The sequence below is a fragment of the Loxodonta africana genome, chromosome 9, assembly GCF_030014295.1.
Source record: "Loxodonta africana isolate mLoxAfr1 chromosome 9, mLoxAfr1.hap2, whole genome shotgun sequence".
NCBI lineage: Eukaryota > Metazoa > Chordata > Mammalia > Proboscidea > Elephantidae > Loxodonta > Loxodonta africana.
The window spans coordinates 3,333,052-3,909,767 of NC_087350.1; the positions used below are offsets into that span (position 1 = coordinate 3,333,052).

The 576,716-nt window shown below is 41.3% G+C and overlaps 2 protein-coding genes, 2 long non-coding RNA genes and 1 other non-coding gene across 6 annotated transcripts; 3 read left to right on the forward strand and 2 right to left on the reverse strand.

Moving 5' to 3' along the window:
• Nucleotides 1-33,645: 33,645 nt before the first annotated feature.
• LOC135232362 (uncharacterized) lies at nt 33,646-39,909 on the forward strand. Its single transcript, XR_010322903.1, has 3 exons — nt 33,646-34,040; nt 39,154-39,312; nt 39,777-39,909. It is a non-coding gene; the product is annotated as an uncharacterized LOC135232362 (long non-coding RNA).
• A 106,243-nt stretch (nt 39,910-146,152) lies between these two features.
• On the forward strand, nt 146,153-163,854 carry S1PR3 (sphingosine-1-phosphate receptor 3). 2 transcript variants are annotated; one of them, XM_010600975.3, is made up of 3 exons: nt 146,153-146,631; nt 147,450-147,657; nt 159,806-163,854. In XM_010600975.3, exon 3 carries the CDS (start codon nt 159,961-159,963, stop codon nt 161,086-161,088), a length of 1,128 nt encoding a protein of 375 aa, XP_010599277.1. In that variant the 5' UTR covers nt 146,153-146,631; nt 147,450-147,657; nt 159,806-159,960; the 3' UTR covers nt 161,089-163,854. The 2 variants fall into 2 exon arrangements, with proteins under 2 accessions (XP_010599277.1, XP_064147077.1); XM_064291007.1 differs by lacking the exons at nt 146,153-146,631; nt 147,450-147,657 and adding an exon at nt 150,826-158,111.
• A 9,660-nt stretch (nt 163,855-173,514) lies between these two features.
• Nucleotides 173,515-467,454, reverse strand: SHC3 (SHC adaptor protein 3). The gene is made up of 12 exons (XM_003421571.3): nt 465,513-467,454; nt 356,933-357,003; nt 297,604-297,667; nt 293,122-293,241; nt 289,287-289,340; nt 283,768-283,819; nt 233,610-233,736; nt 215,594-215,744; nt 214,531-214,618; nt 212,523-212,717; nt 207,843-208,138; nt 173,515-173,643 (listed from the first exon to the last, which is right to left on the reverse strand). The coding sequence occupies exons 1-12, from the start codon at nt 466,020-466,022 to the stop codon at nt 173,515-173,517; spliced, it is 1,857 nt and encodes a 618-aa protein (XP_003421619.2). The 5' UTR covers nt 466,023-467,454.
• On the reverse strand, nt 344,842-350,324 carry LOC135232410 (uncharacterized). Its single transcript, XR_010322912.1, has 3 exons — nt 350,122-350,324; nt 348,859-348,950; nt 344,842-344,913 (listed from the first exon to the last, which is right to left on the reverse strand). It is a non-coding gene; the product is annotated as an uncharacterized LOC135232410 (long non-coding RNA).
• LOC111748388 (U6 spliceosomal RNA) lies at nt 367,135-367,241 on the forward strand. The gene has a single exon (XR_002784143.1). It is a non-coding gene; the product is annotated as a U6 spliceosomal RNA (small nuclear RNA).
• Nucleotides 467,455-576,716: the final 109,262 nt, after the last annotated feature.

Here is a 576,716-nt window from a genome sequence, read left to right on the forward strand (position 1 = left end):
CATCTATGCCTTCAGTACAGCTTGGACTTCTTCAGTACCATTGATTCTTGATCATATGCTACCTCCTGAGATGCTTGAACTTTGACCAATTCTTTTTGGCATACTGATAATGTATTCCTTCAATCTACTTTTTTTTTAAATAATTTTTATTGAGCTTTAAGTGAACATTTACAAATCAAGTCGGTCTGTCACATATAAGCTTATATACACCTTATTCCATACTCCCACTTACTCTCCCCCTAATGAGTCAGCCTTTCCAGTCTATCCTTTCGTGACAATTTTGCCAGTTTCTAACCCTCTCTACCCTCCTATCTCCCCTCCAGACAGGAGATGCCAACACAGCCTCAAGTGTCTACCTGGTACAAGTAGTTCACTCTTCATCAGCGTCTCTCTCCAACCCATTGTCCAGTCCCTTCCATGTCTGATGAGTTGTCTTCGGGAATGGATCCTGTCCTGGGCCAACAGAAGGTCTGGGACCATGACCGCCGGGATTCCTCTAGTCTCAGTCAGACCATTAAGTATGGTCTCTTTATATAAAGAGAATTTGGGGTCTGCATCCCACTGATCTCCTGCTCCCTCAGGGGTTCTCTGTTGTGCCCCCTGTCAGGGCAGTCATCGGTTGTGGCCGGGCACCATCTAGTTCTTCTGGTCTCAGGATGATGTAAGTCTCTGGTTCATGTGGCCCTTTCTGTCTCTTGGGCTCATAGTTATCGTGTGACCTTGGTGTTCTTGTTCTTCATTCTCCTTTGATCCAGGTGGGTTGAGACGCATTAATGCATCTAGATGGCCGCTTCTTAGCCTTTAAGACCCCAGACGCCACATTTCAAAGTGGGATGCAGAATGTTTTCATGATAGTAGTATTTTGCCAATTGACTGAGAAGTTCCCTTAAGCCATAGTCCCCAAACCCCCGCCCTTGCTACGCTGACCTTTGAAGCATTCAGTTTATCCCAGAAACTTCTTTGCTTTTGGTCCAGTCCAGTTGAGCTGACCTTCCATGTATTGAGTATTGTCCTTCCCTTCACCTAAAATAGTTCTTATCTACTAACTAATCAGTAAATAACCCTCTCCCACCCTCCCTCCCTCCCCCACTTGTAACCACAAAAGTATGTGTTCTTCTCAGTTTATACTATTTCTCAAGATCTTATAATAGTGGTCTTATACAATAGTTGTCCTTTTGCCTCTGACTAATTTCGCTCAGCATAATGCCTTCCAGGTTTCTCCATGTTATGAAATGTTTCACAGATTCTTCACTGTTCTTTATCGATGCGTAGTATTCCATTGTGTGAATATACCACAATTTATTTAACCATTCATCCGTTGCTGGACACCTTGGTTGCTTCCAGCTTTTTGCTATTGTAAACAGAGCTGCAATAAACATGGGTGTGCATATATCTGTTTGTGTGAAGGCTCTTATTTCTCTAGGGTATATTCCAAGGAGTGGGATTTCTGGGTTGTATGGTAGTTCTATTTCTAACTGTTTAAGATAATGCCACATAGATTTCCAAAGTGGTTGTACCATTTTACATTCCCACCAGCAGTGTATAAGAGTTCCAATCTCTCCGCAGCCTCTGCAACATTTATTATTTTGTGTTTTTTGGATTAATGCCAGCCTTGTTGGAGTAAGATGGAATCTCATCGTAGTTTTAATTTGCATTTCTCTAATGGCTAATGATCGAGAGCATTTTCTCATGTATCTCTTAGCTGCCTGAATATCTTCTTTAGTGAAGTGTGCGTTCATATCCTTTGGCCACTTCTTGATTGGGTTGTTTGTCTTTTTGTGGTTGAGTTTTGACAGAATCATATAGATTTTAGAGATCAGGCACTGGTCGGAGATGTCATAGCTGAAAATTCTTTCCCAGTCTGTAGGTGGTCTTTTTACTCTTTTGGTGAAATCTTTAGATGAGCATAGGTGTTTGATTTTTAGGAGCTCCCAGTTATCTGGTTTCTCTTCGTCATTTTTGGTAATGTTTTGTATTCTGTTTATGCCTTGTATTAGGGCTCCTAACGTTGTCCCTATTTTTTCTTCCATGATCTTTATCGTTTTAGTCTTTATGTTTAGGTCTTTGATCCACTTGGAGTTAGTTTTTGTGCATGGTGTGAGGTATGGGTCCTGTTTCATTTTTTTTTGCAAATGGATATCCAGTTATGCCAGCACCATTTGTTAAAAAGACTACCTTCTCCCCAATTAACTGACACTGGGCCTTTGTCAAATATCAGCTGCTCATATGTGGATGGATTTATATCTGGGTTCTCAATTCTGTTCCACTGGTCTATGTGCCTGTTGTTGTACCAGTACCAGGCTGTTTTGATTACTGTGGCTGTATAATACATTCTAAAATCAGGTAGAGTGAGGCCTCCCATTTTCTTCTTCTTTTTCAGTAATGCTTTACTTATCCAAGGCTTCTTCCCCTTTCATATGAAGTTGGTAATTTGTTTCTCCATCACATTAAAAAATGACATTGGAATTTGGATCGGAAGTGCATTATATGTATAGATGGCTTTTGGTAGAAAAGACGTTTTTACTATGTTAAGTCTTCCTTTCCATGAGCAAGGTATGTTTTTCCACTTAAGTAGGTCCTTTTTAGTTTCTTGTACTAGTACTTTGTAGTTTTCTTTGTATAGGTCTTTTACATCCTTGGTAAGATTTATTCCTAAGTATTTTATCTTCTTGGGGGCTATTGCGAATGGTATTGATTTGGTAATTTCCTCTTCAATGTTCTTTTTGTTGATGTAGAGGAATCCAAGTGATTTTTGTATGTTTATCTTATAACCTGAGACTCTGCCAAACTCTTCTATTAGTTTCAGTAGTTTTCTGGAGGATTCCTTGGGGTTTTCTGTGTATAAGATCATGTCATCTTCAAATAGAGATAATTTTACTTCCTCCTTGCCAATCCGGATGCCCTTTATTTCTTCGTCTAGCCTAATTGCTCTGGCTAGGACTTCTAGCACAATGTTGAATAAGAGCGGTGATAAAGGGCATCCTTGTCTGGTTCCCGTTCTGAAGGGAAATGCTTTCTGGCTCTCTCCATTTAGAGTGATGTTGGCTGTTGGCTTTGCATAGATGCCCTTTATTATGTTGAGGAATTTTCCTTCTATTCCTATTTTGGTGAGAGTTTTTATCATAAATGGGTGTTGGACTTTGTCAAATGCCTTTTCTGCATCAATTGATAAGATCATGTGGTTTTTGTCTTTTGTTTTATTTATATGGTGGATTACATTAATGGTTTTTCTAATATTAAACCAGCCTTGCATACGTGGTATAAATCCCACTTGGTCGTGGTGAACTATTTTTTTGATATGTTGTTGAATTCTATTGGCTAGAATTTTGTTGAGGATTTTTGCATCTATGTTCATGAGGGATATAGGTCTGTAATTTTCTTTTTTTGTGATGTCTTTACCTGGTTTTGGTATCAGGGAGATGGTGGCTTCATAGAATGAGTTGGGTAGTATTCCGTCATTTTCTATGCTTTGAAATACCTTTAGTAGTAGTGGTGTTAACTCTTCTCTGAAAGTTTGGTAGAACTCTGCAGTATAGCCATCCGGGCCAGGGTTTTTTTTTGTTGAGAGTTTTTTGATTACCGTTTCAATCTCTTTTTTTGTTATGGGTCTATTTAGTTGTTCTACTTCTGATTGTGTTAGTTTAGGTAGGTATTGTTTTCCTAGGAATTCATCCATTTCTTCTAGGTTTGCAAATTTGTTAGAGTACAATTTTTTGTAATAATCTGATATGATTCTTTTAATTTCATTTGGGTCTGTTGTGATATGGCCCATCTCGTTTCTTATTCGGGTTATTTGTTTCCTTTCCTGTATTTCTTTAGTCAGTCTGGCCAATGGTTTATCAATTTTGTTAATTTTTTCAAAGAACCAGCTTTTGGCTTTGTTAATTCTTTCAATTGTTTTTCTGTTCTCTAATTCATTTAGTTCAGCTCTAATTTTTATTATTTGTTTTCTTCTGGTGCCTGATGGATTCTTTTGTTGCTCACTTTCTATTTGTTCAAGTTGTAGGGACAGTTCTCTGATTTTGGCTCTTTCTTTTTTTTGTATGTGTGCATTTATCGATATAAATTGGCCTCTGAGCACTGCTTTTGCTGTGTCCCGGAGGTTTTGATAGGAAGTATTTTCATTCTCGTTGCAGTCTAGGAATTTCTTTATTCCCTCCTTAATGTCTTCTATAACCCAGTCTTTTTTGAGCAGGGTATTGTTCATTTTCCAAGTATTTGATTTCTTTTCCCTAGTTTTTCTGTTTTCGATTTCTACTTTTATGGCCTTGTGGTCTGAGAAGATGCTTTGTAATATTTCAATGTTTTGGATTCTGCAAAGGTTTGTTTTATGACCTAATATGTGGTCTATTCTAGAGAATGTTCCATGTGTGCTAGAAAAAAAAAGTATACTTTGCAGCAGTTGGGTGGAGTTTTCTGTATAAATCAATGAGGTCAAGTTGGTTGATTGTAGCAATTAGGCCTTCCGTGTCTCTATTGAGCTTCTTACTGGATGTCCTATCCTTCTCCAAAAGTGGTGTGTTGAAGTCTCCTACTATAGTTGTTCCTTCCAACTACTTTCGATGCTTCCTGTGTTGTTGAATACTTTCCCCATACAGCCCTTCAGTATTGCAACTCAAGGCTTGAATTTTTTCTTGATAAGCAACATCATGATAAATGGAGAAAAGATTGAAGTTGTCAAGGATTTCATTTTACTTGGATCCACAATCAATACCCATGGAAGCAGCAGTCAGGAAAGTAAAAGACACATTGCACTGGGCAAATCAACTGCAAAAGACCTCTTTGAAGTGTTGAAAAGGAAAGACGAGGATTAAGGTGTTCCTCACCTAAGCCATGATGTTTTCAATCACCTCATGTTCATGTAAAAGCTAAGAAAGACAGGAGAAGAATTAATGCCTTTGAATTGTGGTGTTGGCAAAGAATATTGAACATACCGTGGACTGCCAAAAGAATGAAAAAATCTGTCTTGGAAGAAGTACAACCAGACGCTCCTTAGAAGCAATGTCAGTGAGACTACGCCTCACATACTTTGGACATGTTATGAGGAGGGAGCAGTCCTTGGAGAACGACATCATGCTTGGTAAAATAGACAGTCAGGGAAAAAGAAGACCCTCAGCAAGATGGATTGACACAGTGGCTGCAACAACAGGCTCTAGCAAAGCAACAATTGTAAGGATAGGACCAGGCAGCATTTCATTCTGTTGTGCAGAGGGTTGCTATGAGTTGGAACTGACTCAACAGCACCTAACAACAACAACAAAGCACAATAATAGATGTGCGTGTGCGTGTTTCGATTTTATGCTGAAGATCAAAAAGTAGAACTCTGTGAAAATCTCCATCTTTATTTGGTCCAAAAGAAGAACTTAGAACTAACATATTTCAAGTAAACACGATTGGATGCAGCCCTTTTGATTATTTTTGTATATACATGATTCATCAAGATCAAAGATGCTTCAAATGTCAATGTTTAGATAATCTCCCAAGTGAAGTTGTAACAAAAGAGCTGTCCTTCAATTTTTAATTGTGTTAGGAGGATTTCCTTGTCTATGAGCACTTTCTGTTTTGTTTTTCCCCTCTTCTATTCTTTTTTTTTTTCTTTTGTGTGATTTTGCTTCCTGTTGCTGGTATTTGGATCCTCTTTTTCATCTCTCCTTGTCTCCTGTGTTTTCTCTTTTCCCTTTTCCTTGATTCTTTCTTTCAGTTTTCACTTGCTCCAATGAAACACTGGTTTATTAAAATTCAGAGCAGGATGAGGTTTTTCTTTTTCATTTTTGTCTTTTTGTATGTTTTCCTTCAACAGATTATAAATGTATACATACTACCATGTGGCAACAAAATTTCAGGACATTCAAAAGTGTGGAACCACTTGTCTGCGGATGGTTTTATGATGCAACGCTCCACACTGCATCGCTCTCTGCTGGGCAGAGGGGCTGAACATGGGCGCAAAAGCTATTTTGAGTTCTCTTTTCCTCTGTTTGCACAGTGACATTCATACCTGTTGGAGTCTCCCCATCTTCATAGTGCGCAATATAAAAAAATACAAAACACTTTTTCTAGAAGATTCCGGTTAACTAAGTTAGCTTTCCTCTAGATGTTCCTAGGTTTTGTATGTGTGTGTGTGTAGTAAAATATATATGTAAACATTCGTCAATTCAACATTTTTTTACATGTAAAATTCAGTGACATTGATTGCGTTAATCATGTTGTGCAACCATCACCCATATCTGTCGCCAAGCTTCCCATCATCCAAGTGTTTTCTAAATGCACATCCCTGTTCTAATTTATTCACAAGGTTCAGAGCAGCTCTGTTCCTTCTTACTTTGCCTCAGATATTTCACTTCATTCTGTTTTTCTCTCCTCGATTTTTCATACAGAACAGATTTCTCTGTCCTCAGAAATTTTAGTGTAATTCTGACTTTCAGACCATTCATTAGTCACAGAACAAAAGGCCAAGCTGGGCCTCCCCACATGTGTTTTCCTGACTGCTCTGTTGCCTGGTTGGGCTGGGATGGAGACTTAACCATGTGTGTCCTGGTTTGTGGCCAGCACAGAACTCTGGCTCCCAGGCTGTCAAGTCGAGCTTATGTGGTTTCATGGTGCTCTGTGCCAAGGAGAAACTGGTGGGTGGCTGAGGAGTCATTCTCTGAACACACAAGATATCACTGATAGATGTGACAATCAGAGCAGACTTTCATGGGTGGGACAATGAGGTGGCCAGCTACACCCACACTACCAGAGTCCAGAGTTGGTCAGACTCTAGAGGGCCAACTCCCACTCCCTAACATGCTCGTGGGCCTGAAGCACACGCTGTGGGCTCAGTGTATTAACTTCCCCATAGGCCTCTCATGTCAGTTCTTTGGTGCATTTTGTCCTCAAATTTACTCTACACAGAAACCAAATCACAGTCAGAAGGTATGTGACTGATTCATCATGAAAAAATGGTTTTCAAACAACCCATTCTGGCTATGTAGACCGAGTCAAACAGCAGTTCAGCGGCTTGCCTAGACACCCTACTGGAGCTGTTGGTGTCAAGGGCTGGCCAAGCTGGCCCACACACTGCTCTGCAGAGGTTCACCATATGAGGTTTGCACACACCCCACAGAAGTGTGTGTCGCATGTTGACACATTGGAAAAACCATTTAGAAGTCTGATATTGATTACTTAAGGGTGTGTAGTTTTCCCTTTGGCTCAGAAAACAAGAAATAAAAAAAGTAAATACAAACACAATTGCAGAAGAATGAGCAGCTGCAAACAGCCTGGAAGCAAAGTAGCCATGTGGGCCTCCAGCCCCTTTAGGGTCCCATTGAGCAGGTGGGGCCAGTTCAGCATCTCTAGGAGGCAATGGGGTGGTGCAATTACTGCCGACAGGCAGGCATGTGTTTCTGAAAAGTCTACCCCAGGTGATGCATTTCCCTTTTCTGACCCCTCTGAGAACCCATGGGCTGGTGTCCTTGAGGATGTCTTCCTAGGCCGATAGTCTATCTGGGGTGTTCCACATAACTTTCAATGTGAGAGACCATGAGTATTTGAGTATATAAAGAATAATCACGTGCATCATCTCATTCACGGGAGAACCAAAAATCTAAGAGGCCTCAGGTCCCTACTACAAGGACATAGGCCAGCACATGTCAGGTGGCTCCATGTCAGGCCTCTGGTTCCAAGCCCAGCATTCTCTGACTCCCTAGACTGAGGCTCCATTCCTGGGCTGTTGAGTAAACGGCCCCAGGAACTTATCTTCCATCCCTTCCTGACCTGTAGCCCCAATAGCCTGCCTTCACATTGTGTTCTCCAGCTGAAAAAAACTTCTTTCAGATTTCCATCTGAAATTCAGTTTTTTATTATTGTTTCAAGTTTGAGCCAAATGCTTATCAAGCTCAATAACATCTTTGTCAGTAAAATTCTTTTAACCTTGTAGATAAATAACCCCAAGTGGCCTTTCACAAAACACATTTTAGAAACATTTTCAATGGGATTCAGCTCAGACAGGTGAGCCATGTGCTCTGTGTGAGGGGGTTCCTCACTGGAGTATCCTTAAAAGATGCTGAAGGATGGGACGTCTACCCTTCTTCCATCTGTATCTCAAATCAGACAACCTCATTCTTCTGATGGGAAGAGTTAAGCTGTGATGTTTAATTTTACGTGTCATGTTGGCTTGGCTAGGCTATGGCTCCCAGTAGTTTAGTCAAACACTAGTTGCTGTTCCATAACATAATGTAATGTAATGTAACGTACTGTAATCACTTTCCATAACATAATGTAATCTAATGTAATGTGATCCCTCAGTTGAAAAGGGAGTTTCTTTGAGATGTGTTCTACTTCCAGACTATAGAAGTTTTGGCAGAACACTTTCTCTCTCTCTTCATTCTGCATTCTTTCAATCACCTGACCTATGGATTGTGGGAAGGAGAGTCTGTAGGAGGAGCCTCCAACCTGCCGTTTGACTTTGGGTTTGTCAGGCCCCACAATTGTATGAGCTAATTCCTTGAAGTAAATCTTCCTCTCTCTCTCTGTATATATATATATATATATATATATATATATATATATATATATATATACACACACACACATATATATATATATCACTGATTCTGTTTCTCTACAGATCCCTAAGACATAAGCCAATTAATTTGTTCAATATCCATCGCATATCTTTTAAATTAAGATAAGATGGTTATTTGCCAAATTCTCTGCCTTCCAAAATTGCTCATCTGGGCACATGGACTACTTCCACAGTGCCCCCATTTCTCCTCCACCCCAACACATCAGCTCTCTTCTTAGCTGGAGGCAGGTGACTGGCATTGGTGGCCAGGAGGGTTAGCTCCTTCTGCAGAAACTCGCAGCTGAGCCCACCTACTGCCCAGTTGTCCCTCGTACCCTTGCTAGGCCACTGTGTCCAAGGGTGATGGATGGCCTCCAAGCAAGAGTATTTTTGCTGGAAACATCTGACATCCATTCCAAGTTCTTTCCCAGAGTCTTTCTTTAGCCGAGGAGGAAAGAGCCCTGCTGTGGACCGAGTGCAAATGTGGGCCAGATGATTCCGGCCATGCCAGAATTCCACAGACCGTGAACCATCTTCCCTGGCCCGAGGGTCTGTTTCCTATCAAGCAGGCAGTACTGGGGCAAGAGTTTCAGAAGGCACTTCCTTTTTTTCTTATTCCCACCAAACACTGATCTAGTATGTGAAGTTCAATCTGGAGCATCTGTGGATCTCTAAAATTGTGAATTTCATAAGTAAATTCTCAGAAAGATATATCAGCTTGGCAGAAGCTTAAGAAAATTGTCAATTCAGAGTTTGACAGACTCGGTAGCATTCCTGGTGTGGAATTGTATCTCCTGGGAGGTCAGGTGTATATCAAAGGTGATTGCTGACCCCAGCTGTGGGGTAGGAATGAGGAAAAAACTGTATGCCAGTGTTTGCTGTGCAAAAGGGCACAGATTGAAGTTTCTCCGTGATTCTCTCGAAACTAACAGAATCACTTCAGTTCTTCATAAACGTGAAACAACCCACGTAAAACCTTTCAAATTAATTACAAGGAGCATTTAAAAGGCAGTGGGGGAAGTTTTTATTGGAACGCACTGTGGGCAATGCTTTAAAGGAGTCTTATTTTTCTCACAGCCACCAGAGTTTTAAATGCACTGGTCTCTCAGCAGGTTACCTCCACTCTAAAATGCTTGGAATTCAATACATTCCAAATTAGCTGTTAGGGAGGGTTCATGTCGTAGCCCTTTAAGACTAGTCTATCTTATTTTAAAGGATTTAAAATGTTGAAAGAGGGAGCTTAATGGAGAGAGAGAGAAAAAAAAGGCAGGGAAGGGAAGGGAGAAGAATAAAAGAGAAAAGAAGGAGGAAAAGAGAAGATAGGAAGAGGAGAGGAGGGGGAGGGAAGAGTGAGAGAAAAAGATTGATTCCTCTAAAAAAGTTTCAGAAAACCAGATTTAAAAAGAAGTGCTCATTTCAGTTAAAAAAAAAAACAAAACAACCATGTGGACATCTATGAGGGAAGAGAATGAGATGGACGTTCTGACAGGCAGAATTCTAAGATGGCTGTAAATTTTTTTTGTTGTTTTTTTTTTTTTGTACTTTAGATGGAGATTTTCAGAACAAACTAGTTTCTCATCAGTTCATACACATATCGTTCTATGACGTGGGTTAACAACCCCATGACATGTCAACACTCGCCCTTCTCAACTCTGGGTTCCCTATTACCAGCTTTCCTGTCCTTCTTGCCTTCCTTTCCAGTCCCTGTCCCAGGGCTGGTGCGCCCCTTTAGTCTTGTTTTGTTCCATGGGCCTGTTCAATCTTTGGTTGAAGGGTGAACCTCAGGAGTGGCCTCATTACTGAGCTGAAGTGTCTGGGAGCCATACTCTCAGGGTTTCTCCAGTCTCCGTCAGGCCAGTAAATCTGGTCTTTCTTTTTGAGTTAGAATTTTGTTCTACATTTTTCTCCAGCTCTGTCCGGGACTCTCTATTGTGATCCCTGTCGGAGCAGTCAGTTGTTGTAACTGGGCACCATCTAGTTTCACTGGACTCAAGACTAAAGCTTTATGGAAGTAGACGGCCACATCTTTTTCCCATGGAGCAACTGGGAGTTTGATAAAGATGGCACTGAATCTGTAGGTCACTTTGGAGAGTATTGCCATCTTAATAATTGTCTTAGGCTGGATTCTTGGAGAAGCAAAACCAGCAAACATATAAAAATCTATATAGAGATTTATATCAAGGAAATGGCTCACGTGGTTGTAGAGGCTGGAACATCCCAAATTCAAAGGTCAGGCTGGAACTTTCTCCTTCACATAGCCCTGGGGACTGGAGAACCCAAGATTGGTAGGTCAGACAGCAGGGCTCTTGCTCACAGGCTGTGAAAATCAACAAATCCCAAGATCGGCAGGTAAAACAGCAGGTAAGCTGCTTTGCTCAAGTTCCAAGAGCCAGAGGTCAGATAAACAGGAGCTGGCTGCAGGATCCGGAGTGAGCAAAAGCCCCTGAGCCTTACCAGAGAGTCTGCTCATATTTGATGCAGGCCACACCCACAAGGAAACGCCCTTTCAACTGATTGGCTACTCACAGCAGATCCCATCTTGGAGGTGATCGCATTTTATCAAATCTCATCATGGGAGTGATCACATCATCATACAAGTGTCAAACTATATCATAACTGCCAAACCACTGAGAATCATGGCCCAGCCAAGTTGACGCACAACCTGAACGATCACAATAATATTAAAATTCATGAATATGGGCTACCATTCCATTGACTTAGATATTCTTTCATTTCTTTCAACAATATTTTGTAGTTTTCAGAGTAAATTTTTGCATTTTTTTGTTAAATTTATTTCTAAGTATGTTATTCTTTTTAATAGTAAGATCAATGAAATTGTTTCCTTAATTTCTTTTCCAATTGTTCATTGCGAACGTGTGGAAATACAATAGATTTTTGTATATTTTATCGTGTATCCTGAGATCTTGCTGAACTCATTTAATAAGTTCTAATAGTAAACTTTTTAGTGGATTTCTTAGGATTTTTTATGTACAAGATCATGCCACCTGTCAATAAAGATAGTTTAACTCTTCTTCAATATGAATGCTTTTTTTTTTTTTTCCTGATTATCCCGACTAGACATTTCAAAACAAGTTTGAATACAAATGGAGAGAGCAGACCCCCCTGTTTTATTCCTGATTTTAAGGGGAAAGTGTTCACTTTTTCACCATTAAGTAGGATATTAGCTCTGAATTTTTCATACATGTTCTGTACCAGATTGAGGAAGTTCCCTTCTATTTTAATTTGTGGAGTGATTTTATTATGAAAAAATTTTAGATTTTATCAAATGATTTTTCTGCATCTATTGATATAATCATATATTTTGCATTTTTATTCTATTAATACGGTGTATTACGTTAATTGATTTTCAGATGATAGACCAACTGAGGAATCCAACTCCTGTCTAAAAACCTGTATGTGATGTTTCAGGCATGACCATAGGCAATTTCAAAGGCTTTACCTGGCAGGCCTCAGGGAGAAAGCTGCCCTCCTACACCAGACTTGGTGCACAGTCAACGCATTGCCGTCTCTGAAAGGAGTCAGGTCTTTCACACATCTGCATTCCTAGCCCAAGATGCCTCCACAGGAAGGCCTTTGTATTGGGTGCCCTCAACCTAGGTCTCCCTTAGGCATCTCTGCAGAAGCCTCGTTATCAAGTGGAATATTGAAGACACTTTTCTTCGCTCAATATTTTTCTACAACCAGCCCTTCCCTCTTCCCTTCTACCCCTTACTTTCCTCTGTGAACTGCTGGAACCTTTTGTTCAGGACTTCCTAGCAGTGAGACAGGCCTGCATGTCTGTGCTGATCCACCTGACCCTCATCTGGGTGCCATTCCTGGGAAAATATGGAATTGAGGAGCCAGGCACCATTTTCTGGGTTTGATCTCCTGCTATACTATCTCTTGCTTATATTATGCTTATACCATTGTAGTCAGTGATTGAAGGCTAGACTGTCATTTTCACCTTCACTAGATGTCTTAATCCACTACTTTGGACACCTGGCAGCTCAGTTCAGCTCTCTCAGCTCAGCTTCCTGACACTAACCTTGCATTCCAGGGAAAATATTTAGATAATACAATACTTTTTAAACGTTGCTAGATTAGTTTGCTAGCTTTTTATTGCTGATTTTTGCATCTGTATTCATAAAAGATAGTGGCCTGTAGTATTCTTTCCTTGTGATGTTTTTGTCTGGTTTTGATATTAGGATAATATTTGCCTCATGGTGTAAGTTTAGAAGTATATCCTTTTCTTGTTATTTTTGGAGAAGTTTGTGAAGGATTCGTATTAGTTTTTCATTAAATATTTGGTGGAATTCACTGGTGAAACTACCTATGCCTGGGTTTATCTTTGTGAGAAGTTTTCAACTCCAAATTTGATTCATTTACTTGTTATAGGTCTATTAAGATATTCTTGAGTCAGTTTCCATAATTTGTATCTTCTAGGAGTTTGCCCATTTCATCTAAGTTATTTAATTTACTGGCATTTAGTTGCTCATAAAGAAGCCCTAGTGGCTCAGCTGCTAACCAAAAGGTCGGTGGTTAGAACCCACCAGCTGCTCTGCTGGAGAAAAGACCTGGCAACCTGCTCCTGTAAAGATTAAAACAAAACCAAACCAAATCCATTGCTGTTCAGTCAATTCCAACTCACAGCTATCCTGTAGGACAGAGTAGAACTGTCTCATAGGGTTTCCAAGGAGCATCTGGTAGATTTGAACTGCTGACATTTGGTTAATAGCCAAGCTCTTAACCACTTCCCCACCAGGAATCCCCATAAAGATTATAGCCTAGGAAATCCTATGGGACAGTTCTACTCTGTCACGTAGGGTTGCTATGAGTCAGAATTGGCAGGATGGAAAACGACAGCAACAATGGCTGATAGCATTCCGTTATAATCCACTTCATGTCTGTACAATCATGTCTTCTCTCTTTTTTCTTTGGTCATTACAAATAAAGTGTTGTCAATTTTGTTAACTTTTCTAAAATCCAAATTTGGTTTCATTAAATTTCTCTATTGTTTTACTTTTCTCTATTTTTTAAATTTCGGCTGTAATCTTTATTGTTTCTTTCCTTCTGTGTGTTTTAGGTTTAGGTTGCTCTTTTTCTTTTTCTCAGTGTCTTAAGGTGGAAAGATAGGATATCAGTTTGAGATCTTTTTTGTTTTTAACATACATGCTTACAGCTATAAATTCTCCTTATGCCCTGCCTTAGTTGCATTCAATAAATTTTAAATTATTATGCCTTCATTTTAATTCCCCTCAAATAATTTCCTAATTTCCCCGTGATATCTTCTTTGAATCATTGGTTTATTTAGAAATGTATTGCTTAATTTCCACATATTTGTGAATTTCCTAATTTTCCTTCTATTAATTATTTTTTATTTTATTCCATTGAGGTCAAAGAACATACTTTGCAAGATTTCAATCCTTTTAAATTTACTGAGACTTATTTTATGGCGTTGCATGGGTTTTATCCTAGAGAATGTTCCATGTGTACTTGAGAAGAATGTGTATTCTCTTGCTGTTGTGTGGAGTGTTTTATAGATTAAAAAAAAAAAACAAGTTAGCTATATTATATAGTGTTGTTCAAGTCTTCTATTTGTTGACCTAGCTTTTCTAACCATTATTGAGAGTGGCATACTACAGACTTAAACTTATTGTTGAACTGTCTTTTTCTTCCTTCCATTTTGACAGTTTTTGTTTCATGTATTTTGGAGCTCTGTTGTTAGGTGCATACATGATTATAATTGTTATATCTTCTGGATGGATTGACCCTTTTATCTTTATAAAGTGTTCCTGTTTATATATAGTAAGATTATTTGTTTTAAAGCCTAATTTATGTATTAGGATTGCCATTCTACCTCTTTAAGGTTGTTGTTTCTATGATATTTATTTTTCGATCCTTTTATTTCCAACCTAGTCGAACTTTAGAATCTAAAGTTTGTCTCCTGTTAACCCATTGCCATCAAGTCAATTCTGACTCATAGCGGCCCTATAGGACAGAGTAGAATTACCCTATAGGATTCCCAAGGAGTGCCTGGTGGATTCGAACTGCTGACCTTTTGGTTAGCAGCTGAACTCTTTACCACTTTGCCAGCAGGGTTTCTTTGTCTCCTGTTGTTGTTGTTAGGGGCCGTTGAGTTGGTTCTGACTCATAGCGACCCTATGCACAACAGAACGAAGCACTGCCCAGTCCTGTGCCATACTTACAATCATTGTTATGCTTGAGCTCATTGTTGCAGCCACTGTGTCAACAACATGTCCAAAGTATGTAAGACGTAGTCTCACCATTCTTGCTTCTAAGGAGCATCCTGGTTGTACTTCTTCTAGGAAAGATTTGTTCGTTCTTTTGACAGTCCAAGGTATATTCAATATTCTTCACCAACACCACAATTGAAAGGTGTCAATTCTTCTTCAGTCTTCCTTATTCGTTGTCCAGCTTTCAGATGCATATGATGCGACTGAAAATACCATTGCTTGGGTCAGGTGCACCTTAGTCTTCAAGGTGACATCTTTGCTCTTCAACACTTTAAAGAGGTTCTTTGCAGCAGATTTACCCAATGCAATGCGTCTTTTGATTTCTTCACTGCTGCTTCCGTGGCTGTCGATTGTGGATCCAAGCAAAATGAAATACTTGACGACTTCAACCTTTTCTCCATTTATCATGATGTTGCTCATTGGTTCAGTTGTGAGGATTTTTGTTTTCTTTATGCTGAGGTCCAATCCATACTGACGGCTGTGGTCTTTGATCTTCGTTAGTAAGTGCTTCAAGTCCTTTTCACTTTCAGCAAGCAAAGTTATGTCATCTGCATAATGCAGGTTGTTAATGAGTCTTCCTCCAATCCTGATGCCCTGTTTTTCTTCTCCTGTAGACATCATATGTTGGAATCTTGATTTTTGTTCGACATTATCTGTCTTTTGATTGGATTGCCCAATGCACTCACGTTTAATTTATTATTGATATGGTTGGATTTATATCTGTCGTTTTACTTTCTGTTTTATATTACTTGTGTGTTTTTATTACACTGTTCCTCCTTTATTGCTTTTTAAAACTTTTAGCATTTTCTAGTGTAATATTTTAATTTTTTAATTCTTTTTTCAGTTTTCTTTATAAGTTATTTTCTTAGCAATTGTTGTTGGACTCACAATACACATCTTAATGTAACATAATTTACTTCAGATTGTTACTAACTTAATTCCAATAAGATTAATGTTCCCCTTTTTGTGTTATTATGGTTGTTATACATATTATGTCTATATATATTACAAATCCGACACTACATTGTTATAATTATTTCTTTATAAGATTTTATATTTTGCTAAAAAGCCGAGAGAAAAAAAGAAAAGCAAATGTATATTTTTAGAGTTTGCTATATTAACTTTATTATTTATTAACTATTTCTGATTTTTTAAATTTCCTTTTCTGGGTTCAAGTTACCATTTGGTGTCATTTTCTTAGTTCAGTAAAGTTTTGTCACTTATCTGCCTTTTTTGTGCTGTTACTGTGAAATGTATTTTATTTTTATATGTAATTATTGTTGTTCTTAGTTGCCATCAAGTTGACTCTGATTCATGACAAACTTACGTATAATAAAACAAATCATTGCTGGTCCTGTACCATCTTCAGGATCATTGGTGTGTTTGAGTTCATCGTTGTGGTTATTGTGTCAATCCATCTCATTGAAGCTTTGCCCTTTTTTTTGCAATCTACCAACCATGATGTCCTTTTCTGGTGATTGGTCTTTCTTGATGACTTGTCCAAATTAACCCAGCTGAAGCCTCATCATTCTTGCTCATAAGGAGTATTATGGTTGTATTTTTTTTTTTTTTCCAGACTGATTTGTTTGCTTTTCTGGCAGGCCATGGTGTATTCAATATTCTTCACCAACACCACAGTCTGAATATATCAATTCTTCTTCTGTCTTTCTTTTTCATTGTCCAGCTATTGCATGCATATGAGGCAACTGAAAAGACCATGGCTTGTGTCAGGCCCACCTTAGCCATTGTTATAAGTTGCCAGTGTCCCTTCAAAATACATTTTGGAATCCTAACCTATATACTTGTGGATGTAATCCCATTTGGGAATAGGGTTTCCTTTTTTATGTTAATGATGCCATATCAGTGTAGGATATGTCCTAAACCTAATCTCCTCTAAGTTATAAGGTGCAGCATCAACACAGAGATAAGCAAGCACATACGGAGGAAGACATATGTTATCTGAAAACAATGGAGGCAGGTGAGCCTACAAGCCCAGGGACTCCAAAGATTTCTGGCTACTAGGAGCTGAACTAGAAAAAGAAAAGACCTCCTTATAGATCCTTACTCTGAATTCAGACTTCTAGCCTTCTAAACTGTGAGAAAATAAATAGATGATCTTTAAAGCTAACCACTTGTAGTATTTCTGTTACAGCAACACTAAGAAACTTAGATAGAATTTGGTACCAAGAAGTGGGGGTGCTGCTCTAATAAATACCTAAATTGTGGAAAGGGCTTTGGAATTGGGTAATGAATATAAACTGGAAAAGTATTAATATGTTTGATACTGAGCCTAGATTGCCTTAAAAAGATTGCTAATGGAGCTATGCACCTTAAGGGTGAATCTCCTGAGGGCTCAGAAAGAATTAATTGAGAGCTGTGGGGAAAGCTTCTACTGTCATTAATAGAATGTTGCTAGAAACACAGACATTAAATGTTCTGCTGAAGCTGAAGAGGTTATTGGACAGTGGAGGAAGGGTAATCTTTTTTATGCAGTGGCAAAGAACATGTTCAAATGTTTGGTGGGAAATAGCACTTGTAAGTAATAAACTTGGGTATTTGGCTGAGGAAACTTCTAAGCAAGATCTTAAAGAGACAGTCTGTTTTCTCCTTGTTACAGTAAAATATGGGAGAAAGGAGATAATTTTAAAAATGAACTATGCAAATGAAACTAGAACTTTAAGATTTGGAAAATTCTATTGTAAAAACTAAGGATAGCTGGCTGCCTCTTAGAATTCTTCAGGCAAGAAACAGGCCAGTAGAGCTCCTTGGCTGCAAATATCTGTTGTCTTCCAAGAAAAGGAAAGAACCATCCCAGGAGCAGTTCCAAGATCAGCAAAACTGTTGAAAGGAGCATGAGAATGTCAAAGGGTGAAAAAATGACCTCCTGGGTTTCAAAGAGCCAGGTCTCTACCACCTTGGTTCTACAGGGTGGGGCTGCAATGCCATGGGCCAAGAATGAGGCTGCCACCCAAAGCTGAGGAGGCAGTACTGCCATGTCAGTGGCCCTCAAGAATGGAGTCACTCAAGGCCAACAGGCTGGAGTCACCACTCATGTGTGGACTTGAAGAATGGGGCCACCCAAAGCTGAGGGAGCAGTATTGCTCTCCTACTGGGCCTAGAAAGTGTAAGTAATGCCCAGGGCCAAGGGACCTCTATCCAGAATCCAGACAGCATGAAAAATGGTAGAGTCTGGAGGGCAGAGCCATTGCACAGATGGTCCCAGAGAATAGAGGATTATTCTCAAGATTTGAGAGCTGATGAAATTTGCCCTGCTGGGTTTTGAACTTGCTTGGTGCCTGTAATACCCTTCTTTCACTCCATTTTCTCCTCTTTGGAATGGGAATGCCTGTCTTGTGCCTATTCCACCATTGTACTTTAGAAACAGATAACTTGCACTCCAGTTTTTACAGGTCCACTGATGGAAAGAAATTCTGTTCCCAAATGGAACACATCCAGAAACATACTTGATTTAGGTGGTTCAGAAGATGAAATTTTGGATTTAGAGTTGATACTGGAATGGGATAAGGCTTTTAGGATGATGTGAAAGGGTGAATATATTTTGTATGTGGGAAGGATATAAATTTGGAGGGTGGTAAAGAGTGGAATATTATGGATTGAATTGTGTCCCCCAAAAATACGTGTTGTAAATCCTAACGCCTATACCTGTGTATGCAATATCAATTAGAAATAGGGTTTTCTTTGTAATGTTAATGAGGCCATATTAGTGTAGGATGTGTCCTAAACCTAATCGCCTCTCAGTTATAAGGAGTAACACAGACACAGAGATAAGCAAGCACACATGGGGGACAACAGATGTTATCTGAAGACAACGAAAGCAAATGAATCTACAAGCCCAGGAGCCCCAAGGATTGCTGGTCACAAGAAGCTGAAAGAGACAAAGAAATGCTGAATTCAGACTTCAAGTCTCCGAAACTTTGAGAAAATAAATTTACTTTCTTTAAACACACCCACTTGTGATATTTGTTACAGCAGCACAAAGAAATTAAGACAGCCATCAAAGTAACATCTTTGTTTTTAAAACTTTAAAAAGATCTTTTGCAGCAGATTTGCCCACTGCATTACATTGTTTGATTTCCTAACTACTAATTCCATGAGTGTTGATTGTTGATCCAAGTAGAATGAAATCCTTGACAACTTCAATTTTCTTCTTCATTTATCACGACATGGCTTATAGGTCCAGTTGTGAGAATTTTTGTTTTCTTCATGTTCAAGTGTAATCCATACTGAAGGATGTAGTGTTTGACTTTCCTCAGTAAGTGCTTCAAGTCATCTTTATTTTCAACAAGAAAGATTATGTCATCAAGTCATCTTCATTTTCAACAAGAAAGATTATGTCATCTATGTATTGCAGGTTGTTAATTAGTCTTTCTCTAATCCTGATGCTGCGATGTTCTTCATATAGTTCAGCTTCTCAGATTATTTGTTCAGCACGCAGATTGAATAAGTAAGGTGAAAGAATATAACCCTTCTGTACAATTTTTCCAATTCTGTATCTCTTTGTTCTGTTTGACTGACTGCCTCTTGATCCATGGACAGGTTCCACATGAGCACAATTAAGTGTACTGGAGTTTCCATTTTTCCTAATATTATCCATACTTTGTTATGATTCACACAGTTGAATGCCTCCACATAGTCAATAAAACACAGGTAAGCATCCTTCTGGTATGCTCTTCTTTCAACCTAGATTCATCTGAAATTAGAAATGATATTCCTCATTCTACATCCTCTTCTGAATCTGGCTTGAACTTTTGGCAGTTTCCTGTTGATGTATGGCTACAGTTGTTTTGTTTTTCAGGTTTTTTTGTTGTTGTTGTTTTTTATTTAGGGCTTTATCTATCTACACACACACACACACACATATATATATATTGTTGTTGAGAATATTATAGCAAAACATATACCAATTCAACAGTTTCTACATGTACCATTTAGTGACATTGATTATATTCTTTAAGTTGTGTAACCATTCTCACCCTTCTTTTCTGAGTTGTTCCTCTCCATTAACACAAATTACCTGCACCCTAATGTTCCTATCTAATCTTTCAAGTTGCAGTTGTCCATATGATCCCATACAGATAGTTCTTAAAAGAACATAATGCTCAAGGCAGATCTTTTTTTACTAAAAAAAAAAAAATTTTTTTTACTAGTTAAGCTAAACTATGGTTTGGTTTTAAGAAGACTTCAGGGGATGTTTTTGGTTTAAGATTTGGTTCAGGGCAATATTTTCAGGGACTCATCCAGCCTTTATAGCTCCAGAAAGCCTGGAGTCCATAAGAATTTGAAATTTTGTTCTGCATTTTCCCCCTTTTGATCATAATTCTTCTATGGAACTTTTGATCAATATGTTCAGTAATTTTTTAGCTCCCTGGGTGCCATCCAGTTCTTCTGGTCTCATGGCAAATGAGGCAGTTGTTTATGGAGGCAATGAGCTACTGTCGTGGATGGACTTGTGTTCCCCCAAAATATGTGCCAACTTCACCAAGCCATGATTACCAGTATTGTGTGATTGCCCTCCATTTTGTGGTCTCATTGTCTTCCATTTATGTGGTGTGTTGTAAATTCTGGTCTCTATGCCTGTGGTTATGGTCCCATTTGGGAGCGAGCTGTTCCTTATGATAATGAGGATTAGGGTGGAATGCAACACCCTTACTCAGGTAAAAGGATACAAACTGAAGCCAGCCGAAGGAAGAGACACATAGGATGTAATCTGGAAGGATTCCAAATGTGAAGCTTTAATCATCTTCAGAGACACAATACCCTCTATATGTAGTAGTATGCATAAAGAATTGCCAGCCTAAGAATCTCAACCAAGCTTTGATGCCCAAAGTTTTTAACTGAAGCTCATTACATAGGCATTATTGATTTAACTAAACCTCCAGCTCACTCTTCTTCCTGAGAGTCAAGCTGATATGATGTAGCTCAAAGTCCCAACCCTCTTATCACATAGTTGGTCTTTCTGGCATGGCCAGCCGCACCTTAAGGCAATCAGTGTGGCGGAACCCACCCTGAGTCATCTCATTAGCATAAACAAACAGGTGTGTTCCGAGAGGCTCACAATGAGTAATATAGACACTCCTATCTCTTGGAAAATTTCAAGGGTTAGAGGTTACATGCCAGGAACTAGAAACAAAGGCCAGACCTCTCTTTGGGCTGAGACCTGAGGGTGATGAACGGAGAACTAGATTTCAGAGTAAGAAGTAACTAGGAAACCCCAAAGAGATGAGAGTGAAGAGGGTGATGGATCTGCCCTAAGCATTAAGAATGATTTTAAAATGAAGAGATGTACTGTTTTTTAAAAACTCATAACAACCTAAACTATAAATTTTAAACTATTGGCAACACTAGGACTTGTGGGTAGGTGGAGTAAAGTGAGGAGAAAGATGGTGTTTTCAGCATTTCATATTGGTGTGTGGAGAGAGAAGGATGCCACAGAAGTATTTTGGAGAAACATAATTAGTTAATATTTATGTTATAGATAAATAAATATTTTGTTATAAATATTTAAAATGGGAAGGGAATAAAAAAGTGTTACAGGAATTCCAATATAAAATGGAATGAATGAGAATAAAGAAAATTTGATTAAGAGACTGATAACCCAGTAGGAAAAAATGGGAAAATAAACGGGAAGATATTTCACAAATACAGTCAACAGCACATGAAGTTTGTCAATTGTACAATGCAGGGTAAGACTAAGATGAAGTATAAATACACACATTTGATGGGAAAGAAACAAAGATCCTGAGAACACCAACGGTGGGAGAGGATGTGGAAGGATGAGCTCTCAGACATGCCCCGGGGGAGTGCAAATCCCAGCAACCACTATGGAAATTCATGATCTCTTACAGTTGTATATCCATATACATATGACTCAGCAATTGCATCTTTAAGAGCGTAGCCAAGAAAAACCCTTGCACATTTGTATCAGAAGACCTGTACAAAAAGACCTGTTCACACTGGTTAAAAAAATAGAAACAATGAAAACGCCAGTCCACCAAAGAATGGAAAAATATGTTGTGGCATATTCACCAAAGGAATGTCATACAGCCATCCAGGTGACTGAACAACAGCTACAGACAACAGCATGACTCAGTTGTAGTTACATGAACTTGCATTAAAAAAGCAGTCTCAGGAGACTATGATATCCTTTTAATGAAGTTCAAAAATAAGTATGGCTAAACAATATACTTACTGCCCATCTGTCAGGTTGTCAAGCTGTGGTGACTTGCATGTTGCTATAATGCTGGAAGAAATCCTGGTGGGGTAATGGTAAGAGCTACAGCTGCTAACCAAAAGGCCGGCAGTTCAAAATTACCAGGCACTTCTTGGAAACTCTATGAAGCAGTTCTACTCTGTCCTATAGCGTTGCTATAAGCCAGAATTGACTTGATGACAATGGGTTTGTTTGTTTTAAATAATACTGGAAGCTATCTCACCAGTATTTCAAATACCAGCAGGGTAACCCACGGTGTAGGGTTTCAGAGGAGCTTCTGGGCTAAGACAGACTAGGAAGTAAGGCCTGGCAATCTAATTTTGAAAATTAGCCAGTGAAAACCTTATGTATCGAGACTTCAACTCACTTACTTTGGACATGTTATCAGGAAAGAGCAATTGCTGGAGAAGGACATTATGGTTGGCAAGGGAAAACCTCGATGAGATGGATTGACACGTTAGCTGCAACAATTGACTCAAACATACCAACAATCATGAAGATGGCACAGGACTGGGCAATATTTTGTTCTGTTATGCATGGTGTTGCCATGAGTTAGAGCCACCTTGACATCAAGTAACTATGACAGTAACAAACAATATATAGTTTAGGCATACAAATAATCTATTGAAAAGCAAAAAATGGGTAAACACAAAATTCAGCATAGCAAATGTAGCTCTTGAAGGAGTAAGCAGAAGTTGCCGTTATCTTTAAACATGTTCTCAGATTACTCTTTAATCATTTTCCAGATAAATCAGGTACGACTGCTGCTAGCAAATTAAAATTTTATGCAAGCTTTATCCCAGCAGTTTTTCTGCACCAAGTAAATGTGTCATTTCCATTTCTATTTCCTTGCTGGCTTGTTTGAGAGTTTTTTTTTTTTTTTTTTAGTTCTTCTTTTGAGAGTAACCTTTCTTGTAGTGTGGAAATTTTCTGATACCTGGTGGGATAATGAAATGAAAGTATACTATATGTATGAAACAATTAAATGGTTAAGAGAGGAGTTATTTTTATTTTTTTCTTGGCAAAAAGCCCAGTTAAGTAATTCTATTATCCTTCTGAATGCATAGCATTTCAATGTGAGATTCCACGCTGAGGGGTGGAAGGCAGTGTGGACTGGAATTTGGCACTGATAAGACCTAGGGCCTGCTCAACTCACAGGAATAGAGGCAGGTACTTCCTAGATTCATGCCTGGTGTGAATTCATAATCTGAAAGGACTCTCCAAATGTAACGGTCCTTAATATCAGGTAAAGTTACAATGTTTTGCAGCTAACCTCTATTTATCTTGAAAGATGATTGAGCCCCAATGTCAAAGGATAGGATTCTTTTTCTGCAATAATTATAAATGGAATCCCACTATGATTCAAATAAAACTGACCATGATGCTACTGCCTACTTTTTGTGTACATGTCATTTAAAATAAGGCAATTCAGTGATCTAAGAATATTTACTAAGTGGAATTTTCATTTGGAAAGTAATGACAGCAGGAAGGCTGGACGACCTGGTGATTTCCATTTTTCTAAATTCTCCAAGCAACAGGAACATTAGGAAAAAATGACAGATCTAAGTGAGTATCTAGCCTTAAGGGAGCATTTTCCTAAATCACAGAGTTACATTACCAAAAGCCCACCAGAATTTTGAATCTCTTTAGATGGTACAAGGGTCACATTGCCTCTTCTTAACCAGTTTGGTGAATCATCAATCCTTAAAACTTCCTCAACTTTTAATGGCCAGAGCACATCCCATTTGAGGAGTATACAGGCAGATAAACAGGCCCTTTTCCCTTTCCTTATTCTTTATATAAAGGAGAACCAAAGTGGTAGGAGGAGAAATAGGAGAGAATTGGCACTTCTTGGCAGAGGCATGGGCACAGAGCCAGGATGAATGAGTTCCTTGGGAGTAGGACACTGGTGGCATTGGAGCTCAGTCAGTCTTGGAACCTGCTGCCTCCCAGATGGTATAATGTCAGCGACATATGTGATGGGCAGGGCCTCTTAGCTGCAAGCCATCATGGTCACTGCTGACTGGGGAGAGTCTCATTGAATTTTTGTTGTGATTTACTCTTATCTTGATGTTAGGAAAATGAAGTTGGAAACTAAAGCTTTGCCAAGAACATTATCTGTATGTACCAAGAAAGTTGTATTTTTTTTTTCCCCTCCCTAATCTAAACCCTGGTGGTGTACTGGTTAAGTGCTACAGCTACTAATCAAAAGGTAGGCAGTTCAAATCCACCAGGCGCTCCTTGGAAACTCTGTGGCACAGTACTACTCTGTCCTATAGGGTAGCTATGAGTCAGAATCAACATGACGGCAATGGGATTTTTGGTAATCTAAACCTACCTACCCCATCAATAAAATGATGGTAAAATAAAGAGGAAGATATTAGTATGAACCCATGTTTGTTTTAATGTAGATACAGATAAATACATATTGAAATAAATGTAGATACACAGCACTTAAGGGTAAGTGTGTACACATACATATTTTCCCTGGCTCTGTCTGCAGAGAGATCCTAGAATCAGTGGCACCCTAGGAGGAACAAGCACATCCAGCATCCAGATCTTAGTTTCTAAATTCTATTTTCCAGTAAATGAAACCAAAGCTTCCTGGAGAAATGATTGATAACAGAATGCGAGCAAGAAAAATACAAGGTAAGCCTGGAACATCATATAGTGCCAGAAATTAAGGAAGTACTCAAAATAGGGACAGATTACCCAATAAGCAAGGTAAGCATGTGCTTAGGGCATCAACAAAACAGGAGCACCAGTTGTCCAAAGCAAAGACCCATAGATGCCAAGAAGACAATACACAAGGAAAAGCAAGCGCTGTAGTGGAGGGGAGCCAGCAAGGCACTAAATGAAGTTGATACCAGCTCCAGGGCATGAGAACATGCTAGCTAGAAATAAAGTTCATGCAGGGTCATGACAATGCCTATGCACAAGGTTGTTTAAGCTATGAGGCCCCTACCACTTCAACACCTTCATTGAATCTGTCTCCTAAGGTCTCGTCCTATGTAATCGAAACTCCTTATCTCATCAGGTCTCTTGGGGGTACACTATTTCTTTCCGATAAACAAGAGGTGGGGGTGGGCTGTCAAGTCTAACTCTTGCTACATTCACCTAATATGCAACTGGATCTGACATATGAGATTACTGGGCAAGGATGGATTATATTAGCCGAAAGCAGAGAATACCAGGAGGAGGTTTACCTATGTTTTGTTGACTAGTCAAAGGCATTCGACTCTGTGGATCATAACAAATTACGGATAACATTGTGAAGAATGGGAATTCCAGAACACTTAATCGTGCTCATGAGGAACCTATACGTAAATCAAGAGGCTCCTTAGAAGCAAGGATGGCAAGACTGTGTCTTACATACTCTGGGCATGTTGACAGGAAGGATCAGTCCCCGGAGAAGGATATCATGCTTGGTAAAGTACAGGGTCAGTGGAAAAGAGGAAAGCCCTCAACAAGGTGGATTTTCACAGTGACTGCAACAATGGGCTCAAGCATAACAATGATTGTGAGCATGGCAAAGAACAGGCAGTGTTTCGTCCTCTGGTATATAGGGTCACTATGAGTCAGAACCAACTTAATAGCACCTAACAACAACAACAACAATGATGCAGATTATTGGATCCAAAGAGGGCCAAGTGATTGTCAGCATCACAGTGGACCATTTGAAAATTCATGCAGAATATTTCTGGATGGTAAACAAACAAGGTTCTGTAGCCAGAATATATTTCTAGTACGTAAAGCTAATGGTGAAAATTATATAAGGGATTGGCTGCTGTATTATGTATCACTGAGCTCTGCATGTTGTTTGTTTGCAAAGTATTCGGTTCTAAATCATTTAATTATAGATGGGCTATGGATAGATTTAGTAATTGGTGCAATTTGAATATGATTGATAAACATGAAAACAGTTCAATTCATAGAAATTGCATGTTGTCATATTTAAATCAAATACATGGCTTTGACTTAATGCATGATCTAGAAACAAATTATTGAAGAACATCATATCGAAAAACCATTTTGCAACACATTGTTGCTGTCAAAAAAAAAAAATCACTGAATGTGGGCTATCTTTTCGAGGAAAAAATGAAGTGTTTGGGTCCCCACAGAATAGAAATTTTGGGTTTACTTGACATTGTTACTCAGTTTGGTCCATTTTTAGTAAGTTACATCTCAAAATATGGTAACACAGGAAAAGGTAACCCATCTTATATGTCTGAAACAATGTATGATGAATTAATAAACTTAATAAAATGATATAGTTCAGTCAATTGTTTTAAGGGAAACAAGCATAGCTCAGTATTTCAGTTTGTCTGTAGATCCCACTCCCGATCTTTCTCATACAGATCAGCTAAGTGTTGTTTTAGGGTGCGCACCTCCAACAGATGGAAGACTGGGGCGGGATTTATCACACCTACTAGCTTCAAAAGTCACACCAGTGAAGAAATTGCAAATCGAGTATTTCACTACTTATGAGCGGTTTGCAGAACTGATCTTTCTAAGTGTAGAGGCCAGTCCTATGACAACGCTGCCCATGTGCTGTAACGGCAACAGAAAATTTTAGAAGTAACGAATGTGCCATTTTCCTACCGCGTGCTGTGCGTTCACCTAATCTCGCAGGATGTAGCACAGCAGATGGCTGTCCAGAAGCCGTTGATTTTTTTTTTCTGCTGTTCAGTTGCTCTACACATTTTTTGCCACCTCTACTCACCAATGGGCAATTCTTAAAACATATTTAGGCAATGATTGAGTATTAAAATGTTTTTCTAATACACATCACATTTCTAGATGCCTTAGAAAATATTGCTGAAGACCAGACACAAAAAGTAGACACCAAAAGAGAAACCGCAACATCATCAACAAAAAGCAAACACCAGCGTGTGCGTCTCTGTCGGCCACGCGGGAGAAGCGCAGCAAGAGTTCTCCTTGGAAGTGAGGATGGCGAGACTTCATCTCACGTGCTTTGGACATGTTGTCAGGAGGTATCAGTTCCTGGAGAAGGATATCATGCTTGGTAGCGTGGAGGATCGGTGAAAAAGAGGTAGACCCTCAGTGAGGTGGACTGACACAGTGGCTGAAAAATGGGCTCAAACGTAACAACAATTGTGAGGATGGCACAGGACCGGGCAGTGTTTCCATTCAGTGTACATAGGTCGCTATGAATCAGAACCAACTCGATGGCACCTAACAACTATGTGGAATAAGACATTGGAGCATTTTCATTGAACAAGTCAAGCTCTTTAAAATTCAGAAGTAAATTTAAAAACATGCACAGATCTCTAACAGTCATTAACAGGGTATTTACCTAATTTAAGAGAAGATTTTGAAAATTTCGAAAACACAACAAAACAAATATTGGCAAATACTGATTATCAAGCAGTTCACCATCATAGAAACATTAAATAGAAACAAGCAAATGATGGACATGCTTTCAGAAGTATTGAGTGCCAGAGATCAATTTCCCAAACCACGTATTATACTGTCATTGACATACTTGAATCTTGCATGAAAAGAAGGGTGAAAGTATACGAAGTTGTTTCAAATAGATTTTTATTCTTAAGCAATGTGGATATACCTGATGAAGGATGCAGGAAGGCATCCAAGGAATTAGTGCAGGCTTATCCTGATGACTTCAACAAACCTTTATGAAGAAGTGGGACAATTTCATTCTCTCACAAGAACTAAGTTTACAAATTCAGAAAAGACATATTTTACTCAAGTAGGCACGTATGATTCCAAAGAGGGTAAAATATAATGCATGTTTCCCAATGCTGAAATTGCTTTACCCATATTCCTAATTTTAATGATCACAAACTGTACAACAGAATGCTCATTTCTATCCCTAAAGAACCTCAAAACCCTCAGGGTACAGCAATGATTCAAGACTCAATTCATTATCTTTACTATGTGTGGAAGCAGATATTGTTTGGCAGCTTAATTGTGATGAAATCATTGAAGAATTTGTAAGAGCAAAGAATAGAAAAAATGTTTTTAATTTATAGCATGTTAAAGATGAAGGATCTATAGAAAAATAAAATACAGTAATTTGTTGTGATGTTTGTTTTCTGATCATTCAATATTTTATGACATCTCATTTGTTCATTTGTAATTATAGTATTTATTATGAAACAAGCATCAAAATTGAAGTATGAGCTGCTTAAAGCGAACTTGGTGAAAGTCAGTTTTTCCTTGTAAGAGAGCTATAGGATTACACATTGTTGAAACAACGTAAGTTCACTGACTCATTTTCTTTGTTGGAATAATCTTTTTGTAGAAAATGCGGTATATAGTAAAAATTTTAGTACCCCACAGCCACTAAATTTTTTTTAATCCAGTTCTTATTTGGTTAAAATGGCACACCCCACTTCTGTGTTCAATCAACAATATTATATTTGCATTTAAAAAGAAGTTACATCACGGATAGCTACGAGACACACACACACTCACACACATAACTCACATATCCCATTTGAATGCTTGAGTAAGCAGAGTAGGGGACACCACAGATTATCAGCGTTTAGGGCTCTCACATGCCTTAATCCAGCCCTAACTCAAAAAAAGGAAAGGAAGAAAAAACAAGTCAGACTCATTTTGAAAGGACATAGGAGCCAACCTGAAATAACTCCCAATGGCCAAAGTGGGAACAAATTGAGCGACAAAATAAATAATGACAGTATTGATTGTAAGCAAGAAAATAAAATAAATATTCATGTGTACATGCTGAAATAAATAAATGATTAAAAAATAAATAAATGGGGAGATGCAAAAAATCTTCCTTAAAGAATCCAAATAATAAACGCAGAAGGGAGGTGGGAAATAGAAATCACTATTAGAATACCGGAGTAATAATTGCTGCTGACAAGGTCCGCTAAAGAATGCTAAAATTAGAGGGCAAAACTTTGAAGAGAAACAGAAATTAATGCAGCCTCAAAACATTAACATACCCCAAACAAGGCCCAAAAATATTTATTAGTTACTGTGGTAGCTTTAACATATGTCCACAAATTCTTCAATCTGCCTCCAGGAGGTGAATCTTACCTACTCTTCACTTGAGTTTTGGCTGGACTTAGTGATTCACTTCTAACCAATGGAGTATGGAAAGACAAAAACGGTAATTTTATAAGAAAATGTTCTACATTCTATTTTGGTAGCATTTGGGGTCTCAAAAGCCTGTGAGCGGCCATCTAAGATACTCCACAGGTCTCACCCCTTTTGGGAGCAAGGGAGAAAGAAGAAAACTAAAAATACAAGGGAAAGAGGAGTCCAAAGGAGTAATGGACCACATCTATCACGGCCTCCACCAGACTGAGTCCAGTACAAGTAGATGGTGCCTGGCTACCACCACTGACTGCTGTGACAGAGATCAAAATAGAGGGTCCCAGGCAGAGCTGGAGAAAAATGTAGAACAAAATTCTAACTCGAAAAGAAAGACCAGACTTGCTGGCCTGACAAAGACTGGAGAAACCCTGAGAGAATGGCCCCCAGAAACCCTTTCAGCTCAGTAATGAAGTCACTCCTGAGGTTCACCCTTCAGCCAGAGATTGGAGAGGCCCATAAAACAAAATGAGACTAAAGGGGCATGCCAGGCCTGAGGCAAGGACAAGAAGGCAGGAGGGGACAGGAAAGCTGGTAATAGGGAACCCAAGGTCAAGAAGTGAGTGTTGACATGTTGACGGGTTGTTAACCAATGTCATAAAACAATATGAGTGCTATCTCTTTACTGAGAAACTAGTTCGTTCTGTAAATCTTCTTCTAAAGTACAATAGAGAACAGAAAAAGAAGTGGTAACTTCATAGAGGATAAATTCAGCAGACGCCACTTCTTAGTTTTGACAAATGTTCTGCACTTATATATAAGCTGTTAATACGAGGGGAAGCCAAGCGAAGATGAGAACACTCTGTATGATCTTATAACCCTTCTGTAAATCTAAAATGACTTCAAAATAAAAAGTTAAATTAAAAAAAGGAGAAGGTGATCCTCAAGGGCTGAAGTGCATGGTTTTAACTAGCAGAAATTTATTTCCTCACAGGTTAAGAGTCTAGAAGTCCAAATTAAGGGCATTGACTCTAAGGGAAGTCTTTCTCTCTCTGTTGGCTCTGGGGGAAGGTCCTTGTCTCTTTTTAGCTTCTGTTCCTCATTTCCTTGGCAATCTTTATATGGGATCAGTCTTCTCCCTTTTGTGTTTCTGTGCCTAATTTGTTCTTTTTGTATGTCAAAACTGCTTGGGTTCAAGACACATCCTAGACTGATATGGTCTTATTAATGTAACAAATGGGATTATATCCACAGGTATCGGGATTAGGATTGTAATACATATTTTAGAGGGACACAAAAGGACCTGGTACATATTAGGTACTCAAAAAATGTTGGTTCCCTTCCTTTCCCATCCTACATTCTTTGCCTTACCAAGGAAACAGAATTCGTTTATAAAGTGGTAGTCATTGGATGTATTTTTTCTTAATGAGGTTGTAACCATTTTTGAATAGAGGTGGAATTTCAGGCATCAGAGACTAGCTAGGCAAGGGGGTGGGTGAAAGGCCAGTACGGTGTGTATGTACTAAAATGTGACCCCCACCATTTGGCTTAGCCAATCTGCTTGCAGGAATTTTTCTGAAGGAAAAAATCACATGTATGTGCAAAGATTTAGCTATAAAGATGTTCACTGCTGTGTTGTTTATAATAGTAAAAAAGAAAAAAAATGCAACATCTAAGAATAAAGAGTTGAAATAAATCATGGTATGTCTGCAAAAGAAATGGTATGCAGCCACTATAAGAGAGGTTGAAGAACATGAGAGCACACGGAAAAGTGTAAGAGTGTATGGTTATATGAAAAAAGCAGGTTGAAAAGAGTACCTAAAATATATGGTTTTTGTAAAACACACACGCACACTCACACACAACAAAAGAAAATAAAGAAAGATGCCAAAATGTTCACAGCTCTGGGTGGTGGGAACAACAGTGGTTGTTAATTGCTTTTCATTCACCCATTTTTTCTAAATTTTATGGGAATGTGGCATTCTTGAACTATAAAAATCACAGAAAAATTTCTGTTGCTGAGGGTGACTTGGGAGGCTCCATAAGGTATTTTGAACCTGGAGCTCAACTTACATGGGAGTAGTTCCTGAGAGTGTGGAGTGGTGAGGAGCCACGGAGAGAGGTCTCTTGAAGGCTATTCACCTTTCCCCAAAATGTTTCTTTGCCTGACAAAGTGGAATTCCAGAAAGGTCCTTGCAAAGCCTGTAACAATCCTGTTCCCATTCTCAGTCAAAAGTGTTAAATCTGAGGGGCCTCTGGCTCGCGCTTGCATGGTGAAGTTCACCAAGACCCCTGGGAGCTCCGTGAGTTCTTTTCTTCATCAGCAAATTCACCTCCTGCTGACACTTCTGAAATCCTTCCCTCTTCACATTCATCATCTTTTTTTTTTTTCTTATATTCTGAGAGTTTCTAATTGTACCTCTTTAGAGGCTCCTTGGCCTGGGGACGTAGTGGTCTAGAGAAGGGTCAGAGTTTGGGGTTTCATCCTCAATTGTCCCCCTTAGTGTAAAATTGTGCTTCCAAAAAGAAAGGCACTGAACCATGCAAATAAAATTGCAGAACTTCTACTTCTGTCACTTTCCATCTCATCCTTTTTTATTTCTATTTTTGTGATTATGTTATCATGCATATATGTCACTAGTGAGGCTTAGCAATTATAGAAAGATAAATGAATGAACAGCAGGTATTAAGAATGCATTCAAAACATATTCCCCATGACTGCTTAATCAAAATAGACAGGGGACCGCTGGCCAGGTGGACAAAGCTAAAGCTCCTTCCACCACATGGACACTGGAACCTCGTCCAGCTTTGGGTCTCCCTGAACCTTTTCATTCCCTGTTCTCCAATCAACTGAACTATGTTTATCGTTCCAGCCCCATGGTTCCATTTTGTTTGCTCATTATAGCCTTTCTTATGGGACTGTCTTTACGTCCCTTTGAAGCTTATCAGTTTCTTCAATGCTTCTCACAGAGTCAATGCTAAAAGTAAAGTGGTTTTTTAAATGAGTGATTGAATTATTGAACAAATTAGACCAGCAAGTTCTCCCCACAGGCAATTAAAGCAGTGGTTAAGCATTCGGCTGCTAACCAAAAGTTCAGCAGTTCTAATCCACCAGCTGCTCCTTAGAAACCCTGTGGGGCAGTTCTACTCTGTCCTATAGGGTCGCCGTGAGTCGGAATCAACTGGAGGGCAATGGGTTTGGTTGGTTTTGGTTATAATCATTGAAAGTCAAGGCAGGAAAATTAACAATGCAAATCATGAGAAAAGAATAATGAAAGAGCTGATAGGAAATATCGGGGCCATGGTGCCTGTTAGGGCTTTAGTTGCATTCCCCCCCCAAATATGTGTAGGAATGCTGATCCATATACCCGTGGGTGTAATATTTAGAAATAGGGTTTTATTATGTTAATGAGACCATCTCTGTGGAGGGTGTGTCCTAAACCTAATCACTTCTGAGTTATGAAAAGAGCAGATTAGCAAGCACAAACCGGGGGAAGGCAGATGCCACATGAAGGTCGCCAAAGAACTGTAGAACTCTAGGGCTACAGACACTGAAAGAAACAAGGATCTTCCCTCAAGGAGACAGAAGGAGAGCTTTCCTCCAGAGCTGGTGTCCTGAATTCATATTTTTAGCCTCCTACCTTGAGAAAATATATTTCTGTTCTTTAAAGCCACCCACTTCTGGTATTTTTCTTAGAGCAGCTCTAGGTAAAAAAAAAAAAAAAAAAAATTTTTTTTTTTTAGCTCTAGGTACCTACTTATATTTTGTTAGGGTAAAAAAAAAATTTTGTTAGGGTAGCTGAGAAAAATTAACCAGCATTGCCTTTTGGCTGATGTATGTATATTTTATTGGTCAATATGTCAGTTTTTTACCACAAGTTGCTCTGTCATGAGATGGCTGAGGAGCAAATGTATTTCCCGTGTCTCTTACCCAACCCCAATATTTTGTCCTCTTTGGGTTGCTGGATGCCAGCCCAGAGGAGCCTGGCGTATGCTTTCTCATAAGGCAGAGTCAGGATGCATGAGGCTGAGGGATTTACTCGGCACACAGTTACGACGAGCACAGTGACAAAAATCCCTCACTAGGCTGACCCTTTATTTTTATACTTTGATGTTTGTTTCCTTTAAAAACACACTAAAACAAAGTTATGTTTGATGACATTATGGACACAATAGAAGCCCACAGGACCAAGCAAAACAGCTGACAATAAAATGTTCCCAAAAAAGAACTCTTTATGTACCCTTCCAATTATTTAGTAGAGAATAAAGCAGGTCAGAGAGCACAAAAGATTTTAGCCATGGTAGTCTTCAGGGAAAGGAGCCCTGGTGGTGCAATGGTTAAACTCCTGGCTGCTAAGTAAAAGGTAGGTGGAAGAAGCCCACTCAGCAGCGCTGAGGGAGAAAAGACCCAGCTATCTGCTCCCATAAATGTTACAGCCTAGGAAACCCTATATGGGACAGTTCTACTCTGTCATAGAGTTGCAAAGAGTCAGAATCAACTCGATAGCACACAACAACAACAAAGTCTTCGGCAAGGCTGGGCCTTTTGACAAAAATGAGGGGGGGTGCAATTAGAGGAAACTGAAAATTCTATAAAAATTTTCAGGAATCTGTTCGATTGTGCTCTAAGATTCAAACAGTTTCCTTGAGAATATTCTGGGTAAACAGCACTGATCTCAGCAAATACACCTTGTTCCTTTAATTGTAAGAAGCACTGTTGATTCTGGCCCCCTTTCCAGCAGTTGTCCCCAGTGTTGCTTGGAGTGATGAAAACCCTGAGGAGAGAGGCCTTCCACACTGTGTCATGCACCCACATTAGGAAACAGTGACCTCGAGCTCCTCCAGGTCCTCCTGTGTGGGAGAGAGAGTTCAAAGAGAGCAGGGAGCTCTCTCCAGCTTAGCAAGTCTGCCTCTTTTACCCTGGGCTGGGGATCCCGACATTGCAGAGCCGACATATGAAAGGAAGGTAAGGACTGAAAGGCAAACTAATGGGCTACTTAACACCCACAGGATTCATCACCGGACAGAAAGAGGAATACAGGTGGAGAACATCACCGTAGCACTAGCTTTGATCATGCTGCTACTTCAGCAGTAGAGTTAGTCATTTTTTTAAGTTAGTGATTGACTCTTTTTTTTTTTTTGTACACATCCTTGGGTGGTACAAATGCTTAAGCACTCATCCACAAGCCAAAAGGTTGGCCATTTGAATCCACCTGATGTGTCTCAAAAGAAAGGCCTGGAGACCTGCTTCTGAAAGGTCCCAGTCTTCAAAAGGCTATGCAGCAGCTCTACTCTGCGTACATGGTGTCGCCAGAAGTCAGGGTCTATTCAATGGCAGCTAACAATGATTTCTTTTTTTTTTTGGTTAGTGAGTACATTTTTTCCAGGATATAAGCATTTTCTTGATTTAATATCAATGATTTACATAGAAAAATTAATACTCATAGCACACTTTGCCTCCTTTGCATTTTAATTATGTTTTATTTATTCTATTTAATATTTGTACTTCTACATAAAATATAGTCAATTCCAACTCATAGTGACCCTATAAGACAGAGTAGAACTGCCCCATAGTGTTTCCAAGGAGTGGCTCCTAGATTAGAGCTGCCAACCTCTTGGTTAGTGGCTGAGCTCTTAACCACTACACCACCAGGGATCCATATTAAATATAAATATATTATATATATATTTATTGTTATTAACTATTCCAGAAATACAAAAAGATGAACAGACAATAAAATAAACATTCAAGTACATTCCATCCAGTTTAAAACATTACCCCTGAGTGCCCTCCCCATAGTGTCCTTCTCTTTGTTCCACAAAGATGGTTGCCATGCCCAACCTGAGGCCCATCATCTCTACCCACTGTATTGTGCTATACTGTTCTTGGAATCTTACGGGAGGTTTTAGCGTGGCTATCTTTGTAAGTCTTTAAACATTATATAAATTGTATCATAACACATGTGTTTCTTCACAATTTGCTTTTTTCCTTGAGCATTTTGCTGTGGAAATTTATCTACATGATTAGAGATAAATCTGTCAGTTGTTTTCATTGCTTGGTGGCTAAACCACTGTCTGACTATACCGTCACGGACTTAGCCAACCTTCTGGTGATGAACGTGTGGTTTGTTTCCAGCTTTCTACACTTAAAAATTGCTGCCATGAATATCCTTTGCGTGTATTCATTTTTAAGAGTTTCTGTATGGCACATACCTAATAGGAGAATTGCTAAATCATACGGTCTGCATATTAGATACTGCTTTTTCAAGTTTGTTTATAATAAAATTCTTTGGGTTTATCACAGATAAAGGTGCAAAGATGCTGCAGTACAGTAGGTTTATCGTAAATTTGGCCTTTCTGGTCTTGGGTTTGTAATTCTGCCAAAAATAATTGGCTGGGCCACAATCTTGCTATGCAGGTTTAGTGACTTATGGTCTACCAAGGGGATTGGTCAGTTCGTGGTCTGACTAGGAGAGCCATACCTTGAAACTGAATATAAGGGCTAATCTCACAGAGGTTCAGGGAGACCTCACTACCATCAAGAAGACTCTGGAGCGGAGCGTGCCTTTTGGACTCAGGATTCCTGCACTGAGAACCTCCTAGACTCAGAAGAGAGAGCTGTAACACTGAAGACAGTGCAAGATGATGTGACACGGTCCAAGACAGCAGCAGCAGTACAAGTAGCAGAAACCACAGGACCAAATGGTTACAGTGGTGCTTACTGGCCTATGAAGAGAGAGAGCTGAACTCCTTCAGGCATGAGGCTTGCAGGCAGAGCAGAGTGCCTCAGGGTAATTGCCAGGTAGAGCCAAAAGAGTTGCAACATTTGCCAGAGCAGGGCAAAGATCCAGGAAGGCCCAGAGGCAGAGGCAAGGCCCAACGAAGCCCAGAGGCCCAGAAGAAGCTGAGAACTGTCTTGGTTAGAAGCTACCCTGATTGAAAGTCTGTAGCCTCTCCCCTGAGTTGTTTCCTATTACTTCCAAGTAGGTCCTGACCCTGAGTTTTAGTCATTACTTCCCTAATAAACCTCATAACTGTGAGTATTGTCTGTGAGTTCTGTGTGGCCATTGCAATGAATTATCAAATCCAGTAAGTAGAGAGTACTGTCGGGGGCGGGGGAGAGGGGAGGCAGGGGGTGGCATGGGTGGTATCAGAAATGGTGAAAAGATTGGAGAGTGTAGGTATGTCCAATCTCCACCTCATAGAAACCGGTCTGATGCTGATCCTGACTCTTATCCCTCCTCCTGAAGTTAGGTATGTCCTGACTCTCTATTACGGACGCAGCTCTCAAACTCACCTGTGGCCTGAATTTCCTCTCTTGGAGCTCTCCCACAGGCTCTCAGGAGTGAGTGTCATAAACTCAACCATACTGAGGTATAATGACTAATATCTGTTAGGCTCAGAGGTTCAGACTAAATATCACCTGGTTTCAAAGGAAACCAAAAACCATCGCCATCGAGTCAATTCTGACTCATAGCGACCCTATAGAACAGAGTAGAACTGCCCCATAGTTTCCAAGGAGCGCCTGGCGGATTTGAACTGCTAACCTCTTGGTTAGCAACTGTAGCACTTAATCACTATGCCACCAGGGTTTGGTTTCAAAGGAAATGAGTATCTAATTTAGCAAAAAAAAAAAAAAAATTTTTTTTTTCAGCAGGGAGTGGCTAAGGGGGTGCAAGTTAGGGAGCGAGTGGGTTCTCTGTGTCCCTGAAGTCATGTGCATGGCAGCCACCAACCCCATGAGGATGTGTGGCCTGCGTGTCATTGTTGAATCCCAAGAGAGGAAGTCAACTGCAGAAACAGGAGAGGTGTTCAGCTTGGCCATGCCAGCGACACAAAATGTGTGTGTATGTGTGTGTCTGAGTGTGTGGTATGTGTGTGAGAGTGTGTATGTGAGCATGTGTGAGAGTGTGCGTGATTATGTTTGTGAGAGTGTGTCAGAGTGAGCGTATGAGTGTCTGAGTGTGTGGAGGGCAAAGTGTCCTTTATACTTCTTCTATCTGGTGCAATGGAATCTTCTATCTCTATCAAAATTTTTAAATTGCCTCTTTCTTTGTGGCTGGAGAGGCATGTTGGTTGATTTCCTCTGACGCTGGCTAATGCATGCAGGTCTTAAGCCATTACGGATAATTATAAAGAAGGTTACAATGCCTTCAAAGCAGTTGCTTCAAAACCAGACTTTTTTCCATCTCTTATGAGATGGGCACTTCAGTACAGGCAAGGAGTGGTTATTTTTCCCAGAACAGTTCTCAAGCACGGACGCCCAAAAACAAAAATAGAACTGGATAAAAAAAATATTAGCATACCCATAAGATAAAATCTGCCAGAGAAGCATCCTTGAGTTTTTGTTTTCGTTTTGTTTTTTGTAGTGAAAATATATGCAACAAAACATTTGCCAATTCAACAACTACTTCTTCAGCATGTATTTTATTTTTTTAATTATTCTGTAGATGAAGGTTTACAGAGCTAATTAGTTTCTCATTAAACAGTACACATATTGTTTCATGACGTTGGTTGCTAACCCTACCACATGTTAACATTCCACTTCTCAACCTTTGGTTCCCCACTACCAGCTTTCCTGTCCCCTCCTGCCTTCTTGTCCTTGTCCCTGGGCTGGTGTGCCCCTTTAGTCTCATTTTGTTTTACGGGCCTATCTAATCTTTGCCTGAAGGGTGAACCTCAGGAGTGACTTCGGTACTGATTTAAAAGGGTGTCTCAGGGCCGTTTGCTCCGGGTTTCTCCAGTCTGTGTCAGACCAATCCAACAATTTCTACAGGTATAATTCAGTGACATTGACTGCATTCTTCACGTTGTGCAACCATTATTGCTATCCTTTTCCAAATCACTCCACCATCATCAACATGAACTCAATGCCCTCTATGCAAAAGCTTCCCCTTTGCCCCTCCTCCCACCACTGGTAACCACTAATAATCTTTGGTTTCTGTATTTTTGCTTATTTTATGTGCTTGAGATCACATACAATTTGTTCTTTTGTGACTGACTTATTTCTCTCTCAACACGTTTCCAAGAGCACTTTTAAGTTTATAGAAAGGAAACTAGGTTAAAAAAAAAAAGATGCCTTGTGACTCTGACACTATGTGCATGACATTCTGTGTGCCTTCTCCGGTGGGACGGAGTGTGACTCTGACACTGTACTCACGATATTCTGTATGTGCTTTTTGTGGTGAGATGTTCTTCATGAAACCAGTCACAGAAAGTTGGATTTTCAGACAGCCAAGGGACACCTTTTCCGTAAACATGTCACATTCAACAACAAAAAGAATTTGCAGCCAGCACCAATTCTCTGAGAGTTTTTTTTTTTTTTCCTCCTGTACTAGCAGTTTATCCTTAATCTGACTCTACAGTGTCACCCTGGAGACTCCAGCGCAGTTTATTTTAAGGCTCGGCTAATCAACAATGCCCACACACTCCTAACTGATAGGAAAAGCTCAAAGGTGGAATAGAATGTTCCCAGAATAGAAACTCTCACTGCTGGAACTCTCAGAGCCACCTGTATGCTGAACCGCGTCAGAGATGCTGTGGATCCTCTCTTCTCTCCACCTACATGCAGCAAGTTGGTGCTCATCTCCCTTCCTGGTGCTCCGAAGATGAGTGTTCCCATCCTTTGCCTGGAGACACTCCGTGAAACCACTCCTGCACAGATGACAGACAAAAGAAGAGCTGAAGGTCACAGCTATTGACAACACAGGCAAGGTTGTAAAAATGCACCTGAATTTTGTTAAATGTATACTTGAATTCCCCAAAAGAAATCAAGTTCAAACTTTCATATTCCAAATGCACCCGCTCAATGTTTTGGCATTTCCTCCATGAGTCAGAATCGACTCGATGGCACTGGGTTACTGGGTTCCACGTGAGTGTGCTCTTGTTAAAAAGGTTATTATTGTTGTTGTTGTTGGCTGCTGTCAAGTTGGCCTCTAATTTACGGTGGCCCCAGGCACGGTGAATGAAACACTGCCTAGCCCTACACCATCTGCATGACTGGTTGCAGATCCATTCGGTTTTCATTGACCGATTTTTCAGAAGTAGATCATCAGGCCTTTCTTCCTAACCCATTTTAGTCTGGAAACTCCGCCGAAGCCTGTTTAGCATCATTGCAACACAGAAGCCTCCACTGACAGACGAGTGATGGCTGCATATGAGGAGGACTGGCTGGGAACCTCACCCAGGTCTCCGGCATGGAAGGTGAGAATTCTGCCACAGAACCACCGATGCTCCCAGTAAGTGATTATCCCCTCCCCTCCCCTCATACACACACACTTAAAAAAAAAGTTGCTGAGCCTTATAATGGAAACCCTGGTGGCATAGTGGTTAAGAGCTACAGCTGCTAACCAAAAGGTCGGCAGTTCGAATCCACCAGGCACTCCTTGGAAACCCTATGGGGCGGTTCTACTCTATCCTATAGGGTCACTATGAGTCAGAATTGACTTGACCACAATCAGTTTGGGTTTTTTTGGTGCCTTATAATAGTCTTCTAAACTTAACCCACCGGCCTAAGGAGCTCACATTTCTTTTAGCATTTATCCAGTCTTTACAATATTTCGAAGAGAAAGTAGAGACTTGATTTTACAGGTAGGCAAACTTGAGTGTGAAATGACTTGTTCATGTTAGTGCCTGCTCAGTGAGCAAAGAAAAGCTAGCATGTGTGCTGGCATCTGCCTCATTCAGTGGCTTGTCTTTCCAGCCCCCAGCCTGCGGTCTCCGCAAGAAGGCTTAGAACATCCGCCATATTATCGGCGCCTCCCGGGAAGCCATCCACACTCAGCACTCACCCTCAGGCCCTGTAACCTCATTCTTGTCACCACTTGACCAACGCCAGTCTCACCAAAGCAGTGACTTTCAACCTTGCTGAGTCACGGATTCCTTTGAAACTTTGATTAAAGCCTGGGGAACAAAGGCACTTGCTCCTGGAAACATTTTGCATACCTGTCCTCAGTTGTCAGTGACATCTTGCCAGACCTCCTCAACAGCCAACAGCCCCTGCTTCTCTCTCTCACCAACCAGACCCTTCTGTGACCTCTGACACTGCTCCACAACACAGGGCCATGTCCTCCTACTTCCTGATAAGGTCTCCCTTATCTCCTCAGGGTCCCACATCCTCCCTGGGCCCTGAGCGGCCTCCACTCTCCACACTCACTCTTAAATTTATGCACGGGTAGAATTTAACAGACCACGGGAGTTCCTTTATACTCTTGCATTGTTTGTGTCTTTCGCAATGATAAAGCTGTGAAATGTTCTTGTTCAAACACATCCCAGACCAAGGCAAACAAGACAAAAGCTTCTTTTTTTAAATTTCACTTAAGTGTACTCACTACTTTTATCAGCTTAAAATTATCAACACTTAATGAATTTAAAGCTCGGGAAAATGAATCCTCCTCTGTCATTTCTCTGAAAGAAAAGCATACACCCTAGTCTATTTAATGATGTAGCTGTTCGATCATTTTATTTTGATTTAGGAAATAATATTAGAGTCATTATTCCCAGTCCTTGAGCATAGAGAATGTGACCCAGCTGGGGCTGGGCTCACAAGGACTCACAAGGACACATCAACTGAGCCCTGAGATAAAGACAATAGATGGGACAGTCTTGGAAATTATCTTTTAGGGAAGAAAAATATCTTTTAGGGAGTCTTTCACATAAGCCAGAACATGAAAGACTTTCCACTCTTAACTTTTTTCTCTTAGCATTTAGTGAACAGAAAATTTGTTGGACCAATAAAGACCCTCCTGACTATCATTACTGAAACCTGTACCAACTATTGTTAAGAAAGACAATTCCAAATGTGAGATCACAGTTTCTAGCCAATCTGTGAAAAGACGAAGCTTTCAATGGTTTTGCCCATTTGTAATGGTAATATATACTGTTGACTCTGTACCCATCCTTGGACTCGGGCGGACATGGCTGTGGCAGCCTGCTTGCCCGTTTTCCTACTTGTCTGTGTTGTAATTTCCTAAGACTCGGGCAGACATGGTTCTGGCAACACGCTTGTTTCCTTCTCAACTTTTGTCTTTTTTATATGTTGTAGCGTAAAAAAATCACAAAGTTTAGTAAGGCAAAAAGAAAGTTTTATTCAGTGTATATTCACAAAAGGCAAAAGTGGGATGTGGACAAGCATGTTGCTAGAGCCATGTCTGCCTGAGTCCAAGGAAATATTACAGAATAAGTAAGAATGGGAAAATGCACAAGCATGCTACCGCAGCCGTGTCTGCCTGAGTCCAGAGGCTATTAAAGTCATCAGTATACATTAACACCACAAAATAAGCAAAACTATTGAAAGCTTCACCTTTTCACTGATTGGCTAGAAACTGTGATCCTGCATTTTGAATTCTCCCTCTCAACAAGCATTGGTGCAGGGTTGAGTAACCTACAGTCAGGAGGGTCTTCATTGGTCCAACAAATTGTCTATTCGCTAAATGCTAATAGAAAATGACAAGAATGGAAAGTCTTTTGTGTTCTGTTTTACCAGAAAGTTAGACCAAGGTGGAACGGCAGGGATTTTCATGTGGGAAGATCATGAGTCTCGAGCAAACAACAGAACACCACACCCTGGAAAAAGAACCTATTATCAGCAATATTAATCAGAGCTTGCTTAGCTCACTTAACCACAAGGCTGTTTTTCTTGAGCAACCAGGTGCCCAGCATGCTCTGTGAAGAAAGAGATGACCACTATATGACCTCCATTAGAGACAGGAGGAAACCCTGGTGGCGTAGTGGTTAAGAGCTACAGCTGCTAACCAAAAGGTCGGGAGTTCAAATCCACCAGGCGCTCCTTGGAAACCCTAGGGGCAGTTCTACTCTGTCCTATAGGGTCGCTATAAATCGGAATCAACTCGATGGCAATGGGTTTTTGGTTTAGAGACAGGAGTGAGCAAAAGTCCCTCACAGGGAATCGAACTACGATCTTAACAAAAGGACCTCAACTGGGCATGTGCGAAAGTGACATAGCAGGCACTATGCTGAACAAGGGCAACTCCATCTTGAAAGAAACGTTCGCACACTTCATTATAATAAACTACTCCCCTTCCTAGAAGACCACACCTATTCCCAGAAAATCCTTGAATAAAGATGACACGATTATCCTACCCTAAACCATAAGAGCCTAAACGTCCCTGACTCTGGCAAGTCAGTGTTTTGGAGAGGCTTAGTCCCCCTGACTTCTTTTACTTGTCACAAGTAAAATAAACTTGCCAAAGTGAGGACCAACTCTGTCTCCCTTATGTATTCTCACTGAGGGAAAGACAAGGACCCTTCGTGTCAATTGGATACCTGGATATGGGTAACAAAGGTTCCCTAAAAGATATTTTCCAAGATTAAACTATCTGTTGTCTTTCTACCTCAGGGCCTGGTTGATGTGTCCTCGTGAGTCCTTGTGAATCCTTGTGAGCCCAGCTCCAGCTGGGTCACAAACTCTGTGCTCAAGGACAGGGAATAATGACTACAATATTATTTCCTAAATCAAATATATGCCAAATAAAGCTTTCTTTTTGCTTTACTAAACTTTGTGATGTTTTTTGCCCTACGACAATTTTTATCTCTATTGTTTTTAAGAAAGGAGAAAGATAGATTGTGATAAAAAGAAAGAATCATGACAAAAAGGAAATCATCGTTTACTGGAGGTCAAAATACTAAATTTAGACTCCTCAGCACAGCCATAGATTTCTTAGAAGTGCTTCTTGTGAGGTAAACACCAAGGGGAAAAGGATGAGTCAGACTAGTTAGGGACTGCAAACATGGCTTGAAGTAATTTTTAAATTTTGAAAAGTTAACTTCTCACTACCTTTTCTAGATCGACCTTAGCTGTTTAGGAGAGTCAATGCAGAAACTAGTAAAATTCCTTGGGTTTTGAATTACTTGACCTGGCCTTTAAGTTCTCAGTGGTGTTCTATGGACATTGCTAAACTCTGCATGGCTTTGGACCTGCTTTTGTGTTACACAGAAAAATGTGTGTCTGGTTGATGGTGAAAATCAAAACCTCAGGATAACAAGTTCACCTCAGGGACGCTTTTGGGAGGTCATTCCTGTGTTCTTGTGGTCCGTACATTGAGAGCGTGTGTGTGTGTCCATTCAGTCCGTTGTCCTTAGGCATCCTTTCGAACCTTAAGCCTTAAGGAAACTGGTTTCCTAATGTTGCCTTTAGGTCCAACAATTGTCTAACTTAATTTGTAAAACATGTCCTCCTTGGGCCTTGTGAAGAATTATCTGTTTTGAGAAACAGAAACTCCAAGCTCAGACTAGAAGCTGTGGTTTAGGGTAAACTGTTATTATGAAAACACTGTTCTGGCCCTGTTTCCATGGCAATGTCAATGAGATGATGAGATGGGATATAAGAGTCTTTGGAGGTTTTCTTTCTCACCTTCAGAACATTTTTTACTCCCTTATGAATTGTATATTAAACAAACTTTAGTCATTTTCTGTTATTGGTTTAATGTGATTTTTGTTTTAACACCAGGAATTCTTTAAAAGCCCCTCAAAGTCCTACCTACAGTCACCCTTCCCTGAGCCTGGCCCAAACCCATGATGGACAGTCTGGGCTATGCCTCTTACTATTTTTCAAAGCTCAAATAATTTGACATCAGAGGCTTCTCAGACGTGGGCAGCTGGAGACAAGGGAGTCATGCCTTCTTTTGCAGGGTCTGGGGCTTCTGGCAGGAGGGGCAGAGAGTGAGGCTGGCTTAGGAGAGTGTCAGGCAGGCCTAGCTCAGCTCTTGCCCCTTTCAGCTCCTCCTCTAAGGCACCCCTTGCAAATGTGCATTGCACCACCCTGTAGTTTCTCCCTCCTTTCCCTGCGGTCATAGTCATGGAGTGGGAGTGCCTCCCTGTAGAGCCCAAATGTGGCTCTCATGGATTGAATTGTGCCCCCAAAATTATGTGTATCAATTCAGCAAGGCCATGATTCCCAGTATTGTGTGACTGTCCACCATTTTGTCATCTGATGTGATTTTTCTATGTGCTATAAATCCTACCTCTATGATGTTAATGAGGTGGGATAGGTGGCAGTTATGTTAATAAGGCAGAACTCAGTCTACAATATTGGATTGTGTCTTAAGCCAATCTCTTTTGAGATATAAAAGAAACAAGCAGAGAGATAGGGGGTCTTCATACCCCCAAGAAAGCAGCCTAGCAGCAGAGTGCATCCTTTGGGCCCAGGGTTCCTGTGCGGAGAAGTTGCTAGTCCAGGGAAAGATTGATGAAAAGGACCTTTCCCCAGAGCCAACTACAGAGAGAAAGCCTTCTCCTGGAGCCGGTGCCTAGAATTTGGACTTGTAGCCTCCTAGACTATGAGAGAATACTTGTGAAATTTCTGTTATAACAGCAGTAGATGACTAAGACAGTGGCCCTGGTCAGTGGGGCGGGGACACCTGGCTTAGCCCTTGAAGGTAGATAAACACCATTCAACTCAACGTTAATAAAACCTGCACCTTTGAACAAATGATAGCATGCAGAGTGAAAATTCACCCATGAATTAATCACAGCTGGCGTGACCTGACGTCTTTTACTTTCTGCATCTCAGAGAGAATGCAGCCTGTAAGCCGCACTCATGGACGTGAATTCCATTCTGACTTCCAAGTCCAGGTCAACGCTGTTGCTGGGGCATTTGCTGCACCTTGATCAGAGCAGGGAGATAGGCTTTTGTACTGAATTAGGAAGAAACAAAAGGTGTTTCCCCTGGGGGTGGTTGGTTCCAGGTGTGGCCTTCTTTTCTCCAGGGTAAGGGAGGGGACAGTGATAGGCCCTGGTGGTTGGATGACAAGATGTTGCCAGCCAAGTGTAGACTTCCCAGGACAACTTGGTGGGCCTTGGTTGTGGCCCATCTCCTAGACCCATCTAACAACTATCTATGCCCAGGAAGTCGGGGGAATGGACCTTCTGTGTTTGGAGAATCCAAAAGCAAAAGTGGTAATGGGGTTAGAATCCCGGAGACAAGATTCAGGGCTTCAAGTGGGCCAGAGGTCAAAGCTGGGTTTGTTTGCCTTCAGGGGCTCTTGGCTGAGGTGGCTGTGGATGTCTGTCCAGGCTGGGCCTGAGAACTGAGATCAGAGGAGCTGAGTTCAGCATGAGGGAGGAGAGTTCTTGTGGATTCGACCCACTTGGGCACAGAACAGGCTGTACAGGAAGCTCAGGCTCCCACAGGTAACAACCATAGAAAGTCAGTAGGGGTTTGCACCAACTGTGCATCCTGTAGCCACAACATCTGTGAGCTCTCTGAGAGAACAGGGCTCTGCTTAGTGAAGAAGGGAAGCCTGGTGGACGTACCCTCAGGCCTGCAGGAGAAACACCCTTGAGGTTTGTGTGCCTTCCAAAGGAAGGGCAAAGAACCCCTCAAAATTAGTGATACTAGTCAATTAGCTGGTGCAGCCCTGAGCCAGTTCTAATTAAATTCAAGGAAAGAAACATGGCATTCTTTGCTGGCCAAGTCAGGCAGAATGCCGCATCCTTCATATGATCCAACCCCTGCACTTATAATAGAGGAAATAGTGCTGAGATGCTACCGGAAGTTCAGAAAGGGCATAGTGGGGGTCCTTCCATGAGTGGCAACACTCTAGCCAGGGGTAGAGACGGGGAAGCCTATCCAGACCTACAGAAGAAGATTGGCTGGAACTAAATGGAACCCCAGAGTCCCTGGGTGTTACAAAGTGTTAACACCCTTGACTGCTAACTGAATGGTTGGAGGTTTGAGTCCACCCATTAACACTGTGGAAGAAAGACTTGGCTATCTACTTCCAAAAAATCAGCCATTGAGAACCCCATGGAACGCAGTTCTACTCTGACACATAGGCAGTCGCCACGGGTTGGAGTCCACTCCACAGGAACTAGTAAATGGAACCTCAAGACTGTAAGCAGGCTTTGAGGTTAAGGTTAGTGCCTTCTCTGAATGAGGAACATAGTGCCATTCGGGAAAAGGAAGGCTAAAGTTTAATCTGTGAGCAAGGCTACTTCTGCAGGGACAGAAAAAGCCCAGCAGGTGGAAAAAGTCCTGGGATCTCAAAGACACACAGGTTCCATAGTAAAGCCCTTCCTCCCACGCGCTCTACCAGGCTTTGGGGAGCAAGACTGAATTCTAAGCCCTTCCAGGAGATAGAATAGAAGTTTCTGAATACACTTCCTTACCTGGGACTATCCACAGAACGCCTGTGAGGGAAGGAAGGAACCAGGGTGCAGTGGCAAGGAGCGATGGCACTCAATGTCCCATGACAAGTTTCCAGATGCCAAACCCAAGGCTCTGCTCCTGAGCATCACCTTCCCTGGATGACAGAGTAGCAGGTGCCAAATTACCAAGAAGTGGGACTTCTTCCAGGTGAACATGCCTAGCTTATGCCTCTGAGCAGCTGCCTTTGTGTGAATTCAGAGTATGGTACTCAAATGTGCAGTTTCTCTGGGCCATGTGGAAGGTCTTCAAAGTTCAGGGTTTGCCAAACAAATTCTTTCCATGCTAACATGAAGTCACCCACAATTCATGGAAAGATCTTTCTACTATAATTAACAAGGAACTTCTTCAAGTTAACTGCTTTTGCTTCCAAGCATGGCTACTCAGAGAAGTGTGAAAGTTACATGCAATATCGACCAGGTGCTTTGGTACTTTGGTGTGTACTCGTCTTAACTACAAGGGGAAATGGTGGTTCAGTGGTAGAATCCTCACCTTCCATGAGGGAGACCAGAGTTTATTCCTGGTGATTTAGGAAATAATATTGTAGTCATTATTCCCTGTCCTTGAGCATAGAGAATGTGACCCAGCTGGAGCTGGTCTCACAAGGGCCCACAAGGACTCAGAAGGACACATCAACTGGGCCCTCAGATAAAGACAATAGATAGAATAATCTCAGGAATTATTTTTTAGGGAATTTTTCACATAAAGCCAATCAAACAGAACACAAAAGACTTTCCACTGTTATCTTTTTTCTATTAGCATTTACTGAATAGAAGATTTGTTGGACTAGTGAAGACCCTCCTGACTGTAGGTTACTGAAACCTGCAGCAATGATTAAGAAAGGCAACGGAAAATGTAAGTTCACAGTTTGTAGCCAATCTGTGAAAAGGTGAAGCTTTCAATGGTTTTGTCCATTTGCAATGGTAGCTGATGACTCTGTAACCTTCCCTGGACTCAGGCAGACATGGCTGTGGTAGCATGCTTGTCCATTTTCCCATTCTTGCGTATTCTGTGATATTTCCTTGGACTCAGTCAGACATTAGCTCTGGCAGCATGCTTGTCAGCTTCTCAACTTTTGCGTTTTTGAATGTATGCCAAATAAAACTTTCTTTTTGCTTTACTAAACTTTGTGATTTTTTTTTTTTTTTTACCCTACAACACTGGCCAATGCACTTTACGCACGGCCGCCACCAGCCTGCCAGTGCAGATGTCTGTGTTGCTATGCTGCTGAACAGGTTTCAGCAGAGTTTTCAGACTAAGACAGTCCAGAAAGAAAGGCCTGGTGATTGATTTCTGAAAATCAGTCAACCAAAACCTCTGAATCACAATGGTCTGATCCCGTTGTGCACGGGGTCGCCATGAGTTGGGGGCTTATTCAATGGCAGCTAACAACACCTTAACTATAGGAAAAGTTTTGAGGATTTACTTCCTGTGCAACTGGGCACTAACACCAGGAAACACCTGATTAACAGTGCCATCACATTATTAGAGCACTCACATACTTTTAGAGATATCCTGAAATTGTGAAGCTATTTTGAAGCATCTTCATGAGCGCTACATCAGTGGTTCTCAACCAAGGCTGATTTTGTCCCCAGGGAACATTTGTCAATGTCTGGAAGCCTTTTTGGTTATCACAACTGTCAGGGATGGCGGAGGTACTTGCTATCGTCATCTAATGGGTCCCAGAGTTGTTGCTCAACATCCTACAATGCACAGGATGGCCCCTCACAAGGATGAATTATCCATCCTAAAATGTCATTAGTGCCAAGGATGAGAAGTCCTGCTCCACATGTTTTTTTTTTTTTTTAATTGATTCTATCTTTTAATGATTAGGCTAAAATTTCCCAAACATGCTGTGCTTTCTCATGTATACATGGGTTACCCCTTTTCCATGTGTCTGGAAGCCCTTACCCATCCCCACCTCTCCCTGAACAAACCCACTCTGCCTGCTATGTGAGGTCCTAGACATACTACCCCACCCAGCTCCAGGTGGAGTGCTTGTGTCTCAGCTTGAGTCCTTCCAAGAACAGACCCCGAGACAACTTTGGCTACAAATAGCTTATTTGGAAGATGATTCCAGAAAACACTACAGGGAAGAGGGAAAGGAAAGAGGGCCAATGAGGGGTGTGTTGATGAGGGATTCACTACTGTGGGCACCCGGAGCTCAGGCTTGCAGGGACCCTCCATAGACTGGGTAGAACACCTTCAGAATTTTCCACCCAAGGAGCAAGGATAGTATAATCCACCATCTCTGTTCCTTCTTGGTGTGGATTGATCCTGGGGCACTGATTCCCCAGCACTTTCAGGGCCCAGCAGACTCCTGAGGACACGGAAGCCCAGGCAGAGGGCAGTGGTGTTTGAGGTCTAAGGCTGGGGCAGGTCCAGGAGCTGTCAGGGACTGTGCCGGCTCCATACCCCAAGTAAACATGGGCTGGGAAGCCTCCTGAGCACAGCTCCACCAAACAGCATCCACATCTCACAGTAACTAGGCCTGTTTGTCTACAAACACCTGTATAGCAGTGATTGTGTCATTTATCTTTGAATGGTGCTGGTAACCTCAAAAAGCCTTTGTTGTATGGAGGAATGGAATGAACACCTGCATTAGTGGTGACAGGCACTGAAGTGACTGATTCCACCAACACTGCCTAGCTTGGCAAAATAATAAGAAACTCTGAGAATCAATTAGTCAATCCACTTTACAAGAGTATTTGAAAACGTACTCTGTGCTCAGCATTGATCTGAGCTGATAACCTAACTGAGAAGAGTCCTGCACCACAATCACTGGACTGACAAAACCCGGCAATGTCAGCATAACAAAAGATCTCTAGGTCCGCCTCCCAGGCCCTTGGCTTGAGCTAAATTGGAAGAACTTGAGAAAATCAAAGCCATGGGGATTTTGAAAGACCTTGACCAGCTTTCCCATCTGCCCTTCTTTTCCTAACATTTTATTATGGAAATTTTCAAATATACAAAACATTTGGAAGAATTTCACAGTAAACACCAATATACCCACCCCTTAGAGTTTAGTCTACCATTAAAATTTCGCTGTACTTGCTTTGCGGAAACCCTGGTGACGTAGTGCTAACCAAAGGGTCAGCAGTTCGAATCCACCAGGTGCTCCTTGGAAACTCTGTGGGGCAGTTCTGCTCTGTCCTATAGGGTGGCTATGAGTCAGAATCGACTCGATGGCACTGGGTTTGTACTTGCTTTATTACAAATCTATCCATGTATCCTTCCCTTCACCCACCCACCAATCTCCTCCACCCTCTACCTCTAAGCCAAATCACAAAATTAACAAGTCCAGATCTCTGTGTTTTATTTGTTCAGGGAAGATACGGCAATGACATCAAAGGCAACTATAAGAGGTAAAGAGTTCAGATTGAAGAAACTAACCTTTTACAAGAAAATATACCTTCAGGCCACATTATAAAGAGGCTTAAAATTATAAATTGCATAAAATATTTCCCAGGGTTACCTGTGGCCAAGCTATTCTCACACCTGCCCTCCAAATCTTTGGGAGTTGGCCAAATCCGTGAGCACACTGTAGACAGTTTAGTTGTGGCAGAGTATTGTTTCAGGACTGAAGAGAAAAGGCTGGGCTCATAAGGGTTGATGGGGGAAACATAGTCTCTAATGTTATGGCCACCACCTGTCTGTCAATTGGTTGCACTGTGGTGGCCTGCATGTTGCTGTGATGCTGGAAGCTATGCTACCAGTAGTTCAAATAGCAGCAGCGTCATCCATGATGGACAGGTTATAGCAGAGCTTTCAAGCTAAGATGGGCTAGGACGAAAGGTCTGGTGATCTACTCCTGAAAACTAGCCAGTGAAAACCCTATGGATCACAACAGAACATTGCCCTATACAGTGCTGGAAGATAAGCCCCCTAGGTTGGAAGGCACTCAAAATACAGTGGCTGCAACAATGGACTTGTGCATACAAGTGACTGTGAAGATGGCACAGGACCAGGCAATGTTTCATTCTTTCGTAGATGTGGTAACCGTGAGTCAGAGCTGACTTGACAGCAACTAACAACGAATTGGCTGTGGACTCTCAACAGAGTCTGATGTCTGCAAGTCTAACCGACGTATCAGGAAATGGTACCCACAAAACCCACGCTGAAAATTTACCTGTGTTAACTTTAAATAGCTGGGAATTTATTTACTTAATGTTTTGGAAATAGAACTTTTAGTTTCTATAGGTATTAAGTATCAACATTTTGAACTCAATAAGATGGATAATATTATTTATCAAGTAATAATTCATTCATTTACTATAACAATTCTATGCATTTTTGAGCAATTTTTAAAATTTGAATTGAAAAGAAATGCCTGGGAAGAATAAAAGAAATCTTTAAAAGGAAAAGAATAGAGAGGGGAGAACATATAAACCACAAGGCCAAGATGACACTATAAAATGATAAAAGTAGGCAGGGAAAAAAATGAGATAAAAATTGAGAGAGAATGCTTGAAAAAGCAGAAAAATGTAAGTCGGAATCAGAACCAAACAAAACACAAAGTAATTAAGCAAAACTCTCAGACAGGAGAAAATACAACAAAGAAATTATATGTTACAATTTTGAGCACTACATACTATGGGCAAGATGAGAGCTATTTTAATATTATTTCCTTCTGCTCCGGGGACCCCCTCTTTCAGCTCAACAAAGAGTAATTTGTGTTTGTTCCTATTGAAACAACACACATACACACACACACAAACGCCTTCTTGTCTGTGGATGAGAGGCAATAGAACTGTTATGGAATGAATTGTGTCCTCCAGAAAGATATGTTGATGTCTAACACCAGTACCTGGGAATGTGGCTTTGTTTTGGGGGCAATAGAGTTTTTCATTAGTTAGCAGTGGGATCAAATGAGCTCATTCCAGAGTAAGGTGGATCCTAGTGCTAGTTCCTTCTGAGCAGTGTCCTACCAAAACGGAGTGACACACAGAGGAAGACAGGCACTATGCGACAACAACGGAGGCCGATGTATCTATAAGCAGCAAAGGAACACCAAGGGTTGCCAGCGACACCAGAAACTAGGAATGAAGCTCACAGAAGGAAGCGACACAGCCGAGACCCTGATTTGTTCTTCCAGCCTCCAAGACAGAGAGATGATACATTTATGCTCCTTAAAGCCCCCCTCTTCGTGGTGTTTTGTGATGGAGCCCTAGGAGATTAAGACAGTGGTGGACAGCGTGCTATTGGCAAGGGGTTTTCTGGGAACCCCGGGACCACACTGATGCTTGCATTACAACAGAGGTTTTGTCTTAGCCTGGAAGCTCTGCTGTAACCTGTCCACTTCCAGCAGAGACGTGAAAGTCCAGAGTTGCAGCCCCAACTTTCTGTCTCCTCCTATACTGTGTCGAGGAGGTACCTGGTGACCTGTAAGCACGTGAGTATCCTTGTCAGCACGTGAGTATCCTTGTCAGCCAGCACACACACCACTGATGGCTCATTGGAGGGAAGTCAAGCCCCTAGTTGCTTCACTCATTGACTGATTGACTCCACTGATTGATCAGCCTCTTAAGATACCAACATATTACAATGTTCAAGAAATACATATTAATTAATGTTTCCCAGTGCACTAAGCCCATACTGTATAACTTCCAGTGCTGAAAAAAAATAAAGAAATTTTAACTAACGTAAAAAAAAATCCATGTGGTGTTCCTAGCCTCCTTGGCAATAGTCTTCTCAATGGAATGCCTTCCTCTCATTTTTCCTGTTGTTGTTGTTGCTCTCAAATTAGCTTCAGTTCACGGTGACCCCAGAGAAACTTTGTCTTGGCCCACGTCATCTTCCAGATCATAGCTTAGTGTCAGATATTGTAACACCTTCTACTGAGTGAGACAATTCTGCAGGTTTCTATAGAATGCATGCTGTTCAACAGCTCATTTTCCAACTTTTGGAGAAGGTCTAAGAATACTAAAACAAAGATTTTTTTAATTCTACCTGTGAGTTTTACCAACTTGTGTTAATTTGTAAAAGTAAGTTATGATGATTATAGTAATTCCCCTGCAATTTACATACTAGCCCATATAAACACTTAAAAAGTGAAACATTTCCACTTTCTTTCTAAAGACACAGTGAAACTTGCAGCAGCCAGAACTCCATGGGACCGCCTTGTTTTTCTAGGTCTCGTAAGTTTTCCGCCTTTGACAGGACACAGTCACCACTTTTCTATCACTCTTTATTTAGTGGAGAATTTCTGAGCTTTCCTTCTTTGATAGGTTCCTGCCTTACACAAGATTTCACTGTCACAGTTTTCGCTATCCAAGTACATTAAACACAGCAAGTATGTGACTTAAAATGAATGATTAAATAACGTAGGGATTATGTTGAAGGTGGCTTTTAAATTTAGTGGAAAAATGAGATAGAGTTGCAGAAAATAGAGAAGGGAATCTCAAAACTACCTATTTCCCTTTTGCAATGTAAAGGGGGCCTAACTCATAATAAGCTGTATTGTATTTTGCTTCTGTTCTGCTTTAAAAGGTTCCGTATCATTGTTCCGTTGAACAAGTCGCTGGAAGAGCTCTGGAAAGCATGCAAGGGCTGAACCAGGGAAGAGGCCTTGGCCAGAAGCAGCTGGACAGGAGATGACATCATGTCCCAGCTGCCTCTACTCACTGGGCTGAAACACAGGGTGGGCAGTGAAGGCTCTGGGGGCACCCAGGCAGCTCTCTTCTGATGGGGTCACGGCAGGTTCCAGGAACACACCAAAGGGCTCCTCCGGCCTGTCTTCTCTCCAGGCTCCTAAATCAGTATACCTCCCTACTGAAAATCCTCCAAGGGCCACATGTAGGATAAAAAACCACACACCTCACCTGGCTAACAAAGATTGTAATAGGCAGAATAATTGCCCCACCCCAAACCCTAAAGATGTCCCCATCCTAAACCCTAGGGTTTGTAAGTATGTTAGTTTATCTGGCAAAGGGCAATTAAGGTTGTAGATGGAGTTAAAGTTGCTAATTGGCTGACCTTAAGATAGGGAAATTACTGTGGATTATCCAGCTCGGACTACTGTAATGATAAACCAAACCCATTGCCATTGAGCTTACTCTGACTTATAGCGACACTATAGGACAGAGTAGAACTGCCTCACACAGTTTCCAAGGAGCAGCTGGTGGATTCGAACTGCTAACCTTTGGTTAGCAGCCAAACGCTTAATCACCATGCCACCAAGGCCCCACACTGTAATCTTAAGGGTCATTAAAAAAGGAAGAGAGAACCAGAGAGACACCATCATGAGAAGGACTTGGCCTATCATCGCTAGCTTTGAAGATGGAGGATAGGGCCACAAGCTAAGGAATGTGGGTGGCCTCTAGAAAATGCAAGGAAACAGATTTTCCTCGAGAATCTCCAGAAAGGAATGCACCCTGCCAACACCTTGATCTTAGTCCAGTGAGATCCTTTTGTGATTTCTGACCTACAGAACTGTAAGACAATAAATTCGTGTTGTTTTAAGCCACTAAGTTTGTGGTAACTTGTACAACAGCAACAGGAAGCTAATACAGAGGCTTTCAGGATTTGCCCAGGGCCAGTCTCTCTGGGCTTTGTTGTAGGACTCTCACCACGGGTCATTATGCTCTGGGTGACTGACTTTCTCATTCTGCCTTAAAGTGCCAAGCTGGTCCCCACCTCAGGACCTTTGCATTGGCTGCTTCTGCGGTTTGACCACTTGGCTATCCCTCACTTGACTCCCAGCAATTGCTTACAGGTAAGCACATCCTCAGAGGGGTCTTCCTTGACTTCTCCCCTTGAGTTCCCCTCCCCCAGTCACTCCCTGCCCATAACCATGCTGGTGACTTGGGAGGTAGAGGAAAATGTTCTGTCACAGGCTCAGGAGTCAGATTGCTTTGGGTTGTGTTTTCATTTGGACCTTTACCTGTGGTGAGTTCTTTGGCAAGTGACTTAACCTTTCCATGCCTCAGTTTCCTCATCTGTTGTGAGGGTTAAAACTGTAATACAAGTGAAGTGCAAAGAAGCGTTCCTGGCACGTGGTTAACACTCAGTGCATTCTAGGCATCATCATCATCATCACTCAACCAGATGTGTTCTTGTGTATTTCATTGCTTTTTTAAAAAATCATCATTTAGTCTCTCCTCCCTGAAAGGCTGAAAGCAACATTGTCTGTCCTACTGAGGGAGAGACACACGATCAGAGATCACAGGATGAATGAACTGTCTTACGGAATCAAGGAAAAGGGCAGGATCAACTCTCACGCTTAGGTACAGCTCCTGAGTACATGATTCTATGTCATGAGCACTGAGACGTATTTTAAGCTCTCTTTCTGTGTGACCAAATATCTGTCTCCTTTGGGAATCAACAGCTTTAAAATAATGTCTTTGACAACTTAACAACAAAAGAGACAAGTAACTCAATCATAAAATGGGAAAGGAATAGAATAGACATTTCACCAGAGAGGACATTCAAATGGCCACCAAATACATGAAAAGATGTTCAAAATCATTACCCGTTAGATAGATGCAAATCAAAACCACAAAGAGATGCCATTTCACTCCCACTAGAATGGCTAAGATAAAATAAATAAATAAATAAAGAGCGAATGTTGGCGAGGATCTGGGAAAATTGGAACTCTTACCCATTGCTGGAGGGAATGTAAAATCGTACATCAGTGTTGACAAACAGGGTGGTGGTTCCTCAAAAATCTAAAACTAGAATTACCCTGTGACCCAGCAATTCCACTCCTAGGTCCATACCCAAAAGACTTGTAAGCAGAGACTCAGGGACTTGTACACCAATGTTCATCGCAGCACTACTCACAATAGCCAAAAGGTGGAAACCTAAATGCCCATTAACAGACGAATGGACAAACAAAATGTGGTACATACATACAATGGAATACTACTCAACCAGTAGGAAAAATAAAGTCTTGATACATGCTACAATATGGATGGAGTTAGAAAACATTATGCTGAGTGAAACAAGTCAATCACAAAAGGACAAATGTATGACCTCACTTATACAAAAAGGCCAAAAAAAGCAAATGTATAGAGGCCAAAGCTTATTGGTGATCACCAGAGGCAGGAGGAGGGGAGAAGGGGTGTTAACAGTGACTAAAAAAAAATCGCATTGACTATGGGTATGTCTGCAGAGCTGTCAATAAATTGTACGCCTGTAACAAGCTTAATTGACAAAAGTTGTATGATATATATTCTTACAACAATAACCAAAAAAAAAAAGAGTAGCTGCTGAGGCTCCTTATGAAAAACCAAAAACCTCATGGATTTGGTGCCTTGGTTTGGAGGTTTAGGGTCGTGGTTTCATGGGACATCCCAGTTAGTTGGACTAATAACATGTTTAATGCTTCTGTTCCACCTCCTAGCTTGTTGCATAGTGCCTGGGGCTTAAAATTTTGCAAGAGGCCAATGAAGGCACAACAATTGGTCTCTGTTCACCTGGAGCAACAGATAAAAAGGAGTTAGGAATAGGAGGAGAAAATGGAATGTGTGGCTTATTGCCTCCATGAACATCTGCCTCATTTGCCATGAGAGCAGAAGAACTGAATGGTGCTTGGCTAACATTACTGAACATTTTGATCAAAGAATCAACAAAAGAATCCTGATCAAAAGGGGGAGAATGTAGAACAGAATTTCAAATTCTTGTAGACTCCATACTTTCTGGAGCCATGAAGTTTGGACGAAGTCAGGGAACTCTTGCCCTGAGATAATCTTTAAACCTTAAACCAAAAATATCCCCTGAAGTCTTCTTAAAACCAAACAATAGCTTACTAGTAAAGGATATCTACCTTAAGGATTGTGCTCTATTTATATGGGATAAACTGACAACAGCAACTTGAAAGTTTAGATAGGAAATTAAGGGCCAGTGAGTTTATGTTAATGAGGGGGAACAACTCAGAAAAGGAAGGAGAGATTGGTTGCACAACTTGAATGTAATCAATGTCACTGAACTGTACATGTAGAAATGGTTGAATTGGTGTAGTTTTCCTGTGTATATTCTCAACAACAACAAAATAAATAAAATTTTTTAAAAAATATCTTTATTGAGGGAAGAAATGTTCATTGCAGAGGACCACCTCAAGGGATACCTGCAGACCTCAAGTGCTCCCCACTGTGACTTGAGGTGACTTGGGCCAACAGCCGCAGCTCACCAGATGCACCTACCCCCATTCGTCACACCGAGTGTGAACAGCCAAGCACTCTGCTCACTCCAGCCACTTTCATTTCTGTTTACTTTCTTAATTCTAGTAATCTCTTCATTTTCTGCTTTTCCTTTGCACTTTTCCCTCTCTCTCTTCGACCTCTTATAGTTTGAAACCCAAACTTAAGCATAGTTTCACAGGCTTCCTCAACTCTGAACCTAGTAAAGACAGAACCTCAGCTACTTTGGAACATCCCAGGTGCCCAGCCTGGCGACAAAATGGGCCAGGAATGGAACGTCCTAGAGAAAGAGCGATGATCCTCAAAGGCCCTCAGAGCCTCTACAAAGCCTTTGTATTAGTTTCCTGTAGCTGTTGCAACAAATTTCCCAGATGCATCAGTGTTGTTGCTTTTGTTGTTGTTAGCTGCCGTTGACTCATGAGGACCCCATTCACAAGGCAACTAAATGCTGCCTCATCCTACACCATCCCCACAATCAGTTGCATATCAGACCATTGTGATCCACAGGGTTTTCATTGGCTGATTTTCAGAAGTAGGTCTCCAGGCCTTTCTTCCTAGCTTATTTTAGTCGGGAAGTTCTGCTGAAACCCGTTCAGCATCGTAGCAGCACAGTGACAGATGTGGTGGCTGCGCATGAGGTGCACTGGCTGGGAATCGAAACTGAATTTCCTACATGGAAGGCGAGAAGCTTTTCACTGAACTACCACCGTCGCCAGAGGCACAAGTGAGAGGCTTAAACTCTTAAGTGTATGGTTTTATGAATACAGTTGTTTTACCTCCTGGAGATTTTTATTCTTATAACAACTATATTTGAAGTGAGTGCTTTAAAAACGCTTTGAAATTACCTTTGATCCTGGCTGTGAGAGCCACCTGCCAGGACGTGTATCACTGTGGCAGCTGCTGTCATGGCTGGTTAGTCGGGACGCTGTGTTTCCCCCTCACCTTGTACATCCAGGCCTCAGAGAAAGCGAGGTTCCTGCCTCCACCAGGGTAAGTGAGAGGCTACCTTTCCCCACTAGAGCTGCCAAAGCATTTGGCACTGATATTGTTAGTCAAAGGTAGAATCACTGTAAGGCAAGGTGTTCGAGACTCTGTAGTAACAATGACAAAAGCTTAAAAAAAAATTTTTTTTTATTATAAACTTATGTTGAGTTTTATGGATCTAATTGTGTTCTACAAAAAGATATGTTGAATTGTGTCTCCCAAAAATGTATGTTGAAGACCTTTAAACATATATTTAACCAAGTTGTTCATCATCTGTTTTCAACCTTTGATGGTTGACTTGTATTCCCCCAAGATTTATATTGAAGTTCTGACCCCTGGTATCTGTGAACATGACCTTGTACTGAAATAGGGTCTTTGAAGATGGTATCAGTTAACACAAAGTCATCCTGGAATAGGGTGGGTACTAGTCCAATCTGAGTGGTGTCCTATAAAAGAGAAGAGACAAAGAGAGACATGCAGAGGGAAGATGGCCACATGATGACAGGGTTATGCTGTAGCTGAAAGCCAAGGAGCACCTGTAGTTAGCAGAAGCTGAGAGATCAAGAAGTGATCTTTCCCTACAGTCCTCACAGACAGCATTCACTCATCTAGACTCAAAGACTATGAGACAATAAAATTCTGTTCTCATAAGCCATCCAGTTTATGGTCCTTTGTTATAGCAGCCCTGGGAAGCTAATACATTAACTTTCTGAAACAGAAGGGAGAAACTGGAAAGGACTTTGTAAATAATAAGTCATCTATTATAGCTCTGACAGAAGAATTTTTTGATAGCTAGAATGAATTAGACCAAAATATTTTCCCACTAGATTACAACTATAGGGGTAAGAAGCAAAAAGTTTCAGATATTGTTGGGAAGGTTCCTCCAGTGGGTTAAGTTCAACAGAATTAACTTCTTGGAAGTCAACATACGGAAATATTCCTGTATTAACTGCTCAATGCTTGAAAGTAAGTTTCAGAGTCTCCTCTGACATCCATCTTGGTCTTTTCTGTTTTTTCAATGACCTCATACTTTCTTCATGTATGATGTCCTTGACGTCATTCCACAACTCCTCTGGTCTTCAGTCATTAGTGTTCAATGCTTCAAATCTATTCTTGAGATGGTCTGTAAATTCAGGTAGGATACACTCAAAGTCATATTTTGGCTCTCGTGGACTTGCTCTGATTTTCTTCAGTTTCAGCTTGAACTTGCATATGAGCAATTGATGGTCTGTCGCACAGATGGCCCCTGGCCTTGTTCTGATTGATATTGACCTTTTCCATAGTCTCCACAGATATAGTCGATTTGATTCCTGTGTATTCCACCTGGTGAGGTCCATGTGTATACTTGCCATTTATGTTGGTGAAAAAAGGTATTTGCAATGGAGAAGTCATTGGTCTTGCAAAATTCCGTCTTTCAATCTTTGGCATTATTTCTATCACCAAGGCCATAATTTCCAACTACCGATCCTTCTCATTTGTTTCTGACTTTCGCATTCCTATCACCAGTAATTATCAATGCATTGTGATTGCATGTTAGATCAATTTAAGACTGCAGAAGCTGATAAAAACCTTCAATTTAAAGTCAGGAAAGATGTGCATCAGAGTTGTATCCTTTCACCATACCTATTCAATCTGTATGCTGAGCAAATAACCTGAGAAGCTGGACTACATGAAGAGGAACAGGGCATCAGGTTTGGAGGAAGACTCCAATGCAGATGACACAACCTTGCTTGCTGAATGTGAAGAGGACTTGAAGTACCTACAAATGAAGAACAAAAATCACAGCCTTCAGTATGGATTACACCTCAACATAAAAAAAACAAAAATCCTCACAACTGGATCAATGAGCAACATCATGATAAACAGAGAAAAGATTGAGGCTGTCAAGGATTTCATTTTATTTAGATCCACAATCAACACCCATGGAACCAGCAGTCAGCAAATTAAAAGATGCATTGAGTTGGGCAAATCTGCTGCAAAGGATCCCTTTAAAGAAATCAAAGATGTCACCTTGAAGATGAAGGTGCGCCTGACCCAAGGCATGATATTTTCAATCGCATCACATGCATGCGAAAGCTGGAGACTGAATAAGGAAGACTAAAGAAGAATTGACACCTTTCAATTGTGGTGTTGGTGAAGAATATTGAATATACCATGCACTGCCAAAAGAATGAATAAATCTGTCTTGGAAGAAGTACAACCAGAATGCTCCTTAGAAGCAAGGATGGCGAGACTGAGTCTTATATACTTTGGACATGTTGTCAGGAGGGATCAGTCTCTGGAGAAGAACATCATGCTTGGTAAAGTACAAGGTCAGTGGAAAAGAGGAAGACCCGCAACGAGATGGATTGACACAGTGGCTGCAATAATGGGCTCAAGCATAACAATGATTGTAAGGATCGCTCAGGACCAGGCAGTGTTCCGTTCTGTTGTGCAGAGGGTTGCTATGAGTCAGAATGACTTGACGGCACCTAACAAGAACAACTGCAGTAGACATCCTATCTTGGGCCCGACTGCCACCAGGCCTCTTGAATAATATACACAAATTCTGCATAGTGACTTGTGGCATTGTTTTCTTCTGTCTGAATCCTGTGTGGCCACATGAGAGAGCAGACCTTCATGTCCCCCCAGATGGCATGTTTGCACACCAGGTAACTCTATATTCCTAGAGGTGAAAATCTCCCTGACGTCCTGAAATGTCATAGTCCTTCCTTTCATCGCATTTCCACATCCCTATTCTTGATCTCTAAGCTTGGGTCTACATTGTCTATCACTGTGACATGTCGAATGACTTCAGGAAGTTTTCATAATTGTTAAGGTTCTTACCTTGATGCACATCCTTCATAATCCTCCTTCTGTAAAGTGAACTGGGAGGAAGTACTACACAAAATTCTTCCAGGGCAAAATATGTCTGCATTTCTCAGTGAAATAGGAAAAGAGAGAGAGGAGAGCCCCACTGACAAACCCAAAATTTATGTTAAATATCAACTTCTTATTTATTTATTTTTTCTATGCCAACCATCCCATCATCTGTCTGTCAGTCTGTCATACTGTAGCGGTTTGCATGTTGCTGCAACACTGGAAGTTGTGCCAACAATATTTCGTGTATCAGCAGGGCCACCCATGGTGGACAGGTTTCAGTGGAGCTTCCAGATTAAGACAGAGTAGGAAGAAGGGCCTGGTGATCTACTTCCAAAAATTAGTCAATGAAAACCCTATAGTCACAAAAGAATATTGTCTGATACACTGCTGGAAGATGACTCCCCTAGGTTGGAAGGCACTCAAAATACACAAGGGCTACAACAATGAACTCAAGTATACCAATAATAGTGAAGATGGCGCATAACCAGGCAATGTTGCACTCTGTTGTACATGGGTTGCCATGAGTTGGAACCTACTTGACAGCAACTAACAACAATAACATCAACATGCCAAGTATCATAAAGGTCTTTGCTTTGAGAATCATCCTTGAAAAGCACTCAGAATGGGAACTGTCCTTGTTTTCTGAAGTAATTTATTCTCATGCTATTCATTTCTCCCGATTGCATTGTTTTTATCTATCATTCCAAAGTGCCTTAAAATTAAAAAAAAAAAAAAAAAGGCTGTATTCATAGTCTTATAAAACAGCCTTGAGCATTTCTTTGTTATAGTCTTTAATATTAATATGGCATTGTTCTATAACCATTCATCTTGCATTGAAAGTCACAGCCAGCAGAATAATCAATTTCCAAATCTTCATTATGAAAAATAATGAGTTTTCCTAGGACACCACCACCTAGGAATTCACACAACTCCTTTCTGCTGGGCTGCATGTGGCTGCGTTCCTGTCCGCCTTAAGAAACTCTCCCTCCTGAGCTGTCCTGGAAGTTCCTGAAAGGTCTGTGAACCACCAGTTGTGACTGGGCAACAGCCACAAGCCAGAAGACCCTTGAGCCAGAGTTAGGCCTGACCAGGGGCTGCAGAGGACAGGCTTGTGGTTTCCACCTGTGCCTGTCAGCTCAGACCAAGGCCCATGTTCCTGCCAGACCCCTGGCTCTAAATCTAGCCCAGGGAAGCCTCTGCTTTGTCTGCCACCTCACATTTGTGTGCTAAGATGATCTTTGCATAGAGGAAACCCCTCCCCAGGAGTGAGATAGTCTGGCCTGGTCGCCACAGCTGACCACATCCTGCCCTGTCTAAGGCCAGTCTGGAGGCCTTTCATCTCAGTTCTTGGCAACTGGTCAGCCTGAGCAGGAAGGCAAGGCCTCCTTTCCCTGCCCCAAGGTGGAGTGCTGATTGGGGCTGGGAGTCCTTCCTTTCAGTCAGCCACCCAGGTTGTTGTCATTAGATGCCACACGCATGGCTGTCCTCTGGAGGATTTCTTAACCCTTCACTTCTTCAAAGGCACTCCTTCATCTTGGGTTTCATGATTCATTTTCCTTTCTTTTCTTTTTTCTGTGTGTGTATGTGTGTTTGTGCACAACCATCACCAACATTCATTTCCAAATGTTCATCACCCCAAATTCAGGATCCTTAAGCAATAGCTCCCATTCCTCTTTACCACCCCCTGGTAACCACTCAGCTATGCATTTGTTTGTAAGTGAGATCATACAGTATTTGTCCTCTTGTGACTGATTTCACTCAGCGTGACATTTTCAAGGTTCATCTATGTTGCAGCATGTATCAGAACTTCATTTCTTTTTATAGCTGAATCATTTTTTATGGCTAATTTTCCATCCCCAGCTCTTGCAGTACAGTGACTCTCAAAGCTTGTCTCTTAACTTAAACCAAACCCATCACTGTCAAGTCTATTTCAACTCAGAGTGGCCCTATAGGACAGAGTAGAATTGCCCTATAGGGTTTGCAAGGAGCAGCTGGTGGATTCATACTGCCAACCTTTTGGTTAGCAGCTAAACCCTTAACCACTGTGTCACCAGCGCTCTGTCTTTTAACTTACTGCTTATGTTTAATCTATTTCCTAAAATAAAAGAGAGTTTTTGAGTAGAAGTTCATGTTGTTTGCCTTCAGCACCTCCTGTAACCTTACTGTGTCTCTGCATGGTAGAACAGGCAACTAAGAGTGGAAAGTCAACATTAAAATACACAAAGCAGGAAGTGGAGCCAACACAGCACTATAGACTGAAGCACCACACCATCCCTTCACAGCAAAAACCTGAAAAACTAAGTAAAACAGAGACAAACATCAGCCCTGGAACCTTAAGTGTCAAATGAAGAGATAAACAGCTCATTTCAGCACCAAATGGAATAAGAATCTGACAAAGAATGGAGAGCAAGGAGAGATATGGAGTGGAGGTCCCTTATCAGCTAACACAGCATGGATTTGCCATCTTGGACTCCTGTCGGAGGTTGGTGGACAGGGAGTACAGGAAAGCAGCTTCATGGAGCTCCCTGCAGGAGACACAGCACCCAGTAACCAGTGATACATGCTTTCCCACCCCTCACCCTTCTTCCCCTGGCTTCATCCACTGCTTCCCAGCAGGCAGAGGTGTCTTGGCTGGGAGTCTCCAGCTCCATGCTGCTTGGATTCACCCTGCTGACACTGGCTGGCTCCTTCAGTGGCATCTCTTTGTTGGTGGTGCTTTTTTTTTTTTTTTTTTTGGCTTCTTTTTGTTCCTTCCCTGTCTCTCACCTCCTCCCCCTACTTCCTCTCAAACACCTGGCTCCGTGAGCCATCCTTGCTTCTTCTTGACAGGCTGTGAAGCATTGCTCACCTGGGGAACTGCTTCCCCTGTCCACACCGCCACACTGGTGGGATCCCTGGGGCCTTTTTTTTTTTTTTTTTGCTTCATTCCTTGGTTTCTTGTCTTTCTCTACTTACCTTCTTTTCCTGCCTCCCGAATACCTGGTGCTGTGTACCATCTCCACCCTTTCAAACCAGGCTATACTGGGCGGCTCAGGAGCCACTTGCCTGATATATGCAGCCATGTAGCTGGGATCCCTGGGGGCATTTCTTTTTTATTTTTATTTATTTTTCTTTTTGTTTTTCTTCATGTCTGTTTCTCATCTTTCTCTACTTTCCTTCTTTTCCTGTCTCCTGAATACCTGGTGCTATGTGCCATCTCTACCATTTGTAGATGGGCTGTGTCTCAAGGCCTGGGAGCCATTTCCCTGGTTGCCAGTGGGATCCTGGGGGCATTTCTTTTTGTTTCCTTCTTTTTTCTTTCTATTTTTCTTTATTCCTTTTCATTTTACTTCATTTCTCAGTTTCTCATCTCTCTCTACTTTCCTTCTTTTCCTCTCTCCTGAATAACTGGTGCTATGTGCCAGCTCCACCCCTGCTACATGGGCTGTGTCTTGAGGTCTGGGAGCCACTTCCCCAGTCACCGGTGGGATCCCTGGGGGCATTTCTTTCTTTTCCTTTTTAATATTTATTTATTTATTTTCCATTTTGTTTTTCTCATTTATTGGTTTCTTTTTTCTCCACTCCAATGGCAGACTCCCTCAGCACTTTTTTTCCCCCTGAACCTGTTTCTCTGTCCTCTCTCTCTTCTTTCCCATACACATCTTAGTGCCACACAACACAACCTCCCCCTCTCTTCTGCCTACCTGTACTGTAAGCTGAACATTGCATCCCCAAGCAGCACAGGCATGGCCTACTGGAACCTGCTCTGCATTGACACCTGGCCCACCATGTCAGTCCCAGTAGATGCCACAAGCAACCCATCCCAGCCCCTCTCCTTAAGCTAGACCTGCCCTGTTGCACTAGAACTGAGCAGCTGGTCCTGCTCATTGGACAAGAGCTGAGTGGCTGGTCCTGCTCATTGGACAAGGAGGTGAAAATTATCATGCCTACAGATGAGCAAAAACCAAAGGATGCACAGCCTGCCTGCTCAGACATAACCAAATAAAACAAAAAATGAAGGATGAAACAAACAAATCTACTATCAATAAATGAAGAAAATAACTACTAAATGTCCCAAAGAGAGCAGACAATATCAAAACATGAAAGAAAAAAAAAAAGAACAGAATAGCTCCAGTAGGCAACCAAAATAAAATAACTTTCCAGTAGAAGAAAAGGCCCTGGAACTACCTGATAGGGAATTCAAATCTCTGATATTCAGAGCTATCCAAGAGTTGAAGCAAAAAGACAAAAATGAGGAAAAAATAGACAAATTCATGGAAAATACAGACAAAACAATGGAAGAATTCAGGAACAAAATGATAAAATAAATTCACAAATAGAAATTATACAAAAACAACAATTAGTAATCCAAAAGGTAAACAACAAGATTTCAGAAATGGACAGTGTCATAGAAGGTCAGAGGAGCAGAGTTGAAAAAATGGAAGACAAGATCAGTAAAATTGAAGACAAATAGTTAGATACCACTTTCTTTGAGGAAAAATCAGAAAAATGAAGAAACCCTGAGAATGATGTGGGATACAATCAAAAGCAAAAATTTGTGAGCAATTGAAGTTCCAGAACAGGGGGACAAAACGGAAAACACAGAGAGGATCATTTAAGAATTGCTGACAGAAAACATTTGTAACATCATGAAAGATGAAAAGCTGATCGTCCAAGAAACTCAGCGAGCGCTATATAGGATAAAGCCAAAAGAAAATCACCAAGGTATATCTTAATTACACTTGCTAAAACCAAAGACAAAGAACGGAAGCTAAGAGCAGCTCAAGAAACACGAAAAGTCATATAAAGAGGGGAAACAATAAGACTAAGCTCTAGTCACTCAGCAGACTATGCAGGCAAGAAGGCAATGGGATAACATATATAAAACCTTAAAGAAAAAAAATTGCCAACCGAGGATAATATATCCTGCAAAATTCTCGTTCAAATATGATGGTGAAATTAGGACATGTCCAGATAAACAAAAATTACGGGAATATGTAAAAACCAAATAAAACTTACAAGAATTATTAAAGGGACTCCTTCAGACTGAGAGCAAACAACATCAGACAACAGCCTGATTCTAGGATGCAAGATTGCACCAGTCAGTTACCAACCTAGGAAATGAACTCTCGAGGACTATTCAAAACTAAAATATTTACAACAGGAAACCAGAGAGGTTAATTTGTAAATGACAACATCAGAACAATAAAAGAGGGAATAAATGGTGTAGGTATAGAACTTTCGAATGGAGAGGACGGCAAGGTAATACCGAGTAATAAAGGACTGATTCAAACCTAGGAAGATAGGGTAAACTTCAAGGTAACGATAAAGAAAGTTAACAAACCTACTCATCAAAATAAAGAAAATGAAAGTCTCAGGAAGAAAAAAATCTATGAAAACAAAAGAAATGAAAAAAAATCCACAAAGAAAAGGAATTTGGCACAGGAGAGTAAGAGAAACAAAGAAAACATCAGCACCACAAAAAAAAGCACTACAAAATGACAGCAATAAACTCACAGCTATCAAAAATTATACTGAATGTAAATGGCCTAAATGTACCCATAAAGAGACATACAGTGACAGAATGGATTAAAAAAAAAAAAAAAAAGGATCCATCAATATATTGTCTACAAGACACACATCTTAGAAACAAAGATGTAAATTTATTAAAAATCAAAAGATGTAAAAATATATACCAAGCAAACAGTTATCAAAAAAGAACAGGAGTGGCAATACTCATCTCAGACAGGCTTTAAAACAAAATGCACCATAAAGGACAAAGAAGGGCATTATATAATGATTAAACAGATGATCCTTCATGAAGACACAACCATAATATCTATGCACCCAATGACAGGGCTCCAAAATACATAAACCAAACTCTAACAGCACTGAAAAGAGAAATTGACAGTTCCACTCTCGGTAAAGGACAGAACATCTAGAAAGAAACTCAACAAAGATAAAGAAGATCTGAAAGCCACAATCAGCCAACTTGAAATCATAGACTTTTATAGAACACTTCACCCAACAGCCGCAAAGTACACATCCTTTTCCAGCACATATGGAACTTGGAGCATTCTCCAGAATACACTACATCTTAGGCCACAAAGCAACCTTCAACAAAGTCCAAAACACTGAGATAATACAAAGTATCTTCTCTGATCACAACACCATCAAAGTAGAAATTAACGACAGGAAAAGCAAGGAACAAAAATCAATTGCATGGAAACAGAGTGCTTAAAAACCACTGAGTAATAGAAGAAATCAAAGATGGAATAAAAAAAAAATTCCTAGAATCAAATGAGAATGAAAACACATCATACCAAAACTTTGGGACACAGCAAAGGCAGTGCTCAGAGGTCAATTTATAGCAATAAATGCACACATCACAAAAGAAGAAAGAGACAAAATCAAAACATTAGCTATACAACTCAAACAAATAGAAAGAGAACAGCAAAGGAAGCCCATGGCCACCAGAAGAAAGGAAATAATAAAGATCAGATCGGAAATAAATGAAATAGAAAATAGAAAAACAATAGAAAGAATCAACAAAAGCAAAATTGTTTCTTTGAAAGGATCAACAAAATCAGCAAACCTCTCACCAAATTGACCAAAGAGAAACAGAAGAGGATGCAAATAACCCAAATAAGAAATTAAATGGGGGACATTATAACAGACTCAACTGCAATAAAAACGGATCATAGCAGAGTATTTCAAAAAACTATACTCCGACAAATTTGAAAACCCAGAGGAAATGGACAAATTTCTAGAAACATACTACCTGCCCAAACTAACACAAAATGATGTTGAAAATCTGAACAGATCCTTAGCAAGAGATTGAAAAGGTAATTAAAAAAAAAAAATTCCAACAAAAAAAAGCCCTGGCCCAGATGGTTTCACTGGAGAATTCTATCAAACATTCAGAGAAGAACTTGCATCAGTAATACTCAAACTATTTCAGGACATAGAAAAGGAAGGAATACTTCTGAATCATTTCTATGAAGCCAGCATAACCCCAATACCAAAACCAGGCAAAGACACCACAAAAAAAGAAAATTACAGACCAGCATTTCTCATGAATATAGATGCAAATATTCTTAACAAAATTCTAGCCAACAAGATTCAGCATCATATCAAAAAATAATACACCATGATCAAGTAGGACTCATACCAGGTATGCAAGGATGGTTAAACACTAAAAAATTAATGTAATCTACCACATAAATAAAAGAATCACATGATCATCTCAACTGACGCAGAAAAGGCATTCAACAAAGTCCAACACCCATTCCTGATAAAAACTCTCAATAAAATATGTATAAAAGGGAAATTCCTCAACATAATAAATGGCATTTATACAAAACCAACAGCCAGCATCATTATTAATGGGAAGAGGCTGAAAACATCCCACTTGAGAACAGGAACAAGACAAGGATGCCCTTCTTCACCACTCCTATTTAACATTGCACTGGAAGTCCCAGCTAGAGCAATAAGGCAAGAAAAAGAAATAAAGGACATCCAAATTGGTAAGGAAGAAGTAAAACTGTCCCTATTTGCAGATGATATAATACTATACATAGAAAACTCAAAATACTCCATGAAAAAACTACTAGAACTAATAGAAAGATTCAGCAGAGTTGCAAGATACAAGATAAATATACAAAAATCAGTTGGATTCCTATACACCAAAAAAGATAATAATGAAAAGGAAATCAGGATAACAATACCATTTATAATGGCTCCTAAAAAAAAAAAAAAAAAAAAAAAACTTAGGAATAAATCTAACCAGGGATGTTAAAGAACTATACAAAGAAAACTACAAAACCCTACTGCAAGAAACCAAAAGAGACATACATAAACAGAAAAACATACCATTCTCATGGATAGGTAGACTCAACATTATGAAAATGACAATTCTACCCAAAGCAATCTACAAATACAATGCAATCCCGATCCAAATACCAACAGCATTCTTTAAAGAGATAGAAAAACTGATCATTAACTTGATATGGAAATGGAAGAGGACCTGGATAAGTAACGCACTATTGAAGAAGAATAAAGCAAGAGGACTACCACTACGTGACCTCAGAATCTACTATACAGCTATGGTAGTCAAAACAGCATGGTACTGGTACAACAACATATACTGACCAATGGAAGAGAAATGAGAACCCAGATGTAAATCTATCCACCTATGGTCTCCTGATCCTTGACAAGGGCCCAAAGTCCACCAAATGGGGAAAAAGCAGTCTTTTTAACAAACTGTGCCAGCAAAACTGGATGTCCATCTGCAAAAAAATGAAACAGGACCCATACGTCACAACATACACAAAAACTAAAGCAAAACAGATCAAAGACCTAAATATAAAACCCAAAACTATGAAGATCTTAGAAGAAAAAATAGGATCAATGCTAGAGGCCCTAATACACGGCATTAGCAGGATACAAACCATAACCAACAACACACAAACTCCAGAAGATAAGCTAGGTAACTGGGATCTTCTAAAAACTAAACAATTATGTTCATCAAAGGACTTCATCAAAAGAGTAAAAAGCAAACCTACAGGCTGGGAAAAAAAATTGGCTATTACAAATCCTACAAAGGTCTAATCTCTAAAATCTACAGGAAAATCCAACACCTCTACCATAAAAAGACAAATAAGCCAATTTTAAAAAATGAGCAAAGGAAATGTACAGACACTTCGCCAGAGAAGACATTCAGGTGGCTAGCAGGCACATGAGGAAATGCTTGCAATCACTAGCCATTAAAAAAAACAAAAAAACAAACCCACTGCCATAGAGTCGATTCTGACTCATAGCAACCCTATAGGACAGAATAAAACTGCCCCATAGATTTTCTAAGAAGTACCTGGTGGATTCAAACTGCCGACCTTTTAGTTAGCAGCTGTAGCACTTAACCACTACGCCACCAGGGTTTCCCACTAGCCATTAAAAGAGAAATGTAAATCAAAACAACAATTAGATACCATTTCACTCCAGCATTACTGGCAAGAATGAAAAAACCATAAAACAAGAAACATTGGACAGGCTGTGGGGAGATCAGAACTCTTATGCACTGCTGGTGGGAATGCAAAATGGAACCAGCACTTTGGAAAACGATGTGGTCCTTTCTTAGAAAGCTAGAAATACCATATGATCCAGCAATTCCATTCCTAGACAAATAAGAGCCATCGCCCAAATAGACATATGCACACCCATGTTCATTGCAGCATTGTTCACGATAGCAAAAAGATGGAAACAACCTAGATGCCTGTTAACAGATGTACGGATAAAGTATGGTACATACACACAATGGAGTAATACACAAGGATAAAGAACAATGATGAATCTGCACAGCATCTCACAACATGGATGAATCTGGAAGGCATTATGTTCAGTGAAATAAGTCAATCATGAAAGGACAAATATTTTATGAGACCACTGCTATAAACCCCCACATGTCTGTCAGTTTGTCGTACTGTGGGGGCTTGTGTATTGCTGTGATGCTGGAAGCTATGCCACAGGTATTCAGATACCAGCAGGGTGACCCATGGAGGACAGGTTTCAGCTGAGCTTCCAGACTAATACAGACTAGAAGAAGGAACCCACAGTCTACTTCTGAAAAGCATTAGCCAGTGAAAACCTTATGAATAGCAGTGGAACACTGTCTGATATAGTGCTGGAAGATGAGCCCCCCAGGTTGGAAGGCACTCAGAAGATGACTGGGGAAGAGCTGCCTCCTCAAAGTAGAGTCGACCTTAATGACATGGATAGAGTAAAGCTTTCGGGACCTTCATTTGCTGATGTGGCATGAGATTCAAAATGAGAAGAAACAGCTGCAAACATCCATTAATAATCGGAACCTGGAATGTACAAAGTATGAATCTAGGAAAATTGGAAATTGTCAAAAAGAAATGGAACACAAAAACATCGATATCCTAGGCATTAGTGAGCTGAAATGGACTGGTATTGGCCATTTGGAATCGGACAATCATATAGTCTACTATGCTGGGAATAACAACTTGAAGAGGAATGGTGTTGCATTCATCGTCAAAAAGAATGTTTCAAAATCTATCCTGAAGTACAACGCTGTCAGTGATAGGATAATATCCATACGCCTACAAGGAAAACCAGTTAATACGACTATTATTCAGATTTATGCACCAGCCACCAGGGCCAAAGATGAAGAAATAGAAGATTTTTATCAGCTGCTACAGTCTGAAATTGATCGAACATGCAATCAAGATGCATTGATAATTACTGGCGATTGGAATGCAAAAGTTGGAAACAAAGAAGGATCAGTAGTTGGAAAATATGGCCTTGGTGATAGAAACAATGCTGGAGATCGAATGATAGAATTTTGCAAGACCAACTTACGACTTCTTCATTGGAAATACCTTCTTTCACCAACATAAACGGTGACTATACACATGGACTTCGCCAGATGGAACACACAGAAATCAAATTGACTACATCTGTGGAAAGAGACGATGGAAAACCTCAATATCATCAGTCAGAAAAAGGCCAGGGGCCAACTGTGGAACAGACCATCAATTGCTCATATGCAAGTTCAAGCTGAAACTGAAGAAAATCAGAGCAAGTCCACGAGAGCCAAAATATGACCTTGAGTATATCCCACTTGCATTTAGAGACAATCTCAAGAATAGATGTGATGCATTGAACACTAGTGACCGCAGACCAGATGAGTTGTGGAATGACATCAAGGACATCATCCATGAAGAAAGCAAGAGGTCACTGAAAAGACAGGAAAGAAAGAAAAGACCAAGACGGATGTCAGAGGAGACTCTGAAACTTGCTCTTGAGAGTCGAGCAGCTAAAGCAAAAAGAAGAATTGATGAAGTAAAAGAACTGAACAAAAGATTTCAAAGGGCCTCTCGAGAAGACAAAGTATTATCATGACATGTGCAAAGAGGTGGAGATGGAAAACCAAAAGGGAAGAACACACTCGGCGTTTCTCAAGCTGAAAGAGCTGAAGAAAAAATTCAAGCCTCGAGTTGCCATAGTGAAGGATTCCACAGGGAAAATATTAAATGACGCAGAAAGCATCAAAAGAAGATGGAAGAAATACACAGAGTCATTATACCAAAAAGAATTAGTCGATGTTCAACCATTTCAAGAGGTGGCATATGATCAGGAACCAACGGTACTGAAGGAAGAAGTCCAAGCTGCTCTGAAGGCATTGGTGAAAAACAAGGCTCCAGGAATTGATGGAATATCAATTGAGATGTTTCAACAAACAGATGCAGTGCTGGAGGTGCTCACTCGCCTATGCCAAGAAATATGGAAGACAGCTTCCTGGCCAACTGATTAGAAGAGATCCATATTTATGCCTATTCCCAAGAAAGGTGATGCAACCGAATGTGGAAATTATAGAACAATATCGTTAATATCACATGCAAGCAAAATTTTGCTGAAGATCATTCAAAAACGGCTGCAGCAGTATATCGACAGGGAACTGCCAGGAATTCAGGCTGGTTTCAGAAGAGGACGTGGAACCAGGGATATCATTGCTGATGTCAGATGGATCCTGAAAGCAGAGAATACCAGAAGGATGTTTACCTGTGTTTTATCGACTATGCAAAGGCATTCGACTGTGTGATCATAACAAACTATGGATAACACTGCGAAGAATGGGAATTCCAGAACACTTAATTGTGCTCTTGAGGAACCTTTACATGGATCAAGAGGCAGTTGTTCAGACAGAACAAGGGGATACTGATTGGTTTAAAGTCAGGAAAGGTGTGCATCAGGGTTGTATTTTTTCGCCATACCTATTTAATCTGTATGCTGAACAAATAATACGGGAAGCTGGACTATATGAAGAAGAATGGGGCATCAGGATTGGAGGAAGACTCATTAACAACCTGCATCGTGCTGATCACACAACCTTCCTTGCTGAAAGTGAAGAAGACTTGAAGCACTTACTAATGAAGATCAAAGACCACAGCCTTCAGTATGGATTATACCTCAATATAAAGAAAACAAAAATCCTCACAACTGGACCAATGAGCAACATCATGATAAATGGAGAAAAGATTGAACTTGTCAAGGATTTCATTTTACTTGGATCCACAATCAACACCCGTGGAAGCATCAGTCAAGAAATGAAAAGACGCATTGCATTGGGCAAATGTGCTGCAAAGGACCTCTTCAAAGTGTTGAAGAGCAAAGATGTCACCTTGAAGACTAAGGTGCGCCTGACCCAAGCCATGGTATTTTCAATCACATCATATGCGTGTGAAAGCTGGACAATGAATAAGGAAGACCGAAGAAGAGTTGAAGCCTTTGAATTGTGGTGTTGGCAAAGAATATTGAATATACCATGGACTGCCAAAAGAAGGAACAAATCTGTCTTGGAGAAGTGCGGCCAGAATGCTCCTTAGAGGCAAGGATGGCGAGACTGCGTCTTGCATACTTTGGACATGTTATCAGGAGAGATCAGTCCCTGGAGAAGGACATCATGCTTGGCAGAGTACAGGGTCAGCAGAAAAGAGGAAGACCCTCAACAAGGTGGATTGACACAGTGGCTGCAACAATGAGCTCAAGCATAACAATGATTGTAAGGATGGCACAGGACGGGGTAGTGTTTCGTTCTGTTGTGCATTGGGTCTCTATGAGTCGGAACCGACTCAATGGCGCCTAACAACAACAACAACTGGTATAAAAACTCATGAAAAGGTTTACACAGAGAAAGGAAAAATCTTTGATGGTTATGAGATATGGAAGGAGTAGGGAGAAAAAACAATAAGTAGACAATAGATAAGTGGTAACTGGTGAAGGTTAAGACAGTACACAATACTGGGGAAGCCAGCACATCTTGTACAAGACAAGGTGATGGACGCTCCATAGACACATCTGGACTCCCTGAGGGGCTGAATTACTGGGCTAAGGGCTGTGGGGACCATGGTCTCGGGGAACATCTAGCTCAATTGGCATAACATAGTCTATAAAGAAAATATTCTACATTCTTCTTTGGTGAGTAGCATTTGGGATCTTAAAAGCTTGTGAGCAGCCATCTATGATACTCCACTAGTTTCACCCCTTCAGAAGCAAAAGAGAATGAAGAAAACTAAAGACACAAAGAAAAGATTAGTCCCAAGGACTAATGGACCACAACTGCCAAGGCCTGCACCAGACTGAGTCCAGTACTACTAGATGGTGCCTGGCTACCACCGCTGACTGGTCTGACAAGGATGACAATAGAGGGTCCCAGACAGAGCTGGAGAAAAATGTAGAACAAAATTCTAACTCATAAAAAAAAGACCAGACTTACCGGTCTGACAGAGACTGGAGAAATCCTGAGAGTATGGCCCCCAGAAACCCTTTCATCTCAGTAATGAAGTCGCTGCTGAGGTTCACACTTTAGCTAAAGATCCCCCTTCGCTGTTAAGTCAATTCCAACCAACAGCAACCCTATAGGACAGAATAGAACTGCCTCACAGAGTTTCTAAGGAGCACCTGGTGGATCTGAACTGCTGACCTCTTGGTGAACAGCTGTAGCACTTAACCACTACACCACCAGGGTTTCCAGCCAAAGATTAGACAGGTCCATATAACAAAACAAGACTAAAGGGGCACACCAGCCCAGGGGCAAGGACTAGAAGGCAGGCAGGGACAGACAAGCTGGTAATAAGGAACTCAAGGTGGAGAGGGGAGAGTATTGACATGTCATGGGGCTGTAAACCAATGTCATCAAACAGTGTGTGTACTAACTGTTAAACGAGAAACTAGTTTGTTCTGTAAACCTTCATCTAAAGTACATTAAGAAACAAAAAATTTGGAGATTCAATTTGAGTCCACCCAAAGGAGCCTCAGAAGAAAGGTCTGGCAATCTGCTTCAAAAAATCAGCCTTTGGAAACCCTATGAAATGTAGTTCTACTCTAACACACATGGGATCCCTATAAGTCAGAGTCAATTCCATGGCAACTGGTGGTTTTTCTGGGTGGTTCAAATACAGGTAATTCCAGGACCCCACTGGAAACCAAGCAGAACCATGGTTTTGAATCTTGCTTGCAAATCTAATCACCTGATGCATGATGTGGAATCATCTTATCAAAAAATAATTTGGCCTTTTGGTCCTCTTCCTGATCCTTGCCCCAGCCGACATTTATCAGAATTTATTGGGATGCCTTCCTGGTCTGACCATTACCCAGACTGGCTGGGAAGCAACACCTTGTAGCTGACCTTTACGTGGATTGGCTGGAGTGGGGGAGGGGTGCCTGGTAGTTGGCCTTTACTTGGTGTGATGGTTAAGGTTGTGTTTCAATTTGCCTGGGACATGATTCTCAGTGGTTTGGCAGTTACGATGTAATATGGCAGCTGTGTAATGATGCAATCACTTCTGTAATGAGATCTGATATAATGTAATCAGTAGTCTTCATGATGAGATCTGTTATAAGCAGTCAATCAGTTGAAAGGGCATTTTCTCAGGGGTATAGTCTCCACTAATATAGGTGAACTGTCTGGCAAAGCTCTCTGGCTTTTGCTTGCTCTGGATTCTGCAGCCAGCTCCTGTTCATCTGACCTCCTGTTCTTGAGACTTGAGCTAGCAGCTTACCTGCCAACCTTGGGGCTTTCTAGCGTTTACAACCGCATGAGTCATTTCCTTGATATAAATCCCTCTCGATATATATATATTTATACACTTCACTGGTTTTGATTCTCTAGAGAACCCAGCCAAGGACATTTGGATTGGCTGGAAGCCCTCTGCAGTCTGACCTTTACCCAGATTGGCTGGGGGACCCGCCCTGTGACTGATAAAAACCCTTGAAAACAGAGGATCAGATGAGGTTCCCTGACCCAATATATTTCCTGACCAATATAGCCAAGAAGTGAGCACATCTTTTGACACTGGGAAACCTGTGCTATGACCCTCCCAGGCCTGCCAGGGAGATGGAGGCAGCAGCTGCTACTGTATGAAACAAAAGGAGCAGAGACAACAAGCGGACCTAGGTGACAGCAGCAGAGTAAGAAGGCAGAGCCCTGGCCAAGAGCAGTAACACTCTGAAAGCAAGGAGCCAGCTGCAAAGCATGTGCTGTTCAAGAGCTGTCTTGGGGCTGGCCAAGAGGAACTGGGAGCCAACCGAGAGGAGTGGCTGATAGCTGAGCCCACCAAGTGACATCACTGGGTTTCCTGTTGGGTGAACATTTCCTGGTGGGTGAAAACGAACATTACTTTTAGGGAAGGGTAAGCAGGTCTCCTTTGACACATAGTGGGTTCCTTTGAGATGTTAAAGTTCCATGCTGGTACCCCTCCTGAACCTGGCTGTATGCAAGTCTTCATTGTTTGCTCATATCCTCTGTTTACATCCTTCTCTGTTATATTAAATTTACTCTTGCAGATATGCTGTTGCCTTCAGTTTTCTGTGACTGTCGTAATGCATTATCAAACCTAATAGAGAAAGGGAACCATTGGGGAACCAGGTGGTGTCAGAAATGGTGGGGAAGTTGGAGAACAGGAGTATATTTAACCCCCACTTCATAGAAACCAGTTTTGTGTCTATTGTTATTATCAGGGTTCTCCTTTCACCTGGGGTATGAAAAACACAAAGCCTGGAATTCATACCCATACAGCCTAGAGTGTGGAAGAAGTGCTGGCATCTTTCAAAGCTTCTCAATCACTCAAAAGTGTAGCCAGGCTTGGAATCTACTGTGTGACCCCCAGAGGTTCTCCTTGGCTTTTCTCAACTTCTCTCCACTCCCTGGCATAATGCTGCCCAGGTCAGCCCCCGAGACCTCTAGCCCTTCCCTCCCCTCAGCCCCATAGGACACCTATTTGGTCCTGTTTGGCCTTTTCTCAGGCCTAGAACAACTGGAAAATAAAGATGACACAGCAGGATCAGAGCAGGGTCAGGCATTTGTAACACATTAAATATACAGAAAATAAATGCTAAATTAAATATGCAATCAATGCCTACCCAGCGAAACTGGCCTTTTAACCACCTGAAGAAGCAGGGCCAAGATGGTGGAAAAGACAGACACTTCTGGCGAGCCCTCTTACAACACAGACCTGAAAAAACAAGTGAAATGATTATATTTATGACAAGCTAGGAGCCCTGAACATCAAAGGCAAAGTTAGAAAACAGACTGAGTGGCAGGGGGAGGAAGAGATGGTTCAGAAGTGGAGAGGAGTTATCAAACCTGAATTGCTGGGAGCCCTCAGACACCATTCCCGGGAGTGGCTGTGGTGGGCTGGTACTACCACTTGGCTGCAGTTTCCTCAGAGTGAAGCAGCCATCCACAAATTCTACTCACACCTCCAGAACCAGAGAAGAACGGTGCTCTTGGCAAAAGCTAAGTACTTGCATATATCTTACCATGCCCCCCACTCCCAAGATGGCTTCTGTGGCTGTTGATTTGCCTGGGCCTCAGATAGGCCTTGTTGAGCACCTAGAGCCATCCTCCTGACCTTGGAGAAGGAATAAATTCTAAATTGGGAGAAAAGATAATTTGCCAGCCCCACTAACCCGAGGGGCTCAGGACAGAAGTGGCTCCTGTCCATGCATAAATGGTCCATGGCCTTTGAACACCTTTCACGCCTGCATGGACCCATGTGCACCTATTTCAGGAGAATAGGCACTTGTCGGCAGACTACAACTGTTTCAGCTATGTGGTGGAGAGGTGGGTGTTTGATGTTCGACACCATTTTGCCTATTAAACAGGGTCCTCATCTGCCTACATCAGGGGCCTAAGGACTGGTGGCCCCACTCAGGTCACCCAGGCACCCATGTCAGGGGTCCAAGGATAACTGGTACCTCCCAGTCCTTACCAAAAACACATTGGGTGCCCATGGTCCATCTGCAGAACCCACCCACAAGTACACTCTAGGGAACAGGGACAAGCTTTCCTCAGAGACACTTGGGGGACAATTCTCATCCCCCTTCCTTGTTCAGAGTGTGACCCCCTGCTGCAACCAAACACTGGTACCTACACCAATCACCCCTGCCCCTCTAAGACTGTAGTAGAGAGCCTATACCGCACACTTGATGATCAGCTAGCTGGACACCTGAGCAGAATACGTACAAGAAAAGTGAATGGACTGCTAGACTAATATACCTGATAAGAGCTCTAGTCATCTAGTGACAGGTGTCTGAGCTTCAAAGGTGAAAATAATCAAGCTAGCTCACTCAAGCAACCCATTTGGGCATATCAAAACAGAACAAAGCAAGAAGCTAGGATACAGTAAAAAAAAAAAAAAAAAAGTAAGCAAACATAACATAAACTACTACAAAAATTTATAGATGGCTCAGAGACAACAGCCAATATCAAATCACATAAAGAGACAGACCATGATTGCTTCAGCAAGCTCTCAAAACAAAGAATCAAGGGATCTTCTAGATGAAACTGCGTTCCTGGAATCACCATTGCAGAATACGAAAGATTAATATACTGAACTCTTCAAGACTTCAGGAAGGAAATGAGATAATACGCAGAACAAGCCAAGGAACACACAGATAAAGCAGTTGAAGAAATTAAAAAGGTTATTCAGGAACATAATGAAAAATTTAATAAGCTGGAAGAATCCATAGTCAGACAGCAATCAGAAATTCAGAAGATTAACAATAAAATTACAGAATTAGACAACCCAAAAGAAAGTCAGAAGAGTAGAATTGAGCAAGTGGAAGGTAGAACTGGTGAACTTGAAGACAAAGCACATGGCAATAGTATAGTCGAAGAAAAATCAGATTAAACCATTTTTAAAAAATGAAGAAACTTTAAGAATCACGTGGGACTCTATCAAGAGAAATAACCTACAAGAGATTGAAGTACCAGAATAGGGAGGGATAACAGAAAATACAGAGAGAATTCTTGAAGATTTGTTGCCAGAAAACTCTGATATGGTGAAAGATGAGGAGATACCTATCCAAGAAGCTCATTGAATGCCACGTAAGGTGGATTTTAAAAGAAAGTCACCAAGACATATTATAATCAAACTTGCCAAAACCAAAGATAAAGAGAGAATTTTAAGAGCAGCTAGGGATAAACAAAAAGTCACCTACAAAGAAGAGTCAATAAAAACAATCTCAGACTACTCAGCAGAAACCATGCAGGCAAGAAGGCAATGGGGTGACTTACATAAAGCATTGAAGGAAAAAATTGCCAGCCTAGAATCATATATCCAGCAAAACTGTCTCTCAAATATGAAGGTGAAATTAGGGCATTTCAAGATAAGCAAAAGTTTAGGGAATTCATAAAAACCGAACCAAAACTACAAGAAATACTAAAGGTAGTTCTTTGTTTAGAAAATCAGTAATATCAGGTATCAACCCAAGACTAGAACACTGGACAGAGCAATCAGATATTAACCCAGACAGGGAAATCATAAAAATAAATCAAGGTAAAAAAAATGCTCAAAACGGGGAAACAGCGATGTTATTATGAAAAGACAAGAACATTAAAATAATAAAGAGGGACTAAGAAATGTAGTCATAGATCTTTCATATGGAGAGGAAGACAAGGTGATATAAAGAAATTAAAGTTAGGTTTAAATTTGGAAAAACACTGGTAAATATTAAAGCAACCACAAAGGAGACAAACTAACCTACACATCAAAATAAAATACTGACTCAGCAGAAAAAAAAATCAACAACAACAAATAAGAGGAAAAGGCAATATATAAAGAAAAACTACTCAGCACAAAAAATTATGTGGAAAAAAGCAACTGTCAACAACACACGCAAAAAAAAGACACCAAAATGACAGCACTAAATTCATAAAAAAAAACCTACCCATAATTACACTAAATGGACTAAATGCACCAATAAAGAGAGAGAGTGGCAAAATGAATCAAAAAACACAATCCGTCTAGATGCTGCCTGCAAGAGACACACCTTAGGCTTAGAGACACAAACAAACTAAAACTCAAAGGATGAAAAAATTATATCAACAATCAAATAAAAGCAGGGATGGCGATATTAATTTCTGACAAAATAGGCTTTAAAGTTAAATACACCACAAAGGATAAAGAAGGACACTACATTATGATTAAAGGGACAATATATTTTTTTATACCTGGAGTCTATAACCATATTAAATATATATGCACCCATTGACAGGGCTGCAAGATACATAAAACAAATTCTAACAGCATTGAAAAGTGAGATAGACAGCTTCACAATTATAGTAGGAGACTCCAACACACAACTTTCAGTGAAGGACAGGACATCCAGAAAGAAGCTCAATAAAGACATGGAACATCTAAATACCACAATAAACCAACTTGACCTCATAGGCATATACAGAACACTCCACCTAACAGCAGTCAAGTATACTTTCTTTTCTAGTGCACATGGAACATTCTCTAGAATAGACCAAATATTAGGTCATAAAGCAAGCCTTAGCAGAATCCAAATAAATGAAACACTACAAAACATCTTCTCTGACCATAAGGCCATAAAAGTGGAAATTAACAACAGAAAAAGCAGGGAAAAAAATCAAGCACTTGTAAACTGAACAATACCCTGCTCAAAAAAGACTGGGTTGTAGAAGACATCAAGGATGGAGTAAAGAAATTCATAAAATCCAATGAGAATGAAAACGCTTCCTATCAGAACCTTTGGGACACAGAGAAAGCAATGCTCAGAGGTCAATTTAGATCAATAAATGCACACATACAGAAAGAAGAAAGGGCCAAAATCAAAGAATTATCCCTACAACTTGAATAAATAGAAAGATGGCAGCAAAAGAAATCCTCAGGCACCAGAAGAAAGCAAATAAAGAAAAATTAGAGCAGAACTAAATGAAATAGAAAATAGAAAAATAATTGAAAATTAACAAGACCAAAAACTGGTTCTTTGAAAAAATTAACAAAATTGATAAACCATTAGCCAAACTGAGAAAAGAAAAATAGGGGAGGAAATAAATAACCTGAATAAGAAACGAGATGGGTGATATTACAAGAAACGCAACTGAAATTAAAAGAATCATATCAGATTACAATGAAAAATTGTACTCTAACAAATTTGAAAATCTAGAAGAAATGGATGAATTCCTAGAAACACACTACCTATCTAAACTAACACAGAGGTAGAATGACTAAATAGACTTGTAACAAAAGAAGAGATTGAAAAGGTAATCAAAAAACTCCCAACAACAAAAAAAAAGCCCTGGCCCAGACAGCTTCACTGCAGAGTTCTACCAAACTTTCAGAGAAGAGTTAACGCCACTACTACTAAAGGTATTTCAGAGCATAGAAAAGGGCAGAATACTCCCAAACTCATTCTATGAAGGCAGCATATCCCTGATACCAAAACCAGGTAAAGACACAAGAAAAAAAGAAAATTATAGACCTATATCCCTCATAAACTTAGATGCAAAAATCCTCAACAGAATTCTAGCCAATAGAATTCAACAACATATCAAAAAAGTAATTCACCATGACCAAGTGGGATTCATACCAGGTATGCAGGGATGGTTCAACATTAGAAAAACAATTAATGTAATCCATCACATAAATAAAACAAAAGACAAGAATCACATCATTTTATCAATTGATGCAGAAAAGGCATTTGACAAAGTTCAACACCAATTCATGATAAAAATTATCAGCAAAATAGGAATAGAAAGAAAATTCCTCAACATAATTAAGGGCATTTATACAAAGCCAATAGATAACATCTTCCCAAATGGAGACAGCCTGAAAACCTTTCCCTTGAAATCAGGAACCAGGCAAGGATGCCCTTTATCACCACTCTTATTGAACATTGTGCTGGAGGTTCTAACCGGAGCAATTAGGCTAGGTAAAGAAATAAAGGGCATCCAGATTGGCAAGGAAGAAGGAAAAGTATCTCTGTTCACATATGACATGATCTTATACACAGAATACCCCAAAGAATCCTTAAGAAAACTACTGAAACTACTAGAAGAGTTCAGCAGAGCATCAGGATAAAAGATAAACATACAAAAATCAGTTGGGTTCCTCTACACCAACAAAAAGAACATCGAAGAGGAAATCACCAAATCGATACCATTTACAGTAACCCCCAAGAAGGTCCAATGCTTATGAATAAATCTTACCAGAGATGTAAAGGACTTATACAAAGAAAACTACAAAACACTTCTGCAAAAAACCAAAAGAGACTTACGTAAGAGGAAATACATATCTTGCTCAACATTTAACATTGTAAAAATGTCTATTCTACCTAAAGCAATCTGTAGATACAATGCAATTCTAATCCAAATTCCAATGGCATTTTTTAATAGGATAGAGAAACAAACCACCAACTTCATATGAAAAGGAAAGAGGCCCCAGATAAGTAAAGCATTACTGAAAAAGAACAAAGGGAGAGACCTCACTCTACCTGATTTTAGAACCTATTATACCGCCACAGTATACCGCCACAGTAGTCAAAACAACCTAGTACTGGTACAATAACAGAGACATACACCAATGGAACAGAGTTGAGAATCCAGACTTTAATCTGCCCACATATGAGCAGTTGATATTTGTCAAAGGCCCAAAGTCAGTTAAATGGGGAAAAGATAGTCTTTTTAACAAATGGCATAACTGGATACCCATCTGCAAAAAAAATGATACAAGACCCATACCTCACACCATGAATAAAAACTAACTCAAAACAGATCAAAGACCTAAATATAAAATCTAAAACAATAAAGATCATGGAAGAAAAAATAGGGACAACGTTAGGAGCCCTAACACATGGCATAAACAGTATACAAAACATTACTAACAATGCAGAAGAGAAACTAGATAACTGGGAGCTCCTAAAAACCAAACACCTATGCTCATACAGAGACTTCACCAAAAGAGTAAAAAGATTGCCTACAGATTGGGAAAAAAGTTTTTAGCTATGACAGTTCTGATCAGCGCCTGATCTCTAAAGTCTACATGATACTGCAAAAACTCAACTACACAAAGACAAATAACCCAATTTAAAAATGGGCAAAGGATATGAACATGCACTTCACTAAAGAAGACATTCAGGTAGCTAACAGATACATGAGAAAATGCTCTCGATTTTTAGCTATTAGAGAAACGCAAATCAAAACTACAATGAGATTCCATCTCACTCCAACAAGACTCATTGATACAAAAAATACAAAAAAATAAATGTTGGAGAGGTAGAGAGACTGGAACCCTTCTACACTGCTGGTGAGAATGTAAAATAGTACAACCACTTTAGAAATCTGTTTTACACTTCCTTAAAAAGCTAGAAATAGAACTGCCATATGATCCAGCAATCCCACTCCTAGAAATAATTTAAAAAATCCTAGAGAAATAAGAGCCTTTACATGAACATATATATGCACGCCCATGTTCAATGCAGTACTGTTTACAATAGCAGAATGATGGAAGCAACCAAGTGCCCATCAATGGATGAATAGATAAATCAATTATGGTATATTCACACAACGGAATACTATGTATCAATAAAGAACAGTGAGGAACCTGCGAAACATTTCATAAAATGGAGGAATCTGGAAGGCATTATGCTGAGGGAAATTAGTTGCTAAAGGGCAAATATTGTATAAGACCACTATTATAAGAACCTGAGAAATAGTTTAAACAGAGAAGAAAATATTCTTTGATGGTTACGAGAGGGGGACAGGAGGGAGGGAGCAAGAGGGGTATTCCCTAATTTGATAGTAAAAGACTATTTTAGGTGAAGGGAAAGACAACACACAATACAGGCAAGGTCAGCACAGCTGGACTAAACCAAAAGAAAAGAAGTTTCCTGAATAAATTGAATGTTTCGAAGGCCACCATAGCAGGGGCCGGCATTTGGGGACCATGGATCTGGGGGACATCTAAGTCAGTTGGCATAATAAAATATATTAAGAAAACATTCTGCATCCCACTTTGGAGAGTGGCGTCTGGGGTCTTAAGTGCTACCAAGCAGCCATCTAAGATGCATCAGTGAGTCTCAACCCACCTGGATCAAAGGAGAATGAAGAATACCAAAGACACAGGTAATTATGAGCCCAAGCGACAGAAAGGGCCACATAAACCAGAGACTACATCAGCCTGAGACCAGAAGAACTAGATGATGCCTGGCTACAACGGATGACTGCCCTGAGAGGGATCACAACAGAGAGCCCCTGAGGGAGCAGGAGAGCAATGGGATGCAGACCCCAAATTCTCATAAAAAGACCAGGATTTATGGTCTGACTGAGACTAGAAGGACCTCGGTGGTCATGCTCCCCAGACCTTCTGTTAGGCCAAGACAGGAACCATTCCCAAAGCCAACTCTTCAGACAGGGATTGGACTGGAAAACGAAATAGAAAAAGATGCTGATGAAGAATGAGCTTCTTGGATCAAGTAGACTCATGAGACTATGTTGGCATCTCCTGTCTGGAGGGGAGATGAGAGGGCAGAGCGGGTCAGAAGCTGGCTGAATGGACATGAAAAGAAGAGTGGAGGGAAGGAGTGTGCTGTCTCATTAGGGGGAGGGCATTTAAGAGTATATGCCAAGTCGTATATAAATTTCTGTATGAGAGACTGACTTGATTTGTAAACTTTCACTTAAAGCACAATAAAAAATTAAAAAAAAAAATTGCTTTATTGGGATCCTCCTGCCTGCTCCTATGAGTGTGTCACTGCTTAGAGCAAAGAGCACCGTCTCACTGGTATCTTACCAGAAATCTGAAGTCCCTCCCAGCTCCCAATGATCCTATGGTCTCAGACACCCCCTCTTGTAGTCACTGCTGAAGTTGGGATTCAGGACCTTCTTTCTCACCCTTGCAATAGGTGATGTCTTGCAGCCAGGTTTGCCCTCCAAGTCCCTGGCCCCCAGATGTGCATCCTAACATGTCTATTGGATCAGGTTGCCTGCCTAATGCAAAACTTTCAAGGGTCTCATTGGCCTCCAGAAGACTGTTGGAAAGCCTTAGCATGACATATGGGAGCACCATGATCTGAGCCTTTGTGCTACTTCGCCATCTCCCTCCTCCTTCCCCCCAGCACAGAGACCTCAAGCCCTTTATAACCACATATAATTCCCAGAGGAAGTATACTCTGCAGGCCAGGTGCCTAACATCCAGCCTTCCACCACTGTTTATATCCATGCTGTCATTCTGATCAATAGAGGTCAGGCCCAACTCCTTCATGAAGCCTCTGCTGCCACTCTAGGCTGAGCCAGGCTGGGAGCCTCCACTGTACCTGTGGGTCTGCAATGACCTCTGTTATTGCCTCATCCTCTTGTCCTTCCCCTCTTGAGATCAGTTTACGGTTTATAGGCTTCTTGAGATCAGATATTTGGTTCTATTCATCATTGTATCTTCAATGCCAGTTATTGGTCTGATGTACTTTTTGATGTACTGAGTAAAGGAATAAACTAATAAATAGATGGAAGAGGAGGGGGCAGAGTAAATTATTTGGTTGCTCAAACCCCATTTGTTATTTTCTTTTTTGGGGGGTAGGGTGGTGAAATTTTACTACCGAATGCCACATTCCTCACACATACTTACCCTGTACCAAAACCAAACCCCTTGCCATCAGGTCGATTCTGACTCATAGTGACCCTACAAAACAGAGTAGAACTGCCCCATAGGGCAGGTGGAGTGGTTGGTGGATTTGAACTGCAGACCTTTTGGTTAGCAGCCAAGCTTTTAACCACCGCACCACCAAGGCTCTCACCCTGTACCAAGGTCTCCAAGATCCTATTCCATTATAGGACTAGGTTAAGGCAAAGATCTTGTCATTTAAACCAGGTTTAGGTGCATACGAGGCTCCTCAAGTGTAGTTCTTTGAGTACAGCCCTTCAAGTACATTTTCTCTCAATCTGATGACCTGTGAACTGAAGAGACAAGTCATTTGCTCCTCACACACAGAATACACTGGTACGATAAGGATACATTAGTTGCTATGAACCCTGTCACAGTGGGACACACAAGAGTCACTGCTCCACAGCAATTCTAAGATCTATTTTGGCAACTCCTTAAGTAAGAGCAAAGATGTCACTTTGAAGACTAAGGTGCGCCTGACCCAAGCCATAGTATTTTCAATCGCATCATATGCATGTGAAAGCTGGACAATGAATAAGGAAGACCAAAGAATTGATGCCTTTGAATTGTGGTGTTGGCGAAGAATATTGAATATACCACGGACTGCCAGAAGAATGAACAAATCTCTCTTGGAAGAAGTACAACCAGAATGCTCCTTAGAAGCAAGGATGGTGAGAGTGCATCTTACATACTTTGGACGTGTTGTCAGGAGGGATCAGTCTCTGGAGAAGGATATCATGCTTGGTAAAGTACAGCGTCAGCGGAAAAGAGGAAGACCCTCAAAGAGGTGGATTGACACAGTGGCTGCAGCAACAGGCTCAAGCATAACCACGAATGTAAGGATGGCGCAGGACCGGGCAGTGTTTCATTCTGTTGTGCATAGGGTTGCTATCAGTCGGAACGAACTCTACGGCACCTAACAACGTAACAACAACACCTAAATAGGAGTCAGTACTACTACCTCCTTGGAATGACTCTCCATGATTCTTGGGTCAACAATCTGGGATCTTGATTCCATCCTTTGAGTCAGCCTTTCTTTTCCGAAAAAGGTCACATTTGAGTAGTTTTCTCACTGTTTCCTACCTGTAGAAGTTTGTTGGCCCAAAGGCCTCTTTTCATTGTATACTGTTTCTTGACCCGTTCAGTTCAAGCTAGTATACTTCTTTTAAAATGTTGTGGGTCTCCTATGAGTCCTATTGAGTTCACTCTATTAGACGCAGCCAGCACCAATATAACATTGTAACAAAAATCTCTTTAACAGTGAGCCCTTTTGTTCCTTGGGCTTCTTTGAGACAGCAGGGATAAAATATCCTTAAGTTTCTTAGAAGTTCTTAGATCTTTATGGGGTCTTAACAAAGAATTTTGCAGTCACACCCTCAGCTTCAATCTTTAGAATATGTTTTCCTGACAGTGCTCCAGATAGAATCTTTGTGTGAAAGCTAGTCTTTCATTTTAGCTGTTCCTTAATTATTGCCATCTGAAGAGGCTGGGAATTTTTAAACTGAATAAGTCTCGATTCCTCTATGTTTAGCTTTCTCCCTTTAGCTCATATCTTTCCTCTCACATTTTACTATAAGCAACAAGAAGATCCTTAGCTAGATTACCCAGTGCATTAAGTACAATTTATACTTTTCACAGTACTTCAGGTGGCAGTGTTACTAAACTTTCTGCAGTTCGTCAGTTTCTCAAAAAGTTAAACATAGAATTACCTTATGACCCAGCAATTCCACCCTTAGGCATATACTCAAAAGAATTGAAAGCAGAGACTCAGACACTTTTACATCAATGTTCATAGCAGCATTATTCACAATCGCCAAAAGGTGGAAACAATCCAAATGTCCATCAACAGTTGAATGGATAAGCAAAATGTAGTATAAACAATGGAATATTATTCAGTCATAAAAAGGAATGAAGTTCTGATAGTGCTACCACTTGGATGAAACTAGAAGATGTTATACTAAGGGAAATAAGCCAGACACAAAAGGACAAATATTGTATGAATCCACTTATATGTGGTATTTCAAATAGGCAAATTTACATGGACAGAAGGTAGAATAGAGGTTACCAGGGAATGGGGTGGGGGGTAGTGGGGGATTATTGTTTACGGGTATAGAGTTTCTGTTTGGGATAAAAGATCTGGAAATAGTAGTGATGGTTACACAACATTGTGAATATACTTAACACTACTGAATTGTACACTCAGAAACAGTTAAAATGGTCAATTTTATGTGTATTTTGCCACAGTGATACCCCTAAGATACCTCACAAACGATAATTAAAAAATGCTCTTGAGGTTCATTTCAATAATTCATACCTCATTTAATTATCATAGAAAAAATAAGTACTGCTTGAAATAATCTCACAATAAAAAATTAGAAACACTGCAAGAAACAAATAACTGTAATAAAAACTAACACTTATAGACCATTTACTAAGCGCTCCATAGTTTTGGGAAACACTGGTGTCGTAGTGGTTAGGAGCTATTGCTGCTAACCGAAAGGTCCCTTTCCTCTTTAGACCACTAGAAGGTTTTAAAGGGTCACACCAAGAAAACAATATTCCAGCAGTTCCCTGTGTAGCCTGTTCCCACTTACTCTGCAATGCTGAAGCCTGTGAACCACATCAAACACTGCTGTCTCCTGGGAACAAGGAAATACTGTGGTGAGTTAGGATCAAACTTGTGGGATGAGTTGAGGCTTGCTGACGGAGGAAGGGTGACTAGGAAGAGAAAGAGGAAAGAAAGATGTTCCTGTGTTTTTGGTAGAAGGAAAGGAGGGTTACTGAGGAAAACTATTCATTCAACCATATGAAATTGCCAGTACTTGGCCTGTTTTTAACCTGTGACAGCTTTTCTATGGTCCATGCTAATAAGATTACAAAAAGCTCTCAAGTGTATATTAAAAAAATAAAATGTATTATAAAACCTCTCTAGTTTACATGTCCTCAGTCTTCCACAAACCGAACATACAAACCCACGTACAGCTATGCCCATGCTGTCTTCATTCCCGTCTCCCCTTCCCTGACTCTCTTGCTCCCTTTGCTACCCCAAACAATAAGGAAAGAAATAAACTGAGCTCTCTAAGTTCCTGAGCCCCAGGAGTCCGTGAAGGCATCCAATCCTTACTTCAGGGCAGAACATCTGTGAATTTTAAAATCAAAGCGACTACTGCAAATTTATCCAGATTCCTAGTTCAGTAGGTTGCTGTAGTCTCAGGATTGTGGGAAGTCAGATAAAAGCAGAGGAAAATCATAAACTAGAAAAGAAATTTCTGCCTGCGAGATTTAACCTACTATCTGAATCCTTATAGGTAGTTTAGAATCTTCTGTCACCTGAAAAAAAATGCCATTATGCTAGAATAAATTGACTTTGATTCACGAAGAATAGAGTTGACTCCATTCAATTAGAAGCTACAGGGGGAAAAATGGTACCAGAAGCTTCATAGAATATAACCATGCACATAAGCACTTAAAAATAAATCAAAGGGGGAAAAAACTTTGGAGCATTATGATGTTAAATTTAGGTGCTTAGGCTAACCAAGAGGAGAAAATGGATAAACTCAGGAAAAATAAACACTCCACAGGGAAACTATCCAGTTATCTGAAAATCTGAGAACCGGCAGGAACAGCCCACAGGGGCCAAGCTTGATTTCTTCAAGGAGGAAATGTCCCTGAGAGCCACCAGCTCCACGCACTTCTCTCTGGGCTCAGAGAGCCCTGAGCTCTACGGCCATCCTGCAGCTTCCTCCATTACTCGGGATTCCAGGATTAAGGTCTAAGGCTTAAGGTTCTTTACTTCTATGAGCTCTACTGCATTGCCTGGAAGGAGGTTATTTCAGGACAGCCAGTCCTCCTGGAGACCACAGCTCAAGGGGCAGTGACAGGTTCAGCCATTCAGTCTGCTTCTTTCTCACTGGTGGTTCTAGACTCCAGCATTTGCTTTGGGTCCTGAGAGACTACAACTGCCTTCAAATTGCCCAATACAGCAGACTTGCTAAGTCTGTCACCAAAGAAAATGGATTTTCTGATTTTTACTTAAAACATTTTTCAATCTTCTTTTGAAATAATTATAGATTCATAGAAACTTGTGAAGATAGTACAGAGGGTCCCAAGTACCCGTCACACAATTTTCCCCAGTGGTTACCTCTTGCATAATTTTAGTGGTATGCCAAAACCAGGAAATTCTCATCGGAATGAATAGTGGGTGATCTAGTTCTACGCTATTTTATCACATATATATATTCATGTGAACACCAGAACCATCAAGATACAGAACTTCTCCATCACCATAGAGATCCCCCTCTTGGTACCTTTTATATTCACACACCCTCTCACTTCCCAACATCCGTAACCTCTGACAACCACTCATCTGTCCTACATTCCTATAATCTTGGCATTTCAGATGTTACATAAATACATATAAATGGAATCATACAGTATGTGACCTTTCAAGATAGCCTTTTTTCCACTCAGCATAATGCCCTTGAGACCTGTCCAAGTTGCTGTGTGTATCAATAATTCATTCCTTTTTATTGACGAGTAGTATTCCATGGTAGCAAGCACTGCAGCATGTTTAACAATTCATCCATTGAGGGAGGTTTGGGTTATTTCCAGTTATTCATTAGTACAAATACAGCTTCTATGAACAACCGTGTACCCACTTCTGTATGGGACATAAGTTTTCATTTCTCTGGGATAAATTCCCAGAAGGACAGTTGATGTTGACATGGTAAACGCATGTCCAGTTTTATAAGAAGCTGTCAGCTATTTTCCAATGTGGCTGTCTCATTTTGCACCCCCACTAACAATGTATGGGTGATCAAGTTTCTCTGCATCCTCGCCAGCATTTGCTATTTTCACTACCTTTTGATATAGCTATTCTAGCAGACATGTAGGGAAAGTGAATCGTGGCCTTGATTTGCATTTCTCTAATGGTTAGAGATGTTGAACATCTTTGCATGTGCTTATTTGCCATGCATATAGTCTCTTCATGTCTTTTGCCCATTTTCTATTCGAATTGTTGTTTGTTTTTTATTTTATTTATTGTCAAGTTTTGAGAGTTCTTTATATATTCTACATATGAATCCTTTGTCAGATATGTGATTTGCAAATAGTTTCTTCCAGTCTGTACCTTTCTTTTCATCTTTTTAGTAGGGTCATTCACAGAACAAACATTTTTAATTTTGATCAAGTCCAATTTATTGATATTTTCTTTTATGGATCATGCTTTTAATGTCATATCTATTCACTAAAGTCAATGTCCTCCTATTATCTTCTAAAAGTTTTATAGATTCATATTGAAATTTATATTTAAATCTACAATCCATTTTTAAGTTCATTTTTGTATGAAGTGTAAGGTTTAAGTCCAGGTTCCTTTTTTTTGTTTTTGCATGTGGGTATTCAATCATTTCATTCTACCACCATTTACTGAAAAAAGTGTTATTTCTCTATTGAATTGCTTTTGCAGCTTTGTTAAAAATCAGTTGACTGCATTGGTATAGGTCTATTTCTGGGTTCTTCTATTTCATTCCATTGACCTGTGTGTCTCTCCCTCTGAGAATCCCATAAAGTTTTGATTAATGTAACTACGAAAGTCTTGAAATTGGGTAAAGTGATTCCTCCCACTTCATTCCTTCTTTTCACGATCATTTTAGCTATTTTAGTTTCTTTGACTTTCCATATAAATTATAGCTAGATCTTGTCCATATCTACACAAAATCTTGCTGGAATATTGATAGGAATTGCATTGAACCTGTGGATCAAATTGGAAATAACTGACATTTTTATTATGATGAGTCCTCCAATCCATGAATATGGTATGTGTTTCCATTTACTTAGATCTTCGATTTCTCTTGTCAGCACATTGTTGTCTTCAGCAGAGAAGTCCTTTACAGTTTTTGTTAGATTTATACTTATTAGCAATTGTAGATGGTAGTGTATTTTTTATTTTGGTTTCTACATGTTTATTGTTAGTATATAGAAAAACAATTGATTTTTTTTTGTGTGTGTGTGGATTTTCTACCTTGCAGCCTTGCTTATTTGTTCCAGGAATTTTTTTTTTGGTAGATTCCTTGGGATTTTTTATATGGACCTTCATTCCAAAATTGCTGTTCTTAGCTACTACTGAGTTAGCTCTGACTTATGGTATCCTTATGCAGAGTAGAATGAAATGTTGCTTGGTCCTGCCTTGTCTTCATGATTGTTGGTAATAGGGTTTTCATTGGCTAACTTTCAGAAGTAGATCACCAGGCATTTCTTCTTAGTTTGTTGTAGTCTGGAAGCTCTGTTGAAACCTGTGGGTGATCCTGCTGGTATTTGAAATACCAGTGGCATAGCCTCTAGCATTATAGCAACTCACAAGCCACCATAGTACAACAAACTGACAGATAGGTGGTAGATTTTGCAAATAGAGACAGCTTTATTTCTTTCTTTTTGAAAAAGTATGCCTTTCCTTCTCTTTTCTTTCTTTATTACACTGTCTAAAACTTTAATACCATGTTGAACAGCAGTGGTGAATCTTTCAGTCTTTCACTATTAAGTATGTTGTTAGTCATAGGTATTTTGTAGATATTCCTTACCAAGTTGAGGAAGTTTTCCTTTATTACTAGCTTTCTGACTGTTTTATCATGAATGGGTATTGACTTTTGTCAAATACTTTTTCTGCATCAATTGATATGATCTGATAATTTTTCTCCTTTAGCCTGTTAATATAATGAAATGCATTAATTGATTTTTTAAATATTGAACCAGACTTCCATCTCTGAAATAAAACCCACGAGGTCATGGTGTAATGCTTTTTATATATTGTTGAATTCTATTTGTCAATATTTTGTTAAGAATGTTTACATCTGTATTTACAAAGGATGTTGGTCTGTAGTTTTCTTTTTATGTACTATCTTTTTACAATATCAAGGTAGTATTTGTTCCATAAAATGAGTTGAGAAGTGATCCTTTCTCTTCTATTTTCTGGGCGAGATTGTGTAGAATAGGTATTAGTTCTTCTGTAAATATTTAGTAGAATTTTTCAGTGAGATCATCTGAGTCTAGAGATTTCTTTTTTGGGACTTTTAAAATTATGAATTCCATTTCCTTGATAGTTATTTTAAAAAAAAAAAGCATTGCCATCAACTCAATTCTGACTCATAGTGACCCCATAGGACAGGGGAGAACTGCCCCATAGGGCTTCCAAGGAGCACTTGGTGGATTTGAACTGCAGACATTTTGGTTAGCAGCCAAGCTCTTAACCATTATGCCACCAAAACCCAAAAAACCAAACCCGCTGCCGTCAAGTCAATTCCTACTCATAGCGACCCTGTAGGACAGAGTAGAACTGCCCCATAGAGTTTCCAAGGAATGCCTGGTGGATTCAAACTGCTGACCCTTTGGTTAGCAGCCGTAGCACTTAACCAGTACACCACCAGGGTTACCACTTAATAGTTATAGTGTTGTTCAAATGATCTATTCATATTGTGTCAGCTGTGGTAATTAATATTTTTAAGAAACTGGTCCATTTTGTCTAAGTTGTCAAATTTACGGGTTGTAATATTCCCTGAAACGTTATGGGGCAGCTCTACTCTGTCCTATAGGTGTGCTATGAGTCAGAATCGACTCTACGGCGTGGGTTTGGTTTTTAGTTTTGATCCCTCTGATGTCTGCAGGGTCTATAGTGATAAATCCTGTTTCCATTTTTCTTTTCTAGCCTAGGTAGACATTTGTCAATTGTACGCATCTTTTCAAAGTACCAGCTTTTTGTTTTATTGATTTTTCTACTGTTTTTCTGTTTTAGTAAATTTCTCCTCTTATCTTTATGATTTCCTTCCTTCTGCTTGCTTTTGGTTTGTTTTGCTCTTCTTTTTTCAGTTTCTAAAAGTGAGAGCTTAGATTATTGATTTGAGACTTTCCTCTTTTCTAGTCTTAGCTCTTTTTAAAAACTTTTTAAACTAAGAAGGCATGTTTGTGCATCATTTCAATTCAATTAACCTAGAGGAAAAAACGTTTTACACATGTACATATTGTGTAAAATTAGGTAGAATATCTAGAATCGTTTTACAAATCCAGATATTTAGCAACATACTCATTGAACATGGGTGCAATGTACCATTTTCCAGATGAGCACACTGACGTTCAGAGATTAAACAGCTTGTTAGTTAAAGCAACAGAACTAATCAAGAATGCAGGTGGAAGTGAGAGAAGAAGTGATCTTTTTGATGCCCACTGCTCTCCCTGTCACAGCATGAGAATGGCTGTAAAGCTTGCAGGCTGGGGCAGGGGTTCACAGAAGGATCTGGGTGGTATCCATTCCGTCTCCCCAAAATTCAGCCCACACTAGTGCAGTGCCCAGGAGCAGAAAGGGAGGTCAGCAGATGGGGCCTTCCTCCTCTCCTCCCTGTCTTCAGGCTCCAGCCAAGCAACGTTGGAGGGAGACTGCCCCCACCCTCAGGTGCTCAGAGGTGGTCATCCAGGCATGAAGGTCAGCACAATGTCTTTCAGGAGAGCTGCAGCCTCCAAAGTGGATCAACAAACCTCAACCGGACAAGGCATTTTTACCCTCATTGTTTTCCAAGAAAAAAAAAAAAAAGCTGGGTCAAAACACAGCTTTGCCACTTACCAGCTATGTGACTTTGGGCATCTTTATGAATATCTCTGTGCCTCAGTTTCCTCCTCTGAAAAATGGGATGATGCTGGCATTGACCTTCAGGGTTGTTATGAAGATTAAGTTACTATTTACAAAGTTCTTTGAACAGTGCCTGGTAACGGTAAGTACTAGGCCTGTGTTTGCATTACTTGTTATTATTGTCCCCATCAGAACTCTTTCAACCACTTCTGTTTAAAATCCACGGGACTTTGATGTTGGGGGAATGAGGAAATTGGCAACTACTGTTTATGTTCTTTGTCATCCTCTCCCCTACCCCTACCACCAAGTAAACCTTTTGGTAGCTAAGAATAAACAAAAGCTATTCCACAGCACTTCAGACACTTGTTTAGAGAGCCAGGGGCACAGGAAGAATACACTAAACCAGTCTAAGCAGAACGCAAACAGGTTTGCTCATAACCACTCCACTGCATGTTATGGAAATGTTTAGATGAACAGGACCAGGGTACCAAAAAAAAAAAAAAAAAACATTGATTCCAACTCATAGTGACCCCATAGAAAAAAGTAGAGCTGTCTACAGGGTTTTCAAGGAGCCACTGGTGGATTCAAACCACTGATCTTTTGGTTAACAGCCGAGCTCTTCACCACTGCACCACTAGGGCTCCTCTGAATTACAGTATATTGTGCATAAGCAGTTCTCAGTAAATGAAGAGTGCTGCTCCAGCAGGCAGCCTCCCACGACTTCCCAGGTGTGGCATCCACCAAGACAAAGACACTTTTCTGGACTAACTTGACTAAGAGTATCAGGACTGCTAAAATCTAGCTACCCATCTGTAGGACTCAGAGGCTTGTGTCGGCCACAAGCCCCTGGCAATTCTCCTCCTCCAAAACAACAGAGGGAAGGAATCAAGACTTCCTCAATCCAAGAATGTGTCTTCCAAAGCGCCCTTCTCATCTTGCTTTCAGAATGCAAAGGCGTTTAGTTTAAGGAAAACTCAGGCACGTTGGCACAACACACAACACAACAGTCCTTCATCCCTTCCCCAGGATGACTTCAGGGTTGCCTTTCTGTTTGCTCTCAATGAAGCTGAAAACTACTACATCCTTTCCATCCTAAGTCCTTATTCATGAGGCCAAAAGAATTTACATTTTTTTCCAAATCTGAAAGTGAGAGTACAGGTAGCAAACTCTGAGTTGACCTATGTTCTTTGAACAATCATTATAGATAAACATTCTTGTGATCAATGCAGTAATGATGGACCCTGGGCAGATTATCTAACAGGCAAGGTAAGCACAATGCTTACCTTGCTTACCAGTAGTGAACAATTTCACATGGGTTTCGCCACATCAAAGATGTGTACAGATTAGTAAGTAAACACAACTAAGCCTGTGCTTACCTTGCTTACTGGATCATTCACCCCTTGTCAGTGATCGTGAATTTAAAAAGGGACTTTGATTCTGTAGGAAGGTGCTGTAGGGTTGGAAGAGAGACAGACACCAGCTATACCTAGAAGCAGAATGCTTGATGTGTTGAAGAAATGTGAAACTGTTCACTAAAGATGATCTGTTAAGCCTACTGGATAATCTGCCCCTGTGATGGAGTTATTGTTGCTGTCGTCAGGCGCCATCGAGTCAGTTCTGACTCCTAGCAAGCTTATGTAAACCAGAACAAAATGCTGCCAGGGCCTACGTCATCCTCATAATCATTGCTATGTTTGAGCCCACTGCTGCAGCCACTGTGTCAATCCGTCTCATTGAGGGTCTTGCTCTTTTTCGATGACCCTCTACTTTAACAAACATGAAGTCTTTCTCCAGGGATTGGTCCCTCCTGACAACATCTCCAAAGTAAGTGAAATGAAGACTCCCCATCCTTGCTTCTAAGGAGCATTCTGGCTGTACTTCTTCCAAGACAGATTTTTTTGTTCTTCTGGCAGCCTATGGTCTAGTCAACATTCTTCACCAACACCATAATTCAAAAGCATTCCTCTTTGGTCTTCCTTATTCATTACCCAGCTTTGCAAGCATGAGGAGAAATACCATGGCTTGAGTCAAGCCTGTGTTAGTCCTCAAAGTGACTTCTTTATTTTTTAACACTTTAAAGACGTCTTTTGTAGCTGATTTGCCCAATGCAATACGTCTTTTGATTTCTTAACTTCTGCTTCCATAAGGATTGATCGTGGAGTCAAGTAAAATAAAATCCTTGACAACTTTAATATTTTCTCCATTTATCATGGTGTTGCTTATTGGTCCAGTTGTGAGAATTTGGGTTTTTGTGTGTGTGTGTGTGTTGAGGTGTAATTCATACTGAGGGCTGTAGTCTTTGATCTGGGCAAATGTTGCCAGGCAGCTGTTTGCTGCAATAATTTGCTTCTTCTTTCTTGTAAAACATGGTTCCTTTAATGTGGTGGTAAAACAGCATGTCCCTCAACAGCATGACCAGGAAGGGAGTTGGGAGGCAGGAAGGACAGAGGTGTTTACGGCTATGCGAGAATGCGAATCAGCGGCTCTCCTGTTTAGGACTTCTGTGGACTTGAACCCTTGCCACTTTCTGAGCCTTTGTTGGCTCATTTGTAAACCTGAACGGGCGCTGTTCTGCTTCTGACACTGTCCCTGGTCCTTCACATGCAGCAGGAACTAGGTGAGTGCTCATTTTTTGCCCCACCATACCTATGCCTCTCCCTAAGTTTGTTTCTATGTTTAAAATAGATAAAACCAACAGTGTTCTCATTTACTATGAGATTATTTTATTTCGTATAATTATCTGCAAATTGAGTTCTTACAATTGAGATGGATGGAGGTGATATTGGGTACACTGATGAAAAATTGTTCTGATTTTGTTTGGCTTTTTATTTAAACTTGTTGCCTCACCCAAGTTCTTTTCAGATGATTTTCATTTTGCTTTCAGATAGTTTAAGAACATTTCATTCTACTACACAAAGGCTGAAAAGAGAGAGCGTGTGGTCACTTGTTCAAAAGGTGTTTTGTCTGCATTCTTTTATCAGCCAGGATCCACTTTTGGAGGGAGGATTCACCCAAAAAAGGGATGTTATTGCTTGAATTTACCTTTTCATTATTAAAAGTATTGATGTACCTTTCACCAACAAGGATTTAGGGGTCCCCAGAAGTGCATGAACCTCATGTGATTGCGGGTTTCCTTGCAACTTTGGGATCACTCGAATTCTGTCTGGGCCAGAGAGAGCAGGGGGCAAGCAAGGAGAAGAAGGCAGAGCTCAGAGCCCACCGAAGGACAGAAGTGCCTGTGAGAGAGGCTTCAGGCTCCTCCCTTCTACGCTCACAGCTTTTCCCCACAGCGATCGGGCCAATGGCTAGTGTTAAGGCAAGGAAGCAATCTGGCTGGGACCTTCTGTTCTCCAGGGGTCCCCCCATCTGCTGGCTACCAAACCTCAGCCTGGCCCTGGGCTCTTTGCCCTGCTGACACCACCAGGAACCCAAGTAAGAGCCTGGAGCCAAGTGAAGGGATACAGGGGAAGCCTATACTCTTCATGGCCCTGGTCTTCAGTCTCCAAAGAACCACGGAGGTGGTGCTGCTGTGCAGAGCAGAGTTCTACTGGGCAATGGGATGGGGTGGAGGACAGCACAGCAAAGGGCAGGGAAAGGTTAATGGTGAATATCATGCATTATTGATCTTCTGATAAAAATGGTGCTGCCCTGAACACTTCTGTGCAGACATTTGTATACACCCATGCAAGTTCACTTAAATGATCAAGTCTCCCAACTTATTTTTCTTTAGCAGTAATATGTACACATGGTAAAAAAACAAAAAACGAAAAACACCCAAGTTATAAAGAAAGGAATAAACAAATAAACTAAGTTAATGCACACCACAACACCTAGTCCTACTCCCCAAAATATATGCAGTCTTCCAGAAATCTCCTATACAAGCATATGCAATAATATTTAACAACTTTATTAAGAATAAAGTCATGCCATATGTAATTGCAGTGTTACTCACTCATCTATGCCAAGAAATATGGAAGACAGCTTCCTGGCCAACTGACTAGAAGAGATCCATATTTATGTCTATTCCCAAGACAGGTGATCCAACCAAATGTGGAAATTATAGAACAATATCATTAATATCACACGCAAGCAAAATTTTGCTGAAGATCATTCAAAAACCGCTGCAGCAATATATTGACAGGGAACGGCCAGAAATTCAGGCTGGTTTCAGAAGAGGACATGGAACCAGGGATATCATTGCTGATCCTGGCTGAAAGCAGAGAATACCAGAAGGATGTTTACCTGTGTTTTATTGACTATGCAAAGGCATTCGACTGTGTGGATCATAACAAACTATGGATAATACTGAGAAGAATGGGAATTCCAGAACACTTAATTGTGCTCATAAGGAACCTTTACATAGATCAAGAGGCAGTTGTTCAGACAGAACAAGGGGATACTGATTGGTTTAAAGTCAGGAAAGGTGTGCGTCAGGGTTGTATTCTTTCACCATACCTATTTAACCTGTATGTGAGCAAATAATCCGAGAAGCTGGACCATATGAAGAAGCACGGAGCATCAGGATTGGAGGAAGACTCATTAACAACCTGCATTATGCAAATGACACAACCTTGCTTGCTGAAAGTGAAGAGGACTTGAAGCACTTACTAATGAAGATCGAAGACCGCAGCCTTGAGTATGGATTACACCTCTACATAAAGAAAACAAAAATCCTCACAACTGGACCAATGAGCAACATCGTGATAAACGAAGAAAAGATTGAACTTGTCAAGGATTTCATTTTACTTGGATCCACAATCAACAGCCATGGAAGCAGCAGTCAAGAAATTAAAAGACGCATTGCATTGGGCAAATCTGCTGCAAAGGACCTCTTCAAAGTGTTGAAGAGCAAAGATGTCACTCTGAAGACTGAGGTGTACCTGACCCAAGCCATGGTGTTTTCAATCACATCATATGCATATGAAAGCTGGACAATGAATAAGGAAGACAGAAGAAGAGTTGATGCCTTTGAATTGTGGTGCTGGCGAAGAATATTGAATATACCACGGACCGCCAAAAGAAGGAACAAATCTGTCTTGGAAGAAGTGCGGCCAGAATGCTCCTTAGAGGCAAGGATGGCGAGACTGTGTCTTGAATACTTCGGACATGTTGTCAGGAGGTACGAGTCCCTGGAGAAGGACATCATGCTTGGCAGAGTACAGGGTCAGCAGAAAAGAGGAAGACCCTCAACAAGGTGGATTGACACAGTGGCTGTAACAATGAGCTCAAGCATAACAAAGATTATAAGGATGGGGCAGGACCGGGCAGTGTTTTGTTCTGTTTCACATAGGGTTACTATGAGTTGGAACTGACTCGACAGCACCTAACAACAAGAACAACAACATACGTAATAGGTTGAATTGTGCCCCCAAAATATATGTCGAATTTCTAACACACTGAACCTGTGAACGTGACCTGACAGAAATAGTTCTTTGCAGATGTGATTAAGTTCAGGTGAGGTCATTCTGGATTCGAGTGGGCCGTAATACACTGACTGGTGTCCTTATAAAGAGAGGGAGAGCCAGAAACACAGACGCACACAGAGAAGGCCACGTGAAGACAGAGGCAGAGGCTGGAAGGGTGTAGCCATAAGCCCTTGATGCCAAAAACTGCTGGCAACCACCAAAACACCTTTCTGGAAGAGAAAAGAACAATTCCTGGAATTTCTAATGGCCTCTGAGTGAGAGTATGAATGGAAAAAGGTGACTTATTCAGGACATAATGACAGGGACAAGGTAATCTAATAATTGCAGAAGTCACAATTAAGTAATAGATTTAACTTCAGTTGACATTTTTTTCAATGAATGAACACTTTTTGTTGAAGAGTTCTGGTGGTGAGTCAAAGGCTCCATTTGGGTCCACACAGGGTTATGGAACAAAATGCTAAGTTTCATTTTGAAAATCCATATCCACACCAAGACTTTAAATGCTCTTTCGCTGAAATTCTGTGTAAAGGAAGACATCAGAGAAGAAATGGCTCCAAGTTCATTAACAAGTCCACAGAGAGAGTATGACAAGACCAAAGTCCCCAACGTTGCCCAGTGCTTCTTTCTACCCCAGATGTCTATAAATACAGAGAGCAGAGGATCCTCACTTCTTCATTCACTCACTCAGCAAACCCTACTGAGCCCCCAATACTCACCAGGCTCTGAGATACAGCAGAGAACAAGAGAACAGATTCTCGCCCTCTCAGAGCTCATATTTTCCAGAAGGACTCACAACAAATGGGTAAACAAAGAATTCCAGAAGATGGTAAGTGCTACATGAGAAATAAAACGAGATGGGGCCATGAAGAGTGGCTGTAAGATCGCTGAGGAAATGACGATTTAGCCTTAATAGTGAGGAGCGGAGCAGAGATGGATACCCAACAAGCACGATATGCACGGGCTTACTTGTGCTTCCTTACTAATCCATTGTTCACTACGGATTAGTAAATAAACACAATTAAGCCCGTGTATACCTTGTTGTTGTTGTTAGGTGTCATCGGGTTGGTTCCAACTCATGGTGACCCTATATAAAACAGAACGAAACACGGCCCAGTCCTGTGCCATCCTCATGATCATTGTTATGCTTGAGCCCAATGTTGCAGCCACTGTGTCAATCCATCTATTTGAGGGTCTTCCTCTTTTCGACGACCCTCCACTTTACCAAACATGATGTCCATCTCCAGGGACTGAGCTCTCCTGATAACACGTCCAAAGTATGTGAGACGAAGTCTCGCTATCCTTGTTTCTAAGGAGCATTCTGGCTGTACTTCTTCGAAGACAGATTTGTTCATTCTTTTGGTAGTCCATGGTATATTCAATATTCTTTGCCAACACCGCAATTCAAAGGTGCCAATTATTCTTTGATCTTCCTTATTCATCGTCCAGCTTTTGCATGTGTATGAGATGATTGAAAACAGCATAGATTGGGTCAGGAACACCTTAGTCTTCAAGGTGACGTCTTTACTTTTCAACACTTTAAAGGGGTCCTTTGCAGCAGATTCGCCCAATGCAACACATCTTTTTATTTGCTGATTGCTGCTTCCATGGGTGTTGATTGTGGATCCAAGTGAAATGAAATCCTTTACAACCTCAATCTTTTCTCCATTTATCATGATGTTGCTTATTGGTCCAGTTGTGAGGATTTTTGTTTTCTTTATGTTGAGGTGTAATCCATACTGAAGGTTGTCATCTTTGATCTTCATTAGTGTTTCAAGTCCACTTCACTTTAAGCAAGCAAGGTTGTATTACCTGCATATGACAGATTGTTAATGAATCTTCCTCCAATCCTGGTGCCACATTCTTCACATAGTCCAGCTTCTCAGACTATTTGTTCAGCATACAGATTGAATAGGTATGGTGAAAGGATATAGCCCTGACACACACCTTTCCTGACTTTAAACCACACAGTATCCCTTGTTCTGTCAGAACAACTACCTCTTGATCTATGTAAAGGTTCCTCACGAGCACAATTGAGTGTTCTGGAATCCCCATTCTTTGCAATGTTATCCATAATTTGTTATGATCCACACAGTCGAATGCCTTTGCATAGTCAATAAAGCACAGGTAAACATCCTTCTGGTATTCTCTGCTTTCAGCCAGGATTCGTCTCACATCAGCTATGATATCCCTGGTTTCACGTCCTCTTCTGAATCCGGCTTGAGTTTCTGGCAGTTCCCTGTTGACATACAGCTGCAGCTGCTTTTGAGTGATCAGCAAAATTTTGGTTGCATGTGATATCAATAATATTGTTCAATAATTTCTGCATTCGGTCAGATCACCTTTCTTGGGAATAGGCATAAATATGGATCTCTTCCAGTCAGTTGGCCAGGTAGCTGTCTTCCAAGTTTCTTGGCATAGACGAGTGAGTGCTTCCAGTGCTGCATCCATTTGTTGAAACATCTCAGTTGGTATTCTGTCAATTTCTGGAACCTTGATTTTTCACCAATGCCTTCATGGCAGCTTAGACTTCTTCCTTCAGTTCCATTGTTTCCAGATCATATGCATACGTTGCTTACTGGTTAATCCACCCCTGGTGTGGGGAACTAAATGTGAACACATCTTAGGGTGGAAGAATCCAAACAGGGGGCACAGCAGGCAAAGCTGTGGGCCTGTCGAGGAATGGAAAAAAGAGGTGGGGATCCCAGAAGTGGATCACAGAGGGCTTTCCCAGCCGTGATCAGGAACCAGTTTTCACAGAGTTGACCCTGACTCATGATGACCCCCTTGTGTGTCAGAGCAGAACTGTGCTTTATAAGGTTTTCAATGGCTGTGATCTTTCAGAAGACTGCCAGGCCTTTCTTCAGAGGCACCTCTGGTTGGTTTGAAGCTCCAACCTTTAGGTCAGCAGCTGTGCGTGTTTACCATTTGCACCACCCAGGGACTCCTCATGACAGATTAGTGGGTTTACTTCTGAATGTAATGGGACATACTGGAGAGTTTCAATGAGCAGCATGATCTGGTTTATATTCTTAAAACACGAATTAGAAACAAAACAATGGATGCACACAGTAAGGTGGGTGAATCACAAAAGCATGGTGCTGAGTGAGGGGAGCCAGACTCCAAAGAGCGAAGAGTCTGTGACTGTAAAGCAGGCAAAACTACTCTATGGTGGAAAGAGAACCAGAACAGAGGCTGCTCAGAGACCAGGAGGGAGGATGGGGCCAGGAGTTACGAGGAAGGGAAGTGGACAGTATTAGAAGTTCTGCGCTTTACATTTCTGGAAGGTTTAGAAATAATTTAATTTATGTAATGCCTATTTATCACTGAGTGGGAACTGACTCGACAGAACCTAACAATGACGACATACATATTGATATATAATGTAATTTATGATATATATAATTTGCATAATTTGTAATCTTAGCACCATGTTTAGGAGCCTCGGGCACTCTGTGTGCTGAGCCTTGGGGAGCATATCCTTAACTGGGGAGGTGGGGACCCACTGTGAGAGGAGCGTACTCAGGCCGAATGGCCTCCAGGTCATCTCGTGCCCCTTATCCAAACCAGGGTTTCTGAACAAGGGGCGGGCGACCTAGTAAATGGACTTGGGTGGGAGCCCACACACAGGAACTGCTCTTTCCAATAGCCAATTTGCCTATGCTGGGCTTCTTAGTAGTGGATGGTTGTTTAAACAAGAGGAATTTATGTTTCCTTTGGCCTTAATAGGTAGTTGTAGGCTGCAAGAGATGACTTTCCAGGGAAGGCTTAAATTTTATGAACTCATTGGTGGAAGATATTTTCGCACTGCCTCTAACTCTTCTTTCCACTATAAGCAAAACCTCACCTGTATAATGGGTGGAAACCTATTGCCATCAAGTTGATTCTGACTTACCGTGACTCTTATAAGACAGAGAAGAACTGCCCAGTAGAGTTTCCAAGGCTGCAAATATTTATGGAAGCAGACTTATGACATCTTTCTCTTGTAAAAGTGGCCGGTGGGTTCGAACTGCTGACCTTTTGGTTACCAGCGGAGCTCTTAACCACTGTGCTACCAGGACTCCTTATAACGGGTGAAAATAATGCTTTATTTACTCACTTTTTAAATGGGAGTTTTAACTCCATCTAATAACCTTGTGGCAGAAGATTAATTTTCACATACCTGGAGCAAGATGATAAAATATATTGTCGTCTGTTGCAGAAAAAAAGCAAGTTGTTGCTAAAAATTGCTACTTTTTTTTTTGTTGTTGTTGTTGATAGGTGCAACTTCAGCACCTAGAGCTCGGTAATTAAGTGCTGAATAAACAAGTGATATCTTGTTAATACAAGCGATCATCTGGTTTGAAATTTTCCCGTTTTTGATATAAAATATTTCAGATATACAAAGGACACAGACTAGAGAATAACGTAAGAATACTGTGTACCCACCGTCCAAGTTAAGAAACAAAGTATTACACAGATCGTTTCCATCCTGTGTGTATTCCTTTCCAATTGCTTTCCCCTCCCTCTGCTCTGAGAGAAAATCACAACCCACATTTGCTAATTACCACTTCTGTGCAGGTCTCCATTCTTCTATTCATGGGCAGGTATCTCCGAACAATATAAAACAGATTTTTCATATTTTAAAACCCACGTAACTGCTTACCTCCTCTATTTGTTTTTTAGGTTGCTTTCCCTCACTCAACACCGTCTTTGTGAGATGAATCCCTGTCGGTTCACTCAGCTCTACGGCACACGTTCCCTGCAGCATAGTGCTCCACCGCGTATCATCCCACGCTGAGCCCGTGTGTCTTCCCTTGGATGGGAGTGTAGCTTGTTCCTCATATTTGGCTGTTGTGGTAAAAAAAAAAAAAAAAAAAATTGTGGTAGGCGGTTTTATAAACAGCCAGGCTCTTGGCTTCTAATATCGCTGTGCTGAAGACTCACAGATGTATCTTTCGAGCCCAGGCCTCTCCCTAGAAGCCTGCTCTGTGCGTCCGCTCAGAGTCTCACAGCTGCTTCCCATTGATGAAGCTGCCAATCTAACTCTTCACTCTTCTCCCTCCATGGCACTCGTTAGGCTCAGTAAGCAGCACCTCCTTCCTGACTTCCATCTTTATCTCCTTCATCTGCAAGCTGTTGGCAAAGCCTTTTGGCTTCACCATGTCCTACCACCCCCTGCCACCCTCCTAGCCCAGGCTATCATAATTGATACTGTAATAGCCACAAAATATGTCTCTCTGGGCCACCCTTGCCCTCTAATGTCTGTTCTCCACGTGGCAGCCAGAACATCCTTCTACAATGTTGGTGTGGTTATGTCCCTTCTCTGCTCACTCAGAGTAAAACGTGAGTGATCCGGAGTCATACCACACCCATGAGTCCCACCTGATGTCATGCCTGTTGCATCCCCCGTCTCACTCCCTGTTACGTTCCCTCCCCTCCACTCCAGCCACACTGGCCTCCTGGCTCTCCCTTCAACATACCTAGCAAGCTGCTGCCTCAGGTCCTCTGCACATGCTGGGCCCTGTGCCTGAGACCTTCCCGTGGTTCACCACCTGACTTCCTTCATGCTTCTTCTCCAGTGGTCCCTTCTCAGGGTGGCCTTCCCTGATGACCCTGTATAAAGTGTCACCTTATACCATCCTCCTCCTTCACCGCCCCCCTTTTTAATTTTATTGTCTTCACAGCATATTTTTATTTCATTTTCTGTGAGAGCAGGGACTCCGTTTTGTTTCTTGCTCTATCTCCAGATCCCGGGGATAGTGGCTCAATGTCTGTTGAATTAGGTCTTAGTAAATGCTTTCACACACTTTGTGTTCATGTACAAGAATTTCCTAGGGTGTACACCTTGAGGCTGACTCACTGCATCTTTGGGCATGTTCCACTTTTCTGTAATGGGCATTTCACATTATAATTCCATGAGTATTACAGGAGGACTGTTTTTGTTCACATCTCCAACACTTTACATTTTCAGACTTTTAAATTTCTGCTCATCTGATAGGTGTGAAATGCTATTTCATGACGGTTTTCATTTGCACATCTGGGACTATGACACATTTTAAAGAGTTCTTAATTAGTAGCATAATAGCTGAATCTTGGAGTTCTTATCTGTCTCTGATCAAAAAACCTGGAGAAATTTGTCAAGTGTGGGTACATTCAATAAACAGGCTAGGACTCGCTGGTAACCGTGTCCTGAGCTGGAGGAGTCTCAGTTTCTCTGTAAGAATGCTGCATGAGTTTCAGCACTAGTATTAAGGGGCAAAGGTTATCGTCCCGCTGAGGAAGATGAAAAGGTAGCATTCATTGTTTGGTAGGATTTTTCTGATTCGATTAAAGACTGGGTGTTTTCATGGTTCTGTATAGGAAGTGGCCGTGAACTTGAACTCTTGGAATATCTGTTGTGTCTAGATGCTGTGGCAGAGGGAGAGCTCAAGGAGGGACTCCTTAGGAGCTGGACTTCCCTGGGGGTGGTCAAATGGGACCATCTCTGACCTGCTTCTCTGTGAAGGCTGTGCTGGCATGGGGATGGGCATGGCCTCTTGAAAGGGGGAAGCACGAATCCTGACAAGTTTCTTCCCTTACTCATCGGCATTGCCCCATAATTTAAAACAGTAGTCACTGGGGTGGGTGGCTTGTCCGGGAGGACATGGAGGACTGCTGTGGTAGGGAACAGATACTGAGGCTTCTGTTTGTGGTTATTTTCAATTTGAAATGAAGGAAACCATTGAGCTATGCTAAACCCATTGCCATCAAGTCCAATCCGACTCATAGCAACCCTAGAGGACAGAGTAGAACGGCCCCATAGAGTTTCCAAGGAGCACCTGGTGGATTTGAACTGCCAACCTTTTGGCTAGTAGCTGTAGCACTTAACCACTATGCCACCAGGGTTTCCAAGCTGTGCTAGTATATACAAATTGGAGTCCTAAAGAAACCCTGGTGGCATAGTGGTTAAAAGCTACGGCTGCTAACCAAAAGGTTGGCAGTTCAAATCCGCCAGGTGCTCCTTGGAAACTCTATGGGGCAATTTTACTCTGTCATATAGCTTCATTATGAGGCCGAGTCAACTCAACCGGAACAGGTTTGATTTGAGTGATGTAAGGAGCCCTAGTGGTGCAGTGGCTAAGAACTAGGCTGCTCACCAAAGAAGTCTGCAGTTCAAATCCACCAGGCACTCTTTGGAAATCCTATGGGGCAGTTCTACTCTGTCCTATAGGGCCGCTATGAGTCAGAATCCACTCAACAGCAATGGGTTTGGGAGTGGTATAAATATTTAACCTGCTCCACTCCTAATGGAAAGGTTGGAGGTTCAAGTTCACCCAGAGATGCCTTGGTAGAAGGCCTGGTGATCTACTTCTGAAAAAGCAGCCCCTAAAAACCCTATGGAGCACAGTTCTACTTTAGCACACATGAGGTGGCCAGGAATCAGGGTTGACTCCATGGCAACTGGTTGGTACTGGTTAGTATATGAAATTCACGCTGAGTCAGTTACACTCTGGTGTCGGCTGGTCACCTGTCATGTACGGTCCGGGGAGAAGTGGGCTGGCTGCAAGGTGGGGGTGGAGGGGTGCTCTCAGACCCTGGGTGGGGCTCTCAGGCCCTGGGGATGCTCTCAGCCTCTTATGCTGAAGATTCAAAGTTAAGTGGTTCAGTGAAGTGAATTTCCACCTTATATTAACCCTCTCAGAAAGACTGTAAATTAAGAATTATACTAATAATTGCAGCTCAAGCAAACCGCAAGGAAAAGGAAAGGTTGATTTACACATTTACTTCCAATTTAAACATTTCATAAACCATATTTCGAAGTAAAAAAGATTAGGAAAAATATTTAAAAGATGGATATTACTCATGGCTAGTAATGATGAACCTCTCCTCAAGGGGGTTATGCCTTGAAATGGTAAGTGTGAGGTTTACAGGGCTAACAAGAGAGCTTACACTCTTATTTTACCTTTTTTGTAGCCTTTTAAATGTCTTTTTATAGATATTTTATAATAGATATAATAAATTAAAATCGAAGTACTTGTTTCTAATTTATCAACAAATAGGCACACAGATGGGACACGTGCTCTAAGCGTCTTTACTGATGAAGTTGCGTGGAAGACTTAGAGACCACTGATTAGAGGAGTAAAGAATTCTGGGGTGTTAGTAGGTGTACTGGACAATGCTGTGCCCCCTGATGTCCAGTTCTCCTGTTCCTTCAAGCTGGCAAAGACTGTACTTCCCAGTGCCCTGTGTGTGGGAGGGGCCAAGTGACAGCTCTGTGCAATGGGCCAGGAGCAGAATTGATGAAGCATTAGGTCTGGGGCAAGCCCTGCTTTTTTGCTCTCCCCTGCAATTGAGGAGGAAGCCTTGAGCTGAGATTCAGGGCCAAAAGATCTAAGCAGCCTGTACCACTGAGTCACCACACAGAGGACAGCTCCCTCAGAAAGCTGCCCAGAAAGAAGTGAGCAAAAGCAGACCTGTGGTTTCAGACTCTGAGGTCTTGAGAGTGTTTGTTACTGCAGCATAACTTGCCTATCCTAACAGAGTAGCTATCACAGTGAGAGAGCATGCCCAGATGGCCAAGCCTCTCACCAGTTTGACTTGAGGGGCCCTAGCCTCCCGTAGTACATTTAGCTGGCAAATGGACAGGAGCAGCCTTGAGGGCTGATGGAGAGGTGGAGCCACTAGCCCCAGGACATATCAGGAGAGATGAAAACATGGTAACTTGGCATTTTGAATGATCAGGGTGTAGCTGGGCACTGCCTTCTGGTCCACAGGCATTTACCATTCTTCAGGGATTGGAAGACTCCAGGTTTGTCCTGCAAAGGCTCTCACAGGAAGGAAACGTGTGCTGGCCCCAGTTCTCTCCTGCATGAACACAAGGGCCATCTCTCATTCATAAGTTAGGTGTTGCTCTGAAGTGGCCCATCTCAGGTATACGGTGTACTTTGTAGTGTGGGCTGATGAATGCTCCTCACTTAGGCCAGAGCTGAGCTGGCAACTCTGGGGCAGCCTTAGGCTAGATCTCCTGGAGGGAGAGGATTCAGAATGTGTGTAGGGCAGGGCTAAGCAAGACAGAGGGAATCACTGGGGGGGGGGGGGGGGGGGGGGCAAACAGTTAACCCTCGAAGTGCTAACCAAAAATTGGAGGTTCAAGTCCACCCAGAGGTGCCTCAGAAGAAAAAGCTGGTGATCTACTTCTGAAAAATCATCTATTAAAAACCGTATGGAGTGCAGTTTATACCCTGACACACATGGGGTCACCAGGAGTCGGAATAAACTCAAACACAGCTGATAAGCAAGAGAGAGACAAAGTCAGCCAGGGAGCTCCCCCTCAGACCACTGCTCTATCACAGGCTGCTGGCATCAGCATACTGGAAGAAACCCCGTTTTATCTCCCATTTTTTTGTCTGGGACCACTGTTTAGATTTTACAAAATCGTATTCAGTCTTGATTTTGTGCGTTCACATTCTGCACGTTTCTCTCGATTGTGATTCTTTTGGCTCTGTCACTTCCTCTGTGGAGAGGTTACCACAGAGTTAAGAAGCACCAATGACCACATTTGGGGGAAGGCCTCATAATTTGTAATGTTCCCTCCAAATCACTCAGGCCAGGTTAAAATACAGAGTAGACCAAAGGTGAGAACACCGGCCCACGGAGACAGGCAAAGTCCAGGGTTAATTGTGGATTCAGAGTGAGCTTATAGACCATGTCAGAGACCATTTTTTTAAAAATAAGGTAAGGCGTATTTACATGTGAATCTCCAGTACGTGACAAAGTAAGGAAATAACATCAGAAAGTGTTGGTTTTAACCAGCAGCAGCATTGTTCCCACATCTGCACGTTTCTCAGCAAACCCCATATCCAATTTTGGATTGAGAGGACATCCTTGTGCTGCTCGTGGTGCACCTGAAATCGTCCTCCCCACCTCTCTTTGGGTGACCAGATAATAACTACACAAAGCAGCTACTGTGTGCTGATTAACTAGAAAGGGGAGAGCTGGGGCCACCTCATCCTCTCTCATCTCTGCTTTAGCCCCAGTGCATGTTCCCCTGTTGCTCAGCTTTCCTGCTGACATTATAAAATAAAGTGGTCAAGTGTATTACTGTTTAATTACCTCCAAACTCTCTTGTCACTAAACAGCCACCATCCAAGTGGCTTCTCTTCAATTCTGTCTTTGAATCTCTATCCTAACTTTCTGCTAGTGGCAAAGGCTTCCTGCGTTTCACCTGCTTATTTATTTGCCGAGTTGACTCTCACCTTGTTCCAGAGATGATTTCAGGCAGTATTGAAAAGAGAGCTAGACAGCTCCACAAGAATAGTAGGGAGACTTCAACATACTACTTTCAGTGAAGAACAGAATATCCAGAAAAAAGCTCAATAAAGACACAGAAGATCTAAATGCCACAATCAGTAAACTTGACCTCATAGAGGTATACAGAACACTCTATCCAACAGCATCCTAGTATACTTTCTTTTCCATTGCACATAGAACATTCTCCAGAATAGACCACATATTAGGCAAAAAGGAAGCCTTAACAGAATCCAAAGGATCTAAATATTACAAAGCATCTTTTTTGAGCCTAAAGTCATAAAAGCAGAAATCAATACCAGAAAAAGCAAGGGAAAAAAAATTAAACACAAGGAAACTGAACACCTTGTTCAAAAACTACTGGGTTATCAAGGAAATTAAGGATGGAATAAAGAAATTCACAGATTAAATGAGAAAGAAAACACTTCCCACCAGAACCTTTGGGACACAGCAAAAACAGTGCTCAGAGGTCAATTTACAGCAATAAATGCACACATCCAAAAAGAAGAAAGGGCTAAAATCAAAGAATTATCTCTACTACTTGAACAAATAAAAAGAGAGCAGCAAAAGAAGCCCTTGGGCACCAGAAGAACGCAAACAATAAAAATTAGAGCAGAATTAAATGAAATACAGAACGGAAAAGCAATTCAAAGAGTTAACAACATCAAAAGCTGGTTCTTTGCAAAGATCAACAAAATTGATAAACAATTGGCCAAACTGAAAAACAGGAGATGAAACAAATGATCCGAATAAGAAATGAGATGGGCAATATCACAACAGACCCAACTGAAATTAAAAGAATCATAAAAGAATACTATGAAAAACTGCACTCTAATAAATTTGAAAACCTAGAGGAAATGGACAAATTTCTAGAAATTTGTCTACCTACCTAAACTAACACAAACAGAAGTAGAGCAACTAAATAAACCCATAACAAAAGAAGTTGAAAAGGCAGTTTAAAAACTCCCAAGAAAAAAAGCCCTGGCCCTGACAGCTTCACTGGAGAATTCTTCCAAACTTTCAGAGAAAAGTTAACGTCACGGCTACTAAAGGTATTTCAGAGTATAAAAAAGTTGAAATACTCCCAAACTCATTCTATGAAGCTAGCATAACCTTGATACCAAAGCCAGGTAAAGACACCACAAAAAAAGAAAATTACAGACAAATATCCCTCATGAACTCAGACACAAAAGTCCGCAACAAAATTCTAGCCAATAGAATTCAACAACATATCAAAAAAATAATTCGCCATGACCAAGTGGAATTCTTACCAGGTATAAAGGGATAGTTCAACATTAGAAAAACAATCAATGTAATCCACACCATAAATAAAAGAACCACATGATCTTATCAATTGATGCAGAAATGCATTTGACAAAGTTCAACACCCATTTATGATAAAAAAAAAAAAAAGTCTCAGCAAAATAGGAATGGGAGCAAAACTACTCAACATAATAAAGGGCATTTATACAAAGCCAATAGCCAACATCACCCTAAATGGAGAGAGTCTGAAAGCATTCCCCTTGAGAACAGAAACCAGACAAGGATGCCCTTTATCACAACTCTTATTCAACACTGTGCTGTAGGTCCTAGCCAGAGCAATGAGGCTAGAAAAAGAAATAAAGGGAACCCAAATCGGTAAGGAAGAACTAAAAGTATCTCTATTTGCAGATGATATGATCTCATACACAGAAAACTCTAAAGAATCCGCAAGAAAACCACTGGAACTAATAGAAGATTTCACCAAAGTATCAGGATAAAAGATAAACATACGAAAATCAGTTGGTTTCCTCTACACCAACAAAGAGAATGTTGAACAGGAAATCATCAAATCCCTGTACTATTTACAATAGCCCCCAAGAAGATAAAATAAAATTTATTGCTAAGATAAAATTAAAAAAAAAAAGATAAAATACTTAGCAATAAATCTAACCAAAGATGTAAAAGACCTATACAAAGAAAACTATACGACACTACTGCAAGAAACCAAAAGAGAACTACATAAGTGGAAGAGCATAACTTGCTCATGGATAGGAAGACTCAACATTGTAAAAATGTCTATTCTACCCCAAGTGATCTATAGACACAATGCAATCCCGATCCAAATTCCAATGGCATTTTTTAACAAGATCAGAAACAAATCAACCTCATATACAAAGGGAAGAGGCCCCAGATAAGTAAAGCATTACTGAAAAAGAACAAAGTGGGAGGCCTCACACTACTTGATTTTAGAACCTATTATACCACCACGGTAGTCAAAATAGCCTGGTACTGGTACAACAGATACATAGACAGATGGAACAGAACTGAGAATACAGATGTAAAATCATCCACCTACGAGCATCTGATATTTGACAAAGGCCCAAAGTCCGTTAATTGGGGAAAAGACAATCTCTTTAACAAATGGTGCTGGCATAACTGTATATCTATCTGAAAAAACAAAAAAAAATGAAGCAAGACTCTTAACTCACACCATGCCCAAAAACTAACTCAAAAGGGGTTAAAGACCTAAATACAAAATCTAAAACAATAAACATCACGGAAAAGAGAAAATAGGGACAACACTAGAAGCCCTAATACATGGCATAAACAGAATACAAAACATAACTAACAATGTGCAAACACCAGAAGAGAAACTAGATAACTGGGAGCTCCTAAAAATCCAAAGACTTCACCAAAAGATTAAAAAGATTACCTACAGACTGGGAAAAAATTGTTGGTTATGACAAATCCGATCAATGTCTAATCTCTAAAATGTACAAGATTCTGTGAAACCTCAACAACAAATAACTCAATTAAAAAATGGGCAAAGGATATGGACAGACACTTCACCAAGGAAGACATTCAGGCAGCTAACAGATACATGAGGAAATGCCCACGATCATTAGCCCTTACAGAAATGCAAATCAAAACTACAAGGAGCTAACATCTCACCCCAATAAGGCCAGTATTAATCCAAAAAACACAAAATTATAGATGTTGGAGAGGTTGTGGAGAGACTAGAACTCTTATACCCTGCTGGTGGGAATGTAGAATGGCACAACCACTTTGGCATTTGAAATAAGAGTCCTCACACGAATAGATACATGCACGTCCATGTTCATTGCAGCACTGTCCACAATAACAAAAAGATGGAAACAACCTAGGTGTCTGCCAATGGATGAATGGATAAAAAATTATGGTATATTCACACAATGGGGTACTACACACAATGATGGACCATGATTAATCCATGAAACATCACATAACATTGATGAATCTGGAAGGCATTATGCTGAATGAAATTAATCCTCACAAAAGGACAAATATTCTATGAAACAAATATTATAAGAACTCAAGAAAAGGTTTAAAGACAGAAAAAAATACTTTGTTGGTTACGAGGATGGGGAGGAAGGGAGATGGGCATTCACTAACTATATAGTAAAAAAAAAATTATTTTAGGTGAAGGAAAGGACAACACACAATATAGGGGATTTCAGCACAAGTGGGCTGGACTAGAAGCTAAGAAGTCTCCTGAATACAACCATTTTGAGGGACAGAGTAGCAGGGGCGGGGTCTGGGGACCTTGGTTTTAGGGGACATCTAGGTCAATTGGCATAACAAAGTTTATTAAGAAAATGTTCTGTATTCCCCTTTGGTGAGTGGCGTCTGGGTCTTAAAAGCTAGTGGCCATCTAAGATGCATCAAATGGTCCCAACCTACCTGGAGCAAAGAGAATGAAGAACACCAAAGACACAAGGAAAATATTAGCCCAAGAGACAAAAAGGGCTGTATAAACCAGAGACTCCATCAGCCTGAGACCAGAACTAGATGATGCCTGGCTACCACCAATGTCTGCCCTGACAGGGAACACAACAGAGAGTCCCTGATGGAGCAGGAGAAAAGTGGGGTGCACAACTCAAATTCTAGTGAAAAGACCATACTTGATGGTCTGAATAAGACTGGAGGGACCCCAGAAGATCCCCAGACTCTCTCTTAACCCGGAAATAAAACCATTCCCGAAGCCAACACTTCAGACAAAGATTAGACTGAACTATAAGACATAAAATCATACTGGTGAAGAGTATGCTTCTTGGTTCAAGTAGATACATGAGACTAAACGGGCAGCTCCTGTCTGGAGGTGAGATGAGAAGACAGAAGGGGACAGGAGCTGGTTGAATGGATACGGGAAATATAGGGTGGAGTGGAGGAGTGTGCTGTGACATTATAGGGAGAGCAACTAGGGTCACATAACAATGCGTGTATAAGTTTTTTTGTGTGTGTGTGACCAGCATTTTTTTAACTTTTTTTTTTTAATTGAACTTTAGATGAAGGTTTACAGAACAAACTAGATTCTCATCAAACTGTTAGTACGCACACTGTTGTATGACATTCGTTAACAACCCCACGACATGTCAACACTGTCCTTTCTCAACCCTGGGTTCCCTATTAACAGCTTTCCTGTTCCTACCTTCTAATCCCTGCTCCAGGGCTGGCCCGCCCCTTTAGCCTTGTTTTGTTCCATGAGCCTGTTTGATCTTTGGCTGAAGGGTGAAACTCAGAAGTGACCTCATTACTCAGCTGAAAGGGTGTCCGGGGCCATACTCTCAGGGTTTCTCCAGTCTGTCAGGCCAGTAAGTGTGGTCTTTCTTTTTGGGTTAGAATTTTGTTCTACATTTTTCTCCAGCTCTGCCTGGGACCATCTATTGTGATCCCTGTCAGAGCAGTCAATGGTGGTGGCCGGGCACCATCTAGTTGTACTGGACTCAGTCTGGTGGAGGCCATGGTAGATGTGGTCCATTAGTCCTTTGGACTAATCTTTCCCTTGTGTCTTTAGTTTTCTTCATTCTTCCTTTCTCACAGGCTTTTAAGACACCAGACACTACTCACCAAAGTAGAATGTAAAATATTTTCTTTATAAACTCTGTTATTCCCAACTGAGCTAGGGGTTCCTGGAGACTATGGTCTCCACAGCCCTCAGCACAGCAATTTGGTCCCTCAGGGAGTTTGGATTTGTCTGTGGAGCTACTGTGGCCTTGCCTTGTACAAATTGTGCTGGCTTCCCCAGTATTGTGTACTGCCTTACCCTTCATCAATGTTACTGCTTATCTTTTGTCTATTGTTTTTCCAACTCCACTCCTTCCTTCCCTCCTAACTATCAAATATTGTTTCTTTTTTTATGTAAACCTTTTTCATGAGTTTTTACAGTAGTGGTCTCCTGCAATATTTGTGCTTTCGTGATTGACTTTTTTTGCTCAGAATAATGTCCTCCAGATGCATCCATGTTATGAGATGTTTCACAGATTCATCATTGTTCTTTACCCTTGGGTTCCTTGGGTTTATTGCTGTCATTTTGTACTGTTTTTTTTTTTTTTTTTTTTTTGTGGTATTACTGTTTTCTTTGTTGCTCCCACTCTTCTGTGCTGAGTTCTTTTTTTGTGGATTTCTTTTGTTTTCGTAGATTTTGTTTGTATTGTAACTTTATGCTTTTCTTCTTTATTTTGATGAGTAGGTTTGTTAACTTTCTTTGTGGTTACCTTGAAATTTACCCTCATCTTCCTAGGTTTGAACCAGTCTATTATTACTTGGTATCTCCTTGCCTTCTTCCCCATTAGAAAGTTCTATACCGATACCATTTATTCCTTTTATTGTTCTGACATTGTTGTCATTTACAGATTAACCTCTCTGGTACCCTGTTGCAATTGTTTTTGTTTTGGTTTTTTGGTTTATGAGAGTTCGTTACCTAGGTTGGTATCTGGCTGGTAGAATCTTGCATCCTAGAGTCAGGCTGTGGTCTGATGTTGTTTGTTCTCAAATTGAAGGACTACCTTTAATAATTCCTGAAGTTTGGCCTGGTTTTTACATATTCCCTTAATTTCTGTTTACCTGGAAATGTCCTAATTTCACCATCATATATGAACAAGAGTTTTGCAGGATATATTATTCTTGGTTGGCATTTTTTTTCTTTCAAGTTTTTATATATGTCATCCCATTGCCTTCTTTCCTGCATGGTTCCTGCCAAATAATCAAAGCCTAGTCTCCTCTGTTATGATCCACACAGTCGAAATGCCTTTGCATAGTTATTAAACCACAGGTAAACATAAACATCCTTCTGGTATTCTCTGCTTTCAGCCAGGGTCCATCTTACATCAGCAATGATATCCCTGGTTCCACATCCTCTTCTGAAACCGGCCTGAATTTCTGGCAGTTCCCTGTCGATATACTGCTGCAGCCATTTTTGAATGATCTTCAGCAAAATTTTGCCTGTTTGTAATATTAACGATATTGTTCTATAATTTTCACATTCGGTTGGATCACCTTTCTTGGGAATAGGCATAAATATGGATCTCTTCCAGTCAGCTGGCTAGGAAGCTGTCCTCCATATTTCTTGACATAGATGAGTGAGCACCTCCAGTGCTGCATCAGTTTGTTGAAACATCTCAATTGATATTCCATCAATTCCTGGAGCCTTGTTTTTCGCCAATGCCTTCAGAGCACCTTGGACTTCTTCCTTCAGTACCATCAGTTCCTGATCATATGCTTCCTCTTGAAATGGTTGAACATCGACTAATTTTTTTTGGTATAATGACTCTGTGTATTTCTTCCATCTTCTTTTGATGCTTCCTGTGTCGTTTAATAGGTTCCCCATAGAATTCTTCACTATTGTAACTTGAGGCTTGAATTTTTTCTTCAGTTCCTTCAGCTTCAGAAACACCGAGTGTGTTCTCCCCGCCCCCCCCCCGCCCCACGTGTCTGTCAGTTTGCTGTACTGTGGGGGTTTGCGTGTTGCTGTGATGCTGGAAGCTATGCCACTGGTATTCAGATACCAGCAGGGTCACCCATGGAGGACAGATTTCAGTTGAACTTCCAGACTAAGACAGATTCGGAAGAAGGACCCGGCAGTCTACTTCGGAAAAGCATTAGCCAGTGAAAACCTTATGAATACCAGCAGAACTTTGATATAGTGCTGGAAGATGACCCCCAGGTTAGAGGGCACTCAAAAGATGACTGGGGAAGAGCTGCCTACTCAAAGTAGAGTTGACCTTAATGACGTGGGTGGAGTAAAGTTTTCGGGACCTTCATTTGCTGATGTGGCATGACTCAAAATGAGAAGAAACAGCTGCAAACATCCATTAATAATCGGAACCTGGAATGTACGAAGTATATGTTTTACTCATCTGTATGGATCATAACAAATTATGGATAAAATTGTGAAGAATGGGAATTACAGAACACTTAATTGTGCTCATGAGGAACCTTTATATAGATCAAGAGGCAGTTGTTCAGACAGAGCAAGGGGATACTGATTGGTTTCAAGTCAGGAAAGTTGTGTGTTAGGGTTGTATTCTTTCACCATACCTATTCAATCTGTATACTGAGCAAATAATACGAGAAGCTAGACCAAATGAAGAACGGGGCATCAGGATTGAAGCAATACTCATTAACAACCTGCATTATGCAGACGACACAACCTTGCTTGCTGAAAGTGAAAAGGACTTGAAGCACTTACTAATGAAGGTCAAAGACCACAGCCTTCAGTATGGATTACACCTCAACATAAAGAAAACAAAAATCCTCACAACTGGACCAATGAGCAACATCATGATAAACGGAGAAAAGATTGAAGTTGTCAAGGATTTCATTTTACTTGGATCCACAATCAACAGCCATGGAAGCAGCAGTCAAGAAATCAAAAGATGCATTGCATTGGGCAAATCTGCTGCAAAGGACCTCTCGAAAGTGTTGAAGAGCAAAGATGTCACCTTGAAGACTAAGGTGTGCCTGACCCAAGCCATGGTATTTTTAGTCACATCATATGCATGTGAAAGCTGGACAATGAATAAGGAAGACCGAAGAAGAATTGTGGTGTTGGCGAAGTATATTGAATATACCCTGGACTGCCAAAAGAAGGAACAAATCTGTCGTAGAAGAGGTACAACCAGGTTGCTCCTTAGAAGCAAGGATGGTGAGACTGGACATGTTGTCAGGAGAGATCAGTCCCTGGAGAAGGACATCATGCTTGGCAAAGTACAGGGTCAGCAGAAAAGAGGAAGACCCTCAACGGGGTGGATTGACACAGTGGCTGCAACAATGAGCTTAAGCATAACAAAGATTGTAAGGATGGTGCAAGACTGGGCAGTGTTTTGTTCTGTTGTGCATAGGGTCACTATGAGTCAGAACCAACTCAACGGCACCTAAGAACAGCAGCAGTCTCTTCCGTATGTGACGTTTTGTTTTTGTTGACCTGCTCACAGGATTTTTTCTCTGTCTTTGGTTTTAGCAAGTGTGATTATGATATGACTTGGTGTTTTTCTTTGGGGTCTATTCTATATGGTGTTTGTTGAGCTTCTTGGGTGGTCAGCTTTTTATCATTCATGATATTAGGGAAGTTTTCTGTCAGCAGTTCTTCAATGATCCTCTCTGTGTTTTCTCTCCTTGTTCTGGAGTTCCAATCACTTGCAAATTTTTGCTTTTGGTTGTATCCCACATAATTCTCAGGTTTTCTTCATTTTTTTTAATGATTTTTCCTCAGAGTGCTATCCAAATGTTTGTCTTCAATTTCACTGATTCTGTCTTCCATCATTTCAAACCTGCTCCTCAGCCCTTCTATGACACTGTCCATTTCTGAAATCCTGTCGTTTATCTTTTGGATTTCTAATTGTTTTTGTGTGATTTCTAGTTGTGAATTTATATTTCCCAAATTCTTCCATATTTTTGTCTGTATTTTCCATGAATTTGTCTGCCTTTTCCAAAAATTTGTCTGTTTTTTGCTTCAATGCTTGGGTTGCTGTGTATTAGAGATTTGAATTCCCTGTCAGGTACTTCTAGTGCCTTTTCTTCTGGAAAGTCATCTGCTGTTTTATCTTGGACTCCTACTGGGCCCATCCTGTCCTGTTTTTTTTTAATATATTTTGATATTATCTGCTGTCCTCGGGACATCCAGTAGTTATTTTCTTTGTTTCTTCATTGTAGATTTGTTTCATCCTGCTTTTTTGTTTTATTTGGTTATGTCTGAGCACTTGGGCTGTGTGTTCTTTGTTTTTTGCTCATCTGTAGTCACGATACTTTTCACCTCCTTGTCCAATGGGCAGGGCCAGTCATTCAGCTATGCTGCAGCAGGTCAAATCCAACTGAAAGAGAGGGGCTGGAATGGGTTTTTTGTGGCACATACTGGCTTCGATAGGGCAGGCCAGGAATCGGTGCCGGGCAGGTTCCAGTAGGCTGTACCTTTGCTGCTCGGAGGTGTGATGTTCAGTGCACAGTACAGGTAGGCAGGAAAGAGGGGAGAGGTTGTAATGTGTGGAGCTAATAGGTGTATGGGAAAGAGGAGAGAGAGGAGAGAAAAACAGGAGTCAAAAACAAATAAGCAAACAAAGAGAAAAAAAAAGGTACTAAGGGAGTTGCCATTGGAGTGGAGAGATGAGAAACCAAGAAATGGAGAAATGCCTAAAGGGAAAAGAAAAAGGGAAAAAGGAAGAAAAATAACTAGAAAAGAATTTGGGAAAGAAAAAAAGAAAAGCTCCCAGGAGTCCTGGAGTCTCACCGGTGGGACTGCTAAGACTGGGGAAGGGTTCCCAGGCTGCACCGTATAGCCTAACTAGAGGGGGTATAGATGTCACACAGCACCAGTTATTCAGGAGACAGGAAAAGAAGATAAGTGTAAAGAGACGAGAACTGAGAAATGATGACAGTCAGAAAGGGAAAAAGAGAGAGAAAAGAAAAAAAGAAATGCCCCCAGGTATCCTACCCATATGGCTGTGCAGATTGGGGGAGTGGCTCCTAAGCTGTGCAGTGCAGCCCAGCTAGAAGGGGCTCCCAAGCTGCAAAAAGAAAAAGAAAACAAACAAACATAACAAAACCAAACAAAGCAAAACAAGGGGGGAAAAAAGCCCAGGGGTGCCACCAGCTTGGTGTCACAGGCTGGGGGAGTGGTTCTCCAGTCCAGTGTGGTTTCACAGCATTTTAGGAAGAAGCAAAGATGGTACATGGAGCCAGGTGTTCCAGAGAAAGGGGGAGAAGGTGGTAGAAGGCACTGAAGAAACCAAAAGAGACAGAAAGAACCAACAGCAGCTCAGGGGCCTGGCCAGAGTGGGCAGGGCAAATCCAATCAGCCTGAGGCCAAAGCAGTTGCCTCCCAGCCAACAGACTGCAGCTGGCAGGAAGCAGAGGAGGTGGGGGAAGGGGAGAGAAGCGGGGGCTAGAAAAGCATATATGGCTCGTTAGCAGGTGGTCTGTCTCCTGTTGGGAACTTTGTGAAGCTGCTTTCCCTACTCCCTGTCCACTGATCTCCGACATGGGTGGAGAAAATCCAAGCAGCACAGATGCCACACTTCCCAGCCAGCTGAGCCACCGTGGCAGCCAGCCAGGAAGCTCTGGGGTAGAGCAGCGGAAAGAGAATGGGGGGTGAGAAAGTGTGTATTGCTGGTTACTGGGTGCTCTGTCTCCTGCTGGGAGTTCCAAGAAGCTGTTTTTCTGTGCTCCCTGTTGCCGATCCCCGACTGGAGTCCAAGATAATGGATGCGTGCTGTGTTAGCTGATGGGGTCCTCCGCACATATCTCTCCTGCTCTCCGTCCTCTGTCAGTTTCTTATTCCATTTGGTGCTTTGCTGAATATCTCTTCATTTGGCACTTCAGGTTCCAGGAATGACGTTTGTCTGTGTTTTACTTAGTTTCGGGTCTTTGCTGTGGAGGGACGGAGTGGTGCTTCTGTCTATGGCACCATGTTGGCCGGACGTCACGTGTATAAGTTTTTGTATGAGAAACTGACTTGAGATGTAAACTTTCACTTAAAGCACAGTAAAATAGTTACCCCCATTTATTAAGAAATTGGGACAGTACCAAAGTTACTACCTCCTAAGAGTTTCCATCAAAATCAGTCCTCTGCTTTGGTAAGGAATGTGTTTGTAAAACATCAGAGTCATTTTTCTAATTGCTGAAAATGAGTATGCAACTCTGCAAAGATCAAAGGAAACATTTACTAAAGGGCAATGGTAAAAACTATAGCTTTGTGCTGAAGTTAGGTGGCACCTTTCTTTCAATAATTCAAACATACCTAGTTAAAACATAAGTTGCCTAAGCTCTCAGTCTTTCTACAGTAAGTGTAATGTTGGCTATCAGATTTTCTTATATGCCCTTAACATACTGAGGAATTTCCTTTCTATTCCAATATTCTTTAGGGTTTTCATCAAGAAAGGGTGTTGGATTTTATCAACTGCTTTTTGTGCATCCGTAGAGATGATCATGTTTTTTTTTTTTTCTTTGTCCTATTAATATGGTGTATTACTTTGATTGATTTTCTAATGTTGAACCATCCTTGCATGCCTGGAATAAATCTCACTTGGCCATGCTGTATGGCTCTTTTAATATGCTGTTGTATTCTGTTCAGTAGTATTTTGATGAGGATTTTGGCATCTATCTTCATAAGAGATATTGGCCTGTAATTTTCTTTTCTTGTGGTGTCATTGTCTGGTCTTGGTATCTGGGTTATGTTTGCTTCATAGAATGAATTAAGGAGCATTCCTCCCTTCACTATCTTTTGGAATAGTTTAAAAAATATTGGTATCAATATTTCTCTAAATGTTTGGTGGAATTCCCTAGTGAAGCCATCTGATCCAGGACTTTTTTGTTGTTGTTGTTGAGAGGTTTTTGATCACTGATTCAATCTCTTCATATGTTATGGGTTGGCTGAGACTTTCTATTTCCTCTTGAGTCAGTTTGAGTAGGTTGTGTGCATCTAAGAATTTGTCCATTTCGTCTAGGTTACACAGTTGATCATAATATTCTATCATAATTCCCTTTATTCCTATCTGGTCACTTGTGATGTCTTCTCTTTTATTTTTTATTTATTTTGGTTATTTGTGTCTTTTCTTTATAAGTATAGCTAAAGGCTTGTCAATTTTATTCATCTTTTCAAAGAATCAACTTTGGTTTTGTTGATTCTCTCTACTGTTTTTCTGTTTTCAATTTTATTTATTTCTGCTCTGATCTTTGTTATTTCTTTTCTTCTGGTAACTTTAGGTTTAGTTTGCTCTTCCTTTCTAGTTCGTGGAGTTGCTGAGCTAGGCTGTTTATTTGAGATCTTTCTTCTTTCTTCATGTAGACATTTATTGCTATAAGTTTCCCCCTGAGTACTGCCTTCACTGCATCCCATAAGTTTTGTTATATTGTGCTTTCATTTTAATTAAAAAATAATAATAATAATACGACCGTAGTAATATCTTGTTCATCTAGTGCTGCTATAACAAAAATACCACAAATACCACACGTAGATGGCTTTAAAAAACAGAACTTCATTCTCTCACAATCCATTAGGCTAGAAGTTCGAATTCAGGGCACAGGTTCCAGGGGAAGGCTTTCTCTCTCTGCTGGCTCTGGAAGAGTGTCCGTGTTATCATCTTCCCTTGGTCTGGGAGCATCTCAGCACAGAAACCTCAGATCCAAAGGATGCGCTCTGCACCGGCACTGATTTCTTGGTGGTATGAGGTGCCCATGTCTCTCTGCTTGTTTCTCTCTTTTATATCTCAAAAAAGATTGGCTTAAGACACTATCTAATCTTGTAGATCTCATCAATGTAAGTGTCACTAATCCATCTCATTACAACACATAGGGAAATCACATCAAAGCACAAATGGTAGACAATCATACAATACTGGGAATCATGATCTAGCCAAGTTGACATATTTTGGGGAGACACAATCCAATCCATGACAAGGAAATTTGTGATTTCTCCCTTGATTCATTTGTAGTTTAATAATGTGTTGTTTAATTTTCATATGTTTGTGCATTTTCCAAGTTTTTTTCTGTTATTGATTTCTAACTTCACTCCATTGTGATCACAGAAAATACTTTCATGATTTCAATCTTTTAAAATTTGTTAAGAGTTGCTTTCTGGGTCCTAACATGTGGTCTATTCTGGAGAATGATCTTGTACACTGGAGTAGAATGTATATTGTGCTGTTTTGGGGGTGGAGTGTTCTATATATGCCTGTTAAGTCTAGTTGGTTTATAGGGTCATTCAAGTCCTCTGTTTCCTTGTTGATCTTGTTGCTAGATATTTTGTCCAATATTGAAAGTGGTGTATTTAACCCTCCAACTATTATTGTAGTACTATCTATTTCCTCCTTCAATTCTGTTAATGTTTGCTTTACGTATTTATGTAGGTGCCCCGATGTCTGTGACTTACGTATTTATGATTGTTAAATCTTCTTGATTAGTTGATGATTTTATCAATATATAATGTCCATCTTTATCTCTTCTAACAAGTTTTATCTTAAAGTCTACTTTGTCTGATACTAACATTGACACCCTACTCTCATTTGGTTGTCATTTGCATGGAATATTTTTCCATCTTATCACATTCAACCTATTTGTGCCCTGGAATTTAATATGTGTCTCCAGTAAACATCATAGAGTTGGATCCTGTTTTTCTTTTTTTTTAATCCATTCTGCCACTCTCTGCCTTTTGATTGGAGCATTTAATCCATTTACATTCACTGTAATGACTGATAAAAAGTGAATTCTGCCATTTTGTTGTTTATTGTGTCTTAAACCTTCTTTGTCTTGTCCTTTTCTACTGCTTGCTTTCATGTTTGTGGGTTTAATGTAGTAAGCCTTTTTGGTTCCCTTCTGCTTTCCTTTAGTATATTTAGTGGTTACCATGAATGTTACTTTGGACAGCTTTTATTTATGACATTCTAGGATAAGAAAACTCCGTAGAAGCAAGGATGGCAAGACCGTCTCACATACTTTGGACATGTTATCAGGAGGGATCCAGTCCTTGGAGAATGACATCATGCTTGGTAAAGCAGAGGGCCAGGAAAAAAGAGGAAGACTCTCAACAACATGGATTGACACAGTGGCTGCAAATATGGGCTCAAGCATACCAATGATTGTGAGGATGATGCGGGAGCAGGTAGTGTTTCGTTTTGTAGTACCTAAGGCCGCTATGAGTTGGACTCCCATGCTCTGTCAGTTTGTCATAGTGTAGAGGCTTGTGTGTTGCTGTGATACTGGAAGCTATGCCAACAGTATTCAAATACCAGCAGGATCACCCATGGTGGACAGGTTTCAGCTGAGCTTCCAGACCAAGAAAGACTAGGAAGAAGGTCCCGGTAGTCTACTTCTGAAAAGAATTAGCCAGTGAAAACTTTATAAATAGTAGTGGAACATTGTTTGATATAGTGCTGGAAGATGAGCTCCTCAGGTTGGAAGGCACTCAAAAGATGACTGGGGAAGAGCTACCTCGTCAAAGTAGAGTCGACTTTAATGACATGGATGGAATCAAGCTTTCGGGACCTTTATTTCTGATGTGGCACTACTGAAAATGAGAAGAAACAGCTGCAAAAACCATTAATAATCAGAACTTGGAATGTACAAAGTATGAATCTATGAAAACCAGAAATTGTCAAAAATGACATGGAATGTATAAATGTCAATATCCTAAGCATTAGTGAGCTGAAATGGACTGGTATTGGTCATTTTGAATCGGACAATCATGTGGTCTAATATGCCAGGAATAACCACTTGAAGAGGAATGGCATTGCATTCATTGTCAAAAAGAACATTTAAAGATCTATCCTGCAGTACAATGCTGTCAGTGATAGGATAATATCCATAGGCCTAGAGGGGTGACCAATTAATAGACTATTATTCAAAATTATGCACCAACCACTAAGGCCAAAGATGAAGAAATAAGATTTTTTTACCAACTTCTGCAATCTGAAATTGATCAAACATGCAATCAGGATGCACTGACAATTATTGGCAATTGGAATGCGAAATATGGAAACAAAGAAGAGGCAGTGGTAGTTGAAAATATGGCCTTGGTAATAGAAATGATGCCAGAGATAACATGACTGAATTTTGCAAGATCAACGGCTTCTTTGTAAATGCCTTTTTTCACCAACATAGACGGTAACTATACACATGGACCTTATCAGATGAAATACAGGAATCGAATCCATTACATCCATGAAAAGAGATGATGGAAAAGCTCAATATCATCAGTCAGAACAAGGCCAGGGGCCGACTGTGGAACAGACCATCAATTGCTCATATGCAAGTTCAAGCTGATACTGAAGAAAATCAGAGAGAGTCCACAAGAGCCAAAATATGACCTTGAGTATATCCCACCTGAATTTACAGACCATCTCAAGAATAGATTTGACCCACTGAACACTAGTGACCGAAGACCAGACGAGTTGTGGAATGACATCAAGGACATCATCCATGAAGAAAGGAAGAGGTCACTGAAAAGACAGGAAAGAAAGAAAAGACCAAGATGGATGTCAGAGGAGACTCTGAAACTTGCTCTTGAGTGTCTAGCAGCTAAAGCAAAAGGAAGAATTGATGAAGTAAAAGAACTGAATGAACAGAAGATTTCAAAGGTCGGCTCGAGAAGACAAAGTAAAGTATTGTAATGACATGTGCAAAGAGCTGGATATGGAAAACCAAAAGGGAAGAACATGCTCGGCATTTCTCAAGCTTGAAAGAACTGAAGAAAAAATTCAAGCCTCGAGTTGCAATAGTGAAGGATTCCATGGGGAAGATATTAAACGACCCAGGAAGCATCAAAAGAAGATGGAAGGAATACACAGAGTCATTATACCAAAAAGAATTAGTTGATGTTCAACCATTTCAAGAGGTGGCATATGATCAGGAACTGATGGTACTGAAGGAAGAAGTCCAAGCTGCTCTGAAGGCACTCGCGAAAAACAAGGCTCCAGGAATTGATGGAATATCAATTGAGATCTTTCAACAAACAGATGCAGTGCTGGAGGTGCTCACTCATCTTTGCCAAGAAATATGGAAGACAGCTTCCTGGTCAACTGACTGGAAGAGATCCATATTTATGCCTATTCCCAAGAAAGTGATCCAACCGAATGTGGAAATTATAGAACAGTATCATTAATATTACACACAAGCAAAATTTTGCTGAAGATCATTCAAAAATGGCTGCAGCAGTATATCGACAGGGAACTGCCAGAAATTCAGGCCGGTTTCAGAAGAGGACGTGGAACCGGGGATATCACTGCTGATGTCAGATAGATCCTGGCTGAAAGCAGAGAATACCAGAAGGATGTTTACCTGTGTTTTCTTGATTATGCAAAGGAATTTGACTGTGTGGATCGTAACAAACTATGGATAACACTGCAAAGAATGGGAATTCCAGAACACTTAATCGTGCTCATGAGGAACCTTTACATAGATCAAGAGGCAGTTGTTTGGACAGAACAAGGGGACACTGTTGGTTGAAAGTGAGGAAAGGTGTGCGTCAGGGTTGTATTCTTTCACCATACCTATTTAATCTGTATGCTGAACAAATAATACAAGAAGCTGGACTATATGAAGAAGAACAGGGCATCAGGATTGGGGGAAGACTCATTAACAACCTGCATTGTGCTGATGACACAACCTTGCTTGCTGAAAGTGAAGAGGACTTGAAGCACTTACTGATGAAGATCAAAGACCATAGCCTTCAGTATGGATTACACCTCAACATAAAGAAAACAAAAATCCTCACAACTGGACCAATGAGCAACATCATGATAAACAGAGAAAAGATTGAAGTTGTGGAGGATTTTATTTTACTTGGATCCACAATCAACAGCCATGGAGACGGCAGTCAAGAAATGAAAAGACGCATTACATTGGGCAAATGTGCTGCAAAGGACCTCTTCAAAGTGTTGAAGAGCAAAGATGTCACCTTGAAGACTAAGGTGCGCCTGACCCAAGCCATGGTATTTGCAGTCACATCATATGCATGTGAAAGCTGGACGATGAATAAGGAAGACTGAAGAAGAGTTGACGCCTTTGAATTGTGGTGTTGGCAAAGAATATTGAATATACCATGGACTGCCAAAAGAAGGAACAAATCTGTCTTGGAAGAAGTGCAGCCAGAATGCTCCTTAGAGGCAAGAATGACAAAGCTGCATCTTACATACTTTGGACATGTTGTCAGGAGGGATCAGTCCTTGGAGAAGGACATCATGGTTGGCAGAGTACAGGGTCAGCAGAAAAGAGGAAGACCCTCAATGAGGTGGATTGACACAGTGGCTGCAACAATGACCTCAAGCATAACAACAATTGTAAGGATGACGCAGGACCGGGTAGTGTTTTGTTCTGTTGTGCATAAGGTCGCTATGAGTCGGAACTGACTCGACGGCACCTAACAACAACACCATCATTAATATCACATGCAAGCAAAATTTTGCTGAAGATCACTCAAAAATGCCTGCAGCAGTATATTGACAGGGAACTGCCAGAAATTCAAGCTGGATTTAGAAGAGAACTTGGAACCAGGGAACTCACTGATGATATCAGATGGATTCCTGTTGAAAGCAGAGAATACCAGAAAGATGTTTTCCTGTGTTTTATTGACTATGCAAAGGCATTCGACGGTATGGATCATAACAAGTTATGGATAACAGTGTGGAGAATGGTAATTCCAGAGCACTTAATTGTGATCGTGAGGAATCTGTACATAGATCAAGAGGGAGTCTTTCGAACAGAACAAGGGGGTACTGAGTGGTTTAAAGTCAGGAAAGGTGTGCATCAGGGTTGTATCCTTTCACCATACCTATTCAATCTGTATGCTGAGCAAATAATCTGAGAAGCTGGAGTATATGAAGAAGAATGTGGCATCAGGATTGGAAGAAGACTCATTATGCAGATGACACAACCTTGCTTGCTGAAAGTGAAGAGGACTTGAAGCATTTACTGATGAAGATCAAGGACCACAGCCTTCAGTATGGATTACACCTCAACATAAAGAAAGCAAAAATCCTCACAACTGGACCAACCAGCAACATCATGATAAATGAAGAAAAGATTGAAGTTGTCAAGGATTTCGTTTTACTTGTATCCACAATCAACACCTATGGAAGCAGCAGACAAGAAGTCAACAGATGCATTGCATTGGGCAAATCAGCTGCGAAAGACCTCTTTAAAGTGTTGCAAAGCAAAGATGTCACCTTGAGAATGAAGGTGCACCTGACCCAAGCCATGGTGTTTTCAATCACCTCATCAGCACGCAAAAGCTGGGCAATAAATAAGGAAGCCCAAAGAAGAATTGACACCTTTGAATCGTGGTATTGGCGTAGAAGACTGAATATACCATGAACTGCCAAGAGAAGGAACAAATCTGTCTTGGAAGAAGTACAGCCAGAATGCTCCTTAGAAGCAAGGATGGTGAGACTGCGTCTCACATACTTTGGACATGTTATCAGGAGGAATCTGTACTGGAGAAGAACGTCATGCTGGGTAAAGTGAAAAAGAGAAAGACCCTCAACAAGGTGGAATGACACAATGGGCTTAAGCATAGCAACAACTGTAAGAACTTTGCAGGCCTGGGCAGTGTTTCCTGCTGTTATGCATTGGGTCGCTATGAGTCAGAACCAACTAGATGGCACCTAACAACAACAAGGGTAAGTTGGTACCAAGTTGACTTCAGTAATGTATAAGAATTTCTAAATCTATACCATTCCTCTCCTCTACTTGTGTTGTTGTTTTATCACTATTTATGTCTTTATATTTCATGTGGCATGTAACATAATTTTATCCTTGCTTTTTATGTATTTGTTATTAGAAAATACAAATGACAAAACATTTAGAGTTATCAGGCATAAGTATCTCATCTTATGACTAGCCCCTATGCTTGTCCATGCATTTCCCTTTATTATCTTTCTTTTCATGTATGGCTTTGAATTACTTTTTACTGTCTTTTTCCCCTTCATCTTCAGAACTCTCATTATACTTTTTGTTGGGGCAGCGTGGTGGATATGTACTCTCTTAGCTTTATTTGTCTGGGAGTGTTTTAACTTCACCCTCATTCCTGAAGGATAGTTTTGCTGGATATACTATTCTTGGTTGACAGCTTTTTTTCTTTCAGCACTTTAAATTCACTGCCTTCTGGCCTCCTATGTTTCTGAGGAGAAATCAACACTTAATCATATGGGAGATCGTTTGTATGTGACTACTTCTCACTCACTGCTTTCAGGATTCTCCCTTTATCTTTACTTTTTCAGAGCCTAACTATGATGTGTTTTGGTGTAGATCTCTTTAGGTTTATCCTGCTTGGGGTACTTTGAGATTCTTGGAATTGTAGATTCATGTCCTTCATTAGATTGGGGAAATTTTCTGTCATTATTTCTTCAAGTATTCTTTCTGTGTCTTTTTCTTTCTCATCTCCCTCAGGAATTCCCGTGATATTAGGTCTTTTGTTGTTGTCCCATAATTCCATTAAACTGTGCTCAAACTTCTTGAGCCTCCATTCTTACTGATCTTCAGTGTTTGTAATTTTAACTATATTATCCTCTAATTTGTTGATTCTTCTGGCTGATTAAATCTGTCGATTAGCCCTTCTATTTTGTTTTTCATTTCAGTTATTGTCCCTTTCAGTTGCAATATCTCTCTTTTTAGATCCTCATTTTGGTCTTGCTTTGTCTTCCTAATTTCTTTTAGCTCTTTGACTATGTTTTCCTTAGTTCTTTAAATATGTTTAATGCTATTGTCTTATTTTCTTCCTTTTTTTTGTTATTTGGTCATCCCTTTCACTTACTTCATCACATTAATTTGAATGGGCCGTTATCTCTCTCTTCTTTGTGTGTCCTATGATTTTTTGTTGAGGCGTTGGAGTTTTTGAGGGTGTTCACATTCTGTTTCCCCCGTATTTGTTGTTTTTGTCTATACTACTTTCTATAAAAAAAACTCTTAAGCAGGCAGAGCTTTTGGCTTTTGCTTACTGTTTTCTCTCTCTGTGATAGCTCCTTTTCCCTCCCTGGTTTAATTGTGATTTGAAATTTCCAGATCTCATTTTTCTACTTTTAATCTCTTCCAAACACACCAGAGAACACAGTGGTCAGTCTGTCAACCAGGAGGCACCACCACCCAGGCAAGATATTATGTACTGATGAATCTGTCCACAAGGATGTGCATTCTCTCTCTGGTTATTACTCCCTTCTCTTCTGTTTCTGCAACCATGTTTTTAGTCAGAAAACCCACACCCAGCAAGCTCCTTTCAGGGCTAGGTGTTGCCTTCTGGTTTTGCCAGAGGCTTCCTTTCCTGCTCTGTGGGGCTGCTTGTATCTGAGTTTGCATTCAGGGGAACCACAGGCAGACTTTCTTCCTATTTAAGAAGAGGAGGGGCTGGCACTCCCCAGAAGGACCTCCTAGAGATCTGTCTTGTTGGTTTCAGAGCCCCAGTGGCCCTGTGGTGGTTGAAGGAGCAATCTCCCCTTAGGTGACCCACCTCTGGGCTCCACTGTAGAGAACCTTCTGTAGGAGTTTGTATCAGTCCAGCAGTCAACAGTTATGAGTTGAAGGAGGGGTAGTCACACATTCCAAATGGACCCCTGGAACAGTCTGTCTTGTTACTGCCTGAGTCCCCCGCTCCCCCCCACCCCAGGTAGACTGCTGGCTGTGAGTGCAGTCTCCACTCAAGATTTCTGCTTCCTAGCACACAGCAGCCTCAGTCAGAAGTCCTCAATACCAACCAGAAGTGGGGGCAGACAACCCTAATTAACCCCCTAGGAGGTTTGTCTTTTTGATTTCAGAGGAGAAAGCTATGGGCTATGCAGGGAGGCAGGTAGAATGCTGACTATGGGATCAGATTCTACCACAGGACTCTACTGTAGCAATTCAAAGTCTCAAATTCGTTTAAATACAAATAATTTTTTTTAGAACATGTTGCCAGGATGGTAATGACTGATGAATGCATATCACTCTAAACTCATTTTAAAAGGTTGCCCTTCTTCATTTTTTCAAATCACCACATGTGGTAATCAACACTTTACTACCACCAAGATGCCAGTGAAGCCCTGGTGGTGCAGTGGTTAAGGGCTACAGCAAGTTATTGCTGCTAACCAAAAGGTCAGCGGTTCGAATCCACCGCTCCTTGGAAACTCTATGGGGCAGTTCTACTCTGTACTATAGGGCTGCTATGAGTTAGAATCAACTCGACTGCAATGGATTTGATTTGGTTTCGTTTAAGATGACAGTTAAAAACTTGAACTAAGTCCATTGAATAGATCAAGATTCATTCAACAAAAGCCAGTTAAAGTCCATTTTTTAAGGTAATTGAGGCCTTAGAGGGACTAAGTTAGTGTTAAATTCAGTTTTTTTGTCATGCTGAGGTTTCTTATTAAAGACCCCTTCCCTACTAAACTAAGAATTGATATTTTGTTGACACTAAAGAAATTGAAGAACAATCACATTGAACTTAAAACTTTCATATATTATTTTAAAATAGAAGCTATAGTTCTGGAGAGACCAGGCTATTAAGGAATGAATCCCTACAGTGAAACTTGATTGCAGTGGGTTCCCCAGGGGTGAGCTTAAAGGTAGATAGTTAAGACTTATCATGAAGGACTCATTCTTCTTTTGGTTCCTCTGTCCCGCTATCTTAGTCATCTAGTGCTGCTATGACAGAAATACTGAGACAGATAGAGTTAACTGTGCCTGGAGCTGAACAAAAGAGGTGTTAAAAGATTACCATCTAGAAGTTGGATAAACGGGGACCCACCCTGTCAGCATGAGATAAGATTGAAACAACCCGAGAGCTACTCTCCTTCTTAGTGTTTTTCTAGCCCCCTTCTCCTTTACAGGCTCTGCGTGCACAGAACAACAAAGTGTGACCACTGTTTAACCATCCTTAGCCCTCCGAAGATGGAGATGTAGTGCCGAAGATCAAGTGTGCTATATCCCATAATAAGTGATGCCAAGGGCTGCCTAGAGGACTCCATCTTGAATATCAGCGGTTTCCATCTTAGATTACAGATGCATGTGCAACCTAATTAGCACACACTGCCATTCTGAGAAGTACCCACCCCTTGAAAGAAGCCCACTAAATATTCGTTACTCCATTGTCTCCACTGAACCCATATAAGCCCTAGCCTTGCTTACCTTTTTGAGTCAGTCTTTGGAGAGACTTAGATCCCTGCTGACTCCTTTTGCTTGACTCAAGTGTAATAAAGCTTGCTGCAGATAAAGTTTGTCTTTCACGTGTGTTCTTACTCGGGAAAAGACAAGGACCCTTTGTGTCAGATTGGCAGTTGGTAACAATACCACAAGTGGATGGCTTTAACAAAGAGAAATTTATTTCTTCACAGTAAAGCAGGCTAAAAGTCCAAATTCAGGGTGTCAGTTCCAGGAGAAGGCCTTTTCTCTCTTTAGGCCTTCTCATCAATCTTCCCCTGGACTAGGAGCTTCTTTGCATAGGAACCCCGGGTCCAAAGGATGCTCTCTACTCCTAGCACTGCTTTCTTGGTGGTATGAGGTCCCCAACTCTCTGCTTACTCCCCTTTCCTTTTTATCTCTTGAGAGATAAAAGATGGTGCAGGCCACGTCCTAGAGAAACTCCCTTTACAGTGGATCAGGGACATGACCTGGGTAAGGGTGGTATTACAATCCCACTCTAATCCTTTTTAACATGAAATTATAAACACAAAATGGAGGACAGTCACACTATGCTGGAAATCACGGCCCAGCCAAATTGATACACACATTTTTGGGGGGACCTAATTCAATCCATGACACCCGTCTCAGGAAGGTCTTCATGTAGGAAGGCCCAATAGTCAATGTGGGTCTCTAATGGGCCTTGTGTTCCTTCCTTTCACAACTTGTCACGTACTGGAATGTTGTGGAGGGCTGGCCCAGAATGTCATCAGCTCCATTGGACAAGCCGTTGAGCTTTGGTTTAAGCAATATTTACAGTGTCCTTCCAAGATACCTACTGTTCCTGATCAGTGAGTAATGCTGAGACACAGTTGGCAAAATTTCCTTTCTGGATGTATGATCTTTCCTGTTAAAAATAGTCAAAAGGAGAAAACCACAATACAGACTACCAGGTGTGGTCTGTACATACACAATTCATCTTTAGGCTGTGGTTTAACATAGGTCTTCCTGGGCTCGCGGACCCCTGGTTGGTCGGGAGTGGGCTGTGGCTCAGGAAACCCACAGATGGAAGCCAACACACAGATGATGCTTCGAATCTTGAGGAAAAAGACTTTTTTTTCATTCCAACTAGTGACAGTAGCCAAGGTTACAAGAAAGCTATTTTATTATCATTTTTTTGTTTTTGTTGTTCTGTTTCTTATGTTACCTAATTGGGTCACCTAATCACCACAGGTTCTGCATGTTCCATTGTCCTTGTTGTCATGACTAGCCAAAATCCTGATACAGGAGATTTCCTCTGGGAGGCTATGTCCTCAGTGTTGGCACCAGGAGAAGGACCAGCTTCTTTTCTGCCTTAGATTGGCCTTATTTTGTGGGTGTTAAGGAATAGAACACAAGGCATCATAAAAGATATAAACAGCTCAAACCTGACAGTTGAAGGATATTTTCATATTGGATAAAAATAAATAAATAACTTGACACAATGACAAATATTGTCTGCTTCCACTTGTATGAAATATCTAGAATAGGCAAATCCATTGAGGCAAAAGATTAGCCTTTACCAGGAGAGAGGAATGAGGAGTTAAACAAAACAAAATACACAGTATAAGATATATATATATACATATATATATATATATATGTCCTCTTTACAAAATACATGCAAAAAATATAGCAAAACGATGAGAAAAACATATACCAAAAAAAATGTATCCCAAAGAGAGTTGATTAACAACAAAAAAACCCAGACTCATGCCATCAAGTCAATTCTGACTCAAGGTCCCTGTGTTTGGCCTTGACTACTAACGTAAAGGTTGGTGGTTTTAACTCACCCAGTGCCACCGTGGAAGAAAGCCATGGTGATTTGCTTCTGTAAAGATTACAGGCAAGAAAACCCTATGGAGCACTTACTGTATGTAGAACTTACTCTATAACCGATGGGGTTGCCACGGAGAGATGATAGAACTATTAACATCAGACAAAACAAAGTAATGAGAAATGAAAAATGGAACAATTCACTAGAAATACAGAGAATTTATAAGGCCTTTATTACATAAACTCAAAAGTACAAATTGAGAGAAACTGAAAACTTACAATCTTAGAAGATGACTTTAACACACAGAGGTGTGTAAAAGGAAAAACCAGTAGAACAGTCAAAGTGCTTCTAAGGGCATAGAAGAATTTAGCAGTACAGTGAGCACCCTTGGTTTAATGCAGAACTGTAGGATGCTGCACCTTGAAAGTTCAAAGCACGTATTAACAAGGACCAAGTTGTAAGCACAGCAAACGTCTCAGCAGGAACCAGAGACTCTGTGTCCCACAGACCACAGCAAAACACACATGGAAGTCAACAACAACAAGAAAACTGAAGTATCCATGTACTGGGCAATGTGTACAGAAAGAATTTCACGGTGAACACCTGCATACCCTCCATCTGGTTTCTATCCTTAACGTTTTATTATCAAGTATCTATTTTTTTTATTTACCTGTCCAAAGTGTGAAGAATTTTATTTCTAAAAAAAGGGGGGAGGGGAATATATAACAAAATTTAACACTTGTTTATTCTCAGTCATGGATGCATAAATAGCTTTTATATTAATTACTACACTTTCCTGTGTTTTTGAAATATTGTAAGAAAGTAAAACAAATACTGTTAAGATAATATGCGCAGAACTGGTGGGGAGAGTTTACTGAACTCCCATGCTTCTCTGGCAATATACTTAAGATATGAATCCCTGGGTATGTTTCTATACAATACAGTTTGGGGAAAAGAAAATGAAATAGATAGAATCTTATCTACTGAGAAAGCCTTCGATTAAAAATACAAGTATTGGCATAAAATTTCTAAAGCAGAGCAGCAACAAGGGGCTGGCTTCCAGCTTAGTGTTGTAGGTGAATTCCCCACCCAACTCTCTCACGTTGTCTGAGGGCTGCTCTGGTGACCACTGAGAAGGGCCTGCCAGCACAGGCAAGAATAGATGCTCCCTGGGGCCCACTCTTCCTAGGTTCCAGGCTCACCACACCCAGCTCTGAGGTGCATACAGCCAGTTGCTCCCTCCTCCCACTCCACTGCCCTGTTCTCTGCAGACCTGGACTGCGGGAGGTGAGGGGCACCACAGGTTTTCCTCCTAAGACACTGAGATCCCTGAGGCCAGGTTCAGAGGAGCTTCTATCTGTGAAGGGTTGTCCTTCAGGCCATATCTCCCCACTCTGGGAAACATTAGCTGTGGGTGTTAGATCTGGCTGATTGTGCCTCTTTGCCCACATTGCTTAGGGTGGAGATGGGGAACCCTGAAGCTGGAAGGAGTGTCGCAATGTTAGGGCCGATCAGGCTGAGCCCGGTTCCTCATTTTTCAATGTGGGTAATGTGAGGTTCCCCCTTTTCTCTTCTTTTACTGCTGGTGAGGATAGATTTCCTTTCTTTTCTGGCCCTGGAGTTACGTGTTAGGTGAGAGGCGATCGGGATTCATCTTCCAACCACAACTAGGGATAAAACAGTACTTTTAATGAGTGGTGTTTTTCTTCTTTTAGTTATAGTTTGATTTTCCTTCGAGGGAAATACAGCAGAAATCCAACAGCATTTCAACACAAAATGATAGAAGACAATGAAAAGCAAATCAAATGTAGCTACAGTTCCACTTATTATTTTTTCATTGAGATATAATTCATATATGATAAAATTCACCCTTTCAAAGTGTACAATTTGGTGGGTTTTAGTGTATTCAAAGGTCCTGCAATCAGCACCTCTAATTCAAGAACATTTTTGTCACCCCAAAATGAAATCCTGTACCCATTAAAATTCATACCCCACTCTCCACCCTCATCCCCAGGAAACTACTAATCTACTTCTTCTTTATGGATTTGCCTTCTGTGTCTGGCTTCTTTCACTGAATTGATTTTTTCAAGGTTCGTCAATGTTGTAGCATGTATCCAAACTTTGTTCTCTCAGTTGTTGTTGTTATGTGCATCGAGTTGACCCCGACTCATAGCAACACTATAGGGCAGAGCAGAACTGTCCCACAAGGTTTCCTAGGCTGTAATCTTTATGGGAGCAGATCGCCAGGTCTTTTCTCCCTTGGAGCCACCAGTGGGACGGAATTGCCAACTTTTCCATTAGCAGCCGAGGGCTTAACTATTGCAGAACCTGGGCTTCTTTCATTCTCTTTAAGGACGAATAATATTCTTTTGTATGGATATATTTGCAGAAACCCTGGTGGCATAGTGGTTAAGTGCTACGGCTGTTAACCAAGAGGTCAGAAGTTCAAATCCGCCAGGCACTCCTTGGAAACTCTACGGGACAGTTCTACTCTGTCCTATAGGGTCGCTTTGAGTCGGAATCGACTCGACGTTAGTGAGTTTGGTTTTTTGTTTGTTTGTTTGTTTATGTATATATTTTGTTTATCCATTTATCCATTCACTAGTTGATGGACAACTGGGTTTTTTTTGTTGTTGTTGTTTAGCTATTAAAATTAATACTACTATGAAGATTTGTGCACAAATTTTTGTGTGGACATATGTTTCAATTCTCTTGAACTGAAAAGGAGTGGAATTTACTATTGAAAAAGTGAAAACAACTAGGAGTGTAATTGTTGAGTCATATGTTAACACTATGCTTAACCTTTGGGGAGCTGCCAGACTGTTTTCCAAAGTAGCTGTGCCAAGTTACACTTTCACCAGCAAGGTATGAGGGTTCCAATTTCTCCACATTGTCACTAACACTTATTTTCCAACTGTTTTATTACAGCCATGATAGTAGGTGTAGAGTGGTATCTCACTGTGGCTTTGATTTGCATTACCCTATTTTTTTTAGTGACTAATGCTGTTGAGCACCTTTTCATGTGATTTTTGGTCATTTGTATATCTTCTCTAGAGCAAAGTCTGCCAGAATTCTTTGCCCATTTTTTAAATTAAACTATTTGTCTTCTTAATGATGTGTTGTTAGAGTTCTTATTAGATATGCTAAACCCCAAACCCATTGCCTTTGTGTCAATTCTGACTCATGGTGATCCCACGTGTTACAGAGTAGAACTGCTCCACAGAATTTTCTTGGCCACCAATCTTTTAGTTAGTAGTCAAGTGCAAACCATTTGCACCACACAGGGACCTTATTAGATATATAACTTGCAAATATTTTCTCCCATTATGTGAGTTATCTTTTTCACTGTTTTGATAGCATACTTCAAAGCACATTTTTAATTTCAATCAAGTTCAATTTACTTTTTTTGTTCTTGTTGTTGCTGTTGTTGGTTGCTTGTGATTTTGACATCATGTCTAAGAAACCAAAGTCACAAAGATTTAGACCTATGTTTTCTAAAAGCTTTAGCTCTTACAGTTTTATCAAGTTGTCTCAGCACTTACTTTTTATCAAGTTGTCTCAGCACTATTTGTTGAAAAGACCATTCTTTCCACATTGAATTGACATGGTGCCCTTGTCAAACATCAACTGACCACAAATGTATGGAGCTATGGACTCCGAATTCTATTCCATTGATCTATACATCTGTTCTTATGTCAGTATCACCATAACTGTGAAATAACTTGGAAATTGGCCAATTGGGGTCCTACAAGTTTGTTCTTTTTCCAGATTGTTTTGCCTATCTCTTGTTTTTCCATACAAATTTTAGGACCAGCTTGTCTGTTGCTGCAAAAAACTTACCTGGTATTTTGATAGGGATTACTTTGAATCTGTGGATTAATTCAGGGAGTATTGTCATTTTAACAAAATAGTAAGTCTTCCAATCTGTAAACATGGGATGTCTCTCCACTTAGATTTTCCTTAATTTCTTTTCACAATGTTTTGTAGTTTTCATTGTATAAGTCTTATACTTGCTTCGTTAAATGTTTTCCTAAATATTTTATTGTGCTATTGTGAATAGAATTGTTTTCTTAATTTTACTTTTGGATTTTTCATTGTTAATATACAAAAGTACAATTGATTTTTATATTTGATATTTTTTCCTTACTTTTCTTTTTTTAAGATAAAATTCATATAACATAAAATTCAACATTTTAACCATTTAAAGTGTCCAATTTACTGACTTTTAATATATTCATGACGTTGTGTAATCATCACTACTGACTAATTCCAGAACATTTTCATCACCCAAAAGGAAACCTACCCATTAAGCAGTCACTCAGTATTCCTCTTTTCCCCAGCCTCTGACAACCACTAAGTGGTTTCCTGTTTCTATAGATTTGCCTATTTAGTTAATGGAATCATACACTATGTGGTCTTTGCATCCGGCTTCTTTCATGTAGTGTAATGTTTTCAAAGTTCATCCATTTTATAGTGTGTATAGGGATTTCATTCCATTTCTTGACTGAATAATATTCCATTGTTCGAGCATGTCACATTTTGATGATCCATTCATTGACGGACACTTGGGCTGTTCCCATTTTTGACTATAGCAAACAGTACTGCTGTGAACATTTGTGTACAAGTTTTTGTTTGAACATATGTTTTCCGTTATCTTGAGTATATACCTAAGAATGGGATTGCTTGGTCATACGGAAATTCTATCCTTAGCTTTTTGGGAAACCACCAAACTTCCACAGCGGCTGCATCATTTTGCATTTCTGCCAGCAATCTACAAGGGTTTTAATTTTTCCACATCCTTGGCAACTCTTGTCATTTTTAAAAAATTATATCCATCCTAATGGGTGTGACGTGGTATCTCATTGAGGTTTTGACATGAATTTCCTAATGACTAATGATGCTGAGTAAATTTTCTGTGCTTGCTGGTTATTTGTGTATCTTCTTTGGAGAAATGTCTATTCGACCCCTTTATCCAGTTTCTAATTGGCTTGATTGTTGGTCTAATATTGACTTTTAATAGTTTTTTATGTATTCTGTATAGTAGACCCTTATCAGATGTTGGATTTTCTCCCATTCTGTGGGTCATTTTTTTCACTTTCTTGATTGCATCTTTTGATGCACAAAGTTTTTAATTTTGAGGAAGTTTGATTTATCTATATTTTCTTTGTTTTTCTTCTACTTTTAGTGTCAGTTTAAGAAACCACTGCCTAATCCATGGTCACAAAAATTTACTCCTGTTTCCAAGAGTTTATCATTTTAGTTCTTCGGTTTTCTTTATTTGTGTGTATGTTTGTTTAAATGTTATTGTGATTACACAGCACAATCGGTTCCCACTTGAAAATCTCTATACACCTTGTTCAATGACATCGGTTACATTTTTCACAATGTGTCAACATTCTCATTTCCTTTCAGGTTACAATAATGTCTCCATTAGTCTAGTCTCCCTGTCCCCCCTTGCCTTCTCACCTTTGCTTTAGGGTAAATGTTGACCTTTTGGTATTGTATGGATGTTTTTTAAAAGAAGCACAGTATTCATGGGTCATATTGTTTATTTTATGTGCCAATCAGTTATTTAGCTGAAAGATGACCCCCAGGAGTTGTTTCATTTAAAAAGTATTTCAGGGTGATACTCAGGGTTTCATTTTAGCTCTTTGATCTATTTTGAGTTAATTAGCACAGAATGGCTTTCCATTTGCTTGGGTTGCTTTAATTTCTTTAGTTATGCTTTGTAATTTTCAGTGTACAAGTATACAAGTCTTGTACCTCCTTGGTTAAATTTTTTTGAAAATTTAATTTGTTGTTGTTCAAAATATATGGAGCAAAATATACACCAATTTAACTGTTTCTACATGTGCAATGACATTGAGTACATTCTTCAAGTAGTGCAACCATACTCACCATCCTTTTCTGAGGTGTTCCTCTCACATTAACATAAACTCACTGCCCCCTATGTTCCTATTTAATCTTTTGAGGTGGTGTTGTTACTTTGATCCTATATGTTGTCGTTGTTGTTAGGTGCCATGAAGCCGATTCTGCTCAAAGCCACCTATGCACAACAGAATGAAACGCTGCCTGGTCTTGTGCCGTCCTCATGTTTGAGCCCACTGTTGCAGCCACAGTGTTAATCCATCTCATTGAGGGTCTTCCTCTTTTTTGCTAGCCATTTATTTTACCAAGCATGACTTCCTTCTCCAGAAACTGGTCCCTCCTGAAAACATGTCCAAAGTATGTGAGACAAAGGCTCACAATCCTCACTTCTAAGGAGCATTAAGTCTGCACTTCTTACAAAACAGATTTCTTCATTATTCTTGTAGTCCATGGTGTATTCAATATTCTTTGCCAACACCATAATTTAAAGGCTTCAATTTTTATTCAGTCCTCCTTATTCACTCTCCAGATTTCACATGCACATGAGGCAATTGAAAATACCATGGCTTGGGTCAGGTACACCCAAAGTGACGTCTTTGCTTTTTAACAATTTAAAGAGGTCTATTTTTTTTTTTTTTTATTGTAGTAGATTTGGCCAAAGCACTACATCATTTGATTTCTTGACTGCTTCTTCCACAGCTGTTGATTGTGGATCCAAGTAAAATGAAACCCTTCAAAACTTCAGTATTTTTTCCTTTCATCATGATATTCCGTATTGGTCCAGTTGTGAGGGCTTTAGTTTTCTTTATATTAAGATGTAATCTATACTGAAAGCTGTAGTATTTGATCTTCATCAGTAAGTGCTTCAAGTCTTCCTCACTTTCAGCAAGGAAGTTTGTGTCATCTGCATATTGTAGGTTGTTAATGAGTCTCCCTCCAATCTTGATACAGAGTTTTTCTTCATATAGTTCAGCTTCTCAGATTATTTGCTTAGCATACAGATTGAATAAATATGGTGAAAAGATATAACCCTGACAATCACCTGTCTTGGTTTAAGCCACACAGTATTCCTTATTCTGTCCAGATGACAGCTTTCTGGTCTATTTACAGGTTCCACAAGAGCACAATTAATTGTTCTGGAATTCCCGTTCTTCAAAATTTATCCACAATTTATTATTATCCACCCTTTTGAATGCCTTTGCAGAGTCAGTAAAGCAGAGGTAAACATCTTTTTGGTATTCTCTGCTTTCAGCCAAGATCCATCTGACATCAGCAGTGATATCCCTCATTCCAAGTCTTCTTCTGAATCCGGCTTGAATTTCTTGCAGTTCCTTGTTGATTTCCTGCTACAACCCTTTTTTAGTTATCTTCAGCAAAATTTTACTTGCATGTGATATTGTTCATTTTACTTGCATTAATATTGTTCAATAACTTCTGTCATCTGTTGGATCAACTTTCTTTGGAATGGGCACAAATATTGGATCTCTTCCAGTTGGTTGACCAGGTAGCTATCTTCCAAATTTCTTGGCATAGATGAGTGAGCACTTCTGGCATTGAAACATCTCAATTGGTATTCCATCAATTCCTGGAAACTTCTTTTTTCACCAATGGTTTCAGTACAGCTTGGACTTCTTCCATCATTCTTTATCACGTGCTACCTCCTGAAATGGTTGAATGTCAGCCAATTCTTTTTGGTACAGAGACTATTCTTTCCATCTTCTTTTGATGCTTCCAGCATCATTCAATATTTTGCCCATAGAATCTTTCAATATTGCAACTTGAGATGTGTATTTTTCTTCAGTTCTTTCAGCATGTTCTTCCCTATTGGTTTTCTAGCTTCAGGTCTTTGCACTTTTTGTTGTAATACTTTACGTTGTCTTCTTGATCTGCTCTTTGAAATCTTCTGTTCAGCTCCTTTAATTCATCATTTCTTCCATTTGCTTTAGGCACTCTATATTCAAGAGCAAGTTTCAGTGTCTCTTCTGACATAATTTTCATTTTTTGTTCCTTTTTTGTCTTTTTAATGGCCTTTTGTCTTCTTCATGTATGAGGTCCTTGATGTCATACCACAACTCCTCTGGTCCATGATCATTAGTGTTCAATGCTTAGGATCTATTCTTGAGATGCTCCCTAAATTCAGGTGGGATATACTCAAGGTTGTGCTTTGGTTTTCATTGACTTGTTTTAATTTTCTTCAGCTTCAACTTGAACTTGCTTATGAGCAACTGATGCTCTGTTTCACGGTTGGCACCTGGCCTTGTTCTGACTGATGATATTGAGCTTCTACATTATCTCTTTCCACAGACGTAGTCAAATAGATTCCTGAGATCCCATATAGGTAGTTATTAATAGATCTTAATGCTTGTCTTAGTTATCTAGTGCTGCTATATCAGAAATACCAAAAGTGGATGGCTTTAACAAACGTAAATACATTCTCTCACAGTGTAGGAAGCTAGAAGTCCGATTCAGTCACTGGATCCAGGGGAAGGATTTCTCTGTCTGTCGGCTCTGGGGAAAGGCTCTTGTCATCAATCTTCCCCTGGGTATAGGAGTTTTTCAGCGCAGGGACCCCAGGTACAAAGGATGCACTTTGTTTCTGGATGTTCTTCCTTGGTGGTAGGAGGTTTTATTTATTTTGTTGTTGTTGTTGAGGATACACACAGCAAAACATACATCAATTCGACAGTTTCTAGACGTACGATTTAGCGACAATGATTATGTTCTTTGAGTTGTGCAACCATTCTCACCTTCCTTTTCTGAATTGTTCCTTTCCCATTAACATACATTCACTGCCCCAAAAGGTTCCTATCCAATCTTTCAAGTTGTTGTTATCAATTTGACCCTATATAGATAGTTCTTAAAACAGCACAAAGTTCAAGGCATACATTTTGTACTAGTTAAGCTAAACTGTTGTTTGGCTTTACAAAGGTTTCAGTGAATATTTTTGGTTTAAGGTTTAAAGATTATCTCAGGACAACTGTTTCAGGTGTTCAACCAATCTTTGTGGCTAAAGGAAGTATGGAGTCCATGAGAATTGGAAATTCTATTCTACATTTCCCCCCTTTTGATCAGGATCCTTCTATAGAATCTTTTATCAAAATGTTCAGTAATAGTAGCTGAGCACCATCCAGTTCTTCTGGTCTCATGGCAAAGGAGGTATTTGTTCATGGATGCATCTATCCACACATTCCATATCCTCACCCTAATCCCGATTCTTCTTCTTCCTCTGTTTCTCCAGGTGAATAGAGATGAATTGTTGTGCCTCACATGGCTGCTTGCAAGCATTTAAGACCTCAGGCACTACACAATGAACTGGGAGACAGAACAGAAGCACTAAACGTGTTATTAGGCCAATTAACTGGGATATCCCAAGAAACCATGAACCTAAATCTCCAAACCAGTAACTGAATCCCACCAGGTTTCTGGTTGTACAGAAGCAGTCTCAGCAGCTACTTTTTTGTTGTCATAAATATATTTACCGTACAACTTTTACCAATTCAACTTTTAACAAGTGTACAACTTATCGATGGCAATTACAATAACTGGCTGTGCAACTCTACCTTTAATCAATATGATATTTCCATCACCTTTCACCCCTTTTCCCCTCCCTCCTGCCTGTGGTAACCATTAATAAACTTTGTTCTCTATACATTTACTTTTTCTTGTCTTTTTATATAATTGAGTTCATACTATATTTGTCTTTTGATTTATTTTACTCAGCACAATGTGTTCCAGCTCCATCCATATTGTAATACATAGCAAGCTTTCATTTCTCCTTGTGGCTGGTTAGCATTTCATAGTATGTAAATACCACATTTTGTTTATCCATTCATCTGTCGATAGGCATATAGGTTGTTTCCACCTTTTGGCTATTGTGAATAGTGTTGCAATGAACATTGGTGTACAAGTCTCTGTTCAAGTCTCTGCTTTCAAGTCTTTTGGGTATGTACCTAGGACTGGAATTGCTGGGTCATATGAGAGTTCTATTTTTAGTTTTTTTTTTTTGAGGAACTGCCACACTGTTTTTCACAACGGCTATACCATATTGCATTCTTACCAGAAATGGGTAAAAGTCCCAATTTCCCCACATACTCACCAACACTGGGGAAGCCAGCACAACCTGGCCAAGGAAAAGTCATAGAAGAGTCATAGACGCACCCAATCTCCCATAAGGACCGAGTTACTGGGCTGAGGGCTGGGGACCATGGTCTTGGGGGACATCTAGCTCAACTGGCATAACATAGTTTATAAGGAAAATGTTTTACATCCTACTTTGGTGAGTAGCATCTGGGGTCCTAAAAGCTTGTGAGCAGCCATTTAAGATACGTCTACTGATCCCACTCCATCTGGAGCAAGGGAGAATGAAGAAAACCAAAGAAACATGGGAAAGATTAGTCCAAAGGACTAATGGAACACAACTACCACAGCCTCCACCAGGCTGAGCCCAGCATAACTAGATGATGCCCAGCTGCCACCACTGACTGCTCTGATAGGGATCACAATAGAGGGTTCTGAACATTATGGAGAAAAATGCAGAACAGAACTTAAACTCACACAAAAAAGAACAAACTTATTAGTCTGTTGGAGACTGGAGAAACCCAGAGAGCATGGGCCCCGGGCGTCATTTTAACTCAGCACTGAAATCACTTCTGAGATTCACCCTTCAGCCAAAGATTAGACAGACCCATAAGATAAACAATAATACACATAGCTCAACCACATATATGAGACTAAATGGGCATGCCAGCCCAGAGGCAAGGACATGAAGACAGGAAGGGACAGGAAACCTGGATGAATGGAAATTGGGAACCCAAGGTGAAGAAGGGGAGAGTGTAAACAAGTCATGGGATTGGCAAGCAATGTCACAAAATAATATATGTATTAATTGTTTAATGGATTGCTCTGTAAACCCTCACCTAAAACACAATTAAAAAAAAAAAAAAAGGAAAGGACAGGAAAGAAAGAAAAGAACACAATGAACACCAGAAAAGACTCTGAAATTTGCTCCTGGACGTAGAGTAGCTAAAGCAAAAGGAAGAACTGATCAAGTAAAAGACCTGAACAGAAGATTTTAAAAAGCAGCTCCAGAAGACAAAGTATTATAATGAAATGTGCAAAGACCTGGAGATAGAAAACCAAAAGGGAAGAATATGTTTGGCAATTCTAAAGCTGAAAGAACTGAAGAAAAAATTCAAGCCTTGAGATGCAATTTTGAAGGATTCTATGAGCAAAGATGGAAACATTGGTGGTGTAGTGGTTAACTGCTATGGCTGCTAACCAATAGGTCAGCAGTTCGAATTCGCCAGGCACTCCTTGGAAACTCTATCGGGCAGTTCTAGTCTGTCCTATAGGGTTGCTATGAGTCGGAATCGACTCGACGGCACTGGGTTTGTTTTTTTTTTTTTTTTGATGAGCAAAATATTGAACACTGCATGAAGCAACAAAAGAAGATGGAAAGAATACACAGAGACACTGTACCAATAAGAGTTGGTCGATGTTCAATCATTTCAGGAGGTAGTGTATGATCAAGAACCGGTGGTATGGAAGGAAGAAGTCCAAACTGCACTGAAGGTATTGGTGAAAAACAAGGCTCCAGGAATTGAAAAAAAAAAAAAAAACAAGGAATTGAGAGACTACCAATTAAGATGTTTCAGCAAATGGATGCAACACCGAAGTGCTCACTCATCTATGCCAAAAAATTGGAAGACAGTTACCTGGCCAACTGACTGGTTGTTGTTGTTATGTGCCGTCGACCCTATGCACAACAGAACAAAACACTGCCCAGTCCTGCGCCATCCTTACAATCGCTGTTATGCTTGACCTCATTGTTGCAGCCACTGTGTCAATCCACCTTGTTGAAGGTCTTTCTCTTTTCTGCTGACCCTGTACTTTGCCAAGGATGATGTCCTTCTCCAGGGACTGATACTTCCTAACGATATGTCCAAAGTATGTAAGATGCAGTCTCGCCATCCTTGCTTCTAGGGAACATTCTGATTGTACTTCTTCTAGGAAGGATTTGTTCATTCTTTTGGCAGTCCATGGTATATTCAATATTCTTCACCAATATGACAGTTTGAGGGCTTCAATTCTTCTTCGGTCTTCCTTATCCATTGTCCAGATTTTACATGCATGTGATGAGATTGAAAATATCATGGCTTGGGTCAGGCGCACCTTAGTAATCAAGGTGACATCTTTGCTTTTCAATACTTTAAAGAGGTTCTTTGCAGCAGATTAACCCAATGCAATGCATGGTTTGATTTCTCGACTGCTGCTTCCATGGCTGTTGATTGTGGATCCAAGTAAAATGAAATCCTTGACAACTTCATTCTTTTCTCTGTTTATCATGACGTTGCTCATTGGTCCAGCTGTGAGGATTTTTGTTTTCTGTATGATGAGGTGCAATCCATACTGAAGGCTGTGGTCTTTGACTGGAGGACATACATATTCGTGCCCATTCAAAGAAAGTGATCCAACACAATGCAGAAATTATTGAACAATATCATTAATATCACACATAAGTAAAATTTTGCTGAAGAGCATTCAAAAACAATTGTAGCAGTACATTGACAGGGAACTGCCAGAAATTCAAACCAGACTCAGAAAAGGACATGGAACAAGGGATGTCATTGCTGATGTCAGATGGGTCTTGGCTGAAAGCAGAGAATACCAGAAAGATGTTTTCCTGTGTTTTTGACAGTGCAAATGCATTTGAATGTGTGGATCATAACAAATTATGGATAACATTGAGAAGAACGGCAACTCCAGAACACTTAATTGTGCTCATGTGAAACCTATATATGGACCAAAAGGCCATTGTTCAAACAGAACAAGGGAGGATGGTGAGACATCATCTCATGTACTTTGGACATGTGGACATATTATCAGTAAAAAACAGTCCCTAGAGAAAGAGATCATACTTGGTTAGGTAGAGGGTCATTGAAATAGAGGAAAACCCTCAATGAGATGTACTGGCACAAACGTAGCAATGATTATGAGGATGGCACAGGACTGGGCAGTGTTTTGTTCTGTTCTACTGTGTTTTACATCGTACACACATGGACTATGAGTATTATGAGTGGGAACCTATTTGACCACACCTACCAACAACAACAAATGCTACGTAGTATAAAGGAGTTAATTCAACACGTTTACTGATGAACAACTGGCCATTACAGTAACATGTGGACACAGGAGCCAATGTGCCTGGCTATGGTGAGGGGCCAAAGGAGCATGCTGCCTCCTCTCCTCCTCTTGACTTAGTGCTGTAGGAAGGAAATCCAGGCACATTATGTCCCATTTGTAATTTGAGACAGAAATGGCTGCTCAGGGCTTGTGGACAGGACACTGAGCAAGTCTGGAAGCTACACTGCTGGAAGGCTCAGGACAAACTCAAGTGAGCATAAGCAAATTGAATTATGTCAAACACTAGGTGGGTCACTCTCCCATGCTCACTAGAGCTGACAGCAATAGCACCAACTCCTAAGGGCAGGCTGAGCTTGGCAGCCTCCTGGGCAGTGAACTTCCACAGTTTCTGTGCATCTCAATGGGGAACAGCAGAGAAGGTCAACAAAGCCTCAGTAACTTCCACTCTGCTACTTTAATATGCCGGGTGCCCAGCCCGGCCAACCCACACCCAAACTTCGCCCCTTGCCCTAAGGGAAGGATGCGCTAGACTCGATCTCTGGAGGTTAAGACCGGTAAGTGGAGACCTTCCCCCTACCCCCCAGACTCCTGAAGCCCAGTGGCTGACTCCCTCCAGAGACTCCTGCCAGCCCAGATCCTGTCCACCCAGGAAACCGCAGGCTTGCCGTGGATAACAAACCTTGGGTTCTTCCTTTTTGCCTTCTCCTTCCCCTTCTTCTCTCCTTTTTCTCCTTTCTGTTTCTGTTTTTCTCCTTCCCCTCACCTCAAAAAGCTTTAGTGTTTCTTTGTTCACTACCTTTGCTTTCCGCTTCCAATTGGAAAATCGTGGTAGCTGCCTTCTTGAGAATGTGTTTTTGTTTTTTAAACGCTTTGCGTTTGTTATCACCACAAAAGAGGCACATCCACGTGCAGGGCGGAGAGCCGGCTGAGATGGCCCGCTGGAGGTCTGTGAGTGGTGCTGCCACGTCCCCAAAGGGAGGGGTGCAGGGGAGGATTAGGGTGCACAGAGCCCTTCTTCCCAGCTGGAGTCTGGGTCTCTGCGTGGGAGAGGGTCGGGGCAGGAAAGGGAGGACGCGAGGGCGAGAGAGGGAGAGGGCTTAGAAGAGTGAACAAGTCCAAGTGAAACTTCTCCTAGGGACCAGATGCTTCGTCACAAGTTTCTGCCCTAAGCCGGTCAATTTCCAACGGAAATTATAATGATAATAAACGGCCCAAACCTTCCCTGCGCGGCCAGGCTTCTCCCCAAGGTCAACGCAGCGGGCGCGGAGGCCAAGTCTAACTCGCGTCTTCTCCCCAGACCTGGATCGGAATTTGTCCCCGCTACGTACGTCCTGGGGTCCCCAGGGCCAGCACCCTGGAGGCTCGTCACACGGGCGCAGGGATGGAAGCTGGCCTGGGAAGGAGAGAGAGGAGAGGGCTTCCAAGGCCGCGGAGCCTAGGAGCTCTCAGGGAGCCGGTGGCGAGGAGAGAAGGGCAAACCGAGGGGACTGTGGAAAGGGGTGGGGACAACGAGGGGAAGGCGTCCAGGCCAGGTGAGGAATTTGGTCTGGGAGGGGCTCTGGGCTGGCGTGGGGCGGCTTGCGGCCCCACGCGTGCCCCACTCGGGAAAGCAGCTGGTGTGGGGCGCGGGGAGACCCGGGCGTAGGGGAGATGGGGCCGGCGGGAGCGCGAGGAGATGGGGGCGGAGGAACCGCTGAGGCAGGCGCCGGAGGCCCCGCCCCGGCGGGCTACTGGAAAACTTTGCGCTCTGGCTGGTTGGCAGTGGCTGAGCGATCCTGTCCCGGAGACACACAACCGGGATCCCTCGCGAGCGTGGTGGCTGGACCGCGCGGGTGGTGAACCCGAGCTAGAACCGCAGCGCCCTGTGTCTGCCTCCCAGCTGGCACCCAAGCGGAAGAAGAGACGCCCCGGGCACCGCCGTGCACCGCCCGCCAGCATGCTGGTGGCCAGAGTGCTCTTCCAAGACCGAGGTGAGCCGGCGAGGTTCTATTCGAGTGGGGGCGGAGACCAGCTGGGCCCACTTTCTGACAAAATTCCAACTGATCTTGGGCTGGACAGTGACGGGGCGGTGGAGCAGAGTGCGCCATAGCTGCCAGGGCTACCCACATCAGCATCCACTCTTCCCTTCTGCCATCCCGTTCCGGCAGCCAAAGCCCGGGTCGGAGTGATTAATTACAATTAAAGCATTTAAATGAGCTGGACTCTAATAACCTAAGTGAAGGAGAGGGTCCCCTTCCATGAGGAAGTTCTACCAGACCTTTTCCCTAGACAATGAAAAAGTTGGGCGCTCTCCCAGGGAGAGGACCTGGGGACGCTGCGGGGCATTGTGGTCATTCGCCTGGGGAAATCATTCCTTTTCATTATGTTCACCATAAAATTCCATTTGTCCTTCTATTTCTTAAACGAGGGGCTAGGCTGCCAGAATCCGGGGCTGGAAGGTAAAGTCCCCGCAATCTAAGAATGAGGCTCCCACGGAGAAGTACTGGGTTTCGCCTTCGTGGCTGAGACACAGCCTGGAGCAAGGCAGGGAGAGCCCTTCTTTGGCCTGAGGCGGGGAGCTTGTGGAAGCCTTGCCGCTTTTAGCGCCCAGCCTCTGTAGGTCTTGTCTCTGTCTTTCCATGTCTGTCTCCCAGTCTGTACAGTCTCTGGTTGGTCTACATCTGTCTCTCTGTCTGGCACTGGACACTGCCAATGGCATATTTCTTTGTGGTGTTTTTATATTTAGATTTGAGAGGAACTTGCTGTTGGAATTTTTTAAAGGGAATACACCTTGCTTTGAAGATTTAGAAACCCTGGTGGCATAACGGTTAAGTGCTACAGCTGCTAACCAATAGGTTGGCAGTTCAAATCTACCAGGTGCTCCTTGGAAACTCAATGGGGCAGTTCTCCTCTGCCCTATAGGGTTGCTATGAGTCGGAATCGACTCAGAGGCAATGGGTTTGGTTTTTGGTTTTTGTTTTGAAGATTAAGAAGAAGAAAGGGTGATAGCATGAGCAAAGTGGTTTCCTGGATGATTACTTTAAAAACAGAAGTGCCCACCACTAAACTGGAACTCTGAGTACTTCATTTATACGTCTTTCGAAATCCAGACAGTGGAAGTGGCAAATGGTGTATATAATCACATGTTCCTAATTCATCTTTTCAGTATTCTTTTCTTCATAGATGAAATCTTGCAGGTGTAATTAAGAAAAAATTTAATTCCTAGAAAGCGTGATGGCAGGACGAGGTTCTGAGAGCATGTGACTAAGGATGGCCTTGCCGGTGGCTGGTAGCCATGGTGACTGGGGGTGGTAGTGTGTGTCAGTGTGCTGTGCTCCCGAGCGTCCACATCTGCTCAATTCCCTTCTTAACTGACGCAGGGCTCGGCACTTAGGTGAGTGATTCCATTGGCATGGAAGAACCACACGTTGGGTTTTGTCAGTTAGCAGATGTCGCAGTGGGCCAACTCGTTGCCTCTGTCACCTGACACTGAGATCTAACATGAGCTCTAAGATATACCACCAGTTGCTGTGGGTTCGACTCCGACTCCTGACTACTCCATGTGTGTCAGAGTGGAACTATTCTCCATCGGGTCTTCAGGGTAGGTTTTTCGGTTGTAGATCACCAGGGCGCCTCTAAACCAAAACCAAACCCAGTGCCATCGAGTCAATTCCAACTTCTAGTGACCCTATAGGACAGAGTAGAATTGCCCCATAGAGTTCCAAGGAGCGCCTGGCAGACTTGAACTGCCGACCGTTTGGTTAGCAGCTGTAGCACTTAACCACTATGCCACCAGGGTTTCCAGGGCATCTCTAGGTGGACTCAAACTTCTACCCTTTCTTTTTGCAGTTGAGCACATTAAGCATTTGCACCACCTAGGGACTCCAGGCTTCTCTTTGAAATGGCATTTTTTTCTTTGCATTTGGGAGTTATGTTAAGTGCACAGCCCGACTGTCCTAGTTTTCCATTTGGAAGCTATAACTCCCATTCCCTGCAGAAGGAGCCTTATTTCTCAAAACTCGTGCAATGATTTTCCTCTTTCTGGATATTAAGACACTAACTTGATTCCATGGCATCTCTTCTACCTTCCGAGAAATGCTTCAATATCTACAGTGTATGCGTGTATTTTCAATTATACAAAAATTGAGAATTTGAGCATGCTTCAACTCGATGGCACTGGGTGGCTGGGTTATAATCTTGGAACACTGAGGAATGCCCTACTGCAGAGTCCCTTTTGCAGCCTGGACTTTAGACATTGACCCAGGTGCTGACACAGTGGGCTAGCCGCCCTTAGCCCATCTGTTTACCTCAGCCAGAACTCCGTGTTGTGGGAGCTTTTTATTGCTTCACATTTGCCTTTGTAATTTCCTTATCAATTTTAGCATCATCCAATACCACCCATTTGCCGTAACCTTTTTGTCTGATTAACTTGTAGGGATTTCCCGTAAGCTTTTGGAGCTGATACAATGCTTGGGAGAAAAGGATATACTGGGTGGAATCACATCCATTGTTGTTAGCTGCCCACGAGTCAGCCCAAGTCATGGCGACCTCGTGCGTTACAGAGCAGAAATGCTCCATAAGGTACTTTTGTCTGTAATCTTCGTAAAAGCAGTTTGCCAGGCCCTTCCTCTGCAGAGCTGCTGGGTGGGTTCACACCACCAACCTTTAGGTTAGCAGCCAGTTAGTTACAAAGCACTTGTGCCACCCAGGCTCCTGGAATCATACCTAGTTGTAGTTAATAACACAGATCAGCTATTGTTCGTCTCATGGCTTCTGGGCAGGAAGTCACTACCTTCATCTGCATTCTGTGTTTTTATTGTTTCATTTGTATTTTACATACATTAAGGGTGCAGAAACTAGGTAATACACAAAAAAGAAAAAATTTAAATCACCCTATCCCATACAGAAATCATAACTAAATATCATTAACATTTTAGGTGTATCCTTTTATATTTTTATGCCTAAATATGCATGTAAATATTATTTATATTTCATAAAATAATATTATTATACATCAACTTTTTTTAATTCAGTACTTGAAGTCTATTTAAATGACCCACATGAGTATAAAATCATGTTAAATGATTCAACATTGCACTAGAAAAATTAACTTTTTCCCTTTGATTTCTTCTTTTTAGCTTTTTTTTTTTTTTAATTCTCATACCCCACTTCCTGCATTCCCTGGTAACGCTAATCTGTCTTGATGGATTCATCTATTTTAGTTATGTCATCAAAGTGGGGCCATTCAACATTTGTCCTTTTGTATTTGTCTTCCTTTATTTAACAAAATGTTTTTAAGGTTCATCCACGTGGTAGCACGCATCAGAGCTTCATTTGTTTCTATAACCGAGTAATATTCTACTCTCCACCTGTCAGTTTGTCCTACTGTGGAGGCTCGTGTGAAACTGTGATGCTAGACAAGCTGTGCCACCGGTATTTCAGGGACTAGCAGGATCACATACGGTGGACAGGTTTCATCAGAGCTTCCAGACTAAGACAGACTAGAAGGAAAGGCCTGGCAAACTACTCCTGAAAATTAAACACTAAAAACTTTATGGATCACAGCAGAACATTGATATAGAGCTAGAAGACAAACCCCCTAGGTTGGAAGACACTGAAAGTACGCAGTGGCTGCAACAGTGGGTTCGAGCATACCAATGATCGGGAAGATGACACAGGCCTAGGCAATGTTTCTTCCTGTTGTGCATGTGGTTGGAGCCCACTCCAGGCAAGTAATAACAACAACATTCCATTGTGTGTATGTGCCATGTGTCGTTGATCCATTCCTCTGTTGGTGGACAGTTGGGTTGTTACATTCTATTTCTGAGGCATTGAAATGGTATTTATAAGAGACAAGGCAATGGGCTAGTTAAGTCAAATCAGTGAAAAACTGTTCATTGGAGAGTGTTACCCAATGAGTGGATTTTCCCCGTTCAGCAATCGATATGGTGTCAGGCCTGCACAGTTAGGGCCTGGGGTGGGGTTCCTGAGTCAGTTTGTTCTTGATGATGCCACTCCATTTCCCTGACTTCACTGTTTTCAAAATATTTTAGTCAGATCCCTGAGATTAGCACTCCAGCTTTGTGCTAGTAGAATAGCTAGAAGCGATTTGGCTCTAAAATCATGCCAGTGAAGTTTTTGTCACCATTTAGATAAAGAACAAGGAGAAAGGTTGCAGCCACCCACCCAGAAAGCTTATTTCTGACCTGGTGCACGGGGTCAGGCCAACATGGACATATATGTTTGCCCAGCCCAGCCTGCCCATTTCAAGCTGTGGGACTAAGCGCAGGTGACCTCCTCCCCTTCAGCCTCAGTTTCCCCTGTGATATTCGGAAGGCAGATATGCTGTGAGGACATGTGCCCACGTTTGGTGCATTGAATTAGTGTGGTGTGGCTGAGAAGGGATGGCAGAGATCGCAGAATCGGAGACTTCTTAGGCAGGATACCTCCTGTTCTTCCAGATGCACTGTTTGGCTTCGTTCCACACACCTTCGTTTGTCCTGTTGAAGTCTTGATAGAATTCAAGCCTGTGCCTTGTTAAGAGCAAGCAGAACAGAAAGAGTTTGAAAAGGGTTGAAAAGCAAAGGATCTAAAAGATCTCTTGTATCAAAATCAGCTGCCTTCCGATGGACGAAGCCCAGAAGACCTTTTCCTGAGGCAGACCCTGGGGATCTGTTCCGAGGTTTTCTGTGACACAGAGCCGGAGTATTTGGGCTTTCCCTGGACTGTACCCAGTTCCACACTAGCATCTTGTTTGCCAAAGAGAATGACTTGGAAGCAGGAAGCCTGGCCAGGAAGGCTAATTCATTCCCGTGTTCTGAAGAAGAAAAGGGGGAAAAATGGCAAACCCTTACCTAGCTCATCTCTCATGGCTTTTACTTCACTGAGCAACTCTAGTAATGAACCTAGAGCTGAGTTCCAAACAGGCGGCTCCTGTGCGGGTGAAGTATGCATCTTGCAACGAATTAACTCTGAAACCATGAGTTGAAAAGATTTTGCTGCAGCCACAAAACTGCCAACTTATTATTTCCTTTCTAAATTCTTTTAGATGGGAAAAAACAATTCTTGCTTTCCAAGAAATTTTGCTTGTTGGCAAATGGCTGGTGTTTTAATTTAGTTTGGATGATGAACTCTTTGATTAAGCTGGGAAAATGTACAGCGTCATGCATCCGACCAGGAGAATGTTCTCGCTGTCTCACTGGGCCTTACTGTTATACCATTAAAGAGACAGAGAGAGAGACCAGACTTTGTGGAAATACTTTTCCCTTCTGTTCATAATTTGTTTATTTTTCAAATTGACGTGTAGAGAAAGTGAATTGCTAGAGTAAAAAGCACATCTGGAATCCATCTGACCTCCCCTCACAGGCTGCCCCCTCCCAGGGGGAAAGAAAGTGAGCCTCACTGACACTGACATGGGTCCAGCTTGGGGTCATGCAAGTGGATCTAAAAGGCATCTTATTCCTTCTCAGCAAAAAGAAAAAGCATTGGTGTTAAAAGGCTTGGAGGTCAGCTTTGGTGACCCTGACTTAATGAGGGTGAAATGAAAATTCTTAGATACCAGGGTTTTTATTGAGTAGAACTAAGAGAAGTTCAGATGTGGGCAGTGTATCTCATTAAATACGAAGTGACTGAAGATGCAAATACTAAAGGCCCTTGCAGAGTGGGGTGACAGGGACAGGTTTTCCTGGTTGTCAAGGCAAGATTGTTTGTTAAACACTGAGCAGTGAGTGCTTTGTGCTAGTGACAACGGTTCGTTTAAATGGCAGCTCACTGTAGGAATCTATAATTGTTGTAAGACCGCTAGTAATGAGAAAGAGCATTTTTATCCTGGCACTTTTCCTCATTCCCATACCTTCTGGAATGTGCCCCAGCTCTCTGAATATGTGCAAAACCAGCCAACACATAGCCACATTCACCAACTTGTGGCTTTATTTTTAAGTGTTCAGGTGGAAATGAAGCAATGGCCACACTTTAACAATGCCAGCGATAGAAACTTGCATTTTAAAATAAAATACAATGTAAGGATTTATAATATTTAAGTCCTGCCCTCTGTTGATTGACCCCATTCCTCACACACACAGATTTTGCAGGACGGGGAGGTCCAGTACTTGTAGCCTCCGCAGGGACCCTTCCTCTTAAATGCTTATTCCTAGGGAAGCATGGCCCAGCACCTCCACAATGATAAACCTCCCAACTATAAGCCGACACAACACTCAGAAGTCAAGGGGACCCCACAGAAATGCAGGCACGTGTTCAGCAATAGCATGGCCTCAACCAGTCCTAGCCAGCACTTGGAAATTAGTCCATGTCCGATGGTGGAGAGCTCACACAGTGGAAGCGATGAGAATGAATTATCAATATCTACAGGCAGCCACATGCTTGTTTCTCGTGAGCACAATGTTGAGAGGAGGCCAGATGCAGCTCTATACCGTAGGGTTCCATTAACAAAAAGGTCAGAAACAGGCCAAACTGATCTAGGGGCTTAGAAGTTGGCATAGTGGTTGTGCTTGGGGGTGGGGAGGGGGTGGCTAGGAAGGGCACAAGGAGGCCTGCTGGGACCGGGGCCCACCCTTCTTGGTCTGACTTCTGGTGGGTGTTGAGGTTTTGGACTTTGACTGAGCCATGGGACGAGCTGGCTTCCCAGATAGCTTCCCTTTGGCCTAGTATTCAACTCTCAGGATGGGGCCTACTTTGTAATTTTGACAATCCAAAGAAAATAGGCTTTTAGATTCCAAAGACAGCTCAGATACCTTTCAGTTATGCAAAGGGAGGAGAATAGCGTTTAACATGGACGTTCTGAGAAATATGCTCCTTGAGCGACGAATATCAAATTAAGGAAATTATCAATCAAAGGTTGATGGGAAAAGAGGTTCACCCTCAAGTCATAGTTCTGCTGTGTCTCTGGCATACCTTATATTATTGTGGTTATTCTACTGCTATTAATTTCTATTGTTTCCTTGTGTTTTAATTTGTTCAGTTTTGTAAAAACCCTATACGTGTCAGGAAAAAGGAGGTGGGGCCTGAAGAGCCAGCTGTCTATTTGCTCTTCACACTCAAGTACAAGTTCAAGACTCACAATCTTGAAGAAACTCAGTTTGCCCCCTATCCATGCTGCATGGCAGAATAAGGTGGGGAGAGCGCTCACGAAAGATCACACAGTATATAAAGTGTTATATATGTTATGGGGGCCGCCAGGCCCTGAGACACAGAAGACAAACTAATTTCAAAGGTCCTTGCAGCTTTCAGCATAGACACACGCGGTCACCATGCAGATACTGGAAGCCTCTGTCTCCCAGCTCAGGTTGGAATTCAAGGACAAATTCATGTTTCTCACCTTTTTACTAGTATAGTATATTTTCATAATTCAGATGATTCTGATATTAACTCACTTTTGCCCTCCTCCGTTTCTGAGGCAGAAGTCTTCCGGTGGTATGCCAAATGTGCTGGGGCATTTTAGATAAAAAACAGGGAGTGATGGTGTGCTGGAAAGAGGGAGATGGTCCCACTGACGGCAGGCCAGGCTGCCTCCTGTGGGTGGAAGGCCACTCTCACTGCTGTGCCCCGGGCAAGTCTGAGCCTTAGCTATTTCCCTCTTCAGCGGGGTAATGACTTCTGGCCCCAACATCCTTCTGCCCAGAGAAAAGAAGACACTCTCAGGAAGCTGGCTCTGGGCACCTTTTGTTTTTAACTCTCTGGAGGAGCTGCAGCTAACCAAACCAGTTGTCAGTGAGTCAACCCTGACTCATGGCCACCCCCACATGTCAGAGGAGAACTGCACTCTGTAGGGTTTTCAGGGGCTGATTTTTCAGCAGTAGATCACCCAGCCTTTCTTCCAAGGCACCTCTGAGTGGATTTGAATCCCCAACCTTTCCATTAGTAGTTGAGCATTTAGCCATTAGTACCACTCGCAAAGAGCGTTTAAATTCTGCCTTTTTTCTGTGTCATTTCTTCCTTAAAAGGAAACACTATTGGTGTGATTTACTGACCTGTGGCTGTGTGAAATAGCAGAATGCTCACTGGTTTTAATGCAACACTGCTGTTAAAATGGTGATAAGACAACCAGAGAGGCCTATGGTCTCCTCATGCTGGTGTTTTGTCACGGGTGAGGGCCATGGCATGGGTAGAAGCACCTACATGAGTCCTCTGATGGAGTATGGCATCTGAGTGTCTTAGTCATCTAGTGCTGCTATAACAGAAATACCACAAGGGAAATTTATTTTCTCACAGTCTAGTAGGCTGGAACTCCAAATTCAGGGTGTCAGCTCCAGGGGAAAGCTTTCTTTCTTGTTGGCTCTGAAGGAAGGTCCTTCTCGTCAGCATTCCCCTGGACTGGAACTTTCTCCACTTCTAGTCCAGGTCCAAAGGATGAGCTTTGTTCCCAGTGCCTCTTTCTTGGTGGTATGAGGTCCCCCCTCTCTGCTTGCTTTCCTTTCTTCTTATCTCTTGAAAGATAAAAGGTAGTGTAGGCCACACCCCAGGGAAACTCTCTTAACGTTGGATCAAGGATGTGACCTTTGTAAGGGTGTTGCAATCCCACACTAATCCTCTTTAACATAAAATTACAATCACAAAATGGAGGACAACAGCACAATACTGGGAATCATGGCCTAACCAAGTTGACACATATTTTAGTGGGACACAATTCGATCCATGACGCTGAGCAACATGTGGGCAGTGGGAATCCACTCACAGATTAAGAAATAAATAGATCAACAAATAATAAAGAACACAAGCATTGATTGAGTGCCTGCGAAAGTAGAAGGTGCTATGAAACATACTACAGATGCCAGCGTTGCTGCAAGTATTAAACAAGATCACCCAGTAAGTCATCCTCCGGACTAAATGGCACATACTCGTTGCTCAGGGAATGTCAGCTGCCATTATTATTTCTGGGGTGCCTAGGTAGTGCAAACCGTTAACACACTCAGCTGGTAACTGAAAAGTTGGAGATTCGAGTCCACCCAGAAGAAAGGCCTGGTCATCTACATCCAGAAAAATCTGCCGTTGAAAACCCTATGGAGCACAGTACTACCCTGACACACACGGGGTCGCCATGTATCAGAGTCAACTCAACCACAACTGTTTTTTTTGTTGTTGTTGTTTTTGTTTTATTACTTCTACTTGCAATGAAAAACTAAGTGGTATGCAGTCTCAGAGAAAAGTCACTGGGCACTGGGCTGATTCCAGACAGTGTTACTGAGCAGGTGGAATGACTTGGGCTTTAAAGATGATAAAAAATTAAATAAAATTAGAGGAGCAAAAGTGTAAGGGAGCTGCTGGGAAAGATGCCGAGCATCTTGACCATCTGCAGGAGTGTCTGCCGAAAAGGCCAAGCTCTTCTTTGGGCTGGGAGAGGCGGTCCACCTTCTGTCCAGAAAGCAATAAGATGCCTCTTGGCTCAGGGTGGGCCACGGCCGGAGGAGGGAGTGTGGGAGCTAGGCTGCCTCTTACGGGTACCCCAGGGGACGGTGTCCCCCTCTAGTCCTTTAAAGGATGGCACTGAGTTTTTTTCTTTTTTTTAGCCATTATTAGCCCCATCTCAAAACTGATCTGCTTTTTCCTCTTTGAGGTTAGAAGAGGGCCTTTGCTAAACTATACAGCTTTCTTCCAGCTGTTGTTTTTAGATGCCATCGAGTGGGCGCTGACTTGTATTGACTTTATGTATAACAGAACAAAACATTGCCTGGTCCTGTGCCATCTTTATGATCATTGGTATGTTTGAGCCCGTCGTTGTGGCCGTTGTGTCAATCCTGCTCACCCCAAACCCGAAATTAATCAATAAGCAAGGTAACTACACCTGGCTTACCAGATCATTGGTGGTGAACAGTTTCATTTTTTTTTCTTTGTCTCCACATCAAACGTTCTGCTTCTAGGTGTGGCTGGCATCTGTCTCTCTCCCAGCCCTGTCGCACCTTCCTACAGACTCGAATGCTCTTTTTAAATTTACAATCCCTGATGGGGACAGATGACTCAGTCAGCAAGGTAAGCACAGGTTTACTTGTGCTTACTAATCTGCAGTGACAATTTCACATGGGTTTCAAAGATGTGAAACCCATGTGAAATTGCTCACTACAGATGATCGGGTACTTTGATTATTGGAAAATTTGCCCCTGCATCTCACTGAAGGTTTCCATCAACTTCCCTGGTCTCCTGCTTTACCAAACACGATGTCCTTCTCCAGCAATTGGTCTTTACTGGAGACCCATCCAAAGTACAGAATTCAAAGTCTCAGTATTCCGTGATCCATAGGGTTTTCACTGGATAATTCTTAGAAGTACATCACACCATGCCTTTCTTCTTAGTTTTTCATAGTCTGGAAGCTCTGCTGAAACCTGTTCACCATGGCCGACCCTGCTGGTCTTTAAAATACTGGTGGCATAGCTTCCAGTGTCATAGCAACACACAAGCCACCACAGTAGGACAACCTGACAGACAGGTGGCGCAGGTATGTGACATCAGACCTGACCTCAAACTTCTCCGTCCTTTGTAACTTCACACTGGATTCCTCTCAGAGCCACAGAAAAGTTCCGCGGGGCAGTTCCAGGTAGAGGGCAGGTGGACACTGGAGTCCACGTGGTTTCAAGTACAACTGACACGCCTAAGTTCCATGACACAGGGAGATGTCTATGCAAAGAAACAGCAGGGCCACCTCTTCCAGATGTCAGGAAACTGAAGACCCTCAAACCAAGTAAGGGAGGGGAGGCTCTGACAGGGTCAACAGGGCCCCCCAGCATAGGTGGGAAACCTGTCTGAAGTCTCCTTTTCTTCTCACTTCCACACACCAGTCCCACCACAGAGCTCCCAGGTTCTGGAAGGACCTAGGCCCTCTGTTAAAAAGCCCCCCTGGGCCTCAGACCTGGAGTGAACTCCGTGAGTGGAGGACGCCTTCAGATTCCATCGGGCTCCAAAATGCAGGGCCCCATCATTAGAGAGTGGTCCATTTGCCTCTAAACCAAATTTAGGGTAGTATTTTAAACATTAAAAAAAAAAAATCTTCACTTCATACACACAAATGAGCTGTTTTTAAATTAACCTCATTTGATCTTCATTAGATATTTAAATACCCAAATAAAATTAATTTAAAGTAACGAGACCACTGAAGATTTCTACGTCAATAGTTGGGTCTACTTCATAACCAACATCACAGAAGTCAGATCCGTTTAGCCCAGTGGGTGGAGGTGGGAGAGGGGTGGAATATCCAGGGTCAAGGGGAGAAAGGATTAATGTTTAGCATCCAAAGAGAGTCTGGCTCTTTGGTTCACCACCTTCACCATCTCACTAGTGCTTCCAACGTTAGTTTCTTTCAGCTCAAACGCCTTGATTTTGGTTTGGGAGATGAGATGTTCATATCTGAAATCCAGGGCTCTGAATGTTTTTAAGACACCCTGGAAATCTGTGTGTCTATCATTGCTTTCCCTTCCTTCCCTTAACTTCAGTAGGAATTGATTCCATTTTTGGTAAGTTTGCATTCCTTTCGTCACCTGTTCCAGCCATAGCTGCTCATTCCAAATCGGGTTTGGGGGGCATGCATGGCATTATGGCTCTTCGTTCTTCAGTAGTTGTGCAGTGGGGCCTCAGGGCTGCAGCCCACCCAGATCCGGTTTCTGTCTCTGGCCTGGCACAGGGGAGGCTGTCCAGGAATTGTGGTTGCTTTCCCACCACATTGCCCCAAAGCTCAACCATCTGGGAGGTCCCGGGAATTAGGCCATCCTCCCAATCCCATCTGACTTTTTGCCCTGAGAAAATCCTTCGTTTCCCTCGTAGTAACTGGGTACAATTGTTTACCAGCTCCCATGGGGATAGATTGAGGATGAACTGGTTAGCATTTCTAAGTGCTTTGAGATTTCAGAAGAAAACCGTATTTGGGCCTGTGTATCATCATTTCATGAGTAAATGATCTTGGTGCTCACACACTGGCTTTCCCCGCCCACTACTCCAGACACCAAATGACTTCTCATAGTCACCCTCAGTCGCTTATAAACTTGGCATGTATTTTAAAAAGCACTCCCTGCATCCTTGACATGCCCAGCCTTAAAAACGCTTTAGTATCCTCGGGCCTCTCCAGCTTGGCTGCTGTCATCGTTGTTTTGGTGGTGTTTAATTTTTTGATGGCACCCTTCCCTTTTGTCTTTTCTACAGGAACCTATTTTCAGCATCGCTACTGGAGTTTGGCATGTAATCCTTCCGAAGCCTGAGCTGCAGTCATTGTTTTTCTTTGAAAAGATTGCCTTGGAGGATGTTCCCAGAGCACCCTCTCGTGGATTTCGGAGGTAAAGTTCTGTGAATCCCAAGGGATGGCTGCTATCTTCATGCCCCAGGCAAAGCCCTCATCAGGGAACACAACGCTGCACGAACACTACAACTACGTGGGAAAGCTGGAGGCCAGGCTGAAGGAGGCCACGCAGGGCAGCACGTTCACCACGGCCATGTTCCTGATCATCTGTAGCTTCATTGTCTTGGAGAACCTGATGGTTTTGATCGCCATCTGGAAAAACAACAAGTTTCACAACCGCATGTACTTTTTCATCGGCAACCTGGCTCTCTGCGACTTACTGGCCGGCATAGCATATAAGGTCAACATTTTGATGTCAGGCAAGAAAACTCTCACCCTGTCTCCAACGGTCTGGTTTGTAAGGGAAGGCAGTATGTTTGTGGCTCTCGGGGCCTCCACCTGCAGCTTGTTGGCCATTGCTATTGAAAGACACTTGACAATGATCAAAATGAGGCCTTACGACGCCAACAAGAAACACCGTGTCTTCCTCCTGATCGGAATGTGCTGGCTCATTGCCTTCTCCCTGGGTGCCTTACCCATTCTGGGCTGGAACTGCCTCCACAACCTCTCCGACTGCTCCACCATCCTGCCTCTCTACTCCAAGAAGTACATTGCATTTTGCATCAGCATCTTCATAGCCATTTTGGTGACGATCGTGATCCTCTATGCACGCATCTATTTCCTAGTGAAGTCCAGCAGCCGCAAGGTGACCAACCCCAACAACTCAGAGCGGTCCATGGCCCTGCTGCGGACAGTGGTGATTGTGGTGAGCGTGTTCATCGCCTGCTGGTCCCCTCTCTTCATCCTCTTCCTCATCGATGTGGCCTGCAGGGTGAAGGCATGTGCCATCCTGTTCAAGGCCCAGTGGTTCATCATGCTGGCCGTGCTCAACTCTGCCATGAACCCCGTCATCTACACGCTGGCCAGCAAGGAGATGCGGCGGGCCTTCTTCCGTCTGGTCTGCAACTGCCTGGTCAGGGGCCGGGGCGCCCGCTCCTCGCCCATCCAGCCCGCTCTGGATCCAAGTCGCAGCAAATCAAGCAGCAGCAACAACAGCAGCCACTCCCCGAAGATCAAGGAAGACCTTCCCCAGACGCCCCCCCGTGTCACTGACAACAGAACACTAACAAATGGGATCCTCTGCAAGTGAGGATGCTGGCTTTTGGGAGCAAAGGGAGAGTCCACGCATCGCCCACCATTAGTTACAGGGAGAGACGGCGCCCCGCTCCGTGACCATGTTCTTATTTATTGCGCGCATCCTACCCACGGGGTTCTTCCAGAGCTGTGACTCAGGAAGCACATTGTATGTGGCCTGACAGCCTGCCCACTGTGGGAGTTGCCCAGGGAGCAGAACCTAAGGAATTGCCAACCCATTTCAGTGCAGACAGCGGGTGCACCTAGTCTGCATCAGGTTCTAGAGCTCTCCAATTGTATTAAGCGGCTGACATTATCAGCCGCTTGATACTGAATCTTCATCATTCTGGTTCACACATGTGCCTCTGGATGACATTAGGATAATTTTACACTCTGTTTATTTTGCAGAGAATGAATGAGTCTGTATTCATATATTTCTGTGTTACAGCGCCTTTGTGGTTCACGTGTTTGCCATATGGCCCCTACATGATGTTGCAATAGACCAAGCAGCTATATAGCAGGTTATGTACGTGTGTTCTGATTGCGTGAACAGCTGAAAGGATACAGTTGTGAATTGAGTGGACATGCTGTTCTTAGTCTCCTCACACTGATATGAAGTCTAAGGTTATGCAAGATTTTAAGGTCTAAGTTCCCAAAAGATTTTGTCCAAGGCTGGTCCCAGGTATGCGGATCTGACTTTGCCTCTGTTGGAGGACCCTGGTGAATATGAGCTGGGTCTGTGGGCCTAGGTCCTCTCACAGCTGGGTCCAGCACTGTCATCAGTCACATGTCCCTGACATAGTTTTAAAGCAGATCAAAAAGCCAAATTATGTGATTATTTGGGGGTTTCTCCAAATCAGAGAAAAGCCAGCCAAGATCTTCTAGGAGCCCTGTGCTACCAGGCCACCCAAGGAACAAACCATGAGGGTAACGAAGGAAAGAACCACGAGAGTAACCAAGGAAAGAACCATTAGAGTAGCTAAGGAAGAAACCACAAGGGTAAAGCAATGAGACAAACCACGGGCCTGTTCAACATTTCCAAGTCGCCAGGTAGTAGTTTATCTAATGTAATGAAGAGTTTTTGATTCTATATTGGAAAAGCACCAAGTCAGTAACATCTACCATGTCGTCTCAACTGAGTAACTGGCACCGTAAGCAAAGTTTCACAGCTTCCTGAAAGTTGACACTGAGAATAAGTAGTACTGACAGTAGTTTATCAGGCCAGAAAACATGATCTGGCACTTTTTGCCTTCTTCAAAAAGGTGTGTTTTAATACTAGGTACATGACACTAATTTTGTATTCCAACATAGGTTGAATCTATGTCACTCTGCTTACTTTATGAAGGGATTACTCAGAAGGCATTTATGTACATATTATTTCCCAAGGATTCTACATGTAAGCCAAATATGTGGAAAGAAAAATACCCATGTTTGTAGAGCTACCATAAGCATATGTTGATGTTTTCAGTTCTTTGTTAAAAAAAAAAGAAAAGAAAAAGACCTTCAGAAGGAGACTTACTTGTGTAAACCACTCTTCAGAGCCTCTTTACGTTTAGGTTCAGTGGGAATTACGCCTGCATGAAGACCCAAAGAGTGGTCTTCATAAGTTCGTCACTTTTTCCAAGAGAAATTGACACCTGTTGTCAGACTCAGGTGGCTCTTACCGAGAAACATTTTTGTAGGTGCTAGGTAGTATTTGTTTGTTTTTAGGTAGTATCCACGTACTGACCAAAGACCTTCTTCATTTTTGTCACTGTTAAGATCTTTTTGTAAGGAGATGATCATAGGTGGCCTTTTTTGCTGTCTTTTAACATCACTAAGAAGTAGCTTGCTCTCTAATCAAATAGCCTGAGGATACTGATGGGATTTCTAGAAAGCAAAGCATTAGGGTACTAAGTTAAGAAAACAGAAAACAATCAAATGCATTAAAGAGACAAAGTGTTTGGTATTGTATTTTCACTTAGGGAATGAAATGAATTTAGAACTTTATTTATACCATAATTTTGACTTGCTTTGGGGCCCTGGATCTCTCTTGAGCTAATATTACTAACACTTTGCATCATAACCCTGTCTTCCCTGATACCTAAGCATCTCAGCTTTCATCCATTGACCCTTCCAGGAAGCCCACAACTACCATTCCCATTAGGAGGTATCAACATTCATGGTATCATGTAGACTCCTTTGAGATAACCCAAAACTTTTAAGCCACTTGAAATAAAAGTACAGCAAAAAGTAATGGTGTTAGTTTGATGTATTCAAAAATTAAAAAATCAACCTTGATCCCAGTATGTACATTCATCACAGCTAGCCTGAGATGACTGAGAAATTGAGTGTTTCAAGGCCATAACCCTCAAGTTTGGCAAGAGGCAATCTTATCCACCACAGAGAAGCTGTGCATTAAATCTCATTTCAGTTAGTAACCTTTACTATGTCCGGTGTGCGTTTGTTAAAAAAATTAAGCAAAAACCTTCATACAAATCCATTCTTGGGAGTCCATATTGTAGGGTTGTTACCCATGGGGCCACCACTTGGGTTGTGGAATGCAGCAACCTCGCTTCTCAACTGGTGCCAGTGCTTCTTAGTATTTCAGAATCTGAACCACTAGGAGAACCTCAAATATCCGTTTTCTTCCTATATGCCCCCACTACCATAGATGATATATTTAGTGAAGCATCACTGGCTTGGGGACATTATATTTCAAGGAAGGTCAATGGATTGCCCTTTGAATAGGGAGAAAATCCTGAGAGTCACGGCAATAAAAGTACAGATAAAAGAGAGGGAATGTTTGGTTCTGCTGTTTGTTGTGATTGGTTCGTACACCAGGTGCAGCAGGAGAGGGCAGGTCAGAACCGGCCTTTTACGCTGCTGTTAGCTGCCACAGAGTCAGTCCCTGACTCACAGTGACCCCGTGCACAAGGGAACAAAATGCTGTCCAGTCCTGGGCCATGCCATCTTCATGATCGGTGTGTGATCCATAAGGTTTTCATTGGTTGATTTTCGGAAGTAGATCACTAGGCCTTTCTTCCTAGTTTGTCTTAGTCTGAAAACTCCACTGAAATCTGTTTAGCGTCATAGCAACACGCAGTCCTCCACTGAAGTGGTGCAGCTGTACATGAGGTTCAAACTGGTATCTCCTGCATGGAAGGCGAGAATTCTACCACTAAACCAGCACTGCCTCCTACCCTTTAGCCTAGCTTTGTTCTTTACGAGTGGTAGGTCCTAGCCTCTCCGTCCTGTGTTGTGCATAGAGAGAAGCCCAGTGCTCAGGCAGACTATTCTATAGTGACACTTGTTAGGAAGAAATCCTTGCAACACAACTGGGGCTTCAGGCTTCTTGCCTATCTATCCACCTTTGATTCTGCCCAAGAGCCAACTGGTGGCACAGTGGTTAAGAGCTCAGCTGCCAACCAACAGGTCGGCAGTTCCAATTCACCAGCAGCTCCTTGGAAATCCTATGGGGCAGTTCTACTCCTTCCTATAGGGTTGCTATGAGTCAGAATTGACTTGAGGGCAACGAGTTTGGTTTGGTTTTTTGAGGAGCTAAATCACATTATTTAACCTCAATTCTCATTTGAATGTTCCTGCCCAGCTGCCTTTTGGACTCCACACCCTCAACAGATGGAGTAAGGCTTTGTTGTGATCATTTTTTAAGGAGTTTCCTGGGAGAAAAGAATATCGGCTTTGTATGGAAAAGTTTCAAATTCTTCTCCAACATGGCCTCTCTTTTGTGAGACAATGCAAGATCCACTACCCCAAGGAAGAGACTTTTCACAGTATTCTTTATTGCCAACAGACTTACAGTTACAGTCTTGTATATGATAGAATTCTTTAGAAAACAATTGTCTTTCTCCACCCTTTGAGCCTTGGTTTCTATGTAATGGTCAGGGACCTTTTACAGAAATATAACAAGGTTAGTTTTATAGAAAACTTAAATGATTAATTCCATGCTTTTGAATTGTATCTACAAGTGCAAAACCTAACACCTAAATGGGTTTTAGTAGCCAAGTCAAATATCCAAAGGGTTTGCTACATAATCAGAAATGCACACACCACGATTCTGATAATAAAGGCACATTTTTTGATAACCATTTACGAGGAGACGTGCAGCATCACCTACAGGTGCGTCACCATCCGCTCCTGGGGTACAGAGGACGATGACACCGGGAATGCAGTGCAGGCACCCCTACTTGACTGCCCTCGATGAGTCAAGGGACAGTAGCTGGAAGTCATCGTTTTCTAAAGAAGTGCAATGGGCTCATTCAATGTGAGGAGGGAATTGAAGCCAGTTCTCCTCACCCATTGCATTTTCAAATCTCCAGGATGTTGGCCAAATGGCATAGGTTTTATCATTTTTCATGGAGCACAGATTAGAAAACTTCAAATCAATTTTGTATTTCCACTCCTCAGGGATTCTCAAAAAGCCAATTCTGTTCCAATATCTAAATAGAAAGTGGTGAATTGTCAATAAGCAGAGACTTAGAGACCTTTACGATAATTCTTTTTTTTTCTTTTCACAGAAGTGAATGGAAAACAAACCACAATATTTTCAAGTAATACTCATTTATCAATATGTATAATTTACCATCCAAGTGCTTTTTCAAAAGTAATAAATAACACATTAAATTTACATGGAGTTTTCTCCTAGTTCTTGGATTTAAACACCAAACGTTTAATTCTTGTTTAATTCTGAATACAAATAAACATTGTTTTACTTAATTTTACAATATTTACTCTGAAACAAGTTATATTTGAAAATCAAATGAACAAAGAACATCCCACTTGGAACCAACACAGTCATTACAAAAAAAGTCATTCGATGCTCAAAGATGGATTTGCCTGGTAATTTCTGCTTTAATTGTCACTAGAGTTTGATGGTTAGAAACTTTGGTTGTGGTGAAAATCCTAGATGATTGTGAATTAATTACCTCAAAACTAAGTACCACAGCATTTATTCCTCATGTGCATATTTTTATACCTATAGCATTTCAAGATGAAACAACAAAATAGAAGTTTAAAATTGTATGTGATCTTGTTTCTGGTGCATTCTTTAGTGAGAATGGTTCATCCAGCCTTTAGGAAGGAGCTACACTATTTGGGACCTAAGGGGTTCATTTGGTCAGGGCATTGGTGACAGCAGAAGAGGAAAGAAGCGATGCTGGAAGTAGTCTCCCCTCTGCCTCTAGCCTGCCCTGCTAACATCCGCAATTCAATTCATGCATTCCTGAACGTGTCCTTCCCTCTTCCTGGGGCCTCCCTGCCTCTGCCTGCCTCCTGTAAACTCAACATCTATCACCTACTTTGCAAAGCCTTCACTGACTCCTAGACCAAGCTGGGGGCTTTGTCTGCCATGGCCCTATCGAACTTGGACCTGCCATCATTGTAGCAATTAGCACACTAATACCCTTGTGCCTGCATGCTCTTCCTAAGAGAGTATAAACAAGGCAGGCACTCACCAGAGTGTCTGTCACAGTTAGTTAGCTGTGCAGTAAATACTTGCTGCCTCAATGGAATAATGGACAAACAAGGTCAAGAGAAGGTGTGGTTAGAAACACCAAGAGGCTATGGTCAACTGTCAGGCGGCTGCACGGGGGGAGGCAAAGCTTGTCCCTCCCGTCCCTCCAAGCACCAAGCCTTCCCCAGCAGACAGGTGTGCTCTTTTCTCTGGTAAACACAATAGATGTCACTGCTGGATAAATGAGAAATGGAAGTCTGAACTTCCGTCTTGGCCCTCTCATCTTCTTCCCTTTCATCCTACCTCTGTCCTCTCGTCCTCTCCTTTCCTTACCTCCCCTCACTGGCTTCCTGCTTCTCCTGTGTCCCTCTATCATGTCCCGCCTCGATTCCCTGCTGCTCCTCGTGTCTTGTCTCCCATCCACATCCGCGGTATCCAGGACCCTTTCTCAAGTGTCCATAAATGCCAGGCCTGCTCCTCTCCGGACACTTGAGGTCCATGTTCCCCTTTCTAGTTATCCTTGTTAGTTAAAAAATTAAAACTCTGTGAGGAGTCCCAAGATGTACACACAGAGCCAATCTATATGTGTACCTGTAGATAAGTGCATATCTGTTTGAATACAATTATGTGTATATACATATACATATATACACATGCAACTGACATTCGCAAGTCCTGGTATAATATTTCAATTTTTCTGGCTGCTATAAAATGTACCAGTTTTAAAACTGCATTTTTGCTTGCAAACTTATAAATATGTATAAACCCCATTATAAATAAATTGTAGCTGGCAGATGGCATTTTATCTGCCAGCAATAATCGAATGGAGTTATAAATGCTTATTAATCTTCCACTTTCAAACTCACAGCATGGGCCCTGGGATCTATGACATGAAGTGTTATAAAAACATAATTTTAAATTAGAGAAGGTGGAAAGTCATCAATGGGAGACCCGTGAGGGCTGGTGACCCACACTCATCAGTGGTTCTCAAAGTGTAGACTCCTGACTAGCAGCACCTTACAATTTATTTGAAATGCAAATTCACAGGCCCCACTCCAAATACACTGAGTCAGAAACACTGGAGGTGAGGCCCTGCAATCTGTGTTTGAACAAGCCTTCCAGGTGGTTCTATGCTTGCCTTCTTAGCGCCATCTGCTCATCTCAAACACCTGTGTCTCTGCCACAAGCTTCCCCGCTCAGGTGTGCACAGGACAAGCCAGAGTGTGGTTGTGCCAGAAGCAACCTTGAACCACTGATGGGTTTGGTGGATGATATCCCAACTTCCCATAACTCCATTGGGTCAGCCCCAGGTGTGTTCAGTGCTGTCTCCCAGGGTTCGCCAGTGGGATCAGCTCCAGTTGCCCACGTCACAACAACTTGCTAGATAACACACTGTTTATCAGCTTCCTTCCCTTCCTTACTCCTGGGATCAGTGCCCAAATAAACTGCACACATGCAAATCCTATCTCAGGATCTGAAGAACTCAAACTAAGAGGAAGTGGAAACATTTCCTCTTCCATTCGAGTGACTCCCAGCTTTATGCTTTTTATGATGGAGCATAAACAAATCAAGGAGCGAAGAGCTCTTGCCATTTTCCATAGGGGTGAGCTTTATGGATAAGTCTCAAAGGGCCTTAATAAACCTTGCACTCAACCCTCGATTCAGCCACTAGCATCATGACCCTCCAGAAAGTCACCTGGCTTCAGTTTCCTCATCTGAAGTATGGGGCCCTTCAGCTGGGTCAGTCTAGGAAAGTTCCCGTTATCCCGTATGAAGCAGTGACAGTTTTAAGTTTGCAATATGTTCCATTTCATCTTTCTTAGGATTTCCTTTACAAGCTCCGTTGAAGAGCCAGATTTTCATCCTGAAACCTGGTATAAAGGTTTGTCTGCATCCTGCAATGACATGTTGGCAAATTTGCCACAATTTCCTTTCCATTTCCAGTAAGGTGGTCACCCTTTCACAGAGAGGTATTTGTGGCTGGATATAAGCCAGCCAGACCTGGGCCAATGAGACAGAATGGGTGTGCATGTTTGTGAATGACGAATCCCAGGGGGCAGCCATTCTTCCTGCCTTACACCTACATGCTCGACCCTCCGACCACTCTCACGACCTTCAGCCCTTCTGTGTGGGTGGCCCACCAAGGCTTGGAAAGTCCAGTCATGACCACGAGACCCTGCGTGTGCTGCAGCCCAGCTGACCCACGGCAATGTTCAGCCCTTCTGTGTGGGTGGCCCACCAAGGCTTGGAAAGTCCAGTCATGACCATGAGGCCCTGCGTGTGCTGCAGCCCAGCTGACCCACGGCCTCTGCTTCCTACCTGCCCCTCCAGCAGGCAGGAAATGGGCGACTGGTCTCCACACACAGTAACAGATTCAGGACCAGCTAAGGACCAGGACGAGAGCTTTAAAGCATTATTTTTATAAAGAACCTACCCAAGCTTCCAACGCTACCTGAAAGAAGCATTCTATTCAGGAGCCAGGGCCACCTTCAGGACCCTAGGAAGGGGGAAGAGGCAGGAGACATGTGTCCACTGAGGCCTGAGCACTAGGGCCCTCCTGGGAGTCATGGAAAAGTGCCCACTTTTACCCTAGGCTTGTTCTTCTTTCTAAGCTGGCCCTTTACCTCCTCACAATGGTGTGTCCCTTTCTAGCTTCATTCTAAATTATTCATGACCTCACCTTCTCCACCGGAGGATACTCAGAAACACCATATGTACCTATTGGCCTTTGTCTAGCCCCCAACCCCTCACCCCTGCCACCTTCCGAAAAGACCTTAAGTAAAATTGTTGCTGTAATGACTTAGGGGTGGCAGCTGAGCAGACACCCAGTCATCTGGCCCCTCTAATATAAAAGGCCAAGAAAGTGCTAAGTTGAGCATAGTATTTTGGACTAGGACTTGTTTGAATGCTTTATCAGACTGCCCACCTGATTCCACAGGAGCAATGCAAGCGTAGCCTTGATAGCCGAGAGCCAAGGCTGGTTTAAGCCAGCAATGAACAGCCCCATAGAAGGCCTGGCAAGCTGCTCGGCAGAACTAGGGTGCAATTTTAAGAACAACCTTAATTCATGCAGAGTAGTGCGCATGGGAGGTCCCTGGGTGGCACAAATGATTTGAACTCAGCACAGATGATCTGAATTGCCAAAAGACTGGCAATTCAAATCCACCCAGCAGTGCCACAGAAGGAAGGCCTGGTAATCTACTTCCATAAAATTTAAAAATAAAATGTTGCCATTGAGTCATTCCCGACTCATGGCAACCCCACATGTTATAAAGTTCCTCCATAGGGTTTTCTTGGCTGGACAGAAGGAGCCTGGTGGCACAGTGGTTAAGTGCTCGGCTGTTAACTGAAAGGTCAGCAGAGTGAACCCACCAGCTGCTCCGCAGGGGAAGGATGTGGCAGTCTGCTTCCATAAAGATTTACGATCTTGGAAAGCCAATGGGGGCAGTTCTACTCTGTCCGCAGAGCTGGTATGAGTCAGAATTGACTCAACAGCAACGGGTTTTTAATCTTAAGAGAAGCAGATCATCAGGCCTCTCTTCCACAGTACTGCTGGGGGTTTGTAGCCGAGCACAACCTGTGCCGCCTAGAGACCTTCCGTAAGATTCCAGCCATTGGAAGCCCCGTGGAGTGCTGCTCTGCTCTGACATGCATGGGGCCCCCAGGAGTCAGAGTCGACTAGACAGCAGTGGGTTTTGTAGGCCTGGAAAGGAGAGTAGGCCTCCAGGGCAACTCAGCGAGAGCAGAGACGGGCCATTTTAGGAACGCTGAGCCCGTCCACTTGTGCTCCAGGCAGACACAGAGGCTGGCATTGCGTGGCAAGGTGGCCCCACAAGAGGGGCAGCAGCCCCGGGCAGACTCAGAGAGTCCAGGGTGAGCCGGTGTAGCAGCGCACAGCAAGCCCAGCAGAGCCCTGGAGTCAGGGCCCTGGAGCCCAGGGGCAGGTGCTGCTCTGCCTGGTTGCTCAGCAGCCCTTCCACGCCCAGACAGACATGCAGTCTCATAAATCAGGGAAGAGGGGCCCAGGCTGGGTGGAGGGTAAGCCCCATCTCCTCTGTCTCTGCATTCTGAGCTGCAAGCACAGGGCTGGGCCGGCAGCAGCTCAGGAAATGCTGAGTGAGTGAAGGGCTGAGCCCTCGCTTCAGAGAGCTGACCCTGTGGCCTGGGACAGGTTGTAATGCCCACTGAGCCTCATTTTCTCCCTCTGTGAAGCGAGGAGTATAGTAATACCCCATCACATGGATGTTTGAAGGAAGAGATGAGCTGGCTTCTGCGGGCTCTATGGCACTTTCCAAAGGAAAGGGATGAACAATTGAAAAATCGCTGCCATCTGCCATGCCTGAAATCTGCTTCAATGGCTAAAAAGGAGTGCCAGTTTTCTCACTGGCACCATTTTGTTGTAAGTAATCTTGTAATCTGAGATTAGAAATATACATTTTGAATTACTACGGAAAAGAAAAAAATTGACCCCCGATACTTGTACTTTTCTAAATTGATTCCCACATAAGAGTTATGTGTGTATGTATATACACACATGCACGTAGACCACCACTGAGACAGACAGTGCCTCCAAGGAGCGGGTTACTAAAACTATGGATTTCCACGGCATAAGTGCCCCAAGACCATAAAGAAAGCAGGCCAAATCTCAAGGTGTTCATGGTTCTTAAAATTTTCCCACTTTGCTCTTGCCCCTTAATATTTGCATTTTGGCCTTGCTCAAGTGCAGTGTGCAAGGATGTCAGAAAAAGTCATTTTATACACTCCTTTATCTAGGGGCCACTCACATGCAGGAGAATCACCCCTCCCCGGGAAGTCAAGCCTTCACATATGTCTGCAGGCCACAGCCTCCTAGAGCCTGGGGCACAGAGCGGTCCTGACGGCAGTCTACGTAGTCACGAGGCAGGAGCTTATTTCCACAGCTGCCCAGAACCCCCAGTTGGCTGCCATTCTGCTTGGGTGACTTGGAGTCCAGGATCAGCTCTGGATCTGAAACCAGAGCCGTCCCAGGAAGCAGTAGGGTGGTCTGGATGAGGGTCAGGACTCTCCATAGAGTTCTAATCCACTGCAGACTATTCTAGCAGATTGTTTTCACTGCTGTCTTGGACTCACTGGGCCTTCTAAGGGAAAAAACTCCAAAGAAGCCTGGTCCTTCCATCTCGACTACCTCATCTGCCTACCCACATACACAGAATTTTGCAGTTACTAATCACCAGGTTCTTTAAAATCTATTTCCATTCCACCCTAATCCTGTTCAGAACATCTTTCTTTTCCACTGGTCAAGGGGGAGAGGAGTTCATGCCGAGGGAATTCACAAGGAATCCTAGACCACTGCTCAGGGTGCCCAAGGAGGTATGAAGTCACCCATCTTTTAAAAGACAACATGTTTCAAATCAGGTGATGACCTCTACCTAGATATAAAACAAAGCTATCGATATTGTCAGCTTCCTAATACCAAGTGGCCTTGCAGGAAATCACAGTGTTTGATCTCAAAGGGGTTCAAGACAAAGCACTGCACATGGAACGTGCCCTTGTCCTTGAGGGGCTGGTAAACTTGGTTGTAGAGACAAGAAGACATTTCGCCCATCAATCATTCTGTAAGCAGAACCCCAAAAGGATTCCAAAAAATCCCAAACCTTGTAGCACATTTCAGGCAAATGTAAACCTGGGGGTAACAGCCAATTCGCCTGTTCCCAGGACCCAAGGCTGAGGAGATGCACTTACTTGTGCCTTCAGCACAGATCTTACACATGCTTTTTTTTTTTTTTTTTTCCTTCTTCTTCTGTAGCAGGGAAAGGAGCAATTTCACTAGCAGTTACCCCAAGCAGAAGAGTCTCTGGGTGGCACAAACAGTTAACACACTTGGCTGCTAACCGAAAGGTCGAAGGTTCAAGTCCACTTAGAGGAGCTTTGGAAGAAAGCCTTGGTGACTGACTTCTGAAAAATCAGCCACTGAAAACCCTTTGGAGCACAGTTCTACTCTAATGCACATGGGTCGCCATTGAGTCAGAGCTGACATGACAGCGACTGATTACCACAAGCAGCCTGTCATCAACCAGTTGGCCAGGAGGATAGATAAGCCAAACATTTGCCCCAATTATCCCTCAGCGGAAACTCATTTTGTCATTATACAGGTAAGAACAGAGAAGTGTTTGTTAATCAAGACCTCGATCAGGGAGGCTTGCTTATTTTGTACCAGACCGGCAGTAAAATGAATTTCCCCAAGAAGCCCTAGACGACAAGGTCTGACATGTGGTGAAGGATGACCAGTTCTCAGCCCAGCTGCAAGGAGCTGGAATGATATCTGCTGTTTCATAAAGCCGCGTGCATCGCCCAGTAAAGAAAACCCAGGGCCCGCAGCGTGGAGGCAGTCGACAAGGCCCCAGCATCCTCAGGGAGGAGTCTGAGCTCCCAGCCAGAAAGCCCACGATGCTTCACAGAGATTTAAACACAGAGCTGGACCTTTATGGGCAGCATCTTGACTTACTATTTCAATTCAGTTTTTATGATCTAACCCCTGCAGGGTTGCTATGAATTGGAATTGACTCAAGGGCAATGGGTTGGTTGTTGTAACCACTGTTTGCCTTCTATTGGCCTCATATTGTGCTTATTGGGTAAAGCCACAGGTAGCTTCTTCCTAAAGGAATTCCCCAATGGCATGGGTCAGTTGAATTAAATATTTACCGGGATAATGACAGTCAAACTTGTTGTTTTTTCATTAAAAACATACAGCACAGAACATTAATCTTATCTTTCTCAGTCTTAAAAAATATAGATATAGAGGAATAATTTGTACAGGATGTATAGGTATCTACACCTTTAATATGCATATGAGAACTTGGAAAATGTTTATTAAACTCGACCTGTAAGGAAGCCTTCCCTTTGGGGTTTTGAATAAGACCCCAAGCCTCCAGGCACTGCCCGATTTCCACAGCCCTGATACCAATCTGCCGAAAGAGGCCTGAGCTCCTTCGCGTCCGTCGGCTGGACCAGTCAGTGCTTTCTTTCCACTGGCTGCTGGAGGCAGAGGTCACTCCCGGCAGAGACGATGGGTATGCCGTTCTCCAGGTGGTGGTTGATGAGATGGCCGATGCTGTCAAAGACCCTGTCCTTGGTGCGGATCTGCGAAGGAAGCCGAGGCAGGTTGAGAGTTCCGCAGGCTGAATACGGAGATCACGCCTTGCCCCCTCCTGCATATGGAAGCAGCCAGACCCTCTGAGTTGGCACGCAAGGCCCAGGGTCCAGGTAGGAGCATTTCCCTGGGACCCTGCAGCTCCTCGCACTTTTAGAGATGGAAGCTGCCAAGACCCCTGGCAGCTGAGTATGATCAATTTGGTCCATTCATCTGTCCATCCCTCTGGAACCAAGCGCTGCAATGTCACAGGCCCCTGCTCTGGACACTGCCTGAGCCCCTCTGACCTCTGTCCCAAACCAGAAGCAGAGCCGGGAGACATGCCCCCACCCTCAGGCACCCTGGGGGCTCGGGAGCTTGCTGGCCTTCCCACGCTCGTCCTGCCTGCCCTGCTGCTGGTGGTGTTGGCTGCTGCAGAGTTAGTCCACCAATGACCTCATGAACAACAGAACTAAATGCTGCCCAGTCCTGCGCCATCCTCACGATCGGTGCGGGTCACAGGGCTGTGATCCATAGGGCCACAGGGTTTTCACTGGCTGATTTTCAGAAGTAGATTGCCAGTCTTTCCTTCCTCCCTGCCCAGCTACCACCTTAGAAACCTCTGTCCAGCTTCCTGCACTGCTGGGAGCTGTAGGCTTTCTGCTCTTTCTCTTCTAGGCCTTTGCGTGGCACTTCCTCGGCCCAGAATGTGCTTCCTCCCCCTGGGACTCTGCTTACTACTCCCTCTCCTTCAGCCTCAGTCTTCGGGCCAACACCTCACAGCCTTCTTCCTCACCACCCTCCCAGACAGGCCCATAGCACACCATGCTGCCATCAGGTACACCCCCTAGTTCTGTAGGGACACTCCATGCAGCCTGTCAGGTTTCCCATGTAGGGGGAGCCGGACCATGACAGGCTGGGGCTCTGGCTCTCTCTTTCTGGATTCCTGGAGGCTGCGCCTGCCCTGACGAACCTTCCCTGAATGAAAGAATGAACAAAGGAACTAATGAATGCCTGACCAAGGTGTCTTAGCCATCTAGTGCTGCCATAACAGAAATACCACAAGTGGATGGCTTTAAAGAAGAGAAATCCATTCTCTCACAGTCTAGTAGGTTACAAGTCCAAATTCAGGGTGTCAACTCCAGGGGAAGGCTTTCTCTCTCTGGCTCCTTGTCCCCAGTCTTCCCCTGGTCAAGGAGCTTCTCAGGTGCAGGGACCCTGTGTCCAAAGGAAGCGCTCTGCTCCTGGTGCTACTTTCTTGGTGGTATGATGTCCCCAATTCTCTGTTTCCTTCCTTTTCCTTTTATTTCTTGAGAGATAAAAGGTGCTGCAGGCCACACCCCAGGGAAACTCACTTTACCTTGGATCAGGGAAGTGACCTGAGTAAGGGTGGTGTTACAATCCCACCCTAATCCTCTTTAACATAAAATTACAATCACAAAATGGAAGACAGCCACAGAATACTGGGAATCATGGCCTCACCAAGCTAATACACACACTATTGGGGGGACACAATTCAATCCATGACACGAGGTGCAAGGAAGAGTCTCCCTCTCTACTCTTCTCAGGGAGCCTGTGCCATGGGCCTGGGGACAGCTGGCCCACTGTCCTGAGCTAGTGGATCTATGGGCGTCCACCACTCTGAAGAAGGCAGCACAAGGCCTGTTGGAACCCAGTCTCTTAGGGTTTTTTTAATTCTCCTTTGAGAGGCTGAGATCCATGATAGGATTTATGGTGGGGGTGAGGGGGATATGACAGAAAGCAGATGCCTGGCCACATCCAGTTATGCCCCTCAACCCTCAGAGGGTCCTGCAGGATGTGCTACAGAGATCTGGGTGCCCCTGGCTGCTCCAGCCCCATGGAATTCCCTCTCCATTAGTCCTGGTGGCGCAGTGGTTAAGAGTCCTGCTGCTAACCAAAAGGTCGGCAGTTCAAGTCCACCAGCCACTCCTTGGAAACCCTATGGGGCAGTTCTACTCTGTCCTATAGGGTTGCTATGAGTTTCTGGAAACCCTGGTGGCATAGTGGTTAAGAGCTCTGGCTGTTAAACAAAAGGTCAGCAGTTCGAATCTACCAGGTGCTCCTCGAAAACTCTATGGGGCAGTTCTACTCTGTCCTATAGGATCACTATGAGTCGGAATCAACTCCTAGGGGATGGGTTTTTTTTTTTTTTTTTTAGTACTCATATTAGAGGCCATTCATTCGTTCCATGGGGGACCAAGCTCTCCCCTCCTTCCCTCCTATAGGGACACATTGGGGACTTGTGTTCTTCTGCCTATATGTTTGTTCAAGTTATCTTCCTTTCCCCGAACTCTTCACTGCATTCCCACCTCCCCCAGTGTGGCCACTCCTCTCCTCCTCTGTCACCCAACCAATGGGATATAGACTACAGCTTCCACCCAGATCCCACCTCCATGCCAAAACCAAACACCCTAGGGCGCTCTGCTGAGCAGCAGGGAGCAGCAGCAGGAGCCTTGAAATGACTGCAGTTTCCTTTCTCAGGGTCCAGCTCTAAGTCAGAGATCTCTCGTCATAGGCCTCTGTAAGCACCAAACCTCCACAGGGGCCTCCTGACTCTGGGAAATGAAGCCTCTCTTGAGCATATTTAAAAAGGAATCTTTTTGCAAGACCTTCCAGCGTCTTCCAGCTAAAGTCAGTTCTCCTGGGGTTCTTTAGAATTCCTGACCCAGAAAGACTCTGGACAACATGAACAGGACACATCCTTGGAAGCTAGGGCACCCAGGAACTCAGCTTACAACTAGCATTGTCGGGTGTTATCTTGGCATTGATTATTTATCTCTGTTTCTTAACAGAAAACCCTGGTGGTGTAGTGGTTAAGAGCTACATCTGCTAACCAAAAGGTGGGCAGTTCAAATTCACCAGGCACTCTTTGGATACTCTATGGGGCAGTTCTACTCTGTCCTACAGGGTTGCTATGAGTCAGAATTGACTTGACGGCAATGGATATTCTTTAGCAGCAAGCACGTTTATATTCTAGGGTCCTTGGGAAGGATGGATGAGGATCTATGATGGGGGAGTGACTGGGTTCACCTCAGAACAACCTGGGGGGCTCCTAAGCCAATCACATCAGCAGGGTTTAGGCTCCCTAGGTGACTCAAATATGCCGCCAAAGCTGAGAACTACTGCTTAGCTTCTTTGGAGTACAGGCTGGTATAAACAAACATGGTGGGTGACACAGACCCTCATGCATGTGAATGAAGACATATATAAGAGATACATATGTACTGCCCAAAGAAAGAGAAATGCCCGATTTTCCACTCCAATAAACCCATTCCAATAAATACCCCCAGAAACTGCCATGGCAGGGACTCAGCGATGTCACTGAGCTCCGATTTCCCCATCCTTCCGTTCCCGAGCTCACCGTTTCCGCCATAGACAGTGATCACATGGGCATGGACACTGTGTGAAGGCGTGCCCATGAGCAGCTGCCCAGAGCACCAGCATATACTGAACTCGGCAGTCATGGCTCTTTACCTGGATGGTCATCACAAGCGCCCAAGTGGTGGCAGAATGAAGTGTACAGAAGCCTCGCGCTCTTCTAATGTACAGGAGAGTTATAAGGATATCTCGGGGTGGGATGGTGTAGCTGGGGCAGTAACCCAGGAGGCCAGAGACTTGAGTTGTGGGCCTAATTTTGTTTGACTTAACACAGACCACTTCTCCACAGGGAGCCCAGTTTCCTCACGGGAAACAGGAGGTGGCTGGACCAGACCTTTGGAACTCTAACTCCAGGCAGCCCTGGGCTTGTAATGTCTGTTTTCCTAACTCTGTGGAAAATACAACACCAATTGTTTCTGTCAACTATCATAGCCAATTCCATCTTTTAAAAAACAAATATTTGAGAATCCCTGGATGGTGCAAATGGTTAACACGCTCCACTGCTAACCACAAGGTTGGAGATTCAAGTCCACACAGAGCCACCTCAGAAGAAAGACCTGCTGACCCACTTCTGAAGCCCCATGGAGCACATTTCTACTCTGACAACATGGGGTTGCCATGAGTCGAGTCAACTCCACGGCAGCTGGTTGGTTTACTTGTTCTTTAGGAGCCCCCGAGTGGTGTCAACAGTTAACATGCTTGGTTGCTGACAGATAGGTTGGCAGTTTGAGCCCACCCAGAGGTGTCCCGGAAGAAAGTCCTGCTAATATACTTCCGAAACATAAAAGCCACTGAAAACACTCTGGGCACAGCTCCACGCTGACATCGCAGGGTAGCCGTGAGCAGGAGTCCACCCCACAGCAACTCTTTCTATGCAGTTGGGTAGGATTGTAAATTCTCCAAATGTAACTCTCTTATCCCAGGAGAGCAACTCAAGGGCCTGCTAGATCCCAAAGCCCAGGGCTCCTGGGCCAGGCTTCTGTTTCACCTGCCCTGTGGGGCCCAGGCTACTCCAGAAGGAGTGTTCCTCTTTGTCCAGCCACCAAGATGTCGTTGGATGAATTGGAAGCCACCAAGAAGTCCCGACCCAGCTGCTGAAGGAAAGAGGCTGGGACCACCCAACTCTCAGGGTCCCCAAAAGAGCCTGCCCCAGCGGATGCCATGGGTGACCAAAGGCAACGACCAGTCCACTCACAGAGGGAGGGCCTGGCCTCAGCACTGCCCAGGAGGGCAGAGCAAAACTCTAACCTGATACCTTCCTAAAACCCACGAACACAAGCAAATCTGACTGAGAGAAGGAAGGAAAAGAGTGAAATGAGCAGCAGACAGGAGTCAACTTTCCAGAGGACACTATCCCTCTGGGCTGGGAAAGCAGGCAGGATGCTCACGGGAACTGTGAGCTCCGGAGGACTAGTGGGAAACGGTGTTGTCTCATCGCCCTCTTGTGGCCAACATCAGAACAGCAGCCGCCGACCCAGAGGGCACCATTCAGAGACTGGCATTGGAAATGTGAGAGCAGGAAGGTTCCTTCATTGCTGGGTGTTGCTTTGGCACTGTAATTTCTATATGTCCTTTGTACTGAATGAAGGCTCAGTGCCAGGGTTGGAAATCAGCATATCATCAGCACGCCCAGTTGAAGCCTTCGTGTGTTCTGCTCAGCAGGGCGTTCTCCCCTATCCCTGCCCTGCAAGAGTTGGGATAGTCTTGCTAGAGCTGCTTCCCCAGCCAGGGTCCAGCACAGAAGCCTACATAGGCACCCTGACCTTCCTTCAGGGGTCCCAGAGCAGGCCCAAGAACCTGCATTTATCACAGGTTCCAGGTGATGCTGATGCTGCTGGTGGGGGGACCCCCTCAGAACCTCTGGGCTAGACCAGCTGAGCTCAAAGCTCCGTGGATCTATATTTCGCAGAACATAATACTGCCTTCCCAGGTCATCCAATGGGTCTGATTTGTATTATTTCCTGGAACGTAGCATTACCTTCCCAGTTCATCCAGCACGCACCCTACCCGCCCCGCCCATTATCCAAAACCACCCCCACCCCAGTGGTCCATCACTGGATAAAAACCTGGTGCACCAAAACCTGTCACCCTGGTGGCCCCTCACTGCCTCAGTGCACCAGTACATCCCTGGCAAGGAGTAGGCATTTCAGGTGAAACTTGGTCCATATCATCAGGTTCTTTCCGGAACCCCTGGTGGAAGCAGTCCAGTGCAGTGCAGAAGTACAGAGGCACCTCAGAGCTGGGTCCAGCCATGCCTCTTCCCAGCAGCACCCCTGGGGCAGGTTTCTTGACCTCTCTGAGCTTCCATCTCCCCACCGTAAAATGGATACCTCCATCATCCTACTGCATAAAGTTGCTGTGGGAACTAAATGACTCATACACAGGAAACATTTAGTACAAAGGATGTTGTTGTCGTTGCTGTGAGCTGCTGCCAAGTGCCCTCCACACACACACTCATGGCGACCCCATGCACAACAGAACAAAACACTGCCCAGCCCTGCACCACCCTCATGATTGGCTGCAGTCAGACCATTGTGATCCACACAGTTTTCACTGGCCGATTTTCAGAAGTAGATCACCAGGCCTTCCTAGTCCGTCTTAGTCTGGAAGCTTCCCTGAAACCTGTTCAGCATCATAGCAACATGCAAGCCTCCACTGACAGATGGGTGGTAGCTGTGCATAAAATGCACTAGCTGAGAATCAGACCCAGGTCTCCCTTGCGGAAGATGAGAATTCTACCACTAAACCACCACAAAGCCACTGTACGGGGCAAGCCACCTGAATTAATTTTACCATGCTGAGGAGTTAAACTCACGCTATAGGCAATGAGTGTCACTGAAAGGCCTGGAGCAGAGGAGTGCCATTAGAAGAGCTTCTGCTTGCAGGGGGCGGGGGGCAGTCTAGGACAGGGGATTGGGTTGGTGTTGACAGTTCCAGGGTGGGGGAGAAGGGGTGTCTTTCAGAGAGTGTGGGAGCCTGAGAAGGGCGGTGTTCTGGTGACCGAGGTATGGTGCTTGGGAGACTGTGGTATCGGGCACTGAGAGACAGAACCCAGGATGAGCAGTTCGGCAAAGAGGAAGAGAAGGTTCATCCCACTTTACATATGGCAGGTGTGAGTTGCCTAGGAAACATTTAAGTGAAGTTGCCCTGTAGGCAGTTGGAAATACTGTGTAAAGACTTGTGTTAACCAGCACTCTCAATCAGTGACAAAATAATCATGGCAGGTGTGTTAAAGGGTCGCACTGAAATGGTCACATCTCCCGATTGAAAGTCTGCTCACATTGGAGTCCGCTGCACACTCAGAGTGGTAGCCCTTTGTCTACTTCCTCAGCTTTGTTGGGATTCGCAGGATCTGCTGAGAGACCTCCACCCAAAAGCTCATTCCTGACTCCGACCTAACCCAGGTAGGATGAGATCAATCCTAGCCACATTGCCCAGACCTAGTTTGAAATTAAGGTGTGTTCCAGATCCTTCTGACCCAATGACCCAGCCTCAGCCCTGGACACGCACCAGCCCTCAGGGCTGCTTGCCAAGAGTCACCCTTGGGCTCTTGCACACCGTTGCTCACATCATTTGATCACCCCCCTCGCCCCACAGGAGCACATATTTTCTGCCCAAACAATCCAGCTTCCCTTTCAATAGGTCCCCAGAGCCCAGTCTTGAATCCCACCCAGGTGACTGGGTCCTGGATTGCTTTCCCCAACCCTGTGGCCCCAGCCTGCCCTGTGGGGACTAAGGAGAATGAGAAGGAGACTGATGGGCTCAGTTCAGCCTCTCCCCACCTTCCTCCCTTCTAGACCTAACCTTCCTTCCCTTCCCAGACCCAAGGTATGAGAAGCCTCCAATCATTTCGTTTGCCCAAGAGCCAGAAAATTCTGTTTACGACAATACCAAAACCAAAAACCCATTGTCATTGAGTCGACTCTGACTCATAGCGACCATATAGGACTGAGTAGACCTGCCCCATAGAGTTTCCAAGGAGTGCCTGGTGGATTTGCACTGCTGACCTTTTGGTTAGCAGCCATAGCACTAACCACTATGCACCCCGGTTTCCTATCCACCAGTAGAAAGGGGAAAAAAGTGGAGAGCTGACAGTTGTAGCCAGAAAGGAAGACATCAAAAAGGGTTACCAATTAGGGCTTTAGAGAAGAGCAGGAGAGCTGTGGACTCAGGAGCTCCAAGTTCCCTGGGACAGGGTCATTAAGGAAGAAGGACCTGGCAGTCTACTTATGAAAAGCATTAGCCAGTGAAAACCTTATGAATAGCAGTGGAACATTGTCTGATATAGTGCTGGAAGATGAGCCCCCCAGGTTGGAAGGCACTCAAAAGATGACTGGGGAAGAGCTGCCTCCTCAAAGTAGAGTCGAACTTAACGACGTGGATGGAGTAAAGCCTTTGGGACCTTCATTTGATGACGTGGCATGAGACTCAAAATGAGAAGAAACAGCTGCAAACATCCATTAATAATCGGAACCTGGAATGTACAAAGTATGAATCTAGGAAAATTGGAAGCCATCAAAAATGAAATAGAAGTCATAAAGATTGATATCCTAGGCACTAGTGAGCTGAAATGGACTGCTATTGGCCATTTTGAGTCAGACAATCATATAGTCTACTACGCTGGGAACAACAACTTGAAGAGGAATGGTGTTGCATTCATCGTCAAAAAGAATGTTTCAAAATCTATCCTGAAGTACAACGCTGTCAGTGATAGGATAATATCCATATGCCTACAAGGAAGACCAGTTAATACGACTATTATTCAACTTTATGCACCAACCACTAAGGCCAAAGATGAAGAAATAGAAGATTTTTATCAGCTGCTGCAGTCTGAAATTGATCGAATATGCAATCAGGATGCATTGATAATTACCGGTGATTGGAATGCAAAAGTTGGAAACAAAGAAGAAGGATCGGTAGTTGGAAAATATGGCCTTGGTGATAGAAACAATGCCAGAGATAGAATGACAGAATTTTGCAAGGCCATACGACTTCTTCATTGCAAACACCTTTTTCCACCAACATAAATGGTGACTATACACATAGATCTCACCAGATGGAACACACAGGAGTCAAATCAACTACATCTGTGAAAAGAGACACTGGAAAAGCTCAATATCATCAGGCAGAACAAGGCCAGGGGCTGACTGTGGAACAGACCATCAATTGTTCATATGCAAGTTCAAGCTGAAACTGAAGAAAATCAGAGCGAGTCCACGAGAGGGAAAATAGGACCTTGAGTATATCCCACCTGAATTTACAGACCATCTCAAGAATAGATTTGACCCACTGAACACTAGTGACCAAAGACCAGACAATTTGTGGAATGACATCAAGGACAACATACACGAAGAAAGCAAGTGGTCATTAAAAAGACAGGAAAGAAAGAAAAGACCAAGATAGATGTCAGAGGAGACTCTGAAACTTGCTCATGAACATCGAGAAGCTAAAGCAAAAGGAAGAAATGATGAAGTAAAAGAACTGAACAGAAGATTTCAAAGGGCAGCTTGAGAAGACAAAGTAAACGATTATAATGACATGTGCAAAGAGCTGGAGATAGAAAACCAAAAGGGAAGAACACACTTGGCATTTCTGAAGCTGAAAAAACTGATGAAAAAAATCAAGCCTTGAGTTGCAATAGTGAAGGATTCTATGGGGAAAATATTAACGATGCAGGAAGCATCAAAGAAGATGGAAGGAATACACAGAGACATTATACCAAAAAGAATTGGTCATTTCAAGAGTTAGCATATGATCAGGAACCGATGGTACTGAAGGAAGAACTCCAAGCTGCTCTGAAGGCATTGGCGAAAAACGAGGCTCCAGGTATCGATGGAATATCAATTGAGATGTTTCAAAAAACAGATGCAGCGTTGGAGGTGCTCACTCGCCTATGCCAAGAAATATGGAAGACAGCTTCCTGGCCAACTGACTGGAAGAGATCCATATTTATGCCTATTCCCAAGAAAGGTGATCCAACCAAATGTGGAAATTATAGAACAATATCGTTAATATCAAACACAAGCAAAATTTTGCTGAAGATCACTCAAAAAGGGCTGCAGCAATATATCAACAGGGAACTGCCAGAAATTCAGGCTGGTTTCAGAAGAGGACGTGGAACCAGGGATATCATTGCTGATGTCAGATGGATCCTGGCTGAAAGCAGAGAATACCAGAAGGATGTTTACCTGTGTTTTATTGACTATGCAAAGGCATTCGACTGTGTTTATCATAAAAAAATTACAGATAACATTGCGAAGAATGGGAATTGCAGAACACTTAATTGTGCTCATGAGGAACCTTTACGTAGATCAAGAGGCAGTTGTTTAGACAGAACAAGGGATACTGATTGGTTTAAGTCAGGAAAGGTGTGCGTCAGGGTTGTATTCTTTCACCATACCTATTTAATCTGTATGCTCAGCAAATAATCTGAGAAGCTGGACTGTAAAAAGAAGAACAGGGCATCAGGATTGGAGGAAGACTCATTAACAACCTGCGTTATGCAAATGACACAATGTTGCTTGCCAAAAGCAAAGAGGACTTGAAGCACTTACTAATGAAGATCAAAGACCACAGCCTTCAGCATGGGTTGCACCTCAACATAAAGAAAACAAAAATCCTTACAACTGGACCAATAAGCAACATCATGATAAGCAAAGATTGAATTTGTCAAGGATTTCATTTTACTTGGATACACTATCAACTGCCATGGAAACAGCAGTCAAATCAAACGAGGCATTGCACTGGGTAAATCTGCTGCAAAGGACCTCTTTAAAGTGTTGAACAGCAAAGACGTCACCCTGAAGACTAAGGTGCACCTGGCCCAAGCCATTGTATTTTCAATCACATCACATGAATGTGAACGCTGGACAGTGAATAAGTAAGAGCGAAGAAGAATTGATGCCTTTGAATTGTGGTGTTGGCAAAGAATATTGAATATACCACAGACTGCCAAAAGAACGAACAAATCTGTCTTGGAAGAAGTACAGCCAGAACGCTCCTTAGAAGCAAGGATGGAGAGACTGTGTCTTACATACTTTGGACATGTTATCAGGAGGAGTCAGTCCCTGGAGAAGGACATCATCCTTGGCAAAGTACAGGGTCAGCGGAAAAGAGGAAGACTCTCAACAAGGTGAATTGACACAGTGGCTGCAGCAATGAGCTCAAGCATAACAATGATTGTAAGGATGGCGCAGGAGCGGGCAGTGTTTCATTCTGTTGTGCACAGGGTCACTATGAGTCGGAACCAACTCGACGGCACCTAACAACAACAACATTTGTGTCCCTACAGAGAGGAGGGAAGGCTCCTTACAAATGAATATGTAGGAAGATGTTAGAATTTACCTATGTGTTTTTATTTCTTTAATTTTGCTAAATTTTAAAATCTTTGATAGAAAATGATCCAAGATCGGTGAACAACAGATGTTATGTCAGGAAACAATTCTATTTTGACAGGAAAAGCATAAGCATCAGTAAAAGAATTCTCATTTAAAATGTTAGATGAGGATGAGCATTGTCCTGTCCCATCTTACCCATCCCAGGAAAATGACAACAAAGGAATAAACTTGTCAAACAAAAGACAAGGAGGGGAATCACCAGAGAATATGTGACCTCAACACACTGTTGGCTAACAAAAAAGATGAAAGCCTGTTGAAAGATAAAAAAGAGCAATGAAAAGGGACAGCCTCAAACGCTGGGAAAGAAACTGCAGCTGAGGAGTGATCTGCTCAACAGTGGAGGCAGAAGGGGTGGAGAGCTTTTAGGCTGCTTGGAAGACACCTCCTGAGTGCTTAAGCCCCTGGTTCCCAAAGTTGCCCCTCCTTCCGTTTTGCCTCCTTAGAGCCAAATTAGCATTTTGCCACCAGGGAAGATGTCAGAGAACTTTTATACAAAGAAATTAAATGAGCTACCTGGGGAGAATTGAGGCTGCAAGAAGGGGATGGTAACCCCAAGTAAAGTTATCTTGGGAGGCCCCCATCCTAAAAGTCCAAGCCCCTTCTCTTCTCACCTCAAGCTAACCTGCAAGACAACACCCACCTGTATCCCCACCTACTCCACACTCACAGGTAGTCTCAGTCAGTCTTCTTTCCAATGCAGGTGACAGACTAGAGAAAGGACATCTCCCATATCACACAGAAGAGGCCACCCCAAGGAAAATTAACCCAGCTCCTGGTCTTAAATACCACAGGCAGTGAAGGGTGCCAGGCCTCCTAAGAACACCAGCACCATGAAGGAAGAAGATCATGATGAGCAAACAAAGCACTTGACTCCACAAGATAGACAGGTGCATGGAAACTAAACAGAGGGCAAGAAAGACCTTTAGAACTAAATATGTTGTTAGGTTAGGATACGTCAAGTCAGTTTTGACTCAAAGCAACCCTATGTACAACAGAACAAAGCACTTCCGGGTCCTAAGATATTTTCACCATCACTGCTATGCTTGAGCTGATTCTTGCAGCCACTGTGTCAATCCATCTTGTTGAGGGTCTTCGTCTATTTTGCTGATCCTCTACTTTACCAAGCACGATGTCCTTCTCCAGGGCCTGGTCCCTCCTGATAACATGTCCAAAGTACGTGAGATGAAGTCTTGCTATCCTCGCTTCCATGAAGCATTCTGTCTATACTCCTCCCAAGACAGATTTGCTTTTTCTTTTAGCAGATAATGGCATATTCAATATTCTTTGCCAACACCATAACTCAAAGGCAACAATTCTTCTTCAGTCTTCTTTATTCATTGTTCAGCTTTCACATGCATATAAGATGATTGAAAATACCATGGCTTGGGTCAAGTACACCCTAGCCCTCAAAGTGACAGCTTTGCATTTTAACACTTTAAAGAGGTCTTTTGCAGCAGCTTTGCCCAATACATTACATTGTCTGATTTCTTGACTGCTACTTCCATGGGCATTGATTGTTGATCCAAGTAAAATGAGATTCTTGACAACCTCAATCTTTTCTCCGTTTATCATAATGTTGCTCATTGGTCCAGTTGTGAGGATTTTTGTTTTCTTTATGTTGAGGTGTAATCCATACTGAAGGTTGTGGTCTTTGATCTTCATTAGTAAGTGCTTCAAGTCCTCTTCACTTTCAGCAAGCAAGGTTGTGTCATCTACGTATCATAGATTGTTAATAAGCTTTCCTCCAATCCTGATGCTGCCTTCTTTTTCATATAGCCTGGCTTCTCAGATTATTTCCTCAGTGTACAAACTGAATAAGTGTGATGAGAGGATATAACCCTGATGCACAACTTTCTTGATTTTAAACCATGAAGTATTGCCTTCTGTTCAACTGCCTCTTGGTCTATGTACAGGTTCTGCATGAGCATGACTAAGTTTTTGGAGTCCTCATTCTTCACAATGTTATCCCTAGTTTCTTATGATCCACACAGTTGAATGCCTTTGCATAGTCAGTAAAATACAGGTAAACATCTTTCTGGTATTCTCTGCTTTCAGCTAGGATCCAACTGACATTAGCAATGATATCCCTGGTTCCACAACCTCTTCTGAATCCTGCTTGAATTTCTCACAGGAAATTTGAATTATCTTCAGCAAAATTTTATTTGTGGGTGATATTGTTTGATAATTTCTGTATTATGTTGGATCACCTTTCTTTGGAATGGACACAAATATGGATCTCTTCCAGTCTGTTGGCCAGGTAGCTGTCTTCCAAATTTCTTGGCATAGACAGAGTAAGAACTTCCAAACTTGCATCTGTTTGTTGAAACATCTCAGTTGGTATTCCATCAATTGCTGGAATCTTGTTTTTTGGCACTGTCTTCAGTGCAGCTTGGACTTCTTTCAATACCATTGGTTCTTGATTGTATGCTACCTCCTGAAATGGTAGAAAGTCGACTAATTATTTTTGGTACTGTGACTGTGTATACTCCTTTCCATCTTCTTTTGATGCTTCCTGGGTCATTCAATATTTTGCCCATAAAACCAAAAAAACCAAACATGTTGCCGCTGAGTTGATTCCAACTCATAGTAATCCTACAGGACAGAGTAGAATTGCTCCACAGAGTTTTGAAGAAGTGTCTGGTGAAGTTAAACTGCTGACCTTTTGGTTAGCAGGTATAGCACTTAACTACCATGCTACCAGGGTTTCAATTTTGCCCGTTGAATCTTTCAATATTGCAACTCTAAGCTTGAATTTTTCTCTTCAGTTCTTTCAGCTTGAGAAATGCCAAGGGTGTCCTTTCCTTTTGGTTTTCTAACTTCAGGTCTTTGCACATTTCATTATTATACTTCACTTTGTCTTCTCAAACTGCCCTTTGAGATCTTCTGTTCAGCTCTTTTACTTCATCATTTCTTCCTTTTGTGTTAGCTACTCGATATTCAAGAGCAAGTTTCAGAGTCTCTTCTAACATCCATTATGGTCTTTTCTTTCTTTCCTGTCTTTTTTAAAGACCTTTTGCTTTCTTTATGTATGATGTCCTTGATGTCATCCCAAAACTCCTCTAGAGGGCGGGGCCAAGACAGCAGAATAGCCAAACGCTGTGAACCCTCTTACAACAAAGACCCCCAAAAAACAGTGAAACAATTATATTTATGACAACCTAGGAGCCCTGAACATCAAAGGCAAAGATAGAAAAAGGACCGAACAGCAGGGGGAGAGATGGTTCAGAAGCACAGAGGAGTTGCCAGACCTGAATCACCAGGATCCGTCAGGCACTACTCCTGGAAGCAGCTGTGGTGGGCTAGTAGTAGCATTTGGCTGCAGTTTCTTCAGGGAGAAGCAGTCAGCTGCACAGCCTACTCACACCTCCAGACCCAGAGAAGTACAGCATTCTCAGCAAAAGCTAAGTACTTATATGTATTTTACCATGCCCCCCACTCCTTAGCCAGCTTCAGTGGCTGCAGATTTCCCCAGGCCTGAGATAGGCCCTGTTGAGCACCTGGAGCCATTCTCCCAGAAGGAATAAATTCGCAAGTGAGGGAAAAAGTAATTTCCCAGCTCCACTAACCTGGGGAACTCAGGACAGAAGCGGATCCTGTTCAGCCATAAATAGTCCACAGACTTTGAATAACTTTCCCCACTGCATGGACCTGTGTGGGCCTATTTCAGGAGAATAGGCCTTTGTTGGCAGACTACAACTGTTTCAGCTCTGTGGTAGAGAATGGGTGTTTGATGTTTGACACTGCTTTGTCTATTATAAAGTGCCCTCACCTACCCACATCTGGGACCTAAGGACTGGTGGCTCCACTTAGGTCATGAGCCACCTGAGAAAGGGGTCCAAGGATAACTGGTACCTCCCAGTCCTTACAACCAAAAATATTGGGTGCCCATGGTCTGTCTGCAGAACCCACCTACATGTACAATCTAGAAAACAGGGACACACTTTCCTCAGAGAAACCTGGCGGATGATTCTCAGCCCTCTGCCTTGTTCACAGCATGAACCCCTGCTGAAACCACATACCAGTACCTACACCAACCACAGATGCCCCTCTAAGACTGTAGTACAGAGCCTGTACAACATACTTGATGATCAGCTACCTGGACACCTGGGCTGAATTCATATGAGAAAAGTGAATGAACTCCTAGACTGATATACCTAATAACATCTCTAGCCATCTGGGGACAGGATGTCAGAGCTCCAAAGGTGAAAATAATCAAGCTAGCTTACTCAAGCAACCCATTTGGGTATATCAAAACAAAACAATGCAAGAAGCTACGACACAGTAAGCAAACATAAACTAATACAATAACCTATAGATGGCTCAGAGGCAACAGTCAATATGAAGTCACATAAAGAAACAGACCATGATTGCCTCAACACGCTCTCAAAACAAAGAATCAATGAATCTTCTGGATAAAGGTGCCTTCCTGGAATTATCGGATGCAGAATTCAAAAGATTAATATATAGAACTCTTCAAGACATCAGGAAGGAAATTAGGAAGGAGATCAGTACACAGAATAAGCCAAGGAACACACATATAAAAGAGTTGAAGAAATTAAAAAGCTTATTCAAGAACATAGTGAAAAATTTAATACACTGCAAGAATCCGCAGAGAGACAACAATCAGAAATTCAGAAGAATAACAATAAAGTTACAGAATTAGACAACTCAATAGTCAGAGGACCAGTATTGAGCAAGTGGAAGACAGAATTGGTGAACTTGAAGATAAAGCTTGGCACCAATATATTTGAAGAAAAATCACATAAAAGAATTTTTAAAAATGAAGAAAGCTTAAAAATCATGTGAGACCCTATCAAGAGAAATAACCTATAAGTGATTGGAGTACAAGAACAGGGAGGGATAACAGAAAGTACAGAGAGAATTGTGGAAGATTTATTGGCAGAAAACTTCCCTGATATCGTGAAAGATGAGGAGGTATCGATCCAAGATGCTTATCGAACTCCACATAAGGTAGATTTTAAAAGAAAGTCACCAAGATATATTATAATCAGACTTGCTAAAACCAAAGATAAAGAGACAATTTTAAGAGCAGCTAGGGATAAAAGAAAAGCCACCTACAAAGGAAAGCCAATAAGAATAAGCTCAGACTACTTAGCAGAAACCATGCAGGCAATAGGATGACTTATATAAAGTATTGAAGGAAAATAATTGCCAACCAAGAATAATATACCCAGCAAAAGTGTCTCTCAAATACAAAGGTGAAATTAAGACACTCCCAGAAAAACAGAAGTTTAGGGAATTCATAGAAACCAAACCAAAACTACAAGAAATACTAAAGGTAGTTTTTGGTCAGAATATCAGGTACCAACCCAAGACTAGAACACTGGACAGAGCAATCAGAAGTCAACCCAGACAGGAAAATCAAAAAAGTAAATCGAGATAAAAAAAATTCAAAACAGGGAAACAGCAAAATTATGTAAAAGAAGGCAACATTAAAACACTAAAGAGGGACTAAGAAATGTAGTCATAGATCTTTCATATGGAAAGGAAGACAAGGCGATATAAAGAAATAAAAGTTAGGTTTCAATTTAGAAAAACAGGGGTAAATATTAAGGTAACCACAAAGGAGACAAACTATCATACACATCAAAATAAAATTCAAAAATAGAGACTCAGCAGAAACAAAGGCAACAACAACGAACATGAGGAAAAGACAATATATAAACTACTCAGCATAAAAAATTAAGTGGAAAAAAGAAACTATCAACAATACACAAAAAAAGACATCCAAATGGCAGCACTAAATTCATACCTATCCATAATTACGCTGAATGTAAGTGGACTAAATGCACCAATAAAGAGACGTAGAGTGTCAGAATGGATTAAAAAGCACAATCTGTCCATATGCTGCCTACAATAAACACACCTTAGACTTAGAGACACAAACAAAAACTCAAAAGATGGAAAAAATATATCAAGTGAACAACAATCAAAAAAGAGCAGGAGTGGCAATATTAATTTCTGACAAAATACACATACAGACATATACAGAACACTCCACCTAACAGCAGTCGAGTATACTTTTTTTCCAATGCACATGGAACATTCTCTAGAATAGACCACATATTAGGTCATAAAGCAAGCCTTAGCAGAATCCAAAACATCCAAATATTACAAAGCATCTTCTCTGACCATGAGGCCAATAACAGAAAAAGCAGGGGAATGAAATAAAACACTTGGAAATTGAACAATACTCTGCTCAAAAAAAGACTGGATTATAGAAGACATTAAGGATAGAATAAACAAATTCATAGAATCCAATGAAAATGAAAACAGTACCTGTCAGAACCTTTGGAACATAGCAAAAGTAGTGCTCAGAGGTCAATTTACATCAATAAATGCACACATCCAAAAAGAAGAAAGGCAAAAATCAAAGAATTATCCTTACAACCTGAAAAAATACAAAGACAGCAACAAAAGAAATTCTCAGGCACCAGAAGAAAGCACATAATAAAAATTAGAGCGGAATTAAATGAAAGAGAAAACAGAAAAACAATTAAAAGAATTAACAAGACCAAAAGCTGGCTCTTTGAAAAAATCAACAAAATTGATAAACCATTGGCCAAACTGACAAAAGAAAAACAGGAGAGGAAGCAAATAATCCAAATAAGAAATGAAATTGGCGATATTACAACAAACCCAACTGAAATTAAAGGAATCACATCAGATTCCTACATAAAATTGTACTTTAAAATATTTGAAAATTTAGAAGAAATAGATGAATTCCTAGAAACACACTACTTACCTAAACTAATACAAACAGAGGTAGAACAACTAAATAGACCCCTAACAAAAGAAGAGATTGAAAAGGTAATCAAAAAATGCCCAAGAAAAAACAAGTCCTGCCCCGGAGAGCTTCACTGCATATTTCTACCAAACTTTCAGAGAAGAGTTAATACCATTGCTACTAAAGGTATTTCAGAGTATAGAAAAGATGGAATATTCTCAAACTCATTCTGTGAAGCCAGCATATCTGATACCAAAACCAGGTAAAGACACCACAAAAAAAGAAAATTACAGACCTATATCCCTCATGAACTTAGATGCAAAAATCCTCAAAAAATTCTAGCCAATAGAATTCAACAACATATCAAAAAAATAATTCACCATGACCAAGTGGGATTCATACCAGGTATGCAGGGATGATTCAACATCAGAAAAACAATTAATGTAGTCCATCATATAAATAAAATGAAAGACAAGAATCACATGATTTTATCAATTGATGCAAAAAAAGGCATTTGACAAAGTTCAACACCCATTCATGATAAAAAAAAACTCTCAGCAAAATAGGAATAGAAGGAAAATTCCTCAACATAATAAAGGGCATTTATACAAAGCCAATAGATAACATTTTCCTAAATGGAGACAGCCTGAAAGCCTTCCCCTTGAGATCAGGAACCAGACGAGGATGCCGTTTACCACCACTCCTATTGAACATTGTGCTGGAGGTCCTAGCCAGAGCAATTAGGCTAGATAAAGAAATGAAGTGCATCCAGACTGGTAAGGAAGAAGTAAAAACCCATTGCCAACGAGTCGATTCCGACTCATAGTATCTCTAATTGCAGATGGGAACCCTGGTGGTGTAGTGGTTAAGTGTTATGGCTGCTAACCAAGAGGTCGGCAGTTCGAATCCACCAAGCACTCCTTGGAAGCTCTATCAGGCAGTTCTAATCTGTCCTATAGAGTCGTTATGATTCAGAATCAACTCGAAGGCAGTGGGTTTGGTTTTTGGGTGTATTTTCAGATGACATGATCTTATACACAGAAAACCCTAGGAAATCATCAAGAAAACTACCAAAGCTAATGAAAGAGTTCAGCAGAGCATCAGGATACAAGATAAACATACAAAAATCAGTTGGATTCCTCTACACCAACAAAAAGAACATCGAACAGAAAATTATCAAATCAATACTATTTACAGTAGCCCCCGAGAATATAAAATATTTAGGAATAAATCGTACAGAGATGTAAAAGCCTTATACAAAGAAAGCTACAGTACACTTCTGCAAGAAACCAAAAGAGACCTACATAATTGGAAAAACATACCTTGCTCATGGATAGGAAGACTTAACATTGTAAAAATGTCTATTCTACCAAAAGCAATCTATAGATACAGTACAATTCCAATCCAAATTAAAAACACATTTTTTAATGAGATGGAGAAACAAGCCACCAACTTCATATGGAAGGGAAAGAGGCCCTGGATAAGTAAAGCATTACTGTAAAAGAAGAACAAAGTGGGAGGTCTCATGCTACCTGATTTTAGAACCTATTATACTGCCACAGTAGTCAAAACAGCGTGGTACTGGTACAACAGATACACAGACCAATGGAACAGAATTGAGAATCCAGACATAAATCCATCCACATATGAGTAGTTGATATTTGACAAAGGCCCAAAACCAGTTAAATGGGGAAAAGACAGTCTTTTAACAAACAGTGCTGGCATAACTGGATATCCATCTGCAAAAAATGAAACAAGACCCATACCTCACACCATGCACAAAAACTAACTCAAAATGGATCAAAGACCTAAATAGAAAACTGAAAATGATAAAGATTATGGAAGAAAAAATAGGGACAATGTTAGGAGCCCTAATAAATGGCATAAACAGTATGCAAAACATTTCTAACAATGCAGAAGAGAAACTAGATAACCAGGAGCTCCTAAAAATAAACACCAATGCCCATCCAAAGACTTCACGAAAAGAGTAAAAAGATTACCTACAGACTGGGAAAAAGTTTTTAGCTATGACATTTCTGGTCAGTGCCTGATCTCTAAAATCTACATGAAACTACAAAAACTCAACTATAAAAAGACAAACAACCCAATTAAAAAATGGGCAAAAGATATGAATAGACACTTCACTAAAGAAGACATTCAGGTAGCTAACAGATATATGAGGAAATATTCATCACGATCATTAGCCATTAGAGACATGCAAATCAAAACTGCAATGAGATTCCATCTCACTCCAACAAGGCTGGCATTAATCCAAAAAAACACAAAATAATAAATGTTGGAGAGGTTATGAAGAGACTGGAACACTTGTACATTGCTGGTGGGAATGTAAAATGGTACAACCACTTCGGAAATCAATTTGGCACTTCCTTAAAAAGCTAAAAATACAACTGCCATATGATCCAGCAATCCCACTCCTTGGAATATATCCTAGAGAAATAAGAGCCTTTACAAATAGATACATGCACACCCATGTTCACTGCAGCACTGTTTACAAAGCAAATAGATGGAAGCAACCAAGGTGCCCATCAACAGACAAATGGATAAACCAATTATGGTATATTCACACAATGGAATACTACGTAAGCATTGATAATGAAAAGTGATGACTCAGTGAAACATTTCATAACATGGAGGAACCTGGAAGGCATTATGCTGAGTGAAATTAGTCAGTTGCAAAGGACAAATATTGTATAAGACCACTGTTATAAGAACTTGAGAAACAGAAAAGAATATATTCTTTGATGGTTACGAGAGGGGGGAGAAGGGAGGGAGGGAGAGGGTTATTCACTAATTACGTGGTAGATAAGAACTACTTTAGGTGAAGAGAAAGACAGCACACAATACAGGAGAGGTCAGCACAGCTGGACTAAACCAAAAGCAGAGAAGTTTCCTGAATAAACTGAATGCTTTGAAGGCCAGCATAGCAGGGGCGGGGGTTTGGGGACCATGGTCTCAGGGAACATCTAAGTCACTTGGCATAATAAAATCTATTAAGAAAACATTCTGCATCCCAGAATGCGTCTGGGGTCTTAAACACTAGCAAGTGGCCATCTAAGATACATCAATTGGTCTCAGCCCAGCTGGAGCAAAGGAGAATGAAGAACACCAAAAACACAAGGTAATTATGAGCCCAAGAGACAGAAAGGGCCACATAAATCAGAGACTACATCAGCCTGATACCAGAAGAACTAGATGGTGCCCGGCTACAACCGATGACTGCCCTGACAGGGAACACAACAGAGAACCCCTGAGGCAGCGGGAGGGCAGTGGGATGTAGACCCCAAATTCTCATAAAAAAGCCAGACTTAATGGTCTGACTGAGACTAGACGGACCCTGGTGGTCATGGTCCCCAGGCCTTCTGGTAGCCCAAGACAGCAACCATTCCCAAAGCCAACTCTTCAGACAGGGATTGGACTGGACAATGGGATAGAAAATGATGCTGGTGAAGAATGAGCTTCTTGGATCAAATAGACTCATGAGACTATGTTGGCGTCTCCTATCTGGAGGGGAGATGAGAGGGCAGAGGGGGTCAGAAGCTGGCGGAATGGACAGGAAAAAAGAAAGTGAAGGGAAGGAGTGTGATGTCTCATTAGGGGGAGACCAATAAATTTTCGTATGAAAGACTGACTTGACTTGTAAACTTTCACTTAAAGCACAATAAAAATTTTTTAAAAAAGAGCTAATAAAAAAACTCATCTGGTCTTCAGGTTTTTAGTATTCAGTGCCTCAAATCTGTTCTTGAGTTGATCTCTAAATTCAAGTGAGGTGTACTCAAGGTCATACACTGGCTCTCATGCAAATACTCCATGGCTCCCTCACATTTCTCAGCCTCTCTTGCAGTCCTGTTGGGGCTACTGGCCCGTGAGGGGGAGTGACATGTGTCATGTCCCCAGAAAGACAGCTGAGACTGTTTGTGTCCTTCACACTTCTCTCCTCCTTTAACAGCTATTTCAGAGCCCCTGTGTCGATGTCCCATCACCTCTGAGTACGTGGGTGCACACTTCCTCCAAACAAGATGGAAATGCCTGGATTACTGAGTCACTCATAGACCAGAGAGGCCTGGAGAGTCACCTGACACATGGGACTTGGCATGCGTGGAAAGTGAAGCTTTGTTGGTTAAACTCCTGAGACTTCGCATTTCATTTGTTATACAGTACACCCGATACTGACTGATACAAAAGGGAACTTAAAAAATAACAGGGCTTTATTAAGTGATGGGATTAGAGGGCTTTTTGTTTTCTTAATTATTGTCTGAATAGAATAAAAAAACAGTAAATGTGGAGGTGTGAGGGGTTGTTGCTGTTTTGTATTTATGAATGCAAAAGGCCCAGTGGATGCTCTCAAATGTGCTATAATCTGAGACTACGTTAATCAAGCCCATGTGAACTAGGCTTTTGGCCAGAAAGCCAGAGTTCTAAGCCAGCCCCTTTAGTGGTAGCAGCTTATTCAAGTATCAATCCAGGACCCACCTCACTTTGCTGGTCCTTCAAGGCCAAACAAATGAATCCATGACAAATGATCAGAGCATACTTTTAGACACAAGAAGTTTGACCGAATGAATCTGAAGATATAAAGGAAAAATAAACTTGTGTTTGAGACTCCATTCCTGAGGCTGCTCCTGCAGACCCAGCGACCGGCCTGTTTCCGACTGTTGTGTCAGGGTTAGTGTTCCCAGCACCCAGCAGCAAGTCTCTGAGGCCTGCCAGCCACCCTCAGTGATCTCAGGCTTGCTTACTTTGAGCTCTCAGTGGGAAGGCACACAGGTTGGTATACTCTCAGGTAAATTTAGACACAGAACTATTTCACATCCTCGTTTCTCTGAGTAATCTGTTCTGCCAAGTGCTCGCCTTTATAGTCGGGGTCTATCAATTACCATGAAGTCAGACGAATGAATACGGAAGAGAACGTGCTCATGGTTTGTTTGGTGCATTCACAATGAGGAAGCAACATTACATTTTGACTAAGTCTCATTTTTAGTTTCTTTTTCAGATAAAAATGCCCTCAATAGAATCAATTAAACTAGATAATCATCAGATTGAGCAAAAAGTCCCCCAAAGAGTGGTTATTAGTATGTGTGACTTACACGTTTTCTCAACAGTACTACACATTTCCTCCCCAAACTGAAATTATGTGGACAGCACAGCTTTGGCTTCTGGCTTGCTTGCATGTGCATACCTGCCTTAAACACATTTAACCAGTTGCCGTGCAGTCAGTTCCAACACGTTCCACCCATGTCTGTCAGAGTAGAACTGCACGCCACAGTGGCTAACTTCCTGGAAGTAGATCACCAGGCCTTTCCTCTGAGGTACCTCTGTGTGGACTTGAACCAACAACCTTTTGGTTATCAGCCAAGCACATTTCCTGGACCACCCAGGGACTCTTTAACCACATTACCACAATTTCATTTCCTCCTGATTGTCTATATTGTCTTGATATTTCTTCTTGAATATACAATAAATATATTATTGGTGGTGAATTTTTTTTTATTATTATTCTTTGGTCTGTAAGGACTAAGTGAACAAAAATATCAAGATGTCATATTTAGCTAAATCTTAGCTTTTCTTTTTTTTAATTACCTAAAATTTTCAACCAAGATATCTTCTCAGAGTATTGTTTGGATTCTTTTTCTCCTTTTTTTTTTTTTTTTTTAAAGATACAGCAACTGAACTATTAGCCAGCAGATTCCAATGGAAAGAACTTTGGACTGATTCCATTTAGAAAACCTTGCTTGTGGTTCCACATCTGCCAATAGCATGTGACCTTTAACAACCCACTTCACCTTCTCGAGATTTTGTTTCCTAACCTGTAGAAGTCTGGAGTTGAGCTATGCATTCATTCACCTGGTGTTTGTTGAATTGAACACCTACTATGTGCCGGGCACTGTTCTAAGTGCTGAGGATACAGTGATGAATGAAACTGCTACCCTCTTGTAGACTATACCCTAGTGGAAGGAGCTAAATCATAAATAAGTTAACCAATGTAGGAATTCACATTTGTGATAAGTGCTGTAAAGTAAAAATGAAGCAGCGTAAAGAAATAAGAGTGTCTGGGGATTCTATTCGAGATAAAATGGGTAGGGAAGGCTTCCGTGACAGGTAACATTCAGAGTTAGCTAACCTTAAGAGGGAAGTGTAGCCGTGTAGTGTTCATACTCAAACCACATGAGGGCAGTGCAAGCAAAGGCAGCAAGGACAACTAAGACTGATTTCACTATTAACCCACACTCAAAAAACTCCCTCCCAAAGAAAGATTAGGTACCCAAATCCAGCAATGTATTAAACAAGTAATATGTCAAGATCAGGCTGGGCTTCTACCAGGTAGATGAGATCAGAAAATCTATCCATGCAATTTCCCCATCTTAATGGATTTAAGGAGAAAATTACATCATCTGAAAAGATACTGGAAAAAGCATCTGATAAAGTTCAATATCCACATGTGATGAAAATAATTAGGAAATTAGTATGAATAAGTTTCATGAGATCAACAATTTTCTTTTTCAACTGTATGTATCCCAGGTATCCAAATATAAATGTCTACATTTACTAGACATTTGCTACATATTTGCTGAATGAATGAACGAAGTCCTTTAGAATGGTAAATAATCTACCAAAAGCCTACCGCAGACATCATTCTTAATTGAAAAAAGCCTCAAAAATATTCTCTTTCAAGTTGGGAACAAGGCAAGGGCACTGTCTCCTGCTCAATACACGAAGTTGGCTGTAGTCAGCATGGCTTTGGGGGGCAATGGTGGTTTAATGGCAGGAATCTCACCTTCGGTGCTGGAGACATGAGTCTGGTTCCCAGTCAATACACCTCATGCACAGCCGCCACCTGTCAGTCAGTGCAGGCCTGTGTGTTGCTACAATGCTTAGCCAGTGAAGATGGATCACAACAGTCCGATCCTTTTTTGCATGGGATCCCCATGAGTTGGGGCCAACTTGACAGCAGCTAACAACAACAAGTCAACACAGCGGAGCAAGGACAGGGGTTAGAAGGCAAAGTTGTCTCTGTTTACAAGGACATGATCACTATTCCAGTAAAGCTACTGAAATCCACTGTTCAGAAAGTTTCCTGGTAACAAAGTTTCTGGGCATAAAAATCACACTGTATTCCTCTCCCCACAGCAATACTTGTTGAGAAAAAGTAACCAAAGCAACATACCACTTACAACTGGGACCAAAGCCAGAAACTATAGGAAATTATCTAACAAAGAAAACAGAAGATGTTTCTGGAGAAAAATTTTGAAACTCCATCAAAAGAAATCTTAAAAACTAAAAGAGAAGAAGGCAGGGCCAAGATGGTAGAGTAGTCAGATGCTTTTGGTAATCCCTCTTACAACAAAGACAAGAAAAAAAAGTGAGGCGAATATATATACGACAAGCTAGAAGCCCTGAACATCGAAGTCAAAGTTAGAAAATGGACTGGGGGGGGCGGGGGGGAGAGACAGTTCAGAAGTAGCAAGGAGTTGCTGGACCTGAATCATTGTGAACCCCCAGGCACCATTCCCTGAAGCTACTGCAGGGGGCTGGTGTTAGCGTTTAGGACACAGTTTCCTCAGGGAGAGACAGAAATCCTCACAGCCTACTCACACTTCTGGAACCACAGAAGAACGGCACTCTAGGCAAAAGCTAAGTACTCCCACTTATTTTACTGAGCCCCCAGCCCCCAAGTCAGCTTCAGTAGCTGTTTATTTCTCTGGGCCTGAGATGGGTCCTGCTACATGCCTGAGCCATTTTCCTGGCCTTGGAGAAGGAATAAAATAACAACTGTGGGAAAAGATAACCTGCAAGCTCCACTAAGCTGGAGAGCTCAGGAGAGAAGCAGCTCCTGTCCAGGCACAAATGGTCCACAGACTTTGAATACCTTTCACCCCTGCATGGAACTGTGTGGACCCATTTCAGGAGAATAGGCCCTTGTTGGCAGACTGTGACTGTTTAAGCTGTGTGGTGAAGAGATGGGTGTTTGATATTTGACATTGTTTTGCCTATTAAACAGGGTCCTCACCCACCCAAACCAGGGGCCTAATAACTGGTGGCTCCACCCACATCGGAAACTCTGGTGGCACAGTGGTTAAGTGCTATAGCTGCTAACCAAGAGGTCGGTAGTTCAAATCCGCCAGGAGCTCCTTGGAAACTCTACGGGGCAATTCTACTCTGTATTATAAGGTCGTTATGAGTCGGAATCGACTTGATGGCACTGGGTTTAGTTTTTTATTGGTGCCACCCACATCACCTAACCACCCACAACAGGGATACAAGAATAACTTGTACCTCCCAGGACCTAAAAGCAAAAGCTTTGGGTGTCCATGGTCCAGCTGCAGAACCCACCCACCTATGTGTTCTAGGGAACAGGGATGTGCTTTTCTCACAGACACTCACGGGACAGTTGTCAGGCCCCTGTCTTGTTTAGAGAGGGATGCCCTGCTACAACCAGACACCTGTACCTACACCAATCACCCCTGCCCCTCTAAGACTGTAGGACAGAGCCTGTACCACACACTTGATGACCAACTACCTGGAAACCTGAGCTGAATCCATACAAGAAAAGTGAATGGACTCCTAGGCTCATATACCTGGTAATAGGTCTAGCCATCTGGTGACAGGACGTGAGAGCTTCAAAGGCAAAAATAATCAAGCTAGCTTACTCAAACAGCCTATTTGGGCAAATCAAAACAAAACAAGCAAGAAACTAGGATACAGTAAGCAAACATAAACTAATACAATAACTTATAGATGGCTCAGAGACAATAGTCAATAACAAATCACATAAAGAAGCAGGCTATAATTGCTTCAACAAACTCTCAAACCAAAGAATCAAGGAATCTTCCAGATGAAGGTGTATTCCTGGAATTACCAGATGTAGAATACAAGAGATTAATATACAGAACTCTTCAAGACATCAGGAAGGAGATCAGGCAAAATGAAGAACAAGCCAAGGAACGCACAGACAAAGTAGGTGAAATAATTAAAAAGCTTATTCAAGAACACAGTGAAAAAATTAAAAAGCTACAAGAATCCATAGAGAGAGCAATCAGAAATTCAGAATACCCAAACCCAGAAATTCAGAATATTAACAATAAAATTACAGAATTAGAAAACTCAATAGAAAGTCAGAGGAGCAGAACTGAGGAAGTGGAAGGCAGAAACAGTGAGAATGGAGATAAAACAATTGGCACCAATATAGTCAAAGAAAAATCAGATAAAAGAATTTTAAAAAATGAAGAAACCCTAAGACTCATGTGGAACTCTATCAAGAGAAATAATCTACAAGTGATTGGAGTACCAGAACAGAGAGGGATAACAGAAAATATGGAGAGAATTGTTGAAGGTTTGTTGGCAGAAAACTTCCCTGATATCGTGAAAGATGAGAAGATATCTATCCAAGATGCTCTCCAAACTCCACATAAGGTAGATTTTAAAGGAAAGTTACCAAGACATATTATAATCGAACTTCCAAAACTAAAGATAAAGAGAGAATTTTAAGAGCAGCTAGGGATAAACAAAAAGTCACCTACAAAGAAGAGTCAATACGAGTAAATTCAGACTACTCAGGAGAAATTATGCAGGCAAGAAGGCAATGGGAAGACTTCTATAAAGTATTGAAGGAAAAAAATTGCCAGCCAAGAATCATATATCCAGCAAAACTGTCTCTCAAATATGAAGGCGAAATTAGAACATTTCCAGATAAACAGAATTGCAGAGAATTTGTAAAAACCAAACCAAGACTACAAGAAATACTAAAGGGAGTTCTCTGGTTAGAAAATCAATAATATCAGATATCAAACCAAGACTAGAATACAGGACAGAGCAACCGGATGTCAACCCAGCTAGGGAAATCACAAAAATTAATCAAGATAAAAAAATGCTCAAAACAGGGAAACAGCAATGTCTTTATGTAAAAGAAGACAATTTTAAAACAATAAAAGGGGACTAAGAAATGTAGTTATCAATCTTTCATATGATGAGGAAGTCAAGGTGACATAAAGAAAAAAAAGTTAGGCTAAAACTTAGAAAAATAGGTGTAAATATTCAGGTAACCACAAAGGAGACTAACAATCCAACCCATCAAAGTAAAATACAAGAAAAAAATAAAGACTCAGCAAAAACAAAATCAACAACAATGAATAAGAGGAAAACACAATATATAAAGATAAACTACTCAGCACAAAAAATTAAGTGGGGAAAAAAAATGTCAATAACACACAAAAGAACACATCAATATAACAGCATTAACTCATACCTATCCATAATAATGCTGAATGTAAATGGACTAAAGGCACCAATAAACAAAGAGTGGCAGAATGGAAAAAAAAAATGATCCGTCTATATGCTGCCTACAAGAGATACACCTTAGACTTAGAGATACAAACTAAAACTCAAAGGATGGAAAAAAATATATCAAGCAAAAAAGGATCAAAAAAGAGCAGGAGTGGCAATATTAATTTCCGACAAAATAGACCTAAAGTTAAATCCACCACAAAGGATAAAGAAGGACACTACATAATGATTAAATGGACAATATACCAGGAGGATATAACTGTGTTAAATATTTATGCACCCAATGACAGGCCTTCAGGATACATCAAACTAACTCTAACAGCACTGAAAAGTGAGATAGCTCCACAATAATAGCAGGAGACTTCAACACACCACTTTTGGTAGAAGACAGAACATCCAGAAAGAGGCTCAATAAAGACATGGAAGATCTAAATGCCACAACCAACCAACTTGACCTCATAGACGTATACAGAACACTTCACCCAACAGCAGCCAAGTATACTTTCTTTTCTAGTGCACATGGAACATTCTCTAGAATAGACCACATATTAGGTCATAAAGTAAGTCTTAGCAGAATCTAAAACATCAAAATATTACAAACCATCTTCTCTGACGTTAAGGCCATAAAAGTAAAAATCAATAACAGAAAAAGCAGGGAAAAGAAATCAAACACTTGGAAACCAGACAATACCCTGTTCAAAAATGACTGGGTTGTTTAGGATGGACTAAAGGAATTCATAGAATCCAATGAGAATGAAAACATTTCCTATCAGAACCTTTGGGACACAGCTAAAGCAGTGCACAGAGGTCAATTTGTATCAATAAATGCACACATACAAAAAGAAGAAAGGGCCAAAATCAAAGAACAAATACAAAGAGAACAACAAAAGAAACTCTCAGGCACCAGAAGAAAGCAAACAATAAAAATTAGAGCATAGTTAAATGAAATAGCCCAATAAATGAAATAGGGAACAGAAAAACAATTAAAAGAGTTAATAAGACCAAAAGCTGGTTCTTTGAAAAAATCAACCAAATTGATAAACCATTGGCCAAAATGACAAAAGAAAAACAGGAAAGGAAGCAAATAACCCAATAAGAAATGAGATGGGTAATATCACAACAGATCCAACTGAAATTTAAAAAAATCAGATCTGATTACTACAAAAAATTGTACCCTAACAAATTTGAAAACCTAGAATAAATGGGTGAATTTCTAGAAACACACTACTTACCTAAACTAACACAAACAGAGGTAGAACAACTAAATAAACCCAAAATAAAAGAAGAGATTGAAAAGATAATCAGAAAACTCCCAAGAACAAAAAAAGCCCTGGCCTAGGCGGCTTCACTGGAGAGTTTTATCAAACTTTCAGGGAAGAGTTAACACCACTACTACTAAAGGTATTTCAGAGCACAGAAAATGATGGAATACTCCCAAACTCATTCTATGAAGCCAGCATATCCCTGATACCAAAACCAAGTAAAGACAACACAAAAAAGGGAATTATAGACCTATACTCCTCATGACTTAAATGCAAAAATCCTCAACAAAATTCTAGCTGGTAGAATTCAACAACATATCAAAAAAATAATTCACCATGACCAAGTGGGATTCATACCAGGATTGCAGGGATGGTTCAACATTAGAAAAACAATTAATGTAATCCATCATATAAATAAAACTAAAGACAAGAACCACATGATCTTATCAATTGATGTAGAAAAGGCATTTGACAAAGTTCAACACCATTCATGATAAAAATTCTCAGCAAAATAGGAATAGAAGGAAAATTCCTCAACATAGTAAAGGGCATTTATACAAAGCCTATAGCCAACATCATCCTAAATGGAGACAGTCTGAAAGCATTCTGCTTGAGATTGGGAACCAGACAAGGATGCCCTTTATCACCACTCTTATTCAACATTGTGCTGGAGATCCTAGCCAGAGCAATTAAGCTAGATAAAAAAATAAAGTGCATCCAGATTGGTAAGAAAGAAGTAAAAGTACCTCCATTTGCAGATGACATGATCTTATACACAGAAAACCCTAAGGAATCCTCCAGAAAACTACTGAAACTAATAGAAGAGTTCAGCTGGGTATCAGGATACAAGATAAACATACAAAAATCATTTGGACTCCTTTACACCAACAAAGAAAACATCAAAGAGGAAATTACCAAATCAATACCATTTACAGTAGCCCCAAAGAGGATAAAATAGTTAGGAATAAAACTAACCAGAGATGTAAAAGACCTATACAAAGAAAACTATGACACTACTTCAAGAAACCAAAAAAGATCTAAGTAAGTGGAAAAACATACCTTGCTCATGGATAGGAAGATTCAACATTATAAAGATGTCTATTCTACCAAAAGCGATCTATGGATTTAATGCAATTCTGATCCAAATTCCAATGACATCTTTTAATGAGATGGAGAAACAAATCATCAACTTCATATGGAAGGGAAAGAGCCCCCAGATAAGTAAAGCATTACTGAAAAAGAAGAACAAAGTGGGAGGCCTCACACTACCTGATTTTAGAACCTATTATACTACTGCAGTAGTCAAAACAGCCTGGAAGTGGTACAAAAACAGATACATAGACCAATGGAACAGAATTGAGAATCCAGACATAAATCCATCCACATATGAGCAGCTGATATTTGACAAAGGCTCAAAGTCAGTTAAATTGGGAAAGACGGTCTCTTTAACAAATGGTGCTGGCATAACTGGATATCCATCTGCAAAAAAATGAAATAAGTCCCATACCTCACACCATGCACAAAAACTAACTCAAAATGGATCAAAGACCCTAATAGAAAATCTAAAATGATAAAGATCATGGAAGAAAAAATAGGGACAATGCTAGAGCCCTAATACATGGCATAACAGTATTTAAAACATTATTAATTTTTAACAGTGTGTAAACACCAGAAGAGAAACTAGATAACTGAGAGCTCCTAAAAATTAAACACCTATGCTCATCCAAAGACTTCACCAAAAGAGTAAAAACATTACCTACAGACTGGTAAAAGTTTTTAGCTATGACATTTCTGATCAGCGCCTGATCTCTAAAGTCTACATGATACTGCAAAAACTCAACTACAAAATGACAAATAACCCAATTAAAAAATGGGCAAAGGATATGAACAGGTACTTCACTAAAGAAGATACTCAGGTAGCTACCAGACACATGAGGAAATGCTCACGTTCTTTAGCCATTAGAGAAATGCAAATCAAAACTGCAATGAGATTCCATCTTCTCCAACAAGGCTGGCATTAATCCAAAAAACACAAAATAATAAATGTTGGAGAGGTTGTGGAGAGACTGGAACACTTTTACACCGGTAGGAATGTAAACTGGTACAACCACTTTGGAAATCAATCTGGCACTTCCTTAAAAAGCTAGAAATAGAACTACCATATGATCCAGCAATCCCACTCCTTGGAATATACCCTAGAGAAATAAGAGCCTTTACACGAACAGATACATGTACTCTCATGTTTTTTGCAGCACTGTTTACAATAGCAAAAAGACGGAAGCAACCAAGGTGCCCATTGACAGATGAATGGATAAATGAAGTATGGTATATTCACATAATGAAATACTATGCATCGATAAAGAACAATGATGAATCTGTGAAACATTTCATAACATGGAGAAATCTGGAAGGCATCACGCTGAGTGAAACTAGTCTGTTGCAAAAGGACAAATATTGTATGAGACCACGATTACGAGAACTCAAGAAATAGTTTAAACGCAGAAGAAAATATTCTTTGGTGGTTTCTAGAGTGGGGAGGGAGAGAGGGAGAGGGGTATTCACTAATTAGATAGTAGACAAGAACTATTTTAGGTGAAGGGAAAGACAAAGCACAATACAGGATACGTCAGCACAACTGGACTAAACCAAAAGCAGTTTCCTGAATAAACCAAATGCTTCGAAGGCCAGTGTAGCAGGGATGGGGTTTTGGGGACCATGGTTTCAGGGGACATATAAGTCGACTGGCATAATAAAATCTATTAAGAAAACATTCTGCATCCCACTTTGGAGAGTGGGCCCTAGGGTCTTAAACACTAGCAAGTGGCCATCTATGATGCACTGATTGGTCTCAACCCACCTGGAACAAAGGAGAATTAAGAACACCAAAGACACAGGTAATTATGAGCCCAAGAGACAGAAAGGACCACATAAATCAGAGACTACATCAGACTATAACCAATGACTGCCCTGACAGGGAAGAAAACAGAGAATCCCTGAAGGAGCAGGAGAGCAGTGGGATGCAGACCCCATATTCTTGTAAAAAGGCCAGAGTCAACGGTCTGACTGAGACTGAAAGGACCCCGGAGATCATGGTCCCCAGACCTTCTGTTAGCCCAAGACAGGGATCATTCCCAAAGCCAACTCTTCAGACAGGGATTGTACTGGAGTATAAGAAAGAAAATGATACTGGTGAGGAGTGAGCTTCTTGGATCAAGTAGCTCAAGTAATGTAATGTTTTAATATGTCTGTTCTCCCCCAATGTAACCTAAAAATTTAATTCAATTCCAATCAAAATCCCAACATGTATTTTTGAAACTTGACAAAGTCATTCTAAAATCTATGGAAGAATAAAGGTCTGAGAAATTCTTTAGAAAGTTCAGAAATTAATTTTGTTTAATTTATAAATTAATTAGTTTATTTAGTTGATTTCTATATTAATTTAGAGAAGGAAAACGAAGAGGATGATTCACATATCCTAATATTAAGACAGTTTCAAAGACATAGTAATAAAAAAATTATGTTGGCTGTGTGAGGAATAAATAGTCATAGCAAAAGAGCAGGATAGATCAAAAGCCCAGAAACAGACCCATGATATGAGAAAACTTAGTATGTGATAGAAGGAACATCACAGTGTGGTAGAGAAAAGATTAATTATTTGGTACATGGTGACAGAGGAATTGGCTTACTAAATGGAAATTTAAAAATTTTTGGGTTACTAGTTCAAAATTCCAAAAAATTCAAGAACTTCCTTCTGAGTACCCAGTGTGTTTCTTCTTAGTTATGGAGAAAATATGCAGGCGTGTTTGCAGTGGCTTTAGCGTCCTCCTCTAGAGAGGCCAGTAAGTGGCACGTGAACTGGGCAGAAGATGGAATCCCAGGCTGTCCACCAAAGTGATGGTTCAACACACAGAAGGCAACTTGGTAGATCTCAAAAACACGTACCAAATGAAAAAAGGAAAAAACTGAATGATATTTATGGAACAATGCCTTGTTTGCAAATTTCTAAAACTCACAAACACAAAAAATATATCTCTGCATTTGTACATATATGCTTAAAAAAAAAAGTAACTACTAAAGAAAGTGGATTGAAAGGATGTCATTACATTCATGGGAAAGCAGTTGCCCAAGGTGGAGAGAACAAGACCTGTGTGCACCGATGGATGTTTAGAGAGTTCCAGGAGCTGAGGTGTGCAGACAACACAGCCTAGGCACCTGAGGTAACAAATTACCTCAGGAAGAGTTCCCTGCCCCGCTCAATTTCCTCACCACACACACACACACACACACACACAGATTGTGTTCAAATCCAGCTGAAGATTATGGCTTCATCACTACCTATCAATAAGAAAACGCAATGCTTTTACTATCATTTAAGTAACTCTATCCTGCTCCTTTATTTTCATGAAATAAAGGGTTTAAATAACAATCCTAGAATTTGATCAATGGTTAGGTTAATCCAATTGCATTTATTAAATGTAGCAATTCTTGGGCTGTGCCAATGTGAAGTCAAATACATCCCTTGACTGGAAGATGTAAAATTCAGTCAAACCCATAGAATTATTTGGATACAACAATGCTGCCATAAATAGCTAACCTCCATGTCACTAGGCACTTTCCTACTTCTCCGAATGGGAAAACAGGAGGCTAAATGACAGGGGATTTGTTTCCTGCTCCATAGCATTTTACCATCTGCAAATGAAAATTTTATTAATTCAATTTCCAGAGATACAAATCAAAAGCCCAGGAGCCTGTACTTCCTTTTCCACTATGAATACATCTGGAAGAAAAACATACCCCGTTTTTTATTTACTTACTTTATAGGGCATGAAAATCAGGCTTTCAGCCAGGGCCATGATCATTTTCCAAGTTTAACAACTCAAATGCAGACCTTTCCCTTATCTCCTATTGCCCTTCTGGTCTGAGAGCATAATTCCTTCTGTCTCTGTGCTCCTGGGTGTTAGAAGAGACATTTCAGCAGGTATAGTTAGACATAGATGGGGAACTTGTGGTCGTCAAGGGCAGCAGCCAAGGGGAGACATAAAAGGTGGGTTTGAGCTTACTTAATGGAGGCGGCCTGCCTGACACCCAGCCCCCACCATGCTCACCGTGCCTTCAGGATCCACCAGCAGCAGGTGCTTGGCCTGGCCGTTGTGCATGCCCGTGAGGACGAAGGAACCGGAGTTTGTGGTACTTCTTCTGACCAGGAAGTCCCCATCCTTCTTGAGCAGCCCCTCCGCCTCCTTCCTGCTCATCTCTCCTTGGTACCATGGCTCTTCCTTTAGTTCTTCCACCATCTTGGCATCTGGGGCTCTGGGCGGGATGGGGCTGATGCACTCTACGGAGGCAGCCTTGCTTAACATGGGTCCCATGGTCTGGTTCTTGAGAGCATCTTCAAAAGGCTCTGTCAAGAACATTTGCCAACAACAAATCAACCCCAAGAAGAGCAAATGGTAAAAAGTAAAAAGTCAGCAATGGAAATACAAAGGCGACTTCTACAGAAAAAAAACTTGAGAAAAATAACTGGCTGTTAATGTAACAAGGCATCCTAGCAAGTGTTTTAAAGCACAGCCAAAATTTTGGGATGACTCTTTCCAATAAGTCTGCTTTTCCAAGATAACTGAAATTTGTCAGTTGTGCTGAGGATTCGAGCACATGCTTTGTCCAGCTGGTTTGAATGACTTCACTTTGCACACTGCCTAATGCAAGAGGTCATGCATATGGCATGCTATCTACTTTCTGGAACATTAGACCACCTCTTAAAATACCTGTACTCCTTCGGAATAAAAACCTACAAATACTCAGAGGAAATAAACAAAGGAAAAGACATGCTGAAAGGTTCTGATTTAATTCAGAACCTAAGTCCAAACCACCAAATGTTTATTTCAAAATCTTTGCATCAGACAAAATGTGAAAAGAGGAGAAAACTGGCATTTGTTCAGTGTTTTTTATGTTGCTTGCCCCAGGCCAGGAGATCTACCGTCCCTTGACCTTCACTTGTGTCCCTGTGGAAAAAGGCTCCTGTATGAGTGTCTGAGATCAAATCTGGCTTTATCCCCTTCAGAACACTCTTCTCACTGCAGCTTATCAGTGAATGTGGGATCGACCGCTCTCAAAGCAACAAATACCAGTGGCCCAAGAAAGAGCCAGGCATGTTTACTTAAATCTCATTGTTAGCTCTTCTAATAAGGTAATATGCACAAAAGTACCCTAAAACGGGTACACGGTATAAGTGTAAGGTATTATGATGATTACAGAAGACCACACTGACCATCCAGTACAATGCAAGCTACACAAGAGCAGAAACAGTCATGTCCTGGCCACTAGTATATCCCCAGAGCCCAGCACTGTTCCTGGGATATGATTTGCATTCTATAAATACTCAGTAAATGCTGTAAAATAAGACCCGTTTGTTAAACTTTAATAGACATAAGTAAGGTGAATAAATGAAACCAAAAGGGAGTCACTTTGACACTTGTTAACCCATTTATAGATTTGGGGAGAGGAAGAAGTTAAAACTATTGATTAAAATTATGTTTGAGAATTTTTCTTTTTTTTTCTACTTTTTTCCAGATTACCCTGAGTAGCTGAAAATTTGTATTATACGGTTTCTGCACCATCACCACCGTCCACATCAGAATGATCAGCACCTCCATTACCACCATCATCAGTTCCGTAAGAACCACAACTTACCACCATCAGCACTACCACTATCACCCCCACATTTGTCTTTATCAACACCATCATCACCACCATCACCACCAGTACCACCAGAACCACTATCAGTACAATCACCATCATCACCACTATCAACATCAGCACCCTCATCACCACCATCACCATCACCATCACCATCACCACCAGCACCACTATCACCACCATCAGCATCATCACCACCTTCAACATCAGCACCCTCATCACCATCATCACCACCAGCACCACTATCACCACCATCACCTTCATCACCACCATCACCATCAGCACCATCACCACCATCAATATCAGCACCATCATCACCACCATCAACACCAGCACCACCATTACCACTATCACCACCATCACCATCATCACCACCAACACCATCAGCACCATTATCACCACCAACACCATCAGCACCATCATCACCACCATCAACATCAGCACCACCATTACCACCATCACCACCATCACCATCATCACCACCACCATCAGCACCATCATCACCACCATCAACATCAGCACCACCATTACCACCATCACCACCATCACCATCATCACCACCAACACCATCAGCACCATCATCACCACCATCACCATCAACATCAGCACCACCATTACCACTATCACCACCATCACCATCATCACCACCAACACCATCAGCACCACCAACACCATCATCACCACCAACACCATCAGCACCACCAACACCATCAGCACCACCATCACCACCATCAGCACCATTACCACTATCACCACCATCACCATCATCACCACCATCACCATCATCACCACCATCACCACCATCAACATCAGCACCACCATTACCACTATCACCACCATCACCACCATCACCATCATCACCACCATCACCACCATCAACATCAGCACCACCATTACCACTATCACCACCATCACCATCATCACCACCATCACCATCATCACCACCATCACCACCATCAACATCAGCACCACCATTACCACTATCACCACCATCACCATCATCACCACCAACACCATCAGCACCATCATCACCACCAACACCATCAGCACCACCATTACCACTATCACCACCATCACCATCAGCACCACCAACACCATCAGCACCACCATCACCATCAGCACCACCATTACCACTATCACCACCATCACCATCATCACCACCATCACCATCATCACCACCAACACCATCAGCACCATCATCACCACCATCACCACCATCAACATCAGCACCACCATCAACATCAGCACCACCATTACTACTATCACCACCATCACCATCATCACCACCAACACCATCAGCACCACCAACACCATCATCACCACCATCACCACCATCAACATCAGCACCACCATTACCACTATCACTACCATCACCATCATCACCACCAACACCATCAGCACCATCATCATCACCATCACCATCAGCACCACTAGCACCATAAGCACCATCTCACCATCATGACCATCATTGTTTAGTCTTAGAGGTTCAAGATAAGTAAGACAGAATGCTGACTTTACTTCCATTTCCCTACCTTCAATACATACCAGCTTCTCCCAGGCCCTTTCCACTTTCTGTCTCCCTTTCTCTAGTTTTGGAAGCAGTAGTAGTAGAAATCAACTGAAGGAAAAGGGGTTTGGCCCCTGTTTTTCCCAACTAAACCCCCAGTCCAATCTAACTTTCCTCAAGCTCTGGGACCGAGAGTCACTGGTAAGTTGACTATGTCAAGCAGTAACCCTGTCCTCACACACATAAAGCACCAAAAATATCAAGTGTTGAACCAGCAAGTGTGGACTTGGCCACCCAGCTCTGCCTTTCACAAGTGATAAAGTTATTTAACCTCTAGGTTCTCTGCTTCCTTCTCTGTAAAATAAGGGTAATAATAATATCATTCACCTGTAGGACTGTTGTGAACATTAAATAAACTCACTAGTGTTGGTATCCTCTCCCTCCTTCTTCAGCTTGTAAAATTCAAAAGAGATTTGAAAACGTAATTTTAGAATGTAAAACTATGACTTTTTGTGCATTTGGGAAGCTCTTTTAAAATTCTTTAATGACAATTTCCACTTGCATTAATCAGTTCATAAACAATTTAATTTTCCCAATCTTTATTCCCAATGAAAACTCCACGGTAGTCATCACTCTATATTGCCATCAAAGACAGCTTGCAGTTGCTCTCCTTACCTGCCTTGCTTCATCCCCGCACTTATCATTACCTACTAGCGCACATTTAGCTGTTTCCTTAAGCTCCCTGAAATAGAGACTTGGTCTGTTTTGTTTTCCTGTGCATCCCTAGTAAGTAGAATAGTATCTGGCACATGGTAGGCACTCAACAAATATTTGGAGAGTGTAGGGGAGAAGAGGAGAGAGAATAAGAGAAAGAGAGTATGTGTATACATGCAAGAGAAAGTGTATTGCAATTCCTTGTTTATATTTTGGTCTTGCTTAATAGACTGAGAGTCCCTTGAAAACAGGGGTTATGCCATTTCATCTTTGCATCCTAAGCAACTAAAACAGCATTTGGCACATAATGAAATAAGACCAGTTGCCATTGAATCAACTCCAACCCGTGGAGATTCTATGTGTGTCAGAGAACTGTGCTACATAGAGATTTTGATGGCTGATTTTTCAGAAATAGATCACCAGGCTTTTCTTCCAAGGCACCTCTGGGTGGACTTGAACCTTCAAACTTTTGGTTAGCAGGTGAGCCAGTTAACCATTTGTACCACCCAGGGACTCCTGGCCCATAATAGCCAATTAATATTTAAACAAACAAATATATGAATACATTTAATTATATATAGTTTGAATGTATTTGCAGATCTTCAAAAGGAAAATTAATTCCAGAAAGAGAAAGAAACTGCTATGCCTCTTGACTGCAGAGAAGGTTGGCATGTAATCCCAAAGCAGAGATAGGACAAGTTCAAAAACCTATATACCCACCATCATAACCCAGAAAAGCACAACTAATCATTTCCATTAATCCAAACCTTGCTAGCAGAAAACTCAGTAATTGCACAAATTTCAAGTAAAAGGCAATGTATAAAACAATCTCAAAAGAGAAGGAAACCTGAGGCAAATGGAAACTCACTCATGTCAAACAAATCTTTCCGCGGGCTGTTTTCTCCACTGCTGCTGGCGGCTCCCGTGTCCATGTTCAGTGCAGCTCCTGCCTGGGCCAGCCCAGCCTGCTGTGGGATGTTCTGGGTATTGACGTAGGTGGGTGCTACTCCTGGAGGGGCCTCAAGTGACTTTCTTTCTGGCATGCTGTAGATGTCCAAAGACCCTACAAAAAGAAGATGAGCCCTCTTTCTTCTTCTGATGTTAATGATATTCATGCACCTGTAGTTAAGCCACCAAACACTTAAAAGAGAAGTCCCTTAAGCTATCAATAAAAAAGAAAAAAATTCTTCCAGGTAGCTATCAGTGGGTTAAGTTCTCCTCTTCTGATTCTGTCACAACACATGGATGTGTTCTGGACACTGAAAGTGTCCAGTCCTTCGTGCCAAAATGGGATCTGTGAGCCAATCTCAGGGCAGACATCCCTGATGGTTAGGAACCTTACCAAAGATTCTGGGCCTCCCTAACAGGAAACCCGTGAGAGTGGAGCACACAGCATGGGTGGTTGACAGGCAACACGGAAGAAAAGCCTGGTGATCTACTTCCCGGTCTCCTCATCCCCAGTATAAATGCCTTGATACCAAATAATCGGACAGGAGATTGACAAGCTTTATTTTAATTGCTCCTTTCTTTAAGTGCAAGTGAATGCTTTATAAAGTAACTCCATGCTACCAATACAATACAGGTGCTCCGATCCCCACTTCAGAAACGTACTTGGTAACAAACTAAGACATGTTCCTTGTAAACCAGAGCTGGCATTGCTGATGTGGGCTCCACAAAGGAACCCTGGGTGGGCACGTGATGGAGGATCCCCACCCTCCCCCCCGAGGCTGCGACATTACCACAGTGGGGTCCCCAGCTGGCGAGACCACGAGCTGAGGCACATCTTCAGATGTAGATATAGCAGTAGAGGCACAGTAGATGTAGGTGTAGGCTTAGGCATAGGCGATGGCATAGGCGTGTGCAGAGAAGTAGGTAATAGACATAGAATAGGTGTAGGTGTAGATTAGATATAGGAATGGGTATAGATACAGATATAGAATAGATACATAGAAGGGTATAATACATTGAGAGAATAGATTCAGATGCATTTATTTATGTGCATGTATGTATCTAGAGAATATAGACTTACGTCAACAGATAGCTTCCCATCAGCTCTTAAACAATTATGTCTAAATCATTTTTAATGTGGGGTGTAGGTGCATTTTAATAGGTTTGATAAGATGTGGATGTGTCCTGTAATAATATCAGGGCCAACAAGAGACTTATACCCCAGTGTCCATCACTGTCCCATTCTGCTGTATGGGCATCTACCCACAAACCTAACTGTCCATCCTCAGTGGCATTGAAAAAAGCAGGAATAAGATGCATATTATTCCCCTTGAGAGTGGTTTCTCCCCTACAGCTTTGGGTGCATCTCAAAGGAAATTTTGTCTCTGGTGCTATATCAATCCCTAGCCTAGGGTAAAATTCTTTGATATTCCTCCTGAAGCATTCCCCGGGAGGAGAGAAGTGGGAAGTGAGACAAGGAAGAGAAGGCAGCCAAAACAGGGCATGTCAATGAGCAAGTTACTGCTATGAGTCACTGGGGCTCAAGCCTGCTGGGAAGCTTATAGATAGCATAAACACCCTTCAGAGTTACCTTCCTATCCCCATTTGAAATTGGTCAAGGGTGCTCCTTGCAATGCCAGTTCCTCAGCACCTCTGGACACGCAATCTCTCATTCCAGAGGAGAATGTCTCCAGGCTCTGTGGGCCTGCACTGGTTCCTGGATTTTACAGCAGGCATCATTTAATTTGTGCCAGTGGACACCCCAGACAGCTGGTATTTCTATGATTTAATTAGGGATCTGCAGCACCAACCACAGGAAATATTCATAGTAGGTTTCTCCCTTTCCACAAGAAATGAACTACCTACTGATAAGCACGTCAATTTTTAAAAACATTCTTGCTTCTCACCGACCTCACCTTGCCTCTTACCTTGTCTAACAGATGGTTGTTGCCAGTCTTCACCAAACTTGTCTCCTAAGTGTCTTCCCTGGTAATAAGTTTGCTCTTTTCCTGCAAACTATAGACAGATATAAATACATACACCCAGATAAAAAATTATTCTCTTCTCATTTCACCATCTTTGTAGCAAGGACCTTAATGGTAGGCCAATTGCACCCCACATTCACACCTAGTTCTCCCTTCATGCTTCACAGCTGGCATTAAGATCTGGGAAATAGGTTTCTGCGAATATGAGGAGGAGTCTGCATCTCCAAAAAACTACACACACACCCCCTTGTTTTCATTACCCCCACATTCCCTCCTTAAGTGTGGCCATAAATTGAGCTTGTCCATATGCAGCTGCATCACTCAATATATCTTGAAATAAATTTCAACTAGAGAGTGTCTATGTGTCAGAATATACTTTCCATCCAACACATATACCTATGATCTGTTCATGCTTGGGCAAGTCCATCCAACACAATCCAGTCTATTTCTTCTCATTGTTAGATCCTTGATTTCAATGTTATTTTGACACTTTTATTGGCATCATCATTGATCACATTAGGTAGATGATGTTAAAAAAAAATCCCCAAAACAAAATAGATACATCATAACTATAGACGACAATTGTCTTATTAGAATTTTGAGTTGGAGGGAAAATCAAGGAAATGAGTAAAGGGGAACAACTCATAAAATGCTCAACATTTTAAGGGCCTAAATCCACTCTCTCTTCAAGGGCCCCAGAGCACCCCAGGCCTTTTAAAAGTCTCAAAATTTCCCTTATCCTCATTAGGACCACAGCATGAGGGAATTTGTCCTACACTGGGGAGGAAACCTCAGACTCCTTTCTCAAGAATCACAATAGAGTTCCAAGGCATTTGACTAATGCCTCGTCATGTTAAACAGAAGCCTCTCCTATCTGTGAAATCTGGTGGGCCAGAGTTCATGAGGTCTTCTGTCAAGGGAAGATAGAACATCAGGCTGAAACAAAATTGAAGGAAATAAAGTTTAGCTGGCCACCATTAAAAAAAAAAAAAAGTTCAAGATTTACCTGGGCTGTGTCAGGAACATAGGGCCTAACTTTCTGTCGAGCATCATGAAACCCCCCTGGAGGAGGCACCTTGTTTGGCATGCTATTGTAGTATGGATGGTCAGAATCATCTCCCTCTTCTTTGGTCCATGGCTCATCCAGACTCTGCATCCTGTAAAAAGAATATTTTCAAAAGCTTTGAGCTGACAATCAAGACTAACAAATCTACAGTGCTTATTGCCCAAAAATGAGTTTAGTCACTGACCCATCCCTAATCACTAGGTGTCAGGCATATGTGAAAAAAGATGAGTGGTTTGGCTAAATACCCCTGCCGTATTCAGAATTCTACCCATTGGAAAAGTCCAGTCATGCCCGAAACAGGAAAAAACTTCTTTTGCAAGTATATTTTAATTTGGAAAGAAAGAAGTTATGCATAAGGATAACTAGATATTCATGGCACAGACATACATATGTCGGTCATAAAATTTACCCAAATTGAGACCAACTCAGAAACAGAGCTTTAGTTACATCAGCAAAAATGGCAGAGTAAAAGCCTCTGAAGATTCTCTCCTGCCCAAAAGCAATGAGAAAACTGGCATAAATTGCCAGAATCAACTTTTCACAGAATTCTAGAAATGAATGAGAGGCTTGCAGCAAATCACAGAGTGTTTATTCAAGAAAGATAGCTGAATAGCAGTAACAATGGCAGTTTTGTGGCATTTTGACTTGCCCTATCCACATCTTCAGAAAACTTAACTGTGCTCAGGAGGGAGTCTTTTGAACAGAACAATGGGATACTGCATAGTTGAAAGTCAGGAAAGGTGTGCATTGGGGTTGCATCATTTCGCAATACCTATTCAATCTGTACACGGAGCAAATACTCCAAGAAGCTGAACTCTGTGAAGAACGGGGCATCAAGACTGGAAGACGACTCATTAACAACCTGTGATATGCAGATGACACTACGTTGCTTGCTGAAAGTGAAGAGGACTTGAAGCACTTACTGATGAAGATCAAAGACCACAGTCTTCAGTGTGGATTGCACCTCAACAAAAAGAAAACAAAAATCCTCAAAGCTGGACCAATAAGCAATATCATGATAAACTGAGAAAAGATTGAAGCTATCAAGGACTTCATTTTACTTGGACACACAATCAACATCTATGGAAGCAGCAGTCAAGAAAACAAAAGACTCATTGCATTGGGCAAATCCACTGCAAGGGACCTCTTTACAGTGTTGAAAAGCAAAGATGTCACCTTGAACACTAAGGTGTGCCTGACCTAATACATGGTATTTTCAATTGCCTCCTATGCATGTGAAAGCTGGACGATGAATAAGGAAGACTGAAGAAGAATTGATGCTTTTGAATTACGGTGTTGGTGAAGACTACTGAATAGACCATGGACAGCCAAAAGAATGAACAAATCTGTCTTGGAAGAAGTACAACCAGAATGCTCCTTGGAAGCAAGGATGGCAAGACTATGTCTCATGTACTTTGGACATGTTATCAGGAGGAACCAGTCCCTGGAGAAGGACATCATGCTTGGTAATGTAGAGGGTCAGTGAAAAAGAGGAAGACCCTCAACAAGATGGACTGACACAGTGGCTGCAACAATGGGCTCAAGCATAACAATGATCATGAGGATGGTACAGGCAGGATGGGGCAATTTTTCATTCTGTTGTACATAGGGTTGTTATGAGTCAGAACCAACTCAACAGCACCTAACAACAATGACAACAATATTCCTATCTCCATGGTGGCCTTGAATACCAAGAGGCCACAACCATAATGAAAAACAGCAGCCTGGAGCCTCAAGAGGAGGGAGAATATTGTCCTATTTCTTTAACACTTCATTCCCAGAGAACTGTCATTATTTGATCTGTCTGGTGGTTCCCTGGAAAACCCCACTCCCAAGGCTGTCTACATTTGACTTGATTCACAGTTTGCCCAGGGAAAAATGTCTTTTTCCAGGAGCATTTGTTGAAAATAGTTAGAGGCAATTGTTTAACAACATGGTAGCTTAAGGTGGTGGATAACAGTTGGGGCAAATAGTAGGCTAATCAAAAGGCTTAAAAGGAAAAGATGGGGAATGAGATGTCCACAAGGACATTGACATGCTCTGACATATTTCTGGGAATCTAGAAAACCACACACATGTGCTGAGCTGTGTACCTGTCCAGGATTATGTGCCTGCTCAGGAATGATCTGACACGGTCCTAAGCTTTTACCTATGGATGACTTTAAGCCCTGTAAAAGTGCACATACAGAACCTCTCAGCAAAGACTGGGAAACTTACTGGTTCCAGGAACCTAAAGAAATTCTGGAATTGGCTGATCGCTAAGTTAGCCAAATAGAGATGTCAGAGACCATCTATGACAAAGACAAAGACTTTACAGAATCAGTTCAGAAAAGTCACTAGAACAAAGAACATCAAGAATAAACCCCAGAAAGCCGTGCTCAGAGGTCAATTTATACCAATGAATGTACACATACAAAAAGAAGAAAACGCAAAAATCACACAATTATGCCTACAACTTGAACAAATAGAAAGAGAGCAACAAAAGAAACCCTCAGATACCAGGAAAAAACAAATAGTAAAAATTAGAGCAGAAATAAATGAAATAGAAAACAGAAAACAATTGCAACAATTAACAAGACCAAAAGCTGGTTCTCTGAAAAAATCTACAAAATTGATAAACCACTGGCCAAACTGACAAAACAAAAACAGGACAGGAAGCAAATAACCCAAATAAGAAATGAGATGGGTGATATTACAACAGACCCAACAAATTAAAAGAATCATACGAGATTACGATGAAAAATTGTACTCTAACAAATTTGAAAACATAGAAGAAATGGATGGATTCCTGGAAACACATGACCAACCTAAACTAACACAGAGGTAGAACAACTAAATAGACCTGAAAAAAAAGAAGAAGAAGAAGAAGAAAACACAATAAAAAAAACTCCCAACACAAAAAAAGCTTTGGCCTGGACAGCTTCACTACAGAGCTCTACCAAACATTCAGAGAAGAGTTAACACCACTACTACTAAAGGTGTTTCAGAGCATAGAAAAGGACGGAATACTTCCAAACTCATTTCATGAAGCCAGCATATACCTGATATAAAAAGTGGGTAAAGACACCACAAAAAAAGAAAATTACAGATCTATATCCCTCAAGAACTTAGATGCAAAAATCCTCAACAAAATTCTAACCAATAGAATTCAACAACATATCAAAAAATAATTCGCCTTGACCAAGTGGGATTCGTATCAGGTACACAGGGATGGTTCAACATTAGAAAAACATTAATGTAATTAATCATATAAATAAAAGACAATAATCACATGACTATCAATTGATGCAGAAAAGGCATTTGACAAAGTTCAACACCCATTCATGATAAAAACGCTCAGCAAAATAGGAATAGAAGGAAAATTCCTCAACATAATAAAGGACTTGTATACAAAGCCAAAAGCCAACATCATCCTAAATGGAGAGAGCCTGAAAGCATTCTGCTTGAGATCGGGAACCAGACAAGGATGTACTTTATCACCACTCTTATTCGGCATTGTGCTGGAGGTCCTAGCCAGAACAAATACACTAGATAAAGAAATAAAGTGCGTCCAGATTGGCAAGGAAGAAGGATAAGTATCTCTATTTGCAGATGACATGATCTTATACACAGAAAACCCTAAAGAATCCTCAAGAAAACTACTGAAACTAATAGAAGAGTTCAGAAGAGTATCAGGATACAAGATAAACATATAAAAATCAGTTGGATTCCTCTACACCAACAAAGAGAACATCGAAGAGGAAATCGCCAAATCAATGTCATTTACAGTAGCCCCCAAGAATATAAAATACTTAGGAATAGATCTTACCAGAGATGTAAAAGACTTACACAAAGAAAACTACAAAACACTTCTGGAAGAAACCAAAAGAAGCCTACATAAGTGGAAAAACACACTTTGCTCATGGATAGGAAGACTTAACATTATACAAATGTCTATTATACCAAAAGCGACCTATGGATTTAATGCAATTCTGATCCAAATTCCAACAACATTCTTTAATGAAATGGAGAAACAAATCACCAACTTCATATGGAAGGGAAAGAGACCCCGGATAAGTAAAGCATTACTGAAAAAGAAGAACAAAGTGAGAGGCCTTACTCTACGTGATTTTATCACCAGAGTATTCAGAACAGCTTGGTACTGCTACAACAACAGATACATAGACCAACAGAACAGAACTGAGAATCCAGACATAAATCCATCCACATATGACCAGTTGATATTTGACAAATGCCCCAAAACAGTTAAGTGGGGAAAAGACAGTCTTCTTAACAAACGGTGCTGGATATCCATCTGCAAAAAAATGAAACAGGGCCCATACCTCACTCCATGTACAAAAATGAGCTCAAAATGGATCAAAGACCTAAATATAAAATCTAAAATGATAAAGATCATGGAAGAAAAAATAGGGACAACGTTAGGAGCCCTAATACATGGCATACGAAAAACCTAAACCTAGTGCCACCGAGTCGATTCCAACTCATAGTTAATACATGGCATAAAAAGTATAAAAAACGTTACTAACAATGCAGAAGAGAAACAAGATAACTGGGAGCTCCTAAAAATCAAACACCTATGCTCATCCAAAGATTTCACCAAAAGAGTAAAAAGATTACCTACCGACTGGGTAAAAGTTTTTAGCTATGACATTTCCGATCAGGGTCTGATCTGTAAAATCTACATGATACTGCAAAAACTCAACTACAAATAAAAGACAAATAACCCAATTAAAAAATGGGCAAAAGATATGAGGAGACACTTCACTAAAGAAGACATTCAGGTAGCTCCTAGGTACATGAGGAAATGTTCACAATCATTAGCCATTAGAGAAATGCAGATCAAAACTACGATGAGATTCCATCTCACTCCAACAAGGCTGTCATTAATCCAAAAAAAAAAACAACAAAATAATAAATGTTGGAGAGGTTGTGGAGATACTTGAACACTTATACACTGCAGAAGGGAATGTAAAATGGTACAACCACTTTGGAAATCGATTTGGTGCTTCCTTAAAAAGCTAGAAATAGAACTACTATATGATCCAGCAATCCCACTCCTTGGAATATACCCTAGAGAAATAAGAGCCTTTACACGAACAGATATATGCACACACATGTTTACTGCAGCACTGTTTACAACAGCAAAAAGATGGAAGCAACCAAGATGCCCATCAACAGATGAATGGATAAATAAATTACGGTATATTCACACAATGGAATACTACACATCCATAAAGAACAGTGAGGAATCTGTGAAACATTTCGTAACATGGAGGAACTTGGAAGACATTATGCTGAGTGAAATTAGTCAGTTGCAAAAGGACAAATATTGTATAAGACCACTATTATAAGAACTTGAGAAATAGTTTAAACTGAGAAGAAAACATTCTTTTGTGGTTATGAGAGGGGGAAGAGAGGGAGGGAGCGAGAGAGAGGGATATTTACTAATTAGATAGCAGATAAGAACTACTTTAGGTGAAGGGAAAGAGAACACAATACAGGTGAGGTCAGCACAACTGGACTAAACCAAAAGCAAAGTTTCCTGAATAAACTGAATGCTTCGAAGGCCAGTGTATCATGGGCAGGGGTTTGGGAACCATGATTTCAGGGGACATCTAAGTCAATTGGCATAATAAAATCTATTAAGAAAACATTCTGCATCCCACTTTGAAGAGTGGCATCTGGGGTCTTAAACGCTAGCAAGCAGCCATTTAAGATGCATCAATTGGTCTCAACCCACCTGGATCAAAGGAGAATGAAGAACACCAAGGACACAAGGTAATTATGAGCCCAGGAGACAGAAAGGGCCACATAAACCAGAGACTACATCAGCCTGAGATCAGAAGAGCTAGATGGTGCCTGGCTACAACCGATTACTGCCCTGACAGGGAACGCAAGAGAGAACCCCTGAGGGAACAGGAGAGCAGTGGGATGTAGACCCCAAATTCTCATAAAAAGACCAGACTTAATGGTCTGACTGAGACTAGAAGGACCTCGGTGGTCATGGCCCTCAGACCTTCTGTTGGCCCAGGAGAAGAACCATTCCCGAAGCCAACTCTTCAGACATGGATTGGACTGGACAATGGGTTGGAGAGTGATGCTGCTGAGGACTGAGCTTCTTGGATCAGGTGGACACTTGACACTATGTTGGCATCTCCTGCCTGGAGGGTAGATGAGAGGGATAGAAGCTGGCAAAATGGACAGGAAAAGAGAGAGTGGAGGGAGAGAGCGGGCTGTCTCATTAGGGAGAGAGTAATTGGGAGTATGTAGCAAGGTGTATATAAGTTTTTATGTGAGAGACTGACCTGATTTGTAAACTTTCACTTAAAGCACAATAAAAATTATTTAAAAAAAAAAAAAAAAAAAAGCCCTGGCCAGGACGACTTCAGTGCAGAGTTGTGCCATACTTTCAGGGAAAAATTAACACCACTACTACTAACGGTATTTCCAAAAAACCGAAACCAAACCCACTGCCATCGAGTCAATTCTGACTCATAGTGACCCTACAGGACAGGGTAGAACAGCCTCATAGAGTTTCTAAGGAGCACCTGGTGGATGTGAACTGCTGACCTCTTGGTTAGCAGCCATAGCACTTAGCCACAATGCCACCAGGGTTTCCAGAACACAGAAAAGGACGGAATACTCCCAAACTCATTCTATGAAGCCAGCATATCCCTGATACCAAAACCAGGTAAAGACATCACGAAAAAGAAAAATTACAGACCTATATCCCTCATGAACTTAGATGCAAAAATCCTCGACAAAATTCTAGCCAATAGAATTCAACAACGTATCAAAAAAATAATTCACCATGACCAAGTGGGATTCATACCAGTTATGAAGGGACAGTTCAACATTAGAAAAACAATTAATGTACTCCATCATACAAATAAGACAAAAGACAAGAATCACATGATTTTAATAATTGATGAAGAAAAGGCATTTGAGAAAATTCAACTCCCATTCATGATAAGAACTCTCAGCAAAATAGGAATAGAAGGAAAATTCCTCAACATAATAAAGGGCATTTATACAAAGCCAACAGGCAACATCACCCTAAATGGAGAGAGCCTGAAAGCATTCCCCTTGAGATTGGGAACCAGACAAGGATGCCCTTTATCACCACTCTTATTCATCATTGTCCTGGAGGTCCTAGCCAGAGCAGTTAGGCTACATAAAAAAAAAAAAAGGCATCAAGATTGGTAAGGAAGAAGTAAATGTATCTCTATTTGCAGATGACATGATCTTATACACAGAAAACCCTGAAGAATCCTCAAGAAAACTGTTGAAACTAATAAAAGATTTCAGCAAAGTATCAGTATACCATATAAACATAGAAAAATCAGTTGGATTCCTCTACATTAACAAAAAGAACATCAAAGAGGAAATTACCAAATCAATGCCATCTACAGTAGGCCCCCCAGAAAAAATACTTATTAATAAATCTTACCAGAGAAGTAAAAGACCAATACAAAGAAAACCATGATCCCACTGCAAGAAACCAAAAGAGACCTACATAAGTGTAAAAATATACTTTGCTCATGGATAGGAAGACTTAACATTGTAAAAATGTCTATTCTACCAAAAGGGATCTATACGTGCAATGGAATTCCGATCCAAATTCCAACGACATTTTTTAATGAGATGGAAAAACAAGTCACCAACTTCCTATGGAAGGGAAAGAGGCCCTGGATAAGTAAAGCATTACTGACAAAGAAGAACAAAGTTGGAGGCCTCACTCTACCTGATTTTAGAACCTATTATATCACCACAGTAGTCAAAACAGCCTGGTACTGGTACAACAACAGATACACAGACCAATGGAACAGAATTGAGAGTCTAGACACAAGTCCATCCACATATGAGCAGTTGATATTTGAGAAGGCCCAAAGTCAGTTAAATGGGGGAAAAGACAGTCTTTTTAACAAATGACGCTGGCATAACTGGATATCCATCTGCAAAAAAATGAAACAAGACCCATACCTCACACCATGCACAGAAACTAACTCAAAATGGATCAAAGACCTAAATAGAAAATCGAAAATGATAAAGATCATGGAAGAAAAAATAGAGACAATGTTAGGAGCCCTAATACATGGCATAAATATTATATAAAACATTACCAACAATTCGGAAGAGAAACTAGATAAATGGGAGCTCCTAAAAATCAAATGCCTATGCCCATCCAAAGACTTCACCAAAAGAGTAAAAACACTACCTACAGACTGGGAAAAAGTTTTTAACATTGACATTTCCTATCAGTGTCTGATCTCTAAAATCTATATGATACTGCAAAAACTCAACTACAAAAAGACAAATAACCCTATTAAAAAATGGGCAAAAGGTATGAACAGACACTTCACTAAAGAAGACATTCAGGTAGCTAACAGATACATGAGGAAATGTTCACCGTCATTAACCATTAGAGAAATGCAGATCAAAACTACGATGAGTTTCCATCTCACTCCAACAAGGCTGGCATTAATCCAAAAAAACACAAAATAATAAATGTTGGAGAGGTTGTGGAGAGACTGGAACACTTTTACATTGCTGGTGGGAATGTAAAATGGTACAACCACTTTGGAAATCGATTTGGTGCTTCCTTAAAAAGCTAGAAATAGAACTACCATACAGTCCAGCAATCCCACTCCTTGTAATATGTCCTAGAGAAATAAGGGCCTTTACATGAACAGATATATACACACCCATGTTCATTGCAGCACTCTTTACAACAGCAAAAAGATGGAAGCAACCAAGGTGCCCATCAACGTATGAATGGATAAGTAAATTATGGTATTTTCACACAATGGAATACTATACATTAATAAACAACAATGGTGAAACCATGAATCATATCATAACATGGAGAAATCTGGAAGGCATTATGCTGAGTGAAATTAGTCAATTGCAAAAGTCAAATATTCTATAAGACCACTGTTAAAAAACTGGAGAAATACTTTAAACAAAGAAGAGAATATTCTTTGATGGTTACGAGAGGGGGGAGGGAGGGAGAGAGGGAAGTTTTAATTAGACAGTAGATAAGAACTATTTTAGGTGAAGGTAAAGACAACACACAATACAGGAGGTGTCAACACAACTGGACTAAACCAAAAGCAAAGAAGTTTCCTGAATAAATTGAATGCTCCAAAGCCCAGAGTAGCAGGGTAGGGGTTTGGGGATCATGGTTTTAGGGGACATCTAAGTCAATTGGCATAGTAAAATCTATTAAGAAAACATTCTGCAACACACTTTGGAGAGTGGAGTCTGGGATCTTAAACACTAGCAAGCAGCCACCTAAGATGCATCAATTGGTCTCAACTTGCCTGGATCAAAGGAGAATGAAGAACACCAAGGACACAAGGTAATTATGAGCCCAAGAGACAGAAAGGGCCACATAAACCAGAGACTACATCAGCCTGAGATCAGAAGAGCTAGATGGTGCCTGGCCACAACCGATGACTGCCCTGACAGGGAAAGTAACAGAGAACCCCTGAGGGAGCAGGAGAGCAGTGGAATGCAGACCCCAAATTCTGATAAAAAGATCAGACTTAATGGTCTGACTGAGACTAGAAGGACCCTGGTGGTCATGGTCCCTAGACCTTCTGTTAGCCCAAGACAGGAACCATTCCCAAAGCCCACTCTCCAGACAGGGATTAGACTGGGCAATGGGTTGGAGAGGGATGCTGGTGAGGAATGAGCTTCTTTGATCAGGTGGACACATGAGACTGTGTTGGCGTCTCCTGTCTGGAGTGGAGATGAGAGGGTGGAGGGGGTCAGAAGCTGGCTGAATGGACACAAAAAGAGAGAGTGAAGGGAAGCAGTGTGCTGTCTCATTAGGGGAAGAGCAATTAGTAGTATATAGCAAGACGTATATAAATTTTTGTATGGGAGACTGACTTGATTTTTAAACTTTCACTTATAGCACAATAAATATTAAACAACAACAACAACAAAAAAAAGATCATTCAAAAGTGATCTCAGCAGTAAAGCGACAGGGAACTGTGAGAAATTCAAGCCGTATTTAGAAGAGGACATTGAACAAGCGATATCATTGCTGACATCAGATGGATCTTGGCTGAAAGCAGAGAACACCAGAAAGATGTTCACCTGTGTTTTTTGGATATACAAATGCATTCAACAGTGTGGGTTGTAACAAATTATGGATAACATTTCGGGGAATGGGAATTCCAGAACACTTAATTGTGCTCATGAGGAACCTGTATATAGATCAAGAGGCAGTCTTTTGAACAAAACAAGTGAATACTGTGTGGTTTTAAAATCAAGAAAGGTGTGTGTCAGGGTGTATCCTTTCACTGTATTTATTCAATATATATTCTGAGCAAATAATCCAAGAAGCTGGACTATTTGAAGGAGAACGGAGCATCAGGATTGGAGAAATCTCACTAAAAAAACCTGTGATATGCAGATGACACAACCTTGCTTGGTGAAAGTGAAAAGAACTTGAAGCACTTTCTAGTGAAGATCAAAGACTATAGCCATCAGTATAGATTACACCTTAATATAAAGAAAACTAAAATCCTCACAACTGGACCAATACGCAATATCGTGGTAAACGTAGAAAATATTGAAGTTGTCAAGAACTTCATTTTAGTTGGATCCACAATCAACACTCATGGAATTAGCAGTCTAGAAATCAAGTGATGTATTGCCTTGGGTAAATCTGCTGCAAAAGACCTCTTTAAAGTGTTATAAAGCAAAGATGTCACTTTGAGGACTAAGGTGCACCTAATCCAAGCCATGGTGTTTTCAATCCCCTCATATGCATGAGAAAGCTGGACAGAGACTAACAAAGACCAAAGAATAATTGATGCCTTTGAATTATGGTGTTAGCAAAGAATATTGAACGGACTGCCAGAAAAATGAAGGGATCTGTTTTGGAAGATGTATAGCCAAAGTGGTCCCTAGAAGCGAGGATGGTGGGACTTCGGCTCACATAATTTGGACATGTTATCAGGAGGGACCAGTCCCTAGAGAAGAATATCATATTTGATAAAGTAGAGGGTCATCGAAAAAGAGGAAGACCCTCTACTAGATGGACTAACACAGTGGCTGTAACAGTGAGCTCAAACATAGCAACTATCGTGAGGATGGTGCAGGACCAGACAGTGTTCCGTTCTGTTTTACATAGGGTCACTCTGGGTCAATAACAGACTCGAGGGCACCTAACAACAACAACATATGGGATCAAAGTAACAATAGCAACTCAAGATTAGATAGAAAACTTAGGGGTTTATATTAAACGAGGGAAGAACAACTCAGAAAAGGCAGGGGAGATGGTTATGCTACTCGAAGAAAGTGATCAATGTCAAATGAATTGTACATGTAGAAACAGTTGAATTGGTATATATTTTGCCATGTATATTCTCAACAACAAAAAAATATATTTTTAAAAAATTTAACCAAGGAGGTACAAGACTTGTCCCCTAAAAAATACAAAGCATAACAAATAACTTAAAGTAACCTAAGTAAAAGGAAAGACATTCTATGCTAATGGATTGGAAGATTTAATATTGTAATGATGGCAATATGCCCAAAAGTCACCTGCAGATACAGTGCAATCTCTACCAACAACCCAAATGCATTTTTTACAGAAATGGAAAAGCTTATTTTGAATAACAAGTGAAATCTGGATAGCCAAAACAATCTGCAAAAAGAACAAAAAGTTGGAAAACTTATAGTTCCTAATTTCAAGGTTTATTACAAAGGTAAAGTAATCAAAATAGCATGCTCTGGAATTAAGATAAACATAAAGACCAACGGAATAAAATTGAGAATCCATAAGCAGACCCATACATCCATGGTCAGCTGATTTTCCATAAGAGTGTCAAGACCATCCTATTGGGAAAGAAGTCTTTTTAAACAAATGGTGCTGGACAACAGAACATCCACATGAAAAGGAATGAATTTGGATCCCTACTTCACATTTTATTAAAAAATTAACTCAAAATAGATCAAAGTGCTAAAACGAACCCTGAGACTCTCATCCTGAGATACTCTTTAAACTGAAACCAGTCCTGGAAGTCATCTTCCAGCTAAGCAACAAGTTGGCACATAAAATAAGCAATTTCAACAGTGAGTACCGCGCTCCTTGAAAAAAACATCTATATGGGACCAAATGGTCAACATTTACCCTAAAGCAAAGATGAGAAGGTAAAGGGGATGAGGAAACTAGACTAATGGAAACAGAATAACTAAAACAGAAATAATGAGAATGTTGATACGTTGTAAAAAAAAAATGTAACCAATGCCCCTGAACAAGTTGTATAGAAAGAAATTGTTAAATGGGAACTTAATTTGCCAGAAATTCAAGCTAGATTCAGAAGAGGAGGTGGAACCAGGGATATCATTGCTGACGTCAGAGGGATCCCAGCTAAAAGCAGAGAATACCAGAAGGATGTTTACCTGTGTTTTATTGACTATGCAAAGGCATTCAACTGTGTGGATCATAACAAATTATGGATAACATTGTGAAGAATGGACATTCCAGAACACTTAATTGTGCTCGTGAGGAACCTGTGCATAGATCAAGAGGCAGTCATTCGAACATAACAAGGCGAAGCTGCATGGTTTAAAGTCAGGAAAGGTGTGTGTCAGGGTTGTATCCTTTCACCATACTTATTCAATGTGTATGCTGAGCAAATAATCTGAGAATCTGGACTATATGAAGAAGATTGGGGCATCAGGATTGGAGGAAGACTTATTAACAACCTGCATTATGCAGATAACACAACCTTGCTTGCTGAAAGTGAAGAAGACTTGAAGCACTTACTGATGAAGATCAAAGACCACAGTCTTCAGTATGGATGACATCTCAGCATAAAGAAAACGAAAATCCTCACAACTGGGCCAATAAGCAACATCATTATAGACTGAGAAAATACTGAAGTTCTCAAGGATTTCATTTTACTTGGACCCACGATCAACAGCCATGGTAGCAGCAGTCAAGAAATCAAAAGATGCATTGCATTGGGCAAATCTGCTACAAAAGACCTCTTTAAAATGTTGAAAAGCAAAGACGTCACCTTGAAGAGCAAGTTGCATCTGATCGAAACCATGATGTTTTTAATTGCTTCTATGCATGTGAAAGCCGGACAATGAATAAGGAAGACTGAAGAAGAATTGACACCTTTGAATTGTGGTGTTGGTGAAGAATATTGATATATCATGGACTACCAAAAGAATAAACTGATCTGTCTTGGAAGAAGTACAATCAGAATGCTCCTAAGAAGCAAGGATGGTGAGACTGTGATTCACATACTTTGGACATGTTATCAGGAGGGATCAGCCCCTGGAGAAGGACATCATGCTGGGTAAAGTAGATGGCTAGAGAAAAAGAACAACACCCTCAATGAGGTAGATTGACACAGTGGCTGCAACAATGGGATCAAGCATAACAACGATTTTGAGGATGATGCAGGATGAGACAGTATTTTGTTCTGTTGTACATATGGTCAGTATGAGTTGGAATCAACTCAACAACTGTGTAAATTTTCACTGAAAACACAATGAAATACTATTTAAACAAACATACATACTAATAAAACAAAACAAAAATGAAGTTAAAATGATAAACTCTTAGAAGGAAACATAAAAGTAAATTTTTGTGACCTTGGATTAGGCAATGGTTTCTTAAATATGACACTAAAAGTAAAAGCAAAATGAAGGAAAAAATAAAGAAGTCAAACTTCCTCAAAATTAAAAGCTTTCTATATCAAAAGACACAGTCAAAAAAGTGAAAAAAAAAAAAAATAACCCACAGAATGGGACAAAATCATGTCTGATAAGGCTCTAATATACAGAATTTATAAAGAACTCTTAAAACTTAACATCAAAACAACAATCTACCCAATTTAAAAAATGAGTAAAGGACTTGAACAGACATTTCTCCAAAGAAGATGTACGAATAACCAGCAAGCACAGAAAATGTGTTCAATATCATTACTCATTAGAGAAATTCATGTCAAAACCACAATGAGATACCACTTCACACCCACTAGGATGGCTATAATAAAAACAAAATGACAAGTGTTGCCAAGAATGTGGAAAAATTGAAACCCTGGTAGATTGCTGGCAGAAATGTAAAATGATACAGCCACTGTGGAAAAGTTTAGTGGTTCTTCAAAAAGTTAGAAAAACATAGAATTGCCATATGACCAAGCAAATCCTCTCTTAGATATACACTCAGGATAACTGCAAACATATGTTCAAACAAACACTTGAACACAAATGTTCACAGCTGCACTGTTCACTATAGTCAGCAGACGGAGACATCTCAAATGCCCGTCGATGGATGAATGGATCATCAAAATGTGATATCCGCATACAAAGGAATATTATTCAGTCAAAAAATGGAATGAAATCCTGATACACACTACAACATGAATGAGCCTTGAAAACATAATGCTACATGAAAGAAGCCAGATGCAAAGACCACACAGTATATAATTCCATTTATAGAAGTGTCCAGAATAGGGTGGTTGGGATAGAGACAGAAAACCACTTAGTGGTTGCCAGAGGGTGGGGAAAAGAGGAATGGGGAGTGATTGCTTAATGGGAGCAGGTGACCTTTTTGGGGTGATGAAAATGTTCTGGAATTGGACAGTAGTGATGGTTAACACATTATGAACATATTAAGAGTCATTAAATTAGACAATACCAGTTTGGATATTGAATTTTATGTTATATGAATTTCATCTTAATAAGGAAAAAATATTGAATGTAAAAATCTATTGTACTTTTACACATTAACAATGAAAAATCCAAATGTGAAATTAAGAAAACAATTTTATTCACAGTAGCATCAAAAAGAATAAAATATTTAGGAAAACTTTTACTAAAGCAAGTGCAAGACTTATACAACGAAAACTACAAACATTGTCAAAATAAATTAAAGAAAATATAAACAAATGGAGAGACATCCTATGTTCATGGATTAGAAGACTTAATATATTGTTAAAATGGCAATACTCCCCAAATTAATCTACAGATCAAAATAATCCCTATCAAAATTGTTCGTAGCTAGTTTTTTTGCAGTAACAGACAAACTGGCCCTAAAATTCATATGGAAATACAAAGTTGTAGGACTCCAACTTGCCAGTTTCAAACTTATTACAAAGCTACGGTGATCAAGGCTGTGATACTGACATAAGAACAGATATATAGATCAATGGACTAGAACTCAGAGTCCCTAACTCCATACAGTTATGGCCAGCTGATGTATGACCAGGATTCCAAGACAACTGAATGGGAGAAGAACGGTCTTTTCAACAAATGGCGCTGAGACAACTGGATAGCCATATATCAAAGAATGGAACTGGACCTCTACCTCATAACATATACAAAAATCAACTCAAAATAGATCAAAGACCTAACTGTAAGGGCTAACACTGTAAAACTTTTAGAAACTTTGTGACTTTGGATTTGCCATTGGTTTCTTAGGCATGATGTCAAAATCGCAAGTAACCAATGGCAAAAATAGATAAACTGAACTTGATCAAAATTAAAAATGTGTTTCAAAGAATGCTATCAAGACAGTGAAAAAATAACTCACATAATGGGAGAAAAATATTCACAAGTTATATATCTAATAAGGTCCCTGGGTGGGGCAAATGGTTTGTACTTGACTACTAACCAAAAGATTGGTGGTTTGAACCCATATGGTGGCCAAGAAAATCCTATGGAGTAGTTCTACTCTGTAACACATGGGATCTCCATGAATCAGAATCGACTCAAAGGCAATGGGTTTTGATGTGATATATCTAATAAGAACTCTTACAATGCAACACTAAGAAGACAAATAGTTTAATTTAAAAAATGGGCAAATAATTGGAGCAGACATTTCTCCAAAGCAGATATACAAATGGCCACAAATCACATGAAAAGGTGCTCAACATCATTAGTCACTAGGGCAATGCAAATCAAAACCACAGTGGGATACCACTCTACACTCACCACCGTGGCTGTAATAAAACAGATGGAAAATAACAAGTGTTACTGATGATGTGGAGAAATTGGAACCCTCATACATTGCTGGTGAAAGTGTAAATTGGTGCAGCTACTTTGGGAAACAGTCTGGCAGCTCCCCAAAAAGTTAAGCATAGTGTTACCATCTGACTCACCAATTCCACTCTTAGGTATTTTCAAATTTTCAATAGTAAATTCCATTCTTTGAATTTTCAGTTCAAGAGAATTGAAACATATGTCCACACAAAACTTGTACACAAATCTTCACAGCATCGTTATTCATAAAAGTTAAAAAAAAAAAAAAGTGAAAATAATTCACATGTCCATCAACTAGTAAATGGATAAATAAATGTGGAATATCCATAAAATAAATATTACTCATCCCTAAAGAGAATGAAAGAAGCCCTGGTTGCGCAACGGTTAAGCACTTGGCTGCTGATGGAAAAGCTGGCAGTTGCATCCCACCAGTGGCTCCAAGGGAGAAAAGACCTGACAATCTGCTCCAGTAAAGATGACAGCCTAGGAATTCTTATGTGGCAGTTCTGCTCTTACAAATTTTCAACTATATATTTCTAGTGAATTGTTCCTTTTCTCATTTTTCATTATTATTGCTTTGTCTGATATTAATATATAGTGCTATCATTTCTCCATGGCAATCCATATGTACAGAGGAGAACTACTCCATAGGATTTTCTTGTCTGCAATACTTACAGAAGCAAACCATCACACCTTTAATCTATGGTGCCACTTGGTGGGTTTGAACCACCAACATTTACGTTAGTAGTTAAGGGTAAACATTGGAAACTTGGGTCAGGGTTGACTCAACAGCAATGAGTTTGCTTTTTTTTTTTTTTCTTTTAATCATCTCCCCTGGAGACACATCTTTCTGGTGTATGTTTTTCTCATCCTTTTGTTTTGTTGTATTTTGTAAAGAGCAAGTATATATATATATAAACCAAAAACCCATTGCCGTCGAGTTGATTCCGACTCATAGCGACCCTACAGGACAGAGTAGAAGTGCTCCATAGAGTTTCCAAGGGGTCCCTGGTGGATTTGAACTGCCAGCCTTTTGGTTAGCAGCTGTAGCATTTAACCACTATGGCACCAGGATTTCCATATATATATATATATATATATATATATATATATATATATATATATATATCTTAAACTGTATATTTTGTTTTGTATTGTTTGTTTTATCTCCCCATTCCTCTCTCTCCCAGCCCCTGGTAACTTCTCATCTTCTTTTGCCTCAATGGATTTGCCTACTCTAGATATCTCATATAAGGGGAATCAGACAATATTTGTCCTTTTGTGTCCTTACATATATATTTTTTATTCAATATGAAAATATCCTTTAACTGTCAGGTTTGATCTATTTACATCTTTTATGATGCCCTGTGTTCTGTGTCCTGACACCCAGAAACTAAGGCCAGTCAAAGGCAGAAACGATGCTGGTCCTTCTGGTGCCAACACCAAGGACACGGCCTCCCAGAAAGAACCTCCTGTATCAGGATTTTGGCTAATCATGACAACAAGGACAGTGCAACATGCAGAACCTATGGTGATACAGACCCATTTAGGTGACATATGGAAACATCAGACAGTTGGAGAGGAAACAGAACAACAACAACAACAAAAATATATATATATATAACAATGAAATAGCTTTATTGTAAACTTGGCTACTGTCACTATAGTTTCAATGAAAAAAAATTTTTTTTCCCCTCAAGATTCAAAGTATCATCCATGTGTCAGCTTCCATCTGTGGGTTTCCTGAGCCTCAGCCCATTCCCGACCAACCAGGTGTTTGCGAGCCCAGGAAGCCCCGTATTAAACCACAGGGTGAAGATGGATTGTGTCACTGCAGAGCACATCTAGTAGGTTGTTATGTACTTAGAAGTATTTTTAAGAGGAAAGGTTATATCCAGAAGGGAAATTTTTCAAACTGTGTCTCAGCATTACTCACCGATCTTGAAGAGCAGGCATCTTGGAAGGACACTGTAAATATTGCTTAAACCGAAGCTCGAAGGCTTGTCCAATGGAGCTGATGACATCCTGGGCCAGCCCTCCACAACATTCCAGTATGTGACAAGCTGTGAGAGCAAGGAACACAAGGTCCATCAGAAACCCACGTTGACAGCACCTGGGCCCTCCTACATAAAGACCTTCCTAAGGCAGGACAGAGGGCCGAAAGGAGAATGTGTCCTTCATGATATGTCTTAACTATCTATCTTTAAGCTCATCCCTGGGGAACCCCCCACAATCAAGTTTCATTATAGGGATTCATTCCTTAATAGCCTGGTCTCTCCACAACTATAGCTTCTATTTTAAAATAAAATATGAAAGTTTTAAGTTCAATGCTATTGCTCTTCAATTTCTTTAGTGTTCATAAAATATCAATTCTTAATTCAGTAGGGAAAGAATTCTTAGCAAGAAACCTCAGCACAACAACAACAACAAAAAACTGATTTTAACACTAACTTAGTCCCTCTAAGGCCTCATTTACCTTAAAAAATGGACTTAAACTGGCTTTTGTCTAATGAATCTTGGTCTGTTCAATGGACTTAGAGCAAGTTGTCAACTGACATCTTAGTCATAGTAAAATGTTGATCACCACATGTGGCAATTTCAAAAAATAGGAAGGGCAACCTTTTAAAATGAATTTAGAAGGAGATTCACTCATCTGTCATTATCAATCCAGCAACATGCCACTTGCATTTAAATTAATTTGAAACTGTATTCATACTCTGAGAAGCAGCTTTTGATAAAAACTAGATGAAAATTAGTGGCGTCAGCAGGTCAGGACAAAGGCCTCCACCCATAGGCATGGAGAGGCCCCCCCCTAACTGCTTTACAACTGGTTGCCAGTTAGTCTGACAGGAACAAGAGCAAGGACACTGTCCTGGAGGAAAGGCCTTGAGCATGATGTAAAACAAGGCCATTAGGGAAAAGAGAGTCTAGTGGGAAAGGAACATAGGAAGCTCCCCACCTGCCCAAAAATACACCCACGGCTCCCCCCCAAAGGAATCTCCCCCTCCTATCCCTGCGTCCCTCCTGAGAAGTCCACAGGCCCTGTCTCCGTGACCAGCTGCAAGGTGGCTTTATTACTAATGGAGTGGAGGAGCTCTCCCAGGGGAAAATAATGAATGCACAAGCCACACTCCCCCTTCCTCCTCAGAGCAGTCACACCATAATTATATTTCAACAGGGCTTTCCTCCTGGAGCTCTTTTCATCCAGGCAGTGGGGAGGAATCTGCGTCAGGAGTTATTCCACCCAGAGGGCAGCCTCCAGGCCCCAAGTCCTCAGCCTCCTTCCCCTCCAGGCTCAGAGGGAAACGTACTTCTGGTAGACACCAGGAAAAGCACTTCTTGGGGAGATCTAGTGTAACTGTGTCGTGGCATTCAGATAACAACACAGTGCCTCGGAAGTGCTGGTTCTACCTTCAGGTATGGTCAAAGGGATTGGTCTACAAGCATACAGGTGTGCTAGCTGGTATTGGTATTATTGCAGCCACCACCTGGCTTCCTTACAAAGCAAGCCCACGTTAAACACGTGTCACAGCTGCACAGGCTGCTAGCTGACTGGAATGGATGTGTCTCTCAAGCAAATAGGAAGCTGGAGGTGAGGCTTCAGTGAGGGAAAGCTAGAAAGAATCATCGTGCCTCTGATTTGTCCCTCCGGTTCCCAGCCACACTGCTCCGGCCCCCTCGTTCGGCTGCTCTGTGTCCCCTGCCACTCTGACACTAGTGGAGGGAACGGGCTGCTCAGGACTTTGGAAAGCCAGGACAAACAATGGGAAAGGGTCAACAAGTGAGTAGCTTATTTTTATTTTAAGGGAAAAAGCAACAACCTAACATTTTAAAGCAGTCTCCGGGTGGTTCAAATAGTTAATATGCTCAGCAGCTAACTGAAAGGTCAGAGGTTCAAGTCCACCCAGAGGCACCTGGGAAGAAAGTCCTGGTGATCTCCTCCTGAAGAAGCAGGCAATGAGAACCCTGTGGGGCGTAGCCGTGCTCTGACGCGTGGGGCTGCCATGAGTTGGAGTCAACGCAACAGCAGCTGGTTTTCAACATTTAAGACGGCTAACGAAGAACAAGATTTCTTCCGTGGGGCTGTGTGATTTCATTCCCAAGACCCATTTATCTTCTATATACCAGAGAACACTAAACCCTGAAAAGGGTTCTATAAGTAAGTTCCCAGGACGTTCTGAAAAGCACAGGGCTCTGGGTCGAAGTGTGGTTGCCTGGTGAGGCTGGAGCCTTCCCAGTGTGGTCTACTGGTGGAGTGATGGACGGGCGGAGAGCGGGCAGAGACAAGCTGAACTTTCCGCTCTGTCCCTGGCACGGTCCTTAGTGAACTGAAAAGACATCATCTATTAGTTTGGTCTGATAATACCTTCTGTAAAATGATCTCTGAGAGGATTCGGGGAGGATGGCAGCATAAACCAACCATCATTCTGACCCTCTGCCACAAATACAACAAGAAACACAAGGAAATGGTACTCAGCTTTGAGAGAGTCTGGATTGAAGAGCAGAGGAAAGCAGTGGGGGAACTGCAGACAAGCAAGAATCAAATAATCAATGAGTTGTGTAGAGTAAGAAAATTGCTTCTCCCACCAGCCTGACCCTACCCCCAGTCGTGTGGGCTACCGGCTGCTGTGAACAGAGGAAGTGGCCCCAGAAACGAGGCCTGCTTCCCTAACCACCACAGGCCCTGCCTGTACAAACAGACAGGACCACAAGCTTCTGCACTAAAATCAACCAGATAGACTTCCCTTGGGGCCCATTTGGGGTGTGCCAACACCTCCCCCACCTGGACACTGTCAGCAGCAAGTCTACTGTGAATTGCTATAAAGGACCCATTCAGTGGAGTCTGTTCTCATAGTCAAGACTCTACCTGCCTCCTTGTGTACCCCATAGCTCAGGCCTCTGAAACCAACAGGACAGACTTCCCAGGGAGTTGCCTCAGGTCTGTCTGCTCCCCCTTTTGATTGGTACTGAGGACAGCTAACTAAGAATTCTGGGTGCCGGGAAGCAGGCATCTTTAATGGAGGATATATCCACAGCCAACATAATGTGGCGGGGAGGGGGGTGAAGTCTTCACCCAGACACTGTCGCCTGCAAGCTGCTGTGCATTGCTACAAAAGATTCCTGTAGTAGAGCCTGATTCCATAGTCAGCACTCTATTTGCCTCCCTGTGTACCCCATAGATGTGACCTCTGAAATCAAAAGGACAAATCTCCCTGGGGCCAATTAGGGTTAAACTGCCCCCATTTCTGGTTGGCACTGAGGACTGCTAACTGAGGCTGGTGTGTGCTAGGAAGCAGAAGTTTTGAGTGGAAGCTGTACTCACAGGCAACAATCTACAGGGAGGACTCTGGCAACAATAAAGCAGACATCCCTGGGGGTCCATTTGGAGTCTGTGACAGTCCCTCCTCCAACCAGGAAATGTTGGCTGCTTGACTGATATGAACTCCTACATAAGATTCCTTACAGTGGAGCTAAGAGATGGTCACCTAAGTGGAGACCACTCCCCCATTCTCCCCAGGGCCGCTGGTGTTGTGAAACCAACAGGACAGATCTCTTGGAAGTCTTTCTGGGCTCCTTCTGAAACAGAAGAAAGTCTGACTGTGGTTTCCCTGAATGCCAACTGAGATATAAGTAGCCCTATATAAGAAAGCCTCTGGCAAAAACGGAAGCCAACACTAAGCCCTGAGGGAGCTCAGAGGGTATGGGTTTTCTGACTAAAAATGTGGTTGAAGAAACAGAACAGAAGGGAATAATAACCAGAGACAGAGGGCTGTACCCCTGGTGGACAGATTGATTGTACATAATATCTCACCTGAGGGGCAGTGCCTGCTGGTGGACAGAATGACTACAGTGTGTTCTCTGGTGTGTTTGGAAAAGATTAAAAGTAGGAAAATGAGAACTGGAAATTTCAAATCATAATTAAAACAGGGAGGGAGAAAGAGCTATCACAGAGAGGGAGAAGAAACAGCAAGCAAAAGCCAAAGGCTTTGCCAACCTAAGAATTTTTGCAGAAAGTAGTACAGGCAAAAACACCCAATACTGGGAAAAATGAGAAAGTGAACATCCTTGAAAATTCCAATGCCCCAACAAAACATCACAAGACACAGAAAGAACAGAGAAATAATGGCCCATTCAAATGAACATGACAAAGGGAGTGAAAGTGCATCAAGGAATGATCAAATAATGGGAAAAAGTGAAAGAATATAAGATAACAACAATAAACATAATTAAAGAACTAAGGGAAAACTTAGATGAAGAGCTAAAAGAAATAAAGAAAAACAATGCAAGGACAAAATGAGGATCTAAAAAAAGAGATATTGCAACTGAAAGGGACAATAACTGAAATGAGAAACTGAATAGAAGGAATTACCAACAGATTTAATCAGGCAGAAGAAAGAATCAGCAAATTAGAGGATAACATAGTTAAAATTACAGACACTGAAGATCAACAAGAGTGGAAGCTCAAGAAGGTTGAGCACAGTTTAATGGAATTATGGGATAACAACAAGAGACCTAATATACACATCATGCAAGTTCCAGAAGATGAGAGAGAGAAAGAGAGAGAAAGAATATCTGAAGAAATAATGACAGAAAATTTCCCCAATCTAACGAAGGACATGAATCTACAATTCCGAGAATCTCAAAGAACCCAAACAAGATAAACCCAAAGAGATCTACACTAAGACACATCATAGATTCACAAAAAGTAAAGATAAAGAGAGAGTCATGTAAGCAGTGACAGAGAAGCAGTCACACACGAAAGACCCCCAAAAAGGTTAAGTGTTGATTCTACTCAGAAACACTGGAGGCCAGAAGACAATGGAATTTAAAGTGCTGGAAGAAAAAAAACTGCCAACCAAGAATATTATACCACCCAGCTAAACCATCCTTCAAGAGTCAGGGTGACATTAAAGCATTACCAGACAAACAGAAATTGAGAGTACATATCCACCAGACTGGCCTTATAAAAAATACGAATGGGAATTTTGGAGATGGAAGGAAAAAGACACTAGAAAGTAATTCAAAGTTATACATAAAAAGAAAGATCCCCAATAAAGGAAAATGCACAGACTAGCAATGAAGTATACATTATTGGTAATTCTAAATGTTTTGTCCTTCCTGTTTTTTAATAACAAATATATAAAAAGCAAGGATAAAATTATGTTACAGGCCACATGAAATATAAAGACATAATTAGTGATAACAACAACAAAAGGGGGGAGATGAATGGCATAAGTATAGAATTTATTGTATGTTACTGAAGTTAACTTGGTACCGACTTACCCTAGAATGTTATAAATATAAGCTATTAAATGTAATAGTCATGGTAACCACTCAGAAAATATATTAAAAAACATACACAAAAGGAAAGGAGAAGTGAACTAAAAAGACTCATTACAATACACCAACAAAACACAAAACCAAGCCATAGTAAAGGACAAAGACAAAGAAGGCTTAAGACATGCAATAAACAAATAACAGGACAGCAGAAGTAAGTCACTTTTTACCAGTAATTACAGTGAATGTAAATGGAATAAATGCTGTAATCAAAAAGCAGAGAGTGGCAGGGTGGAATTGAAAAAAAAAAAAAGATCCAATTATATGCTGTTTACAAGACACACATCTTAAACCCAAGGATACAAATAGGTTGAAAGTCAAAGGATGGAAAAAATATTCCATCCAAATAATAACCAAAAGAGAGCTGGGGTGGTAATCTTAATATCAGACAAAGTTGACTTTAAGACAAAACTGTTAGAAGAAATAAAGATGAACATTATATAGTGATAAAAGTGTCAGTTAATCAAGAAGATTTAACAGTCATAAATACATAAGCAACCAACATCAGGGAACCTAAATATATAAAGCAAACACTGACAGAATTGAAAGAAGAAATATATACTACTACAATAATAGTTGGAGACTTGAATACACCACTTTCAATATTGGACAAAACATCTAGAAACAAGATCAACAAGAAAACAGAGGACTTGAATGACACTAAAAACCAACCAGACTTAACAGACATGTATAGGACACTCCACCCCAAAACAGTACAATACGTCCTACTCCAGTACACATGGATCATTCTCCAGAATAAATCACATGTTAGGTCAAAAAGCAAGTCCTGATAATTTAAAAAAGACTGAGATCATATAAAATATTTTCCCTGACCACAATGGAGTGAAGCCAGAAATCAATAACAGAAAAAAAAAAAAACCTGAAAAATACACAAACATATGTTTGAAAAAAGAAAATTACAGGTCAATATCTCATGGAAAGTAAACACAATATTAAACTACCAATGGGTCAAGGAAGAAATCAAAACAGAAATCACAAGTTTACTAAAGACAGATTAAAATTAAAGTACCATATACCAAAACTTATGGGTTGCAGCAAAGACAGTATTCAAAGGGAAAAGTACTGCAGTAAATGCCTATATGAAGTAGAAGAAAGATCTCAAATAAACAGCCTAATTTGACAACTGCAGGAACTAGAAAGACAAGAGCAAACTAAGCCTAAAGCTACCAGAAGAAAGGCAATAACAAAGATCAGAGCAGAAACAAATAAAATTGAAAACAGAAGAACAGGAGAGAGAAACAATAAAGCCAAAGTTGGTTCTTTGAAAAAAAATCAATAAAATTGACAAATCTTTAGCTAGACTTACAAAGAAAAGATGCAAATAACCAAAATAAAAAATAAAAGAGGAAACATTACAACTGACCAGATAGAGATAAAGAGAATTATGACAGAATATGAACAACTGTAAAAGCTAGATGGAATGGACATATTCTTAGAGGCACAAAACCTACACAAACTGACTCAAGAGGAAATAGAAAGTCTCAACAGACCCATAACAAGTGAAGAGATTGAATCAGTGATCAAAACCTCCCCTCAAAAAGTCCTGGACCACATGGCTTCCCTGGGAAATTCTACCAAACATTTAGAGAAGAATTGCCACCAGTACTGTTTAAACTTTTCCAAAAGATAGAGAAGGGAGGAATACTCCCTAATTCATTCTATGAAGCAAACATAACCCTGATACCAAAACAGGACAAAGACACCACAAAAAAAGAAAATTATAGGCCAATATCTCTTATGAATACAGATGCAAAAATCCCCAACAAAATAGCAGGGAACAGAATTCAACAGCATATTAAGAGTCATGCAGCATCACCACATGGGATTTATCCCAGGAATGCAAAGATGGTTCAACATAAGAAAATCAATCAACAAATAGAACAAAGGAAAAAAAAACACATGATCATCTCTATGGATATAGAAAAAGCATTTGATAAAATCCAACATCCTTTCTTGATGAAAACCCTAAAGAAGATTGGACCAGAAGGGAAATTCCTCAATATGATTCTGGACATATATGAAAACCCAACAGTCAACATACTTAATGGAGAAAGACAGAGAGCTTTCACCTTGAAATCAGGAACAAGACATAGGTGCCTGCTCTCACCTGTTCTCTTCAATATTGTATTAGAAGTCCTAGCCAGAGCAGTAAGACAAGAAAAAGAAATAAAAGGTGTCCAGATTGGGGAAGAAGAAGTAAATTTTTCCCTATTCATGGATGACATGATCCTAAATATAGAAAATCCTGAAGAGTTCGCAAGGAAACTTCTAGAGCTAACAGAGGAATTTAGCAAAGTTGTAGGGTACAAGGTCAACAAACAAAAATCAGTTGGGTTTATATACACCAGCAATGGGAAATCTGAAAGGAAGATTAGGGAAACAATTCCATTTAAAATAGCATCTAAGAGAGCAAGATACTTAGGAATTAATCTGACCAGAGACGTGAAGGATCTATACAATGAAAACTATAAAAATGGTGCTGAAAGTCATTAAAGAAGACTTAAATAAATGGAAAGATGTTCCATGTTTATGGATTGGAAGATTTAATGTGGTTAACATGTCAGTACTACTCAAATAGATCTATAGATTCAATGCACTCCTGATTGAAATTCCAACAGCCTTCTTTACAGAAAGAGAAAACCCAATCCTCAACTTTATATGAAATGACAAGAGGTCCCAAATAGCAAAAGCAATTTGAAAGAGAAGAGCAAAGTAGGAAGACTCACATTTCTTGATTTTAAAACACACTACATAGCTACAGTAATCAAAACAGCCTAGTACTCGTATGAAAATAGACACATAGATTAATGGAGTAGAACCGAGAGTCCAGAAATAAACCCACACATCTATGATTTATAGGGTCGCTATGAGTCAACTCGAAGGAAACGAGTTTGGTTTGGGTTTTGGTAACCATAGTCAAATGATTTTTTACAAGGTGCTAAGTCTATTCAATGGAGAAAGAAAAGTCTCTTCACTAAATTGTGTTGGGAAAATTGGATTTCTCAGTGCAAAAAAATGAAATACAACCTATGCCTCACACTATCTAAATAAAAAATTCCAAATGGATTAAGGACATAGATGTGCAAACTAAACCATAAAATTCTTAGAAAAAAAAGCAGGGGCAATGCTGTCAAGCCTAGCTTTTCAACAATGGATTATCTAATATAACAACAAAGGCACAAATAGCAAAAAGCAAAATAAGATAAAGGGGAACTCATAAAAATTAAAAAATTTTGTCCATCAAAAGACTTTACCAAAAAATTTGAAGGACAAGCTACTTAGGAGGACAACATCTTCAGAAACCATATATCTGATAAGAACCTAGTAACTAAAATACACATAAAACTCTGAGTGGGGGGAGGGAGGATGGAAAAACACTAAATAGACAATAGATAAGTGATAACTTTGGTGAAGGGTAAGAGAGTACACAATATTGGGGAAGCCAGCACAACTTGTACAAGGCAAGGTCATGGATGCTCCACAGATACATTCAAACTCCCTGAGGGGCCAAATTACTGGACTGAGGGCTGTGGGAACCATGGTCTCAGGGAACTTCTAGCTCAACTGGCATAATGTAGTTTATAAAGAAAATGTTCTACATTCTACTATTTGGTAAGTAGCATCTGGGGTCTTAAAAGCTTGTGAGCGGCCATCTAAGATACTCCACTGGTCTCACCTCATCTGGAGCAGGGGAGAATGAAGAAAACCAAAGACACAAGAGAAAAGTTAGCACAAAGGACTGATGGACCACAACTACCACAGCCTACACCAGACTGAGTCCAGCATAACTAGATTGTACCTAGCTACCACTACCAACTGATCTGACAGGGATCACAATAGAGGGTCCCGGACAGAGCTGGAGAAAAATGTAGAACAAAGTTCTAACTCACACATACAAAAAAGACCAGACTTACTGGTCTGACAGAGACTGGAGAAACCCCGAGAGTATGGCCCACCAACATGCTTTTAGCTCAGTAATGAAGTCACTTCTGAGTTTCATGCTTCAACCAAAGATTAGGCAGGCCCGTAAAACAAAACCAGACTAAACGGGCATACCAGTCCAGGGGCAAGAATGAGAAGGCAGGAGGGGACAGGATAGCTGGTATTGGGGAACCTAAGGTCAAGAAGGGGAGAGTGTTGGCATGTCATGGGGTTGGCAGCCAATGTTACAAAACAATATGAGTATTAATTGTTTAATGAGAAGCTAGTTTGTTCTCTAAACCTTCATCTAAAGTACAGTAAAAACTAAAATATATATAAAACTTCAACAACTTAACAACAAATAAGCATAAAATAGGCAAATGACTTGAATAGACATTTCATCAAAGAGGACATTCAAACGGCCACAAAACACATGAAAAGATGTTCAGCATCATTAGCCATCAGAGATTTGTAAATCAAAACCACAATGAGATACAATTTCACTTCCACTAGGGTGGCTAGGGTCACGATGAGTCGGAACTGACTTGACAGCATACAACAACGAGGATAGTTAAGATAAAAAAAAAAAATGTTGGCAAGGACATGGGAAAATTGGAACCCTTATCCATTGTGGGTGGGAATGCAAAATGGTACAGCTGTTGTGGAAAACATTGTGGCAGTTCCTTAAAAAACTAAAACACAGAACTATCTTATGACCCAGCAATTCCACTCCTACGTATATACCCAAAAGATTTAAAAGTAGAGATTCAGAGATTTGTAGATAGATGTTCATTGCAGCACTATTCACAATAACCTAAAAGTGGAAGAACCTAAATGCCCATCAGCAGATGAATGGATAGACAAAATGTGGTACAACATACTATGGAATACTACTCAGCCAGTAGGAGAAATGAAGCCTTGATACATGCTACAGTACGGGTAGAGATGGAAGAGCTTCTGCCGAGTGAAATAAGTCAATTACAAAAGTCAAATATTGTATGACCTCACTTACATAAAAAGACAAGAAAAGGCAAATATATAGAGACCAAAGTTTATTAGCGGTTACCAGGGGTGGAAGGGAAGGGAAAGAGGAGTTCACAGTGATGGCAAAATCACATTGATTGATTAAGGGTAGGGTTCCACAGATTATCATTGCAGTTGCTGTCAATAAGTTGTAACCTGTTAAAAGTTGAATTGGCAAAAGTGATTGATATATTTGCTGCAACAACAAGAAAAGAAAGAAAGAGTAGCTGCTGAGGCTGCTATATATAACCGAAAACCTCATGGGATTTGTTTTCTTGGTTTGGAGGTTTAGGGTCATAGTTTCATGGGACATCTCAGTTAATTGGCCTAATAACATGTTTCATGCCTCTCTTCCACTATTTCAATGTGCAGTGCCTGGGGTCTAAAAGCATGCAAGTGGCCATCTGAGGCACAATAATTGGTCTCTATTAATTTTTTTTTTTTTAATTCATCTGGAAGAAACTCTGGCTTAGTGGATAAGAGCTACGACTACTAACCAAAAGGTCGGCAGTTTGAATCCACAGGTGCTCCTCGGAAACTCTGTGGGGCAGTTCTGTTCTGTCCTATAGGGTCGCTATGAGTCGGAATCAACTCGATGGCAATGGGTTTGTTTTTTTGTTTGTTTGTTTTTGGTATTCACCTGGAGCAACAGAAGGAGAGCCAGGAATAGGAGGAGGATATGGAATGTGTGGCTAATTGCTTCCCCGAACAACTGCCTCCCTTGCCACGAAATCAGAAGAACTAGAAGGTGCCCGGCTACCATTACTAAACATTTTGATCAACGATTCTATAGAAGAATCCTGATCAAAAGGTGAAAAATGCAGAACAGAATTTCAAAGTCTCACGGACTTCAGGCTTCCTGGATCCGTGAAGTTTGGATGAACCTCTGAAACTGCTGCTGTGAGATAATCTTTAAAACTTAAACCAAAAAATACCCTCTGAAGCCCTCTTGAAACCAAACAATAGTCTAGGTTTACAAACAAAAATGTCTCCCTTAAGCATTATATTCTTTTAAGGACTATCTATATGGAATCAAACAACAGCAACTAGAAAGACTGGACAGGAATCTTAGTGGACAGTGAATTTATGTTAATAGAGGAGGAACACATCAGAAAATAAAGGTGAGAATGCTCACACAACTCAACGAATGTAATCAATGTCACTAAATGGTATATGTTGAATTGGCATATGTTTTGCCGTGTATTTCTCAACAGCAACAAAATAAATAAAATTATATTCAAAAAAAGAAGTGCAATTTGGTTTCCATGGTAAACCTTCCAACTCCTAATGGCAGTACAATAGATAAGTGGTAACTTTCGTGAAGGGTAAGACAGTATACAACACTGAGGAAGCTAGCATAACCTGTCTAAGGCAGTGTCATGGGATCTCCATAGACACATCCAAACTCATGGGACTACAAAGTGTTTTGAAAATAGAAAACCTCAGTGGACAAGGAAATATTTCTGGAGTACGGTAAGCAACTTATGTTTTAACTAGGCATGTTTGAATTATTGAAAGAAAGGTGCCACCCAAGTTCAGCATAAAGCTATAGGTTTTACCATTAAAAAATGTATATAGTTTTTACCATTGCCCTTTAGTAAATGTTTCCTTCGATCTTCGCAGAGTTGTAGGCTCATTTTCAGCAATTAGAATAATTACCCTGATATATTACAAACACATAACTTACCATAAAAGAGGACTGATTTTGATGGAAAACTCTCAGGAGGTAGCAACTTTGGTACTATTCCAAGTTCTTAATAAATGAGGGTAACTCTTGAGACTCATGCACTTGGAACACTGATCAGAGTCAATGGTAGCGTTCCCACACAGGCAAATACCATTTCTGAGAAACCCACATTACACAGCCCCCAACACAAATTTAAGCAAGCAATAAGCTGCCTGAAATCCTTTCAGGAGCAAGGTGAGGGTCAACTCAGCAAATAAATAAGCAGGGGAACGCAGGAAGCCTTTCCCACCAGCAGAAAGTTAGAATAGAGAATCAAAGACAACTCTTTGCGTAAAGAAATAACTGAAGAGAAGTGTTGGTGGCTGTTTAGTGATAAGGGAAGTTGGAGGTAACTAAACAGTAATACACGCTATCACTTTATTTTGTAATGTCAGCAGGAAAGCTGAGCAACAAAGGTACGTGCACTGGGACTACAGCAGAGATGAGAGAGGCTGAGGTGGCCCCAGCTCTCCCCTTTCTAGTTAATCAGCTTCAGATCCCTCATCAGCTGAGCGAGCACAATCATGCCCACCATGCTAGGAGAGTGAAAATGCAGAGAAGGTGCTTACTCTGGCGGCTGGCACACAGTAGGTGCTTTGTGTAGTTATTATCTGGTCACCCAAAGAGAGGTGGGAAGGACTGTGATTTCAGGTGCACCATGAGCAGCGTAAAGATGTCCTCTCAATCCAAAATCAGACACGGGGTTTGCTGAGAAAATGGCAGATATGGGGACAATACTGCCGCTAGTTAAAACCAAGAACCTTGATGTTTTATTTCCTTACTTTGTCAGGCTTCTAAGATTCATACGTAAGTAAACATTACCTCATTAAAAAAAAAAAAAAGCCTCTAATACGGTCCAGAAGCTCACTCTGAATCCCCAGTTAACCCTGGACTTTGACTGTCTCTGTGTACCTGTGTTCTCACCTGAGGTCTACTCTGTATTTTAACCTGGCCTGAGTGATTTGGAGGGAACATGACAAATTATGAGGCCTTCCCTAAAATGTGGTCGTTGGTGCTTCTTGGCTCAGTGGTAACCTCTCCACAGAGGAAGCTACAGAGCCAAAAGCATCACAATTGAGAGAAATGTATGGAATGTGAACACACAAAATCAAGACTGAAAATGATTTTGTAAAATCTAAACAGTGGCCCCAGACAAAAAAATGGGGGACAAAATGGGGTTCCCTCCAGTTTGCTGGTGCCTCCAGTGGTCTGAAGGGCACCTTGCTGGCTGACTTTTTTTTCCTTGCTTATCAGCTGTCTTTGAGTTCATTCCGACTCCTGGTGACCCCATGTGTGTCAGGGTATGAACTGCACTCCATACGGTTTTTAATAGATGATTTTTCAGAAGTAGATCACCAGCCCTTTCTTCTGAGGCACCTCTGGGTGGACTTGAACCTCCAACCTTTTGGTTAGCACCTGGAGGGTTAACTGTTTTTCCCTCCCACCCCCACCCCAGTGATTCCCTCTGTCTTCCTTAGCCCTGCCCTACACACATGCTGAATCCTCTCTCTCCAGGAGATCTAGCCCAAGGCTGCCCCAGAGTTGCCAGCTCAGCTCTGGCCTAAGTGAGGAGCATTTCATCAGCCCACACTACAAAGTACACCGTATACCTGAGATGGGCCACTTCAGAGCAACACCTAACTTATGAATGAGAGAGATGGCCCTTGTGTTCAAGCAGGAGAGAACTGGTGCCAGCACACGTTTCCTTCCTGTGAGAGCCTTTGCAGGACAAACCTGGAGTCTTCTAGTCTCTGAAGAATGGTAAATGCCTGTGGACCAGAAAGCAGTGCCCAGCTACACCCTGATGGCTCAAAACGCCAAGTTATCATTTCTTCGTTTCTCCTGATATGTCCTGGGGCTAGTGGCTCCACCTGTCCATCAGCCCTCAAGGCTGCCCCTGTCCATCTGCCAGCTAAATGTACTATGGGAGGCTAAGGCCCCTCAAGTCAAACTGGTGAGAGGCTTGGCCATCTGGGCATGCTCTCTCACTGTGATAGCTACTCTGTTAGTCAGGATAGGCAAGTTATACTGCGGTAACAAACACTCCCAAGACCTCAGAGTCTGAAACCACAGGTCTGCTTTTGCTCACTTCTTTCTGGGCAGCTTTCTGAGGGAGCTGTCCTCTGTGTGGTGACTCAGTGGTACAGGCTGCTTAGATCTTTTGGCCCTGAATCTGAGCTTAAGGCTTCCTCCTCAATTCCAGGGGAGAGCAAAAAAGCAGGGCCTGCCCCAGACCTAATGCTTCATCAATTCTGCTCCTGGCCCATTGCACAGAGCTGTCACTTGGCCCTTCCCACACACAGGGCACTGGGAAGTACAGTCTTTGCCAGCTTGAAGGAACAGGTAAACTGGCCATCAGGGGCACGGCATTGTCCAGCACACCTACTAACCCCCAGAATTCTTTACTCCTCTAATCAGAGGTTTTCAAGTCTTCCACGCAACTTCATCAGTAAAGACGCTTTGAGCACGTGTCCCATCTGTGTGCCTATTTGTTGATAAATTAGAAACAAGTACTTTGATTTTAATTTATTATATCTATTATAAAATATCTAAAAAAAGACATTAAAAAGGCTACAATAAAGATAAAATAAACAGGAGTGTAAGCTGCCTTGTTAGCCCTGCAAGCCTCACATTTACCATCTCAAGGTACAACACAAGCCTGGGGAGAGGTTCATCGTTAATAACGATGGTTAACATCCATCTTTCAAATACATTTCTTAATCATTTTGAACTTGGAAGTGTTGATTTCTTATCATAACTCATTAGATTATCTTTTTTTTTTTTTACTTTAAAATATGGTTTTTGAAATGTTTAAATTGCAAGTAAATGTGTGAATAAACCTTTCCTTTTCCTTGCGGTTTGCTTGAGCTGCAATTATTAGTATAATTCCTAACTTACAGCTTTTCTATGAGGGTTAGTCCAGTTAATATGATGGAAATTCACTTCACCGAACCACTTAACTTTGATTCTTCAACATAAGAGACTGAGAGCACCCTAGGGCCTGAGAGCTCCCCTCCCCCGCCTCAGGCCTGAGAGCCCCCCCAGGGCCTGAGAGCACCCCAGGGCCTGGGAGTACCCTGCAGCCAGCCCACCCTTCCCCAGGCCCTACATGGTAGGTGACCAGCTGACACACAGAAAGAGTATCACTGACTCACTGTGAACTTCATATACTAACCAGCACCGACCAGTTTTCATGGAGTCAATCCTGACTCCTGGTGACCCCGTGTATGTCAAAGTAGAACTGTGCTCCGTAGGGTTTTCAATGGCTGCTTTTCTAAAGGTCTTCCTCCAAGGCATCTCTGGGTGGACTTGAACTTCCAACTTCCAACTTTTCACTTAGTTACAGAGCACTTTAAATATTTATACCACCCCCAAACCTGTTGCTGTCTTGTTGATTCTGACTCATAGCAACCCTATAGGACAGAGTAGAACTGCCCCATAGGGTTTCCAAGGAACAGCTGGTAGATTCAAACTGCCAACCTTTTTAATTAGCAGCTGAACTCTTAACTACTGTGCCACGAGGGATCCTTGCACCACCCAGACACTCCAATTTTATACACTAGTTGTAAAAATGATAGGGAGGCAGTCTTTGACCTCCTCTAAATTCACAAGGGGAAAGGAGAATCAAGACCAAAAGCCTAAGGATGATTCCCAGCAGTCAGAGGTCTGACATGCCTTCTCTCTCCACCATCTTTACCAACTCTGACACCAACTGTCCCTCGCATAGCACTCTCTACTTCTCTGCTGGGTTCAATAATTCACTGCAATGAGCACACAGAACTCACAGACCATACTCATGATTATGGAGTTTATTAGGGAAGTAACAGGTTACAATTCAGGCTCAAGAACACTCAGGGATACAGTTCTTCCATCAGGACAGCCTCTTCTCAGCCATGCTCACAGACACACCTTTCCCTGGCCCTAGGATTCTGCCCAGGGGCACTCGGCTTTCTATCTTCATGGGCCAGGAAGCCCTATGTGTCATCTCATGCTCCCAGGTCTCTGCTGCCAAGGCTCTACTGCCGGGTTTCTCCTGCTACCACTTCACAGCATCTTCAGGGTTACAGCTCATTCTTTCTCGGTCCTCAGATTGCAGGAAATTCTCAGGTTGAGGATCCCAGATCCAAAGGACATGGTGGCTTCTAGCTGTTCTTCCTTAGTGGCAATGCAATCTTCTCTTTCCCAATTCCAGGTTGGCTCTTCGAAGTCCAGCAGGATGGCAAAATGGACCAATCCCCTTGGTAGGCCACAGTCACCCTATCACACAGTCCGGCCAATCACTTCGGTGGAAGTTACAAAACTGTGGCTAGAACGGCCATACGTAGTGATCTATGGCACCACACTAGTATAGCTTATTGCCTTCTTTCATTTCAGATTGAAAATAACCACAAAGGGCAGTCTCGATATCTGCTCCCCACCACAACAGACTGTCCTCCATGTCCTCCAGGACAAGCTACCACCCTCAGTGACCTGTTTTAAATGATGAGGTGTGATACCAGTGAGTAAGGGAAGAAACTTGTCAGAATTTGTATTTCCCCCTTTCAACTGGCCATACCCCTCCCCACCTCCCGCAGCACAGTCTTCCCAGAGATGCAGGTTAGAGATGGTCCCATCTGACCTCCTCAAGGGGAGCCCAGCTCCTAAAGAGTCCCTTCTTGAGCTCTCCCTCTGCTACAGTATCTAGACACAACAGATATTCCAAGAGTTCAAGTTCACAGCCACTTCCTATATAGAAACACGAAAACACCCAGAGTCATTACTCAAGTCAGAAAAAATCCTTCCAAGAAAAGAATGCTACCTTTTCACCTTCCGCAGTGAGGTGGTAACCTTCGCGTTTTAATACTAATGCTGAAACTCATGCAGCATTCTTACAGAGAAACTGAGACTCCTCCAGCTCAGGACGCAGGTACCAGCAAGTCCTAGCCTGTTTATTGAATGTACCCACACTTGCCAAATTTCTCCAGGTTTTTCGATCAGAAACAGATAAGAACTCCAAGATTCAGCTATTATGCTACTAATTAAGAACTCTTTAAAATGTGTCATAGTCCCAGATGTGCAAATGAAAACTGTCATGAAATAGCATTTCACACCTATCAGATGAGCAGAAACTCGAAAGTCTGAAAATGCCAAGTGTTGAAGGAGATGTGAACAAAAACGGTCCTCCTGTACTACTCGTGGAATTATAACGTGAAATGCCCATTACAGAAAAGTGGAATGTGCCCAAAGATGCAGCAAGTCAGCCTCAAGGTGTACACCCTAGGAAATTCTTGCACATGAACACAAAGTGTGTGAAAGCATTTACTAAGACCTAATTCAACAGACATTGAGCCATTATCCCTGGGATCTGGAGATAGAGCAAGAAACAAAACAGAGTCCCTGCTCTCACAGAAAATAAAGAAATAAAAATATACCGTGAAAACCCACTGCCGTTGAGCCGATTCCGACTCATAGCGACCCTACAGGGCATATACCATGAAGGCAATAAAATTAAAAAGGGGGGCAGTGGAGGAGGAGGATGGTATAGGGTGACACTTTATACAGGGTCATCAGGGAAGGCCACCCTGAGAAGGGACCACTGGAGAAGAAGCATGAAGAAAGTCAGGTGGTGAACCACGGGAAGGTCTCAGGCACAGGGCCCAGCAAGTGCAAAGGACCTGAGGCAGCAGCTTGCTAGGTATGTTGAAGGGAGAGCCAGGAGGCCACTGTGGCTGGAGTGGAGGGGAGGGAAGTTAACATGAAGTGAGATGGGGGATGCAACAGGCATGACATCAGGTGGGACTCGTGGGTATGGTATGACTCCAGATCATTCACGTTTTACTCTGAGTGAGCAGAGAAGGGACATAACCACACCAACACTGTAGAAGGATGTTCTGGCTGCCATGTGGCGAACAGACATTAGAGGGCAAGGGTGGCCCAGAGAGACATATTTTGTGGCTATTACAGTATCAATTATGATAGCCTGGGCTAGGAGGGTGGCAGGGGGTGGTAGGACATGGTGAAGCCAAAAGGCTTTGCCAACAGCTTGCAGATGAAGGAGATAAAGATGGAAGTCAGAAAGGAGGTGCTGCTTACTGAGCCTAACGAGTGCCATGGAGGGAGAAGAGTGAAGAGTTAGATTGGCAGCTTCATCAATGGGAAGCAGCTGTGAGACTCTGAGTGGAGACACGGAGCAGGCTTCCAGGAAGAGGCCTGGGCTCGAAAGATACATCCATGAATCTTCAGCACAGCGATATTAAAAGCCAAGAGCCTGGCTGTTTATAAAACCACCTACCACAATAGCCAAATATGGGGAACAAGCTACACTCCCATCCAAGGGAAGACACACGGGCTCAGCGTGGGATGACACGCGGTGGAGCACTATGCTGCAGGGAACATGTGCCGTAGAGCTGAGTGAACCGACGGGGATTCATCTCACAAAGACAGTGTTGAGTGAGGGAAAGCAACCTAAAAAAGATACATACAGTAAGAAAGCAGTTATGTAGATTTTAAAATATGAAAAATTCTGTTTTGTATTTTTCAGTGATATATGCCCATGAATAGAAGAATGGAGACATGCACAGAACTGATAATCACCAAATCTGGGTTGCGATTTTCCCAGAGCAGAGCGAGAGGGATGCAATTGGAAAGGAATACACACAGGACTAAAATGATCTTTGTAATATTTTGTTTCTTAACTTGGACAGTGGGTACACAATATTCTTACATTATTCTCTAGCCTGTATCCTTCGTATGTCTGAAACATTTTTACTAAAAATGGGAAAATTTCAAATCAGATGATCACTTGTATTAACCAGATATCAATCATTTTTTCATCATTCTATTCTTAATTACCGAGCTCCGGACACTGCTCTAGATGCTGAAGTTACACCTATAAACAACAACCAAAAAAGTAGCAACTTTTAACAACTTGCTTTTTACTGGAAGGGCCAATAATATATTTTATCATCTTAATCCAGCTATGTATAAATTAATCTCCTGCCACAATGTCACTAGATGGAGTTTAAGCCCCTGGTTTTAAAAGTGAATAAATAAAGCATTTCTTCCACTCATTACAAGGAGTCCTGGTAGCACAGTTGTTAAGAGCTCTGCTCTTAACTGAAAGGTCGGCAGTTCAAAACCACCAGCCATTTCTCCAGGAGAAAGATGTGGCAATCTCCTTCCATAAAGATTTGCAGCCTCGGAAACCGTACAGGGCCGTTCTACCCTGTCCAATAGGATCACAAGGAGTTGGAATCAACTCAGTGGCAATGTGTTTCCACCCCTTATACAGATGAAGCTTTGCTTACAGGGGAAAGAAATGTCAGAGGCAACGCTGAATTATCTTCCACCAGCGAGTTCATTATATTCAAGCCTCCCCCAGTAAGTCACCTCTTGCAGCTACAACCGTCTGTTAAGACTAAACCCAAAAACCCGTTGTGGTTGAGTCAATTCCGACTCATAGCAACCCTATAAGACAGGGCAGAACTGCCTTATATAGTTTCCAAGGAGCACCTGGTAGGTTCGAACTGCTGACTGCTTGGTTGGCAGCCAAGCTCTTAACCACTAAGCCACTAGGACTCCTAGAAGGTGGCTGTTGATATATGTAGAGATGCACTTGATATATGTAGAGATAAGAGCTTGGCTGCTAACCAAGTGGTCAGCAGTTCAAATCCTCCGTCCATTCCTTGGAAACCCTATGGGGCAGTTCTACTTTGCCCTATAGGGTTGCTTTGAGTCAGAATTGGCTCAACAGATTTGGGTCTTTGTTTTGTTTTGTTTTTAGGCATCTTATGGAAGCCCTAGTGACACAATGGTTAAGCACTCAGCTGCTAACCAAAAGGTCAGTGGTTCAAACCTACCAGCCACACTGCAGAAGAAAAGACCTGTCTGCTCCCATAAAGAAGACAGCCTAGGAAACCCTATGGGGCGGATCTATGTTATAGCACACAGAAACAACAACAACAGGCATCCTATTGGTCTCAGCTTTAAACTGTCCTCACTGGCTTCATTAAACGTCACTCATTTTGTGACCCTTATCTCCTTCGGATGATGGTGCTACTTACCATACAACCAACTCGCTGGACTGACCTCATCTTATATGCAGATCTTCAGACTGTGGTTACAGTACTTCTGGCACATTAAGATGAAGTACTGAGTCCAAAGAAGGGAAAAATCAATCTTAATATAATAGTCTAAGTTGGCAGACCAAGTAGAAATTTTATTTTGCAAGTTGATGTCCAAGTGTCCGGTCCCCTACCCTCACCAAAAAGAAGTTGAGTGGGCATGAAGGGTAGGAAATTACCCTGCTTATGCCCACCCTTGGGTATCCCTATTCCTGCTCCTCCCTATGGCAGGGGCCAATGAGCTCATATCTTCTGGCAGAATAAATAGACCCTCCTTTGAGGTACCAGTCTGCTTCCCAGATGATGGCCCTTCAAGTCATAGGCAGGCAAATTACAGCCCGTAGTGGATTGAACAATCTTAAGCAAAGGATTCTTCCCCCAACTGCTGTGTTGCCCACCCTTCTGCAGAATCTTCCTCTTGGGGCATGATGACTGAGATAAAAATTACTCAGAAGGGTAGGAAAGGCAAAAGGGTTGGGAAGATAAAATATAAAAGCAAAATTTTTCTTGCAAGAGGCCACAGTATATGAGCAATGATGATTAACATTACAAGACCCAGCATTTCCTTGGCCACAAGAATCCCCTTTTGCCCAGTCATAATTACAAGTCACCATGAAATCAATTTGATCAAACACAAGTAAATAAAGCCTGATGACAAAGCATGGGTGTGTCGCTGCCAACCTAACCAGGGTCTGGAGAGCAATAGTCCTGAGCAAAGAACCTCTGAACACATTAAGCACATAAAGACATGTGAAGTAACCAATTACACAACTTAGGGACACCAACTATTAAGCCTGGAAGCCCTCCTTGGGAATCAGTACAGACGGGGCCATTTTTTCCTACTATAAGCCCTACAGAGAGACATGGAAGTGGCTCCAGGCACACTGTTCCTCTCGGCTATTACTGTTTGGACACTTGGGCAAGCTTAACGTGCTCCCCATACCCACCCACCCCACACTCATGGACCCAATAAAAGATGTTAAAGATGTCTCCAGAGTGGACTTCAGACAGAGTTCTGCTCTGGTGCCGTGTTCAGATCAGATCATTGAACCCTGGGACCTCTCACCCAGGACTTCAGCTCCTTTAAATAATTTGGGCTAGACCAACACTCCACTCTCCTCCCCCTGTCAGTGCCCTATAGTCACTAGGACTTTAGGCCCCCTGGCCCCACTGGGGGCTCTACAGGAGCTCAGGGACCCAAAAGCAACCACCAGAAGCTGAAAAAGCTAATTGGAAACAGTGTAGACAGCTGGTTCACCCAGCTGGGCTTTGGAGACACCCAGGCATCCACTTAGTCTCTCCTCAGTCTCTTGCCCAAAATTAAGTCTGTAAGTCTGTAAGACTGTATATCATGGAGGGGAAATCTCAAAAGTCTTCTCCACAATTTTTGGTGAGGATGCTTCAGCCCTCATATGGAGCAAGTACATCAACTTGCCCCCAGAAATTTAAAAAACTGACCTTCTAATAATGTCCATATAAAAAGGGTATTATAGAAAATTAACTCAAATATTTTAAAAGTCTAGTTCATAACCAGAGTGAGATACCCTTTCACTCTCACTAGGATGGCTAAAACAAAAATAATAATAATAGCAAATGTTGGCATGAATGTGGAGAAATTGGAACCCTTATCCATTGCTGGTGGGAATACAAAATAGTACAGCCACTATGGGAAACAGTGTGGTGGTTTCTCAAAAAAAAAAAAAAACTAAAAATAGAACTACCATATGGACCAGCAATTCCACTGTTACATATATCCCCAAAAGATTTGAAAGCAGAGACTTATACACCAATGTTCATTACAGCACTATTCACAACAGCCAAAAGGTGGAAACAACCTAAATGCCCATCAGCAGATGAATGCATAAACTAAATGTGGTACACATATACAGTGAAATACTACTCAGCCAGCAGGAGAAATGAAGTCTTGATATATGCTACAGTATGGATGGAGCTTGAAGACATTATGTTGAGTGAAATAAGTCAGTCGCAAAAGGACAAATACTGTATGACCTCATCTATATAGAAACACAAGAAAAGGCCAGTGCATAGATAGAGACCAAAGTTTATTACTGCCTACCAGGGTGGAAGGGGGAGTTCACAGTGGTGGAAAAACTGCATTGATTAAGGGTAGTCTTGCACAGCTGATTAAGAAAAAAGACTCTAATTTGGCCCTAAAATAAAATAGCTGGCTATTCCAGAATGAGAAAGAGGAAAGTGAGGACAAAACCTGGGTGGATGTGGATAGTAGTAAAGGTTTGTGGAAAAAGAATTTTGTAATGGCTAAGATTTGGTAGGTTTATTTATATGATTTTCACAGGGCCTTAGTATTGAATAGTATACTGAAGCAAAACTAGAATTTGGTTTTCTCTCTGTTAAAATGATAAACTTTTCTTAAATTTCTATCTTACTCTTAGTACAAATAAAAAAACAAAAAATAAGCCAGTTGATGTCAAATTGATTCTGACTCACGGCAATTCTATGTGTTTTAGAGTAGAACTATCAGAAGCAGATGGCCAACTGCCAACCTTTTGGTTAGTAGCCCCAGTGCCTAACGGTTTGCTTCACCCAGGAACTCCTTTACTCTTAGTAAGTTGCTGTAAGAGGTTATCTTTACTTTTCGAGCAGTCCACCTAGAAGGGAAAGATTCTGTGTTTTATAAGAATTATTTCCTGAGCTTAAAATGACTTTATCATGTCCTTGATTGTTTTAGAGAAGGAAATTTTCTCACTTTTGAAAGAGGTAACTATCGTGTTACATCCTACATTTCCTTTAAAACCTTTTATTGACACTTTGGTTAATAGGGATCCAAACATTTTTTCCTCAGTCACCCATGATCTTATTCAGCCAAACTTTAAGACCTCCTGATGTGTGTGTGCGTGTTAGGTGCTTCCGACTCATAGCGACCCTATGTACAACAGAACGAAACACTGCCCAGTCCTGCACCATCCTCACAATTGTTGTTATGCTTGAGCCCATTGTTGCAGCCCCTGTGTCAATCCATCTCATTGAGGGTCTTCCTCTTTTTTGCTGACCCTCTACTTTACCAAGCATGATGTCCTCCTCCAGGGACTGATCCATCCTGACAACCTGTCCAAAGTATGTGAGACGAAGTTTCACCATCCTTGTTCCTGATGAGTATTCGGCTGTACTTCTTCCAAGACAGATTTGTTCATTCTTTTGGCAGTCCATGGTATATTCATTATTTTTCTCCAACACCATAATTCCAAGGCATCAATCCTTCTTCTGTCTTCCTTATTTATCGTACGTTTACACGCATATGAGGTGATTGAAAATACCATGGTTTGGGTCAGGCGCGCCCTCATCCTCAAAGTGACGTCATTGCTTTCCAACACTTTAAAGAGGTCTTTTGAAGCAGGTTTGCCAAAACCAATATGTCATTTGATTTCTTGACTGCTGCTTCCATGGGTTTTGACATGGTTCCAAAGAAAATGAAATCCTTTACAACTTCAATATTTTCTCTATTTGTCATGATGTTGCTTATTGGTCCATTTTCAAGGATTTTTGTTTACTTTATGTTGACGTATAATCCATACTGAAGGCTGTGGTCTTTGATCTTCATCAGTAAATATTTTAAGACCTCTTTCCTTTCAGCAATTGAGTTTGTGTCATCTGCATATTGCAGGTTGTTAATAAGTCCTCCTCCAATCCTGATGCCACATTCTTCTTCATATAGTCCAGCTTCTTGGATTATTTACTCGGCATGGAAATTGAATAAGTATGATGAAAGGATACAACCCTCATGCCCACCTTTCCTGACTTTAAATCACTCAGTATCCCCTTGTTCTGTTCAAATGACTGCCTCTTGGTCTATGTACAGGTTCCTCATGAGCACAATTAAGTATTCTGGAATTCTCTTTCTTTGAAATGTTACCCATAATTTGTTATGACCCACACAGTCGAATGCTTTTGCATAGTCAAATAAAACACAGATAAACATCTTTCTGCTATTCTCTGCTTTCAGCCAGGATCCATCTGACATCAGCAATGATGCCCTTTGTTCCATTTCTGAATCCAGCTTGAATTTCTGGCAGTTCCCTGTCAATGTACTGCTGCAAAAACCTCCCGATAACGTCGATATTTTGCCTTTTCCAAATCTAATCATAAATGATATCTTCTTTTGAGATTGCCCAGGGGGCCTCTAAGTCACAAAGGATTTGTTCTTTCACTTTATTAAAAACAAAGGTATTAGAAATAATTAGGCTTATTTGATATGTTAAGAGTTGCATGAAATTGTTGTCAGAGTAAGACTGTGCTCTACAGGTTTTCAAGAGCTGATTTTTTGGAAATAAATCACGAATCCTTTCTTCCAAAGGATCTCTGGGTGGACTCGAACCTCTAAACTTTCAGTTAGCAACCAAGTGTGTTAACTGTTTGCGCCACCCAGGGACTCCAAAAGTTTAGTGTTAAAATCTGCTTTTCAGCAAATAATTGTTTCTTTTCTCCTCTTCTTTCCAAGAATACTCATGAATCAAAGAATCCCACAAGCTCAGATACCCTGTGGCACGTTCACCTGCAGTGTGTGTCTCATCTCCTGTTCCTCCGAGAATATGGCTTCTGTAATAATGGTTTCAGAAGAGCTATCTGCCTCTAGGGAGGCACTCACTCAGGTTGGGACCTCGGGCTGTGGGGAGAGGTCTGCACAGGGCAGCCCTGCTGCAGCTTTCATTCCCGCATTAGCAATTCTGCATCCTGATGTCAGTAATATTTTTGTCCATGTGAATTAATCTTTATTTTAGCCTTCATTATTTTAGAATACTTACATGATATAAGTTTTGCTATAAATATAATGTTTAACTTCATCCCAAAAGACACACATTCTTGTTTTGTTTTGTTTTTCAACTAACACACATTTAGGTAAGAAGTTACTTTTACTCATGGCTTGTGACTCTCGGAAATACATTCTGGCAAATGAAGACTGCTGATTACTTTGGATAGTCTTACTGCTACATGAACAAACTCTTCACCAAAGAGGCTATTCAAATGGCTGACAAACACATGAAAAGATACTCAGCATCATTAGCCTTCAGAGAAATGTAAATCAAAACCAAAATGAGATACAATTTCAGTCCAGGATGGAGAAGATTAAAAGAAAAGGAAAATAATAAGTGGTGGAGAGAATGTGGAGAAAATGGAACCCACATCCATTCTGGTGTGAATGCAAAATGGTACCACCATTGTGGAACATAGCCTGCTAGTTCCTCAAAAAACTAGAGGTTGTTGCTGTTGTTGTTAGGTGCTGTTGAGTCCGTTCCAATTCCTAGCAACCCTAAGTACAACAGAATGAAACACTGCCAGGTCCTGCCCCATCCTCACAATCATTGTTATGTTTCATTCCATTGTTGCAGCCACTGGGTCAATCCATCTCTTTGAGGGTCTTCCTCTTTTCACTGACCCTCTACCTTACCAAGTATGATGTCCTTCTCCAGGGGCTCATTCCTCCTGGTAACGTGTCCTATGTATATGGCACGAAGTTTCACCATCCTCGCTTCCAAGGAGCACTCTGGCTGTATTTCTTCTTCCAAGACAGATTTTTGTTCTCCTGGTAGTCCATGGTATACTCAATGTTCTTTGCCAATACCGTAATTCAAAGGCATCAATTCTTCTTTAGTGTTCTTTATTCATTGTCCAGCTTTCGCTTGCATGAGGCAATTGAAAATACCATGGCTTAGGTCAGGTACACCTTAATCCTCAAAGTGACATCTTTGCTTTTCAATACTTTAAAGAGGTCTTTTGCGGCAGATTTGCCCAATGCAATGCATCTTTTGATTTCTTGACGGCAAAAAAAAAAAAAAAAATTTTTTTTTTTTTTTACTTCCATGGGTGCTGATTGTGGCTCCAAGTAAAACGAAATCCTTGGCAACTTCGATCTTTTCTCCATTTGTCATGATGTTGCTTATCAGTCCAGTCGTGAGGGTTTTTGTTTTCTCTATGTTGAGGTGTAATCCATATTAAATGCTGTAGTCTTTGATCTTCATCAGTAAGCACTTCAAGTCCTCTTCATGTTTTTCTTCATATAGTCTAGCTTCCCGAATTATTTGCTCAGCATACAGATTGAATAAGTTTGGTGAAAAGATACAACCCTGAAGCACATCTTTCCTGATTTTGAACCAACATTAACCCCCTGTTCTGTTCGAATAACTTTATCTTGGTCTATGTACAGGTTCTACGTGAGCACAATTAAGTGTTCTGAAATGCCCATTCTTCGTAATGTTATCCATAATTTCTTATGATGTACACAGTCAAATGCATCTGTATAATCAATAAAACACATGTAAACATCTTTCTGGTATTCTCTGCTTTCAGCCAAGAAATACCTGATATCAACAATGATATCATTTGTTCCACGTGAAGAAAATGGAAACTTCATCCATTTCTGGTGAGGATGCAAAATGATACAGCTGTTGTGGAAAACAACCTGGCAGTCCCTCAAAACACCAGAGGGAGAGCTGCCATATATCCCCGTAATCCTACTCCTAGGTATGTGCCCAAGGGATTTAATAGAAGTGACACTAATAAACATATGTACACTTATATTCATCACAGCAGTATTTGCAATAGCAAAAATGTGTAAACAACCTAATTTCCCATCAATGGATGACTGGATAGACAAAACGTGGTACATACATACAATGAAATGCTACTCAGCAATAAAGAAAAATGAGTTCCTGAAACATCTCTCAATGTGGATGAGCTTAGAGGACATTACATTGAGCAAAATAAGTCAATCACAAAATGACATATTGTCTGTTCTCACTCTTATGAAATTACATGAATAGGTAAATATACAGAAATTAATGTTCTTTAGTGATTAGCTGGTGTGGTGGTGGGGGGGGAAGGAGACATACTCCCTAGGTAGCAGTTACTATTTTTTTATAATAATAGTAAAAGTGGCACTGAATGTGAGTGAGGCATACACAGCATGACTGATGTAACTGATGTCAGTAAGCTGTACATAGGGAAAAGGGGATGAACGGGCAAAGGCTAGGTTGTGTATAGTTTTGCAACAATAACAACAACCAAAACAAGGGGTGGTCTACAGATGTTAATACCAATTAGACATAACCAGTCACCTCATGGGATTAGTTCTCTTGGTTAGGGAGCTTAGGGTTATGGTCTTGTGGGACAATCCAATCAATTGGCATAACATACTCCTTAAAGTTCATGTTCTACCTCAGTATGGTAAGAAATGTCTGGGGTCTTAAAAGCTTACAAGCAGCCATCTAAGAACAACTATTGCTCTTTATTCATCAGGAGCAAAAAACAATGAAGGAAACCTAAAAATCAGAGAAAGAATTACACTATAGGACTAATTATCTGCCTCCTCCACCTTGAAACCAGAAGAACTAGATGGTGCCCAGCGATCACTACCGAATGTTCTGATCAGGAACACAATAGATGAATCCTGATAAAAAGGGAGAAAAATGTGGAAAAGAACTTCAAATTCTTAAATAATCCAGACTTTACTGGACCTATTGAGGCTGAAAGAGTCCTGAGACTATGGTCCCAAATTGCTCTTCAAACCTAGAATTGAAACTATACCCTGAAATCATCTTTAAACTAAGCAATGATTTAGCACAAAGAGTACAGATTGTCCCCCTTGAGAACTGTGAAAGTTGTGTGACAGATATATTTACAATAAAAAAAAAAAAAAAAAAAGAGAGAGAGGCTGCTTATGTACAACCAAAAACCCCATGGGTTTGTGCCTTAGTTTAGAGGTTTAGGGTCGTGGTTTCATGGACATACCAGCTAATTGGCTTAATAATGTGTTTACATTCTGTTCTACCTTCTAGTAGGTTGCATAGTGCCTGGGGCCTTAAAAGCTTGCAAGCAGCCATCCAAGGGACAAAAATTTGTCTCTATTTGCCTGGAGCAACAGAAGAAGAAGGAGAGACAGCAATAGGAAGAGGATACAGATGCAGAACATGTGGCTAATGGCCTCTTTGCCATGAGACCAGAAGAACTGTATGATGCCCAGCTACCATTACTGAACAGTTTGATCAAGGATTCCATAGAAGAATCCTGATTAAAGGGGGTAAAATACAGAACAGAACTTCAAATTCTCATAGACTTCAGACTTTCTAGAGCCATGGAGACTGAAAGAATCCCTGAACCTATTGCCCTGAGATAATCTTTAAACCTTAAACCAAAAATATCCCCTGAAGTCTTCTTATAACTAAACAATAATTTAGCTTAACTAGTAAAAAATGTCTGCCTTGATCATTATGTTCTTTTAAGAACGATTTATACAGAATCAAAGTGACAACACCAACTTTTTGTGTGCATATTCTCAACAACAACAACAAAATTAAACAAATTTAAGTTAAAAAAAGGGAGGCAGAGCAATATGGCAGAGGAAACAATCACTCCCACTTATTGCCCCTGCAACTGACTCACTGAACAACAAATAAATACAGGCACAGGCTGAGATCTCAAAACTCTGGACAGAGTTGAAGTGTCTAAGAGTTGAGGTGAATCCCAAAACAGGAGAAAGGAAAAGCAGAGTGAGCAAAGAAGCCAGTAGTTTTTGGCTGCTGGCATCCAGAGGACTTGGCTCACTGTAGCCATTTTGGGACAAGGATGGCAACAGCTTGAACAAAGAACACAGGACAAGAGCTAAACTGACAAAAGTTTAAGGTGGCTCAGATTAGCCAGGGGCACGGGAAAGCACATATGCTGTCAGTGAGTGCTGCTGAATCTCACCAAGACCCAAGGTCAGTCAGCACTAGTACCTGGGACCACTGAAGCATCACAGGACCCATCCATCAGCCAGGGTGAGAAAAATACACCAAACAGGCAACACAGTGGGAAGCACCTGGCCACCTACCCACAACTAGGCACTGCAGGAGAGTCTGCTCAGTGCTGCCCATGAGGGAAAGAAATAAAGTCCTCTTCTGCCTCATCTTGGGAAAGATGAGTACCACCACTTCTACCTGTGGCCATTGGAAAAGTCCCATGCATGGGCAATTAGTCAGAGAGGAAAAACCAAGCCCCAATACTACAAAGGGAAGTAAAAGAATCCAGCCCCAGGACTGCAACCATCTTGGGAAGGCTTCAGCCAAATCCACAGAAGACAGAGGGATCTTTACACCAGTAAAGTCAGCCACCTTAGGAAAAACCAGCCAGAGCAATCACCTAGAGGCCTAAAACCTTCCAAAACATCTAAAATCTGTGGAGATTAATCAAAACTCAATAGAAATAGACATAAATCTTCAGACAGAACTGCTGACTCAGTGTTGAAAGGACCAAAGGCCAGAATGACTGCTAGTGGAATTTAGGAGAAGATAGTGGAGGTAAACCTAAGATAAATAGTTCCTAGAAATAGAGAAAACTCCAAATTTTAAATTACCACAGTAAGATATTAAAATGCCACATGGTCAACAAAACATAATAAAACTTACAAGATCACAAGAGAAGAAGGCTCAATCAAAAAAAAAAAAAATGAAGAATTGGAAATTTCTCCTACGGAGACCAGGATAATGGAAAAAATAGCACAGTTACAGACAATAGTGTTAAATATGTTTAAAGAAAGCAAAGAACACACGGAAAACATACTAATGGAATCAGGAAACAAAACAAGAAACTCAATAAGGAGATTGAGAAGATTTTTAAAAAACCAAAGAGAAATAATGGAACTGAAGATTAAAATAATTGAATTAAAAATGCGAGACATTCAACAATAGATTCGAGCAGATAGGAGATAGAATAAATGCACTAGAAGACACAGTGGCTGAATGTATTTAGTCTTCAAAAAAAAGAGAGAGAGAAAAGTGAACAAAGCCAAATGGAAACGTGGGATTCAGTTAAGAAATCTAACATTAGAATGTTTTGAACTCCAGAACATCACGGTAATAATAAAGACATAGAAAGAATATTCCAAGAGATAATCACAGATAATTTCCCAGACTTGAGAAAGGAACCAAACCTACAAATACAGGAAGCTACATGAACTCCAAACAGAAGAAATACAACAAGGTTCACTCCAAGATACATTGTAACAGAATTCTTAAAAACCATACACAAGGAGAGAATTCTGAAAGCAGCAAGAGAACAACAGCCCAATAAAACATTTCAAGGGTCCACCATAAGAATTAGTACAGATTTCTTCCCAGAAACCCTGGAAGCTAGAAAACAATGGAGCAATACGTATAAAACATAGAAAGAAAACAATTGCCAGCCAAGAATTCCTTACTCAGCAAAGGTGTCATTAAAAAGTGGGGAGGAAATCAAGACATTCTCAAATAAATAGGAGCTCTGAGAATTTGCCACTACCAGACCAGTTTTGCAAGTAGTACCTAAGGGAGTTTTTCAAATGTAAAAGAAAGAACATTAAGCAAATACTTGAATCTACACACGTGAACAAAAATAAAAATTAAACAAATAGATCTCCAAAAAAAGTAACAGCATGGGCAAATATAAGGATCAAGGATATGATACTTTCTGGGAATAAACTCAGTAGTTAAGTCCCACAAGCAATATATCATCAAGTGCATAAGAAATAAGTACAAATTAAACCTATCAGATATAGGATATATACCGATGTCAATGGAGATTCATCAACAGAACAGGAGGTAGGAGGAGCATTAACAAGAATAATTGTATTATGTTAATATTGTATGTTACTTTTTGTTTGTATGTTAAACGTCGTGATTGCAAGTTGCATAATGTAATATTTGTGGCAACCACTAAGAAAACACCATAAAAAATACACAGAAGAAAAAATAGAAAAAACTAAAAAGGCTTATCAGTAAAAAACAGCTAAACAAAACAAAACAAAAAAATGAGAAATAAAAAGACAAAGAAGATATGACATTCAAAAAGCAAATAGCAAAATGATTGAAATAGACACTTCACTTTCAGTGATAACCTTAAATGTAAATAATCTAAACTCCTCATGCGAAATGCAGAGAGTGACAGAATAGATAGAAAAACACAATGTATCCTTTTGCTGACTACAAGAAACATGCCTTAGACAAGGACACAAACAGACTGAAAATAGAAGGATGGGAAAAAATTTTCATGCAACTAGTAACCAAAAAAGAGCAGAGGTGGTCATACTGATGTCAGATAAAATAGACTTTAAACCAAATGCTATTACAAAAGATAAAGAGGGACATTACTTAATACTAAGAGGGTCAATCCATCAAAAAGACATAACAATTATAAATACATATGCATCTAACATCAATGCTCCAAATACATGAAACAAATACTGTCTAATGTAAAAGGAGAAATAGGTAACTCCACAGTAATAGTTGGCTACTTCAACACACCATTTTCAATTCTAGATAGACTGTCTAAAAAGGAGATTGGTAAGGACATTGAGAGCTGAAATAAAACCATAGGCCAATTTGACCTAATGGACGTATATAGAATACTCCACCCATTAGCAGTACAATACACATTTTTCTCCAGTTCACATGGATCATTTTTCAGAATAGACCATATGTTAGACTACAAAATAAGCCTCAACAAATTTTAAGAGATTGAAATCTTACAAAGCACGTCCTGTGACCATAACGGTATGAAGCTAGAAATCAACAACAGGAAGAATAAGGAAAAAAAAATTACATTGAAACTAAATAAATACACTACTAAAAACTATTGGATCATAGGACAAACCAAAACTGAAATTAAAAAAATACTTGGAATCAAATGAAAATGAAAACACAACATATCAAAACCTTTTGGATGCGGAAAAGCACTGATCAGAGGGAAATTCATAGCAATAAATGCTTACCTGAAAAAAGAAGATCCAAAATCAATAACTTAAATTGACGACTTGAACAGATAGAAAAGGAATAGCAAAAGAAGCCCAAAGCTACCAGAAGTAAAGAAATAATAAAGATCAGAGCAGAAGTGAATGATGCAGAAAACAGAAAACAACAGAAAGAATCAACAAAATCAGAAGTTAGTTCTTCGGGGAAAGAAACTGGCCAGACTGACAAAAGAGAAAAGGCAAATAACCAAAATAGGAAGTGAAATTGGAGACATTACAACAGACCAAACTGAGATAAAGAGGATCATGACAGGATACTATGAAAAACCACACTCCAACAAACTTGAAAACCTAAATGAAATGGACGAATTCCTGGAAAAACACAACCTACCTCAACTAACTTAAATAGAGGTAGACAATCTAAATAAACCCATAACAAAAGAAGACATTGAAGATGTCACAAAAAAAGCTGCCAACACCAGCAAAAAGAAAGCCCAGGACCAGATGGCTTTGATGAGAAAATTTACCATTCAGAGAAGAGCTAACACCAATTTACTCAAACACTTCAAAAACTCTGAAAAGGAATGAATACTCCAACTTAATCTATGAAGTCAGCATCACCCTGATACCAAAACCAGGCAAAGACATCACAAAAAATGAAGTCTAAGAGGCCAATATCACTCGAGCATATAGATGCAAAATTTTTCAACAAAATTCTAGCCAACAGAATTCACCAAAATACAAAAAAAGAAAAAAAAATCATATACCCTGATCAAGTGGGATTCATACAAGGATGAAAGGATGGTTCAACATTAGAAAATCAATCAGCATAATCCACCACATAAATAAAATGAAGGAAAAGAACCATACGATCATATTAATTGATGTAGAAAATCCAACACCATTTCCTGTTAAGAACTCTCAGCAAAACAGGCATAAAAGGGCAGTTTCTCAACATAATTAAGGGCATATATGCAAAACAAACAACCAACGTTATTCTCAATGGAGAAAGACTGAAAGCCTTCCTCTTGAGAATCAGAATGAGACAAGGATGCCCATTACCACCACTCTTATTCAATATTGTACTGTAAATCTTAGTCAGATCAATAAGATAAGAAAGAGAAATAAAAGGTACCCAAATTGGAAAGGAAGAAGTAAAACTATCCCTATTCACAAAAATGACCTGATCCTTCACATAGAAAACCCTAAAGATTTCACAAGAAAACTGCCAGATCTAATAGAAGAATTCAGCAACATTGCAGGGTACAAGATCAACAGACAAAAATAAGTTGGGTTCCTTTACACCAGCAAGGAATATTACAAAAAGGAAATTGAGGGAACAATACCATTTACAATAGCCATAAAAACAATAAAATACCTAGAAATTAACCTAGCCAGGGACGTAAAAGATTTATAAAATGAAAATTATAAACATTACTACAAGAGACTAAAAGAGACCTACATAAATGGAAGAACATTCTGTCCTCATGGTTTAGAAGACTTAATATAGTGAAAATATCAATACTACCTAAGGTGATCTACAGACACAATGCAATCCCAATACAAATCCCAATAGCATTCCTCACAGGAATGGAAAAATTAATGACCAACTTTATATGGAAAAAGAAGAGGTCCCAAATAGCCAAAGCACTACTGAAGAAGAACAAAATAGGAGGTCTCACACTCCCCAATATCAAAACTTACTTTTGGATTACAGCCACTGTAATCCAAACAGCCTGGTATTCATTCACTGATTGGCACGTAGACCAGTGGAACAGCATTGAGAACCCAGAAATAAATCCATCCTTTTATAGACAACTGATTTTTGACCAGGGAACAAAATCCATGCAATAGGGAAGAAACACTCTCTTTAATAAGTGGTGCTGGCAAAACTGAATATCTATTTGCAGAAAAATGAAACAAGATCTGTACTTCACACCACACACAAAAACTAACTCAAAACAGATCAAAGACCTATATGTTAAACCTAAAACTAAGAAGTTCCTGGAAGAAAACAGGGAGAAAACTATGGGACATAATTTTTTTTATAAAAATAGGCTAAAAAACATAACTACAAATGCATAAGTAGCAGAAAACAAACTAGATAATTTGGATCTTATAAAAACTGGACACTAATGCTCATCAAAAGAGTAAAAGTTAACCTGCAGATTGGGAAAAAATCTTTGGAAACAACATGTCTGATAAGGGTCTAATCTCTAAAATATATTAAAAAATTTCATCAACAAGACAAACAACCCAATTAAAAAACTGGCAAAGGATATGATTGGACACTTCACCAAAGAGGAAATTCAAGTGGTCAACAAACACAGGAAAAGACCCTCAAGATCATTAGAGATCCAAATCAAAACTACAATGAGATACCATCTCACTACAGCTAAATGGCACTGATAGATAAAAAAAAAAAAAGACAATGACAAATGTTGGCAAGGATATGGAACCCTTAGCCATTCCTGGTGGGATTGTTGAATGGTACAATCACTATGGAAAATGGTATGGCACTTCCTCAAAAATTCTGGAAATAGAACTACCTTATGATCCCGCAATCCCACACTTAAATATGTACCTTAGTGGAAGTGACAGGAACAGACATATGCAAACATATGTTCATTGCAGCATTATTTACAGAGCAAAAAAAATGGAAACAGCCTAAGTCCCCTCAGTGGATGAATAGATAAGCAAAATTGGGTACATGCATACAATGGAATACTACACAACCACAAAGAAAAATGATGAGTCCTTGAAACATATTGTAACATAGATGCACCTGGAGGACATAATGCCAGGTAAAATAAGCCAATCATATAAGGACAAGTATTATATGATCCCACTTGTATAAGAAGACAAGAATAGATATATACACAGAGACCAATGTTCATTGTGGTTACCAAGGGTGGGTGTGGGGGCGGGATCTACTCTCTTGATTGTATATACTTATTATTTTGGTGATGGAGACAGTAGCACAGAATGTGGGTGTAAAGAGCACAGCTTGACCAAAGTAAACAATGCTACTAAGAAGTGTGCAAAAGAAAAGATGGTTGTGGTAAAGAATACGAAATATATAATTATACATATATAATATATAATTTGACAACAAAACCAACAATAACAGAGGAGGCAGGGCCAAGATGGCAGAGTAGCTTCTGGTGACCCCCCCAAAACAAGCGAAACGATTATATTTATGACAAGCTAGGAGAGCTGAATATCAAAGGCAAAGTTAGAAAATGGACTGAGCAGCAGGGGAAGAGAGAGGTGGTTCAAAAGCAGAAAGGAGTTGCTGGACCTGAATCGCTATGATCCCCCAGGTACCATTCCCGGGAGTCACTACAGCAGGCTGGTAGTAGTGTTCAGCCACAGTTTCCTCAGGGAGAAACAGCCAGCCGCACAGCTCACTCACACCTCCGGAACCAGAGAAGAACAGCGCTCTTGGCAAAAACTAAGTACTGCGGTATATTTTACCATGCCCCTGCCCCAAAGCTGGCTTCAGTGGCTGTTGATTTCCCCAGAGCCTGAGATAGGTTCTGCTGAGTGCTCTGAGCCATTCTCCCAGCCTTGGAGCAGGAATAAATTCACAGTTCGGGGAAAAGATAATTTGCCAGCTCCACTAACCCGGAGAGCTCAGGACAGGAGCGGCTCCTGTCCAGGCATAAACAGTCCATGGACTTTGAATACCTTTGCCCTCTGCATGGACCTGTGTGGGCCTGTTTCAGGAGGATAAGCCCTTGTTGGCAGACTGCAACTCTTTCTGCTGTGAGATGGAGAGGTGGGTGTTTGATGTTTGACATTGCCTTGCCTATTAAAAACAGTTCTCACCTATCCGCATCAGGATCCTAAGGACTAGTAGCTCCACTCAGGTCACCCAGCCACCCTTGACAGGGGTCCAAGGATAACTGCTACCTCCCAGTCCTTACAACCAAAAACTTTGGGTGCCCATGGTCCCTCTGGAGAAACCACCCACCTGTATGCTCTAGGGAACAGGGACACACTTTCCTCAGAGACACTTGGGGGATGATTTTCAGCCCCCTGCCTTGTTCAGAGCATGACACACTGCTGCAACCAGATACTGGTACCTACACCAATCATCCCTGCTCCTCTAAGTCTGTAGGACAGAGTCTGTGCCGCACACTTGATGATCAGCTACCTGGACATGTGAGCTAAATTCGTATAAGAAAAGTGAATCCATTACTGATATACCTGATAACAGCTCTAGCGGTCTGAGGACAGGACGTCAAAGCTCCAAAGGTGAAAATAATCAAGCTAGCTCACTCAAACAACACATATGGGTATATCAAAACAAAAAAAGCAAGAAGCTATGATACGGTAAGCAAACATAAAATAAACTAATACAATAACTTATAGACGGCTCAGAGACAACAGTCAATATCAAGTCATATAAAGAAACAGACCATGATCGCCTCACCAAGCTCTCAAAACAAAGAATCAAGGGATCTTCAAGATGGAAGTGCCTTCCTGGAATTACTGGAGGCAGAATACAAAAGATTAATATACAGAACCCTTCAAGACATCAGGAAGGAAATGAAGTAATACACAGAACAAGCCAAGGAACACACAGATAAAGCAGATGAAGAAATTGAAAAGGTTATTCCTGAACATAATGAAAAATTTAATAAGCTGGAAAAATCCATAGACAGACAGCAACCAGAAATACAGAAGATTAACAAGAAAATTACAGAAGTAGACACTTCAATAGAAAGTCAGAGGAGCAGAATTGAACAAGTGGAAGGCAGAATTTGTGAACTTGAAGATAAACCCTCAGGCACCAATATATTTGAAGAAAAATCAGATAAAAAGAATTTAAAAAAAAAGAAGAAGGCTTAGAATCATGTGGTAGTCTATTAAGAGAAATAACCTACAAGTGATTGGAGTACCAGAACAGGGAGGGACAACAGAAAATACAGAGAGAATTGTTGAAGATTTGTTGGCAGAAAACTTCCCTGATATCATGAAAGATGAGAAGATATCTATCCAGGATGCACATCAAACTCAACATAAGGTAGATATTAAAAGACAGTTGCCAAGATATATAATAATCAAACTTGCGAAAACCAAAGACAAGAAGAGAATTTTAAGAGCAGCTAGGGATGAATAAAAAGTCACCTACAAAGCAGAGTCAATAAGAATAAGCTCGGACTACTCAGCAGAAACCATGCAGGCAAGAAGGCAGTGGGATGACTTATGCAAAGAACAGAATGAAAAAAATTCCCAGCCAAGAATCACCTATCCAGCAAAACTGTCTGTCAAATATGAAGATGAAATTAGGACATTTCCCGATAAATAGAAGTTTAAGAAATTTATAAAAACTAAACCAAAACTACAAGGTATACTACAGGGAGTTCTTTGGTTAGAAAATCAATAATATCAGGTATCAACCCAAGACTAGATCACTGGGCAGAACAATCAGATGTCAACCCAGGCAGGGAAATCACAAAAATAAATCAAGACTAAAAAATGCTCAAAACAGGGAAACAGTGATATTATTATGTAAAGGAAGACAACATTAAAACAATAAAGAGGGACTAAGAAATATAGTCATAGATCTTTCATATGGAGAGGAAGATAAGGTGATACACAGAAATAAAAGTTAGGTTTAAATTTAGAAAAATAGGGGTAAATAATAAGGTAACCACTAAGGAGACAAACTATCCTACATATCAAAATAAAACACAAGAAAACAATACTCAGCAGAAACAAAATCAACAACAAATACGAGGAAAAGACAATATATAAGGATAATCTACTCAGCACATAAAATTAAGTGGGAAAAACAAACCGTCAACAACACAGAAAAAAAGATATCAAAATGTTAGCACTAAATTCATACCTTTCCATAATTGCTCTGAATGTAAATGGACTAAATGCACCGATAAAAGGACAGAGAGTGGCAAAATGGATTGAAAAACACGATCCATCTATATGCTGCTTACAAGAGACACACCTTAGACTTAGAGACACAAACAAACAGAAATTCGAAGGATGAAAAAAAATATATCAAGCAAACAACAATCAAAAAAGAGCAGGAGTGGCAACATTAACTTCTGACAAAATAGTCTTGAAAGTTAAATCCACCATAAAGGATAAGGAAGGACACTATGTAATGACTAAAGGGACAATATACCAGAAGGATATAGCCATATTAATATTAATGCACCCAATGACAGGGCTGCAAGATACATAAAATGAACTCTATCAGCATTGAAAAGTGACATACACAGCTCCACAATAATAGTAGGAGGCTTCAACACACCACTTTAAGTGAAGGACAGGACATCCAGAAAAAAGCTCAATAAAGACACAGAAGATCTAAATGCCACAATCAACCAACTTGACCTCATAGACATACACAGAACACTCCACCCAACAGCAACCAAGTATACTTTCTTTTCTAGTACACATGGAACATTCTCTAGAATAGACCACATATTAGGTCATAAAGCAAGCCTTACCAGAATCCAAAATATTGAAATATTACAAAGCATCTTCTCTGGCATAAGGCCATAAAGGTGGAAATCAATAACAGAAAAAGCAGGGAAAAGAAATCAAACACTTGGAAACTGAACAATACCCTGCTCAAAAAAGACTGGGTTATAGAAGACATTAAGGATGGAATAAAGAAATTCATACATTCCAATGAGAATGAAAACACTTCCTATCAGAACCTTTGGGACATAGCAAAAGCAGTGCCCAGAGGTCAGTTTATACCAATAAATGTACACATACAAAAAGAAGAAAGGGCCAAAATCAAAGAATTATCCCTACAACTTGAACAAGTAGAAAGAGAGCAACAAAAGAACCCTCAGGCACCAGAAGAAAACAAATAAAAAAAGTTAAAGCAGAACTAAATGAAATAGAAAAACAGAAAAACAATTGAAAGAATTAACAAGACCAAAAGCTGGTTCTTTGAAAAAATCAACAAAATTGATAAACCACTGGCCAAACTGACAGACAAAAAACAGGAGAGGAAGCCAATGACCCAAATAAGAAATGAGATGGGAGATATTACAATAGACCCAACTGAAATTACATGAATCATATTAGATTACTATGAAAAATTGTACTATAACAAATTTGAAAACCTTGGAGAAACGGGGGGATTCTTAGAAAAAAACTACCTACCTAAACTAACACAAACAGAGGTAGAACAACTAAATAGACCCATAACAAAAGAAGAGATTGAAAAGGTATTCAAAAAACTCCCAACAAAAAAAAAGCCCTGGCCCAGATGGCTTCACTGCAGAGTTCTACCAAACTTTCAGAGAAAAGTTAATGCCAATACTACTAAAGGTATTTCAGAGCATAGAAAAGGACGGAATACTCTCAAATTCATTCTGTGAAGCCAGCATATCCCTGATACCAAAACCAGGTAAAGACACCACAAAAAAAGAAAATTACAGACCTATATCCCTCATAAACTTAGATGCAAAAATCCTCAACAAAATTCTAACCAACAGAATTCAACAATATATAAAAAAAAATAATAATAATTCACCATAACCAAGTGGAATTCATACCAGGTATGCAGGGATGGTTCAACATTAGAAAAACAATTAATGGAATCCATCATATAAATAAAAAACAAGAATCACACGAGTTTATCAATTGATGCAAAAAAGACATTTGACAAAGGTCAACACCATTCATGATAAAAACTCTCAGCAAAATAGGAATAGAAGGAAAATTCCTCAACATAATAAAGGGCATTTATACAAAGCAAACATCCAACACCATCCTAAATGGAGAGAGCCTAAAAGCCTTCCCCTTGAGATCAGGAACCAGACAAGGATGCCCTTTATCACCACTCTTATTCAACATTGTGCTGCAGATCCTAGCCAGAGCAATTAGGCAAGATAGAGAAATAAAGGGCATCAAGGTTGGCAAGGAAGAAGGAAAATTATCTCTATTTGCAGACGACATGATCTTATACACAGGAAACCCTATGGAATCCTCAAGAAAACTACTGAAACTAATAGAAGAGTTCAGCAGAGTATCAAGATACAGGATAAACATACAAAAATCAGTTGGATTTCTCTACACCAACAAAAAGAATTTCAAAGAGGAAATCGTCAAATCAATACCATTTACAGCAGCCCCCAAGAAGATAAATTATTCAGGAATAAATCTTACCAGAGATGTAAAAGACCAATACAAAGGAACTATAAAACACTTCTGCAAGAAACCAAAAGAGACCGACATAAGCGGAAAAACATACCTTGCTCATGGATAGGAAGACCTAACATGGTAAAAATGTCTATTTTACCAAAAGAGATCTATAGATTTAATGCAAGTCTGATCCAAATTCCAATCACATTTTTTAATGTGATGGAGAAAGAAATCGCTGACTTCCTGTGGAAGGGAAAGAGGCCCTGGATAAGTAAAGCATTACGGAAAAAGAAAAAAAAGTGATAGGCCTCACTCTACCTGATTTTAGAGCCCATTATACTGTCACAGTAGTCGAAACAGCCCAGTACTGGTACAACAGATACATAGACCAGTGGAACAGAATTGAGAATCCAGACATAAATCCATCCACATATGAGCTGCTGATATTTGACAAAGGCCCCACATCACTGGGAAAAGACTGTCTGTATAACAAAATTTACTGGCATAACTGGATATCCACCTGCAAAAAATGAAACAAGACCCATACCTCACACCATGCACAAAGACGAACTCAAAATGGATCAAAGATCTAAACATACAATCTAAAACGATAGAGATCATGGAAGAAAAAATAGGGACAACGTGGTTGTCGTTGTTGTTAGGTGCCGTCAAATCAGATCCGACTCATATCGACCCTATGCACAACATAACGGAACACTGCCCAGTCCTGCGCCATCCTTACAATCGTTCTTATGTTTGAGCTCATTGTTGCATCCACTGTGTCAATCCACCTCGTTGAGGGTCTTCCTCTTTTCCACCGGACCCTGTACTCTGCCAAGCATGATGTCCTTCTCCAGGGACTGACTTCTCCTGACAACATGTCCAAAGTATGTAAGATGCAGTCTCGCCATCCTTGCTTCTAAGGAGCATTCTGGTTGTGCTTCTTCCAAGACAGATTTGTTTGTTCTTTTGGCAGTCCATGGTATATTCAATATTCTTCGCCAACACCAGAATTCAAAGACGTTAACTCTTTTTCGGTCTTCCTTATTCATTGTCCAGCTTTCACATGCATATGATGCGATTGAAAACACCATGACTTGGGTCAAGCACACCTTAGTCTTCAAGGTGACATTTTTGCTCTTCAACACTTTGAAGAGGTCCTTTGCAGAAGATTTATCCAATGCAATGCGTCTTTTGATTTCTTGACTGCTGCTTCCATGGCTGTTAAGTGTGGATCCAAGTAAAATAAAATCCTTGACAACTTCAATCTTTTCTCCGTTTATCATGTTGTTGCTCATTGGTCCAGTTGTGAGGATTTTTGTTTTCTTTATGTTGAGGTGTAATCCATACTGAAGGCTGTGGTCTTTGATCTTCATTACTAAGTGCTTCAAGTCCTCTTCACTTTCAGCAAGTTGTGTCATCTGCATAACGCAGGTTGTTAATGAGTCTTCCTCCAATCCTGATGCCCCGTTCTTCTTCGTATAGTCCAGCTTCTCAGATTATTTGTTCAGCATACAGATTAAATAGGTATGGTGAAAGAATACAACCCTGGCGCACACCTTTCCTGACTTAAACCAATCAGTAACCCCTTGTTCTGTCCGAACAACCACCTCTTGATCTATGTAAAGGTTCCTCATGAGCACAATTAAGTGTTCTGGAATTCCCATTCTTCGCAGTGTTATCCATAGTTTGTTATGATCCACACAGTCGAATGCCTTTGCATAGTCAATAAAACACAGGTAAACATCCTTCTGGTATTCTCTGCTTTCAGCCAGGATCCAACTGACATCAGCAATGATATCCCTGGTTCCACGTCCTCTTCTGAAACCGGCCTGAATTTCTGGCAGTTCTGTGTTGATATATTGTTGCAGCCGTTTTTGAGTGATCTTCAACAAAATTTTGCTTGCATGTGATATTAATGATATTGTTCTATAATTTCCATATTTGGTTGGATCATCTTTCTTGGGACTAGGCATAAATATGGGTCTCTTCCAGTCAGTTGGCCAGGAAGCTGTCTTCCATATTTCTTGGCATAGACGACTGAGCACCTCCAGCGCTGCATCTGTTTGTTGAAACATCTCAATTGATATTCCATCAATTCCTGGAGCCTTGTTTTTTGCCAATGCCTTCAGAGCAGCTTGGACTTCTTCCTTCAGTACCATCAGTTCCTGATCATATGCCACCTCTTGAAATGGTTGAATATTGACTAATTCTTTTTGGTATAATGACTCTGTGTATTCCTTCCATCTTCTTTTGATGCTTCCTGGGTCGTTTAATATCTTCCCCATGGAATCCTTCACTATTGCAACTCTAGGCTTGAATTTTCTCTTCAGTTCTTTCAGCTTGAGAAATGCCGAACGTGTTCTTCTCTTTTGGTTTTCCATCTCCAGCTCTTTGCACATGTCATTATAATCGTTTACTTTGTCTTCTCGAGATGCCCTTTGAAATCTTCTATTCAGTTCTTTTACTTCATCAATTCTTGCTTTTGCTTTAGCTGCTCAATGCTCAAAAACAAGTTTCAGAGTCTCCTCTGACATCCATCTTGGTCTTTTCTTTCTTTCCTGTCTTTTCAGTGCCCTCTTGCTTTCTTCATGGATGATGTCCTTGATGTCATTCCACAACTCATCTGGTCTGCGGTCACTAGCGTTCAATGGGTCAAATCTATTCTTGAGATGGTCTCCAAGTTCAGGTGGGATATACTCAAGGTCATATTTTGGCTCTCGTGGACTTGCTCTGATTTTCTTCAGTTTCAGCTTGAACTTGCATATGAGCAATTGATGGTCTGTTCCACAGTCAGCCCCTGGCCTTGTTCTGACTGATGATATTGAGCTTTTCCATTGTCTCTTTCCACAGATGTAGTCAATTTGATTTCTGTGTGTTTCATCTGGAGAGGTCCATGTGTATAGTCGCTGCTTATGATGGTGAAAGAAGGTATTTGCAATGAAGAAGTTGTTGGCCTTGCAAAATTCTATCATTCGATCTCCAGCATTGTTTCTATCACCAAGGCCATATTTTCCAACTACTGATCCTTCTTCTTTGTTTCCAACTTTTGGATTCCGATAGCCAGTAATTATCAATGCGTCTTGATTGCATGTTCGATCAATTTCAGACTGTAGCAGCTGATAACGCTAATACATGGCATAAACAGTATACAAAACATTACTAATAATGTAGAAGAAAAACTGGATAGCTGGGAGCTTCTGAAAATCAAACACCTATGCTTATCCAAAGACTTCAGCAAAAGAGTAAAAACATTACCTATAGACTGGGAAAAAGTTTTTAGCTATGACATTTCTGATCAGCACCTGATCTCCTAAATCTACATGATACTGCAAAAACTCAACTACAAAAAGACAAATAACCCAATTAAAAAATGGGCAAAAGATATGAACAGACAATTCACTAAAGAAGACATTCAGGCATCTAACAGATACATGAGGAGATGCTCACGATCATTAGCCACTAGAGAAATGCAAATCAAAACTACAATGAGATTCCATCTCACTCCAACAAGGCTGGCATTAATCCAAAAAATACAAAATAATAAATGTTGGAGAGGTTGTGGAGAGACTGGAACTCTTATACACTGCTGGTGTGGATGTAAAATAGTACAACCACTTTGGAAATTGATTTGGCACTTCCTTAAAAAGCTAGAAATAGAACTACCATATGATCCAGCAATCCCACTCCTTGGAACATATCCTAGAGAAATAAGAGCCTTTACACGAACAGATATATGCACTCCCATGTTCACTGCAGCACTGTTTACAATAGCAAAAACATGGAAGCAACTAAGGTGCCCATCAACGTATGAATGCATAAATAAATTATGGCATATTCACACAATGGAATACTACGCATCGATAAAGAACAATGAGGAATCTGCGAAACATTTTATAACATGGAGGAATCTGGAAGGTATTATGCTGAGTGAAATTAGTCAGTTGCAAAAGGACAAATATTGTAGAAGACCACTATTATAAGAACTTGAGAAATAGTTTAAACAAAGAAGAAAATATTCTTTGATTATCACGATAAGGGGGAGGGAAGGAAGGTGGGAGAGGTGTATTCACTAATTAGATAGCAGATAAGAACTACTTTAGGTGAAGGGAAGGACAACACACAATACAGGCAGGGTCAGCACAACTAGACTAAACCAAAAGCAAAGATGTTTCCTGAATAAACTGAATGCTTCAAAGGCCACCGTAGCAGGGGCGGGGATTTGGGGACCATGCTTTCAGGGAACATCTAAGTCAATTGGCGTAATAAAATCTATTACAAAAACATTGTGAATGCCACTTTGGAGAGTGGTGTCTGGGGTCTTGAATGCTAGCAAGTCGCCCTCTAACATGCATCAATTGGTCTCAACCCACCTGGAGGTAAGGAGAATGAAGAACACAAAGGACACAAGGTAGTTACAAGCCCAAGAGACAGAAAGGGCCACACAAACCAGAGACTACATCAGTCTGACACCAGAAGAACTAGCTGGTGCATAGCTACAATGGATGACTGCCCTGACAGGAAACACAACAGAGAACCCCTGAGGGAGCAGGAAAGCAGTGGGATGCAGACCCCAAATTCTCGTAAAAAGACCAGACTTAATGGTCTGACTGAACCTAGAAGGACCGCAGTGGTCATGGCCCCTAGACCTTCTGTTAGCCTAGGACAGGAACCATTCCCAAAGCCAACTCTTCAGACAGGGATTGGACTGGACAATGGGATAGAAAAAGATGCTGGTGAAGAAAGAGCTTCTTGGATCAAGTAGACACTTGACACTATGTTGGCATCTCCTATCTGGAGGGGAGAGGAGAGGGCAGTGGGGGTTAGAAGCTGGTGGAATGCGCAGTAAAAGAGAGAGTGGAGGGAAGGATTGGGCAGTCTTATTAGAGGAAGGGCAATTAGGAGTATATAGCAAAGTATATATAAATTGCTTTATGAGAGACTGTCTTGATTGGTAAACTTTCACTGAAATGATAAAAATTAAAAGATAAATAAAAATAATTAAAAAAAAATCTTAGCATTAAACTGCATATATTTTAAAATTATAATGCTATATATAATAAAAAATAGAGATAGAAAAATAAAATAGAAATAATTTGCTTTATATATAAATAATTACTAATTATTTAATTAACAGGTAAATAAACGTTTTCTTAGTAGTGTAATTCGATCATTTTCATTTGGATTATAGTCTGTTGAGTACCTGCTGATGAGTGATGATTCAACCTTTCAATACAAGAATAAAAATGAAAGAAATCAGAATGCAAAAAAAAAAAAAAGATGCTCCCAACAGCCCTTGTCACCAGAGTATGTATCTTTGCCCTACAAGTATTGAACCAAGGAAATAATATTGGACATGAGCTGTCTTGGAAAAAGACATTATCTGTAATCTATCACTTATTTACTTGTGTCCTTTGGCCCTGCCTCCAGATTAACTACATAAACTATGGGTTCTTGACACCTGGAAGGCAAATGTAGATTCTCATCATAAATATTTCTAAATTAACCAAAAACGCATTTAAAAATATATCAACACTCTGGAAAAGGATAGCAATAACGGCTGTGCAACATAAAGAATACAATCGATGTCACTGTATTTTAAATGTAGAAACTTTTATATTAGCAGATGTTTTGGTGTGTGTATCTTCACCACAATAAAAACATTTTTAAAAAATGCATAATCAGAAATCAGCATGGAATAAGGTGAGCTATAACACTAACTAGGGATTTTGACCCATCTTTGTAGGATTTTGACAGAAGACTTTCTGGGACTTAAGAGGTCTCATGATACCTGCCTGTCTTATAACCCAAGGAACTACAGTGTCACGAGGCCTACTCTAGCACGCAGATCTCGGAGACCCCTGCATGAGGATTTTGATATTTAAAAGCCCAAAGAGGAACATCTGCCCCCAGAATTTCTTACTAACCTGACTCCCAAATGGCAGAAACCATTCATACTAAACTCTCCACCTGGCCTGGGGGGAGAAAGAAGGAGAACTGAAGTAGTTGGGAGAAATCCCTTCCACTAGCTTCTAACTGGAAGGAGTAATATTGGGGTAGACACATCTGACATGGACGGAGGCAAAGCATGCTCCAAGATAATATTCCTGGTTGGGACGCTGCAGGCAGCTAGACAACCCTTTCTTCCCAAACTGTCTTCCAGGAAGTTGGGCCCACCCGTATGTGGAGAGCAGGCATGTAATAAAAAAAAAAGTTGGCTGCAAGTTCTTTGGCACTCCTCCCAGTGAAGGGTGGGGTCTGGTCCCCGTGCCCTTGAATCTGAGCTGAACTGTGACTGCTTTAATCAATAAACTATGACAGAAGTGAAGTTATCCCTAGCCTTTCTGAGGACCACCAGCTTCCACACGGGTCTTGTGGAACCCAGAGCTGCCATGTCTCAAGTCTTGATGATGAGACCAGTTGGAGAGGTTCTGGGCCTCCACAGGGAGGGAACAGACCCTGATGAGCTTGGCCTTCTAGCCCTCCCCGCCAAGATATGAGGCACACAAGTGAAGCCAAGTTGGACCTCTAGGCCATCCCAGGCACCAGCTAAAGACCACCCAACAACCCCCATTGATGCGACTGGAGCAGAAGGCATAGCCAGCTGAGGCCTGCATAGATCCCTGACTCATATCGTAAGATAAAATAGTTGACATTAAACAACTAAGCTTTGAGCAGTTTGTTACAGGGAATAGATAATTGGAACACCTCTCACTAAATAGCTCAAACAAAGAGCATCTCTGCTGGTGGTGTCCCCAAGTGCCGAAAACAGTGCCGAGGTCTGACAGCAGCCTTCACAATACTAATGCATGCAGCTCTCAGAGGGAACCTGGGCAGCACCACAGGGCAGGGGGTGCATGCTGATTGCCACACCTCTGAAAACGTACTGTGGGCAGATGCTCTCCTGGTTTGCCCTGTGGAACTCAATGGCAGCCTGTACATTATACAGTCCTAAATCAAGTTATACCTGGTTAAACTCCTTCAGACTAAAAAACTAGAGCCTTATTTCCCAACCTTGGCTGTGCGTTGTAATCGCCTGGAGAGCTTTTTAAAAATACTCTTATCTGGGCTCTTCCCTCAGAAATTCTGAGGTCTGAGCATTGGGATTTATAAGAGCTCTCCAGGTGATTCCAAAGTGCAGCTCATTTTGAGAACCACTGACCTAGGAGATGTTAAAACTTTCCAAAAAAACCCAAAAAATCAGTCTAGGATTGCTTGACATTTATTTGGAACAAACAAAAATAGAGAATTTCAACAGCTATTAGCCTTGGGCTCAAACTTGGAATTCTGTGCCTAGGGAAGTACAGCCTGTCAGCCCCTCCTTTTTTCCCTTTCCTCTTGCCCTGACTTGGAGGGGCACTGGGATGGTTGAAGGGGTTGACCTCTAACTGCCAAAAATGAGGCTTTTTCAATGGCCTTGGTGACATCCTCATTGTAACATAGCCTTCTGTCCCCTACCTACCTGTTATGAATTGGACTGTGTCCCCCCAAAACTGTGTGTCAACTTGGCTATGCCATGATTGTATTGTGTGATTGTCCTCCATTTTGCGATCTGATGCAATTTTCCTATGTGTTGTAAATCCTAATCTCTATGATATTAGTGAGGCAGGACTAGAGGCAGTTATGTTAATGAGGCAGGAACAATCTACAGGATTAGGTTGTTTCTTGAGTCAATCTCCTTTGAGATATAAAAGAGAAAAATGAGCAGAGAGCAGGGGGACCTCTTACTACCAAGAAACAAGAGCCAGGAGCACAGCACCTCCTTTGGACCCAGGGTCCCTGCACTGAGAAACTCCTAGGCCAGGGGAAGATGAATGACAAGGACCTTTCCCCAGATCCAACAGAAAGAGAAAGCCTTCCCCTGGAGCTGGTGCACTGAATCTGAACTTCTAGCCTCCTAAACTGTGAGAGAATAAATTTTTATTTGTTAAAGCCATCCATCCACTTATGGTATTTCTGTTATAGCAGTGCTAGATAACTGAGACACTACCTGAGACAAATAGTAGTTATCTGTTATTATTGTGTAAAAGCTGCTTCAAGTTCAAGAAGTATTGGGCTAGAATGTGTTAGCGAGGGGTCTTGGGGACAACACTTAGTTCATCTAGACCACCCGTGCCCCCTTCCTTTCTACCCTCAGAACTTTGTAATTACCCCACCTCTGGTTCAGGAATGAAAATGTGACCATCATAAAACAGGAAGGTATTGTATTAGAACCTCTCATCTACAGAATCCTCCCCACCTCACCCCCCCTCAAAAGATATGGTGAAGCTCCAGCTCATTATCTTCAACCTCGAGAAACCACTGAAACAGAAAGGCAGCCCCACTAACCTGGAGTTGGAAAGGTCCCAGGTGAATATTCTCACATACTATGTTTACAACCATCTTTGGCGGACAATTTGCAAGGTCCACCAACATGTCGCCTGTCCAGTCCTGCTGCTCTGTAAATGCCTCCTTAGGGGTAACCCCCAGCTCCCTCAGTAAGAACAGTACAATGAGCACATCGTTCTGCAGAGGGTGCCAGAGAGGGCTGTAGATGACTCCTGGTAGAGCCACCTCATAGTCTAGTCCATTCATTCTGCATGAGCTGTTTTGGAAATACATCCAAGACACAGTGTTGGGGCAAGGGGTACCAGAGCAGAATGTTAATATCTCATCTGTACTGAAATTTAAAATGGGGAAGAGAACACATTTATGTATAGATATGGATAAAAAAAATCTACAAGGCACACTAGAAAATCTAAATTGTTGGTACCTGGGGCATGGGGTAGGAGGAGTACAGGACTCAGCAGTAGAAGAAACCATTATTTTGCATTGTTATAAATTTTGAATTGGAGTTGTGGTATGGCAGATCAGGGATTGTCTGTTATTCATGGGGTTTAAAAAAATAGTTGCTGTCAAGTTGATTCTGACTCTGATGACCCCATGTGTGTCAGAGTAGAACAGTGCTCCATAGGGTTTTCAATGGTGGTTTTTTTTTTCGGAAGTAGATTACCAGGCCTTTCTTCCACAGCATCTCTGGATGGACTCAAATCTCCAACATTTCTGCTTGCAGCCAAGCATGTTAACTCTTTGCACCACCCAGGGACTCTCATTCAAGGGTATGTTGTTATTTGTTAGCTGCCATTGAGTTGGCCCCCAACTCATGGTGACTCCATGCGCAGCAGAACAAAACGTTGCCTAGTCCTACATCATCCAGTTGATTGATTGTGGGCCAAGTGATTGTGATCCTTACGATTTTCATTGGCTGATTTTTGGAAATAGATTGTCAGGCCTTTCTTCCTAGGCTGTCTTAGTCTGGAAGCTCCACCAAAACCTACTCAGCACCACAGCAACATGCAAACCTCCACTGAGAGATGGCTAGTGACTGCACCTTGGGTGCATTGGCTGGCGAGGGATCCCAGGTCTCCTACAGGGAAGGAAGGGATTCTACCCCTGAACCACCACTGCCCCCTCATTCAAGGGTTAGCACATCCTTAGTCGGCCTCTCCCACCCCCAAGTTGTTGCCTACATTCCAAAGGATGAGATTTTTTTTTAAATGAGTAAAAGAAATGGGGTGGTAGGCATTGGGGGGACTAGAGGAAAAGGGTCTATGAGAATGGAAAGTACTTGAAAGCCTCAAATGCTCTACCCATCCTGTGCTTAAGGTCCTAGAAGCTTTGAGGTGTTGGGGACAGCACTCTAAGCCTGGACTCTAGCCTGTCAGGCTGGGCAGGGTGGGGAAGGCTTCTGGGGTGGCAGTAGGCACAGATAAGGAGCTGGAGCTGGCAAGAGGACTAGGGGTTTGTAGTGTCTTCTGGGTGAAACCAAGGACACTTTCAGAGTCTGGATGAAGCTGCTATTGTGCTGGTCAGGTGTACCAACTGTGGCCAAGGACACAGGTGTGCATTTGAAGCTCAGAGTCCAGTGTCTCCTAACCCAGGCAGGTGAGCTGTGCCCTTGACTGCCTGCAAACCTCAATTACCATTAGAAATACCTTGGGACACGTCCTCATTTTGTTGGAGGGGGCCGAGATAATGAGAAATATCTGGTACCTTGTGTTAAGACTGGCTACATGTGAATGAGAGATTAGAAAGGTCAAGTATTGCTTACCTCTGCGATTAACAGGGTCTTTAGCTACATAGGCAACATAGTCTGTTGTGTCCTGTTAAAGAAAAATGAGACATCCACATCACTAATCACAAGTGCGAGAGATAGACTAGTCCACATGCCAGAAAGCTTATGAGGACTCAACCCCCCATGGCTAAATACCAAATGCTGTCTAAATAGCAGCCCATCTGAGACAGCATTTCTGAGACCGTAATGTGGGCAGGAATCACTGGGGGTCTTGTTGAAACATAGATTCAGATTCAGTAGGTCAGGAGCGGGGCCTAAGGTTCTGCATTTCTAACTAGCTCCATGTGATGCTAAGGTTGCTGCTCCATGGACCACACCTGGAGCAGTAAGGATGATAGGCACCAGTTCACCCGAATCGCAACTACCTCATAATCTGATTGAATTGATCCTGGGCATCAGGATTTTCTAGAAGGTCACCAGATGACTCTAATGTTAGCCAAAGTTGAGAACAACTGCTGCTAGCTCTGTCTTGAACCAAACCATACACCTGTTGCCTTCGAGTTGATTCCAACTCAGCAACAGAGTAGAACTGCCCCATAGAGTTTCCAAGGAGCACCTGGTGGATTCCAGCTGCTGACCTTTTGGTTAGCAGCCATAGCTCTTAACCACTCTGCCACCAGGGTTTCCGTCTTGAACCAAAGGCGGGGGAGAGCAGCTGTCATTGAGGAGATTCCAATTTATGGTGATCCCATGTGTTGCAGATTAGAACTGAGCTCCATCGGGTTTTCACGGCTGTGACCTTTTGGAAGTAGATCACCAGGTTTTTCTTCTAAGGCAACTCTGGCTGGGTTCAAATTGCCAAGCTTTTGGTTAGCAGCTGAGCACTTAACTGTTTGCACCACCCAGGGGCTCCTCTGTCTAGATCCAAAACCAAATAACAAACCCCTTGCCATGGAGTCAATTCTGACTCATGGTGGCCCCATGTGTTGCAGAGTAGAACTGCTCCATAGAGTTTTTTTGGCTGTGAGCTTTTATGGAAGCAGATCACCAGGCTTTTCTTCCATACCACGACTGGGTGGGTTCAAACTGCCAACCTTTAGGTTAGTAGTTGAGCATTAACTGCTTGTTTGTGCCACTCAGGGAGCTTGTGTCTAGAACAGTGCTCCTCAAGTCGGGCTGACCCCATAATTCCCTGTAACCCAGATAGGGCTCATTAAAGCAGATTGCTGGGCCCCCCACAGTTTTCTCAGTGGACCTGGGGTGAGGTTTTAAAATTTATGTTTTTGACAAGTTCCCAGGTGATGCTGATGCTGCTGGTCTGGGACACTCACTTGAGAACCACTGGTCTAGAGGAAAACCAGAAGTGGATTTGCAGAGTTTGTTTGCAAACACCCCTTCATGGATGGATGAGATCTGAGGGTTCTTCAACTTAAGTTATTTTAATCCTTTGAGGTGTTCCAGAACTAATAGTTCTATCTAGAAGTCTCACCAGTCCACATCAAACATGGGCCCTCTAGCCAGCCCTTTCATATAAGCAGTGCAATGGAGGAAAATAAGACCTCGGAAATGTGCTAAGGCAACCGTGTGAATTTTAGTTTCTAAACAAATACTTAGAGGAACCAATAATTCTCTTAATTCTTTAAAGCAGAAAGACTTCCCTCCAAAGTTGATATTTTCAACATTCAAAAGAGTCTCGGGGAGCCACTGGTAAAGGTCTACCTCATTTTTCAGATCTTTCTCAAATGTTATTGCTACAATGGGCTTCAAGGTGATTGACCAGCTGCCAATGCCTTCAGCATCTAAAATGATTCTCTGTAGCAAGTTCTTTTGTGTTAGTCTCTATGGATGAGGAAAGATCCCCTTCTCTCTCTACAGGACTTTAGAAAAAACTCAAATGAGAGAGGGAGAGAGGGAGCAAGTGAGTGCGGGGAGAACATGTAACAGTTATTTAACACCTACTGCAGGCTAATGCACAATACATGACACTTTCCTGTAAATCATTTCCCCTGGAACTCACAACAACCCAATAAAACTAAATAGGAGAAGGAGAAATCTTCCAGGAGATTTCGAGATAACAGTCATTCTCCAAGATGAGGCTCATCTAGTTCTTTCCTTTTCCCGCTCAGACCACTGTTATTGGTATAGTTACAGACTGACTTGCAAAAGAGAGTGGAAGACCTGGCTTCTGGTCATTTCCACCAAGGATGGTCTGGTCAGAAGCTGAAGCTACTGGCAAAAAATAAGCACTAGAGCTTGAAACCAAAAAGACTCTTCCTGGATTCACGAGATGTTGATGTCAGAAGGAGTCCCTGGGTGGTACAGTTAACACACTCTGCTGCTAACAAAAAGGCAGGCGGTTTGAGTCCACACAGAGATGCCTTGGAAGAAAGGCCTGGTGATCTGCTTCTGAAAAATCAGCCATTGAAAACCCTATGGAGCACAGTTCTACTCTGACACTCATGGGGTCGCCATGAGTCAGAGTTGACTCAACAGTAACTGGTTTGGTTTTCGGTTTTCAGTTTTCAGTATCAGAAGGGTGCTTAGAGACCACCTAGTCCAGTTCTCAAACTGAGATCCACAGAAGCCTAGGGCTGGGCAGCTGCAATCGCCAGTGTTAGAGATGTCACCAGAGGTTGTTTTTTGTTTTAATTTTGTGTCTTCATTTCCATGACAATCTTAAAAATTAATACGAGAATATCCAGGATCACCTGGATGATCACTGTGTCATCAAGTTCTGTAGGCAATTTCAGTGCCAAAATTTTCATTTGGGTTTCTAACATTTTTGGTGCCGGGTTTTTAAAAAATTGGAGAGAAAAGAGCAGACAGGCTAGATATCTTTGTCCCCACTCGAAGCAAACTGATGTCACACTTGTACAAGATGTACAACTGAAGTTCTTGCTTGAATAGGAGAAATTAGTAGAAGAATTGAGTCATCTGGGCGTACATGGTAGTAGAGAGATGTTGAACTCAAAAGGTTGTGCGCCATGACGACCAGCTTCAAGTCACACTGGGAGCAGAGATTTAGTTTCCGCAAAACATTACCCACCACAGCAAATTGTTAAACTTTGAATGTTATTGCTTTACAGTGTTTGTTTGTCTTTAACTTCTGCCCTGATTGCTCAGTGGCTTAAAATCTAGCTGCTAACCAGAAGGTTGGTGATTCGAATCCACCAGCCACTCCTTGGAAACCCTATGTGGCAGTTCTACTCTGTCTTATAGGATCACTATAAGTTGGAATCGACTCAATGGCAAGGGGTTTGGTGGGGTTTTTTATGTTTTTTTTTTTTATGAAAAGTATGAACATAAGGGTCATGCATAGTTTACTTTTCTATATAATTAAGCAGCATAATTAATGTGGCTCAATGCTAGAGGTGTATGCAAGGAGATTCTTTTTAGATTTTTACTCTGGTCAGAGAAGCTCTGTTCTGATTCCAAACCCTTATGTTGCTGCTGGGGGATGAGGCCCAGAAAGAGAAGTGAGTGTCCCTGTCACTCAGATAGTGGCCCAGCTAGAACTGAAAATCTGTAGCTTTTCTGATGCCAGTTTTGAACGTTTTCTGGCAGAGTGGGGGAGTACATATATTGCTATTCAAAACAATATTCTTGACATCGCCCAGTCACACAATGAGTTCACTAGGTTTCAAAGATGGGGGCTACAAAGTGCCAGTTCTGTACTTGACTCATGCCTTCTCTCACCCCCCCAAGGTCCTCTGAGCCCTGTCCATTGTCCCAGTATTCTTTTGCTAATCTTTTAACATTGCTAATAGTCTAATTACATAGATCTAATAATAATAATAATAGATTGCTATTACAGTGTGCTTTTTGAGGGGAGCGATTAATAGTGTCTTCTAGTCTGTTTTATTTGACATTTCAAAATACCACTTCCCCAACAGCTAAGCTGAGGCACTAAGCAATAGGTGACATATACACTTAGCAGTAGAAGGACTCGAACCTAGAATTGTTGGTTTTATTAAAACATATACTAACTGCAATGCATTAATTTTGTGGTTACAAACCAATATGGAACGGGAACTCATGTGCAATGTAATATACATATGGACTGGTTAAAAGGGAAAGTAACCAAGCTTCCTGCCCCTTGGTACCACGAAGTTTTCTGTAGCAACATAAAATATATTAAAAGTTATGGATTACTTTCAGGGTCACTGAATGGTTCCAATTATTATTTTTTTAATGATGAGGCGATGACATTTGAAAGAAGGTCATAGGCCTGTGGGCATCTTGGAGAAGAAAATAATTCTGAAGCAAGCGAATGTATGCGGCTTCTCATTTTCTAGCCCTTTGAATGTTCACTCATAGGTAAGACAGATCTTGGAAAGGCACAGGCTCTGGAGCCTGCAGTTGAAATCCCTCTCTTGGTCTGGCTTTCAATATGCCAACAGCAGTTCTATAGTCAGGCTAGCCAGGTAGAAGAAGCACAGGAGGAAAAGCAGGTGAGATAAACACAAGGACGATGGGAAATCTCCTTTCCTGGGACTAGAGATAAACAGCGTTCCTGGTTTTGGAATAAAGAGTAATAGAAAGCACTCATTATTCAGGCTATCTTGGAGCATTAAACTTCTAAGTAAAATTGGAGGGTTGCCTACGGATAATTTTGCCAAACAATGCAAAAAAAAAAAAAAAAACCAGCTATAAACCATCATTATTTTATTATAAAAAAAGCTACTTAACTCCAAAAAGTAAAAAGGACATCTTCCTGGATATAGAAAAATTTTCTAATTGAATAAATTTAGCTTTATGAAAAATTCACTCCATTTTCCTAATTTTTAGATATTTTCCTGGACTGGTAAAAACTTTACCCAGACCAATGTAAAATGAATATGATAACATTCTTGGGGGTGAGACTTTCTCCTCCTGACTGCTGGAAGGGACTTCCTTTTCTTCCCTATTCCTTCTCTATTTTGTCCCCTAGTGAATGATTTCCTACAAGAGTTTCTTTTAAAGGGTAGACTGTCAACAGCAAATAGGCAGTTAGTGTGTGGACATGCCCCTGCCTTTCACAGCTCTACAGCTTAGAGACAGAGCCACTGACATCACATAGGAGTCAAAAGACAGCAATGTCAAATTTGGAGAGAAAAAAGGCCAATTTTTAAATGCTCATGAATAAGCCAAATGAAGTAAATTCACAGCCTTCAAGTAGACTTAGCATATAAAGCTGGAGGGTCCTAGCAGAGGTCTGGTAGGAAAAAAGTGAGGCCAGCATAGAGTCAAAATATTAGAATACCATGGCAACTGTGAAAAACTGGGGTGCTATTTTATTATTTTTTTTTTTTTTTTTTTTATTACCTCTTAAGAAGAGTAATGCCTCCAGGATTTCTGACAGTGTTTGGCTAATGAAATGAACATTAATGGTAGCTCCTTGTCATGGCTTACCCCTGAAAAAAATGATAGTTGAAAAGAGCTTATGAAATCAGGAGGAGGAGAAATGGTCACCATGGTTAACTTTCTTTCAGTGTCCTAAGGGGCACGCTTTGAGCAGGGATCTCTTCTCAGAAATCCCCCACAGGAGTATAAAAAGCCAGCTGTGGAGCACTTACCGGGTCTCCTCCGGAGGCAAAGGAGATGGACTGCATGTGATGGTTTGCAATGATCTGCCAAGGCCAAGACAAGAAACAGACATGCGTTAGTCCTCCTCCCATTTCCTGGAAAATCAACTGTTTGTTGGCAGAAAGTAATGCATCAACAAGGTTTCCTAAAGTGGGTAAAACTGGTGCCCACATAAAAATATAAATTATTAAAGTAATAATAACAACAGGGTAATTTAATGATCTTTCACCACGTTAACAGGAGCTCATTGAGCTTCTGTGTCAGAATTATCTCATTTATGGCTCACAACGACCCTGTGATACAGAAATATTATAATCCCCACTCTACAGATGAGGAACCTGAGGCACAGAGGGGTCATGTGGCTTGCCCAAAGTACTAAAGTTAGTGATTGGCAGAGCTGCGATCAAACACAGGGAGTCCAACCTGGAGACATGGTCTCAACAACTCAGCCTCTTCAAGAAGAAGAATGTCTCAGCCATACACCAAAACCTTTAACTGTGTGGTTTCCAGGGTCTCCAATACAGACCTGTAGCTAGAAGTGGGGAAGCACACCCTGCCCCCTCTTCATCCCATTTTTACCATGTGCATATAAATTAGAAAGCCTGCAGCCAAGATTTAAAGCCTGTGCCATCTAAGGCACTCTCGTAATTTATCAATTTTAAAACCAGAGAGGGCCTTCCAAGTTAATTTTTAAAAGGGAAATTTCCATTAGCATTATAAACTGCAGCATACAATAGAATTTAGTAGAGACACTCAGTAAATTGGAAGCCGCCCTCAATTTAAAAAGCTACATAAGTCTTCCATGCTATTTTTATATTTGTAATGACATTGAAGTAGGTTTCAGGGGGTGGGAAGGGCATGCTTGTCGCCATTCCAACATAGGCAGCATTATTTCTGCAGGCCACCCCCCTCCCAGACCCTTGTAGCAGGCAGGCAGAATTTACACAGCTGCAAGTCTCCCATCCCTGTGAGTTTTTCAACTTTTTTTCCTATAAAACTCTACACACAACTATAATTGAATTATGCAATAAAATAAATATTTTTAAATGCCTACTTTAGTTGTTGGCACTTGCAAAACTTAAGAATCTAGAAAAACACAAATATATAAAGGCATCTAAAACAACAAGGCTGACTGTAACCTGTGCCCAAGCTGAGTGGAGTGACAGTAATAGCTGCTCTTCACAGCACCCTCTGAGCCTGCCCGAGCTCCAGCTGTAAAGGGTTCCTAAGACAATGATGAAGAAATGGTGATTGCTAAGTCATGATAACCTAGGGCTTCCAAAGAACATTTGTTTCTCATAAGCTAGCTCTAAAACTGGGGTCTGGAAATCAAAGTGTGAACTATATGCTTTGGGGAAAAAATCAAAATCCTATGTGACCAGCAAGATGCATGCCTTCAGGTAAGACAGACACTGAAAACGGGGATAAAAAAAATTAAAGCTATTTAACCTAAAGCTCGTGTTTCTCCTCTGAGGGTATTTCACTCTACTTGAGAACTCTGTAAAGAGTGTCTGCCAGGACTGGCTGTCTATAGACCAGTAGAGCCCCTCTCCTGTCTCTCTGGAATGACAAGGGCGGCCCAGCTGCAGCCCGTCTCAGTCAGCCCAACAGGAGAACCAGAGAGATGCATGCTGTGTGTGGGGGGGGGGGGTGCGGGGCGGGGAGTCACCCAATAGGCAGGTAAGTACAGTACTTACCTTGCTTACCAGATCATCTGTAGTGGACAATTTCACATTTTTTCACCACATCAAACATTCTGCTTCTAGGTATGGCTAGCATCTGTCTCTCTCCCAAACCCATAGCACCTTCCTACAGAATCAAAGCCTCTTTTCAAATTTACAATCCCTGACAGGGGTAGATGACCCAGTAAGCTAGGTAAGCACGACTTTACTTGTGCTTACTTACTAATCTGTAGTGAACAATTTCACATGGGTTTTACCACATCAAAGACGTGACATTGTTAATCAAGTAAACACAGTAAGCACTGTGCTTACCTTGCCTATTGGGTAATCTGCCCCAGTGTGGCTTCTGCCAGACCCCCACAGACTTGCTCATGGCATCTCTCAGGGATCTGAGCTCAGTACTTACTTCCACCCACCTAAACCATGGGGAGCAAATGTGAATTGGACCCACCCCAGCATGCCCCTAGAGCTGTCCTTGCCCCAGAAGGGAGCAGGGTCAACTGCTGCAGCCTCATCATTAACTGCTGTTCCTGAGTGTTTGTTGTCTGGTTTTTTTGAGGTGGAGAATAAGATAAAAGGAGAAATTGGAAGAGAAGGTCCCAAAGAATCAAGGGCTGTGTTCTGAGGAGTCCCAGAAATAAAAGGTCCAGCAGCCATACAGAAAAGAACGGATATGGGTGTCATGCGAATTCAAATTAAGTGTGACTAACCCATAAGTCACTAACCACCACCATGTGCATCTGCAATCCTGCAGCAGTTACTGACGCTCAGCCTTGAGACAGCGCCAGAGAAAGGTGAGACCTGCTCAACACTCTTTATCCACAACCTAAGTGTTTGGTCAGCACGGCCCTTAAAGGGGCCAGTGTGAGAAGACAAGGGATGATGATTGATAAGATCAAAAGAATGCAGCAAGAAGTGCTATCCAGTGTGGTTCAAAGCCTTAACCTTGTCTCTCATTTCTACTCTGGACCTAGAATTTTTTTCTACATCTTTGGGTTGATCAGAGGAGGGGTAAATGAAGCTGGTAGTGCTGCTTGCTTATCTGGGGAATATGGAAATCAATAATAAAAATATAAATAACAGACATTGATATAATAGAGATAGGTATAACAGACATGGAGCCCTGGTGGTGCAGTGGCTAACAGCTCTAAGAGCTTGGTTGAATAGAGATAGATATAATAGATATAGATAAAAATGAAGATGATATAGATATAAATATAAAGGTAACTATGGGCATTCCTGGTAAAATACATTGCCTGTAAGACCCAGGAAGTATGTCATACAGAGGACTGTGAATTGTCCATCTTTCCTCTGTGTGGGCACATCCTATTTCCAACTTTTTACTGCCAGCAGCAAGGCTGAGACTAAGCAGAACAGGTGAAGGATTATCACATTCACCTCTCCCTCTTTATATTTAATAAGCATTGTCACCGGTGTTGCCTCATTTGACCTGAAGCGCTGCCCCGTTGATAGCCACGACAGATGCTGATGTAGCCACTTTCCAGCTGAAGAAGCAAATGATCAGAGAAACCTGAAAGATAAGCATTGCACAGGAATTCCCTCCTCCTAAACAGAATTAGCGTTAATAAACATTGTGGCTGTGTCTCCTCGATCTGCTCAGAACTCATTCCACACTGGGCATGCGATAGATACGCCATGTTTCATCATCTGTAAAACACTATCAATAACAGGGTGCTCCATCGTTATGAACCATCAGGAAAGAAAGACATTGTCAATCTAACCATGACATGCCACCCATTTCAAGGATGACAAAGTGTGAAAATAAAATGTGGGGTCATGGAGTCAATGAAATGTGGTTTAAAGGTAAACAAAACAGAGACAAGGACATTAGAAGGAGGTTCTACACATGCCTACACCTCTTTTTTACATTGCACATAAACCAATGATTTCATGCGTTATCTTAAAAAATAATAATAATTTATAGCAGAATTAAAGTGAAACGATTTTATCTATCACTCTGTTGGTGATACTCCCAAATGGGCCAATCAAAGTTTTGTAGACAATAAAGAATTCACACACATGTGTTCCACATGGACTCAATTAGACTGAACCTGGGAGCCCTGGTGGCACCCATCCTTACCAGGGGACTCAGCTGGGACCAGGAGGCCTAGCCCCTACAGACCTGTTTGGAGTCAGGTGTCCGCAGATTCAGGCTGGTGGTGGAAATGGTGAGAGAGATACTCATTCCTGCAAACTGGAGGTTGCTCTTTCCCAAGATGCTGGACAGCATTTTGCTTGGAGGCTGTGCAATCAAACAGCACAATTTTAGCTTTCTTTTACTGGAGGCCACATAGTCCAGGGGAGCCTATGTTGTTCGTGTCTAAACAGATTGTGATGCTAATATCTGCCCACAAAGTCTCTGCACTCCCAAACCTTGACCCTTTCCGCCTCATTAGGCTCTTAAAAGTAAATGTGCCAATGAATTAGCTGAGGGGTTGGGATTCAATACCAATACACAAATTAGGAAACTTGTAATATGCAAATTGATACAGCTAATATGCAAATGATGAATGAGGACTCTTGCTCCAGGCTGCCTCTGGCCACACTGGAGTGTGCCTCAGCCAGCCCTCTGCTCACTGGGGAGCACCCCATAAGCCCTCAGCTTTGCAGGCTCAGAAACCTGGTTTTCATCACACCAAGAGCCAAACCACTTCTCAGGGGCAAGCTAAAATGAACTAGCTCATGGGGCTTGTGAGCAGTATCAGAAAGTCATAAGAATGCACATTGCTGAAGGGACTAAATCCCAAACCTTTGACTGGAGTATTCTCCCGGCTCACGTGGATAGTCCAGTTAGAATCAACGGGCCTGGAGCCAGACAAGGACAGACAGACATGGTCTGACTCCAATGATCATCCTATTAGGCCAGGCACTTTCTCCAGGGTACCGGGTGGGCACTGCCAACACTTGTCTCTGTGCATTGCCAACCCAGCCTTTCTTTTTGGATAAGAACATTCTCTCTTTGATATGCTAATTACCACTATTTCTTAACCAGACATGTACTGGTTTGAATCACCTGCTGAGCCATTTAAAAACAGAGATGGCTGGGCTCCACCCCTGAGATTTTGATAAGATATGTCTGTGGTACAGCACAAAAATATGTGTTGTTTCCATCTCCTTCACTATGAAAACCACGAGGGTACCCCAAGATGTGCTGGGTGGTGATAGCCCCCATCGCTGCTGTCAGATGCCTTCTTATGTCTTATATTCAAGATTCTGAAGCCTTGCTAAAAAACCCACTGCTCTCAAGTTGATTCTGACTCATGACAACTTCCGAGAGCCTTTGGGGGTTGACCAGATGACAGGCCGGCCTGGCTGAGCCTTCGCTCAAAGTTCTCTGCCTGACGCTGTCTGGGCTTATGAAGTTCCCCCCGCTTTGAAGGCAGAACCTACCTGGAGCCCTGGGAATAGCCAAGGTGAGCACACAGCCTGTTCACAGGATCTGAAATTAAGAGCTCTCTGCCTGAGAACAGATTCACAGATACTTGGAATCTCTGAGGATTTCCCTACACTCTGTATAGGCAGAGTCTTGATTTGGGGTATTTAGTTATGTATTCACTAGACAATTAATTAAGAGTTTTTCTGTGCTTTCTTTTAGCCCAGGTGTTTGTTTTTTTTTTTTCTTCTGACCCAATGTTCTTCGAAATGAAAAGATTCAATACGCTGGTTGAACACACAGCCTTTGGCGTCAGGTGGCCTGGGCCTGTGGGCTTTCATCTCTGTACCTCAGGTTTTTTTTTTTTTTTTTAAGTGAAAGTATACACATCAAGTCAACCTCTCATACAAAACCTTAGATACACCTTGCTATATACTCTAGTTGCTCTCCCCCCTAATGAGACAGCACATTCCTTCCCTCCACCCTGTTTTCATGTCCATTCAGCCAGCTTCTGTCCCCCTCAGCCTTCACATCTCCTCTCCAGACAGGAGCTGCCCAGATAGTCTTATGTGTCTCCTTGATCCAAGAAGCCTCACTCCTCACCAGTTATCATTTTCTGTCTTGTAGTCCAGTCCAATCCTTGTCTGGAGAGTTGGCTTCAAGAATGGTTCCTGTTTTGGGCTAACAGAAGGTCTGGGGACCATGACCTCTGGGATCCCTCTGGTCTCAGTCAGACCGTTAAGTCTGGTCTTTTTATGAGAATTTGGGGTCTGCATCCCACTGCTCTCCTGCTCCTTCAGAGATTCTCCATTGTGCTCCCTGTCAAGGCAGTTATCAGTTGTAGCTGGGCACCATCTAGTTCTTCTGGTCTCAGGCTGACATAGTCTTTGATTTATGTGGCCCATTCTAACTCTTGGGCTCGTACTTACCTTGTGTCTTTAGTGTTCTTCATTCACCTTTGCTCCAGGTGGGTTGAGACCAATTGTTACATCTTAGATGGTCACTTGCTAGCATTTAAGACCCCAGATTCCACTGTCCAAAATGGGATGCGGAATGTTTTCTTAATAGTTTTTATTACGCCAATTGACCTAGATGTCCCCTGAAACCATGGTCCCCATACCCCAGCCTCTGCTACTCTGGCCTTTGAAGCATTCAGTTTATTCAGAAAACTTCTTTGCTTTTGGTATAGTCCAGTTGTGCTAACCTCTCCTGTATTGTGTGTTGTCCATCACTTCATCTAAATTAGTTCTTGTCTACTATCTAATTAATGAGTCCCTTTCTCCCTCCCCACTCTTGTAACCATCAAAGAATATTTTTCTTCTCTGTTTAGCCTATTTTTTCAGTTCTTATAATAGTGGTCTCATACAATATTTGTCCTTTTGCATCTGACTAATTTCACTCAACATAATGCTTTCCAGGTTCCTCCATGTTATGAAATGTTTCACAGAATCATCACTGTTCTTTATCGATGCATACTATTCCATTATGCGAATATACCATAATTTATTTATCCATTCATCCGTTGATGGGCACCTTGGTTGCTTCCAACTTTTTGCTATTGTAAACAGTGCTGCAATGAACATGTGTGTGCATATATCCATTTATGTGATGACTCTTACTTCTCTAGGATATATTCCAAGCAGTGGGATTGCTGGATCGTATGGTAGTTCTATTTCTAGCTTTTAAGGAAGCACCAGACAGATTTCCAAAGTGGTTGTACCATATTACATTCTCCGCAGCAGTGTATAAGTGTTCCAGTCTCTCCACAACCTCTCCAACATTTATTATTCTGTGTTTTTTGGATTAATGCCAGCCTTGATGGAGTGAGATAGAATCTCATTATAATTTTGATTTGCATTTCCCTAATAGCTAATGAACGTGAGCATTTCCTCATGTATCTGTTAGCTATCTGAATGTCTTCTTTAGTGAAGTGCCTGTTCATATCTTTTGCCCATTTTTTAATTGGGCTGTCTTTTTGTAGTTGAGTTTTTACAGTAACGTAGATTTTAGAGATCAGCCACTGATCAGAGATGTCATAGCTAAGAACTTTTTCCCAATTTGTAGGTAATCTTTTTACTCCTTTGGTGAAGTCTTTGGATGAGCATAGGTATTTGACTTTTAGGAGCTCCCAGTTATCTAATTTCTGTTTTGCTATTTTTGCAGTTCTAGTAATGTTTTGTATACTGTTTACATCGTGTATTAGGGCTCCTAGCATTCCTATTTTTTTCTTCCATATACTTTATCATTTTAGGTTTTATATTCAGGTTTTTAATCCATTTTGAGTTGGTTTTTTGTACCTCAGGTTTAAAAAAAATCTGTTGCTGTCGAGTGGATTCTGATTCATAGCAACCCTGTAGGACAGAGTACAACTGCCCCATAGAGCTTCCAAGGAGCGCCTGGTGGATTTGAACTGCTGACCTTTTGGTTAGCAGCCATAGCACTTAACCACTACACCACCAGGATTTCCTACCTCAGGTTTTATCATCTGTAAAATGAGGATATCCAGTGGTGTTCAAGAGCGGCTCATACCAGCTTATGAAAGTCAACTGTTAAGTTTTTAGGGAATTTGTGAACCAGTCATTAAAAATTAATTTGTGTAAGCTTATAATTAAATAAATTACATAAGTAGGATAATAAATACTCAAAATTCTTCACTTCCTAATTATTTCAGTGCACTGTACCATGCTTCTCAAGTTATGTCTATCAGTGCAAATACAGTATAAGGATATGCTCCTGCGTACTGCTGCCCAGCTCTATTTTCAGCAACATCATGTTGACAGCTTGAAACCAGCCATGGTGAAAATATTTATACCACAGAAATTGGCAAATGCTAAGATCAATGCTTCTCATCACTGCCCTCCTGATCCTGAGAGCTGGTGGTTAAAAGTTTACCAGTATACCACTGAGGATGTCTACCACAAAGAATTGTTAAAATTGAGCGAATTAGTGTACAGAAAGTGCTTGAAAGTATGCCTGTTGTGTTCCAAGTGTGCATTGTTATCACCATCTTCAGGGTTGAAGCCCTCGGTGAGCAGCATGGGTCTCTTGTTGGCTGTGTCGGCTAACTGACCCTTCTACCTGTCTGGGAAAAAGAAGAATCAACGCTCTTTTCATTTTCAAAAGTGACAAGAGCAAGGCCATAGACGTGGGGAAATGAGTGATTTGTGAAGATTAAAGATCCTGGGAGGTGAGATGAGAGAGAAGTCAGACACAGAGCAGCGAGGATAGTACCTTCCTTTTCTTGATGGCTCCTCTGGCACCAGGAACAGCTTCACAAACACGGCTGATGGCTTCCCTTAAAAAGAAAAGAAGAAAGATCCATTTTATGACATGCCCATCAGGATTATGCAACCCAGAGAGGCTACACTTACACATTCCCTGAGAAAATAATTATCTGTTTATTTCAGCACAGAAAATAGACCTGCCAGTTCAGCAGCCATTAAATTCTCTTCTAAAACCCCAAACTAAATAGAACACAAACAGGGCATCATAAAACCTCTGAATGGCAATATTCCAGGTTTTTTGTTTCACTTTGTTTTTTTGTTTCAAGCTGTCTCCTAATAGCGTAATTGCTATGATTCCATGTTTAAAAATCAGTACTCTAAAATGTACTCTTCCTGATGCTATCTTCATGGCTATATCACCGCACCAGGTCCCAATCTAACCACCACTGCTGTTGACCAAAGCACTTCTAAAAGTGAGTTAGAATACAGTTAAAAGAAATTTGATCCTCTGAGTTCTGTCCCATTTCTGCAGTTACTAAATATTATAAAATCAAGAGGGTCTTGAAGAAGGACTCCAGTGGTATACAAATAACCCATAAATGAAATAATATGCCAGGCAGCTCTAAGTAACAGGCATTTTGTTGAGGACCTACTATGTGCCAGATACTGTCCTAGGTGAATGAGGACACAGAGTCCTCAGTATGGAGGGAGACAGACAAGTTGCAGCCAGAGTTTCAGCTACAAGTTTACACAGGGCACCCAAGAGCACAGGTTGGGAAAGAGTGGGGAGGGGGAGAAATCAAGGCAAGATGGAGATTACTGCAGTCCTTCAAGTGCAAGAAACTGAGGGTCAACATGGAAGAGGAAAGGGAATAGGGAGGAAGGAGCTGGGGTTAGAATGCTTGAAAGCAAATAGTTTAATACTGTGAGCGGATATGGGTGAGAGATGAGGGCGAGATGAGCCAAATGTGACTCCAAGGTCAGGAGCCCAGAAGGAAGTGGAGTGGACTCCTCAACTCCCACATGAAGAAGGAGAAAATACCAAGAGAACAAGGAACACAATAAAGAAAACGGAATTGAAGGGCATGTGAATGACACAGAAGATAATGGGTTCTCAGAAACACTCTGCAAACTTTCCAAGCTGTGTCCTTCTTGAAATTATTTTTTATCATCTACATGAAAAATAACTACCATGACACACAATGCTTTTAAGAGAAATATGTCATAAAATAGGGTAAGAGACTGTTAAGATAAACTCCATATTTGCTATTTGGTTCCTTGCAGAGAATAGGCAAAGAAATATTTTTTTAAAAGGGTCAGATACCATGAAAACTGTAAACTATAAAAAACATGACTTGGAAAAAGTAAAATGAGAAATAAATTTTTCTGATGATCATGCTTACTTCTATTTAATTTATAATGATAACCTAACTGTGGTTATATCAAAATGATCAATCATCTGTCTTCCAAAGTACTTCCTAAAAGTAAAGTCCTTATTGATGAAGATCAAGTAATCTCTTCAGAAAAATATATAAACTCTAGTATTTTATATTTTATCTGTTTAATTAAAAAAAATTATTTGATACATCTCAGCACTGTGCTTATTATATCAAGTGATTTATTGAGCTAAGCAAAGCAGCTAAATATCTGATGGTCCCAGTAGGCTAGAAAGAGATTATATGGTAGAAAGTTTCCCGTAAGTCATTCTTTAAATATCTCTAATGAAGGTTGATTTATTTTGCCATCTACCAACATGGAGAATAAGAGGGAAAAAAAAAATCAGTCTCAAACAACAGTTATCAAAAAGGACCCACACCATCAAACGTCTAACCTATCTAGGCCACAAAGATTTGTACTACAGGCCTCTGTTACTAATATACCACCTCTGGGAATGGAAGGTAGAAACTCAAAATTAGCACTAACAATATGATTATCAAAAAGGCATTGCAAATAATAAACTCTTGTATTGACCAAGTGTTTGCCTAGAAGGGCAGGCAAGGGCACATTCAGAAACTCAATCATTTGTCCTTAAAGTTTGCAAGTGAAAGACATTCCAGAAATTTCTCTGAGCCCACATACTCAAGAAAAGTCCTCAGGAATTCATGAAGAGGTTTTCAAATCAAACTGCTATTCAGAAAAATGCCCCCTTCATAACTGAGGTCTCTGGGTGGCACAAAGGGTTTGTGCTTGTCTACTAACCTAAAGGTTGGCAGTTAGGACCCACCCAGTGGCACCGCAGAAGAAAGGCCTGGAAACCTACTTTTGTAAAAATTACAGCCAAGACAACCCTATGGAGCAGTTCTACTGTGTGACACATGGGGCCACGATGAGTCGGAATTGACTCAGTGGCAATGGTTTTGGTTTCTAATGTTCATATGGTAACACGTGTGTGAATTTTGATTTCAGCCAGGCTGATGTTATCTATTTCTGTTTGAAATAGAAATGTGACATAACTGCCAATAATTGCAATATTTAGATGGCTAAAATTAGTAACTTTAACTCCAAAATCTAATTTTCAATGTAATTATGCTCACTTTCCCTCCTTAATGTTTAAGCACAGTGCATTATGGTGAGCAGTACAGTCTCAATTTGCTCATTTAGCAGAAATTATTTAGCTTTGTGTATTTCCATTTATTCCCAGATTGAGACTCAGATACCACTTTTTCCCTGTTTTTAACAACAGAGATTGCTTAACATTCTCTTCAGCATGACACCATCGAAGTAAGCCAAATCATCGCCTCAGAGCTCAGCTAATAAGAAAATAGAAACACTTGGCAGCCTATGTGGTAGTAACCAAAAGCCAGCCCTTCCCTAAGTACTACCCTTCGTTTACCCCATGATTTCACCACCTTTTCTTACTCAGTCTAAAATGCTCATCCCTGGAGCTGGTACCTTTCCCACAGTAGGCATTCAATCATTTTTTTCATTGGAATGTAGAATTTTAGAACCGGATCCTTTAAAATCACATAGTTCTATCTTTCTCCCTAATACCCACCTCATTGCCATTCCATCCCATCTCCTTAAAACACACACACACACATTTTATAGACTAAAACAACAAAATGTAGAAGAGTTTGTTTATTTCTGCACTTCTGCAGTTACATTCTAGCCGGAAGGGGGGAGGGACAACAAATACATATAATAAAAAAACTAAAGGAATAACATATGTGATAAATGTGATATTGTTATTGTTGTTGTTAGGTGCCATCCAGTCAGTTTTGACTCACGGCAACCCTATATACAACAAAATGAAACACTGCCCAGTCTTGCACAATTCTCACAATCATTGTTGTGCTTGAGCCCATTGTTGCAACCACTGTGTCAATCCATCCCATTAAGGGTCTTCCTCTTTCTTTGCTGACCCTGTGCCTTACCAAGCATGATGTCCTTCTCCAGGGATTGATCCCTCCTGATAACGCATCCAAAATGTGTGAGACGAAGTCTCGTTATCCCTGCTTCTAAGGAGCTTTCTGGCTTTAAGTCTTCCCAGACAGATTTGTTCCTTCTCTTGGCTGTCTGTGGTATATTCAGCATTCTTCGCCAGCACCATAATTCAAAGGCATCAATTCTTCTTCGGTCTTCCTTATTCGTTGTCCAGCTTTCATATGCATATGAGGCAATTGAAAACACCATGGCTTGGGTCAGGCACACCTTAGTCCTCAAAAGTGACTCTTTTCAACAAGAGATCTTTTGCAACAGATTTGCCCAAAGCAATGCAACATTTGACTTCTTGACTGTTGCTTCCATGGGTGTTGATTGTGGATCCAAGTAAAATGAAATCCTTGACAGCTTCAATGTTTTCTCCAGTTATCCTGACGTTGTTTATTGGTCCAGTTGTGAGAATTTTCGTTTATTTCATGTTGAGGCGTCATCCATACTGAAGGCTGTAATCTTTGATCTTCATCCGTGTTTCAAGTCCTCTTCACTTCCAGCAAGTAAGTTTGTGTCACCTGCATAACTCAGGGTGTTAATGAATCTTCCTCCAATCCTGATGCCCAATTCTTCTTCATCTAGTCCAGCTTCTTAGATTATTTGTTCATCATACAGATTGAATAAGTGTGGTGAAAGTATACAACCCCGACACAAACTTCTGACTTTAAACCACACAGCATCCCCTTGTGCTGTTCAAATGACTGCCTCTTGGTCTAAGTACAGGTTCCTCATGACCACAATCAGGTGTTCTGGAATTCCCATTCTTTGCAGTGTTATCCATAATTTGTTATGACCCACACAGTTGAACGCCTTTGCATAGTCAATAAAACACAGCTCAGTGTCTTTCTGGTATTCTCTGCTTTCAGCCATGAACCATATGATATCAGCAATGTTCCACATCCTCTTCTGAATCTGAATCTCTTTGGAATCTGCCTTGAATTTCTGGTAGTTCCCTGTCAATGTACTGCTGCAACCACATTTGCATGATCTTCAGCAAAATTTTATTTCTGCGTGATATTAATGATATTGTTCAATGATTTCTACATTCTCCTGGACCACCTTTCTTTAGAATGGTTACAAATATGGATCTCTTCAAGTCGGTTGACCAGGTAGCTATCTTCCAAATTTCTTGCACAGATGAGTGACCATTTCCAGTGCTGCATCCCTTTGTTGAAACATCCCAAGTGCTGTTCTGTCAGTTCTTGGAGCCTTGCTTTACACAAATCCCTTCACTGCAGCTTGGACTTCTTTCTTCAGTACCATTGGTTCTCGGTCATATGTTGTTGTTGTTAGGTGCCATCGGGTCGGTTCCAACTCATAGCGACCCTATGCACAACAGAACAAAATACTGCCTGGGCCTGCGCCATCCTTACAATCATTGTTATGCTTGAGCCAATTATTGCAGCCACAGTGTCAATCCACCTCGTTGAGGGCCTTCCTCTTCTCCTTTGACCCTGTACTTTGCCAAGCATCATGTCCTTCTCCAGAGAATGATCCCTCCTGACAACATGTCCAAAGTGTGTAAGACACAGTCTCGCCATCCTTGCTTCTAAGGAGCATCCTGGTTGTACTTGTTCCAAGACAGATTCATTCGTTCTTCTGGCAGACCATGGTATATTCAATATTCTCCGCCAACACCACAATTCAAAGGCATCAATTCTTCTTTGGTCTTCCTTATTCATTTTCCAGCTTTCACATGCATATAATGTGATTGAAAACACCATGACTTGAGTCGGGCACACCTTAGTCTTCAAGGTGACATCTTTGCTCTTCAACACTTTGAAGAGGTCCTTTGCAGCATATTTACCCAATGCAATGCGTCTTTTCATTTCTTGACTGCTGCTTCCATGGCTGTTGATTGTGGATCCAAGTAAAATGAAATCCTTGACAAGTTCAATCTTTTCTCCGTTTATCATGATGTTTCTCATTGGTCCAGTTGTGAGGATTTTTGTTTTCTTTATGTTCAGGTGCCATCCATGCTGAAGGCTGTGGTCTTTGATCTTCATTAGTAAGCGCCTCAAGTCCTCTTCACATTCAGCAAGCAAAGTTGTGTCATCTGCATAACGCCCGTTATTAATAAGTCTTCCTCCAATCCCAATGCCCTGTTCTTCTTTGCACAGTCCAGCTTCTCAGATTATTTGCTCTTCATATAGTCCAGCCTCTTGTATTATTTGTTCAGCATAAAGATTAAATAGATATGGTGAAAGAATACAACCCTGGCCCACAGCTTTCCTGACTTTAAACCAATCAGTATCCCCTTGTTCTGTCCGAACAACTGCCTCTTGACCTATGTAAAGGTTCCTCATGAGCACAATTAAGTGTTCTGGAATTCCCATTCTTCCCAACATTGTCCATAATTTGTTATGATCCACGCAGCCGAACGCCTTTGCATAGTCAATAAAACACAGGTAAACATCCTTCTGGTATTCTCTGCTTTCAGCCAGGATCCATCTGACATCAGCAATGATATCCCTGGTTCCACATCCTCTTCTGAATCCAGCCTGAATTTCTGGCAGTTCTCTGTCGATATACTGCTGCGGGCGTTTTTGAATGATCTTCAGCAAAATTTTGCTTGCGTGTTATATTAACGATATTGTTCTATAATTTTCACATTCAGTTGGATCACCTTTCTTGGGAATAGGCATAAATATGGATCTCTTCCAGTCAGTTGGCCAGAAAGCTGTCTTCCATATTTCTTGGCATAGACGAGCGAGCACCTCCAGCACTGCATCTGTTTGTTGAAACATCTCAATTGATATTCCATCAATTCCTGGAGCCTTGTTTTTCACCAGTGCCTTCAGAGCAGCTTGGACTTCTTCCTTCAGTACCGTTGGTTCCTGATCATATGCTACCTCTTGAAATGGTTGAACATCGACTAATTCTTTTTGGTATAACGACTCTGTGTATTCCTTCCATCTTCTTTTGATGCTTCCTGCATTATTTACTATTTTCCCCATAGAACCCTTCACTATTGAAACTCGAGGCTTCAATTTTTTATTCAGTTCTTTCAGCTTGAGAAACACCGATCATATGTTACCACCTGAAATGGTTGAATATCAACCAATTCTTTTTGGTACAATGACTCTCTTTATTCCTTCCATGTTCTTTTGATGCTTTCTGCGTTCTTTTGATGTTTTCCCCCATAGAATCCTACAATATTACAACCCGAGACTTGAATTTTTTCTTCAATTCTTTCAGCTTGAGAAAAGCCAAGTGTGTTTTTCCATTTTTGTTTTCTATCTCCAGGGCTTTGCATATGTCATCAAATACTTTACTTTGTCTTCTTGAGTTGCCCTTTGAAATCTTCTGTTCAGCTCTTTTACTTCAAGAGCAAGTTTCAGAGTCTCTTCTGACATCCATTTTGTTCTTTTCTTTCTTTTCTGCGTTTTTAATGACCTCTTGTTCTCTTCAGGTATAACGTCCTTGATATCATTACACAACTCTTCTGGTCTTCGTTCATTAGTGTTCAATGCACCAAATCTGTTCTTGAGATGGCCTCTAAATTCAGGTGGGATATACTCAAGGTTGTACTTTGGCTCCTGAGGACTTCTTCTAATTTTCTTCAACTTCCCCTTGACCTTGCATATGAGCAATTGATGGTCTGTTACACAGTTTGCCCCTGGCCTTGTTCTGACCGATGATATTGAGTTTTTCCATCATCTCTTTCCATAGATGTAGTTGATTTGATTCCTGTGTGTTCCATCTGGCAAGGTCCATACAAGGTCTATACAGTCACCATTTATATTGGTGAAAAAAAGGTATTTGTAATGAAGAAGTCCTTGGTCTTGCAAAATTCTATCAGGAAATCTCTGGCATGATTTCTATCACCAAGGACATATTTTCTAACTACCAGTCCTTCTTCGTTTCCAACTTTTGCATTCCAATCATCAGTAATTATCAATGCATCGTGATTGCATGTTTGATCAATTTCAGACCACAGAAGGTGGTAAAAATCTTTAGCTTCTTTATCTTTGGCCTTAGTAGTTGGTGTGCAGATTGGAAAAATAGTATTAACTGGTCTTCCTTGTAAGCATATGGATATTACCCTATCACCGACAGCATTGTACTCCAGGATAGATCTTGAAGTGTTCTTTTTGACTATGAACAGAACACCATTCTTCTTCAAGCTCTCATCCCTGGCATAGTAGACCATATGGTTGTCTGGTTCAAAATGACCAATGCCAGTCCAGTTCAGGTCACTAATGCCAAGGATATCGATGTTTATGCATTCCATTTCATTTTTGATGATTTCCAATTTTCCTAGATTCATTCTTCATACAGTCCATATTCCTATTATTAATGGATTTTTGCAGCTGTTTCTTCTCATTTTGCACTGTGCCACATCAGCAAATGAAGGTCCCGAAAGCTTGACTCCATCCACATCATTAAGGTCAACTATTTTGAGAAGACAGCTTTTCCCCATCATCTTTCAAGTGCCCTCCAATCAGAAGGGCTCATCTTCTAGTACTATATCAGGCAATGTTCTGCTGCTATTCCTAAGGTTTTCACTGGCTAATTTTTTCAGAAGTAGACTACCAAGTCCTTCTTCCTAGTCTGTCTTAGTCTGGAATCTCTGCTAAAATCTGTCCACCAAAAGTAACCCTTCTAGTATTTGAGTATAGGTGGCATATGTTTCAGCATCACAGCAACATACAAGCGCCTACAGTGTGACTAACTGACAGATCCATGGAGGAATGACTGAATAAATATGGTGAAAGGATATAACCCTAAGACACACGTTTCCTGATTTTATACCACACAGTATCCTCTTGTCCTGTTCCAACTGCCTCTTTGCCTATGTACAGGTTCTGCAGGAGCACGATTAAGTGTTCTGGAATTCTCATTCTTCCAAGTGTTTTCCATAATTTGTTACGATCCACACAGTCAAATACCTTTGCATAGTCAAAAAAAAATACAGGTAAACATCTTTCTGGTAATCTTTGCTTTCAACCAAGATCCATATGACATCACCAATGATATCCCTCATTCCACGTCCTCTCCTGAATCTGGCTTGAATTTCTGTCAGTTCCCTGTCAAAGTACTGCTGCAGCTGTTTTAGAATGATCTTCAGCAAAATTTGTGTGTGATATTTATGATATTGCTGGATAATCTCCACATTCTGTTGGATCACCCTTCCTTCGAATGGATCTCTTTCAGTTGGTTGGCCAAGTAGCTCTCTTTCAAATTTCTTGGCATAGACAAATGAGCACTTTCAGCATTGCATCCATTTTTTGAAACATCTCAATTGCTATTTTGTCAATTCCTGAAGCCTTTTTTTTTTTCACCAAAGCCTTCAGTGCAGGTTGAATATTTTGCTTCAATACCATCTGTTCTTGATAATGTGGTACCTCCTGAAATGGCTGAACATCGACCAAATCTTTTTGGTACAGTTACTCTTTGCATTCCTTCTATTTTCTTTTGATGATCCCTACATTGTTCAATATTTTGCCCATAGAATCCTGCAGTATTGCAACTCAAGGCTTGAATTTTTTCTTCAGTTCTTTCTGCTTGAGAAAAGCCAAGTGTGTTCTTCCATTTTGGTTTTCTATCTCCAGGTCTTTGTCTGTCATTATAATGCTTTACTTTGTCTCCTTAAGCCACCCTAAGAAATCTTCTGTTCAGCTCTTTTACTTCATCATTCCTTCCGTTCTTTTTAGCTATTCACAATGATGAGCAAGTTTCAGAGTCTCTTCTGACATCCATTTTGCTCTTTTCTTTCTTTTCAGTCTTTTTAATGACCTTTTGCTTTCTTCATGTATGATATCCTCAATGTCATCCCACAACTCAACTGGTCTTTTGTCACTAGTGTTTGACGTGTCAAATCTATTCTTTAAATGATCTCTAAATTCAGGTGGGATATACTCAAGGTCTTATTTTGGCTCTTGTGAACTTGTTTGAATTTTCTTCGGCTTCAACTTGAACTAGCATATAAGCAATTGATGGTCTGTTCAGCAGTTGGCATCTGGCCTTCATCTGACGGATGATATTGAGCTTCTCCATCTTTTATTTCCACAGATGTAGTCGATTTGATACCTGCGTGTTCCATCTGGCAAGGTCCAGGTATACAGTCACGGTTTATATTGTTGAAAAAAAGTATTACAGATGAATAAATCATTGATCTTACAGAATTCCATCATGCAATCCCTAGCGTCATTTCTAACACCAAGGCCATATTTTCCAACTACTGATCCTTCTTCTTTGTTTCCAACTTTCACGTTTCAATCACCAGTAATTATCAATGCATCTTGATTGCATGTTTGATCAATTACTGGGTGATAAACACTGGTTGATAATTACTAAACAGATGTTTAAAATTTTTATTATGCTAGAAATTCACATAAAAACCTCAGTAGGAAACTAGAAAGTGAAACAAAATGAAAGATGAACTATTGGGATTACTAAGAATTTGTTGACCAAAATCTAGAGCTCGAACAGAGACAAGATTGAGATTAACATTCCTTTTATTGTTTTAGTTACTAATTATAGCAATCACTGGAGGTCAAAAGTGATGTCACAGATGTCTTCGTTGGACAGATCAGGGAATTTGCTTTATTCATATGAACATTTTCATGGTTTTTTTTTTTTTTTTTAATCCTTTAGAACTCTAATAGTTGGGATGGAAAACGTCTTCTGCTGTCAACTCAACTACTTCCTGGTGCTGATAGGCCAACCAAAGAGAGAAATATACACTCCTTAATTTCTCCTTTGGTCAGGCACAGTTTTAGCAATGAGCCAAGTTCTTGGGCAATCAGGATTCAATAACCACTCTGAAGAACTCCATGAACCTTCAGCAGGACCCCCTGAGGCTGTACTGGGCTTCCGAAAACAGGGAATCATCTGCAGACCCACCAAACTCTGCACATATATGTCTTCACCACCAGCTTTTAAAAATTACTTATCTTTTTGGAGAGCTGCATCTTTTGAGACATCACAGACTTGAATTGTTAATCAAATACCACAAGCACTAAAGACCATGATTCTACTGAAATCCACTTACTTAGTAGCAAAGCACTAATAGCACAAGAACCATGTGAGCCTGGCCCAAAGGACTTTAACCCTTTAAGCACTCATTCCAAAAACAACAGTGGACAGCCACGTGGCCTGACATTGTGCCAGGCACTGTGCTAAATGCTTCCAAGGTCTTGCCTTATTTAATCTTCACACACATAGGAAGTAAAAACCATGTGTGCCCATTTTATTGTTAAGGAAAGAAGTTAAGCAACTTGTCTGTCATGGAGTAAATTGTGTCTCCCAAAAATATGTGCCAGTGTGGCTAGATGATGATTCCCAGTATTGTGAGTTGTCCACCGTTTTGTGATCTGATGTGATTATACTATGTGTTGTAAATCTTAATCTCTGGGGATGCAGTGGTTAACAGCTTGACTGCTAACCAAAAGTTCAGAAGTTTGAATCCCCTTGGAAACCCTATGGGGCAGTTCTACTCTGTCCTATAGGATTGCCAGCAACAGGTTTGGTTTGGAAGATGTATGATGTTAATGATGCAGGATGAGAGGCAGTTATGTAAATTAGGCAGGACACAATCTACAGAATTCAGACTCTAGCCTCCTAAACTGTGAGAGAATAAATTTCTCTTTGTTTAAACCATTCATTTGTGGTATTTATATTACAGCAATACTAGATAACTAAGACAATGTCTAAGATCATGAAGAAAAAAAATTTTTCTTTTCTTTTTTTTTTTCAGAACTGAAAAATGCCTGATTCTGGATTTTAACCAAAGTAGGAGCCCTGAGACCCACGTGTCTGTCAGTTTATCGTACTGTGGGGGCTTCCATGTTGCTGTGATGCTGGAAGCTATGCCACTGGTATTCAGATACCAGCAGGGTCACCCATAGAGGATAGGTTTCAGCTGAGCTTCCAGACTAAGACAGATTAGGAAGAAGGACCAGGCAGTCTACTTCTGAAAACAATTAGCCAGTGAAAACCTTATGAATAGCAGCGGAACATAGTCTGATGTAGTGCTGGAAGATGAGCCCTCCAGGTTGGAAGGCACTCAAAAGATGACTGGGGAAGAGTTGCCTCCTCAAAGTAGAGTCGACCTTAATGACGTGGATGGAGTAAAGTTTTTAGGACCTTCATTTGCTGATGTGGCACGACTCAAAATGAGAAGAAACAGCTGCAAATATCCATTAATAATCGGAACCTGGAATGTACAAAGTATGAATCTAGGAAAATTGGGAATCATCAAAAATGAAATGGAATGCATAACCATGGATATCCTAGGCATTAGTGAGCTGAAATGGACTGGTATTGGCCATTTTGAATCGGACAATCATATAGTCTGGGAATGACAACTTGAAGAAGTTGCATTCATTGTCAAAAAGAACATTTCAAGATCTATCCTGAAGTACAACACTGTCAGTGATAGGATAATATTCATCCACCTACAAGGCAGACCAGTTCATACGACTGTTATTCAAATTTATGCACCAGCCACTAAGGCCAAAGATGAAGAAATTGAAGATTTTTATCAGCTTCTGCAGTCTGAAATTTATGCAACATGAAATCAGCATGCATTGATAATTACTGGTGATTGGAATGCAAAAGCTGGAAAAAAAGAAGGATCGCCAGTTGGAAAATATGGCCTTAGTGACAGTAACAATGCCAGAGATCAAATGATAGAATTTTGCAAGACCAACAACTTCTTCATTGCAACATAAACGGTGACAATACACATGGACCTCACCAGAGGGAGCACACAAGAATCAAATCAACTACATCTGTGGAAAAAGATGATGGAAAACTCAATATCATCAGTCAGAACAAGGCCAGGGGCCGACTGTGGAACAGACCATGAATTGCTCATATGCAAGTTCAAGCTGAAACTGAAGAAAATCAGAGCAAGTCCATGAGAGATAAAATATGAGCTTGAGTATATCCCACCTGAATTTGGAGATCATCTCAAGAATAGATTTGATATGTTGAACACTAACGATCGAAGACCAGGCGAGTTGTGGAAGGACATCAAGAACATCACACATGAAGAAAGCAAGAGGTCATTGAAAAGACAGGAAAGAAAGAAAAGACCAAGATGGTTGTCAGAGGAGACTCTGAAACTTGCTCTCGAATGTCGAGCAGCTAAAGCAAAAGGAAGAAATGATAAAGTAAAAGAACTGAACAGACTGTTTCAAAGGGTGGCTTGAGAAGACAAAGTACTTCTTTATGTATTATAATGACATGTGCAAAGACCTGGAGATAGAAAACCAAAAAGGAAGAACATGCTCAGCATTTCTCAAGCTAAAAGAACTGAAGAAAAAATTCAAGCTTCAAGTTGCAATAGTAAAAGATTCTATGCCGAAAATATTAAACAACACAGGAAGCATCAAAAGAAGATGGAAGGAATACACAGAGCCATTATACTAAAAAGAATTAGTCGACGTTCAACCATTTCAAGAGGTAGCATATGATCAGGAACCAATGATACTGAAGTGGAAGTCCAAACTGCACTGAAGGCATTGGCAAAAAACAAAGCTCCAGGAACTGACAGAATATCGATTGAGATATTTCAACAAACGGATGCGGTGATGGAAATGCTCACTCCTTTATGCCAAGAAATATGGAAGACAGCCTCCTGGCAGCCTGACTGGAAGAGATACATGTTTATGCCTATTCCCAAGAAAGGTGATCCAATCGAATGCAGAAATTATATAACAATATCATTAATATCACACGTGAGCAAAATCTTGCTGAAGATCATTCAAAAGCGGCTGCAGCAGTATATCGACAGAGAACTGCCAGAAATTCAGGCTGGATTCAGAAGAGGATGTGGAACCAGGGATATCATTGCTGATGTCAGATGGATCCTGGCTGAAAAGAGAATACCAGAAGGATGTGTTTTATTGACTATACAAAAGCATTCAAACGTGTAGATCATAAGAAATTATGGACAACACTGTGAAGAATGGGAATTCCAGAACACTTAATTGTGCTCATGAGGAACCTTTACACAGATCAAGAGGCAGATATTCATACAAAACAAGGTGATACTGAGTGGTTTAAAGTCAGGAAAGGTGTGCATCAGGGTTGTATCCTTTCGCCATACCTATTCAATCTGTATGCTGAGCAAATAATCTGAGAAGCTGGACTATATGAAGAAGAACGGGGCATCAGGATTGGAGGAAGACTCATTAACAACCTGTGTTATGCAGATGACACAACCTTGCTTGCTGAAAGCAAAGAGGACTTGAAGCTCTTACCGATGAAGATCAAAGACCACAGCCTCAGTATGGATTACACCTGAACACAAAGAAAACAAAAATCCTCACAACTGGACCAATGAGCAACATCATGATAAATGGAGAAAAGATTGAAGTTGTCAAGAATTTCATTTTACTTGGATCCACAATTAACACCCATGGAAGCAGCAGTCAAGAAATCAAAAGACGAATTGCATTGGGCAAATCTGCTGCAAAGGACCTCTTTAAAGTATTGAAAAGCAAAGATGTCACCTTGAAGACTAAGTACGCCTGACCCAAGCCATGGTATTTTCAATCACATACGCATGTTAAAGCTGGACAATGAATAAGGAGGACCAAAGATGAATTGACACCTTTGAATTATGGAGTTGGTGAAGAATATTGAATATACCATGGCTGCCAAAAGAACAAACAAACCTGTCTTGGAAGAAGTACAACCAGAAGGCTCCTTAGAAGCAAGGATGGTGAGACTGCGTCTTACATACTTTGGACATGTTGTCAGAAGGGATCAGTCCCTCAAAAAGGACATCATGCTTGGTAAAGTACAGGGTCAGTGGAAAAAGACCCTCAATGCGATGGATTGACACAGTGGCTGCAACAAAGGAGTCAAGGATAACAATGATTGTAAAGATGACATAGGACTGGGCGGTGTATCGTTCTGTTGTGCATAGTGTCTCTATGTGTCGGAACTGACTCAATGGCACCTAACAACAACAACAACAAGGAGCCCTGGTGTTGCAATGGTTAAGCACTTGGCTGTTAACCAAAAGGTAGGCAGTTCAAAGCTACCAGTGACTCTGTGGGAGAAAAGACCTGGTAATCTGCTCCTGTAAAGAATACTGCTTCGGAAACCTCACGGGGCAATTCTATTTTGTCCTTCAGGGTCACTGTGAGTTGGAATACACTCAACAGTGCACAGCAACAATAACAGTGTGACACCAGGGCCATAAACCCACGTGGTATGAAATTCATGCCAAGTGGAATGTCCACAGAGAACAGAGTTCTCCTGGGCACCAGCTGCTGGACTTTCACCTTTGAGGAGCCTCTCTGCATGTTCTCCAACAAGGCCATCCACAACAAGGGCCTGGATTGGTATCTGCTTAGAACCACAGGATGATATAAGACCTTAGAAATCCTTGACTTCAATTCTACTCCAGCAGAAGGTTGAAGGATGTGCAGGATGATGGATGGTGGGGATCAAAGGCCAAGTGTCATAATGTCTAAAAAATGGCCTCAAATGGGTAAACAAACCATGGTACACAATGGCAATAAAAATGGCCAGACTATTAATGCATACAACAACGTGAAGGAATATTAAAATAATAACACTGAGTGGAAGAAGCCAGATATACTGAATGATTCCATTTACAGAAAACTAGGAAACGCAAACTCATCTATAGTGACAAAGCAGATCAGTGAGTTCCTGAGGCAGGGGGAGGCAGGAAGGAAGGAGTCGGGATGACAAAGGGGCATAAGGAGACTTATGGGGGTGATGAATATCTTTCAGTGTCTTGATTGTGGTGATGGTTTCATGGTTGTATATATATGCCAAAGTTTGTCAAATTGTATACTTTAAAAATGTGGAGTTCATGGGATGTCAATTATACCTCAATAAAGTCATTTTTAAAAACCCACCTTCCCTTTGTGCTGTGATGTCTACCTGCCTTTTATGTATTTTCTTCAAAAAGTCCACACAGTCCAGTGACAGTCTTAATGGAATTCCCATAATCTCCTGGTTAGACAAGATATTAAGGATTCGAATACAAGGGCTGGGTGGTGGTTAACAGTGAGGCTCTGTGCAAAGCCAGCTCTGACCCTTACTAGCTATGCATCCTGGGCAAATTACTTAACTTTCCTGCGCCTAAATATCTCCATTTGTAAAATGGAGATAAAATAAGGCCACTTTGCAGGTTAATTGAGGTGACAGAGTGAAATGCTTAGCCCAGATCTCAGTGTAGAACACACGCTGCATGTGAAGCCCTTCAGAGCCCCAGCAAGCCACTACCTCTTGGGGAGCTCTTCCTGATATTGAACAAAATCTGATTTCCTTTCACCTTTAGGCACTACAGGGTCGCTATGAGTTGGAATTGACTGGTCAGCAACGGGTTACGGTTTTATGGTTTTAGTCACTGGTCCTGCTAGTTCCAGCACCACACAGATTCATCCCATTTCTCCTCCGTGCTCTGCCTTCAAAAATCTGAAGGCCCCCCTCACTTCCTTACCAAATGATTTCTTTTCTAGGAGAAATCCCCAGATCCTACAGCTAAGGTCATAAAACATGCTTCTCTGACAATCCAGCTTCCTGGTTGCTCTTTCCTGCATGCACAGAAATATTTCAATGGCCTTTTTAAGTTGCCAAAACTTCAAATTTTGTGTGATATATTTACAACAGCAACAAAAAAGCAGCTGCTGAGGCTGCTTACATACACTCAAATACCTCATGGGATTTGGTTTCTTGGTTTGGAGGTTTAGGGTCATGGTCTCATGGACCATCCTGGCTAATCAGCCTAATATCTTATTTAGTGCTCTATTCTGCCTCCTAGTTTGTTGCGTAGTGCCTAGGGTCTTAAAAGCTTGCAAACATCTATCCAAGGTACAACAACTGGCTCTATTCACCTGGAGCAACACAGAAAGAAGAAGTCAGGAATAGGAGGAGGGAATGGAATGTGTGGCTAACTGCCTCCATAAACAACCACCTCCATTGCCGTGAGACCAGAACTGGATGGTGCCCAGCTACTATGACTGAACATTTTGATCAAAGTTTCTATAGAAGAATTCTGATCAAAAAGGGGAAAAAGCAGATCAGAATTTCAAATTCTTAAGAAACACAGACTTTCTGAAGCCACTGAAGCTGGACAAACCCCCTACACTGTTGCCCTGAGATAATCTTTAAACCTTAAACCAAAAATATTCTCTGGAGTCTTCTTTAAACCAAACAATAGTTTAGCTTAATTAGTAAAGAATGTCTGCCTTGAGCATTGTGCTTTTTTAAAGAACTACCTATATGGGATCAAACTGACAACAGCAACTTGAAAGGTTAGATAGGAAGCTAGGGGGCAGTGAGTTTATGTTAATGGGGGAGGAACAATTCAGAAAAGGAGGGTGAGAATGGTTGCACAACTTGAAAAATGTAATCAACGTCACCAAATTGTACATACACAAATTGTTAAATTGGTGTATGTTCTGTTGCTTATATTCTCAACAACAGCAAAAATAAAATAAATTATTTAAAAAATAAATAAATAAAGTTGCCAAAACCTTACTCAGTACTTCTGTGGTCATCTCCGTAGGTATGGCCACTAAGCTTCTATTGCTGCCACCTAAGATCAATGATTTGTTCCAGCTTATGTTACCTCGGAGATTCAAAGAGAATCTAAAGGCTACTACCCCTTTCTACATGAATCCTCCAGATGTCTGTCAGTTTGTCATACTGTGATGGCTTGTGTGTTATTATTATGCTGGAAACTATGCCACCAGTTTTTCAAATACCAGCAAGGTCACCCGCGGGGGACAGGTGTCAGATGAGATTCCTGACTAAGACAGATTAGGAAGAAGGACCAGGCAGTCTACTTCTGAAAATAATTAGCCAGTGAAAACTTATGAATAGAAGTAGAACATTGTCTGATAGAGTGCTGGAAGATGAGCTCCCCAGGTTGGAAGGTACTCAAAATACACAGTGGCCACAAGAATGAACTCAAGCCAATGATTGTGGAGATGGCACAGGACCAGGCAAGGTTTCATTATTTCATACATGGGGTTGCCATGAGTTGGAGCCAACTCCAAGGCGACTAACAACAACCTCCCCAGAGATTTTCGTTCCACAGGGGTACAGCTCACGTAACACGTCCCATCCTAGACTTGTGTGGAGTCATTTGTAGACTTACAGGCAGGAGCTTACACTTCTATGTACTCAGTTTCATCATACCAGCCTACTCTGATTATTCCAGCCTATAGGGTCCTACTGATATCCAACATCTCATAGATTTCCCCAGTTTCTGGGCAGTTGCAAATTGTATCCGTGTTTTCCAACTCTCCAATAAAAACTGTAGATGACAGTAAGCCTTAGAAGCAAGCTCAATTATACAACAGGAAGGAACCACTGGTTGACTAGGTTTTATAATGGAGGAGGTGCCGCAAGAAAAATAATTGTGAAAGGAGGATGCCATAAAAGTGGCTGGCCTCAGATGTCACAGTTGCAGTGCACAGAAAAGAGAACAAGCAGTAAAGGCCCTCTTAGAGGAGCCTCCAGTGCTCAGTGGGATTGATGTCACCATTGGTTAGGATTGGAAATGAAAGCCAGCTGATACAGATTACACTGTGTTTCCTCCAGAATATGTGTTGGAATCCTAACCCCTCTACCTGAGAATGTAATCCTGTTTAGAAATAGGTTTTATTGTCATGTTAATTAGATCATACCAGAGTAGGTTGGGTTCTAAACCTAATCACTTCTGAGTTCTTCAAGAGTAGATTAGACACAGAGATGTGCACACACAGTGGAGGAGGAGGAGACAGATGTCATGTGAGGATCCTCTACAAGGCAAAGAATCAAGAACACCCAGAATTACCTACAAGGAAGGAATCCACACGGCAGAAGCCTTGATTTGGACATTTAGCCTACAGAACTGTGAGAAAACAAACCACCCACCTATGGTATTTGCATTACAGGAGCACTGGGAAACTAAGACAGTAACATAGTGATGAACTGCAAGACAGGTACCTGGGTGACAAGGAGGGCTCTGAACAGAGAGAGAAATTGTGAGGCATTTGACTAAGAGCTGCTGAACCAAAGGGACATCACAGGAGGGGCCTGTAGACAGCCCCACAACAGGGGCATGTGACTGTCCCACCAGACGGAGGATATGGATGAAAATGTAGTCCTGACACAGGCAAAATTAACGCTGAAGTACTTCAATAATCCGGAGATGAGGTGAGGAGCTTGCCTTGCTGAGAGCTGTATCTCCTAGGAGGGGTAGAAAATAATAAGGCGAACTTCAATCTTAAACCTAATTTTGAACCCATTCTGAACCCAAACAAGATACGACTGTGGTATAAGGAAGAGCCCAATTGGGCAGAATGCAGGGTTTACGTGGAGAGGTGGGGCAGGGAGTAGTAGGAGGGGTCAGAGGCAGATGGTGGGAGGTCTGAAGTGCAAGGCTGAGGAGTCTGGACTCTGGGTCCCTTGTGATGGGAAGTGGTCTGCAGGAGCCTGAAGCTCCTAAGAAGCACCAGATGGAATGGAAGAGCCGCAGTAAATGCGAACGAGGCTCTTGCAACAGTAAACTGGTTGAGGAGACTTGGTCAGGTTCCTCCCAAGGGCGCCACAGTTTCTTTTCCACAAGTCTTCCTAGACGAACCACGTGGTCTCTTCCCTCAGCCTTCTATGTTCGTTTTCTCTGTAGAATGGTATCTAAGTCATTTGGGGTGCCTTCATTAGCGGGGGTAGCTCAGGAACCTAGGCGTACTCTTTAAGGCGTGAGAGATTGCTTCCGAATGAAGCCTTCACCTTTACGATCCTGCAGATGGCTAGGTACAGGTCTCAGAGGCAGCTAAAAATAGGTTCAGTCAGCAGAAAGATTTGAAATGCAGCCCGTTTAACAGCCCTACGCCACACACAAACACTTCATCTGTAACCGTTCCACAGTGTCCTAAGTGATTCTCATCAAATTTTAGGGAGGAGAAAAAAAAAAAAAAGTACCAGCTTTCCACGATTAACTGTGTTTGGGAGTATCCTCGAAATATTTGAAATTTTAAGGAAAAAAATTTAAGTTCCTGGATTTATCTGCTGTGATTTTAGATTTGTTTTTTAGGAGGTAGGGGCCAGAGCGGAAGGATAAATAGAGCTCTGCTGGAAACAAGCAGCGAGGGGCCAGTGGCAGGGAGCCGTGTTCAAGGATCAGATACTGGTTTCCTTTCAGCGGAAACAATATTGTGTGCTGGGGACAGGAGGTGAGGTGGTATTTCCCAGAGCAATCATAAGCGCTCTTAGGTTTCACTGTGGGTAATGCTTCTCTTTGTTGGGTTCTGCTTCTAACCCAGCCGGTAGGTGGGGTTCCTTTTCCTGACCTGGAAACACAGCACCTGAGGCCTGGCAGAAGGGGCGGAGGGCGGGAAGGAGCGCTTTGTGGGCTTCCTTCTCTCCCCACTCAAATCATTCCTGTCAAGACCTTTAAAGAGATAAAAGCAAGGAAGAGAAATTGCCCTCTATGTCACCAATTTGGGGACAAAAGAGAACCTTACCACGTAGTGTGCCTTTGGGCAATCAAGAGGTGATTTTTTTCCCCCAACTCATATGTATTAAAGTTCTGCATAAACCTGTTGCCATGGAGACGACTCAGCCACATGCCCCACCCCCCATGAGTCAGAGTAGAACTGTACTCCACAGGGCTGTGACCCTTCAGAGGTAGAGAGCCAGGCCTTTCTTCTGAGGTGTCTCTGGGTGGACTCAAACCTCCAACCCTTCAGTTAGCAGCCCAGTGCCTTACCTGCACCACCCAGGGGCTCCTGGATATTCAGACAAACCTCAAATTTAGACCATCATCTTCCTTCTAGGTGACCACATTTTTGTATCAACTAGGCAAAGCACTGAGCTTCCACTCAGATATTTAGCCTAAGTTTAGAATTGGGAGGCCTGGCAAGTCCAGGAAAAAAAGTAATAATAATTTCTTCCTAAGTCTAAAGCCAGTAGTTTCTTGACCACTGCACCAAATACCTCCTGTCCTTTGACTTTTGATAAAAGATTTAAATGAACATGACGTGAAACGCCATTCGGTTAGCAAACCGCCCAGGAACCCGAGCTCACAGTGGCACCGACTGGGACCCAGGGGTGAATGGAATGGTGAGTGAGCCTCATACACGCTTTCCCAGGCACATAGCTCACAGAAATAACACAAAGCCACTTAACAAACACACTGGCTTTCCAAAACAAGGACACAGGCTGGGTCAACCCTCAAGGTGTTAGAATTTAGACAGATACTTTCCAAATCCCTCCTCCATCAGCCCTGGCAAGAAAAGACCCTGCAGTTCCTTCCCCAGTAAGACCCTCTGGCTCCCTAGGCCCTCATTCTAGATGTATAAGCTTGTGTTAGGGGCACGGATGCAATTCTGACCTGTCACCTGCTGCCTCCATGACCTTGAAAACTACTTAACCTTGCTCTGTTCAGTCTGTTAATAGGGTTAATGATTAGACCTGCCCCTTGGGCTTTCTCCAGGATTAAATGGGATAATCTATGAATCCATGAAACCTCTTAGCCTCTTGCCTGGCAAGCAGCCAGTGCTAAGTAACTATAATGTTATCGTCATCTATATTCAAATCAAAGCTATGTGCCTTCCTTCAGAAGAAGAGTTTTAATTGATGAAGGCATATGAAATCACACATATATCCATATATCAGAGAGAGTTGTAAATTCCTAGTAGCTAACTCTGGCTCCAGACACAATGTACATCCACATTAGCCATAGTCTGATTCATTTACAGACACATGATCCCAGAAGCCATAGAATTTTACTAGAAAATTCTAGGAAGAGAAGATTTGTATTTGTAAGCATAAGCTACTAAAAAGTTGATTTTTGGATTTGTATTAACAGTTTTATATTATTATACACACAGCGAGTATGTAAAAGGCTTGCCACAGTGACCTTGTTTCTCCCCACCAAGGCCCGCGTGAGCACGTCCCACAGTGCACACACACACTGTCCATACATATACGAGCGTCAAGTGCTTCCAAACATCCGTGACTCCATTGCGCAAATCCTCAGGAAGTCAATGCTGGAACTGGAATTAAAACCAATTTTTCTATTTTCCAATCAAGGAGCCTTTGGCAAAGCCAGACACGTAATAGTAAAACAGTTGTCAGTGAGCACAGCAAACACCAGGGAACCTTTCACCCAAAGGAAATGAAATCTTACTTGCTTGATTCCTGAAGTGAAAGACAACCTCATCTCAGCACGGTTTTCTCCAGCATTGGCCATTATGTGGTAGGTGTAACTAATTTGGAAATATTCTGCAGGATTGACAAGAATAAATACTCTCCAACATTAAGCTCCATTTAGAGGGAAAACGAAGTGGATTACATGCCAGAGCCTTGGGTGGCCACTGTCACAAGATCTTCTTCCTTGCTCTTGGGGCAGTTGTAGGGAGGGGCCAGTGAGGGAAGAAGCCCTAAGGAGACAAGGACTCTTCAAAGCCCAGGGGGTCAAAGAAGGAAAGGAAAGCCAGATAGCTCTCCCACTCTTGCTTTCCTGGTGGGCCTCTTGACTCATCTAAACCCCAAAATATATCCCATTATTACTATAAAGTAACCCTAGAAGACCAGCAACATGAAATACAAGAAATCAAAATACAAACTCCTGGAAGTGAATACTTTACGGACACAACAAGTCTAGTTTTTTCAGAAATATATTTAATATCTGGAAAGTGCTACCACACAATCAGTAAAGGTATATTAAACAGGCTTTAGAGAAAAGAGAAGGAAGACAGGTTGAGGTGTGGGAGAAGGCAGTGAGAGAGCCACGGGAAAAGCAAAAGGCAGGCAGAATGAAGAGATGGGAGGTAGGAACACAGGGAGAGCGAGCGTCAGAGCTGAGGCATGCTGGCAATGCCTGTGTGGAGAATTCAGAGTGCCAGCGGGTGGGCAAGGACAACAGGAGGCTGCAAGGAAAGCCTTCAACACTGTCAGAGCGGTTCTCCAGAGTCCACGCAGGAAGTGTCTTTGTGTGAAGGTTCATCTGCAAGACAAGAGGAAAATGCTGCTTTTATTTTTCATTGCTTATAAACGATGATAATGGTATTCAAACCTTCATGTGGGAGGAACACTGTCTTGCAGTACTTATTTAGACAATAATATAAATTTGTAACGTTGTTCTGTTGCAGAATCTGCCTCCATAATATATTTCCCTCTTCTGACCTGGATAAAGCCTGTTCATGATAGGACTGTTGTACTTGGAGAGACCATCACCTGTCAGTTTGTCGTAGTGTAGTGGCTTGTATGTTGGTATGATACTGGAAGGTATGCCACGTATGTATTTCAAATACCAGCAGGGTCATCGATGGTGAAAAAGTTTTGGTGGAGCTTCCAGACTAAGTCAGACTAAGAAGAAAGTCCCAGAGATCTATTTCTGAAAATTAGCCAATGAAAACCTTAATGGATCCCCACAGGACATTGTCTGACTTGCTTGCTTTGGACACATCATCAGAAGGCATTCAATTGCTGGAGGAGATATCATGTTTGGTGAAGTAGAGGGCCAGCAAGGACAAGAGAGACCTTGGTGAGACTGATTGCTATTGCCGCAACAATGGATTTGAGCATGTCAGCGATCATGAAGATGACACAAGGCCAGGCAATGTTGCATTCTGTTGTACCTAAGGTCACCATGAGTCAGAGTCAACTCCAGGGCAGCCATCTATCTGTTTATCTATTTGGAGAGAGAGTTGCAAAGACTACCTGTCCCTTTCTTAGTCCTTATCTCTGACTTTTCTGTCTGTATTTATAAATTTCTATGTACATGTGAAAAGAAAGTCCCATTGATTTGATTTGGGGAACAGAAAGGGCAAAAGAGAATTAGAAGGGCCTGAGTGAAACTTTAGAAAATACAAACATACTTTCAAAGGAATACATTTAGGAGATGGGTTGATCTGAGTGTAACCTATGATTTCGGAGGCAGAGCTGGGGTCTGAGAAGGTGGAGACAGTGCATCAAGGGGGCAGGGTGGAGTGTGGGACATGGGCTGTCCTAGAACCCCCTGAGAACAAACATTCCTGGACCCGCCTCCCCTCCTGAGTGGGAAAGAGCCCACAGGTGCTCCAGGGACAAGTGCTCTGGCAGGGGATAGAGACAGGACTTCAAGGGCTCTTGGAGGCAGCCACACACCCAACATCATCTTAGCCATAGGAATCATCATTCCTACTTTGCAAGAAGAAAGTAAAAGGAATTCAACTCAGAGAAGCTATTTAACCTTTCTTAGAATCACATAGCCCTAAAAAAAAACAACCTTTGCCATCAAGTGGAGCCCAACTCATAGCGACCCTACAGGGCAGGATAGAACTGCCCCATAGGGTTTCCAAGGAGTGGCTGGTGGATTTGAACCGCTGAAGTTTCAGTTAGCAACCATAGCTCTTAACCACTACACCAGCAGGGCTCCACACAATCCTAGTGGAGTCAAAATCTGAATTTAGACCTTCCAGGCCCAGAGCGTAGGCTTTTCCCACGCCTGAGTAAAGACGCTGCTGGGTGTGGTGAGGAGCCCGGCCATGCCAGCACCCCTCGCTTCCTGCACTCAGCACATGCAGGAACCCCATGAGGGAGGCACTGTGAGCAGCCCCCTCAGAGTCAGGAAGGAGGCATGGAGCATGCTACGACACCTGGGGTGGCACAGCTCTAAGAGGCAGGCACACTGAGCTCCATGGCCCATCCCTACAGTGCTGCAGAAAGAGAGAATAAGTCCTGGCAGCCCAGCAGCTTGGCCTGTAAAGTAATACTGGGTAAGGGCCCTGAATCTCTGTGCCTTGATTTCCTCCAGTGAAAATGCTAAACATGCCCGCCCTACCTTTACAAGCTACCTGGCTCATCCGAAGATACACACACAAACACCTGTGAGGTCTATGAGTGCCCAGAATGGATGTCGTATACAGCAGGCAGCTGCTTCATCGCAGTGCCACATTTACTTTCTAGCCCAACACAAGACATGATATTATCCTTATTTATAGATGAGGATACTGTTTATCCTTCCACATTTCTCTCTCCTACCAAAAGACACAGAGAGCCTAGCCAGTTGATCAAGCCCATTGCGACCTGAGCCAAGTGCAGCCCCTCTCGCGGTGTTGGGAGCCTCCTTATCTGCTTGTTGAGCTCCTCCAGAGTAGCTGCACTCTGACTGCAGGTGGGACATGCAAGAAGGCCAGGCGCTGCACTCAGGGGGCTCAGAACTGACCTGAGAAAACAAGACTGTATGCATACAGCCGTGAGAAGGAATGAATAGCAATAACCAGGCAAATATTGTCTGATGGGGCAAATGGTTCAGAGAAAGGCAGGAACCTGGGGGTCAAGGGACGTCAGAGTTTGGAAATAATTTTCTACCTGAGCGGGAGCTGATGCCCTGGTGGTGTTTGCCTGGACACCCTGTTAGAAAGGATGCTGAGGACATTGTGGCCATTATTGCACCTGCCACCCTTCTGTCTTCCTTAGGGAGAGGAGAGGGCTTCTCAAGAGGTAAGGAGGTGAGGCCTGGCCTGGGCCTTGGGGGCTGAGGAAAGTTTGGAGAAAGGGGACAAGCAAAGCACATGGCGATGGTGAGCAGAGAGGAGAGACTGACCCAGTGGGTCAGGAAGCACACTGGATGCAGCTATTGAGGACAGAGCAGCTGCCAGGAGCAGGACCCCAATGGAGCCCCAATGCAACAAGCAAGGAAACCACATGAGTGGCATTACAAACACGTAAAATGATTATCTTCTAGAAGAGTTTTAAGAAAAACGACTAGGAACTAATGTGATGATTAGGCAATACAGACAGAAACAAGAATCTTCTTCTCACAGCAATACCAGTTGCTATTGAGTTGATTCTGACTCATGGTAACCCCGACATGTGTCAGAGTTGAACTGTGCTACACAGGGTTTTCAGTGGCTGATTTTTCCAAAGTAGATTACCAGGCCTTTCCCTGAGGTTCCTCTGGGTGGACTCAAACCGTTAACCATCTGCACCACCCAGGGACTCCCTCATAGCAACAAGCACATAGAAATGGAACAGGCAGGTGACAGTCGAGAGCACTAGTCACACCAAGGACAAAAATGTACAAGACATAGGACTCGACGGACCAATTCAGGCATGGCCTGCTGAAGAAAAGAGTAAAATTTTATTGCAGGACGTAAAGCATGATCTGAATAAGTGGGAACTCATGCCGTGCCCCCAAACATAAAGACTGAATATTTTTAAAATGTAACTTCTCCTCAAATGGGTTTGATTATAACTATAATCCTAATAAGATCTTTTCGAACTAAACAAAATGATATTAGAACACTACAGAGACCATAAAAAGGTCAGTGGTAAATCCTGAAGAGTCGACAAGAAAACTTCTAGAGCTAATAGAGGAACTTAGCAAAGTTGCAGGGTGCAAAGTCAAAAAACAAAAATCAGTTGGGTTTCAATTCACCATCAGTGAGAAATCTGAAAGGGAAATTGGGAAAACAATTCATTTACAATAGCATCTAAGGGAATAGAATACCTAGGGAGGAATAAAATAATGAGGAATGTGAAGGACTTATACAATGAAAACTATAAAACACTGCTGAAAGAGATTAAAGAAGGCTTAAACAAATGGAAAGATGTTCTGTGTACTTGGGTTAGAAGACTTAATATTGTTAAGATGTTGATCTATAGATTCAACACAATCCCAATCAAAATTCCCACTGCCTTCTTCACAGAAGAGATAGAAAAACCAATCTTCAACTTTATGTGGCATGGCAAGAGGCCCCAAATAGCTAAAATATGTTGAAAGAGAAGAACAAAGTAGGAAGACTCACACTTCCTGATATTAAAACATACTATGCTGCTACGGTAATCAAAACAGCCTGGTACTGGTATAACAATAGACACATAGACCAATGGAAAGAATCGAGAGTCCAGAAATACATTGGCACATCTATGGTCAACTGATTTTTGACAAGGGTGCTAAGTCCATTCAATGGGGAAAGAAGAGTCTCTTCAATAAATGGTGCTGGGAAAATTGAATTTCCACATGCAGAAAATGAAACAGGACCCATGCTTCACACCAAATACAAAAACAAATTCAAAATGGATTAAGGACCTAAATGTGTAAATTAAAACCATGAAATTCTTAGAAGAACAAGCAGGGGCAACACTGTCAGACCTAGCTTTCGAGAGTGGATTATCCAATATAATAACAAAAACACAAACAGCAAAAGACAAAATAAATAATGGAACCTCATAAAAATTAAAAACTTTTGTTTGTCAAAAGATTTTATCAAAAAAGTGAAAAGACAAGCTTCCAATGGGAAATATCTTCAGAAATCATATATCCAACAAGAATCTAATAACAAAAATATATACAAAATTTCCTCAACTTAACTACAAAATGACAAATAACCCAATCATAAAATGGGCAAAGTCCTTGAATAGACATTTTGCCAAAGAAGACATTTGAATGGCCACCAGACACATGAAAAGATGCCCAGCATCATTGGCCATCAGAGAGATCCAAATCAAAACCACAATGAGATGCCATTTCATTCCCACTAAAATGGCTAAGATAAAAAGAGAAAATAACAAATGTTGGCGAGGATGTGGGGAGATTGAAACCTTTATTCATTGCTGGTGGGAATGCAAAATGGTACAGCCGTTATGGAAAACAGTGCGATGGGTCCTCAAAAATCTAAAAATAGAACTACCATGTGACCCTGCAATACCACTTCTAGGACTATACCCAAAAAACTTGAAAGCAGAGACTCAAAGAGACTTGTATATCAGTGTTCATTGCAACACTATTCACAATACCCAAACAGTGGAAACATCCTAAATGCCCATCAACAGACAAATGGATGAACAAAATGTGGTCCATACATATAACGGAACACTAATCAGCCAGTAGGAGAAATGAAGTCTTGATACGTGCTACAGTATGGATGGAACTTGAAGACATTATGCTAACTGAAATAAGCCAATTACAAAAGGACAAATACTGTATGACCTCGCTTATATTAAAAGACAAGAAAGGCGAATGTACTGAGACCAAAGTTCATTAGTGGTTACCAGGAGTGGAAGGGAGGGGGAAAGCGGGAGTTAACGGTGATGGAATTATCACATTACTTAAGGGTAGGGTTGCACAGCCGATTATTGTAATTGCTGTCAATAAGTTGGACACCTATAAAAAGTTGTTGGGAAAAGTTGTGTGGTAGACATATTTACAACAATGACAAAAAGAAAGAGTAGCTGCTGAGGCTGCTTATGTACACCCAAAAACCTCGTGGGATTTGGTTCCTTGGTTTGGAGGTTTAGGGTCATGGTTTCATGGGACATACCAACTAATTGGCCTAATAATGTGTTTAGTGCTTCTGTTCCACCTCCTAGTTCAATGCATAGTGCCTGGGGTGTTAAAAGCTTGCAAGTGGCCATCCAAGGCACAACAACTGGTCTCTATTCATCTGAAGCACAGAAGAAGGAGGAGAGTCAGGAATAGAGGAGGATATGGAATGTGTGGCTGACTGCCTCCTTGACCAACCGCCTCCTTTACCATGACACCAGAAGAACTGGATGGTGTCAGGCTACCATGACTAAACATTTCAATCAAAGATTTCATAGAATAATCCTGATTAAAAGGGAAAAAATGCAGAACAGAATTTCAAATTCTCATGGACTCTAAACTTTCTGGAGCCATGGAGGGTGAATGAACCCCTGAAACTATTGCCCTGAGATAATCTTTAAACCTTAAACCCAAAATATTCTGTGAAGTCATCTTAAAATCAAACAATAATAATAATAAAAACCAAACCCAGTGCCGTCAAGTTAATTCTGACTCATAGTAACCCTATAAGACAGAGTAGAACTGCCCCATAGAGTTTCCAAGGAGCGCCTGGTGGATTTGAACTGCCAACCTGTTGGTTAGCAGTCGTAGCTCTTAACCACTACGCCACCAGGGTTTCCTAAAATCGAACAATAGTTTAGCTTAACTAGTAAAAAAAAAAAAAAGGTCGGCCTTGAGCATTATGCTCTTTTAAGAACTATCTATATGAGATCTATTGACAACGTAAGTTTATGTTAATGAGGGAAGAACAACTCAGAAAAGGAGACTAAGAATGGTTGCACAACTCGAAGAATGTAATCAATGTCACTAAATTATACAGGTAGAAAAGTTTACTTTGTATATGTTCAACGACAATAAGAAAATAAATAAATGTAAAAAGTAAAGTAAAGAAGATTACTAGTATAACCTCACAGTGAGGGAGATTTTCAGGTCTTAGAAAACTACAATCCATAAAGGAATGAGTGACAGATTCTAATAAAAATGTAGAAACTGATATGACAAAATATTTTCAGCATAACCCATTACTGCTTTGGCCATAAAGCTGGCAAAGATTAACAGCATTAATAACGCCTAGGGCTGTGAAGGTTTAGAGAAAGGGCTGCTCTCATGTATGGCTGGGAATCACGTAAGCTTCCGAGACAGCCCTGCAGCAGCCACTTTGGGGGTCTGCCCTACAGAAACCCATAAGGGCATGGGTCCAGGGGTGGTTACTGCAGCACCACCTGGCCTAGCAAAACAAAAAAAATATTGGAAGGCTGACAGAATTATCACATAGCAATACTGATTTGCAGCTATGAAAAATAAGGTGTTAGGTCCAGATCTACTGATCCATACTGGAAAGAAGGCAAGTGTGGAGTAGTAAGCGTGATACAAGTCCCATTTTTACCTGCAAAGAGGGGAACTTGTGTGTGTGCGTGAGTGTGTGTGTGTGTGTGTATGACTACAAAAAAAAAAAAATGTGGAAAGACAGCCACCAGCTATTAATATCAGCATGCTGAACAGGTATCAGCGGAGCTTCTAGACTAACATGAACTAGGAAGAAACGCCTGGTGACCTGCTTCCAAAAATCACCCAGTGAAAACCCTATGGATCACAATGGTCCGATCTACAACCTATCATGCAGATGGCACAGGTCTGGGCAGTGTTTTGTTCCATTGCGTGTGGGGCCACTATAAGTCAGGGACCAAATTAAGGGCATCAACATACAAACATCTACACTCCCCAAACTGCACACTTGAGATGAGTGGATTTTACTCTTTGTAAATCAGACCTCAGTGAAGCTAGGGAAAAGAAAAATAGCTACAAAAGAAAAAAAAAATTTTTTTTTAATGAAATAAGGAGCATAGCCTACCTTATGACCCACGAATTCCTCACCCAGGTGCACATCCAAGAGAAATGAGGGCATCTGTGCACCCCAGGCTGGCACAAGGCTGTTGATGGCAGCCACGTGGTAATAAAGAGCAGACCACTGGGAGAGGAATGAATGAAGTTCACAGACAAAACGATGACAGAAAAAAAGAAGTCAGACACCAGGACACATGTGGCCACAAGCCAAACTGCTGTCTGTCAGTGGGTCAGTCGGTCAGTAGGTGACAATGGTCATTACAGTTTTAGGTGGGGGTGGGAGCGGATACTGACTGGGAGGGCACAGGGTCTTTCTGAGGTCTGGAGACATTCCATGTCTTGCTCTGGATGACAGTTACTCGGGTGTATGCACATGTAAAAAGTCTGTGAGCTCTGCACTCAACATTTGTGCACTAGAGAAGAGGCATGCTGTACCTCATACATTATTTTTTGAAACCAAAAACAAAAGCAAGGAAACCAGCCAACAAGACTGAGATGTAATCTGCTGTGTCATTAGGAGCCATTGTAGCTTTTGAAGTTGGAAAAAAATAGGATAAAAGCAATTTCACAATAGGAATATGGTGATGATTTCACAGAGTGGGTGGGGGGAAGAGGTACTGGGCAAATTCTTAGGGGGTCTAACATAAGGGTCAGCCCATATGGTGAAGAGTGGAGGCCAGGGAGGGCCTGAGGTGGAATGGAAAGGAAAGCACAAACCCAAGAGCCATTTCCAAGAAGCATCCACACAATTTGAAGCCCAGGGCTCTAAGTCTGCTGATTGGGTAATGTCACTGCCCAAAGTAGGAAGATTTAGAAAGCAATAATAACCACAACTTGTGTTCACTGAGTGTTTACTTAGTGCCTGGCCCTGTACTACAACCTTCTCATGCATTCATCTTTTAATATGGTAGGGTCTATTATGACCCCAACTTTATGGATGAGAACTGAAGACAAGAGAGGTCAAGAAGCCTGTCTGATGTCACATGGCTGGGAGGTAAGGGTCGGAACTAGGTCCCAAGCAGTCTGGCTGCAGAGTGCGCATCTTAAGCCATAAATGGTGGCTTTGGAAGAAACATAACAAGTTCATTTGGGGGCACACTGCATCTGAGTTGTGAAGAAACACCACCCAAGAGGAGATCAAATGAGAGCTCATGTATGAAAGGACTTTGGGGTAATAAAGCAAAACACCCTACAAGAGCAAAAGATCATTTCCGTTAAAGCCAGACGCTGAGGGACGTGCCACAATTATCAGGGCATTTGTGGCAGCCTGATGTAGCACTCTTGCAAGTCTCCTACCACTAGGCTCAAGTCACTCGGCCACAGATGGACCTGTTAGAATCATATCACGTTTAATCTTTTCCTTTATTTTGGGCTTAATTAAACCTTCAGTCTTTCTTGTCAAATGTATCCTTATTTTGCAATGCATTTTTATGCCTATAGTGATAGGATTTCTGCCTGAGGCTATAAATAATTGAGTTAAGCCTCTTTCAAACCTAAATGATAATATGCTTCTCTCAGGGCAGCCTAGGCAGAGCCCTTCAGCACATCCTGTTCTCTGCAGCTATAAATAGGCTCTGTGGGCGTCTGGCCACATATTAGAAAACATCACCTCAGATGTAAACAAACCGCAGCTAAAAAATAATAAATAACCTATTTTTAAGCACATACATTTCAGAGGCTTACGTTCGATGGTATACGCTGCTACACATGGAGTTGTTGAATGAGGATGAAATAGTCAAATCCAGATGAAAACAATAATCTAAACAAACTCACAAAAATGTTACCCAACTAATAAGTAGGCATGATATGACTTGTGATTCCCCCAAAACTGGGACATCATCACTTGCTTGTGTCCCTAGGGTTCAAGAAGCCCGGAGAATGTGAGACAGGCCCCACCCAACCATCCCACCTCCACCCCTGTACTTGTACTTGACTCCCATGAGAATTGAAAATCTGAGAAGCTAGTGTTCAGTAAGACTAAGTGAATAGAATGGGGGAAGGAGAGTACCATAGTAATAACATGTATATACAACATAAGGTTAGATTAAATATATCAATGTGATTACTCACTATCATGCTTAAAAGGAAAATGCAGGGCACAAAATTTTCTATACAGCGTGGTTGCAAATGTGTGAAAAGTTAAGGAAAAAATTATTCTCCCCACTTTTGTACTTTATTTTCTAAAATTTCTCTAGCGAGTATCCCTGTATTCGTTTTCTAATGGAATAAAACTAATTCTTCAGGAGTATAGGCTAACATGTGGCAGCAGTTTTAACTAGGGCTTTGAACAGGTTCAGTCACGGTTGACAAAGCAAAACCAGAACAGACCCCAATTTTAAAAATTTGGGTGATTCGGAGCCATAATCTGAACGGGAAAAATTATAGGTGGAAGACCTGGAATGGGGGACTCAGAAGAGGTGTAGTGAGCCCTTTCAGGAGTCTGATGCGTGAAATTGGATTATTGCCAGGACTGAAGAGAACAACACACATTCAAAGTGGCATGGCTGGCCGCCATCTTTGAGCTGGGAACTGCTGTTCCAACTCTGCGCAGAATCCAAAGGGCAAGAGATTTGGTTGCTATGCAACGTGTATGCTGCCCTTGTTTTCTAAGAGGGAGACTACATTTCTAGCAGGGCTTCCACCAGTAATTTTTCCCAGTCCGGTTATGGTTCCGGGTCACCCCAGTTTTTAAAATTCGGGTCTGTTCCAGTGTCACCTCAACCATACTGAACAGGGAAGAAGCAGTTCAAAGCCCTGGTTAAAGTTAAAAAAAATTGGCAAAATCTGAAGACAATTTGGGTGGTCGCACGTTGGAGGAGGGAGCAGCTACTGGTATCTACTGGGTAGAAACCAGGGATGCTGCCAAACGCCCTACAGTGCACAGAACAGCCCCACAACAGAGAATTATTCAGCCCCAAATGTCAATGATGCCAAGGTTGAGAAACCCTGTGTAGAACCCTTGTTTTTCTTTCCCTCCCATGGGGCACCAGTGCTGGACTCTCACTGTGGAGACAAGTACCAGCAATAGTTGTGGTGTAATTTCCAGGAGCAGCTAGGAATACGCAATGTGGATATGGGCTATTTAGAAGGAGGGAAATGTGCCCCCGGGAAGATGGAAGTCTTAGTCTCTAAAATCTTCGAAGGTGCCCATCCCACACATCCATGCTCCCCCAAGGAACACCTGGTGTGCAGTTCACAGCAAGACCCAGTGCTTCCTTCCCATCATCTGGCTGTCTTGTATGTCCCAGGAAGGGGTGCAGAAAGAATGTAGGTGAGAACAGCCTGGGCTTCTGATCATACCTAAGCCCAAACATTAAAAAAAGGTGTTTTTAATTACTTCTTATAATATGGAAGGACACAGTTTCTTTTTTCCTCAATCGTTTCTTTTCTTTTCTCACCCTAGAAGAAGGGCGGGTCTATCAGGAAAACAGTGCCTTCAGGTTAGGAGATAAGCGGTGGTCAGAGGCAGCGGGGAACAAGGGAAATGTGACCAGCTGAAAACCATCTCCCTAGAGGAGGAGGCAGGATCAGACTTAGTCAAAATTTCCATCTCTCTTATTTGATATTTTAAGTGTTAAAGTAAGTTTAACTAAATCATAGGAAATTACAGATTGCCTAATTGAATTTAGTTTTCAGTGTTTAAAGGCTTTACTTCAAAGGAGTTATAAGCTGCTAACACTTAAATGATCCTAACAGATCTTCATTTTTCAGAGGTTATAAATAGCAAATAAAAATTTAAGAGAAAGGCCATTATACTCAGACAAATGAAGCTGTGTTTTCTAAAATAAGTGAGTTCCTTACAGTTAAGCAGATGCAAATGCACTAATTTTCATTTTAAAAAGACCCTGGAGACAGAAAGGAAAGAAAAATTATTAAATATAACTTTTTCCGCATGGAGTTTGTTGCATTAATCTCATCTTCTGAGCCGGTACTATTAGCCGTCTCATTTTTAGTTATTTTCCTGGACTTCTGAAAATGTAAGATCTAAAGGAGACTTGATTGAGCACCTACTATGTGCTACATGAGCCCCTATTATGTGCTAGATCACAAGCTCTCTGCAGAGCCCTTCAGGAAGTGCCTGGGGTCTTTGTGGGCCTTCAGGAACTATGAGACATAAGCTTATCAAGGGAATGCAAAACTCAAGTTTACAGGACAACTTGGCTCAATCTCCAATATATTTAGGCCCTCCAGACTTTGTTCTTTTTCAATAATAAGCAATAACTACAAGAACTTTTAAGGAGCCCTGGTGGTGCAGTGGTTAAGCACTTGGCTGCCAACCGAAACCCAACAGACACCCTGGGGGAAAAATACATGGCAGTCTGCTTCCGTAAAGACTACAGCCTTGGAAACCCTATGGGGAGGGTCGCTGTGAGTTGGAATCGGCTCAATTGCAATGGGTTTTTACAAGAGATTTTAATGATGTGAAAATGCTTTTATTTCTAAGCAGAGAGGTGGTGAATACAGCCTTTTACATACAGTCTGAGCACTATTATATCAAGAATACATAAGTAAAATACACCACCTTAGCCAAATCACCAGAGTTGGCATCATCGGTATTGGGACAAACTGACATCGCATACCTTCTAATACAATACACTGAGAAGAACACAGCAATTTCTATTGATTACTGCCAGAAATGCATAACCTGAAACAAATGGTGAGGAACCATCAGACAAGTTAAAAATGAGGAAAATTCTACAAAATAAGTGGCATGTAATCTGTACTCTTCATAAATGTCAATGGCAATAAAGAAACGTTGAGGAACTGTTTCAGATTAAAGGAGACTATAAGGAGACAGGTGTCAAGAAACTCTATGGGGCAGTTCGACTCTGTCCTAGAAGGCCGCTAGGAGTCGGAATTGAGTCGATGGCAACGGGTTTAGTTTAGGTTTTGGTAAGGAGACATGACAACTAAATGCAATGTGTGATCCTGGGCTGAATCCTGGACTTGGGGCAAAAAACAGCCATGAAGGACGGTATCAGGATAACTATTGAAATATGGATATGGACTGTGTATTTAGTAATAATGTTCTATCCACGTTAAAATTCCTGATTTTATAATAGTACTGTGGATATGTAAGAAAATGCCGTTACTCTCAGGAACTACACACTTAAGTATTTAGAGCTAAAAAGGCATGATATGACCAACTTATTTTCAAATGGTTCAGAAAAAAATTTAGAGACAGAAGATAAACAAATGAGGCAAAATTGGTGAATATAGGTAAATGGTATGCAGGAATCCTTTGTTCTACGCTTATAATTTCTCTGTTCATTTAAAATCATATAAAAGGTTATAAAAAATGCTGAGAAAAATTAAGGAAACACCACATTTAATCAAATCAAAGATGCCACGGACTTTAAAATGAATCATAATACATTGAGTCCACAGCTAAAGAAAAAACTACAGCTAATTAAACTATAGCACGATACTGTCTTACCACTTAAATTTTTTTCTTTTATACTTTTGAAAGAACTCTTTTCGATTTATTAGTGCATAGAATTTTATCACGTCTCTCTCTTCTACATATACAAAAAGAAATAGGCAAGCGAATCAAATAGCTTAAAGCATTCCTCAGACTTCTTCGCATTCTGAGTCCAAGATTTCATGTCTGTACTTTTCTGTGTATTATCATCCTCTGGGCCATCGAGAATGTAGGTGATACTGCGATTTTTAAAAGAATGTTCCATGACTATCTCCACTATTTTCTTCCAGGCCACTAATGGCCATTCTGCTATCGTCCATGCTTGGCCTTGCCAGAAGGGATCGGTGGAAGGATTTTGGTGACTATAAGGACACATGTTCCTGTAAGTGCTTGGAGACTAAACATTGAGGGTCAAGGTTGTCTAGTTGTGCAAACGTGACCAACAATCAAGTGTGCACATACCCAGCAAGGACAGCAGCCACACAACAGCCGCCAGCCTGGCAGAAAGAGATGTTAGGTGCCATTGATTACAAGATGAATCCAGGGAGATACCAAAATGAGAAAAGCATGCCTCTTCGCTTTGAAAGATGATATTTTAAAATATTAATGGTGTTGGGGTTGTGAGCAAGAGCCTATACCGCTTCTGTAAACTTCTAAATACACTCTGGTTTTCTATCAATAAGCATGTTAATTTGTTAATGTTATACTTACAGTCAGAAAAAAAAAGCACATCTTGATCCACAAAATATACTCACTCCATCTAAATTTCATGCCTGATTTTTTTCTGGGCACTCCTGTTTCCCAAGGCTCAAAATTTTTCACCATTAGTTTAGTCTAAGAAGCTTCTCTACTGTAAAATGCATTAATTGAACCAACAAATATTAACCAAAGGCCTGTGAGGGATAAAGATAAGCCAGACTCAGAGGAGTCCACAAAGGGTCTTAGAGCCTGGGAGGGACGAGAAGGTTTCACACTGAATCGGTTCTGAGATGTAGATTTTCATTTTTTTCACATCTTAACATTTCTGACCTCACTGTGTGCCAGACAGGAGCCATGATGTAAATGTCCACCACTCCTCTGACAGTGTGTCATACTGTGGTTGCTTGTGTGTTGCTGTGATACATAAATGTATTAAAACTCCCAGAATGGATATAATTAGCTTGAAAGAAAATTCTGGAGACTTTTCAAAGTCAGGTTCATTGAGGTATAATCGACATAGGGTAAAATTCATTCTCTTTAGTGTTTAGTTCTATATAAAAAGCACATGTAGTCATGTAACCCACTAAAAACCAAACCCACTGCTGTTGAGTCTATTCCAACTCATAGCGACCCTATAGGACAGAGTAGAACTGCCCAATAGAGTTTCCAAGGAGCACTTGGCGGATCTGAACTGCCAACCTCTTGGTTAGCAGCAAGCACTTAACCACCACACCACCAGAGTTTGCATGTACAAGATATCGAACATTTCCATTATCCCCAAATGTTCCCTTTTATGGCCAATCCCCTTTCCCCACTTCCACCCCCTGACAACCAGTAATCAGATTCCTGTCTCTATAGTTTTGCCTTTTCCTGAACGTTGTGGAAATGGAATCATATAGTCTGTAGTATTTTGTGTCTGGCTTTTTTCACTTAACATAATCCTTTTTGAGATTCTCCCATGCCTTTGCGTGTACTAGGATTTTGTTCCTTTCTATCACTAAATCATATTCCATTGCATTGGTGTACAACAATGGGTTTATCTATTCTCCAATCAAAAACAAACCCATTGCCACTGAGTTGACTCCAGCTCATAGGGTCCTGTAGGACAGAGTAGTACTGCCCCATAGGGTTTCCAAGGACCGGCTGGTGGATTTGAACTGCCCACCTTTTGGTTAGCAGCTGACCTATTAACCGCTGTGCCACCAGTAGATGAATATTTGCGCTGTTTCCAGTTTGAATCAATTATGAATAAAGTTGCTATAAGCATTCACATGCAGGATTTTGTGTGTCATACGAGTATGTTTTCAACTCTCTTGGAAAAACACCTAGAAGTAGGATTGCTGAGCGGTACGGTAGACGGACTATTTAACTTTATAAGGAATTGACAGGCTGTTTTCCAAGGTGACTGTGCTACTCTGCATTCCCAGCAGCAACATTTTAGGGTGGCAGCTGCGGCACACCGCTGCCGGCCGTGGGCACTGTCAGGGGGCGGCACACCGCTGCCGGTCCTCAGGGGGCGGCACACCGCTGCCGGTCCTCAGGGGGCGGCACACCGCTGCCGGTCCTCAGGGGGCGGCACACCGCTGCCGGTCCTCAGGGGGCGGCACACCGCTGCCGGCCGTGGGCACTGTCAGAGTGTTTGTTCTGTTGTGCTTCCTTTGCCATCCCAGCAGCGTTGTAGTGGTATCTCCACGTGGTTTTAAGTTGCACTTTCCTAATGTCTACTGATGTTGAGCAGCTCCTAATGGACTTACTTGCTATCCATAGCTCTTCTTCAGTGAAATGCCCTTAAAATCATTTTCCTATTTTTAAATCGGAAAGATTCATATTTTTTAAATCGGAAAAATTTTAAATTTTTAAATTTCTCTTCTTATTATTGAGCTGTAAAACTTCTTTCTATATTGTAGGTACAAGTCCTTTATCAGATATGTGTTTGTAAAACCCTGTCAGTGGTTTGTCTTTTCTTTCCTTTAGTAGTGTCTTTTGAAGAGAAAATGTTTAATTTGATGAAGCCAATTTGTCAACTGTTTCTTGTATGGTTTGTGCTTTTTGTGTCCTATCTAAGAAATCTTTGTCTGACCCAAGGTCACAAAGACTTTCTCGTATGTTTTAAGTCAGAAATTTTATAGTTTTAGGATTTACATTTAGGTCTATGATCCATTTCAAGATAATTTTTATATGTGGTGGAAGCTGTGGATGGAAGCGTCTTCTTTTGCATGTGGATGTCTAGTTGCCTCAGTAGCATGTTCTGAAAAGACTGTCATCCTTTCTCCATGAGTTGTCTTGGCACCCATTGTCAAAAATAAATTTACCATATACAGGGGGTATATTTCTGGATTCTCTATTATTTCCATTAATCTATATGTGTGTCCTTATGTTGGGAAACCCTGGTGGCGTAGTGGTTAAGTGCTACGACTGCTAACCAACAGGTCGGCAGTTCAAATCCGCTAGGCGCTCCGTGGAAACTCTGTGGGGCAGTCCTACTCTGTCCTACAGGGTCGCTATGAGTCAGAATCGACTCGACGGCAACGGTTTAGCGGGCATGCTGACACCTCACTATACTGACTGTATGGATAAGCGTATATTTTGTTCACTCTAACTTTATTTTTCTTTCAAGGTATTTTGACTGTTCTAGGTCTTTAATAATTCTACATACATTTTATAAGTAACTTGTCAGTTTCTAATAAAATGCCCACTGATTTTGATTAGAATGTGTTAAACCTGTATATCAATTTGGGAAGGCTGACATTTTACCAATACTGAGTCTTCTAACTCATGAACAAGTACTGCTCTCTATTTATTTATATCTCCTTTAATTTCTCTCATCAATTCTTAGAAGTTTTTAGCAAGTCTTGCACATATTTCGTAAAATTTACCCCTAAGTCATGCTTTTATGCTATATTTAAATTTAAAAGGACTATAAATGGTCCTTTTAAATTTTATTTTCAAGTTAATGTTTTCTAATACAATTGATACGTTTATATTGTGCAGCCTTGCTAAACACACTTATCAGTTATCACACCTTTTATGTAGATTCTTCAAGATTTTCTATGTAGATGATCATGTCATCTGCAAAGGTAGTTTTTTTTTCTTCCTTTCCTATTTGTATAGCTTTCTTTCATGCCTTATGACATTGACTAGGGTCTCCAGTGCAATATGGAATGAAAGTGAACATCCTTGCTTTGTTCCTGAGCTTAGAAGTAAAACATTCAGTTTTTGCCATTAACTACGATGCTCGCTGTGAATTTTTTGTGGATGTCCCTCTATCTGATTAAGGAAGTTTCCTTCTATTCCTCGTGTGCCAAGTGTTTTTGTTATGAATGTATGCTTGCTAAGGTAGAAAAAAGGGTCAGTGAAAAAGAGGAAGTGCCTCAACGAGATGGGTTGACACCGTGGCTGCAAGAATGAGCTCAAACATAACAACGGGTGTGAGAACGGTACAGGACTGGGCAGTGTTTCGTTCTCTTGTACATAGGGTTGCTATGAGTCAGAGCAGACTCGACGGCACCTAAAAGCAACAACAAATGTTGAATTACGTGAAAGCCTTTTCTGCGTCTATTGAGATTTATTTTTTCTTTTTTAGTCTACTAATGGGCGGGGGGAGGGTTACACTGCTTGATTTTTGAATGTTAAACCAATGTTGCAAGCCTTGAACAAATTCCTCTTGTATATGATGTATCATTACAGTGAAACCTGTGAAAGTCAGAACTCAATGGGACCGCATTGTTTTTCCAGGTCTAGCAGGTTTTCCACCTCTGACAGGGTGCGGCCCTAGCACTTTTGCATTGCTCCTTTGAGTTTCCCTTCTCTGACAGGTTTTCACCTTCCATAGATTTAGGCTTTCACAGGCTTTCCTGTATATTTTTTATATACTGCTGCATTCAATTTGCTAATGTATTGTTAATTCTTTTGTGACTATGTTCATGAAGTATACTGGTCTGTAGTTTTCTTATAAATATTTGGTAAAATCTAGTTCTGGAGTTTTCTCTTCAGAGGGTTTTTTTTTTTTACTATGAATTCAACTTCTTCAATAGATATCAGGTTATCTTTTTCTTCTTGGTTGAACTTTGGTATTTTTGTCTTTCAAAGAATTTGCCCATTTCAGCTACCAAATTTAGTGGCACAAAATTGTGCATAACATTTTCATATCATCCTGTCATTACCCACAGCCATGTCCCCACTTTCATTCCTGATATTGGTGATTTGGTAATTATTCTCCCTTTTTTCTTGATCACTCTGGCTAAGAGTTTATCAATTTTAGTGATCTTTTTGAAAATCAGTTTTGATTTCCAAGATTTTCTTTATTCTTTTTTATGATTTCAATTTCATTGATTTCCAATGCTCTTTAAATGGACTAAAGGACAACAAAGCATAGAAAAAACATGAATAGCAATGACTCTGAGTCAAGAAATGATTTAGTATATTCAGACTCTGAATTTGAAGTTTTTAAGAATTCTTTTTTTATATTGCTTATATTATACATAAGAGTTATAATGCTATATATAAATCTATGTCTGAAAAAACTTAAAACAGGTTAAATAGATGATAGACAGGTTCTAAGTGATAAGAAAACATTGTGTCATATTTTAATAGGCAGTGGTTTTTCTTTCTTTAGTGGTTATAAAGTAATGAAGTGTTTTATAACAGATGATATTTTAGAATAGATGAAATATGTTCTGTCTTTAAAAGTACAATATGATGTATAACAAGATGAAAACCTCTAGGTGAATTCAGGCAAAGTGGTCTTATAGCTCAGGGCAAAAGTAAACACGTCCACAGCTGACTGCTGAGGACACAGACGATGTGATGGGAGAACAGGACAGTATGTGGCTCAGTCTGGACTGAGCAAAGGGAGCATAATGGAGAGGTATAAGAAATAAATTTGGAGAAGTATGCTGGGGCTGGTCAAGTCAAACATTGAATGCTAAACTAAGAATTTTTTTTTCTTTTTTTCTGTAAGTAAAGGATATCTGCAGAGACAAGACTCAGAGGACTTGACAACTGACTACTTCCAAGAAGGCACATGTCTAGTTGTTGCTGTTGCCGGCTACTGTGGAGTCAGCCGCCAACTCGTGGAGAGCCCCCACACAACAGAGCAAAACCCGGCCTGGCCTTGCGTCACCCCGCAATCGGTGGCAGATCGGACCATTGGGGTCCACGACGTTTTCGTTGGCTGATTTTTTTGTAAGTAGATCACCAGACCTTTCTTCCTAGTCCATCCTAGTCTGGAAGCTCAGCTGAAACCTGCTTAACATCACAGCAACACGCAAGCCTCTGCCCACAGACAGGTGGTGGCTGCAGATGAGATGCGCTGGCTGGGAACAGAACAGGAGTCTCCCGTGTGGAAGGCGAGGATCCTACCACTGGGCCACCACTGTGCCTCTATATGTCCAGAGGGCAGCTATTAATCCAGTACTGGACTTCAAGAGAAAATTCAGAGGCAGAGATAGAGATTTGTGACTCATACCTGTGGAAGCATTATTTGAAGCAATGAGATTACCATTATGGAAAGGATATAATAAAAATATTAATATTACCTAGCATATCTTGAGCCCTTCAGTGTACAGTTACCATGTTAAGTACTCCTCAGGTATTAACTCATTCAATTCTCAACCCTATGAAGGAGGTGCCATTATAAGTCCCATTTTAAAGATGAGGGAACTGAGACACAGAGAACTTGAGTTACTCGCACAAGGTCACACAGCGGGAAAGTTGTATAGCTTGGCCACAAACCCAGAGAACCTAACTCTAAAACCTGCCAAGGGCAAACAAATACTTATGAAAGACATATTTTAGGGATAAATGAATTCAGAGAAAGAGCCAGAAAAGGAGCAGTCAGGGAGGTGCATTCAAACAGAAATGGGCTCCTGACACGAGGATTATAAATATACACCATACCAGATGGCCCTTAAGAAAAGCATGGGGACAAATGCATGTATTCATTTTATGGATTCTATTTAAGCCATTCTAAGCCACCAAGTTTTCTATGCTCTTAGATTTTAAAATTTCTGGATGAGTGGGATCACTTGAAAATAACGGACTAGTTCTCAGAGCCGCAGTTTCATAGACCACCACCTGTCCGTCAGTCTATCCCACTACGGAGGCTCATGTGTTGCTATGATGCTGGAAGCTGTCCCACCGGTACTTCAAACACCAACAGGGTCACCCAGGGTGGACAGGTTTTACCAGAGCTTACAGACTAGGAAGAAAGGCCTACCTATCTGCTTCTGAAAATCAGTCAAAATCTTATGGATCATAACAGAATATTGTCCAATACAGTGCTGGGAGATAAACCCTCCATAGTGGCTGCAACAATGGACTCGAGCACACCAACAATCGTGAGATAGCACAGGACCAGACAATGTTTTCCTCCTGTTACGTGAGCATTGCCACGAGTTGGAGCTGACTCCACAGCAACCACGAAGCTTCCCCAGGAGACAGCCAGCTTAGGGGGCTGCCAAATAAGTGGATGAATGAATGAAAAAATAAATCTTAAGCCTTTGCATGTGAGGCTCCATGGTTTTTGACCTGTTCTGCTAAAACTCATCAGCTTAGTGAACTAGAGCTCGCTCTTTGCCTTCCTCCTGCCTCTGCCTATCTTAAAACCCTTCCTCTGCATGTTGACAACATCTGAGCACCTTCTGGCCACTTGCCCTTCCTACCACACATCCTGCCAGATCACAGTTCAGCTGTGCAGCCAACTAGCTGTTTGAAACCAGGGCAGTCCCTGTGACTACTGCCTGCTACATACTCAGTGCCCAGAGGACCCTGCCACTCCTGCCAGGAATTGTCCCTGGGAAGATCTCCCACCCAGGGTCTCAGGGACACTTCTCAAGCTTGGAAGGCAAAAAATGCTCCCACTGATAGAAACAGCTCCATAGCTTGCACTTGAACTCCACAACCGTCTTGTGAGAAAATTACGATGATCAAGTTATCCTGACATAGATTGTTAATCGGCACTTGAAATAAATGAGGAAACAAGGAAGGAGGGCAATGTCTGTATTTCTCAGTTACAGAAAAAAAAGAAAACTAGAGTGGCTTATTCAGGGATTGAAGGTGAGAAAAGGAAAACAGATCAACCCCGGACCTCTCAGAAAGATGGCATCTCCTCCTTTCAATCTAGCTTACCCTGGCCCATCTCATCTCATCCCACTCCTCTCCCACCTCACTCCACCCCACCCACCCATGCCCCCCATTGCATCTCTCACCTATCCTTGCCATCCACAAGTCTCACCCCTTTATGTGCCTTCTCACCCCGCCTCCCCCATCCTATCCCATCCTAGTCTACTCCAAGCTGTTTGAGGTAGATAGGGACTCATCCTTTCTATAAACTATTTATACTAAAATTTTTGTTAAGAAGACTTTTATTTTATTACATTTCCTTCTAATATTTTATGAAATTCAGCTAAGAGCTGCTGAAGCACAGCCTGAAGGTCTCCCTGAGGATAGCTGCCACTTCCGGGTGAGTAACGCTGGGCAAGTGGGAGCCCCACACTCTCCTGCACGGGGGCCACTCTGCCCCCACAACTGGCCCTTCTCCTTTTGTGCGTTCACCACATTCATCCCTCCTGACCACAGGCATCTTGCTTACAGGGGTCACATCACGTTCAGTCCCTGCACCTGCTCAAACCAGCTGAGCACTAAGTGGTCAGGAAATGCTTTTGATGGCTTTGGAACCAATGGATAACTTCCATCTTCCAAAGGTCCACACCTGCCCAGGGTGCTTCCTCGGGCAATCAACATGGCTTTCTGAAAGACGCAACCTTTGACTCAAGGGGCACTGTCATGAGTAGAGACTCCATTTTCTGTCAAATTTCAACTTGGCCACTGTCTAGCTGTGTGATGGCAGACAATTTGTATAAAGCTCTGACTCTCAGTTTCCTCACCTAGAAGGGCCAACCTGCCCCATGGGGTTACTTCCTGAGGAAAGATGACACATGCCCACATCACTATCTGAAATCATTCTGTTGAACTATAAAAAATTGCTCACTTTTGATCATTTTCATCCACAAAAAATGGCAAGTTCATATGGTCCTTCTTAATAGCTTATATATGTTTGTGTACATATTTTCTCTCACTCCCCACAACAGAAGGTAAACTCTTACTCAGTGTTTTAGTCCCATTATCTGGGACAACGATTGATAGTATGTGCTCAATAAACATTGTTGAATGAGTGGATGACATGCTTAACACAGTGCCTGGAATATAGGAAATATTTGATTCAGTACTAGTGTTATTACTATTATTGTTGTTATATCAGCAATTAGCAAAGCAGGAACACAGACTGAAAACATTAGAAATACTGGCTTAAGTGAAAAGCAATGCCACATCGTCAAATATTGTGAAAATATTTAGTAATTTTAGTTTGTCTCGTCAATCCAATCTTTCTTTTCAGCTATAAAAAATAGCCTGGATTGAATTGGTTGATATTGATAATTAATGATATCAAATAATAACTGATATTCTTATATAGAGAAATTTATAAAGAATAAGCCAGCAGCAAAATTAAATTCATGACAGTGACCTTATCCAGACTTATGGAACACCTACTACTTGCCAGGTGTAATCTCAAGCACTTTGCAGGTGTCATCTCTAAGCCTCTCAACAAGCCCACGTCTCTAACACACATGGAGTTGCTATGAGTCAGGATCAATCTAATGGCAGCTGGTTTATCCTGAGCGGGCAGTGTTGGCTCAGTGGTAGAATTCTCGCCTTCCATGAAGGAGACCCAGGTTTGACTCCCAGCTGACGCACCTCACGTGCAGCCACCACCTGTCTGTCAGTAGAGGTATGCATGTTGCTATGATGGAGAGCAGGTTTCAGCAGAGCTTCCAGACTAAGACAGACTAGGAAGAAAGACCTGGCAATCTACTTATAAATATTAGCCAATGAAAACCCTATGGCTCACAATACAATATTGTCTGAGATACTGCTAGAAGATGAGCCTGCTAAGTTGGAAGGCACTCAAAATACACAGTGGCCACAACAATGGGCTCAAGCACACCAACAATTGCAAACATGACTGATAATTGGGTAACGTTTTGTTCTGTTGTCCATGGGGTCACCGTGAGTCAAAGCCAACTCAAAGGCAACTAACAACAACCTCCTGGCAACCTCCTCTCAGAGGGGAATGCAAGGTAAGTCCTGTGCCGTGCAGGTCAGATCAAGGAACATGTTATCTGGTATCGGCCCTGGTGGAGGGTCCATACCGCACGTTTCCACAAATAAAATCTCATTTAATCCTTACAAAAGTAAATAAACCTATTAACACGTATTAAGGTTGCAGAGATTGAACATCAAAACAGAGCAGAGTGAATCCTATAGAAAACCAGAAATGTAAGTGTCCATTAGGGGCTACTGCGTTGGCCCTAAGGCAGCCCAGGTCCACCCCCAGACCCCTCTCAGGTGGACGTGCACTACCCTTGTGCCCCTTCACGTGTCTGGTTCAGGCCCTCGGTCCTTGGTGCTTGTTATAATTGCTGCGCCGAGTTGCACAGGCAAGACCCCAGTGTGGGACAAGTTAAAGGGTATTCACGAGCAACTCTGGTCACATTCCATCGACCCTCACAGACTGGCTTTAGAACTCACCCCAGGCAGGGGCGATTGCCTCAGTCTTGTGCGTCCCCTAAGTTGGCCATATACCCAAGCCAGACCATTACTGCCGAGTTGACTTGCCCCTGGAGACCCCACGAGTATCAGAGTAGGACTGTGCGCCACAGGCCTGGAGACCCCACGGGTATCAGAGTAGGACTGTGCGCCACAGGGTTTTGAATGGCTGATATTTTGGAAGTAGATCACTAGGCCTTTCTTCTGAGACACCTCTGGGTGGACTTCAACCTAAAATCTCCCACTTTTCAGTTAGTCAAATGTTTGTCAACCATTTGCACCTGCCAGGGGAAATCTGGGCTTCAGTTCTCTCTCTGCTGGGTAGCCTTTCCCAGCTCGCCCATCTCAGCCTGGACCTTCTTCCTGCGTCTCCACTGAGATGTTCACATACCTGCACTTCAATGCTGTCCTGCTGCCTGGCGGCTCTGGGCCTCTCTCCTAAGCTGCAGGCCTCTGGGCCTTAGAACCCGCCCAGCCCATGGCTAGCATGGTGGGCACACAGATGAAGAGGACACAGACAGGGGGCACGGAATGATTCTAGACAGTGTTAAAACTCATGTAACAAAGAAGAAATGGGGCTGAAGGACTCAGCCTGTGTTAGTCCCAGAGCCAGGATGCCTATGCATGCCGGCAAGCTGGTGTTTTCAGAAAGAATTCTAAACTGCAAAAACACTATGTCCCTCCCTGCCAGGCCTCACCCCACCAGAGGCGCAGGGCTGCGAGAGGCTCAGCCCTGCAAAACATCTTCAGAACAAGTAAATTTAGAAAGAGCCAGGGTGGCTAAAATAAAAAGCTAGTGGTTCCTTCCACCTGTGGCTCTGTGATATCCAGATATGCCAAGGTGGGTGGGGAGGGGAAGGGTTATTCACGCCCTGTGCATTCCTTTCTAATCCCGAGATTCAGCGGACTTGGGGACAGTCTTACAGATTTGCTCCTTCTGCTAGCACGGTGATCAGAAATCAACATCAGAGATGCTTGTTTTGTAGTGACAGAAGGATTCTAGAATACATAATCAAGCAGTGTAATTGTAAAGTCCAGCTCTGTGGCACACCAAGGACGTCCATGAGCAAAAAAGTCAGCCGTTTTGTATACAGTTGTACAAGTACACGTCTTAACACTCACTTAGGCAGTGGCATTCTAGAGCCTTTGGGTGGCACAAAGGTTAATGCACTCAGCTGCTAACTGAGAGGCTGGAGGTGCAAGCCCACAATGAGGCACCTCAGAAGAAAGGCCTGGCAATCTACTGCTGAAAATCAACCACTGAAAATGCTATGGAGCACAGTTCTACTCTGACACACATGGGGTTGCCAGGAGTTGGAGTCAACTGGATGGCAACTGGTTGGGTTTTTTTTTTTTCTTTTTCAGAATTAATTCCTCTATATTTACAAAATAAGAAATGGACAGAACCACCCTATGCCCTTCATTCATATAAAGCAGGCACAGCATAGTCCTGTCCATGTAGGATGGCATGTAGAGCTCATTTCACCTGTTCTCAAAGAGGAAGTGATGACAACAAAAGCTGAGCAAAAGACACTTAGTAACTGGACCTTCAGCTCACTTCCTGGATCTCCCAAAGGCTCTCTGCAAGATAGGGAGCACACCCCTTACCTGGCTTTCTTCCTCTATGCTCTATGCTTCGTCTTCTCCATGCATCTTCGCATAGCCTGAGCCATACCCTGAGGACAGGAGAGCTTCTAGAAATAACACAAAAATATTATTAGTAAATGTGACCTTTCTTAAAAAGGCACAATATAAATTGTTTCCGTTGCCAAATGAACTTGTTATTAAATGTCCATGCAACACAGAGATGTTTAAGGCAGATGGTGGAGGGGTCACACTGGAAGTGGGGTGAATGGAGACGGTCCCCCCTTAAGCGTTCATGCACACAGGAATCGATGCAGCCAGAATCATCATGGAATGCACACGGATATGGACGTTCGGGACTCAATGGAGCTGAAGGAACACGTGAAAATTTTTACCTTGGACTTTTATTTTTTGGAGAGCATTTATAGAAAGTCGGAAGCCGGAAGTGACCTGAGAACTGAGCTTTACCAAGCATGGCCAGTCACGCTCTGAGAAGAGAGGGTGGACAGAGCTGTGAAGCTGCGCTGAGATCCTGTCCGGCCTGCCCTCTTTCAGGTTGAAGATGACCCTCTCCATGCACAGGGCCAGTGAAGAGACGCCCCAGCAAGCCAGGCTGCAATCCCCACGGATAGCACGAACACAAAGTCAAGATTCAGAAACCTAAGTGTCCAGGGACTCTGCTTTCTTCTTTATATATATGGTTTGGGCTGCTTGCTATTCTGTTCAAACACAAGGTCCTGTCACTGCCCGTCGCCGAGTACTTTTAGACCAACACTATGTGGTTCCACATCCACCTTCTAACGTAAGCCCTCACAGAAATCATCAAACAGAGGAGATTCATCACGCTGGCCAGCTGATTGCCTACCCGTGGGCTCATTTATACCTTGCCTCATTGCTCTAATAATCTGAGAAGACTGTTAACAGTTTACAGTACGCTAAAGTTCAACACTCATTTACTAATGTCCATAATAAAAGCCTCCCAAGAGCCAATCCAATTCACTGAATAAGAACCAAAAAGGGAACAATTCCCTATAGATTTGATTTGGGTTTTCAACTTAAAGGAACTCTGTACCTCTCCTTGGAGAATTCTCCGAAAACCCCAGTTCTGAAGCAGAATCCTCACACTGATGTGTGCAAAGTGAACAGCGAGGGAGCTGAGCCCTGTCTGGGGCAGTGCTGTCTGGTCGCATGTAAATCTGGGCCAAATAAGCTCCAAGACAGACTCTTCAAGGCTCACTGAAACTACAGCTATTAAAATAAGGAAAACAAAAAACTTAAAATAGATTCAGGTTTCCGCTGCCTACAATTTGAAAGAACAGGCTCATGTTGAGCCCTGGACAATATATTATAAATCTATTTGCCGCTCACCCTAGAATTACAGCGAAACAACACAGGCTAAGTCCACACATCCATGATGCCATGAGTGGAAGGGAAGCTTGAAGGTTATCTAATTAATCCCAGCAGTGCTGGAAGTCAGCTGGGATTATTTAGAACCAAAAATACAGGCCTGAAGTTCACATTAATTGTTGGAGAAGGACAACATTGATTGCCTTGGGCTTAACTGTGTATATATTTACAGTCTTCCATGTTATGATTTGGAAACCTTGGTAGCACAGTGGTTAAGAGCTATGGCTGCTAACCAAAAGGTCAGCAGTTCAAATCCACCAGGAGCTCCTTAGAAACCCTATAGGGCAGTTCTACTCTGTCCGGGTTTCTGTGAGTTGGAATCGACTCGACAGCTACAGTTTTTTTTTTTGTTGTTGTTATGTTATGATTTAAAGTGTCTTTCAGAGATAAATAAAATATAATAGGGTAAGTAAAATAAAAATAAGCAGGTGAGAAAATCAAAGTCAAGGGGAAAGCAGGTAAGGCCAGCCTGGGCCAGATGACCAGGGGCATATTGGGAATGCCAAGTGTTCACCAGGGCGTGGCCTGACAGAATGCATGGAGCAAAAGGATTCACAGCCTCCATGGTGCACAAACAGGCAGGGGACTCATAGCCACCCAGTGCTAAGACAGAGAACGTTCTCCCTGGAATCCTCACTGTACACCATGGCAAGGCCCACTCCTAGGGGAATTATGTTAACTGGTTGCCACTATCCCTCATCTCAAGATGAGTGCAGTAACAGCAAGGAGTTCTCTGGGAGCCACACAGAGAATCCAGACGCACCACTCTCTGAAGGCCAAGCCCACGCCCAGGATGGACCAGCCACAGGAATGGTGGCCCCCAAGTGTTTTCAGCCATAAAGACCTTGTGTGAGAGACCCTGGGTGGTACAAATGGTTAACACACTCAGCTGCTAACCAAAAGCTTAGAGGTTCACATCTTCCCAGAGGTACCCCCTGAAGAAAGACCTGGCAGTCTACTTCTAAAGAATTAGCCATCAAAAACCTATGAAAATGGGGAAGGAACAGTTTCTACAACAAATGGTGCTGGCAAAACTGGATTTCCACATATAGAAAAATGAAACAAGATCCATATCTCATGCCATATACAAAAACTAATTCAAAATGAATCAAGGACTTAAATGTTAAATTTTAAAACCATAAAGTTCTTCGAAGAAAATATAGGATCAAAGTTTTAAGGCCTAATTTTTTTCAGTGATAGATTATCAAACACAACAACTAATACATGAGCTACAGAAAACAAAATAGACAAATGGGACCTCATAAAGGTTAAATACTTATGTTCATCCAAAGACTTCATCAAAACAATAAAGAAACAACCTACAGTCTGAGAAAAAAATCTGTGGGAACAATATAACTGATTAAGGGTCTAATATCTAAAATACATAGAAAGCTTCTATAATTTAACAACAAAAAGAAAAATAACCCAATCAAACACTGGGCAAAAGACACTTCACCGAAGAGGATATTCAAATGGCCAACAAACACCTGAAAAGATGCTCAACATCATTAGCCATCAGAGAAATGTAGATCAAAACCACAATGAAATACCATTTCACTCCCACTAGGTTGACTAAGATTTCAAAAAAGGAAAATAACAAGTGCTGGAGGGGATGTAAAGAAATTGGAACCCTCATCCATTGCTGGTGGGAATGCAAAATGGTACAGCTGTTATGGAAAAGAGTCTGGCAGTTCCTCAAAATACTAGAGGTAGAGCTGCCATCTGACCCAGTAATTCCACTCCTAGGTATATACCTTAGGGACGTAATAGAAGTGACACAAACAGACATATGCATACTGTTATGGATTGAATTGTGTTCCGCCCCCAAAATGTGTGTCAACATAGCTAGTCCATGATTCCCAGTATTGCATGCTTGTCCACTATTTTGTCTTCTGATGTGATTTTCCCATGTGTTGTAAATTCTACCTCCATGATGTGAATGAGGTGGAATTAGTGGCAATTGTGTTAATGAGGCAGGACTCAATGTATGAGATTACGTTGTGTCCTTTGGGCCCGAGGTCCCTGCGCTGAGAAGCTCCTCAACCAGGGAAGATTCATGACAAAGACCTTCCCCAGAGCTGACAGAGAGAGAAAGCCTTCGCCTGGAACTGGCACCCTGAATTCTAACTTCTAGCCTCCTAGACTGTCATAGAATAAATTTCTCTTTGTTAAAGCCATCCATTTGTGTATACCTGTTATAGCAGCATTAGATAACTAAGACACATACCTATGCTCATTGCAGCACTATTCACAATAACAAAAAGATGGAAACAACCTAAGTGCCCAACAATGTATGAATGAACAAGCAAAATGTGGTGCATATGTACAATGGAATACTAATCAGCAATAAAGAAAAGTGAGTTCCTGAAATATCTTACAAAGGGGATGAACCTGCAGGTCATTGTGTTGAGTGAAATTAAGTCAATCACAAAAAGACAAATACTGTATGTTCTCACTTTTATGAAATTACATGAATAGGTAAATATACAGAAACTAATGTTCATTAGTGGCTACCAGGGATCGGAGAAGGGGAAAGAGAGAGAAGTACTCCTTAGGTAGTAGTCACTTTTTGTTTATAGAAACGGGAAGGGTAGCTCCAAATATGGGTGAAGTTTGCACTGCATGACCAGTGTAACTGATGTCAGTAAGCTGTACATAGGAAAAGGGATGAAATGGGCAAATGCTAGGTTGTGTATGGTCTTGCAGCAATAACAACAACTGGAAAAAGTGGTAGGAGACAGGCTACAGATGCTGATACTAAATAGTCATAACCAATCACCTCATGGAATTACTTCTCTTGGTTTGCGGGCTTAGGGTCATGGTCTTGTGGGACAATCCAGTCAACTGGCATCATATACTTTTTCAAGTTTATGTTCTACCTCCCAGTGTGGTAAGTAGTGTCTGGGGTCTTAAAAGCTTATGAGTGCCCAGCTAAGATACAACTATTGGTCTTTATTCATCGGGAACAAAAGACAAAGAAGGAAACCTAAGAATCAGAGAAAGAAATGGACTACAGGACTAATTACCTGCATGAACCACAGTGCCTTCTCCACCTTAAGGCCAGAAGAACTATATGGTGCCAGGATAACGTTCCGATCAGGAATACAACAGACGAATCCTGATAAAAATGGAAAAAATCTGGAACAGAACTTCAAATTCCTAAAGAATCCAGACTTACCAGACCTACTGAGGCTGGAGGAGTCCCAGGGACTATGATCTTGAGTTGTTCTTCAAATCTTGAATTGAGAGTCTCTCCCTGAATTCACGTTTAAACTAAGCAACAGTTTAACCCAAAGAGTAATGATTGTCACCCTTGGGTATGGTGTTTTTGTTTGTTTCTTTGTTTTAATAATATTTTATTGTGTTTTCAGTGAAAGTTTACACAGCAGATAAGGTTCCCATTCAACAATTTCTACACAAATTGTTCAGTGATATTGGTGGTTACATTCTTTGCAATGCGTGAACATTCCCCTTATTTCCATTCTGGTTGTTCCATTTCCAGTAATCTCGTTTCTTGGATCCCTTACCATCTCATCTTTGTTTTAAAGTAATTGTTGACTGTTTGGTCTCACACCAAAAAACCAAACACAAACCAAGTGCCATGGAGTCAATTCCAACTCATAGCGACCCTATAACTTATACAGATGATTTTTAAAGGAGCACAGTACTCATGGTGATATTCTTCATTTTGTGAACCAATCTATTTGTTATACAACTAAAAGGTGACCTTAGGGGATAGTTTCAGTTCAATCAGTCCAGTAAGTCTAGATTCTTTAAGAATTTAGGTTGTGTTCCACATTTTTCTCCCATTCTATCAGTACCCATCTTTTGTGGCCCTGATCAGAAAGATCAGTAGTGATAGCCAAGCACCATCTAGTTCTCCTAGTCTCGTGGTAGATGAGGCTGCGGTTCATTCAGACAGCCCTGTAGACTAGTTTCTGCTCTGATCTTTGCATTTCTGTCTTTCTTTTTTGCTCTGGGTGAATAAAGACTAATAGTTGTATCTTAGATGGCCACTTGTAAGCTTTTAAGACCCCAGACACTATTCATCAGACTAGGACATAGAACACAAACTTTATGAACTGTATTATGCCAAATGACCAATTTGTCCCATGAGGCTAGGTCCTAAGCCCTCAAACCCAAAAAAACAATCCCAGGAGGTGTTTGGCTATGTCACAGAAGTATCCATGACTGTGCTCCTTATGTTCTTTATTATATATATGAACATATATGCATGCACACACATACATGCATATACATACATCTATAATACACACATGTACACTCACATATAGTTGCATTTGCATGTTTTAAAAAAAATTATCTAGTTAAGACCAAAGACCACCACGTGTCTGTCAGTTTGTCATACTGTGGTGGTTTGTGTGCTACTGTGATACTGTAAGATTTGCCACCAGTACGTCAAATACCAGCAGGGTCACCCTTGGTGGACAGGTTTCAGCTGAGCTTCCAGGCTAAGATAGACTAGGAAGAAGAATCTGGCAGTCTCCTTCTAAAAAAAAAAAAAAAAAGCCAGTGAAAGCCTTATAAATAGCAGTGGAACATTGTCTGATATATTGCTGGAAGACAAGTCCCTCAGGTTGGAATGCGCTCAAAATATGACTGGGGAAGAAATGCCTCCTCAAACTGAAGTTGACCTTAATCATGTGAATGGAGTTAAGCCTTAAGGACCTTCATTTGCGGATGTGGCATGACTCAAAATGAGAAAAAACGGCTGCAAACATCTATTAATAATCGGAACGTGGAACCTATGAAGTATGAATCTAGGAAAATTGGAAATCATCAAAAATGAAATGGAGCACATAAACATCAATATCCTAGGCATTAGCCAGCTGAAATAGACTGGTAGTGGCCATTTTGAGTTGGACAATCATATGGTCTACTATGCCGGGAATGACAAATTGAAGAGGAACAGTGTTGCGTTCATCATCACAAAGAACATTTCAAGATCTATCCTGAAGCACAACGCTGTCAGCGATAGGATAATATCCATACACCTACAAGGAAGACCAGTTAATACGACTATTATTCAAAATTACAAACCAGCCACTAATGCCGAAGATGAAGAAATTGAAGGTTTTTACCAACTTCTGTGGTCTGAAATTAATCAAGCTGCAATCAAGATGCCTTGGTAATTACTGGTGATTGAAATGCAAAAGTTGGAAACAAAGAAGAAGGATTGGTAGTTAGAAAATATGTCCTCGTTGAAAGAAATGACATCGGAGATCACATGATAAAATTTTGCAAGACCAATGACTTCTTCATTGCAATTACCTTTTTCCTACAACATAAACGACGACTATACATGTAGGTCTTGCCAGATAGAATTCATAGGAATCAAATTGACTACATCTGTGGAAAAAGACAATGGAAAAGCTCAATATCATCAGTCAGAACAAGGCCAGAGGCCGACGGTAGAACAGATCATCAGTTGGTCATATGCAAGTTCAAGCTGAAGCTGAACTTTGAAAATTAGAACAAGTTCATAAGAGCCAGAGGATGACCTCAAGAATATCACACCTGAATTTAGAGACCATCTCAAGAATAGATTTGACACATTGAACACTAACGACCAAAGACCACGTGAATTGTGGAATGACATCAAGGACATTACACATGAAGAAAGCAAGAGGTCATTTAAAAAACAAGAAAGAAAGAAAAGACCAAAATGGATGTCAGAAGAAACTCTGAAACTTGCTCTTGAATGTACAATAGCAAAAGTGAAAGGAAGAAATGATGAAGTAAAAGAGCTGAACAGAAGATTTCAAAGGGCAGCTTGAGAAGACAAAGTAAAGTATTATAGTGAAATGTGCAAAGACCAGGAGATAGAAAACCAAAAGGGAAGAACATGCTGTGCATTTCTCAAGCTGAAAGAATTAAAGAAAAAATTCAAGCCTTGAGTTGCAATATTGAAGGATTCTGTGGGGAAAGTATTAAACGATTCAGCAAGCATCAAAAGAAGATGGAAGGAGTACACAGAGTCACTGTACTAGAAGGAATTGGTCAACATTCAACCATATCAGGAGGTAGCATATAATCAAGAACCAGTGGTAGTGAAGGAAGAGGTCCAAGCTGCACTGACGGCATTGGTGAAAAACAAGGCTCCAGGAACTGACTGAATACCAACTGAGATGTTTCAACAAATGGATGCAGTGCTCGAAGCACTCACTCTTCTATGCCAAGAAATTTGGAAGACAGCAGCCTCATCAACCAACTGGAAGAGATCCATATTTGTACCTATTCCCAAGAAAAGAGATCCAACAGGATCAGAAATTATCGGACAATATCATTAATATCACATACAAGTAAAATTTTGCTGAAGATCATTCAAAAGTGGTTACAACAAGTACATTGAGAGGGAACTGCCAGAAATGCAAACTGGATTCAGAACAGGGCGTGGAACAAGGGATATCATTGCTGATGCCAGATGGATCATGGCTGAAAGCACAGAATACTAGAAAGATGTTTACCTGTGTTTTATTGACTATGCAAAGGCATTCAACTGTGTGAACCATAACAAATTATAGATAACGTTGCAAAGAATGGAAATTCCAGAACACTTAATAGTGCTCATGAGGAACCTGTACATAGACAAAGAGGCAGTCGTTCAAACAGAACAAGAGGCTACTGCATGTTTTAAAGTCAGGCAAGGTGTGTGTCAGGGTCGTATCCTTTCACCATACCTATTGAATCTGTATGCTGAGCAAATAATCTGAGAAGCTGGTCTATAAGAAGAAAAACACAGCCTCAGGATTTGGAGGAAGACTCATTAACAACCTGTGTTATGCAAATGACACAAATAGAAATAATGAGAATGTTCACACAATGTGAAGAATGTAGCCAATGTCACTGATCATTATGTCTAGAAACTGGACTGGGAGTGGGTTTCACTGTGTACATTTTCACCAGAAATAAATGTAAATTTAAAATCAGAAAGAAAGAAATCCCTATGGAGCTCTGCCACACATTGGGCCACTATTAGTTGGAGTCGACTCAAGGCAACTATTTTTTTTAACCTCATGTGGAAACCCAGTAGCCTAACTTAGATAAAAGCAGAGGTCTGTGACTGAGAATGGGCTGGGGAGTCTGGCCCTGCCTACTTGGTGTTCCCACCTCTCTTAGGGAAATCCCAACCTGAGACCCCTCCCTCAGGCTTGTGGGGGCAGCACAGCTTGGTGTGAAGCCCATGCACATAGAACAGTGACTTCCTATGTATCTTTCTCAGATTACTAATTGGTGTCTGTCTTGGTCATCTAGTGCTGCTATAACAGAAATACCGCAAGTGGATGGCTTTAACAAACAGAAATTTATTCTCTCACAGTCTAGGAGGCTACAATTCCTAGTTCATGGCGCCAGCTCCAGGGGAAGGCTTTCTTTCTCTGTTGGCTCTGGGGAAGGTCTTGGCATCAATCTTCCCCTGGGTCTAGGAGTTTCTCAGTGAAGGGACCCCAAGTCCAAAGGACATGCTCTGCTCCTGGTTCTTCTTTCTTGGTGGTAGGAAGTCCCTTTCTCTCTGCTTGCTTCTCTCTCCTTTTATCTCTTATAAGATAAAATGGGATGAAGGTCACACCCCAAGGGAACTCCCCTTACTGATGTGGGCTGTGACCTGAGTAAGGGCTGTGACCTGAGTAAGGGTGTTGCATTCCACCCTAATCCTCTTAAACATAACCTAATACTGCTTCATCAACCATAAGCAGAGGTTAGGATTTACAACACATAGGACAATTATATCAGATGACAAAATGGAAGACAACCACACAATACTGGGAATCATGGCTTAGCAAAGTTGACACATATTTTGGGAAGACAGTTCAATTCATGACAGTGGCTACAGTGCAGGCTGGGGAGGGAGTAGTTCCCATTCTGGCAAGTTTGGGCAACACTAGAAGAAGTCAAGAGTCACAGTTCTCTACAATGAATTCCTGGGTAGCCTTTAACATTTCAATGTGCAATGAGGGGATATTGTGTGCCACATTCTAAAACCTACTGGGGGGCCATTTTAGGGAGTAAGAGTTAGGGGATTAGTCTTCTCTGCAGAAGACTGGAGGAACCCAGATCCACTGGCATGCACAACCATTCTTCAAACAGTCTTCCACAAACACTGGGTCTCCTGGCTGAGAGCCTGAAGAGCACTGAGCAGGAGTCAGTCTGAGGCTGAGCCCTGGCCAGGGCCTGGGGAAGCCCCTTGCCAGCCTCTTCTATGCAGCTCATACGAGGCCTCATGCTTGGGGACAATCCTTTTCTGAACACTGTAGTACTGTACCCACCATGCTGACTCCGAACTTGTACAAGGAAATGGAGCAAACACTGAAATAGCACCCCCTCTTATGTCCAGCCCTGTCATGTGGGCTCCCCATGGAGATATTGTTTTATTGCTTACAGCAACCATCTGAATAGGTGTGTAACAGTCTTACTTGGTGTGCAAATCGAGGCAAAGATTCCACAGGTAGAGATCAGTAGAGCTGGGCTCTGCACCCAGGCAGTCTAGCTGCCAGGGTTCATGTTCATCACTGTGGCAGCCATTGATGAGCTTAAACACGTCACCAGTGCCCCTGTCTCAGTTTTTAGTAATGGAAGGCTTTGATCAGCCACTTCAGCAACTGAGTATATAATCTAGTAGCCACTTCATCGTGTAGTTTTATGAATTATCTTTTAATAAGAGTTCAGTAACCCACATTCAGTGCTTTTGAATGCACCATGATAAGTCTAAACTCAGATGCCAACAGAATAAAACCAAGCTGACCCTGACAAAAAGGCCCAGGATACAGCTCTCAGAGCCTTCAAAAAATGTATGGACTAAGCTCAAGATTAAGGAATAGATAAGTAGGTGTTGATTATTTGCTTATAAAAATGGGCTTTATAAAAGGCACGGCTGAGTCCCTTTGGAAACACATTTTCTTGTGCCTGTGTAATATATCTTAATTACATTAGATTTCCCTAGGGCCTTTCAAGAAAGCCTTTAGCATATAGAGTAAAATATGGTGGTAGTTTAATCACAGGCATGTTTCATGCTCAGTTACCACTTAGGCATTAAAACCTCCACAGTATTCTTCTTGTGGATGTAAAGTGTCTGCTTCTGACATTGATCTGTCAGATCATTTCCTACAAGTGGTCTCCAGCTATTAACTAAAACGAGAAACATGTCACATGTTAAAAATAAGGCAGAGACAGAAAGCATCCTGGAGACAAGGAAAGTCATTTCCAAAAAGTCTAATAAAAGCCCAAGGCAGTTACAGTACAACCAGAATCTACCTCAAGTTTCCTGAATCCAAGATTGATGCTCCACTGGCCCTATCACTAAAACCTAAACATCATGAGATTGAAGAAAGGCATCCGAACCTCCACACCCACCCACTCTGATCCACTGCTCTGGTCTAGAATTTTATTATTAACTCTGTCCATTTGGGTTCAACCCACAAAGAGTCCCAAGAGCCAGATCCTCATCAAAGGTAAACCTGGAGTCACCCACTCCGCTAGGAGGAGAGCTGGCCTCACAGTCATTGTGTACGTGCCTTTCTCCCCAACCCAGGAAGGCTGGCAAAGCTGAGTGTAGGTGTGTAATAAACACATCAAGAGAATTAAAATAACATGGAATTATCTTAGAATTTCTAGTACTTATAAAGGAATTTCAATAGAAATAATCAACAATTCTTTCCCAGGCTACTGTTACTCCTTTAACAACAACAAAACCAACACGAGAGAACTTGAACAGTGCCTCATAGGGCTCTCCTGTTCCCTCAGACCACTGTCCATGGAAGCTGTATTGCAGGTGCATTTTCATGAGTAGGATGAATGAATGACTGAATAGGTAAACATTCATACTTTCTTTTTAAATACTCTCATTTCATGATACCATTCCTTTGTTATTGCAATTTCCATGAATCTTTTTCTACAAATATGTGGAGGTGGATGCTTTTTTGCTGTTGAAAATATCCACAGCAAAACATACAATTCAGTAGTCTCTACATGTACAATTCAGTGACACTGATTACATTCTTCAAGTTTTGCAATGATTCCCAACTTCCTTTTCTGAGTTTTCCTCCCCATTAACATAAACTCACTGCTCCCTAAGGTTTCTATGTAAACTTTTGAGTTGTTATTGTCACTTTGATCTCATACAGATAGTTCTTAAAAGAGTATAATGCTCAAGGCAGACTTTTTTTTACTAGTTAAGCTAAGCTATTGTTTGGTTTTAAGAAGATTTCAGGGGATATTTTTGGTTTAAACTTTAAAGATTATCTCAGGGCTACAGCTTCAGGGTTTCATCCAGCCCCCTTTGCTCCAGAAAGTCTGGAATCTATGCGAATTTGAAATTCTGTTCTGTATTTTCCCCCTTTCTATCAGGATTCTTCTATAGATTCTTTGGTTAAAATGTTCAGTAATGATAGCTGGGCACCATCCAATTCTTCTGGTCTCATGGCTAAGGAGGCAGTTGTTCATGGAGGCAATTAGTCACACATTCCCATATCCTCCTTCTATTCCCGACTCTCCTTCGTCTGTTGCTCCACACTAATGGAGACCAGTTGTCATGCCTTGGATTGCTGCTTGCAAGCTTTTAAGACCAGAGCCTGCTCGCAAGCTGGTGGAGAGTATATGAACTTGTTCAAAATACTGATGATGTAAAGAATGGGTCTGGTTGCTAAATCACCTAATCCCATCAATATTTCTACTCTCAATTCAATGCATTTTCTTCCCTGTGTACATTGTTGGAAATTCTCTCCTAACATTCTAGATTTTCTTTTTCAAAAAGAAATAACACAATTCAGTACATTTTAAAGTATCAATCCTGTATTACAATTTTGTACATTAAAAAAACAAAGACAAATGCTCAGGTATCTCCATCTGCAAGCAGATTAACTACAAAAAGATCTTTCCATGTGGGAGGTCCTTCAAGGACACATGTGAAGAGACACATGTGATAAACAGAGATGAATGAGAAGATCTTGACATACAGTCAGGTCCTGATCTACTCCTGCCAGCCAGTCACTGCACTCCCTGGGCCAGTCTTATTCTGGAAATTTCTAGGTTATTAACCCCTGATACCATTCCTTTTGGAAGTAAAATCACAGGAAGAGGGCTTACCTGGTAATTTGTGTTCTTGTACTGAAGTCAAGAGACCTCATTGAGCGCAGAACTTCAATGCACCCCAAGTACTGCAAGGGAAAAAACCATAAATAATGAGCCCAGAAATAGAGATGAAAAGACATTTATAACCGAAACAAGGACATTTATAGAAGTCATTCACATTTCCTAAGTTATATTTTAACTTCTTATTCTATTGTGAGGCTCTGTTCTGTTTCAATAAAAGCAATTACTCACTCCCATAAGAAAATATCCTTAGTGCTTATAATGGTACTATACTAGACTTTTATAAAACCCATTTGTATTTTCATTATATTTAGAAGTGTGTCTTTAGTAGTACATACAGTAAAATGGAGAAATCTTAACTGTATAATGCAATGATTGCTTAAGCATGTGTCTGCCATGTAACCACTGCCAGGCTTCAACATCATATACCTAGCCCTTCACAACACTTCTAGAGATTTATAATTTTTAAACAAAGGACAAAATCACTGTATGAACAACAATTTCACCAGCACTAAAGTTTGATATCTAATAAACATGTATGGGGTTCTGTGAATAAACTTCCCTATAGGGTTGCTATGAGTCGGTATTGACTAGACGGCACTGGGTTCTGGGTATGAATAAACTATAGATTACCCCCAAAAGTGTTTTATTTTGGTTTTTCCAGAAAGCACTCTTCAGCATTATTTAGCCTATATTTTTAGAAATTCAAATTTATACTTCTACGTTTGTAGCTAAATTTTTATCAGATCAACACATGAAAATGTATATTTGTATGTAAATGTATGAACATAATTAAGTTATAGATAAAGAATTAGAATGGTAGAGATATAATATCTGCATTTCAAAGCCCTGGGGGTGTTTAAATTTAGAGTCAGCAAGAAGAGACCTCATGGTGTGATAGAGAAAAGGGCGCAGAGTTACATGAATACCATGAACAACGGGGAGAGATATGTGAACACCATTTCTTGGTGGTATGTGAATACCACCACCATCATTGCAAAGTTATGTAATTGCCACAACCAACTTCAGAGAGTTTTGGGAATACCAGGACTGTGGTCACAGAGTTATGTGAATACAGACACTTTCACCATCAGTGAGCTCTGTGAATATCACACAACCAAGGTGGCAGTTACATGAATTACGTATCCAACACCACAGTTATGTGAATTCGACCATGATCACCATTGCAAAGGTTTATATGAATGTCACCAGAACAAACATCAGAGGACTATATGAGCACCATGACCTCTGCCAGAGCAGCATGTGAACACCATCACTACCAATGTTAATAGGGTTATGTGACTACCACCACCACCAACAGTGCAGGGTATGTGACTACCACTACCTTCAAGGTTGCAGAGCGTGGGAATACCACGTTGACCATAACAGTTATGTGGATAACACTGGCCCCAATGTTGAGCATATGGGAATACCACCTCCACCATTACAGTTATGTGAATACCACCACCTCCAACATTGCAGGGTATGTGAATACCACCACCTCCAACGTTGCAGAGTATGTGAATACTGCCTCCATCATTACAGTTATGTGAATACCACTGGCTCCAATGTTGCAGGGTTACATGAATACCACCCCCACTGTCGCAGTTATGTGAATACTACAGCCAGTGTTGCAGAGAATGCCACCACAACCACTGCTGATGGTTTTTGTAATACCACCACCACCAACACATATTCATTTTAATTCTTCACCACCATTGCTAAGTTATGTGTATATCTCCAACAACATCACACCATTATATGAATACTACAACCACCATTGCATAGTCATGGGAGTGTAACCATGACTAAATTAGCAGAATTACATGAATACCACCCCTACCTTCTGAAAGTTATGTGAATACTACCACCAAGAGTTACGTGAAGACTCTGCAGACTTCACCACCATCACAATAGGCAGTGTCTCCCACTTTGTCTGTCATGGAGTTATGTGAATACCACCACTACCATGGAAGAGTTTTGTGAATACAGAAGTATCATCACTGATTTATGGGACTATCACCAACATCACAGAGTTACAAGAATACCACAAACACTCATGTCACAGAGTTGTGGACTACCATGACCAACATTGCAGAGCTGTGGTAAACATGACCACAATGATCATCACAAAGTTATGTGAATATCACCACAACATACTGATGGGAGAATCATGTGAATTACATGAGCCATGCCAGCAAATTACGTGATACCAGCACCGCCACCGTGGCAGAGTTGTGTGAACACCTCTGCTTCCCTAAAAGAGCTCCTTTAAGGGTAACAGAGATGACGCACTCTTGAAAAATCACCTTGTAAGTCAGTCTTATGGTGATGAGTGGGAAAAATGGAGTAGGGATAGGATGGAGAAGTGTTTAAAGAGAAACAGTAAAAAAACAGAGAAAGAGACTGGAAAGGTTGAAAAAGGTATGTGCGAAGGCCTAAATTAGAGGTGGAGAAAAGATGGAGGAATAGACAGAAGCTTCTGACGAGCACTCTTTACAACAAAGACCTGAAAAGACGAGTGAAACGAGTATATTTATGACAAGCTAGGAGCCCTAAACATCAAAGGCAAGCTTAGAAAATGAACTGAGGGGCAGGGGGAGGAAGAGATGGTTCAGAAGAGGAGAGGAGTTACCGGAACTGAATCGCGGGGAACCCTCAGGCACCATTCCCAGAGCGGTGGCGGCAGGCTGGTACTAGCGTTCAGTTGCAGTTTCCTCAGGGAGAAGCAGCCAGCCGCACAGCCTACTCACACCTCCAGAGAAGAATGACGCTCTCGGCAAAAGCTAAGTACTTGCGTATATTTTACCGCACCCCCCCACCAAGGCGGCTTCAGCGCCTACTTCCCTGGGCCTGAGATAGGCCCTGCTGAGTGCCTATAGCCATACCCCCAACCTTGGAGAACAAATAAATTTGCTATTCAGGGAAAAGATAATTTGCCAGCCCCACTAATTGGGAGAGCTCAGGACAGAAGCAGCTCCTGTCCAGGCATAAATGGTCCATGGACTTTAAGTACCATTCCCCTCTGCATGGTCCTATATGGGCCTATTTCAGGAAAACAGGCCCTTGTTGGCAGACTCCAATCATTTTGGCTGTGCAGTGGAGAGGTGGGTGTTTGATGTTTGACATTGCTTTGCCTATTAAACAGGGTCCTCACCTATGCACACCAGGGGCCTAAGGAATGGTAGCTCCATTCAGGTTACCCAGCCACCCATGACAGGGGTCCAAGGATAACTGGTACCTCCCAGTTCCTACAACCTAAATCATTGGGTGCCCATGGTACATCTGCAGAATGCACCCACCTGTACACTGTAAGTAACAGGGACACTTTCCTCAGAGACACATGGGGGACGATTCTCAGCCCCTTGCCTTGTTCAGAGTGTGACCCCTGCTGTAACCAGATACTGGTACCTATGCCAATTACCCCTGCCCCTCTAAGACTGTAGGATAGAGGCAGTATCACACACTTGATGAACAGCTACCTGCACACCTGAGCTGAATTCATACAAGAAGAGTTAAAGGACTCCTAGACTGATATACCTGATAACAGCTCTAACCATCTGAGGATGGGACGTCAGAGCTCCGAAGGCAAAAATAATCAAGCTATCTCACTCAAGCAACCCATCTGGTCATATGAAAACAAAACAAAGCAAGAAGCTACGACACAGTAAGCAAACATGAAATAAACTAATACAATAACTTATAGATGGCTCAGAGACAACAGTCAATATTAAGTCACACAAAGGAAGACCATGATCACCTCAACAAGTTCTCAGAGCAAAGAATCCAGGGATCTTCTACACGAAAGTGCCTCCCTGGAAATACCAGAGGCATAATACAAAAGATTAATACACAGAATCCTTCAAGATATCAGGAAGGAAATGAGGCAAAATGCACAACGAGCCAAGGAAAACACAGATAAAGCAATCAAAGAAATTAAAAAGATTATTCAGGAACGTAATGAAAAATTTAATAAGCTGAAAAAATCCATAGACAGACAGCAATCAGAAATTCACAAGATTAAAATTACAGAAGTAGACACCTCAATAGAAAGCCAGAGAAACAGATTTGAGCAAGTGGAAGGCAGAATTTCTGAACTTCACAATAAAGCATGTGGAACTAATATATTTGAAGAAAAATCAGATAAAAGAATTAAAAAAAAATGAAAAAACCTTAAGAATCACGTGGGACTCTATCGAGGGAAATAACTTATGAGTGATTGGACTACCAGAACTGGGCGGGATAACAGAAAATACAGTGAGAATTGTTGAAGATTTGTTGGCAGAAAACTTCCCTGATATCGTGAAAGATAAGAAGATATCTACCCAAGATGCTCACCAAACTCCACATGAGGTAGATGTTAAAAGAAAGTCACCAAGACATATTATAATCAAACTTGCAAAACCGAAGATAAGGAGAGAATTATAAGAGCAACGAGGGATAAATGAAAAGTCACCTACAAAGGAGAGCCAATAAGAATAAACTTGGACAACTCGGCATAAACCATGCAGGCAAGAAGGCAATGGGATGACTTATATTAAAAACTGAAGGAAAAAAATTGCCAGCCAAAAATTATATATCCAGCAAAAATGTCTCTCAAATATGAAGGTGAAATTAGGAAATTTCCAGATAAACAGAAGTTTAGGGAATTCGTAAAAACCAAACCAAAACACAAGAAATACTAAAGGGAGCTCTTTGGTTAGAAAATCAATAATATCAGGTATCGACCCAAGACTGAAACACTGGACAGAGCAATTAGAAGTCAACCCAGACAGGGAAATCACAAAAATAAATCAAGATTGAAAAAAAAACACTTAAAACAGGGTACCAGCGATGTTATTATATAAAAGAAGACAACATTAAAACAATAAAGAGGGACTAAGAAATGTAGTCGTAGATCTTCCATATGGAGAGGAAGACAAGGCAATACAAAGAAATAGAAGTTAGGTTTAAATTTAGAAAAATAGGCGTAAATAACAACAGACCCACAAAGGAGACAAACTATCCTACACAACAAAACAAAATACAAGAAAAAATAGAGACCCAGCAGAAACAAAATCAACAACAACAAATATGAGGAAAGGACAATATATGAAGATAATCTACTCAGCAAAAGAAAATTAAGTGGGAAAAAGAAACTGTCCACAAAACACAAAAAAGACATCAAAATGATAGCACTAAATTCACACCTATCCATATTAATGACCTAAATGCACCAACAAAGAGAGAGTGACAGAAAGGGTCAAAACACACAATCCATCTATATACTGCCTACAAGGGACACACCTTAGACTTAGAGACACAAACAAACTAAAACTCAAAGGATGGAAAAAAATATATCAAGCAAACAACAATCAAAAAAGAGCAGGAGTGGCAATATTAATCTCTGACAAAATAGACTTTAAAGTTAAATCCATCATAAAGGATGAGGAAGGACACTATATAATGATTAAGGGGACCATACACCAAGAACATATAACCATATTAAATATTTACGCACCCAAAGACAGGGCTGCAAGATACATAAAATGAACTCTATCTGCACTGAAAGGTGAGATCGACAGCACCACAAAAATAGTAGGAGACTTTAACATACCACTTTCGGAAGGACAGGACATCCAGAAAGAAGCTCAATAAAGATATGGAAGATCTAAATGCCACAATCAACCAACTTGACCTCATAGACATATACAGAACACTCCACCCAACAGCAGCCAAGCATACTTTCTTTTCTAGTGCACATGGAACATTCTCTAGAATAGACCACATATTAGGTTGTAAAGCAAGCCTTAGCAGAATCCAAAACATTGAAATATTACAAAGCATCTTCTCTGACCATAAGGCCATAAAAGCAAAATCAATAACAGAAAAATCAGGGAAAAGAAATCAAACAATTGGAAACTGAACAATACCCTGCTCAAAAAAGACTGGATTATAGAAGATATTAAGGATGGAATAAAGAAATTCATAGAATCCAATGAGAATGAAAACACTTCCTATCAGAACCTTTGGAACACAGCGAAAGCAGTGCTCAGAAGTCAATTTGTGTCAATAAATGCACACATCCAAAAAGAAGAAAGGGGCAAAATCAAACAATTACCCCTACAACTTGAACAAATAGAAAGAGAGCAACAAAAGAAACCGTCAGACACCAGAAGAAAACAAATAATAAAAATTAGAGCAGAACTAGATGAAATAGAAAACAGAAAAACAATTGAAAGAATTAACAAGACCAAAAGCTGGTTCTTTAAAAAACTCAACAAAATTGATAAACCATTGGCCAAACTGACAAAAGAAAAACAGGAGAGGAAGCAAATAACGCAAATAAAAAATGAGATGGGCGATATTACAACAGACTCAACTGAATTTAAAAGAATCGTATCAGATTACTATGAAAAACTGTACTCAAACAAATTTGAAAACCTAGAAGAAATGGATGAATTCCTAGAAACACACTAACTACCTAAACTAACACAAACAGAGGTAGAACAACTAAATAAACCCATAATAAAAAAAAAAGAGATCGAAAAGGTAATCAAGAAACTCCCAACAAAAAAAAGTCCTGGTGAACGGCTCCACTGCAGAGTTCTACCAAACTTTCAGAGAAGAGTTAATACCACTACTACTAAACGTATTTCAGAGCATAGAAAAGGACGGAATACTCCCAAACTCATTCTATGAAGCCACCATATTCCTGATACAAAACCAGGTAAAGACACATCAATAAAGTAAATTACAAACCTATATCCCTCTTGAACACAGATGCAAAAATCCTCAACAAAATTCTAGCCAATAGAATTCAAAAACATACCAAAAAAATAATTCACCATGACCAAGTGGGATTCATACCAAGTATGCAGGGATGGTTCAACATTAGAAAAACAATTAATGTAATCCATCATACAAATAAAACAAAAGACAAGAATCACAGGATTTTATCAATTGATGCAGAAAAGGCATTTGATAAAGTCAACCACCCATTCATGATAAAAACTCTCAGCAAAATAGGAATAGAAGGAAAATTCCTCAACATAATAAAGGGCATTTATACAAAGCCAATAGCCAACATCACCCTAAATGGAGAGAGCCTGAAAGCATTCTCCTTGAGATCGGGAACCAGACAAGGATGCCCTTTATCACCACTCTTATTCAACATTGTGCTGGAGGTCCTAGCCAGAGCAATTAGGCTAGATAAAGAAATGAAGGGCATTCAGGTTGGCAAGGAAGAAGTAAAAGTATATCTGTTTGCAGATGACATGATCTTATACACAGAAAACCCTAAGGAAACCTCAAGAAAATTACTGAAACTAATAGAAGAGTTCAGCAGAGTATGGGGATACAAGATAAACATACAAAAATCAGTTGGATTCCTCTACACCAACAAAAAGAACACTGAAGAGGAATCCATCAAATTAATATCATTTACAATAGCCCCCAGGAAGATAAAATAGCAGTGAATAAATCTTACCAGAGATGTAAAGAACTTATGCAAAGAAAACTACAAAACACTTCTGCAAGAAACCAAGAGACCTACACATGTGGAAAAACATACCTTGCTCGTGGATAGGAAGACCTAACATGGTAAAAATGTCTATTCTACCAAAAGCAATCTATAGATTTAATGCAATTCCAATCCAAATTCCAACAACACTTTTTAATGAGATGGAGAAACAAATCACCAACTTCATATGGAAGGGAAAGAAGCCCTGGATAAGTAAAGCATTACTGAAAAAGAATGAAGTGGGAGGCCTTAAAAAAACTCTACCTGATTTTAGGACCTATTATACCGCCACAGTAGTCAAAACAGCTTGGTACTGGTACAACAACAGGCACATAGACCAATGGAACAGAACTGAGAATCCAGACATAAATCCATCCGCATATGAGCAGCTGATAGTTGGCAACGACCCCAAAACAGTTAAATGGGGAAAAGACAGTCTTTTTAACAAATGGTGCTGGCATAACTGGATATCCATCCGCAAAAAAATGAAACAAGACCCATACCTCACACCATGCACAAAAACGAGCTCAAAGTGGATCAAAGACCTAAATATAAAATCTAAAACAATAAAGATCATGGAAGGAAAAATAGGGACAACGTTAGGAGCCCTAATACATGGCATAAACAGTATACAAAGCATTACTAACAATGCAGAAGAGAAACTAGATAACTGGGAGCTCCTAAGAATCAAACACCTATGCTCGTCCAAAGACTTCACCAAAAGAGTAAAAAGCTTACCTACAGACTGGGAAAAAGCCTTTAGCTTTGACATTTCCGATCAGCGCCTGATCTAAATCTACATGATACTGGAAAAACTCAACTACAAAAAGACAAATAACTCAAAAAAATGGGCAAAAGACACTTCACTAAAGAAGACATTCAGGTAGCTAACAGACACGTGAGGAAATGCTCACGATCATTAGCCATTAGAGAAATGCAAACCAAAACTACAATGAGATTTCATCTGACTCCAACAAGGCTGGCGTTAATCCAAAAAACACAAAATAATAAGTGTTGGAGAGGCTGTGGAGAGATTGGAACACTTACACACTGCTAGTGGGAACGTAAAATAGTACAACCACTTTGGAAATAGATTTGGCACTTCCTTAAAAAGCTAGAAATACAACTACCATACTATCCAGCAATCCCACTCCTTGGAATATATCCTAGAGAAATAAGAGCCTGTACACAAACAAATATGTGCACACCCATGTTTATTGCAGCACTGTTTACAATAGCAAGAAGATGGAAGCAACCAAGGTGCCCATCAACGGATGAATGGATAAATTATGGTATATTCACACAGTGGAATAATATGCATCAATAAAGAACAGTGATGAATCTGTGAAACATTTCATAACATGGAGGAATCTGGAGAGCATTATGCTGAGTGAAATTAGTCAGTTGCAAAAGGACAAATATTGTATAAGACCACTATTATAAGAATTTGAGAAAGAGTTTAAACAGAGAAGAAAATATTCTTTGATGGTTACGAGAGGGGGGAGAGAGGGAATGTGGGAGAGGGGTATTCACTAATTAGATAGTAGATAAGAACTACTTTAGGTGAAGGGAAAGACAATACACAATACAGGCGAGGTCAGCACAACTGGACTAAACCAAAAGCAAAGAAGTTTCCTGAATAAACTGAAAGCTTAGAAGGCCAGCGTAGCAGGGGCAGGGGTTTGGGGACCATTTTTTCAGGGAACATCTACATCAATTGGCATAATAAAATCTATTAAGAAAACGTTTTGCATCCCACTTTGGAGAGTGGCGTCTGGGGTCTTAAACATTAGCAAGCAGCCATCTAAGATGCATAAATTGGTCTCAAACCATCTGGGGCAAAGGAGAATGAAGAACACCAAGGATTCAAGGTAATTAGGAGCCCAAGAGATAGAAAAGGCCACATAAACCAGAGACTACATCCGCTTGAGACCAGAAGAACTAGATGGTGCCCAGCTACAACTGATGACTGCCCTGACAGGGAACACAACAGAGAATCCCTGAGGGAGCAGGGGAGCAGTGGGATGCAGACCCCAAATTCTCATAAGACCAGACTTAATGGTCTGACTGAGACTAGAAGGACCCCAGTGGTCATGTCCCCCAGACCTTCTGTTGGCCCAGGACAGGAACCATTCCCAAAGCCAACTCTTAAGACAGGGAGTGGACTGGACAATGAGCTGGAGAGGGACGCTGGTGAGGAGTGAGCTTCTTGGATCAGGTGGACACTTGAGACTATGTTGGCATCTCCTGCATGGAGGGGAGAGGAGAGGGTTAGAAGCTGGTGAGATGGACACAAAAAAAGAGAGTGGAGGAGGGAGCGGGCTATCTCATTAGAAGGAGAGCAATTGGGAGTATGTAGCAAGGTATATATAAGTTTTTGTGTGAGAGACTGACTTGATTTGTAAACTTTCACTTAAAGCACAAGAAAAATTAAAAAAAAAAAGATTCCTAAAAAAAAAAAAAAAAACCTAAATTATCAGAGAAACCCAAATTTAAGACCCTCAGAGCATTTTTATGAGGTGTTTCAGTGGTAGAATTCTTATTTTCGTGCAGGAGGCCTGGGTTTGATTCCCAGATAATGCACGTCTGTCAATAGAAGTTTGTGTGTTGCTATGATGCTGAGTGGAGCTTCTAGTCTACAATGGACCGGTAATAAAGGCCTGGTGATATACTTCTGAAAGTCACTCTATGGATAGTGTTCACTTCAGCAGCACATATACTAAAACTGGAACGATACAAAGAAGATTAGCATGGCCCCTGAGCAGGGATGACACGAAAATTCGTGAAGCATTCCATATTTTTCTCTTCCAAGGCCAGCATAGCAGGGGCAGGTGTTTGGGGACCATGGTTTCAGGGGACATCTAGGTCAATTGGCAGAATAAAATCTATTAAGAAAACATTCTGTATCCCACTTCGGAGAGTGGTGTCTGAGGTCTTAAACATTAGCAAGCGGCCATCTAAATGCATCAATTGGTCTCGACCCACCTGGAGCAAAGGAGAATGAAGAACACCAGAGATAAAGGTAATTATGAGCCCAAGAGACAGAAAGGGCCACATAAACTAGAGACTACATCGGCCTGAGGCCAGAAGAACTAGATGGTGCCCAGCTACAACCAATGACCGCCCTGACAGGGAACACAACAGAGAATCCCTGAGGGAGCAGGGCAGCAGTGGGATAAAAAAAAATGCAGACCCCAAATTCTTATAAAAAGACCAGACTTAATGGTCTGACTGAAACTAGAAGGACCCCGTAGGTCACGGTCCCCAGACCTTGTGTTAGCCCAAGACCAGAACCATTCCCAAAGCCAACTCTTTAGACAGTGATTGGACTGGACTATGGGATAGAAAATGATACTGGTGAAGAATGAGCTTCTTGGATCAAGCAGACACATGAGACTATGTGGGCATCTCCTGTCTGGAGGGGAGATGAGAGGGCAGAGGGGGTCAGAAGCTGGGGGAATGGACACGAAAATAGACAGTGGAGGGAAGGGGTGTGCTGTCTCATTAGGGGGAGAGCAACTAGGAGTATACAGCAAGGAGTATATAAATCTTTGTATGAGAGACTGACTGGATTTGTAAGCTTTCACTTAAAGCACAATAAAAATTTTAAAAAATAAAATTAAAAAAAAACCCTATGGATCACAATGGTGTGATCTGCAACTGATCAGGGGGACGCTGCAGGACCAGGCAGTGTTTTGTGCTGTTGTGCATGGGGTCACCATGAGTCTGAGGGCCAGCGCAACAGCATCTAATAACAAAAGCAGGTCATTTGTGCAGTAGTGATGATTCACAGGTGAAAGGCTGTTTGTTTGTTTCGCTTCTTTGTAAAGATGTAAGTAAAAATAAAAACAGCATGTTTCCAGCCTAAGTACTCTGTGGAAAGAACAGCTGTGGCTGAGATCTGAAGAAATGTGGTAATGCCGTTTCAAATGTAAACTACATTACTGTTTCAGAGTAAAATGGAAGCAAGTACAAAAATCCACGGGAGACAAAAGCCAGTGTGAAGGTAGGGATCACCGAGTCCTGACTCAGAGGAGGAAGCTCTGCTGCTAGCACTGGGACTCGGACAGGTTGCTCAGTGTCTCCATTTAAAGTGATCCCTGAAAACTTCCTTTCAGATTTAACTTCGCTTTGGCTTTTGACCTGTCTGGAGTATGGGAACCACCTTCTTTACTGAAAAACTTGTTTCCCTGTGTGTATGTTTGGGAAGACATGCTATTCAAGAGGTGATTTTTCTGTTTCATTGTCCTTTGAAAAATGAAAAGTTTTTACTACAATTTGATCCAAGAGGAGCAAGCGAAACAATACAAAAACATACAAAGAAATCCTTCATCATCTCCTTCTCTGAGCCAAAGTTAAACCCATTGCCATGGAGTCAGTTCTGACTCCTGGCAACTCCATGTGTATGACAGTAGGACTGTGATCCATAGGGTTTTCAGTGGCTGGTTTTTGGGAAGTATATTGCCAGGCCTTTCTTACACGGTGCCTCTGTCTCCAACCTTTCAGTTAGCAGCAAGAGTTTAACAATTTATGCCAGCCAAGAACTCCTTCTTCCTTTACCACCTCCATTTAAGTCCACAGCTGGGGTAGGCATCACCCTTGTTCTCAAATTTCTAGGAGAGGATACAGTCTGTCCCCAGATTACCAATGGGTTCCATTCCTAAATCTGCTTAAGTTGAATTTGTACATAAATCGAAACAGTTATGGTTCCGCATTTCACATCAGGTAGTCAAATGTTTAGTCAAATGTTTGTCTTCTTGTTGTTGTTAGGTGCTGCAGAGTTGGTTCTGACTCATAGGGACCCTATATACAACAGAACAAAATACTGCCCTGTCCTGTGCCATTCTCACAATTGTTGCTATGTTTGATATTGTTGCAACCATTGTTTCTATCCATCTCATCGAGGGTTTTCCTCTCTTTAGCTGACCCTCTACTTTATCAAGCATGATGTCCTTCACCAGGGACTAGTCCCTCATGATAACATGTCCAAAGTACGAGAGATGACGACTCGCTATTCTCATTTCCAAGTAGTATTCTGGTTGTACTTCTTCCAAGACAGACTTCTTCATTCTTCTGACAGTCCATGGTATATTCAATATTCTTTGCTAACACCACAATCCAAAGGCATCAATTCTTCTTCAGTCTTCCTTATTCATTGTCCAGCTTTCATATGCATATGAGGTGACTGAAAATACTATGGCTTGAGTCAGGCATGCCCTAGTCCTCAAGGTGACATCTTTGCTTTTTAACACTTTAAAGAGGTCTTTTGCACCAGATTTGCACAATGCAATCTGTCATTTGATTTCCTGACTGCTGCTTCCACGGGTGTTGATTGTGGATCCAAGTAAAACGAAATCCTTGGCAACTTCAACCTTTTCTCCATTTATCGTGATGTTGCTTATTGATCCAGTTGTGATATATTTGTTTTCTTTACGTTGAGGTGTAATCCATACTGAAGGCTATGGTCTTTGATCTTCATCGGTAAGTGCTTCAAGTCCTCTTTGCTCTCGGCAAGTAAGGTTGTGTGTCATCTGCATATCGCAGGTGGTTAATGAGTCTTCCTCCAATGCTCATACCGACTTCTTCATATAGTCCAGCTTCTTGGATTATTTGCTCAGCATACAGATTGAATAAGTATGATGAAAGGATACAACTCTGACACACTCCCTTCCTGACTTTAAACCCTTGTTCTGTTTGAACCACTGCCTCTTGGTCTATGTGCCGGTTCTTCATAAGCATATTAATTGTTCTACAATTCTCATTCTTCTCAACATTATCCATAATTTGTTATGATCCACACAGTTAAATGCCTTTGCATAGTCAACAAAACCCGGGTAAACATTTTTCTGGTATTCTCTGCTTTCAGCCAAGATCCATCTGACATCAGCAATGTTACCACTTGTTCCACGTCCTCTTCTGAATCTGGCCTGAATTTCTGGCAGTCGAGGTACTGCTGCAACTCTTTTTGAATGCTCTTCTGCAAAATTTTACTTGTGTGTGATATTAATGACATTGTTTGATAGTTTCTGCATTTAGTTGGATCACCTTTCTTGGGAATAGACATAAATATGGATCTCTTCCAGTCAGTTGGCCAGGTAGCTGTCTTCCAAATTTCTTGGCATAGAAGAGTGAGTGCTTCTAGTGCTGCATCCATTTGTTGAAACACCTCAGGTGGTATTTCATCAATTCCTGGAGCCTTGTTTTCACCAATGCCTTCAGTGCAGCTTGGACTTCTTCCTTCAGTATCACTGATCCCTGCTCATATGCTACCTCCTCAAATGGTTGAACTTTGACCAATTTTTTTTGGTATAGTGACTGTGTATTCCTTCCATCTTCTTTTGATGCTTCCTGCATCATTTAATATTTTCCCCATAGAATCCTTCACTATTGCAACTCGAGGCTTGAATTTTTTCTTCAGTTCTTTCAGCTTGAGGAGTGCAAAGTGTGCTCTTCCCTTTTGGTTTTCCATCTCCAGGTCTTTGCACATGCCATTATAATACTTTACTTTGTCTTCAAGAGCAGACCTTTGAAATCTGTTCAACTCTTTTACTTCACCATTTTTACTTTTTGCTTTAGCTACTCAACATTCAAGAGCAAGCTTCAGAGTCTCTTCTGACATCCATTTTGGTCTTTTCTTTCTTTCCTGCCTTTTTAATGACCTCTTGCTTTCTTCATGCCTGATGTCCTTGATGTCATTCCACAACTTGTCTGGTCTTCAGTCACTAGTGTTCAATGCATTAAATCTATTCTTAAGATAGTCTCTAAATTCAGATGGGATATGCTCAGCATCATACTTTGTCTCTTGTGGACTTGTTCTAATGTTCTTCAGTTTCAACTTGAACTTTGCATACGAATCGTTAATGGTCTGTTCCGCAGTCGGCCGCTGGGCTTGTTCTAACTGATGATATTGAGCTTTTCTATGGTCTTTTCCCATAGATGTAGTTGATTTGATTCCTGGATGTTTGTAGCTGTTTTTTTCTCATTTTGAGTCGTGCCACATCAGCAAATGAAGTGTCCCAAAAGCTTGACTCCATTCACTTCATTAAGGTAGAGTCTACTTTGAGGAGGCAGCTCTTCCCCAGTCGTATTTTGAGTGCCTTCCAACCTGATGGGTTCATCTTCTGGCACTATATCAAACAATGTTCTTTTGCTATTCATGGCTAAATTTTTTCAAAAAGTAGACTGCCAGGTCCTTCTTACTAGTCTTAGTCTGGAAGCTCAGCTAAAACTTCTTCTATGGGTGGCCCTACTGGTAGTTGAATACAGGCAGCATAGCTTCCTGCATTGCAGCAACACGCAAGCCCCTACAGTATGACAAACTGACAGACACATGACCAATCCCATTGGTGGGCCACGGTTACCTTATTTGGATAGTCCCACTCAATCACTTGGATGTGGTGACAAAGGCCACACAAAAGCAATCCATCACAATGCAAGCTGATATTTATTACTAAGTTTTGGTGTCCATAAACATGTGAATTGTCTCCATTTATCATTTTTTTTTTTTTTTTACTTTTAATAAGACTGTGAAGTTTCCTTTATACATATCTTGAACTTTTCTTCTTCATTGTAGTCCATGGCATTTTTCCTTTAATTGTGGCCACCATTGGGGATGGGAATTTGATTTGTCCATTCCGTGTCTATCTGGTTTTTGATAGCAGACAGAGAATCTATTGATTTGGGGTATAAATAGAAAGCTCAGACAATGAGCTCAAGAAAAGAGTGTATGCAGCTGTAGAATTATTTATGAAAGCTGGGCAATGGAGCCCAGAAACCCTCCCATAGCCAAGTTCAAAGTGCCAAAGAGACTGAAATACAAAAGAAAGTGCAAAGTCTTGGAAGACTAACCCAGGAAAAGTTCCTATATCTGCCTCATAGAAATTCTAGAAAAATATCAAAAAAAAAAAAAAATAGACGTGAAAAATGTTTAAAAACTAATAGAATGAAATGTTTGGTGCTGGATAGAGACAAGAGTGTTCATGACTTCTGGGCTCTGAGGAGAAATGAGTAAAAGGATCTGCAAGTTGACACATGGTGGCTTAATTTCAGGACAAGGGGATCAAGACAAAAACATCCCAATGCATCCAGTGAGGGAAAAAGCACAGGTTACTTAGAAAGGAGGGAGAATTGGAGTAGCATTAGCATTCTATTTCAGCACCAAACAAATCAGTTGCCATCAAATTGACTCCTACTCATGGCGACACCAAGTGGGTCAGAGTAGGGTTTTCATAAGTAGATAACCAGACCATTCTTCCAAGGTCCCTCTGGGCAGACTGAAACCTCCAACCTTTCAGTTAGCAGCTGACCATGTTACCCGTTTGTACCACCCAGGGACTCCCAGCACCAAATACATGAAGACAAATAACATCTTCAAAAGTCTGAAGAAGAGAAGTATTGAAACAAGACTCTTACATCCACCTAAAGTAGCATTCAAGTGGGAGGAGAAAGCAAAGACTCAGAAATTTAACCACCCACAGATGCTCACTGAAAGAATCAGTCTGGGAAAACAATGAGTACAAAAGAAAGGGGGATATAAGCTACAAGAAACAATGATAAGAATCAACAAAACTTATAGGTACACTTTACTCCTTAATAATTTTTGATACTTGACTTTAAATATATGTTTTTTTCAGGGATCTGGGACTAAAATCTCAGAAAACCTCTGCGTGGATGGCAGGAGAGACATAAAGGTAAGATTGGGGAAGAAAAGGGAAAACATACTCAGGGCTGTTGTTTTTTACGGAGGTGGGTTGAGAACTGATTAAATTCCAGGCAGCACCAGAGAAACACAAGTTCTTCTGTGTGTGTCCAAAACTGAAACTGCTCTAGGAATCAGAGCAGAGTGATAGACTTCCAGCCGCTGGGGAGCAAAAGGCAGAGAAAGAGAAACAGCCCAGCCAGCAAGAGGAGGGGGAGCTGGGCAGGGGGAGGCACAAATGCATGGCAAAGAAAAAATATAAACCAAAAGGCGGGTAATAGTTCCAAACACCGCAATAATCCCAGTCATTAGGAATGGATTAAGCACCCAATTAAAAGTCAAAGACTTTCAGGCTAAAAAAAAAAAAATGTGCTAAACAAGGTGATAGAGAAAAGTTGAAAATACCAAGAAGATGGAACATATTCTATATCAGGCAAGCATTAACTAAAAGAAAGCAGAAATATAATGAATAATTATTTATCTCATTTACAATAGCAAAAAAAGAAAAAGCATAAAAGAGACTCAGCAAGAAATGTTCAGACCGACATGAAGAAAGCTTTCATGTCAGATGGCGGGCATAAAGAAAACCTGCATACAGGCAGTCCCCAGCTTACAACATGGCTCCGTCCCAATGACTCTGTCTTAAGTTGGTTCTAACATAAGTTGAATGCCTCTTTTTTTTTAATTTTTGTTATTATTGCCTTTTATTATCAGTATTTTTATAAATCTGGTCTTTGCCTTTGGGGGTTGGAAACATTACATACAAACTGAAATATTTTAATACATACATACATACGTAAAAAATACACAAATCATAAAAATTTATACTGACCATGAAGAAGAGTTGGAAGACAAAGGCGTACTGTCAGTTGTGGTAATAATTCCACTTGTGAAAGGTTCTGGATCACCTGAAGTATCCCTGGGAATGGGTGTGGCGTTTCTAGTCAGCTAATTAGTGAGAGTTGTCTGCATGGTCCTTTTCTTTTACTCTTTATATATTTTTCAGTAACAACCCTGCTTTTCCAATCTGCCTATAGATTTTAGCAAAGCAATCAGTGTTTGAGTCCATGTTTTCAAGCAACTGAACCCCCTGATTTAATTTAGAAAATTAAATACATACAGCAGTGATTTGAACAGTAAATCATAAAATTGAGTATCTGTGCACAAACATCTGAGAATGAAAATATCAGCAAATTATAGGCTACAATATTGTATGTAGTACATATTACTAATGATAAGATGTACCAAAACCAAAAAATGGTTGTAAGTGTGCTTCCCTGTAAATTGAATACGTTGTGAGTGACTCTCTGAATATGGGAAGACATACTGTGTTTTCTGGACTGGAAGAGTTCATTTTAAAAGCATGCCAAGTCTCCCTCAAATTAATCTACAGTCTTACTGTGATGCCAGTTAAAGTGCCAACAGGATTTTTTTCCCCAGAGAGTGGCAAATTAATTTTAAAGATTGTATCATAAATAAAAATCCTTCAGAATACAACTATCTGAAGAAGATAAAAATAACAACAACAAAAAAACAGTTGCTATCAAGTTGATATCCAACTCGTGGCAACTCCGTGTGTATTAGAAAAGAACTGTGCTCCACAGAGTTTTCAATGGCTCGTTTTTCAGAAGTAGATGGCCAGATCTTTCTTCTGAAGCATCTCTAGGTGGACTCAAACCTCCTACATTTCGGTTCCCAGCCAAGTGGGTTCACCTTTTGCACCACCTAGGAACTCCAAAAATAGCAAGGAACTAGTTAAACTTATGTGATGTTGGCGTGGGAGTAGACAGATAAGGCAAGGGACTAGAATAGAGACCACAAAACAAGGCAACTGCGGGGAATCACTGAGGAAAATACGAGGCAGTCAAGAAATGTGATGATGTAATTAGCTACACATTTAGGGGGAAAAAAACGTATATTGAGACAGCCCCTCCCAGGGGAATTGGATATGGTGTGGTAGGGTGTGTGCTCCACCAAACTGTGATACATGACTGGCACACACCTTCCAGCATGCTCTGCCCTATGGGCAGCCCTGCCATCTTTACCTTATGCACAAAAATAAATCCCAAAAGGGTTAAAGAACGAAAGCTAAGAAACAAAATTATAAAAGCATTTCAAGAAAATAGAGAATAATATTTTCAATAACAAGACCCAAAACTCAAAGGCTATAATGAACTCATGAGAATTAATAATTTTCATTGAACAAAAAAATGACATGAATAACATTAAAAAACAAGTGGAAGACTGAGAAAAATTAAATTTAACAGACAAAAAAAAGTCTTAAAAAAATTTTTTTTAAATGAGCAAACAACATGAACAGAGAATTCACAGACGATGAAGGACAGCTGCCAACATACATTTGAAAAGACTAGTGATCAGAGAAATTAAAATTAACACCAGAGAGAGATATACTTGGTCACCCAGCAAAATGGCCAAGTCGGGTGAGGATGCAGGAAAATGGGCCCTGAGACAATTTTGGAGAGAGTGTAAATTGGTGAAAGCTTTTTGGAAAACTATTTGGAAATAGCTATGGATATTAAAAAAATACTTGCTCTTTGATTGAATAATTTTATGTCTAGGGTTCTATTTGTAGGAAAGAAGCCCTGGTGTTGCAGTGGTTAAGAGCTATGGCTGCTAACCAAAAGGTCAGCAGTTCAAATCTACCAGCCGCTCCTTGGAAACCCTGTGGGGCAGTTCTACTCTGCTCTATAAGGTCGCTTATGAGTTGGAATCAACTCGATGGCAACAGGTTTCTTTTGGTTTTGGTTATGTGTAGGAAAACATTCCCATAAGTGCATGGAATTGCATTTGCAAAGATATTCATTGATTCAAGGCCTGTAAGTGTGAAAGACTGAAGTTGTCAAGGATTTCTTTTTACTTGGATCCATAATCAACACCCATGGAAGCAGCAGTCAAGAAATCAAAAGACACACTGCATTGAGCAAATCTGTTACAAAAGACTTCTTTACAGTGTTGAAAAGCAAAGATGGCACCTTGAAGACTAAGGTGCAGGTGACCCAAGCCATGCTGTTTTCAGTCACCTCATATGCACAGGAAAGCTGGACGATGAACAAGGAAGACTGAAGAACTGACACCTTTGAATTGCAGTGTTGGCAAAGAATATTGACTCTACCATGGACTTTCAAAAGAATGAAGAAATCTGTCTTGGAAGAAGTACAGCCAGGATGCTCCTTAGAAGCAAGGATGGTGAGACTACATCTCACTCACGTACTTTGGACATGTCATCAGGAGGGACCAGTCCCTGGAGAAGGGCATCATGCTTGGTAAAGTGCAGGGTCAGCAAAAAGGAGGAAGACCCTCAATGATATGGATTGACACAATGGCTGCAGCAATGGGCTCAAACATAATAACTGTGAGGATGGCACAGGACTGAGTAGTGTTTCCTTCTGTTGCACATAGGGTTGCTACGAGTTGGAACCAACTCTGTGACACCTAACAACAACAACAAAGTGTGAAAATTCGAAACCCACCCAAAAAAGTCTATCAGTAAGCAGGTAGTTAAACAATTAGGACAATCCAAACTATACTCCTAGTGCAATCATTTTTTAATTGATGCATACTTATAGTCTCCAAGAAACAGTCTCACTTCCACCCCCTTCTATTGGTTAAAGCAAGTCACAGGGCAGCCCAGATTCAAGAGAAGGGGACTACACAAGGGTATGAAGACGAAGAGGCGTGGTTCATTGGAGCCACCTTTGGGACATGTTTCCAGAGTCCATGAGGGTACAGACAGGACACTAAGATGGGGCAGATGCTGTGCCTGCGCCTGTGCGGAGCAGAGTGAGAGTAGTAATGGTGGGAAAGCATGCTTTTATCTCTTGTTTAAATATTTTACAACAAGAATGTGTTCATGTATTACTTGTACAATTACAAAATAATGAAAAACTAAAATATTTCCCACTAAAAAACAAGACTATGTTTAATAAAACTGGACCTCATATTGTCATGTCAAATTGATCACAACGTGACAAAAACATCCAGTGACTCTAGTGACCTCCCAGCTGTAATGTGAGCCAAGGATAATGGGTACAAGGAATCTGCAAGCTCCCTCCTCATGACCCACTTGAGAATCACCTCATTCTGATGACACCATTGGGGAGTAAAGTGGAGTCAATGAGACTGTTCGTACCCACCCTCTCTGACTGAGTCTCTGAGGTAGGCTACTTCTCTAACAGACATCAGGGATGCCCAGGCATTGAATTCCATCCCTGGCCATAGTAGGATTGGTTGGGATGGCTGAGTGATCCCAATCAAGCCAAGGAGTCACAGCCTCAGAGTTTTTACTGGAATTGCCTGGGCCGTCTACTGTCTAGGAGAGAAGAGGTCAAACACTGTTCTGGGAGTTATACAGCTGACGGTAAGTGGCTTTCCAGCTCCTTCAGTTACTAAATTTTCCCAGCCAGAGGAGATTAGGAGAATGCACAGCACTGGCTCCTATATGATTATCAGTGGGGATTCCTAGCCTAGCGACTATTAGAGGCATCTCCTAAAGTTAAGTTTGAGCTATGCTGTAAACAGACCTGTTATTTTTTAAGCATGGTCCATACATGAGGATATAACATCCATACTAAACCTTGAGAAAAATCTATTATAACTTGAATATTTTATTATTAGCATATTGAGCAATTTACCTTTTGGGTTTCTGGGACTGGGCCAACAAGTCTCTTAAATGACTTTAAAATATTTAGATAATCATTAAATTATAGCTATTAATAATATAAGCATTTGTTGCTAATTATATTTAAAAACCTCTTGCATCATTCATACCATTAATTAATACACATTTAACTGCACCTATTAGGATGCACTTGCATCATTCATACCATTAATTAATACACATTTAACTGCACCTATTAGGATGCACTGGTAGAGAGAGACTGAATATGTCTCATATTGCCTTCAGCATACAAATAATCCAAGAAGTGATATGCAGATGATACAACCTTGCTTGCCAAGACTGATGATGACTGGAAGCACTTACTGGTGGAGGTCAAAGACTATAAAGAAATGAAAATTCTCACAACCTCAGTGATAAACATCATGATAAATGGTGAGGAAATCGAAGTTGTCAAAAATTTCATTCTATTTAGATCAACAATCATTGTTCATGGAAGCAGCAGTCAAATCGAATGATACATTGCACTGGGCAAATCTGCAGTAAAAGACATCTTTAAAGTCTTCAAAAAAAAAGATTTCACTTTGATGACTAAGGTGGGTTTGACCCAAGCTGTGGTCTTTTCAATTGCATCAAACGAATGCAAAAGTTGGACAATGAAGAACTGATACATTCAAATTGTGATGTTCAAGAAAAATATGCTGTGGACTGCCAGGAGAACAAGGAAATCAGTATTAGAGGAAATACAATCGGAATGCTCCTTAGAAGTGAGGGTGGCAAGACTTCATCTTTCTTACTTTGGGCATATCATCAGGAAAGACCATCTGCCAAAAAGGACATCATGGTTGGTAAATTGGAGGGTCAGTGAAAATGAGAGAAACCCTAACAAGACGGGCTAACATAACAGTCACAACACTGGGCTCAAATATACCAACAATCATGAAGATGGCACATAACTGGGCAACATTTAATTCTGTTATACCTAAGATTGCCAGGAGTCACAGCCAACTCAACAACAACTAGCAACATATTGCCTTCAAAGACTTTATTGTTTTTGTTTTTGGGTTTTATACATGCCTATGAAAAACTATAGCATGGGGCAAAAAAAAAAAAACTGTGACAAAGTGAGAATTAAAGATAAATTTCTGGGAAATCACGGAAAGGAACCATGGAACACCATAGATAAGAGCTCTAAGTAGAGGACAGTGGTTCTCAGAGTGTGGTCCCCAGGATAGCAGCATCAGCATCACCTGAAAATTTGATAGAAATGCAAATTCTTGAGCCCTACCCCAAAATTCTTGCAAGTCCTCCAGGGCATTCCGATGCCACTCAAGTTCAAGATTTGCCTGTATAGAGACTGATCTATATTTTCAATGTTCTCTATCTCGTTAGTGTTATACCCAAGCTACATAAGTTCAAATCTTTGTTCTTCCATTTAATAGTTGTAACCTTAGTTTTTCAGTTAGTTTTTTGTTCCTGTTGTTTTATTAAATTTCCTTGAACCTCAGTTTCCTTAAATACGAACACAGTCCTGGGACACCTGGTGACCTGGTGATATGGCAGATCTGTTCTTCTGAGACAGATAGGGTTAACTATGCTGGCAGAACAAAAGAGCTGTTAGAAGATTACCGTCTAGAAGTTGGGTAAACGAGAACCACACCTGTCAACATGAGATAAGGCTAAAACAACCCATGAATTACTACCTCCATCTGAGTGTTTTTCTAGTCCTTTCCCCCTTTACAGGCTCCACATGCACAGAAGAACAAAGTGTGACCGCTGTTTGACCTTCCTTGGCCAACCAAAGGTGTAGAAGTAGTGCAGAAGATCGGTGCGCCTTTGCTATATCACATAATAAGTGATCCCAAGGGCTGCCGAGAGGACTCCATCTGGAATATCTGCAGGTTCCATCTTGGATTTCAGGTGCGCTCACAACCTAATTAGTATGAACCGCCATTTTTAGAAGTACCCATCCCTTGGAAGAAACCCATTGAATATTCTTTATTGTCTTCACCAAACCCTTATAAGCCCTAGCCTTGCTTCCCTTTTCCAGTCAGTCTTTTGGAGAGGCACAAGCCCCCACTGACTCCTTTTACTTGTCACAGATAAAATAAACCTGTTAGAGCTGAACCCAAAAATTTGGGTGTATTCTTACAAGAGAAAGACAAGGACCCACTGAGTCCAGAGGGCCTCCGTGCCCACAGCGGTAACACTTCCACCTAAAGCCTGAGGAGGAGGAAGGGGCTGGATTCATGAAAACCCTGTAAAGTATTTCACACAACTCCTGGCACACTATGTGGCTTGAGATACTATTATTTGTGTGACTTTCCTTCTCCCTTTTCCTTTATCCAAAATCCCTGGGTAACGCAAATAGTTAATGCACTTATCTGCTAGTCAAAAGGTTGGAGGTCAAGTCCACCCAGAGGCACCTTGGAAAAAAGCACTGGTGCTCTACTTCCAAAAAATCAGCCATTGAAAATGCCATAGAACACACAGCTCTTCTCTGACACACATGGAGTCACCATGAGTCAGCGTCAACATGGCAGCAATTGGTTTTTTCCTTCAGCCATCAAGCTTTCCTAGCCAGAAGAGGTTAGGAGAATATGATTACCTCTGTGATTACCACCAGTTCTTACAGGCATCTTGATACATGTGGCTGAGGGCTCAGATTCAGTTCACACTTCACTAAAATGGTGAGCCTTTCCATATATTATTTCCTCAAACTCTAAATTGCCTTGAGGATCACGGGAGATCATGGCGAATTCCTATTTCCCACAATATGCCCTGTGTCCATGGTGACATATCGGTGACTAACCTCCCCCAACCCTGTTGGCTTCCTGCCTTTTCTGTTCCATTTGAGCCTACTCAGACTCACAGTTGCAGAGGAACTTCTTTGTCAAACTGCCTTTTACAAAATAATGGTCTTTGTCTTAGTGTTGTCGGCTGTTATCATTCTTTTATTATGTATTGAAGAAGCAGGCTTTCTCATTTATGTTCCTCTTCGTTCTGATGAATTTGAGTTTTCTTTCAGGGTCTTTGTGGGAGGCAGCCTTTCTCTGATAGCTCCTATTTCATGCCTATATACCCCCGTCATTTCTTTGAATTCTGCAGCGAGCTAGCTCAGTGTACTCTATCAGTGACATTTTCATTGCTCTTACGGTAACGCTTAATGTTTCTGCTTTTAACTTTTCTCATTCAGAAAAGCTAATTTTATTGTGTGCACTTACTGTGTTATTATCTTTAATAAAAGTGCTGCTTCTCATACTCCTTCACTTCCCAAAGAAAGCCTTCAGAAAAGTGCATGGGATTATTTTGTTTGAATATCATGATCTTGGATTTTCAGGAAGTCCATTTGACAACTTTGCCCCATCAATTTATGATTTAGAATGTTTTGCCTCTGGGTCTGAGCAGGTTCCAAATGGAATGAAAGGGGCAGGAAGCCAACAGAGCTGGGGGAGATTAGTCACTGATAAATCATATTTTATCTAACAAACTTTTAAGCACTGGGCTACCAACCAAAAGGTTGGCAGTTGGAGTCCACCCAGAGGCACCTCAGAGGTGATTTGCCTCTAGAACGTCACAGCCATAAAAATCCTATGGAACACAGTTCTACTCTGAAACACGTTGGGTCACCATGAGTTGGAATCAACTCCATGGCAATGGGTTTGGTTTTGGTACAGACTCTGATGGCTCTTGTCTCTCCCTGGGAGACACAGGGCTATGGCCATGAGTGGCCTGGTGACATTGGCACATCTGTCCTTCTACCTAGAGTCTGAGGAGGATGAAAGGGCTGGCTTCGTTGTTGGAGCCAGGACTACAGAAGGTCCTCCTGTGATCTGGGAATTACAGAGAGAGGGCCAGGGTCCAAGAACATAGAAAAATGTTGGTGTTCATGACTTGCAAGGGTCCAGGAGGCCAGAGATGGCTTTCAGCATCCACTTGATCCTGGGCTCTGAAACTGAAGCTGCAGGCCCAGAAATTAATCTTGCTCTTACCTCCTGCTTGGAACTCCAGAGCCCACGGAGCAAAGCCTTTTTTTGCAGGGTTAATGTTTCAATGTGCTTTGAAAACTGCAAAGCAATACTGAAATTAAAACTATGTCTCTCACTCTTCAGGCCAAGCTGCTACTATACCCTGAGGCTGAAACCCCCAATCAAAGCCCCTTCCCTTCCTTTCTTTGTCTTGCTAACCACAGGCTTGCTTTGAGCAACATTTTTCAGGAAGTTCCAGCAGGTGAGTGGCTCTGACCACTAAACCAGGCCAAGCTAGACCTTGGAGCATGCGCAGATTGAGGAGATCACGTCCTTCACCCAACCCCAAACCCGGCTGTCACTGGAAGATATTTCCCTGCCCACGGTTTTACCAGAACCCATCTTAGAAGCGAGGGGTTCCACCACATGGACATCCGATGGAAGATGATTCAACATCCAGACTTCCAGACGTGGACATGGGAGGCCTAAGGACGGAGAGTTCTGGGTACCAAACCCAACCCCATACACCATTGGAAATAAAAAGCTCTCCAACCCCCTCAGACAGGGAGCACATGGTCTTATGGTTGCTAGACCCGGTGTTGCTTCTTGTCTGTGCGGACAATAAACTTGCCACTTTCTGTTTCCCTTGCAATTAGTGTCCATCCTATTTAGATGGGTTTGGGGGTAACAGGACAGGACAAGAACCCAAGTGGCGTTCTGTTAAAAGGCCACTGAGAAGTGTCTAGACACATCAATACCTGTGCCGTCTCCTCCACTAGGGCCTCAGAGTGGCTGTGGGGCTCCTCCCTTGAGGCTTAGTGATTGTTCTTTGAGAGGGCCTCCTTCTGAGTTTTTTCACAGTGAGGATCCATTCACAAAGGTTCTTATGTAAAGAAAGACACAGGATAGCTTGAAATTTCATGAACCTGAGAAATAGTAGGGTCAATCACAATAAAATACATGTGCAAGTGCATACGAAGAGAAAGGCAAAGAATAAACAATATTGTCTTTTATTTAAAATAATAATAATCCAGACAAATTTCTTTCTTCATATTTTCTCTGCATAATTAAATTGCATCCATGCTTCTCTAGGTGCATTATGTGTGTAAAAGAGTGTGAGCGTGTGCATGAGAGCATGTGTGAAAATGTGAGGAAGTGTGAGTACATGTGAGAGTATGAGTGTGTGTGGGTGTGTGTGAGTGTGAGGGCGTGAGTATAGTTTGTCTCCATATGTGTGAATGTTTGTACGTGTGAGAGTGTATGAGTGTGTATGTGTGTTGGATTACATAAAGGAAGGACATGGAAAAAAAAAGGACCTGATGTACCCCAGGGAGTTGGATGAGGGGGAGGAGTGGACTTGTCCTTTTATTTCACACATTTCTGAACTGTTGGGTTATTTTTGGTGGTAAGTATGCATTATTCTCATAATAAATTTTTTTTAAATATTTGTATAAACATTATGGAAAATAATTTAGCCATAGATATAACCCACTGCCGTCGAGCTGATTCTGACTCATAGCGACCCTATAGGAGAGAGTAGAACTGCCCCAAAGAGTTTCCAAGGAGTGCCTGGAGAATATGAACTGCTGACCTGTTAGTTAGCAGCCGTAGCACTTAACCACTACGCCACCAGGGTTTCCCCATAGATATAAGGAGGCTCAAAATAGTTCTTTTCCTCCAGAAACTCCATGCTTCAAATTAGAATATAAGGAACTGTAATTAACCTCCCCCCCCAACCACCAGATAAAGCTTCTTGCACAAAAATGTTCTATCAACTGTTATTTAGTATAACAAAAATTTTAGAAACAAGTTAAAGGCCCCATGTCGTCATCAGGTAGTAATGAACAATACTTGATTACTGAGGAAAAGCTTGTAATAATATTCAATGGAAAAACAGAAACACAAATATATACACAGTATGATTGTTGAGTGCGCCAGTGTGCTATAATCTCTCTCACCAACTCCCTAGCTGCTAATGACATAATACCTACTAATGGAGACTAGATGAAGTATATGCCATAGGGGAGGTGACTGGTCTCTGAAGAAATAAAGAACTTTGTTAAGCTATCTTAGTGGGATAAAGGAGGAAGAACTGCTTCTGATGCCAATAAAATTTAGAATACCATCAAGAGGTGGTCACCCACCCTAAACAGGGACAATAAATGATGTCCATTGCCTGCCTGGAGGCTTCCATTTTTATTACCGCCTTTATACTTTTTTTTTTTTAATTTTTATTGTGCTTTAAGTGAAAGTTTACCAATCAAGTCAGTGTCTCATACAAAAATTTATATACACCTTGCTATATACTCCTAATGGCTCTCCCCCAATGAGACAGCACACTCCGTCCACTCTCTCTTTTCGTGTGCATTCCACCAGTTTCTAACACCCTCTGCCCTCTCATCTCCCCTCCAGACAAGAGATGCAAACATAGTCTCAGGTGTCTACAGGATCCAAGAAACTCTTTCTTCACCAGCATCATTTTCTATCCCATTGTCCAGTCCAATCCCTGTCTGAAGAGTTGACTTTGGGAATAGTTCCTGTCCTGTGATAACAGAAGCTCTGGGGGCCATGAACACCAGGGTCCTTCCAGTCTCAGTCAGACCATTAAGTCTGGTCTTTTTATGAGAATCTGGGGTCTGCATCCCACTGCTCTCCTGCTCCTTCAGGGGCTCTCTGTTGTGTTTCCTGTCAGGGCAGTCATCGGTTGTAGTCGGCACCATCTAGTTCTGGTCTCAGGATTATGTTGACTCTGCTTTATGTGGCCCTTTCTGTCTCTTGGGCTCGTAATCACCTTGAGTCCTTGGTGTTCTTCATTCTCTGCTCCAGGTGGGTTGAGACCAATTGATGCATCTTAGATGGCTGCTTGCTGGCGTTTAAGACCCCAGATGCCGCTCACCAAAGTGGGATTTTATTAATAGATTTTATCATGCCATTTGACTTAGATGTCCCCCGAAACCATGGTCTCCAAACCCCTGCTCCTGCTACGCTGGCCTTCGAAGCAGGAAACTTCATTGCTTTTGGTTTAGTCCAGTTGTGCTGACCTTCCCTGTATCGCGTGTTCTTTCCCGTCACCTAAAGTAGTTCTTATCTACTAATTAGTGAATACCCCTCTCCCACCCTCCCTCCCTCCCACTTCTCGTAACCATCAAAGAATATTTTCTTCTCTGTTTAAACTATTTCTCGAGTGCTTATAATAGTGGTCTCATACAATATTTGTCCTTTTGCAACTGACTAATTTCACTCAACATAATGCCTTCCAGATCCCTCCATGTTATGAAACGTTTCACAGATTCATCACTGTTCTTTATTGATGCGTAGTATTCCATTGTGTGAATATACCATAATTGATTTATCCATTCATCCATTGATGGGCACTTTGGTTGCTGCAATGAACATGGATGTACATATATCTGTTCCTGTAAGGGCTCTTATTTCTCTAGGATATATTCCAAGAAGTGGGATTGCTGGATCATATGGCAGTTCTAAGTCTAGCTTTTTAAGGAAGCACTGAATCGATTTCCAAAGTGGTTTTGCCATTTTACATTCCCACCAGCAGTATATAAGTGTTCCAATCTCTCCACAACCTCTCCAACATTTATTATTTTCTGGATTAATGCCGGCCTTGTTGGAGTGAGATGAAATCTCATTGCGGTTTTGATATGCATTTCTCTAATGTGAGCATTTCCTCACGTGTCTGTTAGCTACTTGAATGTCTTCTTTAGTGAAGTGTGTGTTCATATCTATCATGCATTTTTTAATTGAGTTATTTGTCTTTTTGTAGTTGAATTTTTCCAGTATCATGTAGATTTTAGAGATCAGGTGCAGATTGGAAATGTCATAGCTAAAAACTTTTTCCCAGTCTGTAGGTAACCTTTTACTCTTTTGGTGAAGTCTTTGGATGAGCATAGGTGTTTGATTTTTAGGAGCTCCCAGTTATCTAGTTTTTCTTCTGTATTGTTAGTAATGTTTTGTATACTCTTTATGCCACGAATTAGGGCTCCTAACCTTGTCCCTATTTTTTCTTCCGTGATCTTTACAGTTTTACGTTTTATATTTAGGTCTTTGATCCATTCTGAGCTTGTGTTTGTGCATGGAGTGAGGTATGGGTCTTCTTTCATTTTTTTGCAGATGGTGATCCAGTTATGCCAGCACATTTGTTAAAGAGACTGTCTTTTCCCCATTTAACTGCTTTGGGGCCTTTGTCAAATATCAACTGCTCATATGTGGATGAATTTATGTCTGGATTCTCAATTCTGTTCCATTGGTTTATGTATCTGCTATTGTACCAGTACCAGGCTGTTTTGACCATTGTGGAGGTATAATAGGCTCTAAATTCAGGTACAGTGAGGCCTCCCACTTTGTTCTTCTTTTTCAGTAACGCTTTACTTATCCGGGGCCTCTTTTCCTTCCACGTGAAGTTGGTGATATGTTTCTCCATCTCATTAAAAAATGTCGTTGGAATTTGGATCAGAATTGCATTAAATCTATAGATCACTTTTGGTAGAATGGACATTTTTACCATGTTAAGTCTTCCTATCCATGAGCAAGGTATGTTTTTCCACTTACGTAGGCTTCTTTTGGTTTCTTACAGAAGTGTTTTGTAGTTTTCTTTGTATAAGTCTTTTACATCTCTGGTAAGATTTATTTGTAAGTATTTTATCTTCTTGGGGGCTACTGTAGATGGTATTGATTTGGTGATATCCTCTTCGATGCTCTTTTTATTGGTGTAGAGGAATCCAACCGATTTTTGTATGTTTATCTTGTATCCCGATTCTCTGCTGAACTCTTCTATCAGTTTCAGTAGTTTTCTGGAGGATTCCTTAGGGTTTTCTGTGTATAAAATCATGTCATCCCAAATAGAGATGCTTTTCCTTCTTCCTTGCCAGTCTGGATGCCCTTTATTTCTTTATCTAGCCTAATTGCTCTGGCTAGGACCTCCAGCACAATGTTGAATAAGAGAGGTGTTAAAGGGCATCAGAGTATTATGCTCTTTTTATTTTTAATTTTTTATTGTTTTTTTGTGAAATTTTACATAACAAATTAGGATCCCACTTAATAATTTTTATACAACTTGTACCATGACATTGGTTACATTTTTCACAATATGTCAACATTCTCATTATTTCCGCTCTTTTTGTTGTTTCCATTAATCTAACTTCCCTGCCTCTCCTTAGCTTCTTTGTTTAAAGGTAAATGTTGACAGTTTGGTCTCACATAGTTGATTATTTGAGGGAGCGTAGTATTCACTGGTGATATTGTTTATTTTATAAGCCAATCTATTGTTTGGATGAAAAGTGGCCACTGGGAGTGGCTTCAGTTCCAAGTTCAAAGGATATCTTAAGGCAACCATCTCAGAGGCTCTTCTAGTCTCTACCATTCCAATAAGTCTGGTCTTTTGTAGGAATTTGAGTTTTGTTCTACATTTTTCTCCCTTTCTGTCCAGGACCTTTTATTGTGTCCCTGGTCAGAGTAGTAGGTAACTATAGCCCACTATCATCTATTTCTTCTGGTCTCAAGCTAGACGAGGCCGTGGTTCATAGAGGCTGTCAGTCCTGTGGAGTGGTTTCTTCTTTGAGTCTTTGGTTTCCTTCATTCTCTTTTGTTCTAGAGACCAATAATTGTATCTTAGGTGGCTGCTGGCAAGCTTTTAAGACCCCAGATGCTACTCATCAAGGTAGGATGTAAAACATTATCTTTATTAACTATGTGATGGGAATTTACTGAGCTGTCCCACAAGACTATGGTCCTGAGCATTTAAACCCAGTAATTCAATCCCATGAAGTGTTTGGTTATGTCTAGGAAGTATCCATTACTATGTCCCATATCTGGTTTATTAAATACATGAATATATATGCAACATACATAAACATGTGTAGACATATGCCTACACATACACCTGTACTTTCCTATACACATATATGCATACGTGTTACCTATGTAACCACACACATATTTCTTTGGTTGTTATTATTGTTGCTGCAAAATTGTATGATATAGCTTTATGAAAATTGTCCCTTATTCTTGTACACTTGGTATTGTTGTTAGGTGCAACTGAGTGAGTTCTGACTTATAGTGACCCTATGTACAACAGAACAAAACACTGCTATACTTGTTGCTATACTTAAGCCCATCATTGCTGCAACTGTGTCAGTCTATCTCATTGAAGGTCTTCCTCTCATTTGCTGACCCTTTACTTTACCAAGCACGATGTTCTCACCTGGGGACTGGTCCCTCATAATAGCATGTCTTGCCATCCCTGCTTCTAAGGAGCATTCTGGCTGTGCTTCTTCCAAAACAAATTTGTTCGTTCTTCTGGCAGTTCGTGGTATATTCAATATTCTTTGTCAACACCATAATTCAAAGCCATCAACTTTTCTTCTATCTTCCTTATACATTGTGAGGTTTCACACGCCTATTAGGGATTGAAAATACTATAGCTTGGGTTGGGCACACTTGGGTCAAAGTGATATCTATGCTTTTTAACACTTTAAAGAGGTCTTTTGCAGCAGATTTGCACAATGCACTAGGTTGTATGATTACTCGACTGCTGCTTCCATCAGTGTTGATTATGGATCCAAGTAAAATGAAATCCTTAAAAACTTCCATCTTTTCTCCATTTATCATGATGTTGCTTATTGGTCCAGTTGTGAGGATTTTTGTTTTCTTTATGTTAAAGTGTAATCCATACTGAAGGCTGTGGTCTTTGATCATCATCAGCAAGTGCTTCAACTCCTCTTCACTTTCAGTAAGCAAGTTTGTGCCTCTGCATAACACAGGTCGTTAATGAGTCTTCCTCCAATCCTGATGCCACATTCTTCTTCATATAGCCCAGCTTCTTGGATTATTTCCTCAGGATACAGGTCGAATAAGTATGAAGGAAGGATATAACCCTGATACACACCTTTCCTGACTTTAAACCATGCAGTAACCCCTTGTTGGTTTGAATGACTACCTCTTGTTCTATGTACACAGTTAAGTGTTCTGGAATTCCCATCCTTCATAATGTTATCCAAAATTGTTATGATCCACATAGCCAATAAAACACAGGTAAATATCTTTCTGATATTCGCTACTTTCAGCCAAGATCCATCTGACATCAACAACGATATCCCTCATTCCACATTCTCTTCTGAATTCGGCTTGTCTTTCTGGCAACTCCCTACTGATGTACTGCTGCAACTGCTTTTGAATGATCTTCAGCAAGATTTTACTTGTGTGTGATATTAATGATATTGTTCGATCATTTCTGCATCCTGTTCGATCACCTTTCTTTGGAATGGCACAAATATGAATCTCTCATCTGTTGGCCAGGTAGCTGTCTTCCAAATTTCTTGACCTAGGCAAGTGAGCACTCCAGTGCTGCATCTGTTTGTTGAAACATCTCAATTGGTATAACATTAATTCCTGGAGCCTTGTTTTTTTGCCCTTGCCTTCAGTGCAACTTGGATTTCTTCCTTCAATACCAACAATTCTTGACCATAAGCTACCTCCCGAAATGGTTGAACATCGATTAATTCTTTTCAGTACAGTGACTCTGTGTATTCCTTCCATCTTCTTTTGATGCTTTCTGGGTCATCCAATATTTTGCCCATAGAATTCTTCAATATTGTAACTCGAGGCTTGAATTATTCTTTTTCAGTTCTTGCAGCTTAAGCAATGCCCACCGTGTTCTTCCTTCTTGGTTTTCTAACTCCAAGTCTTTGCACATTTGATTAAAATACTTTACTTCGTCTTCTCGAGCTGCCTTTCGAAATCTTCTGTTCAGCTCTTTCACCTTTTTTTCCATCTGCTTTAGCTGCTCTATGTTCAAGAGCAAGTTTCAGAGTTTCTTCTGACATCCTTTTCAGTCTTTTCTTTCTTTCCTGTCTTTTTAATGACCTTTTTCTTTCTTTATGTCCTTGATATCATCCCACAACTCATCTTGTCTTCATTCATTAATGTTCAATGCATCAAATCTATTCTTGAGATGGTCTCTAAATTCAGGTGGTGCCATGGATTGAATTGGATCCCCCAAAAATGTTTGTCAACTTGGCTAGACCATGATTCCCAGTATTGCGTGATTGTCCATCATTTTGTGATTTCATGTGTTTTCCTATGTGTTGTAAAACTTACTTCTGTGCTGTTATGAGGCAGAATTACTGGCAGTTATGTTAATTAGGCAGGACTCAATCTACAAGATTAGGTTGTGTCTTAAGTCAATCTCTTTTGAGATATAAAAGAGAGAAGCGAGCAGAGAGACATAGGGATCTCATACAACCAAGAAAGAAGCACCAGGAGCATAGCTCTCATCCCTTGGAACCAGGGTCCATGTGCTAAGAAGCTCCTCAACCAAGGGAAGATGGATGATAAGGACCTTCTCGCAGACCAGAGAGAAGTCCTTCCCCTGGATCTGGAACCCTAAATTCAGACTTCTTGCCTCTTAGATTGTGACAGAATAGATTTCTCTTTGTTAAAGCCATCTACTTGCATTTCTGTTATAACAGCACTAGATGACCAAGACAGGTGGGATATACTTAAGGCCATATTTTGACTCTTGTGGATTTGTTTTAATTTTCTTTAGCTTCAACTTGAAGTTGCATATGATCATACTTCTTAGTGTCTTCGTTTACCTTGGACAAGTTGTGCAGATTTCACCATATTGGGAACTGCCCTCTCCATCGTGAAAAATAACAAGTACCTACTATCTAGAAAGTGATGTCCCCCCATCCCTGGCCTATCCCTGGTAACCATCAAAGACCCTTGCTTTTTATGTGTATACATATTCTTGACTTTTTATAAAAGTTAAACCACACAATATTCATCCTTTTGTGATCGACTTATTGCACTTGCATAATGTCCTCCATATTCATCCATGTTATAAGCTATTTCTCAGACTCCTCATTATTCCTTATATTCATGTACTATTCCATTGTATTTATGTACCACAATTTATTTATCCATTCATCTGTTAATGGGCATTTAGGTTGTTTCCGTTTTTTGCTATTGTGAATGCTCCTGCAATGAACATAGGTGTGCATATGTCTCATCCTGTCACTGCTCTTTTATCTCTAAGATATATGCCTAGGAGTGGAATTGCTGGATCACATGGCATCTCTATTTCTACCTATCTGAGGAATTTCCATACCCTTTTCCAAAATGGCTGCACCATTTCACAATCCCATCAGCAATGTATAAAAGTTCCAGTACCCCCACAACCATTCCAGCATTTGTTGTTTTTTGTTTTAATCATTGCCATTTTTGCAGGGGTAAGCTGATACCTCATTGTAGTTTTGATTTGCATATTTCTAATGGCTAATGATCATAAGCATCTTTTTATATATTTGTTGGGCGCCTGAATGTTCTCTTTGGTGAAGTGTCTGTTCATGTCCTTTTTCCATTTTTTGATTGGAATGCTTGTCTTTTTGTTGCTGAGTTGTTGAAGTTTTCTATGTATTTTCAAGATTAGACCCTAATCAGATATGTCATTACCAGAGGTTTTTTTCTCAGTCTCTAGGTTTTCTTTTTGCTCTCTTGGTGAAGTTTTTGAGGGGCATGAGTATTTAATTTTTAGGAGGTCCCAGTTATATCATTTATCTTCTGTCATTTGTGCATTTTTAATTCTTTTGTGCTTAAAGTGAAAGTTTACAAATCAAGTCAGTCTTTCATACTAAAATTTATATACACCTTACTATATATTCCTAGTTGCTCTGCCCCTAATGAGAAAGCACACTCCATCTCTCCGCCCTCTATTTCCGTGTCCATTCAGCCAGCTTCTGTCCCTCTCTGCCTTCTTATCTCCCGGCCAGACAGGAACTGCCCACATAGTCCTATGTCTCTACTTGATCCAAGAAGCTCACTCCTCACCAGTATCATTTTCTGTCCCATAGTCCAGTCCAATCACTGTCTGAAGAGTTGGCTTTGGGAATGGTTCCTGTCTTGGCCTAACAGAAAGTCTGGGGACCATGACCTCCAGGGTCTTTCTAGCCTTAGTCAGACCATTAAGTCTGGTCTTTTACGAGAATTTGAGATCTGCATCCTACTGCTCTCTTACTCCCTCAAGGATTCTCTGTTGTGTTCCCTGTCAGGGCAGTCATCGCTGGTAGCTGGGCACCATCTAGCTCTTCTGATATCAAGCTGATGTAGTCTCTGGTTTATGTGGCCCTTTCTGTCTCTTAGGCTCATATTTACCTTGTGTCTTTGGTGTTCTTCATCCAGAAGAGTTGAGACCACTTGATGCATCTTAAATGACCGCTTGCTAAGGTGAAGACCCCAGACACCACTCTACAAAGTGGGATGCAGAAAGTTTTCCTAATAGATTTTATTATGCCAATTGACCTAGGTGTGCCCTGAAATCATGGTCCCCATCCCCTGCCCCTGCTACGCTGGCCTTCAAAGCCTTCGGTTTATTCAGGAAACTTTTTTGTTTTTGGTTTAGAACCAGTTGTGCTGACGTCTCCTATATTGTGTGTTGTCTTTCCCTTCACCAAAAAGAGTTATTGTCTACTATCTAATTAGTGAATGCCCCTCTCCCTCCGCCCCCCACTCTCATAACCATCAAAGAATACTTTCTTCTCTATTTGAACTATTTCTAGAGTTCTTATAATAGAGGTCTCATACAATATTTGTCCTTTTGCAGCTGACTCATTTCACTCAGCATAATGCCTTCCAGATTCCTCCATATTATGAAATGTTTCACAGATTCATCGTTCTTCTTTACTGATGCATATTATTCCATTGTGTGAATATACCATAATTTATCCATTCATCCATTGATGGGCACCTTGGTTGCTTCTATCTTTTTGCTATTGTAAACAGTGTTGCAACGAATATGGGCATGCATGTATCTGTTCATGTAAAGGCTCTTATTTCTCTAGGGTATATTCCAAGGAGTAGGATTGCTGGACTGTATGATAGATCTATTTCTAGCTTTCTAAGGAAGGACAAAATCAATTTACAAAGTGATTGTACCACTTTACACTCCCACCAGCAATGTATAACCATTCCAGTTTCTCCACAACCTCTTCAGCATTTATTATTTTGTGTTTTTTGGATTAATGCCAGCCTTGTTGGAGTGAGATGGAATCTCATTGCAGTTTTGATCTGCATTTCTCTAGTGCCTACTGATCCTGAGCATTTCCTCATTATCTGTTAGCTACCTGAATGCCTTCTTTAGTGAAGTGTCTGTTCATATCGCTTTTTTTATTGGGTTATTTGTCTTTTTGTAGTTGATTTTTTGCAGTATCATGTAGATTTTAGAGACCAGACGCTGATCAGAAATGTCATCGCTAAAAATTTTTTCCCGGTTTGTAGGTAGTCTTTTACTCTCTGGGTGAAGTCTTTGGCTGAGCACAGGTGTTTGATATTTAGGAGCTCCCAGTTATCTAGTTTCTCTTCTAGCAATTGTGCATTGTTAGTAATGGTTTGTACATGGTTTAGGCCATGTATTAGGGCTCCTAGCAGTCTCCCTATGTTTTTTTTCTGTGATCTTTAACGTTTTAGATTTGATATTTAGGTGCTTGATCCATTTTCAGTTTGTTTTTGTGCACGGTGTGAGCTGTGGGTCTTGTTTCATTTTTTTGAGATGGATGTCCAGTTATGCAAGCACCATTTGTTAAGGAGACTGTCTTTTCCCCATTTAACAGACTTTGGACATTTTTCAAATATCAGCTGTTCATACATAGATGGATTTATGTCTGGGTTCTCAATTCTGTTCCATTAGTCTATGTATCTGTTGTTGTACCAGTACCAGGTTGTTTTCACTACAGTGGCGGTATAATAGGCACTAAAATCAGATAGTGTGAGGCCTCCCATTTTTGTCTTCTTTTTCAGTAATGCTTTACTTATCTGGGGCCTCTTTCGCTTCCATATGAAGCTGGTGATTTGTTTCTCTATCTCACTCAAAAATGTCGTTGGAATTCGGACCAGAATTGCATTGTATCTATAGATCGCATTTGGTAGAAAAGACATTTTTAAGTCTTCCTAACCATGCAACCATGAGCAAGGTATGTTCTTCCACTTATGTAGGTCTCTTTTGGTTACTTGCATTAGTGTCTTGTAGTTTTCTTTGTATAGGTTTTTTACATCTCTGCTAAGATTTATTCCTAAGTATTTTATCTTCTTGGGGGCTATTGTAAAAAGTATTGATTTGATTCTTTCCTCTTCAAAGTTCTTTTTTTAGTATAGAGGTTCCAAACGATTTTTATATGTTTCTTTTGTATCCTGATACTCTGCTATACTATTAGTTTCAGTAGTTTTCTTGAGGATTCCTTGGGGTTTTCTGTGGGTAAGGTCATGTTACCTGCAAATAGAGATACTTTTACTTCTTCCTTACAAATCTGGATGCCGTTTATTTCTTTATTTTGCCTAATTGCTCTGGCTAGGGCATCCAGCGCAATGTTGAACAAAAGTGGTGATAAACGGCATTCTTGTCTGGTTCCCATTCTCAAGAGGAATGATTTCAGACTCTCCGTTTAGGATGATGTTGGCTATTGGCTTTGTATAAATGCCCTTTATTATGTTCAGGAATTTTCCTTCTATTCCTATTTTGCTGAGAGTTTTTTATCATGAATGGTGTCAAACTTTGTCAAATGCCTTTTCTGCATCAATTGATAATATTATGTGATTCTTGTCTTTTGTTTTATTTATGTGATGGATTACATTCATTTTTTTTCTAATGCTGAACCATCCCTGCATACCAGGTATGAATCCCACCTGGTCATGGTGAATTTTTTTTTTTTTTTCATATGTTGTTGAATTCTAGAGGCTGGAATTTTGTTGAGGATTTTTGCATCTAAGTTCATGAGGGTTATAGATCTGTATTTTTCTTTTTTTGTGGTGTCTTTTCCTGGTTTTGGTATCCGGGATATGCTGGCTTTACAGAATGAGTTTGGGAGTATTCCATTTTTTCTATGCTCTGAAATACCTTTAGTAGTAGTGGTGTTAACTCTTCTGTGAAAGTTTGATAGAACTCTGCAGTGAAGCCATCTGGGCCAGGGCTTTTTTTTTTTTGGTTGGGTTTTTTTTTGTTTTTTTAATTACCTTTTCAATCTCTTCTTTTGTTATGGGTTTATTTAGTTGTTCTACCTCTGTTTGTGTTAGTTTAGGTAGGTAGTGTTTCTAGAAATTCCTCCATTTCTTTCAGGTTTTCCCAAATTTGTTAGAGTGCAATTTTTTGTGGTACTCTGATATGATGCATTTAATTTCAGTTGGGTTTGTTGTGATATCACCCATCTCATTTTGTATTTGGGTTATTTGCTTCCTCTCCTGTTTTTCTTTTGTCAGTTTGGCCAATGGTTTATCAATTTGGTTAATTTTTTCAAGGAACCAGCTTTTGGTCTTGTTAATTCTTTCAATTGTTTTTCTGTTTTCTATTTCATTTAATTCTGCTCTAATTTTTATTATTTGCTTTTTTCTGGTGCCTGAAGCTTTCTCTTGTTGCTCTCTTTCTATTTGTTCAAGTTGTAGGGATAATTCTTCAATTCTGGCCCTTTTTTCTTTTTGTATGTATGCATTTATTGATATAAATTGACCTCTGAGCACTGCTTTAGCTGTGTTCCCAAGATTCTGATAGGAAGTGTGTTCATTCTCATTGTATTCTCTGAATTTCTTTATTCCATCCTTAATGTCTTCTATAATCCAGTCTTTTTTGAGCACGGTATTGTTTAATTTCCAAGTGTTTGATTTCTTTTCCCTGCTTTTTCTGTTATTGATTTCTACTTTTATGGCCTTATGGTCAGAGAAGATACTTCATAATATTTCGATGCTTTGGATTCTGCTAAGGCTTGCTTTGTAACCTAATAATGTGGTCATTTCTAGAGAATGTTGCATGTGCACTGGAAAAGAAAGTATACTTGGTTGCTGTCGGGTGAAGCGTTCTGTATATGTCTATGAGGTCAAGTTGGTTGATTGTGGCATTTAGACCTTCCGTGTCTTTATTGACCTTCTTTCTGGACGTACTGTCCTTCACTAAAAGTGGTATGTCGAAGTCTCCTACTATTATCGTGGAGCTATATGTCTCACTTTTCAATGCTGTTAAGAGTTTGTCTTATGTATCTTGCAGCCCTGTCATTGGGTGCATAAATATTTAATATGGTTATATCCTCCTGGTATATTGTCTCTTTAATGATATGTAGTGTCCTTCCTTATCCTTTGTGGTGGATTTAACTTTAAAGTTTATTTTGCTAGAAATTAATACTGCCACTACTGCTCTTTTTTGATTGTTGTTTGCTTGATATATTTTTTTCCATCCTTTGAGTTTTTGTTTGTGGCTCTAAGGCATGCCTCTTGTAGGCAGCATACAGACGGATCATATTTTTTTTTTATCCATTCTGCCATTCTCTCTTTATTGGTGCATTTAGGCCATTTAGATTAAGCATAATTATGAATAGGTATGAGATTAGTGCTGTCATCTTGATGTCTTTTTTTGTGTGTTGTGGACAGTTTCTTTTTCCCACTTAATTTTTATGTGCTGAGTAATTTATCTTCATGTATTGTCTTTTCCTCTTATGCGTTTGTGTTGATTTTTTTTCTGCTGAGTATTTTTTTCTTGTATTTTATTTTCATGAGTAGCATTGTTAGTCTCCTTTGTGGTTACCTTAATATTTACTCCTTTTTTCCTAAGTTTAAACCTAGCTTTTATTTCTGTATATCGCTTTCACTTCCTCTCCATGTGAATGATCTATGACTGCATTTCTTAATCCCCCTTTATTGTTTTAGTGTTGTCTTTTTTTACATAATGACATTGCTGTTTCCCTGTTTTGAGTGTTTTTTTAATCTTGATTTATTTTTGTGATTTCCTTATCTGGGTTGACATCTTGTTGTCCTGTCCTGTGTTCTAGTCTTGGATTGATATCCAATACTATTGCTTTTCTAGCCAGAGACCTCCCTTTAGTATTTCTTGTAGTTTTGGTTTGGTTTTTATGAATTCCCTAAACTTCTGTTTATCTCCAAATGTCCTAATTTCATCTTCAAATTTAAGAAACAGTTTTGTTGGATATATGATTCTTGACTGGCAATTTTTCTCCTTCAATGCTATACATGTCATCCCTTTGCCTTCTTGCCTGCATGGTGTCTGCCAAGTAGTCCGAACTTACTCTTATTGATTCTCTTTTGTAGATGATTTTTCGCTTATCCCCGGCAGCTCTTAAAATTTTCTCTTTATCTTTGGTTTTTGCAAGTTTGATTATAATATGTCTTGGTGACTTTCTTTTGGGATCTACCTTGTATGGTGTTCTACGAGCATCTTGGATGACATCATCTTTCATGATGTCAGGGAACTTTTCTGCCCACAAATCTTCAACAATTCTGTCTGTATTTTCTGTTATCTTTCCCTGTTCTGGTATTCCAATCACTTGCAAGTTATTCTTCTTGATAGAGTCGCAGATGATTCTTAGGGTTTCTTCATTTTTTTTAACTTTTTTATCTGATTTTTCTTTGAATATATTTTTGCCAAGTGCTTTATCTTCAGTCTCACTAATTCTGCCTTCCACTTCCTCAATTCTGCTCCTCTGACTTTCTGATGAGTTGTCTAATTCTGTAATTTTATTGTTAATCTTCTGAATTTCTGATTGCTGTCTCTCTATGAATTCTTGCAGTTTATTAAATTTTTCTTTATGCTCTTGAATAACCTTTTTAATTTCTTCAACTGCTTTATCTGTGTGTTCCTTGGTTTGGTCTGCATTCTGCCTAACCTCCTTCCTGATCTCATTCCTGACGTCTTGAAGAGTTCCGTATATTAACCTTTTGTATTCTGCACCTGGTAATTCCAGGAAGGCACCTTCATCTGGAAGATTCCGTGAGTCTCTGTTTTGAGAGCTTGTTAAAGTGATCATGGGTCTGCTTCTTCATGTGATTCGATACTGACGTTGTCTCCAAGCTATCTATAAGTTATTGTATTAGTTCATTTTATGTTTGCTTACTGTATCCTAGCTTCTTGCTTTGTTTTGTTTTGATATGCCCAAATAGGCTGCTTGAGTGAGCAAGCTTGATTATTTTCACCTTTGAAGCTCTAACGATCTGTCACCAGATGGCTAGAGCTATTATCAGGTATATGAGCCTAAGAGTCCATTCACTTTACTTGTATAGATTCAGCTCAGGTGTCCAGGTAGTTGGTCATCAAGTGTGTGGTACAGGCTTTGGCCTACAGTCTTAGAGTGGCAGGGATGATTGGTGTAGGTATAGGTGTCTTGTTGCAGCAGAGGATCATGCTCTGAACAAGGCAGGGTGCTGACAACTGTCCCTCGAGTGTCTGTGAGGAAAGTGTGTGCCTGTTCCCTAGAGTGCACAGGTGGGTGAGTTCTGCAGATTTACCATGGGCACACAATACTTTTGGTTGTAAGGACTGGAGGTTCCACTTATCCTTGGACCCCTGTTGCAGGTGGCTAGGTGATGTGGGTGGAGCAACCAGTCCTTAGGCCCCTGATGTGGGTAGGTGTGGACTCTGTTTAATAGGCAAAGCATTGTCAAATATCAAACACCCACCTCTCCACTGCACAGCTGAAACAGTTGCAGTCTGCCATCAAGGGCCTATTCTCCTGGAATAGGCCCACACAGGTCCATTCAGGGGGGAAAGGTATTCAAAGTCCATGGACTGTTTATTCCTGGATAGGAGCTGCTTCTGTCCTGAGCTCCCTAGGTTAGTGGAGCTGGTAGATTGTCTTTTCCCCCAGTTGTGAATTTATTCCTTTTCCAAGGCCAGGAGAATGGCTCAGGTTGCGCAGCTGGACCTCTCTCAGGCCCAGGGACATTGACAGCCACTGAAGCCGGCTTGGGGCCCAAGGGCATGGTAAAATAAATGCAAGTTCTTAGCTTTTGCCAAGAGCACTGTTCTTCTCTGGTTCCAGAGGTGTGAGTTGGCTGCGTGGCTTACTGTATCTCCTTGGGAAAACTGCGTCCAGAACACTACCAGCAGCCCTGCTGCTGCCACTCCGGGAATGGAGCCTGAGAGTTCCCAGCAATTCATTTCCAGCAACTCCTCTTCTCCACTTCTGAACTTTCTCTCCCTCCTTATGCTGCTCAGTCCATTTTCTAACTTTGCCTTTGATGTTCAGGGCTCCTAAAAAAAATCATTTCACTTGTTTTTTTGGGTCTTTGTTGTAAGAGGGATCACTGGAAGCATCTGACTGCTCCACCATCTTGGCCCTGCCTCCTCAGTTCCCTCTCTCTCTTTTTTTGATAGACTATGCTGAAAATGAGGTCCTGTAATTTTGACCCTTTTATCCTTTGGTGTGCTACTGTAAATGGTATTGATTTCTTGATTTCCTTTACAGATTCTTCCTCATTAGCGTGGAGGAACTCAACTGATTTCATGTGTTGATCTTGTACCCTGTCACTTTGCTGAATCCCTCTACTAGTTCCAGTAACTTTCTTGTGCACCCTCTAGGATTTTCTATGCATAGGATCATGTCTTCTGAGAGTAAGGGTAGTTTCACTTCTTCCTTTCCATTTTGGATGCCTTTTTTTTCCCTTTCTTGCCTTATTGCTATAGCTAGAACTTCCAGTACAATATTGAATAAGAGTAGTGATAAAGGGCATCCGCATCTCCTTCCTGTTCTCAAGGGGAATGCTCTCAATCTTTCCCCCATTGAAAATAATGTTGACTGTTTTGCATATATGCCCTTAAATATGTTGAGGATTTTTCCTCCTATTCCTATTTTGTTGAGATTTTTTATCAGGAAACAGTGTTGGATTTTATCTTGAATTTTATCAAGTGCCTTTTCTGCATCGAAGGAGATGATCATGTTATGCTTTGCTTTATTTATGTGGTGAGTTACGTTGATTTATTTTCTAATGTTGAACCATCTTGCACCCCACTTGATCGTGATTATTATTTTTTTCATGTATTGTTGAATTGTGTTGGCTACAATTTGGTTGGGAATTTTTGCATCTATATTCATGAGGGATATTGGTCTGTAATATTTTTTTTTAGTGGTGTCTTTGCCTGGTTTTGATATTAGGATTATGCCAATGTCATAGAATGAATTAGGGAATATTCCTTCCTTTTCTGTGTTCTGGAATAATTTTAGTAAAATTGGTGTCGCCTTTTCGCTGAATGTTTGGTGGAACCTTCCAGTGAAGCTATCTGGGCTGGGGCCTTTTTCAGTTGGGAGTTTTGTTTTTGTTTTTAACACATCTTCTATTTCTTCTTTTTTAATGGGTTTGTTCAAATTTTCTACCTCTATTTGTGTTAGTTTGTTTTTATTATTCGTGTTAGTTTAGGTAGGTAGTGTGTTTCTAGTAATTTGTCTATTTCTTCTAGATTTTCAAATTTGTTGGAGTACAAGTTTTCACAATATTCTCTTACGACTCTTTTTATCTCAATTTGTTCCATTGTAATGTCACCTCATTTCTTATTTTGGTTATTTGCATCTTCTCATTTTTTTCATTTGTCAGTTTGGCCAGTGGTTTGTCAATTTCACTGATCCTCTTGAATAACCTACTTCTAATATTGTTGATTCTTCCTGTTGTTTTTCTGTTTTCTATTGCATTTATTTCTGCTCTATTCTTTATTATTTCCTTTTTTCTAGTAACTGTGAACTTCTTTTGCTGCACCTTTTCTATTTCTTCAAGTTGTAGGGAAAAATATTGATTTTGGCCCTTTCTTCTTTTTTATGCATGCATTTATTGCTATAAATTCTCCTATGAATACTGCTTTTGCTATGTTCCAAAAGTTTTCTATATATTGTTTTCACTCTCATGTAAGTCTAAGAATTTTCTGATTTCATTTTTAATTTCTTCTATTACCCAATAATTTTTTTCAGCAAGGTGTTATTCAGTTTCCATTGTTTAATTTTTTCCTTGTTCTTTGTATTATTGATTTCTAGTTTTATCGCAGCTTGCTCTGTGGTCTAATGTGTGGTCTGTTCTGGAGAATGATCCAGGTGTCTTGGAGAAGAATGTGTACCATGCTGCTATTTGGTGGTGTGTTCTGTATATGCCTATGAAGTCGAGTTAGTTGATTGTGTTATTTAAATCTTCTGTATCTTTGTTGAGTTTCTTTCTAGTTTTGTCCATCATTGAAACTGATGTGTTAAAGTCTTCTACTATTATTGTAGAACTGCCTATTCACTTTTCAATTCTGTCAGAGTTTGTTTTATGTATTTTGGAGTTCAGTCATTGGGTGTATGAATATTTAATATGGTTAAGTCCTCTTGATGAATTTATCCTTTAATCATTATATAATGCTCTTCCTTGTTTCTAATCATGGATTTTGACTTAAAATCTATTTTGCCAGGGATTATTATTGCCACTCCTGCTCTCCTTTGGTTACTGCTTCTGTGATACTTTTTTCCGTCCTTTGATTTTTAACATAATTATGTCTTTGTGTCTAAAGTGTGCCTCTTGTAGGCAACACATTGATGGGTCATGTTTTTTTAATCCTTTCTGCCACTCTCTGTCTCTCAGCTGGTGCATTTAAACCATTTACATCCAGTGTGATTATCAATAGGTATGAATTTACTGCTGACATTTTGTTATGCTTTTATTGTGGAGCTTAACGGTTTCTTTGTTCCATTTAATTTTCTGTTGAGTTCTTTTTGCTTATGGACTTTCTTTGTGTTTCCTTCTTTGTTGTTGATTTTATGTTTGCTGAGTCTTTTTTACTTCTTTTTTATTTTGGTGAGTATATTTATTAATTTTCTTTGTAGTTACTCTGAAATTTACCTTTTTCTTGCTAAGTTTCAAAGTCTGTTATATCTTGATATCACCTTAACTTCCTCTCCATATGGAAATTCTATGACTACACCATTTATCCCCCTCTTTGTTTTGAAGTCGTCATTGTTTACAGATTGGCGTCTCTGGTTCCCTGTTTTCAGTTTTATTTTGCTTCTAAGAATTCATTACCTGAGTTGCTATCTGGGCAGTGCTGTCATGCGTCTTCATCTCAGGTTGTTTTCTGATGTTGGTTCTCTGTATGAAAGACTCCATTCAATATTTCTTGTAAGGTTGATCTGGTTTTTTCAAATTCCCTTAATTTCTGCTTATCTGGGAATGTCCTAGTTTTATCATTGTATTTGAAAGACAATTTTTCATGGTATATGGATCTTGGTTGTCAATTCTTTTCTTCCAGGGTTTTATATATATCATCCCATTGCCTTCTTGCCTGCATGGTTTCTGCTGAGAAATTGGAGCTTAGTCTTACTGGTGCTCCTTTGTAGGTGATATTTTGTTTTTCATAAGCTGCTCTCAGATTTATTTCTTTGTCTTTGATTTTGGAAAGTTTGATTATAATATGTCTTGGTTACTTTCTTTTGGGGTCTATCCTGTATGAAGTTCATTGATCTTCTTGGATGGAAACCTTTTCACTTTTCATGATATTATGGAAGTTTTCTGCCAATAAATCTTCAACAATTCTCTATGTGCATTTTTTTTCTACTATTGTGGAATACCAATTATACATAAATTATTCCTCTTGATAGTCTCCCACATAACTCTTAGGCTTTCTTCATTTTTCTTCATTCTTTTGTCTGATTTTCCTCGAACAATTTAGTACCAAGGGATATGCCCTCTATTTCACTAATTCTTTCTTTCATTGATTCAATTCTACTTCTATGTCCTTCTACTGAGTTATCTATTTCTGATATTTTACTGTTAATCTTCTGGTTTTCTAGTTGTTGTTTCTGTATGTTTTCTAATTATTTATTTATTTTGTCTTTTTTTTTCTTGCATTTTTTTTAAATGAATTCTTCTAGGGTTTTGTCTGTGTTTTCCTTGATCTCTTTGAGGATTCTATATATGTCTTTTGAATTGCTTGTCAGATAGTTCTATTACCAGGGGCAGAAACCTTTATTTTGATCACTTGTTTGAGCCATCTTAACCTATTTCTTCATATGCTTTGTTATTGTCTGCTGTCTCTCAGGCATTAAGTTTGGTGCTAGCAGTTAACATATTCTGTGGAAGTCAGAGCAGGGCATCTCCATATCCACTGTGAGGAAATTTTATCCAAATGGACAGGGTAGGCCTGCTGTGTGTGCATAAACTGGCATCTCAGTAGGTGGTGAGGTATCAATGGGTTTCAGTGCAAGTGCAGGTGGTTTGCAAGAACTCTTTAGATGCAGGATGTGTGCTGTTGCAGCCAGTGTATGTTAGATGAGGGTGCTAGGATTTCTTGCTTGTCATTTAGCAGAGATGTAGCTGGTATATGACTAGTATTGCTGTTGAAGTGATGTGTCTGTCCGGTCAGACACCTGGGTGTGTGTACAGGAAGCATTCTTGTTGGTTGCTGGGTTGGTTGTTGTGTATGCATACCACTAGTTACCAGGTGATTGGGGCAAGGGTGCATGGGTCACAGGTCACCAGGTGGGTGACACAGGAACTTGTACAACCAACTGACAGGTGGGCAGGGTGGCACAGGGGTGGTCAGAGTCAGTGAGCACAAGCCTCCAGTTACAGGTCTGATAGCATGTGAGCATGTACTGTGGATCACTGACAGGCGTGGCTGTGCAGGGATGGGGTGAGGTGGGCTCAAGACTCCAGTTGCAGGCCCGAAGGCATGGGAGCATGTGCACCAAGGATCACTGGGGGAGAGGATAAGGACCTCAATGCTGGTCACCAGGGGGTAGAGAGTCATGCTCCCCCAGTCTCTGATGTGGGTGCTAAGGCATTCCCCACAGAGTGCAGCTGGCAATCAGGACCCTGCCCCAACCACATACCAGGGGGGCTGTCGAGAGTCCAGTCAGGTGGGGAATCTCTAGCCACCATTTCAAGGATCCTCAACTCTGCCAGTGCTACCCACCCAAATGATCAGGGACTGCCACTGGTGAATAGTTCTGTCCTTATTTCCTGGCTCCCTCCCTGCTCTATGGTCACCTAGATCCCTAGGACACTCACCTGCCTTCCAAACTTTCCCTTCTTAGATCCAGCTCATGTTCTGTTCACCTTGCTTCACTCCGAGTTTGTCTCCTATTGGGGTTTCTGTGAAGTTGCCTTCCTGTGTGCTCCTCACACCAAGGAACGCTGCTTGTCTTAAGATGGCCACACTGCACCAAGTCAGCTGGTAGGGCACCTACAGACTATAAGTCCCCTCATTCACTGTTTTAATTCAGTCTCTTCTTCCCTTTGGTGTTTGATCTACTTCTTTATCATTCTGTTTGCTGTTCTCAGTGCTCAGATTGTCATCTGCATCTGCTTCTCTTGGTTTCTCAGTTCTTTTTTGCAAGGGAATGGCAAGTTGTGTGTGACTAAGCTGCCATCTTGGGCTGTCTCTAACATTACACTCTTTTAAGAATTATCTATATGGAATCAGTGATAACAGCAACTCAGAAGATTAGATAGGGACATTAGGCAGAAGCGAATTTTTGTTAAAGAAGAAGGAACAACTCAGAAAGGGAGGGTAAAAATCGTTCACAACTTGAACACTGTGATCAGTGACACTAAATGTTACACGTAGAGACTGTTGAATTGGTGTATGTTTTGCTGTGTATAGTCTCAACAACAGAATAAATAAAATTATATATAAATGAATGAAATCACAATTCTCATGTGTGCAACAGAAGACTGACACAGAAGCATTCAGAAGAACCCAAGAGAACAGACAGCATTAAGAGAACTCCAGGAGAATGCCTTAATCTGTTGATTTAGGACAGGCTTAATTCTGATTCCTGAGCCAATTGTTTACAAGAGGAAATGTGATGACAATGTTTAGCTTAGCATAATCAAGACCATCCCTAGGGATGGGAATCAATTCCTGAAACATATTGCTGCAACAAATGTGAAAGGCACAGATGAACATTGGGAAATCAACCACACACACACACACACACACAAACACAAAAGGACAAAGAAATTGAGACTGAATGGGTAAAAGAACATTTAAGTGACACAGAAGACAGATTCAGATATAAGTGGCAGAAGTAAACAGTACAGAGAATGAGTAACAGTGAAAACTTCCCCAGAAGTGAAGACACACATCATCATTTGAAACAAAATTAAAAGAACAAATGAACAAAACACTCCCACGTCTTGGTGTAGTATCAAAGCAACAATGGAACAATGAAACAGAATGAGAATCCAGATGTGAATCCTTCCACCTAGGCAAGCTGATCTTTGACAAAGGACCCTTGTCTAATAAATGGAGAAAAGACAGCCTATTCAACAAACCGTTTCGGAAAAAACTGGATGCACGTCTGTAAAAATGAAACAAAATCCACACAGCATACCATACACAAAAACTAACTCAAAATGGATCAAAGACCTAAATATAAAATTTAAAACATTAAAGATCAAGGAAGAAAAAATAGAGACAACACAAAAACCTGTTGCCGTCCAGTCGATTCTGACTCATAGCAATCCTACAGGACAGAGTAGAACTGCCCCGTAGGGTTTCCAAGGAGGAGCTGATGGATTAAAACTGCTGACCTTTTGGTTAGCAGCTGTAGCTATTAACCACTGCACCACCAGGGCTCCAAGACAACACTAGAGGCCCTGATATGTGGCATAAATAGAATATAAACTATAACTAACAATGCGCAAACACAGGAAGATACACTAGATAACTGGGAGCTTCTAAAAATTAAACACTTTTGCTCATCAAAAGACTTCAAAAAAGAGTAAAAAGAGAACTGATAGACTGGGAAAAAATTTTTGACTATGACATATCTGACAAGCATCTCATCTCTAAAATCTACAAAATATTTCAACATCTCAACAACGAAAAGACAAACAATCCAACTAAAAAATGGGCAAAGAGTAAGAACAGGCACTTCACCAAAGAAGATATTCAGGATGCTAACAGACACGTGAGGAAACGTTCACGATCAATAACCATTAGAGAAAAGCAAATCAAAACCACAATGAGATACCATCTCACCCCAACATTGCTGGCACTAATCAAAAAAACAGGAAATAACTGTTGGAGAGGTTGTGGGGAGATCGGGACTCTTATTGCACTGCTGGTAGAAATGTAAAATGGTGCAACCACTATGGAAAATGATATGGCATCTCATTAAAAAGCTAGAAATAGAAATGCCATATGATCCAGCAATCCCACTCCTAGGACTATATCCTAGAGAAATAGAGCCATCACATGAATAGACATAATGCACGCCCACGTTTTTTGCAGCATTATTCACAATAGCAAAAAGATGGAAACAACCTAAGTGCCCATCAACAGATGAATGGATAAACGAATTATGGTACACACATACAATAGAATACTATGCAACAATAAAGAACAATGATTAATCCGAAAAAAATCTCACAACATGGATTAATTTGCAGGTCATTATGCTAAGTGAAATAAGTCAATCACAAAAGCACAAATACTGTATGAGGCTGCTATTAAAACCAAAAAAAAAAAAGGTTTACACACACAAAAAACATTATTTGATGGTTACGAAGGAGGAGAGGAGAGGCATGGGGAGAAGAAATCTCTTACTAGATAGTATACAAGGGTTTACTTTTGTGAAGGAAAAGACACCACAAATACAGGGGAAGTCAGCACAACCTGATTAAGGCAAAGTCACAGAAGCTTCCTAGACACACCCAAATACCTGGGAAGACTGAGTTACTGGGGCTGAGGGCTGGGGACCATGGTCTCAGGGGATATCTAGATCGATTGGCATAACATAGTTCATAAAGAAAATTTTCTACATTCTACTTTGGTGAGTAGCATCTGGGGTCTTAAAAGCTTGTAAGAGGCCGTGTAAGATACATCTATTGGTCCCAGCATGTTCGAAGCAAAGGAGAACGAACAAAACCAAAGTATATAGGAAAATACCAGTCCAAAGGACTAATGTACCACATGAGCCTCAGCTTCCACCAGCCTGAGCCCAGATGAACCAGATAGTGCCCGGCTACCACCACCAACCACTCTAACAGAGATCACAATAGAGGGTTCCAGAGAGAGCAGGAAAAGAACATAGAAAAAAATTCAAATTCACACAAAAAAAGACTTACTGGTAACCGCTGAGACTACTGCCCCCTGGACATCCTTCTAACTCAGAACTGAAGCCACTCCTGAAGTCCATATCCCACCCAAAGGTTAGACAGGCCTATAAAACAACTGGACCGATAAGCAACAACATGATAAACAGAGAAAATACTGAAGTACTCAAGGATTTCATTTTACTTGGAGCCACAATCAGCACCCATGGAAGTAGCAGTCAAGAAATCAAAAGATGCATTGCATTGGGCAAATCTGTTGCAAAAGACCCCTTTGAAGTATTGAAAAGCAAAGATGTCACTTTGACAAGTCATAGTATTTTCAATCGCCTCATAAGCATGTGAAAGCTGGACAATGAATAAGCAAGACCAAAGAAGAACTGATGCATTTGAATTATGGTGCTGACAAAACATATTGAATATACCATGGACTGCCAGAAGAATGAATAAATCTGTCTTGGAAGAAGTACAGCCATAATGCTTAGAAGCAAGAATGATGAGACTTCGTCTCACATACTTTGGACATGTTATGAGGAGGGATTAGTCCCTAAAGAAGGACATCATGCTTGGTAAAGTAGAAGGTCAACAAAAATGAGGAAGACCCTCAAGGAGGATTGACACGGTAACTGCGACAACGAGCTCAAGCATAACAACGATTGTGAAGATAGCGCAGGATTGGGCAGTGTTTCGTTCTGTTGTACATAGAGTCACTATGAGTCAGAACCAACTGCACAGCACCTAACAAGAACACAATAAAACAATAACACTTGTGAGGAACATGCTTCTTAGTTCAATCAAGTATAGGAGACTAAAGGGCAACATGTGCCCAAAAGCAAAGATGAGAAGGCAGGAAGGGATGGGAAAACTCAATGAATGGACACTGAGAACCCAAGGTGAAAAGGGGAAAGAGGAGAGTGCTGATGTAACCTGACCCTACCAATGCCCGTAAATTCCCATCAGTCCCTAAACTAGCCCAAATCAGATTTGGACCGCCCTGTATACACCGAAGTCCAGCTGTGACCACTAATTGACCTTAACAGAGGATGCAGCAACAGAAGGAACAAATCAAAAGGATCATCCAGACCCTATTCCGAAGTGAGAAATCCGACAAGAACCACATCACCTCCTGTTTCCTGCCACCATCTAGAATTTTCCCTCCCCAGTATGCCTATGTGGCTGCCATCTTGCTGCCCAAATCACATATAAACCGATTTCCCATAGTTCAGGGAGCCAGATCTGAGGAACTTTCTCCCAGCTCCTTGCTCTGTGCATTGCAATAAAGTTACTTTCTCTTTCTTAAAGACCAGTGCCCAGATAAATGGCAAGTCTGGGAGTGCTGGACAAGGACTCACCTTTCCAGGTTCCATAACACTGACAGGTTGCAGGGATTGCAACTGATATCACAAAACTATTTGTGTATAAAATTTTTGAATGAAAATCTAATTTGCACTGTAAACTTTCACCTAAAGCACAATAAAATTTTTTAAAAAAGAATTATCTGGGAGAGGGGGCCAAGATGGCTGACTAGGTAGACACTACCACGGATCCCTCTTGCAACAAAGACTCGGAAAAACAAGTGAATTGATCACATACATGACAATCTAAGAACCCTGAACAACAAACACAGATTTAAAGAGTTGACCTGAGTGACAGAGACAGAGAACGAACAACTACGGGGAAGCAGTGACTGTTTTCGGAGCCTGGAGCCAGTGTCCCAGTCAGGTAACCTTGACGCCAGGCTTAGGACTGGGCCCAGGGGACCTGAACACAACATCTTGTGATGGTGCAAACACAGGGCGCAGCCCTACCCCCCTGAACTGAACCTGGGAGGGGGCCGAGCCGGTCTGCACGGGTGGCGTGGCGACGTGGCTGGTGGGAGGAGAAGTCCCCGGGAGGCAGTGATTGGTTTTGGAGCCGGGAGTGCAGCGTCCCAGCCGGGGAACCTTGGCGCCGGGCTTTGGACTGGGCACAGGGGAGCTGAACACAGTATCTGGTCACAGCACAAACACGGGGCACAGCCCTACTCCCCTGAACTAACCCCAGGAGGGGGCCCAGCTGGTCCACGGGGGCGGCGCAGCAACACGGCTGGTGGGACGAAAAGTCCCCAGGAGGCAGTGACTGATTTTGGAGCCAGGAGTGCAGCGTCCCAGCAAGGAAACCTTGACGCTGGGCTTTGGACTGGCAGCGGAGGATCTGACTGTGTCTTCAGCAGGCCGGACCCTTGGGGACAATCTCCACACAGCCAGCACACATAGGCAACACGACCCTCAGGAATCTCAGAGAAAATAATCATCCCAAGCAAGACAAGCAACTTTGGCTATATTCCGGGGTGCTACTCTCTGCTGTTTTTCTGAACCCTCCCCTACCCTTCCCAGGCGGCTTCATTAACATTGGAATTGCCTGAGCCAGAGGGAGAACGGCTCAAGCTCCACGGCTTTGCTTTTCACTTTTTTTTTTTTTTTGGTCTTTTCCTAACCCATTCTTCCAGCCTGAGAGAAGCAACCACAAAAAACCCAGGGACCAAAAATCCTTCCCTAATTGGACTAAAAACACAGAACCAGCTACAGCCAAGCATATATGATCCAAATCTCTGGCTTTCATCCTTACAGGGAACAAGGTGGCTGTTATAATGCAAAGGCAGTTCTGACAGGTATCTGACTGCATTTTTTTTTTTTTTGGATTTACTGGAAAAACAAGTTTCCCAGGTCTGATATCTCTGCTTATTCAACAGAGCCCTAACTCACCCACAACAGGGAACTGAGGGCTGAAGCTCCCCCCAGACCACCTAGCCTCTTGCCTTAGGGGTCTAAGGAGGGTGACACCTACCAATCAGTAGAAGTACTTGCATTGGGGGCCTAAGGTACAGCTGCAGAGCCCTCCCACCAAGGTGCTATAGGAATAGAGACACACCTACCTCACTGACAATTCGGGGAAGCCTGTCAGCAACCTGCTCCCCCTGGAGTGTGAACCCCAGCTGCTAATAGAATCTGGTGCACACAACTATCACCACTACTTCTCGAGGTGGATAGGTGTTAGGGTGCAGCACACACTTGATGACACAAAATCAGATTCTACTCAAGAATATTGAATGGACTCAGGCATATATACCTGGCAACAGCCCAAACCAGTGGGTAATAGGTCATAAGTAAGTCCAGGGCTACAACAAACAAGACAGCACAATCTAGTAGCCCATCCACGTACATTGAAACAAAACAAAACAAGATAAGACTCAGTGAGCAATTATAGAATAAATCACTACTATATCTTTTTTTATATAAAATGTGATGGCTTGGAGACAGCAGTTGATATCAAACCACATAAAGAAGCAGACCATGACAGCTTCTACAACCCCCCAAACAAAAGAATCAAAATCTTTCCCAAATGAAGATACAATCCTGGAATTATCAGATACAGAATATAAAAAACTAATTTACAGAATGCTTCAAGACATCAGGGATGACCTCAGAAATGAAATATGGCAAACTGCAGAAAAAGCCAAGGAACACACTGATAAAACAGTTGAAGAACTCAAAAAGATTATTCAAGAACATAGTGGAAAAATTAATAAGTTGCAAGACTCCATAGAGAGACAGCATTCAGAAATCCAAAAGATTAACAATAAAATTACAGAATTAGACAATGCAATAGGAAGTCAGAGGAGCACACTCAAACAATTAGAATGCAGAGAAGGAAATCTGGAGGACCAGGGAATTAACACCAACATAGCTGAAAAAAAAATCAGATAAAAGAATTTAAAAAAATGAAGAAACCCTAAGAATCATTTGGGACTCTATCAAGAAGGATAACTTGCGTGTGATTGGAGTCCCAGAACAGGGAGGGAGGACAGAAAACACAGAGAAAATAGTTGAAGATCTGCTGACAGAAAACTTCCCTGACATCATGAAAGACAAAAGGATATCTATCCAAGATGCTCATCGAACCGCGTTTAAGACTGATCCAAAAAGAAAAACACCAAGACATATTATCATCAAACTTGCCAAAACCAAAGATAAAGAGAAAATTTTAAAAGCAGCCAGGGAGAAAAGAAAGGTTTCCTTCAAGGGAGAATCAATAAGAATAAATTCAGACTACTCAGCAGAAACCATGCAGGCAAGAAGGCAATGGAATGACATATACAGAGCACTGAAGGAGAAAAACTGCCAGCCAAGGATCATATATCCAGCAAAACTCTCTCTGAAATATGAAGGCGAAATTAAGATATTTACAGATAAACACAAGCTTAGAGAATTTGCAAAAACCAAACCAAAGCTACAAGAAATACTAAAGGAAATTATTTGGTCAGAAAACCAATAATGTCAGATACCAGCACAACACAAGGTCACAGAACAGAACATCCTGATATCAACTCAAATAGGGAAATCACAAAAACAAATTAAGATTAATTAAAAAGAAATGCTCAAAACAGGGAATCATGGAAATCAATATGTAAAAGATCAAAATAATCAAAAAGAGGGACTAAATACAGGTGGCATAGAACTGCCATATGGAGAGGGATACAAGGCGATATAGGATAATATAAGTTAGGTTTTTACTTAGAAAAATAGGGGTAAATATTAAGGTAACCACAAAGAGGTATAACAACTCCATAACTCAAAATCAAAGCCAAGAAAAACATAACGACTCAGCAAACATAAAGTCAAATACTATGAAAATGAGGATCTCGCAATTTACAAAGAAAAACGTCTCAGCACAAAAAAGTAAGTGGAAAAATGAAATTCTCAACAACACACATAAAAAGGCATCAAAATGACAACGCTAAACACTTATCTATAATTACGCTGAATGTAAATGGACTAAATGCACCAATAAAGAGACAGAGAGTCTCGGACTGGATAAAGAAACACGATCCGTCTATATGCTGCCTACAAGAGACACACCTTAGACTTAGAGACACAAACAAACTAAAACTCAAAGGATGGAAAAAAATATATCAAGCAAACAATAAGCAAAAAAGAAGAGGAGTAGCAATATTAATTTCTGACAAAATAGACTTTAAACTTAAATCCACCACAAAGGATAAAGAAGGACACTATATAATGATAAAAGGGACAATTGATCAGGAAGACATAACCATATTAAATATTTATGCACCCAGTGACAGGGCTGCAAGACACATAAATCAAATTTTAACAGAACTGAAAAGTGAGATAGACACCTCCACAATTATAGTAGGAGACTTCAACACACCACTTTCAGAGAAGGACAGGACATCCAGTAAGAAGCTCAATAGAGACATGAAAGACCTACTTACAACAATCAACCAACTTGACCTCATTGACTTATACAGAACTCTCCACCCAAATGCTGTTAAGTATACTTTTTTTTCTAGCGCACATGGAACCTTCTCTAGAATACACCACATATTAGGTCATAAAACAAACCTTTGCAGAATCCAAAACATCGAAATATTACAAAGCATCTTCTCAGACCACAAGGCAATAAAACTAGAAATCAATAATAGAAAAACTAGGGAAAAGAAATCAAATACTTGGAAACTGGACAATACCCTCCTGAAAAAAGACTGGGTTATAGAAGACATTAAGGAGGGAATAAGGAAATTCATAGAATGCAACGAGAATGAAAATACTTCCTATCAAAACCTCTGGGACACAGCAAAAGCAGTGCTCAGAGGCCAATTTATATCGATAAATGCACACATACAAAAAGAAGAAAGAGCCAAAATCAGAGAACTGTCCCTACAACTTGAACAAATAGAAAGTGAGCAACAAAAGAATCCATCAGGCACCAGAAGAAAACAAATAATAAAAATTAGAGCTGAACTAAATGAATTAGAGAACAGAAAAACAATTGAAAGAATTAACAAAGCCAAAAGCTGGTTCTTTGAAAAAATTAACAAAATTGATAAACCACTGGCTAGACTGACTAAAGAAATACAGGAAAGGAAACAAATAACCCGAATAAGAAACGAGAAGGACCACATCACAACAGAACCAAATGAAATTAAAAGAATCATGTCAGATTATTACGAAAAATTGTACTCTAACAAATTTGAAAACCTAGAAGAAATGGATGAATTCCTGGAAAAACACAACCTACCTAAACTAACACAATCAGAAGTAGAACAACTAAATAGACCCATAACAAAAGAAGAGATTGAAACGGTAATCAAAAAACTCCCAACAAAAAAAAGCCCTGGGCCGGATAGCTATACTGCAGAGTTCTACCAAACTTTCAGAGAAGAGATAACACCACTACTACTAAAGGTATTTCAAAGCATAGAAAATGACGGAATACTACTCAACTCATTCTATGAAGCCACCATCTCCCTGATACCAAAACCAGGTAAAGACATAACAAAAACAGAAAATTACAGACCTATATCCCTCATGAACATAGATGCAAAAATCCTCAACAAAATTCTAGCCAATAGAATTCAACAACATATCAAAAAAATAATTCACCACGACCAAGTGGGATTTATACCAGGTATGCAAGGCTGGTTTAATATTAGAAAAACCATTTATGTAATCCACCATATAAATAAAACAAAAGACAAAAACCACATGATCTTATCAATTGATGCAGAAAAGGCATTTGACAAAGTCCAACACCCATTTATGATAAAAACTCTCACCAAAATAGGAATTGAAGGAAAATTCCTCAACATAATAAAGGGCATCTATGCAAAGCCAACAGCCAACATCACTCTAAATGGAGAGAGCCTGAAAGCATTTCCCTTGAGAACGGGAACCAGACAAGGATGCCCTTTATCACCGCTCTTATTCAACATTGTACTAGAAGTCCTAGCCAGAGCAATTAGGCTAGACAAAGAAATAAAGGGCATCTGGATTGGCAAAGAGGAAGTAAAATTATCTCTATTTGCAAATGACATGATCTTATACACAGAAAACCCCAAGGAATCCTCCAGAATACTACTGAAACTAATAGAAGAGTTTGGCAGAGTCTCAGGTTATAAGATAAACATACAAAAATCACTTGGACTCCTCTACATCAACAAAAAGAACATCGAAGAGGAAATACCCAAATCAATACCATTCACAGTAGCCCCCAAGAAGATAAAATACTTAGGAATAAATCTTACCAAGGATGTAAAAGACCTATACAAAGAAAACTACAAAGCTCTACTACAAGAAATTCAAAAGGACCTACTTAAGTGGAAAAACATACCTTGCTCATGGATAGGAAGACTTAACATAGTAAAAATGTCTATTCTACCAAAAGCCATCTATACATACAATGCACTTCCAATCCAAATTCCAATGTCATTTTTTAAGGTGATAGAGAAACAAATCACCAACTTCATATGGAAGGGAAAGAAGGCTCGGATAAGTAAAGCATTACTGAAAAAGAAGAAGAAAGTGGGAGGCCTCACTCTACCTGATTTCAGAACCTATTATACAGCCACAGTAGTCAAAACAGCCTGGTACTGGTACAACAACAGACACATAGACCAGTGGAACAGAATTGAGAACCCAGATATAAATCCATCCACATATAAGCAGCTGATATTTGACAAAGGCCCAGTGTCAGTTAATTGGGGAAAAGATAGTCTTTTTAACAAACGGTGCTGGCATAACTGGATATCCATTTACAAAAAAATGAAACAGGACCCATACCTCACACCATACACAAAAACTAACTCCAAGTGGATCAAAGACCTAAACATAAAGAGTAAAACGATAAAGATCATGGAAGAAAAAATAGGGACAACATTAGGAGCCCTAATACAAGGCATAAACAGAATACAAAACATTACCAAAAATGACAAAGAGAAACCAGATAACTGGGAGCTCCTAAAAATCAAACACCTATGCTCATCTAAAGACTTCACCAAAAGACTAAAAAGACCACCTACAGACTGGGAAAGAATTTTCAGCTATGACATCTTCGACCAGTGTCTGATCTCTAAAAATCTATATGATTCTGTCAAAACTCAACCACAAAAAGACAAACAACCCAATCAAGAAGTGAGCAAAGGATATGAACACACACTTCACTAAAGAAGATATTCAGGCAGCTAACAGATACATGAGAAAATGCTCTCGATCATTAGCCATTAGAGAAATGCAAATTAAAACTACGATGAGATTCCATCTCACTCCAACAAGGCTGGCATTAATCCAAAAAACACAAAATAATAAATGTTGGAGAGGCTGCGGAGAGATTGGAACTCTCATACACTGCTGGTGGGAATGTAAAATGGTACAACCACTTTGGAAATCTATCTGGCGTTATCTTAAACAGTTAGAAATAGAACTACCATACAACCCAGAAATCCCACTCCTCGGAATATACCCTAGAGAAATAAGAGCCTTCACACAAACAGATATATTCACACCCATGTTTATTGCAGCTCTGTTTACAATAGCAAAAAGCTGGAAGCAACCAAGGTGTCCATCAACGGATAAATGGTTAAATAAATTGTGGTATATTCACACAATGGAATACTACGCATCGATAAAGAACAGTGACGAATCTGTGAAACATTTCATAACATGGAGGAACCTGGAAGGCATTATGCTGAGCGAAATTAGAGGCAAAAGGACAAATATTGTATAAGACCACTATTATAAAATCTTGAGAAATAGTATAAACTGAGAAGAACACATACTCTTGTGGTTACAAGGGGGGGAGGGAGGGAGGGTGGGAGAGGGTTTTTTACTGATTAATTAGTAGATAAGAACTGCTTTAGGTGAAGGGACGGACAATACTCAATACATGGAAGATCAGCTCAACTGGACTGGACCAAAAGCAAAGAAGTTTCCGGGATAAACTGAATGCTTCAAAGGTCAGCGGAGCAAGGGCGGGGGTTTGGGGACCATGGTTTGAGGGAACTTCTAAGTCAATTGGCAAAATAATTCTATTATGAAAACATTCTGCATCCCACTTTGAAAGTTGGCGTCTGGGGTCTTAAATGCTAACAAGTGGCCATCTAAGATGCATCAATTGGTCTCAACCCACCTGGATCAAAGGAGAATGAAGAACACGATAACTAAGAGCCCAAGAGACAGAAAGGGCCACATGAACCAGAGACCTACATCATCCTGAGACCAGAAGAACTAGTTGGTGCCCGGCCACAATCAATGACTGCCCTGACAGGGAACACAGCAGAGAACCCCTGAGGGAGCAGGAGATCAGTGGGATGCAGACACCAAATTCTCATAAAAAGACCATACTTAGTGGTCTGACTGAGACTAGAGGAATCCCGGAGGTCCTGGTCCCCGAACCTTCTGTTGGCCCAGGACGGGAACCACTCCCGAAGACAACTCAGGAGACATGAAAGGGACTGGACAGTGGGTAGGAGAGAGATGCTGATGAAGAGTGAGCTAATTATATCAGGTGGACACTTGAGATTGTGTTGGCATCTCATGTCTGGAGGGGGGATGGGAGGATAGAGAGAGTTGGAAGCTGGCGTAATTGTCACGAAAGGAGAGACTGGAAGGGCTGACTCATTGGGGGAGGGCAAGTGGGAGTACGGAGTAAGGTGTATATAAACTTATATGTGACAGTCTGACTTGATTTGTAAACGTTCACTTGAACCTCAATAAAAGTTAATAAAAAAAATTATTTGAGGTTGTATTCAAGCAAGAATTAAAATAAATCCAATGTAATGGAATGGGAAGCAAGAAGCGATGTTGAAAAATCAACAAAATTAATTAAGGAGGAGAGGCTAAGATGGCAGAGTAGTCAGACGCTCCCTGTGGTCCCTCCTACAACAAAGATCCAAGAAACAAGTGAATCAATTATATATGACAATCTAGGATCCCTGAACATCAAAGGCAAAGTTGAGGGATTGGACTGAATGGCAGGGGGAGAGAGGGATGGTTCAGAAGCAGCGAGAAGTTGCCAGACCTGACCCAGCAGGAACCAGCACCCTGCAGGCCAGGTCAGCTGTGCACAGTGAGGCAAGCAGTGGCACTCGGGATGCATTTTTTACATCAGGAGAGACTAAGCAGTGGATAGCTTACTCATATCTCCAGAACCAGTGAAAAGCGGAGCTCAATCAGCAAAAGATAACTACATGCATCTAAGCTACTGTGCAAATTAAAAAACACCCCTTTGGGAAAAACCTTTCTCCCATTTACCTGACCCTTCCCCACTCTATACCAAGTCCTGAGTTGGCTTCAGAAAGTGCCATGTCCCCTGGGCCAGAAATAGGGACCGTCACTCGGCCTGAGTCATTCTTCTGTCCTTGGAGAGGGAACAAATAAACAAACAGGAAAAAAATAATCTGCCAGCTCCCCTAAGCCAGGAACTCAGGGTAGGCACAGCTCCTTTGCCTAGGCACAGGGATAAGGGGTCCATGAACTTTGAATGCCTTTCACCCCTGCATAGACCTGTGTGGGCCCATTTCAGTAGCATAGACCCTTATTAGCACAGTACAACAGTGTATATACCTGAAGCCTAACTTCACCTGTATCACCTATATGGTGGAGAGGCATGTTCATGACATTTGACACTGCTCTGCTTCTTAACCAAGGTCCTCACCTACCAACATAAGGGGCCTGAGGACTGGTGGCTCCACCCATGCCACCTAGCTGCCCTTGACTGGGGTCCATGAATAAGTGGTACCTGTCAGTCCTTACAGCCAACATCATTAGATGCCCATAGTCTGGCTGCAAAACCCATCCACCTACATGCTCCAGGGAAGGGAGACATGCTTCCCTCCCAGACAATCATGGGTTGCTGTCAGCGTACTGCCTTACTCAGTACTTGATCCCCTATTGCAGCCAGATACTGGGGCCTACACCAATCACCCCTGCCTGTCTAGGACTGTAGGTAAGAGCCTGCACCACACACTTGGTGACTGACAACCAGGACACCTGTGTTGAATCCATACAAGAAAAGTAAACAGACACTTGAGCTCTCATACCTAGTAACAGATCTAACCACCAGGTGACAGGACGTTAGAACTTCAAAGGTGCCAATAATCAAGCTAGCTCAAATGAGCAGCCTACTTGGGCTTATCAAAACAAAACAAAACAAGAAGCCAGGACATAGTAAGCAAACATAAAAAAATAAATATAATAACTTGTTGATGGCTTGGAGACAACAGTCAATATAAAAACACATAAAGAGGCAGATCCCGATGGCTTCAGCAAGCTCCCAAAACAAAGAATTGAGAAATCTTCTGGACGCAGAAGTTTTCCTGGGATTACCAGAGGTAGAATACAAAAGATTAATATACAGAACTCTTCAAGACATCAGGAAGGCGATCAGCAGAACAAGCCAAGCAGCACACAGATAAAGCAATAGAGGAACCTAGGGAGGTTACACAACAGCAAAATGACAATTTTAACAAGCTGCAAGAATCCATAGACAGACAGCAAACAGAAACCCAGAAGATAAAATAAAATTTCAGAATTAGCCAACTCAATAGAAAGTTATAGGAGCAGAATTGAAGAAGTGGAAGTTAGAATTAGTGAGACTGAAGATAAAGCACTTGACACCAACTTATTTCAGGAAAAATCAGATGAAAGAATTTTAAAAAATTGAAGAAATTCTAAGAATTATGTGGGACTCTATCAAGACGAATAACCCACGAGTCACTGGAGTACCAGAATGGGGGGATAACAGAAAATACAAAGAGAATTGCTGAAGATTTACCAGCAAAAAAATTCCCTAAAACTGTGAAAGATGAGAATTTATCTACCCAAGATGCTCATCGAACCCCGCACAAGGTAGATCCCAAAAGAAAGTCACCAAGACATATTATAATCAAACTTGCCAAAACCAAAGATAAAGAGAGAATTATAAGAGTGGCTAAGGATAAATGAAAAGTCATATGTAAAGGAGAGTTGATAAGACTAAGCTTGGATTACTGAGCAGAAACCATGCTGGCAAGAAGGCAATCATGACATATATAAAGACTTGAAAGAAAATGATTGCTAGCCAAGAATTACATATCCAGCAAAACTGTCTGTCAAATATGATGGTGAAATAAGGACATTTCCCTATAAACAGAAGTTTACGGAATATGTAAAAACCAAACCAAAATTACAAGAAAAACTAAAAGGAGTCCTCTGGTTAGAAAAAAATAACATCAGATAACAACCCAAGAATAGAACACATAACAGAGCAACCAGATATCAACCCAGATAGGGAACTCACAAAAATAAATCAAAGCTAAAACACTGAAAATAGGGAAACAGAGACATCATTATGTAAAATACGACAGCATTAAAACAAGAAACAGGGACTAAAAAATGTAGTCATAGATCTTTCATACAGAGAGGAACGCAAGGCGATATAAAGAAATAAAAGATTGCTTTAAACTTAGAAAAATAGGGGTAAACATTAAGGTTACCACAAAGGAAACTAACAACCCTACACATCAAAATAAAAACCACGAAAAACATAGCCTCAGCAAATACAAAATCAAAACCAATGAAAAAGATGAAAAGAAAATACATAAAGAAAAACGACTCAGCACAGAAAATTAAGTGGAACAAAGAAACTGTCAACAACACAAAAAAATGACAGCACTAAACTCATACCTATCAATAATTACGCTGAATGTAAATGGACTAAATGCACCAATAAAGAGACAGAGACTGACGGAATGGATAAAAAACATGATCTGTCTATATGCTGCCTACAAGAGATACGCCTTAGACTTAAAGATAAAAACAAACTAAAACTTAAAGGATGTAAAAAATGTATCAAGAAAACAACAAGCAAAAAAGAGCAAAAGTGGCAATATTAATTTTGGACAAAATAGAGTTTAAAGTTAAATCCACCACAAATAACAAGGAAGGACACTATATGACGATTAAAGGGTTAATACACCAGGAGGACATAATGATAATAAATATTTATGCATCCAATGACAGGGCTCCAAAATACATAAAACAAACTCTAACAGCATTGAAAAGAAAGCTAGCTCCACAATAATATTAGGAGACATCAATACACCACTTTTGGTGAAGGACAGAACATCCAGAAAAAAAGCTGAATAATGACATGGAAGATCTAAATGCCACAATCAACCAACCTGACCTCATAGACATACACAGAACGTTCCACCCAATAGCAGCCAAGTATACTTTCTTTTCCAATGCACATGGAACATTCTCCAGAATAGACCACATATTAAGCCTTAAAGCAAGCCTTAACAGAATCCAAAACATCAAAATATTACAAACCATCTTTTCTGACCACAAAGCCACAGAAGTACAAATCAATAACAGAAACAGTAAGAAAAAAAAAAAAAAAAAAACAGACACATCAAAACAGAACAACACCTTGCTCAAAAACAACAGGGTTATAGAAGAAATTAAGAATGAAAAAAAGAAATTCACAGAATCAACTGAGAATGAAAACACATCCTAGCAGAACCTTTGGGACACAGCAAAAGCAGTGCTTAGAGGTTAATTTATAGCAATAAATGCACACATTCAAAAAGAAGAAAGGGCCAAAATCAAAACATTATACCTACAACTTGTACAAATTGAAAGACAGCAGCAAAAGAAGCCCTCAGGCACCAGAAGAAAGAAACTAACAAAAATTTGAGCAGAATTAAATTAATAGAGAATAGAAAAAAACAATTCAAAGAGTTAACAAGACCAAAAGCTGGTTCTTTGAGAAGATCAACAAAATCAATAAACCACTGGCCAAATTTGCAATAGAAAAACAGGAGAGCAAGCAAATAACCTAAATGAGAAATGAAATGGGTGATATCACAACAGAACCAATAGAAATTAAAAGAATCATAACAGAATACTGTGAAAAATTGGAACAAATTCAAAAACCGAGAGGAAATGGACAAATTTCTAGAAACACACCACGTACCTAAACTAACACAAACAGAGGTAAAACAGTAGAACAAGTAAATAAACCTATAAGAAAAAGAAGAGATTGAAAAGGTAATTAAAAAACTTCCAACAGCAACAACAAAAAGCCATGGCCCTAATGGCCTCACTGGAGAATTCCACCAAACTTTCAGAGAAGTGTTAACACCACTACTACTAAAGGTATTTCAGAGCAAAGAAAAGGACGGAATACCCCCAAACTCATTCTATGAAGCCAGCATAACCCTGATACCAAAACCAGGTAAAGACACCACAAAAAAAGAATATTACAGACCAATATCCCTTATGAACAGACACAAAAACCCTCAACAAAATTCTAGCCAATAGAATTCAGCAACATATGAAAAAAATAATTCACCATGACCAAGTGGGATTCACACCAGGTATGCAAGGATGGTTCAACATTAGAAAAACAATCAACGTAATTTGTCACACAAATAAAACAAAAGACAAGAACCACAGGATCTTATCAATTGATGCAGAAATGGCATTTAAAAAAGTCCAACACCCATTCATGATAAAAACTCTTAGCAAAACGGGAATAGAAGGGAAATTCCTCAGCATAATAAAGGGCATCTATACAAAGTCAACAGCCAACATCATCCTAAATGAAGAGAGTCTGAAACCATTCACCTTGAGAATGAGAAGTAGGCAAGGATGCCCTTTGTCATCACTCTTATTCAGCTTTGTGCTGGAGGTCCTAACCAGAGCAATTAGGCTAGATAAAGAAATAAAGGGCTTCCAAATTCATAAGAAAGAAGTACAAGTATCTATATTTGCAAATGATATGATCTTACACACAGAAAACCCCAAAGAATCCACAAGAAAACTACTGGAACTTATAAAAGATTTCAGCAAAGTATCAAGATACAAGATAAACATACAAAAATCAGTTGGATTCCTCTACACCAACAAAGAGAACTTCAAAGAGGAAACCACCAAATCAATACCATTTACAGTGGCCCCCAAGCAGATAAAATACTTAGGAATAAATCTAACCAGAGACGTAAAAGACATATACAAAGAAACCACAAGACACTACTGCAAGAAACCAAAAGAGACGTGCATAAGTGGAAAAACATACCTTGTTCTTGGATAAGAAAACTCAACATTGTGAAAATCTATTCTACCAAAGTGACCTATAGATGCAATGCAATTCCAATCCAAATTCCAATGGCATTTTTTAACGAGATGGAGAAGCAAATCACCAACTTCACATGGAAAGGAAAGAGGCCCCGGAAAATTAAAGCATTACCGCAAAAGAACAAAGTGGGAGGCCTCACACTACCTGATTTTAGAACCTATTTTATGCCACAGTAGTCAAAACAGCCTGGTACTGGTACAACAGATACATAAACCAATGGGACAGAATTGAGAATCCAGACGTAAATTCATCCACTTATGAGCAGCTGATACTTGACAAAGACCTAAAGTCCGTTAATTGGGGAAAAGGTAGTCTCTTTAACAAATGGCGCTGTCATAACTGGATATTCATCTGCAAAAAAAATGAAACAAGATCCATACCTCACACCATGCACAAAAACTAACTCATAATGGATCAAAGACCTAAATATAAAATCTAAAACAATAAAGATCATACAAGGAAAAATAGGGACAACGTTAGGACCCCTAATACGTGGCATAAACAGAATACAAAACATTACTAACAATGCACAGACACCAAAAGAGAAACTAGATAACTGGGAGCTCCTAAAATTCAAACACTTATGCTCATCCAAACACTTCACCAAAAGAGTAAAACGACAACCCATAGACTGGAAAAAATTTGGGGCTACGACAAATCCGATCAGTGTCTAATCTCTAAAACCTACAAGATACTGCAAAACCTCAACAATAAAAAGGCAAATAATCCTGTTAAAAAATAGGCAAAGGATATGAAAAGGCATTTCACCAAAGAAGACGTTCAGGCAGGTACCGGATACATGAGGAAATGTTCAAGATCCTTAGCTATTAGAGAAACGTGAGTCAAAACTACCATGAGATACCATCTTACCCCAACAAGGCTGGCATTAATCCAAATAACACAAAATAATAAATGTTGGAGAGGTTGTGGAGAGGCTGGAACACTTATACACTGCTGGTGGGAATGTAAAATGGTACAACCACTTTTGAAATCAATTTGGCGGTTCCTTAAAAAGCTAAAAATAGAACTACCATAAGATCCAGCACTCCCACTCCTTGGACTATATCCTAGAGAAATAAGAGCCCTCACAGGAATAGATATATGCACACCCATGCTCACTGCAGCACTGTTCACAACAGGAAAAAGATGGAAACAACCCAGGTGCCCATCAAAGGATGAATGAATAAACAAATTATGGTATAGTCACACAATGGAGTACTATGTAATGATAATGAACAACTATGAATCCTCCAAACATCTCATAATATGGACATACCTGGAAAACATTACGCTGAGTGAAATTAATCAGTCACAAAAGGACAAATATTGTATAACCATTATAAGAACTTGGAAACCCTGGTGGTATAGTGGTTAAGTGCTACAGCTGCTAACCAAAGGGTTGGCAGTTCGAATCTGCCAGCAGCTCCTTGGAAACTATATGAGACAGTTCTACGCTGTCCTGTAGGGTCACTATAGTCAGAATAGACTCAACGGCACTGGGTTTGTTTTGTTTTATTATTTCTTTGTATTATTATTTCTCGACAGCACTCGGTTTGGTTTTTTTTTTATTATAAGAACTCAGGAAAACGTTTAAATATTCTTTAGTGGTTACGAAGGTGGGGAGAGATGAAGAGGGATATTCACTAACTAATTAGTAGACAAGAATCATCTTAGGTGAAGGGAAGGACAACACACAATATAGGGGAAGTCAGCACAACAGGACTAAACCAAAAGCTAAGAAGTTTCCTGAAGACAACCAAACACTTCTAGGGACAGAGTAGTAGGGGCAGGGTCTGGGACCATGGTTTCAGGGGACATCTAGGTCAACTGGTATAGCAAAGTTTATTAATAAAATGTTCTGCATTCCAATTTGGTGAGTGGTATCTGGGGTCTTAAAAGCTAGCAAGTGGCCATCTAAGATGCATCAATTGGTCCCACCCCACCTGCAGCAAAGGAGAAGGAGGAACACCAAAGACACAAGGAAAACATGAGCCCAAGAGACAGAAAGGGCCACCATCAGCCTGACCATCAGACTCCGTTAGCCTGAGACCAGAAGAATATGATCGTGCCCAGCTACCAGCAATGACCGCCCTGACAGGGAACCCAACAGTGTCCCTGATGGAGCAGGAGAAAAGTGGGATGCAGAACTCAAATTCTAGTAAAAAGACCAGACTTAATGGCCAGAAAACATGGCCCCCAGACTCTCTGTTAGCCCAAAGCTAAAATCATTCCTGAAGTCAACTCTTCAGACAAAGATTATACTAGACTATAAGACATTAAATGATACTTGTGAAGAGTATGCTTTTAGCTCTAGCAGATACATGAGACTGAATGGGCAGCTCTTGTCTGCAGTTGAGATGAGAAGGCAGAGGGGGACAAAAGCTGGCTGAATGGACACGGGAAATACAGGGTGGAAAGGAGGAGTGTGCTGTCACATTATAGGGAGAGCAACTAGGGTCACATAACATTGTGTGTATAAATTTTTGTATCAGAAACTAAAGTGAAGTGTAAACTTTCAGTTAAAACACAATTTTAAAAAATGGAAGGAAAAAATTAATTAAATCTAAATAAGTCTTGTGGTTATGTTTTAATATAGCAATAATCCGGAGTTAAAATCCAGTGTCAACACGGAAAGAGGTATGGGCATCGGAGAAGCAGAACAGCAATGAAGAGAAATGAAAGAGTGCTGAGGCTCTCCTCTCCTTTGGGGTAGAATAGTTACTGGTTACCTCCAGATATTTTAACTAGTATTAGATAAATCCTAGTTTAACTTTGTACATTAAAATTTTCATTAATTTCAAATAGCAAATCCATATACAACAAGCTGATCGACTTCATTAGTCATCAAGTAAATGCACATTAAAACTCCAATGCATACACTACACACCCATAAAAATGATGAAATGGGAAATGCGATATCAAGTGTTGGTGGGAACGTGGAGCAACAGGAACTCTCATTCAATACTGCTAGGAGTGTAGATTGGGGCAGACATCATGCAAAACTTTGGCATTTTCTTCTGAAGCTGAACATGTACATACCCTAAGGCCCAGCAATTCCACTCGAAGACAAATAATCCAGATATCCACTGTGATGACTAATGTTATGTGTCAACTTGGCTAAGCTATGATTCTTAGTGGTTTTGCAAACATTATGTAATCAATCACCTTCCATTTTGAGATCTGATGTGAGCACCAATCACTTGAAAGGGGAGTTTATATATAAATGGATGTTCTGGCAAAGTTAGCTCTGTTTTTCAGCACTGTACTCTCTTGTCACCTGGTCTCCACTTCCTGGGCCCTAAGCCTGCAGAAGTCTCTGGCCTGCTGCCCGACCTGCAGATTTTGGTTTTGGCAGCTCCTGCAACCATGTGAGCCAGGAGAGGTTTTCAGCCTGTTGCCTGACTCACAGCTTTGTGACTTGCCAGCCCCCACAGCTGCTTGAGCCATTTCCTGGAGGTAAATTTCTCTATGTATAGATTTATATACACTTCATTGGTTTTGCTCCTCTAGTGAACCCAGACCAAGACATCCACCAAAAGAAACATACAAAGATAAGCATAGTAGCACTACTCATAATAGCCACAAACGAAAAATACCAATATCCATCAACAGTATAATGAACACATAAATTGTGAAATATTCACACGATGAGAATAGAAAAATCTCAGCTACAGGCAACGGCTTATCTCTGTAACTGGCAAAGAAGGCTCTTTAGCCAGTCAGTATTCATTCAAGAAATGGTGACTGAGTCCCTGCTGTGTGTCAGTCACTAGTTGGGGGCTGGATAGAACACCAGAGAATGAGATAAGTGAGGTCCCTGCGCTCACCAAGGATTCGTTCTGGTTCGGAAGGTAGATAATAAAAGTGAATAAATAATCAACTCTTCACGTCTCTCTTGGGCTTCATGTGCCCACTCTCCTTCCACACTCCTGACAAAGCACACCATTCATCCCATCTTCTCCATCACACACCTTCTTTGTGCATATGCAATTCCTCCTGCTGGAATCCCTTCTTTCTGCACCTTCCTCCTCTTTTTCACTTCTCAGACCCCTTCTAAGCCTTAATGATGCAGATCAAATATTATACTGCTAAGGAAGTCTTCCTCCACCCCTCAAGTAATAACCTTCCTTATCTTGCGAGAACAGTCTCTACGTTGTTATTGTTGATCTCTGCGTGTTTGCACTGTCATGTTTTTACTTTTTATCACGAATCATAATGCTTGCCACACAGAATGTAAGATCTGTACGTGGCTGAAATCCAAAATAGAGAAAACGTAAACCTTTCAGGCTCTCTGGCATTGTTGGTTGTCTTCTCCGTCCCTGTTGACTCCCTAACACCACAGCTCGTCTCCTGTGCCATCATCCCAGTACACCCAGCACAGGCTCCAGGATCCCATTAAACATTTTCTCCCAAAGAGTAATCTACAGGACAGGGTCCCTATTCCTCACTGCATTCCTAATGCCTAGTCCAACACCTGCCATGTAATGGGTACAAAAGAAATTCTTGTTGAATATATTCAACAAGGGCTAAAGCAATTAAAGATGCTTTTGACAACCCTCCGATGATTAGAACTAGAGAGCGTGTGGCATGACTCATGTTTTTTTTTTCATTAACTTTTAATTTCACTTATTAGCACCAATTTGTATTGGTTTGTGATTTGTAATGTACTTAAGCGTTCTCTGTATTTCTCCAAAATTATTCTGGAATTTAGATATGTGACTCTGGAATTGGCCTTGCCCCTTAGCTATACTGATCCAAGTGAATGTCTGAGAAGGTGCATATTGCAGTGAAAGAGCACCCAGAAGAAAAGTATCTGTGCGGTCTCAGCAAAGGCAGAGGGAGGGGTAAAAAGTGCATTAGATTTGCAATTTCTCGTGAGTCTATAATTATTTTTGAAATTAAAAGTTATAAAAAAAATTTTTCAGAGTGAAAGAATCCAGTCTGAAAGGCTGCATACTGTATGATTCCAACTGTATGACATTCCGGAAATGAAAAAACTATAGAGATAGTAAAAAGGCCAGGGGTTGCCTGGGGTTCGGGGGAAGGAGGATGGATGAATAGGTGGGGCACAGATATTTTTAGGGCAGTGAAACTATTCTGTATAATACTGTAATGGTGGATACATGAAATTATATATTTGTCAAAACCCATACGACTATACAACACAAAGAATGAACTCCAATGTAAACTGTGGAGTTTCGTTAACAATAATGTATTAATATATTTTCATCAATTCTAACAAATATACACTAATATAAGAATAGGGGGAACTGTGGGGGTATATGAGAATTCTCTGTACTTTCTACATAATTTTTCTATCAACCTAAAAATGTTCTAAAAAATAAATTTTATGATGAGGCTATTTATGTACAACCAAATGCCTCGTGAAATTTGGTTCCTTGGCTTGGAGGTTTAGGGTCATGTCTTCATGAGACATCCCAGTTCATTGGCTAATAACATGTTTAGTGATTCTCTTCTACCTGGAAGTTTGTTGCACAGTGCCTGGGGTCTTAAAGCTGGCAAGCAGTCACCCAAGGCACAACAATGGGTTTCTATTCACCTGGAGCAACCGAGGAAGAAAGGGAGTCAGGAATAGGAGGAGGTAATAGAATATGTGGCTAATTGTCTCCATGAACAACTGCCTCCTTTGCCATGAGACCAGAAGAACTGGTTGGTGCCTGACTACCATTACTGAATATTTTGATCAAAGATTCTATAGAAGAACCCTGATCAAAACGGAGGACATGCAGAACATAATTTCAAATACTCATGCAAACTTTCTGGAGCCATGGAGGGCGAATGAACCCCTGAAACTATTGCCCTGAGATAAACTTTAAACTTTGAATCAAAAATATCCCCTGAAGTCTTCTTAAAACCATAGTTTAGCTTAACTAGTAAAGAATGTTCTGCCTTGAGCATTGTGCTCTTTTAAGACCTTTCTGTATAGAATCAAATTGACAACAGCAACTTGAAAGATGACATAAAATCCAAGCTTTTTAAGTGTACAGTTCAGTGGTTTTAGTTTATTCACAAGATTGTACAGCCATTACCACTACTTAATTCCAGGACATTTTCACTACCTCAGAGAGAAACTCCATAGGCATAGCAGTCACTTCCCACCCGCTCTTCGCTCCCAGCTCCTGGCAAACACTAATCTACTTTCTGCCTCTACAGTTCTGCCAATTCTGAAAATTTCATACAAATGTAATCATATACTATGTGGCCTTTATGTCTGGCTTCCTACACTTGACATAACGTTGTAACAGGTATCAGCACTTCATTCCTTTTTATAGCTGAATATTACTCCATTTGTACGGATATGCCACACTCTGTTTATCCATTTCTCAGTTGATGGACGTTTCAGTTGTTTTCACTTTGCGGCTATTATGAATAATGCTGCTGTGAATACTCACATACAAGATTGCATGCATGTGTGCGTGTGTGAAAGAATGTATGTTTTCAGTTCTCTTGGGTATATAACTAGAAAAGGAGCTGCTGGATCACATGGCAACTCTACGTTTAACTTTTTGGGGAACTGTCAAACTGCTTTGGTCTGTGGCTGTACCATTTTACATTCCCACCAGCAGTGTATAAGGTTATATATTTATAAAGATTCCTATAAATAATAGCCTTGAGATTATTTAAAAGTTACTGTCCACACTAGGGAAACCCTGGTGGCGTAGTGGTTAAGTGCTACGGCTGCTAACCAAAGGGTCGGCAGTTCAAATCCACCAGGCATTCCCTGGAAGCTCTATGGGGCAGTTCTACTCTGTCCTATTAGGGTCACTATGAGTAGTCAAAATCGACTCGACGGCACTGGGTTTGGTTTTGGGTTTTATACACACTAGAGGAATGGGTCATACTCAGTAAATTTGATCAATACCGTTAGTATTTTTTTTTCATTTAAAATATCATCAATAAGGACAATACTCAATACACAGAAGGTCAGCTCAACTGGACTGGACCAAAAGCAAAGAAGTTTCCGGGATAAACTGAAGGCTTCAAAGGTCAGCGGAGCAAGGACGGGGGTTTGGGGACTATGGCTTAAGGGGACTTCTAAGTCAATTGGCAAAATAATTCTATTATGAAAACATTCTGCATCCCACTTTGAAATGTGGCGTCTGGGGTCTTAAATGCTAACAAGCGGCCATCTAAGATGCATCAATTGGTCTCAACCCATCTGGATCAAAGGAGAATGAAGAACACCAAGGTCACACGATAACTATGAGCCCAAGAGACAGAAAGGGCCACGTGAACCAGAGACTTACATCATCCTGAGACCAGAAGAACTAGATGGTGCCTGGCCACAACTGATGACTGCCCTGACAGGGAGCACAAGAGAGAACCCCTGAGGGAGCAGGAGAACAGTGGGATGCAGACCCCAAATTCTCATAAAAAGACCAGACTTAATGGTCTGACTGAGACTAGAGGAATCCTGGCAGTCACGGTCCCCAAACCTTCTGTTGGCCCAGGACAGGAACAATTCCTGAAGACAACTCATCAGACATGGAAGGGATTGGACAATGGGTCGGAGAGAGATGCTGACGAAGAGTGAGCTACTTGTATCAGGTGGACACTTGAGACTGTGTTGGGGGGAGATAGGAGGGTAGAGAGGGTTAGAAACGGGAAAAATCGTCACGTAAGGAGAGACTGGAAGGAGGGAGCGGGCTGACTCATTGGGGGAGAGTAAGTGGGAGTATGGAGTCAGGTGTATATAAGCTTATATGTGACAGACTGACTGGACTTGTAAACTTCCACTAAAAGCACAATAAAAATTATCAAGATTAAAAAAAAGAAAACCAAAAAAATAAAATATCATCAACATGAACTAACCACTGATAGCAGAAGTCATGATAGAGGACATCTTTGGTAGGGTACTGACCAGATGGGGCACCAGGGAGCCCATGAAGGCTGGGAATATGCATTCAATCTTGGTCTGTATGGTGCTTGCATGAGTGTGGTACATGTTCACTGAGCTGAACACTCAAAGTTGAGCAGTCTACTATATGTACATCCTATTGAATAAAAAAGAATAAAAGATCATGGCTTCCAAGAGTTCTTGAATCCTTATTTGTTACTAATGGAAATGCAAAATGGTATAACCACTGTGGCAAACAGATTTCTCAAAAAGTTAAACATAGAACTACCAAATGACTCAGCAATCCCAATCCTCCGTATACACCCCAGAGACTTTAAAGCAGGGACACAAATGGGAAACTTGTACATCAGTGTTCACCGCAGCACTCTGCACAATAGCCCAAAGGTGGAAATAACCTAAATATCCATCCACAGATGAATCAATAAACAAAATGTAGGATATAACTACAAGGAGATACTACTCAGGCATACAGAGAAATGGGGGAACCTTGAAAACATCACTCTGAGTGAAATAAGTCAGACACAAAAAGGCAAATATAGTATGCCCCCACTTATATGAAATATCTAGAATAGGCAAAAGTATAGAGACCAAAGTTTATTCGTGGTTACCAGAGGGAGGAGGGAAGGGGTAGGAGGGAGGCATTACTTAGGGACACTGAATTTCTGTTAATGGTGGTGGAATAATTTGGAAATGGGTAATGGCTGTACAACATGATGATCATAATCAGTGTATCAATCAATGTAATCAATGTAAAAAATGTTGAATCAGCAAAAGTTTTGTTACATATATTTTTACCACAATAAAACAATTTTTTAAAAAGGGAGTCCTTGGCGGAATACTACCAAACTCATTCTATGAAGCCACCATATCCCTGGTACCAAAACCAGGTAAAGATACCACAAGAAAAGAAAATCATAGACTTATATCCCTCATGAACATAGACGTAAAAATCCTCAACAAAATTCTAGCCAATAGAATTCAACAACTTATCAAAAAAATAATTCACCATGACCAAGTGGGATTCATGCCAAGTATGCAGGGATGGTTCAACATTAGAAAAACAATTAATGGAATCCATCATATAAATAAAAGACAAGAATCACATGATTTTATCGATTGATGCAGAAAAGGCATTTGACAAAGTTCAACACTCATTCATGATAAAAACTTTCAGCAAAATCGGAATAGAAGGAAAATTCCTCAACATAATAAAGGGCATTTATACAAAGCCAATAGCCAAAATCATTCTAAATGCAAAGGGCCTGAGAGCATTCCCCCGGGAACCAGACAAGCATGCCCTTTATCACCACTCTCATTCAACATTGTGCTGGAAGTCCTAGCCAGAGCAATTAGGCTAGATAAAGAAATAAAGGGCATCCAGATTGGCAAGGAAGAAGTCAAAGTATCGCTATTTTCAGATGGCATGATCTTATACATAGAAAACCCTAAGGAATCCTCCAGAAAACTACTGAAACTAATAGAAGAGTTCAGCAGAGTATTGGGATACAAGATAAGCATACAAAAATCATTTGGATTCCTCTACACCAACAAAAAGAACATCAAAGAGGAAATCACCAAATCGATGCCATTTACAGTAGCCCCAAGAAGATAAAATAAAATACTTAGGACTAAATCTTACCAGAGATGTAAAAGACTTATACAAAGAAAACCACAGTACACTTGTGCAAGAAATCAAAAGAGATTACATAAGCGGAAGAACATACCTTGCTCGCGGATAGGAAGATTTAACATTATAAAAATGTCTATTCTACCAAAAGCGACCTATACATTTAATGCAATTCCGATCCAAATCCCAACGACATTCTTTAATGAGATGGAAAAACAAATCGCCAACTTCATATGGAAGGGAAAGAGGTCCCCGATAAATAAGGCATTACTGAAAAAGAAGAACAAAGTGGGAGGCCTTACCTTACCTGATTTTAGAAACTATTATACCACCACAGTAGTCAAAACAGGCTGGTACTGGTACAACAACGGATACATGGACCAATGGAATAGAATTGAGTATCCAGACATAAATGCATCCACATATGAGCAGCTGATATTTGACAAAGGCCCCAAAACAATTAAAAGGGAAAAGACAGTCTTTTTAACAAATGGTGCTGGCATAGCTGGATATCCACCAGCAAACAAATGAAACAAGACCCATACCTCACTCCATGCACAAAAACTAACTCAAAATAGATCAAAGACCTAAATATAAAATCTAAAACAATAAAGATCACAGAAGAAAAAATAGGGACAATGTTAGGAGCCCTAATACATGGCATAAACGATATACAAAACATTATAAAGAATGTAGAAGAAAAACTAGATAGCTGGGAGCTCCTAAAAATCAAACACCTATGCTCATCCAAAGACTTCACCAAAAGAGTAAAAAGACTACCTATAGTTTTTAGCTATGACATTTCTGATCAACACCTGATCTCTAAAATCTACATGATACCCCAAAAACTCAACTGCAAAAAGACAAATAACCCAGTTAAAAAATGGGCAAAAGATATGAATAGACACTTCGCTAAAGAAGACATTCAGGTAGCTAACAGATATATGAGGAAATGTTCACGATCATTAGCCATTAGAGAAATGCAGATCAAAGCCACCATGAGATTTCATCTCACTCCAACAAGGCTGGCATTAATCCAAAAAACACAAAAGAAGAAATGTTGGAGAGGCTGTGGAGAGATTGGAACACTTCTACACTGCTGGTGGAAATGTCAAATGTTACAACCACTTTGGAAATCGATTTGGAGCTTCCTTAAAAAGCTAGAAATAGAACTACCATATGATCCAGCAATCCCACTCCTTGGAATATATCCTAGAGAAATAAGAGCCTTTATACGAACAGATATATGCACACTCATGTTTACTGCAGCACTGTTTACAATAGCAAAAAGATGGAAGCAACCAAGGTGCCCATCAATGGATGAATGGATAAATAAATTATGGTATATTCACACAATGGAGTACTACGCATCCATAAAGAACAGTGAGGAATCTGTGAAACATTTCATAACATGGAGGAACCTGGAAAGCATTATGCTGAGTGAAATTAGTCAGTTGCAAAAGGACAAGTATTGTATAAGATCACTATTATAAGAACTTGAGAAATAGTTTAAACTGAGAAGAAAACATTCTTCTGTGCTTACGAGGTGGGGAGGGAGGGAGGGTGGGAGAGGCGCATTCATTAATTAGATAGTAGATAAGAACTACTTTAGGTGAAGGGAAAGACAGCACACAATACAGGGGAGGTCAGCACAATTGGACTAAACCAAAAGCAAAGAAGTTCCCTGAATAAACTGAATGCTTCGAAGGCCAGCGTAGCAGGGGTAGGGGTCTGGGGACCATGGTTTCAGGGGACATGTACGTCAATTGGCATAATAAAATCTATTAAGAAAACATTCTGCATCCCACTTTGAAGAGTGGTGTCTAGGGTCTTAAACGCTAGCAAGCAGCCATCTAAGATGCATCAATTGGTATCAACCTACCTGGATCAAAGGAGAATGAAGAATACCAAGGACACAAGGTGATTACGAGCCCAAGAGACAGAAAGGGCCTCATGAACCAGAGACTACATCATCCTGAGGCCAGAAGAACTAGATGGTGTCCGGCTACAACCAATGACTGCCCTGACAGGGAACACAACAGAGAACCCCTGAGGGAGCAGGAGATCAGTGGGATGCAGACCCCAAATTCTCATAAGGCCAGACTTAATAGTCTGACTGAGACTAGAGGGACCCCAGTGGTCATGGCCCCCAGATCTTCTGTTGGCCCAGGATGGGAACCATTCCCAAAGCCAACTCTTCAGACATGGATTGGACTGGACAATGAGTTGGAGAGGGATGCTGATGAGGAGTGAGCTTCTTGGATCAGGTGGACACTTGAGACTATGTTGGCATCTCCTGCCTGGAGGGGAGATGAGAGGGTGGAAGAGGTTAGAAGCTGGCAAAATGGACACGAAAAGAGAGAGTGGAGGGAGAGAGCGGGCTGTCTCATTAGGGGGAGAGTAACTGGGAGTGTGTAGCAACGTGTATATGGGTTTTTTGTGAGAGACTGACTTGATTTGTAAACTTTCACTTAAAGCACAATAAAAATGATTAAAAAAAAAAGGGAGTTCTTGGAATTATTATATTTTTAATGCTCATCTCTTTCTTGTGAATACGTGTTCATTGTAGAAAATTTGGAAAATACAGACAAGTATCAAAAAATACAAATCATTTATAATCAGTCTACCCAGAGAAAAGTTGATATTATGATCAATGTTGTTTGAAGTCCTGTAACAGCTCCACTTCCATTCATTGCGTTATGGAGCAGCAGACTCGGGGAGGCTCTTTGTCAACACCCATCAACTTCAACATAACACCAGAAGTTTCAGCCACAAAGACAGCCACCCATGTTGCTCCTCCAGTACTTGTACTCCATGACATCTGTTCCCTATATCCACCCTTCCACCCAAATGACTTCAAATTCAGTTAATGGTTATCGCCTTGTCACTTGGCCTCCATGAAGTTACTGCTGTGGCCCCAGAAATGATTTGCAGAAGCTGGGAACCCACAGTAGGAACCAGGAGGAGCACTCCACCACCGCCACCTTCCTTCCCATCATGTCTCATCCTCGTGTCTACATGGAGGCAGGGAGAATGGCATCAAAACACCCTATCACGCAGACGGGTTTCACAGGAGCTAGGAGGCTGAGCTGACACAGCTGGAGTCACGATCTTGTAATATAACAGTTTCTCCCCTGAATAAAGCAAATACGAATAATCAACCTCTTTGACTAAAGACAAGAGTTGGCCCTGACTCATCGAACTTAGAAGAGGTGAGGTCTGAATTTAATAACAGGACCGCAGATGGCTCAAAGAGCTCATATCCATTAAGCATTTGCCACATGCCAGGTACTGTGACAAAGCTTTACAAACATTTAGTCACTTCATTCCTTCTAACGACCCTATAGAGATGGTGCCGCTATTACCCGCATTTTACAGATAATGATGTGAGCCACAAATGTGGTTCCAGTACATCCAGGCACAAAGGGTATGTGAAGAAGGTAATGCTTGTGACGGTCTTGTAGAAATGGGGGTGTGGGTGTTGAAAGGGCTGATGACATACTGCAGTTTTCTTACCTCCTTTGCCAGAACAAAAATTCAGGCAAGAAATTAGCCCTTTGGTTTACATCCTAATCCTACGTCTCAACTTCTTTAGTAATACAACAATTCCCTTTTTATCTTTCATTTCCCAGAGAAAATTATGTTAATACAAATGTCATATAGGTTTTCATCAAAAGATCTAGTGACTTTGTGCTAGCTGGTGGCATGTGTCATCTGACTCATTTACGCTGAGGAAGCTGAGTCAGACAGAGGAAGTATGACTGGGGTTTGGTTAAAAGTAAACCGTTGTGCTTCACTTCATTTGAAAATCACAGTAATGCAATTTACTATACAGCTATTCAAAGTCAAAGGAAAAATACTCCAAAAACACATGTAAGTATTGCAGCTACAGCCACCATCTGGCTAGCATGTGAGGAAGGCAAAGCTAACCAGCCATTTTTATTCTAATGTGGCTCCATTTACCACTCCAGACCGCACTGTGACACTAAGCTACCAGCTTAGCTTTAGGACATGCATTTTCTCCCCTTGGGCATTGGTTTCTTCATCTGAAAACAAAAAATGATTGTTGGACAAGCGGGCCCTGAAGTGGCCTGTCTAGCTCCTCTGTGTAGCTGAAGCCTCCCGACCGCCCTGGCAGGTTGTTAGGGGTAGAATTGTGTCCCCTAAAAAGATCTGTTGAACTTCTAACCCCCGTACCTGTGAATGTGACCTTGTTTGGGGAAATTGGGTTTTTATTTTGTTATGATAGTGAGGTTATACAAGAGCAGCGTGGGTCCTAAAGGTAATTCCTTCCGAGTGGTGTTCTATAAAAAGGGAAGACAGACATGAAGAGTCATAGCAGTACAGGACGATGCTCAATCCTGTCCCATCTTCATGATCATTGATATGTTTGAGTCCTTCGTTGTGGCTATTGTGCAATGCCTTCCAATCAGAGCTTAACTTCTAGCACTAAATCAGGCAATATTTTGTTGTGATCCATACGGTTTTCCCTGGCTAATTTTTGTAAGCAGATCTACCAGGCCTTTCTTCCTCAGTCTGGAAGCTCTGCTGAAGCCTGTTCTTTATGGGTGACCCTGCTGGTGTTTGAAATACGGGTGGCATAGATTACAGCATCATAGCAACACAAAAGTGACCACATCCTCTACAAGCCAAGGAATGCCAAAAAACACCCAAGACTACAGAAGATGAAAGAGTCAAGAAAGGAACTCCTTATAGAGCTGATGCTCTGATTTGGACTTCTGGCCTCCAGGCTTGTGAGAAAATTAATTTCTGTTCTTTATGTGGCATTTTTGTTATCACAGCAATAGATAACTAAGACACAGGGCTGTGCCAAGTCGTCAGTCCTCCTTCTGGTCAGATAGAACCACTCCTGTTCATCTTTCCTGTGGACACTCTGCCTTGTGCTGCAGCTTCAGTACTGGCCCTCTGTTCTATTGGATTGGGGCTGTACCTGAATTCCCTGGCTTTGGGTCCCATCTTGTGCCCTTAAGCCCGGAGTCTGCTTTACTCTCCCTGCTTGCAGGGAACCACCAGCTGTCTCTGAAACCTGGACCAGAGTCTGGTCTTGGGGTCTCAGCTTACCTAATCGGGTCCAACCCATCCACCCCACCAATGGCTAACAAGTCCTACCTTACAGGACACATGTGCGTCACCCAGACTTAACAGGGCACATCAGGCTCTGTCTCCTATGGGAATATCAATAAAGCCTTGCCGCCAACGGGCAATATGCTGATGTGTTCAGGGTGTCACTGAACCCAGCAATGCCACCCTCAACAGCCACATTGAAGAAGAAAGGCTAGCTACTGACTCTGACCTCAACTTACCCCTGTCACTACACCTGGCTTCCAAATCATCACCTACCTGCTTCTCAACCTGGTAGCCTTTACATGCACTTCCTCTGCCTTCAATTTTTCTCTCTGAAAGCCCTCCTGATGGTCAGTCTCAGCTCTGGTTAACTTGATATGGCACCTGGCTATTCAGCTGTCTCTGCTGTTGTCAGTTGTGGTTGAGTTGATTCCTACTCATGTGACACCACGCATGCAGAGTAGGACTGTTCTATAGGGCTTTCAAGGCTGTGACCTTTTAGAAGCAGATAGCCAGACTTGTCTTTCAAGATGCCTACGGGTGCGTTCAAACTACCAATCTTTCGGTAATAGTCACCATTTGCACCACCTGCCCCTTATACGAGGAATTCTTGCCCAGGTCGGTCAGCCAACCCCATCTACCTCTTTGTAGGAGAAATAGTTTTTCTATTTTCTATGTCTTACTTGAGAAGTTTTATAATTTACGTTTTACATTTAAGTCTATGATTCATTTAGAGTGAATTTTGTATAAGTTATGAGGTTAAGTCAAGGTTCTTTTTTACTTTTCTTGACCTATAGATATTCATAGGATTAAGGTGCGCCTGATCCAAGCCATGGTATTTTCAGTTGCACCTTATGTTATGTGAAAGCTGGGCAATGAATAAGGAAGACCAAAGAAGAATTGATGCCTTTGACTCACATACTTTGGACATGTTGCCAGGAGAGACAAGTCCCTGGAGAAGGACATCGCGCTTGGTAAGGTAGAGGGTCCGTGAAAAAGAGGAAGACCCCCGGCAAGATGGATTGACACAGTGGCTAGAATGGGCTCAAACATAGCAACGATTGTGAGGATGGCACAGGATGGAGCAGTGTTTCATTCTGTTGTACATAGAGTGGCTATGAGCTGTAACTGACTTGAAGGCACCTAACAACAACAACAACAATGGATGTCCAATTGCTCCTACCCTATTTGTCAAAGAGGCTATTCTTCCTCCATTGAATTGCTTTTGCATCTTTGTCAAAAATCAGATCAGCATATTTGTATAAGTCTATTTCAGAGTTCTCTATCCTGTTTCATTGACTTATGTGTTTATCCCAGTACCACACTGTTTTAATTAAATTACTTCAGCTTTAAAACCAAAAACCAAACCCATTGCCGTGGAGTCAAATCCTGACTCATAGGGACCCTACAGGACAGAGTAGAACTGCCCCATTGGTTTTCCAAGCTTTACCGAAGCACTCTGCCGCATCTTTCTCCCAAGGACAAGCTGGTGGGTTCGAACTGCTGATCTTTCACTTAGTAGCAGAGTGTTTAACCACCGTATAACCACTTTCAATTCTATGTATCTTTTAAATTTCTTTCTTTGTTCCATGAATTATCTACAAGTATGTTGTTTAATTTCCAAGTGTTTGAAGATTTTCCTGTTGACTTTCTGTTATTGATCTCTAATTTGATTCCATTTTTGGTTAGGAACATATTCAGTATGACTTCAGTCCTTTTAAGTTTGGTCATATTGGTTTCGTGATCCAAGGTATGATATATCTTGGTGACTGTTCTATGGGCACATGAAAAGAATGTTTACCCTGCTTTAGTTGGTGGTATCCTCTATGTACGTCTATTACATCCTGTTGGTTGACTGTGTTGTTCAGTTTGTTGTGTATCCTTGCTGATTTTCTGTCTAGAAGTCCTATCAATTGCTAAGAGTGGGCTGTTGAAGTCCTCAACTATAATTGTGAATATGTACTTGCATTTTTGCAACTTTCCTTGTTACAAGAATAGGTTCACATCACACACACTTTGTTGCTCCATGCTTTTTTCACCCAAAAATCCCTTGTGAAAATCCTTCCAAGTCGACTGTAATAAGACTCTAACTCACAGTTTTAAATGGCTGCAAAGTAGTCTACAATATGAATACAGTAGAATCTATTCGACCATTCTATCATGGGACATTCGTTTTGTTTGATGTGTGGAACAATTTCCAGTGGCAATTCCACTGGCCTTCTCAGTTCCAATTCTGAGTTTTGATAGCAGAGGCTGACTATTGGAAACTGGCAGTAGCTGAGTGGCCTACAATAGGTGGTAGGGGTGGGCCATGGAGGTAAGACTATATTGAGCCTTTTGATAAAACAAAGTGTGTCTCTGGAAACCACTGATAACTGTGCTTGTAGATCATAATGAACAAGCATAAAGAAAGCCCTAACATCCTTTCTTTAAAAAAGAGTAGCTGTATCTTCAACAAAGATAAAATTATCTCTTCTCATGTAATCATATGAACTAAAGGCCTGAATTAATCACAGGACAGAACAAAGAGTATATACCAACCCTGGCCAAAATTGTAATTCCATCAAATTCAATTCCTGCGATCAGGGTCTCTTATCTCTATCATTACTATATTTTTTCTTCTTAGTTTTTGATGGCACACGTTTTCAATATTGTGATGTATGATTACTAATTGAGTGTGTTTAAATTTTTGGTTGGTAATATGAATTTTGAGAAATATGATCTGGCAATATAATCTGCCAATGAGACAAGTGGCACTTGAGCCTCACCGATCTGTGGCATGACAGTATGTAACTGAGAACTAAGTATATAATTTATTGCTGGTGCCTTTCCGTTAGGTTACATAGGGAACCTCTGGTTTTCCAAATATGACACAAAAAAACCAAAAAATCCAACAGGGCACCCTAACTATCACACAGGGAAGTCATAATTGTGCTTGCAAGCCTTATCTCACAGAAATAATGGGGAAAAAAAGGCAAAAGTTTAAAAAGCTAACACATCCAGGAAGTGTCCCCTAGTAGAATGCTCAACCTAGGTAACAATGCATCTCCAACTCCAGTCTGCTGAGCTTCACACATTTCGAAAGGGACCCACCTTGACACTAAATACATTAGAACTGGAATAACACCTTACTTCTGAGGTCCAGAGGAATCAAAAGTGGCTGGCATACCATTTAGGCCAATGGTAATGCGAAAAGATTTTAAATGTAGTTTATAAACAAGAATATGAACAGAGTAGCGTACCCAGGATGTAGTGAGATCAGATTGTTGAAGGAATAAGAAAGGTTAAGCTTAGAGAAGAGCAGGCTAAGGCAACCTATGTTTCCAGCTACCTGAAGGACTGTCATCTGGTAAAGAAGGAGATCAGCTCTGTAGAACTTTAGAGAGCAAAAGCTGGCCAAATGGATAAAGACCATAGAAAATAGACTCAGTCCAATCCAACAATGGCCAGTAGTGGGCTTGTGACTCCATTAAATAGGGGGCTCCCTGCCACTGAATGGATGCAAAGAGAAGCATGCTACCCAAGGATTCTAACCCTGGGCAAGGTGTTACATTGGGTGCATTCTAACTCTGAGAGGCTGTGGTTTATGCTGGGGACAAATGACAGTGATATCAATCTGAGGCTTTGCTCTGATGGCAATCATCCTGTGGCAGAACGGCTTGCCCATGGTCCTCTGCACAGCCACGCTTGCTGCGACCTCCAAAGCATTCCTAGTGCTGACTCTCCTGTCTGAAACATCCTCCCACCCCTCCACCTACTGCATCTGACTAATCTTCCAAGACTCAGAAAAAAAAAAAAATCCCACCTCCTTTGTGAGGCCTTTCCTGATAACACCAACCCACCACTGATCTCTAACCATATATTTAGCATCTCACTGAACATGGGTTTTTCTTTTAATCTGGAGCAGCTTTTCTGCTCAACTGGATTGCAAGTTCCTCTTAGAAAATCACCCTGCACTTCTTTTAAAATCTCCAGTACCATATACAGAACAAGGCACGTAATTGAGCCCTCAAAAAATACCTGTACAATCATTTCACCAGTTCTTTTCCATAAATCCTGTGCTTTAATTAGAGGTGGGAGTACATAGAAACGTTGAGGAGTTTAGCTTTCTGTTGGGAAATTTCCTGGTGAAATTTGCCTATACAATATTTTAACTTAATAACAACCATTTGTGACTCTCATTAAATTTGGACCTCTTACTGAAACCCTCCTGTAATGAGCAGAAGAAAACAGAGAGCACAGGCCTGCTAATAACGCTTCCCATGTGTGGAACAGCCTGCAAAGTCTCTGGGCGGACGGTACCTTACGTGCCAGTTCACATAAAGAACAATTATCAAGGAATTTACAAATAACGACAGAGTTCAAAACGGGCCTTTTTGGAGTTCTGTTCTTAATCACCAACCATATACCAACAGGTCCCTATATCACCTTGACCAGTCTCTCACCATCTGTCCAGTTTCCCAGTGCCCACCAGCCACCTTTATTCCTCTTCACATTTTAAATGTTTATTCCCCTCTTCCCCCAGGGAAGTCCTAGGAAGAGCTGGTCACTGCTTTTCCTAAAATTTATGGCCTTCTTTCATATGTGAAAACCTCCCCCTAGATTATGATTCCCTTGAGAGCAGAGACCATGTAATTCATCATGGATTTACAGGGGCCCAGGTGCTAGGCATCTGGTAGATTCTTACTTATTAAAACAGTTGCCATGGAGTCAACTCATGGTGATACCAAGCGTGTCAGAACAGATTGTGTTCCATAGGGTTTTCAATGGCTGATTTCTTGAAGTAGATCACCAGATTTTTCTTCTGAGGCATCTCTGATTGGACTCAAATCTTTCACTTAGCAGCCAAGTTAGTTATCCACTTGCACCAACCAGGGACTCCTCTCACTTAATACATATTGAATTCATGAATACAAAGATGACTACACAGCACTGTGGAGGCCTGAGGAATGAGCCACTAACTCTGCCTGCATGGGAGAGACAATAGAGAACAATGGCTTCTTATTTGGGCTGAGTCATGAAGGCTAAAGAACATTATTCTAGGCTAAAATGGGATGGAGAGAAGGGGGCCTAGAGGGGAAGAACTTGAGACAAGGCCAAGATATGACTTGTTAGTGAAAAAACAAGTTCTTTCATGTAGCTGGAGTACTGGGGAGCAGGAGACAAGAGATGAGGCTCAAGAGTAAAAATGAGGGCAAACTGTGAAAGGTTTAGTTAGGGGTCGAATTGTGTCCCTCAAAAAGGTATATTGAAGTCCTAACCCCTATACATGTGAATGTGACCTTGCGATAATACCTTCGAAGATATTCTCATTTAAGTCATACCAGGGTAGGGTGGGTCCTAGTCTTAATCCCTTCTAAGTGGTGTCTTCTAAAAGGCGAGAACAGGCAGAGAGAGGGTCACACACAAGAGCACCACATCACATGAGGAAGAAAAGAAAAGCCAGAAAATTACTGGGGCTACCAGAAACTGAAGAAACAAGGAAGGATCTTACCCTAAGGCAGGAAGAGAGAGAGCATGGTCCTGTCAACACCCTAAATTCTGACTTATAGCATCCAGAACTATGAGAAAATAAAATTTCTGATCTTTGAAGCTACCCACCTTGTGGTATTTTATTATGGCAGCCTAAGAAACTAATACAGGTCTTATGTCCACAATAGGAAGCTTGGATTTAATTCTGTAAGCAAAGGCAAGCAACAGAGAGTTTTACTTTAGGGGATGAGATGACAGATAAGTATTTGAGAAAGATAAATGATTCGTTACATTAAAAGAAAAAGGTGGGAAACATTTATCTTACTAAATGTTGATAAACCCCTTGATAAAACTCAACAATCATTTCAGAGTTTCAAAAAATTTGAAAACCTAGGATTATAGGAAATTTTTCTTGTAAAAGTGTATATAATAACAAATATCATCCTTAATAGTTGAATACAGAAAGACTCACTTTAAAGTCAGAAGCCAGAAAGTAACCTTCACTAAAATAATTAATCATTGTACTCAAAGTCTCAGCCAATGCAAGAAGATAAGAAAAAGATTAATATTAGCTAAAACTTTTTATTCTACACATAGGCAAAAACTTTTGCCCACGTGGAAAGACACATGTAGTAGAATGTTCATTATTTTATTTTTTGTGAAAAATAGGAAAATATCTAAATGTCTAACAATACGGAGCTGTTCAGATAAAATTTAGTTCATCCATATATTTGAACACTAAGAGAATGCCAAAAAGAGTAAAGCAGAATTACATGTACTCGTCTTGAAAGATCTCCAATGCACATTAAGTGAAAAAAGCAAGTCACAGAACAATATGTGTAGAATGCTCTCATTTGTCTAATGGAAAGGAAGAAGAAGAAGAAGGTAAAAGTGAGAAGGAAAAAGGAAAAAGACATGTCTGTGGGAGACATGCAAGTGTGTGCACACACATTGGAAAATAAATAGCAAATGGTTGACAGTATTTCTGAGACCAGTAAGAAGTACTGGGAATGGAGCTAAGGGAAATTTTTCACTTTTTACTCTGTATTATTTGTGAATTGTTGGAAACATGTCAGTGAGACTATATCATATGTTTTTCTCTAACTTAAAGAGTTTTTCCAGAAAAAAAATACCTGCAAAACCAACTAGCTTATTGCAATAATTTAAGCAAGAAATGGTGAGGCCATGAATCAGCAAGACACTGCTGAGGAAAAAAGAAATTTGAAATGCTTTTGAGGTAGAAATGACAGAATTTAGCAACTGAACAGATGTAATGGGTTTAGGAAAAGAAGTATTCAAAGATGACTCTGAAGTCTCTAATTTGAGCAAGTGGGTGAACAGTGACACCACTAACTAAGGAAGGTAATTCAGGAAAGAAAGGTCATGAATTCAGTTGGAGATGTGCTACTACCAGGAGACCATGAAAGAGTGGATGGACAGACTGCATGGACAGTAAGTACACAGGACTGGGTCAAACCCATCACTGGTCCAAGTGCCATCACTTCTAATTGTCTAATTGCCTCTACTTAAATTCCTGCCTTTCGAGTCTGTTCTCCAGAGAGAACAGAATAATCTTTTGGAAAATCTGCAATGACTTCACACTGGACCTGCCAAGGTCAAAAGAGCCATGTAAGCCTGGCCCGGCCTCCCACTGGCCCTTGCCCTGACTACCCTCTTCCTGGCTCAGTGCAGGAACTGGCCAACTGGCTGCTCTTTGCCTCCATCACCCCCCTCCATGGGAATTAGCCACACACACACACCTGTACCCATGAACTAACACATATTCACAGACATCCCCATCCATCTTCCCAAAAAGCTTCCACCCATCATTTAGATTTTCATTTAGTATCATCTGATCAGACAAATCATCTCGGAGATCTGCATGGCCACAACAAATGTGATCCCCCCATACTGTCTCTCTCATCTCTCTCCTCCATTAGCACAAAAAGGGCAGAAAGCATATCTGTTTAATTTACTGTTTTATCACCAGGTGGTATCTCAGGCCAGGCCTAATCCAGAATAAACTAGAAACCAGCTGCCATCAGGTCAGGGTAAAACTCTGCTCCATACGGTTTTCAATGGCTGATTTATCAGAAGCAGATCACCAGGCCTGTCTTCTGAGGTGCCCTGAGTGGACTCAAACCTTTAACCTTTCGATTAGCTGCTGGGCATGTAAACCATTTGCACCACCATGGACTCCTACCTCAAAATAAAAAAACCAAGCCCGTTGCCATTGAATCTATTTTGACTTATAGTGACCCAATAAGATAGAGTAGAACTGCCCCATAGAGTTTCCAAGGAGCACCTGGTGGATTCGAACTGCTGACCTTTTGGTTAGCAGCCATAGCACTTAACCACAATGCCACCAGGGTTTACCCCAGAATAGAAACTCGATAAGTACCAATTGAGTTAAATAATTGATTAATACATTGATATAGGAATAAATTAATGAATATATAAATGGAGAACATAAGAGTATTCAAAAACAATCCAGAAACAAAAATAAGAAAGAGGTCTACAAAGAAGCAGAAATGGCAAGACAGATGTTGGAGGTCTTTGAGAGAAGGGCTATGGTCAACAGTAGCAGGAGCTGTGAAGAGGGAGGCCATACTGAAAAAGAATGTAAAAAAGGCTTTGGATTTTATAATTAGGGAACCCTGATGAACCTTTTCCAGAGTACTGTCTGTAGATCAGGAAAAACCAGTTGTTGCATGTTGACGTGAATAAGAAGAGGGCAAGTGAAGTAAGGAAGGAACAGTACAGAAGGGAAGGATGGATGCTTAAAGGGAAGGCAAGAAGAAGGAAAGGTTTTATGGGGTTGAGTAGACCTAAAGATGTCTATAAACAAAAACCAAACCATTTGCCACTGAGTCAGTTCCAACTAATAGCGACTCTGTAGGACAGAGTAGAAAGAACTGCCCCATAGAGTTTCCAAGGAGCAGCTGGTGGATTTGAATTGCCATCCTTCTGGTATTTAAGTCTGTTGTGTCTGTGTGATGTAAGCACTCTTCAAACCTGTGCTACCGTGCATCTCCTCCCACCTCCTAGTGGCGGAAGGGTAGTAGCTTGAAATCAGCCACAGTGGAAGCATTTACACCAGGGAAATTGGTAAACATTACAAATCAAGTACACCCCTGACCTGGGGATCTTCATCGCGTCAGTCAACAGACATAGCAGGGGTGAGGGAACGGGGCAACAAAAGGGTTAGAGTTCGTGTTCAACACTGGAACATCAGAATTCTCCCTGCTGGTCACTGTTTGATGAACCTTTATTTTCTTCTCCCACCCGAGTTAATAAGTCACTCTGCAAGTGAGGTTATTATCTATTACAGGAGTTGCTACTTCCAGTGAAAATTCACAGCTCAGTTCTTTAGATAGTACAGTCATCACCTCCTCACAAATAACGATCCTTAAAAAATCAGTGTCTCCAAAACCCCGCGAGTATGGGCCTCGGGCACCTTTGTAACTGAGTACTGAAGTCACTCCTTAGGTTCACCCTTCAGCCGAAGATTAGACAGGCTCATAAAACAAAATGAGACTAAAGGGGCACACCAGCCCAGTGGCAAGGACAAGAAGGCAGGAAGGGACAGGAAAGGTGGTAATGGGGAATGCAAGGCTGCAGAAGGAGAGAGTGTTGACACATTGCGGTGTTGGCAACCAATGTCACAAAACAATATGTGTATTAATTGTTTAATAAGAAACTAATTTGCTCATTAAACAACTAGGCCAATAAGCAACATCATGATAAACGGAGAAAAGACTGAAGTTGTCAAGGATTTCATTTTACTTGGATTCACAATCAACACCCATGGAAGCAGCAGTCAAGAAATCAAATGACCCATTGCAATGGGCAAATCTGCTGCAAAAGACCTCTTTAAAATGTTAGAAAGCAAAGATGTCACCTTGAAGACTAAGGTGCGCCTGACCCAAGCCATGGTGTTTTCAATTGCCCCGTATGCGTGTAAAAGCTGGGCGATGAATAAGGAAGACTGAAGAAGAATTGATACCTTTGAATTGTGGTGTTGGTGAGGAATACTGACTAGACCACAGACTGCCAAAAGAAGCAACAAATCTGTCTCGGAAGAAGTACAACCAGAATGCTCCTTAGAAGTAAGGATGGTGAGACTACATCTCACATACTTTGGACATGTTATCAGGAGGGATCAGTCCCTGGAGAAGTACATCATGCTTGGTAAAGTAGAGGGTCAGAGAAAAACAGGAAGACCCTCAATGAGATGGATTGACACAGAGACTGCAACAATAGGCTTAAGCGTAGCAATGATTGTGAGGATGATGCAAGACCGGGCAGTGTTTCGTTCTGTTGCACATAGGGTCACTATGAGTTGGAGCCAACCCGATGGCACATAACAACAATTTGCTCTGTAAACCTTCAACTAAAGCACAATAAATTAAAAAAAAAAAAAAAAATCATAGTCTCCAGTTCAGAGACCTAAGGAAAGGACGAGGCGGGCCATAGGAGCCAGGTGCTACCATGGTTCATAGCCATGTGTGGGGACTAAGATACGTGGGCTCTACTTCAGCTTCCCCTCAGTCATATGGATGTGGAAACACAAAGAGTAGAGGTATCCCAGATTCTGGGAGCAGGTGGCACTCAGGGGCTGCATGGCCAGTACAGTCCTCTTCAGCGCCCCCTCTGGCTCAGTGCTAGCATGCCCATCTGACTGTTCACCTTTCATTCAAAGCCAAGTTGCTTAAAGAAGCTGCACCCTAGCTATTTCCATTTTCTGATAATATTTATTGGTTATTTGTTCTTTGTAGCCTCTGTGGCACAAACAGCTAACCAATCATTCGCTCATCTATAGATTGGCAGTTCAAGTCCACCGAGATGCACCCAAAAGAAAGTCCTGACAATCTACTTGCAAAAACTCAGCCATTGAAAACCCTGTGGAGCACAGTTCTACTCTGCACACATGAGGTTGCCATGATTCACAGTTGACTCAATGGCAACTAGTTGGTTTTACTTGTTTTTTTAGGAGTTTCTGAGTGGTATAAACAGTTAACACACACAGCTGCTAATGGAAAGGTTATCAGTTCAAGTCCGTCCAGAGGCACCTTGGAAGAAAGACCCAGTAATCAACTTCTGAAACATCACGGCCATTGAAAACTCTACGGAGCATAGCTCTGCTCTGACACACGTCGAGTGACCATGTGTCAAAGTCAACTTCATGGCAAGTGGTTACTGTTCTTTAATTATCAGTTAAATTGTTAATTTGGTCAAAGCAGATGAACAGAAACATATCAAAATACTTATTTTAAAATCTGGGAAAGCAAATCAACAAAACAGTATTTGTAAAATACTATTATTGTTATTATTTGCAAACTAGGAAAAAAATATATGCTTTGAATTCAATGTTAGTGGTGAAATACCCTGATCAAGTTTATACCTTTTCTACCTCCTGGTGCACCTGTCCTTGGGTATGTAACAAAAACATATAAGATGGTTAAATTTTCTACTCGTGAACATGCTCCTACCTCATGTGATAGCATAAAGCATGCCACACGTTTCTCAAGGCAGGAGGCCATCCAGGCTTCCATACACTCAGCAAGTGTGCAAACTGAAGCCATAAACCCTCGCCACATGGTACTGGAAGGACTTTTCACAGCTTTTCTTGTGAGCAGGGGTCAAAGTTTATCTATCTTTATATCCCAGCCCCTAGTACAGTGTCTATCCTTAGTCAACCCTCCACGAATGTTTGAGGAATTTCTAAGATGTGTCTCCGTTTGGTGTCCCAAGGAACTGTGACAAAATCTGAGACTATTTCAGGCAGTGCATTTTGTCTTTTCTTATCCTGCATCTCAGGGACTCTGAATTCCCATAAGTGCTTGGGGTTGGCTAGTCTAGATAAGGCTTCAAAAGCTTATGTATTAATTGGTATCTATTATTACAATTTGGGAAAACACCATTTCCGAAAGGACTGTCCGATTGCTGGCAAAGACCCACACTGACAGGGAAGTGGAGTGGCCCAGTGGAGTTTGAGCAGGGCTAGGTAGGAGACACAGCTCCGCCTCAATCACCTGGGGGCTGCAGCCAGTTAGGGGCATCTCCCCAGAGTCTAATTTCACGAGAAGAAACAGTGGGGGCCTGCTACAGCTCCCCACAGCACTGCCACAGGACTATGGAGTCAAATGTAGTGATGTTTGAACACACTTTGAAAACTGAACCTACTCTGCCATATTTGTAACCATTATTAAACCATCATAATAAATAGTTGAACTTGTCAATGATTTCATTCAACTTGAATTAACGATGAATGTCCGTGGAAACAGCAGTCAAGAAATACATCAATATACTGCATTGGGCAAATCTGCTGCAAAGGATTTCTTTAAAGCAAAGATGTCATTTTAACAACTAAGGTGCACCTGATTCAAGGCATGGTCTTTTCAATCACCTCACATGCATGCAAAAGCTGGACAATAAAAAAGGAAGATGGAAGAATTGATGCATTTGAACTGTGATATCAGCAAAGAATACTGAATATACCATGGGCTGCTAGAAGAATGAACAAATCAGCCTTAGAAGAAATACAACCAGGATGTTCCTTAGAACCTAGGACGACAAGATTTCAACTCGCTTACTTTGGACACATCAGCAGAAAGGCCAAAGGCTAGAAAAGGCCATCAGGTTTGGTAGAGGGTCAGCAAAAACCAGGGACGCTCTCGATGAGATGGGCTGACACAGTAGCCACAACAACAGACTGAAACACACCGACTAACCCTGAAGGCGGCACAGGGCCTGCGATGTCTTATTCTACTGCACTTGGGCTCACCAAGAGTCAGAGCCAACTCAACGGTCACTAACAACAGTGACAGGAAGCTCAGTGATGCGATTTATTAGCCACAAACATCGTGTGCTCTCTGAGCACGAGGAGGGAGGCACCCAACAGACCCGCACAATTGCAGGAACACCGCTTGTTCTCATTATGTAAGGACCCCTTCCTTTATAAAAGAACTTCGATCATCCAGATCACAGCTCAATTCACGCCAAAGACACGCCCACAAAACTCAGTACAGCAACAGATCAAACAAAGTCTGTAAATTTCTCCTAAATAATTTGAGGGCAGGAGGAGGGCTGCGAGTTGACACCTGTTGAAGTTGGAGAAGGATGAGGGCGTGATGGGTGATAGGTACCTGGGGGCTCATTATACTGTTCTCTGTTTTTACGTTTGTATGTTTTGTATGTTGTATGTATGCTTGAAAGTCTCAAAAAATTTTTTTTCAAAATTTTATAAGAATTTTAAAAGGAACCAGGTGAGTGACCTTGCAAGGCACACATAGCTGCAAGCAAGAGAAGGTAGATGATCAGTACAAGGTGAGTTGGGAAACTGGTGGGATGTTTCTCTGGAGGGAGGACTTGGGGAATTACTATAGAGATACTCTGAGAGACTCTGAGGTCAGATGGACAAATAAGAGGGTCTGGAGACCTTGCCACCTGTCTGACAGTGGAGCCCAGCCTCCTGATGTTGACATTTCTCCTGATCCTTCCTCTCATCATGAAAAAGTTACTGTTCAGAAGTAGATTATCAGGTCTTTCTTCCAAAGCCCCACCAGGTGGACTCAAACCTCCAATCTTTCTGCTAGCAGCCAAAGATGTTAAGATGTTAATCATTTGCACCACCTGGGGACTGGCTGTCAATTCACACACACACACACACGCACGCACGCACGCACGCACACACACTCCCCCCTCAGATTCAGAGAGGGTTGGACAAAGGAGTCAAAGCTCTCTTTCTCTCCTGGCTCTCTAGACTCCTCCCAGCAAGTGAGAGTGCAGGGACCTCCTACCTGAGTGGCCCTCTGCTTAGGAAGACCTGAGGGGTCCAAACTGAGCCCAAGGAGGGAAGAAGCAAGAAGGCATGAGCTCCATGCTGGAAGACAAAGAGAGTTATTTGGGATTCGACTTGGTACAGCCCAGTGCCCCACGCAGGAACTAAACTGTGAGCTTGCCACAGGCCATATATATCCTCTATAAGCCTGGAGTGTAGCTTATGCAGCTAAGAGGGGCCGTGGGGAGAGACCACCAAGGCTGAAACACAACTGTTGTATTCACTTTATTAACAGAAAAACTAACGTACTTGAGGGTGATGAAATACACAAATACCCACATAATTAACATTTAGTCACCATATTCACATCCATCTTCAAGAGGATCAGTGTGTTACTGTGAGAGGCTGACTCCTCAAGACGAAGAACACTCACAATAGTCACATTTTCATTGTTTTGTCTTTCTTTAAAGAGCTTTTTTTGTTTGTTTGTTTTTCTAATCCTTCTTTAGCCCTTTCAAGGCTCAATTATGTTCTCCTTTGAATTTTTTGTTGGTACCTTGTGTTTTCATTAATTGAAAGCATGTTGATTAAAGGATCAATTCAACATTTTTGTTATGAGTTATGGCTTTTGATACCCATTATCTGGGACCTCATAGGTCCTGTGCATCCTAAATCCTGCCGGCATGAGTCAATGATAAAATCGTTTTGTTTGTTTGTTTTTAATTTCTTTAAAATTTGCAAATACGAGGTAAAACATGAAGGCACTGGGCAATGACTGCATATACATTTTATTCTAGTCTCCTTCTTAGCCTTTTTATTATTTTTCATGAAACTTTTCAAACATGGTACAACGCATTCTTCCTTACTGCAAAAGCAGTACTTACAGCCCAAATAAATAAAGCCAAGGGATTTTTTTAATCTCAGGAAAATTACCACTAAAATGCATCGTTCATCACTGCAAAAGCAAAGCAGTGCTAACAGCTAGAAACAGAAGCAGCTGCCCTGGAATTCTGCAGAACTGCTCACAGCCGTGCATTCCACACGTGGAAGCGGTGATTGGGCCCTAAGATTGAATGCAGGGTAAGAATAACTTATAGGAGTTCAAGCCTTGAAAAGTACCACAGCAATGTATTATTCCTTATTGCAAAGGCATTATTTACTGTCAGAAACTAGAAAAGCAGGGAGCCAGTAACATCTGGAAACAATGAATGGCATAAAGGAGAAAATGGTCACTATGACTGAATGAAGTCTAGCAATAGTTTATTATAGAGATAAGTATATTCTTATGAGAACATAGTAACTGGGAAAAATGGTGAGGAGGCTTATCTCATAGAAATACAGGCAAACCTGTCAAAAGTTTAGAAAATTCACACATCCAGGAGGTATCACCTAAGATAATGCTCAATCTACACAAAAATGAGGCTCCAATTCAGTGTTCTTGAGTTTCACACATTTCAAGAGGCTCCCTCCCACCTTGAGGCTAAATGCGTTAAACACGGGCTACCTCCTTCCCAAAGAGCTCCAGAGGCATGAAAAGTGGTTGGGATACTCTTGTCCCAGAAACCATAAAAGGACTTGGGAAAATGCTTTGGTATTTCTGCTAAAAACCAGGCTGGCGGCTAGTTCTTCACCGATAGAGTTAAAACCCTGTTTTCATTTTAATTTTTTTTTTAATATAAGGTTTGTATTTGGGCAGGTGGCTTTAGAAAGTTTTAATATTTGCCCAGTAATAAGCAATAGTATTAAACATATTGTCAGCAGGTCCCTACAGACTGCCAAACAATTATACTTAATGGGATTTGATAAAATGAAATTGGTCAGGATGATCTTAGCAGAGAGCACTTCTGTTGTGAGATTGGGTTCAGGCCAAGTTTCATCTGAAGGGCTTGTGCAAGCTTAAGTTCTTATAATTAGGATGAAATCTTTGTTTCTTTTCCTGTCTACTCAATATACAGAAGTCAGGAAAAGCCTTTTTGAGGGGATTCTTCACTTTAGGAAAATACATTTCAGATGGCACACTAGGGCAGCTTCAGGTCTGAAACAAACAGCACTGTAACAATGTACTCTTTGAGTATTTTTTCTCAAGTCTCAGCTTTGAGAGGCTTCAGATATTCGGACAGCTTCTGGGGACTTCAGTAACCTGTGGGCTCTAATGGAAGACAAGAAGGCACCTACTCCTTCTCCTTGGCTCATCCCTCCTCTGCAGTTTCTCCCTCACCTTCTAGGTCTCACCACAGTTCCTCAAGGAGCCTGAACTCATGGCTAGAATCCCAAATCTTCACTGCATGGTGGCCAGCTATGGAACAAAACAAGTGGGAGCCCAGAATCCATAAATCAAAGAGCCCATGGAGCTAAGTTAAGTGGCCACCATCCGCCTTGGCAGGAGTGAAGGGCTTGTCCCAGCCAGAGGCACTGGCCAGAAGCGGAGATGTTAGCTCACTGGCAAGAGCTGCAACCGGTCCTTTTCCTCCAGGGGTGTCCAGTGGCACCAAGGTACATACTGCATCTTCCCCAAGATGAGGAAGCACAGTGCTCCCTGTAACTATGGAAACTCAGCCTTTGGCACCTAGCATCTTTCTGACGACCTAGTGGTTCACGGGGAGATTCCAACTCCCTACCCCACCCACTAGTATAACTAGTGCCATTCCGTGTATTTGTGATCATGGCTATTCTAAAATTCTGAAATGATCTTTCAGGGAAAAATCACCAATTCTAATACTGGGAGACACAAACTAACGTACACAGCAGTGGACTGTCGTTGTTGCTGCTGCGGCTGCTGCTGTTGTTCTTTGCGGGGGGCGGGGGAGGTGAAATTAAAATGGGGACAAAACGTGAAGCTTTTTTCACCTCGACTGAAAATGGCTGGCGAACTTGCAGGAACAAAAGCAGCTGGTAAGGCTTGTTGTTCGGCTGCACACACACATACACAAATCGCATGGTCAACATCCATCCTATTGTGTGGTACTGTTACACACACACACATACACACACACACATCATGGTCAATATCCATCCTAGTATGCAACTACCCACACCTACTATAATCAACATCTATCCTGTTGGATAAGTACGACACACACACACCAACCACGTTCAGCACCCATCCTATGGTGCAGTTACATGCACACCATGATCAGTCTTCACCCTATTTGGCAATTGAACACACACACACACAATCAATATCCATCCTGGTATGAACACACATGCACACACACACACCAACTAGGGTCAACATCCACCCACTCTGTTGGCCATTCCGATGCTTAATGCCTCCCACCATAAAGATATATTTTATCCACTGCATATTGCAGATCTCTTACAACAAATTTCAATTTTTTTCTTGCCCTTTACTCAGAAAATATGCACAACTTGCCATTTCCTTCCATTACATCTGAAACCCTCTTATTTCTAAATTAAGTAATTCCACTTAATTTTATTTTTCTTTGGATAGTTTCATTTAAAGTGCTGACTCATCATCGTGGCTCCCTCTGAACCCCAACAAATGTTCTGAGTCTGGCCCTGGCCACAGCAACCCAGCGGGGAGCTAAGCAGGGGAAGCACACTCCAGATATTACATTTCATTTCTGTAAGTCCACCTCGTCTCAACACTGGATACTGGAGCGAGGACCTGTCCTATTCAGGATGTACCGCCACTCCTGCCTTGGCAAGGCTCCCAAGACACAGACACTGACCCCAGTACACTTCTCTCACCTTCCTGCAGTGGGAAAAGCAAGGTCCAGAAGGTGGACTGACTTCTCAAGCCCCACTAAAGGAAGTGGCAAAGTGCAGCCCCTGTCCAGATGTGCTAGCTCTCAGCTGGGCCAGGAAACCTCAGTAGGCCTAGTTTGGGCTTAGCGCAGGCTTAGGGCATCCTTCACGCCATGCCTATTTGCTGGAACATCTATCAGTCTCCTAAGTGTGTTTTGAATGTTTGCTACCTAGGTTTTCAGTTACCAGGACTTTGATTAAATAGTATTTATCATATATTCCTCAAAAATGTGACATCTATTCAAAGATAAATTTATTGGAAAGGCAGTAGAGCAAGAAGTCTATTCTCTATAGAATCAAAAGAGATGATCATGTGATTCTTCTGTTTTATTTATGTGGAGTATTACGTTGATTGATTTTCTAATCTTCGCATAGCTGGTATGAATGCTACTTGGTCAGGGTATACTTTTTTTAATATGATGCTGAATTTGACTGGCTAGAATTTCGTTGAGAATTTTTGCATCTATATTCATGGCAGACATTGGTCTGTAATTTTTTTTGTGTGTGTGTGGTGTCTTTGCCTGGCTTTGGTATCAGGGTTATGCTGGCTTCATATAATGAATTCAGAAGTATCCCTTCCTAGTCTATGATCGGAAATAGTTTGAGTAGTGCTGGTGTGAGCTGGTGGTAGAATTCTTCAGTGAACGCATCTGGGACAGAATCGTTTTTCGTTAGGTGTATTTTTTTATTACCTTTACAACCTCTTCTCTTGTTATGGGTCTGTTCATATTTTCTACCTTAGTTTGTGTTAGGTTTGTGTAGGTAGTGTGTTTCTAGAAATTTGTCCATTTCCTCTAGGTTTTCAAATTTGTTGGAGTGCAGTTTTTCACAGTACTCTGTAATAATCCTTTTTATTTCAGTTGGGTCTGTTGTAATGTCCCCCATTTCATTTCTTATTTGGGTTATTTGCTTCCACTCCTGTTTCTCTTTCGTCATTTTGGCCAACGGTTTGTCAATTTTGTTGATCCTTTCAAAGAGCCAACTTTTGGTTTTGTTGATTCTTTCTACTGTTTTTTTATTCTGTATTGCATTTATTTCTTCTCTGATGTTTATTATTTCCTTTCTTCTGGTGGCTGTATGCTTTCTTTTCTGTTCTCTATTTCTTCGAGTTGTAAAGCTAACATTCTGATTTCATCCCTTTCTCCTTTGTTGATGTGTGAGCACTGCCTTTGCTGTGTCCCAAAGGTTTTGGTATGATGTGTTTTCATTCTCTTTTGATTCTAGTAATTTTTTTATTCCATCTTTGATTTCTTCTATTACCCAGTGGTTTTCAAGCAAGGTGTTACGCGGTTTCCATGTTTTTTTTTTTTTTTCCTTGCTCTTCTTTTTATTAATTTCTACTTTTATGGCACTGTGATCAGAGAAGACACTTCGTATTATCTAAATGTTTTGGATTTTTATTGAGGGTTGCTTTGTGGCCTAAGATGCTATCTATTCTGGAAAAAGTTCAATGTGCACTAGAAAAAAAACGTATACTTTGCTGTTGTTGGGTGTTGTTGTTGTTGTTGTTGCTAGGTGCCATCAAACTGATTCCAACTCATAGCAACCCTATGTACAATAGAACGAAACACTGCCCAGTCCTGTGCCTTCCTCTCAATCATTGTTATGATTGAGCCCATTGTTGCAGCCACCGTGTCAATCCATCTCATTGCAGGTCTTTCACTTTTTAGCTGACCCTCTTCTTTACCGAGCATGGTGTCCTTCTCCAGGGACTGATCCCTCCTGACAACATGTCCAGAGTATATGAGACGTAGTCTCGCCATCCTTGCTTCTAAGAAGCATTCTGGTTGTACTTCTATCAAGACAGATTTGTTTGTTCTTTTGGCAGTCCATGGTATATGCAATATTTTTCACCAACACCACAATTCAAAGGCGTCAATTCTTCTTTGATCTTCTTTATTCATGGTACAGCTTTCACATGCATATGAAAAAAAAAAGCATATGAGGCAACTGAAAACACCATGGCTGGGTCAGGCACTCTTTCAAGTTGACTTCTTTGCTTTTTAACATTTTAAAGAGGTCTTTTGCAGCAGATTTGCAATGCGTCTTCTGATTTCTTGACTGCTGTTTCCATGGGTGTTGATTGTGGATCCAAGTAAAATGAAATCCTTGACAACTTCAATCTTTTCTCCATTTATCATGATGTTACTTATTGGTCCGGTTGTGAGGATGTTTGTTTCCTTTATGTTGAGGTATAATCCATATTGAAGGCTATAGTCTTTTATCTTCATCGGTAAGTGAGACACGGACCCCACGGTGCTGTATTTACCTGGATTCTTCCCCTACAGTGTTGTAGTGAAAAATGGGTTCCTTTGCTGAGCTCCCCCACTTCCTGCTTTGCATTCAAATCCTGGTTTTGCTTGGAGGTTGTATGTAAACCCCATTGCACCTGCATGGTATGATTAAGAATGTTGCTTATGTAACTTGTATGAACTCCCTACTTGTAAACATCTTTAAAATTACCTTGCCTGCCCGCCCTTGAAGAGCCGTCTTGGCAGCAGCAGTTCCAACTGACTCTGTTTCCTTCTGCAACGAAATGAAGTGGCCTTTCCTGTTCTCCCACCTCAGTCTCTCGTTTATTGGCCAGTACGAATCACGCCAAGCACAAGCCTGGGGTTGCCACCCGGTAACATAAGTGTTTCAAGTCCTCTTCACTTTCAGCAAGCAAGGTTGACTCATCTGCATAACGCAGGTTGTGCTGTTGGGTGGAATGTTCTAAATATGTTTATGTGGTCAAATTGGTTGATTGTGGCCTTTAGACCATCTGTATCTTTGTGGAGTTTCTTTCTAGATATTCTTTCTTTTACCAAGAGTGGTATGTTGAAGTCTCCTATTACTATTGTGGAACTGGCAATTTCTTTTTTCAATGCTATTAGACCTCGTTTCATGTATTTTTGAACCCTGTCGTTGGGTGCACAGATATTTATTATAATTGTGTCATCATGGTGAATTGTCCCTTTAATCATCATATAATGTCCTTCTTTTTCTTTTATGGTGGATTTTGCCTTAAATTCTATTTTATCTGAGTTGAGTATTGTCACTCCTGCTCTTTTTTGATTGCTGTTTGCTTGATGTTTGTTTGTTTGTTTTTTCCATCCTTTGATTTTTAACAGATTTATGTCTTTGTGTCTAAGGTGTGTCTATTGTAGACAGCATATTGATGGATTTTTTTAATTCATTCACTCTCTCTTTAAGGGTGCATTTAAGCTATTTATGTTCAGTGTGATTATGATAGGTGTGAGTTTTTTGCTGTCATTTTGTAGTGCTTTTGTGTGTGTATGTGGTGCGGAAGTTTTCTTTGTTCCTCTTACTCTCCTGGGCTGAGTTCCTTTTGTTTGGAGAATTTCTCTTCATTTCTTTCATTTTTGTAGACTTCGTGTTTACTGAGACTTTATGTTTTTATTCTTTACTCTGATGAATAGATTTGTTAATTTTCTTTGTGTTTACCTTAAAATTTACCCCATCTTCCTAAGTTTGAACCTGTCTTTTATTACTTGATCTCACCTTGACTTCCTCTCCATTTGAAAGCTCTATACCTATATCATTTATTCCCCCTTTCATTGTTCTGACATTGCTGTCATTTACATATTGATGTCTCTGGTTCCCTGCTGTAAATTTCAACACCCATTCTTGAGAAAAAAACTTTCGATAAAATAGGAATAGAATAAAGGGCATCTACCTACAGCCAACATCATTCTCAACAGAGAGGCTGAAAACATGTTCCCTGAGAACAGGAATGAGACAAGGATGCCCTTTATCACCACTGCTATTTAACATAGTGCTGGAAGTCCTAGCTAGAGCAATAAGGCAAGAAAAAGAAATAAAGGGGCATTCAAATTGGTAAGGAAGAAGTAAAATTATCCCTGTTCGCATGCATAGAGAACCCAAAGACTCCACAGGAAAACTACTAGAACTAATAGAAAGATTCAGCAGAGTTGGGAGGTACAAGATAAACATACAAAAATCAGTTGGATTCCCATACATCAATAAAGGGAACTACAAAAAGGAAATCAGGAAAGCAATACCATTCACACAATGGAATACTACGCATCAATTAAGAACAGTGACGAATCTGTGAAACATTTCATAACTTGGAGGAACCCGGAAGGCATTATGCTGAGCGAAATTAGTCAGAGGCAAAAGGACAAATACTGTATAAGACCACTATTATAAGATCGTGAGAAATAGTATAAACTGAGAAGAACACATACTTTGGTGGTTATGAGGGGGGGAGGGAGGGAGGGTGGGAGAGGGTCTTTACTGATTAGTTAGTAGATAAGAACTACTTTAGGTGAAGGGAAAGACAATACTCAATACATGGAAGGTCAGCTCAACTGGACTGGACCAAAAGCAAAGAAGTTTCCGGGATAAACTGAAGGCTTCAAAGGTCAGCGGAGCAAGGGCGGAGGTTTGGGGACCATGGCTTAAGGGGACCTCTAAGTCAATTGGCAAAATAATTCTATTATGAAAACATTCTGCATCCCACTTTGAAATGTGGCGTCTGGGGTCTTAAATGCTAACAAGCGGCCATCTAAGATGCATCAATTGGTCTCAACCCACCTGGATCAAAGGAGAATGAAGAACACCAAGGTCACACGATAACTAAGAGCCCAAGAGACAGGAAGGGCCACATGAACCAGAGACCTACATCATCCTGAGACCAGAAGAACTAGTTGGTGCCCGGCCACAACCGATGACTGCCCTGACTTGGAGCACAACAGAGAACCCCTGAGGGAGCAGGAGATCAGTGGGATGCAGACCCCAAATTCTCACAAAAAGACCATACTTAATGGTCTGACTGAGACTAGAGGAATCCTGGCGGTCATGGTCCCCAAACCTTCTGTTGGCCCAGGACAGGAACCATTCCCAAAGACAACTCATCAGACATGAAAGGGACTGGACAGTGGGTAGGAGAGAGATGCTGATGAAGAGTGAGCTATTTGTTTCGGGTGGACACTTGAGACTGTGTTGGCATCTCCTGTCTGGAGGGGGGATGGGAGGATAGAGTTGGAAGCTGGCAAAATTGTCACTAAAGGAGAGACTGGAAGGGCTGACTTATTAGAGTGAGAGCAAGTGGGAGTATGGAGTAAGGTGTATATAAACTTATATGTGACAGTCTGACTTGATTTGTAAACGTTCACTTGAAGCTCAATAAACGTTAGTAAAAAAAAAAAAAAAATCAGTTGTATTCCCATACGTCAATAAAGGGAACTACAAAAAGGAAATCAGGAAAGCAATACCATTTTATAATAGCCCCTAAGCAATTAAATACTTTGGAATAAATCTAACCAGGGATGTAAAAGACCTATGCAAAGAAAACTACAAAACACTACTGCAAGAAACTAATCATTAACCTTATATGGAAAGGAAAGAGGACTGGGATAAGTAACGCATCACTGCAGAAGAAGAACAAAGTAGGAGGCAATACCTGACCTCAGAACCTACGATACAGCTACAGTAATCAAAACAGCTTGTTACTGGTACAATGACAGAGACATTGACCAATGGAACCAAATTAAAAAACCCAAATAAAAATCCATCCATTTACAGTCACCTAATCTTTGACAAAGGCCCATACTCAATTAAATGGCAAATTAAGAAATGGTGCTGCCAAAACTGGATATCCGTATTTAAAAAAATGAAAACAGGACCCACACCTCATACCATATGCAAAAACTAATTCAAAATAGATCAAAAACCTATGTATAAAACCAAAAACTATAAAGATCGTGGAAGAAATTATAGGGTCTACAAGAGGGGCCCTAATGTATGGAGTAAATAGGATACAAACCATAACTAACAACACGCAAACACAAGAAGAGAAGCAAAATGCTGGGATCTTCTAAAAATTAAACACTTATGCTCATTAAAAGAGTAAAAAGAGAACCTACAGACTGGGAAAAAAAATTTGGATGTGACATATCTGACAAAGGCCTGATCTCTGAAATATATAAGAAAATCCAACACCTCTGCAACAAAAAGACAAATAATCCAGTTAATAAATGGGGAAGATATGAACAGACCCTTCATCAAAGAAGACATTCAGGCAGCTAACAGACACATGAGGAAATGCTCAAGGGCGCTAGCCGTTAGAGAAATGCAAATTGAAACTATGATGAAATATCATCTCACCCCAACATTACTGGCACTAATCAAAAAAAAAAAAAAAAACAGAAAATAACAAATGTTGGAGACGCTGCGGGGAGATTGAAACTCTTATGCGCTGCTTGTGGGAATGCAAAACGGTACAATCATTTTGGAAAATGATATGGCACTTTCTTTAAAAGCTAGAAATAGAAGTACTATAGGATACAGCAATCCCACTCCTAGGAATATATCCTACAGAAATAAGAGTTGTCACAGGAATAGACATATGCACACGCATTTCATTCCAGCATTGTTTACAATAGCAAAAAGATGGGAACAACCAAAGTGCCCATCAACAGATGAGTGGATAAACAAACTACGGCATATACACACAATGGAATACCACGCAATGATAAAGAACAATGATGAATCTTCGAAACATCTCACGACATGGATGAATCTGGAGGGCATTATGCTGAGTGAAATAAGTCAATCACAAAAGGACAAACACTGTACAAGACCACTATTATAAAAACTCATGAAAAGGTTTACACACAGAAAGAAACAATCTTTGATGGTTACACCAGATGGAGGAATGGGGAGGGAAAAACACTAACTAGACAATAAATAAGCGGTAACTTTGGTGAAGGGCAAGACAGTACACAATATTGGGGAAGTCAGCACAACTTGACCAAGACAAAGTCATAGAAACTTCATAGACCTATCCAAACTCCCTGAGGGACCAAGTTACTGGGCTGAGGGCTGGGACCATGGTCTTGGGGACATCTAGCTCAACTGCCATAACACAGTTTATAAAGAAAATGTTATACATCCTACTTTGGTGAGTAGTGCCTGGGGTCTTAAAAGCTTGCGAGTGGCTGTCAAAGATACATCTACTGGTTCCACCCGATCTGGAGCAAAGGAGAATGTAGAAAACCAGACACAAGGGGAAGATTAGTCCAAAGGACTAATGGACCAAAACTACCACAGCCTTCACCAGACTGAGTCCAGCAAAAGATGGTACCCAGCTACCACCACCTACTGCTCTGACAGGGATGACAGTAGAGGGTCCCAGACAGAGCTGGAGAAAAACTTAGAACAAAATCCAAACTTACAAAAAAAAAAAAAACAGACTTACTGGTGTGACAGAGGCTGGAGAAACCCCAAGAATATGGCCCCCAGACACCTTTTTAACTCAGTACTGAAGTGACTCCTGAAGTTCACCTTTAAGCCAAAAATTAGACAGGCCTATAAAACAAACAATAACACCACATATACCAGACTAAACTGGCACACCAGCCCAAAAGCAAAGACAAGAAGGCAGGAAGGCACATGAAAACTGGGCAAATGGAAATGGTGACTCCAAGGTCAAGAAGGGGAGAGTGTTGACACATTGTGGGATTGGCAACCAATGTCACAAGACAATTTGTATATTAATTATTTAATGAGAAACTAATTTGCTCTGCAAACTTTCACCTAAAGCACAATTAAAAATTTTTTTTGAATTGTTTATCTTTCAGAATTATTTTTTCTTGAACATGAATATGAAATGAATGACATAATCCAGTATTTCTGAGAATCAGATATTTCTTGAAACAACATTTACTATTTTCTAACAAAAAGAAAAACAGACCCTGTCAAAAGTCATCACAGGTTGTCTACCCATTTGTGTAAGTGTGCACAAACATTTAACACACCAGCCACGCTTCCAGATCAAATCAATAACTTTGTCTATCAATGTCAAAAGAACTTGTTAAACATATTTCAAAACATTTGGATAATATTCATATGCAAGCTACCCATATTATCAGGATTTTTAAGCTGTTTTAAGAATGGATCAACTTTTAAAGTTCGACTTCTCAACAAGAAATTTTTTTTTTAATCTAGAACGAAAACGATATTCAATCAATTTCCACGTAATAAAATATCATGGATATATTTTAAATAACTTTGCTGATGACTATTTTTATGATCTTTGCTCACTGTTACTGAAACAATATAGTGCTCAGAAAAGAATATTTAAGATATTTTTACAGACTGTCAACTGAAGAAAAAAAATACCAGTTAAGAATAAATTTTAGAATAAATGCATTTTATAAAAACCATCTATAAAGACCAACACAGTATTCTTAAATAACACAAATAATTTATACCTCCCTACATATCTTCAGATTCATAAATGGAAGAAATAAAATAATTTTGAAAGCGTTCTGGTGAAAACAAGGCCTTATTTCAAAAGGAAAACAATCCAACACAACAGAAAACAGTTCGTTCATTTTCTGATTGTTACAATCTGCTATGAATAGCTTGGAGCGAAGTGTTAGTACAGTCCACGGACTGAAACCTGAGTAAGTCTGAGTGAGCCTTCACAAATATTTATGAATAGCATAATCCACTTTCTCACTGAATGGGGAATAGCTGTAAGCTGCGAGCACCCTAAAGTCACAGCTTTTAAATCAGGCCTCCCAGTTCCTGCTATTGGGCCCTCAGTTCAGAGGATTTCACGCCAGCCGTCATCACTTCTTACCCTGTTTTAAGTCAGTGATGTGACATGCCCTTCTTTGGGGACCCAGCCTGGGGCTAAAGGCTAACCTCTGTGTAGCACCCGCAGCGTTGGCTCCCTGCTCAGGCTACACTGCCCACATCATAAGATGGACTCAGGCAGTTCTAAAACTGAACGGCAAGCTTCTATTTGTCTTCAGACAGTTCTATTTCAGTCCAGCAGCTACTTTTAAGAACTGAACCCTCCCCGCACCGCACCCCCCCCCCCGCCCCCTACCATGAACTGTTTGTGTCTTTTCTAAAGCTGTTGGGCCATGGGCCACGTGCCCATAAAGCAAAAAGCAAAAAACGAAACAAAAAAACCAAACCCATTGCCGTCAAGTCCAACTCACAGCGATCCTACAGGACAGAGTACAACCGCCCCATAGAATTTCCAAGGAATGGCTGGTGGATTCAAACTGCCATGCATTTGGTTAGTAGCCGAGCTCTTAACCACTGCGCCACCAGCGCTCCTAGGAGGAGGAAAGCTTTACAGCCTTTGGGACCTGCTAAAGCCCATTAGCACAATCCAGGGACAGCTGGGGTTCTGACCAAACATTGGCCTTAGACAAGTAGAATTTTAAGGTGGGCAGCTAGTGTAATCAACACTTGTTTGTATGTCTGTTAGCCTGTTGTGTCCAAATATGAAACTGATTTAAGTTTTTAAATGGAGTTATAAATGAAAATATTTATTGTCGTTGCTATATGGGTTTTTCTTTTCTATCAAAGGAATATTTTCTCGTTCTTTCCTATTTATGATACCAAAAGGCAAAAACAAGTGTCACGCATACTTAGGGGTAAGCAGGTTTGTGGATGAGGCCTGTCTCCCAGAAATGCAAAGCGTGAGGCTGCTGCCCTGGGAGCCTTCCGTGTTTGCATAACCTCTGGTGCTGTGACAGCAAACACACATCCCGGGCATGAAGGACTGATTAAGCATGCCAGGAGCTCTGAATCGTAGTGTTGCTCAGGAGAACTTTTTCCATTCTTAAATTTTATAACCTTCATTATTACTACTACAAGCTGCTGGACAAATAGTTTGAAGTTTACTAGACGATCAAAATTCACCAGAGTTCTGTATTTAAAAGATTCCACGTGACTGGAATGTTTAGAAAGAGATTCTAAAATATTTTTGAATAATAGTTTTTGTGTGCAATATCTTAATGTTATCTATAAGTAGGTATTTCTATGAGAGGGAATTCTATAATTATACAGCATATAAATTTTCCAAGAAACTGAAAAACATTTGGGGCTCATCCTGAATTTAGAAAATAAATAAATAAAAACCAAAGAGAAATAATAAATTCTTTTCCAAACCCTAAACCTTTAGATTTTTCAAATAATATCCAGTCATTTTATTATAAAGATTACCCATTTTATCTACCAGAAATCTTTTAAAGTAAAATAAAACTATTCACAAATCAGTAAATAATACCAAAATAATATTTCTTTCAGCTTTATATTTTTCCAAGAAAATAAGTTTATGCTTTTGAACACAACATAGGCAATGCAGAAATTTGCACATGTGCACCAACAGAGGGCCACGTGGTCACGTGAATCAAACACACAAGAACGTGTCCTTTAGTATCTGATGTCCTTTGCTGCCTGACTTCAAACTTCTCCAGGGAAGCCAGGGGGCAATGCCGTTCACAGCTGCTGGTACGGAAGGGGGCGAGCCGATGATGAGTGCATGAAGCAGCAATTAATCCTGCTAGGCATCCCGAGTCACCTCCGCCCTTTAGGGTGAGGTCCGACACAGTAATCCAAAAACCCAGAAACAGCTCTGCGCAGAGCCGGCCCTCTGATGATTTGGCAGCCTGTTACTGCTGGGGCTAAGTCACGAACCTGAGCTACACAAGATGCCTAAGCCTCTCTGACTTACTTTAGGATGTTCATCACCGTTTTGCCCCATTTGACCTTTAGAACTGGACGTCTGCCTTAGTTCTTCAAAAAGCAAGAGCAGAGCCCTAAGCAAAGTGAATGTTTTGGGTTTTTATCAAGAAAACTTTCAACGCATAAGTTTTAGAGTTCTGCCTCAATTTGAAAACTATCCTCTATATTCAGCATGACAAGTATAAAACCTTTGCCAAGATCTATTTTTCTATTTTAAATGTAGGCTTTTTCTTTCTTCCTTTCTTTTTTAAGCTTGCAATTATACTAACACTTTCTAGAAGTAATATACCCTGGTGTTGCTTTTTAACCTCGAAATTGTCAGGGTTTTTGTTTTCTTTTTTGCTTTTGGCTCCAGATTATATAACTTAAATAAACAATACAAATAGACTATTCATTTCGTTTTATAATAAACACATCCAAATATGCATATTTTATGCTATTCTACATCCCTTTTGGTAAATATAATAATCCATTTTCAGAAGCTAAGATTAAATTAAAAAGCATACTCAAAAAGTGAAGAGGCCCTATTTTGACACTGGTCATCACATTAATTCATAAGTACTTTTTTATATAGGTAGAAGTAAACCACAAAGTTAACTCTTTCTCTAACTGGTTACAAAAACCACCAAGAGACTGTATGTTACACGAGGACGTGTTCTGTTGAATTTTTAAACTTGATCTGTACCCAATATTTACAGACCAGACACCCTGCCGGCTTCTCTGTGCTATTAACTACACAGTAGGGATAGTTTGCGTCTCACTTCTTTTTAAATAAAAAGCAATGCCTTGGAATGACAGGACTGAAATTAGATGGCTTTGGCCACTCTGCACCTTGGGCAGTGTATGTCTAGCAGAGCTTGAGAGCCAGTGGGTCAACGCTGCCTCGGGCACCAGGAGAACAGTAGTAGGTCAACGCTGCCTCGGGCACCAGGAGAAAACAAGCCCTTAGCCAGACTAACTGAACTATGCTGAGTATTTGATTCCTTAAATGTCATAAAATGTGTCCATGAGGAAGGAATTGTATTGGACACATTGTGTGAGATTTTATATTCCTTGTGTTGGAGGAAAAAAGGTCCTCTCCAGCCTGTGGCTCTAGGGGCCCCAGCCTCCCCCTCTTTAAAAAAAAAAAAACAAAAAACTTTGAGCCTATTTAAATGAAAGGTTACAGCCACTGAAAAAAATACTCCCTAATTCTCCTTTTGATGCTGTAAACCAACAACCTGAAGTGTGAATGAGAGACAAACACCAAAGAAACCCTTGCTGAGTTAGGATGCACATCTATCTTATATAAAGCCTTTGGCTTCCACGCAAAGAGCTGGTAATTCTACAGTGGGGAAAGAAAACACCACGCCTAAGGGTCCTGGAAAACAGAACTGAAGTAGTGATAGTGCGTGCCTTTTTCATGCCGAGGAGGCTGCCCCAGCTCCTCAAAGTGTTTTTAATGGATGGCAGGTGCTGCAAGCCCCACCGCTTACAGGGACAGGGGCTGAGGCTCAATAAATAGGCACTAGCTGGACACATTGCAGAGAGGTGGCAACAGCGCATCAGGAGAGTGGGTCAGAAGGAGGTTAAACCGATTTTTTTTTTTCCAATTTCCCCCAGTGGTTGCGGGAAAGGCACATTTGGAGTTCCCACCTCACTGCTGCCAAGCTAGTTGATTGCTAAGGAACGCTCATTTCCTCTCCTAGGGTGACAGTCACCGAGCTCCCTGCCTCCAGGCTGCGGAGCCCCAGCAGGGAAGGAGTCCGGAAAAGAGCTTATCCCCCCACCCCCCGCTTCTCCACCACCACCGCCACCATCACTCACCCGGGGCCCTTGGCACCCACCTTGACGACGTACGTCACTCCGGGCCCCAAGACCTGGTCGCTGGCGTGCAGCCAGCCCCGGGGGTGCCTGGGCAGCAGCTCCTCGCCGGGCCGGCCCTTCCTGGCGGCGCTCATCTCTCTCGGGGCCGGCCGCGCACTGCCTGGGGCCGGGGCGCGGGCACATGTGCGGTCCGGGGCGCCGGCGGCCAGGCTGGGAGCGCTGCAGCTGCCGGTGAGCTTGGCGCCGGCCCGCTCCCTCGCGGCGGACGAGAGGCTACGGAGGCCCGAGGTGGAGAGTTTCAGGTGGGACACCTTGTGGAGCAGGTGGCCCAGGCTGCTGGGCCCATCGTCCGGCGCTTTGCGCAGCGCCTCACTGGAGACCAGGTAGGGGGACGCCGCGGAGGTCGCGGGCACCGCTGAGACCTTGCCGCCGCCGCTGCTGCCGCCGCTCATGGACAGGTTGTGGATAAGTTCATCGACTGATGTCACCGAATCATTCCTGAAGCGATTATACTTGGTCCGTTGCAGCATGCCCTTCTATCTGTTCGCCTGCATTCGCTCGGGCGGTGCGGGTGCCAGCCCCGGCGCAGACCGCCTCGCATAGCAGGCGAGCCACACTCTACCGAGCAAGGACAAAAAGTGGGGTGCGGGTGCCCCCGGCACAGTTTTTTGGAAGAAGGGAAGAGGGGCAAGAAAATTGTGCCCTCCCACCATGAAAAACAACAACGACACAGGCCCGACCCAGAAGGAGAATGCTCATGGTTCCACGGTTGATTTGGAAAAGTAATAGTTTCCTCTGATAGCGATCCCAGCTGCTCAGAGCTGCCAAGTCTCACAGCAGAAGCATGACTCACTCAGTGAGAAGACCCTTCTCAACAAAGGCTCGGGGAACACTGCAAATCACTTCCTGTAGCAAAAAGGGAGGGGGGAGAAAAAAACTACCTCCACCCACTGACAGCACACTAGAGCCAATCAATTCTCAAATTTCCTTTTCCTACCTTCCCAGATATTTCCTTCTAACCTTTGGTTTTCACCTCCCTGCCTCCCCACCCTGCGTTTGTGTCAAAGGTAACCCAGTGCCTTCAAATAATCAAATCAACTTTCTGAAACCCACGGTTCTGTATTACATTTTCATCTTTCAAGCTCAGCCCATCTGTGTGAGCCCTGAAGTGTCTGACAGCCATGCGATAAAATGTGACGAAGCCTTTTTAAGAATCAGATCTTCATCAAATCCTGATGAATTCTGATCTGGAAAGCAACAGTAATTTTTAAATGGCAAAAAAAAAGGAATATTCACTCCCATGTCACCAATGTCCTGGGTTTTTCTTCTTTTTCTTCTCAAATCAACAGAGCAGCCATGCCAAGCGTCTTTGTGGCAATGCAGTGGCTCAAAAAAAATTTCTTAATCTGCATATGAACTTGTGCCCAGTGTGAATCCAGGTGTGTTCCCTGTTAATTCTCCGCAGCCTTTCTCAGCCAGGGTCAAGGGGAATTCCTATTCTGGAAGAAGAGGAGGGGGCTTCTTTGATGGGCGCCCACAGGCTCCAGCGATCCATTCCGAAGGAGCTGTGTCAGAAGCTTCATCCCAACTGAACGCGCTTGTTTCGGCGCTAAGAAAAGCTTGAGACACATCTCAGTATCCCGTCAGTTGCCGCTTGCGACCCAGCAGTGAGGAAGGGAGAACGCAGTTGGCCTTGTGACACACAGAGCCACAGGAAAAAAAAAAAAAAACACCGTCTTTTCAGCATTCGGACTCCTGGAAGGGAAACACAGCGGCCTTCCTCCTCCTCAGTTAGGAGACCTGGAAATTCACGGCCCCGGAAGCTCTGGAGCCCCACTCCTGCCTGCGGCTAGTCAGCTCGGCTCGTCTCCATCCTGCGTTAGAGAACTTGCCTGACACAGGGAGACAGACTCCAAGTTTCCCAGCCAACTTCTAGGCAAGCCGCTGAATTTACCTCCAGCCTGTTCTTGGGCCATCCTGAGCCCCTCACACCCCACGCCGACATGTCTGTGGCGCCTGAAGAGCCAAGTCTTCAAAGAGTTCTACGGCGCAGGGTTTAACGAGCGAGGCCCCGGGCGCGCGGAGCGAAGCCCGCTGCCAGGACCCGCGGCGGGGAGGCGCCCTGCGTCCCTGCGCCCGGGGAACCGGCTCCAGCGCGCGCCCGCCCGCCCGCCCGCCCGCCCGCCGCCGCCGCGGCGCTGGAACAGCCACACAGCGCTCCTTTCTCCCCTTACCCCGGCTTGCATAGCAACAGCAAACACACACCCCATAGATGATTTCGACTGTTCCCAAAGCCCCCCCAAATCTAAAACAGAATGGCTCTCTCATCCCCAGACCGTGATCTTCATTAGAAGCAGATAAAAACAGCAAAGTGTGAATGGAATTCTGTGTGTGTGAATGAAAGGGCCGGCTGGCAAGCCAGCGTTTCTGTGAATGAAGCGGGCCTGCAGCCGCCGCCAGGCACTCCCTCGGCCAATGAGCAGGCACCCCGATGACTCATTCAACAAAGCCTTGCTCGGTAGTGGAAGGTTCCATTTCCACCAAGGGCGGGATCGTCCATCCGACGGCAGCGGGGCGCGGGGGGCGCCGATGGCACAGCTCTAGGGACGGAGGAGCCAGCCGTGGTGGAGAGAGGAAAAGCTAGTTTTGGCAGAGCTGGAGAAGCCTTCGTCAGGTGTGGGTGTGAAGAGAACCCTTCCGGAGGTGAGCTGCGCCCGGGCCTGCCATTCAGCGCTTCCTTTACAGCCGGGAGCGGAGACAGACGTGCCCGCTCGCGCGGCGTTTGTTGTGAATGCACACGGGCCGCACACTCCCGGCCCCGGCGTCTGGTCCTCGGTTCCTTTTTATGAAAGGGATACCGAAGGCGCTGGTTCTCGTTCAGCATCTCCGAGGCGGGGAGGGGCAACCCACAGCTACAGAGTTAACCCTTTAACAAACGGGGGGCTCTCTTATTTTACTACGGTGAGGCAAGGCGGGGGAATTGGTCGTTTAAAAACATAAATAGCAATTTGTATCCTGGAGAAAAGCAGAAGAGAAACCTCCAGAGGCCTCTCAACATGAAAATGGAAGCAAATTCCACGCACAGAAGCTGAGTCCTTCGTTCACCAGGGAGCCTTTGGGCTCTTGCTTTGCGGCTGGGAAAGCTTATTTTTAGACACTATTCTGAAAATTCTTGTTTTATCTGGTTTCTCAGCCTGCAACCACAGAGAGATGGATGAGGGAGGAGATTGCTAGGTTAGGTAATGATAAATTAAATTTCCATAGCCTGGCAACACAGAAGAAAACAGAAAACTGTTAAGAAGGCAGCCTTGAGGCTCAAAAAAAAACTGGCCATTTGGGGTCATTTGTGGTCAGCCTTTCCAGAATACTGTGGTTTTCTTTTTAAATTGATACACTAAGAGTGTTTTGGATTTGGACTGCACCATAACAAACTAGCACAAAATTAGTGATGGAAACAACACAAGTTTATTTTCTTGTTTATTTCTGGAGGTCAGAAAAACAAAATGAATCACATGGGGATAAAATCAAGGTGTCCAGCAAGGCTGGTTCTTTTTTTGTTTTTTCATTTTATTTTGTTGTTGTTGAGAATATACACAGCAAAACATACACCAATTCAACAGTTTCTACATGTACCATTTAGTAAAATTGATTACATTCTTCAAGTTGTGCAACCATTCTCACCCTCCTTTTCTGAGTTGTTCCTTCCCTATTAACATAAACTCACTGCCCCTTAAAAGGTCCCTATATAATCAAGTTGCTGTTGTCAGTTTAATCCCATATAGACAGTTCTTAAAAGAGTATAATGCTCAAGGAAGATTTTTTTACAATTAAGCTAAATTATTGTTTGATTTTAAGAAGGCTTCAGGGGACATTTTTGGTTTAAGGTTTCAAGATTATCTCAGGGCAATAGTTTTAGGATTTCATTCAACCTTCATGGCTCCAAGAAGTCTGGAGTCCATGAGAATTTTAAATTCTGTCCTAGTATTTTCCCCCTTTTGACCAGGATTCTTCAGTAGAATCTTTGATCAAAATGTTCAGTAATGATAGCCAGGCGCCCAGTTCTTCTGGCCTCATGGTAAAAGATGCACTGGGGGAATTAGCCACACATTGCATTTCCTCCTTCCATTCCTGATTTTCCTTCTTCATCTGTTGCTTCAGGTGAATACAGACCCATTGTTGTGCCTTGGGTGGCTGCTTGCAAGCTTTTTAAGATCGCAGGCATTATGCAATGAACTAGGAGGCAGAACAGAAGCACTAAACATGTTATTAAGCCAATTAACTGAGAAGTCCCAGGAAACGTTAACCCTAAACCTCCAAACCAAGGAACAAAACCCCATGAGGTGTTTGGTTGTTGTACATAGCAGCCTCAGCAGCTAATCGCTCTCTTTTTTTTCTTTTTTTGTCTGTGTTACTTATACACATATCTATCAAACAACTCTTGCCAATTCAACTTTTTACATATGTACAACATATTGACAGTGATTACAATAATCAACCATGCAATCTGACCCTTAATCAATGTGATATTTCCATGCTGTTAAACTCCCTTTTCAACTCTCTCTCGCCCCTGGTAACTACTACTAATCTTTGGTCTCTATGCATTTGCCTTTTCTTGCCTTTTTATATAAGTGAGGCCATAAAATATTTGTCCAGGGCTGGTTTTTACTGGAGGCTTGAGGGGAGAATCCTTGCCTTTTCCAGCTTCAAGGGGCAGCCCGAGTTCCTTGACTCAAGGCCCTTCCTTCATCTTCAGTGTTGCAAAATCGCATCTCCCTGATAGCTATGAGTCGGAATCGACTCAACGGCAGTGGGTTTTTTTGGTTTTTTGATCTTTCGCTGGCTGACCACAACAGGGAAATGTTCTTTCCTTCAAGGACTGATTAATTCAGGATAATTTCCATGTCAAGGTCCTTAACCTCATTCTCATCTGCAAAGTTCCTTTTGCCATGTAGAATAACATATTCACAGGCTTGTCAAGGAGAGAAATTGATAGCAGATATCTTGCTTTGATTTTTGGGTATTCTTACCCACAAAACTAAATATTTACTTTAAGGTAACCCCTGACCAAAATTAATCAGGCTGAGGCTTTTCTTTCACCAGGAGTTGTAAATCCTTTCTTTTCCGTTGGAAACCAGGTTTACTAAATTTGAATGTCAAAAGATATGGCTGGGTAAAAAGGCAGAGACTATCTTGTGACCTGATATCCATTGATCTTTGTAAAAAGAGGGAGAGCAGGGCTTAAGCAGTCATGTTAATATTAGCCTATGTTTGGTCTTCTATACTTCTCCCTCCTCTTTTCTTTATAAGCCCCACTGTACCAGCTTCTTCCAGCCATTTGCTTTTTCTGGAATCTAGACGGCCTTCCTATAGGAACAAATCTGTCTTTGAAGAAGTACAACCAGAATGTTCCTTAGAAGCAAGGATAGTGAGACTGCATCTTGCATACTTTGGACATGTTGTCAGGAGGGATCAGCCCCTGGAGAAGGACACCATGCTTGGTAAAGTACAGGGTCAGTGGAAAAGAGGAAGATCCTCAATGAGATGGATTGACACAGTGGCTGCAACAATGGGCTCAAGCATATCAACGACTGTAAGGATGGCGCAGGACTGGGCAGTGTTTCGTTCTGTTGTGCACCTAACAACAACATGGTCACAGTATAACTGCAGCACGTCCGCACACCTATTCATACACTCCATTGTCCACAGAGACAGGGGGAAGTGATCGTTTTTTCTTGCGTCTCCTTTTAAGATCACAGAAATCCTTCCAGAAGATTCCTTCTCCTATCTTAATGCCCAGCACTGGGTCACATGTCCCCTTGGGAACAAAAATTGGCAAAGAGAATCTGATGATCATGAGCAACTAAGGCCTATCCCTGGGAGTGGAAGTAGACTGCACACAGCCACAGAGGATCTCAACAGGACAGTGCTCTGCAAACAAGAAAGAGGAGTGACAGATCTGGGCAGGCAACCAGCAAGGCCTGCCATATTGAAAGGTCTACTGTCTGCTACCCAAAATCTCAGCCATAAAAGTGGGTCCACAGTTTCAGACATGGCTGCAAAAACACACAAAAAGACATTCTTAGCTTCCCAGACTGTAAATTAGGCTTCCCACACATTCTGTTTTGTATCCACCCCTGGTGATACTCATGGGTGGGGCTTCACACCATCCCTTCCTGGACCATACCTGCTGTCCCCCAAAAGTTCTTCTTGGGGCTTTCTGCCTTTCTCACTAACCAGGTGTCATTGTTTCATGGTGGGAGTGTTTCCTGGTGATGAACCGGCTCTGATAACCACATTTCCTCCCCCTCTCTAAGAAGGTTCACCAGGTGGGCAGGAGAAGAGAAGGATGGCAGGCTTAGCAAAGGAGAGCGCACAGCAATCCAGAAGATACTGAGGGACCACGAGAGCTCACTCCTATTTCACCCTATCCTATAGGTCATACGCATTTGACATATCCAGAAAAAACGCTCATCTGCAGCCCCACAACCTTGGGAAGCCGAATGAAGAGAGTCCCCCATACGAAGCTTTGTATCAGCCGAGAGCTGCACTCCACGGTTACTCTAGGAGCAAGGATGCGGCACATTCTGCATGCTGTTGCTTTCTCCGAGGAAGCCTGGTTGGTTTTCCGAGAATGTGCCGTGGCCTAGGCCTCGGGGAGACAGCACTGTCCTCGAGAAAGCCTCATGGTAGCAGAAGAGGCAGAAAATCTAAAATTAATATTATAATCCAGGATGTTCAGTGAATTTTAATATACGTTAGATACAAAAAACATTCAGAGGGGACCATTATGAACTTGGCCTGAGGATGTTCACCACACTGGGGAGCTGATCCCCAAGCAGAGTTTTGAAGGATTGCTAACCTCTTCCATGGAAGCTGAGGGAGAAAGACATGTCAGGTATAAGGCACCATATTGGGAAAAGCTCTGAGGCAGGTAACAGCACTGTGTTTTCTGGAATCACATGTAGGCTGGAGTAGCTGTAAAACCAAGTTCAGTGGGGGAATGTCAGGAAGCTGAGCAGCTAAGAGGGCCAGGTGGGGAAGACCTGGTAATAAGCTTTGACTTCTTCCTACATGAAATGGGGACACATGGAAAGGTTTGAGAAGAGGTGCCATTTTATGTTGATCGCCCTGGTAGTGCTGTGTGGTGGCTCTGAGGAGTTGAGAAGGGCTGTAGATAGCATTCCACTTTAAAAAATGAGAGCTTGAACATAGGCAAGAGCAATGAGATTGGAATGGAAAGAATGAAGTCGAGAGCCATTCAGGGAGTGAAAAAGTATCTGCTGTGGTGACATGGAAGGATGAGGAAAAGTGAGGCAGGTTGGGTTGTCTGGAGGCAGAAGCTGAGACAGAATTTGGGGGGCAAGACGCTTACAGGGACAAACTCCTATGGAAAGGAGGGGTGGTAACAGTATTGGACAGAGGAAGAAGTTGGCTATGATGCAGCCACCGGTGGGTGGGGCTCTTGAGTAGGTAGTAGCCTCAGAGGGTCCCACATGGGGCCTTCACAGCCCCCATCCCATTACAGCATGGCCTCCAAAGTGGTGGCCAGGAGTTGCAGTGGAGGCTTCTGCACTCCCGTAGCTGAGCTAGAGGTCCTTTGAGAAGAGGACTCTGGGCATTTTGCACCTCTACTCCTCCCATGGACAGGCCCAGTTATCTGAGTGGGATGACTGGGCTGACGTAAGTCTCATTCATCAAGTTAGCAGGCAGATGGTAAGTTGGAGGGCAGGGTGAAGGGCCAGGGCTGACAGCAGGAGTCAGCAATGGACTGTGGGACATACGGAGGACAGAGACAAAGGAGCCACAGAAGGAGGCAAGAAGGTTTGGAAGTCTCAGAGAGACTATAGCTTGAGTTCTTTAGTATACACAACAAAGAGCAGGGCAAGTGAACTGGTGTCCCTAATGTCTGAGGCTTCTAATGCATACGGGGATGGAGCAGCCTCCTCCGGAGGGCTCAGGGGAGGTCCCGCCTCATAAAGACTGGAGACTGGGGTCATTCTGGGATGTCAGGGATCTCATACATCCTGATATGTGGGAAAGGGAATGGCTGGGCAGTCGGAGGCAGGTTGTATAGAAGGGAAGAAAGGGAGCCACACCTGGAGTTGACCATGGAGGAGGGACTGAGGTAGATCCTGAGAAGGGTCTGGAGACACAGGGGACTGACTAGCTCTCTGCAGGAACCCTCAAGTGTCCACGTACCCCTCCTGTTCTCCCGTGGGGATAGACAGAGGATTGGGGAGGGCAGAGGAGCAGGAGCAAAGCTGAGCGTGAGGATATCTGAAGGCTCTGCTCCCTGGTTTCTCCGTGACAGATCACCAGATGATAGGAAACTCATGGGCTTAAACCGTGCACTCCTACCAACAGTTAGGCACCGAGATGCCCTGTCAAATGTGAAAAGCACACCTGGCTGCTCACCCTCAGAGGAGGCGTTGAGGGCCAGCTGTGCCAAGGGAGGGTCCAGTCAGGCATGGCCCACCCTTCCATGATGACCAACATAAGTGATGGCCGGATAAGGCCCACAGTTCCTGGTGAAGTTAATCTGCCTCCTCAGTGGAAGCTACTCTATAGCTCTGCCTCTGCAGAACCACACTGAGCCCTTCTTGCAGGTTTGCACTCTCATCTTCTCAGTCCTAAGATGTAGCCCCTATAATCACCCCATCTTACAGATGAGGACACTGAGGCAGGGAGAGGTTAAGAGCCCCACAAAGATAATCCACAGGGCTACTGCATTGGTGGCACCTGAACAGAACGAAAATAACAACACAGCCACTACCACCCCATACCATTGTAATAGTGACCAAATGGTGCCTGGACAAAATAGAAGTGCTGTGCAGGCTCAGAATGAGGCATTTTTATCATTATTGGGGAAGATTGGGTCACTTCCTGCTTTACACACAGAATGGGGACTAAGTAATCCCTGGAGAAAGTCTACCCATAAACAGGCTTACTTAGGGAAGATGAGAGAGAAGAGTAAGGTTCCAGCACACTTTGAATACAGAGACACCATTAAGCAAAGAATAATTATTCTTTCAAAAAGAATAATCCCAGCGGACAATCCTTCAGAAAAAAATGAGAGAATTACAAGAATTTTCACTCTCAGGTATAGCTAGGTGGCTACTATATGCTTAAAAATTGTTTCCTGATTAAAATAAATAAGAATCTTATTGTATTTGTAAAAGAATAAATTGTAGATTTTTCTGAGGAGTAATCAATCCATTTAGAACTGTTTTAAGAAGACACCATATTCTCTTCAATTCCTTAACCTACATACCTAGCTTCATTTTGAACAATTTTGTGTTCTATGTATTTCCTCTATAAAATCTACTTGTAGAGATTTTTCATTTTATAATACAATCTTCACAAATATGTGTAATGGCTGAGTAGCACTCCATGGAGTGAGGCATTTTAACTTTCTGAGCCCTTCCCCTGCTGGGCACGGTGGTTGTTTCTAATTTATCAGTACCATTTATGAACACTGCCCTTGCATAGCACATTTTGCATCCGTTGAGTTATTTTCTCAATATTAGTCACAAGAGAATGGAATTTTAATAACTCTTGATTTATATTGCTAAACGTTGTTGTTGTTAGGTCCCGTCAAGTGGGCTCCAACTCACGGCCACCCCATGTACAAAAGAAATGTTGCCCCGTCCTGCGTCATCTTCATGATTATTGGTATGAAGGTCAGCAGTTTGAATCCTCCAGGCGCTCCTTGGAAACCCTTTGGGGCAGTTCTACTCTGTCCTATAGGGTCGCTATGAGTCGGAATCGACTCGACGGCAGTGGGTGTGGGATGAGCCTAACGATACAGCCACTGCGTCAATCTATCTCACTGAGTATTTCCTTCATTTTTGTTTGCCCTCCCCTTTATCAGTCATGATGTCCTTTTCTAGCATTTAGTCTTTCGTGATGACATGTTGAAGTCTCACTATCGTCTCTTCTAAGGAGCATTCGGGTTGTATTTCTTCTAAGACTGATATTGTTAAATGGCTCTCCTCAAATCACTAGGCACATACCAATTTCACTGCAACTTCATCAGCTTTTGATTTTTCTTACTTTTGCTGTTTTCGTAGTTGCAACACGGTACCTCAAAGTTAATAATTGTGAGATGGTTACTCAGGGGTTGATAGTTTAGGACTGGTGGAGCAGATACCATACTTCTGCCTACACTTTTACTAGCTGACTCCAAACCAGAAGTGTGAGATCTGCCCAGACCTCAATAAAAGCAAAGTTTGCCTGTGGACTTCAGCCTTCACTTTTTCTTCAAAAGTGGCCTTACTTTGAACCTCAGACTCATCTTTCTGAATCCACATTATTGTTTTAGCTATTTTTAATTCAAATTATTTTTGCCAGACTTTGTGTAGGTTTCTCACTATAGTTGGCAAATGCTTACTGGTTTTATTTTTTCTGATAAACTTTTAGCATGTATCGTCTCATATGCTTGCAAAAGCTGGACACTGAATAAGGAAGTCCGAAGAACTGACGCCTTTAAATTGTGGTGTTGGTGAAGAATATCGAATATGCCATAGACTTCCAAAAGAACAAACAAATCTGTCTTCAAAGAAGTGTAGCCAGAATGTTCCTTAGAAGCAAGGATGGCGAGACTACATCTCACATACTTTGGACGTGTTATCAGGAGGGATCAGTCCCTGGAGATGGACATCGTGCTTGGTAAAGTAGAGGGTCAGAGAAAAAGAGGGAGACCCTCAACGAGTTGGACTGACACAGTGGCTGCAACAAGGGACTCAAGCATAGCAACAATTGTGAGGATGGCTCAAGACCGTGAAGTGTTTTGTTCTGTTGTGCCAAGGATCTCTATGAATCAGAACTGACTCAACAGCACCTAACAAGAACAACTACATAATTATGCATAATATAGTTGCATTCTATCATATAATTGTCTTAGACTGGGTTCTCTAGTAAAGCGAAATAAGTGAACCATATATGCTTGTGTGTGTTGTGTGCGTGTGTGCACATACATGCATATATACATACACATACACACACACACATATCCCAAAACCAAAAAACTGGCTGCCGTCGAGTTGATTCCAAATCATAGCAACCCTATAGGACAGAGTAGAACTGCCCCATAGGATTTCCAAGGAGCAGCTGTTGGATTCAAACTGCTAACCTTTTGGTTAGCAGCTGTAGCTCTTAACCACTGTGCTACCAGGGCTCCATATACACTACACATAGAGAGAGAGAGAGAGAGAGGTTTATCTCAAGGAAACGCTTCACACAGTGGTAGAGGCTGGTAAGTCCCAAGTTCGTGGGTCAGGAGTCAGACTAGAGGCTTCTGATTCATGTAGCTACAGGGGCTGACAAACCCAAGATCGGCAGGTAAGACGGCAGGCTGCTGGCTCATGGGCTGCAGAAGCTGATGAATCCAAGATTCAAGAGTTGCTAGCTTATGTCCCAAGAACCAGAGGTCAGATGATGATGAGCTGGGTGCAAGATCCAGAGCGAGAGCCTTACTGGAACACCTGTTTATATACCGGAGGTTGGACACATCCTCAAGGAAACTCCCCTTCAACTGATTTGCTGCTTACAGCACATCACATCAGGGAGTAGATTACATCACTACATAACTGCCAAATTACATCATTATACAACTGCCAAACTACATCATAGCTGCCAAGCAGTAAGTGTCTATTCCAGTGTGAACAAAACGCTGTGTTTCTATGATGCAAGCAGTTCAATGTAACCAACCTGCCACCAGGTTGCTGGCTGATCACCTTGAGGAATGGTGCCATATTGGGACTCAGTGTTAGTCTCTGCTGCTGGCAGATTGGGCAGTGGCGTAGCCAGGCTGGCCTTAGTGAGTGGAAGTCCATGTTGCTGAGTCCCTGCATAACCTCCATCTCTGCCACCATAGCCACTTTGTTCATGAGCTCATTGAGCAATGATGGGAGTGGCTGGGGAAAGAGGATGACTGATTTCCACAGGACGTGTCATACTATCCACTTGATTGTTAAAATCTTCCTTTGCTGAGGTTACTCTTTGGTGAGCAGTCACACAAGACAAATATTTTCACTTCCTTGGCTCATTCAGAGAGGTCTATCCACATACCTCTTCCCCATGCCTCCTTGTCATCAATTTTCCAATCATGTTCCTTCCAATTCCCTGACCATCAAGCCAAACCGTTGGTCACAGCCCATGAATCAGTATATAGTCACACATTAGGCCATTTCTCCTGTCAAGAAAAGTGAACAATCAACTGCACTGCTCGAAGTGCTGCCCATTGAGAGAATTTCTCTTCACCACTGTCCTTCAGGGAGATCCCAGAAAGGAGTTGTAGTGCTGCCACTGTCCACTTTTGAGTGCTGTCTGCATAGTACACAGAACCATCTGTAAACCAGGCACAAGTTTTCTCTTCCTCAGTCAACTGATCATAATGAACTCTCCATGAGGCCATAGGTACAGACTGGGAGAGGAATGGTAATGTCACAGAGGTTTAGACCATGGGCATTTAGGCCACTTTCTCATGTACCTTATTTGTGCCTTCAGGTCTGGTATATACAATTTCCATTTAATGATGGAGTGCTATTGTGCACATCCAACTCTGTGAGTCAAACAACACCTAGTTCATGATGGGAAGTTCAGGCCACATGGTGACTTTGTGGCCCATGGTTAAATGTTCAGTCTCTACTAAGGCCTAATACCAAGCAAAAAAGCTGTTTTTCAAAAGGAGAGTAGTTATCTGCAGAGGGTGGCAGGCTTTGCTCCAAAATCCTAAGGATCTGCACTGTGATTCACCAATAGGGGCCTGCCAATGACTCTAAACAGCATCTTTGTTTGCCACTGACACTTCAAACATCATTGGATCAGCCAGATAAAATGGCCCAGGTGGCAAAGCAGCTTGCATAGCAACCTGAACTTGTTTCACAGTCTTCTCTTGGTCTGGGCCCCTCTCAAAACTAACAACTTTTTGAGTCACTTGATAAATAGGCTGGAGTGGCACACCCAAATGAGGGATATATTGCCTTCAAAATTCAAACAGGCCCACTAGGTGTAGTGTCTCCTTTTTAGTTGTAGAAGGGGTCAAATGTAACAATTTATCACTTTGGAAAGAATATCTTGACATGCGCCACACCACTGGACCCCTAGAAATTTCATCAAGGTGGAAAGCACCTGAATTTTCATCTGGTTAATTTCCTACCCTCTAGCACACGAATGTCTTACCAACGAGTCTAGAGCCATTGATGCCTCTTCTTTACTAGGTCCAATCAGCATAAAGTCATCAATGTAATGGACCAGTACGATGTCTTGGGGAAGGGAAAGGTGATCAAACTCTGCAGACTAAATTATGACATAGGGCCAGAGAGTTGATATACCTTTAAAGTAGGACAGTAAAGGTGTATTACTGGCCTTGCCAGCTGAAGGAAAACTGCTTCTGGTGCTCCTTTGAAACAGGTCTGGAGAAAAATGCATGAGCCAGATCAGTAGCTGCAGACCAGGTACAGGGAGATGGATTAATCTGCTCAAACAATGAAACTACATCTGGAACAGCAGCTGCAATTGGAGTCACCACCTGGGTAAGTTTTCCATAATCTACAGTCATTCTCCAAGATCCATCTGTTTTTTGCGCAGGCCAAATAGGCAAGTTGAATGGGGATTTGGTGAGAATCACTACCCCTGCATCCTTTAAGTCCTTGATGGTGGCAGTAATCTCTGCACTCCCTCCAGGGATGCAGTATTGATTTTGGTTTACTATTTTCCTAGGTAGGGGCAGTTCTAGTGGCTTCCATTTGGCTCTTCTTTTTATCATAATAGCCCTTACTCTATTTGTCAGGAATCCAATGTGGGGGGTTCTCCCAGCTGCTGAGTGTATCTATTCCAATTATGCATTCTGAAACTGGGGAAATCACTACAGGATGGGTTCAGGGACCCACTGGACCTACTGTGAGATGGACATGAGCCAAGACTCCATTAATAATCTGACCTCCATATGCCCTCACTGTCACTGCTGGGCCACAGTGACGTTTTGGGTCTCCTGGGATTAGCGTCAGTTCAGAGCCAGTGCCCTGTAATTCTCGAAAAGGCTGATTATTCCCTTTTCACTAAAGAACAGTCACTCTCATAAAAGGCTGTAGATCCCTTTGGGGAAGGTTGGGAGAAAGATTAACAGTAAAAATTTATGGAAGTTCAGTGATGTCCTTCCTCAAGGGATCCTGGCCTCCCCTTCATTCAAGGGGTTTTGTATCTGTAAGCTGGCTCAAGTCTGGGAATTGATAGCAATTCAAGTTAGACTGCCTTTTGCTTGACCTAGAATTCTTCTGCTTGTACAGATTAAGTAAATATTTAGTAGATTTCTGATCTATTTCACACCTAGGGACACCTTGACTAGGAAGCCAGTACCATAAGTCCATACAAGTTAGACTATTCTGATTACCGCTTTGACTCTGCTGTCCATTATGGTAACCAAGCCCACCTTGTCTTTGTTGACTGAGTGCCGCCACTTGGTCCATACCACCATGGGCTCCAATCAGCCCCATTGTAGTTAACCCAAAAAACCTGTTGTTGTCAAGGTGATTCCAACTCATAGCAACCCTATAAGGCAGAGTAGAACTGTGCCATAGAGTTTCCAAGGAGCACCTGGTGGATTCAGACTGCCGACCATTTGGTTAGCAGCTGTAGCTCTTAACCACTACACCACCAGGGTTTTTCCATTGTAGTTAGGTGTCTTAATTCAGTTAGGATAGTTCCCACTGTCAAATGTGACTTACATAAGAGAGTAACCACAGCGGTCTTCAAGGATGCTTGGGCTCCCTTCACAAATTTGTTCCTCACAGTTGTGGTAAAAGTTGTGTCCTCTGGACACTTCATGTGTGGGTCTGTGGGTCTAATCTGATAAATCCACTCTAACATGCCAATTTTCCTAAGTCTTTTGGTACCTTCTTCTACAGTTTACCAAGGCAGGTGAGGTACTTCACCTTGATTTAGTGTAGGCCACCATGTAAAATCCATGCTTCAGAGAATGAACCAAATTAACTATTAGATCCTTCGTAACCTCTGGAGCTGAAACACTGAATGAAGAATCTGTGCTCAGTTGGCCGATATCAATAAATTCAAATGGATCCATCTTTATATTCATTGTATCATTATCCCACACCTTAATAGCCATTCCTACATATATTTCCCAGGTTTCTGTTTGCACATATTAGAAAAGTCAGTTCTTTTGGAGTATAGTGTACCTCCTCCTGAATCACAATTTGTACTTCACCTTTTGGCTTTGCTGGGGCTTAAGTCTCGTTACAGGTCTAGAAGCAAAAAATGGGTGTGGAAATGTGTTCTGAGAACATTCAACAACTTCTTGCAAGGCATCTGCCTCAGATGATGCCCCAGGAAATGACACTGACATCTCCCCAGGAGATGACTTCAGACACAGCTGGGTTAATCTCATCAGATGGGGATGGAGGGCTAATGGTTTTATTGGGGAGGGTGACTTAGCAAAGACGGACTAATCTCTTCAGATGGGAGTGAAAGAGCTGATTCTGTTGGCAGGAGTGATTCAACAGAATTTAGGGGCTCAGTGTCCCCAGTTTCTTGATTATCTGTCCATACTTTCCCATCCCAAGTTTCAGGATCCCATTTCTTCCCAACTTTAACTGAAGACACCATTCAAAGTTAGGAATTCAATTGATGTTGTAATTCAGCCACTCTTACTATAAGACTCTGGGTTTGGTTTTCAGCAACATCAGCTCTGTTAAGTATGAGGAATAAGGCTTTCTTTCAGGTCATGACTGGCAACTCTGAGGTCATTTATGCTGTGCTTGCACTGTGACTCTGAAGCCCTGAGCTCACCTCTTTCTTTCACCACTTTGTCTAGTGAAAGTTGGACCAACCAACCAACTTCTTTATACTTCTCATTCTGACAAAAATGTAGAAAAGTTTCAAACATGTGATCACCCAGAGCCTCATCTCTCACCAATACCAGATCTATTGGTGGTGACATTTTGCATATTTCTATTGCCACCTCACCTGTGGATTAGCAGTGCCTTCTTTACTACTGGACTTATCAACATCTTTAAGGCTAACTAGACTTGAGACCCTATTTAGAAAAGTCATTCTTACAATTATATTTCTCCAGAACTGCTCTCAGTACCAAATATCTTAGGCTGGATTCTCTAGAGAACAAAATCAGAGAAATGTATAGATAGATATAGATTTATAGACAGAGAGTAAAATTTATCTCAAGGAAATGGCTTACATGGTTGTAGAGGCGGGCAAGTCCCAAGTCCATGGATCAGGCATCAGGCTGGAGGCTTCTCCTGACTCATGTAGCTACAGGGGCTGACGAACTCAAGAGGAGCCAGATCAGACTGGCACTGGGCTTCAGGGTAAGGAGCAAAGGGGAGAATATGAGAGGGTGAGACTGGAGACAAAACCAGATCCAGGCCATTAGAGCCTTGGAGCCCAGGTGAAGAGTTTGAATTGCATTCTGAAGGCAAAGGGAAGTAACCTGAGGGATAAAGCAGGGGCTGGTATGATCCTATTTGCTTTTTGTGAAGATCACTCCAGGTGCTGTGTGGAGAAGGGGTACGGTAGACAGAAATGTTGTTGTTGTTAGGTGCCCTTGAGTTGACTTCGACTCATAAGGACCCTTTGTGACAGAGTAGAACTTCCTCATAGGGTTTTCTAGACCATAATCTTTATGGGAGCAGATCTCCAGGTTTTTCTTCCATGGAGCTGCTGGTAGGTTCTAACTGCCAACCTTCCCATTAGCAGCCGAGTTCTAATCCATTTCATCACCAGGGCTCCTTGGTAGACAGAACAATGGCCCCTAATGATGTCCTCATTCTGATCCCCAGAACCTGTGAATATGTTACCTTATATGGGAAAAGGGGCATTGATGATGGGATTTAGTTAAGGATCTTGAGATGGGGCATGATCTGGGATTATCTGGGTGGTCCCAATGTAATCACAGAGGTCCTTACCAAGGCAAGAGGGAGTCAAGAAGGTAAGAGTTAGAAAGGTGATGTGATGACAAAAGTAGAGGTTGGAGCAATGTGCTTTGAAATGGAGGGAGGGGCCACGTGCTCTGAAATAGAGGAAGCTGGAAATGGCAAGGGACAGATTCTCTCCTACAGTGTCCAGAAGAAACACATCATTGCTGACACCTTGGCTTTAGCCCTATAAGACCAGTGTTGGACTTCTGACCTCTGGAACTTTAAGACAATAAATTTGTGTTGTTTTAAGCCACCAAGTTTATGTTAATTTATTATGACAACAATGGGAAACTAATTCAGATGGGTGAGAGGGAGGGGCAGAGTGGAAGGTGTGGCCAGTTTGGAGGTTGTTGAAGTAGTCCCAGAAGAGAAAAGATCGTTGCCTGGGTTAGGGCCAACAATCCCACACTCAACATGTGCCAAGGGCAGTGCTAAGTACTGAGGGTAAAAAGACAATAGACATTCTAGAAAAAGAGCATTGGGCTGCAGCAGTCTGTCAGTCTTCCATCAGAGCCCAGGCCACACCATTTCACATCATACCTGTTTCATCCTGCCTTTGAGGTTTTTCTCCAATGCTCTTTTCCTCTCCATTTTTTCCCCATGCTTTGTCATTACAGCCCCCTCCTATACTGCCAGCCACTTCCAGTTTTTCCTATGGAGCCTCATCTCTCATTCAGTGGTGCTTTTTAGCATCAGTGAAGGCTGCCCACACTGAGGACGCCCAAAATGTAAGCCTGTGAGAAGCTCTGCTCAAGCTCTTCGGGGACATAGCCCCACAGACATTCAACATTCTAAAGGAGGGGAGGCTGGCAGGACAAAGCACCATTTCCTGCTCCCCTGCTTTACACAGAACTCTGTTCCTGTCCTCCAGAAGGCAGAAAGCCCCTCTGGGCATCAGGATTTCTGACATAGTAGATTCGAAAGCCTTGCTTAGTTAGTTACCATTTCCAGAGCTTACCTGCTCCTGCAGCTGGGAATCATCCTTGTGGCTAAAGACAAAGGCTGTTGTAATCCATTTACTTCCCTTTCCTTTGTCGGAATGGAAATTCAGCAGATTACTGATGACAAAGCTGGTCCCTGATGGCTTGGCAACCTTAGCCTCCTTTTCTTCAGATAAATAATCTTCTTAAATTCACCTTTTTTTTTTCTTTTTAAATTTTATTGTGAGGAAATATATGCAACAAAACATTTCAATCACTTTTATGCGTACAGTGCCATTAATTACATTCACCATGTTGTGCAACAATCACCACTCTTCATTTCCAATTTTTTTCATTGCCCATGATAAAAACTCTGGACCCCATAAGCAATAATTCCACATTTCTCCTTCCCACCTGGTCCTGGTAATCACTAATGAACTTTAGTCTCTACGCATTTGCCTATGTGTCTGCCTATTCTGAATATTTCATGTAGGTGGGAACATACAATATTTGTCCTTTTGTGTCTTACTTATTCCATTCAGCATAATGTTTTCAAGATTTATCCACATCATACCATGTATCAGAACTTTGTTTCCCTTTATGGTTCGATAATATTCCACCACTGTATGTTTTACATTTTATTTAGCCATTCATTTATTGATGGACACTTGGGTTGTTTCCACCTCTTGGCTATTGTGAATGCTGCTACAATAAACATTGGTGTACAAGCATCTGTTTCAGTCCCTGCTTTCAACTCTTTTGGGTGAAATTTCTGGCTCTTCAGGTAGTTCTATGTTTAACTTTTGGAGGAACCACCAAATTATCTTCCACAGTGGCTGCAACATTTTATAATCTCGCCAAGAGTGAATGAAAGTTCCACTGTCTCTACATCCTCACCAACACTTGTTATTTCCCATTGTAGGGGTGAAGTAGTATCTCATTGTGGTTTTAACTTGCATTTCACTTTTCTTCATGTGTTGCATTTTCTAGCCTTATACAAAATTTTCTCTAAACTTCCTCCAAATTGTTCTAATCCCTTGTTAGTTGTGAATTCCATAATTTAACCCAACCCACCAGTTAAGACACAAATAGTATCCCTACCCATGACCATGTGGATCATCAGATCACGGAAGGACAAGGCCCTATATTGTGTTGTAGCACTAAACAAAACCTTCACTCCGTGAAAATTGAAAGCAAAGAGTTTTGTTGAGGAATAGTACAGCTCAACTGGGCAGCACTAAGGGAAACTAAAAAGTGGTCTGCAGAGGCTAGGCAAAGGAGGGTTTTTATACATACCCTGTAGAAGAACAAGAAATTCTTTCTTCATAACAGTTAATTTTTACCATGTGCCACATGCTTCCTTAGAACAGTCTGTACAAACTATTTTTCTGAGAACAATCTTGACATATTTTCCTGAAACATTCTTGGTACATATTTTCTGAGAACAACCACATCGCCTGTCCCCTCCCTTGTTTGCCCAAGAGTGGTCCAGGTTAACCCTTTATTGTGTGCTCAGTCTGAACCCCTCTGAACTTTGAATGTTTTCTAGCAAATTCCCCCCTTTTGATCAAGATCCTGCAAGGGGGTGATGATCACTCATAAACAAGTATCCCTTCTTCTGCAAGGACTTTCATCTCTTGTTGTGGACACTCTGTATTTTACCTTGTTTCAGGGTCACATTTAATCTTTGGCTGTTTGAATCCACCAGGTGTTCCTTGGAAATCCTATAGGGCAGTTCTGCTCTGTCCTATAGGATCACTATAAGTCAGAATCAACTTAATGGCAATGGGTTTGGTACAGGTTTTGCCATGCAATTAGGCCTCATCTTCAGGGTGAGTAGTTTCCTCTTTGGGATTATGGCAGCAAACAAGGCCACATCGGAGGAACAATTTCAGAATAAGCTCAGACAACAAGGGTCAACATGAAACACTCAAGGGAAGCAAAGGTGGGTCCAAGAAGCAGGGGCTTAGTTATTGCTGAAGGTTTCCAAAAATTTAGTTTCCTTAAAATATGTAATCCTGTGAATAGCAAGAGAGTTTCATTCTTATGACAAGCATTAAACAGGCACTTCATATAACATTTAATAAGACCTATATTGTGACATTTAGAATGATTAGCCATGTTTGCAGTATAGAGAATAACAGGAATCAATACCATTGGGTAACTAACTAAAAATATCTAAAAAGGGAGAATCAGGCATAAGAGGTACAGAATGTAGCCAAGTGGGCTTTTGGCAAATTTTCCTGATATCTTGTTCTACTTCTTCTGTGGTATTGACCCAAACACAGTAGGAGGTGTTTGCTATGGCATAAATTCCTCTTTGTTGGGTTAGAAGGAAATCAAGAACTAATATCTAACAAAACTTTACTAAGGGACTTTGAAGACTTTTGTTGAGCAGTCACTCCATCTGCAATATCATTAGCAATTTGAGCCATAGTAGCAGATAAATTATGAATAGATTTTTCAACCTGAGGGATACCTTAGTTGGGCAGGAGTGCTTGAAGGAATAACTATGCTATTTCAAGATTTTTAGCTATTGGGTAATGATTTGACACCCAACCCACACCCACTGCTGTCAAGTCGATTCTGACACAGAGCCCCTTTCATTCCGAATAAGAACCTTTAAATCATTAGCCCAATGTAAAATTTCATCATAAAAGTGAATATCCAGTGGAACTCCCATAAGGCCCAGTGTGCATTGACCCACCATACTCCAGCTATCTGAACAGGGTATTTGAGTCAACTTCTCAGGGGAAAGCCATAACCTAACAGATAGCCTATTTAAAGGTGATATTATAATTTACAGTAGCAGTTAGCATGAGGCTGAATTTTCATACCTAGAGCATGGGTGGGGGTGGCAAATCCAACATTCAGTCAAATTACTAGCACTGGCTACAGAATGGGATAACTTAACAGAGGCAGTTTCCTTCCATGAGCTACGGAAGGTTATTAAGAATAAAAAGGTACCACAACCTCCACCAGACTGAGTCTAATACAACCAGACGGTGCCCAGCTCCCACCACTGACTGCTCTGACAAGGATCATAACAGAGGGTCCTGGACAGTGCTGGAGAAAAATGTAGAACAAAATTCTAACTCATAAAGAAAGACCAGACTTTCTTGCATTATAGAGACTGGAGAAACCCTGAGAGTATGGCCCCCAGATACTCTTTCAGCTCAGTAATAAAGTTACTCCTGAGGTTCACCCTTCAGCCAAAGATTGGACAGGCCCATAAAACAAAATGAGACTAAAGGGGTATACCACCCCAGGGACAAGGACTAGAATGCAGGAGGGAACAGGAAAGCTGGTAATAGGGAACCCAGGGTTGAGAAGGGAGAGTGTTGACAGGTCATGGGGTTGTTAATCAATGTCATAAAACAATAAGCGTACTAACTGTTTAATAACAAACTAGCTTGTTCTGTAAACCTTTATCTAAAGTGCAATTAAAAAAAAAAAGAATAAAAAGGTAAAGACTAAACAAGGTTTCATAATGAATGAGACTACTAGGTGATAAGGTCACAGGTATAGGTTGGCAGTTCAAACCCACCAGCCACTCCAGAGGAGAAAGATGTGGCAGCTGGCCTCTGTAAAGATTTACAGGCTTGAAAATCCTCCATGGCAGTTCTACTCTGTCCTGTAGGATCGCTGTGAGTCAGAATTGACTCAGCAGCAATGGGTTTGGTCTGGGGTTTAGACAACAAAGCTAGTAACATAAAGATAGCTACTACTGTTAAGCAGAGTCCATAAAACTCAACAACTTGCAACATCCAGCAGGCCTTGTTCCATGATCTTGGGACTTCAGAAGTCATTTGCTTCTGGCCTCTGGAGAGTTTCAAGGTAATCTTTAGTTCTCCAGAGGGCTGGCTAGTCCAGAGAGGCAGTTTAGCTATTTTTAATGGAGATAAATGAATCCAAGGTTTTGTTGTTGTTAGGTGCCTTCAAGCTGGTTCTGACTGATAAGGCCTTATGTACAAAAGAATAAAACACTGCCCGGTCTTGTCCCATCCTCAGAACCAATGCTGAGTTTGAGCCCATTGTTGCAGCCACTGTGTCAATCCATGTCACTGAGGCTCTTCTTCATTTTGCTGACCCTCTCCTTTACCAAGCGTGATGCCCTTCCCCAGGGACTGGTCCCTCCTGATAACATGTCCAAAGTACGTGAGATGAAGTCTCGCCATCCTCGCTTCTAAAGGAGCATTCTGGCTGTACTTCTTCCAAGACAGATTTGTTCATTCTTCTGGCAGTCTATGGTACATTCAATATTCTTCTCCAACACCATAATTCAAATGCATCAATTTTTTCTTTTGTCTTTGTTATTCATTTTCCAGGTTTCACATGCAACTGAAAATGCCATGGCTTGCAAATCTGCAATGTTCTCTCAGGTCATTCCCAATTTCTAAATAGCCTACAGGCCATTAGAAAAAGGGCACCCATAACTAAAATAAATTGTTCCGTTTCTATCATGTCCTTCTGATCATAGCCTGAACACATGTTACCACATGGAAGATAGCTTTTATTACTTACAATACAACAAACAAGCAGTTCCTCTGTCTCAAAATCTGTCTGGGCAGAGATGATGACTTTTCCATACAAACCTAACTTTGTGTCATGGGTGAGAGACTTAAATGGGACAGTGACATGACTTGCTGTCCCCCATGACTTCTGGAAACCGTCACTATGACTATAGATTCTTCCATATCTGCCCTCTACCTGACATCAAGGCAGAGAAACACAGTGGGAGCCTACCTCCTGCCAGTCTCTCTGTGGCCAGGAAGGTCCACTTAGGTGGGCTATAAGCTTAATGCTATGTATACCCTGCTAGAACCATAGCTGAGGAGATGAAGAAAACTTCCTCTCCCAGCTATGTTATGCCCCCAGCCTACATGACTAATTTAACCCTGCTGATAAACATCCTAATGCATCATGTCCCCCTGACTTCCTGAGAAGGGAGGATGGTTAGCCCAGAATTGCATCCTTTTATCCTTGCTAACAAACATCAGGCCTTAGTGGGGTTTGGGGAAGTATGGGTTGTTTTGAGGCCTAAAGATGCCAGCAGGGAGAGGAATGGAGAAAACCATGGCTTCCTGGCTTGTCTCAAGGACTGCGTCATCATACAATCCTAGTTAAGTGAATCCCAGAAGAGCAGTTTGGCCCCAGGACCTTAAGCTGTGCTCCCTAGAGCCAGTAATGATGGAGATGTTTGTTTTCATAGGCCAATGTCATGTACCATCATGGCTCATTCTAATCACCACTCGGGTAGCCATGTTGTCTTCCCACAGGAAAAGAGTGTGCTGGCCAGGTAGGCCTCTGCAGCTGGTTGGCTTGCAAGTCATATTTCTCTCTGTGAATTATCCAATCAGGCTCTGACCCATAGGTCTCTTTCTTCCAGTCCTCTTCAGATGCTGCACTAAGTGTGAGGGAAACTATACATCCTGCTTTCAAACTGGAGTCTCTGGGTGGTGCAAACTGTTAATGTGCTAGGTTACTAGCCCAAAGGTTGGAGAATCGAGTCTACCCAGAGAAGCCTTGGGAGAAATCCTGGTGACCTACTTCTGAAAACTCAGCCACCGAAAACCCTGCGGTTCACAGTTCTACTCTGACGTGCATGTGGTCACCATGAGTTGGACTCCACTCGATGTCAACTGCTATGTATATGTATACATATATTTGTTGCTGTTGTTGTTGTGAGTACAGACACGAAAACCACTGAGTGCACTGCAGTATGGCAGGTGCTCTCACAGGGCTTTACAGGCACATGGGGACGCAGAGGAGGGAGTGTGGTGGTTGTGTTGGTGGGGCAAGGTCAGGGTCAGTGGCCACAAGAGGATGTGATGAGAGGGCCAAGGGGTTCGAGGCCAACTCTGCCTTGTGAGCCAAGCATTGAGTAGTTAGGCATGGCTGCATGTTGGTTTTGGGGTGCGGAGGTTTGGACACTGACTATCACTGAAAGCCCCAAGGTCAAACTGAGGAGTCTGCAGTTAACCCTTTGGTTACTGGAACCCCTGGAAGTATGTGAATTCACTATTCACAGGATGAGAGTTACAGTTTGGGAATTCAGATGAAGAATAGACTTGTCAGGTGAGAGATTGGAAGCAAAATGACCCATTGGGAGACATCTGTTCTCCTACCATTGCCCAAATGGGGATGAGGGGGTGGTGATAGGGTGGAGAGATGAGATGGGTCTAGACAGCTCACAGAGCTCCTGGTCTGCAAACCAAGAGGGAATTTTCTAAGCCAGGCCCTCCCTCTGCAGCCTCTTTGGGAACCAGCCAGTCTCTCTTCTATGGACGTACCACTTCAACAGAGACCACTCTCTTTCTGAAGCTGTCTCAATCCTCCACCTCCCAAATCTCTATTTTGAAAGATTTCAAACCTATACAAGAGTTGGAAGAATAAATCAGTGAGCAGCCATATATCCTTCGTCCAGATCCACAATTATTGACGTGTTGCAGTATTTGCTTCTTCTCTTCCTCTCTATTTGAACATATGTTTGAACAATTTGAAAGTACACTGCAGATATCATACCTCTTCCCCCCTAACTACTTCAGGGTGGTTTCTTAAGAACAAGGGTGCTGTGTCTTCTCGGGGGCATCTTATTCAGAGGCATACCATTGCCAAACTATCAGTAATGGTATGTTTGAGCACTCATTTAAGACATGCCTGCCAGATTTGTCTACTGTAAAGTCGCCTTTCTTCAACATTCTCCATTAAAAAAAAAAAAAAAAAAACTATTTGTAATATGACATTGCTTTTGAAAAGCTTTTTTTTTTTTTCCTGATATCATATATCCAATTTGCCTAATGAGGACTAGACATGTAACACTATAACATTCTAACATGTTGCTTGTTTAGAAAGGGGAAAGCCCAAATTTCTATATTACCCACTGTGATACCAAGAGATTTTTATTCCTTTAACAAGACTTCCAAGTGCTCCTGTCGGTGTCGACAGGGTGCTAGTGGGCCACAGGATGATGGTGAAATGTGCTCCTTCCCCAGAGTCTAACTAGGAGAAAAATTCGTGTGCACAGCTGACTTCACACAATCTTAAGATCCAAGAAATGATGGAGCATAAAAACGTGAATAACTCTTCTGACTAAGAGAACAGAGTAGGCAGGTTGGCTTGGGGCTTTGCAGAATTGGGGTGAGGGTAGCAGAGGAGAGAGCAATTTGAAAACTACCTCCTCCCCCTAGTAGTCTAGGTCAGTTAAGATGAAACAGCTCGATACCAGGAAATGACATCTGCTACATGGTCAATATCCCCTAGGAGAGCCTCTGGGAGAACTGTTGTGCAGTGTGGATGGTTCCCCAGCCCATCCAAACTCCACAGCCCAATGGTAAGGGCAGAAAGCAGTGTGCTAGAGGAAGTGACTCTCAAAATTGAAGATTGGCCCTAGAAATAGATTAATTTCCTTTCATAATCCGTTACAGATCTGCCATCTATAACTGAACCTAAAAGTTTTAAGTCCAGGGATCTACATTTTCAGGTTAGGCTGCCCTAGAGTTAAGCTGCATTGAATGTAATACCCATGGTATGCAGTTGTCCTTGCTGTAGTTTCCAGGAGCCTCACCCCTCGACTTTAGGGGATTCCTCCAAGTCTAGGGTTGACAACATGTGTTCCATACCACTCACAGAAAGCAAGCCTGTCCCTGGCAGGATTTGTCATTTCTGACTAAACCACTCTTGGTAAGTGTCTGCTTCCACCGTTCTCTCCTCCCGATTGTTTTAACTGTGCTTTTCTTGACTCTCTCTACTTCTGTGTTTTTATTCCTAAAGTGGGGCCGCCAGAAATGCACTAAGTATTTCAGGTGCAGGTGCCAAGAATGGTGGTGTCACTATTGAAAGATGGTACTGTCAGAGAAGGACGTTGGCCGGGTGAAGGGGAAACAGCAGAACCTGGAGAAAGCATGTCATCTAGAAGCATCATCTTCTAAATTTTTTAGTGTTATGTACTACTTTTATCATTTAAAAAGTCAAAAAGTTCCTATAACTCCCTGAAAAACCCATAAACCAATTGCCATTGAGTAGATTCTGACTCATAGTGACCCTGTAGTACAGAGTAGAACTGCCCCATAGGGTTTCCAAGGCTGTAATCTTGCCTGAAGCAGACTGCCACTCTTTCTTCCATGGAGTGGCTGGTAGGTTTGAATTGCTGATCTTTTGGCTAGCAGCTGAGAGCTTAACCACTGTGCCACCAGAGCTCCTTATTCAGAGGTATAAAAAAATCTAACTTGCTGCACTCAAGTCAATTCCATCTCATAGTGACTCCATGGGACACAGTAGCACTGCCCCATAGAGTTTCCAAGGAGCAGCTGTTGGATTCAAACTAGCACCCTGAAATCTTAACCACTATGCCACCAGGGCTTCAGAGGTATAAAAACCAACCAAACCCACTGCTGTCAAGCCGATTCTGACTCATAGTGACCCTATAGGACAGAGTAGAACAGCCCCATGGAGTTTCCAAGAAGCGCCTGGCGGATTTGAACTGCCAGCCTCTTGGTTAGCAGCCGCGGCACTTCACCACTGTGCCGCCAGGTGTAGCGGATCTGAACCGCCAGCCCCTTGGTTAGCAGCCGCGGCCCTTCACCACTGTGCCACCAGGTATAGGGCTTATTTAAATGCAACCGAAGAATGTATTCAGTGTCTTCACCCACTTCAGTTTAGTAGTACAATTCCACATTAAAATGAAAAAATGGGAAAGATCTGAGGGCTTTTTTTTTTTTTAATCTGATAAAGATCCAGAAATGCTAATGCTGTGAGCACAAGAGTGACATCTGTATTCTTCAGACGAGTGATGCTGCTTTGCATAAACTTGCAGAGTTTGTTCAGCAAACGAGAGTATAATCAATCACCAAAGTGGGAGGGGGGGCCTGCGTCATGACTTGGGATCCAGATGGATCATTCAGGCATATAGAGTCCGTGGCTCAAACTCAGGCTAGACTGACGAAATCAGAGAGTGAGTGTTCAACAGATGTATACAATGCATACAGTGTGTATAATGTATTTGTTGCTGTTGTTAGTTGCCATACAGCCAGCGCTGGCTCATGACGACCCCACATACAACAGAATGAAACTTTTGCTGGTCCTGTGCCATCCTCACAATAGCTGGAATGTTGGAGCCCACTGTGGGGCCACTATGTATTTTGAGTGCCTTTCAACCTAGGAGGCTTATCTTCCAGTACTATATGACAATATTCTGTTGTGATCCATAGGGTTTTCACTGGCTAATTTTTTAAGTAGACAGACAGCCAGGCCTTTCTTCCTAGCCTGTCTTGAATTTAAAATCCATGGTATTTGAAATACTGGTAGTATTGCTTCCAGCATCACAGAAACTCACAAGCCACCACAGGAAGACAAACTGACAGACTGGTGGTAGATACAATGTATTAATATTCTAATATACAGCCACTGCTCCAAAACACACCACCTATCTTTCTAGGGGCAATTATCCTCATCCAAGTTTGAAAGACTCTTTTTTTACTTCTTCTTCTTCCTTTTTTTTTAGTAGTAGTGGTAGTATAGTCGTAGTATTATTGGGGTGAAAATATACACACAAAAACGTTCGCCAATACAACAGTTTCTACATGTAAAATTCAGTGGTATTGATTACATTCCTCTTATTGTACAACCAATATCACTACCAAAGTTGAAAGACTCTAGAGTTAGAAAATTCACCACAGTGATCATGATTTGAACAACAACAACAAAAGACACCTTCGAGACCAACGGAAATTTGAATATGGCCTGGTTATTAGATATTTTTAAGGGTTTTTTTGTTAATTTTGTTAGATGTGACAATGATCTGGATGGTTATGTTTTCGATACAATACTATGAGTTAGAGATGATGCATTTTGAACTCTACATGCTTGAAATGACAGGCTTTCTAAGATTTACTTTAAAATGCTCCAGAAAAAAAAAGTTGAAGGGACACAAGGAAGATTGGCAAAGACCGGCAAAACGACAACAAATGGGAAATTCAGTGATGGGTACATGGAAGTCATGATGGCATTCTGTCTGCTTTTTTGTGGGTTTGAACATTTCCATAATAAATTAGTAAAGACCAAAAGGATATTCAAAAACACTGCCACAGAATCCAATTTTTGTTGGATTTTTCATGTTAACATTTTGATATAAATGTGCTTTGTCCAAGCTTTGTATACTTTCTAGACAATTTAAATTAAATTAATTTAAATTTTGCTGAAGATCATTCAACAGCAGTTGCAGCACTACAGCAATAGGGAACTGCCAGAAATTCAGGCTGGTTTCAGAAGATTTTCAGAAGAGGACTTGGAACCAGGGATATCATTGCTGATGTCAGATGGATCCTGGCTGAAAGCAGAGAATACCAGAAAGATGTTTACCTGTGCTTTATTGACTATGCAAAAGCATTCAGCTGTGTGGATCATAACAAATTATGGATAACATTGGGAAGAATGGGAATTGCAGAACACTTCCTTGAGTTCATGAGGAACACGTACATGGATCAAGAAGCAGTCGTTTGAACAGAACAAGGGGATATTATGTGGTTTAAAATCAGGAAAGAAAGGTGTGTGTCAGGGTTGCATCCTCCCACCATACCTATTCAATCTGTATGGTGAGCAAATAATCAGAGAAGCTGGATTACGCAGAGAAGACTATGGCATCAAGATTGAAGAAAGACTCATTAACAGCATGTGATATCGAGATAATGCCACCTTTCTTGCGGAAAGTGAAGAAGACTTAATGAATTGTCTGAAGAAGATCAGACTACAGCCTTCAGTATGGATTACACATCAACAAAAAGAAAACAAAAATCCTTATAGCCAGACCAATAAGCAACATTATGATAAATGGAGAAAAGACTGAAGTTGCCAAAGATTTCATTTTACTTGGATCCACAATCAACACCCAGGGAAGAAGCAGTCAAGAAATCAAAGGACGCATTGCATTGGGCAAATTTGCATTGGGCAAATCTGATGCAAAAGACCTCTTTAAAGTGTTGAAAAGCAAAGATGTCACTTTAAGGACTAAGGTAGGCCTGACTCAAGCCATGGTGTTTTCAATCACCTCATATGCATGAGAAAGCTGGGCAGTGAATAAGGAGGACCAAAGATGAATTGACGCCTTTGAATTACTAAGATGGCAAAGACTATTTATTATACCATGGACTGCCAAAAGAATGAACAAATCTGTCTTGGAAGAAGTACAGCCAGAATGCTCCTTAGAAGCAAGGATGGCGAGACTTTGTCTCACACACTTTGGACACGTTATCAGGAGGGATAAGTACCTGGAGAAGGACATCATGCTTGGTGAAGTGGAGAGTCAGCAAAAAAGAGGAAGACTCTCAATGAGATGGATTAACACAGTGGCTGCAAAAATAGGCTCAAGCATAACAAAGATTTTGAGGATGGTGCAGGACTGGGCAGTGTTTCATTCTGTTGTACACAGGGTCATTTTGAATCCGAACCAACTAGATGGCACCTAACAACAACAGCAACAGATGATCTAAAGGATGTTTGGATAATAGTAGTTTACAAAAATGAAAATGCAGTATCTCTACCCACTGTGACCACAGACTTGATTATCACAGCTTGCAGAAAAAATCTTTTGATAGTTTGTTTCTAAGGACTATGGTCCAGTCAGGGAGGGGGCATGTACCCACACTCCTGGAGCACCTAAGAACATGAACCATTTTCCAGATTCTTTCCTATATTCACAACCAGATACTTTCAGACTATTCCAGCCTTAAGAGGCATATCTCCTTGTCCCTGCCCCTCTTATAGTGTCATTCAATCATTCATTCAACAACTATTTATTGGGTGCTCACATTATGTTTGGTAAAGTAGAGGGTCAATGAAAAAGAAGACCCTCAGTGAGATGGAGTGACACAGTGACTACAACAATGGGCTCAAGCATGACAACGATTTATGAGGATGGCACAAGACCAGTCAGTGTTTCCTTCTGTTGTACATAGGGTTGCTATGAGTTGGAAGCAACTCAACAGCACCTAACAACAACAACACATGTGCCAGTAACCATACTGGGTGTACAATGAGGAAGACAACAGACACAGTCCCAGATTATAGACTCTGACAAAGTCAAAGTTTGGAGAGCTCTAGGGGCCTAAGGATCACAAGCTGGCATGAGTCAGGGACAGACAGAAAGAATGATATTGAAGCTGAACTCTATAGGCTGAGGAGGGTTTGCATGAGAATTCTTCTAAGCAAAGGAATGGTGTGTGCAAGGTCTGGGAATGAGGTGAACCCTAGCTGTGGAAGTGGTTGAGAGGATCTGTACCCTCGCCCCCCAAGAAGTCCCATGTTGGGAGCACTCTCTCAGCCAGCTCCATGCCTCGGCGTTCTCTCCTCCTCCTTCCAATCTTCCTGAGTTCAAATGTGTTCCTCTCTTCTCGCTAGTTGGAGGTACCCTCCAGGAATGAGCCAAGTGATTCTGCATATAAGTTAAATGCTCTGTTATTTGCATTTACAACTGGAATTGCATATTATAATAACAATAAAATAAATGATAATTTAAGTGTTTAATTTTTTTCATTAGAACTATTTTAAATAACAAATTTAAAAACACCACGATAAGAGCCATCACAAGAATAGACATGTGCACACCCATGTTCATTGCAGCATTGTTCACAATAGCAAAAAGATGGAAACAACCTAAGTGTTTATCAACAGATGAATGGATATACAAACTATGCACATGCACACAATGGAATACTACACAACAATAAAGAATAATTACAAATTGGCAAAACATTTCACAACATGGATGAATCTGGAGGCCATGATGCTGAGTGAAATAAGTCAATCACAAAAGGACAAATAATGTATGAGACCATTATTATAAAAGCTTATGAAAACCTTTACACACAGAAAGAAACAATCTTTGATGGTTACGAGGGGGGATGGGGAGAAAAAAACAGTAACTAGACAATAGATAAGTGGTAGCTTTGGTGAAGGGTAAGACGGTACACAGTACTGGGGAAGTCAGCACAACTTGACCAAGGTAAGGTCATGGAAATTTCATAGAAAAAGCCAAACTCCCTGAGGGACTGAATTACTGGGCTGAGGGCTGGGGACATCTATCTCAATTGACATAACATAGTTTATAAAGAAAATCTTTTACATCCTACTTTGGTGAGTAGCATCTGGGGTCTTAAAAGCTTGTGAGTGGCCATCTAAGATACTTCGCTGGTCTCACCCTATCTGGAGCAGGGGAGAATGAAGTAAACCAAAGACACGGGGGAAAGATCGGTCCAAAAGACTAGTGAACCACAACTACCACAGCCTCCAACAGACTGAGTTCAGCACAGTTAGGTGGGTCCCAGATACCACCACCAACTGCTCTGACAGGGATCACAATAAAGGGTCCAGGACAGAGCTGGAGAAAATGTAGAGCAGAATTATAACTCACAAAAAAAGACCAGACTTACCTGTCTGACAGTGACTGGAGAAAAACTGAGAGTATGGCCCCCGGACACCCTTTTAACTCAGTAGTTAAGTCACTCCTGAGGTTTACCATTCAGCCAAAGATTAGACAGGCGCATAAAACATGATGAGACTAAATGGTCACAACAGCCCAGGGGCAAGGATGAGAAGGCAGGAGAGGACAGAAAAGCTGGCAGTGAGGAGCCCAAGGTTGAGAAGGGGAGAGTGTTGACACATAGTAGGGGTGGCAACTAATGTCACAAAACAATATATGTACTAATTGTTTAATGAGGAACTAATTTGCTCCGTAAACCTTCATCAAGCCTTCATGTACAATTTTTAAAAAATGATTTAAGAAAAAAGTGAAAAGACAAGCTACTGACTAGGAGAATATCTTTGGAAATCATATATCCGACAAGAATTTAATAACCAAAATATATATATAAAAGTTTGACAACTTAACAACAAAAAGACAATAACCCAATCCTAAAATGGGCAAAGGACTTGAATAGACATTTCACCCAAGAGGACATTCGAATTGCCACCAAACACATAAAGAGATGTTCGTCAGAGAGATGCAAATCAAAACCACAATGAGATACCATTCCACTCCCCCTACGATGGCTAAGATTAAAAAAAAAGAAAAGAAATGTTTGTGAGGATCTGGGGAAATTGGAACCCTTATCCATTGCTGGTGGGAATGCAAAATGGTACATCCATTGTAGAAAACAATGTGGCAGTTCTTCAAAAAACTGAAAATAGAACTACTATATGACCCAGCAATTCCATTCCTAGATATATACCCAAAAGACTTGAAAGCTGAGACTCAAAAAGAGACTTGTGCAATGTCACCACACACCTGTCAGACGGCTAAAACAAAAAATAACTACACCACCGAACGCAGGTGAGGATGTGGAGAAAATGGATTTCCCATATGTTGCTCTTGGGACTGTAAAATGGTATAACCACTCTGGAACATAGTTTCGCAGCTTCTTAAAATACTAGAATGTAGCTTCCATATGACCCAGCAATTGCACTCCTGGGCATTTATCCCTGAAACGAGTCACTCTCTTGGACACCAACTGGAAAGACAACCTTGGTTCCAACTCTGAGGATAAGAACCAGCAGAAAGCTGGTTCCTACGAGGCACAGATCAACTGTATCCCCAATCTCCAACTCTTCCACCATTTCTGACACGAGCTGCTCCCCCTGCAGCACTCTTTCTCTGTTGGGTTTGATAATTCACAGAGAACTTAAAGAAACACTCTAACTTCAACAAAAACTTTAATAACAAAACAGGATATAAACAAAGAATAAAAAGAAACAAAATCTGCATTCAGTGAGGTTTGGGTGGTTCCCGGCATAAGGTCTCAACACCTGAAAGGGAGCCCACTTGCCTCTAAGAAAGGGCCCTCTTACCTTTCCCGGATACCAGTGTTCATTTTCACAGACCAGGAAATCTTTCAAACAGGAACTGTTCTGTAACGACACTTGGCGGGCTCCACTGTGGGCTCCACTCAGCTGGCTCCCACCTCTCTCTGCAGGGTTTGGCCTTTACGCTCTGCTGCCACCACCCAGGTTTGCCCCTCTTCTCTGTTTCTCTTCTGATACTGTAACAAGTTTACTCAGTCGGGGGGGTTCTCAGTGTAGGGCCCAGTGTTCAAAGAACTAGCTTCCCTCCTGGCTTTTGTTGATGGGGTGGCCTCATTTGCGCCTCCATGTTCTACAGTTTTTATCAGTCACTGGACAGCCCCCCCCCCCCGGCAAAACCCAATAAATCCAGGTAAAGGTCAGCCTAGTCAGGGTTCCCTAGCCAATCCAGATAGAGGTCAACTCAGGCAGGGCTTCAGAACCAGTACCAAATGGCTAAATTGCTTTTTGATAAGGTGATTCCATACCAAAGTCCCAGAGAAATAAAAACTTACGTTCATGCAAAAATCTGAACACAAATATTTATAGCAGCATTATTTTTAACTGCCAAACACTGGAAACAACCCAGACATCCTTCAGTGGGTGTTTGAACAGCGGAACATCCATAACACGGAATAATGCCGTTGTTGTTAGGTGCTGTGGGGTCAGTTCCAGCTCACAGCCACCCTATCTACGTACAACAGAATGGAACACCGCCCAGTCCTGCACCACTCTCACAATAGTTCCTGTTTAAGCCCATTGTTGCAGCCACTGTGTCAGTTCATCTCATCGAGGGTTGTCCTCTTTTTCACTGACCATCTACTTTTCCAAGCGTGATTCCCTCTGCAGGGGCTGGTCCCTCCTGATAACATGTCCAAAGTAAGTGAGACAAGTTTTGTCATCCTCACTCCTGCGGAGCACTCTGTCTGTACTTCTTCCAAGACAGATTTTTTTGTTCTTCTGGCAGTCCATGGTATATCGAATATTCTTCACCAACACCATAATTCTAAAGACATAAATTCTTCTTCGGTCTTAGCAATAAAAAGCAATGAACAATTGATATACACAACGACCTGACTGAATCTCTAGAGAATTAGGCTGAGTGAAAAAAGTCATTCCAAAAACATCACATGCTGTATGATTCCACGTATCTAACGTTCTTAGGGTTGTTATGAGTCGGAATCAACTCGACAGCAACACATTGGTTGTTTGGTTAACATCCTTAAAATGACAAAATTATGGAGATGAAAAGCAGATTAATGCTTGCCAGGGATTAAGGAGGGGTTGGAGTTGTGAGGGAAGTGATTGTGGCTATTAAAGGGCAACGTGAGGAATCTTTGTGGCATGGGAACATTTTGTACCTTGACATTGCTTGTGATATTTGACTATAGATTTGCAAGATGCTATCACTGGGAGACATGGAGTAAAGATACATGGGATTTTTCAGTATTATTTCTTAAAATTGTATGAGTCTAAAATTATCTCAAAAGTAAAAGTTCAATAAAAATTTAAAAATTAAATGAAGAAAAATACAAATTAATTCTTCAAAAAATGCAAGGCACAGTGTATTTAGTGCGCAACATTTTGCATAATAAAAGGGAGAAAATAAGAATTCAAAAAATACGTATGTAATTAGGAACTATGATATGAGCTCTAAAGAGAAATGACTGAGGTGGTCTAAGACAGAATAATAGTAATGCTGAATTTATATTGGGTGGGAATAGAGAGTATCCAGAGGCCTTTCTGGTGAAATGACTTTCAAACTGAGACCATGAGTGCATGGCCACACTAAGACAGGGCTAGAGCCATTTTCTTAAAATCATTGTCTCCTTAGGACAGCCCCTTACCCAGCCCATTTCCTGAAGTTGTCTTTCTCCTCAGAACTTCCTTGAAAAGAAACAGCCACCTGCTAGCCAGAACTGGCTGAAACGAGTCCTACCCTCCATCTTGGCACTCCAGATAACCTTTAGCTCATGAACTGCCTCATGCATGGTAAATTCTCTGCCCCTGGGTGGAGAGCTAACATGCTATTGAACAAAAATGGCTAACTTCCTTCTGTGTGGAAAATCAAACCGGTCCTTAGAAAACGCTTATACATTCTAGAATGCTCTGTGTCTGTGTGTGCCATTTTGTATTCTAAAGCTGATCCTGCCTATATAAACCAGCCTCGGCAAGCTGCATACAAGCAGCCTTGGACCGCACTTAGCCCTGACTGTCTTCTCGCTTGGTCAACCAATAAAGTTGCTGTTCATACTCCCCAACTTGGTCTCTGTCTTTTTGGCTCCAGACTGAGTCACGCCAAGCAGAACCTGGAGTTCCCAGCAACAATACCAACCCCAAAGAGTTTTGAAGGAGGGCTCTTTTTTATGAAAAGAGACATAATACTAATACTTAAAAAATAACTGCTGACTAAATTCCTTAAAGTTGTCCCCAACAATCATTTGCCAGGCCCCTGGCCAGTTGTCTGTCAATATTTCATTTTTAATAAAGTCAACATTCAAAGAAAAGAACCCCTCAGGGGTCTTGTGCTAAAGCTATTTATTGTCGAGTTTAAAAATTGCCCAAGGGGAATTATCCCTGGAAATTCTAAGAAGAAATTTGTTGCAACCTGCTTAGTCCCTTTCAGGGCCTTCTGGGCTGTAAACACACCATTTCATTTAATTTCTGCGGTCTTTTTTTTTAAGCTGGAGGTTGATGCTGTTTTAGGCTGAGAAGGAAAAGCCCTGACTGGAAGTGCTTCTGTGATATTAGCAGAAATATTATTTGATTTAAAAAACAGTTGCTTTGGAGTCGACTCTGACCCATGGTGACCACTGTGAGTCAGAGTAGAACTGTGCTCCACAGGGTTTTCAATGGCTGATTTTTTGGAAGTAAATTGCCAGACCTTTCTTCTGAGGTGCCGCAGGTGGACTTGAACCTCCAACCTTTCAGTTAGCAAGCAAGCATTTAACCATTTTCTTCCCCCAAGGACATCATTATATGATTTATACCTTTTTCAATAGCCGGAAGAAAGAAAGCAGCTTCTAAAATGTCAATAGTGATAAGTGTCAGTTGATCTTTCTGCCCTGTTGATGTATAGTGTCTCAGTTGTTACAGAACTCTGAGGTGGACACGCTACTCTCCTGCAGGAATTCTTTAAACCCCATCTTTGTATGGCTGACTCTATCTTGACTTGCTACAGAGCTGATACAAACTCCTACAGAAAAAAATTATCAATCAAGAATACCATACACACATATTCACACAATGGAATGCTACACATCGATAAAGAACAGTGATGAATCTGTGAAACATTTCATAACATGGAGGAACCTGGAAGGCATTATGCTGAGCGAAATTAGTCAGAGGTAAAAGGACAAATATTGTATAAGACCACTATTATAAAATCTTGAGAAATAGTATAAACTGCGAAGAACACATACTTTTGTGGTTACGAGGGGGAGAGGGAGGGAGGGTGGGAGAGGGTTTTTTACTGATTAATTAGTAGATAAGAACTGCTTTAGGTGAAGGGAAGGACAATACTCAATACATGGAAGGTCAGCTCAACTGGACTGGACCAAAAGCAAAGAAGTTTCCGGGATAAACTGAAGGCTTCAAAGGTCAGCGGAGCAAAGGCGGGGGTTTGGGGACCATGGTTTAAGGGGACTTCTAAGTCAATTGGCAAAATAATTCTATTATGAAAACATTCTGCATCCCACTTTGAAATGTGGCGTCTGGGGTCTTAAATGCTAACAAGTGGCCATCTAAGATGCATCAATTGGTCTCAACCCACCTGGATCAAAGGAGAATGAAGAACACCAAGGTCACACGATAACTAAGAGCCCAAGAGACAGAAAGGGCCACATGAACCAGAGACCTACATCATTCTGAGACCAGAAGAACTAGTTGGTGCCCGGCCACAACCGATGACTGCCCTGACTTGGAGCACAACAGAGAACCCCTGAGGGAGCAGGAGATCAGTGGGATGCAGACCCCAAATTCTCACAAAAAGACCATACTTAATGGTCTGACTGAGACTAGAAGAATCCCGGCGGTCATGGTCCCCAAACTTTATGTTGGCCCAGGACAGGAACTATTCCCGAAGACAACTCATCAGACATGAAAGGGACTGGACAGTGGGTAGGAGAGAGATGCTGATGAAGAGTGAGCTAATTATATCAGGTGGACACTTGAGACTGTTGGCATCTCCTGTCTGAAGGGGGGATGGGAGGATAGAGAGAGTTGGAAGCTGGCAAAATTATCACAAAAGGAGAGACTGGAAGGGCTGACTCATTAGGGGGAGAGCAAGTGGGAGTATGGAGTAAGGTGTATATAAACTTATATGTGACAGTCTGACTTGATTTGTAAACGTTCACTTGAAGCTCAATAAAAGCTAATAAAAAAAAAAGAATACTATACACACAGAAATTGTCCCTCAAATATGAAGGTGAAATTAAAATATTCCCAGACAAAAAGAAGCTGAGAGAGTTCATCCCCACAGACTTTCCCTACAAAAAATACTAATGGGAGTTTTGCAGGTGGAAGAGAAAAAACATGAGAAAGAGATTCAAAGACATACATAAAAAGAAAAATCCCTAATAAAGGGAAGTGCACAGTCAAGTATAAGGGCTAGTAATAAGGTATTCAAGCTTGATAACTCTAATTGTTTTGTTCTTTGTGTTTTTTAATAACCAAAAAAAAAAAAAAACCCACTGCCATTGAGTTGATTCCGACTCATAGAGACCCTGTAGAACAGAGTAGAACTGCCCCATAGAGTTTCCAAGGAGCGAGTGGCAGATTCAAACTGTTGACCTCTTCATTAGCAGCCATAGCACTTAACCACTAAACCACCAGGGTTTCCTTTTTAATAACAGATGTATAAAAATCATGATAAATCAGGACACATAAAATGTAAAGACAATTAGTGATAACAACAACAAAATGGGGGAGGGATAGTATAGGTATAGAATTTCTTCTATGTTGCTGAAGTTAAGTTGGTACCAGCTAACACTTGTTGTTGTTAGGTGCTGTCAAGTTGGTTCTGACTCACAGCGACCCTACAGGATAGAGTAGAACTGCCCCATAGAGTTTCAAAGGAGCAGCTGGTAGATTTGAACTGCCAATCTTTTGTTTAGCAGCCAAGCTCTTAACCACTAGGCCATTAGGGCTCCAACTTACACTAAAAAACCCAGTGCCATTGAGTCGACTTACACTAGGGTGTTATAAATAAAAACTATTAAATGTAATATCCATGGTAACCACTAAGAAAATATCTATAAAACATATACAAAAGGAAAGAAGAATGGAAACAAAATGGCTCATTACAATTAAAAAACAAAACACAAATCAGTAGTAAAGAACAAAGACAAAGAAGGCTTAAGACACACAATAAATAACAAAATGGCAGAAGTAAGTCACTTCTTATCAATAATTACAGTGAGTGTAACTGGACTAAATGCTCCAAACAAAATGCAGAGAATGGCAGAATGGATTAAAAAAAAAAAAAAAAGATCCACCTATATGCCGTCTACAAGATACACACCTTAGGCACAAGAATACAAATAGGTTGAAAGTGAAAGGATGGAAAAAAAATATTCCATGCAAATTACAGCCAAAAGAGAGCTGGAGTGGTAATCTTAATACCAGACAAAGTAGGCTTTAAGACAAAATCTGCCAGAAGAGATAAAGATGGGCATTATACAGTGATAAAAGGGTCAATTCATCAAGATTTAACGATCATAAATATATGCCAGAGCACCTAAATGTATAAAGCAAACACTGATAGAATTGAAGGGAGAAATAGATAGCACTACAAGAATAGCTGGAGACTTCAACACACAACTTTGAATACTGGACAGAACATCTACAAAGAAAAAGAGAAAATATGCAAATAACCAAAATAAGAAAAGAAAAAGGAGACATTACAACTGATCCAATAGAGATAAAAGGAGTTCTAAGAGAGTATCGTGAACAAATGTACGGCGACCGTCTGGATACCATGGATGAAATAGACAAATTCTTAGAAGCACACAGCCTACTCAAACTGATTCAAGAGGAAATAGAAAATCTCAACAGACCCAAAACAAGTGAAGAAACTGAATCAGTGACCAATAACCTCCCAGCAAAACAAAAGTTCTGTTTGATAGTATTCCCCATATGGCTTCACTGGGCAATGCTACCAAACATTTAGAGAAGAATTGACACCAATCATGTTTAAACTCTTCCAAAAGGTAGAATAGGAAGGAATAATACTCCCTAAGTCGCTCCGTGAAGCAAACATAACCCTGATACCAAAAGCAGAAAAAGACACCACAAAAAAGAAAACCACAGGCCAATATCCCTTATGTATATAGATGCAAAAATCCTCACCAAAATACTAGCAAACAGAAACCAATAGCATATTAAAAGAGCCATACACCGTGACCAAGTGGGCTTTATTCCAGGAATGCAAGGACGGTTCAATGTTACAAGATCAGTCAACCTAATACATCACATCAATAGAACAAAGGAAAAGAACCACATGATCATTTCTATGAATGCAGAAAAAGCATTTGATAAAATCCAACACCGTTTCTTGATGAAAACCCTTAACACGGTTGGAATAGAAGGAAAGTTCATCAATACGGTTCAGAGCATATATGAAAAGCCAACAGCCAACATTATACTTAACGGAGAAAGACAGAGAGCTTTCCCCTTGAAATCAAAAACAAAACAAGGGTGCCCTCTGTCACCACTTGTATTCAATATTGTATCAGAAGTTCTACTGAGAACAAGAAGACAAAAAAAAAAAAAAAGAAGAAACAAAAGGTATTCAGATTGGAAAGGAGTAACATTATCTCTGTGAATGATATGATGCTAATTACAGGAAACCCCAAAAAGTCCACAAGAAAGCTTCTAGAGCTAATAGAGGAATTAGGCAAAGTTTCAGGGTAGAAAGTCTACAAACAAAAATCAGTTAGGTGTTTATACACTGGTAATGAGAAATCAGAAAGGGAAATTAAAGAAATGATTCCATTTATAACAGCATTTAAGAGAATAAAATACCTAGGAACAAATTTAGCCAGGGATGTGAAAGACCTATACAATGAAAAGTATAAAACATTGCTGAAGAGATTAAAGAAGATTCAAATAAATTGAAAAATGTTCTGTGTTCATGGATTGGAAGACTTAATATAGTTAGATGTCAATACTACTCAAAGTTATCTATGGGTTCAACACAATCCCAATCAAAATTCCATTAGGCTTCTTTACAGAAATGGAAAAACCAGTCCTCGACTTCATATGGAAGGGCAAGAGGCTCCAAACAGTAATGCAAAGTTGAAAGAGAAGAACAAAGTATGAGAACTCACACTTCCTGATTTTAAAGTATATTATACAGTGATAGTAATGAAAACAGCCTGGTGCTGGTATAACAATGGACATGTAGACAAATGAAATAGAATTGAGAGTCCATAAACAAACCCACCCATCTATGGTCAACTGATTTTTGGCAAGGATGCTAAGTCCTTTAATGGGAAAAGAAGTGTCTCTTCAATAAATGGTAATGGAAAAATTGGATTTTCACATGCAGAAAAATACAACTGGATATATGCCTCACACCATACACAAAAACTAATTCAAAATGGATTAAAGACCTAAATCTAAAAACTAAAACCATAAAATTCTTAGAAGAAAACGGAGGGGTAACACTGTCCTGCCTAGCTTTTAGCAATGTATTATCTAATATAATAACAAAAGCACAAACAGCAATAGACAAAACAAACAGAATCTCATAAAAATTAAAAACTTTTGTTCTTCAAAAGACTACGAAAAAAGTGAAAAGATAAGCTACCACTGGGAGTATATCTTTGGAAACCATGAATCCAACAAGAATCTAATAACCAAAATATATATTAAACTTCAACAACTTAACAACAAAAAGACAACCCAATCTTAAAATGAGCAAACAACTTGAATGGATATTCACCAAAGAGGACATTCAGATGGCCACCAAACACATGAAAAGATGCTCAACATCATTAGCCATCAGAAAGACGCAAATCAAAACCATAATCAAATACCATTTCACTCTCATGAGAATGGCTAAGAGTAAAAACGATCAGAAAAAAACAAATGTTGGCAAAGATGTGGGGAAATTAGAACCCTTATCCACTGCTGGTGGGAATGCAAAGTAGTACAACCATTGCAGAAAACATTGTGGCTCTGTCTCAGAAAACTAAAACTAGAACTGCCACATGGCTCAGCAATTCCACTCCTAAGTCTACATTCAAAGACTTGAAAGCAGTCTTGCACATCAATGTTTATTGCAGCATTATTCACAACAGCCAAAAGGTGGAAACAACCTAAATGCCCATTGCTATGGGTTGAAGTATGTCCCCAGAAAAAGCAGAGATGGGGTAAGATAGATGCCAAGATGCATGGAGATCTCCAAGGAACCAGGAAGCATAAGCTCCAATGGCAAGGCCTTCCTCCAGAGCATAGAGAAAGCCTTCCCCTAGAGCCAGCATTCTGAATTCAGACTTCTGGCCTCCTAAACTGTGAGAAAATAAATTTGTTTGTTAAAGTCATCCACCTTTGGTATTCTGTCATAGCAGGACTAGATAACTAAGACACCCAACAAAAGATGAACTGATAAACAAAATGTGGTACACGTGCAACGAAACACTACTCAGCCAGTAGGAGAAATGAAGTCTAGATGCATGCTACAATATGGATGGAGCTTGAAGACGTCATGCTGAGTGAAATAAGTAAATCACCAAAGGACAAATATTGCATAACCTCTTTTACATAAAAAGACAAAAATTGTTTAAAAAAAAACAGGCAAATGTATAGAGATCAAAGTTTATTAGTGGTTACCAGGGGCAGGAGGGAGGGGGAAAGGGGAGTTATTGCTTATGGTGTACTGAGTTTCAGTTTATAGTGATGGATAAATTTCATTGATTAAGGGTACATTGATTAATGCAAAACGTTGAATTTGCAAAAGTCGTATGATAGATATATTTACAACAACGACAAAAAAAAAAAAAGAGTACCTGCTGAGGCTGCTTGTGTACAACCAAACATCTCATGAAATTTGGTTCTTTGGTTTGGAGGTTTAGAATCATGGTCTCATGGCACATCCTTGTTAATTCGCCTAATTACATGTTTAGTGCTTCTCCTAGTTCATTCAAGGCACAGCAGTTGGTCTCTATTCACCTGGAACGACAGAAAAGGAGGAGAGTCAGGAACAAGGGGAAGACGTGGAATATGTGGTTGATTGCCTTCATGAACAACTGTCTCTTTTGCCATCAGGCTAGAACTGAAGGGTGTCTGTCCACCATTACTGAGCATTTTGATTAAAAAAAAAAATTCTATAAAAGAATCCTCATCAAAACGGGGAAAATGCAGAACAGAATTTCAAATTCTCATGCAACCTAGACTTTCTGGGGTCTTGAAGACTGGACAAACCCCTAAAATATTGCCCTGAGATAATTTTTAAAACTTAAACCAAAAATATCCCCTAAAGTCCTCTTGAAACCGAACAGTAGTTTAGCTTACTTAGCAAAGAATGTCTGCGTTGAGCATTGTGCTCTTTTAAGATCTATCTATAGGCGATCAAACTGACGACAGCAACTCTAGAGATTAGATGATAAACTTAGCGGGCAGTGAGTTTATGTTAACGGTGGAGTAATAACTCAGAAAAAGAAGGTGAGAATGGTTGCATAAATCTTTACGTAAGCAGATTGCCACATCTTTCTCCTCCGGAATGGGGAGTGGCCGGTAGGTTAGAACTGCTGACCTCTAGGATAGCAGCCAAGCACTTTTACCACTGAGTCACCAGGGCTCCTAATTATAAATATATGTACATATTAATTTAGATTTAAAATATGGGTGTTTGATCTCGAGCCTTTGGATGCAGACCTGCCACAAACACGTTTTGAAAAAGAAAAGGGGAAAAAGTCAGGGTGCATTCATTTCTTAAACACACTGAGAACTACTGTAATTATTTCTATATGAAATTCTCGCAAGCCTCTCCTGTCTGCTCTTGCTGGCTTCTTCTCCAGGAGTTACAATGCATTTCCATGGCAACACTGTTGCTAAGGGGGAACCCCTTTAAGTACCTCAGCTATTATCTGCAGCTGCGAGATGGCGTTAGCCTGAGAGGCCAGGTTGGTGGAATATTTAGATTTAACTTAGAATCATTTTCCTCCGTATATTTACAATGAATTCACCAGAAACTGTTAGAGATCATCCCCATGGGGGGGAGAATTATGAACACTTCCTAGATTATTCTCTGAGCTTTTATGCCCTTCAGATTACATCAGCCTTCCTTTTAGGATCTTATCACCATTCTCTTGTGGCTTACATTCTAGAATTATAAGAAAAAAAATAATAGCAATTACAACATAAGACCAGTTTTGTTGAATGTTTATAAATGGCAAATATAAATCAAACATAAGTTGTCAGAGACAAACATCATTTTCAATCATTAATTTGATAGATTTTAAACAGTCAATGTTTAGAAAGCCCAAAGGAAGCAAATCAAAATATTTTTGAAATTTCCCTTTCAATGTCTCTGAAATCATATTCTGGCAAACAGATTGTAACATTTCATTAGAAACCCTGATTGGAACCCAGAATCTTTCATCGAGCCAACTTTTATTTAATTTTTTCTTATGTATAAGTTTTATTATTACAAGTAATAAGTCCTTAAAATGGACTAAGTTTTCTGATTCCATGTACTGTCAGTTTCAAAAGTAAGAAGGCTGTGGGGTCTGCCTAACCGGCTTTTTGCTGCCTGTCTCTGAGCTCGGCATGATGAAAGAGGACTTTTCTGATGATACCAGGGACGGTAGTCATTATGGATTGAATCGTGTCCCTCCAAAATGTGTGTCAATTTGCCTAAGCCATGATTCCCAATATTGTGTGATTGTCCACCTTTTTGTCATCTTCCTATGTTTTGTAAATCCTACCTCTACGACGTTAATGAGGCAAGATGATTAGAGGCAAATATGTTAACGAGGCAAGACTCAATCTACAGGATTAGGTTGTGTCTAGAGTCAATCTCTTTTGAGATATAAAAAAGAGAAGTGAACAGAAAGACAGGGGGACCTCATACCACCAAGAAAGCAGAGCAGGGAGCAGTGCACTCAGACACTCCTAGACCAGGGGAAGACTGATGACAAGGACCTTCTCCCAGAGCCGACAAGACTGAGGGAGTCTTTCCCTAGAGGCGGCACCCTGAAATCTGACTTCCAGCCTCCTAAACTGTGAGAGAATAAATTTCTCTTTGTTAAAGCCATCCATTTGTGGTATTTCTGTTATAGCAGCACTAGATAACTAAGACAGTAGTCTTTGGCCAAAGAGGGAATTGAAAACCTTACCCACACATGCACGGTGCAAATGGTTAACACATTCAGTCCATTAACCAATAGGTTGGAGGTTCTAGTTCACCCAGAGGTGCCTTGAGAGAAGGGCCTGACAACATACTTCCTAGAAATCAGCCACTGAAAATCCTACGGAGCACAGTTCTATCCTGACACGTGCGGGGTCACCATGAGTTGGAACTGACTCAAGGACAACTTTTTTTTTTTTCTTTACTGATTTATCCAGCACCTCATCCCAGCCCGTGTGGAAGAGCAGTGCTGAGTCAGGAAATGAATGAACCCTGTCTTGACTGTGCTGGACATTCATTGCTTGGAAAGGCCATGCTGCATCCAAGCCTCTAACCCTCTAGCAACTTGCTTGGTGATGGGAAAGAGATCGCAGCAGTCCAGCTGTTCCAGCCAAACCCCAAACACAATACTCAATGCTTTGGCAAATCTCACCTTGGAGATCACTCTAAGAACACACATTAACAGTCAGGAAGGCTAGGCTGGTGAGGCCCAGGAGACACAGCCATAGCTACTTCTCAGCAAACCTGTGCAGCGGAGGATGTGTCAAGATGGGGTCCACTTGTCGTTAGCTGCTGTCCAGTCAGCCCCCGATGCATGGTGACACCAAACATAACGGAATGAAATGCCGCCCACTACTGCACCATCCCCATGATCAGCTGCAGATCCATAGGGTTTTCATTGGTATCCATAAGGTTTTGGTTGGCTGGTTTTCAGAAGTAGATTGCCAGATCTTTCTTCCTAGTTCATCTTAGTCTGAAAGCTCCACTGAAACCTATTTGACATCACAGCAACACGCAAGCCCCCAATGACAGACAGGTGGTAGCTGTGTATGAGGTGCGTCAGCCCAGAACGAACTCCAAGCTTCCAGGGTTTGCTCCTCCCCAACTCCTTCCCACCTTGGGACCCATTCCTGCACACTTATCACTTATCAGGATGAGGAAAAGTTTGAAGAAGAGATGAAAGTGAACTTTGTCAGGGTTTTTGCCTTTACGGCGACCAACTATTCCTGTTTGCCTGCAACAGGGGAGCCCATTTCCCCCTGGAGACACTCGCAATTGTCTTGTTGTTGAATATGTACCTGTAAAGTTCACAATTTTATCAGGCTCCTAACTTTTCTTCTCTTCTAAGCATCTACTATTCCTATGTGGTCACCCTTCAGTTTTCATGCCAAGACCTCATTTCAAGATTCAGATTCAACTTGATAGACAGATACTTTACAACAAACAAAAATACCTGCAGGCAGGAATGAAAATGAATTGCCCTTGCATTTCCCTGTTAATTCACTAGCCCTTTTCGTTCAGTTTATTATTGTGGGAAGTGTGTCCCATAGACAAGCTCCTGGAAGACAAAAGAGAAAGCCACATTTAGTTGGCACAAACAATCTGACTCCATCATGCCACAACCCAATCATTTCAACTTCTTAATAACTGGACGAGACCCCTACTTGGTCAACCCGAGTAGCAGCTGCCTATGTCCAGATTTGTTAGGACCATAGAAAATCACCAAATCAACTTCTGGTGCTTTGAAAGCAGAGCAGCGAAAGACCAGAGGGACAGGGTTTAATGGAGAACAGACAGGAGAGGCTAACTCTGTCCCAGTGGGAGGAATGAAGCCGGGCTTGGAGTGGACACTGGCCAGGTCACAAGTCAGGCCTCAGTGGCCCTTCAGACCCACGTCCTCCACAGCCCTCCCATCCCTACATCACTAACTTTGAAAACAAAACTTAAAGTAGCAACCGTGTGCTGAGCACTGACAAAGCGGCAGGCACTCTGCCTAGCTGTTCACGTACCTCATCTCACTGAATTCTCTCAAATCCGAGAGGCTGAGGAAACTCGGGCTTAGTGAAGCCAAGTTACTTGCTTGAATGTGGGATAGCCAGCAAGTGGGGAACTGAAATGTGAGATCAGGTTTATTTGCCTCAAAAGCTTGTGCTTCCACCAGTGACCACTGGCCCCATGTAAACACTCTCATTATAACTCCATTTAAAAAAAAAAAAAGGATGAATGCTTGAAGGACCTATCAGCTCAGGAAGTGCTGATCCATAATAAAAGCTGTTGCTGTTGTTGTTGTTGTTCTTTGGTACCCTCAATTTGATTCCAACTCACAGGGACACTATGTACAATAGAACGAAACACTGCCCAGTCATGCACCATCCTCACAGTTGTTGCCATGCTTGAGCTCATTGTTGCAGCCACTGTGTCAATCCATCTCGTTAAAGGTCTTACTCTTTTTTTGCTGACCCTCTACTTTACTGAGCATGATGTCCTTTTCCAGGACATCATGCTCAGCATGTTTTCCCTCCTGAAAACATGTCCAAAGTACATGAGACCAAGTCTCGCCATCCTTGCTTCCAAGGAGCATCCTGGCTGTACACCTTCCAAGACAGATTTATTTGTTCTCCAGCAGTCCGTAGCAGATTCGATATTCTTCACCAACACCATAATTTCTAAGGCCTCATTTCTTCTTCGGTCTTCCTTATTCATTGTCCAGCTTTCACATGCATATGAGGAGATTGAAAATACCATGGCTTGGGTCAGGTACACCTTGGTTCTTAAAGTGACGTCTTTACTTTTCAATACTTTAAAGAGGTCTTTTGCAGCAGATTTGCCCAATGCAATGCGTCTTTTCATTTCTTGGCTGCTCCTTCTGTGGGTGTTGATTGTGGATCCAAGCAAAATGAAATCCTTGACAACTTCAATCTTTTCTCAATTTATTATGATGATGCTTACTGATTCAGTTGTGAGGATTTTTGTTTTCTTTATGTTGAGGTGTAATCCATATTGAAGACTGTGGTCTTTGATCTTCATCAGTAAGTACTTCAAGTCCTCTTCACTTTCAGCAACCAAGGTTGTGTCATCTGCATTATGCAGGTTGTTCATGAGTCTTCTTCCAATCCTGATGCCAAGTTCTTCTTCATATAGTCCAGCTTCTCGGATTATTTGCTCAGCATACAGATTGAATAGGTATGGTGAAAGGATACAACCCTGACGTACACCTTTCCTGTCTTTAAACCACGCAGTTTCTCCTTGTTCTGTCCAAACAACTGCCTCTAGATCTATGTACAGGTTTCTCATGAGCACAAGTAAGTGTTCTGGAATTCCCATTCTACCCAATGTTATCCCTAATTTGTTATGATCTACACAGTCGAATAACTTAACGTAGTCAATAAAACACAGGTAGACATCTTTTTAGTATTCTCTGCTTTTAGCCAGGATCCATCTGACATCAGCAGTGATATCCCTGATTCCATGTTCTCGTCTGAATCCAGCCTGAATTTGCAGCAGTTCCCTGTCGATATACTGCTGCAGCCACTTTTGAATGGTCTTCAGCAAAATTTTGCTTGCATGTGATATTAATGTTTGATAATTTCTGATTCGGTTGGATCACTTTTCCTGGGAATAGGCATAAATATGGATCTCTTCCAGCCTTTGGCCAGGTAGCTGTCTTCCATATTTCTTGGCATAGATGAGTGAGCACTTCCAGGGCTGTATCCGTTAGTTGAAACATCTCAGTTGATATTCTGTCAATTCCTGGAGGCTTATTTTTTACCAATGCCTTCAGTGCAGCTTGGACTTCTTTCTTCAGTGCCATTGGTTCCTGGCCGTATGCCATCTCTTGAAATGGTTGAACTTCGATCAGTTCTTTTTGGTATAATGACTCTGTATATTCCTTCCATCTTCTTTTGATGCTTTCTGCATTGTTTAATATATTCCCCACAGAATCCTTCACTATTGCAACTTGAGGCTTGAATTTTTTCTTCAGTTCTTTCAGTTTGAGAAATGCCAAGTGCATACTTCCCTTTTGGTTTTCTTTTTCCAGATCTTCGCACATGTCATTATAATACATTACTTTGTCTTCTTGAGCCACCCTTTGAAATCCTCCGTTCAGTTCTTTTACTTTTCATCATTTCCTCCATTTGCTTTAGCTGCTCAACATTCAAGAGCAAGTTTCAGAGTCTCTTCTGATATCCATTTTGGTCTTTTTTTTTTTTTCTTTCCTGTCTTTTAAATGACCTCTTGCTTTCTTCATGTATAATGTCCTTGATGTCATTCCACAACTCGTCTGGTCCTCAGTCATTACTGTTCAATGCATCAAATCTATTCTTGAGATGGTCTCTAAATTCAGATGGGGTATACTCAAGGTTGTACTTTGGCTCTCGTGGACTTGTTGTAATATTCTTCAGTTTCAACTTCAACTTGCATATGAGCAATTGATGGTCTGTTCTGAAGTTGGCCCATGGCTTTGTTCTGACTGATGATATTAAGCTTTTCCATCCTCTCTTTCCGCAGATGTAGTCGATTAGATTCCTACGTATTCCATCTGGTGAGGTCCATGTGTATAGTCACCATTTATGTTGGTGAAAAAAGGTATTTGCAATGAAGAAGTTGTTGGTCTTGCAAAATTCTGTCATGCAAGGCATAATGCTACCTCCATTTCTACCCACTATACAAGTAACATAAAAACACTATCAAAAACTCACAGAATATTATCCGTCCCGAATCAGAATGGCATCTACTTCCTTTATCCAGAGATGATGTTTTGAGACTGCTTGCACAGTTGCATCATCTCTCTCTCTCTCTTTTCACACACACACACACACACACACACACACACACACACCCCTCTCCACATTATTTTCTGGAGTCCCTGCCTCTGAATGGATGTAGACAGATTCAGGGGAGAGGGTGGAGTTGCAAAACAACAAGATTTCACCCCAAAACACATCAGCAATGTGGTACAGATGGACTACCCAGCTTTCAGACTGGCCAAACTCTAGGAGGCGTATGTATAATCTCTTCCTAAATTTTGTTTTGAGGTAAAGCCAGGATAGGTTTTTCTCAGTCTACCTCTGTCTACTTAAGGCAGAATAAAGATGGCTGCAAATGCTTTGCCACTCCCCTCCATAGAGGTGTGGTGTCCATTTCCACTCTTCTTGGATGCAGACTAGCTTTGACCAATCAAATATGGTGAAAGTGGTACAATGGCAGTTATAGGCCCAGTCTTTAAGAGGACTGACAGCTTCTTCCTTGATCTCTTCAAGCCCTGAGCTACCATGTAGGTAGTCTGACTACCTGGAGGCCACCATACTGTGGGGAGACAAACCTAACAATGTGGAGAGTTTGTGTGGAAAGAGAGGAAAAGAGAGAGGACAAGCCAACCCCCAGATATCTGAGTCATCCCAGCCGAAGCCTCAGAAATGGTGGAACAGAGACAAACCATTCATGCTGTGCCCTGTCCAAATTCCTGACCCACAGAATCATGAAATAAAATAATAATTTGTCATTTTAAACCACTAAATTTTATGGTAATTTGTTACTCAGTTTAATACATAACTAAGAAGCCCTGGTGGCACAGTGGTCAAAGTGCCTGGCTGCTAAACAAAAGGTGAGCAGTATGAACCTATCAAACAGGAGAAAGATGTGGCAGTTGGCTTCTGCAAAGATTACAGCCTTGGAAACTCTATGGTGCAATTCTATTCTGTCTTATAGGGTCACTAGGAGTCCTAATTAACTCAACAGCAATGGGTTTGGTTTTTGGAATACATAAATGAAATTTTGCAAGGTTGGTGTAAAAATGACTTGGGAACAGTGTCTGACCTCTTCCAACCCCACAAGGGGGAAGGAAAATGAAGATCAACAGCACAAGTCTGACTCCCATGAGATGGAGGCCAGATAAGCCTCCTCTCTCTGCCGTCTTTACTAATTCTGACACCAACCATCTCTCACATAGCACTCTCTACTTCTCTGCTGGGTTCTATAATTCATTGCAATGGCCACACAGAACTCAAAGACCATACTCACAATTATGGGGTTTATTAGGAAAGTAACAGTTACAATTCAGGCTCAGGAGCAGTTAAGATATAATTCTTCCCTCAGGATAGCCTCCTTCCAGCCATGCTCGCAGGCACACCTCTCCCTGGCCCTCCATCTCTGCCCAAAGGCAATCAGCTTTCTCTCTCTGTGGGCAGGGAAGCCCACTGTGCCATCTCCTGCTGGCAGGTCTCTCCTGTTGGTCTCTCCATTCTTGGTGATGGTGGGCTCCTCCCTCTGCTGTGGAATTGGCTCTCTTTTAAGGCAAAACTGACAAATCCCCTTAGTAGACCACAATAACCCTATCACACAATCGCATGGGTGGAAGTTACAAGACCATGGCTGGAAAGGCCACACACGAAAGTAATTAATCACACCGCAGTTGGTGATAGTTCGTAAGAGCTCCATCCCAGGCCTCATGTCTATCTACACACCCTCCTTGGGTGAGCTCATCCTTCTCCATTTCTGTAAATTCCATTTCTATGCCAATTACCTTTCTTCTTAGATCCAGATGTATATTTCCATTTGCCCACCTGATCATCTCTACTCATACATGCCATATGCATTTCACACTTAACGTGTCCAAATGCAACTCTTGATTACCGTAGTAATAGAATGGCGGTCCCTAAAAAGACATGTCCACATCAAGTTCCTGGAACCCATGAAGGTGATCTTATTTGGAAAAAAACTGTCTTTGTTTAAGTTAAGGATCCTGGTTCATCTGAGTGAGCCCTCAATCCAGTGACAAGCACCCTTATAAAAGACATGGACAGATGAAGAGGAGGCCATGTGAAGATGCAGATGGAGATTGGAGTGATTCCGTCAAGGAATGCTGACAGTCATCAGAAGATGGAAGAGGCAAGGAAAGATTAATCTACCCTAGTGTCGCCATGAGTCAGAAACGACTCAACAGCAGTGGGTTTGGTTTTGGTTTCAGTGTCTTCAATGGCAGTTTGGCTCCACCAGCCACTCCTTGGAAACCCTATGGGACAACTCTACTCTGTCCTGTGGGGTTGCTATGAGTTGGAATTGACTCAACAGCAATGGGTTTGGTTTTTTTATTGTCTTCAGAGGGATCATAGCCCTGCCAACATCTTGATTTCAGACAGCTGACCTTCAGAATTACGAGAGAATAAATTTTGGTTGTTTTAAACCACCAAGTTTGTGATAATTTATTACAGCAGCCATGGAAATTAATGTAATTGTCCTGTTTGGTTACCAACAACACAGACTAATTCTGGGTAACTTGAGCAAAGCAGGAATGTAGTGGTAAACTGGACTATAGGACCAGGCTTAGGTAAGAATATAAGGATGCAGAGCCCAGCGAAGCCCCTGTACTAGAATCATAGCTTTAATATGCCATCAGTATTGGGCACCTACTGTATTGGGACATCTGGCCCCAGGCTTCCAGACAGCAGTTATTGCTGCAGTCCCCATGACTGCATCTTTGCATCATTTCTGTAGGATGCCAAGCCCTGGGCTCACGCACCCACTGGCCAGTCAGCAGCCAGGACCTCTGCTCTTTTGTTTCTGAAGTGGGGACTAGGCCCTACTCCTTTCTAAATTCAATTCCCACAGAATAGGGTATCATAAACCACAGATGCTCATTAGCCCTCCCTCACGGCAGGTCCCCTCACGCTTCCCCATCTCCATTTATCTTACTACCACATACCCAGTTACCAAGCAGAAACCTGAGCATATTGCTTGATTTTTCCCACTCTCTCACCCTCTACATCCAAAAACCAAGAAACCAGACCAGTTGTCATTGAGCTGACGCTGACTCATGGAAACCTCATGTGTGTCAGAGTTGTGCTCCATAGGGTTTTCAATGGCTGATTTCTCAGAAATACATAGATTGCCAGGCTTTTCTTCCAAGGCACCTCTGGCTGGGTTCAAACTGCCAACCTTTGGGTTAGAAGCCTAGTGCTTAGCTGTTTGCACCACCCAGGGTCTCCCAATCCACCCACGAATCTTATAGATCTGACCTCCAAGATAGGTCCCAGGTCATCTCCTTCCCTCTGTCTCTACTGCTCCTGTTGTTTTCAGTCATTCACCTTGTTTAAAATGGCAGCCAGAAGGAGTCTTCTAAAATTATGAAGCTGTTCATGTACTTTCTCAGCTTAAACCCCTCCAGTGTTTTCCCACTAAACTTAGAGTGAAACCCAAGCTCTTTGCTGTCCTGGCACTTTGTCCTTCATCGCCTTGTTTATGGACACCTGACAAGAAGCCTGCCCAGGCTTGTAGACCTCCTATCCCTGGGCTTTTGCATGTGCCACTGCCTTCATGTAGAAAATTCTTCTCTTTCAGTGGCATACTTTTCCACACTTCAGGTGCCAGACCAAATGTCTTCTCTTCTGAGAATTCTTTCTTTTTCTAATCTCTAAATAGCTCCTGTCAGCCTCTATACTGGCCACCCAGTGTAAGTTCCATAAAAAAATGAGGCTGGCTGGTCTTGCTCATTGATGTCTCCCCATTAACTTACCCAGTGCCGCCATACACACCCTACTGAATAATAAGTGAATGAATGGATGGATGGATGAACTGGTTGTCCATAAATATTAATTTTGGTCAATGATACGAATTTTTCTCCTTTTCATGGATAATTGAAAGGAAGGTAGAAAGAGTTTTCATGGTGTGGGGGTGGAGTGGAGATGGCCCAAGTGGCATTTTAAACTGGAAAACCCGTTCTATGCTATTTGGGAAGGAGGAGTTTCCCTGGATCTGTGTTTGTGTGTGCATCCTGTCATGTTTGGCATTTCCTTCTGGTCTTTAGGAAATCTCACTTCCTCCCTGAGACATGGACATGAAGGAAACAGCAATGAGGAGCTAACAGAAGAGCTTGTTTCCATTTACCAAGTTAAGCATCAGACCTAAAGGTGCAGATAGCTGGCTGACATTGTCCTGGAGGAAAGAAGCTTCCTCGTGGTGTCACTCTTAGGAAATACTCACCATGGACTGGAGATGGGCTTGGGAGATGAGGCCTGTGCTCTGGCCCCAGCTCTGCTGCCAAGTAGCTGAGTGATCAGAAGAAAGGTCACTTAAACTCTCTGGACCCAATGTTCTCATTTGTGAAAAAGAAGTACAATTGTTAAGTTTTGTTTCAGCTCTAAAGTTATAGAAACAATGATTTAGTCTCCAACAGTGAGCGACTATGCTTGAAGCCTGAGCCCCCACTGAGAGAATGACGACTAAAGCCCACCATGCCTGTGACACCTGAGCAATGGGTCTCTTGCTCACACAGCATGTGCATAAAGGCAAGGCCTGGCACCATCACCGCCAAGCCACCAGTGTGAGTGCAGGAGAGTTTGATCCTTGGGAAAGTCTTCCATTAAAACTGCAAAATTTTTACAGTTCTTTCCAATGACAAAATCTCTATGTTTCAAGCTCCTTCGCCTTAATAAATAAAAATTATAAAACACAGTTAAGTGTTATAATTAATTCAGTCATCGTTACAATGTCATTGTTATAATGAATTCTCCTCCTGCGTGTAGTAGACAGTACAGGGAATTATTTTGGATATGAACGTTATCCAAGATACAATCCAGAATTTCCCTTTTCTTTAGACCTTATGCATTAGCTTTATTTTTACTGTAATTTCCTTTTTGTTCCAAAATAAAGGAGAAAATGTGCCACTGCGATGACCTGCTTCCCAATAAAGTCACTGCCCTCTCAGTAAAATTGATGTTAACTCGCAGGAGAGAGAGAGGCCTTGTCTTAGTCTCCTAGTGCTGCTGTAGCAGAAATACCACAGCAGGTGGCTTTCAACAACAAACATTTATTTTCTCTCAGTTTAGGAGGCTAGAAGTCCCAATTCAGGGCGCTGGCTCTAAGGGAAAGTTCTCTCTGTCTGTCAGCTTAATTCTCCAGCCCCACCGTTCCCCGGTTCCTTGGAGATCTTCATGTGGCATCTATCTTTTCCGCCATTTGTCCTTGTTTGTCTCTTTGCCTAATCTGCTATTTTTATCACTCAACATAGTTGGGTTTAAGACACACCCTACATTACTATGGCCTCATTAACATAACAAAGAAAACCCTATTTCCAAATGGGATTTCATCCACAGGTATAGGGTTAGGATTCCAACACATTCTTCTGGGGGGACACAATTCAATCTGTAACAAGCCTTCTCTGTGAAGGGCACTTTCTTCTCCACCACCATCCACTATCACTGGGGCAGCATTTATTCATCCAGTGACTTCTGTTTCAGGAACACACTTCACCGGTCAGGTTAACTTCTCTCTGAGGACAGAGAACGGTGCTGTGACTTTGGATCACCATGCCCTGTTTTTTCTGGGAAAACATCATCCTTTATGGTTTTTCTTGGCTACTGAAGATCCTGAAAGTCATAGAGCATCATTACCTCCATGCTAGTACTTGAGTGCACCTGACTTCTAGAAAACCAACCATTACAGTATCATCCAATTCAGCCAGTCTCTAAGGCTAATTTTCAAATCACCTTCTATACACCAAAAGTATCATTGAGGAATTCATTTGGGGCTGTGAGAGAAAACCCAGCTAAATGAAACTTTATACTAATTAAGAGTTATTTTTTTCTTCATACAAAAAGCATTAATTCAGCAGATCAAGAAGCTGAGGATTCTGTATATGAGGACTGTTGGCCAGGAATCCAACCCGGGCCTCCTGCATAGCAAATGGGAATTTTACCACTGAGCCGCCACTGACATTCATTATAAGCCATAAAACCCATTGCTGTTGAGTCAATTCCAATTCAGTAGTGGCCCTATAGAACAGAGTAGAACTGCCCCAGAGGGTTTCCAAGGAGTGGCTGGTGGATTCGAGCCTGAGCTCTTAACCACTGCACCACCAGGGCCAATTTTCATTATAGAGCCCTTAAAAGACTCAGAACCTGGAGGTTCCACGCACCTTAGAAGCCAGGAGGACAGATAGGCTTAAAGAGGAAAAGGGCTTGAGAGAGCAGGACTGAGGTAAATCCCCAGTTATCCCCCTACTCCACCCTGCACAGGCCTACCTTCCACCACAACAGGGATATTCTCTGGAGAGGACAAGACAGAAGGTGTCTGGCCTGGGAGACACCACACATAGTTGAGAGTGGGAGTGCTAAAGGGAAAAGAAGGTATTTAGAGAACATTTACATACTAAATGCAGAGAACCTGTTAGCTCTCTTCTTCCCTTATCTCCCAGAAACTGGCAGCCAGGCCAGTACCCAACAGGGGGAGACTGATTTTGTGTGGAATCTGTCCAGCTCAAGGAGAAAACCAAAAGATACTGACTTTGGGGATCTCCCCACAAAGGTCTGACCAAAACCTATGTGGAAAAATACCCAACTGAAAGACCAGACAAGTGCCTAGAGCTCCCAAATGCCTCCTAATGCCCTTTTCGTAAATATGAGCAGCAACCAAGTAAGTACCACAAGACATCTGAAGAAAAGCCTCTGAATGAAAAAACTGAATGAAGACAGACTGAAAAACCAACAGGAACAAGCAACTTGGAGGAAATGGCCAAAACTAAGGAAAGAAAGTTTCAAAAATGTCATTAATATCCTCAGATAAGAGAAGAACAGAAAGGTATTTTAAAAGGAGAAATGAACCTTTTAACTCATCTCCTGAAAATGAACAAATATAAAATAAGAAATTAAAATTCAATAGACAGATTGGAAGGTAAATAGATGAAGTTGGAGAGGATCCGCTAGAAGGCAGAGCAGGAGGACAGAAGACAGGAGGACAGAAGAGAGAAGAGATAAGAGCATTAGACACCCCATCAGCAGACACAACATCATAATGAGGACAGTTTTAGTAGCAGAGATCAGTGAAAACAAAGAAGAGGAAATCATCCATTAAAAAAGTCAAGGAAATTTCCCAGAATTAAATTTTCTGTTTGGAAAGGCCCCAACTAATGTAGAACATCATAAAACACCAGGACATTGGGATCAAAGAGAAGATTGTACAATATGACAAGGGAAAAAAAGTAAGTTATGAAAAAAGAGCGAGGAGTCTGTATGTCGAGAAAACAATGGAAATATGACTCCAAAACAGAGAGAAAACTATTTCTAAACCATTATTTAACACCCGTCATAATTACGTGTGAAGGTAGAGTCAAGATATTTTCAGACATACAATTTTATTCAAATTGACTTCTCATGCATCCTTTCTCAGAAAGCTGCTAGAAGTATGTTTCTCAAAATTTAATGAGAGGATTCTAATGCAGTAGGTCTGGAGTGGGGCCTGAGATTCTGCCTTTGTAACAAGTTCTCGGTGATGCTGAGGCTATTGGTCCTCTAGGCCACACTTGGAGTAGCAAGGAATTACAGGATGTGTGCCATCAAAGGAAAGGAACCCACAGAAAAGATGACATGGGACACAGGAAATGGAGATTCAACACAAGAGAAAAGAGAAGAATCTCCAGGGTGATGATGAGTAATGGTACCAAGATGACAGCAGAGCCCAGGACTGACAGCAGCCAGTCCAGATCAGAGAAGGGCAGAAGACTCTAGGAGAGTTTTCCAAAGAAGGTGAAACTGATGGACTACCTAATGCATCTTAAACATATTGTTGTGTAGTTGTTAGGTGCCATTGAGTCGGTTCCAACTCATAGCAACCCTATGTACCACCAAACGAAACACTGCCCTGTCCTACACCATCCCCCACAATTGTTGCTGTGTTTAAGCCCATTGTTGCAGCCACCGTCAATCTATCTTGTTGAAGGTCTCCCTCTTTTTTGCTGACCCTCTACTTTACCAAGCATGATGTCCTTCTCCAGGGACTGGTCCCTCCTGATAACATGTCCAAAGTATGTGAGATGAAGTCTTGTCATCCTTGCTTCTAAAGAGCATTCTGGCTTTACTTCTTTAGGAAGTTAAAGTACATGGTGGAGAGTTTGAGACTGAATTAGTGGTAAGAACACAGAAAAACTAAGCAAAAAAAATTAAAAACTTCAGGAAATCTTTTAAAAGTTTTCAAGAAAGAAAAGATAATCATAGTATACTATATGGCTCAGCTGTAAAACACATTTATATAATCATTATTATACAACACTAGTGATTTTTAAAAGGAGCCCTTGTGACTCAGAGGTTAAAGTGCTCGGCTGCTAACCTGAAGATCAATGATTCAAACACCCCTGCTACTCCATGGAAGAAAGATGTGGCAGTCTGCTTCCATAAAGATTACCGCCTTGGAAACTCTATGGAACAGTTCTACCATGAGTCAGAATCAACTGGAGGGCAACAGGTTTGGTTTTTTGGTTTTAGTGATCTTTAAAGGAGCCCTGGTGACACAATGGTTAAATGCTTGACTACTAACCAAAAGGTTGGCAGTTTAAATCCACCATGGCTCTGTGGGAGAAAAGACCTGATAATCTGCTCCCTTAAAGATTACAGCTAGGAAAGCCTATGGGGCAGTTCTACTCTTTCCTATAAAGTCATTATGAGTCGGAATCAACTCAATGGCACACAACATGTGATCTTTAAAAAGTATTAAATAACTATATTGGGGGAACAGGTATAGGAAGTGTGACTATATGGGAAGAACAAGAGCTGGAGGCTCCCAGGAGTGGGCAATGGGTGAAAGAGGAATTGGTGGGCCAGCTTTCACAGAAAGCATTATAGAATTATTTGATTCTTGAAGTTATATGTATGTATAACTTTGATCATAATAAAAATAATTTTTTAAAGCTAATGATGCAGATTTTAGCAATTCAAAATAAATAAGAGCTTAAATAAGGATGGACACCATGGAACTTTATAGTATCTTTATAGAAAGGACTTCTTAAGTACAAACTAAATTTCATATGTTAAACCAGTGGGGTGCTAGTAAATGTTTAACAACTGGGTCTCAGAGCAAGGAGTTGGGGGGGAGGTTTGATCCTGATTTACAGCATTTGCCATTTTCGTGGTGTAAATACTCCCACCATGACTGGTATCAAGCTACCAACGCAACACTACTGAAGGTAGAGTTGGGAAGAGGTGGACACAACCGCTCTCATGAATCAGTGTCAACTGGCTCCATGGATAATCCACTTTAAGAGAATGAGTTTTCCAAGAATTTTATCATATAAATTTTTTATATTCAAATACATGGAACTAATTACAAATGAAACTCATCTATTTATTAAAACAAGCTATTTGGAATCATGACATTAGAAGTTAATACAACATTCAATATTTCACATGAATAAAAAGAAATTTCTTTTTAAATATTCTATAATTCAGTTCTCACGATCAAGACAATTCTTCTGCCACAACCAGTCTTAAGCACTTGAGTACAACAGGCTCCTTTATATCTCAGAGAATTGGTTGCGTTGGAACTTCCCTAATCTGACTTTTAGAGACTCTGAAATTCTGTGATCTGGGATGTTCAGAGGTCCTGTGCATAAAACATTAGAGCAGTGAACACTTTCAGAACCCTCACTCTCCCACCACTTCACTAAGCACTCTACATGTGTTAATTCACATACTCCTCACAACAACCCCATGACAGAGGGACTGTTAGTATCCCCATTTTACAGATGCGGCACAGAGAAGTCAAGGGAAATTTCAAGGTTGCACAGCTTATAGATGTAAGCTAACCTATGTAGCTGAGCTCCAGAAAACATTTTTAACCACTATGGTGGTGGTTCACAGACCAGCAGCATCAGTATCAATGCCAACTTGTAAGAAATGAAAATTCTACTGAATCAGAAACTTTTGGGGTGAGGCCAACAATTTATACTTTAATAATACCTCCAGATGATTCTGGAGAACCACTACTCTACAGTATTTTGATCATTAATGTTGTGTGTCAACTTGGCTGGGCCATTATTCTCAGTGGTTTGGCAGTCATATGATGATGTGATCACTTCCATGATGAGATGTGATATAATGTAATTACCTCCATGATGGGATCTGCTGTGAGTAGCCAGTGAGGTGAAAGAGAGTTTCCTTAGGGGTGTGGCCTGTATCAAATATAAGTGGACTTTCTGGCAAGGCTCATGGGTTTTTGCTTGCTCTGGATCCTGCAGCCACCTTGTGTTCATCTGACCTCCAGTTCTTGGGACTTGAGCTAGCAGCTTACCTGCTGTCTTGCCTGCCAATCCTGGGATTCATTGGTCATCACATTCTGTGAGCAAGAACTCTGCTGTCTGACCTGCCGATCTTGGGTTTACCAGCCCCTGTGGCTACCTGAATCATGAGAAGCGTCCAGCCTGACCCACATACTGGGGACATTCCAGCCTCTACAACCATGTGAGCTGTTTCTTTGATATAAATCTCCCTCCCTCTCTATATATTTACACACTTTACTAGTTTTGCTTCTCCAGAGAACCCAGGCTAAGACAAGTATAATGCCTCTAATTATATTTCTTTCATATTATCTCCCTTTGCCCTCTCATACATTATGAATAATTCCATCATTTTTATCTTCCAAATCACTAATTCTTTATTCAACTATGTCTAATCTGCTGTTAGGCTCATCCAGTGAGTACTTGATTTCAATACTTTTTTTTTTTTTTTCTGTAAGTTCTATTTGGTTCACTTTCAAATCCTTTTGGTCTTCTTTATAATTCTTTGTTCATTACCCTCTTTTCAAACATCTTTATTTATTAAAACATATCAATTATAATTACTCTATATCCTGTGTTTGATAATTCCAATATCTGGAGATGTTAAAGACCTATTTGTATTGATTATTATTGTTCATGTTTCTCACTCAAGATAACTTGTTTCTTTCTGTGATTTGCTCACTTTTATTCTAACTTCAATTATGAGAATGTTTCAATGTTTAGGATAAAGGTGGATTCCTTCAGAAAGGCTGTGAATTTATTCCAACAAGCTTCCTGGAAGAATCGTCAATTTGGGATTCTGTGAAAAATAAATTCCAAGCTTTTAAGGCCACCCAAGAAGCATGACTTCAAGCTGAATGTCTATGTGAACACTGGTTTGTGGAACAAATTCTCAGGGAGGTGTTTTTTCCTCACCAAAGGGAGTAAGGCAATCATCTTCGCAGCCCCCATGGGGCAGGGAAAGTTTACTTCTACTCCCCCCTTACACTGAGGGAACAGAACTTGGGTGGCCCCAGCTTCATGGGGGGAGAGTCTTCAATTAGACATTATACCTCAGGTGGACCCTGGGCTTTGTCTCCCGTTCTCTGCATTCTGTGAGGTTGTGACAATAGGCTGAAGCTCACCTGGTTCAGCAAATTTTCTCAAGGTGAACGCTGGCTTCAGCAATCAGCTGACCTCTTTGGGTTCTTGCTTTCACTTACTTTTTGTCCTTGCTCCTTACTTTCTTTCCAGATTGCTGATGGATAAGAATATTTTTTATTATTATTCAGTATTTTTAGCTGTTTTCGCTGAGAGAGTTGGGAGGTGTTCTTGCATCATAGCAACATGGAAACCTCCACCGTCAGAGGGTGGTGGCTGCAGACGAAGTGCATTGGCTGGAGATCAAAGCCGGGTCTCCCACATGGAAGGCGAGAACTCTACCACTGAACCACCGCTGCCCTCTATTTCTAATCTTCCCTTGCAGGCAGAATTTAGTTTTCAATAGTCAGGCTCTAGCAGCTTCCCCTTCCCCTTAGCATTTAAGCCAAGCAGACGAAGACACCTATAAACCACCCAGGCTGGATTTTTCTGCATTTTGAATCAGTAAGCTCAGAATGAAGGCCTATGGGCCTACCTATCAGAAAAGAGCATAGATGCGTGAGTACAGAAGAGCAGGAAGGGTTTAAGCATAGTCTTTTTCTCTTTCTGTTTCTCTTCCCTTAATTGTCAATGCCTAGAAGGTGGCACTCAGGGTCCGGAGGGATCCTTTCTTCCCTGCTTGCTGGCTCAGCCATGGTGTGCTGGTGACAGCCTGGCTAGCTCCTCCTGGAAAATGAGAGCTGAGCTCCCTGCCTTGCATTAGGCCATATGGCCCAAGGAGACACTCTGCACAATGAGAACAGTGCTCCCTACCCTGCAGGTGGCTGTGTGGCCCAAGAAGACACCGTCCACAATGAGAGCAGTGCTCCTTGCCCTTCAGGTGGATGTGCGGCTCAAGGAGGCACCGTCCACAATGAGAGTAGTGCTCCCTACTCTGCAAGGGGCTGTGTGGCTCAAGAAGGTACCGTCCACAATGACAGTAGTGCTACCTACCCCGCAGGTGGCTGTGTGGCCCAAAGAGGCACCGTCCACAATGAGAGTAGTGCTCCCTACCCTGCAGGTGGCTGTATGACCCAAGGAGACTCTGTCCACAAAACCAGGATGCTGACACCAGTCCTGCTCCCCTTCCTTCCATCTATCCCACACAAGAACAGCGAGGCAAGGGGTTTCCAGACCTGTTGTCTGCATCAGTACCCCAAAGTGGGATGAGAGAGGGACAGCAGGTACATGAGACCCAATGGGCTCTAAGCTTTCCTGTCATCATCAGATTCCCAATTCCTTGCCTCATCATTGCCTTCCTGAAATGTGGCATCCCTGGTGCTTCTCTCAGGAGCCAGCTCAGAACCAGGCATGGCTCTTCTCTTGCTACCATTTACTTGATCTCCATGTAGTTCTTCACATTCTAATATCAGTGGTATAAAGGGTGGGGTCTGTTGCCTGGACAACCTGGTCAGGTCAGCCCTCGGCTTTGGCTCCCATCACTTCTGTGTCATGAAACATGCCCCTTCGCCCTCCCCCAGGACTCCCTGCCATTTTCTCTGCTTCCCTCTAAGGCCTGCTGACCTTAGGCCTTCTTCTCAACCTACTGATGGCCCTTCTAGGCATGATGATCTCTCTCCCTCTGTCAATACAGCTAATTCCCTTTGGATTTGAACCACTGGCTTAGGCTGACCAGAACACGTCACAGGGCACACTTTCTATTTAGTTCCCTGCCTTTCTAACTGATGAAAGTTATTGAAATCTGACCTTTGAATATGTGGGCTGTTACCTTAAAAATAAAAAGCTGCCAATAATAGGAAGAGAAAGTTCAAAAATGAAGCCGCTACAGATGGGGAGCCTGTGTGCATCCACTCCTCTTTCTTGCAAGAAGAAAAGCTTTTCTGTTACTTTTCATCAGTGTGTCGGAAAACAGAGGACAGCTTCCAGGACCTGCACCATGCATCCCATCTACATGGGCTTCCTGGTCATGCCAAGGGTCATGCCTGCCTGGCCCTCAGGCCTACTCTGAGCCTACCGGGTGGTCCTGGAATCCACTCGGGGATATTAACTAGTCTTTAAAGATCTTTTTGCCCAGAAAAAAAAAAAAAAAAAAACAACTCATCAAATGGAAAAAACACGGGACACAAATTATTGAATTTAATAATTCAGGTTTTTAAAATGTCAATTGCAGACTTCTAGTTTCAGAACAAGAGACGGTAGACTCACTTTTTTCTGCTCCTCTCTTCTAAATACAACTAAAAGCCCTAGAAATAACTGAACAGACAATGATAAAAGTACTGTGAAAGCAAGAATAAATAAGGCAACTGACTGGGGACATTGGGACTTGAGGGAAGACAAGACACAGAGTTCCTTGGATTTTCTTTTTGTCTCTTATATATCCTGGGCTGGGCACTGGAGCACCTACAACCTGGAACAAACAGGCATAGGTAATGGGAGAAAAAGAAATAAAAGCCTGCTCTCTTGGGCCAAAGGACCAGGAAAAGAGAAGCCCAAGAGAGACCTAGTGGGGACCCCCCACAATGACCCCACAGCATCAACTGGCTGGTCTGCACCCAGTGGCAGCTTCAAAGCCACAACAGGCTAACCCAACCCTGTTCCACACCAGGGCAAGGCAGGCCAGTCCACCTGCTGGAACAGCAACAACACAGTCCAGTGTCTCCCACTCTCCAACCAGCAGCATAAGGAGACCCAGGCCCACAGAATTCTGCCACTCCCCCAGAAAGTGGCCCTGTGACAATAGGTAGCCCAGGCCGGAGTCATCTTCATTTGCAGGTGACATTCACAGAGATTATGTCAGCTCCCCAGCAGCACCAGAAGAAGCAGATCAAAATAACATTGCAAGGACACTGAAAACTAGCCTGCATTTGGAACTGAAGCCCAAAAAAGTAGGCAGTAGCCTATATGCTAAACCCAAACAGGTAAACTGCCTGACAAAATAGGAGTCAATAGGATCAAGAGTCTCCTAACATAATAAACAAAATGTCCAGGATACAATAAAAAATCACTCATCATATTTGAACAAGAAAAGAAAATCAATTGACACCAATACGGGAATCAATTGATGCTAGAATTATCTGGCAAATATTTTAAAGGAGTCATCACAAAAATGCTTAAATAGGAAATTACAGATTATCTTGAAACAAATAAAAAAATCTCAGCAAAGAAATAGAAATTATAAAAAGAATCATATGGGGATTACAAAACTGAAAAATAAAATAACTAATTTTTTTTTAACACTCACTAGATAGACTCAGTAGTAGGGTGCAGATGATGAAAAAAAATTTTTTTTTTTTTTTGCAGATGATAGAGGAGAGAATTAATAAATATGAAGACAGAGCAATAGAATGTATGTAATCTGAACAACAAAGGTATAATAGACTGGAAAAAAATTAACAGAGCCTCAAGGATCTGTAGGGAGACAACAAAAGACCTAACATTCATAGCATCAGAATCCCAGAAGAAAAGGAGAGAGAGGATGGGGCTAAGAAAGTATTCAAAGAAAAATAGCTGACACCCTCCACAAATTGGCAAAAGACATATACCTACAAATTCAAGCAGGTAAACAAATCCTAAATTGGATCAGCCCAAAGAAATCTACACCAAAACACATCACAATTAAACTTCTGAAAACTAAAAACAAAAACAAACAAAAAACTTATAAACAGTCAGAGAAACATATTACCTAAAAAAGAACACTAATTTGAATGACAGCACATTTTTCATAAGAAACTATGGAAGCCAGTAGAAGGTGGCACAACATTTTTCAAGTCCTAAAAGAAAAAAAAAAAAAAGCTGTCAACTGTGAATCCTATATCTGGCAATATCATCCTTCGGTAATGAAGTGAAAGGAAAGACATTCTCAGATAAAGGAAAACTAAAAACATTTGTTGCTAGCTGACTTATCCTTTAAAAAATCATTCTGAAAATCCCCCAAACAGAAGAAAATGTTAGCAGAAGTAGACTAGGCCCTTCAGAAATAGAAAAAATAAAGCAAAATGGGTAACAGAATGGGCAAAACAGAGGTAAACATAATAAACTATCCTTCACCCCATGAGCTTCTGTAGTTATATTTTACGGTTGAAGCAAAAATTATAACACATCTGATACAGTGCTCAATATATGTAGAGGAAATATTTAAGACAACTAAACTTAGAAATTGAAAAGGGCAAAGGGACCTAAACGGAAATAAGGTTTTTACCCTTAAAATGGTAAAATGTCAACAACTGTAGGCTGTGATAAGTTAAATATGAGTAGTGTAACACCTACAGCAATCATTAAGAAAACTATCCAAAGAGATACACTAAAAAAAAAAAAAAAGTAAATAAATCAAAATGTCACCAAAAAAGAAAAAACATAAGACAGAAACAGAGGGAACAAACAGAAAACGTATAATAAAATGGCACACTTAGGCAATATTAATAATTAATAATTACTCTAAATGTAAATTATCTAAATATACCAATTAAAAAAGAGAAATTGGCTAAGTGAATTTAAAAAAAAAAAAAAGACCTAATATAGGTTGTCTTCAAGAAATTCACTTCAGGGACTGCAGCTTCGGCTTCAGTCCTGAGAGTTCCAGCCTCCTCTTCCTCGACAGCCTGCCCGATGGATTTCTGCCTTACCTTGCCAGCCCCACAGCCATGGAAACTCTACCTCCTAACCTTGTGGATTCTCATCCAAGGATCCATGCTCCTTCTCTGGCCATTGATTTCTCCAAGTCTGAATTGTTATTTCTGAAGAACACTCTCAGGGCACAAGCAAGACAGTAAATGGTTCTGCCCAAAGGTTGGTTTCTGATTGCTGTTTCTGGCTCTGCTTGACTGATTTTAGAGAGAAAAAAAAAAAAAAAAACTGGCCACCTGTTCCTCCTCACTCTATCACAGGGAAACCCTGATGTTTGACTGGTGAAAATGTTAAAAGCTGCTCAGTACAGAAGGAAGAGGAACCTTAGGAGTAGCAAGTTGCTGGTGCCTCCGCAGCATGTGCAAAGTATTCAGTTAAACATCCAAGTTTTGCAACAAACGCTTTGAAGCAGACAGACTAGGGAGGAGCTCGTGGCTAGCAACACACGCTGGCTGATGTCATCAGAAGTAAGGCCTGAAGTGGGGAGACCAGTAGGGGTCTGCACATCTGCCTGTGAGCCAAAAGAACACTAAGAGAGGAAAGCACGTGTGGAACTCCGTTTTGACAGTATGGTACACACTTGGATTTCCAGAATCTGTTCTTTCATGGATAAAGAGAATTTTCTTCAATCCTAAGAATGAAAGATGGAAAAAGGCTCAAAGCAGAATTAAGTCAATTTGGGAAGATAATGTAAGGGTGAGCCTCTTTGGTAGGCAGATGAGGCTGCCATCTACCGTATGATTTCAAGGCACCATAAAAGCATTCAGCCTCAAAAGTTGCCTAACCATACTTTTACCAAATCCTTTAATTCCAATATTAAAGATCCATTATTTTGGTTTCAATCATTGTTTTATTAAAATGTTAACGATTAGTGCTCACCAGGAAAAGAATAATAACAATACCTTAAATAGTAAAAGGTTTTCAAATTTTTTCATGGGAGGTAGCATGGAAAGAAAACTACGGCATCTACAACCTGAGCTGGGGCAGGGTGAAAAAAATAAAAAATTAAAAAAAACATGAAAATAAGAGAAGTTAAATGGAGTTCTGTCAAGAATATAGAGAATATAGAATATAAAAGAATATAGAGGGAAAGAACTGGGACCAAAAACAATCTCCTGAAACTTTGAACTGATACCTTTACTAGGGGAAAGTTACAAACAAAATTAAGACTTTACACGGATGAGGAAAGAAAGGGTGGGAAAATGTTGGTTTACACATCAAAAAGAGTCAAAAAAGGTAGAGAACACAGAACAATTAGCAATGGCAAAACACAGAGGGCTAAAGGGAGCAAAAAAGGAAAAAAATTCTGATGAGCCTAGGAAGCCCACATCTAGAGGACAGAAACTAATTTTGGAATGTTGGAGAACCAATGGTAAAGTTATGGAGTGAAGAAGAATAGAATAAAAAACAGGAGAATGGAGTAATTTGAGCAATATTGGTATTCAGTTTTCAAAGTAAGGTAAAAGAATATAAATTCAGGTCTTCTTTGTAAATATAAAAGAGAGGACAAAGAGAAATAACCAGACCGAAGACCACTCACTCCTGGGAAAGAAACTAGAAAAAAATTTTAATTTCAAAATGTTTAATTTGTATTACAAACAGTATTGGGATTGAGATGCTGTCTGGTGGGAATGCCACCTCCCATTCAATATGCAATAGGAGGGTCAAGCTCATGAAAAGATTCCTCGGCGATTCTTAGACATTCTGTTCCTATGAGGTTTATCTACAGTGGCTATAATATGCTTTAATATGTTTGTCTACATATAAGTACATTTAATTCTAGAGATCATGTGAAGAAGAGATTATACGCTTTGTGCCTTTTCTAGCATTTCTCTTTAACCAGCAGTACAAATCCCATTAAATTGTTCCTTAAAAGAAAAAAAGGAAATTCACTTCAAAAATAATGACAATTCGGTTAGAAATGAAAACAGAGAAAAAGATGTATTACTCAAACATTAATATAAAAAAGCAGAAGTGGCTATATTGATATCAGATAGAGTTCAGAGCAAAGAAAATTACCATGGAGCAAGAGGAACATTACATAATGATAAAAGGATCAAGCCACTAAGAAAACAGCAATACTAAATGTGTATGCACCAAACAACAAACCTCAAAATACATGAAGCAAAAGCTGATAGAGATCAAAGGAGGCATAAACAAACCCACAATTGTACCTGGGGACTTCAACACCCCACTTTCAGCAATTGATAGAATTGCAGGCAGAAAATGAGCAAGGATATTAAAAAACACCATCACACAACAAAATCTAACAGGAAATTTACAGAATACTCCACTCAATGACAGCAGACTACACTTGCTTTTTAAGCACCCATGGAACATTCACCAGGACAGACTATATCCTACATCATAAAAAAAAAACTTAAAATTTAAAAGAATTAAAATCATACACAGTATGTTCTCTGATCACAATGGAATCAAACTAGAAATTAATACCAGAAAGACAACAGGGAAATCTCCAAACCATTAGAAATAAACAACACACTTTTAAATAATTCATGGGACAAATAGGAAGTCTTGTAGGAAATTTTTAAAATACATAGAACTGAATGAAAATGAAAACAGAACATATCAAAAGTTGTGGGATGCATTTAACAGTACTGAGGCGGAAATTTATACCACCAAATGGCTACATTAGAAAAAAACAAAGATTTCAAAACAAAAGTTCATACCTCAAGAAACTAGAAAAACAAGAACAAAATGAATCCAAGGAAAGCAGGAGGAAGGAAATAATAAAGAGAAGAGGGGATAGCAATGAAATTCGAAACAGGAAAACAACTAAAAAAAATCAATGAAACGAATGGCTAGTTCTTAAAAAAAAAAAAATCAAATTGATACGCCTCTAGCAAATCACAAAGAGAAAATACAAATCACCAATATCAAGAATGAGGCAGGAGGTACCACTACAGATCCTACAGCCATTAAAAGGAAAATAAGGAAATACGACAAACAACTTTAGGTTTAGCTATTCAACAATTCAGACGAAAGGTACCAATTCTTCAAAAATCACAAACTACCAAAACTCAGTCAGGATGATTAGCCTGAATAGAGCTGGATTTGTAACAAAAAGGCCCCCCAAAGAACTCTCCAGGTCAGATGTTTTCACTGGAGAATCCTAAGAAAAACTTAAAGAAGAATTAACACCAATTTTGCACAATCTCTTCCAGAAAATAGAAGAGGAGGGGATTTTTCCCCAGGAGTGAGTGGTCTTTGGTCTGGTTATTTCTCTTTGTCCTCTCTTTTATGTTTACAAAGAAGGCCTGAATTTATATTCTTTTACCTTACTTTGAAAACTGAATACCAATATTGCTCAAATTACCCCATTCTCCTGTTTTTTGTTCTATTCTTCTTCACTCCACGACTATACCATTGGCTCTCCATTTATATATATATATATAAACATTTGCAGTTTTAAACTTATAAACATTTGCAGTTCTAAGCTTTATCGAGTGTAAAATTCAGTAACATTAATTACACTCACCGTGTTGTACAACCATCACCACTATTTCCAGATGTTTTTCATCACCCTAAACAGAATCTGAGCGCCACTTAAACAGCAACTCCCTATCTCCCCCTCCTCCCAGCCCCTAGTAAACAAACTTTGTCTTTGTGCTTTTGCCTATTCTATACGTTTCATATATTGAAATTCTACAATATTTGTCCTTTTGTGTCTAACTTTTTTCATATAGTATAATATCTTCAAGGTTAATCCTTGTCATACCATTTCTCGTTATGGCTAAATAATATTCCATTGCATGGATGTACCATATTTTGTTTATCCATTCCTCTATTGATGGACACTTCAGTTGTTTCCCTCTTTTGGCTATCTGAATAATCCTGCAGTGGATATTGATGTACAAGTATCTGTTTGAGTCCCTGCTTTCAATTCTTTTGGATATATACCAAGAATGGAATTGCTGGGTCGTATGATAATTCTATGTTTAACTATCTGAGAAACTGCCAAACTGTTTTCCACAGTGGCTGTACCATTTTACATTTCCACCAGCGATTCACCAGGGTTCCAAATTCTCCATATCCTCATCAATACTTGGCATTTCCCAGTTTTCTGATAATAGACATCCTAGTGATTGTGAAGAGGTATCATATTGCCATTTTTATTTTCATTTCCCTAATGATATTGAACATCTTCTCATATGCTTACTGGCCATTTCTAGATCTTGCTTGGAGAAATGTCTATTCAGAACTCTTTGCCCATTTTTTGATTGGGTTGTTTGCATTTTTACTGTTGAGTTGTAGGAGTTCTTTATATAGTCTAAATACGAAACTCTTTTCAGATATATGATTCCCTAGTATTTTCTGCCATTCTGTAGGTAGCATCTTCCCTTTCTTGTTAAAATCCTTTGATTCATAAAAGCATTCAATGTTTAAAAATTTTTTATTGTGCTTTAGGTGAAAGTTTACAGCACAAATTAGTTTCTCATTAAAAAAATTTATACACAGAGACTTCCAGCAACCATGGTGCCATAGGCAGAAACACCACGCCATCCCTCCACAGCAAAGACCCAAAAAACTAAGTAAAACAGAGACAAACATCAGTTCTGGAACCCGAAGTGTCAAATGAAGAGAAAAGGAACCCAGTCAAGCACCAAATAGAATAAGAAACTGACAAACAACAGAGAGCAAGGAGAGATACATGTGGAGGTCTGCTATCGGTTAATGCAGCAAGGATTCGCCACCTTGGACTCCTGTCAGAGATCGGCAGACAAGGAGCACGGGAAAGCAGCCTCATGAGCAATACACACTTTCCTAACCCCGACCCTTCTCCCCCCACCCTTGGCTTCCTCTGCTTCGCACTGGCTGCAGTCTTTTCACCCGGAAGCAACTATTTCAGCCTCAGGCCACTTGGATTCACCCTGCCCACACTGGCCAGCTCCCTGAGTGCCATTTGTCTGTTGTTCGTGTTGCTTTTTTCCATTTCTTTTGGTTTCTTCCATGCTTCCCACCACCACCACCTCCCCCTCTTTTTTCTCTTGAACACCTGGCTCCATGTGCCATCTTTGCTTCCTCTTGAAAGGCTGTGAATCACCACTCAACTGATGAACCGCCCCACCAGCTTGCAACACCATGCTGGTTAGACCCCGGGGACTTTTTTTTTTCCTTTCTTTCTTGTGTTTTATTTTGCTTTTTTCTGTTTTGTTTTGTTTATTTGTTTGAGAGTGTTCTGTCTCCTGCTGGAAACTGCAAAGCTGCTTTCCTGTACTCCCTGTCCACCGATCTCCGATGCGGGTGGGGTGAGTGAAAGCAGCATGAATGTTGCACTTTCCAACCAGTTGAGCCACCACTGCCAGCCAGGAAGCACAGAGGTAGAGCAGCAGGGAGAGGATGAGGGGGTGTGAAAGCATGTATTGCTGGTTACCGGGTGCTCTGTCTCCTGCTGGGAGCTCTGCAAAAAAAAAAAAAAAAAAAGAGCAGAAGTGGCAATACTAATCTCAGGCAAAATAGACTGTAAAAGAAAATCCACCCCAAAAGACAAAGAAGGGCACTATATAATGATTAATGGGACGATCCATCATGAAAACTTAACCATAATGAATATCTATGCACCCAATGACAGGGCTCCAAAGTACATGAAACAAACTCTAACAGCGCTGAAAAGAGAAATTGACAGTTCCACGATAATAGTAGGAGTCTTCAACACACCAGCCTCAGTAAAAGACAGAACATCTAGAAAGAAACTCAACAAAGATACAGAAGAGCTAAAGGGCACAATCAGCCAACTTGACCTCATAGGCATATACAGAACACTCCACCCAATAGCTGCAAAGTACACATTCTTTTCCAATGCACATGGAATATTCTCCAGAATAGACCACATCTTAGGCCACAGAGCAACCCTCAACAAAATCTAAAACATTGAAATAATATAAAGTATTTTCTCTGACCACAATGCCACCAAAGTAGAAATTAACAATAGGAAGAGCAAGGAAAAAGAATCAATTATATGGAAACTGAATAACACCCTGCTTAAAAACCACTGGGTAATAGTGCCCACCACTGGGTAATAGAAGAAATCAGAGATGGAATCAAACAATTCCTCGAATCAAATGAGAATGAAAACATCACACGAAAACCTTTGGGACACAGCAAAGACAGTGCTCAGAGGTCAATTTATAGCAATAGATGCACACATTGAAAATGAAGAAAGGGACAAAATCAATACATTAACTACACAACTTGAGCAAATAGAAAGAGAACTGAAGAAGATGCCCACAGTCACCAGAACGACAACTTAGATGAATGTTGGGTAATTAAGCTCATGTATTTCTCACAATTCTGTGGAGTAGTTACTTTTTTTTTTTCCACTTTAGATATAAGGTAACTGAGGCTCACAGAGGTTAAGTAACCTGCGCAAGGTTATCTGCTGGTTAAATGCAAGAGCTCACACACAAAAAAGTCAATTTCTATGCCTATGCTGCTTTTTCTAGTCGTTGCTAATACGCACCGCTCCATAGCAGCCAGTTGAGGCCATATTTCATTGGTGAAATGTTTCAGCATTTATCATTTCCAGATTCGCATTCGTATGAGGACTAAGTCAAGTTTAATTTCACCAGAAGCTCCTCCCATCTTTAAACGGTTTCGATCTGGCCCTGGCTGTTGTCATTTTTGTAGCAACTGTCACTTGAACTCAAGTCTGATCTCTTCTAAATCCTTACTCTTGCTGGCCTCACTGCTCTCCTGGTACTCTGAACTTCTTTGCTTCTGTCTCCTATGCTTTTCACATGCTGGCTCCTCTACCTCACTCCCATACTCACCCGGAGAAGCCTTACTTATCCCTCAGTTCTCATCTGGAACATCCCCGCTGCATCTTCCTTCATACCTTTAGGTGGGGGTGGGAACATGGTGGATTAAGCAGCGTGAGCTGGAGGTGAGCTGTGGACAAAGCACAGTTGGTTCCCATAGGAGGCTGAAGGCTGGAGCCATTGGATGGTCAGAGGCTTGAGCCACTGCCACGACCCTCAAAAACAGAAGCAAGTCCAGGACTCTGCCAGGGGAGCCACAATGTTCTCCTCTGTCCTAGAATCTCTCTTTCTCTGGGGGCTCTCTCTAGCTTTTAATCGTCACATTTATATTTAGTACCTTTGATGAATTCCTTATTCTGCATGTCTTGTTATTAGGGAGGGGTGCATTAGTAACCTGGGCCAGGGCCACTTCTAGGCCTTTGTATAAATTTTAAAATAGCTCTCTGGGTAGCCGGAGCCTGAGGCCTGCCAACCAGAGCAATGACTGAACTTCAATACCCACCTACCCTTTAGCCAAGTGCCCTTGTGCAATGAACAACCTTCCCAACAGCATATGGTGGCTCTGCCCTGGGAAAGACCAAAGGGCTTTAAAGGCAATATTTAACAGAAACTCTGCTCTAAGACATCTAGCTCTCTGTCTAGAGATTGAGGCTCCCACGCACGTTGTTGTTTTATGTCCTGAGAAACCATAGCTAAAGATCATATCCCACGGCCCGTGGACCGCCTAGTGTCTTATGGATAACTAATGCCTACCTGCCAGTATGTTTGGAAACCCTGGTGGTGTGGTGGTTAAGTGACCCAAAGGTTGGCAGTTCGAATCCACCAGGTGCTCCTTGGAAACTCTATAGGGCAGTTCTACTCTGTCCTATAGGTTCGCTATGAGTCCTCTGCAGCTACTTTAAGCTCCCTCGGTTCTTACATCATTACCTACAACTTTTTATGAAGATTCAAGGAAAAATAAATAGTTCTTTGCCTGTATTAGTCCTCAAAATGGAATCTGCCTTATCTACATTTTCACTATAGATAGTTAATTCTTCATTGTGTTTTTATAATTATTGAACACTGGAAATGTATTAGTTTGCTTCTCACATGTGAATTTCTCCAGGATTATTTTTATATTAATATTCCATATTTCTAAAGGCCATAGATTACAGTTATCCCTGCATGAAACATGACTGGAAAAAGGACAAACAGGGCAGAAAGGATGCTGGGACCACCATGGGACAGACTAAATTCTTACATTTCATTGATTGTATTTTGCTTTCTTGGTGTTATTGTCTTATCCACTCTAATGATCTAATTTTCCCCGACTTGCCTTAAATTTTATTCAAACCCCTTGGGCAGAAGGACCTGACCATTCACTCCTTGGTCAATTTCGCTGTCTACAGAGAAAAGGACCTGCCTGAGCCACTGGCTCTGGTAAGGACTGGAAATGCCTAGACATTTCCACACTGTAATGTTTCTAGGTCATTTTCTAAATGTACTATAAATAAAATTTAAATCAATCCCAGAAAAGCGATTTTGATTTTTAAAAATCCTTGTTTATTTCCTAATACCTATTTTTTAAAACATCTGTGCTAGCGCTTTGCCTCTTTTTTCAGTGATGCCTTGATTATCTCTAAGAAAATTTTCTCCACAAACAAGAGGTCAATTGCAAAGAAGCAGGGCGCTCTTGGGGAGGTGGGGCCGGTGCTAGCACTGGGAAATCAACGCTAGCCACGCGTAAGGGTCTTCTAGAGTTTGGCATTCAGATTTAGAACATTCTCTGCATAATATAATTAAAGATACTAAAAATTTTTATTCACACGTTAGAAGATGATTTAGCGTCTTATCTGGAAGATTTTTGTGACATGAAGAATTCAGAAAAAAAAAAACCCTCAAATCATGAATGAGCGAAAAAAGTCATAAAAATTAAGAACAAAGGTTGAAAATGTCCATGCAGTGGAGATCAGCCCTAAACATGAATGAAGCAGAGAAAGTCATGTGGCCTTTCATACTGTACCCGTACAGATTAAATTTTATACGAATTATACTTATTTCCATACATCACTTTTTTTTTTTCTTAACCAAACTGACAAACTAACCTCAGGATTACAATGAAAATGTTTTTCAAATTTAAAAATCACTCAAAAAGCTATTTCTAGCAATATATTCTAACACTGATACTGTTTTGAATACGCTCACAAAACAGCAATTTGTCTTCTATGTTAAAGTACTGCTGAATGTTGTTTTACTAACCTCTTCATTAAGAAAATAAAAACTCGAGAATGCGGAAGAGTACTTTCCAGAAATTCGAACTCTTTTGTCCTGCTTATAATGGCATATATTTAATGTATAAATGTATATTATTTTAGCACACTAATTACATTTTGGCAGAAGGCAGCACTAGAAGGAAAAAAAAAAAGTCAATTTCTACGCCTGTGCTGCTTTTCCTTCTCCTCGCTAACTCACACCACCCCATGGCAGCCAATTAAGGCCGTATTTCATTGGTGAGATTTGGCTGCCTTTTTTTTTTTTTCATCACTGCACCATTATCTTTTTGAAATGTCACTGCTCGAGTCACTGTGCAACCAGACTATGAAATGGCTCAGCAGTTACCGTTTCCAGATTCACATTCGTATGAGGTGAATTTCACCGGAGGCTCATCCCACGTTTACACGATTTCGATCCGGCTCTTGCTGTTGTCATTTTCCTGACGAACTTGGACACCTGCCCGCCACCCTGGGCGCAGTTTGATTGGGGTTGTTATGGAGATGGAGCCCGACCTGCGCAGGGTTAATGTGCAGAGTCGTGACGACTTCTACCCAATCCTCCCAGGGATAAATAATTAAGGCTCGGGAGGCAGCGGCTCGCAGGCAGCGGCGTAGGTGGGCGCACGAGGCTGCTGCAGGCGCAGGCGCGCCCGCCGGAGGGCGCACCGTCAGGGGAGGGCACCCAAAGCCCGGGCGGCACCCAGCCCCGCGCGCCGGAGAGCACAGCCCGCCGAACCCGGAAGCTCAGCTGTCCGACTGCCAAAAAAAACAGAGCCTAAAAATGAAGATATGCGTCCTCCTGCCTCAGGTTACAGCGCTGGTTGCATAAACCGCGGAGATCCTAGAGAATACGTTAACCAACCGGAACTACTGATCAAGGGTTTCATCTTTCCCACCAGAGAAAATAGACGCTTTGGACGCAACGTAGCGAGAACTGCGATACAGCAAAATCGGTCATGTCATCTCTTTGACGCATTTCTCCAAAGACAGCGAGGTCGCCTGGAATACATGGAGCCGAAGCAGGGGCTCACAGGGCAGGCATCAAAATCTGCCCTTTCTGGTGACAGATGGAAGGGAGAGGAGAAATGGGGGGGGGGGGGGCGCAAGGGCTGAGGAGGCAAGAAACTTCTGAAGTTGTCCTTGGCTTCCACTGTTTAATGCTCCTCCTGGCACTCTCCACTCCGCATTCTTCGCTCGCTTTTCCCCTTTGTGCCCCTTGTTAACAGCTCTAACATACCTGGTTCACTAATTCAACTATCGCATTGCCAGTATTGCAAACACAAAATAAAATGCCGCTAAGTCACAATCTGGCAGCGCTTCGTTCCGTTGTACGTGGGGTCGCTATGAGTCGGAACCAACTCGGAGGCACCTAACAATGAATAGCAATAGTTCATCATACCTTGATCCTGGACAGAGTGAGTGAGATAGCACGGAGATCAAATTGCCCCTGCTCACCTGGTACCGCAGAATTTTCCATCAAGGGCCAATGTAAAGGAAGGAGGCTGGCAGCCAGGCAAAGTTTGTGGGAACCCATCTCTATATCATCATGCTTGGCTTCCTCCCTGTGGAGTCCCCACAAGGCCCACCCACTGCCGTCGAGTAGATTTTGACTCATAGCGACCCTAAAAGGCAAGAGACTGAAAATGCAAGTTCCTCCGTTGGAATTCTCCTGCAGAAACATGAGTTTTGCATGCTCGTTTTCAGCGATGTTATCTGAAAGATTCTCACGTTGTTACAACAGAGAAATCCCTGTTACTACAAATTCCATTAATTTTAAACACCTGAAGTATTTCCTGTGTAAAAATTCAGTGTTTGAGGAAATAGCAAGACATAGCAATACTGCATCACAAAACTGAGTGGGTGGATCCCGAGAGAAAGCATTTTTTCCCTTTGGCATGTTGGAAATCCCAAAGGTGGGAAGTGGGGAGGGTGGACGGGGAGGGACAAGCTAGGATACCATGCAGCAGGTCGGGGGAAAGGCTGGACAGAGAACTTGACAGGTTTTTCCCCTCCTGGGTTTTTGCTTGGATTTATGGTCACCACCACACCTGGCCCCCAACATTGCCAGTCTTAGATTTTTCTTCCTTTAATTCTAATATACAGGATCATGCTTCCTCAAAAGGAATGATCTTAGGAAACAAGAAATACAGTAGGTGAGTTTATAAAGCACAGTTTCTGAAAGCTTAGCTGGGTTTGTTTGCCTTACTTACCAGCCCTGAACCCTTCTCCTTGTTTCTGCCTCTTGGAACCGCTGTGCCTAAAATATACCAGCCTTATGGCTTAAACCTTAATGAACTCTTACCTGGGCCCTGTGCCTTCCCTCCTACTTCCTCAGGGGCCCCCCTAAAAGGCCTTGTTTCCTCCCTGAGGATATCACCGTCCTGGCCATCTTTTCCAGATTCTCTCAAGCGACCCATTTACATGCCCCCACCCTCTCCTTCCCTAACAATGTGAAATGGCCCATATCCATCACTACAGAATGCAGCGTCAGAGAAAAGTAGACACACTTCACACACAGACAGTCGAACACTAATACAGTGATGCAAATGGCTAATGCACTCAGCTACTAAATCAAAGCTTGGAGATTCAGATCCAGCCATCAGTACCTCAGAAGAAATGCCTGATGATCTACTTCTTAAAAATCAGCTATCGAAAACTCTACGGAGCACAGTTCTACTCTGACACACATGGGGTCGCTCCGAGTCAGTCAACTCAATGACAACTGCTTTTAATAGTGAACTGTAAGAGGATAAAATATTTCCCACCAGTCACTACTGTGAATTACTTAGCCAGTTTTAGAGAGCTAGCAAATACCTTTCGATATTCCTCTGCGTATTGAATATTAGAGATCCTTTCAAAATATATGAATTGTATATGTTTATAAAATAAACCACCTTTCTGTCAGTTTGTCATACTGTGGTGGCTTGTGTGTTGCCATGATGCTGGAAGCTATGCCACCGGTATTTCAAATACCAACAAAGTCACCCATGGTGGACAGGTTTCAGCGGAGATTTCAGACTAAGACGCACTAGGAAGAAGGACCTGGTGGAGGTCTACTTCTGAAAAGAAGTAGCCAGTGAAAACCTTATGAATAGCCGTGGAACACTGTCTGTGCAGGAAGATGAACCCCTCAGGTTGGAAGGCACTCAAAAGGTGCCCTGAAGTAGAGCTGCGTCTTCAAAGTGAAGCCAGCCTTCATGATGTAGATGGAGCAAATCTTTGGGGACCTGCATTTGCTGATAGGGCACAACTCAAAAGGAGAAGAAACTGTTGCAAACATTCACTAATAATCAGAAGATGGAATATACAAAGTATGAATCTAGGAAAATTGGAAGCCATCAAAAATGAAATAGAAGTCATAAAGATTGATATCCTAGGCATTAGTGAGCTGAAATGGACTGGTATGGGCGACTTTAAAATAATTGTATGGTCTACTATGCTTGGAATGATAAACTGAAGAGGAATGGCACTGCATTCATCATCAGAAAGAACATTTCAAGATCTATCCTGAAGTACAATGCTGTCAGTGATAGGATAACAACCACACATCTGCAAGGAAGATGAGTTAACACAACTATTATTCAAATTTATGCACCAACCACTAAGGCCAAAGAAAAGGAAATTGATGATTTTTACCAACTTCTGCAGTCTGGAATTGACTAAATATGCAATCAAGATGCATCAATAATTACTGGTGACTGGAATGTGAAAGCTGGAAACAAAGAAGAAGGATCAGGAGTTGGAAAATAAGGCCTTGCTGATAGAAATGATGCCAGAGATGGAATGATACAATTTTGCAAGACCAACAACTTCGTTATTGCAAATACTTTTTTTCACCAACATAAATAGTGACTATACACATGGACCTCGCCAGATGGAATACACAGGAATCAAATCAACTACATCTGTGCAGAGAGAAAATGGAGAAGCTCAATATCATCAGTCAGAACAAGGCCAGGGGCTGACTTTGGAACAGACCATCAGTTGCTCATATGCAAGTTAAAGGTGAAAAAAAAAAGCTGAAGAAAATTAGAGCAAGTCCACGACAGCCAAAGTGCGACCTTCAGTATATCCCACCTGAATTTAGAGACCATCTCAAGGATACATTTGACATATTGAACACCACTGACCGAAGACCAGATGAGTTGTAGGATGACATCAAGAACATTATACATGAAGAAAGCAAACGGTCATTAAAGAGACAGAAAATAAAGACCGAAGTGGATGTCAGAAGAGACTCTGTAACTTGTTCTTGAACAGAGAACAGCTAAAGTGAATGGACGAAATGATGAAGTAAAAGCTGAACAGAAGATTCCAAAGGGGGGCTCAAGAAGACAAAATACAGTATTAAAATGAAATGTGAAAAGACCTGGAGTTAGAAAACTAAAAGGGAAGAACACACCCAGCATTTCTCAAGCTGAAAGAACTGAAGAAAAAATTCAGGCTTTGAGTTGCAACATTGAAGGATTCTATGGGCAAAATATTGAATGATGCAGGGGCCTTCAAAAGAAGATGAGGAATACAGAGTCACCATATTAAAAAAAAAATTGTTTGACATTCAACCATTTCAGAGTAGCATATGATTAAGAACTGACGGTACTGAAGGAAGAAGTCTAAGCTGCACTGAACGCATCGGCAAAAAAACTAATCTCTAGGTATTGACGAAATACCAATTGAGAAAAGCAGAGAATACCAGAAAGATGTTTACCTGTGTTTTATTGACTATACAAAGGTGTTCGACTGTGTGGATCATAACGAATTATGGAAAACATTGCAAATAATGGGAATCCCAGAACACTTAATTGTGCTCATGCAGAACCTGTACCTAGACTAAGAGGCAGTCGTTTGAAAAGAACAAGTGGATATTGCACGATTTAAAGTCAGGAATGCTGCGTGTATCAGGGTTGTATCCTTTAACCATACTTATGCAATCTGTATGTTGAGCAAATAATCCAAGAAGCTAGACTAAATGGGGCATCAGGATTGGGGGAAGACTCATTAACAACCTATGATACACAGATGACACAACCTTGTTTGCTGAAAGTGAAGAGGACTTGAAGCACTTACTGATGAGGATCAAAGACTACAGCCTTCAGTATGGATTGCACTTCAACATAAGGAAAACAAAAATCCTCACAACTGGGCCAATGAGCAACATCATGATAAACGGAGAAAAGACTGAAGTTAACAAGGAGTTCATTTTACTTGGATCCACAATCAACACCTATGGCAGCAGCAGTCAAGTAATCAAATACATAGTGCACTGGGCAAATCTGCTGCAAAAGACCTCTTTAAAGTGTTAAAAAGCAAAGATGTCACTTTGAGGACTAAGGTGTGCCTGACCCAAGCCATGGTGCTTTCAAATGCTTCATATGCTTGTGAAGGCTGGACAATGAATAAGGAAGACTGAAGAAGGATTGATGCCTTTGAATTACGGTGATGAAGACTATATGTTGGTGAAGAATATTGAATATACCATGGACTGACAGAAGAATGAACAAATCTGTCTTGGAAGAAGTGCAGCTGGAATGCTCCTTGGTACATGGCCTGTCCCTGTCCCTGGAGAAGGACATCATGCTTCATAAATCAGAAGGTCAGCAAAAAAGGGGAAGACCCTCAATGAGATGGACTGGCACAGTGGCGCGATGATGAGCTCAAGCATAACGACAACCGTGAGGATGACACAGGACCGGGCAGCGTTTCGTCCTGGTGTGCGTAGGGTCGTTTTGAGTAGGAACTGACTGGACAGCACCTACGTTTCAGGAAAATACAACTTTCAGTGCAGTCAGTGAGACAGAGGCATAATATGCTGACCACGCTGTCTAATTTTAATATGGATTTCTAGACTAACATCTATATTTTTTGAGAAAAATATGTTTTTCCTCCGTGGTCAAAACCAGGATATGAAACCATATGCCCCAAAGAGTCTTAGCCAAGTGACCATCTGCACCCCTCAAAATACATACTAAGAAAGAGTGCTATCTGAGTGCTGTTGTCAACAAGATATTTTTGCAAGATAGACAAAGAAAATACATGCAAGCATTTTGTGACCATGACATAAGCATCCCGTGAAACTATCTGCAGTCACTAACTATACTATAAATAACCAGTAGCCAGAGTGTGATCATTATAATATTCATTGATTTTCCTGTAATTGGCCTCCCTATGGTTTGTTTCCTCTTTTTACTCATAAGAATACTTGTATAACGAAACTGCCCTGGGACTACCTGGTTCCATTTCAAAGGGCTATGTGGTTCCCCAGTTGCAATTGTTTTGAACCCTTAATAAATCTCTCTGTTTTAACTTGAAACAGCATTCAAGTTTTTCTCTACACCACCTAACAACAACTTTCAGCTGCCTCTCAGGCAGACCTTGTCTTTCTAAGGACAAAGATGGCCTGTAGCAACTCTAGGTAGGCCCATGTTGTCTCCATTTAACAACGTCCAGAGAGAAGAGCCAAATCCTCTCTCTCCCGGCATCCATATCAGTCCCTGAAAAAAACTCAGATCGGCCAGCCCAGGTAACAAGTCACACCCTGTGTGGGGAAGGTGGGGTCGTGTGACTGCCAGCCACCCTACCCACCATATTCATTGGAATGGATCAGATCAGTTTCCAGAAGGTGGGCCTGCAGGCCAACGTTCACTGCAGTGAAAACACAAAATGCCTTCCATTGAAATTGAATTTGGTCATTTCGGCAAGAATGATGACACCTCCGTATCAAGAGATTTTTGACAGAATAAGTAAATTCCATAGGTATCTAGGCACAAAAATGAGCTGAATCATGTAAAATTATAGAAACAATTCTCTGATAACTAAATCAGTACTAAAATTTTATATTATGAAGAAGATTGAAACTTACAATCAATGGACATAAAGAACATGGTTTGGAAGCAGGAACACAAGTTTTCTGTGCTTTAATAGAGTATCTCTCTGCTATCTTTGACAAGAAGTTTCATTTCTAATAAAAAACTCCTTTTAGTGATTCTAGGCCTCTTTGAAACAGTCTCCCCAGTGGTTGCTGGGCTAGTGGTTAGTCACAACGCGTGACACCATTTTCAACCAACTTTCCATGTGCAAATTAAGGTAGCTATTGCTGCAAAGAAAGCTTCCTTGTGTGACTAGAACTTGTGGTGAGCAGGTATTGTCAGAACTTACATACTATGTGTATAAAGAAAAAAATTTTTTTTATACACATAGTATGTAAGTATAGATGAGACCAAATCAGGAATAAGGGCTAAGGCCTTGGCTAACTCTAAGACAGCTAGAAGAAACACACATTGCTCCTGGTGCAGCTTCGCTCCTCGACAGCCTTTCCCACACCCTTGTAGCATGCTTTCCTATACAAAGCGAGGATGGCTCATGGAGAAGGAAGGTAGAAGGAGGCAGCTGGAGAGGTGGTGTGTCTAGAAAAGTAAGAGCTGGCAGTTGGCACAGTGTCTTCTCCCTGGCTTTGTAGGCCCCAGGGCAGAGCCCTGGGCAGTTGGGTATGTCTCCTGGAGCACTCTGTGGGGCAGCAGCAAGTCTGGGCCCTCTGCCTTTCCCAGGAACTCTGCGCACTGCCTGATACCCGGAATTTACACCCTGGTAGCATAGTGGTTAAGTGCTATGGCCGCTAACCAAAAGGTCGGCAGTTAGAATTCACCAGGCGCTCCCTGGGAACTCTACAGGGCAGGTCCACTCTGTCCTATAGGGTCGCTATGAGTCAGAATTGACTCGACTGCAGTGGGTTAGAGGGGACTCTGGAAACCCTGGTGTCATAGTAGTTAAGAGCTACAGCTGTTAACCAGAAGGTTGGCAGTTCAAATCCACCAAGTGCTCCTTGGAAGCTGTACATGGCAGTTCTACCCTGTCCTATAGGGTTGCTTTGAGTTGGAATCAACTCAAAGGCAATGGGTTTTTGGTTAGAGGGGACTCTATTGTCTGCAAAAGCAACAGGCCTTCGAGGGTGGAGATGTATAGCCCAGTTGGCTCTAAAGGCGGTGAGGATCTGAGCAGCATCAGCACAGGGGCCAGAGGTAAGGCATTACTTAAATTATTACCAGTTGCTAGGGTCATGTGCTGCTTAAGTCCTTGTCTGTTAGGTCTACATACTAGCTACAGAGAAAAAGGCATTCACTACACATTCCCTGGGGTTGCCTTTAAAGTACTACAGGCAAAAAAAAAAAAAAAAAGCAGAGAAAGTAAACATAGAATGTTGATAATTGTCAAAGTGGCAATGAATAACTGGTGCTTATTTTACTGTTGTCTCTACTTTTTCGTATGTTTGAGAAGCTCCATAATAACCAATTTTAAAAGTGTTACCTTAGACCACCTAGAACTAAGTTCCACTTAAGCTGGGTTTTGGCAGCTGAATGGCTCTGTACAAGACCTTTCCGAAGGGCAGAGCAGGGCTTTCCGCCAGTGGGCACAAGTATGGTAAAACCAAAAACCGAGCCCGTTGCCATTGAGTTGATTCCGACTCATAGCGACCCTATAGGACAGAGTAGGACTGCCGCATATGGTTTCCAAGGATCACCTGGTGGATTAGAACTGACAAGTATGGTATAAAAAAAAAATCAAAGCCCATTGCTGTCAACTCAGTTCCAACTCATTAGCAATCCTAGGTTACTAAAATGTGGAAAGGCTTCTAGATTACTCTCAGAGCTCACAAGTTTTTCCCCTGCCCTCCGATCACCCCAGACCCCCACCAACACCCAGACATCCCCATCATGCTTCGAGTGAAGGATCACGGCCTGGCACACACACACACACACACACACACACACACATTCTCACATTCACTCACACACCTGCATACACTCACGAGCCCGTTTAATTTCACAAAAGCAGCTTTCTAATCTGATCGCCTAGCCCCTCAGTGTTAATGCCTTCACATATTCTCCAAGGCCCACAGAGAAAGTCCAGATCCCTTCCCTGACATTCAAGGCCTTTACTGTTAGAAGGGCCTAGGGCTGTCAGGTTTAACAAATGAAAATACAGAGGCCTAGTTAGATTTGAATTTCAGGTAAACAACAAATAATTTTTTAGGGGCATCCTTATACTCAAAAAGTACTTGTTTTTCTGAGTTTCACATTTAATGGGGCATCCTGTATTTCATCTGGCAACCCTAGAAGGGCCACCATTGTCTTAAGAATTGGGGACAGACCACTGTACTAAAAAGATAGTAGATAAAGAGAAAACGAGTACTGAGCCAGCACTCATCAAAGACTCTGGCCTGGGCTCCAGGAAGCGTGCCTCGCCTTGCCGGGCCTGTAATCTGCCCCCTGCCTGCCATTCCTGTCACTTGGTTCTTATTTCTGGGGCCCACACCTTAGGGTCCGTCCCCCCGTCAGCCCCATTTCCCAGCACCTCGCAGAACCTGCTTTCTTCACGGCTGCTCAAGGGCCCCACTTTATTTCTGCCGACTTTCCCATTATCCTTGTACTTCATCTTGGGAATTAGACTCACTCACAGGGCTTGCCCCTTCCCAACCTGCATATCTATGACTGCACCCCCAGTCTGCCCTTCCGACTTTGTTGTTTTTAGCTATGTCGAGTCAGCTCTGACTCATGGCAACCCACACACAACAGAGCAGAATGTTGCCCAGCCCCATGCCATAGAGTTTTCATTAGCTAAGACTTTCTCCCTTGTTCAGAAGTTCAGAAGCTCTGCTGAAACCAGTCCACCATGGGTGACCCTGCTGGCATTTGAAATACTGGTGCCATAGTTCCCTGTATCACAGAAACTCACGAGCCACCAGAGTATAACAGACTGACAGACGGTGGTGGCTTACTGACTTGGCTCCTGAAGTTCATTTTCACACTCTAGTTTCAGCTGCACCCTTGGCCCAGCCCTCCACTGAACTCAATAAGAAGAACCCAGCTTCACCACTGCCCAGGCTGCCACCACCTCTGTGCCCTAACCGGGACAGCCTTACCATCCCCGGTCCCCTCAGCCTGCCTTCACTCTGACCTCTCCTGGCGTGTTCACGACTGAATGTTCTCATGCCACGTGAGCATCAACCGGAGCTCCAGCCTCAGTTATCACTGCTCTAAAAAGCCTTCCCCTATCCATCAAGAAGACGTTGCCATTTCTTGACATGGCCTCCCATGGTGCTCTGGACACCCATCTATCATGCCCCCTCACATTGGCCTGCAGTGATCTGTTTATACACCTGTCTGCATAGTGAATGTCAGCCCAAAAGAGCCAGTGACCATTCTAGACAAAGGGCAGGTGGTCATCAACAAAATCAAATTTTCTAATGCTACTTTCAAACTCAATGCCACTGATTATACAAGTTCTGAGTAATCACTAGAAAATAAATCTCATGAAATTATAATCATAGCTCACATGAATCAAGACTAGAGAATTAAACACATCCAGAGGCACATGAAGGGACATGAGATGAAGTTCAAGTTCTCCATGAGATTGGGCCCTGTTACCACTCTCTTAGAAGACAAGACAAAGAATGCCAGAGAGGAAGCTAGAGAAAATGTCAATTCCTTGTTAACACAACTGCTTTTATTTTCTCCTTTTCAATCCAGTCAGAACATATTCTAAGAAATGAAAGCCAAGAATACTAAAATACCAAATACTTAAAAACTAAATACCAGAATTATCTCCACAGATCAATGATCTTGCTGTCTGAACCAATGAAAGGAAAAGAGAATATTGTCACTAGAACACGATGAAATTAGGCATAAAATAAGCAATGTTCTAGTAGGAGAAAGCAAATTCCACAGCCTTAAACAATAGTCTGAGGCTTTCAAGATAAAACATTTTTACTTCTGATGTGTTACACTATTTTGGCTCAGCACTAATCTTTAAAAACACACCCATATTGCTAGACCCATGTGATTTACCAAGCTATGTTACTCTGTAGTAACTGAAGAAGTCAGTTCATAACATAAGCACCAGCTTGAAGATTAGAAAAAAAACAGAACACAAAGCACCCACCCCCCTCCCCACCCAGCAAGTCAACTGGAAATAGAAAGCAAACGGTTCATGGTTGTTTCCGTCCACATTAAGGTAGTTTTGCTCTCCCGCACTCCCTCCAACCATGCTTATGTGAGCCAGTGCATGAGAAGGCAACCAGGCCCATGGATCCACCTAACTGTGTGGCTAGGTGGAGTAATTCCAGTAAAAGGACATTTCCTTTTCCTAGTTTTTCTTTCCTACCTTCCCTGGCTCAGTGTTTCCCTCACGGGAATAGACAGCTCGTTAGCCTCCTTCCTCTCTGGCAGGGAAGTAGCCCGACCCCCCTGGCTTACCTGGGAGAATCAGGAACAATCATTAAATAAATAAATAAATCTAGTGGTGCCATGGTTAACGTACTCAGCTGGTAACTGAAAGGGTGGTAGTTCAAGTCTACCCAGAGGTGCCTCAAAAGAAAGACCTGGCACTCTACTTTCAAAAAAATAGCCACTGGAAACCCTCAGGAGCACAGTTCTACTCGGACACACGTGAGGTCGCCATGACTTGGAGTCCGTTCAAGGTCAACTGGTTTCTAATAGGCTTAATCTTAAGAGAAGGGGCGATGGCCATTCAATGGTAGAATTCTTACCTTCCATGAAGGAGACCCTGGTTCCTTTCCTGGCTACAGCACCTCAGCACAGCCACCACTATCTGTCAGTGGAGGCTTGAGTGTTGCTATGATGCTGAACAAGTTTCAGAGCAGCGTCTGTTCTGAAACAGACTGGGAAGAAAGGCCTGGAGATCTACTTCTGAAAATCAGCCCATGAAAGCCCCGTGGATCACAAAGGTTGCAGGGAGTCAGAGTCGGACTCAAGGGCAGCTAGCGATAACAACAAACCTTAAGAGAAGCAGCTTGACTGCAAATCGGCTCTTCAATTCACACCCCTCACACACACACACACGCACACGCACCCCGCAGATTTTGCATTGGGGCCTGTATTTGAACCCAGGGTTTTCTGCTCCGCCCACACGTCTTGCCTGTGTGGCCTGGCTCTCCCGTCCTGAGGGCTTCACTTACTTCATGTGCAGCCACTGTGAGGGAGAGCCGCATCATCTTCAGCTGGCTCCCCTGCTCCAGTGTACCCCCCCCAAAAATTTCACACACACCACAATGTCTATTTTTAACAAACCCCATACACCCTCTCAGAATGCAGTTTAAAATAAACATAATTTTTTTTATACTGCCACAACTAAAAGCTAGAAAAACAATTTAATTCTGAAAGATTGCATCAGGAAAAAAAAAAATCTTGCTTTAATTTTCACTTTCTCTTACTAGTTACTAGTTACCTCTCTTTTATTTATTTATTTTTAATTTCCTCATTTGGAAGCTACTTTACACCATTCATGCCATTTAATTACTTTTCTTATTCTTCTCCCAGATTAGCGCTATTCTAAACTTGCTTCCTGTTTTCAGAAGAAAGGTGCCTGCAGAACAATGTGCTAATGCTCGCAGTGAGAGTCTGACTCCCGGGGCACACTCCATCAGCAGAAGTCTTTTCTCCCAGAAAGTCTGAATCCCGGGGCACACTCCATCAGCAGAAGTCTTTTCTCCCAGAAAGTCTGACTCCCGGGGCACACTCCATCAGCAGAAGTCTTTTCTCCCAGCAAGTCTGACTCCCGGGGCACACTCCATCAGCAGAAGTCTTTTCTCCCAGAAAGTCTGACTCCCGGGGCACACTCCATCAGCAGAAGTCTTTTCTCCCAGCAAGTCTGACTCCCGGGGCACACTCCATCAGCAGAAGTCTTTTCTCCCAGCAAGTCTGACTCCCGGGGCACACTCCATCAGCAGAAGTCTTTTCTCCCAGCAAGTCTGACTCCCGGGGCACACTCCATCAGCAGAAGTCTTTTCTCCCAGCAAGTCTGACTCCCGGGGCACACTCCATCAGCAGAAGTCTTTTCTCCCAGGGTAGGAAATTTTGGAAGCAGAGGAATGGGTTCCCAGCCAAGGATTTCTTCCCAAATTACCCCGTTTCTCCTGCCTCTTAACATTTGAGCTCCCTTACAACTCACCCAAAGCAAGTTCAGCGACCAGCCCAGAGGTGACCCACATCCCCTCAGCCTTGGCCTCTGAGAGACAGGCCTGAGAGCAGCCCATTATTTCAGACACTGTGCTGTCCCAGAAACATCAAAAGAGAGAGCCACACATCCTCAGAGAGCAGAGGTCATTGATTGTGGAACTCCTAGTTACCCTTGTTAGATCCACTTGTTCGCAACGCACGTCCAACATTCCAACTGTGACTTTACTGCTTCCCTTCACACTTGGACTCACCGTCAGCTGGCTTAAACCCAGTGTTTGTCCAGTTTTTGTTTTGGGGGTATTTTTTGTTTTATTTTATTCTCCATTCTCCCTTCCTCCCAGCCCCTGGTAACCACTAATCTTTTGTTTCAACACATTTGCTTATTCTCAATATTTCACGTAAGTGGGATCAGACAATATATGTCCTTTAGTGTTTGACTAATCGCCACTTAGCATGGTGTTTTCAAGGTTTGTCCACGTCGTAGCATGTATCAGAGCTTCATTTCTCGTTATAGTTGAATATATATATATACATACACATAGATTATCCAGTCATCTGTTAAAGGACACTGGGGTTGTTTCCACCTTTTGGCTATTGTGAAAAATGCTGCAAATGAACATGTGTGTACAAGTATCTGTTTGAATTTCTGTTTTCAATTCTTTCGGATATATGCCCAGTAATGAAATTGTTGGGTCATAAGTAATTCTATATTTACCTTTTTTATGAACTGCCAAAGTGTTTTCCACAGTAACTGCACCATTTTATAAATTAAAACCATTATGAGATACCACTTTACTCCTACTAGGGTGACTAATACATATATATTAAAAAACAAAAACAGAAAATAACAAGTGTTGGTGAGGATGTAGAGAAATTGGAACTGTGTACATTGCTGGCTGGAAAGTAAAATGGTGCACCGTCCGATTCTTCTGGTCTCAGAGCAAAGGAGGCAGATGTTCATGGAGACAATTAACGACACATTCCATATCCTCCTCTATTCCTGACTCTCCTTCCTCTGTTGCTCCAGGTGAATAGAGACAAATAGTTGTGCCTTGGATGGCCAGTTGCAACTTTTAAGACCCCAGGCACTACGGAACGAACTAGGAGGTAGAACAGAAACACAGTATTAGGCCAATTAACTGGAACGTCCTATGAAACCATGGCCCTAAACCTCCAAATCAAGGAACCAAATCCCATGAGGTGTTTGGTTGTACATAAGCAGCCTCAGCAGCTACTATTTTTTGTTATTGCTGTAAATATATCACGCAACTTTTGCCAGAATAACTTTTTAAAGGAATACAACTTATTGACAACAATTATACTAATCAGCTGTACGATCCTACCCTTAATCAGCACAATTTTCCACCACCGTTACCTACTCCCTGTCACCGCTGGTAACCACTAATAAACTTTGGTCTCTATATATTTGCCTTTTCCAGTCTTTTTATATAACTGAGGTCATACAATATTTGTCCTTTTGCAACTGACTAATTTCACTCAGCATAATGCCTTCCAGGTTCCTCCATGTTATGAAATGTTTCACAGATTCCTCTCTGTTCTTTATGGATGTGTAGTATTCCATTGTGTGAATATACCATAATTTATTTATCCATTCATCTGTCGATGGGCACCTTGGTTGCTTCCATCTTTTTGCTATTGTAAACAGTGCTGCAATAAACATGAGTGCACATATATCTGTTCATGTAAAGGCTCTTGTTTCTCTAGGATATATTCCAAGGAGTGGGATTGCTGGATCATATGGTAGTTCTATTTCTAGCTTTTTAAGGAAGCTCCAAATCGATTTCCAAAGTGGTTGTAACATTTGACATTCCCACCAGCAGTGTAGAAGTGTTCCAATCTCTCCACAGCCTCTCCAACATTTCTTCTTTTGTGTTTTTTGGATTAATGCCAGCCTTGTTGGAGTGAGATGAAATTTCATTGTAGTTTTAATCTGCATTTCTCTAATGGCTAATGATCGTGAACATTTCCTCATATATCTGTTAGCTACCTGAATGTCTTCTTCAGGAAAGTGTCTGTTCATATATTTTGCCCATTTTTTAACTGGGTTATTTGTCTTTTTGCAGTTGAGTTTTTGCAGTATCATGTAGATTTTAGAGATCAGGCCCTGATCAGAAATGTCATAGCTAAGAAATTTTTCCCAGTCTGTAGGTAGTCTTTTTACTCTTTTGGTGAAGTCTTTGGATGAGCATAGGTGTTTGATCAAATCTATTCTTGAGATGGTCTCTAAATCCAGGCAGAATATACTCAAGGTCATATTTTGGCTCTTGTGGACTTGTTCTAATTTTCTTCAGCTTCCAACTTGAACTTGCATATGAGCAATTGATGGTCTGTTCCAAAGTTGGCCCTGGCCTTATTCTGACTGATGATATTGAGCTTTTCTATCGTCTCTTTCCACAGATGTAGTCAATTTCGTTCCTGTGTATTTCATCTGGTGAGGTCCATGTGTATAGACGCCATTTACATCGGTGAAAAAAGGTATTTGCAATGAAGAAGTCGTTGGTCTCGCAAAATTGTATCATGTGATCTCCGGCATTGTTTCTATTACCAAGGCCATATTTTCCAACTATGGAAACTTTATTTCCAACTTTTGCATTCCCATCACCAGTAATTATCAATGCATCTTGATTACAAGTTTGATTGATTTCAGAGTGCAGAAGTTGGTAAAAATCTTCAATTTCTTCATCTTTGGCCTTGGTGGTTGGTGCATAAATTTGAATAATCGTCATATTAACTGGTCTTCCTTGTAGGCACACGGATATTATGCTGTCATTGACAGCATTGTACTTCACAATTGATCTTGAAATGCTCTTTTTGACAATGAACGTTACACCATTCCTTTTCGAGTTGTCGTTCCTAGCATAGCAGGCCATATGATTGTCTGATTCAAAATGGTCAATACCAGTACATTTTAGCTCACTAATGCCTAGGATATCAATGTTTATGTGTCCCATTTTATTTCTGGCAATTTCCAATTTTCCTAGATTCATACTTCTTACATTCCAGGTTCTGATTATTAATGGGTGTTTGCATCTATTTCTTCCCATTTTGAGTTGTGCCTCATCAGGAAAGGAAGGTCCCAAAAGCTTTACTCTATCCCTGTCATTAAGATCTACTCTGAGAAGGCAGCTCTTCCCCAGTCGTCTTCTGAGTGCCTTCCAACCTGGGGGGCTCATCTTCCGGCACAGTATCAGAGAATGCTCCGCTGCTATTCATGAGGTTTTCACTGGCTAATTCTTTTCAGAAGTATACCACCAGGTCCTTCTTCCTGGTTTGTCTAAGTCCAGAAGCTCAGCTGAAGCCTGCCTGTCATGGGTGACCCTGCGGATATTTGAATACCGGTAGCATAGCTTCCAGCATCACAGCAACATGCAAGCCTCCACAGTATGACAAACTGACAGACCCGTGGGGGTATGTGGGTATCTATGTGTGTATATATATGTATATGCATGTATGTGTGTACACATGTATATATTCACATATATATATACACACACAGGAGGCACAGTAGTGGGTACTTCTTAGACATAACCAAATACCTCACAGGGCTGGTTTCCTGGGTTTGAAGGTTTAGGATCACAAATCAGTCAATTGGCATAATAGAGTTCATAAAGTTTATGTCCGCGTTCTAGTTTGGTGAGTAATGTCTGGGGTCTTAAACTCTTGCAAATAGACATCTAAAATACAACTAATAGTCTTTACTTATCCAGAACAAAAGAGAAAGAAAGAAACCAAAGACTCAAAGAAGACGCTAATCTATTAGACTAATAGTCTACACAAACCCCAGCCTCATCCGCTCCGAGACCAGAAGAACTAGATGACACCTGGCTACCGTTACTGACTATTTGGACCAGGGCCACAAGAAGAACATGTGCAACAGAATCGCAGATTCTTAAAAACTCCAGACTTACTGGACCGGTTGAGACCGCAGTATTCCCCAAGACTACTGTCCTGAGATGCTCTTAAAACCTTGAACTGATACTATCCCCTGAGGTCACCTTTCAGCTCAGTAACAGATTGGCTCACGAAATAAAGTATATTGCTCGTGAGTACTGTGCCCCTTTAAAAAATCACCTGTATGAGACCAAACGATCAACAATTACTTTAAAACAAAGAAGAGAAGGTAAGGGGTCTCGGAAACCAGATTAATGGAAACAGACCAACCAGAATGGAAATAATGAGTCTGTTCATGCACTGTGAAGAACGTAACTAATGTCACTGAACAATTTGTGTAGAAATTGTTGAAAGGGAAACTAAACTTCCATGCAAACTTTCACCAACAACACAATAAAATATCATTTAAAAAAAAATCATTTGTTAGCAGAATTTTGCATCTCAAGGGAAGTTCATATAACACGCAAAAACGCAAGTCTCCAAAAGTCAGGCCCAGTGATTCCTGAACTGTTCCACTACTCCAGCTTACAGACACACCAGACTCTTCCTCTCTGCTCCACATCCAGCTCGACTGTCCAAGGGAAGTTGGTTCCCAAAGAATATGCCACACTACACATGTAAAAATGATACATTGCATTTTTCATTGCTTTCCCATTTACTGTAACACTCCTTGTCACATTTGCATTCATTTATTCGTTAAACAAGTATTTGTTCAACATGGTGCCCACAGCCCTCTGTTGGCCCCAGCACCATCCCTGCCCCATTTTATCACAGGACCTGGTAGTCTGGAAACCACCTTTCCTGGGATCCTCTGCCAGTAGGGTCCGGTTGGTATCCTTCCAAGGAAAGAGACCCGGAAGAAAGTCACATTGACTCCTCCCCTGGGCCACAATGGGACTGACTAACACCAGCTCCTGAAGCTGCAACAGTGCTTTGGCACTTTCCTCAGGCTACCCATACCAGAGAAAGGCCCTTAAGCAAACAGTTTGTGCTCAGCTGCTAATCTAAAGATCAGCAGTTCAAATCCACCCAACAGCACTGCAGAAGAAAGGCCTGGCAATCTGCTTCTATAAAGGCTACAGCCAAGAAAACCCCATGGAGCAGTTCTGCTCTGTAACACATGACTTTACCATGAGCCTCTTGCAACAGATTTGGGTTTTGTTTTGTTTTCTTCTGTTTAACCAGACCACAGCAGGATTCAGCTGCTCCTGGATTTCTAGGTGGTGCCCTCCAAGCCCCCTGACTTCCACTCCTTCACTTTTTTCCAACCACTCATGCCCTATACTAAATCTTTTTCTGCCTGAAATATGCAGTGATTTCTGTTTTCTCCCCTAAGCTTTGACAAGCACCTGTTTTGTGCCCCAGCACTAGGACACAGCAGTGAACAAAATGGAGGAGCATCTCTGACTTCAGGGAGCCCACATTCCAATGGAGGAAAGAGGAAATAAATTAAGATAAATAGGCAAAATAAATAGTCTGGCAGACAGTGATGGGTGCTAACAAGAAAATCACTCCAGCTGTGGATGAACAAGCGTTTGGGGCACTGCACTGGTGACGCTTCAGGCTGGATGTCTGGGGAAGGCCTGCTGAGCAAGGGCATTGGAGTAAAGGTCTAAGGAAGGTGAGGGAAAGAGCCAGGGAGATGTCCGGAGGATGAGCATTCCAGGCAGAAGGAACAGCAAATGCAAAATTCCTGAGGCAAGAGGAATATTTATCATGTTCAAGGAGCAACAAGGACACCAGTGTGGCTGGAACCGAGGGAGGGACAGGAGACATAAAGCCACAGGGCTAACGGGCCAGGTCGTGTAGGGCCTCTCAGGCCACAGAGAACTCTGGTTTCACTCTGAGCAAGAAGAGAATGTATGGGTTTTGAAGAGAGGAGGGACATGATCTGACTTCTGTCCTAAGAGGCTCACACTAACGGATTTGTGGAGAATAGGCCAAAGGGAAAGTGCAGAGGCATGGAGCTCCTCAAAAAGCTGTTGCAGTAAACCAGACATGAGAAGGTGGCCTGTGACTAGGGCAGGAGCAGTGGGTGAGGAGGAAGGGGATCTGGACACATTTTGAAGTTACAGCCCATGGGATTTGCTCGTGCATTAGATGCAGGTTATAGGAAAGCAGTCAAGGATGACTCCAAGGTTGTTGCCTGAGGAAGTGAAAGTAAGAAGTTTCCATTCCTGACACGGGGAAGACTACGGACAGAGCAGATGTAGAAGAAATTAGTTTTGGAGATGCTAGACTAAGATAGACTAGGAAGAAAGGCCTGGTGATCAACTTCTGAAAATCGACCAATGAAAACTTTGTGGATCACAATAAAATATTTTTCATTAGAGTGTTAGAAAATGAGCCCCCTAGGTTGAAAGACACTCAAAATGCACAGTGGCCACAACCATGGACTTGAACATGCCGACGACCGTGACAATGATGTAGGACCGGGCAATGGTTCATTCTGTTGTGTATGTGGGGTCACCAGGAGTCAGAGCTGACTCGACAGCTACTAACAACAACAAAAAGTTCGAGATATTAAGGGTCCCAAGGGGTAATTTCGAGAAGGCCATCAGCTATAGAACTCTAGAGTTAAGGAAGAAGTAAGGCCTAGGGATATAAAGTTGAAAATGATCAGCATATCTGTGGTATTTAAAGCCATAAGAACAAGAGCATAAGTGTGCATAGAAAAGAAAATAATCCAAATGCTGAGTGTGGGGGCATTCCAACAGCTGGGGTTTGGGGGAGATGAGAAGGAGTGGCCCTGGAAGGGGAGAAAACAAGAGAGTAATCGACTCTATCAGTTGGTGCTCAGTAGATCAGGACTGGGAACGAGCACCTTAAAGCCAGCTGCTGTTGAGTCAACTGACTAGAGTAGAATTGTGCTCCGTAAGGATCTCTTTATGGAAGCAGACTGCCATATCTTTCACCCACAGAGCTACTGGTAGGTTCGAACCATTAACCTTTTGGTTAGCAGCCAAATGCTTAACCATTGCACCACTATAGCTCCTAAGATTTTCGATGTCTGATTTTTCAGAAGCAGATTGAGTCCTCTGGGTGAATTCGAACCTCTAGCCTTTTGGTTAGCAACCAAGCAAGTTAAGCATTTGCCCCACCCAGGGATTCCATGAGTGCCTTGGTGATTCAGATCAGGGCAGCTATGGTAGGCTGGACTGGATGAGAGAACACGGGCATGACTCCTACAAGGGTATTTGCCATAAACACTACAGGATAAAACCTAAGCAGAGATATGGGATAAGTAAGTAGCCAGAAGGGGAGGCACAGTCAGGAAAGGGATGTTTTTAAGAGGAGGTAAAATGTCTCCTCTTCTTTGATTCTCCTAGTCTTTTACTTAGGGATCTGTTTCAAAGCTAGTGATTCAAAACTTATAGCCTAATTATTTTTATCATTCCATTGATTCAACCATGTATGTTAAGTGTCTAGTGTGGGGCTAGTTCCACGCTGAGACTAGAAACCAAAGGAAAAGGAAGCAAGCCCCCAGTCTTCAGGGGTGCTCAGTCTGCTGGGGACTGCCCTTCTGTGGATCAGCAAATACGTTGAGTTTACAATAGCATCACGGAATTTAGTTAAGTATGGACATATCTGCTACCAAAAAAACGTGAAAGAAACATTGTTGCAATCAACAATAATCCACATTTCCAATCACTCCTCTCAATATTCATGTGTAATAGAATTCTTCTACAAAATAGAGTTCTGTATTATAATAATCTGGATACAACAGTAGGTCAAATTGTATTTGCACAAAGTGTAACTGTCTGGTGCAGGTAAAGCCTGATATTGAACAGTTAAGTTGCACCACTGTTTGCCTATTTCCCTGACACTCCAAATATGAAATGATGATTTTCATAATTGGGGTCATTCCACATTTCTAAAGCAAGCATCTTACTGAGTGCCTATTGAGTGCCCGGCTGTGTGCTGGGTACAAGGAATAGAATGACGAGCAAAGACTAACATAACCCCTTCCTGAAAGCATATTAACAGTCAGACCTTACTTGTCCAGAAAGTCAGGGAAGGCTCCCTGAGGAAGTGTTGTGATAGTTGAGACTTCGTGTGGTAGTTAAAAAAAAAAAAAAATGTGTTTTCATCAAGTTGATTCCGATTCGTAGCTACCCCATTAAGAAGTTAAAAAGGTGGGAAGGTGGGGAGGAGTTTTCCTAGAAGAGGGAGCAGCAGGTGCAAAGGTGCAGTGGCAGGAGGGGCCTGGAGCATTGGGAAAACTGAGAAAGACTAGCAAGGCTGGAGAGCAGAGAGAAGCGAGACAGTAGAGCCAAGGGTTCCAGCAAGGTTGGCAGGAAAAGCCATGCACAGCCTTCCACGCAAAGGAAGTCTTCGAAGGCTGTTGAACAAGAGAATGACACAGTGGCTCTGCACTGCGCATAGGACAGACTACAAAGGGGCAAGAGACGATACGAGGAGCCTGGCCAGAGACAGTTGACATAGACTCCAAAAATAACCAAACCTGCAACAGTTCGTTCAAACTCGTAGTGACCCCCTAGGACAGGGTAGAACTGCCCTACGGGGTTTCTGAGACTGTAAATCTTTGCAGAAGCAGACTGCCACATCTTTCCTCTATGGAGTGGCTGTTGCGTCTGAACTACCAACCTTTTGGTTAGCAACCAAGCACGTAACTACCACTCCACCTGGGCTCCTTTGACATAGACTAGGTGGGTTTGAAGAAGCCCTAGTGGTGCAATGAGTAAGCACTCGGCTGCTAACTGAAAGGTCGGAGGTCTGAACCCACCAGTCGCTCTGCAGGAGAAAAGACCTGGTAATCTGCTCCTGTAGAGATTACAGCCTTGGAATATGGCCTATAGGGTTGGTATGAGCTGAAATCAACTCAATGGCACACAACATCAACAGACGGGTTCATGGTGGCTTGGACGAGGCTGTGAAAATGGAAACAGAGAGAGAGGATGGGCTCAGAGACTGTCATGACATGAAATGAAAGGACTTAGGCTCGAGGGTGACACCTGGGCTTCTGACTTGTGTCACAGGGTGAATGGCCATGCCCTGCATTCAGAGAGGGAGTACAGGTAGTGCACCAGGTCAGGGAGAAAGATTACACATTTAGTTTGGGATGCGTTAGGACTGGCTGCACCACTGCAGTAAAACAGATAAGGCGGGGGATGGGGGAAGTGGTAATTGATGGGCTCCATCAAACGCAAAAGATTCCTTCTCTAAATGGCTTTGTTATTACACAGGTTCAGCCTGTTCTCATATCCTGGCCCCAAACGTAGCCATGTGAAATAGGAGCAAGCGGCTTCTTACACAACTGCTGGTCCCGTGTTCCAGATTCACATGCCCCCATTCCTAGTGGGCGTCACCAGACGGTGGGAGAAAAGACAATAGCAGCAACCAGGTGTCCAGTGCCTGGAGTTCCACCACGGAATCTTAGGGCTGTGATATTAAATGCATCCTTCCATGAAAACGTATCGAGTACACTTGCTGCTCCTTTGTAACCTCAAACCTGTTACGTTTATGAAACTGCATTAGCTAGAATCATGTTGCTCTGCAAGTGACACAAAGCGAAGCTCCAAAAACTTCGGCTTAATCTAGGTAAAAGTCTACTGCTCTCACGCATAAGCCAAGTCCATAGCTGGCATGGAAGCTGTTCCCCAAGTCCTTAAAACCCAGAATTCTTCTCTTCTGTTGTACCAGCATGTGCGGCTCTGACCTAGTGATCCAAAGTGGCAGCATCCACAGTCCAGAGATGGAGAAGGAGAAATGAAAACAGAGACAGCAAAGGGTGCAGGATGCTGAATCTCAGGCAGGCTTCAAGAAATTGAGACATTCTTACATTCCATTGTGATGCAGCCACAAGGCCACACCTAGCTGCAAGGGAAGCTGAGAAGTGTAGTTTTCATTCTGAACAACCAGTGAGCCTGGCTAAAAATTACATTACCGTGGGGAGAACAGATTTCAAGGGGCAACAAACCACAGACTTTATATCTTACCTTGTAATTTCCCAATATTCAAAATACTCTACAGAGATAACATAATTAAAATTCTGTTGATGATTTAGATCTCCACTTGCTACTTGATTCATTTCAACATTTTTATAATCATCCACAAAGAAAGAATTTTAAAATAAGTTCTTATATTTTATCCACCTCTATCCAACATTCTCCAAATTTAAAAATATTATCAATTAAAATAAAGAATATCGTAAACTAATCTTTGGTACTGAGTTTGTTGATTTTTTATGAGAGATATATCAATTAAGAGTGTTTAACTCAGTGGTTAATACAACACCATACTGTTGGCAGTAATTCATTATAACTGCAAATGGTAGGAATTTTTGAAATGTGTTTATTTTAGCCCTAATTCTGCTCCAAATTTCTACACCAATAAGACCCTTTCCTTTCTGTAGCTCCATCTGCTAATTGAAAACTTTCTTTTAAGAAACATGGTAACATGTGTTATACCATTACACAGAGTGGAGGAATTAATTTCAGGCTGTTTGCAAAATCAAGCCTTCTACAAAAGCCTTCTCTCTCTGGTTTTCCCCCTTCAACACTGTGCTTTTTTAGCGTTATCCACGTGTGGTGGCCAAGGTTGTGTGTTGACTTGGCTGGGCCATGATTTTCAGTGGTTTGGCAGTTATGTCATGATGTAGTCACCCTCTATTTTGTGATCTGATGTAATTATCCTCTATTTTGTGGTCTCCCGTGAGTAATATAATGTAATCATCTCCATGATGTGATCTGATGTGACCAGCCAATCAGTTGTAAGGGGAGTTTCCTTGGGGGTGTGGCCTGCACCCAATATATATGGACACTCTGTCACAGCTCCCTCTTGCTCTGGATCCTGCATCCAGCTTGTCATCATCTGACCTTTGGTTCTCAGAACTTGAGCCAGTGGCCTGTTGTATTGCCTGCCAATCTTGGGATTCAGCAGCCTCCTCAGTCTGTGAGTCTGCAGCCTGCGATCTTACCCGTCAATCTTGGATTCATCGGCCTTCACAGCCTGTGAGCCAGTGGCCTGCCATCTGACCCGCAGATTTTGGGTTCATCAGCCCCTGCAGCTACATGAGTTAGGAGAAACCTCCAACCTGATGCTTGACCCATAGACTTGTGACTTTCTAGACTTTACAAGTGCATATACAGTTTCCTGGAGATAAACCTCTCTCTCTCTCTTTCTATATATATATATATATATACATATATATATATATAATGCGTCACTGGTTTTGCTTCTTTACAGAACCTAACCTAAGACACCATGTATTTCAGAACGTGCCCCCATCTCATGTCACTTATCCATCCTCCCAAAGATCAAAGTTGCCTCCACCTCCCTCACACCCACACCACCACAAACAGGCATAGAACCCTTGTCGGCCTGTATGGCTATCTCTCTGGAGTACACATCCAGCAGTGGATCACAGAGTCTAAGGAATCCACACGCACAATTTCAGTGAATTGTATCTATCAAATCCCAGCAGAAAAATGAGTAACTTCTTAAGTTGTTACCCAATAGGACGATTTCAGAAGGGTCTAATAAAGAGGTTTTTTAAAGCATGGCATGGGGAAACCACAAGGGCTAGCGCGTAACCTAGGACTAGTAACAGTGGAGATGTTCCCACTGTTTGTGGGGTGGAAGTGGCTGCCAGCACTCAGAAGGGCAGAGCCTTGAGGAGAGGACCCTCTGGACAGGAGCAGTGACCATCAGCAGAAGGACCTGTCCAACCCGAGGCCACCCGAATCTACGTGTCCTGCCTCTGACCCTCCCCTTGGTAAGCCCACCAGAAGGCAGAGGGCAGGGAACTTGCTCACATAGCTGTGTAGCCCACCCAGGCAACCTTCCAGGGCAGGGAGTGAAAAAGGGTGTGTAGAGCACCTCGGGAAGCAAGTGCAAGATGTCAGGCTCACCATGTTCTAAGCTGCAGGAAATACTATCATCCTGAATTCCACTTGTCCAACATACAACGCACTCACAATCAAAGGAGCTCTTGGGCCTCTGCCACCACCAATAGTAATTTCTTGTAATTTGTAGGGTTGCCATGGAGCCCTGGTCGCGCAGTGGTTAAGAGCTACAGTAGGCTACTGCTGCTCATGAAAAGGTCAGCAGTTCAGACCACCAGCCGCTCCTTGGAAACCCTATGGGGCAGTTCTGCCCTGTCCTACAGGATTGCTATGAGTTGGAATCGACTCGACGGTAACAGGTTTGTCAGGGTTGCCATATGACATTCACAGTTCTGTAGCTAATAGAATGCTTCACTGTAAATCCAATTTTTAGAAACACTTGTAAACAATGTAAAATGTCGTTTCTTATACTGGGTTTGATGTAGTTTCTGCCATGATTTTGTGTTAATTGATTTATGAGGCTTTCTTGTTGTTTTGGTGTTAGTTTAAAAAAATAACAATACCCAGGTCTCACCCCTGACCAATTAAATCAGAATCTCTGAAACTGAGGCCTGGCATTGATGTGTTTGTGTATGTGTGTGTGAGTGTGTGTGTGAGTGTGCATGTGTGCTTTCATTACCAATTTTTTTTTTAAGTAGTTTCTAGAAGTGGTCAGTGGCCCATTCTAGGCAATCTGGAGAAAAGAGAAAAGAAGGAAGGGGCTGCCATCTGTTGAAGGTGTAGACTATCCGGTGTGTTACATGTCTTTCCTTGGCAGCCTTCTACTGCCAGCAGGTGTGTAGTTTCTCTTTAGAAAGAGAGAAACAGGTTTCAGAGAGAAGAGCAGTAGCATCACTAGGGAGTTGCTGGGAATGCGGACTGCACCCCCTGACACTGTCAGAGGGGTAACACCAAAATGGCCCTAGGGTCAGCGGCGGCAGCAGCAGGCGGGCCGTCTTTGGGGTGGAGAGCCGCCAGGGCAGTGGTGGTATGATGGTAACTCATCACCTCCCTTCCCTGCCTCTTCCCCGCCGTCACCCACCAGTCACTAGGGTTGGTGTCACCCAGCGTGGTAACTCGTCACCCCCTACACTCCCTATCCCTCCACTCTGTAACCCCCCAGTCAGGGTGCTGGCAGCCTTCGCCTTGGTCAATGGGAGAGGAGAGGAGCCGCGGGCAGGGGAGGGCAGGAGGGGCAGGGCCCTGCGTGGGGGTGGGGAGAGACAGGGCCACTCTGCCCACCACGGGGGAGCTCACTGGCCACCCGCCCACCCGGGATGGGGGGTGAGGGAGTGACCCCATGAGTTACCGCTCTGGATGACACCAACCATAGTGACGCCACTGGAGAAGAGGCAACCACTTAGTCATACAGCTAACGAGCGGCTTGAAATTCCAAGCGTCTTCCTGCTGCTGAGGGCCAATTCCAGCACTGAAGTTATCACCACCCCCTATGGAGAAGCCTCAAGGAAGCGCCCAAGAGGGAATGAAGACATTTTTAATTACAGTTCCAACAAGGTGTCCAATTAGGAATTTGGCAAGGCGCCAAGCCTTAACTATGGCTTCTACCTCAGGGAACACTGGCCACCTGTGGAGGTAACAGACTGGATTTTAAAAACGGAAATTAATTATTTTAAACAGTTTTAATGAGTTCTCTAAAATGAGATTAATCACTTGATCTTTTCGAACTTACTGCTTTTCGGTTAAATAAAATTGCATTTAAAGAACTTGAATGAAGATTCTTCCCTACAAATTGGACTGATACAAGTTCACAATAGTAACTTAGATATGCATGTTCTTGGAGAGTTCTCACATGCATTATGCTGCTCAGGTTCAGGAAGCATATACGGAGGGTATTACCTGGGCCATGCACTTCGCCAGGTGCCTTCTCAGGCTTGGTCTTGTTAATCTTCCCATCTGCACTGAGGTGTAGAAAATATTAACACCTGGCAATTAAGTATCATGTCAGCCTGAGGTCCCACCTGGTGTCAGAGCTGGACTGGATTCCAGAACTTCCAAGACCAAGTCATATGCTTTCCCCTATACCTCTCCCTCAGTTCTAACCACCTGTGGACATTGAATAATGGTCCCACAAAGTTATCCACATCCTAATCACTGAAACCAAAAAAACCCAAGCCCGTTATCATTGAGTCAATCCTGACTCATAGCGACCCTGTAGGACAGAGTAGAACTGCCCCATAGGGTTTCCAAGGATCACCTGGTGGATTCAAACTACCAATCTTAACCACTACGCCACCAGGGTTTCCAAACCCGTTGCTGTCGAGTTGATTCCGACACATAGCAACCCTATGAAAAGAAGACCTAAATAAGTAGAAAGACATACTACATTCACAGATAGGAAAATGTAATGTTATTAAGGTGGCATTACTTCCCAAATAGACCTAGAGAGTCAACACAGCCCTTACCAAAATTCTAGCTGCCTTTTTGTTGCAGAAATTGATTATTCAATCCTAAAACTAATATGGAAATGCAAGGGACCCTGTTGGGAGAGCAGTCCTTGTGTGATTCTCTGCCTTTCCTCTGGGCTTCCCAGTTAGAGTCTTAGGTTTGGGACATCTTACAGGGAGATAGCAGATTTTGTACTGGGCTTTCTTTGTTGTTTGGGAATATCCCCCTGTTACTGACCTGATGAGTAGTTCTTTGTTCTGCATATGCTTCTGTATCACAGGGCACTGACCAATCCCACTGCTGTATCTGTCCCCAGCTATATCTATATCTGTCCCCAGTGGAGAGGGAATGCGGTCCTTCACCACCAGCACGAGACGAGTGTGTCCAGCTCACTACTCAGTGTCAGTTGCAGGGAGTAAACTGCTGGCCATAGTGGACTGATATTCAGTATTGAAGCTGATCTTATTCTGCTTCTCTTCCTTGTAAGTAAGCATTGTTCTATCCAGTGCCTGTGTGAACTGTGTTTTTATTAGTGACCTCAACACCAGCTCAACAGACCCATTATAGCCAAAACAATCTTGAAAAAGGAGAATAAAGTTGGAGAACTCAGCATTTACTGATTTCAAAACTTACTTCAAAGCTACCATAATGAAAATAGCATAGTACTGGCATTATACATCAATGGAATAGAATTCAGAGTCCAGAAATGAAGCCATATGTTTATGGTCACTTGATTTTTAACAAGGGTATCAAGACCATTCAATCGGGGAAACAATAATCTTTAAAAAAAAAAAAAATGATGATAGGACAACTGGATCTCCACATGTAAAAGAATATGGTTGGATCCCTATCTCACACCATATACAAAAATTAACTCAGAACAAAATCTCAATGTAAGAGTTTAAAACTATAAAACTATTAGAAGAAAACATCAGTGTAAATCTTCATGACTTTGGATTTGGCAATGATTTATTAGAAATGACACTGAAAGCACAAGAGATCAAAGAAAAACACACAAATCATACTTCATTAAGAAATACTTGTGATTCCAACTACACTAACAAGAAAAGGAAAACACAACCCACAGAATGGGAGAAAATGTTTTCAAATTGTGTATCTGATAAGGCAGTTGTATCCAGAATATACAAAGGACTCTTACAACTGAACAATAAAATGACAACCCAATTTAAAAATGAGGAAAGGATTTGAATAGACATTTCTCGAGAAAAGATTTATAAGTGACCAATACACACTTGAAAAGATGCTCAACATCATTAGCCACTAGGGAAATGCAAATCAAAACTACAATGAGATACCACTTCACACTCACTTCTTGTCTTTGTTATTGTTGCTAGGTGCCATCGAGTTCATTTTCAACTAATAGCAATGCTGTGTGACAGAGTAAAACTGCCCTATGCCATAATCTTTATGAGAGAAGATTGCCAGGCCTTTCTCCCAAGGAGCCGCTAGATGGGTTCAAACTACCAACCTTTCAGTTGGCAGCCAAGCGCTTAAGCAGTGCCATCAGGGCTCCTTTTTCACATCCACTAGGATGGCTATAATCAAAAAGGCAGAAAATAACAAACATCGCAAAGGACGTAGAGAAATCAGAACCCTGATACACTTCTGGTGGGAATGTAAAATGGTACAGCCACTGTGGAAAACAGTTTTATGATTCCTTGAAATGTTAAACATAGAGTTACCATATAACCCAGAAATTCCACTCCCAGACATATACCCAAAAGAATTGAAAACATCTGATTCCACAAAAACTTGTATACAATTATTAATAGAAGCATCACTCATAGAAGCCCCAAACTGGAAACAACCTAATTGTCCATTAATTTATGAATGGATAAACAAAATGTGGCATATTCATACAATGGAATATTATTCAGCTATACAGAGGAGTGATGTACTGATACATGACACATGAATGAACCTTGAAAACGTCGTGCTAATCGAAAGAAAAAAAATTTTTTTTTTAATCGAAAGAAGCCAGACATAAATCGCCATATATTGTGTGATTCCATTCTTATGAAATGTCCATAACAGAAACATCTACAGAGACAGAAAGTAGGACAGTCATGGCCAGGGGCTGGGGAGAGGGGGAAATGGAAAATGACTGCTAATGGAGATGGGATTTCTTTTTGGGGTGATGAAAATGCTCTAGAATTAGCTAGTCGTGCACAATCTTGTGAAGATACTGAAAATCACTGAATTGTACACTTTAAAAGGGTGAATTTGATGATCCATGAATTATATCTCAATTTTTTTAAGGGGAGAAAAAAAGAAAACGTAAGGTCTCGCTAGCCCTAAAGGACGGTGCATCAAACATTGAACTGAAAACTGGCAAACATCAGTTGATGAGAGCATAATAGGTTTTACATAATTGCAAGTTTCATCTTTCCTTTTAATTCCCAACACCTGAGCACGTGCCATTTCTGACACACATGGTAGTGAACAGTGAGAATGCATTTTTCTTCCTATGGCAAAATGAGTGGCCTTTCGCCTTGGTGCTGTAAAAAATAAAAAGAAAAAATAGCTTGGGAGATTTTTTCCCTCAGCCCCGAGAGTTGTTACAGTTGCTTTTATTACAGTTGCCCTAGTTCTTTTGAAAAGCTTGTTGCTTTGCCCAGGAAAGAAGTCAGTCCCTGCCAGCTGAAAATGTCAGTTATTATGCAAATAGATGGAGCCACTTGTGGTCCAGTGAGGCGATTGGTCAGTTATTATGCAAATAGTGGCTTGAAAATCTGCCCAATAAGACTGAGTCACTTGCCTATATAAGGACCCGACCCCACAGAAATGGTCAGAGGCAAGGAGAAGAGAGAAGAATCAGAAAGAGAGAGCTGAGCACCTTCAGGCAGAAGGCTTGCCAGTAGAGCTAAAAGTACTATAATATGAATCAAGGACTGTAACACTGGAGATGGCTAGAGGCCCGAGACAAAGAGCCCGGTGGTGTGCACGGTTGAGAGGTTGCAGGCACAAGCCAGGAGGAAGTGTACACAGCCGAGAGCGGATGTGCACGGCCCAGAGAGAGCTGCCTACACTCAAGAAGGGAGACGGGCTCTTCACTTTAGGGGAGACTTCCAGACCTCGCCTGTGTGCTTCCTGACACTGATCTTGACTTGTAGCCTGTTACTTCCAAGTTGATCCTGTTCCTGTTACTTCCAAGTTGATCCTGATCCCCATCTGTAGCCTGTTACTTCTCTAATAAGGCATATAACTATAAGAACAGTTCATGAGTTTTCTGAGACATTGCAGCAAATTACTGAACCCAACAGAGAGAAGAAGAGTGCTGAGGGGAGGGAGAGTGGTCAATGTCAGAGACGATGGAGTGGTGCAGCAGTGTGGAGAAGTTGGAATACTGGGACATGTTTAACCTCCACCTCATAGGAACCAGCTTTGTGCTGATTCTTATTAATGAAATAATACGTTTACTTCCTGAATAGCTTGTACCCCACCCCACACCTTCCACAAAGAGACTGCCAGACCAAGGAGAACAGAAGCCAATGCTGAAAGCCCAAGCACAGAGACAGAGGTCAGAGGCCAGAGAGAGCACAAAGAGGCAGATTAAGGCTGCAGCTCTGCTATTGTTACCCTCACTTAGCAGCTGTGTCTCCTGGAAGGGGCAGCTATGTTTAAAAAACAGAGGCACAAGGGACAATGGCAAGTCTATGTCAGGAACCCAAGCCCTCCACCGAGGTCTACAAGGCCTTCTTTGTAGTTGTTAAAACCTGCCCACATATTCCAGTTTCTTCTTAGCATGTGCATCTCCACAATAGCTGAGTACCGCAGATGTTCATTCAAGACTTCTCTACATTTCCTGAACTGCCCACTCCAAGGATTGCTTTTGGACAGGGCCGCAATCTTCCTACTATCTTTGGCAAACCATTCTTCAACCTCCCAATCAGAAACACAGCAGAAGCAGAATTAACTGGAAGGAAAAGCAAATTTAATGAATCCAGAAATTAAACTAGAGCAGTTCCAAAGAATTATGGGTGAGGAAATCAAACACCCAATATGCAAAAGCTGATACTGGGAACAAGGCAAAGATAAACACCAATTATCTGGACTGAGGAAGTCCAAAAAATGCCAATCAGAGAAGAAAGCTGAGAACAAGATAATGCCAGGATAGACCTCACAAGGGGGAGGAAAGAGTTCATAAAAGCCAAGTGACTAGCAACTCTGAAACAACTGCACTGATTTTGCATTTGGAGCTGGGGGCATAGGAGAGGAACAGAGGAATAAGTAGGATGGCCAATAAGAGAGAGAGACAAACTTTCTCTTGGTTGGAACACTTGCTCTTGTGATACAGCCACCATGATGTAGGGAAGCCCAAGCAGCGCTGTGGAGAAGCTCACCTGGAGAGAAACCAAAGCCCCACACCAGAGCCCTAACTGAGCTCCCAGACAAAAGCCAGCACTAAAGTGCCAGCCATGTGAGTATGCCTACTCAATCTGCCCCAGTCGACATTGCATGGCCAGAGTTGAGTCAGCCCTGGCAAGCCTTGCCCAATTTCATATTTGGGAGCAAGATAAATGATTGATATTTTTAAAGAAACAAAACTACCTCTGTGGACCCTTAGAAGATTGACTCTAATCTTCATTTTACAAATGAGAAAGCTAAGACTCAGAAAAATTAAATAATTTGCCTAAAGTCGTGTATGGTGGTGGAACCAAAATTCCCACCTAGGTCTTCATCCAAAACCTATTATTTCAGCCCAGCCCTCATGCTGAATCTGTGATACTACATGATCTGTCGGGTTATTATCTCTTCAAAATACATCATACTCATAAGAACATCATTTATTTAGAGAAAATTATATTCTCTGGGACTGAATTACCTATTGAAACATTCTGAAGCTCTTTCAAAGATGTCTTATATTAATGTGTACACAGTACACTGGACAAAGACACAAGCTTCCCAAACACACCACCCACTTTCAAGTCTCCATACCACTTTCTGATCAAGTGGTTCTCTAAAACACGAATGCCCACCTGTTTCTCCTAGCCTTTTGCAACCCCACTAATCACCCAGAGTTCTACTGGAATGTTACCTTCTTTGGGAAATTTTCTCAGTCAAAATTAATTTCTCTCAAAATTGATTGTTCTGTGGTCCCTAATCAATTTGCTTGTATCTATTATTATAATTTATTTTACTCTACCTTGTAAAAGTTGTTTTTCTCATTTAGAAATACACCCACTCCTCACTTATCAACTATGTCATTAGCCAACATTTCACATTTACAGCAATAGTAAAAAATCTATTACCCAACCATTTTTCACATTGACGACATAAGTCTGGCAGTAACAAACACTGAGGTATGAAGTGAGAGCAACACTGGCTGTGATGGTTAAGGTTATGTGTCACCTTGTCTTGACCATGATTCTCAATGGCTTAGCAGTTATGTAACGATGTAATCTGGCAGTTATATAATGATGTGGTCATCCTCCATTTTTGCTTGATGCTGATTTTTGCATAACAACCTGGTCTTTGGAACCTAACCAGGTCAATCAGTGCAGAGCAGGCGTAGTGTTTAAATTGTTGTGTGTCATCAAGTTGAGTTGATTCTGACTCATAGCAACCCTACAGGATGGAGTAGAACGGCCCTCATAGGGTTTCCTGGGCTATAATCCTGGTGGTGCAATGGTTAAAGCACTCAGCTGCTAACTGAAATGTTGACAGTTTGAATCCACCAGCCACTCCGAGGGAGAAGGATGGGCAGTCTCCTCCCTTAAAGATTTACAGGCTTGGAAACCCAACATGTACGGTTCTATAGGGTCTGTTCTATAGGGTCACTATGAGTCAGAATTGACTGGACGGAAGTGGGTTTGGTTTTGGAATCCTTACAGAAGCAGATTGCCAGTTCTTTTCTCCCTTGGAGCTGTTGGTGGGTTGGAACTGCTGACATTTCGGTTAGTAGTCAAGCACTTAACCATTCCGCCACCAGGGTTCCTTAGTGTTTATGTAACTTACTATAATTATTAAAATATAATTTGGATTAATTTACAATCTGTTAAATAAATACTGTTTGTAAAAGAAATTAATAACCAGAGCATAGCAGTTTCTCCTAAAAGTTCTTGAGATATATATATATATGTATATATATATATATATGAGTGACATATTGTTCAACACAGATTGTTGTTTATATGTAGTAGTGAACATACATTAAGTTGTCTTCCCCACCCCCAGTCTCTAAAAAGCTACTCTTTACTATCCATTCTCATAAGTATTAGAATAAGAACTCCCTGAGGTCAGGGGCATTGCTTTGCTCACTGCTATATCCTGGTGCCTAAAACAGAACTAGGAACCTGGGAAATGCTCCACAAATATTTGTTCATTATTTTAGCAGTGAGTTCCCAGTAGAAAGGGACCCAACCTTCTGGCCACTAAGTCAATAATTGAGCTATTGGGGTAGCAATATTTGGAGCTGGAACCAAGAAAGAATGGTAGGATTTGTCTTATTGACTAGATGCATAATATGAGCTTTAGTAGTCCTCTTTTCTGTCATGTGGACCCAAGAAACAAAGGAAATTTGTCTTCAAAGAATACAAGATTCATAAGAAACAACAAAGAGCAAAAGTTCTGAAACATTCAAACTCTTGGTTCCAGCTGCAACACTACTCCTGGATTCCATGAAACGCCTGTTTCTCCAATTAGTTTCTGTTGCTTGCAACCACAGCAGTTCTAAACCTCCCCAGAACATAAGGACTTGGAGAATGTGGTCCTATATCACCTTTCAAATTAGATAATCATTGTTTAAAAAATAAATAAAAGTATACACAGATAAGAAAGTGTTGTCATTCCTCTAACTTATTCTGTGTTGGTCTCCTTGGTCTTCCTCAATGCATATGTAACTGCTTTTGTGCATGCAGAGCTGGTTGAATTGAATTAGGCTGTGAAATAAGAAAAGATAAGCTCCCCAAACCAATCTACAACACAAGAAATGTTTTCTCTGACAACTTGCTACTGTAATGTTGTAGTAACTGAGAGATTGAGCCTGGGAAAACATATCAGCACACCTGCAGGTTGGCACTACCTGGACTGTTCTCAGTAACCACGGTAACTACAGATGTGTGGGTAAAAATGAAACAAAAGCATTAACTTTTTTTTTTAATAATTTTTATTGTGCTTTAAGTGAAAGTTTACAAATCAAGTCAGTCTGTCACATATAAGCTTATATACACCTTACTACATACTCCCATTTACTCTCCCCCTAATGAGTCAGCCCGTTCCCTCCTTCCAGTCTCTCCTTTCATGACCGTTTTGCCAGTTTCTAACCCTCTCTACCCTCCCATCTGCCCTCCAGACAGGAGATGCCAACACAGTCTCAAGTGTCCACCTGATACAAGTAGCTCATTCTTCATCGGCATCTCTCTCCAACACATTGCCCAGTCCCTTCCATGTCTGATGAGTTGTCTTCAGGAATGGTTCCTGTCCTGGGCCAGCAGAAGGTTTGGGGACCATGACCGCTGAGATTCTTCTGGTCTCAGTCAGACCATTAAAAGTCTGGTCTTTTTATGAGAATTTGGGGTCTGCATCCCACTGTTCTCCTGCTCCCTCAGGGGTTCTCTCTTGTGCTCCCTGTCAGGGCAGTCATCGGTTGTAGCCGGGCACCAACTAGTTCTTCTGGTCTCAGGATGATGTAAGTCTCTGGTTCACGTGGCCTTTTCTGTCTCTTGGGCTCATAGTTATCGTGTGACCTTGGTGTTCTTCATTCTCCTTTGATCCAGGTGAGTTGAGACCAATTGATGCATCTTAGATGGCCGCTTGTTAGCATCTAAGGCCCCAGATGCCACATTTCAAAGTGGGATGCAGAATGTTTTCATAATAGAATTTATTTTGCCAATTGACTTAGAAGTCCCCTTAAGCCATAGTCCCCAAACCCCCACCCTTGCTCCGCTGACCTTCGAAGCATTCAGTTTATCCCAGAAACTTCTTTGCTAACAAAAGCATTAACTTTTAATGCCTGTATAGCTAGTTGAATCATTCTTTGCCTAAACACCAGACATTTTTACCAAAAAACAAATAAAAAGGAAGGACTAAGTTATATAATTTTAATGAAGATACTATTAATTACACCAAAAACCAGAAACTGTGGATTAAAGTTAATATTTCAACTTTGAAGCTAACCAATAATATGGGTTCTAAAATTTACTAAAACAATTTTTTAAGAAAGATTGATTGACATAGAACATTAATGTTGCTGTTCTTGTTTGTTGCCGTGGAGTTTGTTCTGACTCATGGCAACCTTATATATAACGGAAGAAAACACTGTCCAGTCCTATACCACCTTCATAATGGCTGGTATGTTTGAGTCCATTGTTGCAGTTATTGTGTCAATCCGTCTCATTGAGGGTTTCCCTCATTTTCACTAGCCGTCTAATTTACCAAACATGATGTCCTTTTCAAGCAATTGGTCTTTCCTGATGACATGTCCAAAGTAAGCAAGCTAAAGTCTCGCCATCCTTGCTTCTAAGGAGCACAACGTTAATGAAAATGCTGTAAATGAGAACGTCGCTTGCAAGATATGGATTAAATTAAAGCTATCTTTCAACCTTGAAATGGCTTAGGACTAACTAATAATGTAGACACTGAAGTAATAAAAAAAAAAAAAAAGATGTTAAATAAATCAATAAAAAGTACCTCACTTACCAATGCCCTCTACCTTGAAAAAAAAAAATTGTTTGGAGATAGATGCATCACAAACTTCAAAGACACTAGTAATATTCTAGTTCCTAAATTGGGTGCTGAGAACATGAGTGGTAATTTTTTTTTATCCTTCTGTTAACTATATATACATTAAATACGGTCTTTGTATCTAGGATTTATTTCATAACCGCATTTCAAAGAAGTAAAAACAGCGTGAGGGAGAGGTAAAGGGAAGGGAAGGAAGCAGTAACAAGAGGCGGAAACAAAGGGGAAGGAAGGGGAGGAAGAAGAAGCAACCCCACTCTCAAAGCATAAAGGGTCTCAAATCAATATAGAGTAAGGAGAAAATGTTACAATTCAGAGAAAAAAAAAAAAATCCACCAGACCTGGTGATTCTGAAACTTTGGCAGGCATCCTAATCACTGAAATGGCTTCTTAAAATACAGAGTGCTAGACCCCTCCCCAGAGTTTCTGATTCAGAAGCTCTGGGGTGGGCCTGAGAGCTTGCATTTCTAACAACATCCTAGGTGATGTTGCTGAGGCTTCAGAGGCCACATGTTGGGAACCTGTGCTCTAAAACATTCATTCTTACCTTCAACATCTTTATTTGTGCTACTATTTTATTATGTGGTCTCACACTGATTACATGCCACGATGAGCTGTTTTCTGCTTTCAAAGGCATTATGTTCATTCTTTTGTGAAATTATTTTTCCTTTAGCTCTAATATTCGTCACTTAATTTTCATTTAAATTTTTTTTTTATGTTTTAAGTTTTGTATGCCCCCAGTTTACTGGGGCAAATCATTAGAAAATCAAAAAATTAAATGATAAACTTTAGAACCTTTTCACCTAACACATTGAATCTCAGCATTTGTATTTATATTGCAATAATAGGCATATTTATTACACCAAATTTAACTTTATTTGTATGAAATTAACTTTAGTATACCAAAATTAACTAAATTCTCTACAGTTCTTCATCTGGATTCAGCTATTTATTAAGACACCAACAAAAATCTGAAATAAGTCTAATTATGTCAGCTTAAAAAGTGTTGTAGTTTATTAGAAATTTACACACATATAATTCAAGGTTTTTAGTAACAAATTGTGGCTAACGTTGAGAACAACGGGAATTCCAGAACACTTAATTGTGCTCATGAGGAACCTGTACATAAATCAAGAGGCAGTCGTTCGAACAGAACAAGGGAATACAGATTAGTTTAAAGTCAGGAAAGGTGTGCATCAAGGTTGTATTCTTTCACCACACCTATTCAATCTGCATGCTGAGCAAATAACATGAGAAATTGGACAATATGAAGAAGAACGGGGCGTCAGGATTAGAGGAAGACTCATTAACAACCTGCCTTATGCAAATGACACAACCTTGCTGAAAGTGAAGAGAACTTGAATCAGTTACTGATGAAGATCGAAGACCACAGTCTTCAGTATGGATTACACCTCAACATAAAGAAAACAAAAATCCTCACAACTGAACCAATGAGCAACATCATGATAAATGGAGAAAAGATTGAAGTTGTTAAGGGTTTCATTTTACTTGGATTCACTATCAATACCTATGGACGCAGCAGACAAGAAATCAAAAGATGCACTGCGTTGGGCAAATATGCTGTGAAAGGACTCTTTAAAGTGTTGAAAAGCAAAGATGTCACCTTGAAGACTAAGATGCGTCTGATCCAAGCCATGGTGTTTTCATTCACCCCATATGCATGTGAAAGCTGGACAATGAATAAGGAAGACCAAGGAAGAATGGATACCTTTGAATTGTGATGTTGGAGAATACTGAATATGCCATGGACTGTGAAAA

What these genes read in the sequence shown, in the direction of transcription:
- S1PR3 (XM_010600975.3), top strand. Translation starts at nt 159,961, where the DNA reads ATGGCTGCTATCTTCATGCCCCAGGCAAAGCCCTCATCAGGGAACACA.
- SHC3 (XM_003421571.3), bottom strand. Translation starts at nt 466,022, where the DNA reads ATGCTGCAACGGACCAAGTATAATCGCTTCAGGAATGATTCGGTGACA. An exon ending in GGACACCTGACTCCAAACAG is followed by an intron (nt 289,341 to 293,121) that starts GTCTGTAGGGGC and finishes TGGCCTTGGCAG; the next exon opens with ATCATTGCAAACCATCACAT. An exon ending in GAAAGATTTGTTTGACATGA is followed by an intron (nt 208,139 to 212,522) that starts GTGAGTTTCCAT and finishes TGTTCTTGACAG; the next exon opens with AGCCTTTTGAAGATGCTCTC.